Source organism: Ursus americanus, chromosome 24, assembly GCF_024610735.1.
Source record: "Ursus americanus isolate L20-20 chromosome 24, mUrsAme1.1.p, whole genome shotgun sequence".
In the NCBI taxonomy this organism is placed as follows: Eukaryota; Metazoa; Chordata; class Mammalia; order Carnivora; family Ursidae; genus Ursus; species Ursus americanus.
The window spans coordinates 12,578,555-13,103,811 of NC_142150.1; the positions used below are offsets into that span (position 1 = coordinate 12,578,555).

The 525,257-nt window shown below is 36.4% G+C and overlaps 1 protein-coding gene, 1 non-coding gene and 2 pseudogenes across 2 annotated transcripts; 1 reads left to right on the plus strand and 3 right to left on the minus strand.

Moving 5' to 3' along the window:
• Window positions 1–947: 947 nt before the first annotated feature.
• Window positions 948–465,092, plus strand: LUZP2 (leucine zipper protein 2). Its single transcript, XM_087855355.1, has 12 exons — window positions 948–1,230; window positions 209,285–209,402; window positions 212,837–212,907; window positions 218,467–218,548; window positions 223,927–223,989; window positions 333,405–333,467; window positions 339,797–339,859; window positions 377,979–378,053; window positions 395,555–395,719; window positions 436,730–436,822; window positions 460,723–460,809; window positions 461,569–465,092. Exons 1-12 carry the CDS (start codon window positions 1,169–1,171, stop codon window positions 461,671–461,673), a joined length of 1,047 nt encoding a protein of 348 aa, XP_087711481.1. The 5' UTR covers window positions 948–1,168; the 3' UTR covers window positions 461,674–465,092.
• LOC148107845 (transcription cofactor vestigial-like protein 1 pseudogene) lies at window positions 330,357–331,074 on the minus strand (annotated as a pseudogene).
• On the minus strand, window positions 405,646–406,007 carry LOC123799507 (non-histone chromosomal protein HMG-14 pseudogene; annotated as a pseudogene).
• LOC123799554 (small nucleolar RNA SNORA9) lies at window positions 425,209–425,341 on the minus strand. Its single transcript, XR_006781642.1, has one exon. It is a non-coding gene; the product is annotated as a small nucleolar RNA SNORA9 (small nucleolar RNA).
• Window positions 465,093–525,257: the final 60,165 nt, after the last annotated feature.

The window sequence follows — 525,257 nt, forward strand, 5'->3', positions numbered from 1 at the left end:
GGAAGATCAAAAATAAACCATGTTGTAAGGACCCTAGAATTGAACATCTCAGTAAGCGAAGTTGGCTGTTTTCCAGACTTGCTTTTACAAAAATATTACTTTGCATTAGAATTTTTATTTTACTAATTTTTCAAAATAAAGCTTAATATCAGATGTTTATTATAGAAAACTTGAAAAATATAGAAAACAAAATGACAGTCTTCTGCCCCCTGATACCACTCTGAGTTAATTACTGTTAGCATTTTGATGAATACCTCAGTTATGTTTCCTCACCTGAAGGAAAGGACCCCTTCAGGTGAGTGAAATTGGGCCACCAGCTTCAACCCCACTGACAGCTGCTGGTACTAGGGAACAGATTGAAACTGAGAGAAGACCAGAATCTTCAAAACCCAGAAGCAGCAGACGTCCTAACTTATGTCCCGAAACCTCTTTATTTTCCACGTTCACGGACTAAGAGGCTTGCAGTGTAGCATTATGGGCTCAGGGTCCGTTTGTGCACACTGTTCACTCCTGCTTTTCTTTCATCTGCATCAGGCTAATCATTATGCATTTCTAATTAGAATATTTTAAACACTCTCTAGAGCGACGTTTTCCCAAACACTGTGTAATCAGGTGAGGGACACCTGCCTGGGACTCTGAGCGTCTGATAGTCTTTCCCAGTGAATTCTGTCGCACATCCTGCCGAGTACTCAGGTTCAATTACTGGAAGATTAGATTTCTCTCTTCGCCCCCCACCCCCGCCCCGCCCTCCCCCTCCCCCCTTTCCCCAGCCTTGAGAGAAAGAGAATAAATGATCAGCCCCAGGAGGGTGTGCAGCCCGGTGAGCGCAGCCCGTAGACCCGAGCGCGGGCCGTCGCCGGGCACCCCTCCCTCTCCCCGCGCCGCCTCTAGCGCGAGTGACAACGCGCCCTCCAGGCTCGGGAGCAGCAGCGTGCCGAACAATCCCGGGCAGGGCTCGCCTCGCTGGTGACATCACTGCCGAAGATACTCCCCGCTCACAGTGCCTGCCTTCGCGAGGCGTCCGTCCGTTTGTCCGTTTCCTTCCGTCTGCTGCTGGAGAGGGCTCTTCGCCGGCCGGGGACAGAGCCGGGCACCGAGGAGCGACAGGACCCGGAGGAGGAGGGAGAGCAAAGGCAGCGAGGAAAGGAGGACCCCGGCAGGCGACAGCATGAAATTCAGCCCCGCGCACTACTTGCTGCCTCTCCTGCCGGCGCTGGTCCTCAGCACCAGGTGAGTCCGGGAGCGTGAGTGACCCGAGCCAAGGGGCGCTGCCGGTGGGTTGGTCCTACGGCAGGTCACTTGTGGGGGTCAAGGACAGACATTTCAGCTGTTTGCATCTCCCGCCTAAGTTAAAGGGTGCCTCTGTGTTTCGGGCTCTGAAATCCTTCCGGGAGAGTAGAGCCCTTTTCTAGTTATCCTAGCCCTTAGAGAAAGTCTTAGTGTTCTTACCAGTGAGAGGACTAAGCGCTTTCCCTTTCAAAGAAAACATGTTTTCCTCCAGTCCTCCTACTAGGGATAACAGGCAGTAGCAGACCAAAATAAAGGAAATGGAGAGACAAGGAGGGAATTGTCACCAGGCAGTGTCTTTACATTACAGCGGTCTTAATAGCCACAGAGCTCACCTCCTCCAAGTGTGCCTGATTTTAGGGTACAAGGACCAGAGAAAAATGATTCATCCCGGAAGATGGTAAGCCTTGCATAAAAGTTCCTGGACTTGTGAAATGGCCTGTTTTAAGGTCTTGAGTGGGCTTAGTGGTAGGCATTTTCATTTGGCTGTCTTGTGAACAGGTCTAATTAAAGAATACACAAGGCGATTAAAAGTTAGAAAACACTCTCAGAGTGCTGATGCAGAGACCCTAGTCAGAAACAATTAAGTACTGTACTCTGTCACTGGCCACAGATGGGACTTTAAGCCCCAGCACAGAGAAGCTATTTTTAGTGGAGGTTTAAAATGCAGTGGTTGAAAAGAGTTTTGTGACTCCCCACTGTTGATCAAGTCCCAAAGTTGGTGATGGGTTTGCGTTCTTCTTCCTCAAGAGAAACACAAAGGTGGTCTGTTTCATTGCCCGGGACTGAGCCTTTATTCTGTATGCCCTTAACATCATATTGGCAGCAACCTCTTTCCCTTGGCTACTATAAAATAAAATAACCCTCGCAGCATGAGGATCGTTTCAAATCTCTGTGAATGGAAACGTTATCTGATTGTGCATCTGATGGAAAATGAAGAGGGGAAGCAGGGTTATATCAAATTCTGAAATTAAGAATGAAGAAAACTCATTATCTATAAAAATGAGGCAGTAAAATTCTTGATTCCATTCCTAATCTATACATCCTCTTTTAGACTCTTCTAACCAGACTTTCCTTTTAGAGTGAGGACTCTTTGATTTAGCCCTAATTGTTCATAAACTTAGTCTTTCCTTTCAGACAAAGCCCAGGTGACTTTCCCAGACTAAAATGGAATATGAGATATATATATATCTTAATTTTTCTAAGGGTTGCTTTGTCACTTCGGTTCACAAAATGCAGATGGTTTTAAAATCACTTTGTTTCCCAGTATTATAGTAACTTGCTCCAATTACAGAACCCATTTTAGTATTTGTGGTTAACTCTAAATGACTCAATGTAAAGTGTACATCAGTCATCTTTTTTAAGTGTCTTGCCATTTACTCTGAACTCTTGTAGTTTAATAATTGTGATTTCTAGAAAAAAGAAATTCTCAAAGTTTGGACACTTAAGTAGGTGCCTGTCATCATATGCACAAAATAATAAATATTTAAACAATAGAAATCCAGCCCACAATGATTTTTAAAGACAGTGAAAATCTCTAGTGTTCTAAAAGTACATTTGCTTCTTAAGGATGCTATCATTTAAGTGGCTCAGGAAGCTGATAGTCTCTAGCTTCTAAAGTTTTAGTGTTGGTTACATAATACAAAGAGCCATCATCTTTCCTTTTACGGAAGTGTTAATTTTTATTAGGATAAAATTTTTAAATATCCAACACATTTATTACAACAAAAATTAGAATTAGTCATTCCTAGTTTAGTTTAGATATGAAACTTCTGCATTGTCGTTTGTATGTAAAAACTTATGTCAGGTCTTTAAATTTTCCTTTTTGCAGCTCAACAGAAAGGGCATGTTGGGCTTAAAAAAGTGAAACTTTTCATAGAAAGTGAAACTTTTCATAATCAGTGCCCTGTCTTGTGATTACTCTGTACTAACTTATTTTACTGGATATCCAGATTACCTTGTGACAGCAGATTTGACAATGAATATCGTACTATCAAATATGTCATTTTGCAAGAAGAGATGTTTTAATGGTTTCTAACAGAAGGCCATTCTCTTTGTGATAGGTAAGATTTCTTGTAGGTATATGGTCCATGTGCAGACTAGAACCTCAACTAAACAGGTTTGTAAGAACAGTTGCATTAGTAGAGGTGAGTTTATTGTCCTGCTGAGAAAAAAAAAAAAAAAAAGAAAAAAGAAAACTGTAGCTCAGCCATGAGCACCTGTGACAGTGGGTTTTCTAGCCAAAGATGTGTTACTTAGTCAGTGCTTTTCCGTGTGAAGCAAGTGGCATTTCACATGCTTAAATCATGTGAAAGCATTAGCAAACAGTGGCAGTTACTAGATATTCTTATAGCCTTTGGATGGTATCACTTTTATCACCAAATTCTTTTTAAAGTGTTATGAATGTGGATCTGAGACTCTTAATGCAAAAAAAAATTGTATTTGTTTCAACATCCCTTTCTCTGGGCATAGCCCTTTAATACCACACTGTTATTATCTTCCCAAGCGGCCTAAAGTTTAGTTTTGTTTTATAGTTAAAGGAATGTGTTCACTAAAACACATGTTGCATGTAGGGAAAGATTGTTACTATATAATAGTTTCCTATCCACAGAGATGAAAACCCTAAACAATTTTGCCTTTTTTTTTTTTTTTTAAGATTTTATTATTTATTTGACAGAGATAGAGACAGCCAGCGAGAGAGGGAACACAAGCAGGGGGAGTGGGAGAGGAAGAAGCAGGCTCATAGCGGAAGAGCCTGATGTGGGGCTCGATCCCATAACGCCGGGATCACGCCCTGAGCCGAAGGCAGATGCTTAACCGCTGTGCCACCTAGGCACAATTTTGCCTTTTAAATATGAATTTTTTTGGATAGCTTTCTGTTTTCGTTTGCTCTTCGTCTTCACATTTTTGTAACAACTTTAGATGCTGAAGGCCAAAAATTCCATCATTTTCACCATAGTGAACAACATTTCAGTTACTTTGTCTTGGAAAAAAAAGTTAAATGTTCACCATCAACAATAAGCAAGAATTGTTTTACTGGGGTAACTTTATGGGGTTATGTAAACCCTGTAGAGTTAAAAAGAGAACTTTAATTTTCTGTATATTGTCCCTCCTGTTTAGAAAGTACATACAAATTCAAAACATCAAGTTAATGTTCTAAATTACGAAGCTAATGCGGAAACCCATTTAACCTGTGCACAAATAAATGTGGTCAAAGAAAGCAAACATATGTTGGTTTAATAGTTTTAGAGTAGAATGACTCTACTTTTTAAAGAGCTTCCCTCTGTAGAAGTATTAAATTGCTATTCCAAGGCAGCCAGCAATTCACTTCAGAAAGAAGTAGTATAGGTATTGAAAGGAATAGTAGGGTGAAAAAATCTTTAGAAGTTCTTGGTGAAAAGGGACCCATGGAGTGCTGGAGAAGGCTTGTGCTTTAGTCTGCTGAACCTCTGTTCCTTTATGCTGTGATTCTACTCTTGATGCCTTTGGTTTATTGAGTTTTAAATGACTTAATGGGGAGAGAAACATGGCAGGGGAGGAATGAAGGTCTACTGACTTCTGGTGGTTTTCCATCAAGCAAGAACTTTAAGCAGATGGTGGCTTAGAGTCCTCCCTATAGGAGTCACCTTAGAGGTCTCTCTTGGGCCCTCTGATCAGCAGTCATACCACATGTTCACTTTGGAATCTATTTTTAGATGATACTATATATTAAAGATGCTCTAGGCTCTTATTTGCTCTGTGCCTTAATCTAACCTCAGAATTAAACTGATTAATAGGATAAAGACTAGAATCACAATAAGCACCTTTTTAAAAAATTAAGAAAATAAATTTGATGTAGGAAGCAGTCTTCCTTAACACCCACCCACCCCCAGGTTGATATTAGGTAATTGTGGGTTTGTTTTCCCAAGCCCCACATAGAGTGAGTCTTGCCACACACACTTTTATATGGCCCTATGTACATAGGCTAAGAAGATATTAACAAGCAAATTTTTGACTTTCCAAATTTCAATTCTGGACCTTAGTTGCCTATTTCCAATGGCAATTTTTAAAATGACTTATTTATGGGTTATATTTATGGGTTAAATTCCACTCATGACTAATAAGAGACCCCTCAAACATTTATGATTTGATCACAATTGTCCCAGACCAAACTCCATGCAATTGGAAGGAGGAATTTAACCTACACACCAGGAAGCAAAAATCACTGACACCACTGTGGGGTATGTGATTGTAATGATACAGTGTTTTCACAAGAGTGTCATGAGAGCACTTGTGTGTGGTACGTGTGCTTGAGAGCCTGTTTTTGACTGACCTCTAAAGGAAATCCCTTTAATAAATATGGCTAAATCATTTAACCTGATTAAACAGATATTTAATATTACGTTTTCTTCTCCAGCAAAGAAAAAAAAAATCCATTCGAACTTCATAGCCTTTAGAAGTTGTCTGAGATGTTTTCATTATCACACCTGCAATGTGTGCCTGCAATGTGTCAGGCATCAGGACAGTAAGATATTAGTTACAGATGCATGTCTTCATAATCTAGTCATGTACAGAAATAGTGGTAAGGCAAAATTGGATAAATAGCAACAAACACTTTAAAGTTCTAGATATGAACAGAGAAAACAGTGAATAATGCCACTGAGGAAGTATCAGGAGTAACTTCCACTTTCAAGGACAGTGAGAGAAGGAATATTTTGTAATAAACTTTAGCATCCCGCGGCACTTGCTAACCATGTGATGTTAGGTAAATTGCTTATCCTATCTAGTTTTCTGATGAAGAAAATAAGACTACCTGTAGAAACCACCAAAGATATAAGGACTGAATGAATGCGTTTATTTAGGAAAAGAGCTTGCATATTTCTTGGGACATAGTAAGTGATCAACCAGGGCTTAGCCTGGTTGTTACTTTGATTATACTCACAAAATGTTTGTATCTGTGATTGATCAAGACCTAGAAAAATAGGTGAAAATTGGATACAAGTCAGTTGAATGACAGAAAATTAAAAAGAATTACAGTTCTTGTCTAAAAGAAAATATTGGCAAAGAAGAGAGAAAGCAATAGAAGTAATGAGGGTTACCTTGTTACTAGTCTGGTCTTTCAAAAGTGTTTTGGTGGCAAAGTGCCTGGGTGGTGCTGTGCACTTTGGCAAACACCATGAAAAATTGTGTTATCATATAGAATATGACTTAGCACAAAAGTACATATTTAGCTACCTGTATATCTATTTAAAATTTAATTGTATGTATAGCACATACGTAATATCAAATCAAAGCCAAGAGCACAGGTGTCAATAAAAGGATGCTTTAAAAGTGCATAAGCAGGAGTGATATAAAAGGTTCTACAATTTTATTTTCTACTTATCAGTTGATTTCATAATCTGTTAACAATCTATGAAATACATTTTCTTTTAATTTTCCTAAATATGTAACGCAGATTTTTTTTTTTTTTACTATTGAGAACAATTTGAAAACCAGTGATATAGAAGAAACTCAACTATGTCTGAAGAATCATCACATGAAAGCGTTATCCCTAAGCTAATTTTGAAAATGACTTTAGAGGTCATCTAATTTCAATTAGTTTGCATGTATTTTATCATAAAATTTTCATAGTTTTGCCAAGAAATTCTGATGATTAAATGAAAAATTTTTTTTTTACCGTAGATTATTGTGTGTATGTGAACATGTGTTGATGTCTGTTAATGTAGTGAATCATAGAAAAGTATGATTTGCTGCTATGGGGAGATATAAAGCATAGGTAATGTTAAGTCTGCATCAAAAAAAGGACACGTTTACTGGGACATCTACGAACTTTGCTTCATAATTATAGGAGGCAAAAAAAAAAATAATCAAAATAAACCATCATGTTCAAATACAAGCTGAAGGTCAACCAAGTAAACAGTGTGCTCTGAGAATGCTTTCATAAACGCTAGGAGACATCGTTATACCATAGGTAGTGATTGCATTGCAATTATGTCTGACTTGTTTGGTGTTGCTTTCAAGTGTTTTAATCTCTTTGAGTGTACTTTAAAGAGTTTGTTATTGGGAAACATACTGTGAATATAAGGTTGCATTCTAGTCTAAAGCCCTTCATTTTAGAGATGAGAAAAGTGAGGTCCAAAGTGACAGACTCATCTAAGGCCACAAAGGGAAACCAGAACAAGGACTTAAACTTTTCCCCAATATTCTTTCTGTTCTATCATGTGACTGCTTTCCATGGCATAGCTCCTCTGTAATCAAACCATATTTGTGTAGTTGGTCCCTACAATATATCCAGAATTATTCCAGTTACTGTGGAGTACGAAGTAGTTCTAAAACGTCCTCTGAGCACATATACTCATGATAGAACAACGGGCTATACTGTCAAAGGAAATCACAGCAATGCGGAGTTGAACACCATTTATTTGTCTATATTCAGTTGTTTTTTGAAGAGTGAGCTGGCTTAAAAAGAGATTCCAGGTCATTTTCAAAACCCAAAACAGTCATTAATGAGTTCTCACCTTTGCACACAATTTACCTCTCAAGCAACACACCTCTAATGGTTCCTGTTGATTTTTCAGTTCTGTTGTGAGGTGATATCGTTAGTGCCTTTGGGATCTTTTCATTGAAACTATTTCCTATAAATGTAGTTCTAGCTAGGCATTTGTTTTTATATTCCTTTCCTGGTAAATCTATGCTGTAATTCTGTGGTATTGTTCAATGGGAAACATACTCAACTATCTTACAAAGATGAGTTCCCAAATATGTTCACATGAGCTTTATGGTGAGCATACATTTTGTTTGGTTTATGTGTGTCTACATTTTCATCATGGCCATTGAGTAACTTATATAGCATTTTTAAGGTCGGGTGGTCATAGATTTTATCCTGCATGTACATATCACAAGCTCCTTTTCTTTGGATATGTTTCTTAACCATTCAGACTTTAATTTCTCATCTATAAAATGGAAAATAATAATGTCCATCATTTAGGGTTTTTAGGATTAAAGAAAATGTACTAAAGTGCTTTGTCAGTGCACATAGCTGTACTAAGCCATGTCAGCTATTACTATAGGTAGAGATTACAATTTAGTGTGTTGATTTTATATTGGATATCTTAAGCAACCAACATTTAATGATTTTATTAAAAATCAAAATAAATTCCTGAAGTGAATTGATTGGTATAGCCAAAATCATAATATTTATTTTCTGATAAGATTTTGCTGGGGGTAGACAGTGAAGGAATTGAGCCCAATGATTGATCCTTGGGGGAAAAATGGAAGCTAAAACATGCAACAACTTGCCATCTTCCAAAATAGTCCTTGCAGCTGAACTAAGGTATTGGTAGCAGCTATTGCAGGTTCTGGACCAGCCTTCATCTCATGTCCTAATAGAGGATGTGACTTCCTCCTGCCTATCCTCCAGAGGATTATTAGGGTTTCTGATTTCCTGCCCTTCAAACTAATATTCAGAACACTCTGAGCGGAAGCACTTAAGTGAGCAGGGTTTACAGGAAGTATTTGCCCTGTCATATGGGTTAAATTCAAAGAATATGAACTCAGACTTTGGATTAGCCTCACTAGCTACATGATTTAATGTCAATTAACAGCTCTAAGCCACATTTTCCTCATCAATAAAAAAAAGTGATAACAATGCATCTCTGATTTAAGAGTATTTAATAAGCTAATGTGTAAAAAGAATAGTGTCTAGAACAGAGAAATTCAACTCAATATATTTCCATTCTTATCTGATTGAAAGGGATTAGAGCAATTTTACCTTACCAGAGTGTACTTTCATTTCAAAAAGAGCTGTCCTTCATCAACATACATCTCAGGCTGGTGTGGACAAGACAGAAGTATTGGTGAAGAGATTTTGGAGATCAGTCCCATCTTTGCTTATCACAGATGATAAAACTGAATGGAAATACTGTATATTTTCCTTCTAAATTCATGCAAATAATTTGAGACCAAAGTAAAAGCCAATTCTGTGACATCCTAACCAATCCCAGTTAGCAACATTGATTTAAACACCTGCAACTTCCTCAAGGAAAAAAATAAGAAAAACAAGTATGCTTCTATTTTGGGTCTGAAAGCTCTAAATTATGTTGCCAATAGTTAAACATTAAATATAGTTATTAAAATTATATTACCATAATATGTTAATGCCTTTAAAGAAAGTTCATTTTTCAATTTTACCTGAAGATGAGAGAACCAGAGAGGTCTATCTTAAACTAGGACAGCATAACAGCTGCAAGCCTTTTTGACGAGTCGAGGGTTATGGACTCTAATCATTCTGTGTTCTCACATGGGGTAAGGTTGGTCATGGCCTCTGCAAAATGGTGGAGAAGGGGCTGGGATGGCAAATGGAAACAAAAAACCTAACACACTAGGTCTCTGAATTCTGTATGCGTGGACAGAGATGGTGGCAGTGGAGAGGAAAGTACCAGATTACTAGCCTTCCTGTTTTCATTGTTTTTTTTTCTGTTATTGTTATTTTGTTTTTAAAATTCTCTTTTCTAATGCTTGCAGTCATTCATTGGTTGTCTTTACAGTGAACTAAGCCATTTGCATTGGGCAGGAAAGAGAGGGGGAAAAAAGACAATTATAAAAGAAACAAGACAATGCATGAAAAATTGAAGTGACATGTTGGCAAGAAGCAGAGATGGTTGAGGAAGCTTTGTATTGTTGAGAGCATGTAGCTTTTTCCTTCAGATGCCACAGAGTGAAATGTGAGCTTATTCTACAAATAAGTTCATATGAAAATAGGGCAAACTTTTCTTTTTCTGACACTACAATTTAGAAAAATATTGAAAGGTATCAGATCCCTTTTGTGTGTTGTATGTATCTTTCTTTCAGTTGGCCCTTTGATACAACATGTAAGTTACAGATTCAGCCAATATTTTTGAGGACTAATTAATTACCTGAAAGTGTGCTAGATGCTTGCTTTCTCTTAACTTAACCCTTCTTTGCAACCCATTTTACTTACACACCTATATCTTGAGGGAGACTGAGTTTCGGACTCATTAAATGATTAACCTACATTCTCCCAGCTAGGAAGTAGTTAGATTTGAACCCCTTTATTCTGAAAATTGCTTTATGAATCAATCTATAGCACTGGCCATAGGAGTTAATTTCTGAATAAATACACGATGAAGAAAAATAATGTATGATACAAATAAGAATGCCAAAACTAAACCATGCTGACAAATAACTGTTTACATGAGGTGGGACAGGCTACATGAAAAATATTCTTAGAATTACACCGGCAACTAGTATGTTATATATTAAGTACACCTCAATTAGAAAATATTAAAAATAAAAAGATAAAAACAATCTGCTATTAAAAAATAACTTCTTAAACCAGCCCAAGAAATTCATTAGTTTGAAGACCAGCCAAATTGAAGGCTTTATAATAAATACAAGAGTTTGTCAGCTAATACTCCTATTCCTATGTAGAAAACAGTCTTTAGGTCAATGTTTCTCAAAGTATATTCCTCAGTGTACCTAAATTAGAATGCCCTGGGAAGCTTGTAAAAAGGCAGCTTCATGATCCTTACCCTTAGACTTACTAGATTAGATTTCCTGAAGAAGTTAAGTGGCCAAGGAATTTTCATTTTAACCTGGACCTCAGGTGCTTCCAATGCACAGGAAAGCTTTGAAGTCACTGGTCCAATATTTGAGAACTATAGAGTCTAGAACACTTTGAAACCTTTGGCATTTATTCAACATGCACATTGCAGCTGAAGTCAGGATGATGGAAATACGGTGATGTTTTGGCAAAAAAATTCTGCCTATTTTTACATGTATATATATATATATATATATATATTTTAAAGATTTATTTATTTATTTGACAGAGAGCACAAGCAGAGGGAGCAGCAGGAAAAAGAGGGAGAGCAGGCTCCTTGCTAAGGAGGGAGCCAGATTATGGGGCTCAGTCTCAGGACCCTGGGATCATGACCTGAGCTGAAGGAAGACACTTAACAGACTGAGCCACCCAGGTGTCCCTACACGTATATAAATTTAATAACTACGTATCTTCTTATATACGAGGCTGCATTTATCAGTCAAGTTACATGAGAATAATTCCCTGCCTCATTAAAAAGAAAAAAATTGCAGAGGGCTGCAAAGGGTGGAGAAAATAGTCAAACAAAACTGTATTAGTGGATTTAACAGGGACCATACACTATTTAGAAACTGAAAAGAATGAAAACATAACTCCACTTCCTGCCCCGTGTTTATTGCTCAAGTTATATGACAAAGATGCAATGAAAACCAAGATCTGCATGAGGCTCTACAAATGCTGATTGTTTTCTACTTGGGGCAGGAAATCAGTTTTCAGATGAAGTAGAAGTAATATTTAGCCTGAGAAAAATGTTTTGATCACCCCCCACCCGCGCACACACACACACACACACACACACACACACACACACATTCCACCACCTGCCTTAGCAGCACTTGGTTTTTCATGATGCGGAAAAACAGTTTTCTGGATTCATTTTCTGGATTAAGCTGAATGTGCAGCCATGTTAGCCATATTGTGTCCGTTCTTTTCCTTTCTGCAGTTTTAGTTCTCCTAGAAGAACAAAGGAATCAAAAGATGATACAATAATGCATAATCACTATTATAGAGTACTTTAAACCAGGTTAAGCCTCACAATAAACCTGTGATGTGGTTACTGATGTTGCCTTTGGTCTATACATGTGGAAACTAAGGCACACAGGGATTAGATTACCTGGCCAAGGTTGTAAACTGGTTAAGTGGATTCTAAATTCAAATGCCAAATGGCACTAGAGCCCATGCTCTTAATTACTATGCTACAGCGCCTCCTAGCGTGCGATGTAAAGCCCTGGAAGGAGCCCGTGTCAGCTTGTGTCTCTCTCATCTGTGGGTTCTGATTTACATAGTGAAAGAAGGAAAGAAAAATGTCCTCTCCGGAATCCCCTGAGCTCACAACTAAGTTTCTAACTAAAATATTGTGTATTTCGGGGCGCCTGGGTGGCTCAGTCAGTTAAGTGTCTGCCTTTGGCTCGGGTCGTGATCCCAGAGTCCTGGAATCGAGCCCCACATTGGTCTCCTTGCCCGGCAGAGAGCCTGCTTCTCCCTCTGCCCCTGTTCGTGTGCTCTCTCTCTCTCAAAAAACAAAACAAAACAAAACAAAACAAAAAAAAAACTTAAAAAATATAATGTGTATTTTGTTCTCATTGTGAAAGAAAATAATCATATTTATTTAATATTGTCTTTATTTGTGGATATTGTTTTCCAAAGTCAAAACCAATGAACTACAGTGTTCTACTGCCTGAGTCCCAAACGCATCCAAATTTTAACCGTGGGTCTTAGGAACACGTGGTAGAAATCAGACTGACCTGATTGAAGTTCAGCACCTTCTACCTAAGTGGTCCTGGGTAGTGCTCTCAACTTCTCAGACTCATAATTTAATTTTTAAAATCTATAACAGTGATTAAAGGCTCGTTTGTTTGTTTTAAGAATTGTGCTACACAGTTCTCCAGGGTAACTTTATTTAATGCTTTTCCATACCTTATGAAGGTATTTTGCAGATTAGAACATTAAGGATTAGAGAAGTTAATACCTCTAAGGTTACAAAATTACTAAAACGTAGAGATGGAATTTGAACCCATCATTTATTAGGCATATGCCTTATGGTCAGGCTTCTCAGACAAAAAGTGCTAACACTGGAATTTGTGGTGTCAGGCATTTGGGAAGTAGCTCAGAAACAGCTGTTGAGAACCTAACGCAGACTAGTGTAGGAAAGGGGACTTGTGTTCTATGCACAGGGATTTCCGACCTGGGGGATTCAGTGCGCAGATTATGCCGCATTTATAAGCAAACCCTCATAACCTCCCCATGTCTCAAGTAATATCACCTTTGGTTTCAAAGATGTGAAAAGCAACAGACTCATCATTTGAACTCAGTCTATCTTGAAGACTAACCTAAGAAGAAGTCAGATTTTGCTTAGGAGGCTTATGTGCTGGTGGTTTACTGAAACTACACTTCCACTGGTCGTCAGAAGATGGCACTGTGAAGTACAAAGTGCGGTACAATCCTCTCTGGGTCTAGATTTAACCCCTTTAAAAACTGACACATCTCAAAATTGGTGTCTTTAAAAAATGGCTTGATTTCACATCAAAATCAAGATGTATGTATGTATATGCACGTATAGGTATGTATGTACCTGTATTTATGCATGTGAATAACGTGCTTTATAGTATATATAGTATATTACAATATATATATATATATAATTTTAATCATGTAAAAAACGTAGATCTTTTAAAGTTTTCTGAAAACCTATTCTTAAAAATAGTCTTTATTTAGTAGCATTCTGCTGTTAGTTTAGTTCCATTCATCACTGTAGTAATTCCTCTATGTCTACTTTCTTCCATAAGGAGAATTAGACCTGAAAATTGAAAAATGTACCCATTTCCTCTACATACTCTTTTACTCGAGGGACATATTAAAAGGGTTCTAAAGGACAGATTTAAAGGGAAAGTAGGCATCATGTGAGGAAGACATGTCTGACATTTTTATACTTTTATTTTTAAAGATTTTTAAAAATTGATTTGACAGAGGCTGCCTGCGCACAGCTGAGGACACAGGCTCCTGAGGACACTGAGCCTACTGAGCCACCCAGGTGCCCCATTTTTATACTACTTAAATTTTAATTTTCATACATGCTTATATATTTTCACATGACCCATGCAGCAATTAATAACAACCCCTTTTTATAAAAATGGGGAGGCTGTTACTCCTGTCGGTAGGGGGCCCATACCTGAGGCTCTTGAGTTCCACTTTTATAGCATCAGATCCAGTGTCTGGTGAGAGCCTGCTTTTTGGTCCCGTGAGTGGAGTCCCTGTGGGGTGGAGAGCAGTGAGAGAGGGCACACACTCTTGTGTCTTTTCTTTTAAGGGCACTAATCTCATCATGACGGCTCCACCTTCATAACCTATTACCTCTTAAATCATATTTCAGATCTCAATGGGTCTTTCTGCCCAGCCCTTCAGTTTTACGAATGTATGAATTTAGGCTCCTAGATATCAAGTAACTTACCAAAAACAGGTGCAACTACTTAATAGCACACTAAGACAAAGGAAAAAAAAAAAAAAAAAAGAAGACGACTTTGCATGTTTTTATTGGCAATCCAGCATCAGTCTTTCATAAAAATTGAGAACACCATCATCATGATCTTGAGCTTACCTAATCATTATAAAACGTTCTTAAAAAATTACAAATTAATAATTATGGCGGTTTTTGTTTCAGATGTCTAAAATGTTCTTTAACACAAGTGTAAACGTTTAAAAAAAAACAAAAAACCTCAGTGAGTTCAAGTTCTTAGTTCCTTTCTAACACTTGCTACTAAGGTCAGCATTAGCTTATGTATAATAAATATATCTTGGCTTGTCAAAATGGGTCTTTTACTTTCTGGTACTAGTGTTTTCTGCTTTCTGGCATAGTTTTACAATGTCTCTCTTTTTCTTTATTATTTTAACAAAATAGGTGATGATTTTTATTTATTTATTTTTGTTGCTTGAGAGAGATTAACATGATTTTCTTTCAATTGCTGGAGACAAGCTATCATCACAAACTTCTTTTAAAAGAATGAAAATTGTATTGGCTGACAACCAAATGACCAAAAATACAAAATAACCAGAAATGGAGCCATGTTGGCCTGCTTTTGAATGCATAAAAGATTTGAATTTATCTGAGCTAAAAAAATCTGTACATGAAAGAAAAATCTGTGGAGTCATAAGATGGTTAGTCATAATTCTGTAGTAATCTTTGGCAAAGTTTTCTTTTTATAATCAGTGTAGTGAGTAAGAGAAAGAAATGGATGAGACTTGTTTTAAGCCAACAACTGTATCTTAAAGTATTTTCAGATATTAAGAAAATACAAATTTATCAGTAGCCACTTTTAGATCCTGTTTCTTTGTGACTGTTTAAAGAATTAAAAGTGTACAGATTATTATTTTTTTTTAATATACTCATGACCTATATAATACAAATCCCATATGGCTTTGTCTGTGGCTCTTTCTATTCATCATCCCTTACAGTGACGACTAAGTTGCAGGGCCAGGATTGAGACCCTAGACTCTGATTCCAAAGCCTAGGTTGCACCATGGAAGATGAATGGATGAATCTCATTAGTAACAAACAACGGCCAAATTCTGGCAGAAATGTGTGAACTGCTCTTTCAGGAAACCACCAACATTTGTCTACCTGTAACCTTTCAGGCGCTGAATGTACAGAGTGTTTATCCCAAAAAAAGTGATGAAAAGGTGATAGGCTAGGAAAGTAAGAGTTGCTAGACAATAAGTGGAGGTAAGTGAGAATGGAATTGATTCAGTGTTTTGATGTGCGCACGTAGAGAACATACTGTAAATACTGTCAGGATTCCCTGGCTGTGTGTTGTCATAAGCACAGTGGTTTGGGGGGATGAAGGGCAGACAGATCGTTGGATAATAGAATGTTTTAAGGATAACTAGTGAGCACAGTGCCCATCAGCTAACTCCGGTGATGCATCACTGGTGTTGAGCTTGAGTTTGTGGAAGAGGAGTCTGGATTGATGGGAGAGAAATCCTTCGCTGAATACGGACTATATTTCTGGATTGTTTTGCTTTCTCCTGGCAATAAAAAGGACATATAAGCCAAAGTGGCAGAAAGAGGGAGATAAGTCGTCGGTGATGATGAGTCCCTTATTCCTCATCCGTAGTGAAACGGGGTGTAGTGACATGAGAAGAATGGATTCAGAGTAAGTGTGCTTGCCTTATACGTGAGCCACCCTCAACAAATAGTCCCCCCATTTCAGGGGAGCTCAGAACGTAGCTGCGCGGGGCTGCAGCAAGAATGAGGGAGGCACACAGTGGTATTGGGGGCAAGCACATAACCAGATCAGGCCCCTGCCTCCCTCCAGCCCAACTCCCCACTGGACAATTCAGAATTTCATTTCGTGGGGGATGGTGTGGTGCCTTCTTTATAGAGAGCCAGCTGGATTTATGTTGTTTATATAAAGAAAATTATTAATATAATTTTGTGGTCAGGTTTTGAGCATTTTTTGTTTTTTGTTCTCTCAAGGATAAAGAGATGAGGTTATGATAACACAGCAGTATTACACGAAACTAATTACCAGGACCATTTTTTTTAAAGAATTCTCCCCACTGGTGTTGGAGCAAGCAATGCTGTTGGAGTGAGCCCCTCAGATGAAAAACAGCTCTGTTGGAATGCATAGCTCAGAGAAAGCCAAATTCATAAAACCAAGGATTGGATAAGACAGGCTCAAGCTCATTAGAGATAAACATAAAAGCTGACTTTTCCTATGACTTTGGGTCGGGTGTTCCAAAATGGGGAGTGAATGAACTATTAGTAAGACCAAAATTTGTAACAATCACTATCACTAAGCCTTTTCTGCTGATTTGAGCTCGAGGGCTTGCAACTGAAGGATGCTGGGATATCAGTTAGTTGCTATTCCCAGATTTCCGAGCAAAGACTAGAGCCAGGAAGCCAGTCATAACTTTTTGGAAATTCACCCAGTTAAGCCAGGGCCTCTGTTACAGAGGATGTATGTTCATCCAGAGATTTTTTTTTTTCCCCCTCCCCTGGATTAGGTCATGGAATCCCATACTGCGCTCAGTAGCCCCCGATGTGTGTGGTAAGAGGATGGAAGCGGATAGTTAATGCTGGAGAGGCCACATCTTCTATAATGTATTCTCCTCCTTCTGGAGAGGTTTAATTTCCTGAACCCAAGGATCTTGAGCTATAAATGACACTTTGAGAACCAGCAAGAGGAATAATTTGACAACTGGTTGGTTTAATAGCAAAGAAGGACATGCAAATTGATTCAATTAATATTTACTAGTTAATATTTACTAAGAAACTGATAAATGCCAAGAAATAATGTTAATTGCTTGGAAACTCAGATGCATAAGAAATGGACCCTTTATGGAATGTGAAGGACACCATGGTCCAAGCAGAAGAGTAAAGATTCCTACCTTTGGGAATAGGAGAGAGCTGTGGAAGATGTCACAGAAATCAATGTCTCTTTTTGCTGGGGGGTTTTCAACACTTAGAGGGATGTTTTAGGCAGAAATTTTGCTTAGAAAAATAAATTCCAGGAAGAGAACAGCAATGTGTAAAGGCATTAAGATTAAAATAATTAATAATAATATTCAGACTCCATGGAGTATAAGCAGAACAGTAAGAAGGGAAATAGATGGGCAAACCTATCTTCCATACTAAAAAAATAAATAAAAATAAAAATAAATCCCCTTTTTTTTGTTATATAAATTTGGATTAAAATTTGTTACATAAATGAATCTTAGGTAACTTGAGTAGCCCCAGCAAATTCTATATTGAGTTTATATATAACTAATGTATTATCACTATCTACAAACACATTTTTACAATTTTCAAATAAGGCTATGACATTTTACCGTGTTTACAAGGAAATGAGACAGATCTGCCTGTGAGCAGGCACATGCATGCAGTATCTTCAGCCTTGTATGAAATTGTATAGTAACCATACAGTCTTGCCTGTATTAGGATGGGGAATTCCGATCACTGAGGGTATGGGTGGCTCAAAAAGTCCTCAACGTTAAGTTTCTACCTCCATAAAAGGAGGATAGGATTACAAGGCCTCAAGCAGGGGAATAACATAGGGAGGACATGTTCCGGGAAGTTGGCAGGGTATGAATTCAGTTCAACATCCAGCATTCTGGCTTGTGGAAGAAGCGACATAGTGTAATGGAATTTAGAGACTGTGGAGGATCTTCAAGGTGCCTAGGCCAGCTTCTCATCACTAGGAGTTCCCCTTTTTGTCAGTTGCTCTTTTGGCTGCCACTGGCTAACAAACACTTACCTCCACAAAAATGGTCTTGAGCACAAGGAGATTCTTCCCCCAGCCCTGAGTTTTATTCACTCTGTCAGTCAGCAGCACCTCTTCACATTTCTAATGTCCCCTGGTAGGGTTCCTCCTCCTCCCCCTTGGTGTTATGTATTTTCTCCCCCATCCGCCAACTCCCCTATGTCTAATTTGGCCTCCTCCCACCACTGGGTAGTATGCACCCTCTCCTTTAATGAACCCCTATGTCCTCTGCCTCTCACCCCCACAGGCAGCAACCATGTGTCTGTCTGACATGCAGGTAAAAACAGAATGGCCCCTGCCTCAAGGTAGGTGTGTCTCTGTGGTACAGTTGTATTCAGAGCTCTCCTGGGGACCAGGTGAAGCTAGTCTCCTGCTGGGACCACTTCTGTGCTGGACATTTTTTGTCTATATGTTATGTTTTCTTTTCACCTTTTGAAAGTATTTACTCATCCAGGTTAGTCAATGACAAAGGAGGCCTCTCTTAGGGGTTACTTTTAGGAAAACTGACTTGAGACAGAGATTGAGGCACTGGGTTTGAATCCCAGTCTTTCACATTACCATTAATTTTTAGAAATGAATGGAAAACCTAAAGCTATCTCCATGGAATGTGAGTAGGTCTTATGGAATATGAAATTCTGTGACCACACAAGGTGGGTAAGTTTGTTTGTTTTCTTTTCCTGGGTTTGATAATTTCTTGTTGCCATATATATATGTTTTTTCTCACATCATCCTTTGTAACACAAAATGCAGCTTATAAAAATCATGTTTTCTGTGTTCTAGATTGAAACATGTAAATGAAATCTTTTATGAAAAAGACATTTGCCTGTTCAAGCACTTTTTACGAAATGTTAAGAATACTCCCTACTGTCTTATATGTGAGAACTTCAACCTGTTTCTTCAATTTCATGTTTTTTTCTTACATATCTAAGCAGTGACTCCAAAAAATCAACCATTTCATTGAGGACATCAGTCATATTGCTTGCATAGCTTTAATTATTTGAACCAATTTCTACAATTTACTTTCTTAAAAATCTATTTAAGAAGGTTGAGATTATCAGATGGTGTAAGGTAATTAAAAGAAAATTTAATCTTGACTTATTGAAGTATGATTTTTGTTGCTGCTCAAGGTTATTTTCATGTTGTGTCTGAAGAAAGAAAAATCTTTTATGTGTCTAACAATAATGATGTATAAGAGGTTCTTTTTAATTATATTGAAGTCCTGCCTTTTTATCACTGAGAAAATAATTTCTCTACGATAAAATAACAATTTCCTTCATCATTTGGTTTTTAAAATGATATAGTCCAGGAATTAAGTTTTGAAATGTGGGCTGCTTAACACTTCTACCTAGTACGGTTCTACTGACATGGGAAATAAAATGGATGTGTTACAGGGAGAGGAATCTTTGAGATGGAGGGACTAAAAGGCCTTTAATTTATCCCATTTTATTAATGAATATTTTTTTAAAAATAGAGAACAATTAGTACTTATGTGTTAGCTATTGCTTCATTGATCTATTTTTGCCTGATTGATTTAATTTATTAAATATGATGTATAGATGAGCGGACCAAGGCTCAGATAAGTTAAGAGACTTCATTTTGTTAGCTAATCAATGGTGCAGCCAGAAATTAAGCCCAGGGTTGGATGTTTAAACCTAAAACCTAGGCTTTTTATCGCCTTAGCCAAATCATTAAAGTCCTTTGATTATTTTGAAGGAAAAAAATGATATATATATTTTCCCCTTGTCACATTCTGTATTTACACTTTGGCCTAATACAAAATAAATAACCATCTGAAGGTGTATTATCTTTTTCTACAAATATTCAGGGAGAAATCTGAATTTATTTTAGTGTGGGCTTTGAACACCTGTCTTTGGCTCTCTTTATCTCTGTTTTTCCTTCTTGTTTTCTCTCTCGGATGATCAACTCTGGCAAAAGGAGCTTCGTTCTTCCCCAGACCCAACTAATTTAATTGAATAAGAATTGGAGTAGGCAAGTAGGTTCTTAGATTTAGGTGTTTGGGATAATTTAGGGGGTATTCTAAGGGACAGAAGATCATAGTTTCAGAAGCAACAGATATTTCACCTCAAGAAAGTATAAGATGGTACTACAGCCTAAGTAAGAGGAATGTACAGCCCCTTCCTCCTCTTTGAAACCAATCTAAGAGAAACTGCTTAATATTTTTAAAGGGTACATTTAAAAATAAGTGTCCCTTGTCACAACAAGTTGTGAACTTGTTAAGTTGGTGAGTGAAACATCGGAAGATGATAGTGGATCTTAATGCACATTTATTGAGTTCTCTTAGTATTTCCACTTGCTTGTTCCTAGAGCAAAGCTAATTGGTAAACAGAGAGTGGCTTCCTAAACTAGTTTGCTCTCACAGTCGTTTCATCCTCTTTTCTGAAGTCTTGCTTTGTATTTTGAGTACAATTGTTCTTCAGACAATTTAAGGGCTGTTAATAGCACTCCTCAAACACTCTGATAACTTTATTCTGAATGAGCCTTGAGTTTTGAAGAGTCTGTTCTTTGTTGAAGAATACAGTCTGCCATCTGGGAGAATCTAAGTAGTTGAATATAGGTTTAGGGAGAAAGACAAAGATTTGAATAAAAGATTTTTTTCAAGGTTTTATTGTTTTCTATAGTCATACCACTTTGTATTTAATCCTGTTAAAAACAAAATGAAAGAAAGGAAGGGTGACATTTCCAGAATTAGGATTGGATTGTGAACATATTAGAAGAACAAGCCTGTTCATTTTCCCTCTAAAATTATCCCTCCGGAAAGTCCTTGGGAAAGATGTTTTGCGTCAGCTTTAGCGAGGCAGTTCTGCACATGTACTGAAATCTATTGTATTCTCATGTCTTGTTTGGTATTTTGGGGGAGGAGGGGAGGAGGGGAATTTCATTTATTGCTATACAAGGAATTGTACCTAAGATTTAGTGAAGTATCTTAATATACTCAATTTATAATATGCACTTTCTAAAAAATTAACGCTACTGCATTTTGCACAAAAATACTTTGGTTTGTTTTTCACTTGTTAGCATAATCATGAGGAAATTTTTCATTTCAGCCAAGCTTTAGACATGACGACATTGACAGCACAGACCTGAGATGTACAACCCAATATAACAACAAGAACAAAAGAACTTGGTGTCAGGCAGTTATAAAGGCTTTACTTCTGATTTCTTTAGCTTCATTAGTTTGCTTGAGTTATTATCTGATTTTAGAAGCTTCATAGTTGTGTGACTGTAGAGTGGCGTAACAATGCACAAAATCCCTAACGTCTAGGTTCTTGAATTTCAGAGAATTTAAAGGGGAGGATTTTGGAGATCCTACTCTCAAAAGGAGAAATCTGGTGAAAAGATAGCTGTCAAAATGCAATGGACTTATTACCAGCAGAATTAAACGAACCACACAAAGTTACTATCTATTCTAAAACTCACTAGTGTATGACCAAAAGGAGTGGTTGAAAATGGAACTGTTATCACCATGAAGGGAAAGCAGAATTGAAAAATGATTGAAATGATTATTTGTGTCTGTGATTGCATTTGAACATCACTTCGAAGCACTCTCTGCCATAGAAATCAGGTGTGAATTTTTTATGGTTTTTCTGACCATGGTTAGTATACATACATTTAATTTTTTTAAAAAATAAGGTTGCAAGATTATTGAGCTTGCACACAAGATCTCTGTGTATAAATTTAAATTTCAGTAAGTTGCTGAATAATAGTTAATGGAACTATTATGGAAAGGGGATTGAAAAACATGATATTGTCTCCTCCTCTCATTCTCCTATGCTCAGTGATCCTTTTTGCAGGGGGAGAAGGGGCACACTGAAGCATGGGCCAAAATAAATTCCACTTACAGAAGAACTAAACCTGGGCCGGACTTGATTTAGGAAATTTAAATCTTGCAGTTAGTCCATAGGGATGCCGTTGAAAGACCAGAAACCTAATTTTTGTCAGCATTCCTCAAAATAAGCCAGCAGAGAAGATGATTCATATTAGTTAAACCTGTAAGAGCTTGAAATATAATCTGAAGTTCCAGTGTTGTCACTGAGGAGAAATTAACACTCAGTGGTGATAGATGCCAGTGTTTTCCAGTCACTACCTTACCCCTCTGTAGGGAAATACTCCTGGGTGGCCAAGTTGTGATCAGGTCGTAATGACAGTAGCAGCAGCTGTTATGTTTTATTGAAAAAAATTGTCATGGGTCTTAGCCCTGTGCTAAACTCTTCACATATTTTATTCTTGTCCGACTTCATAGCATAGGGTCTTTGATCATTGTCATTTTACAGATGAGGAAGCAAAACCTCGAGGAAGTCCAGGATTTGCACAAACTGCAAAGTCCGTCAGTGCCGCAGGTAGAGTTAGATACATGTCTGTCTTTCAACAGGCGGGTTAAGAGCCTGGGCTTTTTACCACAATCTAGGTGAGCTTTAACTGAAAGTAGAAGATGGACAGTCCTAAGGAATGAATCATCTAAGATGCACCATGACTTCCTTGCCCATCCTCCAGTTCTAGGGGGAACATCCACAGAGTGGCTGCTTAGTCATGTTATATTTCTCCATGCGCCAGTGAAACTGCCTTTTTTTTTCCCTTTGCCCAGCCTTGATACTGAATAATTTCTGTGTTTTCTTGCTTAGTCATGCTCCTAGGTCTATCTAGTCTCGTGTTCCTGATACTACGTTTAAATCTTTTTGAAGGAGTATTCTGTATACCTCGCCCTCTTATTCATAATCAGCTGTCACCTACGGTAGGTACTTGTTTCATCGTGAGTGGACTTCCCCAGGCCATCCCAGAGGTAACTCTGTACCTCTTCTTCGGGGCAGATAGCGCCACTGTCTCCTCCCTGGTTGGGTCAGGGCAGCTCTTAACATCACAACTGTACCATTATTTGCTGGACTCAAACCTTGCTCAAGAGTAATTTTAAAAGGATAATCTAGACTGCATAGGCTTAAGTAGTTGTGCTTAGAGAGCTTGATCTGGTCTAATTTGAGAAAGGGAGAATCTGTCTTTAGTAGTATGCAGTTTTTTTTTTTTTCCAGAATATCTAACTTACACCCCATAAAAATCAAGACCCTCCCTCAGATTCTATCTTTTGTCAACCTGGACCCCAACAAAATAATACCCCTGTTCTTCCCAAGGCTTGTTTTGCATAGTTTGGGATGTGGCCCAAGATAATGACCTCTTCTTAAAAAACTTTATATTTCAAACAAAACTTGCTAATACATCAAAAATACATCTATTTGTGCTTAGTCAGCTAACCCTTAACCAAGAAAACAATAAAGTTACATTTTGCTATCAGTCCTCTGAAGGGACAAGCACTTGCCAGAGTGGCAGTAGTATAAATCCAGACATCGTAGCAGATCACGTGTGCAAGCCTACATCCAGAACAAAATTCTCTCCCTACGACCAGGACAATGATCTTTTGAGTACTGGTGACACAGGTGAAAAAGAGAAACTTGCTAAGATACTTAGAGGAAGTTTAAATCCATTTGTATCTAAAAAGTATCAAAAAATGGAATCTATTGTGAAATAAAATTTGAAAACCTTGTAGTAACACTATGAAGCAGGGTTCTTTATTATTAGGGTGGATGTTCAAACTTCATGGCAAAAGCAGTGATTTCATAAGTAGCATTTTATAAGTTGCCTTTTTTCACTTCGTTTTTCCTTAAGAGTTTGTGGGGGCCACTAGTTTCCACTAGTAGTAAGGTCTTTGGAACATAGAAGTTACTCAGATTCTCAGAGGACTGAGAATCAATTTGCTGGTCAGTACTGTAGGTTCACAGATGAATTAGCCAGCAATCCTATATCTTAAACCAGTTCAAAGACGAGATTTTTTTTCCTTGTAAAGATTTCTAATAGTAAAGCTTAGATTATTGTATACCAATATGCATTTTGGGTATTGCAGAAGTAACAAGGTAGAGCTGACATTCTGCTGTGGTAAGGCACCATTCAAACACATTCTGATCAAGCATCCTCTCCAGAGCTGTACATCTTAAGCTTTTGTTTCTAAAGTTGCATTCTATCATTGACTATATTCTCCCTAAAGATTGCTGGAGTTCCAGGTCCTTAAACTGATGTCTACCTTGGGTTTTATGGCAAACACAGTACCGAGGGTTTTCCAAGGTTGCAGTCAAGATAAGATCATGGAGCTACTGGTACAGCGTACACCACAGTCAGCCACTGTGGTCCATTCTAGAGAGAAGAGGGACATTGTTGAAAGGAGACAGTATGTTTTTAATTCACTAGATATGTTTCTATACTTAAATATCTCTGTGAATGGGCATTGCCATTTGCTCTAACCTTTTTAAGAAAACAGACTGTTGTACAACAGTATAATTATACTTAAGGACATTAGAAGAATAAAGAAGCCAAGCGAACAGTCTCTATGTCTGTTAAAAGAACAGGGGGAAAAAAAAGAAAAAGCGTAGCACTTTGATGTTAAAGATGGGAAACTTGGTTATGAACTTTGTAGAAAAGAAAAGCATAGCACTTTGATGTTAAAGATGGAAAACTTGGTTATGAACTTTGTAGACTTATACATACTTTATGAATCAATTTGTCATTGCCCACCTTCTCACATAGTAATGAGATAACTTTCATGGAAATCTTCACATTTAGTTTAATTAAGAAGAAATATATTTGGAATTACAAGTTTAATAACTCTAGTTCCAGTGAAGCACATCACAATGAGAAAACAGCTGCTTTGCAATTCAAAACAGATGGTGCCTTTCTTTTTCTATTCAGATTTCCCTTTTGGAAATGCTACATCCATTGAATACCAGTAAAGCTAGGATTTCAAGACTTCTATGTCATGAAACATGTTTCTGGAGGAATGATGTTAGAAATAAAATTTGCATGCACATTTCCTTTGACCACTGATTTGTAACCACCACCAAATAAAATACTGGAAATTTATTTATTTATATTTTTAATGGAAGAAATTAGATTCCAAGGAGGAACCTTTTTTGAGTAGTTTAATATTTGGCAATGATTGGCCCAAAGTCTTTCTAATAGATACAAATTGCTGATTTTATGAGGTTATATTATCTATGGAGAGAACATTAAAGAAAGTGCTATGAAAAAAAAAAAAAAAAAAGCTTAGAAAACCAACTTGTTCATGATGGTTTCACAGCAGGGTACACACCCTTTATCCCATAACAGAACTTGTAACAATTTGTGTCAGAAGACAGTAAATAGTAATTGGCATAAATATTCACATGCTTTTATTAACCTAATTCTAAAAATTAAGTCTTTTGCTCATACTGATGTTTTTTCTTGTACTTCCCTGAAAGAAAAAAAATCTATTTTCTTTCATCTAATTATACAATGCAAAGCTCTGAATATAGCTGTGTAGCTTGTTAAGTGCATCTGTAAGCAAATCCTGTATGTGTGAGCAAGGGAGAGGCTCCTCAGTTAGTCTGGATATCTTCTGAAGGCAAGATCTCAGTCTTAGGCCTCTTCCTGTTCTGCCTAACTCATTGTCAAAGGCTTGGCCCATATGCTGAATAAATATGTAATTTGATAAATTGTCACATCTGCATTTGAAGTGATATTTAAATCTTATTCCCAATCCTAACGTATGTTTATGTTGGCTTTTATATAATCATGTAGGAAAAGGCATGAGCTAGTAGGGCTACACAATTGTCCTTTTGACAGTAGGAAGTTCTTTGGACTGATCGGATGGATTTTTGGCTTCGTTCTTACTCAAAAAGACTCATGATTTTCTTTTCTTCTTTTTTGAGAGCGAAAGTGCACAGGTAGAGGGGCGTGTGAGGGAGGGCAGAGGGAGAGAGAGAATCTTTTTTTTTTTTTAAAGATTTTATTTATTTATTTGACAGAGAGACAGCCAGCGAGAGAGGGAACACAGCAGGGGAGTGGGAGAGGAAGAAGCAGGCTCCCAGCAGAGGAGCCTGATGTGGGACTCGATCCCTGAACACCGGGATCATGCCCTGAGCCGAAGGCAGATGCTTAACGACTGCGCTACCCAGGCGCCCCGAGAGAGAGAATCTTAAGCAGGCTTCACGCTGGGCACGGAGCCTGGCCCTTAGATCATGACAGTAGTAGTAGTAGTAGTAGTAGTAGTAGTAGTAGTAGTAGTTAGTAGTAGTTACAATGAGCCGAAATCAAAAGTCGGTCACTCAACCAACTAAGCCACCCAGGCACCCTAGGACTATCATAGTTTAAAGCAAAATTTACATAGTAAAGATAACTCTATTTTTTTATAATTTAGAAGAGTCAGTAAAGAGACTTTAAAACATAATGTTCCTACTCTCAATTTCTGCACCAAAACTTTTCTTTTGTTTCTTTTTTTTTTTTTTTATGATTTTATTTATTTGAGAGAGATGGCAAGAGAGAGCACGAACTGTTGGGGGGGGGGTGCAGAAGGAGAGGGAGAAGCAGACTCTCCACAGAGCAGGGAGCCCGATAAGGGGCTCAATCCCAAGACCCCGGGACTATGACCTGAGTGGAAGGCAGATGCCTAACCGACTGAGCCACCCAGCTGCCCCTGCACCAAACCTTTATTATACACACATGTAAAAAACGTGTGTCCTATTTGTATCTTTCAGCTGCATAATGTCAAACGGAAGGCCTTCCCTTAAGTTTCTCTCCACCAATCCATACCTGATATTTCAACAATCGTTTTATGTCATTGTCTTTAAAAAAATAGTCCCTGACAAATGATTGTATGATAAACCTTCCCTGACCTGCTTTTAGTCAGCATCTGGCTATACAGTGAGAATCCCTTTAGCATGGATTTTTACTTTGTGTTGCTTTACAGTTACTTTTCAGTTTAAAAAAAAATCTGGGTGTTCTCCATGTTTTCTGTCCCCATAGATTATGATTAACCTGACAATTTCTCCTCAAATTTGGGGCTTGAAGATGTAGCTCCGTTTTATTTTAAGTAAATTTAATTTTCAAAATAAAACACATTTTATTTTTATAGCATTGTAGACAATGTGGAAAATGTACAAAAACATAAATGGGGGGAAAAAACCCACCTCTACTCAGTACCTTTAACATCATATGTAAATTCTTCATATTGCCAGGGATCATGCATAGTTTAATGGTATTTAGTGAATGAATTAAAACATGTTAATTCACTTAAAATATCAAGCATTGATCCATTAATAAAATAATTTGAAATATGTTAAGTCACAGATAAGAGCCTATGATACTGCAGATATTGGTAATGGTTCTCATTTTGTCAGGGTAGAGTATTTAAATTGCCTATTTAGTTCTAAATCAGGATCCTGGTAAGCAGTATTCATAGGAAAATGAGTCATAGGAGATAACAGTATTATTTTAATTGAGGTCCTACCTAATCTCTCTGGGCAGGTAAAGATTCAATGGACTTGGCTTTTATTACAAATCTACATCATTACTTTGTAATACATTAACTCTGACCCCAATGAAAGATCTTTAATCTTAAGTCTTAGAGGCAGTGGACCATAAAGCATTAGATAAAAGTAAAAATGTTATTTATATTTTCTATATAATGCAAAATAAAAAATTCTTAATATATTTTTATGTCAGGCCTCCTTTAAAAAAAAGTCAGGTGAGGTACAAGGGCAGTGAAAAGTTGAATTGGTATCTCCACTCATTTATCTCATAATAAATCAAGATTTAATTTACCCTAAACAAAATGTAAGACAGATGCTGTTATAAGAATCTAGTTCTCAAATTAATTTTCTTAGATACTGCAAGTGTTTCAGAAGTTGAGCTGGCCAGTTCCATCTTCTGCCAAATGATAAAGATAATAAATGCTACCTTTCATTACAAAAATTAATATATTAAAATATTTTTTAAACAAAATATAGTTGCATAGCTTTATGTTTCAATTCAAGTCACAATGCCTGTTCTCTTATGCTAGGCATCCACCCAAGGTGATATAATGTGACTAATGTTAAAAATGCATGGCCTGATTATAACAAGGATGTATTCTTATGAGAATTTAGGCTTTAATGAAACATGCTGGCAACCAAGGCTTTCCTTTTTATACAAGAACTCTTTAGAAAGATTCTATTCTATTCTATTCTATTCTATTCTATTCTATTCTATTCTATTCTATTCTATTCTATTCTATTCTATTCTATTCTATTCTTGTAGTGATGGAAATGTTCCGTATCTGGACTATAGCATTGTTAATATCCTGGTTTTGACATTGTGCTGTAGTTTTGCAAAACATTACCATTGGAGGAAACGGGGTGCAGTGGGTGGGAGAGAAAACTAGGAGATCTCTATTTTTTCTACTTGTGCAATTAAAAAAGAAACGTGATGGAAGAAAGTTGCATGTAGGTGTCACATGTTAAGTTTCTCCAGTCCTGCCTAACTGAAGAATATATTTTGGTATTATTTCCGTCTAGAATTGTGTCAAGGTTATTCCTCTCTCCTGGTTTTGATAACAACTCCTAGGAACAGAAATATTCTTCTCTTAATAATTTTCCTTAACCCAACTTTCTGTTTTCAACTTAAGTGTGTTGATTTTGGAAGAAACTTTAATATTATTGCTTATAAAAGAAAACAAATTTAACTCACCATTATGAAAAAGGAAACCATAAAAATGAATACATAATTATTCTATGTTTTTTGAATGTATACTTGTATTACTTAAAATCTTCACAGCTTAATCTAAATGTGTACTGCTTTGGGGAAACACTGCATGACAATATTAAATTATTTTCAAAATCCTTTATTTCTAGGGTTATATTACAAATACTTTATACATTCTCATTTCTAGAGGGCGTAGAGTGGGATTATCTGATATTTCTAATTACATAATAGTTTTGATATGATTGTGTCTTTGTGTAGATACGCCCGTGACACAGTTTACTTCCAGGCAGAGGAAGCAACTTGTGCAAAATGTTGGCTCTCATTTCTGGGAGCAAAATTAAGTTCATATGACTACAGCTTTAGGAATATGCTGTCATAGGTGGGATCAGATTGGGGGTCCTTTAATGTGATGCAGAGAAATTAGGACCTAGGTTGATGCTAGTGAAACCAAGAAAAGATAATAAGAGATCTGTTGGGATACTATGGTTTTTTTTTTTTTCTTATTTTCATCCCATTAAAAGAATATCTCTGCTCTGCAAATCCTCTGATATGTTATACACACACACATACAATCTTCCTAGCAACAAACGTGTACCTAAGAAACGTCCTCTAGGAAATCCGTATATGTTTTTTGACATGTGTTAGTTGAGTGTGAAGTAAAAACTTGGATTTAAATAGGAAGCAAGTGGTGGGATCCAGGTGTGTATGAAAGATGCTTAGAAACTTACAGAGCTGATCTTACTTACTCTTGAGATTTGCTGTTTTGATATCTTTACAGAGGCTCGCTCTTTCTCTCCATCATTTTAATGAAACCAGCCCCAAACTAAAATAGCATACGTAGTTCCAAATACCAAAGGACCAGTTTAAAATGTTTTCACTTAAAAAATGTGTCCTCTTCCTTCTTTCCTCCTTCCATTTTTCCCTCTTTTCCTGCTTCCTTTCTCTCTTTGTGTCTTTTTGACATTTTTTTTATTTCTTTTTTCCATAAAGGATAAACATTGTTTTAAGGGCAATATCCATCATGGTTCCTGAGTTGGCCTGTGTCCCTTCATGCTTCCAAAAGCAATCATTCTATGAAGTGCTTCACTCCCTGCAGGGCTCCAATGCTAACAAACCAATTGGCACCAATTAATCAGTTACATAATTCACGATACCAGGAAACAAAAAACAAACAAACAAAAAAACCCCAAACCTCACAAGTGTAAATTAGCACTTCTGGTACTGACAGGGCATTTCTTTTTTTTTTAAAGATTTTATTTATTTATGTGACAGAGAGACAGCCAGCGAGAGAGGGAACACAGCAGGCCAGTGAGAGGGGAAGAAGCAGGCTCCCAGCGGAGGAGCCCGATGTGGGACTCGATCCCGGAACGCCGGGATCACGCCCTGAGCCGAAGGCAGACGCTTTAATGACTGCGCTACCCAGGCGCCCCCAAGACAGGGCATTTCTAACTGAAACCTGATTCATTCAGGTTTATGAATGAATAAAGGAGAAGATCAAATTTTGGTTTGGAGATGTAGTTTTTAATCCCCTTCCCCACCTTTTGTTTTGCTTAATTCTGAGAGGCAATTGAAGAGCTATAAATCACGATCTTTCACTGCTTATTTTGGTCTTCATGATCTCTTATCATAAAACTATCTTCTTATTTGACTGTGTTCCACAAGACGTTGTTAAAGCATCTCATGTTTAAAGAGCATTCATCTAGATTATTTTAATCCTTAATAATGCCTGACAGTATTATAATGTATTAAAGAAAATGATCAACCTGGGTTTTATTTCTATTTGAGGACCTGTCTTTCTGTGCGAGGACTGACTTTGATCTTTTTGGTCATACCGAGGTACACGTTTTAGGTCCTCCATGGAAATGGACCAATCCATCACAGAGTTCCCTTGTCCCTTTGTTCCCCATTACAATGCAGCAATAGTCAGACAGTACATGAAAAGAACCACTGGGTGTCCTGGGTGGAATCCTGCACTGCTTTAAGTGGTCTTCCACACAGCACTGGCCACTATTTGAACATGGGGATGTTTAATGGGCTTTTGCCCATTAACCTCCATGGGGAAGGGGATTCTGATGCTTTTTATTATCTTTATTGGAATAAAAACAGTGAGTTAGTGACCCCAATTGTAACTCTTACCACATTTAGGACTCAGGGAGCCAAGTCTCTCTCTCTCTCTTTTTTTCTTTCTTTCTTCTTTCTTCTTAAAAGAAACATTGAAGGAAACTAGAGTAATTGCCAAAGAGTCTCTGAGCAATATATTCTGAAAATACTGCTTTTCTCCGTCCTCAGTATGCTTTATCTTCTGCAAAAGAGGCAGACATGCCTTGGTATTTATACTGTGCTGAAAAAGAGCAGACAATAGTTCGAACTTTGAGTGTCTCCATAAGAAGATAGACTGTAAAGAAATGGAAGTTTAAAAAAGTGATTCTAATTAACTATATATTCAGAAGCATTTTTATTAAAATACTGTAGTTTTTCCAAGCCTCAAGGTTAAAAACGTAAAATAAATCCTTTTCTCTGACAAGTAGCTGTATTATCTCAATAAGGTTTTCGGCCTTTCCAGGCCATTCCAGTGTAATGCTAACTGCAGTGTGGGAATCTTCCTTTACTTTTGTTAAATAAAAGTCTCTCTTTCTCCGTGTGTGTGTGTGTGTGTGTGTGTGTGTGTGTGTGTGTCTTACTCTCTCTCTCACACACCCCATTTGTAATTTATTGGTCTCTTCTGGAAATTTCTGAATTTTCAGTGCCTTTATTCAGTTTCCTCCCTTCCCTCCTACACACAAACCCCACTTAATCCAGCCTTGAGAAAATAAGACCTTACACTGAGCCTGCTCTTTTTTCTTACAAATTGGGTCACTCTACAGTCTGCTCTGGGTCACCGCCTCATTTTCTTTGCAAATGCTTCACTCCTCTTTAGAGCTTTAAAAATTTCTGAGAAGTCTTAAAAAAAAAATCTTTCAAATATAAAGCTCAGAATACAAATAGAGCTGAATAGAGTGCAATTTATAATTGGTAGTGCTAGGGAACTCGGGTTTGTGACCAGAGATCAGCATCCTAAGAAGCAGGAAACTGCAAATTCACAGGGCTGGACTTCCGTTTCTTGTTAAATGCCTCTGCAGAGGTCTCTCCAAGAGGCTGTCATTGAAAATATGGCTCAATCTTCTCTTCATAGTAGGTGTGGGCATTTTGCTTTTGTTGAGGAAGTATAAAAGTTTCCTTTCATGAAAATCAGATGGCTAATTGAAAATGCAAAAGGAAGTAAATGATTCTTTAGAATCAAAATCATGTTTCTCAGCATGTTTCAAGGGACACTAGTTTCAGTAGACATTAATAGGCATTAAATGAACAAAATAATCCTCTTGGAAAACGCTACCAAGGCAGTTAAACAAGTTTCTTTACTGCAGGAGTTTTTGTAATCTTTTATTTATTAACACACATGAACCTCTAAGGAAAGGATACATAGGCAGAAATTACCAAATTAATTTAGCTACCAAAGAACATCTCATGGAAGCAGGGTTCTTTGAAACGTTTTAGGAAATGCTGTTATAAATGCTGATGACACAACAATGTTTAAGGGATGATTATAACTGGCGAATCATTTCTTCTCTGGAGGGTAGATAGTGACATGACTGAGGGCCAGCTCAGTTCCTTACTAATGCTCAACAGAGTATTCATTTCATTTGCTCCCACCACCTGATCCTTTTCTACAGAGTGACCCTAATGAAGTGGCTTGGAGATTCTGCTTTTTATAGAAATAAAGCGTATTGAAGACAGCATCCGTCCTTTCACACTCCCAAATAAATTGCCATGTGGCTTTTCTGGTCATGCTTTTCTGGTTGCTGAGAAAATACTTGGTAGCATGCTGGGCTACATAAAAATTGAACTTCCGAACATTCTAACTCTTCTTCTTAGATTGTGTACATAACTTTTGTCTGACTATTGTTCAGAGATGTCTCTTCTCACCCTGGGCTCCTGATTGGCTCCTCCTGTAATTTTCTTCCATACCATATTCATCCTCCGCATCACAGAACTCATTTCAGTTTGTGATTATCTGATAGTTTGTTGGTGAAATTTTGTAGATTTTTCCATCTATGGGACAGTAAGTTCTATAAGACAGAGACTGTCTGTTTTGTTCATTATGTCTTTATACACAAGACCTAGCCTAGCAATAGGCATAATTTAGCTATTCAATAACTACAATGGATGCATAGATGAATGAATGTATGCAAGCTTTGTCTTTATCTTGATGCTCAGTTCATGAGATCAAATCACTGGATTCAGCCCTGTAGCAAAAACCTCTTAATTCATTAGCTTTCCAAGGGGGAACACATGAGTACTAATCATAGCCCTTCTGAAAGCATATGCCACAAGTTCTGACACCCGAATTAAAAAAACAAAACAAAACAAAATTACAAGTAGTGGTTTTTGAGGATCACATTAGAATATAAACATACACAATTAATAATTATCATTAGGAATATCACTATTCTGCCAATAAATTGCCCTTTTCAAACTAAGGTTAATATATTCTTGTTCAAGGTCTGGAATCAATAAGTGTAAGGCTTTCAACTATTTAAATTATTTAAAAAAAAATCATTTTGCTCAAGATCACTGGTAGTACTCCAGCAATTTTCACCATTTAACAGGGCAAGTGATTATGATTGTTTTATAAAGTTATCCTATAAAACAAAATTAGATGTCAATCATTAAATATAAAGAGCCTGCCAAGTTATATAAATACATCTATAAAGCATTTTAAAATTTTGGAAATTTCATCATCGTTTTGGAAGTCAACAGTATTGTTTTGCACACTCCTAATAGCTTATTATAGACTACTAATAAATCCCTTCAGTTTATCTTGAAAATGTAAATGATCCCCAAACTGTTCTGGGCAGAGAAGCCAAATTTGAGGATTGTTTTTTGTTTTGTTTTTTTTCTGAAAAAAATGAAAACTTTATGTTTACCTTAGACTATTTTTCTTTTGAAAGTTTTGATTGAAATATCCTAAATATCTTGACCTTTGTCTCCCCTCCATTTACTGCAAATTTTAATACTAGCATCTTTTTTTTTTCCATTTAATTCAACCAAAAGTACTCTCATTCTAATACTAAGGCATCTAAAAATTTCCAATGCAATGCACACAATTATGAATTCACCAAGGAGATTTATATTATTCTCATCAGTTTGGGGATTCAGGGCAAGTTAAATGCATAACTTTAAGCATTAGAATATTTCATCTGCCAATTTCTCTGCTTGACATTTGTAACCATTGTTAAATCTGCAGTTGGTTTCTTGATTTAACTATAGTGCATGTGCTAAACACCAGCCTGCTCATTATATGAATATATACACACATACATATACATATGTATGAAATATAGATAAAAATATGTATCTTCTATAGGAAAAACACTTTTATTTCACGTTCTTAGTAGCTAATGCCCCCATTTTACAACTGTCTACAAAGTACTTCTAAAAAGATCCCTATTTGATCTTTGTGTATGTGTATCCCTTTATACTGTAGTCTAGTCAAATAATCCTCCAGTTGATGGACAGATGGGCTCTTCATTCTCTTCCGCTGCACTGAATATACTTGTGTATACATCAGTTCATATTTTTACCAAAATAACCTTGGGATACATTTTTGAGATGTGATTTAGGGTCAAATTTTGCTTTTCTCCCCCAATATTAAAAAAAATATGGTTAAACTTTTATTTTCAATGTGTTTATGGTCTGTTTGCATTTCTTTTAATATACACTCTCAGTTCAAAACCCCTGTCCACTTTTCTATGGGGTTATTAATCCTAGTTTTCTTAAAACATAACAAATACTTAGGTACATTGACAGGTAATAGATGATAGGTGATAGATATTAACCCGTTGTTAGCTATACATGTTGCAAGTATCTTCTCAAAGTTACCAAATTCTTGCCATCTAACAGTGGTCTCCTGGGGCACCTGGGTGGCACAGCGGTTAAGCACCTGCCTTCGGCTCAGGGCGTGATCCCGGCGTTCCGGAATCGAGCCCCACATCAGGCTCCTCCACTATGAGCCTGCTTCTTCTTCTCCCACTCCCCCTGCTTGTGTTCCCTCTCTCGCTGGCTGTCTCTATCTCTGTCAAATAAATAAATAAAATCTTAAAAAAAAAAAAAAGTGGTCTCCTTTTCTCTCTTAATAGGTTTCTTCCACTTTCACTTTTAAATTTCATTATTCTCCTAACAAGTAAAGTTAGATTTTTAAAATATCAATCAGCTTATGTCACTCTGCTGCTCTGTCCTCCAGCTGAATATACTGATATTGGCCACACCAGGTATTTTTCTTCTTTGAGGCCTTTGCATGTGTCATCTTAATTCAGTACTTTAAAATCCCAGCTGCTTCTCATCATTGGAGACTCCACAAACATAACCCCTTCCCAGAGGAAATGTCCCTGACCTCTCATCTAATGTTTACTTTCTTTCTGTCCTTTATTCTCAAACACAATGCCCTTTGTTTATTATCTTTGTGGCACTGTTTACTGAAAATAGATTGTTCATTAATTTGTTTACTGTATTGTCTCCCTGTTCTCTAAAATTAATCTCTGTTTCAATTTTATTGGTTCACAGCCAGTTTAGCTCTTGGAACCATTCTAGATATATACTACATATTCAGTAAGTATTTACTAAATTAATTAACAAATAGGTCCTCTATTTGGTAACAGTTTTTAGGTAGATAGGAAACTAGGAAGTAAACCTGATTTCAAATGTACTTACTCTCATTATTTGTCAATAAGATATGTGCCATGTCCATCATAAACTTCTAATTCATCAAAGTAAAAAATTTGGAGAAATAGTGAAAATATTGTTAACCAAAAGGGGAGCCTTGCTATATTGAAATACAATTATAATTTCTAAATATAATTCATACTTGAAGGATAAATTTACTTTTTATTTTAATAACTTCTGCCCTTCTGTAATCGTGGCCCTTATTAGTTAAGCTACACTGAAATGGTTATTTTTCTAAATACATTTCTCTACTCTCCTTGCCCTTGAGATTCTGCTCATCCCCGAAAAGCTATCTCAAATGTGACATACAACACAAATCCTGTCTCCCACTTCCATCCTTTGCCTGGTTACAAAGAAAGCACTACAACTAGTATATCCTCCTTTTGCTATATTCGTATGTATTTGCTATACTTACATGTTTGCTTCCGTAGTGATTTTCCATGACATAGTATGAACTGCTTGGAGGGCAGTGGAGGGAGGGTGGATGCTGGCATAATAAGCTCTTCAACAGTAATAACAGATCTCCTGTAGTTTGGATATAAAAACCAAAACACACGATTCTATTCTGAAAGGACAATATTAGAGTCCTAATTATATAGATATCTTAGATCATCTAACAATGCCTTTGCATTTTCCCACTATGATTATATTAAATTCTCAGATAAAATTATATAATCAAACCTTCTGTTAAGAAATAACATTGGACCCAAACTGGATAAACAAAGAGGGAAATAGTTCTGTTAAAATTCCCCATGCTTAATAAAATTAGATTCCCTGAAAGCAAGATTTTCTGCAATTTGTTCTATGTGTCTAACCTGAAAAGCAGTAATAATACCCTCCTAAAAAGGTAAAAGTGTGTGTATACAAGTTTTCAGTTTATCCTATTGCGCATGTGTATATAGAGAAAATGTGGAATCACTGATTTTCTCCTGCATAAGGAATTCCATGGATCCTTTCGTTCCTACTTCACTCCAAAAGCAGGATCTTCCCCCATGTCTTCGCCAGGCTGCTAATTGTGTTTAAAGAAGTTTCATTCAATTCTGCATGTGGGAGATGCCATCTATTTTTTACTTCTGTGGCATTTGTCAGCCGTTCAGAAGTGTTTGATCTTTTTTTTTCTTTTTGATGAATCATTATTTCCTAGTCATTCAACTCTCCTTATATTGCTTTGAAATTGTTATTTTCATATTCATGTATTTATTTGCCAAAATAATGCTTACCTAGTTGTTCTATCCTTAGTTTCACTTAAAATAAAACCTCCAAGGTCCTAACTCATTTTATTTGCCTTTCAAACTGTCTCCACTGTTCTCTGGTGTGCTTTCAAAAGGATATGCCTGGAATTTAAAATATTTTGGTCTCCTGATAAAAAATATATGAACATAAAATTTGTTCTTGCTGACTCTGTTACATATTCCATTTAATTCTTCTGTTCTTTATGTTCTCAGGGCCCCTTGGCACGTTCCTGTTTTATTTTTTATAAACAATCCTCATTTGTTTCCATATGAGTTTTGGAGCTGCCATTTACTAGCTGTTTGTAGCAATTTATTTAAATTATCTCGTTCTTTTTGTGCACATGTATAAAATTCAGCGTAATATCGACCTTGTCATGTATGAGGATTATAGGACATAATCAATATATTGCACATAGGCATTCAATATGTTCCCATTCCTCCTCCTTACCTCCTCAGTTTGTACTCTGCATCTTTCTGCTGCATTATTTTGTAAAAATCACAAGGATTAAAAAGATTACCAGGACAGTAATCATTCCTTACTCTACTTTAAAAATACGCACCTATTAAAATAAAATAGAATAAAACTTCTCTAATCCACATCAGCTCTATGGATATGAAAAGGAAATTTCTTTCCCCTATCATTTTCTGTTTGTTGAATACATTTCTCCAAATCTTTATGATATCTTAATGCAGGCTAGTGTTGGAGTTTTAAGTTGTTTTCATCAAGTTTATTTTTATTTATTTTTTCTGGTGTTAGAATGTCTTTCTTTTTCAAGGCTGAATAATATTCCATTGTATGTATAGACCACATTATGTGTTCATCTCTTGATAAACACTTCTTTTTTTTTCCCCCCAAATTAAAAATGTTACTATAAACACGAGTGCGCAAATATTCTATTCCCTGTTTTAAATTTGGGGGAAGGGGTATATACAGTATACAGTAGTGCAACTGCTGATCATATGATAATTCTGTTTTTCATCTTCTAAAGAATCACCATACTGTTGTTCACAGTGGCCACACCATTTTACTTTCCTATCAACAGTGTGTAGGTTTCCACTGTCTCCACATCCTTGTCCATACGTGCTTTTTTCTGTTTATTTTGCAGTAGCCCTCCTAATGGGTGTGAGGCTGTGTCTCCTTAGTTTTGATTTTCATATCCCTAATGATTGGTGATGTTGAGCCTCTGTGTTTGTCATTTGTATATTATTTTGTCATATCAAATAAATTATTGCCAAAGCCAGTGTCATGACACTATTTCCCTATATTTTCTGCTAAGTGTTTTATAGTTTTGAAATCCAGAAGTAGGAGTTTTTCAAGTTTGTTCAGATTCAGTATTGCTTTGGGTCTCTGGGTCTAACTGAGATTCCAAATGTGTATTATAATAAGTTTTTCTGTGGCTGAAAAATAATTATGGTTGATATTTTGATTAGAATGGCATTGAGTTTATAGATTTTATTATATATTATTGACATCATAACAATATGAAGTCTTCAATCCTTGAATAAGGAATAAGGAATGTCTTTTATTTATTTATATTATCTTTATTATTTTCCACAGTGTTTTGTAGTTTTAAATATACAGATATTTTTCTTCCTCTTTAATTCCTGTTTCCTGTGGTTTATGATCCAGTCTTGATCGATTTTGTTTTTACTTTTTAAAAAAATTTTTATGTGTATGGTGCTACGTCATCGTTTTCATTTTCCTTTCCCTAATGACATACCATGCTGTTTTTTGTTTTGTTTCATTTTTTTCTACCTGTATATCTTCTTTGATAAAGTGCCTGTTAAGGTCTCTGGCATATTTTTAATTGGGTTTTGTTCCCTTGTTGTTGCATTTTAGGCATTTCTATATATTTTAGATGGCAGTACTATATCAGATGGGGGTTTTTTTTGTAAATATTTTCTCCCAGTTCATGGTTTGTCTTCTCATTCTCTTACATTATCTATTAAGAGCAAATGTTCTTTTAGTTTTATTAAAGTCTAGATTGTCAGTTATTTCTTTCATGAATTAAGACTTTTGGTTTTCTATCTAAAATGTCAACAGTATGCTCTTGGTCACTTAGATTTTTTCTGTGCTGTAACAGCTGTTTTGTAATTTTGCATTTTATAGTTAGGACTGTGATGTATTTTTGAAGTTTTTTGAAGACTATAAGGTCTGTGTCTAGCATCAACTTTTGTATGTGGATATCTACTTGTTCCAGCAGCATTTGTTGAAAAAACTTCATCCCTTTGTTAAAAATCAATTGACTGGGGGTGCCTGGGTGGCTCAGTTGGTTAAGCATCCAACTCTTAATTTTGTCTCGGGTCACAATCTTAGGGTTGTGAGATTGAGCCCCATGTCAGGCTCCCGTACTCAGCGGGAGTCTGCTTGAGATTCTCTCTTTCCCTCAACCCCCCTCTCCCCTGCACACTCTCTTTCTCAAATAAATAAGTCTTAAAAAAAAAAGAAGAGATAAGTAGTCTTGATGTAAAAGATAATTGAATAGTAAATGTTTCAGAACTTCCTACTGATGTAGGAAAGATAAGGAAACCACCTATAAATCTTGTAGCATAATTACCAAAAAGAGGGCCATAGTCTGTCAAAAGACAATTTTTGTATTACTAGCAAAAGAACTTCTGTTATAGGACCATCTATAATAGTTTTGAACAATGTCATGGACAGTGTCATCTAGAAAATACAATGAAGATGGAGATTGGCTGTGCAGATTATTGAGTCTTACAAATAAATTTCTAAACCCCCGCTTAGAGATTTCCTACCAGAGATAGATATGAGAAGGAAACTTGCTTATTTATAGTTTATTTATACAAAGATCCTTAAAATCAGTTAATATGCTTACTTAACGCAATACTACCTTTCTAAATTTAATCAGACATTTGAATAATGTCATGGTGGACCGAATAAATGCATGCTGCTGGGTAATTAAATGCAGATCTACATTCTAAAATTCAATCAGGGGTTATTAAAAGACCTTTGCCTACATATGTAAAAAATTTTCATTCCATAGTTATTTAGTTCTGATATTCTAAGTTCATTTCTTGAAATATGTTTCTAAGACAATCCTGAGATTGTATAGTGGACTAAACCCAAGGCTTTTGTATTAAAATGCATATGCTATATTTAAATAAAATACACATTAATACAAGTCAAAGATTATTTTTTTGGTGGTACTGAGGGAGTATCACTAATAAAGAGAACTTTTTAAATAGTTTTGCATCATGTCTGAAGCAAAATGTGTTAAATTTTGTCAAGGTGTATTCTAGAAGTTAGTTTCACTCTATTCAGTGAAATTAAAATGGAAAAACTTTTACAGATTTTTTCAAATACTTTTTACAAATGCCAGTTATCATGATATTTTAATGCAATAGAGTCTTGAGTACTGAAAACTACCAAAAAATGGAGTTTTATCCTTAAATAATCTGCCTTTTATTATAAATACTGTATTTTACTACCTTGCTTTAATTTAAAATTTTTAAGTAGACCAAACTGCATCAACTAGCAGAAATAGAGTCCAGACTGCTTGTGTGGTGCTTTGTCTCAAGTGATTACTTATAACCAACTAGTTTGTTTTGTGGTCACTTCTCTAAAAAAAGGAAAAAGACAGACTGGCACATTTCCTCTATGTGCTCAAAAAGTTACACACCCAAAAATATAAATAGGCAATACATAGATGAAGATATAAAACTGAAATTAAACATATGACTATATACATATCACAGTTATAATCTACCTTGTGCAAATAAACAGAATAAGGACACCAGTTTCAATTATCAAGCTGACAGAAGTAAGAGTTAAAATGGATATCCACATGTAAAAGAATGAAGTTGGACTCCTACCTCACATCATATTCAATAATTAACTCAAAATGGATAAATAGATGTAAGCATACATGTTAAAAGTATAAAATTCTAAAGAATGAACATAAGGGTACATCTTCACAACCTGAAGTTAGGCAGTGGTTTTTTAGATATAATACGAAAAGCACAAGCAAGAGTAAATGGTAGGTAATGAGCATAGGCTTTCTTTTTGGAGGTGATGCTCACAGCCAGTTGCTTTAGAAAAGATCACCCCTCCAAGCGTAACAAAGGGGAGAAGTAAGTCCAGAGGAATTAGTCTTTGTTTTTTTGTATGACATTTACCAAACTGTTTTTTGTATGACATTTACCATTACTGAATGTTAAACATCAATTTGAAGAATATCCCCTTGTGTGAAAAAATGCTAGTCATAGCTATTATGAGGAGCATGTATAGGGAGAGATAGCGGGGATAGACCCTCAATTTTCATAGTCAGTGAAATAAAATATGGACGAATGCTGGGACAAAGTCGTTACAGGGATGTTACCTATGATTATGCAAGATAGCTTTGGGCAATATGCTAGATTGCTACTTGAATGAAAGATAGTCACTTTAATTCATAAAAATAGTCCATTCCTTTGAATGGCTGTGTAACTTAACAATTTAGCTGTCACTCACAGATTTGTGGTAAAGATAAATGCAAAAGACTGTATTTAGCAGTGAAACTTGCAAAGGTACATCCTCAGCTAGGCTTGCCCAATATGTCTTTTTGTTTTGTTTTGAGTAAAAGAGGAAATATTTATGGCCTGTCTGTCCATGACATTCCAGGAAAGTAGGGCATTACATTATATAAGTAAACAGTCATAACTATTGGAAAAAATTGGGGAGAGTTGGCTTATTTATTTTTTAATGTACATACATTTAAATACAAGTGAGTTGATCATAGTGGATGAATTAAATTTGTATAGAAGAAAATGGATACTTTTGGGAGAATCAGAAAATGTTTGGCTTATTTAAAATATGTGGAATGAATTTATAAAAGGGGGGTACATTGGCTTACTTTAGCTACCTTAACAAGCTCACTGGTATTTTTTTGGGAGAATCATTTACAGATCATAGATCACTTGCAAAAGTACTGTGGCATTCCTGAAAACCTAAATGCACTTTTGTTTTATTCTCAAATTGGTGTAACTGTGTTTATATGACCATGTCTTTAGTAAAAGATGTTGCAGCATTATCCCAGAACTATTTGGAGGCTTCCATGAAAAAAAACGGAGGGCTTCTTAACATTTCATTTAAAAAATAGCTATGGACCCAGATATACCCAGTCTAAACTGCACTGTTTTGGGGTAGCCACGTTCAGATATTGTTGAAGTAGAAAATTTTGAATGAGACAAATTATATCACTAAATGCTCACAAGTTGAGTCTCCTGGGTGGCTCAGTTGGTTAAGCATCTGCCTTCAGCTCAGGTCATGATTCCTGGGTCGTGGGATCAAGCCCTGCATTGGGCTCTGTGCTCAGAGGGGAGCCTGCTTCTCCTTCTCCCTCTGCCTGCCTCTTGCCTACTTGTGCTCTGTCAAATAAATAAATAAAATATTTTTAAAAATTAGAAAAATACTCAGAATTTTAGCTAAAGACATTTAAATGTTCATGTTGCTGTTTTGGTATATCAGCCTGAAAATCCAGTAAAAATATAAAGAATCAAAGTGCTGTTTAGAATGGAGGAATAAGAAGGGATTACCATGTTCTAGGCTAGAAAAATGCTATTAGTAAATATAGGAAGGAGAAAACCCACCCTTTCTTTGAAATGTCTGACTTCTAAAAGTGTGTCCTCTGTGAAAATTAAAAAAAAAAAAAATGTTCAAACTATTTAAAAGTTTTAAATGGCTGGGGAGTCGAGAACACTTATGATCTATGTCATTGTGCAGAGGAACATGTGAGTCTCATTACTAATGACATAGCTGTCCTAGCTCTTCTGATGCTAATTACTAGAGATGACAGTCAGCTAGAAATATTTTAAAATAGAACCTGCCTGTATTTATGTGTTAAAAACATAAATCTAAGGCATATTTGAAGAATAATTTTGAAATTTCATTTTGTCTTATTCTTAAACTATCCTGGTTTATGTATGAAATCAGTATTTACATTATTTTAAATTTGACTAACACAGTTATAAGAGATTGATTTTATTAGCTGATGGTTGTTAGAACTACTGCATATAGAGTCTTGCATTCTAGAGTTGAAAGAGTATTTGGTTATATCACAGCCAGACTTGAGATATCTCAGTGTATATTGGATACCAACACAGCCTGACCACTTCTAGATTGGCAAGGAGTAAATTCCATTATTGAACATTTCTAAATATTAGCAAAGTAAGTCTTTTGAATGGATTAAAATTAAAAAGTCCCTCCCCCCCGCCCCCGATGTCTTTTCTGACTTGGTCTACTTCTATATTGAGGCAAAAAATAAAGATCATGATCTTTATTTTTAAAATTATTTTTAATATCATGATTTTTTAATGCTTTAAACCTAAATAGAAATTGTTTTATATGATTTAAATGAAATAGTAAATTGAGGATGGTTATCATTTCATTTGAGATTTTGACAGCAATCTTTCGTGAGACTCTTTTCCAGATTTCAAAATCAGCATTGTTATTACTTAGGATTAGAAAAAAGTTCCCATAGAATCCTAATTTGAATAGTTTAGGAGACTGTTCCATTCATAATATTTGTATATCGTAAAGAGTATAATTAATGTTATTGACAAGAGGATAGATTTTTTTTTCACTCACGTATTTGAATACTAAAAAACATAATGTTATTTTTTTTTAAAGATTTTATTTATTTATTCAACAGAGATAGAGACAGCCAGCGAGAGAGGGAACACAAGCAGGGGGAGTGGGAGAGGAAGAAGCAGGCTCCCAGCAGAGGAGCCTGATGTGGGGCTTGATCCCAGAATGCCGGGATCACGCCCTGAGCCGAAGGCAGACGCTTAACCGCTGTGCCACCCAGGCGCCCCTAAAAAACGTAATGTTAAATCCTTTGGTTAAAAGATAAATCATAAACATATGAAATTTTAAAACTAAATAACAAAATAAGGTATGGGATATTCTTTGGCAATTAAAAGAATGAAGTACTGATGCTTGTTTTATGGATGAGCCTTGAAAACAAACCAGTGAAACAAGAGAAACAAGTGAAACAAGCTAGTCCTACAAGACCATATATTGTATTATTCCATTTATGAAAATGTCTAGAATAACCAAGTCCATAAAATATAAATTAAATTACTTGTTCCTGGGGAACAAATGAGGGAAAAACTGCCAATGGCTTTGATGTTTCCTTTTTGAGTGTTGAAAATGTTCAATATACACAACTAATGAATCGTTGAGCACCAGATCAAAAACTAATGATGTACTACATGTTGGCTAACTGAACATAAAACAAAAACAAAAACATTAAATCCCATCAATTAAAAAAAAAGAAAATGGTCTAGATTTAAATCGTAGTGATGTTTGCACAATTCTGTTAATAAACAATGAAATGTATTCTTTAAAGGGGTGATTATTATGGTAAGTGAAATATATCAATTTAATATTGATATCAATGATAAAAACATTCAGGTTAAAAAATGGGTCAGGGGGTGCCTGAGTGGCTCAATCGGTTAAGCATCCAACTCTTGATTTCTGTTCCGGTCATGATCTCAGGGTTGTGGGATGGAGCCCAGAGTTGAGCTTCTGCACTCAGCAGGGAGTCTGCTTGTGATAATCTCTCTCCCTCTCTCTCTGCCCACCCCTCTAAAAATTAATTAATTTAAAAAATGGGCCAGAACTCTTAACAGACACCTCCCCAGAGAAGATATACAGATGGCAAATAAGTATATGAAAAGATGTTCCATATCATTTGTCATTAGGGGAATGCAAAATAAAACAATGAAATCCCACTGCACACTTGTTAGAATGGTGTTTGGGCGACCACACCCGATGTTGGAAGGTTATGGTGCAGTAGGAACTCTCATTCCTTGAGAATGGGAATGCAAAATGGTATAGCCACTTTGGAAGACCGTTTGGTGGCTTCTTGCAAAACAACATACTCTTACCATACAATCTGGCAATTGCATTCTTTAATATTTGTGCAAAGGAGTTGAAACTTATGTCCACATAAAAACTTGCACATGGCTGTTTATAGCAGCATTATTCATAATTGCTAAAACTTGGAAGCAACCAAGATGTCCTTCAGTAGGTGAATAGATAAATAAACTGGTACATCCAGAGAACAGAATGTTATTCAGTGATGAAAAGAAATGAGCTCTCAACTCCTAAAAAGACATGGAGGAACCCTGGATGCATAGTGCTAAGTGAAATAAGTCAATCTGAAAAGTCTACATGACATTCTGTTAAGGCAGAACTATGGAGATAATGTAAAGATCAGCAGTGGTCACTTGTGGGCAGCAAGAAGTGAGTGCTGAATAGGCAGAGGGTTTTTTTAGGACAGTGTATGATACGATGATGTGTACATGTCAGTTCACATTTATCCAAACCCGTAGAATGTGCAACACCAAGGGTTAATCATGATGTAAACTGTGGACTTTGGCTGATTGCGATGTGGCAGTGTAAGTTCATCAATTGTTAAGGAAAAAAAAAAAAAAAGCACTCCTCTAATGGGGGGGGGGATGTGGATAAGTGGGGAGGCCGTGCATGTATGGGGGTAAGGATCTATGAGAAATCTATCTACCTTTCCTCAATTTTGCTGTGAACTTAAAACTGCCCCCCCAAACAAAGTCTAAATAAAAAATGAAAGTATCTATTTTTACATATATTTTACTGGGCAGGTCATTCTCCTTAAGTGGCAGCATTGCTCCTTGTGAGGAAAGAGGAGTAAAACTGCCATTTTCAATGAGTGTCCTCTATATCTCTTGGGGATAGAAAGACCTTGAAAGAACTTCTCTCTCTGGTTCTGAGAAAAGAAGCCTTTGTGCAGGCCATGCAAGGGATCTGTTTTTCCTCCTGGCACATTTGCTCTGGAGCACACAGGAGTTTGATGTTTGCTTTTCTTTGTAAATGTGATGCTAAAGTGCTGATAGCTGAGCTTTAACTCCTGTATCCGGTGTAAGGTGCCAAGAGAGAAGGTGTGAGAATGGTAATTTAGAAACTGCAAATGCGAAAACTGAAATCGTGTAGGTAGAGACAGCCCTATATTCTTATGAGCTTCTGTTTTTCTTCATCGTTCTGTGAATTTAGGTTTTAAATTCTGTGATATGGTTTTAAATGTATCCTGTGGAGTGCAGTGTAGAACTGAAGAAAATATTTGCCTTATGTGTTCAGAATAAATAATCCTATCAAATGTTCTTTAACATTAATGCAATAAAATATTAGTTATTTTCAAATATACATAAGAGTTAAAGAGGTTTTCTGAAATGTTACTCTGCAAGATTTGCTTATGATTTTAAGTCTTCAATTTAATTTTCATAAACTAATGATAAGAAAATTATTGCATTTCAAGTGTTTTCTTTCACTTTCGATGCCTATTATAAAGTCCTTTGAAAATAAAATTTAATCCCCAGATCTTTCTAACTACTGAGAAAATGCCCAGGATTTTTGTTAAAAAATACTTCATTAATGAATAATTGTTAATGATTGATTAGATGAAACCCGGGTAGAAAGTCTTTGGTTTTGTGGCATAAACCACGAAGCCTTTGCTTTTCAAAGATTTTTAGTTAAGGATGAGTAGATTAAAGAATCTAACAAGTGTGCAACAGGCTGTATTGAAAAAGGACTACTTCTAAAGTTATCCCTAAAGTTCATCTTTTTCAGGCCCTACAGTTGGGATGCAAGTAACGAGAGCCCAGTTAGAAAACTGGGAGATGCAGTTGTGGTGGTAGCAGGTTAGAAAAACATCTTTATAATCTCTGCCATAAATGTAGTAAGCCATCGATGTAAGTTGGTGTCTCAGAGAACTATTACAGTATTATAAGGCGTGAAATACTGTTCAGAGTAAAGTAAGTGAGGCTCCTACTTGGCTGGCAAAATTATCTTTGGTGTGCTGTGTGGATTTGGTTGCTAAATGGTAAGAATGATGCACCCAAAGGTAAGCTTATTCAAGTCAATCAGGCCATTTTGTTTTGAGGAATAGCTGAAGAAACAGAATGTATGTAGGCTCGAGTGTAGAGGTTTGTAAGAGATACAGAAGGTAGTTCCGAGCATTGGCAAACCCTGTGTAGGAGAAGGTTTTCTCATCTGCAGAACTGGGATAGTAAGGATACGTAACTCAGGACTTCTGTGTGGAAAAGTAATGATGTAATACATATAAAGTGTTGTTTTGTAAATCCTCAGTAACTATCATTGCTGCTGTTATACTTTTGTAGATCTTTTAACTTCCCACAAAGAAAAAAATCCCCAAATGGCAAAATTCTCAAGTCCAATCAGCCATTTAAAATATTGTATTCACAGTAATGATGGGGAAGTAATAAGAAATTTTAGAGAACTAACCTGTCTCTGCTACCTCTGGTCCTCTTCATAGACTAGTTGAGTCCCTGGTATCCAATTGATATAAAAATCAAAGAGAGTCCATTTTCAACATTTATATGAAACCAATGCACTCAGTTCAAACTCGGGTATTCAAAATAACTGGCTGAACTCATTGTCCTGAGAAAGAAATGCTATCCCAAACTGGTTATTATTACCCTCCTTTGAGTCTGTGTTCGTTGGTGATTCGCCTGCACATTAGTGTAGTTCTCTTCACTTTCTGTGTGAATGGTTGATGGTGCTTTTTCAACAGAAAAAAAAAAAAAAAAAAAGAAACTTAATTGCAATTTCAGTGGTGTCACCTAAACTAACACTAAGAATGGATGTATTTCCGTCTTGGCAAACACACAGGGTTCGAAGCTTGGAAAAGAATGCTTCATTTGTATTTGTTGTTATGGCTTGAATGTTTTCTAAAGTCCTGTTTTCTTAATTTTCCATTGTGGCTGATATAATACTCATTGATTTAACAATATGTGAAACCCATGTAAAAGGGAAGCTAAAATAATTACCTAATACCTTCTCTCAAGGACCTAGTCATGTTGGAGAAGCTAAGTTTACAAATATCTCAATGTCAAGGAAAATGTTGACATTAGGATGTCAGAGTGGGGAGAAAAGGTATGTAGATTCAGAGAGGAAAAAATGTATTTAATGCAAAGAGACATTATGAATGATGTGTTATATGAAAGGAATATCAAGAAATGTGTGGATTAAGGAAGAGAGAGAGGAGAGCATCCCAGAACGAAGGAATATAATGCAATATTCTTAACAAATATCCTCCCTGACTATAGGATATTTGCTTGCCTGGAAAACTAATAGCATGGTAAGAATGATCACATTTCAGTACTGATGTAAATTATATTCATCTCTATCCTAAACATGGTTGATAAGGCCCTAAAGGATTTTGCTCCAACCCCACGTTTTGTCACTTCCTTCCTTTCTTACACTCATACGCTGTCTGGCCATTTGGTACCAATTTCACTTCTCAAAATCTTCTAGGAACTTTCTAGCCTTTGCATTTCCTAATCTCTCTCTCTGGTATATTCTGTATTTTTATCTAGCCCCTGCACTCTAACTTTCCCTGGTTAATTTTTTTTATTCGTGTCTTGTCTTAGCTACCATTTTCCTCATAAAACCTTCTCTGATGTCCCATTTAATGAAACTTCTCTGTGCTCCACATACTATCCTGAACTTTTCCACTTCAGGATTTATTTTTTAAAAGATTTTTAATTAATTAATTAACTAATTACTTTGAGAGTGGGGGGAGTGGAGGAGCAGAGGGAGAGGAATATTATTCAGCAGACTCTGCCACGCTGAGCGCAGAGCCCAATGTGGGACTCAATCCCATGACACCAAGATCAGGAGCTGAGCCAAAATCAAGAGTCAGGCCCTCAGTCGACAGCCACCCAGGTACCCCTCCACTGGATGATTTATCCTGTTGTGTTATAATTGTTCACTGATCTCCATCCTCTACCAAACTGTAGGTGTTAATGACAACAGGTCTCTTGTTTCTCTTGCCTCCAGATCGCAGCACTGTGGTTGGCTAGTAATAAACAATATTATTGAATAAACGAATAGATGAGAAATATGTAGTAGGGATGTCAACATCTCGCCAAATCATGAGTTAATAGAATGTAAATAGGTCCTGTTCTGGCATGATTATGGTTCTGAGCAAAGTGACTTGTGTATCTGAAGCATTTTCTTGTTTATAATTGTCATTAGAACACAATAACTAGATAGAAATCTCTCTTGGATTTCAATGAAATGAAAGCAATTGGAAAGCATACATATGTGAAAAATTATTAAGAAGTAATGTAAATGGAAGGGGAAAAAAGTTGTTTTGTATTAAGTACCAAACATAGGCATAAAGTCTAAATCTTGACCAAAAGAGAAATATCAAAACCTGTGAAAAAAATTATACTTTATTTTATTTCATTAAGGTATATATCAAATTGAGTAGTGAATGATGTCCAGTATTAAGTGAAATTGTAAATAAATGTGTTTTTCTTACCAAGACCTTTTCTACTGGATAATTAAATTGGTTTTAAACCAAAGTCTGCTCATTACATTTGTAGATAGTACTAAATTAGGAATGTTTCCTAATATCCTGAAGCACAAGCAAAAATTAGTTAAGACACTCCTGCAGATGAGAAACTTAGTCACATATCTGGATGTTTCAAAGGAACATGGACATAATAGCAGCCTTCAGAAAAGCAATGCAACTATAGTATTGTAAACAACTGGCAGAAAATAAATGTATCAGGTGAATTCCTGTAGGTTATAGATGACCACAAATCAAATCCAAATATATATAACTATGATGTATTAAAACAACTTACGATAGTAGACTTTCTTGGAAAGAGTATAATTTAAATACATATATAATAAAATATCAATATATAAATATCACAAATAATTTTACAAAGCAAATACAAATGCACTTGATGTGGAGGGTTAAGCAGAGCCCAAATAATTAAATATGTACATGTCATGATTGACTCAGAGCAAGGGAATTGAAAGGAATATAGATAGTGACAAGGTGAAATTTCTATTGTAGAAAACACACTATGAATGTGTAAAGAAAAATATCAGACAAAAAAGCAAGTCAGATTCAACTCTGGATCCACTTAAAAATTACCTGTGTAGTTTAAAAAATACATGAATGCTTTAAATACATCCAGTTTCACATATAATGAAACTGGGGCCCAACATCTCAGTAGCAGAACTAGAATTCAAAACACTGTTCGTGACTCTACTTAAGAATTATGCTAAGGGAACCACTGGACATAGATGAGATCCCTAAAAAAAATTCTATAACTTAATTCGGTCTTGAAAGATATGTAAAGCTTGCCAAGTGAAGAAAGATAGAAAAGCAGACCAGAAAGAGGAAAAAGCTTATGAAACACTATGTTGTTTTTATGTGAAACAACTAAAAGTATGTGTGGCTTGAAAGTAACACGAGAGAAAGAATGTTCAGTAGTGGAGATGGGGTGAGAGGGAATGTAGAGTAGTGCGTTTGTTTTCACATTGAAAAATGGGATAGAGAGGGTTTTTTTTAATTTTTTAAAAAATATTTTATATATTTATTTGAGAGAGAGCTTGAGCGGGGGCTTGGGGAGCAGAGAGAGAGGGACAAACAGACTTCTCGCTGAGCAGGGAGCCCATCTTGGGCTCAATCCCATGACCCTGGGATCATGACCTGAGCAGAAGGCAGCCGCTTAACCAACTGAGCCACCCAGGCACCCCTGGATAGAGAGGGTTTTAAAACACAAAGATTAACAGTGAGTTATGTAAAGAATTAAAAATATAGAAAGTAAATGTTTTGTTGGAAGCCTTTTAAAACACTGAGAGATATTACCATTGCATATTATATTGGGAGGGCATGCTTTGTAGAATAACATGGAAGATGGTAACTCAGAATTGAAACTATAATTTCTTGTCTGATCAGTCAGGAGTCTGGATTGTAGCTTAATGATAGTTTCTAAAAGAGAATATGTCTGTTTAATAAGAGGTGGGGGACTGAGGGATACCTTATACTCTAATTCTTATTTCAAGGGTAGGGCTTTGATCTCAAAAATGAGTACTGGCAAGAGAAAATAAATCTAGGTATAGGGGAGTTTTGTGATAGCATTAAGCCAACCAGGGTAAGAATGAGGTAACAGTGACCAATAAAGAAAAACTACAATTGATAACTGGGTCAGTAGACAAGAACTAATAACAAAGGTGTGATTACAGGGCCTACAAAGAAGGTTAAGAATCAAGTAATTAAAACAAAGGTATTGCATTCATGCAGACTAGTTGCAGATATAGCTTGAACATAAGGCCAACAATTTAACTGGAGCTGAGTAATCATCTTTTTGATAAAACACTTGTTTTTGGAAGAGTGAAATTGGGTGAAACGTCGTATGTCAGTTGAGGTGCTTCACTCTTGCAGAGGACAGGGTATGTGGCAGCTAGGAACAGGGATGGGTCTGACAATTTCTTCTTCCTCTCTGAAATTGGAAAGAATCTTTGGGAAGCTAGAATAGCAAGTGAGGAAGGTAAAAGGAATATCAAATACAATTCATAAAATATAGTTTATTTTAAGGGCCAACCAGTTTCTTTCTGTGGAATAAGACAAAATGGACACTTACATTCTAGGACACTGAAGACATTTCATGAAAAATTAATTTATTAAGCATATATTTATTGAACATCTATACACAGGGCTCTTTTAATTTTGGAGGGACAGAAGTGAACTTAAACGGATACAAATCATACAAAACAAAACCAAACCTGATCTCCTGGTTCTTAATGTTAGTATGCCCTTAGTGTGTGTGTTGAAGTTAGGGATAATTTTACTATGTTGTTGGAAAGATTAAGTGCAGGGCTCTGTCAAAGTCCTGTAATTTCAGTCACTTCATGTCTCCCTTATTTCAGAGTTCCTTCTATTTCTCTGATTATCAGCACAACCGTATGGCAATATAGATTTTTCTGGTAGTTATTTGACCTTAACCTCAATTTCAGGGAAACCAACTTTTCTTTGTTAGCACGGGAAAATGGAAGAAGATAAGGGAAAAAATGGTGAGCAGAGAATTAAAAAAAAAAAAAAAAGACAACAAACTAGTATAATTATAAAGGCTGATAGCTTCAGAGCTCTATAATTTTCATCTCTATTTATTTTACTTATTTTATGTGTATTTTATTTCACTTACATTATTTCATGAATTATGCATTTTGTAACTACACTGTAATTAGAATTACTCCTGAAGCAGAATAATGATTACATGGTATATGTCTTCTTCTCTAAAATGAACTCCATTTTTTCATCAAAAGAGGAAATGAAAACCTATGGAAGGTAAACTAGCTGCTTTAGTTCAAGTTAAAGCCAAGAACAGTTTAGTTACCTTGGCATTTGGTCCACTGAGCTACCCTCTTTATTTGATTGCCTTTCCTTAGGTTTTGTTTTAAGATTTGTTCTAGCTGTAAACTCTTTCAATGTACTTTGCTGGTTTTAATATGCAAATATCCAAGTTCTGAAAGTTTTTCTCCTTCCTCAAAGAGTAAACCCAGTATCATGTGACATTTAGCCACCAGACTTTAGGATATTAGCGCAAAGTGCATCACTAACAAGGTAAAGTTTGTTTTTAATACCACAGAAGTAAAGATTTAGACTTGTAAAATGAAGACATCAAAATAGTATTGTAAAAATATAACATTGTTTGGACTGTTAAAAGAATGAAAAATAATCTGGACAGGTCATACAAATAAATCCTTTTTAAGGTGACATTCTCAGGCACATTTTGATATTGGGTATTTTACTCTGCTCCTGCATAAGCCTTCAGAAGGAGTAGATTTGCATGCCCCATGCCAGAAATCTGAGCAAAATGGGACAATTATTCATAGCTGATCAGTGTCACTTATCTAGAAGCTACAGCCGATACAGTGCCTGAGAGGCAACCAGGGCTGTGCTTTTAGGTAACAAGTAGATCAATACTTATATTTGCAACCATCAGAAAAAAAAAGTTTCTCAGTTTTTTAAATGATATTTGATCTTTTCAGCTCATAATATTCTCCGAGGATTAGTAACCAAGGGCATTTTCTCATTTCAGTTATGGATAAAGTTTGTTCATTCTCATGAGTTTGTAAACGTGTATGTGGGATAAATTAGAGCTAATGATCCATTAAAGGAATGGATTCCTCAAAGAACAGCACACTGATTCTAAGACTACTCAATTTAATGTTTCAAATTCTGGAGATGAGGGTAGACCATTGAATTCATAAAATACTTTTAATACAGTGTGCTCTACCTGTAGAGAATATGGTTAGGAAAAAAAAAAAAAAGAACAATTAAAGGCATCCCCTGCCATACACCTGGGATTGTCACTGATACGCAAGACAAATAAATGACCATGGAGAAGTCTAGATGTAATCATCCTCTGAGCTTTGTGTGTAGGCCTGGCTGATGAGAACCTTGCTGTATACGTTGGTTCCCTAGAACGGCAGTTATCAAAACAAGAAAAGACCTGAAGACAGTAACTATTTTAAAACTGTGCTTGATGCTTAAAATCCAAAAGAGATTCAAAACAAACCATGCAGGTAGTGAAGGAAACTGAGAAAATTGTATTCATCATCCTATGAGCATATATGAGACTTGAAGGTGAATATTTGGAGGGTAAATGAGAAAACAAATTCTAATCTAAGAAAATTCATGATGGTCAAGAACAATAAAGCAACTGTTATGATTCCATTCTTTAATAGTTTACTAAAATAAATGGAATGGGAAATATTTTCACATATGTAGTAAAAGATTATTGAGGCTGTACTTCCAGAGTTCTCACCTTTTATCAGAATCATAGCTTTAAAGTACAAAACTGATAACCTAGATGGAAGGAAAGTTTTGATTTCTAAAAATAAACACTATTACAAATATGTAGACAGAAGAAAAACAGTGCCAACAGCAAAATAAAGCTAATAAGTACTTCATGTATTTCTTAGAGAAATGTCAAACTAATATTAGACTCTTTTCTACAATATTAAAACCTTAGCAGATTCATAAATTATGGTTTTCAAGGTTAAAATTTATTAAACAATAGTTCTTCGGTGGAGTTAGTCGGTCATATTTGAAAAAAAGGAAAGATTACTCAATAGGAGATACAGCGTTCATCAATATGATACCAGAAAGTTGCTAAATAAATTATCTAAAATGTCCAGTTTCCACAACAGTAGTAGAAATATCGCAAGGCATGAAAATACATAATAAGTGTGACCCATACATAAGAAAATACAGTGGATACTAGAAACTGCCTTTGAGTAGGTCTATTTATTGGGCATAGAAGACAGACTTGAAAACGGTTATTATAAATGCGTTCAAAGAGTCAGAGATAAGCTATATTGAACTAAAAGTAGGATGACAAAGGCTCATCTGATGGTGAATAAAATCCAGATAGAAATTATTTTTTTAAAAGACTAGTAGAGCTATTGGAGTTGAAAAGTACAAGGAGCTACATGAAAATGCACTAGAGAGTCTCAAAAGTAGGTTTAAAAAATAGCCCTCTTCTGCTGTTGGTGGGAATGCAAACTGATGCAGCTGCTCTGGAAAACAGTATGGAGGTTCCTCAAAAAGTTAAAAATAGAACTAAGGATTTACCCAAAAGATACAAAAACACTGATTCGAAGGGACACACGCACTCTAATGTTTATAGCAGCATTATTGACAAGAGCCAAATTATGGAAAGAGCCCAAATGTCCATGACTGATGAATGGATAAAGATGTGATATATAGTTACAATGGGATATTACTCAGCCATACAAAAGAATGAAATCTTGCCATTTGCAATGATATGGATGGAGCTAGAGAGTATTATGCTAAACAAAATAAGTCGGTGAGAGAAAGACAAATACCGTATGATTTCACTCGTGTGGAATTTAAGAAACAAAACAAATGAACATGGGGAAAATAGACAAACTAAGAAACAGACTCCTAACTATAGAGAACAAACTGATGGTTACCAGAGGAGAGGTGGTTGGGGGGATGGGTGAAATAGGTGATGGGGGTAAAGGAGGGCCCTTGTGATGACCACCAAGTATGGTATCTAAGTGTTGAATCACTAAATTCTATACCTGTAACTAATATTACACTGGATGTTAACTAACTGGAATTTAAATAAACATGAACAAAAAATCAAACTTGAATAGAGATTACGCAGTCTTAAATACAGAGAGGGGAAAAAAAGGCATAGAGAAAAATAAACAGAATCTCAAGAAATTTGGAACATTAGTAAGTATACCAACATATACATAATAAGAATGCTACAAAGAGAGGCAAAAAGAAATGTTACTTCTTTTTCTGAAAAAGTAACAACTAAAAACCTTCCAAATTTGATGAAAACATTAATTGATACATCCACCAAGCTCAACAAATTCCGAGTAGGATAAATACACATAGACCCACACCCAAATGCATCATAGTCAAAATGTTGAAAGCCAAAGAGTCCTGAAAAGAGCAAGAGAAAAATGACTCCTCATGTGTAAGTTAATCCCATAAAATTGGCAGAAGATTTATTATCAGAAGCAGTGGAGGCTAGAATGTAGTGTTATTACATATTCAAAAACTGAAAAAAAAATCAGTTTTATATGCAGCAAAACTCTTTCCGAAATGAAGGCAAAAATGCATCCCAGGTAAACACAAACTGAGAAAATGTGTTGAACATAGAGGAAGGGAAGGAAAAATAAATTAAGATGAAAATAGAGAGGGAGGCAAATCATAAGAGACACTGAATTCTAGGAAACAAACTGAGGGTTGCCGGAGGGGAGTTGGTGAGAGAAGGGGTAACTGGGTGATGGACATTAAAGAGGACATTTGATGGAATGAGCACTGAGTGTTATATGCAACTGATGAATCATTAAATTCTACCTCTGAAACTGATAAATACAGTATATGTTAACTAAAATGAATTTAAATAAAGAATAAAAAGAACAACTAAAAAATACTAAAGGAAGTCCTTAAGAAATTGTCACCATAGAATAATTCTATACACATACTAAACAAAAGAGAGTGAGTAAATATAAAGACCAAATAAAGTATATTCATCTGTTTACAGATATTTGAATTATTTCCAGTTTTGACTATTTCAAATAAAACTGTTGAATACAAAAAAGAAAAGTTAAGGTAAATATAAAAGACTAAATACATATATCTTCTTTCTCTTACCAACTAACTTAAGAAATTGCATAAAACAATGTCTGTAAATTGAATTGTTAGGTATATGACATACGGGAATGTCACGTATTTGACAGATGAGGGAAGTAGGAATAAAACCAAACTGGAGTGAATGAGCGACACAAATGGCAAATTGAATCCACAGGTAGAAATGCAGAGAACCAGAAATAGTAAATAAGAAAGTTTAAAAATAAAACAGGTGTAATATATTGTGTTTTCCTTTCCCCTCTCAGCTTCTTTAAAAGACATAAGTTTATACTAAGTGATAATTACAACACTGTAGTTTCCTCCTGTCGTTTACATATGAAGTATTACTGCAGTATAACTCAAATTGTCACCCTGAAATATCCTACCCTAAGACAATGACAGTACTTAATGAGTAGAACATGAGTGTTTTAGATGCAAGTAACTATTCTGATATTTGAAGCATGCTAGAAGGTGAGAAAACGAAGTAGGACAATATCTCTTGCTTGTATTTTACTCACTGAATCATAGAAGATGTTGATGGTACTTGCTTCATTCAATAACATCAGAGGATTTATAAAGAAATGTGTTGGTATTTCATAGAATTTTCAGAGGTTTGAGAGGAAAAGTGTCTTTCTTAAAAAGACATCTTTTGTACTCAGGAATAGATGTTTGGGTTAATTCAATTCACATTTGTATCATTCATGGTTCAGACTATCAAACCTTTAGAGTTTAACTGTACTATTAAAGGGTTAACAATTTATGACAGATTCTTTCCCCCCCCCCCTGTAATGAAGGTAGGAAAAGCACCTTCTAGTAAAATAGTTTGCACATCATGAATCCAATGTTGGGGTTTATTATTAAAGTGGGAAATTTCTTGAAGACTTATCATTTACTTGGACAAACTGGGGCATGTCCAGAAAGGAGTGAGCAAAATTAAAGCTATCTTAAGCAGTGCCTAAAATAAATAGATATCTCACTTTTTAAAATAGTACAGAAATTTACACCCAAATATTTTGCATCCACACGTCTCGATGTTTTTTAATCGCACTTCTATAGAGCTTTTAACTTCCACAGATGTATTTGCTGGAGGGGTTTCTAGGACAGCCACGTGTGAAAGCCAATAGTTAGGGCTCCAAACTTTCCACTCTTTTCACATATGAAGCATTCTACAACCAAATGGCTTTAAACCTTTCCTTTTATAGATTAGAAACTTAAGGCCAGATAGGAAAAGATTTATCTGAAATCATACCCCTATAAGAGACATGAAGGGTAATATGGAAAGTAAAACCCGTGTTCAAATGTTGCAAAGCTGACATGTAAAAGGAAAAGAAGTCGTTCTATGGAGTCCCATAAGATAGCAATAAAGTCAGTGAATGGAAGATAAAAAAGAGAAATAGACTGCTGCTAACAAAACCCAGCAACTTAAGCTACTTACAGATCAGATGGGCTGATCACAAGGAGCAGTGCTTTCTCCAGCTATAGAGATATTGAGGAAGAATCTGGAATTCTGCTTTTGCTGACGGTATAGAGGTTGGATACATCGGATCAAAAGTAGAAAGAGCTGTATCTTAAGACACATTTTAGCTCTAAGAGTTTGTGATTTATTGTACGTAGGAAAGTGACCTCTTTTATTTAGTGCTTCTCAGGCTATGGAAGATTTTGCTAAAAGCAAATTTGAAAGCATCCTTGTGCGATTTGTCCAGATAGACTTTCAGGTGTTTGTTTGTTTGTTTGTTTGTTTGTTTTGTCTTTGTTTTTTTGTTTTGTTTAATCTGGTGAATGCCTCATTCTTTCTACCATACCCTAGGAAAGGCATGTGAATATCATAAAAATATCTATCTTTACATTTCCCAGCCCCAATCTTGTGTTTATCACAGCAAATAAATGTAATTCAAATGCCAACTCCAGATGAGAATTAGTAGCTACCTTAGAGGTTGTGTTCTAAATAATTCCGATGTGCAGTTTGGGTGCAAAATAGAGAGTCAAATCTCTTGAATCAGGTATTAGGTATTTCTGATATAAATCAATAAATTCATAGGTAATTTGGTACGTGGAAAAAGCAACATGGACATATGAATTGCCAAGTTAGAGAAAATGTAAAATTGCCTTAGGTTTGTATTTTTTTTCTTTTCAGCTATGATTTTTGAAGCTCAAACAGTCTGTAATTTATTGACAAGTAGGAAATGTTATTTTTTTTTGTCTTCTGAATCATGAAGCTTTTGAAAGCTTTATCCATTTATTGAGATAGGGAAACAATAGGGTATGACTATTAGACTATTGCTTAGCCCCAAATTTTCCTGTCAGAATGAAATGCTTCTATTTCCTCTCAACCATTTCTAAGAAGGCATTTTTAGGAAAATGACATCAGTTTAGAAACTCTGATGTATAAATTTCATTATTCCTTTTAGAGGAATGCACTGGGTGTCCATTTTTGCGACTTTTTCATACTACTCTGTGAAACTGTGAGGATTCTTTTATTTCCATGTTAACCAGTAAGGATGAGTATGTGAATTCTCAGACTTTGAATCCTGGAGATTGATGTGCATGTGCACTTAAAATAGCCATTGGTTAAACACATAAGAACCTAACTAGTGGCTGGGAACACAAAAAGTAATATTGTAACGATATCAGGATATTATGGTTGCTTTGCTTGGAACAAGCATCCAGCTAGGTTTAGTGTCAAACTTCAGCTATCCTAAATGAACTGAATTATTTCAATTATTAAAACATAAGAATCTTTTCTTGTTGGGGCACTTGGGTGGCTCAGTTGGTGAAGCGTCTGCTTCAGCTCAGGTCATGATCCCAGGGTCCTGGGATGGAGTCCCACATCAGGCTTCCTGCTCAGTGGGGAGCCTGTTTCTCCCTCTCCGTCTGCCTGCTGCTCCCCCTACTTGTGCTTTCTCTCTCTGTACTAAATAAATAAATAAAATCTTTAAAAAAATATTTTCTTATTAATTCCTATAAAATATAATCTGTTGCTTATATTTGCTAATTCATACCTTACCAATCTTTACCTTTTTTATTAGTAAATCCTAATCATTTTTATTATATAAGCTATAATACTCATATATTTAAACAATTCACTTCAATTTTTTTCCAGAAAAAAAGAGATTTTATTCTGAAGACTCTTTTGTAGTCTTCCTTTGACATGTGTAAATAGGGGTTTTTTCTTCTTTGAGTAAACATAAAACTGCTCAATGCCAAATGGAAAAGGGAACTAAATCTGACAATGCATAAACCATGGACAGCCAGCTTTCTCTTCACAGTCCATCATCACATAGGTGACTCTTCTCTGCGTGCAAGGATGGTAGAGCATACAAAAGGGGAAAACAAAACTGAAGGATGGAGTCTATAATCTGTGAGGCAGCTCGACAGCGGTTCTACATCAAGAATCTCAGAAGAAAAAATCCTCGGTGCCTAACCATTCACAATTTAGTTCTTTAAAGGGTCTAATTGCTCAGTTGCAAAATGTTTTGTTTTTTTTTTTTTATCTGAAGACATAAAATAGATTATGCTTTTCAAAAACTTGCAAAGAAAAAAAGTTTTCTTCTTCCCCTTTTCAAGCATAGGGATGCATTTGAACTTGAGAAGATATCGGACACAATTTTAAAAAATGTCTCTATTGAGGTATGATTAACAAATAAAAAGCTGTACGTATTTAATGTATATGAACCCGATGATTGGAAAATGTACAACTGATTAGTAAATATGTACCCGTGAAACCATCACCACCATCGTGGCCATAAACCTATCCATTACTTCCCAAAGTTTCTTCCCGCCTCTTTTATTATTGTTATTTTTATTTATTTATTTAGCCATAAGAATACTTAATATAAGATCTACCCTCTTAGTAAATTTTACGTATTTAATGCAATATTGTAAGCTGTGGCCATTATGCTGTATAGTAGACCTCCAGAATTTATTTATCTTACATAACAAACTATATACCATTTGACTGTCACCTCCCCATTCTCCTCTCCCTTCAGCAGCTGGCAATCAGCCATTCTGTTCTCTGCTTCCATGGATTTGGTTGTTCTAGATGCCACATATAAGTGAGATCATATAGTATTTGCCATTCTACAGACACAATTTTTATAAATACTTAAGAGAAAGACTAATTTCGTTAGTTGGCTTTCACTTGCATAATACCTTCTAGGTCCATTCATGTCACAAATGGCAAGATTTCATTCTTTTCTATGGCTGGGTATATTGTGTGTGTGGGGGTGGGTGGGTGGGTGTGTGTAGATATGTAGACATATCTACATATGTATCTTCTTTATCCATTCATCACTTCATCTTTTTAAATTCAGGTGACCAAACTGGAGCTAGGTTCTATTGAAGAGTAGGTCAAACTTAAAAAATAGGAACAAAGATGAAGGGATTGAGAGATGGATGAAAGGAAGGTGGGGAAGGCAGAATCAGCTATTAGGGTATTTCTGTGGCCCTTTCTAATTCCACTTTTCTTGTTGCTCATGATGACCCTACCTATTTCCTTCTGAATAGCCTTGGTCTTTTCTTCCTTTATTGTGCTTCCACAGTTGACTGCTGTATTAAGAGTTCATTATTTGAACTACATATTTTGGGTGAAATTCCTTGATATTTATAATAAGCTCATTTAATTTGGTGTCGTTATCTTATTTCATTGACTTGGTCTTTATTTCTTCATTTGTAACACAGGTTTAGGATAGAACGAGTGTCAAGACTCATGATTCTTATGAAGTATTCTGCCATAGACTGGTAATTGTCATGTATGAGTGTTTTTCTTTACCAAACACTGTATTAAACACCTTGCCTTGATAATCTATTTAATATGCCAAGTACCTAATGAAGTGCATTTGATTTTCCAGCACACAGAGGAGAAAATGAGATACCAAGAGAAAAAGATCACATGGTTTATTAATATAAGAGCCCATGTTCAAGATCAGGTTTACCTTTAACCAGGCACAAGACTTCTGATCACCAAAGGACAGACTCACCTGCCATTCTAACAACCTTCCTTCCTTCCTTCCTTCCTTCCTTCCTTCCTTCCTTCCTTCCTTCCTTCTAGGGCTGCCTCCCTCTTTATTTATTCCCTCTCATTTGCCTTTATTATTTTCTCTGTCATCTCTTTCTCTTTCCCTATATGCTAAGGGCTGGAGACTCAAACTTCAGTTGAACATGACCCTACACTCAAGTTCACAATGTCCATTTTTATCACAATGCTATATATGTTATTTGGTATCCATTAACTATTTTTTAAAATATCTATTTATTTGAGAGACAGAGAGAATGAGTGGGGGGAGGGGCAGAGGGAGAGAAGGAGAGAGAAGTAGACTCCTGGCTGAGTGCGGAGCTTGACATGGGGCTTGACCTCATGATCCTGAGATCATGACCTGAGCTGAAATCAATAGTTGGATGCTTAACCGACTGAGCCACGCAGGTGCCCTTCCATTCACTATTTCTAAATTAGTCAATGAATGAAATAAATTAACCTCTACTTAACCTATAGAGTTTTCAATTTCATCACATTTTTCTAGTTAAACATAATAAAAATACTAACTTTTCAAGTCCACTTTCACTCAGGGCTGCTTTTTCTGTAATGTGATATATTTATATTGCAAATGTTATATATTTAGGGGAAATGGGGAATGAGTAAGCATCATATCTGAGGCTCCATACAAATTTATTAAAGAGAAAACATATGGACAAACTATGCCTAAATTGCCAATATCAAAAATTAGTTCTTTGGAAATAACTGACAAAGTGAAAATCAAAAAGTACATACGTTGCAAATGGAAACCAATTAAACCAAGTAAACCAAGAATAATAATTTTGTTTTCTAGTGAATCATACAGAATAAACTTTTAGAGTGTACCTATAAAATAGATTGATAGATAAAACAATTGAAGTAAGACTGAACTATGGAAAATGTACTTAACCATAAAGTTTAGTTTATACAAGACAGATTGTCTGACATTAGATATGAATATTCTAATAAACCTGTCATTAACATCCTTAGGTATTAGAAATGTAATGAAAAGGAGTACAATTATTTTTAAAAATTTATTCATATATTATATCAGAATAAATTGATTGTCTAGATTTAAAGGAAAATATCCTGTAAGCAGTGATTAAATGATGCATCTCTTCAAAGAACAGTTAAGTCCATTCTTCTGGCATTTATTTGTTCAGTCTGATAGATTTTATTTAAATTGCCTCTTAAAATTATTAGCAACTCTGCTATTATGAATATCTTTATTTGAAAGATACTGAAAACTTTATTTGAAAACCCAGCTGCTGCTTAAAATGACACCACTTCTGTCTTTTAATAGCCTTTTAATAATTAAAATATTATGACATTATTTATAAGGTATGAATTCTTGGGTTGAAGTTAGTCTTTTTTAAGTGGTGTCTTCATGAAAACTTTAGTGCGTGTGCCTCTGACACAGCATTGTCTCCTGTATTTTGAGGTAAATAGGAATTTTCACTCAAGGGACTTTGCAAAGTTGTAAAATTAAAGTAAGTTTTGGCAAAAAAAAAAAAAAAAGAAAGAAAGAAAAAGAAACAAACCAAAATGTTTTTAAGGAAATGTATTATGTGTTCCTTCCAGTATACCAGGGGCATATCATGTCTTGTAAATTTTGTATTTCATGATTAGATGTATTGTTAAAGTCAAAATATAAAATCACGCTACGTGATAGTTAAGTCATCAAGTATCTGAGTGTCTACCCTGATCTATCAGATATAAAATGAAAACAGAAAAAGGTAAGAAAAAGGAAAGGTGTGCTTTCAAGTATGATATAAAAATAATAAATGCAAATCTTGTGGCAAGCATTATAATAAGCAGTTTAATTAAATGTGTTAAGAAAATTTATTTTTTCTTAACGTTACTGCCCCTAACTCTATAAGCTAATTATTGCTCTTACACTATTTTCATGAGTGAAAAACTGAACTTCAGAGGTATTTTGATGTGTGATTATGCTGTGGTGATGCTATTTGTATGTCAGTTAGAAATTACATTCAGTTCCAAGAAAGAAATTTGGAAAATGGTGGTTTTAGTCAAAGAGAGGTTTTATTTGGCTCTTATCATGGGAACTATGGAGAGAGTCAACCCAGGCCAGGGATGGTGGCCCCAGAACAGCAGCAAAGGTTCTGGACTTAGTTCTTTCTAAGCTCAGCCATCCTTGCCATGTTCTTTTTTCCTCATGGTGAAATCTACCAGACTGTGTTTCTCCTATACTGGAAGGAAGAAAAGGGGAAAAGTCAAGACATAAATGCTGTTATTTTACTTCTTCAACTTAAGAAGCTTTCTCAGTAATCCCAGGCAACATCTACTTATATCAAAAATATGTGATATGGGCCATAATCTACCTTTTTGTATTCACACTTTGCTATCATCAATGTCAGGATGCTTTTAAAGAAAGAAAAAGCGTAAGGGTATATTTTTTGGGTAACCAGAAATCTCATTCCTAGTTATTAAGAAGCAGAGCTAGAAGCGAGGTTTAACTCTAAACCCAGGGCTCCTAATCTCTATTTTATGGAATATTCTTTCATTTTCATCATTATTTTAAAACTTAGTTATTAGTAGAGTGCTGTGTTGATGCTATATTAAAAGTTTGATTGTGTGAATTTGAAAAGTGGAGCATATTCATTAAATCAGTAGAAATTGGAAAAATCTTGGAAAGCTATATAAATGTGTTGACTAATTTAGCAGATTAACCCTTTTTGAGTGGATTTCAATTTATGTTACCAAGTGACCATTTTGAAACTTCAAGAATAGGAGAAATACCCTCTGTAGATATGATACAGTTGCCTTCAAGAGTTGAGCAGTGTTAAAGACTAGCATAGCAATTTTGATGTGTTATAATCTATATTCTTGCTATTTTTGTAGAGCACAGGAGTCTGTCTCTACAGACTTGCACAGGACAAAGTTCTTATAAATGCCTACACTGTTTCTAGTTTTAGCTTTTATTTTTTTTTATTTTACAAATCCATTATTGGCAAGCCCATTTACTCGACTACTGAATGATGGTAGAAATGAAATAATTGTTCCTGGATTTTTGTTCCTGTTCCTTGTTTGGAAGTCAAGTAGTGTAGATGACATATTTATTCTTAGCCTGAGTAGTAGTTGGTGGTCACTTGGAAGCGAGTTGATAATTTGAACAAAATACAATAATACATTAAAAAGATCACTTGTAGGAACATTACAGGAAAATCAACATGAGTGTTTTTATCCTTTTAGAAAAAATTAAAATGTTGTGACAGTATTAATAAATCTAAAAACTTTTTTATATAAAAAATTACAAAATCAGGGGCGCCTGGGTGGTGCAGTCGTTAAGCATCTGCCTTCGGCTCAGGGCGTGATCCCGGTGCTCTGGGATCGAGCCCCACATGAGGCTCCTCTGCTAGGAGCCTACTTCTTCCTCTCCCACTCCCCCTGCTTGCGTTCCCTCTCTTGCTGGCTGTCTCTGTCAAATAAATAAAATCTTAAAAAAAAGAAAAAGAAAAGAAAGCAATTGCTAAAAAAAAATTACAAAATCACATTAGAAATTGGTATATATTTTGTTAATTCATTTATATCACAAATACTAATGCGTATTTTAACACCAGGCAACAGTCTTTTAATCTGATAAAAACTGTCTTTTATGCCAGAAATTTATAGCTGCAAGGAACTATACCTGCTCGTTATACTTAAGTTCATAACATTCAACTTAGTGGCCAGCATGAAATAGGTATATAATGTAGATGGATAAATTAATAAATTAGATTTATTAAAATAAATTGGTTAAAGATGATTTAAATACCCAGCTTTGTAAATGATTCTCAAAAGAAGTACAGGATACCCTAGTTGTTTTTTTCCATTAGTAAGATTTAAGATTTCCCAAGTTCCCCGATGTTTAATGATGTTTGAATACAACCCACAGATGTTTATGCACACATCTTCAAATCCTTTCTTCTTTATTCAGTTCTGGGAGACCAGATAGCTTGCTGAGAAGGAACTTTATATTTTATCACATTCTGGTGCTGCTGAAGGACAACCTTGTTTAAATCCTTTCTAATTGTTTCGAAAGTTGTAGATTAGGCAATTAGAAGTAAAGCAGCTGTGTATCTTTGCCTATAATACTGGAAAGATTCATCTTACTTCTGTATTACCTGTCACATCAAATAAAGAGACTGAGAATTTATTTGTGATAAACGTACTCTATTTAATGCAATGGGACAGTCCCTTAATTTGAGCACCTAGCATAGTGTCAGCCTAAATCTCCTTCTGCTGATTTAATTAGCAAAAGCTTCATATTAATCACTTTGCAATTAAACTTTTTGAGTCTCCCATTGAAAAAATATAATCCTTTCACAAAACAACAACAAAAATTGAGAATGGGCTCAGTAATAAAAGTAATTTGCATTTTTTTTAGCAAATGTGTTAAACAGCTGATGAATTATTCAACACTTGGTGTTAGTTCTTCAAACTTAATGAGCCCCTCTAATTTGACTTCCATACCAAATCATAAATTTTATTCTATGTTTATGAATTGAAAAGTATTCATTAGCAAAATGCATTCATCAATGTACTATATATTGTCAATAAGGAAAGATTTTTTTTTTTCTAATTTGGCAGGAAATTCTGTTCTAGCAACACAAAGCAGAATTCTTTCCCATTATAAAAATATTTTTATCACTGTTATTCATTTTATTTCCATATTTATTATGAGCAAAATATAGGTGGAAATCTATTCGCTTTTGTTATAGTTTTGGTTTTTTCGCCTAAATGTCATATGTTGAACAATCACATAGAACCCAATTATAAATCTATTTCTAAAAAGCCTTGAGGCTGTTTTAGTTTACTTCATCTTGAGCGGCATAGTTCAAAGTTCTAGCAAGCTAGAATCCTGTATATATAAAGCATAGCATCGTGATATTTCTTCAAAAAGAAATAAAGCATTTCTCAATTTTTGGGTATAAATTCTTTCACTGACAAAATAACGGTTCGTTTAATAATGAAAATGCTGTCATTAAGACAAGTAACAAAAACCACAAATGAGCCTAGTTTGTGCATTTTTAAACACTTCATTGCATTTAAATGCAACAGATGTGCTAATAATCTATAAATAACTGGAATATGCAAATATTTGCTAACTTGTATTGAGGATTGCTATGTACCTGGCTCAGTTTTTAGTACTTCTGCACATTCGTCAAAACAAACATTAGATGTTAGATGCTATTATACTGTATCTTTATGAGGACATGGAAGGTCAGAAAGTTTAGTTACTTCCCCTGGTAGCAGGTCACTGACAAAGCAGTTATTCAAGCCCTGTCCAGGCTGATTCCATAGCCCATGCTGGTAACCTCTGAGCACTCCCACCCTCTCAAAACCATACTGGGCATGCTTTGTGCTTCCAACTGAGCTGCAGCCGTTATTCTATCTTGAATGATTTCATTTTGGGGAATATAAGCTTTGGGCTCTTCTACTCCGTAATGTTAATGAAATGGTTCATAAAAGAATTAAGCGAGTTCTGATTTCTTGTAACTGGAACAACACCGGTCATCTAACAGGTCATCTAACTGCAGCTCACTTGTAGGTACTAACAATCTTTTTTCCCCCCATGAATCTTTCCAAGTGTGTCTCAGGCAGGCAAGTCTCACTTTTTTTTTTTTTTTTAAGGAGTGTTTTGGCTCACTGTAATCCCTAGATATTTTTTTCTGCCAAAGGACAGATTCTGGAGATGGCTGGAAATAGAAACTTATTAAAACCACAGTATGTAAGAGATCTGTGTCTCACATTTTATTGTAAAATTTAGATTTAGGATTTTCTAAAACGGGCTACACTAATCCAAATCTCTTCCGTTTTCATCAATGTGATGTTTTATGTAAAACAAAAATGACTTCTTAAGAATGTATTTCAAGTCATTGCACATAATAGAAGCTTGATAAATACTGGTTTCCTCTTATCCTCACTTTATAAATACTGACCACGGGCCATGCATGTAGTTAGTACTGTGGTTCTCTATCTCATTTGTAGTTATCATTCATCACATAGGACTAGAAAAATGTGTACTTAACTCTAACAGGGTTGTTTGGGTTTAGGTCAGTAACTTCAAAGTTCTATTTTTTATTTATTTTTTATTGTTTTTCAAAGTTCTGTTTTTTAATCTTATATTTGTCTATACGAAGAGTCATAAATCAATAAATGAGGCTAATTATCTCTTCAGTCCTGAGAGAATAAAAGGGAGTATATAAAACTAGGCCAGATGCTCCAAGTGTATTTACATTTGGGACAGGGATCTAGAAAGACATAAGACCAACCATATGCAGCCATTTCTTAGATTTGACTCAGTTTGGCCGTGGGTAATAATGGCATGAAGGAGAATATTAACAAGGTGGTTTATGGGTTTTTCTGTGACCAACTCTGTTATTCTCTAGCCTTGTTTCCATCTCTTCCTAAGAGTTTTTCTAATGTTCCATATATAATCATTCCAAAATAAACACACACACACACACACACACACACACACACACGCACATGTACAGTATACATACCATAGCCTAGGACTGTTTTAATTCATCAGGGTTAAAAATAAGCAAACAAGTGTAATTTCTTAGCCAGTTATTAGGAACTAGATTAAATTGTTTCCTCTTATTCTCTATTCTGGCAGCAGGTTCTTTTCTTTTTACACAGAGGTCTGGACTCTAAATATAAGGTGTACTTTAGGAGAGAAAGTACAGCATATTGGTTAAGAGCAGGAAGACTGGAATGTTCCTGGGTTGTATGAGGAACCTATCAGGAGACTGTCACATATTGCTATGAAATATTTTATTTCAACTTCTGTTATTACCAATAATGAAGGAGCAGACTATTTTGTACCCTGCTCCCAAAACATCCAAACTCTCATTCTAGATTTTATTTCCCTAGTAAAGGAAAAGCAGACATTCTTCATCTGTCTCATCTTCCAACTTATTTAGAGGGAAAATAAAGCCAGTTGTAATTTTAAGTAGAATAACCAGAAGAGGTCAAGGTATTCCCTGCTTTTAAATTATTTTTAATTGTATTCTTTTGTTCTTTCATTAGTTCAAACACATATATTGAAGGTGCTACCACATACTAATTCTTTAAGAACTGGAGATAAGTCAGTGAGCAAAATAAAATCCTACCATCTGGATACCAAATTCTGGACGTACCTGGAGAGAGCAAATGAAACCTGCCGGCTTTTTTTTTTTTTTTTTTTTTTTTGCCAATTTGTGTGGTGTGCTGCCTTAGGTAAACTACAGAATTAGTAATTAGGTACTGATTTGAAAAAGGGGTTGCAAGTCAGAAATAAATGACATAGAAACTAAACAACAACAATAAAAATACCAAAACCCCAGTAGAACAGATCAGTAAAACCAGAAGACGGTTCTTTGATAAGATCAACAAAATTGATAAATCACTAGCCAGACTCAAAAATCACAAATGAGAGAGGAGAAATAACAAGAAACACCAGAAAAATACAAATAATTATAAGAGAATATTATGAAAAATTATATGCCAACAATTGAACAACATAGAAGAAATGGAAATGTTCCTATAAACATGTAACCTACCAAAACTGAAGTAGGAAGAAATAGAAAATTTGAACAGACCATTTACTAGCATGGAAATTGAATCAGTATTCAAAAAACTCAAAAAAAAAAAAAAAAAAAAGTGCAGGACCAGACAGCTTCATATGGAAACTCTACCAAACATTTAAAGAAGAGTTAATATCTATTTTTCCCCCAAAAAAATGGAAGAGGAAGAAAACTTCCAAATTCATTCTTTGGGGCTAGCATTACCCTGATACCAAAACCAGATAAAGACACCACTAAAAAAAAGAGAACTACAGGCCAATATCTCTGATAAACATAGATGAAAAAATCCTTAACAAAATGCTAGCAAACTGAATCCAACAATACATTAAAAAAAATCATGCACAATGATTAAGTGGGATTTATTCCCAGGATAGAAGGGTGGTTCAATATCTGTGATTCAATCAACAGGAAACATCACATCAGTCGGAGAAAGGATACAAACTATATGATCACATTTTAATAGATGCAGAAAAAATTTGACACAGTTAAGTATCCATTCATGATAAGAACCCTCAACAAAGTAGGGTTAGAGGGAACATTCCTCAGCATAATAAAGGCCATATAGGAGAAGCTCGCAGTTAACATCATAGTCAATGGAGAAAAACTGAGCACTTTTCCCCTTAGGTCAAGAACAAGATAAAGATGTCCACTCTCGCCACTTTTATTCTTCACAGTATTGGAAGTTCTAACCACAGCAGTTAGACAACAAGAGGAAATGAAAGGCATCCAAATTGGTAAGGAAGAAGTGAGACTTGCACTATTTGCAGATGGCATACTATATATAGAAAACCCTAAAGGCTGGAAAAACAAAACAAAACAAAATAAAAACAAACAAACAAAAAAACAAAGCTTTAAAGTCTCCACCAAAAAAACTGCTAGAACTGATAAATGAATTCAGTGAAGTTGCAGGATACAAAATCAATGTACAGAAATCTTCTATTTCTATACACTAATAATGAAGCAGCAGAAAGTGTAATAAAGAAAATCCCATTTACAATTGTACTAAAAATAATAGGATACCTAAGAAAAAACCTAACCAAGGAGGTGAAAGGCCTGCACTCTGAAAACTATGAAATACCAATGAAAAAAATTGAAGAATACACAAAGAAATTGAAAGACATTCCATGTTCATGCAATCTACAGATTTAATGCAATCCCTTTCAAAATACCGACAGCATTTTTGACAGAACTAAAACAAACAGTCCTAAATTTTTTTTATGGAATCAAAAAACCAAAAAACAAAACAAAACCCAAATGGCCAAAGCAATTTCAAAAAACAAAAATGAAGATATGATAATTCCAGACTTAAAGTTATATTACACAACTGATATAATCAAAACAGTATGGTATTGGCATAAAAATAGACATATAGATCAGTGGAACAGAATAGAAAACCCAGAAATAAACCCACAAATATAATATATGGTCAGTCTTCGACAAAGTGGGGAAAGAATATATGATGGGAAAAAGACAGTCTCTTCAACAAATGGTGTTGGAAAACTGGACCACTTTCTTACACCATACCCAAAAATAAATTAAAAGTGGATTAAAGACCTGAATGTGAGACATGAAACATAAAAATCCTAAAAGCACAGGCAGTAATTTCTCTGACATTAGCCATAGCAACATTTTTCTAGATATGTACCCCGAGGCAAGGGAGATAAAAACAAAAATGAACTTTTGGGACTACATGAAGGTAAGTTTCTGCATAGCAAAGGAAACAGTCAACAAACTAAAAGACCAGCTACTGAATGGGAGAAGATATTTGCAAATGACATATCTGATAAAGAGTTAGTATCCAAAATATATAAAGAACTTAAAAACTCAAAAAACAATTCAAGTAAAAAATGGACAGAAGACACAAACAGACATTTCTCCAAAGAAGACATACGGATGGTGAACAGACACATGGAAAGATGCTCAACATCACTCATCATCAGAGAAATGCAAATCAGAACTATTATGAGCTCAGGTAGAGACCTCACACCTGTCAGAATGGCTAAAATCAAAAACACAAGAAACAACAAAGTGTTAACAAGGATGTGGAGAAAAAGCTCCCATGTTGTGCTGTTGGTGGGCATGCAAACTGATACAGCCACTCTGGAAAACAGTATGGAGGTTCATCAAAAAGTTAAAAATAGAGCTACCCTATGATCCAGCAATTGCACAACTGGGTATTTACCTAAAAGAAACAAATGAACCAAAAACCCCAACTAATTCAAGGAGATACATGTACTGCTGTGTTTATAGCAGCATTATTTACAATAGCCAAACTACAGAAGCAGCCCAAGTGTCCATTGATAGAAGAATGAATAAAGAAGATGTTGTGTATAGACACAATGGAATGTTATTCTACCATAAAAAGAATGAAATTTTGCCATTTGCAATGACATGGATGGAGCTAGAGAGTATAACGCTAAGTGAAATAAGTCACAGAGAGACATACTGTAATGATTTCATTCATATGTGGAATTTAAGAAACAAATGAGCAAAGGAAAAAGCAAAGAAATGGACTCTTACCTATAAAGAACAAACTGATGGTTACCTGAGGGAGGTGGGTGAGGGGTTGGGTGAAATAGGTGATGGGGATTAAGGAGTGCATTTGTGGTGAGCACCAGATGATGTATGGAAGTATTGCATCACTGTAGTGTACACCTGAAACTAATATAACACCACTGCATTTTAACTAACTGGAATCAAAATAAAAACTTGGGGAAAAAAGGGGGGGCTAGAAGAATCAATTCAGGAATCACGTATTTAAGACTGTTTTTAATTTATAGGTGTAGTTGTAAGTCTGGAAATGCCCAGGTAATTACAGGTGATCCTTTCCCTATGAAATTCACAGTTTATTTAATTCTAGAGGTTATGAAGACACACACACACACACACACACACACAAAACATAATTCCATCCTAACAACAAAATCAACACAAAATTGCATGATGTGAGTATGGAGCAAGCTACCTGTGACTTAACATGGTGTTTATTTAAGAAACATATGAAGATGGGGCGCCTGGGTGGCACAGCGGTTAAGCGCCTGCCTTCGGCTCAGGGAGTGATCCCGGAGTTATGGGACCGAGCCCCACATCAGGCTCCTCCGCTATGAGCCTGCTTCTTCCTCTCCCACTTCCCCTGCTTGTGTACCCTCTCTCGCTGGCTGTCTCTCTCTCTGTCAAATAAATAAAATCTTAAAAAAAAAAAAAAAAAAGAAACATATGAAGAAAATGCCACTACTAACTAACTTACTACCTCTGATGCTTATTAGATAAGAGTTAAAGCCAGGTTCTTAATGGATATACTCATTGGTAAATAAATACACTTATCTCTAAAATTCTTGAGTTTTCCTGATTACTTCTGGTTAAATGGAAATTTTATTTCTAGCTAAATATCCATGGAATACAAATGTCACAAAACATTTTCTTTTGGAAAGCTGCTGCTTTCCTGCAGATACAAGGAATCCCAGGGTTTTGCAGTGGTTCGCTCTTGTCATTGTGGTCACTGGCCAAATCCAAAAAACAGAGTCTTGAAAGGAGGCCGGACATATTTCTAAAGTATGTTATTCAAAACCCTATTTCTATGAGGTATCCTTTGAAATAGGATTCTGTGGTCAAATAACTTTTGGAAATACTGTATTTCATAGTCTCATCTTGGGAAGTCAGCGGGAATAGGAGCTGAGTGAAGCAACAAAATCAGACTTGTTTAACCTCAGTTAATTAAATGTTTCTCAAACTTATTTGACTATGTGCCCTCTTTGTTCTCCCTTCCATTTATAGTTTGAATGACACATGTTCGGAAGATCCTCTTAACTTTGGCTGCCTTTGTATGGATACCAGCACAGCTTTTGGAAGTTTCAGTTATTAGTTTATTTTAGTGAAATGTTTTATATCAGCTTTTTAACTTCCCATTTATTTTCTCCAAAAATATAATGGCAAATATTCAAAAAGATTCTGGCTCCTTGAACTCCCTATATTGATATTTCAGAAGACAGTAACTTCCCATTTAAGTTGTATATAATCATTGTTGAGCTTTCAGTTTGATAAATACAGAAGATTCTAAATTGTATTTTATATCCACCATACAGTTTTGAGAGTAAGCATCTAGCTTCTTGAAGAGTCTGTGTCTTGCCCTTGTATTTGACAACAAAACTGTTAGTCAGGGATGGGACCTTTCTCCTAAGTTTAATAATGGCATGTGGTTACAGTTTATTCTAAGAGGGAAACTGCAGAGGTGAAAATGGTTTAAAAATAAATACAGCCTTTGAAGAAAAGTTGGAGGACTTAAAACTACAATTTCAAGAAGGCGAAGACATAAATAATTGATCCTAGCCAGCCGGTATCCTCACAACCACATTTAGAGTTTGTAGCTAAAAAATAGTTGCTATTTAAAGAAAACTGAAAAGAGTTGAGTACTTGTATACACGTCACCTATAAGATCTAATTTCATTCTCCTGAAAACTCTGTGAAATAGATGCTTTCATTCCTGTTTTGTCAATGACTTGTTTTCTCAAGGTCATATCCAGTAAGTGGCAGAGCCTGGGTTTGCAGGTTGATGAGTCCTTCTTCGGTCAGCATGTACATGGAACGCTTAGATGCTCTCTGTATGGTCTGAATGCTAAAAATGTACAAGGACAGTATGAACATGAGTGAATTTAGTGAATGATAGAGAAAACATTCAAAAAGACTGCCTTACTCCTTCAGATTGTTCTCGGTGTTTATTTAATGGACTTGAATATCTTGAAATTCAGTACGAAAACCTCACTGCTGTTGTTTCTAAAGAAAATGTTCTGTCCCATACATTAAGTGAAACTTTGACTGGGCTTGTCCAGCTGCCATCAGCTAGCATTCAGGACTGAGGCTTGCTTGTGAATCAATAGCCAGTGTCAGGTTCAAATTGAATTTTATTGCTGTTAGTGTCTTGAGTCATCATTTTATGTCTCACTGAATTGCTTAAACTAACAGAAAGGATTTGCCCAGCTTAGCCATTCTGGTTTTTTCCACTCTCATCTCTGTAGTACACAGGCTGTTTTATTTATCACACTCCTTTTTAAATAAGTGGTGTATATTCCTTTTTTTTTTTTAATTGAGAAAATTCATACACTTCTCTTTTATGTTTCCTAGCCTCTGCCGAAAAAGTCTGTTTTAGGAGGCCTTGGGAATCCATTTTAGGCTGTTGAACATAGAAGTGACGTAAGGGTAAAGGGAAAACAAAATTATGAATGTGACTCCTTTTTATGCAGGGGTGGGGTGGGTCTTAAAAAACGGCTCTTAGACCTTTTGTTGAATGTTGTGTTTTACTCTCATAGGAGATAGAATTACTGTAATGTGATTTAAAAATACTGTTTCCAACATTAAATATTAGATGGTTAATGAAGACAAAATTTAGCCAATGTCTCATTAGCCATGTGCAGTGGAAGAAAAATGAACAATCGGAAACTTTAAAGTACGTTTTCTTCATTGAGCCATATACTCTTTACTATTCATCCTAAACTTTCTTTTTCAAGTCTTTTACTATACCTAATAGTTCAACAACATTAGCTGTTATCATTCCTCCATTTCTTTCTCAAATTCCTTTTGTGGAAAACACAAAGGAATGACTAAAACCCATAGAGTCACTATCAGAAAGGAGGCAATGTTTTCCATTGTGGTTCTTTGTGCTTTCTGTAGAAATAGAAAGGTAAGTCAGCAGCTTTATGTGTTCAGTCATAGTCTGTAGAAGCATTGAATCTCCACTTTGTCTTTCCAATCTCAAACTAAATAATTCCATATCCCATTACTCTCTCACTTCTACTGTGTGATCTTGAAGCCATTATGCTTCTGTTTTGTTTTGATTTTTAGGGTGGTGTTATTTATGAAGTCTACATAGATATTTGCTTTCTCCTCAGACAGCTGAGGAGTTTCATTTTATAAACAAATTCTAAGAAAAATATATCTTCTCAGGCATAGCAACAAAATCTTTTTTAAGATGGATTCAGATACCCCCCCATGAGCTTATTATCTTAGTTTAAGTGGCTTTAACTTCAAAGATGCAATAGCCAATAAAATGTCATAAGTTTTCATGAAATAAATATTGATCTGTTTTCAGTCTTAATAAAAGATGAGTGACATTTGTGATCACTATGATTCAGTGCTCCATTTTAAATTAGAAAATTATGAATGGGCCAAGCATGATGCCATTAGTGTTAAAATTCAAATGTGTGAACATTATAGAGAATAATTAATCCTCACTAGGGAACTCAATCCTGCTTTGACTGTATACTAGGATTAAATTACAAATATTCATTGGGGACCTATGATTTCTTTTCTAAAATGTTATTGATATCAGAGCAGATTTTTTTGAACTAGTTCTAATGCATTGTATCAATTTAAAGCCAAATTATATTTGTTGAATTTGAGTTATCAAAAGCTTCTGACCTTTAGTAGATAGTGCGATTAGAAATTAATGTGTAGCTTTGTTTACAAAATAATCTTTAAAAGATAAGTCAGAGGAGTTTTCCTAAGTCCTGTGGCAGAACAATTTGTATTATGACTGTCTTGTAGAGAGTTAGCTAAACGGACACTAATACATAAGTTCTTATCCTTTCATTCTTATAATTCAGTTAATGTAAATGTGAACCTATCTAGGTTCTCTGGTCAGATTGATTGTGTTTCTTCATGAGTCTGACCTCGATAGTATACATAAAATCTTTCCTTTGTGAAAGAACTAGAGAGCCATGGAGCAGGACAAGGTGGAGGAGGGGGGTTAAATTGGTATTGTACAAGGGAGAATCTGGTGATGGTTTCACTGAGTATCCCTTTGTCGACTTTCCTACCTGGAATTAGATTCACCACTCTTCCAGGATGAGAGAGAGGGAGGGAGAGAGAGACAAAACACCTGAATTGAGGACTTTCCTAGGCTTCTGATTCTTAGAAAAACTGTGGTCGGCTTGTCCCATGGGCATTTTTGACACTGGGGGTGAGATTCTGTTTCAGGAAATCAGTTGTGAAGTACAACAGTATGAAGGTTATAGGAAAGTATTTAGAATATTTTTGAAAACTGAAACTGCTGTGGTAACTAAATATTTCTTAAGTACCTAGTGGGTACCTGGCGCTGCACTTAATAGTGGGAACATAGAAATAAATATGACACAGTCTGTACCTTCAAGAGATTCTCAGCTTGGACAGCTTTGTTGTTGTTTTTAAGTAAATGAAATATATATGACCAATGCAAAGAAGCTATGGGAGCAAAGGGGATTAAAAAGCACAAATTTCGTAGAAGTATAGAAGAAGGTTTTCCAAGATGTTCTCGGCATGTTGGACATTATATATCCCTCTGAATTTTCCTTTTAGGAAGTAGGGAGAGGTCATTCAGTACAGATGTCCACCTGGATGAGGCTAAGGTCTAGTACAGAGAGAAACACAGAAAACTCGAGTCTGGTAGGTAATAGGGTATTTTTTGAGATATATAGATAGATATATCTATATATATCTATCTATATATATATATATAGATAGATATATATAGATATATCTATATATATATAATATTTTTAAGTAAGCTCCACTCCCAGGATGGAGCCCAACATGGGGCTTGAACTTATGACCTTGATATCAAAACCTGAGCCAGGATCAAGAGTTGGATGCTCAACTGACTGAACCACCCAGGCGCCCCTGATGTTAATTTTTTTAACTTTTTTTTTCTTTTTCCTTGTTTTTCATAAATTATTTACAACTTTTTTCTTTCTTGTTTTCAATTAAAATATGATCTTTTGGTGTAAATATTTAGTTGATATTGAAGAGGGGAAAAAATCCCCTTATTAGGTGACTCATCACTTATCCCTGAATTTGCTGATCCATTCCTAACATGGATCATGTAGTTCACATACACCAGAAAGAGACGTTTTAAAGGCAGGCCCTCCTGTTTGTCAGTGAATTAGAAATCTCATGACAAGAAATAGCAGAGTTTCCCTGAAACTGAGCTTGGCGGTAATATATGATCTAGTTTGAAACATGTGACTTCATTTAACTGGTCCTTTGAGAGTGTCAAGAATATTGGAATTTTTTTTTTTTTTTAATTAAAAAAGTGGTTGAGGGGCTCCTGGGTGGCTCAGTCAGTTAAGTGTCTGCCTTCGGCTCAGGTCATGATCCCACGGTCCTGGGATCGAGCCCCGTATCAGGTTCCCTGCTTAGCAGGGAGCCTGCTACTTCCTTTCCCTCTGCCCCTCCCCCCTGTGCACGCTTTCTCTCTCTCTCATAAATAAAGTCTTAAAAAAAAAAAAGGGTGGTTGAAGGAAATGTGGATAACAAGGAATGTGACCTTCTAGTCTGTCTCTACTGACTTTGGGTAAGATGTTTAAGTCCCCAGGGAAGTATCCCAGCCTGTTACCCATCTCTGAATCCCAGGTTCAGGCTCACTTAAAAACAAACAAATAAATAAATAAATGATTTTTTAAAAAGACAATATTGTATTTTAAAATAAGGATACTAACAGGAGTAATAATATTAATAACTTCTTTGGGTTGAGCATTTCTGCGATTCCAAGCCCTCATTAATAACAATATATGTTCCTTTTCTCATTTTATCCTCATAGTTCTGTGATGAAGCTACTAGTATAGATGAAAAACTGAAGCCTAGAGAGGATGTGCGATGTTTTCAAAGTCAACAGTTAATAAAACAAAGACCCTGACCCCCATCCATTTGCTTCTCACCCCCGAATACTTACAACTGTCTCCTAGCCTCCTTGGGCCTCAGCTGCAGTTGAAGCAGCAAACATCCCTGCTTACTTTCTTGCTGGTGGGGTATATTTCTCGACCAACTCAGATGTCAGTTATTCGTTTGGCCATTTGTGTGTCTCATTCTGTTCTCTCATTTCTATAAATACACTCTGGCTCTGCAAATCCCAGAGCTTGTAACGTCATAGCCGTTGGAGATGCCATCCAGTTGTCTTCTGTGAGCTTTCTGTAGATTTCTAGTTATTCCTGGATCCCTAATTCATCACCACAGACACTCTGAATTTTCTGTGCCCCTCTTTAGATCCTGGTGTCGCTCAGGTCTCCTGTTACCGTCCATGACCTTCCAAAAGATACCCTGTCTTCTTTCCCTAGATAGCTCATCCCTACTCCACAGAGCTACTTTGAGAATAAGTGAGATGATACATGTGAAACTGTTTTAAAAAACTGAACATCCTTAATTTCCTCCTCACTAACGTGAACAGGATTGAACTAGATCCTCTCTAAAGTTCCTGCGGCTCATTCCATTATCTGTTATTTATTAACTTGCTCTCAAGTTCAAGGTATTCTGACATTAGAGTCCAAATATCTTCCTTCATTGCTGAGGCAGGATCTAGTAGGCATTGTATAAACCAAAGGGAGAATTGAATCCACTCGGAGGAATTCAAATGATTCTTTACATTAACTTATCCTGAAACTGGTGTGCTTACATTATGATTTTTGTCGTGAGGTCTTCCCAATTTCCTCAAATCATGTGAAATACATACATAATTGTAGGTTAACAATTAAAAAGGCAGACCACTGCTTGAAATTACATATGACAGAGAAATTCTATCTTCTTGCTAAGTCTGACCTTGACCTGTTGTCTCATTTATTTTCAGTGTGGCTTATAATTGAATGTTGAACAAGAGTCTTTTCAGCTGATCTGATCCCAAACTGAGCATTTTCAATTCAAACGCTAATCTTGACCATTGAAATGACAGCAGCTATGTTCATAATTAAAGTGATTGGGGTTTGAAAAAAAAATGTTGAGTGCTTTCTCCTCATGTCTCTTATTCTAGTTAGGGTTTCAATACTTGGGATATTTTACTTTGGATTATGTGCATTTAAAAATTGTCCTATTTTTTCCTTGATTCATAAAATAAAACCTTATCTTCCTGGCATGTATACTTGGCATTCAGCCTCACATCAAGAAATGTGAATGTTTCATGGAATATTATTATACTGGAAAGATCTCCTCAAAATCAGTAATTAAAGGTATATCACTGTAGCAGAATACAAGACTCTTTATAAGCTGTGCCTTGTCATTAATATGGTGATAGAGCTACTGTGTATACACATTTCTGTATTTTTTCACCAGTTGATAATGTTTTATTGTATACCATCAATGAATAAAGGCGTTGAATTATTGAGTTACTTTTACTAATAATTTTAATTAACTTTATTTAACCTTTAATTAACTTTATATAACCTTTACTTTATGATAGAGATACAATCTAGTGATTAATGCTTCTCCACTGATTTACAAATATTGGTCCTTTTTGTCTTTATAAAGTACCATTTATCTGTATCATGTTATTGCTAAAAATAGGTGTCATTAAGGTAACATTTCAAAGGGGTAGAGAATTCAGAATAGGAAATATATTAATCATATCCATGCTTTCTAAAATCCTAAAATTACGTGCTTTTACTTCCATAAATGTCTTACGTACTACCTTGCCCTATTTTCAACATGAATTATACACGTAGAGAATTCTAGTAACATTCCCTCTTTGGCTTATGTATAGGTTTTAAATGTAACTATTTCTTTTTCATTCTATACAAATATTTATTGAACACCATCTATGCTTTAAATGCTGTTGTGTTTAATGGGAATATAGCCGGGACCAATGCAGTCAAAGTGTTTGTTCTCACTCAAGAATTATTAATAAATAGTATTTTTGAACATTTATTATATGCCTGCTGGCAAATTTACAATATCCTTAATTCTTCAAAATAGCATCATTACTTTACTTTCATGTGGACAAACCGAAATGGAGAAAAGGTTAATTGCTTGACCAAGATCACACACCAAGTGAAGGGCAGAATCATGCCTCAGACCCAGGTCAGCCCAAGTACAAAGATCAACTCTTTCCATATCCACTACTCTTGCCTTTCTGGTTTTAACAGAGTGACAGTTTTGGATATTAGTTGATTCAGTTACCTTCTGCTTCTCTAATTTCTAGAATCCAGATATCTTAGTCACAGTTGCTGTTCTACATCCTTTTGAAGATAAACAAATAAACCATGGTAGTGGGAAATTGCAATAAGAACAGACTTCAGAGTTGACATCGTTCAAATTCTGATTTTGCCTCTTGATTAGTTCCATGAAGCTGGAATCTCCAAAATCCATGGAATGGCTGTAGCTTGAGTTCGGTTGGATGACGTTGAGCAAGTCCTGTAACTTGCCAGCAGTTCTGTTTTGCTTGTGAGAGGTTGTGATCATGATAGATGACATCCGGACACCATTCATGAAGTTGAGTGCTTTCACATCCACAGAATAGGCTCCACTTTGGGGAAGGCAGTTCTGGTATTCGATACAATAAAAAGCAATAATGAATTTCAAAACTATTTATTACTGAGATAGTCACTAAAACTATTTGAACGATTATTGCTCCAAACATATTGTTGTCTCATGGAAAACAAATGCCTACCAGTTTTCATTATAGCCCTTTTCAGCCAACGGAACTGTTTTGTAATACACCTATTCTTCTCATGCAGATTAACAAAGAGCCATCAGGGAAAGTATGTAGTGAGCAGTGAGAATGCTAATGAAAACGGAAAAACCCACCAGGGCACATTCTGCATAGGGTTACCTTTGAGCTGTTAGTGCTTCTCGCTGTGAATTTTATTGGATTTACCCTGAGCAAACATTAACTACCTTTAATTGGGACATTGTGCCAGGATCTTCAGATTCACTCCTCCTGACAGCAGACACTCTTGATATGCCATGTCATAGTCTCTTGGTGATTCATTCAACCAGATCTATTCTTTTCATAAATGTGGGTGATTAGAATTTTTGGAACATTTCACATTTGATTTGAGATTTTGATTTTACAGCAACCTTCTAGCAGGAGTACTGTCAGCATTACAGTATTTTTCAATGCAGTTGTTTATTTAAGAGACAGAACCAAAATGATAGGAGCAAAAGCATGTGACATACTGATTAAGGTAAGCTGTGTGTTTTATGGTATTTCTCCAGGTTTATATTTTCCTCAGTTCTCACCATCTCAACATGGCTATCTACATTGTACACGACCTGACCTATATCCAGAAGACTTGCTTCAGCCTTACTTAGTGTCCCTGACGTGGTCTTCCGAATGCTAAACCCTCACAAGAGACACATTTGCAGCATAGCCTGTGTGATCCGAGCAAAGCAATGGGAGTGTGCTGAGAGAGAACCTTTATCTAAGTGTCACTCTCTGGACTGAAAAAGAGCACAATAGAAATGACCTTCTAAATACGCTGGCAGTGAAGGTTTTACCTAGTGTGAGAAGAGGTGGTAAAATATTCCTTTTAAAAATCAGAGCCCTATAATAACAGGGATAGGCAAAGAGAAATAAAATTACACCGAAAAGAGGCCAGTCTTTCAATAGAATGCTTTGTACCTTTTAGAATAGAATCCATTACAGACATCCATCAGTGATACACAGAAGTCAAACAATACCCATTCTTTAGTTTCCCGCTGCCTCAAGTAGACTCTTACTTTTTTCCTGTAAGATTTGAACAATTTTAAATGTGAAACTTTGCCATTAGAAGCTGTTTTTCTTAGTTTCAAATTTTAATGGAAAAGGTAGTGGAATAAATGGAGAATCCTATGTAGAAGGCTTGGCCTGTCCGGTATTTTAAATGGTAGTTCACATTTAGAAAGTCTTGGGGCTGGTGGCGGTGCTCTCCCATGGACTCTCAGCTTCTCCCTGCATCTCTTCTGAGCTGGACAGCACTGTTAGGTTAATCTGTCTAAAACTTGCCTGCCTCTCACATGCTTTCCAAATAATTGCAGTCAAGGTCTTCCATTGTATGGTCTTAATTTACAGCCTTATTTCACTATTCTGTTATTCTCACTGTGTTCTTGTTTACTTTCTCACCTCCATCCTTTCTTTCACTGTACACTGTGTCTGCAATGCTGTGCCTTCATTGCCCCTTCTCCATTTCTACATGCCCACGTCTTGAGGTGAGTTGTACTTCCCTCAAATTGCTCAGACTGATCACTTTGACCTTTAAGCTAAAATTAACTTTTCTCCATTCGGATAATACTGTTTCCCAATCTTTCATATAGCATTTTATCCTTCTCTGCCTTACATTATAAAAGACTTACATTATAAGTCTAATTGAAAATGGCGATTTTTGGCATTGTGTACCATCATCCCTAATATCTTTAGCTAAGGAACAAAAAGGGATAATTTATTATCCCTTCTTATGGTTTTGTGCGTTGACTGGATTCAGCTGAGTAGTTCTTCCATGGTGTTTCTCATGAGGCTGCGTTCAGATGTTAACAGATGACTGCCCACCAGAGCTCACTCACATAAGCCGCTGGTTGATGCTAGCTGTTGGCTGGGAGCTCAGCTGAGTACATGGTCTGCCATGCTACGATTGGCTTTTCTTTTAGGATGGCCAGTTTGCCCTGGCTTTTCCAAGGACATTCCTGATTTTCATATTGGAAGTCCCACATCCTGTGAAGTCCCACGGTGTTGGGCCAAGTGAGGGTTAATCACCCACTCAGCTTAGGCTTCTCACAACTTAGCAGCTGGGTCCCTGGGACCAATATCCAAAATGTAGGTGTTCCAAGAGTTTCTTGAAGAAGCTACAAATGTTTTTTACTGACTTTAGAGATCACATTTCATCACTCATGTTGAATTTTATTAATAGAGCAGGTCATTAAATCCCTTCAAGAGGAAGGGACTTAAACTCCATGTTGAGGGAGAGACAAAGTAACGTTGTAGGAGAGAAAGTGGGAAGGAAAATATTGTTGTGGCCATCTTTGGAAGCTGTCACCTTCTACATCATATGGTATCTAATCTTTTGGAGAACAAGATTCAGTTCACATTAACATTGTTTCTGTGTTTCCCTCCCAGAGTACCTCGTACTTAGAGACACTTAAAAATAGGAAGGAATATATTTATTCTAAATTTATAATTAGTCCTTACTTGGATACAAACTTACATTCAATTTTGTTTAGATCTTCTCTAATTTATGTAGTTGAAAATGGCAAATTTGGGTCAGAAGAGAAGCCAACAGAAAAAATGTCCTAGAGAAAGTCTGTGCTGTTTTGTTTTGTTTTGTTTTTTACGATTTTTATTTATTTATTTGAGAGAGAGAGAGAGCTCATGCACATGGTGGGGGAGGGGCAGAGGGAGAGAATCTTCAAGCAGATTCCCTGCTGAGCACAGAGCCTAATGTGGGGCTCCATCTCCTGACCCATGAGATTATGACCCATGAGATCATGACCTGAGCTAAAACCAAGAGTCAGACGCTTAACCTACTGAGCCACTCAGGCGCCCTAAAAGTCTGTGCTTCTTATTCCGGGATCAGTGCTGTGCACTGTCAGGGGTCTGTCAATGATTTCAGTCTTTGGGTAGTGTTTTGATGGAGTCATGGGTAGTGTTTAAGGCTGTAACTAATAGCACTGTTGAGAAACCAGTGCATTATTTTACGCATCCGCAACTATAGTAAATGAAAAAAAAAAAAAACCAAAAACCAAGAAACTCCCATTTCTGCTTTAGCATTTACATTCACGCTTTTGGTGCCCTCAGGAAAAACACACTTTCGGGTTATGCAGGCATACAAACTTTGGTGGCCCAGTAAGACACGTCGTTATCCCTGTTGATGAACAGTCCTACTTTCTCTTTTGTATCCTGCATTAGATCCTATTTGTTTCCCCTCCAACGAAATGTGATAAATACCAGGCCCAGTTCTATAAGCAATTTTGTATTTACTTATCAATGATTAACAATTATATTATGTATATGATGATATGCATCATTTATTTAACCTAAGTAAAGGGTCTAGTACATATATAATGGCCTTGGTAAGTTAACACGGAAATTCAGCATTGCCTGTAGAGGTTTTGAATACTCTTGTAGGTTCTTCAAAGGAATGTCGTGCTTCTCAAACTTTAGCAAAGGCAGTTTAATCTTTGTCAATATGTAGGGTCAATTCTATTAGATTCTCAAGAAAAGGGGCAGTCACAGTTTGTGGGCAGCTCTGATGGCTTTTATTACATGGGCTGAAGCACGAAAGTTCAGCTCTGTCGAGTACCAACACAGAGTGCTTTTTACAGATCCAGTGCCCTCTAATTGCTTCAAAATGTCAGGTGCTCCAACAAGGGGCAAAGAAGCACAGGCAGTGGAAAACTAATTGGTATTGGGACATAAAGCTTTTCTGGGTCACTGATTTACATTAGGCTCAGGTCAGTAGTGAACTCAAATTCATTCTCTTCAGTGGCAAACTACTTTATGGGAAATAGGCCTGGATAGACTCCCAATTGCTGCTGGATAATGTGTGTACCACAAACCAATGTACAACTGTTAACTCTACTGGTATTAGGGATTGTTCATCTTTTAAGATATTTGACTTCAGTATTAAAATATCACATTTTTGAAAATGAATCCATGCTTTACAAAAGCCAAGGGCAGGCAGAACTGTGGCTATTTATAGACTGGTGAAGACAGCATCAAAAATTCAGGAGACCCGTAGAGAGAAGGCAAGACTGTAAAACACATCATTGCTTTGTGTATTTTAATGAAGAGACGACAAGTGAGTTTGACACGGAATCTAAAAGAGGTAAAATGTATTACCTTTGTTTTCACAGAGTTCATACTCAGCATAGGATAAGGCCTCACGTCAGCGCCCTCTGAAATACTTTTGGCTCCGGAGATGTGGACTAAATGTAATAATTTTGATTGTTAAAACTTGACCTTTTTTAGCATAATACGTATCTTGGTTTTCCTAAGACAGGAAATAAATATAAATAAATAAGTACTTAAACCACTGCATCTACATGCTAAAGTAGCTTAGTTTCATCTGTGTACTGGGGAGTTTATAGACTATAGCAGTAGAACCTTAAAAGATACTTGGAAATATCTCCATTTTTCCTTTCCACTTCAGCTCCATATGCTACAACAGAAGGAATATAATCCCAGGGCATCAGTTTTATATCTCTTGAGGCATCAATTCATTAACCTCACATCTATCCTGCACTTTACTTTTTCTCTGTATAGCAAACAATGTATTACTTCTGTAGCTATTTCATATGATCCTACATACAACAATATATAAGGTAGAATAAGTTCTAAAGTCAGATTTCAAAATTTGTGGGTGTGCTAAGAGAGGGAAATATTAAGTCTGCTGGGAGATTAGGTACAATGCAAGGAGAGTGCTGCATTTGAATTGGTCTATGAGAGATTGGTAGAGATTTATACCAGTGACAGGATCTAGGAAGGCTATTTCCAGGTAGGGAACAGGAGCACCATAATCAGTGATGACAGAATATAGTAAATATATTGAGGCAAATATAATGTTTATTATTGGGAGTAAGGAGGTTATTAACAAGCCAATTGGGTGTTGGTAAAGTAGCCTACTGCCTTATTATAGAACACCTAAAATGACATCAAGAAAATTTAATCAGGAGTTCACAGTGGCAGTTGGCAATAGGACTCCAGTTCTGTGTTAATCAAAAAACATTTTTGGAGCAATCCCTGTTCCCCAGAGATTCTATAAAAACTAAATACGTTGTCTCAGGAATCATCTAGAAAAGGGTGATCTCCAGGGATTAGGATGTAGAGACCCAAACTACAGGAACAATAATATCAGAAATGATCTACTATTGTTATAATCAGCTGTCAATATTCAAGAGATCCCTGCTCAGAAAAAAAATGAAGCTCCAACAATTTTTAATCTCTGCTTTTCAGCTAAATTGTCAAAATATAAGGAGGATATATCCAGTTGATCTATGTTACCATGCTATTTCATGATTAAGAGAGAGAGGGACCACTGTGTATATTGGTAATTGCAAGAAAGGATTGCCATTATGAGTGCTATTAGAAAGAGGAAATGATGGGGCGCCTGGGTGGCACAGCGGTTAAGCGTCTGCCTTCGGCTCAGGGTGTGATCCCGGTGTTATGGGATCGAGCCCCACATCAGGCTCCTCCGCTATGAGCCTGCTTCTTCCTCTCCCACTCCCCCTGCTTGTGTTCCTTCTCTCACTGGCTGTCTCTATCTCTGTCAAATAAATAAATAAAATCTTAAAAAAAAAAATTAAAAAAAAATAAAAAAAAAGGTTTAAGAAAGAGGAAATGGGTCGAGTCAAAAGCAATACATATGCATTTGCCAAAGAGTTATTATGCAGACATAAGATGAAGTTTAAATATTAAATATGCATACTTTATAGCTATGCATATCCATATGTATGTATATACATATATCTGTATTTTTAGATTTTTAAATTATCAGCATTTTCATATTTCATACTTCAACATTATATATATATATATATATATATATATATATATATATATCTGTACATGTATTTACACACACACAGATATACTTTCATATTATACCTTTAATTTGGGTAATGCTACTCATTTCATAGGAAAATTTCTTTTGTGGTAATACTCATTTGCTGGTAAATTTCCTTCAAAATGGCTCCATGTGGATTAAAACCAACTTTAGTTTTCTTTAATCCAAATCCTTGGTCAGCAGGTAGCCTATATCCTCAGAAGTATCAGACTTTCTGACCCTATGTTTGGTGATTCCCATAGTATGTTGTGTGCTACCGTTTTATTTTATTTTATTTATTTATTTATTTATTTATTTATTTATTTATTTATTTATTTTTATTTTCTTGATTTTTTTAATTTATTTGACAGAGAGAGATACAGCGAGAGAGGGAACACAAGCAGGCAGAGTGGGAGAGGGAGAAGCGGGCTCTCCGCTGAGCAGGGAGCCCGATGCAGGGCTCGATCCCAGAACGCTGGGATCATGACCTGAGCCGAAGGCAGATTCTTAATGGCTGAGCCACCCAGGCGCCCCGAGTGCTACAGTTTTAAAAATCTCTGAGTGGCATTAAATTTAACTGTGCAAATGTATTCAGATTAGAAGGGAGAATGGGATATGATAAGCCTTCACAAGAGAATAATTACTTTCTGTGACAAAAATTACCAAAGCACCAGACTCTGGATAAGTGTTAGGACTGTCCTTGTATTTTACAGCTAGAAGTTCACTGGTAATTAAAGCAACAAAAGTGCATTTTTCTTGCGATGTTCTTTTGGTTAAGCTCTTTCTACCTTTCACTCTGCCTGCCCATCTTAGGTACTATCGCAATAGAGGTCAGTTTATACTATAAGAAGTGATATTCATTCATTCTTTAGTCGTGTAGCCAACCTCTATCAAGCACTTGTAGATACAGTGCCTTGTAGATACAGAATTGCTAGACCAGCCCCTGGAATTGCAGAAAGGAAAATGAGAGTTTCTGCCTCCCAGAAGCAGTCTTGTGGGAGACAAGTAAACAGATGAGTGCCATTAGTAAAAATAGGCTATGGAAACATTTCTGTGCAAGGATCTGTACACTAAGCCAATAAATAAAAACAAAGTGCCTTATTTTGCCTGAAACTTTTATCTGTTGAAACTGTGTGCATAGAGGAGTTCCCTAAAACAGGGATGGAGAAGGTAAACAGTATATTTGATGGCTTTATATAAAAGCTGCTGTATGGTTTAAATCTTTACACAAAATTTGAAATCAGATGGATGAAAAATATAATTACGTTGGCAGGTTAAGTGGAAGTGGTGATAGGAAGAAACTAACATGCAAATATCTATATCTCACTGTGTTCACAGAAGACTAAAATTATGATTTCATATTGTCCCTGAAAATAAGCTAATCATTTCCAGAGAAAAAAAGGATATTATTGAGAAATATGACTCCCAGGCAGATTATTATACCATCTTCAAAGATAGAGCCTTGCAATAGTCCGAAATCAGTTTGGTTTTGTGTCTGTCTAAAGTATGTCCTTATGGTACAAGGGAAAGCTGCGGCTGTTTGCACAGTGGGGTGTCTTTGCCTCCAGAGAAGCAATTCCAAAGATGGGCTTGTTGCCAGCATTGCAAACCTGCTGACACCAGAAAGTCAGGGCAAATGAGAGATTGGTGTAATAATTAACATGTAATCTTTGGGTCTGTTCAAATGTCCAAACGGTTGTTTTTCATTCTCCAAGCCGTTCAGTACACTTTGGAATTCTTTTTTTTTTTTTTTTTAAGTCGGTTATCTAGATAGATAACAGATGGCGAGAAGTTTCTTGGTGTTGTATTAATTGGATTAACCACTGTTGTGCTTAGCTGTCGATGCTGAGCCTCCCTTTTAACTAGAAAGTGTTTTCTTCCTCAACAAAGCAATGTGGATAGGAAGATAGTCCCCCCCTCTTTGGTCTCGAGACACTTAGGTTTAGGAAAAGATACTAACACATGAATTCCAAAAGAATACTACTTTTCCAAATTGGAAATAGTAAGACTTGACCATGCTATAGAGTTTTTAGGTGTTAGGTGTATCACCATCCAGTTTTTAGTTGAAGAGTAAATCCCTACCACACAGCTGCCACCCAGATATCCCCTGGCCTCTCTTGATAGCTTAGTCCCCCCTTATGTAGAATCTTTTCATCTTTGGACCACTTTAGTTGTCAAAGTATCCTTCCATGTTTTGTCTGCAGTTGTCATCTCTTGGACTTACCCTCCAGAGTTCTATCCATTGCCTCATCATTGTTCTGCTTCAGGCTTTTCTAATGCTCAAATTCAAATGTAGCAAGTGTGAGAAATCAGCCTTTATCTCCCAAGCTAAATAACCATTAATCCTTTGACTTCATTCTCATCTGTTGTCTTTTTTTATCAATTGTCTTCTCTCCCTCCTATGTTACCATATTCTACAGTTTTTCTATGTTCCTCTTAAAATGTAGAATTATTTGAGCATCATTTTTTGTAAAGAGATTTTATTTATTTATTTGTCAGACAGAGAGAGAGAGAGGCAGGCAGAGGGAGAAGCAGGCTTCCCGCTGAGCAAGGAACCTGATGTAGGGCTCCGTCCCAGGACCCTGGGATCATGACCTGAGCTGAAGGCAGACGCTTAACCAACTGAGCCACCCAGGCATCCCTTATTTGAGCATCGTTATAGCTAAGATATACTGAGATATTTGTCAATAATAGTCTCAGTATTTTCTTGACACTACTAAATTTAAGAAGTACATGAAGAAAAAAAAAAACTTCTTTCATTTGTACTGCTTGTGTAGTTAAAATATCCTAGAAATCAAAATCCTTGCCTCTCATTGTCACACATAAGTATGGATTACATTTTGTTGTTGGGAGAGAAGACCAAATTTCAATACTCTTCTTTGTTTTCAAGTAAGCTTATGTTATAAAGACATCAGCTGTGCAGTATCCCCCTAAATGATATGTTGAGATCCTAACCCCTGGGATTTGTGAATGTGACCTTATTTGAAAATGAGATCTTTTTTTTTTTTTTTTTTAAAGATTTTATTTATTTATTCGACAGAGAGAGACAGCCAGCGAGAGAGGGAACACAAGCAGGGGGAGTGGGAGAGGAAGAAGCAGGCTCATAGCGGAGGAGCCTGATGTGGGGCTCGATCCCATAACACCAGGATCACGCCCTGAGCCGAAGGCAGACGCTTAACCGCTGTGCCACCCAGGCGCCCCTGAAAATGAGATCTTAATGTAAATTAAGATGCGGTCATAACGAGAGTAAGGTAGGCCCTTAATCCAGGACTGGTGTCCTTGTAAGAAGAGAATAGGAGACAAAAGTAGAATACACATGGGTGGGAGTAGATCATGTGAAGTACACAGACACACAGGGAAGATGACCATGTGACCGCAAGAAGCAGAGATTGGAATTATGCAGCTGCAAGCCAGGAAACACCAAGGGTGTTGGCAACCACCAGGAGTTGCAGAAAGAGCATGACCTTTCCAACACCTTGATTTTAGATGTCTAGCTTTCAGAATGGTGAAAGAATTCATTTCTGTGGCACTTTGTTATGGAAGGACTAGGAAACTAACATAAGGTGATTGGAGGTTTAAAATAATTTAAAGAGTTCCCTGGAAGCTTTCATTAGTGTTATATGGAAGAGAGCTCAGAGAGATCTGAGTTCGAATTGCAGTAGTTTCACTAGGAAGATGTGTACTTTTCAGCAAGCTATCAACCTTTCCAAATATCAGTGCTCAAATCTGTGACATAAAGATAATGGTCACTTAATTGCAGTTTTACTTTTAAATGAGATCATGTGTGTAAAAGGTGTACCTTGGCTAGTGCTAGGGAAGCGTTCTATAAATGTAAACATGAGGACAGAGGATGGTGGTGGTGTGCTAACACTATGCATCTGCGTTACCTTATAAAAAAGAAGGTAGACTTTCTAGGCTCAATGAGGAAATTAATGCCTAGAAATGTGAAATACATTGTCTAAGGTTCCATAATGTTATTGGCAGAATTTTTACCCCCCTGACCTTCAACAGTGTCACCCTTATGAATATGTTATCTTATTTAGCACACGGGACTTCATAGATGCAGTTAAGTTTGCTAATCATTCTACCTGAAAATATGGACGCTATCCTGGATTATCTTGGCTGGGCCCAGTGGAGTTTTATGAGTCTTTAAATGCAGAACTTTTCTTCAGCTGAAGGCAGGAAGGGAAATCAGAAAGATTTGAAGTACTAGAACTTGCCATGGCTGACTTGAAGGTGGAGAGGTGTACACATCAAAAAAATGGAGACCTTAGTCCTACAGACTCAAGGAACTGAATTCCACCAGCAGCTGTAATAATCTTGGAAACAGATTATTTCTTAGCTACACCAGAAAGGAACAATACCTTACTAATATCGTGTGTGTGTGTGTGTGTGTGTGTGTGTGTGTGTGTGTGTGTGTGTCTTTTGAGACCCTGTACAGAAATTCCAGCTCTGTGGTGCTGAATTTATGATCTACAGAATTGGGAAATGATAAATGGGTGTTGTTTTAAGCCATTAAATTGGTGGTAATTTGCTAAGCAGCAGTAGAAAACTAATATAGATACGTCAAGTTGGAATAAATATGGTAATCCTGATTCCCTGAGTTAAACGATAAACTGAGGCATATATATATTTTTTTAACATTAAGCTTATTTGAGGAAAAATTGATTCAAATCAGGCAGTGCTGAAGCAGAAGTAGTTAGAAGCACTCCACAGACAGGAGCCCGAGAAAAGACGTCTGTAAAGTACAGAAGCAAAGAAGGGAAATTATTTGATTGGCTATTGCTTAAAGTCTAGTTGGCAGTTTTTGTGATTGGCTGTTCTTAAAGTTTTGATTTTGCAGCTTTGAGGCAATTATAGACTTAGATTTCAGTTTCCTTACATAGGTGGCTATGGCATTAAAGCCACCTCAGTCTAATGGCCTCCTTGTTGAATTATTTTACCACCTGGGGGTGCCTAGGTGGCTCAGTCGGTTGAGCGTCCAACTTTGGATCTTGGCTCAGGTCTTGATCTCACAGTTCTGAGTTCAAGCCCTGCATTGGACTCTGTGCTGGGTGTGGAGCCTGCTTAAAAAACAAACAAACAAAAACAAATTTAACATCTGTATTGGTTTCTCTTTACCAGCTGCCTTAAGAGATTCAATCTGTTATGTTTTGATTTAAACAAATATATTTCTAAGAAATCTGAATAGGAGAAGTCCTATTTTACCAGTTAGCCATATCTAAATTGTTTAGAATTTTCTCCACCCAGTAAATTTTGTTACCATAAAAAAAAAGTATAAATTGTGTTTCACTGAATATTATGATTAAGAATTAAATGAGTTCCATTATTGTTAGCAACTACACTTGAAATTTCTTGAAATCCCTGGGACTTCACAAGATATATTAATTCTTGACTGTGACAGCAATGTAAGATTGTTCAGACTTAGATTCTCACAAATAAACACAGATTAAGTCTACAGATATAGGAGAAAGAAGTACAGGTACTATTGACATGTGATTTTTTTTTAGAAAGTTAAAAGTGGACCTAAATCTGAATATATTGAAATGCTATGTGGTCATTTTTCTATTGGAAAATTCATATTTAGAATTCAGAAAGGAGATTTTGTCTTCTGAGTACTTCTTGTCTGATTTTTTGTGTTGAATTTTGAGGATGATAATTATAGCCCTTAAATTCCCCCTAACCTAGAATCAATTTAAAAATACAAGCAGGAAATAAAAATATATGTCTTTATTATTGAGAATCCTGAGCGGAAAAGGTGTCTTGGATGTATAGCCATAGCCAGGCTCTCTCACGTTTCCTCTAATCCCACATTTGCCCACCAATATGAATGACTCCCTTTCAGATAAGTCTCTCTTTATTCCTTGAGGGGAGAAATGAAGTGAGAGTAAAGACAGTTGGAAGTTTCTTATTTCACAAAGGATAAAATGTAATATTTTATGGTAGAATGACTATCAAGGGCAAAATAACCTAAAGGAATTTATTTAAAAATGTATAGCGTGGGCAGAATATCTAGACGGCCCACGATTCTACACTGCCATGATTCCCAAATTTCTAAAGTAAAATTAACTTCTCGATTTTGTGCCATTTTTATATGGTTATGGTACATTGACTTCCAGACATTCTAGAAGCTGTATATCTGGTTCCAAAGCTATGAGACTGTAGGCTCTTCTAGGAAAGTGTAAGGGCCTGAGCTCTCCAATATGAAATCCCAAGACAGAGTTTTTAGGAGGTGGGGTCTTCCTATCCCGCTTTGCATCCGGCCCCCAATGTACGATTCTGTAAGTTATTTCTGAGTGACCCAAAAAGTCTCAGCTTGGCTCTCAGTTTTTGAAGGGAGGACAATTTTCTAGGAGAAGATTTGGTTCATTAACCTACCTGTCAAAGGAATCTTTATCTAAGCCCTCCAAATGTTAATGTTCTTTGGGGATATTTGAATATCACCTGCGTGAGAGCCAGAAATATGTCATCGACACTATAACATTGTGAATTCAGGAGTAACTATATGCATCTGGAAATATAGGACATAGTTCTTCACATGACCATGCTGTTCTTCAAAAGAAATATTTTGTGAAGTGTGTAGGGAGTTAAAAGGGAAAAAATTAAAAATCTAGTTATGTATAGATATGTACATTTATAGTATATAACTCTTATGCAATCATGCATTCTGCATCTCCATTAATCTAATAAATTGACATGTGATCTGGGTCACAAAATACTCTCTTTAATGCAGATGTGGATATTTATTGCTTCAATTATCCAAGTGAACTTACTTTCAGGTCCCACTTTCATATTTTCTATAAAAGCTTCCCATGAGGCAGTAAGGGGAAAAACATAGGAATACAGGGTTTGTAAACTTATTCCATTTTTGGCATTTCTTTTATGATGGTGATATCAGGCACATTACAATATTAATATAACTTTTCTAGGCCTGAGTTTCACCATTTTTAAGGTGAGATTTAAAGGACATTTAATTAATTGTGGGAATAAATTTCACGATTATTCTCTGTAAAGTACAATGCAATAAACATGTGAGTTTAGCTTTTCTTCCAACACAGTATTAAATGAAATGAGTGTCGCTCCACCCTATGACCTTTGCCAACATGCAATGCCTCATGATACTTAGAATTTTTTATCGTGTCTTAATGATGTGGTCCTTTTTCTACTGAAGTGTGACGTTCTTGAAGGCATAATTTATTTATCTTTCATCTTTCATTGCAGGCTGCACGTATTACTCTCATTACTCTCTGATGGATAAATTAATTCATTCAGTAGATAATTGTTGTAGATGCAACATTACCAGGGGGGGATATGTGCTAAAACAATGCTAAGCAATATAGAAGTGCTGCCTGTTATTCCTGAACTGGGAGTTTCAAACTATAAACAAAAATAAACTAGCCGTAGCATTAAAATACCTTTTAGCCTTCTAGAATGGATTTTTTGTTTCCTATAGGAATACAGAAATAGGAATTACATAACATTCAATCGGAAAAATGAAGACATTGGAAATAAAATAGTGGCATAGAGAGCCAACACTGGTTAACAGCATCATCTGTGACGCTGACCCAACTGAGTTGCCGTTTTAGCTCAGCCATTTATCATTTATTTGACCTTAGCAACATAAATATGCGGTTTTTTAGTTTTCTCAAAGTAATAAAATTAATGTAGACAAGTAATGACCTGGCATACTTCTCAGATTATGAGTCTTGAGAATGTTCATTTATTTGACTTGTTTCTTTAAGAAGTCCATGCACTAAACTTTAGATACATCTTCTCCAAGTGCCCACTGTGATTTGGTAGAGGCAGTCCCCAGATTGACTGTGTGCGATGTCTAATATTTAAGGGGGAACTATTATCTTTTTCTGGTTAGGTAATTAATTGAAATTTCATCCTGATCAAGCTGGAGAGATCTGTCAAAAGAAGACTGGGGATATTTGTTATTAAGCACCCCAAAGACCAGCCTGCAAATTTAACATTGGTATAAGCAGAAATGAAGCCTCTCCATTCTAAAGCTTCCCCACTGAGTTCTGACTAATAATAAAGACTTTGAAATTATGTTTCATATAGAGTGGCATCAACATGACAGGACCATGCTGAGTCTTAGAACATTATGATGTGGATATTACTCTGAACCATTTTATAGTAAGAAACTTCTTTGTATAAGCAAATGCCATCTCTAATTTAGCTCAAGAGATTAAATAAAACAAAGAATCATAATTATTTCTGAAAACATTGACTTTATTAGACCAAACTTGAGAATTTATTACTTGGGGTATTGTAATGCCTTGAATCCAAGCTCTTAAAAAAATCCTTTAAAGTTTCACCTTTAAAAAAAAAAATTTCTCAATGAATTTCTATAAGGCAGTGAAGATGGTATCCTGAGATCCTCTCACCTTATGTTTTGAAATATCTTTTAAGAATTAATATATGGATTTGTGTATTGAACCCCCCTTGCGACCCAGGAATAAATCCCACTGGATTGTGGTGAATGATTCTTTTAATGTACTGTTGGATTTGATTTGCTAGTATTTTGTTGAGAATTCTTGCATCCATGTTCATCAGGGATATTAGCCTATAGTTCTCTTTTTTAGTGGAGTCCTTGGTTTTGTAATCAGGATAATTCTGGCTTCATAGAATGAGTTTGGAATTTTTCCTTCCATTTCTATTTTTTCGAATAGTTTGAGAAGAATAGGTTTTAACTCTTCAAATGTTAGGTAGAATTTCCCTGTGAAGTTGTCTGGTCCTGGACTTTGTTGGGAGATTGTTTATTACTGATTCAATTTCCTTGTTGGTTATCAGTCTGTTTGAGTTTTCTGTTTCTTTCTGTTTCAGTTTTGGTAGTTTATGTGTTTCTAGGAATTTATCCATTTCAAATGACATACCCGATAAAGGGTTAGTATCCAAAATATATAAGGAATTTACACAGCTCAATGTCCAAAAAACAAATAATCCAATTAAAAAGTTGGAAGAATATGTGAAAAGACATTTTTTCCAAAGAAGACGTACATATGGCTAACAGACACGTGAAAAGATGTTCAACATCACTCATCATCAGGAAATACAAATGCAAACTACAGTGAGATATCACCTCACACCTGTCAGAATGGCTAAAATTAACAACACAGGAAACAACAGATGTTGGTAAGCATGCGGAGAAAGGGGAACCCTCTTACGCTGTTGATGGGAATACAAACTGGTACAGCCACTCTGGAATACATTATGGAGTTTCCTCAAAAAATTAAAAATAGAACTACTCTACAATCCAGCAATTACACTTCATTAGGTATTTACCCAAAGGATACAAAAACACTAATTTGAAGGGATACATGCACCCAGATATTCATAGCACCATTATCACAATAGCCAAATTATGGAAAAAGCCCAAATGTTCATCACCTGATAAATGGATAAAGAAGTGGTATATACATATATATACAGTGGACTATTACCTATACAAAAGAATGAAACCTTGCCATTTGCAATGATGTGGATGGAGCTAGACAGTATTATGCTAAGCAAAAGAAGTCACAGAAAGACAAATACCATATGATTTCACTCATATGTGGAATTTAAGAAACAATGAACATGGCAGGGGGGGCAGGGAGAAGAGGCAAAGCAGAAAACAGACTCTTAACAAACACAGAAGAAATAGGGTTGCTGCAGGGGATGTGGGTGGGGAGATGGGTATTAAGGAGGGCACTTGTGATGATCACTGGATGTGGTATGTAAGTGATGAATCACTTAATTCTACACCTGAAACTAATATTACACTCTGTTAACTAACTGAAATTTAAATTAAAGGTTGAGGAAAAAAAGAAAAAAAATAGAGGATGGATATTCTCTTGAAGAGATATTAGCTTCCTCAGAGTTGTAATGAGCATGTATTTGTCTAACTGCTTGGGATTTATCTGTATATTCATCTATCAGTTTATATCTATCATCTCTATTTTAATTTCTAGTGTCATCAACTTACTAGGGTACAAAACAGCAAATCAAAGGATTGACACATCTCCTATCCCCTCTGCCCCTACTTGATGAATTCACAGCACTGATTGCTAATTTAGCATGATGTGAATACAGTTCCACAATATAAAAACAGAATATCATCAGACACTATAGAATTATATGGTGCAGAAATTAAGTGGTTTTTCATAAAACTCATAATTTCTGCAATGCTTAGCAAATTATTTTGAGTTGACTGTATGATTCTGGTAAACTCAAAATGCAGCAAAAGAACAAAGAAACAAAACAAAGAACAAAAGAACAAAGAATATTGCATTTACTAAAATTTTGTGATTACGTTCAAAGAGATATAAGAAGAGTGAGAAGACACGATTTTTACAAATTATGACACAAACAGATTTTCGAAGGAGCAGTTTCAGGAGTTGGGATTGTACATTTAAGCAGGGGAAAAGTACCTGAAGTGAGAAGTCTCAGTAAATAAACCTGCTGACACATACGAAATGTCCACTGAGAAAAGAGGCAGAACTGAAATAAAACAAAACCATTTACTTGGGCTCTTAGAATGGCAATTTGGGATCACAGATTTGGGTAGCACTAGGAAACAAAGGCCATCAGATTTCTTTTCTTTAGTTTATTTGGACTAAAGCCCATATTTTACTAAGATTTTCTCAGTTTTTTTCCTCAAGTCCTTTTTCTGTTCCAAGAGGGCTGATATATATTATATAATATAGATATCATATAAATATATACATATATAAATATAAATACATATATACATATATAAAAATATATATGTTAATTGCTCATGGCCTTTTTTAAATTGAAGTATAATTAACATACAATGTTATGCTAGTTTCAAGTGTATACCATATTGATTCAGCGATTCTGTACATTACTCGGTGTAGTCACCGTTTGTCACCATACAGCATTATTTCAATGTTATTGACTATATTTCCTATGCTGTACTTTACATCTCTGTGACTTATTTCATAACTGGAGGTTTATACCTCTGAATCCCCTTTATCTGTTTCACCCATGCCCTTAACCACCTTTGCTCTAGTCAACCACCAGTTTGTTCCCTGTATTTAGAGTCTGTTTTTGGGAGGCACCTGAGTGGCTCAGTTGTTAAGCGTCTGCCTTCGGCTCAGGGTGTGATCCCAGGGTCCTGGGATCGAGCCCCACATCAGGCTCCTCTGCTGGGAGCCTGCTTCTTCCTCTCCTACTCCCCCTGTTTGTGTTCCTTCTCTCTCTGGCTGTCTCTATCTCTATCAAATAAATAAATAAAATCTTAAAAAATAAAAGTCTGTTTTTTGGTTTGTTTCTTTGTACCTTTTTTTTTTTTTTTAATTCCACATTGAAGCAAAATCATGTGGTATTTGTCTTTCACGGTCTAAATTTTTTCACTTAGCATAATTATACCCTCTAGGGTCTATCCATATTGTTGCAAGTGTTAAGATCTCAAAAGCCAGGGGTTTCTAAAGACAAAAAGGGACTGCTTGTCTGGGTTGTTCAGAAAGAATTTTGATTGGTGCTGGTGGCAGAAAACTCATCTTGGCTAAACATAATTGGTTGCTAAGGCTGTCACGAGTCAGAAGACTGTTACCATAGCAAGTTGCAGGGGTTTGTGCAGAGTCCTTGAACTATTTGTGCTTTGCCCTGGTTCAAAAGTTCATGGTCCCACCCCATGAGGACTTGTATAAGACCCACCTCCTTAATGCCCTCCCAGTTCCATTTTCAAACTTCTTGACATAAGTAACTCCATTTTATTTCACCTTTCACAACACACACATGCACACACACACACACACACACGCACACACACACACACACTTAATTTGGGTCTTTTTTCTGCACACTTTTGTAAAACCACATATCATAATGATTCAAACTAATAAAAAAACTATAGACTTAAATCCAAAGAAGGTTTTCAGTAAGATACAGTTATCTTACAGATAATTAGGTACAGAATAGCAATTTTTTTTTTTTTGAAAAGTGGTAAAACATTTTTTGGAATCATACTTTTCCAATATATTTGTATAGGGGTCCTCTGACCAAACACTAAGATTTAAGATATTTTCTGGTGTTTGCTGCCGTAGTGAGAAGTCTTCCACAGGTGATAGACGAGAATATTTTAGAAATATAAAATAGAAATGACTTAAGGAATGGTAGTATGAGGAGCCCTACAAATCCACTCCCCAGGGAGGCAACCGTAACTGGTGAAAATAATGAATATCTTTTTTGTAAATTTCTGGGAATTGTTATAAAAGCATACAGAAAATAACCATTTATTGAGGTATACCTACTAACTCTCATTGAGAGCCTTGAGAGTCTCTGGCATTTGAGCCATAATCTCTCAGTTCAGTGTGTTAGACGTGCCACTTGGGGTGGGTGCAGACAAGAACACAGACCTCCTCTCCCCGCAGGTCACAGTCAAGCACTACAAAACACACTCTGGAGGGGAAGGCTGCTGGCTCCACACTGCAGCAGAGTCTCCAACCCAGGCAACAGCCTGTGAAAGTTCCAGGGCTCTTTTCCTCCCCCAGCCACAACTTGTAGGGTAGAAGATTTACCCTAGGGGTGGCAGGCTTAGGAGACTGAGGCCCCAGTCATCCTTGTCCCACGCATCTAGTAGGGTAGAATTTCCAAGATAAGTAAGCTTAAAAAAAAAAAAAAAAAAAAAAAAAGTATTGCCCCAGTCCAGTGCCTGTTTGTAAAGAAGGTATCACCCTGAGAGAAGTGGGGCCTCATTCTAGCTCTGGAGCAGAGGCACAGAGTCTTTGCCAGATCTGCAGTCTGGAAGAACAGGGAACTGCTCTTTTGGGTGGGGGGGGGGATGTGGGGGATGTTCAAGAATGCTCTGGGAAACAATTTAGATTGCAGCCATTAAGAGGAGGATGGAGCACCTTTGAGAGCCACAAGCTAAGCTTGTAAACCAGCTAGAAATTTACCAAAAAATGGGGGAAAAGCAAGCTAAAAAGATCGTTCCCGAGGTCACAAAACTCACAAACTGGCATCAAAAGATTACCTCTCCAAGGAGGTCTGGGTTTAACTGGATGACAGTTTATGCCCCAGGGAAGAATGAAAAACTGTAGAGCAATCAGCTGGCAGGTAGCCAAAGCTAAGAATTGGGTCTAACAACTGAGGGAGATGGTTTAACCAAGAGATTAATAAACGAGACCATGTAAAAGACACTCATGTTCCCAATTTTACAGAAAAGGAAATAGAGGCTCAAAAGCGACTAATAAACATTTACCTAAGTTTACCCAGTAAGTAGAAGGAATAAGATGCTGGCCCCTTTCCATTTGCTTTTCCGTTCTAAAATTCATAGTTCTCTCATCTGATCTTGAGCTTCTTAATGAGTTGGGCAACACAATGGTCTATAAATGGTCAAAAGTCTAAGAGCTTAAGGGGTTGCTCATTTCTTAACCCATATAGCATAGTAACATCTTGGTATCTTGATAGGCAAAGTACAATTTTTTATAAGCTACAAAGACAATATAGTTTTTATTAAAACGTATTCTCCTGTGGGTTCATATCAGCATCTTGTGTTTCCTTGATCTGTTTCTGCTACTATTCTTTTAGTCTCCTGGATATTGATCTTCTTGGGATACTAAAGCAAATGTGTAGCCATTAAAACTAAAAATCTAATGCTTGAACAGGTATTATATGACTCATTTGTTAGAGGTATTTGCAAATACACAATAACTAGTAATGACTTAATTAACTGGAAAGGATAGATTTTAGTAGAAATTAAGACATTGTTTTGGATGTTTGCGCAAGTGTGTTTGTGTGTGTGTGTGTGTGTGTGTGTGTGTGATTTTAGGAAGTAGGAATATTTACCCAACATCCCTTGTAATTCTGTTTATTTAACCAGCCTTATAAACACACTATGAGTCCTACGTTTATCACTTGCCTTTCATGTCATGCAAAAGACTAACATATCCCTTACTCTGAGGCATTCTTTCCTAAAATTCTGTTTCTGGCCCAGTCAACAATCAAAAAGAAAGAAAACACTAAAAATTATGTCAGAGAGAAAATAAAAGACTATGGCATTTTGCAAGCCTAAGCTTACCTTTTTAGAAGCTTCAGGGATCCACATGATTGGTTTTTAGAAGATGTAATTTATGGGATTTGGAGTCAAGTAGAACTTGAATTTCACCTTCATCTCAAGCCGGCTGTAGATACTTGGGTAATTTACTTAACCTTTATTACCTGCCTCTGCAAAATGTAAATAATGACATTTTCCTCTCACTAATACTGTGAGTTTTAAGTAGAATAATCTATTTGGTGCCTAGCAGAAATCCTAAAATCTAATTGGTATTGTATCAATTCTGGTTTCCTTCCCTTTTCACACCCTTGTCATCCTTGATTAGAGTCATACTGCATGCACACATCGATTTATTCCTAAAACTGAGCACTAATAAAATGACATTTGCCCTTTTCATGAAACACGGTTGCTGCTCGGAGCAAATTTCCTCCTTGGATTCTTCACTTATAAGGTCAGAATCCTGCCTCCTGTGAAAGTGTCACAGTAACTGTACCATGACTTCAGTAAAGATTTATCAATCCCTTAATTATCTTCACTGATACAGTCAGGGCCTTGGGAGTAGACACTATGTTTTAGAGAGATTGCTACTTCAGTCACACATGGTAAGTCACTCTCTTTAAATGACATCTTTAGATCTTAGTGGAAATATGTAACAAATACATTGTGTAGCAAAAGTGCTTGGAAACGTCATCCTTCAACAGGTGTGAATACCCACAGTTCTCCTGTTTAGTTAGAGCGGTTACTGTGTGGTGAGTTGGATTCATTTTCATACTTTACAGAAATTTGAATTTTAAAAAAATTCATAAAAACTAAAAATCAAATGAATTAATCCAATGTAATAAAACAAATGTTCTCTTTAAAACCACGTTGCCCCATATCAGGGCTCTCTCTCTCTCTTTTTTTAATCTGATAGATTGAATTTAATTTTTATAAGGCAAACCATTCTATTTTTTAACTATTTAATATTGTTTTCCATTCTAAAAATTTAAAGCGCTATGTACATTTTTTCCTCATACAAGGACACTGTCAGGAACCAGGGTGGTACAGGTGGGCACAATGCTGGATAAGGAGAAGAGAGAGCCAGCTTTCAGTCCTATCTGTGACCCTACTGAGCTACGTGATCCTGAAGTTGGTGGCAAGGATAGGATTATATGTTTCTGTTGTTGGCCTATTTTCCTGTATGTAAAATGTTGCTGTTAGCTTGCTGGAACCATTTGTAAGATTATCCTGAGACTCAAATGAATGAACGATATTCCTGCTATACTAGAAAGAGAAATTGAGTGACAAATTCCTGGCTTAAAGTCAGTTATGATGTTTAATTAGTTGAATACACTTAGAAAATTACTTCTGTGAGACTCATTTGTCTTCTGCAAAAAGATAGATTGAACTAAATCTCCAAGAATTGCTCTGGTTCTGACTCTTGTATAATGTAACAACAGATACAAAATTAACATATAATCAATATGATATATATATATGCACACATACATACATATACACACAATACACATATATACAGACTTACATAAACATACTTAAATAGAAAATACAAAATTTTATTTAAATGTTTTAAATATTTGAAAGATGTACTTTGAAATTCTTATAAGTACATATTTATTGAGCTGAAGATTAAATTGCATTGTACTTCAAGAATATCTAGATTAATATCAGCATGTGAAATAAGGCCTAAGTTTACATATAATCTCAGCTGTTTGTTATTTGTGTAAAATATGGCAAGTCACTTAAGTGCCTTAAAGGTGGTTTTCTCCTGTGCAAAATGAGCCTATACAAATACCTCAGCTATCAGCAGGTGTCTATGAAACCACATATGTGACCACTTCCTGTGGTAAAAATATTTGGTTTCGTAGTGCAGGTTCATTCCTTGGTTGGCATGAATGGATGTCCCAGACCTCACTGTCCCTTCATCTCTCACCCTCCATGGTTCATGACCCATTCCTCAAGAGAAATCCAGAGGGATACTGAGCACAGGGCACCAGGAAGTTCATACAGGCTGACAGAAACTGCCTGGATGGGGTGAGCCAGGGTAAATACACCTATCCTGGCGGTTAGACATACAGTGATAAGCATTGTTTCCAAATCAAGAAGACTCTGAAGCCTGAAAGCAGGAATCGAAGATGAAAGGATTCCAGGACATCAAATACTGAAAATAAGAAGGATTTAGGAGCAAGTATAAAAGCAAAACCTAAAAGTGAAGACAGTTCACCCCTTCATAACACAGTCACCTTTGTTTATTACTTGAAAGCCATAGTATTGTTTTAGAACCACAATGAAATCTGTTCTCATAAATCTGGTAGGTAATCTGTGTTGTAGCACTTCAGCAATTACTTTCTTTAATTGCAAATGGGAGGAAATCTTAATACTGAAGTAAGGATGAAAAAATGCATTTTGGGAGTTGGGATTGTGGGGAGACCTCAGATCAAAGGGCATGCTAGCCATTTCATTTTCTGGGGTTTTGTGGGTTGGGTTTTGTGTTGTGGTCAGCTTTGATGAGCATCAGGTATATGTTAAGCGAAGTCTTATATCTTCCCTATGAAGACTATCTACAAAGCACTCTGTGTAGGACCTTAAAGACAGATAAAACCCCTGAGATCATTTAAGATGCTGCAACTGGCTTCAGACATCCAGCCTAGCGTCTTTGCATTCTGAAGAGGGACATGCTGTCTTTCTTAGCACTGAAAACTCAGTTTGGCCAACATGAGTGATGGGGCTTTAAACTGGGTAGAGGCCAATGGTCTGTGCAGAATTCTCTCTCTGTAACACTGTCATCTGTTACTGGGAAGGTGACACATGAGAAATTCAGGTTGAGCCTTTACAAGACAGCAGAGTGTGACTGGAGCTGATTGAGTGTTGTGTCTCTGCATAAGGTGACATATTGCCCAAAGAGGTATTGATTAGCTTCTGGTTTTTGGAGAGCTCAAACTCCATTTTTAGTCCTGATCTGTTGCTCTAAGGCAAGTGAGAGGCCATCAAGAATTTGCTGTACCAGGAACAAGTTAAGGTGGTTAGCAGTCCACTTCCAGGAACTTCAGGGCGTCTTAGAAGGCTGACTATATAACTTTCTGGTGAGGATTGGGAACTTTGATAAATAGAGCTGGAATAAATTATAAAACTGGAAAGCAGATAAAAATAGGATACAGACCAGACAGAAGCATATAAGGGATTGTGGGCTATGAAAGGAGTCCATAGGCTGTAGACACATACTCATTTGTACTTAAAAAAAAAAAAAAAAGTATGTATCTTGTCAGTATCTTATCTTTAAAAAGCTTGTTGGAGATAAGATCTGCTCTGGGGTATAGTATCCCACTTTCATTAAAAATTCTGTAGCTGCTGTTTATATAAAGAGTTCTGTCCAATTCTGTAACCATTTACAAAATAGTTGTCATGAGCCAGTCAGTGTGCTAGGTGATAGGGATATGATGATATTAAGAATAATGAATTTTTAACGAGTGTTTATTATTGCATTGTCTTATTTGATCCTCATATAAACACAGTGAGATAGGCATTTATTTATGTCCCTATTTTATATGTAAAGATTCTAAGAACCTTATTTAGAATCACATAGTTCATAAATGATAGAGCCTGGGATTGAAATCAGTTCTGTCTGACTCCAAAATTACTATTATTTTTAACCAAAATGGTATACTCCCACTGAATGAAGAAGATATATCCCTTGAGCTCCAGAACTCACTGCAGAGGGAGACATAGAAACAAATGGCTTCCCTATTTAATCTTCTCATTGACTTCAAATGCTCATAAGAGAAGTGCCCAGGTTCCCACTGTGGCTCTAAGTTCTTTCATGATCTGGTTCCCCATCACTGATCACCTTCTCTGCACTCACGAATTTGCCAACCTTACTGCATTTCCTCAGTCTTTCTGCCACATCCCTCAGTCTGGGCCTTTCTCTCTAGTCCAGTCCTCATTATTTAACGTTTGACCTGGGGATCTCAATTTAAGTATAATTTCCTGAAGAACCCTTTCCAAAGGCACAAATCTAAATTAGTTTATACCTCTATATTCCCTCATATCACTCTGTATTTCTTCATATTATGGCCACAATTTGTAATTACACGTTTTATCTGCCCCCCCCCATAGCTTTAAAATCCTGTGGGAAAGGATTATGTATATTTACAGTTACAAGTATCTTATAAAAACATACCATATTAATGAGTATGTTACCAAGTAAGTAATTTTTTTTATCTCTAATATTTGAGAATGTCAACCTTAGGAAACAACATTTTTTATGATAATCCAAAATAAAGTGAAATTTCAGATGGCCTTTCTACCTGGTCATGTTTTGTTTTATATAAGGAAACTGTGTTTAGATAACATTGAGAATAAGTAAATATTTGTTGAATGAGTGAAAGAATAAATTAATGAAGCAATCTATCCAGGCATCCTTGACCTATCTGGAAGCATTTGTTTATGGTAGCTTAAAAGGACCTTCAAGGACATATATTCACACAAAATTCACTGATTCTAATTATGTTCTAGGAGTTGGTTCCACTTAGGAGCTACACTTCCATATTCATGGATTTCATGAATTGAAGTTTTTGGAGTAGCTGAAAAACTGCACAATAGAAAAAAGAACTTTCGGTAGTATTATTGAGATTTAGGATTCATGTTTTTTCCTCCTGATACGGATACATTGAGGTTACCTATGTGATGACTTTTATGTCTTGGATTTTGTCAATATCCCTTATTTGATACAACTTTTTTTGCTATATGAATTAAAATATATAACTTTCATTTGTCTTATATTTCTAAATCTTATGAAATTAAAACATTTGAATCTTTCATTTAGAAATTTTCAACCCTTACTATGTGTCAAGGTTATGCTAGTTACTGAGAATAAAATGTTGTCAGTCTTCACCCCTAAGAAACTCAAAGTTTAAGGGAGGGAAATAATAATAAAAATGAAAACTTATATAACCTACTATACAAAGGAATTTACATATCTAACCCATTTTATCTTCATAAAGTACAGTGAGGTAAGTACTGTTTTACCCCTATTATTTATACATACAGATATGTAATATGTAAATGTTTTGTACACTAACAGAAATGTAAATTTTAGTGTTGGAATGTGACATGAATAAAAAGATATGGGTGTGCTCAGTCAAGATTGTTAGATTTTAGGGGCGCCTGGGTGGCTCAGTGGTTAAGCATCTGCCTTTGGCTCAGGGCATGATCCCGGTGTTCTGGGATTGAGCCCCACATCAGGATCCTCTGCTGGGAGCCTGCTTCTTTCTCTCTCACTCCCTCTGCTTGTGTTCCCTCTCTTGCTGGCTGTCTCTCTCTCTGTCAAATAAATAAATAAAATCTTAAAAAAAAAAAAAAAAGATTATTAGATTTTAGCAAAGAAAAGGTGAGGCAGAATTTGCCAAATAGAGAACTATGGTAGAAATGTAGGCTGTTACTAGAAAATAAAAATAGTATTATAAAAGTATGAATATGTTTTTCTTCATGATCGGTCATCACCATTATTGTATTGAGCACTCATCATTTATCATGCTTATTTCTAAGTGCCATATAAGAATTAACCTTTTAATTTTCACAGGAAGATAAGATGGAGCTGCCACGTTCATCACTACTTTACAAATAAGAAAGTGAATACACGGAGACATAATTGGTACTTACATGTCTGCTTCTCATAGGCGGATGGCATTATCTAGAAAGTAGCAAACAGTTCAAGTGGTTGGAATATTAAGATAATCATAAGGGATATAAAAGTAACCCTGAGTCAGATCATGTATATAGCGCCAAGAAGTTTGGACTTCCAAAAAACAGGTCGTTGATGACTTCATTAAGGAGCATGTTAAGATTTGTGTGTTTTCAGGGGCACCAGGGTGGTGCGATCGGTTAAGCGGCTGACTTTGGTTTTGGCTCAGGCCCTGATCTCAGGGTCATGAAACGGAGCCTCACATTGGGCTCTGTGCTTAGTGCAGAGTATGCTTACGATTCTCCCTCTGCCCCTCTTCCCTGCTCACATGCGTGCACATGTGTGCCCTCTCTCAAATACATAAATAAATCTTAAAAAAAAAGATTTGTATGTTTTCAGAAGATGATGTAGTGTGAAATGTGAGCTAGCAAGTCCAATTAAGAGAAAATTATGAAATTCTCAATTAAGGATGAAAGTCGAAATGGAATAGTTTTGAGGCTAGAACAAATGAATTCAAACCAATTTAGCAAAGAATTGACAAATGTGATCATTTGGATGGCAAGAGGTTAGAAGAAAGAAAGAAAGAAATGAATGTTGATTGTAGTTTCACACTTGGGCAAATTGGTGGAAGGATGGGGTCATTATCAGAGATAAGCAATGCAGCAGAAGAACAAGTTTGTTGGAAGTTAAGTTGGTTTCAAATTGTATTTAAAATATCTGTGGTATAGGAAAAAATCAAATTCTAGAGCTATCTAAAGCTCCGTTTACTTAGAAGTGAAATCATTATGACTTTACAAATCTATGTTCTTTATAAGTAAGGGATTATTTTGCTATGATATAGTTCCATTAAATGTGGAATCTACTTTCAGTTTCTATTGTAATCATGTTTACATTGAAGTCCATTTATTAGTACTAGTGTGTTCCTTTAGAAATACAGTTTGCTTTAGATCTCAACTTTGCTCACATACTGTTGCAGTTTTGTGAATGAGGCTAGCTTCATTCTCCTTTCAAAGAGAATTGATGGTCAGCAATACATCTATAAATAGGTGAATGTTTGATTCATATCTGTTCTTCTGGTTAGAAACATTCCAGTTGGATAAGACTATCCTTCAACGCTGAAGGATATTTTTCTTTACATACTTAGTTATATTTAATTTCCTCTGCTTAAACAGATTATCATGTCATTTCATGGTATATTCTGTTAAGGATAGAAAACCTGTACATTGGGCTTATTTCTTTAGTTTTCTTCAATGGGATGCACCTGTCCCTTTCACCAGTAGAAATCTACTCACTTTTTAACTTCTAACTTTGTCTTGGCTTCCTATTAAGTTGGGGCAAAGTAGTGATCCCAATATTTGTAGTGCTTAACAAATAAGCAGTTGAAGCATCTTTTTTGAAGAATTCACAGGAGCCAATATTAATGCCATTTCTACTCTACGACCACATTATGAATATTAACAGAAGAGACCTTCAGTAGCCATCTCCCTTTCCAGAGGCCTGCCTGGAGACGTCTCTGTCTTTTAACATTGTAACAGCTACTTGGATAGCAATTCTGTTTGCATTTGCAATAGTGTTTCCCTGACCTTTGGATTCTGAGAACAAATGAAATTTCAGATACACCTATAGTAAAGGGGCAACTTCAGCGTGACACAGAGGTCATGATTTCGAATGTGGCCCAGAAAGGATACTAAAACACACACTCCTCGTTCTGTCTCCATCTCTTTCTCTAATCTGTTAAAAAAACTACTAGAAGAATCATTTTAAAACCATAAAAGCAAATAAAAAACCAGCCATAACAGAATAAAAGAGTGAATATGTATAGTTAAATTTAAGAGCTCCGTACTTTTACCTTTTTTTCATTTATTCAGGCTTGGAATGAGGAAAATTTTGTCACTACTGAGTCCCAGTTCACATTCTTCTGGAAGAAATAAGACCTGGGCATGTTGAATTTGAAATGTGTATGGGAGAGGAAGCAACAAAAGTGTAGGATTAGCTGAATATACATTACTTTGAAAAATAAGTCTAAATATAATCTGAACATTGAGTATTTCTGACTTAAGGACTTGAGAAAGGGAGAGAACAATGAAGTGATTAATTTTTTTTTAAATAGGGAAGAAAAGAGAAATTACAAAGATGCTAAAAGATCACAAGACTATCATTCAAAAGATATTTCTAATTCTGACTCAGCCACTAGATATTTAGTAAATCTTCGCTTTTTGCCTTTCTTTTCTCACTGGAGAAGCTTCCAGAACTGCCGCCTCTCCATATGTGAAACCTCTATGTGTCCTAAGTATCCAATAAAAACATTTCCTCAATAAAAGAGGTTATTCCTAATCTGCCTGCCACAGAAAATTGCCTCCTCTGTGTATGTCCTATTTACCATTATTGTCCATGTTGTTATCAGCCTGTTTCCCTTTATTAAACTCCTTCATTGTCCAGTAATGTAGCACTTATCATGTGATGGACCTCATGTATCATAGTACATATTTGTAATCAACTAACTACATCTTTGATGTCTAATTTCTTTAACTAGATCATACAGTTGTCTAAACAAAAGCCAAGAAATTATCCTTCATTCCTCTTTCTCCCCTCCCCCCAACCCCATCCAGTCTACTTAAGCTTCCATAAATCCTGTCTATTCCAGAAAACCTATATTTAATCAACTTCCTTTTATGTCTGTTCTCTCTCTCACCTAACCCAACCCATTGTCATCTCTTTCTTGGACATCTGCAGTATATTTTAACTGATCTTCTTACTTCTACTCAAGAGGCTTACCTACAATCTATTACACATTTTGAAATATTTAAAGCATAGTATTTCATTTCCTAGCATAACTACCCTCTACAAAAGAAAAAAAAAAGGCTTTTCATCATCACTGGTAGTAAAATTCACATCACTTAGTCTATGAAATAGTGCTCTATATGAGTCAGCCCTGGTTTATTTCTAAGATGGAATCGTCTGCTAATTTCATTTACTTTTGCCACAGTAATCTTTGTATTCCTCCAATGCATGAATATTGTTCCTGATTAAGGTCTTTGCGTTACATTTTGCCTTTCCTGGAAAAACTCTTCCTTGAACTTCATATGGTTCAATCCTTTGTGTTTCCAGAGATTCATTATCCAATGACTCACCTAAAAGTAATCTGTCTTAACTGTCCCCATCCAATACTCTCACACCATCGTTCTGTTTTACTTTATTTGTTCTTCTTAGTATTTAAAATCACCTTGTTGATTTGGTTACTTTTTTAAAAAAATAATATCCGTACCCAATTTAAGTGTAATTTCTTGGCATCACAGACTTTATCTGCCATGTGCATGGTTCTGTCATGAGAATACAGAACAGTGCCGAGCATATTGAAATAACACTCAAGAACTATGTGTTGGATATGTAATTAAATAATGAATGGATCTTCAAATCCTCTTCCAGGTTCAATAGTTAAAAGTTTAAAGCTTGTCATTAAGAGAAGATCTTGACATTTTGATTTTGGAATTACAGTTAACTTCATTCTTGGCTTCAAAATAAATTTTATGGGTTTATTAAACTTTTTTTTTCTTCTAGATAATTGCAGATCTATATGCAGAGGTAATAAAAAGGATTCCCATGTACCTTGACCAAGTTTGTCCAATGGTAACATCTCGCAAAACTATCGTACAATTCCATGATCAGGATATGGACATGGAGAATATCAAGATACAGAACGGTTCCATCCTCATGCTGATCCCTTGTATTATTGTTCTTTTATAGTCTTCACTTACCTACCCACACACCCAGTCCGTCCTTCCTGGCAATCTTCTCATCTCTTCTCCATTTCTAAATTATTTGAAGACTGATGTATAAATGGAATGACACAGTATATAAACTTTGGAGTTTGGCTCCACCCGCCCCCCCAGCCCCTACCCCCTCATAACAATTCTCTGGAGATTCATTCAAACTATTGCTTGAAATCATAGTTTACTCTTTTTGTGACTAGGAATTCGGTTGTACCACAGTCTGTTTAACCGTTCATCTGTTAAAAGGATATCTTTGTTTTTTTCCAGTTTTAGGACTATTGCCGATACAGATGCTATGAACATTTGTGAACATGTCTTTATGTGAACAGAAGTTTTCATTTCTTTGGGATACATGCCCAGGAATGCAGTTGGTGGGTTGTATGGTAATAGCATGTTTAGTTTTCAAGGGAACTGCCAAACGGGTTTTGCAGAGCAGCTGTACTGTGTTACCTTTTCACCACCAAAGTATTAGTGACCTAGTTTCTCCATATCCTTTCCTTTGTGGTGTTAAATTTTGTCCAAAAAAAAAAAAAAAAAAAAGTATCCGCTCTGATAGATGTGTGGGGATTTCTCATTGTGCTTTTGATTTCCTTAATGACTTAAGATGTTGAACATTTTTTTCATGTGTTTATTTGCCATCTGTGTATCCTCATTGGTGAAATGTCTCTTTAGATCTTCTGTGCATTTTGTAGTTAGAATTTGTTGTTGCTGTTGTTGTGAATTTTGAGAGTTCTTTTTACAGTATATTCTAGATACTAGTCTTCTGTGATTTGCAAATATTTTGTCCCACTCGGTAGCTTCTCTTTTCACTCTCTTAACAGGGTCTTAAATATTTATTAAATAGCACTTAATTTTTCTTCTTATTGATCTCAGTTTTGGTTTCAAGTCTGTCTAGACCTAGATCTAGAAGATTTTCCCCTATGATTTTCTTCTGTGATTTTTGCTTTTCCCAAAAAGGTTTGTTACATTTTACAGTTCAGTCCATAATTCATTGTGAGCTGAATTTTGAATAAAGTATGGGATTTAAAGTTAATGGGTTTTTGTCTTATCCATGGATGTCTATTTACTCTAGCATTACTTTTTGGAAAGTCTGCCTTTCCACTATTGAAATTCTTTTGCACTTTTGTCCAAATTCAGTTAAGCATATTTGTTTGGGTGTATTTCTGAATTCTTTATATTGTTCCAGTGATCTGTGTTTCCGTCCCTACATTCAGTATCCCACACTCTGCAATAGATATGTAGTGTCTTGAAACTGACTAGACTGATTCTTCTCACTTTATTCTTTTCAAAATTGTTTTATCTATTCCATATACTTGGCTTTTCCATATGCATGTCTAGATCTATAAAACATTTTGCTATGATTTCAATAATAATTTTAAATCTCTGTATTAAATCTCTATATTGATTTGGAGAGAATTGCCATCTTTATTATCTTGTTTTCCAATCCATGAATAAGGTAAGTCCATTTATTTAGATAGTCTTATTTTTCATCAACGTTTTAAAATTTTGAACATTAAAGTCTTGTATAATATTTGCTAGATTTACACTTGATTATTTATTTGTGCTAGATTTACACTTGATTATTTATTTGTGCTAGATTTACACTTGATTATTTATTTGTTCCAATTTGTAAATGGTATTGTATTTTTAAATTAAAAAAAAAAGATTTATTTATTTATTTATTTATTTGAGAAAGGGAAAGGGGGAGTGGGAAAGGGAGAGAGAGTCTTAAGCAGATTTTGCACTGAGCGTGGAGTCAGAGGCAGGGCTTGATCTCATGACCCTAAGATTGGAACCTGAACTGAAACCAAGAGCCAGTGCTTAAGCAACTGTGCCACTCGGCACCCCAATCGTATTGTGTTTTTAATTTTAGTGTCAGTGTGTTCACTGCTAGCATGTAGAATGACAGTTAATTTTTGTATACTTCAACCTGTTGAATTTACTTATTAGTTCCAGGACTTTACTTGGCTGCTTTTTTAAAAATTTATGTATTTCTTGGGATTTTCTATGTAGAAAATCATGTTATATGCAAATAGGGATGATTTTATTTCTCCCTTATCTATGTTTTTTAATTTCCTTCTATTGCCTCATTATACCACTAGAATATCTATTATCATGTCAAATAAGAATAGTCACAGCAGATACCTGTGCATTGTTTCCAATCTTAGAGGGAAAGGATTCAGTCTTTCACCATTAATTGTTATGATAGTTGTATTTTGTTGTTGTTTTTTTAATAGGTAACTCATTATCAGGTTGAGGAGGTTCTCCTCTATTTCCAGTTCTCTGAGAGTTTTACCATGAATGGGAATCAGAGTTTGTCAAAAGATTTTTCTGCATAAATTGATATGATCTTGTGAAGTTTCTTCTTTAGTGGGCTAATATGTTGGATTGCATTAAATAATTTTTAATATTTAACCAACCTTGAATCTGAGGAATAAACACCACCTGATTAACGTATATAACTCTTCTTATACATTGCTGAATTCTATTTTTTAATATTTTGTTAAAGCTTTTTGGTCTACATTCATGAGGGATACTGATCAGCAATTTTTTTGTATGTATTTTTGGTGTTTTTTATTATATTTGTCCAGTTTGGAAAATACTAGCTTTAAAGAATTCTCCCTTCTCCCTTCTCCCATTTCCTATAAGATATTGTACAGAATTTGTGTTAATTCATCTTTAAACATGCGGTAGAATTCTTCAATGGCACATTCTGGTGCTGGTAATTTATTTTTGGAGTTTTTAAATGACAAATTATAAATAATTGTTGCCTTTAATAGATATGTGGCTCTCCAAATTAGTTCATAATAGAAGAGTTGTGGTAGTTTGTACTTGCCAAAAAGAAGATACAGTTCATCTAAGCTGTCAAATTATGTTTCTATATTTGCTTATAGTAGTCTGTTTTGGTATCTGTATGGCCCATACGGATATCCCTTTCATTTCTGATATTGATAATTTATGTCCTCCCTCCTCCTGTCCAGTTTTGGTGGAGGTTTGTCAATTTTATAAATCATTTTAAAGAACCAACTTTTAGGTGTTTTTTTTTTTTTTCATTTTCTGTATTATTTTTTGTTTTTAATATACTGGATCCCTGTTCTTCTTTATGTCTTTCTTTCTGTTTCATTTGGGTTTGTTTTACTCTTCTTTTTCTAGATTCTTTTGGCAGGAGCTTAAGTTATTACTTAGATACTTTTCTTCTTTCCTCATTTAAGCATTTAGTGCTGTAAAATTTCCTCTCAGGACTGCTGTAGCTGTGACATTTAGCACTTTAGTATGTAGTAATTTCGTTTGTATTCAAATCAGTGCATTTTATAATTTTGCTTGTGTCTTCATCTTGTTATTTACAAGTGTGTTGCTTAGTTTCAAGTGCTTAGAGATTTACCTATTATTCTAGTTTGATTCCTTGTGGTCCAAGATTTGTGTGTATGGTTTCCATTGTGTGTATGATTTGTGTGTGTATGATTTCTATATTTTTAAAATGGTTGAGGTTTGCTTTAAGGCTAACAATATGGTATATCTTGGTACAGGTTCCATGGGTATTTGGAGGGGAAAAAATGTGCATTCTGTTGTTGTTAGTAGAGTACAGCATGAATGTTGACTGGACCTTGTTGGTTAATGGTGCTGAGTTCTTCCATATATTTGTAGATTTTTCTCTGTAGTAATTCTATTAATTGGATGCTCAGTGTTTTTTTTTAGTATTGAAGACAACTAAGTTCCTGAAGATCTGATTATATTTTTTAATCTCTCTCTGTTAGTTACAAAAACTACATTTATGGGGCACCTGGGTGGCTCAGTTAGTTAAGCGTCTGATTTTGGCTTGGGTCATGGTCTCGGGGTCCTGAAATCAAGCCCTATCTTGGGGGTCCTCACTCAGTGGGCAGTCTGCTTGCTCCTCTCCCTCTCTCTTTGTCCCTCCGGTGCTTGTGCTCACTCTCACATAAATAAAATCTTAAAATAAATAAATAAATAGATAAATAAATAAATAAATAAATAAATAAAAACTACAGTTAGTTCTTCTCTGTAACATATATTTTTAATTTTCTATTTCCTTGCTGATATTTTCTGTCTTCATTTGTTTCAAGTATGTTCATAATTACTCACGGAGGCATTTTAATGATGGCTTTTAAAAAATCATTTCAGATAATTCTAACATCTCTGGTGTCTCAATTTAGGTTTTTATTGTCTTTTTTAATCAGGTTGAGAATTCTCATGGTTCTTATTGTAATACATGATTTTTTTTTTTTTAATTGAAACCTGAACCTGAATGTTTAGGGTATAATGTTATGAGACTTTGGGTCTTATTTAAACTACTTAAGCTGAGGTCCTCCAAAGCTACTCTGGCAAAATAGGAGGACTGTGCCTTATTAATGCCAGGCAGTGGTAGAAGTACCAGATTCCCACTATACCTCCTTTGCCATGCTAGGGGACTGGGGGCCTTCTCATTACTGCTGAACAGGTATGGGAAGTTTCACTGTCTACTCAGCCTGGTGTCACTTAAGGGGTGGGGTGTGTGTGGTCTTTAATCTCCAGGCAGTTGTGAGTATTTTGACTCTGCTAGGCCAGATGTGACAGCATTACAAGTGGGAGTTGGCAAAGCATCTCATTACTGCCGGTGGAGTGTTAAGTCCAGGCTCCCCAAAAGTCTCCACTAGGGATACGGGTCCTTCTCTGATGCCACGGCATTGCAGGGGTTGGGCTACTTCATTATAGCTTGGTGAAGATGAAAGTTAGGCTACTCACTAGACCCTTTGCTGGCATGATTTGGGGTGGGACATTTTGTTTCTGCTGTCCTTGACTGGCATAGGCAGCTTATTGCCTGCTTTTGTGTGTGTGTGCAGGCTGTCTCTTTTTATGTTTTTTTTGCTAAGAGAGCAAACTTTTGTTGAAACTTTTATTTTGTCTGTAACTTTGGAGTTTCAAGTTAAAACTTTTTTGGTTCCATGCCTGAGATACATAAAACATAAGAAAAAAAGAAGACCAAGGAACTCATCAGCTTTTGAGAAAACCAAGGAAGTCACTAGCATTTACTTCTTTGGGTCTCAGGTTCACTAGCCAGACTACTTTCTTTTCTCCAACTTTGAGAGCCTTTTTATGTTTGTTGTATTTATAATTAGCAGCAATTTTAGTTGTACTTACTGGGAGAAATAGGGACAAGTGCATCTACTTCATCTTTTTCAGAGGTGGAAGTACTTGTAACCATATACTGCTTCTTGAATATTCTTGGGCAATTTATGCAACATTTCCTTCTACAGAATGAAAATTTCTCCATGAAACTTGACATCATGCTTCAGCTAGGAAGTCTCAGGACATTGTTGGAAATCTCTTATCTTTGCCTTTCATAGGACACTTTTCTTATAATTGTAATCACTTAGCATTTTGCATAAAGTTTCTTCTATATGCACATGCAGCGTCATCTGTATTAGCTCCTTGAAGAAGAAGATCGGGGGTTTGCTTATCTTCAGAGCACCTGGCCCACTGGCTTGATCATGAAAGGCACTTGCATATTTTTCTGAAAAAAAAAATAAGTGATTTACGTTTGCTGACATTTCATCAGATTGTGTAAGATGTTGGGATTTTTATATCACATTTATGAAAAATAGTATAAAAATTGTGGTTTGGTATTTTCAAAATTATTAGTAATTCTTACAAATAGTATGAATATTTGGGAGCTATATTTGCTAAATAAAATAAGCATTGTTTCTATTTCTGTTCATGTCTGTTTCTCATTTGGAAGGTTTGATATTTCCTTTAATGCCAGAAGTACTTTGTAGATTCTTGTTTCAGTCTTAATTAAATAGACGTATTTTAGTTAGTGATTCTAAAGCCAAAATCTAATTATCTGTTATTCTACAGAAAACAGTCAACTGAAATAAAAGCTTTTAGGACGATAATTTGGTTCTATCATTTGTGTGCTTTACCAACATTAGGAAATAGTACTTTCTAGACTTTCACCGTAAAAATTGAAATGAGAATTCTCACCCCTTTTTAATTCAACATACAAAAATTGTTTAATTTTAAAATTTTAGGTTAAAGTAAGCTTATATGCATTTTCAGTACAGGGGCAGTGGATATCATATTAGTTTCAGCAAGGTGTTGTTGTATCTCCCTAGTTCTCAATTTTCTCCTATTTTAAGTGGAGATAATGATAGTCCCTGCCCTTTTTTGCTCAGTGGTGATATTGCAACAGAAGAAACTCACTTGAAAATAATTTGTAAGTTATTGAATTCCTGCACAGCCTACCCCTCCATGTAGTTGTGTGAATTGAATAATGTGAAAGTGCTTTGAAAATGTCAAAACTTTAAAGTATGTTATTGTCTCCGAAGAGTGGTCTATTTTAGATGACATGGTTCCAGATACGGTACTAGAATATCATACCAGAATCACCATACTCTTTTTTTAAGGGGGAGGGGCAGAGGGAGAGAGAATGTTTTTAGTTTAGTTTTGTTTTGTTTTGGATTTTATTTATTCCAGAGAGCAAGAGAGAAAGGGAGAGGGAGCACAAGTTGGGGGAGGGGCAGAGGGAGGGGGAGATGCAGACTCCCCGCTGAGCAGGGTGCCCAGTGTAGGGCTTGATTCCAGGACCCGAGGATCATGACCCAAGCCAAAGGCAGATGCTTAATTGACTGAACCACCTAGGTGCTCCAGAAAGAGAATCTTAAGCAGATTCCCTGCTGAGAGCAGAGCCTGATGTGGAGAGGGGCGGGGCCGGGGGTGGGGTGGGGGAGGGCCTTAATCTAACAACCCTGAGCTCAAGACTTAAGTGGAAATCAAGAGTTGGACACTTAACCAACTGAGCCATCCAGGTGTCCCAACCAAACTCTTGGACAGTTAATTTTATCATACAATGTACATTGTTTGAACATTTGACCCATTTGTGGATAGCAGATAAGTTCTATGGGGAATGCACACACACACACACACACACACACACACACACACTCACAATGGGAATGAGGGCATTAGATAACTACAGATTTAATCAAGGCAAAAATCAATTAAGTCATGATTTGATTTACCAGAAATGTAACCTAAATATTCATCTGATTTTCAGTGAATACATGTAAGATGGCCACACTTCTTGCTAAATAGTGAAAAATGTCCATACCAGTAGGAAATAGCTTTCTAAATGTCAACTCCACTGTCCACCTTGACTTCCTCCCTGGAACTCTTCCGCTTAGAACTCATGTATCAGCAGGGATATCCATGATCCTGCTCCAATGCTAAAGAAGCTACCTACCTGATTGGTTGGTGCTTTGACTGTTTTTGATGTCCACTCTTTCTTAACTCTTTTTTGGAGACAAAGGTTGAGATATTGGATTGGATTTTTATTAGCTTACAGTTGCTTTGTCTTGTTGAGGGAAGGGATAGAAATGGGCTGAATTTCCCAAGTTGGTTTTTTGTTTTGTCCCTGGCTTTCAAATCTCTCAGCTTTGATATCTATATACAGAGAATGACTGTACTGGGATGCCACAGTGTGCTTTGACACTGGATGTGTTCTCTGACTGGCAGTGTTTTTCTTACTTCTCACTAATTTGTATTGATCCTTTATCCAGCTGCACAGTGTCTCTGCCTGGAAGTCTTACTGACGCTTCAGAGAGATCTGAGTGGTACTCCTGTGTGTTCTCATAGCACCATTCTCTTATCCCCTTATAGAATGTAATGACTGAGTCACTTACATCTCGCCCTCTAAATTTCATCTTCTTTAGGGTAGGAACTATGCTCTGAAGCACATATTACAAGGTGTTACAAATAAATGCATGAGTAAACTCGTTATATTGAAGTTTAACTTCTAACAGGCTCTGTGCTAGACTCTTAAAATTTTATCTTGCTTAATTACTGTTTTTAAAAGATAAGAGAATGGAAATTTGGAAAAAGACACTAACCTGCTCAAGATTACCAACATTTTCTGGATCTGAACTGGAGTCTGTTTGACTTTAAATCCCTACCTTGTAGTGATAATCACATTGCATTTGTAGGAACAGGTAAATCTCTTACTTTCATTAAGCCTCTGTAGGCACTGGGTATTTATGACTCACTGAGAAAGCCCCATTAATCTCTGACTTCTTTCCACTGAACAATTTTTTCGATGTGAATCGAGCAACAAACGTCCATAGTGGATGTACCAGTCAAATTGAAATATCACTGTAGTTTTGAATTCTCTGTAATTAGCTAAAAGCCCAAGATTCTTCCTAGTGAAAGTTTTCAATTCTGTTTTCACTTTCTTTTCCTCTTTTCTGTGCCCATGTCATATTTTTCCTTAAATGTTTGGATCTTTCAAACATTATATGATTTTCATTATTCTCACAAAAGGGTTACAAATAAAGTGCTCTGGTGTCTGGTTTCTCTTCCTCTTACTAGAACATTGCCTACACAATTCTTCTTAACTTGCCTTAGTCATCCTTATGCCTGCAAAAAGAAAAAGAAATGCAAATTCATTCTAGTATGCCTTGCAATCTCTTTCTCTATTTTGTTATTTCTCTTGTCCTTTCTTTATATAATTCTTTGGGAGCACTGCACACAGAGCTCATAAACTTTAGGAAGGTAGATTTGCAGGTTGGTAGACAGCGGGAGCTTATCTCAAGGACCTCTCTGTTTAAAATCCTGACTAAACTGTTTACCCGTAGGGTAAACTTGGGAAATTGATTTTATGTTTCTGAGTCTTGGTTTACAAATTTAGTAATTTACAAACTAGGAATAATAATAATACCCATTTTCTAGGATTGGTATGATGACAGAATTAGGAAATATTTGTAATTTCCTCACAAAGTTTCCGAGAAGTCTGTAATTATTATCCCCTCCACCTTCCCCTTTTACTTCGCAGAATTGCCTAACTTGGTCCTAGAATAATTCTTTTTTTTTTTTTCCTAAAAGAATTCTTATGTGAACTTTCTTCTTTATTTCATATATATGTATGTGTATTATATATATATATTCTAAAATCATCATTTCAATTTAGAAGAAAAACTGCTTTTGCAAAGAGTGTTGGTGATGCAAGTAAGCTACATTTGACCAATTTCCATTCTATTCCAATACAATGGAGGAAAGAATGGGCAGACTCCACCCTGGATTTGCTAAGAGTGAGACATAAGTTGGCCTTTCTGATCAAAAAAGAAAACACACAAACAAAAAAACACAAAAACAAAAACTATTTCTTTCTTCGTTCAAAATTCTACCTTGTTCTCAATATGGGTTATAACCACAAAAACTCAAAATATGTAAAAGACTTCAAAAGGGTTACATAAATCTAACTAAGCCAATAGTGGCTTAAGATGATGAAATTAGGGTTATTTAAAGAGGAATCTGCCATTATTTCAACTACTAATAGAAAAATGAGGGGTTTTTTAAATTTTATTTTTGCCATTGTTTTGGTATGACACAGATTCATACAGAAACACAATGAAATTGGTAGTCTTTAATGAAAGGAGCTCAAAGGATCTACCTTGTGTCCTCTCATTAGAGGACACATCCCATCTGAGCTAGAAATATATCTGCTTGGCCATGGCTGTGTTCTTATCTCATGGAACACTGCCTAATGCTAAGTGATCAATAATTAGTTATTGAATATCTGTTGTTTTACATTTATCAATGTGCCGTTGCTTTTTTTCTTTTTTTTAACCTATGGTACAGTTTGTATATATAATTTTAAAGATTTTATTTATTTATTCGACAGAGATAGAGACAGCCAGCGAGAGAGGGAACACAAGCAGGGGGAGTGGGAGAGGAAGAAGCAGGCTCATAGTGGAAGAGTCTGATGTGGGGCTCGATCCCATAACGCTGGGATCACGCCCTGAGCCGAAGGCAGACGCTTAACCGCTGTGCCACCCAGGCGCCCCTATATTTTTATTTAAATTCAGTTAATTAACAGATTGTGTATTATTAGTTTCAGAGGTAGAGTTCAGTAATTCATCAGTCTTATATGATACCCAGTGCTCATTACATCATGTGCCCTCCTTAATGTCCATCACCCAGTTACCCCATTCTTCCACCCCTCCCCACCCAGCAACCCTCAGTTTGTTTCCTATGGTTAAGAGTCTCTTATGGTTTGTCTCCCTCTCTGATTTCATCTTGTTTTGTTTTTCCTTCCCTTCCCTTATGATCCTATGTTTTGTTTCTTAAGTTCCACACATGAGTGAGATCATATGATAATTGTCTTTCTCTGATTGACTTATTTTGCTTAGCGTAATACCCTCTAGTTCCATCCATCCACATTGTTGCAAATAGCAAGATTTCTTTTTTTTTTTTTGATGGTTGAGCAGTATCCCATTGTGTATGTGTGTGTGTGTGTACCATATATATATATATATATATATTATCACATGTTCTTTATCCATTTTTCTGTCGATGGACATCTGGACTCTTTCCATAGTTTGGCTATTATAGACATTGCTGCTATAAACATTGGGGTGCAGGTGCCCCTTCAGATCACTTACATTTGTATCTTTGGGGTAAATACCTAGGTGTAAAATTGCTGGGTCAGAGGGTAGCTCTATTTTCAACTTTTTTAGGAACCTCCATACTCTTTTCCAGAGTGGCTGCACCAGCTTGCATTCCCACCAACAATGTTAGATACCATTGCTTCTATATGATGCTTGAAGAGAGAGAAATTTGTCTAATAGTAACTGCTGTTATTTTATAACTGTTTATAGTTTATATAGTGTGTTCATATTCATGGTTTGGTTTCATCTTATACATGCCTTTTAAATATATTTAATTTTAAGAATACTGACAGGCTGAATATTATTTTTAATTTAAGGAGAAGAAAACTGAGAAACCAGATAAGTAAAATGATTTTTTTTTACCTTTACATAAAGAGTAGAAGGCCAATACAGATTTCAGTGCCAAAATCTCAGCATTTGTAGCCTGCTCAGCATTCATTCATTGATATATTCATGTATTTATTAACTAATAGTAATATTCAGTTGAGTATGTACTGTGTACTTGGCACTGGGGATAAAAATAATAGTTTTCTCTGTTCTCAAACTCATACTTCAGAGGCAGAGATAGAGAAATAAACCAATGATAACAATATAATGGAGTGAAATTCTGAGTCAAGGGAGCAAGTTGAAGATACTTTTCATGCCCTTTCTTTCAAGGTATTATTAAACTGAAGGTAAAGGAATGAAACATGTATTAAGTTATAATTTCAGGGGTTGAGCTTTCCAGGAATGTTTTCCCTGAAGGATAAGGAATGATGACAGCTCCCAGTAATGGTGATATTTTATTAAAATTTCGGATCATATGAGTCTAAGTTGTAGAGATTACAATCTCTGTAGTTACAAAAAAAGTGTGTGAACCTTGGAATAGGGAAGGCAGAGCCACTCTCTCATCCAAATGGTGTCATGATTACCTGTGTCCTCATGGGTGGTTCGCTGCACTTCTCTGAGCCTCAGAAATAATAATATAAAGTGTGTTGTGCAGTGCCTAGTACAGTTTTTCAAAAACATCACCCATATCATCATTGTTATTATAATTATTAGGCTGTATTTGAGAAGTGAAATAGATAAGTAGGCTAATAAAGTATGATACAATGAAGATGACAAGGAATAGGAGAAGAGTCAGATGAGTGAGGAAAGGGAGGGGAGAGAAGGAGCAGTGAATACTTGGCGTGAACCTGAGATGCTGAGATGCAGATTTCATAGGTGGAACATTTGAGGGATAGGACAAAGTTCGAATTTATCCTCCATTTGCTAATATAAACGTAAAAGTTCTTGGAGAAATGATTAAGAAATATTAGGTCGAGAAATAACTTGTAGTTTTCCACATAGATATTAAAATGGACCAACTCCAGCACCAGACCCATAATTGGTATTGATGAAGAGGTATACCGAGTAGATTAGCGGGGTGGCATAAGACTCGAAGAACATATTTGTACATGGGATGGAGATGTAGTGAGCAGCACTGTGAAAATATGTTGGAGGAATGCCAGTGTTTGCAATCCACTGGCCTTTGGGTGTATGGGAAGTAGGAAAATAAGTAGTTGAGATAATAGCTTGAGAATTCAAAGGTCTCCACATTCTAGTTTTTTTAACCTTGAATAATTTAGAAAGTCTTTAGTCTCAGCTTCTTCTATCTTCTGAAGTGCCAGCCTCGTACAGTTATTGTCCTTCTGAATGAGGCAGTATCTATGAAATGCTGCATAGAGGAATGGCTGCTAGTGATTCTTGAACAAATGGCAGCTATCTGTATTATCATCCTCCACTGTGAAAAGCTGGACAGGAGAGTGGTTTTCACTTCAGATAATTATAATAATTGTATGTATATATAATATACATCAATCATCATTATATTATGTAATAGATATTGATTATTAATATATTTTATATTTAAAAATTATAATTATATAATTACAAACTATATATTAATTATATGTTATATAATATATAAACTATATATAATATGTGATTATATATGTGTGCATATATATATATATATATATATATATGCACACACATAAAGTTAATATCTCAGAGAAAAGCCTGTATTCTCTAAATTGTGCCATTCTATCCTCTGCAAAGAAATTTGAAAACTCATTGCAGCATCCTCCAGTAATCAGCAGGCTTTAAAACACTGACTTACAATTAGGAACAGACAAATTAAACTACTTCTCAACTGTGAAGTCTTAAAATACATTCCCAAGTGTAATTGCACCATGAATTACAATTGCCTTTTTCCCCTTTAGACATTCCATCAATAGGTCCCATTCCCTTGTCTCCTGGTAGACTTTCATCAATGAGAAGGTAACCTTTCAGCCAGTTATAAGGGTGAGGTGGGGGACCTCAATCAATGAATCACAAAGACTTTGTAAATGACACAGGGTGTTTGATAATTTCCATATAACCTTTACTGAACTTTTGCCAATTATTTGTAAAGAAAAGACAATTGCGAATCGACCATACTGGCTAACATAATGATGAAGGCTAGTCAATATCAAAATGACTATTAAAATCAATAGAGAGAAGATAGCATCTTGTTCCTGAACTCCGATCAACATTAAATTAATTAATAGACATTATGAAGTTGAGTACCGGCTTCACTTTGTCATGGCTAGAGAAATCAAGCTTTGGTTCAAAGTCTGGGATGGCTTGTGACAAAAGACCACAGGAGGTACCATGATGTTTCATGTGTCATATGGAATGACCTGGTCTGGGTTTCTTTATCTTAGGGATCTGCTAAGTCCAGCCCGCAGGCCAAATGTGGCTTGCTGCTTATTTCTGTACATAAAGTTGTATTGGGATACAATTACACTAGCTTGTTTATATGTTACCTCTGGCTAATTTCATTCTGAGTTGAGTAGTGTCAGAGATCCTATGGCTCCCAAAACCTAAAATATTTACTATCTGGTCCTTTACAGAACAACAACTACAACAAAAAATTAAATCCCTGCTCTATGTAGTAAGCTTTGAGGGATATAAAGGCATTTTAATTTTTACTGCTTTATTAAGGCAGGAATTGGTTTACCTATCCACATAGGTGATACATTATTCTCTATTGCATGCATATTAAAATTAACTCCTGTATTCTACAACTAAAACAAAACAGTGAGCATTTTATTTACTTCACCACTAAAATTTCATATGGTTAGATATAGTCTCTCATCGCTATTATTACTTTTGTGTGGAGGGATTCCCAAAGCATGCTTGAATCACACAAGTCTGATTGGGGATGCCTTTAGTCTTTATTTAACTAAAGTGGAAAAGTTAATACGTTTACACTTTTGGTTAAGGAAAGACAAAAGTAAATCAGCCCATTTTAACACAGATATGAGCACACAGATACTACCGAGAGGTGCTCCCATAGCACGGGAAAATATGTGAGATGTTATTCTCTGAGCACTGAAATTTTAAATCCATATTTAACACCCCAGAGCAGACAGAGGCACATGCATGTTTAACTAGCTCCTAGGCCAGCGGGTTTTGACCATCGTCAGATGACTGACTATCAGGAAAATATGCCTGTGGAAAGGCGGTTTTCCAGCCTTGAAAAGTAACTTCTTGACTTGCTGCATTGACAGTAGTCATTCAGGCTCTGTAGAGAAAGACACAGCTCTCTCTTTAGTATCAGCCCACCTCCTCAGGGTGACAAATGTATCAGTAAAGCGAGAGTGATGATTTAAATCCATTAAAAAGTAAAAAGCAGCAACAGCATATAGTCAGGTATGTGACTATTCTGACTTACCTTGCTTTGATCCCAGGCTGGCCAAGAACATTCTCCTGGCAATTTGCTTTACCATGTAGAGGCAGAATCGGAAAGCCAGATGTTCTCTTGTAGTAGGTTGATTAACAAGTGTTCTGGTTTAAACACCATCTCTCAACTTGGATCTTCCTTGCAAAATGGAACCTCTTTGAGCAGCTGGCAATTCAGCTGTTTGAGCCTGCACAGGGGAGAGCCAGATCCTGGGCTGAGGTAGGCTTACGGTGTTAATGCCACCTGTGAGGCGTCTTGACTTACAGACAGTGGGCATTTATTGTCGATATGCAAGACATGCCAAATGGCCCACTTCTCTCTAAATGTAATGCAAGAGACTACAGCCCCTTCCCCAAAATGTGTGTGAGTATGTAACTGAATTTTATTTATCATTATTACATATTCCAAATAGGCTAAACATAAAGCTAGTTAGACAAATTAGACCCTGAAATCTTTGCTGTCTGGAGATTTTCAGTCTTTGGCATTATGTTGAACTGGTGACAGTTCATGTATGTTGAAGAAATTATAAAGTATACTCTGGAATAAGGAGCGAGGATATTTGGTGTACTCTTTATTTGCATGCTTTTAAATCTTGGAGCAAAGATAATTCTTGTAAAATTGTCACACACACATGCACACACATACACGTGCATGCACGTGTACACACACACTTGAGAAACATGCCTAGGGTATGCTCGTGGCCAGTTTATCCTCAAGAAACAAGCTGGCCTTTGGTTATTTATGCTTTTCTGCTTTGTTCAGAGCACTAAAAAAACTTATTTAATAATGTACCATGGATTTCCATGGAAATGAGAATTGGTTTCTTCCCTGTTATTTGACAGAGACCCACTACACATTTAAGATTTTGACTAGAATCATGGTCTTTGAAGGGCTTCTTTTTTTTTTCTTTTTTTTCAAGTTAGGTGCAACTGATTACTTATTAAGTAATTACCTTACGCCAGTTTGGTCTTACATGTAGAAAAGTAACAATGAGAACATGTGTGTGATTGTACATACATATATGCACATAAATACATATACACATATGCATATACAATATACACATATACAGTGTGTACATATACACAAAGTAATAAGCTAAAGGACTTAACAGATTATAATATGAATACTATATGTTACCTGTAAATGAAGCAATGTGCTAAATTCTTTAGAGAATGCAGAGCTTTCTGTGACAAATTTATCTTCTCAGCTGGGAATACAAATTAGTTTAGGAAAGTGAACATAAGTATATAATGTATCAGTCTCTACACCTGACCCAGCTAGCACTTAGCCTGCTACTGCTTCCTATTTCTGGCACTGAAAGTGATGCAGAATGGAAATGTGATACAGATAGGCTTTGTTGGTTGTTATGGAAGTAAGGCATTTATAGGTATTGGTATTTTATATTAGTTTACTGACTAAAGTGTGTAAAGTCGGTTGACATATGAAGCTGTGTCAATGCCTACCAATTCACTATATTTCACTATTGAATTGTCAGACAAATTTAAAAGAACTCATTTGGGTATCAAGAGGCTATCATGTAAAATAAAAAAAGAATAATTATCCATATATTCATGTATTGTGATGGACATAGGAAAGATTAGGCATTTGTTATGTTGTGAAAGAGCTTGTCATTTTCTTATCCAATAAGCATTTTTTACAGCAATAATTCGAAATAACTCTGGACAAAGTGTCTTCTAGAAAAAAAAAATGCAAATGTCATGAAGCTTGCATACATGAGAGAAGATGACTGATGCTTGACTAGCCTCCCCCATATCACTGCAATTGTTCCATTATAGGTATAGGTAGGACAAGTATACTTTTTGATGTATGTCTGCAGGAATCTCATGTAGGGAACACAAAATCCTTGTATGAATCTGTGGTCTCTACCAGTCAGTATTTGAAAGTCTCTGTCTGCTTGACAGGGCAGTCCTGATATCATCTCCAACAAGCAATACCCATACATGCAAAAACAGGAGCACTCCAATATCTCACAAATCCTACCTAGCATATGTGGAGAAGGTAAACAATTACAATGCACTAACCTTAATCAGACACAAAGAAACTCTCCAATATATAAGAAAATGAGAAAGATCACACACAATATAAACCAAGCTGATGACATATCCTGAAATACTAAGATACAGTTACCTTTCAGACATTGTGGGGCTATTAGGACCATCTGGTCTCGTTTGAGAGAGCAGAATTTTATTTTCTTAAGGATTTTATTTGAGAGAGAGAGAGAAAGCATGAGCAGGTGGTTGGGGCAGGGGAAGGAGAAGCAGGCTACCTACCCACTGAGCAGGGAGCCTGAGGCAGGGCTTGAACCTGGGATCATGACCTGAGCTGAAGGCAGATGCTTAACTAAGTCACACAGACACCCCATTAGAAAAATAATAATAAGGATTTTGAGGGAGAGAAAGAGAGTGAGCGCATGAGGGGGAGGGGTTCAGAGGGAGAAGCAGACTCTCCACTGAGCAGGGAGTCCAGGGAGCCCAACGTGGGGCTCGATCCCAGGACCCTGAGATCATGACCTGAGCCAAAGACAGACACTTAACCTACTGAGCCACCCAGGCATCCAAAGAGAACACAATTTTAAGCTCTTTCAACAACGTGGTGTATTAAAAACTGATATGGGCTAGAACCAATAGATGTTAAAGGAGTAAAAGATTATTATGCTCTTGTTTAGAAAGGAAAGATGGAAACTTGAAGAATGATAGGGTCCAGAAAAAAAAAAAAAATCTAAGGAACGGAAGTCAAACGTTAGGTTGTTTTGATAGGAATGCGTTTCTCAGCCCTAGTTGACTCTCTTGTCTCCTTCACACTAGCCACCTGCGAAATTAACTTTATATTTCTGTACTGTTTTTGCAAATTTATTTATATTTACTTTGTGCTTGATATTCAAAGGCATTCAGGAATAGAGGACACAGAGAAAACTTCTATATAAAACAATAAAATGAGCCCCCACAATTTTTTTTAAACATTTAAAAATAAAGTAGGATATATAGGTTACCTCAGCCAAACTCAAAAATATTAAGGTTGACTTTGGGTGTCAGTTTATTCTTAGCAAAGGGTACGCAAGTAACGCCATTCAGAAATTTAAAAATAACTTTCTGAAAGGTCAGGTTTCCATTTCAATGACATAGCCACTCCATTATTTTTTTTTTAAATGATTTTTTATTATATTATGTTAGTCACCATACAGTAGATCCCCGGATAGCCACTCCATTAAAAACACCATTCAATCAGAATCTCAAAAGCATAAGATAACTGAGAGGAAAAAATAGTGGGAAAAATATGTATCGAATATATATTTCTAAGTTGTATTTTTGTACATCATTACAAAGAAATCCTTATGCATATAAATTAAAATATCTGAGAATATAATTTAGATCAAAATATATTTAAAATATCAGTTTACCTTTGTCGAGTTTTAAATAGAAAGATTGATATTGTAACTATTTACCTATTTCACATATTTAAATGTCACGTTTTCTATCTCAAAATGAATTGATAAATGTCTCAGAATGTCACTACTGGTATTTACACAGTCATGTAGCAACAACGTGGATTTTATTTTTTCTCATAAAATGAACAAAGAACTTTTTTTGCAAATGACATATACAGTAATTAACCGCTATTCACTTTAGAACCATCACTTTCGACATCTTTCAAATTTCGAGAAAAATAATTTTAAAAAATTTAACTGATAAAATCATTGTGTCTGTATATTAAAAGACAACAAGGTCTACACTAGTTTCACTATTAAATCAAATAAATTAAGAGCACGGACTTGAGAAAGAATACATGGATTTTATATAGGAAGGCTCCAAACTTAGTAGAAACATCTTGAGCATATTAATTTTTTGTGCTTCAAGTTATCTGTAAATGATTTCTTATATGAATTAATTAAAAAAAAAAGAACAAAGTCTAAGAAAATGAAGCCAAAAATTGGAGAAAATAAAATGTGGCAATAAGAACAAGGTCATTTAGAAAATGTGATGCAGAGATCCTGAAAGTTCTATTTCAGATGATAAGGGTGAGAGACAAACATTCTGGTAGAGGTCAGGAACTGGCAGTCCGTGGTCTGTATGTGCTTTGTTTGGCTGTCTTAGAATTGGTCCACATGACTTTTTAAAATTAACGTAGTGGCTAACACCTCTGTATCAGAACGTATGTATGCCAAATATCAGGAATATGTTCTAGATCAAGCATTTGTTTTCTATTTTCTCAAGTTCCTATTGCCTATTATTTCCCTTATATTGGGACACAGTATCATCTGTCAGTTTTCTTACTGTTTTGCATAATTACTTTTTTAATTAAATGCTTCTTTTCTGGATTCCTGACTTTATGAAAAATATTAAGTGGATACTAAGCTAGTAGAGCTATGTTTCCCCATTCCCTACCCCAGCTCTTTAGGTTCACTCCTTTGCATTACCTGCCTGCCTGGCCCCTGTAGGCATTTGAATTTGCAAGTGAGAAGTGGGAGGGGCCTATGTTCACAAAATTAAATGTGTCATTACCTTTGTTCTTACCTCATTAAAAAAAAAAAAAACTGAATGGAATAATTGCATATTTTATTTTGAACAGCCAAGAACTTCTTAGTTTGAATCTAGTGGGGATGAACAGTATGCACTAGAAATTAGATGTACACACTTGTAATTCAGTCTCTCTCCAGATCAGTCTCCCATTTGACCTCTGTTACTCACCATAGGATCTTTGAACATAACACAATTATTCTTGTTACTTCAAAAATTATCAAAAGACTGAATTAAAAATTCTAGCATTTTGAGTTATTATTTCCACGAATAAAAAGAATGACACCGTGTGTATTTTCTTAAGAAGTATTACCCAAACACAACTGCAAACACTTACTCTCATCTTTTTAGTGCATGATCTGACCCAAAAAACTTGTTTTAAGTTTATTTTCTTGTGTAATATATAGGATCTCTAACATCAGGTCAGAAAATGTGGGTGTTTATAAGCCGGAACAGATACATTTCAATCTACATTAAAATATATTTTGTCCCCAAACTAGACAGTGTCTAGTATGTCATATTTAATATGTTTGTTTGCAAAGTATTTTTTCTCTTATCGATTTAAATAAAAGTAATGCTAATTTGGTTAAAGATGTCAGAATACAGCCATTTCTTTTTCATTGTCTCCTATAAAACAAATGAAAGGAAACTAAAAGGATAAAAGAGTTAATCATTAGTGAAAAATAGAGGGAAGAGAGACTGTCAGACACCGTGAGACTTGGGACAGATCAACACAGCGTTCTAGGAAGGACATTGGAGGCACACAGCATGACAAAAAGTGTATCTCAGTGCCCTCAGGAGCCCCCCAGCAATACTGTCCCTGAAATACAAGGCCTGAGGTGCAGGCAGTGTTTGCAAGCCTCCCCAATGCTGGGTCGCTCTGCAGAATGATAGAGCAAGTGAGGCTAGGGGAAAAAAAAAATGAAAATGGGCCAATAATCACAGATAACCATATTAAGTGCTTGCAACTATAAAGAGATTTTTTTTAAATTTAGTTTTATGCAGTATGGATGATTTTCCCAGAAAAAAACGAACATTTAAAAAAAATGAATAAAAATCAACATAGAGAATTTTAAAAATCTCACCAAACCAGAGGGGAAAAAAGGAAGATTTTTAAAACTTTATCAAAAAGCACTAGATGCTTACCATCTCGGCTCTGCTTCAATCTTCTGTCATTTCTTCACAGTGACTTTCCCCCTACAGCACTAACTTCATTCTCAGTCACATCATTAGTTGTTAATTCTCATTTGTTTTCTTAAAATGGTATCATTTTGCTTATCTGTTTTCTTAGTTCTGCAATCTCCATATTCACCTTTTTTTCTACCTTTTTTTTATCTTCACATCTTTGTGATCTGCATATTGAATTAATTTCGTTAAATATTTACAGCAACATTTTATAATAAGTTATACATTTCCTTGAGTTACGTATTCTTCCAGCTTCAATTTTTTTTAACTCGCTTCTGCATTTATATATTCTCTTTGTTTCCCTCTGTTTTGTTTCCCTTTCCTAGTTTGTCTTTTATTTGTTCCTTTTCATTATTTTTGTTTTGTTTACTATGGGTAGTTCTGGACAGACAATCTGTTAATTACCTGTCTTGTGCTATGTGTACCTTCTCAATTACTGCAGTTCTGTTTTACCTGGAATCTCCTTGCCTTCCTCTCTCCATGACCATCTGTGTGTCCTTTCTTCTGTAACCTCAATACAACCAGAGGGAGGAATAATTCAGTTGGAGCTTTGTGAATCCTTTAAGGGAATACTTTTGGTTTTCCTAAATCATATGTTAAATGTCTTAACAAAAAGTTATCCATTGTGTTTGGTAATTATTGCCTTATTGCAGTTAGATTGCTATCCTCCCACAGGTAATGGAGGTTAGGTGTTGGTTCATTGTCTCCTTTGATGATTGCATTTCAAAGGACTCCCAGGTACTAGAAAGACTTTTCTGGATTGTAGAAGTTTTACGTCTTAAAGAGGTTGAGAAAGAATTTACAGGGGAAAGTTTTGCGAAGTAAATGATCTAAGAGAAAAGAGGTCAAGTGCCTGGAGTCAGGAAGAACCCTGTAGAAAGTTTAATGAAATTGAGGGGAAAGTGAAGGCCACCTTAGTCACTAATGACATGTAAACAAATAAATACACAGTATTATGCAGTACAAAAGATAGGGGAGATGGGTGGCTGTTTTGGGATATTTGCTCTTTTATATGACGGAGCTCCCTCTTAGGGAGGTAATGAGCAGAGACTTAATTGGATTAAGTTGTATATCTAACATATCTGATGATTTGGTTTGAGCACCAAGATTGAAAAATCTGAATAAGAGTTTACATGATTTATATCTGTCCATAAAAATGTGGCATATATCCAAATGATAAAATATTTGCATTGAAGTCATGAAAAATAGTGTCATTTGTATCAATGGTGTTAAAGCAGCATTAGGAAATTGTAGGAATGCCAGGTCTCATAATTGTTATTGAAAAATACTTAAGCAGTCATGGGATGTTATGCAGATAAGCATTAGTAGATATGAAGATGCCTTTAATAAAATGTTAGACAAGAGCAAATTATGAACTTTTAAAGCTTCTAAATTGCTGACTTTCTAAATTTATTTTTTTATGAAATGCAACACGATTTGCAGAAAGTCCTTTTAATACTGAAGTGCATTGCCTCTTCTGAGACAAGGTGGTAACACAGATTTTTGCCAATGAGACAAAAGAAAATCATTACTTTTCCCAATTAAATCCATTACTCAAGTGGTTCCATGATATCTCAGGTTGCAGGAAATGCTGATATTTTTAACAATCTAAATGAGCTCAATTGTAAGATTCAAACTTGCAGAACTACCACCTTGCTTAGTACACGATTTATTAAAGGAATTGAAAGAACATATGGTCTTCAACAAGTAATTCTGAGTGGATTTATTAAAAAAAAAATATGCAGTTTCTGAGATTTTTTAATGCCCTTGCAGGGCATCTCAATATATTTTAAATGCATTTGAAAAGGTATGCTCATCTTGTGGAGGGGAAGACGAAACTGGCTGAAGAACAATTAGTCATCTCCCTTAAGATGTAATTTTTAATGAAAGCAAGTAGGGCATATTTAGTGGTTCAGCACTGACATGTAAAGACATTTTTTTTTTTAAACTGCCAGATCAGTGTATTTGGGGGCCATGTTGCTACTTCTAGTTTACAAATACCATAAATATTATTCACAATGATTTATCTTTGAAAATCAGAGTTTTTTTGACACTGAATATACAAATTAAGATACAGAAATAAATGTGTATACAATTGCAATTATTATCTAGAATAGCCAGTTTCAAAGTATTGCTAAAATCAGATGGTTCTCAAATAAATGATTCATTAGATTTATAAAAGTTAGAAGTATTAACATTTTAAGATATATGATTTTTAGTTAATAAACATACACCATTACCTGGCATAATTGTAGTACACTTAGATTATTTTTACACATTCTGCCTTTCATCCTGGTATTTCTTGATTTTTTAAAAGTTTTGTACATTAATGTTAACTGTTTGCACAGTAAATTCTATGGGTTTTGACAAGTTTGTAGTATCGTGTCCACAATTACAGTGTCATTATACAGAATAATTTTACTAACCTGAACAAATCCTGTGTTTCACCTATTCATATCTTCCTTGAATCCATTAAAATTTCTTACATCCAATTTTATTTGAATGCGTGGTTCCACCTCTATAAATGTTTAGAAACCACTTTTATAGAAAGTGAGGAACCATTATACAATTTTATGGGAGAGGAAAATATGCTCATATTTGAATTGAAGTAGCTTACTTGCACAGTGGGAAGGTAGAATTTTGAACAACTAAAGTCTAGACAAAATGTGATGACAGCCTAAATTATTAGAATTAAAAATACGGATTGAAAAGAAATTAAGGATATGGAAGAATTTAGAAATACTTCAAAATTAAAACCAAAATGATCTTAAGTGACAAGTAACCAAGGGAAGGAAAATAGTACTCTATAAGAATTGTTGATAGAACCAGAACTAGGAACCAGTTGTTTCCACTAGACCACGAAACAACGATCTTGTCCCATGTTATCTACTACTAGGGAAGTGTTAATTTTCTTGCCAATGTGGAGTGCAGATTTTGGTTCTCCCTTAAAACTTCTTCCTGTCCTATGCCAACTACATGGGACTTACTCATGGACCTTGAGAGCCAGTGAGTAATAATAACAATGTGGGTCAGATGATCCTGAACAGCTTCTGGGCACTTGTTTTATAAGGCATGTGGGAGCAGGTAGATCAGTCGTATTATCCTTAACTCATATTTAACACACAAATTAGTAATTTGGAAGAGACGTATCAAAGATAGGACATTCTGTATACCATTTTTGCTGGCGTTTTTTGTTAGATACTTCCAGTGATAGGAAACTGTGTTCTCCATGGTCATACATTGTAATTAATATTCTTACTATATTCACTTTGTAATTTTTCTCCATTTGTAATTGTCCTGTATAAATGGAGGACATTTACAATGTGAATATAGTAAGAATATTCATTATACAGTTGGTACCACATCAGCCTAAACTATAGGGCCGTGTAGAACAAATTATATTCCCTCTTCCATATGACACTATTTCCAAATATACAGGTAATATACACATTTACTCTTGATGACTAGAAAGCACTTCTATAGATTCAATAACTCCCATCCCAGGACTGAGTTTTCAGAACAAATGACTTCACACCCTGCTGTTTTCCTTTGAAAGTGTGCAAAACCCTGGACTTCAGTACTTACCAGCCAGCACTCCCATCGTTTGGATGGAAGGAAGATTTGGCTCTTTTTTGCGTTTTTATATGTGAATTGCTGGCGACTGTGCCTGCTTACACACTACCAAGTACAACTTTCAGAGAAGGACTGAACAGCATGAGGGTGAGTCCTTCACAGTCTGCTTTTCCTAGAAACTTCAATACAGCCCACTCAGATGCTGTTTACAATTGTGCAGTGAAGGGTGAATCCTCATCTGCTGTCCTCCTCCTGTTCCTGCTGCATCAAGCAGAATTTCCCTTTTCCAATCCCCCCCCTCACTTTTTTGCTCAGCTACCCAAACCATATGGATGCAGCTAGAATGGATGGCTAAAATGGTAACAAGTTGATTTGCAATGGATCATTTGTTGTATGCACTTCCCCCCCCCCCCCAACACCCAGATCACAAAGCAAATGAAAGAGCAGTCAAATGGAGGACTCAAACAGGAATAGACACGTAACATCAGTAATGACATCAGGGCTCATGTCAGCCAAATCAACATGTACTAGATCGTAGGAAACTAAATCAGAACAAAGGCAGGGGGATTTCTTGACCTCGTCAGCATATAAATTTCTCGATCCTTCCTTTTTGTTAGTTTGGTTTGGGTCCCTCATTTTATTTAGTTTTTGTCACTTCAGTGAAATTTTGCTAGAACCAAGTACAAATAAAACCAGAGAAGTGAAATCCACAGTTGCTGGCAAAGCATTTAAGATGAAAAAAACAAAACTATTGAAGAAATACAGCATACGTTGGTTTTCACTGAACTGAAGACTGAGTGACTAATGGAAATTACTTCATAGACCCCTGATTCTAATGCCCATTTTGTTATCTTTCCTTGCTTGTGTGTTTTTTTTTTTTTCTAAGTTCTGTTTATATGTAACATTAGCTACTGTGTAGCCTGCTGGCATTGTATGTAATGGTGATTGCATTCTTAGCTTAACATCAGACTATTTCTGCCTACTACAGATCTGAGAGAGAAAGGAAACATGTTTTTAAAGAGAGGGCACATGGGGCACCTGGGTGGCTCAGTCGTTAAGCATCTGCCTTCGGCTCAGGGCATGATCCCGGAGTCCTGGGATTGAGCCCCACGTCAGGCTCCTCCGCTGGGAGCCTGCTTCTTCCTCTCCCACTCCCCCTGCTTGTGTTCCCTCTTTCACTGGCTGTCTCTCTCCCTGTCAAATAAATAAATAAAACTTTAAAAAAAATAAAAAATAAATAAAGAGAGGGCACAGACAATGGTACAGTCAGATATTTACAATCTCCACCTCCGTTTCCACTGGTGAAAAAAAAATGAGGTACTTTTCTTGAATATGTTGCAAGCTGATTATCTCATTTGTTTAAAGGCCCCCTTCCTATCAAATTAGTTACTTGCATAATTGTAGGCTGTTGAACATACAGGGTTATATAGCCAGTCATATTCCTTTAAAATGTAGATGTGAAAACAGGACAATGGAATTAATGTATACCAACAGGGAAACCTTTAACTCAAGAAGAGCATTTGACAGCAGCCATCCTTGTGTTCAAAGATTTCTGCAAATTCCAGCTTCTGATTGAAAGAGAAGCATACTGTGTCCAGTTACCTAATTAGCAGAATACCTATTCGTTTGATCTGTTAACAATCTGTCAGAATTTTTTTTCCTTAAAATAGCTTTCATGAAAATGAAGACATACATATTACTTGGCTATTTTCAGTTTCAGTGCTGCTAATGTTTGACACTTTGTTATGCTATTACAGTTTACTTCTTGAGGGGGCATTAATAATTATATAGACAACTACAAAAAGTAAGCAAGAACACTTACTTTGAAGACATACACTGTGTGTGTGTGTGTGTGTGTGTGTGTGTGTGTGTGTCCTTAGAGTCATTCTTTTTTCTTCTTTTTTCAAAAAAAAAAAAAAATGAAGTGTACACAAAATCTCATTAACTTGGTCCATTAAACCTTGTATAATCAAATGGCTCGTTCCTTTGAGGAGGTAGAGGCTATACTGAACAGTGATTAAAAGCAGGCTCCTGGCAGGAAGACAAACGTGTTCAGACCTAACTCTGTCACTCATGAGTTGTGTGGCCTTGGGCTGGTTACACTGCGGAACTCCGGTTCTTCATCTGTAAAATGCGAACTGTAAAAGCCCCAGCCTCATAGTGTTGCTGAGGTGATGATATCGATCCCGCTTTAAGGACTTAGCCTGGCTTCCTTCATCAGTGAAGGCTGCTCTCTGCTTTTGTGTTCATTGAGCTCACAGTAACTAGTGTGTGCATTTAAAAATGAAAAAGCAGAACTGGGTATTTGACATTGGATTTTCAAAAAAAAAAAAAAAAGTCAAATACTTAGAACAGCCCATGAAATTAGTGTTTTAAAATATATATTAGTGTTACTTAATCTTAGATGACAGAAAGCCCGACCACCAAGGTCTTAACACATTGGGTTTAATTTCCTCCTCTAAACAAGCAGTCAGGAGGTGTATTATTGCTGTATTATTACTGGCATTGCTCAGCGATGCCATCCGGGTTTTCTGTCTTTGTCTCACCATGTTAGGATTTGGACTACTGCTCTTCCACTTCATAATTTCATGGTTGACAGATGACTGCTTCTTCTGAAACCACCACATCCATGTTCAAGGAAAGAAGAGGGGTTGAATGTATAGGATACTAATCATTGCGGTCCCTCTTTCATTGGGAAAGCAAAGGATTTTCTACACCCCTCTAAAGACTGTTGCTGATGTCTACTTGGCCATAGCTGTGTCCAGTGGTTCCTCCAAGGTCCAAGGTAGCTGGCAAAGCAAGGTTTTAGTGGGGGGTTATGCTCCCAAGACTGTGGGGTCTATGTTAGCAGGAAAGAAGTGGAGGAATGAGCATCCTATGAACTACTTTAGTGGATGCCAGAGTAATCATCATAGGAAATCGCTGTGCTTTGTTAGACTTCCAAACACTCATTCTAAAATTTAATATTTATTGTTTTAAATTGAATTACATATGGGGAAAGACACTATTAACTTTTAATTACGTGGGACCTTTGCGGTTTTAATTCAGCTCTAGTAGAAAGGGTTACTTATTCTGCAGTTGAGATTTTTATGAGGGGTGTGCATGCACATGTGAGCTGCTTTTTTGCCTCAAAATAGCAATAGTAGGCGGGGAAATGCCAGTTGAGGAATTATTCCCCGTCTCGTTTCATTCCACCCATTCCCTGTGCTCATTGTGACTTTGTTTTTCGAATACCCCAAGCTCGTCCTCACTCAGTGAGGTTTGCAGCTGTTTCATCAGTCTGAGAAGTTCTCCAGCACCCCTTACATTATTTACCTAATTTCGCACCTACTTAATTTCAGCGCCTTGCTTTATTTTTCTGCCTTCAATCACTGAGGACTTTTTTTAATAGGTAAAAAAAAAAAAATCAAATTTATAGAGAAAATTATTAGTACTCAGAGTGTAGCCAGTAATTAAATGAACCGAAAAAAAAAAGAAAAAAGAAAAAAAAAAAAAGAAAATCCCCGTTGAATAAAAATTCAGAATACTAATAGCATTGTTTTTCCAAAGAATGTATTCCTAACCAATACATGGCAATCCCAGGGAGGTTCTGAGAATTATTTTCTCTCATGAAAAATGTAGATGACTTTCAACTTGATGAAATAAAGTGAAATGTAAGTATATACTAACTCATGGCAAATCACTAACACAAACAAAAATCAACATTTTGGGCATATGGCTTATGCTATTATCTAAATTTCTCAAATTATTAATCTCCTTTATTTATTTTACCTCATGATTATCTCGTATTTGAGGTACTCTGCTGTCCTTTTTATAATTTAACTGCTTCAAATATTTTTTTTTTCTTTATTTTAGCCACAGTATCAAACAACTATATGTATTCTAATATCACCTTTTCCCCCTTGAATTACCTGGTATTCGAGAATGATAGTACCCCTCATTCCCACCACCAGTCATTTTATTTATTTTTTTTATTTTTCATGTTTCATTTTTTAAAGTTTTCATTTAAATTCCAGTGAGTTAACATACAGTGTAATATTAGTTTTAGTTGTCCATGATAGTGATTCACTTCCATACAACACCCGGTTCTCATTACAAGTGCACTCCTTAATCCCCATCACCTATTTAACCGCCCCCCCCCCCCACCTTTCAGTAACCATCATCTTGTTCTCTACAGTTAAGAGTGTGTTTCTTGGTTTGTCTCTCTCTTTTTTTTCCCTTTACAAGCTTGTTTTGTTTCTTAAATTCTACAACATATGAGTGAAATCATATGGTAATTGCCTTTCTCTGCCTGGCTTATTTCACTTAGCCTAATACTTCCTAGCTCTAGCCATGTCATTGTAAATGGCAAGATTTTAGTCTTTTTTATGGCTGAATAATATTCCATTAAATATATCACATCTTCTCTATCCATTTATCTATTGATGGGTATCTGGCCTGCTTCCATAATTTGGCTAATGTAAATAATGCTGTTACAAACATAGGAGTACATGGATCCCTTTGAATTAGTATTTTTTATTCTTGGAGAAATAACTGGTAGTGCAATTGCTATGTTGTAGGATAGTTCTCTTTTTAACTTTCTGAGGAAACTCCGTACTGTTTTCCACAGTGGCTGCATCAGTTTACATTCCCATGTGTATGAGCGTTTCCCTTTCTCTGCATTCTTGCCAATACCTCTTATTTCTTGTGTTGTTGATTTTAGCCATTCTGACAGGTGTGAGGTGATAGCTCATTGTGGTTTTGATTTGCATTTCCCTGATGATGAGTGATCTTGAGCATCTTTTCATGTGTCTGTTGGCCATCTGTATGTCTTCTTTGGAAAAATGTCTATTCATGTCTTCTGCCCATTTTAAAATTGGATTATTTGTTTTTTGCATGTTGAGTTTTATAAGTTCTTTATATATTTTGGATACTAACCCTTTATCAGACATGTCATTTGCAAATATTCCATTCCATTTGCCTTTTAAGTTTGTTGATTGTTTCCTTTGTTATGCAGAAGATTTTTATTTTCTCAATAAGGTACTTAGGAATAAACCTAACCAAGGAGGTGAAAGAACTCTATTCTGAAAGCTATAAAATACTGATGAAAGAAATTGAAGATGACACAAAGAAATGGAAAGACATTCCATACTCATGCGTGGGAAGAACAAATATTGTTAAAATGTTTATACTACCCAAAGCAATCTATACATTTAATGCAATCCCTATCAAAATGCCAAAATGCAGTCCCTACCAAAATGCCTATCAAAATTCCAACAGAGCTAGAATAAACAACGCTCAAATGTGTATTGGACCATGAAAGACCCCAAATAGCCAAAGGAACCTTAAAAAAGAAAGCAAAGCTGGAGGCATCACAATTCTAGACTTCAAGTTATATAGAAACATGTAATGATCAAAACAGTATGGTACTGGCATAAATATAGACACATAGATCAGTGGAGCAAAAAAGTAAACCCAGGGGCGCCTGGGTAGCGCAGTCGTTAAAGCGTCTGCCTTCGGCTCAGGGCGTGATCCCGGCATTCCGGGATCGAGTCCCACATCGGGCTCCTCCGCTGGGAGCCTGCTTCTTCCTCTCTCACTCCCCTGCTGTGTTCCCTCTGTCACTGGCTGTCTCTCTGTCACATAAATAAATAAAATCTTTAAAAAAAAAAAAAAAAAAAAGTAAACCCAGAATTGAACCTACAACTATATGGTCAATTAATCTTTGACAAAGCAGGAAAAAATATCCAGTGGGAAAAAGACAGTCTCTTCAACAAATGGTGTTGGGAAAACTGGATGGCAACGTGCAAAAGAATGAAACTGGACCACTTTCTTACACCATACACAAAATAAATTAAAAATGTATTAAAGACCTAAATTGAGACATGAAACCATAAAAATCCTAGAGGAGAACATAGGCACTAAGCTCTTTGACATCGGCCATAGCAACTGGTTATTAGTTATGTATCCTTGACAAGGGAAACAAAAGCAAAAATAAATTGTTGGGACTTCATTACAATAAAAAGCTTCTGCCCACCACTGGTCATTTTAATGAGGCAGGATATCTGGAGAAAACTAATGATCTTACCAAACCATCTGTTTTCATTTCCATCGTTGTTCTTACCTTTTGAACCTCCTTTCTCCACCTGCTCTGCCAACGCCTTTTTTCCTCTGAAAATCCGTTCCTCTCCATGCTAGCCTCCCTCTGCACCGTTCCCATGGCTTCCTTATCTCTTCTAGTATGGCTTTTAATTCTGTAACCTACATTTGATCTAAGTGCTAGATTAATGTTCACGACTGACATAAAAATAATTTTGCTGTTTAAATCCACATGTTGTCTTTAACTCAACATTCCCAAACCTGGCCTTACCTTATCTTTATAAGCCAAGACACCTCCCCACTTTTTAAATTTCTGAGGACTGCACATATATTCATGTGCTTATCCAGCATGCAACCTGGTAGTTAAAACAGTTACATCCCTTTTATTCACTGTGGTCACAAATTGTCTCTTACTAATACTATCCTTTAATAGCATCCACTCATGACTGAGTGGGTAGCATTACCAAACATACAGGTGTTTGTTTGTTTTTAGATTAAAAATCTAATTCCTCAGCCTCCTAGGTCTGAAGTCAACCCCCACCCCTCCTTTCTTTCTTTTTCTCTTTCTAATATATATTACATATTCAAGGGATTAGCTATAAAAAATTTCAGCTGCTCTGGTGTGTGTAGCCAGTGATTTTCTTCCTTGCCACCTATCCAATAATTTATGTAAACAATTTTTAAGATCCTGTAAAGTTAATACAGATGCTAGATAGTACATAAATTCTGATTTATAGGGACATCTGTGGTCAACTGGAGATAGGAGGTTACTTTCAGAAGCTAAGGAGCAAGTGGAACTGTAGGCTCCTAGAAGTGAATGCACCATGGCCAATGAGTCAGATATAAAAGTGGGAGTCTACAGTGGAGGTTATGAATCCTAACTGAGTACTGATGCTGGGAATAGTGCAGATACTAGAAAATTGAAACTATTAGGGCTGTATGAATAAATTAAAATGACTTATTAAATTACTCTACAAAGTTAGGTGAGCAAGAAATATCCCATAATTTGTTTTTGTTAATGAATTACCCCAAATATTTTCTGACAAACCAACAAGGAATTCATTTTCAGTCACTATTGGAGTTTTCTCTTTCCATTAAGGGGATTTTAGAGAATGTGCTTTGCATCCTGTCACTCATCTCCCCTAATATAACCAAGTGTAGCCTGAACACCTGCTTAAATTGAGGAAAGAACAGACATAATGTAACATTTTCACATATTCTTTCCCTTTATAAAGTTCTTCAAAACAAAGAAAATAAATTTCCATTCTTTGGACTTATTCCCTGCCAAGAAATAGACTTTGGTGGAAGGCCAGACCATGTAATCTGTCCCACAAACATAAAAGTTGCCTGGCTAAGTAGATTATATTTTTCCAGGGATCCCAAAGAGCTCAGTAGGAAAATTTTGGATATTAGCTGTCTTACCTATTCTCTAAAAAACAATTTTCCTTGATGAGGATAATATCTGTAAGTACTAGCGCAATTCTACCTCACATGGAACATCTCTGGGTCCTGGATAAGCTTCCTAAATGGGGAGTGAGGAAGGTTTTGGCTTAATGGAGTCCATACGAATATTAAAATTCCAATTTCAGCTGTTCTTATGTGCAAACCCCCAACTTGAATCTTCAGTGATCTCTTGTTACTCATAAAGTTATTGTCACTGAAGCACTGATTCGAAAGGTTTAATGACCTGAAGTCTGGACTTCTCAAGCCGTCAAAGAGTCACTATCATATTTTGGATTTAGGTAATTTCCATCTCTGTTCTATTTTGATAATGCATCCTCTGTAATAATCATGTGCATCATCCCCTAAATCAGGAGTTTCATGTCTGGTGGCCTGGTGCTAGGACTACAGTTGTGATAAAAGATCATTTCTATCAGAGGCAAAAGCCTTCCCCACAGTCTGTTTCAATATGTAATCTCAAATCACAGGTGGTATTTCCAGCTTTAGGATAATAGGATTATTAATATTTCCTTAGGTTCCTGGCAACTGGGACCATTGTGGGTCTTCCTCAGTTCACTTCATTATCAGGAATCTATAGAGTTAAAGAGATTCTTAAAAATCACCTCTATGCTCTTTCTGTGTTTATATCTTCTTGGGGACTAGAGATAAATTAATCTTTGCAGGAAGTACTGAGATTGCGTTTTTCTGCTTTCTTCCTTCTGCTGACCATCCTATATCTGTTGAGGGCTATTAAGGCCTTCTGGCAAACAATGTGAAATTCATCCATTCACAATCTTTCATTACTTCCCAAATTGTGCTGGTTTCACCTCTGCAAACAAATTTCCATCAGGGTCATGGCCTTTTTCTGAAAACGATTTAGCTAGATGCGGTCACGTGTGCACGTGAAAATATGTGCCACGCACAGATTCTTACTCATCTCAAACAGCCTCTTCACAAAACGGAAGTGTGAGTCAAAAATATTTGACTAAGATATTTATGTTTTTATTTAAGTCACCTTAAATTAATCATCTAGAGTTTGAATACATTACACACACACACACACACACACACAAACCTAGCAACATCTCTGTGACTTTCAAAGCATCTACACGCACTTCCCATATGTGGGGGTGGGACATACAAGCACCACCCCAGCACACATACACATGCACAGTACAAATGAACAAAGTAAAGAGGGCCACTGTAACTGTGTCATACATTTTAAAAAATTCTGAGGAGCCATCATAGATCTAGTAGGTGGGAGATCTTGTACATCATAAAATTGAAGAGGCAGAAGCCCACAATGGCTGAAGCCAGCTTTATGAGGCCAGAAGCATTGCATCCCCAAATGATGAATGAACACTCACCAAATTACCCATTAGAGACTTAAGAGATACTTGGAGGAGCTTTGCAAAGCAGCAGAATTCCCACAGAAACACGCAGGATTTAGAGCTAGTGAAATGTGTGTTTAGCTGTTATGGCGAGGGCTTGTGTTTTTGTGAGCTGGAAGTCTGAATACTTTTGGATTAATAGGCATCATCAACTGTCCGTGGGCTTCTTAACATTGTTACCTTGGGCAAATTTCTTAACTTCTGTCAGTCTCAATTCCTCATTTCTTAGAAAAACAGAAACAACTTGTGAAGTGCGCAGCACAGAGTCCGGAGGCAACTCAGAGCTGTGAGTACTCTCCCTCCTCTTGTCACACATCACAGCCACTTCCTTACCCAAACCGTTGTCCTTTTCTCCTTCCTCTGAATGTCTTTCCGGCCCTTTATGCTTCCCAGTTCAAAGTTGGTAAGTCCAGCCCTGTTTTGTTTCATTTATCTTGTGAACTATGCTTCAATAGCGTTACTCCGCGGATACACTAATCAACTGGCCCATCAACTATATTCGGAAATAATGGATGATTATTTTCAACTTGGCATCTTTTGATACATTGTTTTCCCCTGTTTTCTATTAGCAGCATATTAGTACACTCTGCAGGAGCTCATTAGCTTGTTGAGAGTGGGAATTAGGTCTTCTGTCCCATTTGATAAAGTGCCTGGTATAAGGCTGAACATTTAGCTGCCAAGTACTTAAAACACATGCGGACATAAATACACACACACACACACACACACACACACACACACACACACAGAAACCAAAGGAATATTTGCTAGTTGTATTAAGTTTAATAGGTTTTTACCACAGGCTGGGAAGAAAGGGAGAGGTCAGGTGATATTTGCTGTTTACTTGCTCTGTTACTGGGCCAGACAACATGCATATACTATGTATTTAAGTCTACAGTAACCAGCTAAAATAAATTTTCTTGTCCTCATTCTGAAAATGAAGAAGCTGAAAATTAAAAATTTTAATTAATTTACCTAAGGTTGCATAATGTTTATAATGGTTAATGTTATGTGTTAACTTGGGTAGGCCATGTTGTCTAGATGTCTGGTAAGCATTATGATAGATGTTTCTGTGAAGGTATGTCTTAGTTGAGATTAATGTTTTGATCAGTGGTATTTGAATAAAGCAGTTTAGTCTCCATAATGTGCAGCCACATCCAGTGAGTTGGAGGTCTGACTAGAAACAGGCTGACCTCCCAAACACGAAGAGATTGTGTAGACTCCAACTGCAATTTTTCCCTACCCTGTAGATTTTGGACTCGCCGTGCTTAAAACAGTATGAGCTAACTCCTTAAAAAAAACAAAAAACAAAAAACCTCTCTCTAATGTGTGTGTATGCACATATATATGTGTGCATACACACATCTTATTGGTTCTAATAGATTATTTTATCTGAACAGAGGAGACTTAAACAAAAATCTTTTAAACTACTGTATTGAGATGTGACTGACATGTAAAAAGCTGTACATACTTAATATATGAGTTTGGAGATAAGCGTACACCTGTGAAACCATCACCACGCTCTATGCCTGCCACATTTCTCGATAAGTAACAAATGATGTGATGTCACATAGTTACTAGAGGGCAAGCCACTTGACGGAAAAAGACGATAATGTTAACATTTTAGAACATTTATTGGAACTTTTTTTCTATAATAGCAATATATGTTTCTTGTGGAACATTTAGAATTGTATCAAATTGGAATTAAGGATCTAAGCCAGAAAAGGGTGGTAGTGGGGAGCAGATTATTTAAGGCCATGGAGACAAATAAGGAATTTTGATCAGAGAAGAAATGGGATGTGACCGAGATTCAGCATCAGTCTAGCTGCTGTTCTGAGCATAGACTCTAGGTGGGGCAAGGGAAGAAGCATGGAGACCAATTAGGACGTTCGAATAATAGAATAGGCAAGAACATTGGGATGCATGTGCCCCTTCTTTTTACTACATCTGTGTCTTTGGGGTAAATACCTATTAGTGCAATCGCTGGGTCATAGGGTAGCTCTATTTTTAACGTCTCGAGGGACCTACATACTGTTTTCCAGAAGAGAGGGAAAACTGAATGGGAAGAAATCAGAGAGGGAGACAAACCATGAGAGACTCTGGACTCCGGGAAACAAACTGAGGGTTACTGAAGGGAGGGGGGTAGGGGGATGGGGTGACTGGGTGATGGGTTTAAGGAGAGCACACGTTGGGATGAACACTGGGTGTTACACGCCACTAAGGAATCATTGAACACTACAACAACAACAAATAAATAAATAAAATAAAATTCAAAATTGTTAAAAAAAATAGAATAGGCAAGAAAAGATGATGATAGTTTGGACCACGGTGGTAACAGTGGATATATGTTACTAGGTTCTGGATATATTTTTTAATGGCTTTTATGATTTTTGGAAATAAATTTTATTTATTTATTTATTTATTTATTTATTTATTTATTTATTTGGCATGAGTAAATTAAAGGAGTTGGTATTACAGTCAGAAGGGGAATATTGAGGAAGAAGACAATAGGTTTGGGGGAAGCAGGGTGTTGCCCATTACATATCCAAATGAAGATGGCAGTAGTTACTTCCCTGCCTAAGTCAGAATTCAAGGAAGAGGTTCTATCTATATTAATTTGGGCGTCTTTAGCATACCTTCAGCATTTAGAGGCATAAAATAGCTGAGATTTTCTAGAGAATGAGAGCCAACAGAGGAGAGACGTCCTCTAATTAATACCTGGGCACTGCTAATGACCTTCATCTTTGAGGTTGGGTGTATGAGAAGGAAATACAGGGAGAGGAGAGGCTGGAATGTCATGCACCTTGAGCAGGAGGAGGAACAAGGTGGTCAGGTTCTGGAAGCCAAGTGAAGAGCATTTTGAGAAGAGGATAATACAGTATTGTATACTTGAAATTTGCTGAGGGTAGATCTTAAGCATTCTCACCATAGACACACATACCTAGGTAACTATGTGAGGTCGTAGATGATTCAATTATCTTGATCCCGGTATTATTTCACAATGTATTTCAAATCATCACATTTTACACTTTAATATATAAAATTATATTGGGCAGTCGTTTCTTAAAGCTGGGAAAAATGCATAGAATTCTGCCCATAGGTCAAAGTAAGATATGAATTGAGAACTGACTGTTGCTTTCAGTAATCTAAAAGTCACTAGCAACTTTAAAAAAAGTGATTACAGAAGATCCCTGAAGATGAAAGCACAGATGATTTGAGTCTAGGAGAGAGTAGGGAAAAAAAATATTGGAGTGTGGATAAGTCCTTAAAGGAATTTTGTTACAAAATGAACCAGAAATATTGGACAATACCTAGACGGTACCATGAGGCTAAAAGGTTTGTTTGCTTGTTTTCCTAAAATAGTTTTTTTTTTTTAACCACATATATTTTGTGGCAAGTTTTTACTTTGAAAGGATTATAATATAGAAGAGAGAATGGATAATTTACTGAAGCGGTGTCCACAAGGAGAGGTGGAGTATCAGGCACTCGTGTATTTACTGACCCTTGTTGGTTAGCTATTTTAAGTTGAGTTTGAATAAAAACATTTAAATGATTTTTAGCAAGTTTCTGGATGTAATCTTAGCTCCACTACTGAGTCTGAGCTAGGGGTAGTGAAGAAGAGAGGCATGTGTAGAGAGGTGGGCCCAAGTTTGGAGGCCAAACAGTCCATATACAGTAACTGGAAAGAACACGATATAAAGGTACAGAAGCCAATTGCTGTGATCATATGGAGCTTGCCTTAATTAATATTAAATAATGTATGCCTAACATTTTAATTAACTAATCTCCTATATTGTACTATTATAAAAGATGCTGTTGAACATCCTTGTAGCTAAAATCTTGTCTTCATCATTAGTAATTTCCTAGAAGTAAAGATTGATAGTTTTACTTTCATAAACAAATATGTTCTTTTTATATTAACTTTTTGAATGTTTTGTGAATTTAGTAGAAAGTTCTCAGTAAAATAAAAGATGTACCTTGGCTTTTAATCTATTTTTTTAAACATTTTTGGTGGATATTTACAATGAGTTATCTATAATGAACATGAAATGAGCCATCAATGAACAAAAATTGAGCTATATAATTTCATTATATTAGAAGAGGAAGAATAGCATGTTGCAGGAAAATAAAAAAGTAATGTGTGTGATTCATTCGAACATCAGTTGTTTTGTTTTGAGGTATGGCCATTAACTATGGAAAAGAAGTTTTCATTTTGACATCTTTGTTTTGATTTCACACTGGTACCCTTAAAAGACTTTGAGCTCAGTTGTGCCAACAGATACCTTTGTCAGAAGTTAAGACAAAAGTTGGTCTTTGTCAAATAGAATTTAGAATTATAATTATTTGTGATTTCATTACGTCAAGGACCTTACTAAAAAACTGAAAAAGGACTTGGGAAACAGCTATCTATATACTTCCTGACACAATGATATCAACATTGCAGCTTTTCTGTTTTGTAAAGTGTTTTTGAAAAACTAGAGGTGCAGGGAATATTTTAGATTATGACCTGGGAAATGAACTTCAGGTGAGAGGTTGCCAAGTGGTATTAAACTAAGCGTGTAGAGATTATAATCTCTTTAGATTGTAGGTACTTCAGAGGTTGTTATAAAAAGTAAAAGGATGAAAATTGATAAAATGTTAGGTAGACTATTGTACTTTTGAGATCATAGAGAAGTGTGTGCAGAATGAAGTGATATGAGTTTCTATGCTATGTAGGAAATCTTAAGAGCAAACAAAAGTGTGTTTTGAAAGGCTAGAATCGAGTCAGTGTTTAGAACATAGTAATTTATCCATCTGTCCATTGGAATTTGTATATGAGTGATATTTCCCCCTGCAACTTTTAAAAGAACCATTTCTTATGTTTCTTATCAACTTCTGGGACCAGGTTAGAAAACCAACACTTTTTGAGTGCCTCCTAGACATTGGGCACTATGCTAAGTGAACTTTTAATGTAATTACTCTATTTTCCTCTAACTACTCCCCTTGTTAAAGATTGTCCTAATTTTACAAACTAGGGATCTGGAACTCTGGAATCTTAAATGATTTGCCCACTATGCAAAATCAGCAAGATTTGAGCAAAGTTCTGTTGGGCTTCGAAGTCCTTGTTCATTTCTTTAAGAAATCAAGGCATACATCCGAGAACTTGGTTTCTATAATTGTTTAAAGGTTTCTATTATCCTTCAAATGAAAAAAGGTAAAATTGAAAATGAAGAAGGTACATCTATTGATATCAGCTTCCTAATACTGATCAGGTGTGTGCTCACTTTCTAGGAAAACACATTGTGACTGCTGATTGGCTACTAGGTAGTATCAAAGCAAATACTCTCATTGCATTAATTTGTTATTGCTCAACAATATTGCTCAATAATTTGGAGGCTCAACCAGGATGGCCCATGTGGCTAAGTAGTTTTAATAAGGAATAAAAGAGTTTATAATCAATTTAGTGATGGCCTGCTTACCTAGGCCCCCATGGATGTTGAATTTGTTTCCTATTGCTTCTGTAAGAAATTACAGCCGACTTAGTGGCTTAAAACAAATTTATTATCTGACAGCTCTGTAGGTCTGTCTGACAAGTGTGTCACCAGACTAAATTCAGGTTCTTGGCAGGGCTTTATTCCTTTCTAGAGGCTCTGAGGAAGAATCTGCTTCCAAGCTCATTCCAGCTGTTAGAGTAATTGAGTTTCCTGCTGTCCTAAGACTGCATCCTCTCCCCACCCCCCACCCTCGCCCCCTTTTTTTTCTGGATGTCAGCTGATTGTCATTGTAGAGGCCATCTACAATGCTAGAAGATGCTAGAAGATCTTTTGCTAGATCTTCTATGGTAGAAGATGCTTTTCTCCAACTTCAAAGCTACCCACAGTGAGCCAAATCCTCCTCACACTTTGAATCTCTCTGATTTCTCTTCTGTTTTTCCACTTCATCTTTCTTCTGCTTGTGGCCAGAGGAAATTTTCCTTCTGTAAGGGCTCATGTGGTTAGATTGAGCCCCCCTTTATAATCCAGGATAATCTCCCTGTCTTCATGTCTGTAACCTTACCTGTATCTGCAAAGTCCATACTGCCATGTAATTTTCTGCAGGTTCTGGGGATTAGGACATGGAATCTTCCAGAGCTGGGAGCAGGGTATGGGACATTATCTCACCAAAGGCTTTGCTCCATGGACATAATAAATAATATTTTTTTTTCTTGGTGGAGACTAGTAAACTACTGGAATCTTCTAGGCAGATGTGGTAGCTGATTTGATTAACATTCTTCAAAAAGATAATGATATGTGGAGAAAAAAACAAAAGCAAAAAGGCTATTTAGAAAGCTATTTAAATGAAAGTGAGAGATAATAGAGGCATAATTGGGGGGAATGGTGGGATAGTGATAGAAGTGATTAAATTTGAGATGTTTGAAAGGGAAAGCTGACAGGACAAACTGATATGTTAAATATAGATTATTAGTGAAAGCAAGATGAGTTTTAAATTTTGCACTGAGCAATTGAATAAATGGTATGCTTTTAGAACTAGGATTTTTAATCTTTTTTTTTACCCATAAATCATTTTGACAGCAGTAAAATTATGGAACAGTTCTCAGAATAATATTTTTAAATATATAAAATAAAATGCATAGGCTAAAAAAAGAGCCAATTTATTGAAGTAGCTATAATACTGAAATATTATGAAAAATATTGTGATTTGAAATATATGAAAAATGGACAAAAATAATGTATGTGCTTCTTCATTAGTGTATTACATAATATGGTAGGAAGGATTCTAGGATGATCCCAGAATTCCTGTTTCCTTTTGTATAACCCCCTTCTCCTTGGGTATGAGTAGAATGTCTAAATATGATGAAGGCCATTTCTGTGATTACATTAGGTTAAATGGCAAAGGTGAAGAGATTTTTGCAGATGTACGTAGGTCCACAATCAGTTTACTTTGAGAAAACAAAAGAAAGATTAACCTGAGTGGCGTTGGCCTGTCAGGTGAACCCTTTGAAAGAAAGTCTGTGGAGACTGGAAGCAAGTGAGAAGCATTCTTGCTAGCCTTGAAGAAGCAAGCCGCCATGTAGTCTACAACTGTAGGAAAATGAATTTTGCAGACAATCATCTGAGTTTGAAACAAGACCCTCAGCCTCAGATGCGATCACAGACCTGGCTTCCTTTCCACCTGTCAGACCCTGAACGTAGGACCCAGTTAAACTGTGCCTGAACACTTGACCCATGTAGTTTGAACCTACTAAGTTTGTGCCAACTTTGCTATAAAGCAATAGACAACAAGTCACATAAGAGGACCTAGCAATGGGTCTGAAAAAGTCTGTGATTTTAATGTACTAGTGAGCATAAGCTACACACCTAGGTTATCTTTCACAACCATAATGTGATGGGAAAATATATTTTTCTACTTGGGACAAAGCCACAGGAACTGCTAATACTATGATTTGTTGCTGGGATTCATAATGGAAAGAAATTCTTAATTTTAGCTACAGCTTAGTAAAAGTAAAGGTGTAATTTCTCCTCAACCAAGTTGACTGGTATCCTCAATTTTATGTGGATTACTAGGGAGAGGCTATGGACTTAGGTGAAAAATCCTGCTTATAAAGTTTCCTTCTTTTTTTTTCCCCAGATTTTAATTAAATTCTAGTTGCTCAACATACAGTACAATATTGGTTTCAGGATAAGAATTCACTGATTTATTACTTATAACACCCAGTGCTCATCATAACAAGTGCACTCCTTAATATCCATCACCCATTTAGCCTGTTCCCCACCTCCCTCCCTCCATCAACCCTCTGTTCTCTATCACTAAGAGTATCTTATGGTTTGTTTCCCTCTCTCTCTTTTTTCCCTTCCCGTATGTTCATCTGTTTTGTTTCTTAAATTCCACAAATAAGTGAAATCATATGGTATTTATCTTCTCTGACTGACTTATTTTGCTTGGCATAATATACTCCAGCTCCATCCATGTCATTGCAAATGGCAAGATTTCATTCTTTTTGATGGCTGAGTAATATTCCATTATATATATATATATATATATATATATATATATATATATATATATATATATATATTATATATATATATATTATATATATATGTAATATATATACTACATCTTCTTTATCCATTCATCAGCCAATGGATATTTGGGCTCTTTCCATAGTTTGGCTAATGTTGATAATGCTGCTATAAACATCAGGGTGTATGTACCCCTTTGAATCTGTATTTTTTTTATCCTTTTGGTAAATACCTAGTGCAATTGCTGGATTGTAAGGTAGTGCTATCTTAAAATAAAGTTTCCCTCTAAGTAAGAATGTGCACTGAGTCTTTCCAGAAAGACTTTGTACAGACTACCTGTATTGAAACAGAAAATACATTCACTGTAATCTTCAGTTACCCAGAAACATTCAATTAAGCAGGTGTGTCCTTTCAGTTAATGCGTGTTTTTTTTTTTTTTAATGTTAGTGGATGCAAATAGAGGAACAGTTTGGTAATATTTCTATACTCTATTCTTTTTAATTAGACTACTTTCAAAAAACGTTTGGGCATCTTCTGATGGAGGACATAAAATAATTCTGCTTAAATAAACACTTGAATTACAAATTGATTCATATGTTTGGGAGATGAGAGGGATAGTTTTATCAGAAATCTAGACATTTCAATCTCTATATTCTTGTATGTTCAAGAAGTGCATTTTCTGCAGGAATGACAGTCACACACTGCTCAGTAATTTTACCCTATCATCAACATTGCAGCCATACCTTTCGGAGGAGAAAATTAACTTTAGAGACAGCTTGATTTTAGCCAAGTTAAAGGTATATAGATATGTTATAAAACTGAAATATTTCACATCATTCTTTTCACATTTTTTGAAATTTAATTCACTAATTTAAAAATACAGTATATGTTTTTTTCCCCTTGTTTCTGTGCTCTCCCTGATCTTCAGGCAATAATAAAATATTAACTCACAGGAGAATTGCAGCTTGAGCTACTTTGCTTCATTGAGAATTGATTGCCAATTGGAAGATAAATCCGTTGTTGGCATGTGAAGTTGAATGAAGCTTTGAAGCTTGTGCCAACTTAGAAACACATTCAACACCTGGTGCCTTTTTGAAAAGTTGTCATTCTTGTTAGAGTCTGTGGATTCTGCTCAATGGACTACAGACAGATACTTGGATTAGATGTTACCTTGCACAGCTGGAGTTGCTGAACCAGCATGTACCTGTGTCTTCCCCCCTTGTCTCCTTACCAACACAGCATAGGTTGAGTGTTGCTACAACACTAGTGGCTCAGTTTTCCTTTGTGTTGAAAATCCATCCTATTATAGATATCCATCAGCCTCTATTTCTTGGATTGATGAGACATAGGTTCACATTTCCCTAAGATTTGTTTTTGGCTATTGCATTTTAAAATAATGCTTTTACAAATATAGTGAAATTTGGGGCATCTGGCTGGTGCAGGCTCAGTCACTAGAGCATATGACTCTTGACCTTGGAGTCATGAGTTTGAGCCCCACATTGGGGTTAATAAACATTTATGATGATATTTAACCATTTTTGAACCTAAGTAAAGGGCATTTATAGATTCATTATATTTTTCTTTTTGACTTTTTTTTAATTGATTAAAAAACCAGAAAGTAATAATAATGCTGGAAAAGAGAGGCATGTCTAAAGTAGACATGTACTAGAAGGGGAAGAGTAGATACCCAATTCCCAGGAGAAAACTTTAATCCAGAGAATACCTCTTTCTCCACTACCCACAGTAATTTTGGCTCTTTTCTCACTATCAGCAGATGCAAGTTACAGTGAACTGAAGCAATGTCCACAGATACCCAAGGAGGGAATTTCAAAGCTACAGTAAGCATCAAATCAATGGAAACCAAAAAGTTCTGGAAAAAAAGAAAAAAAACAATCAGTCAATAGATGAGAAGCACCAAAATCAAAACTAAATTGAACAAAACTTAAAAAAGTCAAGGCACAAAGGAGACTTTAAAGTAAATGCAGTTGTTAGCTTTAGAGACAAGGGAAGCTATCACAGCCATAAAAGAGTTTATCATGGACATTTCTTATATAATTCTTTTTTTTTAAATGTACCTAAAGAGATTTTTTAAAGGCATACACTTAAACATCTTGATTTTAAAATAAATAATAATGTTTAAAAATTCCTGAATAGCAGAAGGAATTAAGCTGGAATACAGATTTATAAAATAGAATATACAAATTAAAGTTTCTACTGACAATCAGAAAAGGAAAATGAGATCCCAATATAACTCTATAAAGTTTTCTAGAGAAAAAAAGGGATACTAGAGGAAATAAAATACTCAAAGGAATAAAATTATTTTTAAAAATTTACCAATTTTGATGAAAAATCCAAATCTTCATAGGAGTTCATATACTGGTATATAAGAAAACAATTATAAGACTTATTTGTAGATAACATGTAACATTGAGAAAAAATTTTACAAAATCTTAAAAATATCTGGAAAAAATAAACAACAAAGTTTGTCTTCAGAAAAGAATTAGATTACAATCATTCATCAAAACGGCAGAAACTTGGCAGAAGACAATGGTGTAATATATCTAGAGTAAAAAACAAAAATTGCTTTTGATCTAAAATCCTGCAGCCAAATCAAGATACACTTGTGAGAGACAGTTAAGACTTTGAACAAATGAGAAATTCAGTTAAAGAAAAAACCTAAATTATTTGAAAAAGAATTAGGAAAAATAAAATGTTCTAAAATAAAAAAATAAACATTTAATCTTGCGCTGCAGAGTTAATTACTTTTAACTTTTTGATGTATTCCATGTAGTCTTTTTCCTATGTACATATTTAGAATATTGTTTATTAGGTTTTATAAATAATTTTCCCTTACTATTATAATTTTTGCCATAGTAAAAGTGTTGTGCAAATATCTGCTTAATGTCTAAGCTGTTTCCATTGAGTAGCTATACTTAACAATCCAATTGGATGTTTCTTCTTTTTTTTAATATAATTTTTTTTACTATTATATATAATGTGATGATCATGTTTAGAATCAGTTTTTTCCTATGTTTCAGGGTGTTTGTAAGAAAATTTTAAGTAGATTTCTAAGTGTAATAGGCAGTCTGATCATTCACCAAACATTTGGGAAATGCAAAAACTTATTCCCTAGAAGAATTTAATTAATTGCATTCACAGTGTGTGTGAGGTCTCCACAGTTCCTAAACAGGAAGATCTGTGGGTGAACAGAAGCTGTTTGAAAAATGAGGCTTAGGTGGATTTGGGGGGCATGGGGCACAGATTTAAGAGGGCAAGAACAAATCAATGGGTTCTAGTAAAAGCTGGGACCTACAGATGAGATGGAGAACTGCAGGGAAAGAAGAGCTTTCCCCTAAGTAGTATGGTATGTAACTGTCTATGTCTGCACGTAACTCCTTCCTGTGCAGCCCATAGTCACTGATTTTTATAAAGAAGAATCTCATTACACATACCTGAAAACAGAGGTTGAGCTTGCAGAGGAAATGGTACCAAAGCCTTTATATCAGAGAGATGAAGGTTTCTAAAGAAGCCTCTTCAGCCTCGGAGAAGGAGGAAAGAGAGAATTAGATGAGACCTGCCCTGAGCACAGCCCGATGTTAACGTTCAGATGTGAACTTAAAATGAATGCAGGTGCCATTTTGACGTGCTTTAATTTTCCAGCAGCGTATTTAAAAGCTATGAAATTAAGAGGAAATTATCTTATTGAATCTTTTCCTCTGACTGAGAAGAGAGGTTTCCCTCGGAGACAGATTGATTTGAATCATGGGAAGGGCAGTACCCACAGGATGACTCATTAAAAAAAGTTCTTATCCTCAAAGTTTGGAGGTCAAGACATTTTTTTTTTTTTTTTTTTTAGTGTTACTACTACTATGTAGGTGCTGAAGGAATGTTTTAGCTAAAAAGCTAAACTAAACAAAAACTGGTATCCTATTGAAAGATTGGGGAAAGGAGGAAAGAATGTTGGAAAGAATCCATGAACTGACTTATGCTTCTGTTTTTTCTAGTCTGAGCTCTCATTATTCACTTACTCTCTGGCTTCCCACAAGTCACTTAACCTTTTCAGCCCTATCATCACTTTTCCTGCACAATTTTTTTTCTTTTTTCTTGTGCTGAGGATACAATGAGATAACATATAGAAGCATTCTTTAATAATGGGAAAATGCTATGTACATGTTAAATGGCATTATTAATATTGACCATGAGGATCTTGTAAATATTCATCTGCATACTCAAAATGCAAAGTATCTCAGCTCCCCAAATTATGTGTTCTTGAATATATCAATTTAAACATGTGATTTTAATGCTATGTTAAAGGAATTAGACTCTGCACTCTATAGAATAGGGATCACGGTGGGGAGGACGCAAGAGTTTGTACATTCAAAGAGATGATTTTTGTACCTAAGGGTTCTGACTTGCTGTCCAGATTCCTAAGAACATTTAACTCCCAGTAACCCAGAGACCTCAGCATATACAGTAAGTGATAAATAAGCTTAGCCAAAAATATGAAATGCACCATCTAAAGAGACAGCTGGACTCTAGGGATTCAGCAATGGCCTCGAGAAGGCTGCTATTTGCATTGGCTGCACAGAGTTGACTTCTTAGCAATTCATGTACCCTAAAACTCAAATCTTCTGACTCCTTTCAGGGCAGTAAGCTCTCCAGTGCAAAAGCTCAAAGAATGAAGAAAAATCATGGGATGAATACTTTTCTCTATGATTTTATTAATTAACCTTTATAGAAATGAGAACTGGAAAGCAGCAAAACTGGCAATAACTAACACCAATGTCAGAATGGCAAGTACTGTATTGAGTCCTGGAGGGACTCAATCCTGCCTTCAAAGGGGCATACATCCTGCCCCACTGTGGTTTTTTCTCACGTTTGTAATCACTAGTTTCACTGCTGGTAGTTGTCTGGAATTATTTGCTTGAAAGTAATAGGAACTCAACTCCCAGCTTGTCATCATAAAGAGGGAGTTTATTGGTCTCACTGAGAGTGTATCTTCCTGGCCTCAGGCATGGCAGGAACTCAAAGAATGTCCTCAGGATTTGGTGGGTGTTTCTTTAGTCTTTCCCCTTGTAGTTTTATTCTCAAGTTGTCTCTCTCCATGTGGAGAAAAATGACATTCTGGAAGGTCCAGAAACCAATCTCTGCAAATTAGCAACATCTGCAGCAGGAGAATACCCTTTTTTCCACCACTTCTTGAAGAACCGTGGAATATGCTCTGAAAGAAAGATTGGGTCCATGTATTCATCACTGAATGAATTACCATAACAAAGGGAGGGAACCCTCTGACTGACCAGCTTTCCATATGACAGAAAGTCATACAAGAGTGATTCCATTCCCCTAAATAAATAAAATAATACTGTTTTTCTGGGAGGGAAAATAGAGGTGGGGCAGCAAAACCACAGATGTCTATTATCCTGCAGCTCCTCTGCTCTGTAGTATTGATGTGATAGCATAAGGCAGAAACTCAGCTTTCCTCATGAGAAATGAAAGGGACAAAAAGTAGATGAGAGGAATGGGGAGGCAAAGGTTGAAAGTATAACTTTGCACCATTAGAACTTGAGTATACATCATATTTTCCTGGATAGTCAAGTGTTTGTTGTGTCCCATTTTCCAACCCTAGGTTTCAAAGTGCTCAGAAAATATAGTCATACTTGAGGTTTTCATTAGACTCATTTCCCTTTAAGCAGAAAGGCTGGGTTTAAGTACCTGGTGAACTAGAATCTCATTGACCTGATACTGGCAGGAAGCAAAGTGTAGCACTAGAGAGGGAAATCAGGAGATGTGTGTTTGAGATACAGCTCAGACAGTAGCCGCTTTGTGACCTTGGAAAATGTTCTTTTTGACTTCAGCTTTCTCATCAGTAGATTGAGGGAGTTAGGTCAAGCAATGCTTGAGCGCAGGTTATCCAGAACCAAAAAGAAAAAAAGGCAGTGCGTTCCACTCATGCGTCAATTATAACCGTCTTCCAAATTAGCCACTTATTGTTCTTGTGCCCAGTTGTTTTCAGTGGTACTCAAGTATACTTCAACTTTTCAATCCTATCCCTGGAATAAAAAATTAATGCTGTCTGGACTCACTGCTTTCCTGATTGGCATTAATGATTTACTTTTAAATGAGCTGTGCATTATTATAGAGCTAACCCTTGGGGTCACAATTAATGCTTCCATTGTTTTGAATTGTTAGAGGAAACTGTCAATGACTCTTTTTCTTTTTTTTAGTCTCTGCTCTAAAAATGGCCACCCTCAGATATGTACATGCATTTAGATTTGTGAGTGGGAGGGTAGAATGTTTTGGTTTATTTTAAGCAGGCACATTTTGTGATAACTGCCAACAGCTACACCTCATTGGTTTTATTGGTAAGATGGTCATGTTCACTATTTGAGGAATTGTGTTTTGTTAGTGCTATACTGAAGAGGCACCTGATTTCTTCCTAGACTTTAAAAAATGTATATATTCTTTTGGCCTAAGTCATGAATCTTGAAAAATCTTGTCCTAAAAAAAAAAAAAAAAAAAAAAGGAGAAGAAAGAGAATTTCACTTGTAAGCCTTACTTACTGATCAGATCTCCTATCTTTTGGCCATGAACTTTTCACTTTAAAATTCTAATGGTAGGATACTAATCATGTAGAGAACTGCAACCAGTTGTATATTTATCTGGCTGTATTCTGAAATAATTTTTAAGAAACTAAAATATATTTCATTATGATGTAGGAAAGACCTTAGGGTTCGAAGCCAACCGCCAAGAAAGAATTCTTGAGATGTCTTTGGTGCAAATAGGTGATTTTATTAAAGCACGGGGATAGGATCCATGGGCAGAAAGACCTGCTCTGGGGTTATGAGGAGTGGCCCATTGTAGACTTTCAAGTTGAGAGGTGGTTAGGAATAGTGTAAGTCTCTAAGGAATTTTGGAAACAAGGTTTCCAGGACCTAGAGGAGGGTAGCTATTGTTAGAAAAAGGTCATTCATTACTGTCTAGTAAAACCAGAGTCAGATGTTTATCAGTGGGTCATAAACTGGGGGGATGTTTGCCAACATGTATCGTGGGGGGTAGAGATACAGAAGGTTTCCAAAGGGATTTTTATATGTTAAAGTAGACTAACAGGATCCTGGGTTTGGGCTAAGATTGCCTTTTAGCCTTAAAAAAGTATTAACATCGAGGCAGCTGAGTCCTTAGAGGAATGTTACTCTGCCTGTTTCAAGGACTTGTCAATGGGCTCTAGGTAGTAAGGAAATGTATTTATTTATTTGTTTGTTTGTTTGTTTAGTTATGCGAGAGAGAGCGAGAGAGAGAGTGCGGCCTCAAAGAGCGCGTATTATCTAGCACAAGTATAGAGGGTAGGGACAGAGGGAGAAGCAGACTCCCTGCTGACCAGGGAACCTGGTGCTGGACTTGATCCCGAGACTCTGGGATCATGACCTAAGCTGGAAGGCAGATGTTTAACTGACTGAGCCACCCAGGCCCCCGGTAGTAAGGAAATTTAATAGTTGTTTTTCTGCCTTTGTTTCCCACATCAATTACAGCAATCTATTTCCAGTAAATGACTATAGTTAAAAATGATGGTGTAAATTTAATTTGAAAGAGTAAAATGTAGTCTAGAGTCAAATGTAGTCTAGTTAATGTTCCTTAGAGAAGTTACTTGACCTAATCTTGCATTTTCATTTTCGTGGTTAAAAATACAGCGTTTAAATGTACAATAGAAAAAAACAAAGTATCTATTTTGCTCCTATCTTGTATTTTCTTTGCCTTGAAAAATGCAAGGTGGGGGGAAAAACCCTTTGTATACATTCTGGGTCTTCACAGGAACTAGTTTAAATTGGATTCTGGTGCCTGGAAGAGGTGAGGCTCATCAGTGGGAAAATAATTCTGAAACAATGTATCTATATTACAGAATTCATCAGTCAAGTCAAAGGAAGAAGTCTTAAAGGGACTTAAACATTTTTTCTTCTTAAAAGATGATTCAGGGGGCACCTGGGTGGCTCAACTGGTTGAGTGTTGGACTCTTGGTCATGATCTCAGGGTGGTGGGATCCAGCCCCACATTGGGTTCCAGGGTTGTGGGGAGTCTACTTGAGACACTCTTCCTCTGCCCCTCCCCCATTCACACTCTCTATAAATAAATAAATAAATAAATAAATCTTTAAAAAAAGAAAAAAAAATACAGTGTTTATACAGGCAACACAAGGCTTGGAGTCAAACCATCAGATGGGGGTTGCCACTCTGGTACAAGTCGCTGGTACAAGAGAAGTCACAGAGCTTCACTGCTATTAACCTTAAGTATATAATTTTTAAAAATAGCAATTATGTTATTATCATATGTGAAGATTATTATGGTCTCAATAACCTTATAGACATCATAAGTTAACTCATGATGTTATCTTCCCCATTTTAGGTATGAGCTGAAGCTTCAGATAGTTACCTATTTAAGATCAGTCATATCAGCATAGGAACCCAGGCCCAGTAGACTCCAGTGTTGTAAGCCCTGAATCTGTCTCACCTATCCTATCAAAGGCCTACCCGTCCAGTAGATCACCTATCAGATTGTTGCCTTAGAATTCTTCCTAGTTTTGCTGTCATTTGGATGCATGCACACACACACGCATACATACGTTTATTTCAGGCTAGATATTTTATATTTGTATTGACAGATTTGTAAACCTGTTTTGATTTCTGGCGTTTTTAATTAATTTATAGAAAACCCCCTTCACTTAAAAATTACTTAAAGAAATGTTACCAACAGTTTTAGATTTTCATTTCATTTCATATAAGAAAATTAACCAATGAGATACTCATTTTGGTTTATGTGAAATTAGTATTTATATTTTTCTCAAAAAGGCTAAGTATTTGTTACCTGAACCTCTGATTGAATAATCCAGCCTCCAGCTTCCTGTACTGATTTTGAGTATGCTGGCTTCTTTGTAGCTGTCTCTCCTGTAATTAAGCCAGTGCCAATCTGAATTAATGTATTTTCATAATGAATTTCCATTTTCCACTAAAGCTAGTTCTCCCTCATTATTCTTCCTTCTCAAAAAACTCCAAGGCTATTTTTTGTATTTTTATCCTAAAGAATTTTTGAATAATTGAAAAATATGTTATAAAATCCTGTCCATATGGTAATTAATGTGCATTCAATTAGTATTAATTTAGAGTAATTGAAATAATTGACATATTTACTACTGTGAATTTTCCATGTTTGAGTCTGTTCAAGTCCCCTTTTTTATTTCTGTAGATTTTTAATATTTTCTTCCTATAGATCTTGTCTATTTATTATTTAATGTATTACTAGTGGTTTTAGTATATTTTCTTTCTACACTGTATCTAAGATTTTTGTCCTTGGACTGCAGATATTCTCCTTGTACAACACTGTTAATTTTCATAGTTATAATTTTGTTGATGAATTAGGTTATTCCTCACATCTGTTCTTATAAATAACACTACTATGAACATATCTGCATATGACATTTTGATTTGGAAGTCATTGCTATTCAGATATAACAAAACACTAGATGCTAAAGTCCTAAGGATTTTTCTTTCTTGACCAAAGTAGTCTTTCATGTAAACATCACACACACACACACACACACACACACACACACACACACACACACACAAACTTTCTAAGTAAATTTAAGATATTCAGTACCCAAGACACTAATGTTTTTTCTTGGATGTCATTTTAAATGTAGGGCGACTACAATGGACACACTGAACAGGTGGTATTTTTATGCAGGGGATCTAAGAAGAGTCCTATTTTCTGAATATCACCCTAAACTAGTTGATACATGTGTACAAAATTTTCCAGAACATTAGGACTTACTAATGATTGTAAGACACAAAGCTTACTGATATAGTCAGCAGGCTTAGTAAGTGAGGAGGAAGTAGTTTAATTTAGTTTTCAAAGCAATAGTAAGGGACATTTATTTTTCTTTTCCTTTTTACTTGCTCTTAGCAGGAAAAGAAGGACACTCTATTTGGCATGCATGGAACTTATTAATAGACTGACAACCAATGTTGTGAGGGAATGGGATTTCAGCAAAATATATTCTGGAACAGTTGCATTTTTATTGAAAGTTGTCTCTCATAGTGTGTGATTTATTAAATATTATGCAGTATAGTTCTATACAAATATTGAACCCACTTAGACAGTGCTGACAAAGAATTGCATTATTATATGTTCTGAACTGTGCAGTGAGCCCAACTTTTTCTTGCTTACTGAGGCAAATATTCTGCTTAAGTCTTTAGTCCCTTTAGAAGTAGTTGCACATTTACCAGTATGGCAAAATTAGTTTCCCTGAGCACAATAAAATACTTAATGAAAATAGAGTTAAAATTATCATTTTTGTTTGTCCAATTTATTATTTTTGGGAAGCCACAATGAATTCATTAATTTTTATCTTATGGCAAGAAAAATTATAGTTGTTATATGGTTACTGTATACATTAGCATATCCCATTGTATTTAATTTATTATTTTTATTTAATTAAGTCAGTAGCTTTAAAAGAACTGTTTGGGATAAGGCCCCTTAAGATTAAATGAGTTTTCCAGCATTACATAGCAAGTGATTAAAGGGGTTATGATTAAGTCTCAGACTTCTCTCTCCTTAAAATTTCTGATTTACCACTTCATCAGTTACCACTTAATAAAGGGAAAAATCCTTACCAAACAATATAATGGAGGCTTGTGTTATAGATGGTATATCCGATACAAACAGTCCCTTTCAATTTTAAAAACTATCAAATACCTCTTTCATTAACCTTTTGAGCAATAGCCTTATATGAAGATTGTATGTCTGAATCTTTCTTCCTAAGGGAGAAGTGCCATTTAAAAAAAATCTACATCTTTGCTCTCTGTGTCTATGAGAACATTCTGTTTCTGTCTCTACAAAAACCAGTGTGGCAATGTAGCTATCCCATGTTCAGTCTCTGCCCCAGCATTAGTCTTTCCACTTGGTTCTAGAGGGACCAACCCTCAGTGTCTCTAGCAGGGGGCAGGGGCAGGACTCGTGGGAACAGGCTTCTTCTTCTTCTTTTTTTTTTTTTTTTAATTTACAAATTCTGCCTTCTTAGAGATCTTGTTTCTTCAGCTAGATTGTGTGTCTCCTATATATTTAAGTGAACACCTCATTTTATTTAATCCTAAAATTAATAAACCTTCTCTTGAGCCTTTTAGCCCAGGGTTTCCAAACTTGGCAATCTTGACATTTTTTCCAGATAATCCTGTCATGAGGTCCTGTCCCGTGCATTGTAGGACGTTGAGCAGATGTGACACATACCTTCAGTTGTATCATCTAAAATGTCTCCAGACATAATGTTCCACGGAGGGCAAAATTGCATGCAGTTGAGCAGCATTGCCTTAGCAGTGGATTTCTAGGATTGACTTGTCGTGTATAACCGCAACTATGTATCCTTTGACCAACACCTCCAGATTTCCCCTTCTCCTAGCTTCTGGTAACCACTTTCTATTCTCTGCTTCTATGAGTTAATTTTAGATTCCTTATACAGTAAGTGTGATTCTATAGTATTTGTTCTATGTCTGGTTTATTTCACTTAGTATAATGTCCCCCAAGTTCCTCCATGTGGTGCAAAATGGCATGATTTTTTTAAGCTTAGTAATATTCCCTTTTATGGACATACCACATTTTGTTTATCCATTCATTTGTCTATGGACATTTAGATTACCTGTGTCTTTGCTATTATAAATAATGCTGCAGCACAGATATCTCAAGATCCTGATTTCAGTTCTTGGGTATATACATGAAGTGGCATTGCTGGATCATAGAGTGGTTCTATGCATAAGGCTGGAGGGAATCTATGTTCTGTTTTTCATTTATTTACATTTATGTACAATGTACATTACCACCAAAGGGGTTCCCTTTCTCCCTTGCCAATATCTGTTATCTTTTTTTTTTTTTTTTTTTTGGATACTAGTCATCCTAACAGTTATAGTGTGGTTTCAGTTTGCATTTCCATGATTTTGAACACCTTTGCATACGCATGATGTAGTCCTATTTGTCTGTTTTTTGTTTTTGTTGCCTGAGCTTCTAGAGTCCTATCCAAGAAATTCTTGCCAAGGCCTCTGTTCCAAGATGCCTTTTCCCCTATGTTTTCTTCTTGGTGTTTTACAGTTTCAGAATTCATTTACAATTCTAGTATTCTTACCATCTCCTCAATGGGCCTCAGTTTGGCTTTGAAGAATACCTTGGTACTGAAGTTCCTCATTCACATGGCCGTTAAATTTCTGATTGCTGAATGCTTCCATCTTTCTTTTGGATTCTGAAATCTCCGATATTGCCAATCACTCTCCAATCAATAAAAACTATGTATAAGCACAATTTAAAAAAATAATCTGTTAAGGAATGAGGATTATCATTATTAACTTAGTATGTATGATGTTCTGGACATCTATTCTACATGTTTTTTTAGCCTCACAATAACTGTAGAGTGGAAATTATTAGGCACATTTTGTACTGTTGACCATGGTCTCTTGGAACCTACTTGGCTTTCTCTCAGTCCCAAGGACTTGCCAATGTGTTCAGACTCTGGTTTTTCTTTTATTTCCTTTTCTCAGCTAGCAAGAGCTCCTTCCTCCTTTAAATACTTCTCTCCCTGTGCTATGGTTGCAAAATGAAATACCGTAGCCTCATCTGCTCCTTTTTTCTTGCTCCCATAAACAGTTGCCCCAGCCCTTTTCATCTTGTCAGTTTCACTGGGCATCATCAGGAGGATAACAGCAACAACAAAACAAAAACAAAATGAAACAAAAATGAAAAAGAACCCAGTTCTGGGAGTTCTAAATATTGTGGGATGTGCTCTGCAATTTATAATTTCCTCAGATACAATAAATAAATGTCTATTTTATTTGTCTCTGGCTGTGGTTGAAGAATGGATTGCAGGTGGCAGCTGCCATGTGCTCTCACAAGCTATTTCTCAAGTGATTTGGTTTCCTTGAGAATCTCCCTTTCACAAAGAAAAACAATCCAATAGCATCCTTTCTTGGAAATGATATTTATATTAATGCGCATTATTTTTGTGTTCTTAGTCTTCAATTCAATGGTAAAATGCTAAGTAAATGAAAAGTAATTACCGTGATTTTTCTTTTACTAATTTAACATGTGCAAAGTGACATTTGCAGCCTTCTGTTGTTTTATTTAAGTGCATATGTAAATGAGTTCACAGGTGTATGTGCTGTTCTTGGACACATATGGAAAAAAAAAAAGTGTTATCATGAGAGTTGGATTTCCTTTGTCCATTTCTGTTTCTCCTCTTCCAATTTTCTTTCTTTCCTGCCTCCTCCTTATACCATTTACCAATTTCATATGCAAGATTCAGTGGGGTTTACCTTTCTGCCACTGCCACAAAGATGGAATCAATTAAGAGACATTTTAGATATTTTAGAGTCTTTCCTTTTTCTCATATAGCAAGGAAAATATAATGTTGTGATTTTAACTTAAAAATCTAAACTCAGTTTTTAGCTAGAAATACTGTTCGTATATCATGTATATTAAGGCCTGAGTGGATTTTTAACTGGTTTCTAGGAAGTGAGCCAAGCTTTTGAAACCCGCCTCCTCCTTAAGGTTAAACCTGTGGTACAGTCCCATCTTCACTGTAGACATGACCTTGATGTTTTTGTTTTTGTTTTTTTTATCCTGAAATCACTTTAAGAAAATTAGGCTGTCATTCAGAACAAGGTAAATCAATAAACCCTTTAAAGGGGGATTGGGTTATCTGAACAATAATTTTATACCCTGGGCCAATGCCTATATGAAATATAGATCCTGCTTTTTCTAACAGACTTATGAGAAGAAACATGTTTGGCATTTCTGAATTCTGTACTGTGAGGCTTTCAAACAATGCTTGCTGTTAAGAGAATAGAAAGTATCTTAATTTGGGGAGACTGGGTGGCTCAGTTAAGCATCCAATTTATGGTTTTGGCTCAGCTCATGATCTCAGGGTCATGAGATCAAGCCCTACATCTGGCTCTGTGCTGAGTGTGGAGTCTGCTTGAGATTCTCTGCCTCTCCCTCTGCCCTTTCCCCTGCTCACGTGCTCTCTCTCGCTCCAAAAAAAATTAAAAAATAAAAAAATCTTAAAAAGAAAAGAAAATGTCTTAATTTTCCTGAGAATTTATAGGGCAATTCTAGGGACTGTAGATGATTTGGGATTATTATTATTATTGTTGTTGTTGTTGTTATAAATTATGAAGTAATTTCCATAGGGTCAAATTTTTGCTCATTTGTTACAGAATTTTAACATTATGCATAGAGGGTTACAAATGCTGAATTGTTCAACAAAAAATTGGTTCACCATAGAGGATTTTCAAAATAGAACCCCATGATTGAAAATGGAATATTTTCCCTTTACCCAACATCTAACACGTGAGCTTTTGAATAAAAACCGCTGTGTTAATTCTTTTTTTTTTTTAAATTTTATTTATTTATTTGACAGAGATAGAAACAGCCAGCGAGAGAGGGAACACAAGCAGGGGGAGTGGGAGAGGAAGAAGCAGGCTCATAGCAGAGGAGCCTGATGTGGGGCTCGATCCCACAACGCCGGGATCACGCCCTGAGCCGAAGGCAGACGCTTAACCGCTGTGCCACCCAGGCGCCCCTGCTGTGTTAATTCTATATTAATTTTTGTTAAGATGTGGTAACTATTCATGGCTACAATAAGACAAAACCTTTTAATTTGGTCAGAGGACCTCAATAGACATTTTTCCAAGATGACGTGCAGATGGCCAATAAACATGTGAAAAGTTGCCCAATATTACTAATCATAAGGGAAATTCAAATCAAAACCACAGTGAGATATCATCCTACACCAGTCAGAATGGCTAGTATCAAAGAGGTAGGAAATAACAAATGCTGGTGAAGATGAGGAGAAAAGGGAACCCTTGTGCACTGTTGGTAGAATGTAAATTGTGCAGCCACTGTGGGAAGTAGCACAGAAATTCCTCAATAAGGTAAAAGGAGAAGTACCATATGATCTAGTAGTTCTACTACTGAGCATTTACCTGAAGAAGACGAAAACACTAATTCATAAAGATATATGTACCTCTGTGTTCATTGCAGCATTCTTTACAAAAGCCAAGATATGGAAGCAACCCAAGTGTTCTGGATAGATGAATGGAGAATGAAGATATGGTAAAATATAATGGAATAGTACTCAGCCATAAAAAAGAATGAACTCTTGCCGTTTGCAACAATATGGGTGGACCTAGAACGTATTATGCTAAGTGAAATAAGTCAGAGAAAGATGACTACTATATGATCTGACTCATATGTGGAATCTAAAAAAACAAACAGAACAAAAGCAGAAACAGTTATAAATACAGCAAACCAGTTGTTGCCCAAGGGTAGGGGGTTAGGGGATGAGTGAAATAGGTGAAGGGGAGTTAGAGGTACAAACGTCCAGTTATAAAATAAATAAGGTGTGGGGATGAAAAGTACAGCATAGGGAATAGAGTCAATAATATTATAATAGCTTTGGTGACAGAAGATAACTTCACTTATCATGGTAGGAATTATGTAATGTATAGAATTGTTGTGTCACTATGTTATACACCTGAAATTAATATAACATTGTATGTCAAACATAATTTAAGAAAAAATACTTTCAAGAAATAACTGGCAATTTTAAAATTATTTTATTAATATCTCCTACAAATTCCCAATTTTTTATATTTCTCAAAGCATAAAGAAATAAAAAATGCTAATGGCAGATTTTACCTTTATGTGGCACAATTATAAGATTAGAAATCAGTGAAATATTGGATCATGAGAGAATTTATGAAGAGAGAGGTACTTTTTATAGGATGAACTTTCTCCTTTGAAGCCCAAATAATTTTATGATGCATTTTCTGAAAAATCACATAAATAATATACAGGTGGTCTACTGAGGATATTCTCATTAAGTTTTTTTTTTTCAAAAATTTTCCTCAAATCCTAAAACATTAGAATATAACCCAAATACTTTTAATAAAAGCTATTTACATTATCATTAAAATGTAGCAGTGCAAGGATTGGAATGTAGCAAATTCAAAAATGGTATTTATGAACTCTAGTCACAGGTGAGGAAAGTGAATAAATCTGGCTAATCTAGTTAGGATCAGACCAATTTTATTTGATGCAGAAGTAGCACTAACACTTTCTTGATGATGTCTGATGTTCTAATTTTCCTTAATAACTTCTCTTATAGTTTTTTTCAAAGAGAATAAGAGAATATCACAAATAGCGGACTTGAAAGTTTTCATAGAGAATAGAAGCAACAGACTGATCAAGTATATTGTTCTACTTTTCTTCCTCCAAGTATGTGTGTGTGTGTGTGTGTGTGTGTGTGTGTGTGTATAAACTATATTCATTGTTGCCTGTTTTCACTGTCACCATTTTAATTTAAGCCGCCATTCTCAGCTGCCTGGCACTACAACAAGATCCTTTGTCTTACTTCCACCATAAACTCCCTCCAATCCATTCTCCACTTACAAGCCATCAAAATCTTTGAAATCATAAATTACTCTCTAAAATCACTTCTTTTTGCACTTAGAATAATGTACCAATACTTTTCTAGGTCATAAATCCATTATGAGTCTGTCTTTGTCTGACCTTGGATTTAACTCACCTTGGGCTACCTTTTCCTTTTTCCAGCAACAGTAGACCCTTTAATGTCCTTGAACACCCCAAGATTGCCTTCATCTCAGAGCCTTCACATGTGTTCTTCCTTCTCTCTGGAATTCTGCAGCCCCTGCCCTTGGCACACCAGGAATTCTCACATTCCTCAAGTTCCTCATGTCGCTTTTCAGCAACATCTTTCCTGACCATTCTATCTAGGTAGCTTTACCCATATACTTTCTCTTGTTATTTCTTGTTTACTTTCTGTTGTTTCTATTTATTTACCACAGTTTCAAAATATGAATTAAAACAGGTACATTTTATACACACATACCTATGAATACACCTCTGTGTGTATCTCTATCTATCTATCTATCTATCTATCTATCTAAAAAGGGAGTGAAGGAGACTGGAAGGGATTGGGGGGATTAGTAGACAGATAAGTAGATTATTGTTTTTCATTTGTTTATTGGACCACTGCTAACTCCATAAAGGCAAGGACCATACATATTTTATTCACTAAAATACATCCAGTGCCTAGGATAATGCATGGTCCATAGCAAGTATTCATAAAATTTTATACCATCCATGAAGTAATGAATGAAAAGAATGAATGAAAAGGTGAATATGTAAGTTCATAGAGCTGGATGGTTATGAACCAAATCTTAGGAATTTCAGTCTAAAACTTTTTCTACTATGCAAGTTTGGATCTCAAATCACATAAGAATGTCCACCTCTGATTTATAGCTCTGCCTTACTTTCTCCTTTTACTGTAGTCCCAGTGCATTTCTTGTAGTTATCCTAAAATCAAATATTTTGTTAAATGCTCTAATTGTATCTTATGTTATGTATCCTGAACTACTACTCTGTTACTCAATACTAAGTTCCAAGTCTTACATATTATTTCCTTTTAAGGAAAATCATCTAAAGTGTCTAACATAATACAGGTCCTTAGGTAGATTCTTATTTTAATATATGCTTATTAACTTTAAAATGTATCAGAAGAGAACAAGGTTGTCTCAAAGGCAGGACTTTCAGTCCCTCTGGAAAGCACCGTATATCTCCCAATGTTAATTTAAGCTTGACAAATGAGGGGTGAATTTATTTGTAAGAGAGTTCATATCATCATTGAGAAGCATTTATTCTTCCTTGAAAGGTTATTTTCTGCAAAATAAGATATAGTGCTGCATCCAGGCATCCAGCCTGCTCTGCAAGGGAACAATCCTTGGCATTTAGACTAAGTGTTATGTCCTCTAGCTAGGAAATGAGTTGTGAGAGGTATTTTTCATTTCTAACTTCTGATCATAGTAACATTTTCAGTAAGTTTATATGGAGACAGCTGCTGCTAAGCCGGTTTATTTTCACTGAGTCATAAAATAACATATGGGTTGGAAGAATTCATTTATTGCCTTAGTTGATGGAACTTTATGTCATGGAAAGACAGTGGGTCATGTCAGATGAGATGAGTCAGACAGATGAGAGTATGTATCTCAGATTTGACCTTTATTGCATATGTGACCTTTAGCAAGTTTTTTAACCTCTATAAGCCTGTTAACTCATATATTATAACTTCCTCCTAAGGGTACCAAAAATTTTAATATCACACTAAGTATTTAACATATGATAACTTGAAGCAACAATAATAATGCAGACAAGTTACATTTCATAAAACATCATAGAATTGAGACGTGGAAATAGAGAAATTTCAGTATGTATCACTAGTGATTTTATCCATTCATTATTTCAGAAATACTGTCTCGCCCTTACTACGACAGGCACTAAGCTAGGTCTGAATTGTTGAATGAAGCCCCAGTGATGTCTTCTTTCATGGAGATACACTTCTTTTTTTATTGTTTCCACTTTAGAGATTTAAAAAAAAGATCTGCCTGGTTTAAATGACATTTTATTTTTAAAAGGTATGGTAGGATTCATGTCGCATTTTCCCAGTCTTATTCTTTTTAAAGTGGTACAGCCTTTGGAATTGACCTTGACCTTTTTGGACAGTCATAGGATATGGAGGGAACACATCTGTGGTTCTGCAATGTGTCCAGGTGTGGTCTGTGATTACTTATTATAACCCTTATCTACTAAGATTATGATCACTAGTTTAATTGTCTCCTTTAATAGACTATAAACTCCTAGCTATAGAAATTGTGACTGCCTTATTTGCTATTACATACACATAATATGCACTCACTGGACTAATGAATTGATGAGTATTTTCCCTGATTCTTCATGCTATGTGAAGTATGTGTAATTATACATGCTGGAAGTTACCACCTAATTTTGAAACACTGTTGTAAAAAGGGAACGAAAAATAAATTATGCAAATTCAAGGATCTACATTAATAACATTTTAAAATTACTTTCACTAAAAATGAGTAGAGATGAATGTTGGAAAGTACAGTACAATTAGTCTGACATGTTTTCAGTAAATTGTCAGATTATCAAGGATTTTTAGGAAATCAAGATTCTCAAATAAACCAGCCCCCTAAATCAGTAAAGCTGACCACCTGTGATACCTGCTGATGTGTGACAGGGATAATGCAGTTAATTCACCCCCGAAATCATCATTTAAGTTCTCCTGGTCTTTAATGTAGTCTGTGCTCTGGAAGTTTAGAAGTCTGACAAAAAATGTAGTGAAATGGAGCAGCACAGGTTTCAACACTTATCCCAGCCTGCCTTCTGAAAAGTAAAAACAATAGTGTAAATACTGGTTACAGAACCAAAAGAAGGAAACTTAGAAAGCTTAGATGAATCTTCTTTCATACTCTCTTGAATAGCTAAGAGCTCGAATGATGTTAAGTGAGAGCATACGCTTGGCTTTCCTATAATTGCTGTCTCTCATAATCATGACATACCTTCCTTAATTTGGATACAAAGATATAAACATAGATTGAACCTTATTAAATTTGCATTTTTGCTCCCTTTTAACATATAATACATTATTCATACAGTCTTTACTACATTTACAGTAAAAGCTGGTAAATGTGGAATATCTTAGAAATATGACCTATTGTCATTAACTCAAGACTGTCTTTGTTTACTCTAAGATGGGCTTTTTAAACTGTGATGTAGATAAGGAAAATCAATGGAATTAATTTGTGGTGGGACACAATTCTTTTTTCTGGCCAGAGAAAATTACAAATGTTTCAACATGCATTTAGATATTTTGCATTTTAACCAAAGTAACTATTAGCTTAGGGTGATGTCTTTTTATTTCAAGAATGCAATTTAATCATGGAAAAACAGCATCAAATCACATCAAATTAACTTTGTAGTACTTGGTAAACTAATGCAAATAGTGTGCAGTATAAATAACTTAAAACAGTCTATGAATTTTGGGGAGAGAAAAGTGAAGGTTAAAACATATTAATATAAAGATTACACATATAGAGTCTATTAATTCAAGATGTGTTAAGAATAAGGCCAATTCTTCTATGTAGATCACCTGTATCTGTTGAAGAAAGACATGAATAACATATTTAAGACTACATTAAGACCAGATAGGCTAAATAATTCACTAACAAGATGTATTGAGAATCTAATATCTATTGCATTCCTACTATAGTCTCCTATAGATGAAGTAGTAAATGTAGGGACATTTTAAATAGAAGTTATAGGGGCCATAAGAGAGTGAAAATCCTTTTTAGAATCAGGAAGCTCCAAAGAAATGCCTCTTTTCTTAGTTCCTAATTCACATACTTGTTAACATGTTAAGTCTTTCTGTTTTCTAAGCAAGTAAAATGCCTTAGAACCTTTCTACGAATAAATGTTTGAGAAGTCTCCCAAGATCACAAAAATCTAAGAAAAATGGTCTTTAGGAGCAATTAAGGAAACAGACTTATTCAGAGTGTTCACCAAGTTTAACTCCCTTATTTCTGCATGACAGTTGGTGTTACAGTAGTCCAAAGTTTAAGAAGCATTTCTGGATGTTGGAAAGAAGGTAGACTTTGGAGTCAGGCAATCTGGGTTCATACCCACGTTACCCTATTATTAGTTTTGTGACCTTGGGCAAGTCAACTAAATTTATTTATTATTATTTTTTAAATTTTTGTTTAAATTCAGTTTCATTAACACAGTGTATTATTAGTTTCAGGGGTAGAATTTAGTCATTCATCAGTTGCATATAACACCCCAGTGCTCATTACATCAAGTGCCCTCCTTAATGCCCATCACCCAGTTACCCCATTCCCCGCCACTCACCTCCCCTGCAGCAACCCTCAGTTTGTTTCCTAGAGTTAAGAGTCTCAACTGCATTTAGATTCTGAGCCTTAATTCTCTTACCTTGAAAATAAAGACAGTGACGTCTTTTACATGGATTTTGTGAATATTATTTGAGAATGGGTGTATAAAGTTCTTAGCCAATCACTATGATTGTATTGAGGTCTATGATCGCTTGCAGAACGAAAATTTTCCAGTTAATAATCTCAAAGAACAATTAAGAAATTGAGGCTAGCAAAGCTAGATAGAAAATAGAGACTGAGATGAAGAGCTTTTCCTCTACCATCTGACTGCCTGTCCCTGTGGGACCTTCTTTCAGTCCACTGTGACTTTCCCGTTGTAGGAAATGAAGTGGTTAAAGAAGGACCAGACACTGAGAAGTCTAGGTTAGACTAGATGTGCATTCCTACTGAGGAAGCCCATTCAGGGCACTGTTAATTCTGCTCTGTTAAGGAGAGGCCCTGGGGCAATCTTTTAAAAAGATTTAAAAGCCTTCTGACATGTTTGCCATCTAAGCAAGTCGCTACAGAAGTAGCACAGGGCAGGAAGCAGCTTTAGAAAGTGTAAAAATAATGAGGCTGCTCCTTTCTTGCAAGAAGGGTATTAGCAGCTCTATGCCTTCCTTTTGTTTGCGTGGAAGGGAGAATTTACTGGGATACTATTCTTCTCCTTGTATTTTATTTTCTCTCTCTTTTGTCTTTTTTTTTTTTTTTTGCCTTCACCCCCTTTTTTTCTTGCTCCCCCATTACCAGTCAAGTAGTACGAATTGATCATCGACAGTTTGTAAGTCCAGGTGGTGCCCAGGTATTCCAAGGATGGCAATGTTCATCGCCCTTGTCAGACTCCTGTGAGCATCTCTTTGTAGATGGGCAGTGTATTTCCAAGAAATACTGCCTCATCTCTCAGCACTGCCTAACATGCTCCTTTGCCTTTAACTAGTGACATTCGTTTTCTCTGTTCTCGTATACACCTTCCATCTTTCTCCTCAATGGTGCCACACGTGGCCTACTCTCCAGCAGTGCCTCTTGTGCTCACACTGCCCTTAAGCTAACTCAGCTCTGTTCTTTTAATGGGTCTAACATGGTCAACTGTGGTTCATGTCAAGTTCATGCAAACACAGAAGATCCAAAAGAGGACTCATTATCTCTTTATCATCACCGCCATTTAGCAGGCAGGATTTTGTCCCTAGTTCTTGATCTCAGGGAAAGCAAACTTGTGTTTTGTTTTCTTTTATTTTCTTTTTCCTTGTGGTCCACATTAAAACACTAGTCAAATCTTAGGAAGTCTGCCTCCATAATAGCTCTGCTTTCTTCTTCTCTCAATTTCCATTTCATCTTTCCCAAATCAAATTCTTACAACCTCACTCCAGGATGTTTTCAAGAGCCTTCTAACTGGCTTCTCGATCAATACTCTTTTCCTTTTTATTACATTCTCCACCTGATTGCCCACTCGATCTTTCTGAAGTTTAGTTTTGTTTACATCACTTTACTGTTCAAAAATGTTTTTGCTTATAATTTTTCTGCAGGGGGAAAAATAAACTTGTTAATCTAGATCCGTAGGGTATCCTCTTCCAATCCTATTTCATCAGACTTTTCTTCACTCCCTTTAAACTTCAGAACTGCTTTGCATATTGTTCCTGATTTTCCCCTGAACTTTCCCATCTATGTGCATTTGCTTATACTGTTTCTTCTGTCCTACAAAATTCTCCTTCCAGTTTTTTTAGGCCTTGTCCAATGTTCATGGTTGTTGCAAAGATGTATCTGTGGCCCAGACACTTGTGATTCCAGTGCACACTGAATTGTTAGGGAATTGAGACCATAGGAACAGCCCTCAGCCGACTCAGATAGGAGTTAGAAGAAAAGGTATCCTGGTATATTAGATTAGTCTAGGTTCTCCAGAGAAATAGAACCAATGGGAAAAAAATATATATATGATATATACACACATATATATATGTATGATTTATTATAAGGAATTGGTTCACATGATTATGAAGTCTAAGAAGTCCCCAGATCTATAGTCAGCAATCTGGAGACCTGGGGAGCCAACGGTATAGTTCCTGTCCAAGTCCAAAAGCCCGAGAACCAGGAGAGCCAATGGTGTAAGTTCCAATCTGAGTCTGAGTTTGAAAGCAGAAGTCCAATGTCTGAGCTCAAAGACAGGTAGAGAGAGAATTCTCTTACCTGCCTTTTTGTTCTATTCAGGGCTTCAGTGAACTGAAGGCTGAACCATCTGGTGTCCGTCCACATTGGGGATGGCAATTTACTTTACTCAGTCTCGAGACTCAGATGTTAATCTCATGAAAAACATCCTCACAGACACACCTAGAATAATGTTTTGTTTTAATATTTTATTTTTAAACTCTTTTCCAGCTTTAACCAGGTATGATTGACAAAATTGTATATATTTATGTTGTACAACATGATGATTGAATGTAAGTATACATTGTGAAATAATTACCACAAGCAAGTTAGTTAATACGTCCATCACCTCATAGGGCTACTATTGTATGTGTCTGTGGTGATAACACTTAACATCACTCTCCCAGCAAATTTCAAGTATGCATGGTAATATTATTAATTATAATTACCATGCTGTACATTAAACCTCCAGAACTCATCATCTGTAACTGATAATTTGTACCCTTTGACCAGCATCTTCCATTTTCCTCATCCCCCAGAACCTGGTAACCAACGTTCTGTTTCCCGGCTCTATGAATTCACATTTTTTAGATTCCAACATATGAGTGAAATGATACCGTATTTGTCTTTCTGTGTCTGGTTATTTTGCTGAGCATAATGTCCTCCAGGGTCATCCAAGTTGTAATAAATGGCAAAAAATCCTTTTTGGATAAATGCCTATTTAGGCATTTTGTCCTTTTTCTAGTTTTTTTTTTTTCCTTTGCTATGGAGTTGTAGGAGTTCCATCTATATTTTGGATATTAACCCTGTCTCAGATATGTAGTTTACAAATGTTTCCTCCCATTCCATAGATCATCTTCTCATTTTGTTGTTTGTTGATTCTTTGATGTACAGGAGATTTTTATTTTGATGTAATCACTCACATTTGTCTGCATTTGCTTTTGTGGACTGTGCTTTCGATGTTATATCCGGAAATCTATTGCCAAGACCAATGTCAAGGAGCTTTTTCAGAATAATGTTTAACCAAATATCTCTTACCTGTTGCCCAGTCAAGTTGACACAGAAAATTAGTCATCATTACTGGTTTTCTTCCCCTAGTGGGAAAACAAGCCAAGTTTGTCCTTCATTTCCCAGAGGTCTCCAGCTCTATTCATTCCCAGTTGCTTTCAGTGTCAGACTGTTCCTTAAGTCAACTCTTACTAGTGTCCTTCTGTTCCCATCTAACTTTCTAACTCCTTAACCAGGCTTTCACGCGATCCCTCAAATAAACTGTTTGTGCACTCATACTACTTTCAGAGATAACCTACGTAATAGTCATTCTTAAAAGTCACCCTGATGCAGCCTTCCCTGATTTTGGCAACTGAGAGTGTGTTCTATCATTTTCTACTTTATTAGAGGCATCACTTCCTGCATTTTACGAATATGTTTCTCTCTTTCCTGACAAAATTTCCTGATAAACGAGAGATGAACGACCTTTAACTTATTTCCCACATTCCTCTGTCATACTATGTGACATAATTTAGTGAATTATATTCTTTTTTCCTCTGTGTGTGTTTGTCCTGCTTATCTAAATGTTTTCTATGTGAGAACTATTTGATTGTCTGGATCATTGCTTAAGGTAAATATTTCAGTAGATCCAAAATGAAAATGTTAATTATATATTATACATAATACAATATATAATATATATTATAATATATATTATATATAATGTTAATATATATTTTATATATATATATATATATATATATATATATATATATATATATATATATATATAATATATATATAGTCCCCCCCAGGAAGGCTGTCAGAATATAGTGGGAATAGAGACAACCTTGTCAAACAGCAGTAGGGTCCCTATGCAAGTGTGGTTTGAGTATTGCCTCCATATTCCCCTCTCCTCCCATCAGAGAGAAATGTTACTGTGCTTATTTTCTCCCTTTTCCTTTCAATGAAAGGAAGAAGTCACCTATTCAGTTTTAGAAAACCTAATTTCCATTTGAGATGTGGAGCAAATTTATCATTTTTATTGTCTTTAGAATCTTGACATCGAATTGTTAAGATGCCTGTCAACCAGCCTTTGGGTACTACTCTTATTTAATATCCTCTTTATTATTATTATTGTTATTAATTGTTACCTCTACCCAAACAAGATTGTGCACAGGCTCCTGGAATATTCATCTTTCTCTGGTCCTGTGTCTCAGAGACACAGTTAAGCTCCCTCAGGTGATGCAGTTTATTGTCGTGTAGCTCAAATGTCAGATACCTGCTACCCTGAATCCTCCGGTATTTGGAGTTAATCTTATCTTAGAGATTTTAAAACTTGATTCAAGCTCCCATTTCACAAATGTATAGAACTCAGCACTAGCCTATCCTCATTAATATTTCTAGGGGTCTTGAATGCTTATGTTTTTGTTACAATATTTATTTTTCTTTATTCACTTTACTCCCTTAAAATACCACTCTCAACAAAGGATTATATGTCTCAGAGATTTTATGGAGGACTTTTGAGTTATTAGAACATGATATATAGCATCATGACACTGCACACAATGTATATTTTTAGGTATTTATTTCCCTATGATTCCCTAAAGTAAATTAGATACAAGGGAATGCTTTTTGGTTGCCTTTTCCCTAGAATTCTGCCTTCTTGACACATCTTCTACAAACCATCCTTACTTGAACCTTAAATAACTTTTTTCTAACCCAACTTTCTTACCTAGGTTATCATTGGGAAAATTCTATCATTTTCTTTTGAAAAGTGTTTTACACCTACGACACTAATGCTCACATGATTCCTAGGATCATGACATGTGGGTACCTATCATTCCCGGTGCAAGAGTTAAAGTCAACTCATCATGTTCTAGCACCTGCCAGCCTATCATCTCTTCTCAGCTCCTACCTCTCCCTGACATGTGCCCTCCTTACCTACGCATTGCAGTGTTAGCCCATTACTGCAGGGACCACATATTCTTCCCTCTTCTTATGTGCTATGCCCTCTAGATATGTCAAGGTATCCATTTCCTCCTCTCCCACACTGTTATTGATATGAAACATCCTCCTCCTTCTAGAATGCTCTGTAATTGCCCACCCAACATAGTCTCTTTTGGATATCTCCCTACTCTACTCCTACAGCATCCTGGTCAGGCCTCGGTTGTCCCCATGAGGTATAATAGACTAAGAGATTTTCAGGGCAGGGATTATGGTTTGTCCACCATCAGCTCTACCACATGGTGGTTCCTGGCATGTATGGTAGATAACAAATGCTTCTGGAATGAATGAATAAATAATTGAATAAATAAATGAATTGGGAGTCTGGGCTACCTAACATGCTTTCTTGAGCTATTCTGAAATATTTCTGAAGGAAAAATTAAAGCAATATTCAATTATTCCATATTTAGTTGAACTAGAAGTTCATGCTTGATTGTCACACTCATATTTTGTATATTTACTGTTGTCAAATTTAAGGAATTATTCTCCTCTTCATTGTTAAAGGACGAGGCAAATCAAATATGTTAATAATTATTGAAATTGGAGAACTCCATCTTAAGCTTCTATTTTCAGTATGCAGGAAAGTAGTGTAAAAGGATACCCTATAAAACATTTGTAATCATGCTTTTAGAATTTGGGAAGGAAAAAGTGAAATCTGCAAAACAGTTTTGGCTAACTCCTTACTTTATCATTTAAAGCTTCTTGTTACAACTTTTAATTTCCTCTTCTCTAAATCATATTCTCTGTCTAACTGTGGTGACGTTTAGTGTTTGGAGCAATTGCTCACAAGACAGTGCTCCAACATAAAAAATTCAAAGGCATCTTTGGGATACTTTTGTGCCAGTTATAAGATACAGTAGGAGCCACCTTCCAGATGTCCTCTGAAGGGCCTGCCCCCTTGTGATAGAGTTAAACATCCCAGCAAATATTCTTCAAAATCAACTTTACCACTGTGTTTTGTTCTAAACATCTAAGTATGACTGTCCAAAATACATCTGCGTCTTCCTGACCATTGAATGTGTTCTATGCAATCCACATAGTTAGCCTCACATCTGTTCTTTGAAATAGGATATTAACCACTTCCTAGGAGTCTGGTTTCCTACATACGTATAACTCTTTTGGCAGTAGGTGTTGTACAGTGCTTATGAGCGTAATGACTTCCAAAACTCAGCTTTTAGATGAAAGCTTTATAATTCTTGTTAAAGGAGTCTCAGCCTCCCCACTTCATAACTGGAGACTTTCAACCTAAGATGTTCTTCCCCTTGCCCTCCCCGGAGTTGCCTATGAAGTTAACACGGAAATCGAGGTTTCAAATGTCCCAGCATGGATTTAGCTATCACCTGTAATGCCAAAGGGACCAGATGGCTTGTGCTTAATAAACTGGACTATGACAAAGGTTTCCTGTTTCTGAGATAAAATTAGGAAAGGAAAATAAAGCATTGCACTGTGGAGTTATCCAGGCGCTTAATTTGGTTCATTTAATGGATGATGTCTATGTAGAGATAATCCCTGTCCTTATTGTGGGTTTTGAGTTTCCAATATGTCCTTCTTTGACACGGATATAGTATTGTCGTTCACTTTTAAATGTCTTTGTTGGGCGAAATAAAAGTTTATAGAACCTGTATCAGTCACCAAAACATATATTAGGGGAATTTTATCAGTCTCTGAATTTCAAAAGTAGAAAAGTTATTGTTATAGGCAGTCACTTTTGAGAAACAATGTACAATTGAACATTACATAGCCTTTGCTATATGCGAGATCATCTCCTAAATACTTTATCTTTGTATGAACCCATTTAGTCCTCACAATAAACCTATGAGATAGGTACCTTTATTAGCCCATTTTACAATGAACACACTGAGGCTCAGAGAGGTTGTATAGCTTGCCTAGGTCATGGAGCTGCTAAGAAACAGAGATGGACTTCGACCTAGTAGAGTTGGACAGTGGATCCAGTATCTTTAATTATTGCCTTAAACTGCCGCCAAAGACAGAAGAACTTATTTGCATGCTTTGCACCCCTACATGGCACCCCTACAAGCCAGGTTAAGGTTTTGAATTGTCTCACTCTATGTCCTGACGTCATAGGCTGTCTCCTACTCATGCTCAGGCCTAACTATTCACTCACATGTGAGTCATAAATCCTCTCCCAGACTCAGTGAAATCTGAATGTCTTCCCCTCACTGCTGAGATGAAGGGTTAAATGTATTTGAATCAATTAGGTCAGCACCTAGTACAGAGAAGTCACTAAATAACCGGCAGGTATCATCATCCTTCTCAAAGGGAGGCCTTACCCAAGTCTCACCTTTTTTCTTGCTATTTTTTTAATTGAGATTTAACTTCTACACCATGAATGATACATGTATTTTATACAGTTTCGTTTTTATACTCAAGTAACCAGAACCGAGATCAAGCTATAGAGCATTTCTATCATCCAGACAGCTCTCCAAGGTCCTTTCCCTGTCAAATACCCACCTACTCTTCTCAAGGGATAACCATTATTCTGATTCTATCACCATGGGTTAGCTTTGCCTGTTCATGAAGTTCTGTAAGCCGAATCTTACAGGAGGGACTCTTCTGCATCTGATTTCTTTTGCTCAATGTAATTTCTGTGAGATCCATCCATGTTGCTTATAGTTTATTCTCTTTTTATGGTCATTTTTCATTGTATGAATATGCTACAATTTATGTATCCATTCTCCTATTGATGCACATTTTGGACTACTATAAATAAAGCTGTTATAGGTAATGTTGTATATGTCTGCTTGTGGACATACGCATTACTTTCTTCTGGACATTCTCTTGTGACAAGCATTAGTGAGGTATTGGACAGTCCTATATTTAGCTTCAGTAGACATTGATAAACCATTTTCCGGTATGGGTGAACAAATTTACACCCACACCAACAATAAATGAACATTCTAGTTGCTGCTCTCCCTCCCCAGGGCTTGGTCTTTTTTTTTTTTTTTTAAAGATTTTATTTATTTATGTGACAGAGAGACAGCCAGCGAGAGAGGGAACACAGCAGGGGGAGTGGGAGAGGAAGAAGCAGGCTCCCAGCGGAGGAGCCGATGTGGGACTCGATCCCGGAACGCCAGGATCACACCCTGAGCCGAAGGCAGACGATTAATGACTGCACTACCCAGGCGCCCCAGGACTTGGTCTTTTTAAGCCTTCTTGTGGATGTAGTCATTCTCATCTGGCTCTCACTCAGGCCATGGCACCCACTTAGTCTGCTGCCTGGAAACTGGTTTCTGCGTTCCACTGAAATCTAAATCTTTTTCTTTGCCAATTAATGTCATTTTTGTCAGGGGATGTCCACCTTCAGGTACAGATGGTACCTTTTTGCCAAAATTAAGTATATAATGATAAAAAGGACAACAATGAAAGCAAACAGTGATTTTTTTTTTTAAAGATTGTATTTATTTATTTAAGAGAGAGAGAGAAAACACAGAGGGACAACAGTGAGAGGGAGAAGCAGACTCCCTGCTGAGCAGGGAGCCTGATGTGGGGCTAGATCCCTGGATCCTGAGATCATGACCCACGCCGAAGGCAGACACTTAACCGACTGAGCCACCCAGGCGCTCCACAAACAGTGATTATTTATAAAGGGTCACATACTATCCTAATGCTTTTTATACATAATGCCTTTCAATCCTCACAACAAATTTGATAATATAAGCCTCATTTTACTAATAAGGAAGACAAATTCAGAGAAATTAAGCTCCCCACTTGGCCATTGCCATTCACCCAATAGGAGTCAGGATTTACTCTCAGGAAGTTTGTTCTGGAAGCATCAAGTGCTACTGTGAGAAAATCAGGGCTGCCATTCTGTTAGCCTGTGCTTGTTCCACAGGTCTAATAATACCAACTCAACATTGGAGATTTTTGAATTCACATCATACCTGCTTTTGATAACTGGATCCCTATCCCTATTTGTGTGTCTTAAAATCAGGTTCTGCTCAATTCCAGGTGATGACAGAGGCCCTCCTTTGTCCCTTTATTTGCTTTGGATGAATCTCTTAAAATCCCCTACGTTTTAATGTCCAGCTTTCTTTATAGCAACACAAGAGTCATAGTGTCGGTTGTGGGTTTTCTTCTCTTCTGTGTCATTATACCTTCTGGGTACCATGCTCTGCTTGTTGTCCATCAAACCTGAAGTTGTTTCTGCCATGTCTCTTCCAGATTTATTCTGTATTCCAACTGGAAGATCTAGAGATTCCAGCCCTTGTTTCCCTGCCTTTTCTGACTATAGTGAACAGGACTCCTAACTTCATTTTTCCCCCCATGAATAGATAATTTAGATGTATCTGTAGATATATATACATTTTGTTACATCTATAGATATGTTTTTCTCCTTAACTCTTCAGAACTAGGTTATACTCCTGACCAAAATTGTTCTTTTTAATGTATTCATTTTCTTTATAATGCTTCCGTTCTTATCTGATTTTTTTTGTGTCTCCCTCTGTACCCTGTTTAGCCACACTCTTACTTTTCAATTCCTTTTATAATTTACTTCTCAGAATTTTAGAAACTTTAAAAAATAAATGCAGCATGGATCCTTAGAAAACATCTGAGACGGTAGAGCTTTTTAGAAGCATAGAGCTTTTTAATTATGCATATATTTCCCTACTCTTTTCAAGAATGCTTAGACATTGGCCTGAAGCAAAAAACAGATAGAAAGAGACAGCACTTCTCTTAAATCAGGGATCAGGGATTTTTGTCACTGTAGTAGCTATGTTTAATTTTGCTCATGTTTCAATTCTGTAGTGCTTATATGGTCATATTGAAAGAAATTAATAATCACATTAATTACTAATATTCATTTGAATGTGTTATTTCTTTTTTTTTCAAAAACCGGATTTTTTATTTTACTTTTTTTGTTTTTTTCCAAAAACTCTGCTCTTCTGCAGGATCTTGTTCTGTTCAGGTAAGAAGGCATTGAATGAATAGACTTTGCATAATGGCATTCATTTGTTTTTTTAGAAAGTTTTGCTTCTAGATTTTGGGACTTTGTTTTAATCCCTCTTTAAACAAAGCTCTTTGAGGCTGGTTTCCTATATAGCCAATGAAACTTAAGCTCTGGATTCTCCATTGCACAAAGTCCTTTCAAGGTCTTGGGAAGGTTCCCAGTAATATATTAACACGGTCTTGGACATGCAACATTTGCAAAAGTAAAAACATTTAACTCCATTAGGTTAAGACTGTGATTTCTTCTACTCTGATATTCTTCAAAGTTGCTTTTTTTTGTATATAGTATTATTGTTATAGTAGAATTTTGGTAATTCATCTGAAAAGGGGAGTTGAGTTCAGGCTGTGTTCAAAATGGGTATAATGAGATAAATGTACATTGTTTAAAGTCAGTTATGTTACTATTTATGATCTGAGGTGTGGAATGGTGATTCTTCTGTCAGTAACTGTACCCACCCCCGAGTGTCCTGATATGCAGTTAAAAGGTCAGTGATCTAGTCAAAAAGTGCACGTGTTCTAAATCCTCAGCAGCTGAAATATCTCAATAGTAGAAGAAAAACAAGATTTGAAATACAAAGAACCAGATCATGGTAAATGGAAACTTCAGTTTACTAAGAGTGAAAATTGTAAAGAGAGGATTCAGTTCTCATTGATACCTAGTCAACACAGAGATTCTCTTCTGTCCAAACAAGAAAAAAAAAAAAAAAGATGAAGCACTCAAAATTTATAAACATTATCATATATATCGTATGTATATCTCATGTATCTCTCTCTATATATATCTCATATCTATCTATCTATCTATCTATCTATCTATCTATCTATCTATCTATATGATAATCTTTTTGATGGGACTCTTAGGAAATAGAATTTATCAGAATTTCTGTAACAGTCAAGTAAACACATCAATGTGCGATGACACATATTCTGCTCAGTGTGGTGTTTTAGAGCGTGTTGTACAGCATCTGACACCTTTTAGCCTGAAATGTGCTCCCAGAAAAAAATGGCAAGGAAATTGCCAACAATGCGGAGAAATAACCTAAAGAAACAAGTATTGTCTTCAAAAAAATTCTGTGCGTAATAGTCTATAAGTCAATATTAATTGCAGAAAAAGTATGTCAGATAATTTATTAACAAAATATTATCTGCTTTTTAAAAGTTAAAAATGTGACCTTTATTAATTTCTTGTTTAAGCCCGTGAATTATTTTTCCTTATTCAAATTAATGTTCATATTTTCCCTCATTTTTTTAATGGAAATCCTGTTTCAGGACTCACAAATTTGTTTTTTTTTTTTTGAAGATTTATTTATTTGAGAGAGAGAGGGAGAGAAAGAGAAAGCTTGAGTGCACGAATGGGGAGAGGGGCAGAAGGAGAGGAAGAGAATCTCAAGCAGACCACCCCCCCACCCACCCACTGAGCAGGGAGCTAGATGCAGGGTTCCATCACAAGACCTGAGCTCATGTCCTGAGCCGAAATCAGAAGTCTAGGGCCTAACCAACTGAGCCACCCAGGTACCCCACAAATATGTATTTACTCCTGAACTCTGTGGATAGGAAAGTAAAGTAGGTTTCTACTTCTGGCATATAAGACCTAGAATTTAGGATGATTCAGGATTGACATGGAGGGAGAAGTCTTGTTATGAGAAGAATATTTTGAAAAGAATAAGAAAAAAAAAAAAAAAGCAAAGATGAGCACTGTATTAGAAAGATGGGACCGGTGGAAGGGGACTTCATAGGTGTTATTTGGGAACTTATCCACCTTTAGGAAATTATCCATCTGGGTATGCCTGGCCTGGAATATTGTTCAATGTTAACTGTACCAATGGCACCCCGTGGGGAGGCAAATGGAACTTTTTAAATCAAAATTTCTTGTGACTTGAGATCAAGCAGAAGCATAGTCTGAGAGATGGCCCCAGAGGATTCTGCTGTCCCAGCTATACCGAAATACTAAGTGCTGGCAAAAGAAAAAAATCACAAGGAGACAATAAAACTACAAACAAGAAAAGTAGGAGAGGCCATATGGGAACTACGAGGTTTTTTCTAGCATAAAATTAACTTTTTCAAATCCAGGTTTTCAGTATCTATATAAATGAGCAAGAAATATAGCCAAGGTGTTATTTTTAATGTCATGTATATATTATGTAAAGATATATATTATATTTATATATGTATTATGTATTTATATATATGTATATATCCAAAAAAAAGTTGAAAATAGCTTCTTTTCTTGAGTCTCTATTTAGCTCAGTTTCATCACTGTAAAGATATCTAGCTGAAAAATCAGTAATTTTTTACCAAGCATGCATCATGCCATTTGATTTCATTTTACCAAAAAAAATTTTTAACAGTATGATTTTTTTCGTACACTCATACATTATCATGTAGGTGAAGTTGACTGAATTTATGCTAAGTATTACCCATTTCATTTAGGAGAATAATAAATCATTACTTTCTAATCCATAAAACAAAGAAAATACACCTAAGGTTAAAATCACTTGGTATTTTTCCTGCACATAGCTACATATGGAAGTCTCTTTGATTTTCACAGCTGTTATTCCAGTTTTTCTTTGACATTCATTCACATTTGAGTGAGTTATTTTTTATGTTTCTCCAGGATTTTACAAAATGAGGCTAAATTATATGTTCCTCACTAAAAATGAGTAAAATTCTATTTTTACAGGTAAACTAGGTGCCACTGAAATAACTGATTAAGTATTAATAGTCCTAAAAAAATAATTGTCTTGTACATTGTTTGATTTTTATAATTTTATTTTACTCTCCAATTTCATTCGTTCTTCTGCATCCTGTGTGATCAATATCTTCTGTTAAAAAGAAAAAAAAAAGCAACATGGTCTTTTACAGCATTGGGTGTTTTATTGCACCATTGCACCACGAGAATAACAATATTTTTTGTGAATTTTAACATAATAGATTATAAAGGCAGTTGACTCCCCCCACCCAGGACTATTCAAGCAATAAATCTTCAAAATTGATAAGATAGAATGTTTTAAATATGGAAACTTAAGGAGAACTGACTTATAGTACCTGGGTTTGAGTTACTGTTCCATATGTATTTTGCCTTAAATAAAATAGGTGATTACTGCTAAGCATGGAAAGAAGTTAAAGTATAAGTCGATTAGAAGTAAACAAACAGGACATCTTAATTTCATACAAGAAGAGTTGCATAATAGGGCATTTTTACCGTGGAAACAAAATGTCTTTGCCTTTCATATAAAGGAACTATGTATTTCATTTATTATTCCTTTGAACAAAGACTTTCTGCTATATTGTATATAAGCTAGTTGGACTTTAGTAGGATCTAGAATTTATCCAAGAAAAGCAAGGACAAAGGACAAAAATCACTGTACTGCATGTTTTTGAAAATGTGTTGGGGAATTATATGTGAATATATTTAAAAAGCTGAATATTTTCAATATAAAATAAGTGATTCAGATTGAGAAGATATTAAAATGGCCAATAAATGTAATATCACATACACCCTCCCTGGTTATGAGTAAAATGCAGTATAAAGCAATCAGATTAGGAAAAAAAATAAAGGGATTATTAATAGTCCAAATATATTGGATGAGGTGGAAGAGACATTATGGGTAGACATGTATAATGATGCAAATTTTGGAGAGGGCAGTTGGCACAACCTAAAATGGTCATACCATATGAAAGAGAAATTTTACTTATTTTTATTTCTCTTCAAAACCTTGCAACGTTTGCAGGTTTCACCTCCAGTAAATGGCCAAGGTTTTATAATATTCTAAAAGCTCTACATTCCCTGGACTCTGATCTTTTCTCCTCCTAGTTACCCATTCCTCCCTGCTCCAGCTCCATGTGTCTCTTTGATGTTCCTTCACCATGTTAGATTGGTCCAGCTTGAAGATTTGTTCTAACTTCTCTATCTGGAATGTTCTCCCCCCATATATCTGTTCAGCTAACTTCTTTACCTACTTTGGCCTTTGCTCACATCTTAAAATCTCAAAGAGGCTTACCTTGGCTATCCTACTCAGCACTGTATGTCCTTTCCTACCCTTTCCCTTCCACAATGTCGGTCTTTTTATTATTTTTCAATGATTTATCCCTAGTGTCTAGAACCCACTTTAACATATATTTATTAAATAGAAGCATTATGTATACCTTATGTACATAAAGTGTTCCCAATTTTAGCATTGCTTAGTAATAACAAAATCTAGAGATATCCTAAATATCCATCAGTATAAGCCATAGTTGTACTCATTCTAGTAAATATTATACAAGATTTTTTTCAAAGATTTTATTTATTTATTTGAGAGAGAGAGAGCATGAGCCAGGGCAGGGGCCAAGGGAGAAGCAGACTCCCCACTGAGCAGCCGGAGGCAGGGATCGATCCCAGGACCCTGAGATCATGACCTGAGCCAAAGGCCGGCACTTAACTGACTGAGCCACCCAGGCACACCAGGAAATATTATACAAGATTTAAATTAATGTGGAAGAGATATACATTCTCACATAGAAAGATACCAGAAACGATATCCTCTTGTTGGATTGTCTCCTTTATTATTATATAGTATCCTTCTTTGTCTCTCGTTATAGTCTGTTTTAAATTTTTTTCTTTATCATTATTTTTCTGCCATTTTAATTACTGTGTGTCTTGGTTTAGACCTCCTTGGGTTGATTTTTTTGGGAGTATCTCTGTGCCTTCTGAATCTGGATATCTTTTCTTCCCCAGCTTCAAGAAGTTTTTAGCTATTTTTTCTACAAATTAATTTTCTGTCCTTTTTCTCTCCCTTCTTCTGGGATCCCTACAATACAAATGTTATTATATTTGATGGAGTCACTGAGTTCCCTGAGACTATTCTTGATTTGCACAATTTTTTTTTCCCTCTCATTTACTCAGCTTGATTACTTTCCATTACTCTGTGTTCCAGGTCATTAATTCATTTCTCTGTTTCTTCTAGCCTGCTATTTATTCCATCCAGTATATTTGAAATTTCAATTATTGTGTTCTTCATCTCTGATTGGTTCTTTTTTATCTCTGTGTGAAAGATCTCACTGATACCTTCCACTCTTTTCTCAAGTCCAGTGAGTATCTTTATGATCATTACTTTAAATTCTCTATCAGGTATATCGTTTATCTCCATTCAACTTAGGTATCTTGCTATGATTTTGTCCTGCTCTTTCACTTGGGATATATTCCTCTGCATACTCGTTTTGCCTAACTCTCCGTGTCTGTTTCTCTGTGTTAGAAAGTCAAGTAGGTCTCTTGCTCTTGAAAGTAGTGGGTGAGGCACGTACTTTTAACAAGATGGTGCTGGTCTTCTTCCACAGGAGACACACAGTTGCTGTAGAGACCAGGGCCAACTGGGTGCTCAATAAAACACGCATGGGCAGGTGGGGGTGCAGCTTTAACAAAGGTGTGTGTCATCCATGAGAGGTTGGGAGGTGCAGTGTTGGCAAGGTTTGCTCTGGTCTTCTTGGGGAGGAGGCTGACAGAGCTGGGGCTGAGGGAAGACTGGCTGGAGGGGGCAAAGTGCAATGTAAGCAAATGAGTTATGAATGCCAACACCTCACCGGTTCCTACAGGGGGGCATGTTATTATGCTGGGGAGGAGTGGAGGAGGGAAATGGTGTCTGTTCAGCTCCTTTGTTCCTGGAGAGATCTCTCAGCAAACTCTGAGATGAGTTGCTGACTCTTCCCTTCATATGCCCCAGGTGTCTTTCAGACTGCTGCTTCTAACCAATGGTTGCTAAGTACATCTTAAAAAACCATGCATATATTGTAGATAGTTTAGTGGACTCCTCTTCCCGAAGGCTATACTGAGAGATGTAGCAATTGAATACAGAAGTCAGAGAGAAAATGACATGGGTTTTTTTTGGTGGGGGCGCAAAATTCAAGTCTGAATACCGTGATTTCAGAAGGCTTTATTTAGAACAGTGATAGAAAATGCTACTAAAATAGACATAGTAGTGGTGTTTTCAGGCTTGAATAAAGACTCTTTCACCAAATGTTTTTATAACTCTGTGAAGCTAATTTCCTTGGGCTCAGTTACATAGATGTGAGTAAGGTGTGGTTTAGTAACTTGAGTTCTGTAGAAAAAAAGGAGAGTGATTTGATTTCTAACCTAGTTGATATTTTAGAACCAATATAAATATAAAATTTAATTGGAATAAAAATAAATATTGATCTTAAATATCAGTCTAACCCAACCACAACACACACACATGCTCACATGTGTGCTGACACAGAAGCACATGGGCACTAGAGGAAATCCCTATGCTTTAGACGTGTAAGAGAGAAAAAGAAAACTATGTGAAGCAAACAAGATACAACTATTTCAGGAAAGCCTGCAAAGAGTTGAATATATATTTACCTATGCTTCGCTAAGGAAAAGCATAATAATCAATGTTTATTTATGAAATGTTATACTGTTATTGTTAAGAAGATCCATGCTGATCTAATGACTTTTTTTTTTTTTTTTTTTTTTTTTTTTTGGTTAATCAATTGTCTCATGACCATGGGAGAGATTTGCCTGTCCAAAGTCAAAATGGTCCTGTGGCAGTTTCTCTCTTAGAGCCTCAGGGAGCCCCCGTGAGCACCCACAGCTGTCAAACCATCACAGGTTACAGGGTTCCAACTGAGGTGTTTGTTAAGTAAATTATTTAGAGTGAGTGGAACAGTTTTCCTGTTCCTCAGGATGGGTGGAGCTCTTGCCTACCTGCTCATTCCGTCCACCAAGCAGTCTCCAGTGTGATTTCAACTGAAGATACTGTTTGTGTGGTTCATTCAGAATAGGTCTCCTCTGCCTCCTTCATGTGATTTGCTTTCCATGAATGAAGAGAAACCCCTTACATCTTAGAGTACTTTGAGGCTGGTCACAAATGGTCTTTAAATACTGTTACTGTCCCCTGCTTGCCATGAAAACTGAGCAAGGTCAACCCAATATTGATCAGTTTTATCTTTTCTACAAATTAATAATATTTCTCTTCTAGATTCTAGTTTTTCTCTCATGTATTAAAAACATAATCTGAATTCTTATTTTCATACATTATTTTGAAAATGTTCTTATACACACTATGTAAAACAATAAGATTATGAGTATCATTGAATAAGATTCAAGTGTGTGAATGACTACCATGTTTTAAGTTTGTTTGGTTTGGTTTTTGTCATGGCATTGATTAGTTTGAGCTTCTGTTGCCTTCATTAGAGTCATGAATGTCTGTCAGTGACTTGAATGAGTATATATGAGAGAGCTTAAAATAAGTGCTCTGTGGTATTATTATAAATATTGTTGCATACTAATATTCAAATTCATACATATGGTAACATTTCAAACAACTACATTTCCAAAGGAAATATTATTATTATGCAAAATTTTAGTCCATTTAGTTTTATATTGAATGAACAGAGGATCATCTAATTCTCTAAACTTCCTAAGAAAAAATCATACTGAAAGTCACAGTGAAGGAATACACGTGATGCAGATGTAACTTATCTGTAATCATAGCATCTCTACAGATGGTTTAACCTTGAAAAGAAACCTTTAGGCAGCAGATTTATTCCCCACATAATTTGATTATCAAATTATGAGCCTTGAGCTTACACATTTTTAGAATGAGCAGTCTTGTCTGTGTGTCTGTGTCTGTCTACCCACACACATGCACTCACCTAGAATACATATATATTTATATTTACTTGACCTATAAACTTTGAAAGTTCTCACTGTGTATCCAGGGCATTTCTGTTTTCTTCATTTCTCCTTAAAAATAAAATATAAAATCAGTCAGTGATCTCTAATACCAAGAAAAGTATAAAGATTTTATAACCTTAACCTTCCTACAACTATTTTTGTTCTAGATTTTTGTGTTTAGAGTAGGTTGCTCTTGCCCCATAAAAAACAAAAACAAAACGGTGAAGGAGGAAGAGATGTGGAAAGAGGAGAGACGGAAATACAAAAGGTGTGTAGCAGTGCATTTCAAAGTCACATTTCATTTTCCCTTAATTTTTTTTCCCCAATCCTGTTTATCATTTGGTGGAAAATAAAAGCAATCCGGATGTGAAACTAACAGACAAGTTATGAAATTACAGAACTAGTAATGCATTCTAAGATCTAAGACTGGGGGATTTAAGGATTTGGTTTCAATATCCATTGAAATTAGACTTTCCTGCATATATTTATTGGATAAATAGCTGTGCCAGTTGAAAACTAAAGTAGCAACTTGGTAACAACAAGATGACATGTGAATTATCCAAGCTTGAGAATAGCAAGTTGAGGGAAGAAGTTGAACAATTGCAATTACAATGTTGCAGTTGACCTCCCATTGTTGGAAGGATGCCACTGACACTGCTGCTTCCCTTGATTAACACGCATCTCCTACAGCTCCTGGACCACTGAAAAGTGACATTTTACATTTTCAAGGTTGGTTATTAATTTAATCTATGTAAACATTGATTCATAATCTGTAATGGGCATGCCCATAATTTCAAATGAAAATGACATATGCAAACTGTGGAAATATGACAAACCAACTACTCAAGATTCCAGCAATCTAAACTGTGAAATATGTGCTCATAATGCGGGGTGAAAAAAACATGCTAAAGCTGCTGATTGCCTTTCTAGAAAGTGCTGAGTGAAAGCTTAAATGGGGTTTGTAACCCTCAGGGTGAGACTATCTCCTGGTGCAACGGAAGAAGTTCCACTGTGAGCTGTGTCATGCCTGGCACTTGGCACTTCTCCCCAGATCAAGGGAGGAATAGTCCAATTCTAAGGCACAGAAAATTGCCTGGAAGCCAATGTCCTGTTTTATAACCTTTTTTAATAATCAAGATGAAGAAGAAGATAAAGATGATAATGGCCTCTTTTTCTAGTATGTTGGCCATGTTGGGGTGGGGGCAAGGGGTAGGAAACTCGCTAACATAACATTTATTGAATGTTGGGAGCATGTTACTTATTTTGTTATTACAGAAAGGCCAGCTATGTGGGAGTTGCCAAGACTCCTGATAGAAGTTTTGAGTCTCCTTTCCATCTGTGGTAGAGGGAAGTGCAGTGCCTCTCCCTTTAGTAACACTGAGGTCTCACATCTGTTTTAGGAATATTTGCTAAGATTCCTTGCTTCCACTAAACACTGCTTCCTGCCCTTCTCTCCTCTCTCATTCTGAGTTGCTTTCTCTCAGTCCTTGAATCCCTTGTGTGTAGTGATGAGAAAAGGCAGAGTAGGGGGCAACCCCACTTTCTTTTAATACTTCCCAAAGTGCAACTAGCATGAGATGGATCCTGAAAATTGTGGGTAATGATGGAGTGAGCACCAGGCACAGCTCAGAAACCAATGCAACATTTAATACTTTAGAAGCCAGCCTTATTTTTGAAAGTCTCTGTCTCAACCTGCTATGAGATATTTTCTATGTGCCAAGTTTCTTTTCGTTGCTTCCTGGTTCCCACCATTTTCTGAGTAATTTCTCTCCTTATACCTCTCTATTTATTATCCCCTCTTCACTTCCCCTCTCCCCCATACTAACTCCTTCAGGCTACCTCTCCTTTCTCTTTTTGGATTTTTTTTAATCCATTTTTTTTTAAATGATGACTCATTTTCGACCTAAAGACACGTGCAGATTGAAAATAAGGAGATGGAGAAACATTTGTCACACAAATGGAGTCAAAAGCAAGCTGGGGGCTCCTGGGTGGCTCAGTCATTAAGCGTCTGCCTTTGGCTCAGGTCATGATCCCAGGGTCCTGGGATCGAACCCCACATCGGGCTCCCTGCTCAGCGGAAAGCCTGCTTCTCCCTCTCCCACTCCCCCTGCTTGTGTTCCCTCTCTCCCTATCTCTCTCTGTCAAATAAATAAAATCTTGGAAAAAAAAAATTAAGAAAGCTAGAGTAGCAATACTTATATTGGACAAATGAGACTTATTTAAAACAAAGGCTCTAACAAGAGACGAAGAAGGGCATTATATAATCATAAAGGGGTCAGTCAAACAAGAAGATGTAACAATTGTGAATATTTATGCACCCAACATGGGAGCACCCAAACATTTAAAACAATTAATAGCAAACATAAAGGAACTAATTGATAGTAATACAATAATGGTAGGGGACTTTATCACCCTAGTTGCATCAATGGACAGATCATTTAAACAGAAAATAAACAAGGGAAGGGTGGCTTTGAATGACACCCTGGACCAGATGGACTTAACAGATACATTCAGAACATTCCATCCTAAAAGAGCAGAATACAAATTCTTTTCAAGTGTGCATAGAACATTCTTAAGAATACATACACTACTGCTTTGACTGATATGAATAATTGGTACTAGGAGTTTAGTAGCCAGACTCTGGAGTTAAACTTGGCTTGAGTATTTCAAGTCTGTCACCCACTAGCTGTTGACTATAGACAAAACATTCATCCTTGGTGAACCTTTGCTTCCTCATGGGAAGTCATTTGTATCTATAATTGAACCTCATTATTCTCAGATTCTGTATTTGCAAATTCACTTTGTAGCCCTCCCCACTCCCCAGGTAAGCCGCCTGTCTGTTTAACACTGTGTTCTGGAGCCCATCCTTACACATCTAAATAGTTAAAAGTATTTTGCTAAAAAAGGAAAAAGAAAGAAGGAAGGAAAAAAAAATTGAAGCCACTTATTCATTCTTTTCCCTCATCTGCTATCTTTTATAAAAATAATCACCATAGTCCTTCAAGAAAGGTTATAATATATCCACTTTTCAAATATGAAAATAAGGCTCTAAGGTATTAATGAAGTGGCCCAGTTCACACTACTATGTGGCAGAGCTTTTATTAAAACTGGTCTGTAAAGCCAGAGCTCTGTGTGTGTGCATGCATGTATGTACGCTGTCTGCATGTATGTTTATATAATATTTTAGACAAGACCCTGTATCAAATGCACCATGCAGGACCAGCATTCTTAAAAATATCAGATAGAAAATACAGAAGAGCTTATTGGTTATCAAATGTTGTTAGGCGAACAGTTCAAGTTTTTCTGAGTATTATGATCATATCTGTTTTTCAGATTGATAAATTCCCTTATGTATCACATTTCCCATCTTTTTTTTTTTTTTTTTTTTTTCTCCTCATGGCCCAGAGATGTCCTTTGACTATCACTATTGCAAACTTGGCCCTGAAAAGCAGGCAGCTTAGTTTGGGCTCAAGCCACCTCCTGTTGGTAGATTGTATATGGGCTGAGGATGATACCAGCCCAGGGAGTGCAGCGAAGAAGCAAAACACACTCCTACAGACCCACCCAAATACAGAGCCCATCTTGGTCTTCCACAGCACATTCGTCATATGGGTGTTTTAAATACACCAGATGAGATGGCACTAGAGTATCTCTACTTACAAATGGTTTATTTAACTTTCCATTCCCAGCTTCTGGCCCATTTTTAACAGAAATGTGCAGAAACATTGTATATTCTTGAATAAGAGAAAACAGGAGGGACGACTTAAAGATATGATTTAATATGTAGTTAAGGCATCAGATAAATAAAAGTGATTTTTTCTTATGATGAATAATGATCAAACATTGAATTACCAATGGTCAAAGTCAAAAGTTAGAATAGTTAAAAATCATCAAAGTTCATGAATGGCTAATTTATTTGAGAAACACACACACACACACACACACACACACACACACAAAGAGCCAGGACTGTAGGAGAAATCTCAACTACATAACTATCCAGAAGTCCAGATTAGAATACGAGATGCTATTTTTTTGTGAATCACTTGTAAGTTTTAAATCCTTCATGTAACTCCATCTGTAATAGGTTGAATGGTGGCACTGAAAAGATGAATGTCAATGTCCTAACCTTCAGAACCTGTGAATATGAATTAATTTGGAAAACAGAAGGCTTTTTGCAGATTTAAGTTAAAGATCATCCTGGATGTAGGGTTGATCCCAAATCTGATGACAGGTGTCCTTATAAGAGAAAGGCCCAGGGAGATTTGAGACTCAGACACACAGCAGAGCAGGTCATGTAAGGATGAAGGTTAGAATCATACAGGCCCCATGTAAGGAGCAGTGAAGTCACCAGAATCTGGAAAAAGGATGGGAGGATTGTTCTCTAGAGCCTTTTGCCTGCTCCTTGATTTCAGACTTCTGGCCTCCACAGCTGTCATAGAATAGATTTTTCAACCACTCATTTTATAGTAATTTGTTATGAAAGTTCTAGGAAACTAATCCTCTGCCTGTATCTATAATAAGAATAATAATTCTAGATGTTTGGTAAAAGTCTCATAAGCTATAGTAGACATTTTCATGCAAAGATGATAAGGATACAAATTAGTCAAAATTTTATGGAAAGTCTTTGGCAATTATAATCTGAGTCATTTATGTTTAAGGTTATATTATTTGATAAAATAATTCTGCTTTAAGACTGTCTCTTATGAAGTGATCAGAAACTTAGCTCTTAACACCTTTCCCTTAGAAATTCTCATATAGTTGGTCTGTAGTGGGGCCCAGGAATCTATATTTTTAATAAGTACTCTGAATGTTACCTGCCGGGTTTTAAAAAAACCAGTATTACAATTTTGAATTTTTCTGTTTTATATATAAGGTATGAGAATCTACTACATTTATTGATTTGTTATAGAAATAAAACGGAGTATTAAAGAAATGGTGAACTGTGCTTCTATTTGAATTATGAAATCAAATTTATTTAGTGATTCTTTTTCACATTTTATGTAGATTATACATTCTCTAAAATAATTGTGCATTGTATTCACAATCAGAAACCAGCTCTATAGAGATCATTTTGCTATAATGTGATCAGTACTATAATAGAGGTACATATAATGATGTGTGTAAACAGGGTACAATAACAATAAATTAGTTTTACCTGAGTTGGGAGGTCATCTGGGATGTTTTACAAGAAGTTGACATTTATACAGGAACTTGAAGAAGGCAAGAACATTTCAGAATGAGAATAAAAAATCAAAGAAATTGAGAGCTAAAAGTGCATGTTTCATAGTAATAAAATAAATTCTATAACATGTTAGTATTTTTCACAAATTGTAGTTGACACACAATGTTACATTAGCATCAGGTGTATCATACAGTGATTGGACAACCGTATATGTTATGCTCACAAACGTAGCTACATCTGTCACCATACAATATGGTACGTTAACGTTTGTGTTAGCAGAGTGTTATTAAAAAGGAGTCAGATTTTGCAGGGGCCTGTAGAGCAGAAGAATATTTCTTTAAGAAGCAGTGTGACCAGATGAGTGCCCTAGGAAGCTAGTCATACTGGGAGGATGAAAAAAGGGGAAGAAGTCGAGTTTGTCTTTAAGCAGATACAAAATGACAAGGATAGAAGGAGGTGAGAGAACAGGAAAAATATTCAAGTGATCATCACCTTTACTAAAAAAAAAAAACAAACAAACAAACAAAAAAAAAACCTCTACCTTATATTCTCCTTCATGCATACCGTTTTTGAAAATATTAGTAGCCTCATACAAAGCTGGTTACAAATCAGGTCGCTAGGGAAATCCTAGGCAACTGACTTAATAAAAGGGTGCATGAGATTCACTTAAAGCAATTGTCGAGAAGCTATATTTTCGGCAGTCTGTAATGCTCCTCCTCCTTAAGGCCTATGAACATCACCCGGAAAGTTTGTTAAAACAGATTTCTGGGTTCTACTTCACTGCAAGAGACTCTGATTCAGAAACTCTGAATGGGGTTTGATAATTTGTACTTCTACCAAGTTCCTAGACAATGCTGATAGTCTGGAACTCAGAACACATGACAAATAACTGAGCTTACCTGAAAGCCTGACAGAGACTTAGAAATAAAAACATTTAATAGCAGCGCATAATAAAAAGTCTGCACGTTGGAGTTTATAGGGTTGGCATTACAGCCTAATTATGTCATTAAGTACCAACATTGTTTTTATGCTTCAGATTACCCATGTTCAGCAAGCTGGCTTCTCTTCTATCTTTGGGAATAATGTGTCATATTGCCCAAATGATTGTCACATCTCTAGAAGTCGGAAGGGGGAAGGAGAAGCAAAAGATTATCAAGGCAGCAAAAATATTTCCCTTTTTTAAATCTCTATTTGTACTAGAAAAATAATTCCTGAAAACCCAGAAGACTTCTTATCTCTATTTCTAAATCTGTCATATGATGTGGCTATCTCTTGTTGCAGTGGTGGCTGAGAAATTGTGTATGTGGTGTTTGCAACCTGTAATGTGGGCAGATTATGCCAGTAAGAGGGAGAGAAGGAAAGGATTAGTGGCTAGGCAACCAACCATATTGAGCACATTCTGGAAAGATAAAGGAGAAGTTTATTTGGTTTAGAGTGAGTCTAAACATCATTCTTGGAGAAGAAAATAATATGCAGAGTTATGAAAGAGCACAGAGTATCCAGGAAATGGAACAAAATATATATTAACTAGAATATAGAGTACATAGAAGGAAACTGTCAGGGAGATGAAACTGCAGAGAGAGGTAGCATCTTTTTTTTTTTTTTTTTTTTTTTTTTTTTTTTTTTTTTTGCAATTGTATCTACATTTTGTAGTTACCATACACGTATTCATATTTAGTACAAAAGTATGTTTTATCCCAAGGTACGATTGTGGGATTCTCTTTCAAAATGTTCAGTGATGATTAAGAAAACTCTTTCTAGGTATCAGCCTCCTTTGCTGATGGGTCCCACTGAATCATAAGTATTTGGTAGAGCTGATTACTGAAATATACACAGCCTTCCACTGCATCTTCATTCTTTCTGCAAATGTGGCCATATTTATATGTGTAGGCCTCAAAAGCAGAGAGAAGGGAGGAGCTTGGAATTGCAGGGAGAATCTAGTCCTTCTTTTCACCAGCAGTGAGTAAAGGAGAGGAGCTTGTGGCTAAAAGCTGCTGTAGTGTCTGCCTCCCCCTCGGCTGCCAGTTTATCAGATCCTTAGAACATGCAAAGTTGGAGTAAACATGAGCCAGGATCCATTTCTCTTGTTAGATGTTTCCACCTTGGGAAATAATAGAAATTCACGCCTCTGGTGACAGTGTTTCCTTTTACCCCCAAGTAACCTGTGGTTATCATTTGCTGGGATCAGAACCATTTAACATTTTAATAGGTCTCTGCCAGTGTCTTCTAGAGTGAAAGTGAAAAATCAGTGTGGTAAGGTTTCTAAAACACTGTGAAGTCCTGAAAGGAAGAGATTAATACAAATGATTTCATTATTCTAAAGATGCCTTTGGACTTTTCCCTCATGATATCACAGATATCATACAGGCCTTATAGCTCTCTCCCCCCTTGCTTCAGAATCTGACTACATACAATTTGCAGAATGGCAGGATCTGAAACCACTCAGCATAAGAAGCTTGCAAAATCAATATAACTCCTATCAGTCAGAGACGCCAAGGACAAGATTCATTTCATGCATCACACAGAATGCAAAGCTATGGATTCCTCTACTCCTAGTGAAATGTATTTCTGTACAGATACATGAAGTTAATAAAAACTTAACACATTGATTGTGTATTGGCAGGACTGTTTTTCTCTGTGATTAATGATCTCACATTCCACGCCAATGCTATAGCAAACCCTTCTGAAATTGTTTACTACTTTTTGAAGGTAGCCTAGCCATCCTTTCTCTGATATGGATTTCCTTAATCACAAAGGATTTTTACTATGTGAATTATTCATTAAGAGTGTATCCCACCCCCTCTTTACTGCTGAACTTAATAAATGTTGTTGGCATAAATTTATCACATATTGTTGCAACTATGTATTTGTGCCTATCATGTTTTAAACTAAGAACTCCACGGTGGTAGGAGCTATGTTTTAACCATTTCTGATTTTCAGACCTCACTTGCAAACTGGTTACACACACACACACACACACACACACACACACACACACACACATATATACACAGTGTGCTTAATCAGCTTCAATAAAGAAGTAATGCTGATATTTTTGAGGGGCAGGTATCAAATAAAATAGCTCCATACTCTTTAAAAGCAAGCTATATTTCCAACCATACTTAAAATGTCTAGTGATGTATTTATTTTTTCTCCCTGACTAGTTAGGTAGTTGTTAAATTCTTTCACCTTGGTCGCTTAAAAGGGAAGAGCATTTATTATATTTCACTGTGTGCCCATTTAAACAATCTAGGACAGGGGCAAATGGGTGGCTCAATCAGTTTAAGCATCTGACTCTTGATCTCAGCTCAGGTCATGATCTCAGGGTCATGAGATCAATCCCCACGTGGGGCTGTGTGCTCAGCACAGAGTCTGCTTGAGATTCTCTCTCTCCCTCTCCTCCTCCTCCTGCTCGCACTCTTTCTCCTCTAAATAAATAAATAAAACCTTCAAAACAAAAAAATCTAGAACAAAGTATCTCTTTTCCTAGGATATACTCTCCCTGCACAGCATATATTTCTAGACTCTACAGTGATGAGCACGTTTCTGACAAAATACCTACCATTGACAAAATACATGCAAATGTTTTTGCCCCACTTATGTCATCACTGACTTCAAGAGCCATCTTATATTTGAAGACAATATGGAAAAAAAACAAAGTAAACATCCCAAATGGCCCTTCCTTCAAGAGCAGGGGTTCTCTACAAAGACACTGCAGCTCATGAGATGTCTGCACTGATGTTAGTGTCCACTTCCTACAAAGAGTTTATGTGCCCTTTGAAATACTATGTAGCTTTGTTAATTTGTTAAGTGCGTGGAAATTATTCTAGAGTGTTCATATTTTCATAAGACTATCAGTGAGGCTGATAATCCACAAAAATTTTAAGAACCATTGCTTATGAGCCATTACAGTGCTGATACACATTCAAACTCTAAAGTCAGGATGTAGGGGCGCCTGGGTGGCGCAGCAGTTAAGTGTCTGCCTTCGGCTCAGGGCGTGATCCTGGCGTTATGGGATCGAGCCCCACATCAGGCTCCTCCACTATGAGCCTGCTTCTTCCTCTCCCACTCCCCCTGCTTGTGTTCCCTCTCTCGCTGGCTGTCTCTATCTCTGTCGAATAAATAAATAAAATCTTTAAAAAAAAAAATAAAGTCAGAATGTAACACAAAAGTACCCCTAAATGTTCCCGAATATTCTGTATGAATAGCCTGTCTCTCAATTAGTCCAATAGAAGTATTTTGTTTCCCTTTTCCTCAGGACCGGAAAGATTGCTTTTTCTTTGTTGGAGCATCAGCTGAACTCAGTGGCTTATATTTAGGACTATGTTGTCACTGGGAAGGGACGAGGTTGTTTCTTTAAATAAATCATGTCCAGCATGGCATGATGTTTACATTATAAGGGACATAAAGCCTTCTGTCTCACACTTTCCCCCAGGCATTTACTCAAGTGGCAGGCATAATTATTAGCACTCTCTCTCACACTTCCTTTCCCTTATTTAAAAAAAAAGTTAAGTGACTACTTTTGGGGAAATGTAACTAAAAACACAATTTCCTCCCAACCAAGAAATATAGAAGGGAAATAAAATATTTTTTTCTTGCTGAGTAAGCATTAAAACAGAATACTATGTGCATGGCAGGCAATCTGCTAGAAGTTTAGAAAGACAGAAAGAAATCTCATCCTTTTATATAGCCAAGCAGATACAACTTATTCCAGATATTTTCTTAATATACATGAAATTAGTTCTTAAGTAACAGGACTCCACAGTACCATTTTTCACACATAGTTTGTCCTAAATTAATTTGGTGTTTGGGGTGTCCACCTGCATTAGGAAATTGGCTTTACCCAAAGGAAAAATAAAGTTTTTAAGCTTTATGACAAGAGGTAGTTTTGTAACCTTGGGGAGGTACCAGCTACAGTTAGGTTCCTACATTCCCACAGAAACTGGGAGATAGGGGTACTAGCTTTCTTTCTTTTTAAAATTTTTTTAAAGATTTTATTTTTTAAAGGAATCTCTACACCCAACATGAGGCTTGAATTTACAATGCCCAGATCAAGAGTGTCATGAGCTACTGACAGCTAGCCAGGTGCCCCGCTGTCTTTCTTTTTTTTTTTCTTTTCTTTTCTTTTCTTTTCTTTTCTTTTCTTTTCTTTTCTTTCTTTTCTTTTCTTTTCTTTTCTTTTTTTAATTTAAATTCTAGTTAGTGAACATGCAGTGTAATACTAGTTTCAGGTGTATAACATAGTGATTCAACACTTCCTTACATGACCTGGTGCCCATCACAAGTGCACTCTTTAATCCCTATCACCTATTTGTACCATGCCCCCACCCACCTCCCCTCTGGTAACCATCAGTTTATTCTCTATAGTTAAGAGTCTGATTCTTGATGTGCCTCTCTTTCTCCCCCCATGTTCATTTGTTTCATTTCTTAAATTCCACATATAAGTGAAATTGTATGGTATTTGTCTTTCTCTGACTTATTTCACTTAGCATAATACTCTATAGCTCCATCCACATCGTTGCAAATTGTGAACTTTCATTCTTAATTATGGCTGAGTAATATTTCATTGTATGTAGAGACCACATCTTCTCTGTTTGTCAGTGGTTGGACACTTGGGCTGTTGCCATAATTTGGCTATTGTAAGTAATGCTGCTATAAAAATTAGGGTGCATATATCCCTTTGAATTAGTATTTTTGTATTCCTTGGGTAAGTACCTTGTAGTGCAATTGCTGGATCATAGGGTAGCTCTATTTTTAACTTTTTGAGGAACCTCCATACTGTTTTCCAGAGTGGCTATACCAGTTTGCATTCCCACAAATAATGTAAAAGCATTCCCCTTTGTCCACATCCTCACCAACACCTGTTTCTTGTGTTGATTTTAGCCGTTCTAACAGGTGTGAGGTTATATCTCATTGTAGTTTTGATTTGCGTTTCCCTGATAATCAGTGGTTGATCATCTTTTCACGTGTTGACCATCTGTATGTCTTCACTGGAAAAATGTGTATTCATGTTTTCTGCCCATTTTTAATTGACTTTTCATTTTTGGGGTGTTAAGTTTTACAAGTTCTCTATATATTTTGGATACTAACCCTTTATCAGATATGTCATATGCAAATATCTTCTCACATTCAACAGGTTACCTTTTAGTGTTGTTGATTACTTCCTTTGCTGTTCAGAGCGAAGCTATCTTTCTTGATGATGACAGTTCAAAGAGATGGTTCCCAGGTCAAATGAGAAGAATATTCCTAGGTCTCAAAGCTGGCTAGTGGTTTATTTAGCTCTTAAGAAAAATTATATATATTTCAAAGAGAGAAAGAGCTTAAATTTTTCTTAAGTAAATGCTCTGAGAAAGAGAGAGTCTTTTCCCTTATTTTCAACAGGGAAAATTAAGCCTCTTATTATGAACTTCATAAATTTTTATCAGTTTGTGAAATATAATTTATTTCACAGATATGGATGCTGAGGCTAGAGAGTTATAATGATTTCCTAATGTCTAACTAGCTGGTTAGTGACAACATCTGGAAATCAAATTTTTATTTTCAAGTTTTATATCTAATGAATAGGCTACAATATGCATCGTGACAGTGATATTTCTCTACTATTTATCTTTTTTTTTTATTCTTCCTATGTTTTCAGTCCAGAGAGTATTCCTCTAATAAGGGTTTTCTTTTCTACGTACAAGCATCAGGGGATTCATGCAGTGCCTACATCACTATGAGAGGTCAAGGTGGATGGTAATGTCTAAGTCAATATATTGGATGTGTTTATTTGGGAAAATTTAGGGATTTCTTTTTATTTCTTATGTAATACTTTTAATCTGAGGTCTTTATGCACATGTACATACACATATAATTTTATATAAAGACAACAAAGTCTATCTTTTCCTTTTCTTTGTTTGCTTATACCTTCCTTTCATAGGTTTCCTCTCCCTGCAGCTCTCCTCTGCCCTCTCTTAACCTCTTTGATTTCAAATTGTTGTCCTTACTAACATGATCCTATCTATATAGGCACATTCAGACACAAACACATATTTGTACATTCGCAGGGCATGATTCATTATTCCTAGTGTTACATAAATGCATCGTACCTTTAATTTTTCCTCTTATTACTTTAAAGTACCTCATGGCTCTAATTGACATGTAACTTAACCTTAAAATGATATATACAGTGTCATGTTGTCAAAATCAGAGCCAGACAGTAGTTAAAGCAATAAAAACAGATTTTTATTCAGGGACTGTTGCAGTTGGGGAAAAAGAGATGTCTGTATAGAACAGGCTCAATTTTGAATATAGCATGGACACATAATGATTTATGGCTAAGGAGTGTGGTGGGGTCAATGGATGGAAAATGATGAAGAGGAAACATCAGGGGGTACAGGAGGGTTCTGGCCAACCCAACTTGACAGGATTCTTGCTGAAACCAGGCCAGTGTTGTCAGATATTACCTGGAGAATGGTGGAGGATGAGGAATTGGATCTGATCTCCAAGATGTCCAGATACTAGAGGTGGGGGTTCTGGGTAAACTGATTTAGCAAGATTCCTGCCACAGCTTGTTGCTATGGTCCTGGCAGATGCTGGGGATCTTGACTAAAGTCCTTGTCAGTGTCTGTAACATAATTTATCCAGAACTCTTATTTTGTTTCCAGATATTTATGATCAATGCTCCTTTAAATTTATGTTCACAAGGACCGGGACTTTTATTTCGATGAATACACTCTCAAGTATAGGATTGTTGGGGGAAGAGTTGTGGGTTTTTTTTTTGTTTGTTTGTTTTGTTTTTTTTTTTTTTTTTTTTTTTTTTTTTTTTTTTTTTAGTTTAAAATACTCTTGGCCAAAAGCCTTGCAATACTTCAGGTTTTGACTGTATTTATATGTGAGACCCTCCCTCCCCCAAAGGATACTCTTCTAGCCATCTGTTACACAAGGGCACGGAATGAATTCTGCCACACATCTGCAGTTGGCTTTGGCTTCTTCTCTTCGTTTGCAATGGTAGACCTTGAAAGAAAAATACCATGCAAATATCCTGGTGGTCACACTAATGTTGAGTCTGATAAAAAGAAAAGGGAAAGAGTGGCTTCAGATAATACAGAGGACTTTTAACAGAACAATCCATGACCTTTCTGCCAAGATTCAGAGAAGTTTCATAGGCCTCCTGAATTTCCTGAGGGCAGACGTTGCAAGTGTTTCCCAGGCTAAACTCCCCATAGTCACCAATTTAATATCCTGGCCAAGCCAAGAAAAAATCACTTTTATTCAATCTGTTTACCTATGAAATATAAGAATATACTCTTTGGAACAGCCTTGACAACTGGAGGGAGAATAATTTAAGTCTTTCTTCCTTTTGATATACTTTTGAGTTATTAATCTGACTATATATATTCCTAAATATATCTTTCTTGGCAATTCACAGAGAAGTAAATTTCCCATAGAAAGCATTTAAAACTCCTGAGCATGGTATTGAAGAATTTTGATAATTTGGATTTTACCAATTTCTTCAGGTTATACCCAATAGCTCAACAAGTACCTTATATGCACTTTAGACTATGTTGCTTGCTGGTTTATAATATATATGCACTCAGCACTTCCCTTATACATTGCCATTACTTACATAATTTCCATCTCCTTATGATACCTTTCCTTCTACTGCATTTAATAATCCTATGCATCATTCAAGGCCCAACTCAAGTATGTTTTTTCCATGAAATTTTCCATTGATCATTTAACCTGAAGTTGAGCTCTCTTAATGCCTTACTCCTATCACATTTTGTCATATGCTATCCTCATCATGCTGTGTGTTCTTTTTTACCTATATATTACATGCTACTGGATTAGGGATAATGTATTGTTAATGTTTTGTTTTGTTTTGTTTTCCCCAAAAATTCCTATATATAAGAGGAACTGAGAAAATATTTATAGGGTTCATTTGTTATAGAGCCCATATATGTGATATTTTGTCATCAAAGATACCTAGGGTTAAAAACTAATCATTTACTATCTGTGTGACCTTGGAGAAATTATATCTGAATCTTGGAGAAATTATTCTCCTTTCTTCCTTGCAAAATGAATATAATGTCACTTACATTTCTGAGAAATTATAAGACTTAATGATATATATGTAAAACGTCTGCTACATGTCTGACATATACTTGTATATAATAAATGCTGGGTAGTGTTCTTTTAAGAATAAATGACAGGAAACTATGGTCATGGCTGCCATAATAAATGATTCTTTAAATGTAGGCAGAAATGCTGCAAACACGTTGAATGGAAGTTTGCATTTCTGCAATTATTATTTTTGTTATATTTCTGTGGGAAAAGCAAACCTTGAGATCTCATGGCACTACTCCAGATCTTTGAATTTTATGAGGCTTAAATCTGCAGGCATTGGACAGACTCTGGAGGATTTTTTTCATCTAAAACAAAAGCTAAAAAAAACAAAGTGCAGTTGAAACATTAAAACATCACTCCATGATAAGCATTATCTTTATCGTATTTGCATTTAGAATAAACTGAGAAATATTGGTTCTGACTGGGCATCAAAGGAGCAAAAAGTGTGAGGAAGGATTCCAAGAATGATGGGGACAAGTCGCAGGACGCAGGGCCAGTTTGTAGAAGCTTTCACTGGCCTCATCTAGGATCATCATCAAATTAAATAATTATTACTAGGAAAAGGAAGAGATACATGGTTCCAAGAACTCATTATTCTATACAGACTAGTGTATAATTATTATAATAAATATAATATAATATAATAAAAAATACTATCTCTGATAATTAATTTTAAAATGAAGGAGTGGATAGAATATATGACATCCAAATTCAGAAAAGAAAGAAACTATATAGCTCTAAGAGGAGACTTCATCGAAAAAATTAGATGAGGTAATTTTTCTATCCAGATTGACAGAATAGGTGAAGGCACTCCGAGTTGATGTGAGAATCTTTAAATTCATTTTAATTTCAGTTTCAGTTATATCATGCAAATGAAAATAGACAAAAATACATTTAAAGATTTTCAAGAAATATTCTTTGGTTGATAATTAAATATAGCACACAAAAGAAGATATGTAACCTGAGCAAAGAAGACGGAAGGAGAATAAAGGTCGTTTCAAGGCAGAGGGCAGATGGCCTTGACCTTGACATAACCGAAGAGTGCTGATATTTTAAACTATAAATTGATGCAAATAGAACTTTAAGGTTAGAAAGCCTGATTTGAGAGCAGTGCATGGAATGGTTTGAGAAGCAAAAAAAAAAACAAAAAACAAACAAAAAACACAATTAATACAGTGCTATAGATAATGAGGACTTGAGCTAGGACAGTTGCAAATAAAAGTGTTCAAATATTCAGTTAGAGAAGAGATGGGATTTAATCAAATAATTATCTTTGAGGACTAAAGAAAATAATTAGCTAAATAGTGGCTCCCAAACTTCCATCTTTAGTGAAATTGAACATGTTTGTTGTCAACATTGACACCAATGGAAAAACTGAACAAAATGTCACACCCCTTTGAAGGCATTGGAGAACCACCAGTGCACATGGTGGCAAGTACTCAAAGGACTAATCTCTGAGAAATGAAGTACCAAGAAGTGAACAACTGGGGCTATGCAATAGGCTATTTAGAAATATGACCATGATCATTCTTGTGTACATACTCATTTACAATATGATTTTGAATGTTTTCCCATGAAGAAATAAAGTGTATTTCTCTGCTTCTTGAATGTGTCCTGGGCTTGTGACTTGCTTTGTGACAGATGCAATATGACAGGTGGGATGTTGTACTACTTCCAGGCCTAAACCTGAACATACTCCTTTATTTCTGCTAATTTTCTTAGCACCCTAACCAACTGGAAAACGAGTTAGCACAGGCTAACTCCCTGGATGACAAGGGACATATGAGACAGTGCCTTCACTTACAAACTGATAATGACTCAATCACAGAAGCAGAGCCATTTATTTGACCAGGACACAGAAGGAAGAGTAAGCCCAGCCTGAAGGAACCATGCCCAGATGAGCGCAGGCCCAATTTCTGACATTTGGAATCATGAAATAAATGAGTGCCAATGAAATGGACAAATTCCTAAAAAATAATGGGCATTACTAATCTTGGCATTGGGAAAGTTAGAATATCTGAACAGTCACATATCTCTTAAAGTATTAAATCTGTAAATAAAGACCTTCTCACAAAGGAAATTGCAAACCAGATGGTCTACATGTCAATTCTACTCACTCAGGTAAGAAATATTACCAATCTTACACAAATTCTTTCAGATAATAGGAAAAGAAGGCACACATCTCAATTTTTTATGAGCTAAACATAACCTAGATACAAAGCTTTACATGGATATGATGAGAAAGGACATTATAACTTAATTTCTCCTCTGAGAATAAATGAAAAATCCTAAGCAAAATATTAGCCAACCTAATCTAACAGAATTATATATAATAAACAAAATGATTGATTTCAGTAATGAGAGTTTGATTTAATGTAGTCATTAATCAAATGTGAAATGAATTAGTATAATTCAGCACATTAATAGTGTAAAAGAAAAAATGTATGTGATCATCTCAATGGATGCATTTATGAGATCAGTTTTTACTGTGATACTGTTACATTACAAATTATTCCAAAAACTTGATCGATAGCTTACAATAACACTTAGTTTTCAAGCTCATGTTGAAGTGTCACTGGGATGTGTCTGCTTCAGAGTATGAATCAAATTCAGGTTTGCTCTGTGTGTTTTCTTTTTGAAGAAGCCTGAAGTTGCAGAAGTTATCTGGGGGAATTTCTCCATGTGGCCATTAGCAGGACAATGAAAAACTAAGCAAAACCAGACAGACAACATATACAGTCTTCAATGTGTCATGTCCATTAACATTCCATAGAAGTGTCACATGACCAAATGAATGGTGTGGGGGTTTCTATCCTGCCTACGTGTGCAGTATGGCCAAGGATGGGAGGAATGAAAGATTTGTGAGCAAATAACATACACCACAATGGAAAAAAAAAACAAAAACCTAAGTTATTGGACAGTATTCAGATTCCATTCATGATTAAAACTAAACAGATTTAGAAACCAGAAATAGAAGAAAACTTTTTTATAACTGATTTTTAAAAATTGAATAATTGACCAAAAAAGCCTATCAGAAATACTGTATTTGTGGTCTTGAGAGCTCTTCCCCCTGCAATCTGGAATAAACAAAAGGTGTCTACATCCCTGCAATCTGGAATAAACAAAGGATGTGTATATCACAAATTTTATTGAACATTGTAGAATAGTCTTGGTCCTTGATAGCAAAGTAAGATAAGGAGCTTAAATAAAAGACTTAAGGACTGAAAAAATAAAAACTGTATTTTTCCACACAGTATGATTATACATGTAAGAAAATACAAAATAATTCCACAAATAATTTTTATAGTTGATAATTTGCTGAATGCAAAATCGTATACAAAAATCCATGTTTTAATATGCTGGCAATTTATAATTTTAAATGAATGTTTATAAGATGTAATATTTATAATCACGTACAAGTGTTTTTCAAACATTTACAAATTTAAGTGGTACAACTCCAGTGAACAACTCTCAATATAAAAGATTAATAATTTGGTCTATGTTTTTATTATCAATGTATGTTCATCCAAAGGCACCATTAAGAGATTGAAAGTTCCAACAGCAGAAGAGGTAATTATGTTTTCGATACATTTAACCACCAAAGGGCTCATATATGGGATATATAAATACCACCTACAAATAAATTATAAGCAATGGGCAAACCAATGGAAAAAAGGCAAAAGGCATGAGCAGGCATTTTATAAAAAATAATATTTAGGGTGCCTGGGTGACTCAGTCAGCTAAGCATCTGCCTTCAGCTTAGGTCATAATCCTAGGGTCCTGGGATCAAGCCCCGGGTTGAGTTCCCTGCTCAGTGGAGAGTCCGCTTCTCTCTGTCCCTCTGTCCCTCTCCCTGCTTGTGTGCTCTCTCACTCTCTCTCTCTCAAATAAATAAAGTCTTTAAAAAAATCTTATTTAAATATCATTTTTTTTAGTACTCACTTTGAGTCACCAGTAAAATATAAATTATAGCTAAAATGTTATTGTACAACCAGTAGGGTGACTGAAAATTTAAAAAATACTGACAATACCATAGTCTATAAGAATTTGAGGCAATTGAAATTCTTCACCTCTCTATGATATAGCTGATTTGGAAAATTCTCTGGAAGTATTTACTGAAGCTGAAAATGTATGCCCTATAATGAAGCAATTCCTTTCTTAGTTATGTACTTGGCATACATGTATTTGTATGTTAAATACAAGGCATATGGAATATTCGTAGCATTCATAATAGTCAAAAACTGGAAAAAAGGTGTCTGTCGACATTAGAATAGATACTTTGCAATATAATAACTCGTTACTATACTATGCAATGATAAAAACTATTTCTCCATATAATATGGAAGTTTCACAAACTCCATGTTGTATAAAACAAATGAAATTAAAAAAAAAAAGACATTCAGCGTTTGCATACATTTCAAACATAGGCAAATGATTATGAAGTAATAGAAATAAAAATATTGGTTATATTTGGGGAAGAGAGTGAATGTAATAAATGGGTGAAGTCGAAGACTATCATCTAGGGTGCATGATTCATTTTAAAATTTCTCGTGTTTACTTTGTGAGAGTTAATGAAATGTGCCCTGGAGATTGTGGATTTGTTTTCTGCATAAGTGCTACAACTCAGTAAAAATTTTATTAAAAAAAAAAAAAGGCCTGAGAACAATGGTGTCACCTGAAAATTACAGCAAGTATTCGTATACATTTACTCACTGCTGAAATATAATTAATAGCTATTCTAAAGCCACAAACAAATTAGATGATCTACTGTCATTTTCTCCACTTGGCATTGTTTTGGAGGTCTTCACCAGTATAATTAACAAAGAGAAAAAAAAATAAAAGTTATGAGAATAAAAGATGGTTTGTATTATTGAAAGAAAATATTGCTGTCCACTTGAAAAAGCCAAAGAAATGGGGCGAGGGAGAAGAAAAGAATTGTATTGGAAACCTATTGTAGATGACATGCATTTAGTAATCATCACTAAGGTCATTGGTAGACCCAGTTCCTTTATAATTCTGTAGAAAGACTGAAAATTCATCAAATTTCTCAGAGAATTTTTTAAATCTTTTACAAATTAATTACATACTATGGGTTCAAAACTCTACATAAGTTGCTTCTTTATTTATTTTAAAAATTTTTATTTATTTGAGAGAGAGAGAGCAAGCAGGAGCTGTGACAGTTAGAGGGAGAAGCAGACTCCCCACTGAGCAGGGAGCCTGACACGGGACTCATCCCAGGACCCCCGAGATCATGACCTGAGCTGAAGGTAGACGTTTAACTGACCGAGCCACCCAGGCACCCAAGTTGCTCCTTTAATACAGAACTTATTATTGCATTTTATAGATTAAAAAAAAAAAAAAACTAGAAAGTTAGAGCCGTTTTCTTACAAGTTTAAAACTGAACTTGTCAACCTAACTTTCACTAAAAACTGTTCTTCTTATGACGTCTCTCTCAGTAAAGGGCTACGTCCAACAGTTGCCTCGGCCAGAAACATGGCAACATTAATAAACAGCACCCTGCCACTCTTTCCTCGTAACACAAGACAAAAGACGTTTGAAAGAATATTATGTATTATTGATTCAATTTTGCATGTTTTGCTGAAATCAGTTCAAGCTTCCCTGTCTCTGCAGTTTTCTAATCTAATTTAGGCCACCACAACCTTTTCCTTGGTTTGTTGCCGTGGTAACTTCCTTACTAGCCTCCCTTTAGCCAAGTTCCCTTCCCCTCCTCCCCCAGTTCACTCTCCAGTTTTTAGCCAGGGAAATCTTTACGAAACATAAATCCAACCATGTCACTCCCTGTTTAATGACTTACACTTGTTTTCAGAACAGTTGCGCAAACTCCCCTGTCACTTGTGTTCTGCATCCGTTGGCTCATGCTCTCCATATCCTTATTTTGGCTGCCAATCCTGACTACCCACCCCACGCTGGGACGCCAATCTTCTGATATATATTCACTTTTAAAAAACTCAGTGAGCTCATTTTTATTAGTATTCGCGTGTGCCTTTCCCTTTCATATAGCTCATTTCTACTTTCCAAGAGTATCTTATATTTTATATTACTTTTTCCAGGAAGTCTTCCAGAGATGAGCAACTCTCCTGTTTACTCCAGTTGATCCTTTTAACTTGCCCTATCAGTTGCCCTGGCAACCATCATTTTCCTTGTCTACATCTTCCCTGCACACACACACACACACACACTCACTTGCTATAACGTACATAAATATACACAAACCCACCCTACTTGCTCATTCATTCCTTGAGTAGGGTCTTAAGGTAGTAACTTGATCCTTCTGAGCTCAATTCTTTAATGTTTGCAAAATGAGAATTACAATACTAGTCTTCTTACAAAGAACATATGAGAAAAGTAGGAGAAAAATATGTGTAGATGATATGGAGTTAAGTAAGTCCTTCGTGAAAATTGTTAACAAGTCTGTTCAAATTTTACTCTAATTACTGTATTTATTTATGATTTCATAGATATTTTGGGTTTTTCCCATTACCTCTTTAATAGCAATAGAAATTCTTAGACATGTTTGGGAAGGGCTGTCTTTTCTCTGAACTTCCTTCCCTACCTACCAGAAATGAAGCAAGACCCTATGTTCTGCCCTGTCTCTACCCCCAAGTATGTCCCCAGTGTCAGAACCTGTCTGTGTATTTGAAATACATTGGTTCAAGTCATATCTCATGCTGTAAAATGTCAAAGACCTTAGGAAAAAGTGTGGTGATGTAATGGAAAATATCTGTCTTCCAAGAGGTACCTGGTAAACTATCTTAAACCTGTCAAAGATAGACAGTATTGTTCTGAAAATTCGCTATAGCCTAAAGAGCCCTCGAGCAAGATGAAACCTTTGTTATAAGACTGTTTGGTTTTCAGTTTTCTCCTTTTAGGTGAAAGAGGAAAAACAAAATATCCTAGTAATTAAGGTTTCAATTAGTCTAGATTTTGCTTGAAATGCAAGGTCCTGTGATATTGTTTAAGGAGGCTGAAGCCCAGTGGAAGCTTTTGAGGGGCTCTCATGCGATTTTTTTCTGTGTTAGACAGGACTATGAAGAGCTAGAAAAGCAGCTGAAAGAAGTCTTTAAGGAGCGAAGCAACATCCTCCATCAGCTGACAAAGACATCAAGAGAACTTGATGGAATTAAAGTCAACCTTCAGGTGAGATGAAAACTAATTTTCCTGGCAGCAAAGGCTGAGGACTCACCCCATTTGTCTCAGTGGATTAACATTAAAGACTCCTGCATTTTTTACCAGTTTTGAATATGTTTCTGGGTTTGACCAGGGGAGTTATTTATTCACATTCATATATATATTCACAAGTGAATATATATATCATTATTATCATATGAGCTTTGAAAAGAAATGTCATTTGAAATGCGGTCTGGGAATCTGTGGTTTGCAGATTCAGAAAGGAGAAAATTATGTGCTCGGCAAGGCCATCAGTCTCTCATAGCTTCTAAGATCAGTTTGACCCCCGTGTTTTTTATATTATAAAATGATGAAAACTAATTATGACCAAGAGTTGAATGAATGTAGGAATGATCTCTAGAAGAGAATTTTAAATTCCACAAAGGATAATTCTCAAGATTCTTTAATAATCCTCATTACTAAAATGGGAAAATGTCTTAGAAAGTCAAGAATCATCTATGAAAATGTATTAATACTTGGTGAAATCAGTCAAAAGCCAAAGACATTTTCTGAAATATCTGATATTTTGATATTTGATTGAACACTGAATTTTTTGAGGACATAATTTTAATTTTCATAATATATCTGTGAGATAGCTACTGTTCATGTGATTTTTCTCTTGTTATACATGAGGGATTATGTTTAGAAGAGACACGTTATTTTTGAATGTCACAAGGTAAGCCAGAGTTTAAATATAGGAAATCTGGCTTCAGGGCCTGTGTATTAGTTACTGCACAAAATCATATTTCTGAACCATGTGGAGTCAGTGTGGTCCTTAGCTTTTTCTTCCTTGAAGATGATGATGATGATGGTGTCCATAGCCACGACAGCTTATTGAACATGGTCTAGGTCTTGTGTTAGGTATTCTTTGTACAGTCTGTATTTTTTTACATGAAGACTTTGGTTATTAGTAGTTTCATTTTGTAGGTGAGAAAGTAAGACTTAAAGAAGGGTTAAGAAACTATAGGGGACACAGAGAGAGTTAGGTGGCAGAGCAAGTGTAGGAGCCCAGTGCCCAAGCTCATGTTTTAAAAGTTATATTACAACTTGAGGACATTAAAATAAGAGTGGAAAAAAACACCAATACTCCGTTAGAACAAAGAGACAGGTAGCAGGCTAAGGACAGTGCTATGACGGGAGAATATACAGAACGTTAGAGAAGCCCTGACTCAGATGAAAAGGGGACTAAGTGAATTTCTGTAGGAAGCTGATACCAGAGTTGCACCTTATCATTAAGTAGAAATTCACCAGTTATATGAGGCAAAGAATGTTCAGTACACCTGCACCTTCTCAGAGGCATGAAACACCTGGCAATTTGAAACTGTTTCATGCATATGGTGAGATGCCCACGTGAGACCAGGACACTCAGTGTGTCTATACCGGTAGCCTAAGTTAGGACACCCAATCACAATCTGGAAAATTGCTTGATAACGATGTCTAGTTTCATAGACTCATGTTTCTTAAAAGGGTAACAATTGTACCACCAAATGTAGGTGCAATTTTAAAAATGCCTTTCTTTTTCCATTTCCTGTCAGCCAGCATGCAAGGTGTTTTTCATTTTTTATCTTATTAATTCCTCTTAGCAACCTCTTCGCAAAATTTTACTCATAAAATGAGGAAACAAGACTCAAATAGGCCCAGGAAGTGCCCAGTCGTACATCTAATAAATACTGAGTCTCGGTTTTAAACTCCTAGTGAATACTACATAGCCCATTCCCATTTTTCCCCAATGGGACTTCATGAAGACAGGAGCTTTGAAAGTCTTGTTGTAGTCTTCTCTGTAACCATAGCCCCCGAATGGGATGGTAATGGATGGTAAGGTAGGTCAACCAGTAAGCATTATGTTGATTAATTAGTAGATATCTCAACCTTTAGCATCCTTAAAGGAACCAAGAATATTTTCCAAATATACCCCACTTCCCTGGACATTTCTGGGTAAATAATAATCAAGTACACTTCAGCTCTTCTACTGATATATGCCTTGCTGACTCCTGTCTATATCTACCCTTTCCATTTCTACATCTCATGTTCTTTTTCGTTTGTTTGCTTTTTTGTTTTAAATTTCTTGGAGCCAGTCATCTGCTTGATCCTGGTTTCCTTCAGAATGCCCAGAATATAGCAGATGGTCAATAAATGAGTAAGCATATTTTATTGCACTTTTCATCAAGTGTTTTACCACATCTGTTTTATCCTCTGAGTTTTCCAATAACTATCTAAAGTAGACACTTCAAAAATCTCATCCCTGTATTTCACCTAAGGAAGTCAAAAGGCAGATTTTGTGACCTGCTGCAGGCTGTGGATGTGGGGCTTGATCCCAGAACCCTGGGATCATGACCTGAGCCGAAGGCAGACACTTCACCGACTGAGCCACCCAGATGCCCAGAAAGAAGCTTTTCTTAAGCAGTTCAGCCCACCACATTCCCATCAGACTGCTGATTTTACTATATGAAAATTGCTTGACTTTAGCCTTAGACTATAAAATTTGTGAAGGCAGACACTATGCCTCTGCACAGGACTTTGCATAATTCATGATAGATATTTGTTAAATAGATATTAAGTAAACAAAATATTTGCCATTCCTAAGATTGTCAATTTTCTGCCTGCCACAGCTGCTCTTCCTGCAAATAATATCATTGTTCCTCAGTTTCAACTTCTAATAGCAAGAAAGATAGGTTACCCTGTTAAATAGTTTATTGAGTATAAATAAGAAAGTTCTTAGGGAAGACTTAATGGGACAGATTCTGTAATGAGAATAGCTCAGTGGGCTTTTCTGCTTAAAGTCACACTCTGTGGATGTTGAATTTGCCAGAGTAAATAAACACTAATGACTGAGGTGGTACTTCATTTTTTTTCTCTTAATACCTTATCTTGTCAAAGCAGTTACAATTTTACATAGCCCTAGTTTTTCTGTGTATTCTGCACTACTCATTAATAATAAATAGACAAGACCAAACAGGTACATGCTTTTGGGCTGCTTTGATCTTCAATTATGTTATGACTTAGCTGATTCAGAGAGGTCTTTTATGTCTGTCTGAATTTGTAGAAACTATGCCAGAGCTGGTTTGCCATACCTGCAGAGAACACAATGAAACTTCAGCTGGAGAGCAGAAGATGTGTTTTGTACTCCCTTGTAAAGAGACCTAGATATTGGAGACCATTTTCCCCTCCATCGAACCTCTAAAGGCTGGAACTCAGCCTATTCCCTTTCACCACTGGGTAGCACCTGTGCTTGGCATCATCAATTCCTGCATGTATCCTCAAGGCCAGGAGGATCACTGTGGCCTCATTTGCACATTCTTGTTTCAGGGCATAGGAGCAGTCACACCTGTGCCGTAGAGACAAAAGTAAAGTGAGCCTCAATTTATCACTTGAATAAGACTTTCTTTTCCCACTTTTCTTATCAGTCTTTGAAAAATGATGAGAAATCTTCCAAAACTGATGTTGAGAAGCTTCTGGAAATAGGTCAGAGACAAAGGTAAGACTGTGCTTTCCTTTAATGTTCTCAGTTCTTCCCCCCCCCCCCCGAGTGTCAAACTCCATTCAGAAACTTCACAAAAGTCAGGTCATTCTCAAAGCATTAATTCACTTTCCTTCTTATACTTGAAGGCTTCAGAATCTTGTTGAAATGCAGGTTTGTATACAGTAAATCTATGGTGGGGCTGGAAACTGTGCATTTCTAACAAGTTCTCTGGTGATGGCGATGCTATACTGCTTGTTTGCAAATCACAGAATGTTTATGGATCTGTAGTATTTTCCTGTATTATCCTAGGAAGATAGACCCTGGTAAGTCTGCCCATCAATAGACAGATGCAGTAACACTGATCTCAGTGGGCCCTGTGAAATAGTATCAAAACTTGATCACGGCGATGATGGTGGGGGTGATGAAGAATGGGGTAATCTTATTAACAATATAAGTAGAATTAGTCTAATCTTATTAGTGTTGGATTGTTTTTTTGATAATCGTGAGATTTCTATGCAGTATAAAAAGCTATATGGTTTGAAATTGCCTCTCAAAGGGAAAAAAAAAGATATTTTAAGGTAGGGACAAGCTAGCATTTGTTATACACTTACTAGAGACTCTGCCAGATGTTTTATATATATTTTCCCATTTCATCCTCACAATTACCTTATAAGTAGATATGATTATCACTATTTAATATATAGGAACTGTTGTTCAAAGGGCTTAAATGAGTTGATGGGAGTTCTGTTAGTTGGAATTTGCTCTGCTGTGTCTCACCCAATAGCCACACCCTTTCACGTTAGTTCACTCATCACAAAGCACAAAGCTGTTAAGAAGCTTACACACACTATACTATGTAGTCTCTTCTTGCCATCTTGTATCTTCTCCACTGTCCTCGCCTTTTGACCCAGAAATCTATCATTGACATGTATTTCAATCAAGCCAATGACACATTAAAAATATCAAACTGAGTGTCCTATGTTGACTCTTTTTATTATTTAAATGAAATTATTATTTCTTGAACATGAAATTCTCTTCAAAGTTCAGTATTAAAGAGCATGTATAAAATATTTTCCAAGGATCTTCCCCCAAATAGGTCATTTTAAAGTGATTTTATTGGTTTGAAATAAACCACCTCTTAAAGCACCTATGCTCGATATCTGGTTCATTGAATCAGTGTCAGAGAATTATAAACCACATTTTGAATTAAGAATACTAATCAAAATGGACCAAGAGACACTGAAAATGATGACTTTTTATAGAGCATTCCATGGTGGGAGAGAACGAAATGAGAAAAGAAGTGACCCCTGCACGGCACATGCGCAGCACCACTGACAGGGTTGCTGTGACTGAGGAAGACAGAGTGAGTGAGGGCAGATCAGCCAATGAAGCTGTACGCATGTATGACTAGGACCAGAGATACAAACTTCTAAGACTTGGTCCAGAATGGATTTCAGCCACTAGCAGTAGAGAACCCATTTGGGTAGTTCTATAAGAGCATGACATAAAGTATTTTAGGAGGATTCCTCTGCAAACGTTGTTCAGCGCAGAAAGAAAGTGACATAGACCAGGTTGAGGAAAGCTGGCTTGGAGGACAGGACAGGGTGATCTCCGCAGTGAGAACCACGGAGAGGAATCAAGTCTGTCTGTCTTCCTTGGTGCAGAGACACAGATGAGGAGACAGGCTTGTGCGTGAAGTGGATAAGAAAAAGCCTATTCCTTTAGTTTGCTGATAATCATCCTAAATTATGTTTAGCTCTTTCTACATGTCACTCAAAATATCCAGAGAAACCAGAAAAAAACATGGTTTGGTTTATTAAGAATTTCAGATCATCAGCTACACACTTGTTATGGTATACAAACTACCAGGTGATGGGCCAAGTCATTCAATGAAAGGACAGAACGGAGCAGATATATGGTATTACGATTTCAGTGTTTTATCCAGAATTTGAAAACTTGTTTAAAATGTGTAACTTTTGTATGATGTACACAAAGACAGAATAGAAAATTCAGTAAATTCTAACAATAGGTAATTTCTCAAAAAGATATGACATTTGATATATTAGTTTTTGTTGATTACTTAGAAAGAGATATATAAAAATCATGGTTACCTAAGGTGAAGCAGGCCTATATCTCATTTTGAAAAGAAGAGATACTAATAAACCATAAAAGAAAAATTAAATATTAAAAAAATATTGACTGATTGCAAATTTAGAAGTATTATCTGAGTCTGAAACAGTGCACTGTGTTGTAGTTGCCATTTGGCTGTACATCCCGCTCTTAGTAATCCCTCCTCCGCTGGGATGCTTGCCACCTGACACTTATCCGCAGGAGTGGTCTCAAGAAGTCAGGCTTCTTTTATGTGACTCCAACATCACTCACAGTTAATAGGCTCAGAGGTGATCACCAAGACAAAACCAAATCAATTACAATTTCCTTCTTGGAATTGTAACCAAGAGGCATCTAATCAGTCTCCCTGTGTAGCTGGAACCAGACTGTAAGTAAGTAAACTGAGAGGTTATGCGGTGGCCATATACAACCATGAAGAGTGAGCAAAGAGTGACTTTCTGCTGAGAAAGGGAATGTGTGTGCATATTTTTGTGTGTACACGTATGTGGGAGAGAGTGAGCGAGCATGAAATGTTGTGTTAACTCTTGAGCGTTACATTTTCAGAAATATTTTGACAGCCTAGATCATATTCATAGCAGAGGACCAGATGTAAACCATACCATATGAGGAGTAAGAGTGTGTACCCACAAAATGGAAACTTGGGGGGTAGGAGGGTAACCTAAAGTGTCTGAAAACTGTCTTCGAAAAAAGTGATAAAACATTTTATTCACTATGGTGGTTGGTGGGTGGGAGATTCCTAGAAGGCAGTTTTAGACTCTGTGTACCAAAGGATTATAAAATACCGTGTTCTCCAAAATCAAAAAGAATGTGTGGGATAGTGCCAAGTGCCCCGTCTGAGGTGTTTTTACCATACAAGTTGGTAACCACTTGAGAAAAATGCCTTCCTGTAGTGTGACTTGGGTGAGTGTGTTTTTTTATATTTATAATTTGATATGAAGATGTAGGAAACAGCTGCCGTTTCAAATCCCTTGTAACGAAATTCTGTGCAGAAATGGGCTCAGCCCCCCTGAGCAGGCTGTCATAGGTGTCACTGGAGCCGTCAGTCCTTTAGCATTAAAGACTCGGCTAGTATCCCAAATAGGACCCTGGAGTAGTAGCTACAGTTGGGGTAAATCCCTGTTGGGGGAGGGGGCCCATGAACAAGTCAGGAGTCCTCTCTCATAGGAGTATAACTTAGCAAGAGTGTGAAGCAGAGATTGGGGGCTCCCTAAACCATGAGGGCAGCAAGAATGTGTAGCATTAAGCCTGGAAGGCAAAAGAGAATGTAGAGACGTTCAGAAGTTTCAAAAGATCATCTTTACCATTCTGATAGCTTTCCTTGACGTGAAAATATGCAGCGTCCTCTCCCTCTCCAGTTTTTAACAACTTCAACAGTTTATTTTTGTTATGCTCCCTACATTGCCTATAGATGTCAGTATGTGGGAATTTTTGATACACACACACTCATTTTTTATTTTTATAAAATATATAGTATTTTATAGTTTAATTTAAAAATATCTATATCATTTAAAAAATAAAAAAGGATAATTTTAAAATTCAAAAATAATCATAAAATGATAATCATTATAAAATTTTACCATAATTTTTTATCAGTTAGAAATACAATAGTTTGCATTTTCATTCAGTGCTTGTTAAAGATCTGAGTGTTAGGGATAATATGTAGTTCCTTCCATCCTTCCCTCCCTTCTTTCTTTTCCTCCTCTTTCTCCCTCCCCGTAAAGGTAGTATAATGACTCTAGAGTTTGAACACATGGGCTCTAGAACCCAATTTCACCACTTTTCTCTGTATCAGTTTTCTCTCTGTAGTGTTGTCGTAGTTTGAAGTGAACCTTCTAAGAGTGTCTGATGCATTGTAAGCCTACAACATACGTAGACATTACTATTACGTTATGTTATGCCACAAATGCTCTTTGTAGAAGATAGCAGAAAGAATAATAGAAGTCTAAATTTTAAATGTTCCTATATGAAACAATCCTAATACGTGATACCTATTTGAGGAAGGAATAGAAACTGAGACTTAAGTCCACTCTAAGCAAAAGCATATCACGAGCTTCACATAGGCAGACATAAATCATCTATGAACCAAAGTGACTGTAATTATTTTATAACTTGTTCCAATTACATTTTGCTTTGCAAACAAAGTCCACATTGATTTTAACAATCATATAGGCTCTCACTGATATCCTGAAATTGAGACTGGGACCTAAGGGTTTCTAGTGTAAGAAATCTGGGAGCATCATTAAATCCCATCGGATGAAAGAACAGCTTGTAGTTGTGTAGGATGTAGTGGTCAAAGAATGAACTTAAGGACCTAGGGTGGTGCTGTTGGTTATGACAGAGATCTCATATTTATTAAGCAATCATTTTCCAGGCATTGTGCTAAGCATTTTGCCTACATTATGTCACCTAAACCTCACTATAAGCCTATCAGGTAGCTCTTTTATTGTACCCATTTTATAGATGAAAAAAATGGGTCTAGGAGGGTACACTCACTATCCCTAGTCTTTGTAGTGTGGTTACACACAAAGCTTGCAGATTTAGTCTTTTGGCACTAGATTGGGAATTTTAAATTAGTTTGAGTTCTGCTGGTAAGGCTAGGAAAGGTTTCTGTTTGGCTGTTGTTGCTTTAAAGGAGTTTATTCCTGTAGCCAGAATAAAACACACACACACACACACAGACTTACATACTAACCCTTATCTGGATCAGAACTTTTGGAAGTGGTACCTTGGGTGATTAAATGGAGGCAGAGAAGGATAGTGTGATTTGTCATAAATGAGTCAATCTTAAACCCTTGAGAGGAATCCAAAATTATGGAAATGTTTATATTTTTAACAAGTGAGACAAGGTCCATATGTATTAGTGAGCTTGAGACATAATGTGTATCTACATGCAGACATGTATTTCTTTTATTAACAACAATAAATGAGGCAGCTTTCAAGTTCAGAATAAGTCTCTTCTCTCTTCGTTTTTATAAAAAGTCTCAGGCCTTATAAAGTATGTCTGAAGTACGCTGCCTTAGAATTAATCAATTAGGAGAACCCAAGGGGAGTTGTAATTTTATCCTATCAGCAAGTCTGTGGCAACTTTTTTTCTAACCAGCATGTTCACACCCTGGCATGCTGTCACTAAAATTAGCTTTTCAACTCTAATTATTGCATTGATTTGATTTAACACATTATGCAGCTCACAGATGATTCACACAGTGGGATTCTTACAAGACACAATAGCAAGGCAATTTCCTTTAAATACAGCTTGCTTTTAGTACTTGCACGGGAGAGAAAACTTTATTACTAGAATCCTCAGACACATCCTGCATGCTTAACGTGTCCCTACATACAGTTCTAGTTATCTGTTTCCTAAATGTATGTCGACAGCAAAGCCTCCTTTCATAATATACACAGGAAATAACAGAATTATGTCTCTCTCTTGCTATTTTCTCCTAGAGAACAAATGAAGTCTCTCCAGGAGGTCCTGCAAAATCAACTTAAAGAGACATCTGAGAAAGCAGAAAAACAACAAGCTACTGTGAGTGTTTCTTTTTTGTGTCCTTTGCTTTGGGGTTGGGAATTTTTTCCCCCCAAATCGCTATGGAATAAATGTACCTGTAAAAAATAAAATAATACAGTAAAGAAAATGCAGTCACCAAGATCATAAAAATACTTGGTCAGCATTCATTGTAAGAAAATATTTTTGTTGTATTTGATTGTTAGGGGTCTTCTAATTTCCAACCCTCACTTACTGATGAAAACAGAAGTCAAGAGTGGGACAAAAGTGCTGGTGTCAGCCCCACACCAATGGATCCCGAATCATGGCATATAATTGACCTTGACCAGATTCCTAGGCCCCACCCATCTTCTAGGGAACAGGAATCTCTCAGTGGCGGGGCATACACAGCCTGTTTAATCAACCCCACAGGTGATTCTGACACACCCCAAGGCTTGAGAATCAAACTTCTCTCCAGATTTTCTTACTAGATTTCTACTTTATTCTCCAGAACCATCTTATATACCGTTTATGGGAGTAGACCTTTTATTTTGTTTCTAGGACCTGAGTCTATTTTAAAATATAATATATTAATGGAAAATTTAAGGTACAGTTCATCCAACAGATCAGGAAATGATCACCTTTGAGAATTTAGTTTATTTCTCACAGTTCTCAAGAGGGGTGGTGTGCCTTGTGACAGGTGACTGTTCCAGGGACGTATGCACTCGTGTAGGTCATGAGGCAGCAGGAGGTGAGAAGCTGTGGGCAAGAGCCTTTATTGTGGTTTCTGTGGGAAAGAATGTGTGAGGCAGGGGAAGCAGGCTTAGGAGGAGTCAATGTGAATGATCTCAGCGGGCTCTAGGGCATAGGGAATGCCCCTAGTTGTCTGACACCTGACCCTGGGGTGGTTAGGTATATCGGCCTGTGAGAACATGCCAATACAAAGGGGTGGCTGGGGTTAAGGGCTCTGGGTTGGTTAGTTTGTTTTTGAAAAGCATGTCACCAGGAGGAATTGTTCAGTGCTTGCAATTGAGTGACTAGTATGTGTTAACTCAGTCTAGAAAGAGATGACGGGAACTTCAACAAATATGGGATTGAGATATACTTATGAAAACAATGGTTATTTCTTTTTTTTTTTTTTTAAGCTTTTTATTTATTTATTTGACTGAGAGAGACAGCCAGCGAGAGAGGGAACACAAGCAGGGGGAGTGGGAGAGGAAGGAGCAGGCTCCTAGCAGAGGAGCCTGATGTGGGGCTAGATCCCAGAACGCCGGGATCACGCCCTGAGCCGAAGGCAGACGCTTAATGACTGCACCACCCAGGCGCCCCAACAATGGTTATTTCTTTAATGTGTATCTAGTGGGATCTAGAAGAGAGATTTCATAGTACTGGGAATTACCTCTTCCAAATTTTGGTAGACTCAAACAGAATGCTTTGTGCCTGTTCTCCTTATTTGAAAATTCTAGGTTAACTAAGAATTAAACTAATTTGTATTTATAAACTTTTTTTTTGGTAAATAGTTATTATTTTCTCTGTTAGAAAGAGTGTTGGTAAATAATTGAAGTTTGGGTAAGAAGGAGAGATAAAGATAATTGTAATTGTTTACTCTCAAAGGGGAAAAATGGATTTAATTCTGCAAACATTGTGCTATTTTAGATTTAAGAGCTGATAATCTTATGTGCTACCCTTGATTACATAACTAATTACTATGCCTTTTTCCATAAAAATAGATTTATATTTTATGCAAAAAATGTTACAAATACATCATTTGATAAGTTTATAGTAAAATGTTATGAAACTTTAAGGATAAATTTAAATTACAAAAATGAAAGAAGATAAACTTAAGAAAAATTAAATTAAAGAAACAGGAAAGCTGTCATGATCTAATTCCATGGGAAAATACTTTTTATGAACATGTGAACCTTTGTTATTATCCCTAAGCAATCTTTCAAACCTGTGTTCCTCATGAAAACTCCTAACAGACGGTGAGGAAGAATGAGCTCTCATTCTCTGTAACCAGAGTAATTAAAGATATTAATGCTCATTGGATGCATTTCACTACTCTTGTTAATTTTTATGGCTTAACTTGCCCTAAGTGAGACATAATTAGTCTAAAGGCAAAAATTAGCTTCTAGCTTTGACTCTCATTAAGAGTAAAGAATTGCTATGTTCTTACATTCTTTGTTCAAAGTAAATAAATGGTATTTTCTCTTTCTGAGAATTAAATTCGTATCTGTCTTAGGAATGCTTATTTTGCCAGGGGTGTTAAAACCTGTTGGGATTCTAGACTAATGGTTTCAAAATGCTCATACTGTTTGGATATTCTGAATATATTTTAGCTCTTGAATATTTGAACACTGCGTTCTCAAGATTTTCTGTCCTGGTTTCACATTTAAGTACTTATATTCTTAACATTGCAATGTATTTTCATTATACTCTTTTTTTATTATTTATTATTTATTTATTTTTAAGTAAACTCTGTGTCCAAAGTGGGGCTCAAACTCCCAACCCCGAGATCGAGAGTCCCCTACTTTACTGACTAAGCCAGCCAAGTGACTGAGTTTAACTTTAATTAAAGTTAGTTGTTGGTGTGCCTGGCTGGCTCAGTTGGTAGAGCAGGTGACTTGATCTCGGGATCAGCAGTCTGAGCCCCACGTTGAGGGTAGAGTTGACTTTAAGGAAAAAAATACTTATATAAGGACGCCTGGGTGGCTCAGTAGGTTAAGTGTCAGGTCATGAGCCCAGGGTCCTGGGATCGAGTCTCACGTCGGGTTCCCTGCTCAGCAGGGAGCCTGTTTCTCCCTCTGCCTGCCCCTGGCATTGTCCTGCTTGTGCTCTCTCGCACTTTCTCTGTCTTTCTGAAAAATAAATAAATAAAATCTTAAAAAAAAAAAAAGTAAAACCTGCTCTTACTACTTTTAAAGGTTGTTTTGAAGTAATGTGTGAGAAAACCCCTTGTAATGTATTTGGGTGTAAAAATAAAATAATCATTTACAAAAGTTGTTAATTATGTATAATATATACTGAACAGTATCACAGCGTGACGATTTGGGAGAAATAGTGGTCCGTGAAAGAATAGGTTATTAATATAAGCAAGATGGCTTTAAGTAGTTCGTGACTTAAAGACAAATCTGCAACATATCAAAATTTCTTCAGTGCTGGTGTAGACCTAGTGTAAGCTCTGACAGCTGGCTTTTCCTTTTTGTAATGCAAGTGCTGACTTGATCTTTGATTGTGAAGGCATCCACTTCAGAGATGGCTATCTGAAATATACACAGGGCCAGCCACCAGACTAGCTAATGCCCCAGGCCAGGTCCTCCCCCTCCCAGCCTTCCAGCTCCAAAAACACCTCAGGCTCCTTTGTTTTGGGAGATCTTGGTTGATTTCTCTTCTGTTTTAAATTTCTGTTCTTATGTTTCAAATTCACCAATAAAAAGTGATCCCAGGAAACCCTAGGCCCCTACCTTCCACCCCAATAAAAGCAGAACCTCAGACCTTCCCTCTCCCTGGCGCTTCCTACTCATGGCCTCGCTGTGTGGCCCCAAGTGTGACATGTAATTTCCAGGACTTGTAAGTAATAAGCCTTTTTTTTTTTTTTTTAATTTTCGAAATTTCCTGATGATATTGCTGAGTGTGTCTTGCAATCATACTAAGAACCACAAAGGCTGGTCCAGCCCCAAGATTGGTTATCTATAGGCTGAGACAGTACATAGCAGTAGAAATGGGTGCAAAAGCTCGTTACTGGGGCATACCCTATTGCGCTGCATGCATATCTAATTTTGAACGGCATCACGTCCTCCATTCCTTTGCATTATCAACTAAATCGAACTATCTTCTCAATGGGGCAGAGTGTGACTTATGTTTTCAGATTGCTGTCAGTATCATCGTAGTTAAAATTTAACTTGAAAATTATTATGACCAAAACAATGGTCGTGGTAGTTCCCAGGCTTTTGGTTGTTTTATATGTAGTTTAACCATCCAAAATTGGTTTAGATTTCTATTGCCATTTGAAAGAATGGTTTAAGGACCCCTATACAAGCCAGAGAAGAGGGATGTTAACATTTGTTACAAGGATTTACATAATACACAAAAAGCAAAACGTACAAAAACATGCACGAGACTAATACACATCAACTTCTGGAGAGGGAAGGAGGAAAAATTAGGTGGGGTTTTAATAGTAGGTGTAACGTTTTTCTTTTTTAAAAGGTCTGAACAGAATTGCACAAACTATTTCATTTGTTTTTTCTTAGGGTTGGACCCAGAGACATTTTACATATTACTTCTTGGTCTTTTGTTTATGTTTGAAATGTTTCAGAACTATTTTTTTTTAACTCTGTACATATGGTGAAAATTCATTTTACTCCTAAACTTAATTTCCACTGCTTCAGTCTGTCTCTAGATATAACCCACATTACCAGTCTCTTTTGTATCATTCCAGGAATCTCCTAACACTGTGTTGTCCAATATATAACCACTAGCTATTGAGCATTATAAAACAGCTAGTCCAAATTGAGATATGCTATTAGTGTAAGGCATACAATGGATTTTAATGATATATTGTAAAAAATAATGTAAATTCTATCATTAATCCATTACATGTCAAAATAGTATTTTGAGTATATTAAATTAAATAAAACGTATTAGTAAAATTAATTTTATCTGTTTCCTTTTTCTTTTTTTTAAAAAATGTGACTACCAGGACATTAAAAATGGGAGAAATTAAATATTTTATCTACTACCATAAAGTTCCTTTTTATCAGAGTGAACCCTCACTGACTATAAAGTGTCAGATTTTAACAACTATGCTATACTGATTTTTTTTTAAGTAGTCAGATATACTCAGGCAGCAAAGGTGTTATGTTTATGTAAATACAGTTTGAACAACTGACCTAAGTTTACGGATTCCAACAATATCAAATTCAGAAGGAAACATCATCGTTTCTTTGGTACAGTATTAGACAATTCTGTGCTTTACAGACCAGGAATATTACTGTGCAATTGCTTTCCAACCTGCTATAGGTCAAAATTACCCGGAGAGTGTTTTATGAATGGAGATTTCTAGGCCCACCCCTAGAATCTAGCTTTTTGTTGTTGTTGTTTGTTTTGCTTTGTTTTTAAAAAGCACAGTTTTTAAATTGACACTTAAATAGGTTAAGAGAATCATAGTTATAATATGCATGGTTTCTCAATTTAAAAAAAATGAATCTTTTACTACGTGAGAAAAGGCTCATCAGTGGGTATATGTATGTATTGGGCAATGAAAGTTTGGTTAATGAAAATTTTAATCCTTTGTTCTTTTTCAATATTTGTTGATGAAGAGATAATCATTGTATTATGCTTCAGAAATCATGAAGATAAATTTATAAAAGCCATTGAGATTAATTTGAATTGTGCTTACATAATATTCCATTCATTTTCAGATTAATTTTTTAAAGACTGACATGGAAAGAAAGAGCAAAATGATCCGAGATCTCCAGAATGAGGTAAACTATATTTCAGGCAAATTCTATATAAATCAAAGCATAGACACAAACTCACATATAGATTTGCCACAACTTTTGGAGTATTGATCATATACCAGTTTGGTCTTTAGTGATGTACTAATGGAAAGGAATTGCAAGGTTGAGAATTTCGAGTAGATAATCTCTACTTTTATATGTATTTGATAATGTTATCAGTTTATACCTCTCTAGTTCATTTTCCCTTCTAATTATACTTTGCTTGGGCTAATATTAAAAATTAATTTTCATTTCATAAATTCATCTGTCTACCCAATGACATTACAGGAGCTGAAGAAGAAGGCTAGCTAGAAATTGACCTCATGCTAGGAAGAGCCAAACTAAAATGAAAAATTTATTTAAGATCGTCTTTGAATTAACATAGAGTTGAACAGAAATAAGCTGGAACAGCTTTCATTATAGCCTTTAAATTCTGAGAACCCTATAAAATACATATTTTCTTTGTCTTGTTACACAACTACTTTATTTTCTACAATTCCTCCATCACATATTTCCACCTTTTTTCTTGAATGCAGTTAATTAATTAGTACTCTTAACCATGACTAATTAATGATACATTTTCCTTGATCAGTCTCACTAATTATGATTTATTTTGAATCCCAAATAATTGCTTTAGATTTTCCTAGTCTGTCTTCTCTCATTCCTTCGTTTGTCCATCCCTCCCTTTTATTTTTTGAGACACTTAAACAATACATGAACATCATTATTCACATTATTCCTAAATGGTTTCCACCTTGATATCAAGTTTAAAAGATAGGCTTTACAAATGTTTTGATATCAAGCGTTCACCATCAGGACTCTGATCATGACATTAAAAAGGTTTATCAGATGTGCATGTGCAAAGAATGTATAGGAGAAGGGAAAGCAAGAGATTTTAAATGGATTTCTGATTATTTTCTTGTATTTTAATGTCTTTCTAATACATTTTTATTCCGAGTGGGTTCTTTTGTTTGTTTTGGTTTGGTTTTTTAGAGTGGGAGAAAGGGGGGATGGGTAGAGGAGAGAGAGAATTTTGCGCAGGCTCCATGCCCAGCACAGAGCCCAATAAGGGGTTTGATCTCATGACCCTGAGATTATGAGTTGAGCTGAAATCAAGAGTCATTTGCTCAGCTGACTGAGCCACCCAGGTGTCCCAACTATTCTGAGTGTTCTTAAGAAACTTAAGAATTTAAGGTGGGTGATGACTTGATGATCGTTTTCCTGAGGCCTAAATCTTCTTGATCTCCTGTTTATAGTGGAAAATATCAGCAGACCAGAGTTATTAGAACACTGGGTGTGCTGGATAATAATATCTTGTTCACTGGAGCTCAGTGAGAGTCAGATTACTACAGTCAAACACTTCCAGGGATCATTTCAGACAAGGGGAATATTTCAAACATTAAAGTCAGTATTAAAATGGGAAATAAAGAACATTTGCTGCTGCATGTACAAACCCGCATACCAAACAACGAGCTCAGTTGTGTAATAATGAAAGGATTATAGGTTAATTTATATCCCCAAGCATTATCAGTTAACTTTTAATCTTGGATAATTTTTTTTTTAAATCTAGACTTTAAGAAGGAAGCACTTTCAAAATCAAACTATAAATTATTTGTAACAAATACATATAAGGACTGACAAAATATTTTGTTTCCAGGGGATACTTTTATTGGGTAATATTCACTTTCTAACTGTATAGGCTAGAGTTATTCTAAAACAAATTCAACTTTACTGAAGTCATATCTGCTAAATGTAAGTAAGCTTTGTAATGAAATTTACTACTCACTTTTATCATATTGGATATCTGCAAGATGAAAACTGGTAACTAGAGACAGTTTTTGACTTCTTTAACAAAACCCAATGGTGAACATATATCAATTGAATTTTTTTTAATTTGACTCCTTTCTATTAATTCCTCGAAATTCCAAGTTTATTATTTTGACAATGATCATTATGTATAGAGATTAAACAAATTAATTGACACATACTCTGTACGGTAAAATTATATGGACACTGCCTGGATGATTTTTAGTTGAAGAGCAAGAAAAAAACCCAAACAGGTAAATCAATTAAACAAAATTAAAGGAGGTGAGAGAGATAATACAGGTATAAAGATATTTCTGGAAGAAGTTTAAAGTCCCCTGAGAACTTCTGAGTGAGGGTATTAGGGAAGGTTAAGTAGAACAAAGGACTTCTGAAAAATTATTAAAGAATTGTTAAAGAATCAGCAATTTTTCCATTATGTGAAGGCAACTATTAAAAGGCACTTTTACATTAGCACCTAGGGATTTAGATTTTTAAGATTTAAGATATTCCTTGGAGGGGAGAACATACTCTGACTTTTTAAAAAGCAAACGCAGTGTGGGGCAGAAAGTTTCAGCTTATAGCCCTCTGCTTTTCTGCTTATATTCTCTTCCATAGAACATTCAAGTCAAATCTCTTCCCCCACAGTGTATTTCTTAGTACAAAATCACCGCAGTAGGAATTAATAAATGATAGACTGATACCAGTAAAGTTTTTAAAATTGTTTTGGTTTATATGTAATTTTTTTCCCAACATGATAAGGTTTGAAGCAATCAGGGGGAAAGCCTTATTACATTTTAGAGAATTCTTTATGAATCCAAGGGAATAAGAAAATATACAGAAGAACCTTCCTTTAGTGCTGGTAGTGGCAGTTAGGTGCCTTCAAAACATTAAAAAAAAAAAAATGCTTTTCAGTACACCAAGATATCTGTCAATGCAGTGAGTGTAGAAGATTCTGTTAAGACTTTTCCCCTGCATTAAAAAAAGAGATTAGTATGCCTTAGGTTTTAATTTTGATGACAATGAACTTTATTAGAGGTAATTCCCTTTAGGATCTTCATCTCAGAGGAGGAAATACTAAATCTTAACTGTAAGGCTGCAAACGATTGACCATGGTATTTGGGATAAAAAATGGAAAATATCATATTATGGCTATGTTTTTACTGATGTCATTATTATGTTCTTAATGCTATGATTACACAGTTCCATGGTAAGTGGTCTTCCCCAGTCATGGTCTTCCCGTACATCCTGTGTTTTTAGTGTATGATTTTGCACAGTGTTAGAGTTCTCATAAAACTTGATTTTATAGTAGATATATCACCAGCTTTCTAGTAATTTCCTAATCTGTCTCTGTTTTTTTGTTTTGTTTTGATTTGTAGGAAGGCTAGTATGGCTATTTTAAATTACTTATTTTCATTATTGAAGCATAATTGACATGCAGCATTACATTAGTTTCAGGTATGTGACACAGTGATTCTATAATTCTGTACATTACTCAGTGCTCACTGTGGTAACTGGTCATCACCCATCACCATACAATGTTATTACAATATTATTGACTACGTTCCCTATGCTGTACTTTTCATTTCCATGACTTAATTTATTTTATAACTGGAAGTTTGTACCTCTTATTCCCTTTCTTCTACTTCATCCTTTCCCCCACCCACCACCCATCTGGCAACCACCAGTTTGTTCTCTGTATTTAAGAGTCTGTTTTTTGTTTGTTTGTTCATTTGTTTGTTTGTTTTTAGATTCTCCACAAGTGGAAGATCGTATGGTATTTGATTTCTCTGACTTATTTCACTTAGCATAATATGCTCTATGTCCATCCATGTTGTCACAGATGGTAAGGTCTCATTCCTTTTCGTGGCTGAGTAGTCAGTATGCCACATCTTCTTTACCCATTCATCTGTTGGTGTACACTTAGGTTGCTTCCATATCTTGGCTATTATAAATAATGATGCAATAAACATAGGAGTGCATATATCTTTTCAAAATAGTGTTTTCATTTTGGGGGGGTAAATACCCAGTAGTGTAATTATTGGATCATATGGTAGTTCTAGTTTTGGAATGTCCATACCGTTTTCTTCAGTGGTTTTAGCAATTTACATTCCCACCAAAAGTGCCTAAAGGTTCCTTTTTCTCCACATCCTCACCAACATTTGGTATATTTTGTCTTTTTGATACCAGCCATTCTGACAGGTATGAGGTGGTATCTCATTGTAGTTTTGATTTGTATTTTTCTGATGATTAACGATGTTGAGTATCTTTTTACGTATCCATGTGTATTCAGGTTCTCTGCCATTTTTTTTAATCAAATGGTTTATTTTTTTGGTGTTGAGTTGTGTAAGTTCTTTGTGTATTTTGCATATTAACCCCTCATTGGATATATCATTTGCAAATATCTTCTCCAATTCAGTAGGTTGCCTTTTTGTTTTCTTGATGGGTTCTTTTGCTGTGTAAATGTTTTATTTTGATGTAGTCCCGGTAAATTATTTTTGGTTTTTGTTTCCTTCCCAGAGGAGCCATACCCATAAACGTGTTGCTAGGGGTGATGTCTAAGATATTACTGCCTATGTTTTTTCTATTTTTAAATTTATTTTTGTGTATGGTGCAAGAAAATGGTCCAGTTTTATTCTTTTGCATGTAGCTGTCCAGCTTTCCCAACACCATTTATTGAAAAGACTTTCTTTTCCCCATTGTATATTCTTGACTCCATTGTCGTAGATTAATTAACCATATAGACATGGGTTTATTTCTGGGCCCTTTATTCTGTTCCATTGATTTATGTCTCTGTTTTTGTGCTGGTACCATACTGTTTTGTTTATTATAGCTTTGTAGTATATCTTGAAATCTGGGACTGTAATATGTCAGTGTTCTTCTTTCTCAAGATCGTTTTGACTATACAAGTTTTTTGTGGTTCCGTACATATTTTAGGTTATGTGTTCTAGTTTTATGAAAAAAGCTATTGGTATTTTGATAGGGATTGCATTAAATCGCTAGATTGCTTTGAGTTTTATGGGCATTTGAACAATAATAATTCTTGCAATCCATGAGCATGGTAAGTCTTTCCATTCATTTGTATCATTTTCAATTTCTTTCATCATTGACTTATGGTTTACTGAGTATAGGTCTTTGACCTCCTTGGTTAAATTAATCCTAGATATTTTATTCTTTTTGGTGCAATTATAAATGGGATTGTTTTCTTAATTTTTTCTTCTGCTTCATTATTAGTGTATGGAAACACAACAGACTTCTGTACTTTGATTTTATATCCTGTGACCTTACTGAATTCACTTAACAGTCCTAGGAATTTTTAGTGGAGTCTTTAGGGTTTTCTACATATAGTATCATGTTATTCTGCAAATAGTGACAGTTTGGCTTTTTCCTTACCAGTTTAGATGTCTTTTTATTTCTTTTTCTTGTCTGATTGTTGCAGCTAGGACTTCAGGAACTATGTTGAATAAAGTGGTGAGAGTAGACATCATTGTCTTATTCCTGATCTTAGAGGAAGAGCTCTCAGTTTTTCACCTTTGAGTATAGTATTAGGTGTGGGTTTTTCATTATGGCCTTTATTATGTTGAGTTATTCTCCTGCTAAACCTGCTTTGTTGAGGACTTTTATCATGATTGAGATGATCATATAGTTTTTATCCTTCCTCTTATTAATATGACATATCACATTGACTGATTAGTGAATATTGAACCACTCTTGCATTCCTGGAATAAATTCTACTTTATTGTGTTGAATGATCTTTTTTAATGTATTTTTGAATTGTGTTTGCTAATATTTTTTTAAAGATTTTATTTATTTATTTATTTATTTATTTATTTATTTATTTATCAGAAAGAGAGAACACAAGCATGAGGAACAGCAGGCAGAGGAAGAAGCAGGCTTCCTGCAGAGCAGGGAGCCCAATGTGGGACTCGATCCCAGGACTCTGGGATCATGACCTGAGCTGGAGTCAGATGCTTTAACTGACTGAGCCACCTAGGCTTCCCTGTTTGCTGATATTTTGTTGAGGATTTTTGCATCTCTGTTCATCAGATATTGGCTTGTAACTTTGTAGTGTTTTTGTCTGATTTTGGTATCAGACTAATGCTGGCCTTGTAGAATGGATTTGGAAGTTTTCCTTCCTCTTCTATTTTTTTGGAATAGCTTAAGAAGCACAGGTATTAACTCTTTTTTAAAAAAAATATTTGGTAGAATTCACCTGTGAAGCGTCTGGTCCTGGACTTTTGTTTGTTGGCAGTTTTTGATTATCTGGTTTTGATATCTCATACAATCCATTTTTATGCATTCAATTGCTTATTTTGCATTTAGTTATTATGTGGTTAGAACAAATATAAAAATTTGCACCAAAAAATAAAACAAAGAAACAAAAAAGCTCAGCCTCCTTTTTCTTAATTCCATATATATAACTTCATTATCATGTGGTATAAACCAATTTCACAGACTCCAAAGCTTAAAGTCTCTTTGACTGTGTACTGTCTAAACACACTCTCTCCACTCTTCTTTCCAATTTTCTTTAAAATTATTCATTTTACCCCCTAGGATAAGTTTATCTATAATGGTCCTAGATATAAAAAAGGCTCCAGGAATGAGTAGGATAGTGTGTAGATATTGAAATATTAGACAAATTAGACATTGTGACAGCATTTTTGATTAGTTGAAACTCCTTAATGAAATGTGTGAGTTTGATAATGCCCAGGACTTTTTAAAGGAATATATAGTTGGTAATACATGATTTAGATTGGTATTAGAACATAGTCTGTAATTAGTAGATGAAGATAAAAGGAAAGGGAGAGAGTGAAAAAAAAAAAGGTAAGGATGGGAAGCAGGGTGAAAGATGCCCATCTCCCACCACTATTTTTTATGGTGGTTTATTTTAAGATAGATTCTTATGATTGATTATTTTCCTGAGATTCATTCAGGATGGTTCAAGATAAATACATAAATAATCACACTAAAAATAATAATAACAAAATGAAGAACCATAAAAGTGGGCCTCACTCTGCCCAGCAATGGAGATCAGAAATTTGTCAAAGCTACTCTGTCTACGTGGCAGGCTTTCCCTCTCACTATTGGCTCCATTTTTTTTTTCTTTTTAGTCTCTCAATTCTACTGTTCATCTATTAATTGCATGGCTTGTATAGTTTAACCTGATTCTGAATTACTAAAGTGACTCCTCTGGCTTCTACTAATAACTGATTTAATCTCTTTTTATATTTGGTTTTACTGCTCTTGTTATAAGTGACTGGCAGAAAATTCTTGTCACAGGTCAAGTCACTGATCAATCTGTAGATTTCCAAGTAATTCCAAACAGCCACTGCCATATCCAGGGATATGAGAAATAGAATATGTGGTTTTAGATGGAGGGCACCATTTGCTGTTCTCAGCTGCAACAAAAAGAATTCTCTGATAAAAAAGAAGAGGATTTATTAAGTCATATAGAGATCATACGAAGTTGTTAGGAGAATTGAACAGATAGCCTGTAGATTGAGCTTTAGGACTAACCACAATACACCCCAGAGCTAGTTGTCTTAAGGCTAAGGCTACCTCTGTCAAGACCAGGAAGCTGCCAGCCAGCTTGATGCCCCCATCCCTGCAGACTCTAGTATCATACAGCCCTATCCCTTGTGCATCAGACAATGGATAACATCTGTCCTGTTTTCTCATGTAACGAATTTCTGTATCTACATATATATTGCAGGGATGTCTGATTAACAAAGACTAGGTCATGTCTGCCCTGGAGCTATAATGAACTTTAAAAATAGAGGGAATTTGTTTGTTTTATTTCTAATTTGTTTGCTTTAATTTTGCCTCAGAGATATGGGTTTAACACTATGGATAACATTCACATTTTCCAAAATTTGGTAGCCTGTGTATTAACAACTTTTCTTAATAAAGGTTTAAAATGCATGATAGCCGGCTTTAGTAAATGGCAGACCATCACTGAAGGGTTTTGAGTATTTACTGTAAGTACACTGACAGACCATTCAGTCATGCATGTGTGTATGTTATAATATTTTATGTGTATAAACGACATCTTACCTATCCTTATAATGTGATTTTAACTTTGCTTTTCTCTGGATTATTTCCTCCATTACATGCTGACTTTTGAAGTTAGAATCCTACCTTCCCTAAAATATTATAATTCATGTTTTTGGCACACAAAAAGAACATAGGGCCAGGACTCTGTGCAGCGAGAATAAATTAAGACCACACTTAAGTCTGTTCTTAGCACCAATAAGTTAAATGAGTTGAATAAACATTGGACAGTGCCTCCGAATTTGGAAATTGAAGTTGCTTTCCCTAATTTGTTATTCTGTACAATAGGGATGCTTAGAGATCCCATAAGATGTAAAGATTGGTACAGAGAATCTCTGACCATCCTGAAATTATAAAATAACAAAAAAAGTATAGATACTTATGTGTATTTTTGAAAGGAGAGGGTTTGGATTCTCAGAGGGAGTCCATGGCTAAGACAAAAATAATAAAGGTCAGTAACCACTGCTCTAGAGAAATCTCTAGTAAATTTTAAGAAGAAAACCCATTTTGGCTCAACTTTTATGGCTGTAAATCTCTGTAAAATGAATTATTCCATCTTCTTGCCTCAGTAAACACATTCAAGTGAAGATGATGGGTTATTTCATAATGTGAGGGAGTGCTTCAGGGTCATCATTCTGCAAGTGGATTCTCATGGCTGTCTGCAGATGGATGGGTGTAAAGTTTGAGTCCAATAGATTCTGAGTCCAGGACATGCCTGAGATGTTTTTAAATAATTCCATTACAGCCTTTCACTTTATTCCTGCTGGCTTGCCTTTAAGTGTTTAGTTCTGAAAAATTAGGGTGAACTGATTATTCTGGCTAGTTGTGTATCCAGTATGTAAAGTTTTCCCATCTACATTAGGTCCTAGGGCTTCTGTAATAAAAGACCACTAATTGGGTGGCTTAAAACAGCCGAAGTTTACTCTTTCACAGTTCTGGAGGCTAGAAGTCTAAAATCAAAGTGCCGGCAGGGCAGTGCTCCTTCTGCAGGTACTAGGGAGTAATCCTTCCTTGCCTCTTTCTAGTTTCTGATGCCTTCAGGCAATCCTTGACATTCTTTGGCTTGTCAAGAATCTCGGCGTCTTGTCTTCATATGGCCTTCTCTATGTGTGTTCGCTCTACTCTTTATACAGACACCAGTTACTGAATTTAGGACCCACCCTAATCCAGTATAACTTGGTTTTAACTTGATTACATGTGCAAAGACTCTACTTCCGAATAAGGTCACATTCTGAGGTTCTAGGTGGATATGAATTTGATACTTTTCAAACCAATCCGCCATCAATGGCATTTTGTATATTTTAGGTAAACAGCTTAGGCATTAAAAAAAAAAAAAAAAAAAAAAACAGGCAAGGAGGGAACATTTTATTAGGTACAAGTCTTAGGCAATTTTTTAGGAGGGAAAGAGCAAGCATTTTATTACATAAAAATCTGTCTATGGATGTACTCTAATATTGCTTATTTAGAAGCACATATAAGATTTATTTATATATTCATTTCTAGAATAAACATCACAATTCCTAACATTGTCCCAAAATTGTGCTAGATTTCTGAATGATAGAAACATTATTCAATTTAAATTATATAAAATAATCTTTGTCTATGAGGAATATAAAGAACAGAATTTAAGGGCGCCTGGGTGGCCCAGTCAGTTAATGGTCTGACTCTTGATTTTGGCTCAGGTCATGATTTCACAGTTGTCAGGCTCCGCGCTGAGCTTGGAGTCGGCTTGAGATTCTCTTTCTCCCTCTGCCCCTTCCCCCAGCTCATGCTTTCTCTCTCTCTTTCTCTGTCTCTTTCCCAAAATAAATAAATAAAGATCTTTTTAAAAGAAATAGAATTTAGTAACATTTTTCCACATAATATATGACACATTAATAATTATGAAAATCACAAATAATCATAATAAACAGATTGAAATAAGAATTTTACAATAAAATACTGTAAGGGGGCAGATGAGGGCAATACCTACTCAGGTGTGGTGAACATTGAATGCTTCATTAAAGAGATGACTTGAAAGAAAGAAAAAGATTCGAATTTATGGCTACTCACAACCAAGAAAGCAAACATAAAAAAAGCTTGATATTGCAAACATTCCCTTGGTGAAAGATTAGGGGCTCCTGGGTGACTTAGTTAAGAGTCGGACTCTTGATTTCAGCTCAGGTCTTGATCTCAGGGTCATGAGATCGAGCCCCATGTTGGGCTGTGGACTCAGCACTGACTTTGCTTGAGTTCCTCTTCCTCTGCCCCTCCCCCTGCACGTGAACAATCTCTCTCTCTCTCTCAAAAAAATAAATAAAATAAATATTTTAAAAAAGAAAGATTATTAGATATTTATTGGTGTAAAGAAAGCAGTTAATTTTGATGATCGTAGCTGAATCCAGTCTCAGGCCAGCTTACTTGCAAAGCATATATGTGTTTTTGGCGTCCAGATCAGTGCTGTAGGTATGTGTTACAAGAAGGCATTGGGCAGCCAATCTGATAGAGCCACAGCATAATACACAGAAAAATAAATCTGAAAATTTCTCCTGTCAGATACAGCTACATCAGTGATCTTTCTACTTTGCAAGGACACATAATTCTTACTCAGCATTTCAGAATTAAACCAGAACTACTGCCTTATGGGAGATTACAATCTACCTTAAATTTTATTTTATTTACTGTTGCAATCAATTAATTCTGCCAAGTTCTAATTTACTGCATCAGAATGTTGGCTATATGCCTACATCTAAAATTGTACGCAATTTTAGAAATGATTCTCCATTGAAATTGTGTGACTTGTGCACTTGGAGGCAACCAGATCACTGTTTCTGTTTTCTGATAGGGGAATAGCTAGTGTTCTCTGCCATGCTCCAAGTGAAGGAGAAAGTTTGGTTTCTTAATTTCATGTTTTTTTAATCAACATTATGTTTTTTATGTACCTCAGAATATTAATTTAGTAAATAAAAAAGCAATGCATGTAAGACATTTAGCAGATATTTAGCTCTTGACAAATGGAAACTATCATTGTCATAATTGCTATCACTGGGTTCTGAGGTAAAATTGGCTCATCAATAAGCAATGCTATGTAGAAAAAATATTTGCTTACAAAATGGTTCTAAACAAACAAAAACTCAATATTTCTCTTAAATAAAAACACTAAAGACATATTACTTTACCCCTCTAATTTTTAGACAGTCTCATTCCATCTCTCAAAATGTCTCTCTCCATATGGTAGACGGGAAGACCAAGAACCATCTGATTAACATCCTACCAGTTTAGAAACAATCGCCAAATGAGACAGTCCTTTCAGACTGTACCAGCCAAAAATCCCAGAGAAGATTCTGAATTATTCACATGCCTGGGACACTCACCATGGTCAGGGGTAGGGGTGCTTTATTTGGCTGTGAATGAGTCACATTCCTGCCCTTTTGTTAGATGGGATTGGCCCTGTTGAAAACAGATGGATTTCCCACAGGAAAGAAAAGTTCATTGCAAAAGAGTGAGTAGATATTAGACTCAGAAAATGTATCCAGAAAGCCACTGCATACATCTATCACTCCCTGTCATCCTCACTCATTTCCCTCCTGTCTCTCAGATCAGAGCCTGTAAGCAATTTTAATCATTTCAGGTCCCAAGTCATGCACAATGTATTTGCATCACCATATTTTTGTTAGCAATGCTCCCTTGCAAAAAATTGCACCCTCATTCCAAACATATTAAGTATCTTTAGTCTTCTCATTTTGTATTTACTTGCTGCATTCAAATTTTCAAAAAAAATGGCACTAGGGAAACTTCAGTCCTATGACATCAGGTAAATGATCATCTCTATCTCTGTGCGTGGAAAGAAGTGGTAGAACTGCTTTGTTTTTAATTGTCAGAGATACATTATTATGTTGTATTTGCTTCTCTGCCCCTCCTTCGCACCATTATCACCTCCTTTGTGTATCATGGATCCAACATCACTCCTGGAACCTATGTGCCTACCCAGTCTTTATGTCCAAACTTGAAATGGGGTTTATCCCTTCCATGACAACTTTACATGTTAAGTAGTCTTTACTCAAGAGCATAGACTGGAATATGGGAGGGCAAAGAAGCTACAACTAGTTAGAGGTGTGAGAAAAGGAAATTTGTGAGGGGAATCCATTTAAACAAGTTTGAGAAGATGGAATGATTGACAAGGAGAAGAAACAAATCTAAATAATAATAACTTAAAAATTATTAATATACACACAATATCCCAGTTAATCCATAATGGAAATGCATATGACACAAGTTTATAGGTTTTGTGTTAGTATTATCTTCAGAATTATTACATAGGATAGCTGAGAACTTTTAAAAATCAGAAAAGCTCACTTGAATTTTTCAACTCCAAACACAATGGGATCAGGTTCTTTATTCTCTTAATAATTTGATAACGTAAATATTAATTTTATAGGGATTATTCCGTGGGGGAAAAGTGGCATGGTAAATGACTAGTTTCTGAGCTCATCATTATATAGTTTTATTTTAGAAAGTAATAGTGTATCCAAAATAGATCATTGTTTTAACAGCAAAATAGCAAACTTCTTTGTACCACACCCAAATCAAAAGTATTAAGGCTACAATTTAAAACAGTTTAAAGCCTTGTTCTAAAATCCATGAGTAATGGAAAAATCTCTGACCCCTCATCTTGCTTTTTCTTTATAGCAGCTAACATTTCTTGAAATTATATTACATAATTCATTGATTTACTTGTTAATTTTCATTCTCAGGGGTTTTTTTTGGTTTTGTTTTTGTTTTTTTGTAAAAACACATGATGTATTGGGAATGCAAAATGGTAGCCATTTTGGAAGACAGTTTGGCAGATTCTCACAAAATTAAACATACTCTTACATATGATTCCGCAGTCATGCTGCTTGGTATTTATCAAAAGAATTGAAAACTTCAATCAATATAAAAACTTGTACATGGATGTTTATAGTAGCTTTATTCAAAACACTAAAACCTGGGAGCAACTTTCCTTTGATAGATTGATCAATAAATAAACTGTGACATGTAATCCAGACAGTGGAATATTACTCAGCACTAAATGAACTATCAAGCTGTGAAAAGACACAGAGGAAACGTAAGCACATATTACTAAATGAAAAAAGCCAGTCTGAAAAGGCTACATGCTGTATGATTCCAACTCTATGGCATTCTGGAAAAGGCAAAATTATGGATACAGTAAAAAGGTCAGTGGTTGCCAGGAGTTAGAGAGGAGGACAGAGATGAATAGGTGGAGAATGGAAGACCGTTAAACACAGAAGTGCTCTGCATGATACTCTTATGATGCATACATTTCATTACACGTTTGTCCACCCATCAAATTTACAACACCAAGAGGGAACCCTAATGTAAATTATGAACTTTGAGTGATAATGATGTTATCAATGTAAGGTCATCGGTTGTAGCAAAGGTACCATTCCTGTGGGGGAGGCTATGTACAAGTGGAATCAGGGAGTAAATAGGAAATCTCAATACCTTCCTCTAGTTTTGCTGTGAAATTAAAACTGCTCTGAAAATAAAGTCTGTTAAAACACATACACACACATATCATGTAATCTATCTTCTTAACAAATTTTAAGTGCACAGTACATTATTAAGTATATGCACATTTGTTTTTTAAAGATAAAAGAGCAGGAACATTATCTTTTTTTAGCATTATATCCTCTGTATCTTTGCTGAAACATAATAGGAACTTGATAAATATTTGTTGCGTGAATAATAAATATTGCTTAAGTAGTTTATATTTATGTAAATTATAGGGGATGGGCCACTGTCCATAATTCATAGGAATGAAAGTCTCTAAAGTTATGAGAAGTATTCTTGAAATCAAACTTGTAATGACTTTGAAAATCATAGAGGATCAGAAAACCTCATATTGATTAGAAATCACTAAAACTTGCTATACCAAGTCTTTTACACATGGGGCTGCAAGGCAAGGTATTGTACTTTTGATTATGGACTCACTGCACTGCAAGAGAGAACAAAAGCCTGAAATATAGAAACCACCAAGGAAAGAAGAAAGAGAGGAAAGGAGGGGTGGAGGGAGGAAGGAAGCATAAGAAAAATACCTCACTTGGGCTTGTAACTGAATGAAGTTTCCACCAGCATCTCAAACTTATTCACTGTGTTGCCTTGGAGAAGTCATGACTTTTATGAGGGTTATTGGTAAAATATTTGGATGAAGTGATTCCCATGGTTCCTTAAATTCCAGCTTCAGGATTCAAAGTTTGTAAGTTCCTAGTCTGTAGAAACAATACATTGCTGCGAGTTAATAATGTTTCACTATTAAAGTCAAGATAAAGTCCAAGAGGGTCGCTATTAATATTTCAAACAAAGACCTAAGTGACTGTAAATCGTCTTTGGATTTGCCTAGAGCTTCTCAAATATTCTAGGAGTGTTTTTAAAAAGTTGAAGGTCCGACTAGGCTGTGCTCTGGTACATGTCAAAGAAGTGCCACATGCATATATTTACCAGGTGATCTACCAAGATGATTTTTGAAAGGTTTCCTCATTCAACCTGTATCTAGGGTGGTAAAATGTTAACTTTAACAAGAGTTGATTAAAACACATTATCTTAGAGTTTATTTCTAGTGAGTGTGCAAATTCACAGAATGTTGGAAATATTTTGAGGTAATTAGGCAATTACAAATTACTTTCCCCCTCAGACATATAGAAAACATGCGTTCTTGGAAGCACAAATGTAGGTGTCATGCGTAATAAGAAAGTTGGCAGAGTTGAAATAGAGACAGAAAAAATATACGAGATTCAAAGCACATCTTAGACGCTATTCATGATACTTAACATGTTCTCATCATTTAAGTAGAAACACCGTATTCACCCCACAGTTGTTATGAGGGTCAAATGAGATAATAGTAATGAGAACAGCTACCATTGTGCCCCTCCTTGTTCTTCCTAAAGATGTTACTGTTAATATACGGCTGTTCACAAACCAAATATATGATATAGTCTTTAATCAGCTTTTCGTGGAAAATACATGCAGTAGGCTGATGGCCCAAGGGTAGTAGGTCCTAATCCCTGAAAATTGTACATGTTACCTTATAAAGAAAGAGTCTTTGCATGTGTGATTAAGTTAAGGATCTTAAGATGGTGAGATAATCTTGATTTATTCTGGTGGAACCTAAATGTAATCACAAGTGTCCTTATCTGACATATACATAGAGGAGGCAGCTGTGTGGCCTGGAAGATGGGAAAGATGCAGCCATCAGTCAATGAATGCTAGCAGCCATGAGAAACTGGAAGAGGCAAGGAACACAGTCTCTCCTAGGGCCTCTGGAAGGAGCTCAACTCTGCAGACCCCATAATTTTGGCCTGTTGACTTTTTTGGGGGGGAGGGGGGTAGTGTCTTTTATTTTTTATTTCATTTTTAAATTCAAGTATAATTATAGTGTCCTATTATTTTCAGGTATACAATAATTCTTTTTTTTTTAAATATTTTTTTATTATATTATGTTAGTCACCATACAGTACATCCCTAGTTTTTGACATAAAGTTCCATGATTCATTACTTGCGTACAATACAATAATTACAATTTTATAACATTTCTCAGTGCTCATCAAGTATACTTTCAATCCCCTTAATTTATTTCACACACACCCTCCACCACCACCACCTTCCTTCTGGCAACTACTAGCTTGTTCCCTGTATTTAAGTGTCTGGGTTTGTTTTTTGTTTTTTGTTTTTTGTTTTTGTTTTCTTTTTTTTTTTTTTTTTGGTCTCTTTTTTTGTTTGTTTTATTTCTTAAATTCCACATATGGGTGAAATCATATAGTATTTGTCTTTCTCTATCTGACTTATTTCACTTAGCATAATACCCTCTAGGTTCATTCATGTTGTTACAAATGGCAAGATTTCATTCTTTTTTATGGCTGAGTAAGAGTCTTTGTAGATAATACCACATTTCCTTTACCCATTCATCTGTGGATGGACTTTTGATTTACTTCCATATCTCGTTGGCCTGTTGACATCTGTCTGACTTTTGGCTTCCAGAATTGTTAGACAATGAATTTCTCTTATTTTAAGCCACCTAGTTTGTGGTAATTTCTTACAGTGGCCTCAGGGAACTAATACAGCAGGGATTGGATGAGGCAAATATCCAGGTTATCATTAACAATAATTACTTAAGTGTATTATATGATGGCAGATACTATTCCCCCAATTAATTTTGAAACTGAACTGAAACTCTGGCAAGAATTCCATTTGTCCATGTGAATACAGTTTATATATGATGGTAAAATACCCATCTGTTTCATCTTAAACCGTAATGTATACGTGCCTGTTGGGTCCTGGGCACTGTGTTACAGGGCAGAAATAAGATCAAAACGATTTCTAAGCCTTGTTGCAAATCTTAGTCTTGTGTGGGAAAGACCTCTCAAAACACTTAATATTGTATAATCATAATATAATACATACTAGGGACCACGCGTTTTACTTATTTACTTTGCACAAAAATATTAAGCAGGACATTTGCTAACACTGGGATGGGTCTATGATGATGATGATGAGGATAACAACTAATACTTTCCTAGTGTTTACTCTGTATATAGGACCAGCTGGGGCCAGTCTGCATATGACCATGCTTTACATGCTCTTAAGAGCATGACCATGTTGAGAGCTTTACACTCAATCTAAGCAACTAGTTTCTTCATTTGTTTTCATGGTTTGTTTTGTCTAATATAATGACCTCTAGTTCACAGAACTGGGTCAGTCATGAACTGAGGTTCTGTGGCTTCATCGTGTGACACTGGTTCTGCACAGTCCCTTAAGAAATTATTTTTAATAATAATTATTATTATTGCTCACCATGTGAGCAAAACCTTATTTAAGTCCCTTCTAACGTCATCATCCATAGTTTTATATGAACGAATGAAGGGATGGAGAGGTAAAAGTTACACAGTCAGGCAAGGAGTTGGGCTTGGAAACCAGACTGTCTGACATGAGAGCTGTTCTTTCTGCTCTTAACTGGAGCTTATACTGTGAATTCAAGTTACGAAGTTCAATCTTTTATCATTCTTGTCCTAAGCCTAACCAAAGCTTGAAAATCTTTCTACCTCTTTTAAATGTGATTTCAGCCGTCAGCTGAAACACTTCACCTTTTGCCTCTTCTGTTTTTTTCCTTCTCACCACTTCTGTGAATGGTTTATTCGCCTTGACATAGTGAAAATCATAGGTTTCATTTCAACCTCAGGGAAACTTAGTGAAACTTAGTGAATCATTAGTGCAGAGAAACTTTTTGTACTTTGCACTGAAATAAAAATATTAACATTGTTGGAATTGATTGAACCTACCATACTTGACACTCAAAACGTTAATGGGCCCTTTTCCAGACAATGGGTCCTTATGTCTGAATGCTGCAGAAAGCAACACTAGATTGAGTGATGTTGTCCATCATTCATTGAGGCCTGTATTCCAAAAATGTTTGTAGCCCCAGGCAATAGAAACTTCCACTTCCATTATCATTTTCCATTTTCTCTAAAAAATAGATTTCTTAACGTATCATGGTGCATGTTAATAACCTAAAACTTGTATCAGGAAATTATGAATGAATTGCTATTTCATAGAAACATTTTTATACATTAAGAACCTTCTGAAACCATGTATTATACACTATTTAAATTTGGCATTTCACATTGACTTATAATCTCTCCTTTACCCAAAACAGTTTTGTTTTGTTTTTTTTTTAAACTAGGTGTCTTCCTCCATGCTACTGAAACTTCAAGATATATGAGAACACCCGGGGATCTTGTAAAAATTCAGATTCTGATTAAGAGCAGGGCCTATATTCTGCATTTCTAACAAGTTCCCAAGTGATGCCAATACAGCCGGTGCCCAGGCCACACTTTGAACAGAAAGTCTCTTAACAAGTGGTTCTCAAATGTTGCACAGGGGGCAGGTGCTGGCTGGCTACTCAGGATCATTTGGAGAGCTTCTTTGGTATAGAGACTCCTGAGTGATGTTTGGAGATTCTGTATCAGTGCTTGTGACCTGAGGTTTGTCCATCTGCATTTCTTCAATGTAGAAGGAAGGGATTCTGTTGTTCAGATGAAGAGTTCTCAAAAATGTCAGGAAATACATTCAGGTCATAGCTCTGAAGGACTGAGAAGGGAAATCTTAAAGAGTAGCCATTATAGCACTGCACGTATGGCCTAAGGGTAGCTGTAGAGAGAATATTCCATAGTCTGTATTGGGCCTCAGGTACTCTTATTGGCCAAGGAAGAGCAGGACAACTGATGAAATGATCTGCTGGCACTGTAAGCAAGAGAGAGTTCTGCAGCACTTGATTTATTTGTGCCTTTAGAGCTGAATGCTAGATAGCCAAAGCAATCAATGGACATTTTGATATGATAATAAGGATTTCAATAATTTTATAGTCACAGAAAATGAGGCATCTGGAATGTTAAGAAATAAGACCCAGATTTGGGAGCCTCTGCTCTAATGCATGTATGCTGTCAGTCTCCTGCTGTATGACTGCCTTGCTTTAAAATTTCCTCCCTCCTCCTCCTCCTCATCTTTTATCCCCTCTCACACAACTATTAGGAAGTGAGTGCCTATCACATAGTTGATATTCAGTCAGTACTTGTTGACTGTTTTATTGCCAGCTTTATATATTTTTAACAATAAAAATATCTCACCAAAGAAGGAGTAGAAACTGCCACTCTCAGCAGCCACTCCTGTGTCTAGCATTTTACACGTGTAATTGCACTTCTTGGTGGCAAGCCAGCCCTTTTATATACATGATTTCACTTTGCACAATCCAGAAGTCAAGCAGAACACATTCTGAAATGGAAGAAAGAGATAAGGAAAACTCAATCCTCAAGACTGTTCAAGTTGCTTAATTTCATAGAGCTAGAGAGAGTAGAGAAGGAACTAGGCACTCCATTTTTTCACTCTCCTTTTAAGATGCTTTTCTCACTCTACCTACTGTTCTTCTACCTCTGTGACTATCGACTTTGAAATAGATGTGAAACTAACCACCTAAATAACTGTCTCTTAATCTTTCTACGTATCATATGCAGGTATGCAGTGTCTGAGCTCACTATTCTTGCCACAGCTGGGAGAAAATACACCTCTTTTTGTATTCTTCATAAAGCTAGTTCTGTCATGTTGGACGCTACACCTCTCATATTCCCATGGATTTCTAATTTTCCAGCTGAGGTCATTCCTCCTTCGACGTCATGGAGAACAGCTATTCTGGGTTTTCAACGAAAAAATTACCCTTTTTTTTCTAAACAAGACTAACAGAATTTTATAACTTTTCTTGTCAATTAAAACTTACCTGATACATGAATTTGCTAGATATAATTTAAAAAAAATTTTTTTTTATTAAGAGGTAAACAGAAAGGAATTTAGAATTTTCAATTATTAGCTGATGTGTATTTGCAGATAAGGTTTTAATATTTTTCAGGTTTGAAGAATAAGGTTTCCTATCAAAATGACTGCGGTAGTAATGCATTTTGAATTATGTTACCATTTTAAAAAGAAAAAAAATAGCCCTTTTTTGTGCAACAATAGTTGGATATTTGGTCACTGAAAGGCAGTGTCCTTTGAAGTTTTATTTTTTAAGCTGTGAATCTCAAACTCGTTTTTGTAGACAATCTCTCAAAATTTCATACATCAGACCTTTTTTACATTTCAGAACACATAAGTTATGTATTGTACTCTTTATTATTGTAGTATATATGCTACTTACGTATGGTCTGTCACTCACCGCCTCCCTTGGTCACCAGTAGAATTTAAAATAAGATAGTGTGGTGGAAACAGCCATTTGTCTCCAATGTCCATTCTGCCAGCCTTGCATTTGGTAATACAACAAGTGAGTTTTAGCAGGCAATTTACACCTACTTAGCTAGGGGCTCCATTTACTAGCCGCTCAGCATCTGTTGCAGTTAGGACCGCATGACCATCTGGGCAATAGATATGAACAGAACTGTGTCCATGGCTATATAAAAGAGAGAAAAGTGTAGTTGTTCTTTTAGATACTTAATCCTTTTTTTTTTTTCTTCACTGAGAGACTGGTGTATACCTTTATTCAATATGACTAAATGGTAAGTTCTTGTTTAGTCTAGAAACTGCTTTGATGCCCAAAGTTGTGCTTATGCATTTCATATCTTATTTGAGAGGAATTTCTCTCTTTTTGTTTTTGTTTTTGCTCAAACAAGGCAAAGTATTGCCATCATAACTGTGTATTTGTCCTTCAACTTTTGTGGAAAACTTTTCCATCCCTACAGAGTTTATCAGACTTAGATTAATGCCCCCTTCTCTGTGCTCTGGCACTGCTCTCGATTTCTCATATCTTACAAGTTACCACACTGCGTTGCATTTGTCTATGGCCAGATGGGGCAAGTACCTATTTGTTCTCTCTTTATCCCCAGTTTCTAATGCCATACATGATACATGGTAAGTTTTTAATAAGTAACTAAAGAGTATCTTACCTGAGTCCTCTAGGTGTATACCTCTATTTTGGGGGGAGAAGGGTGATTATTTTTCTCCTTTTAGGATCAACATTCTGAGAGATGGAAAATGAAACCATTTTGGTTCCCAAACTATTTGGGATCTTTATTGAAAATAATGCTATTTGTGCAGCTCCTAGGCTTCCCTGATGTCGCACCATTAAATGCACCCAGACACAGAACATAAGACTATTAGTGAATCACTTCCTGTTCAGTGTCTTGTGAATCAACAGAACAGAACATAGCACAGCCTTTATGTAAGCTGACATGGAACTTTCTTTATTCAACAATGTCAGAGGCAAGCTTTTTAAGATCGTTAAGTTCCCTTAATTGGGTAGAAAACCTATCTTGATCAGATTACACTTTTTTCTTTTTATTTATGTCATAAATTTAGAATCCTTATCATTTTAACCATCATTAATGTTGAAAATATCTACCAAAACATCTTACTTAAGAATCTTGGAAGATTTCCTTGGGAAAAAAAATGGTGACTATAATAAATGCTAAGGATACATTTGCATCAGTGTATTTACTTAGTAGTGTTGGTTCAGTTAGATTTTTTTATAAACATCCTCTTCTTTCCTTTGGAAGTTGCGCATTGATTGTGCCATAAAACAATAAATGATGTGTTTCCTTTCAAAAGCAAGCTGAGTGCGCTATCTGGGAATAAAGAATCAGAATCTCCATTCTGCACAGCAGCTCAGTTTTGCGTCACTCATATCTTCCAACATATGATCACTTGTGCTACGTGTATATGTGAGGCATGAGTGCACGTGCATCAATAAATACATATACATATATGTACATAGAAGTATTTAGATACTAGGTAGAAATCACTTGAGATCAGCCTTTTGGGGAACTGAGTAAACTTGATCCAAATACAAATTTCACAGCTTCGTGAATGTGTAGAACCCATTACAAATGTTTGTAGGTTCCATGCCTCACAAATACTTTCCTCCTTACAATCAGACACACCATTCAAGTCAAATTTTCTTTGAGGAATGCAAGCTGTTACAGCCACTCTGGAAAACAGTATGGAGGGTCCTCAAAAAGTTGAAAATAGAGCTACCCTACGACCCAACAATTGCATTATTGGGTGTTTACCTGAAAGCTGCAGATGTAGTGATCTGAAGGGGCACCTGCACCCCAATGTTCATAGCAGCAATGTCCACAATAGCCAAACTATGGAAAGAGCCCAGATGTCCATTGACAGATGAATGGATAAAGAAGATGTGGTGTGTATATACAATGGAATGTTATGCAGCCATCAAAAAATGAAATCTTGCCATTTGCAATGGCGTGGATGGAACTAGAGGGTATTATGCTAAGTGAAATAAGTCAATCAGAGAAAGACAATTATCATATGATCTCATTGATAAGTGGAATTTAAGAAACAAGGCAGAGGATCATAGGGAAAGAGAGGAAAAAATGAAACAAGATGAAACCAGAGAGGGAGACAAACCATAAGAAACTCTTAATCTTAAACAAACCGAGGGTTGCTGGAAGGGAGAGGGGTGGAGGGATGGGGTACTGGGTGATGGACATTGGGGAGGGTATATGTTGTAATGAGCACTGGATATTTTATAAAACTGATGAATCACAGACCTGTACCCCTGAAACAAATAATACATTATACGTTAATTAACTGAATTTAAATTTTTTAAAAAAAGACACCTTTTGATGCCTTTTCAGACCCCTTCCCTGTAAATTGATTGACTTCCTCATCTGTTCCCATCCCACGTGGCATATATCTCTCTATTGTGGCTTTCATCACATTGCTGGCTACTTTCTGTCAATGTGGGCTTATCTGCCACACTCTGAGGGACTGCTACCTGCTAAATACCTCAGGGCAGGAAAGAAGGGAGAAAGGAAAAAGGAGCTAACTTTGTGAAGCTTGAATAAATATATGGGTATGTGGATTTATGGTTAATGATCTGTTAAAAAGGCATGCCAGCTTTGACTCTAAGTGTCAATATGTGCATTATTAAAGTGTGGGCCTTGCTTGGAAATGTTTCACTGAGTAATTTAAGTAGTCTGTGACCTGTGAAGACATTGTTATTTACTCGGAAGTATTAACAATGTATCTGTAGAAGTGTCTGACATTTCATTAGGAAGTTTAATGAGCTTTTCAAGGTGATCTTGGTGGTCAGTTCAGTCCTAACATGTTATTATAATATCATCAGAGTGAAGAAGAAAAACTCAGTTAAGATAAACAAATTATTACGACTGACATGAAAATATTGCTGGGATTCTACCTAAGTGATCTTTTCTACACCATTGAAGCCAGAGGAAATCTCCGGCGACGTCTTGCCCACTGGTCTCCTTTTACAGGTGAAGAGCTCTAAGCCTTAAGAAGACCAGGATGATTCTTTGTACGGTTGCTTTGTTACTAATTGGCACTAGTTAGAACTCACAGAAACGATAACTTCCAGCCACCATTCTCCAAGTGCAGTTATTTGAGTTTGTGCTCCGTGCTTTTATTATTTTAGCCCTGCAGGTAGAGTCAAGGCAGGTGGTGGTACTGAGCTCACAATAGTACTCACTTACGTTTGCTTGGTGGGACCATTTGTGTCCCGTACCACCACCCAACACCCCCCCCCCCAGCACTTGGTAAATAATTACATTTTTTATGCAAGCCCTTACAAAACCCTCGGGGGGGGGGGGTGTGAAGAGATTGTGATGTGTCTCTTAGGGCAACCTAAAAATAAGTAGCATATTACATATTTCATGATTTTTATTTCATTATTTATGTGAATTTATATATGTTTATATTTAAAATACATTTAATATAGATTTATATATAAGACATTTTAAGATTTCAATTTATTTATTTTAGAGAGGGAGAGAAGAGCATGTGGGGGGAGGGGCAGAGGGAGAGAGAACCTCAAGCAGCGCCCTGAGGTGGGGCTCAACCTCATGACTCTGAGATCATGACCTGGGCTGAAACCAAGAGTTGGACAATCCCTTAACTGACTGAGCCACCCAAGCACCCCTATATAAGACATTTTAAAGGGTTAATTTATTTTCCAACTATAATTGCATGCATGCATGTTCAATATAAAAACATGAACAAAGAAAATAATAATAAAAAATTATGTTTTATTTTTTGTACCATGGAAAGAATAGTTAGAATGTATGAGCATATCTAACAAATATAGTCTTGATCCCTCTATAAATGGAATATATTATGTTTTTTCTTTCCAGTTGGTATTTATACAGATTTTCTCATGGTCCTAAAAATTTTTGGTAAACATCAGATTAATGATTGCTTATTTATAACACCTGTCCCTCACCTAAAGAAATTATCTACCAGTCTATCTATCTAATGATCTATTTAGATAATAATTAATGTAATGATTCTATCCTGGAATGGATTACATATTCACCCGCATTTTCTTTGAGATATTGTTGTCATGAACAAATTTTCATTAAAAAAAGTCTGTATCGGGGTACCTGGGTGACTCAGTCAGTTAAGCATCTGCCTCGGCTCAGGTCATGATCCCAGGGTGCTGGGATGGAGCCCCGGGAGCCTGCTTCTCCCTCTGCCCCCTGTTCATGCTCTCTCTCTCGCTATCTCGCTCTCAAATAAATAAATAAAATCTTTAAAAAAAAAGTCTATATCAGTAAGTAGAACGGTGCTATCTGTACATTCTTTAGTAGGATTTGTACACATGGAAAATAATGATTGCCATTGAAACATGTAAGGATTGAGAGGTTTCTTTAAATCTAATTCAGTCCCAATTAATAAACATAATTGAAGAATGAGTGGGTTAATCAAATGTTTCTGTTGACTCAAGTTACGCAAGCTCTGACCCATGCTCCTTGATCCCTCGTAATGATTTGTAGAAGACCTTATTATTCCCACATCTATAATATGGCATCCTTCTGAAACTTCAGCCAATTAAGTTCTTATAAAATTAAGCTCCTCTGACTATTCTGTATCTTCTAGAGCCTCAAGCTCAACATGTGTCAGTTGTGTTTTTCTACGACTCCAGATATGAAGTAAAAAAAAAAAAAAAAAAAAAAAAAAAACCTGAGTTGAATGTATATTGGTTGTAAATTCAGCAATTTTGGCAGGCTTAATTCTTTCTTCCTTCAACTGTAAAATAGAGATAAACATAATATCTACCTCACAGACTTATTGTAAAAACTTAAATGTATGGAAAGTGCTGACAACAGTCACTAGCTTATAGTCAGCACCTCATTAATGTTAGCTATAATCACGGTAATTATTATTATCATTGGGAATTAATAGTAAAATAGGTAAAATTGCATATTGTTGTCAAGTGATTTTCATTTACATCTATTAAAAATATCAGTGTGAGCAGTGATAGGACTCTGCAGAAAGAACTCAATTGAGATTTCTAATTGATTCATTTTGGGTTACTCGGTGTTTTCATGGCTCTAACACCTACCACAAGATCCTTTGTTTTCTTTGTTTCCTCCACAAGATTCTTCTTTCTCTCACATTTGTTTTCTCCGCAAGATCTTTCTTTCTCTCACATTTATTTTCTTTGCTGTATGTTAAAAGCAGATGGGGAGTCAGGTTCATATTCAGTACTTGTCTTTACAGCTATCAGAACTAGGTTCTCTATGTAACACACTTGACCGTGGTGACTTGGGGTGTCAACAGAATCAGTATTATTGAAAGCGTGTTACTGGGGCCCCTGGGTGGCTCAGTCAGTTAGGAGTTTGCTTTCGGCTCAGGTCATGATCTCAGGATCCCTGCTTGGTAGAGAGCTTTCTTCTCCTTCTCCCTCTGCAGCTCCCACTGCTCTCCTGCTCTCTCTCTGTGTCAAATAAACAAAGTGCGCGAAGCCCTGATCACTGCAAGAGCCGGTGACTGGGACACCCCCTGAGTGGAATGACCTGGATTTATTCATGAATTCTCCTTGCTAAATGCTATTTCTAACAATTACATAGGAACCTCGAAGTCAAGATAAGATAATTAAGACTAGACAGAGAGTTCTGGAAGTTTGCTTATGTGTTCACAACCATTTAGAGCAGCACCACAGCATGCAAAAAAGTGTAAGTAAAAATAAGATGAAAAGCAGGAATTAAATATATGTTTGGAATACCTCTAGCTCCATCTCCAATTTTATTTTCCATCTTCAACTCTGAATCTACCCCTATAATATATATTGTATCATATATATGCATTTTACCAAATAAATATTTATAGACCCTAATATATACATGCATACATGCGTGTGAAACTTAGATCCCAGACTTTATCTCTGAAAACATGTTATTTTCCCAAATACTGTTTCTTAACTCCATTATCAGATGTAAGACTGTATATTGTTAAAATTTCAAATTTTAAAGAGAATTACTATTGACATATTCTCCTCGTGACATGTCTATTTAGGGAACCATTTGTAGTACATGTTGGCCATTCCACAATTTGACACTCCTATAAATATAACTAAATAGATGTCTTTTAAGGCTAAGTACCAAGGCACAGTATTTATTTTACTGACTATCAGTGTGTTCTTATTTCTTAGTTAATGAAAGATATGGCACCCATTTGGGTTTTTTGATTATATGTTAGTTTGACCTTGATTGGCAGACATACATGCACCCATTGATCTCACAACCTTTTCATTGTCCCCTAATCACTGTGTTCTTGTGTCTCTTCTTTTTCCATCCTAGTTTGTACTACTCATTCTAATAACTCCTTTTAATAATCCCTCATTTCCCTCATGCCTCCCTTCTTTTGCCATATACAAATGACTAAATCCCAAATTTCATCAAATCTAAGTCTCTCTGCTCCTACCCTGGTGCAGGAGACTGTGACTGGTGAAAACCAAATAAGCATGATGACTGATCTCATTTTGAACTTACGATCAATAGTCTTAAGTGGGCCCTTACTGGTAAGTGGCCCTGCATTCTTGTACATTGCACAGCCTGTTAATTCTCCCAATATGATACCTACCACTCCCTTGTCTCTCCTCAAGTTTTAAACTCCTCCTGCTCAACCCACTGTATTAGTTATCCCTGTATGTTAGTCAGGTTTCTCCAGAAAAACAGAACCAAGAGGAAGTGTGTGTGTGTGTGTGTGTGTGTGTGTGTGTGTGTGTGTGTGTGTGAAAGAGAGAGAGAACAATATCATTAATATCAAAACATATCCATATACTGGGAGAGAGATTTAGTTTAAGGAATTGGCTCACGTGATTACAGAGGCTAGTAAGTAAAAAATCTGCAGGATAGATAGACGGGCTAAAGACCCAGAGAAGAGCCACTGTTGCAGTTCAGGTCTCAGGGCTGTCTGCTGCAGAATTCCTTCTTGCTTAGAGGTCAGTCTTTTGTCCTATTCTTCCTTCAACTGATTGGATGAGGCCCTCCCAAATTATAGAAGGCAACAGGCTTTACTCAAAGTCCACCAGTTTAAATGTAAATCTCATTCAAAAACACACTCACAGAAATGTCCAGAATAATGTTAGACCAAATATCTGGGCATTGCCCGCCAGCTAGGTTGACCCACAAAACTAATCAACATACCGTGCTGCTTCTTTCATCAAGAAAATAGAAGTTGTCAATGCTGAAAGTTGTTCATTTACCCTTCCAGGTCTACTTTCCAGCTATTATTACACTTCTCTGTGTCCCATAAATCTGTACTCTATGGACTATATCAGTTCTCTTGTCTTTTGGCTTCCCATTGGGCTTGGGAATTCCTGGCAGCAGATGGAAGGAAGCTGGCTAGTGAGGTCGGTATATTTGTGTATTCTTCATACATGGTCAACTAGAGCTGTTAGGATTTTCAGACAAAGTTCATGGCTTCTATTAAGGTGTATCTTTCTTTTTTTTTTTTAAAGATTTTATTTATTTATTTGACAGAGAGAGAGAGACAGCCAGCGAGAGAGGGAACACAAGCAGGGGGAGTGGGAGAGGAAGAAACAGGCTCCAGCAGAGCAGGGAGCCTGATGCGGGGCTCGATCCTAGGACCCTGGGATCACGCCCTGAGCCAAAGGCAGACGCTTAACGACTGAGCCACCCAGTCCTAAAATGTATCTATTTTAACTTTCTTCCCTAGGATTTATGTCTCCACCCTTCATGCCCAAAGTAGTTATAGCTTCAGGCTACTGTACCACCTCTTCTGGTTCTCCTTCACACTTCCTACATCTTGGCAAATAGTCCCTCAAACCTACATGAAATGAACTTATTTTGATTGTCCAGTCTTTTCTGAAGGAAACCTCATTAATACATTTTAAGAATGCTGTTACATGCCCCTAGCACATCTAGCAATCTATCTACGCTGTTACCCAATTTACTTTGCCATTACTCCTTGCAGTGGGTGAATTACCCATACACTTAAGTCATTCCCTACACTTGTGCATTGGAGCTATACTCTACTCATACTCAAGAAGAGCTAATAATTATGCCTTCTCTCTTATGTATCATCAGTTTCTCCATTTCATAAATACTATGCTGTTGTATAGCCCATATTTGAAATGTCATGGCTCAACCTGCTTTGCCTTATTTCTCTGCTCTTTTTTTTGTGCAAAACTCTTTGAAAGACAGCCTATATATACTCTTAAATATATTTTCATCCATATAAATTCACAGTCGACCCCACTTCTATAAAGTGAGCTCTTTCCTTTCAAGGTCAGGAGTAAACTCCATACTGCTAAGTTGGAATTTTAGTTCATAGTTCTTAAGTTATAGCAGCTACATTTACAATACTTGATCCCTCCCACATTCCTAAAATATTTGCTTCACTTGGATTTCATGACTCCATGTATCTGGGATGTTTTCCTTTCTCATTGACCATTCCTACCCATTCTCCTTTAACAACTATTTCTTAACTTTTTAGATATTTCATTGTTGGATTACATTAAACCTCAGTCCTCAAACCTCTTTTCTTTTCTTTCTCTCTCTCTCTCTCTCTTTTTTTTTGAGAGAGAGAATGTGCATGTGTGTGAGAGGGGTGGTGGGGGAAGGAGAAGGAGCGAGAGAGACCCTTAAGCAGGCTCCATACCCAGTGCAGAGCCTGAGGCACAACTTGATCTCATGACCCTGAGATCGTGACCTGAGCTGAAATCAAGAGTTGAGCACTTAACCCACTGAGCCACCCAGGCATCCCTACCTCCAAACCTCTTTTCCACCTATTCTCTAAGTGACCTTTTCTGTGTCAAGTTTGTGAGTAGCATTGAGGAACTCATACTTCTCGTATTCATATTTTCTGCTTAGACTGCTCCTTTGAATTCCAAGTACTTGTATCTAAATGCTTACTCAACATACCTATTTGTAGGCTTAAATGACATCTCAGACTAAGGAGGTCCAAAAGCAATGCCTCCTACTATCTTCCTCATATGTGGAGTTATTGAGACAATCTGTGGTCATCTTTGATGCCTCCCTTTTTCTCGTATCCCCACATAAAAAAGAAATAGTAGAATCGTATCTTAGTGATTTTATGCTATATCACTATTTTACAGTATTGTCATTATTGACTGAATAAACAAGTTTAATTCAAATCAGATAAATCTGTCCCACGCTTTTGACCACCATATTTTCAGGAAAAATGGTCATTGTGATTTTGCATTTAGCTTTAAAGCTACACTTTTCAGTGGAATACAGTGGCATTTTCAGTGGATCTCTAGTGTGGTTTCTCTACAATATATATAAAAATTTGTACGAATAAGCTTTTGTTCCTGAAAATCACTAGTTGCATGTTAAGCAGCTCCTATGTTTTATTTTTGTTCTTTCTCTATCATGATAGTGATAGAGTGCTCAGTAATGCATTCAGTACATGGGTGGCCACTAAGTGTCCAGAGCTTTGCCTTCATGCCACAGGAGACCAAAGCACAGCTGATAAATAACCATGTCTCCCAGGATCTCAAAAGGTAAATGAATTAATATAATTACTAGCAAATTGTTTTATTGGCCATCAAAAAGTTAAATTAGCCTGCTGGTTATCTTAGGTAAAGAACTTACTAGTTACTTTCTTTTTTAGGAAAGGAGGGGAACTACTTGGTATCAAAATTTTTGTCTTTTCAAACTATAATCCTATTATTTGGAGAGTCTTGAAATTGTCAGAAACACCCTTTCTGTGATCCAGATTTCAATCCGTGGAAGCAGTAAAGTTAAGGGTGCAGAATCTTTGATATGGTAAGGATTTTGATGTGATAGGGATATGTCAAGGATTTTCTCCTATTGCTCAGGTCCCTTTCTTTTTGAGTTTCTTTTTGTTCAGTTCAAACAGAAAGCAGCTTGCTTACTTGCTTACTTGCTTTTTCTATCTTTCCTTCTTTTATAACCTTGGAGAGCTTTGAAATGGAATCCTTTATTTTAAAATATTCCAATCATTTTTTTCTATGTATAGGAAAGTTTATTTAGCTCCTGTAACCTATCTCTCTTACACTTCTATTTTCAAAGACATGAAACTTTATGCAAGGCTATAATGTAACAAAACCATCTCTAGTACCATTTATTGGGCGCCTACTGTATGTGAGGTACTGTTAGGCTAACTGTATGTTAGGCTTTTTACATGTATTACTTCTCTCATCTTTATAGCAACCCAGTCAGGCGAATGTTACCATCTCTGGCTTCATGGAAAATGCAATGAACCTCAATGAAGTTAGCATGCCTAATTTCACCCAAATAGTAAAAAGCAGAGACTGAGCTTTGAACCAAGGCTTAGTTGGCTCTAAATTCCACATATATCATTAAGTGATATTTTCCTTTTGTCAAGTTCTGGCATTTTCCTTATGCCCATATCTCCCCCCCCTTTGTCCACAATCAAAGCACTACTGTCATCCCTCCTCAGCTCACACCCTGCTTCTACCTGCCTGGGCTCAGTGGTATTCTTGGGACTGGTGCAGGCTCCAGCTGAAGATGCAGTCCAGCTGAGACAGGAGGCTTCTCTTGAAGCAGCTTTTGCAACTTGCATTTTTGATTCCTCTCCCCCATGTTCTCAATGACAAATCTTGGCTTCTTGCTTCCTGGAAGGCTGGTCTGCTTTCTGGATTCATTGTCTTCTATTACCTTATTGCTGAATTCTTGTTAGATCTCACTCTGAGTTTTAGCCGAGCAACTTAACTGTGGGTTGGTATCCTTATAGTACTTTAATGCACAGCGAAGGCTTCAGTATCCCATGTTGCTTGCAGTCCCACGCGGGATGAATTCGGATTCTCCATTCTCCCCACCTGTATCATTGCTGATGTGCTAATGATGGATATTTCAGCCTTTCCTAGTTTCAAAGCTCAGCTCTAACATCTAGAACCATTTTACTTTGTAGATGTATCATCAGTTGTATTTCTATTTGATTGAGGATTTCCTGTTGTGATTAATTTCTAAATGATCCTGGGTCATCTTCTAGGGCCGAATCTGCACTCCCCACGCACTTCCTTCTTGTGTAAATACACTGTTACTGTGCTACCTGCAGCTAGCTGTGGATGTGCTCTGCTCACAGATGGGCTGCAATGAAAAGATTTGTATGTATCCTCCTGATTTTTAGCTGTAAAAGAACAAAGAAAGCCCTGACCAAATCTTGTCATGCAAAAATTGCACGAGACAAAGTGAAATAGGCACTGGAAATTTTATCCAAGGCTATTACAATAGGGGAGTGAAGCTGAACAAAGTCTGAATTCAACTCTGTTGACAGGAATGGCAAGAAGGTTGTTACTCTCTGCGGGTGAGCTGGTGGAGAAGTACTAAAGGAAATGAGGGGAAGATCGATCAGTGGGATGGGTAGTGCACATTGGATTGTTCTCGAGTTTGCAAACATTTTCTCTGTGATTAGGCCACCTGCACTTGCTAATCATTGCCCCTAAACGTTGGGCTCCTACCTTCCCACACAGACTTGAAAATAGGAGTGCTATCTTCTTTGATGATTGCATTTCAAAGACATAGCACCCCATGCATCCTACAAGATATTCCTGGGATGGAAAATTGGTCAGAGGCTTTTTTTTTTTTTTTCTTTTTCTGCAAGAGGCTTTTTAAAGATTTACATCTCAAAAGGGCAGGGGAAGAATTACAATTATAAGTTTACTCAAATAAATGCCTTAAGAAAAGGGAGGTCAGGGCCCAGAGTCAGGAAGAAGTTTGTCTAAAATTTAGTCACACTGAGGGATGTGTTAAGGCTGTTTTGGTCCGTTTCAGTGCCTTTAAGATATTACTCATTACTCGGAAGTCATTTCCTCTGTTGTATTTATCCTGGGACTACCTAGTCAACAACCTGGAGGCAACAAAATCTGTTCTAACCTGCTTTTTGTTTTGTTTTGTTTTGTTTTGTTTTGTTTTTTGTTTTGGGGGTTTTTTTGTTTGTTTGTTTGTTTTGTTTTTTTGTTTTTTACGAGCTGCCTTCTCTCTCTTTCTAAAAAAGTTTTTATTTAAATTCCAGTTAGTTAACATACAGTGTAATAGCAGTTTCAGGTGTATAACATAGTGATTCAGCAATTCTGTACATCACTCAGTGCTCATCATGATAAGTGTACTCTTAATCCCCTTCACCTATTTCACCCATCACCCCCACCTCCCTTCTGGTAACCACCAGTTCTTTATAGTTAAGAGTCTGTTTCTTGGTGTGCCTCTCTCTCTCTCTCTCTCTCTCTCCCCTCCCCCCCACTTTGCTTGTTTGTTTTGTTTCACATATGACTGAAATCATATGATATTTGTCTTTCTTTGGCTGACTTATTTCGCTTAGCATAATACTCTCTAGCTCCGTCCATGTCTGCAAACATAGTCATGAGAGAGTTATACTTACATGCATTTCTCCTTTTTCTTTTGTGTTCTGATCCTCATTTATTAATAGAAAAATCAGAAAATACTCTCTCTTTTACTGAGTTTGAGAAGAAAGTAGAATCTGTTTTCTTTAACCCTGACCTTGTGTTTGTCATTTCAAGTAACAGGTAAGTAAAGATAATACCTTTTAAATGTCAAATTCTCCATCTGATTCTTTTTTAAAAAAGATTTTATTTATTTATTTGAGAGAGAGAGAGACTACAATCAGGGGGAAGAGGGAGAAGCAGGCTTCCCATTAAGCCGGGAGCCCGATGCAAGGCTCAGTCCCAGGACCCTGAGATCATGACCTGAGCCAAAGGCAGACACTTAGCTGACTGAGTCACCCTGGCGCCCCTCTCCATTTGATTCTAAGTAGAAGGTTAAGAATTTAATCAAAGACCCTGGCCTTGTTAGCCTTGTCAGATCCCATTAGCTGACTTACAGAGTTTGAGAAGGAAGTACTATTAAGCCATGGTCCAACAGAAGAGAAAAGTCGAAGGGTTCATAGAAAAGGAAAAAGTTTTCCTCAACTCTCCTAGGATCCCTGTCTGAAAATTAAATTGGCAAAGACAGGCTAATAAGAAAAAAAAAAGCATGATTATTTAATAAAAGTTTTATGTGACATGGAAAACTTTATTAGGAAATGAAGACCCGAAACAACAGACCTGTGTATTTTTCTGCTAGGTTTGATGAATACTGGACAATTGTAGAGAAATACGATACGCTAGGGAATATGGGGTGCTCATAGTAAACTCGGGGAAACTTGGCAAGTCATGGTTGTTAGGATTCTTCTTGGCATTACCTTGTTTTCAGAGAGAAGGATGCACCTTTCCTCCAGGTACAGGGAGGGTACCTCCCACATGAGGGTTTTATGATCTGTTTCAGATAACAAGAGTGAGAGGAAGATCAGTGTGACCTTCCTGCTTCTGCTGTTTTCTGATATTCAATATGCCAGATGCCATATTTTGGGGTAGTGTTTCCTGAGCCCATCAGGTTGATTGCATCCTGATGTACTCCACATATTCTCCTGTGATGTTCTGCCTGGTCCGCATACTTACACCTAATACACTCTTCAAGTACAGACATGGTGTTCTTAGTTGCTAGATTCCAATAGCAGGGGATGAGTGTGTACAAATTCATATTTGTTCTTTCTCCCGATCCTGATGGTGCCCAAAAGCGAGTGTGTGCATTTTCAGAATGGCTGAGATTGGAGCTCACGGAAATGGATTCAAGAGACTAACAAAGCTAATGAAAATTAAAATCCCAACCTCAGACTCCTAGCCATTGTGCCCTATCACTTGAGCTAAATACTCCCATCTATTGCAATACCGAGCACTTTAGAATGAAATAGGAGCTATGGTTGTGTAACTGGTTATGGATAAAAACTTTAGCGTGCTACAATTTAGATAAATGAAGTGTGCCATCTTGTTGTTGTTTCAATTATATTTTGCTTTTTCATCTATAAAATACAAGTAATATTCTCTGACTTATCTTTCTCCTACCGTTCTTTCAAGAGGCAAACAAGGTATCTTAGTGAAAGTATACTTGGAGATAAAGGATATAAGATACCATACTATCAGTAAAATACAGGAATAAATGTGGCAGTCATAGTAACCTTGTTAACCAAGAAGTTAATTTCAAGATTATACGACCTCAGAGTTTGAACAGATTTGGGGATAATCTGGCCATGAATACCATGTGTGATGGTTTCTTTATTTGTGTTGAAGATAATGGACAGAGGAAGTTAAATGTTGTTAAAACTCACCCAGTAAGTAGAATTCAAACTTAGTTCCTTAACCTCCGAGCCCATCACTTTTCAAAGTGTTCCTGCTTTACTGAGACAGCTCATAATTATTTCTGTGTCTTGACCACTAATATGGTGTTCATGTAAATTGTACACATGATTTAGTGATGAAACATAGCTCTATGAAAGAATTTATGTCTTTTGTACTGTTTGTCATCACTTCTGCTATAAGTGTGATTTCAGATCTTCAGGGGTTTTTTTCCCATTTATTTATTTATTTATTTATTTATTTATTTATTGCTTTTTACTCCATCTTCTCTTGGAAATAATTGGTAGAAGGTCAGTGATATAATATTTTTTTTTAAGATTTTATTTATTTATTTATTTATTTATTTATTTATTTATTTATTTATATATTTGAGAGAGAGAAAGAGCATGAACAAGAGGAGGGCAGAAAGGAGAAGCAGACTCCCTGCCGAGCAGGGAGCCTGGGGCTCGATCCCAGGACCCCGGGATCATGACCCAAGCTGAAGGCAGATGCTTAACGACTGAGCCACCCAGATGCCCCTAATATTTACTTTTGAGTTCAGAAAGTTCACTAATTATTCGCTAACTGTATCTGATATCTACAGCATTAAAAGACCATAAGAAATATGAATAAAATGATAATTGCAATAACAACAACTGTGAAAAGAATACATCATGCAGAGCATCTTTATGAGTTTTATTACATATAATTCTCCTAATATCCATGTGAAGGTGAATGTACTAGACTCATTTCACTGATTAAGGAACAGAGGCTCCAGTAATTTATAGGAATTAAGAATCTCACAACTAAACCAGATATTCTGACCGGAACCTGAGCTCTCTGCAGGATCTGTACTAGGTGTGTATTTCAGTGTTCTACATTTCTCTGTTTTTACAGTATTCTTGTGTATTTTGGACTTAATCTTGAGAGTGGTTAGATAGCTAAGACAAACACAGGGCACTAGACTACACTGAGATTATATGACTCACTGCCAGTCTCTCACCTTCAGGCACCCCAGAATGGCACCGCACCTCACTGCATTGTGCATGGACCTGCACGATTCTGGTCGCCTACAGAGGGTGCTGATGTTTAGTGACTGACCCTGTTCTGTGGACTTGCGTGGTTGGTTATGAACCAAACTCCTCACCATGCTGTGCATGAAGTTCTCTGGGTTTTCTCAGATGTGTCACAGTTTTGTCTTTCGAGTGCAACTTTGAATTTTAGACCCAAGAAGAGTTCATTCGAAGCACAGTGTGGTGAATAAACTTACTGAATTTTTCAGGAAAAAAAAAATTGGTCTGGTGCTTTCAAGACCTTAAGCAAATGGGACATGCAAAACCAGCTGTGTTCTTCCACTATCACCTGGGATTGTCTTTTTTAATAACTTGATTAGAATTTTCTATGGTTATCATGTCCTAGCTTTCTGTTTCCTCTGCTACGCTTTCCATTTGTACCTGTTGTTCGAAATAGGTATGACATTTTACCATTAACCACAAACCCTTTTCTAATTGATATAGATTGTTTATAAAAGGTGGTATCAACTACAACTATTACTTGGTTTTGAAACTGTAACCATTGTGTGTGTGCATGTGTGTGTAATAGCAAGGTATAGAAAAGAAGAGTGAAAGTGGTCATAAAAAAGAGGTCCAGAAGATACATGCAATACACCTTGGCCCTGATTGGAATGCCAGAAATTTACAGGACTGGCTTGTGATCAGGCTCCTGGTGAGCTCTGGTTGAGTTGAATTTACTTATGGACAAATTGGACTGAACTTCTTTAGATGATATAAATGCAGGTTTCTATAATAGCTTTTTAAGTGAAATATTGCTTCACACTTGACATAATTTAGATAGTACACAGATTGTGTTTGTTTTGAAGTACATTTCTAGCAAAGATTAGATGAATGGATTATGCAGATACAGAGATAAATGAAATAAATCCTTCTCAAGAGTAGTGCATACTATTTACATACTCATGTTTTATCCTGTAGAACAAACCATCCTTATGTGTAGGAAGCAGGAGTAGGTTTGGAGACAACAGAGCCTGGTGGATAGGAGTTCAGGCTTCAAGTCAGGGTATCTGTGTTGAAATTCCAGCTTATCACTCACTAGCTGGGTGACATTAGCCACGTAATTCAACCACTTTCTGCCCCAAATCCTCCTGAATAACATGAAAAAGCAATAGTACTACTCATGGGGCAGTTGTGGGAATTAAATTAATTTGTATGTATAAAGCACTTAAGAATTAAATAACTGTTAGTCCTTGGCATTATCACATTATGGTATAAAATAATGCATGGTTCTGAATTTTCGTCTTTGTTTGAAATGACTTTCTTGTGGCCTATGTCCTAGTATTCATTTTTGGGTACCTTCTAGTCACGACCACCTCACCCCCACACAACAGAAATGTCATTACTCTTCTAGCTATACCATGACCATAATTTTACAACCAAAAAATATATGTATCTCCAATTTTGGTGGTTCTGTCCATTAACATTTTCTCACCCCTTTGGCTAGTATTTCAATAGCTCTTGACAAGTCTGTTATTGAAAAACATTATTTTAACTTCTATAAAATAGTTTCTTAAACTGAATGCTGTGAGTAAAGGTCTAGTGAAGGTAGCACTAAAATTTCTAAACACCTGAGACCTATGGATCAAATTTGAAGATGAAACTGTGCGTATTTTCTAAATACTGTGTTCGTAAAGCAAGCATGCAGTTTTAATTTTAGATTATATGTTTATTGTGAGGAGGTAGTGTTGACATGGAGATATTTGGATGGCAGGCATCCCCTAAACACACATAGCACTGCCACTAGTATCTGTCACATAAGAGAGACTTAATAAGTGTAAACCCCGTTCCCATGCAGAAATGTCGTATATGTTAATTTAAGTCTTTATTAACAAAGTTGTCCTTTTGATTATCAAAAAAATATGGCATCCCACAATTAAGAGTCTGATTTGACTCAGAATTGGTATCTGTTAGTCTAAGAAAGGTGAAAATTTGGAAAGCCACAGTCGATGATGATGATGTCAACGAAGAGGATGATGATGACGATAATCTTTAATGCCTCAAGTTTGGCAGCCAGCATAGGAAGTTGTTTTTTGTAAATCATTTCATTTAATCCTAAAGCAATTTTTTCAAGGAATATACTTTCCTTCCCATTTTACACATGAGGAAACTGGAGCTCAGGGATTTAAGAATCTTATTCAAGGTCGGAAAGCACCTGAAATTCAAATCCAAAAGCTCGTGCAATAAGGACACTCTCCAGCTACTCATCAGTGATAACTTAAGGGAAAAATATTTTGTCATTGGCATCTTCACTTCATATTACCAAAACAACAACTTTTAGGATTCACCCCAGAAAACCTCCAAAATAACTGAGTTAGCTTAGAAATTCTATTTATTGACAAGTTTGTCTTAGAAAACTGCTGACAAGACACCAATAAGAGCCATAGGCAAACATTTAGTACAATTTACCAAATTGCACTTTTTTCCCCTTATTTTTTGAGATGTTTTAAAAGCTTCATTATTTATGAGAGAAAACCGCGAGGGCCTGACAAGACATTGAGAAAAATACAAAGGAAAGAGAACATTTAAAAGTAGAACCAGTTTTCCAAATATGTTAACCCGTAATAATAGAAAGAATTTTGTTTTCATTTTCCTTTGCTTTCTGTTATTAAAAATGTCTCTCTTGGGGTGTCTGGGTGGCTCAGTTGGTTAAGCCTCTGCCTTTGGCTTGGGTCATGATCTCAGGGTCCTGGGATTGAGCCCCACATCAGGATCCCAGCTCAGCAGGGGAGTCTGCTTCTCCCTCTGCCTGCCCCTCCCCCTGCTCATGCTCTTTTTCTCGTTCTCAAATAAATAAAATGTCTCTCTCTTTTATTTTTGATTTTAAATTATTTTGGGGGCTCTGATGCTTTGTAAAATACATAGGTGCTTTGTTTTTTATGTTTTTTTTAATTTAAAAAACTGATGTATAACAAGCCTCTTTCTTTGTAACCATAGCATCTTATCTTTTATGTTACTTTGATACGGGAAATTTGCAATCAACTTTTACCACCACAGGAAAGGAGTCCCCTAAGTTCCCATCTGCCTGGTGGGCAACACCAAATCTCGATGCACAATGGACATTCAGTCTAGAGACCAGATGGAAAATGCAGACTTTCCCTGCCCATGAGGTTTATAAACTATAGGACCTGGGTCTTTCCCTCCTGCCTGCTGAGCATCCTCTTTTCCTTGCTTCCCATTAGGACAGGGAAAGAATTTTCTAGAACTTAGAGTGGAGTGAGGGAGAGAATAAGTTGCATCTCTGGCTTCTGGAGTTGGACCTACCATGCATTTTCCATAAAAGTAATGCTTTACGTCGTGGGCGGGCATGGCCAAGGCAGGACCACTAGTGTTAGAAGCTCACAGGTTAGGCTTACTTTGGCTGTGCGAGCTTCCTCCCGGTGTGTCTCACACTGAATAGGGAGTTACAGGCTGACAAGCAATTTACAAGCTAAGTTTGATTGCAACAGTGGAAACTTCACCCACTGGGAAAAAAAATCCGTTTCATCATTGCAAGGACTGTGCGTCATTGTCCTCTTTTTTTTCTTCTGCTCTTCCTCCATCATCGTCATCGTGGTCTTCATCATCCTAAAAATAAGTAACCCTAGCTGAGCGCTTTCAATATCCAGGCACTATTCTAAGTGCTTTATGTATATGAGCTTACTCAATTGTCCCAATATTTGTATGAATTAGAAACTATTTTTACTTTTATAGAGAGAGTAAACTGAGGGGTGCATAGGGGGAAGAAACTCATACAAGCTATGAAATTCAAATCAGGCCATCTGACTTCACATTGTTTTCCTGGAGAGGATTGAGCTCATAGGTCTTGAGTCGGGCAGAAGTAGGTTCAAGTATTAGCTTTGCCAAATACCAACTTTGTGACTATGGTAAGCTTACCTAGCTAGCATCTTGAGCCTCAGCTTTCTAAAACATTCCCAAATAGGAATTATCCCTATTCATAAAATGGGATAAATGATAATAGTTATCTCCTAGTAATATTGTAGGTATTAAATAAAATAGGGAGAAAATTATTTTGGCTTCCGGCAGTGGGAATTACTATTCAGAATCAAAGGTAATGCTTCATTATTATTTTTCAATCAGAAAGAATTAGGCAAATTTAATGTTCCCTCAAGTTTAGACATTGAGCATAAAACTTGCTGATTGATTGCCTCAGTAAATGAGAATTTTAATAGAGGTACTTAATTAATTTAGCTAATTAACTAAACAATCCTACATATCATTGGAAATAAAAGAGAGCAGGAGTCCAGATTTGATCTTTTTAATTCCATTCCAGAGCACTTCAACAGCCTTCTATTTCCTGTGTCCTACTTCCCACACAGTGCCCTCCACCCAGCCCCATCCTTTTCTCTTCAGGGTTGAGTGCTAGGAAGCAGAGGACATTTCACCTCCCTTCTCCTACCTACTCCCCATACGTATACCTGAAGCCTTGCAGGTAATGACACCGAAGGCCTAACCCCTGCTTACACATTCTTGGCAAGTCTTTGCTGGGAAATTCTTGTGAAAGACCTGTGTGGCACCGTCCTCCTGCCTTACCAACAGTATTTGATTATGTTTTGCATTATGTCATGCTGTGCCGTTGCTTAGCACTAACTTGCAACATGACAGAGTCAACAAAACCATCTAAACACGAGACATTATGATGCTCCTGAAATTGCTGAATGGAAGAGATGCAGCCCAGCAGTTCAGGCAGGAGTTACTGGCTTCGCTAGATAAGCATGTCTGAAAATGTAGTGAATGCAAGGTCAGCCTCCTACCTGATAGTCCTATGTCTGCCATTCAACTGGGGAAAGCGGAGGAGGTTTTGCTTTCCAGGTCACATGCTCATTCATCACCAACTTGTTGTTCCTGCTGAGAGACTGAACAGCACCTAACAGGACTGGTTTTCCGGAACTCTCTTTTAGATAGGTTGGGAAAATCATGCAAATAGTAATATAAGCCCAAGTTGAAAGTTTCTAAATAATGAGGATAAAAAGTAAATTCTTCCCTTTAAATTTGCTTTTCCTGTAATTCTCAAACCTTGAAAATAGCATTTTTTTTCCCTTGGAACCTATTTTATGGTGATCTATTTTTAGTGTCAAATATATAAGTAAAAGCTATTGTGAATTCTCCTTCATTTACCACCAGACTGAAATGCCTTGTAAAACTGCAAAATAGATTTAACCTTCGAAAGCCTTTTTTGTTTCATGTTACCTCATGAAACCTGTTTTTTTTTTCTTTTTAAATTGTACTTGTCTCCAAAATGTAAATTTCTGAAAGGACCCTTATTTAAAAAACAATTCTCTCTGAGGGTTCACATATAACAAGGGAATGTTGCTTCTGCAAAATCAACATCCAGCCCTTCACATCAAGAAGGTGCTGATATAAAAGAATTTCTAAAGGCAGAGTCATGACTGGCAAGGGAATATTATTTCCCTGTTCTAGGAATAGAGTTGCCTATCTCCACATCCCAGGTCCTAAATGCATTTTCAGAGCCTCTTAGATACTCCATTAAAGACACCTTTTATTCAAGTCTTCTGCCATGTTTGTTAATAATAATAGTTGCAGATTTTAGAGATGTGTTATGTTTTGGGAAGATTGTATCAAGCATTTTAATATGTTAATTTATATAGACCATTGCAACAATATTGTGGATTACATCTCATTATTATTGTTGTAGTTGCTGTTATTATAATGATTATATAATGAGGTTTAACATGTTGTCCAGGGTAACACCACTAAAGAAAAAGAGATTGTCTGGAACAACTCTTTTTTTTTTTTTCATTATTATTATTTATTTGACAGAGATAGAGACAACCAGCAAGAGAGGGAACACAAGCAGGGGGAGTGGGAGAGGAAGAAGCAGGCTCCTAGCGGAGGAGCCTGATGTGGGGCTCGATCCCATAACGCCGGGATCACGCCTTGAGCCGAAGGTAGACGCTTAACCGCTGTGCCACCCAGGCACCCCTGGAACAACTCTTAATACTACTACATATTGCTTCACAAAGGAGACTGAGAAAAAACTATTTTAGATTTTTTTTTTAGAAAGAATTTACAAGGAATTAGGTAATAATAGCTAATGGGGTATATGCAAAATTTTATTAACTCTGCTTATTGTTTTTTAACTGTAAGAAAGGATATGAACTAATGAAAAGAGCCTAGGTTTTAGGGAAATATCTGTTTCTGCCATTTAATAAATGTCCCAAGTTTGGAAAATTACTTCTCTGAGCCCGTTTCCTCACCTGCAAAATGGGTTCAATTATATCTACCTAAAATTGTTTTTGTAGGTACCTAATTAAAGTATGTAAGAAGCAGAGCGTATGGTAGAGTCTCAATAAGTGACATCATGAACGTGTTTATAAAGGACATTTACTATAAGTATGCAAGGTGAATTGGAAGGACTTAAGAGAATTGTTTCTTAATCATTGAGCGATCTGAAAGCATCACAAGGTTAAAGAGATATTGAGATATTGAAGCTCACACCAAGTAAGCTCCACAGAGGAGACAAAGAAGTGGGGCAAGTATTGGCAAAGTGAGGGGGCAGTGGATGTACAAGATACTCAGATAAAAACTAAATATCTAGGGGCGCCTGGGTGGCACAGCTGTTAAGCGTCTGCCTTCGGCTCAGGGCGTGATCCCGGTGTTACGGGATCGAGCCCCACATCAGGCTCCTCTGCTATGAGCCTGCTTCTTCCTCTCCCACTCCCCCTGCTTGTGTTCCCTCTCTCGCTGGCTGTCTCTATCTCTGTTCAATAAATAAATAAATAAAATCTTAAAAAAAAAAAACAAAAAAAAAACAAAAAACTAAATATCTAGTTAGTCCCCCTAAGTCAGAAAGGTTATAGGAAGCACACTCTAACTTCATACTCTTTCTTTTGTCAATGCCTCTTGGTTTCGCTCTCACAAAGAATTAGCTCAGCAAACATTTATTAAGTGACTCATGCAAGCCAGGTGCAGTGATAAAAGAGGCTGGAAGGTTGCAGTCTGAAGATATCCGAAATCATCTCTGTATATATTTTGATCTTTGAAAATTAGAACCACAGGTCTGTCGCTGAGATCTTCTGGCCCACCATTTTTTTAAACTTAGTTTGGATTTTCTCTGAAGCCAACTCTGAGACAAGAATCCAAAACTAAATAGTCAATTTGGGAAGTAGAATAAAAATGGCAAGAGATGGTGAAGTAAGACAGAACATGGAAGGTGAACAATTAAGGGTGATAGAGTTTAATCATCTTGAGAGACGTTTGGATGACATTATAAAACTTTTGTTAGATATTGGCTGAGGCTGATTCCAAGGATTTCAATTCCATATTCCTATCTTGCAACATAAGCAAGAAAAGTGTTCCCTGGCACAAAGCCCCCCAGCAAAGAAATACAGGTAATGGGAGTTAGATGTTGGACTGACTTGCATGGATTGAGAAGATATGGCCAATTTTATGATCTCTAAAAGTGACTACATGGATGTTAGTTTATAAAAAGTATTTAATGGTCAAAAATCTTTGGGGAAAAAAGCTAGGTTAAACTCAAGGACTTTTCTTTTTCTATCATTTATGAATGTTTAGCTTCAGCTTAGGAATGTACAGAGATATGCTGGAACTGGCTCTTATCAGATGGTGAGTGTTGATTGTTAGATATTCAGGAATTTTGTGAGTCCATTGTTAAGCTGTGAGTAGCTTGAAATGGGACGTTGTGGGAATAGTGACACCACATAAATTGGCAAACGTTATAAATCAGCCTTCACTACACCCAGAGCTTGTTTATTAGCACATTGCCAGTAGGGCAGATTTTCTCAAACATTTGGTTTAAATATTTAATTTAGACCTTCAACCCTTAAATTACTGGAACATTGTATGGAATTAGTGCACTGTGTGGGATCAAATCCAAGTGCTTCTTTTTACAAATGAGGAAACATTAAGTCCATATCGATAGTAATTTATTCATTAAAAACAAAATTTCCATTATATGTGAAAAGAGAGAAGGCAATGTGGACCCAAAATATGTGGTTTCCAGTTATTTGTGACTCTGTTGATAATGTTCTCATGCTATTTTTATCATTTTGCCTAATAGATTTTATTCCATTAGCTTTGTTTTCCAAAACAAGACTTGGAATATAAAAGAATCCCAAACTATTAAAAAAGCCTTAGTACTCTCCTCAAAAGGGTCTCTCTGATAAGGTAAGCTTATACAGTCCTCTGTGAAATCACCTATAAGTTCCTTGAAGGAGAGAGGTTGGCTTAATAACAAAATAACAAGAATAAAACAAAAGACCCATTTAATGCATAATGCTACTAAACATATAAGAATGCAAACAGACTGATTTACTATTTCTCAGAGTACAGATCACAAAAAGGAGAGAGCTGTTCTGTATACTTCGCACCAGGTCATTCTCTGGTTGTAGCCGATTGTCGTATCAATGCAGTTGACATTGACAAGAAATGATGTAGCACAATGTCTACAGTGTTGACCTTGGAAAGTAGAGGTGAGGTCAGAAAAGTAAATGAAAGTACTGTCCTCAAATGGAATAAAGTCATTCCTATATAATTGTGAAATGGGATTTTGCAAGAGGCACTTTGCATTGTCAAATTGGTAGATTGGTTGTGAAACAGAAGTTATGATTAATAGCAATAGAAATTAAATCAATAATGGATATTTTGAAGTCTTTTAGAGTTTATAAAGCACTTTCACTTATATGATCACCTTCAATTGTAAGTTAATAAGTTAACCATGGAAACAGACGGCAGTAATATAGGTACTATTGTCATATCCGTAAGCTCAACTACTTCAAGTAATTTTGGGGGTTTAGACAGTATAAATTCTAATAATGTTTAGTTCATGTCTTTGTGAAGGTCACTAACATGTTATCTTGTATTTATTTAAGCTTCTGACTAGATTTGCACTGTACTTGCTTCTGAAGGTCGGCAAATTCCAATACTCACATAACCTTTCCTGGAGATATTATCTGATAAAATAAGGCTTAGAAAATTTAATTCTCTTTTCTGCCAATCTGTAGAATGGAAGAAACAGGTTTCAAACCCAACTTCTGACTCCAAATCCTGATGTCACATTCTCCCATATAGATAAGATTTAGGATGCAAAACTAAAAATCTAATACCTTGGTTTAATTAAAGTTCTTATGTAGAATTACTCTTATAGTGCACATTGCAGGAATAAACCTGTCTGGTTCATGTACTAATGTAAAATTTAATTGTATTTACTATATAAATTGGCCTCCACCATCAACACCACTCGACATGAAGTTGAATATCTACAATCCTTAACCCCTCTTACCTAACAGTCAAATGATAACAAGTCCATGCTATCAATTGTAAGATTTTTTTAAAAAAAAGTTTTTCAGTTTAAATTCCATGTGTGTATTTCAGTATAGGATAATTAATTATATAAAGTGATAACAGCTATAACATAGCCAACTGTTCAAAAGACTTTAACACATAAGAGCGTATACTTGCTCCGTTAATGTTCAATGTCATGTTTTATATGTAAGGAGTCTCCCACTAGTCGAACAAGTAACTTCCCACGTGAAAAATAGGCTGAGAAAGATTTACACAAAAAGCAATATTTTGACTTGGGATCTTATTTCCTATTTTTTTTTTAAAGAGATTTCCACCTTCCTGCAAAGTTTTTGAAAACACATGTAATTTAAAAAATATGAAGGGCAGAAAAAGTCTGACTAGAAATTTCCATCAGCAATATTAAAGAAACAAACAAACAAAACCCTGGCATTCTGAGTTATAAAAATGATCACTGAACCATCTGTCAAAGGGCTAGAGTACTAAAAGATGATCTTACTAGAGAGATAATTTTCTTTATGAAGTTTTCCTAGGAATATCATAGCAATTTAGAATTACTGTGGTTGAAAATGAGAATTTTTAAAAGTTATTTATAGTCATTCCATTCCATTTTGGCAAATGAAGGAAGTCAGTCCTTTTGAAAAGAGAAAATACAAATCCTTGTTGTCTTACCTGGTCATTAGCAAGTTTTCATATTAAGAAAGTATGGCATAGTTTAGCTGTCAAATCAGAAAGTTAGATATCAAAGAGCTGTGTCCCAGTGTGAATGTTATCAATTACGAAATGTGTAATTCTAAAGCTGTTTCAAATTATTTCTGCCAAAATGCAAAATACAAATAAATAAGTGAATAAATAAATAAAATGCATAAAATAAATAAAATGTATAAATGCTTGGATAATTTTATTGACCTCAAGTTATTCAAGTGTGCAGTTGGAAAAGAATAGTAACCTTGCAGAACTGCTGAGGAAGCAAACTAGTCATGTACTAACATGTCACAGGTGATCATGAGTTAATCTCCTTCTTTAACTCTTCACCTTCTCAGGACCCTGTTCCTACTCCCATTTCAGCATCTCTCCTGAACCTGCCACCTCAAATTTGAAAAGACTAACACAGTTTATTCTTAAGGTAGATAGGGAATGAACAATGGAGGAGAAACATGTGAAAATTGGCTTTTTAAAAATAATAACATAAATAATTTTTTCCTTATTCTTTGTGAAAAGGGACAAAATGCAGATTTTTTTCTTTAGCCCATGTGTGTCTGTGTACACACACATATGTGTTTGCCACTGTGAAGTAGTTGAATTTGCTCAGTGGACAACTATATAAAAATAAATTATAATAATACAAGGGTATAAATGAGGATTTGATTCACTATTTTAAAATAGTCCGTCGGTTATACTGAATTTTTCTTTTGCATTTTTACAATAGGGAAAAATAGCTGTTAAAGGATTATCTTCTCATGATGCTGCAAAATCACAGTGGAGACAGAGAAATGGTTTTCCCCACAACAGTAGCGAGTGCCAGCACTTAAGCTGCGTGGAAGTGCAGAGGGGCAGTTAGGTTTACGTGTAGTTGGATTCTGGGTACTTGACAGCCCTTTTTTTGTGTGTGACTTTGTTCTTTTAATGAAGTTACTGGCATCGTTTGGTTTGTAGATTTTGGAATTTGGAACTATATTTACAAACCTCAGGAAGTCAAAGGAGAAATTTAATCAACCTGCAAACAGACATACACACGAACACACAACACAGATCAGTTTTATTTATATACTTATCCTGATTGCTGTACATTTTCCTGTGCTGTATTTAGCATATTGGTTGAGCCAAATAAAATTGCCATTTTTGTGGGTTAAAAGGAATAAAGAATTAGAGATTTTAGATGATTCAACCTAGTAGATGAAATAGACACAGCTGTTTTCAAGGATCTACATCAAGATATGAGCCATTCTTTCTGGATAGAATGACACAGAACCTGATTAATATAATTTATAAGGTTTTAGGCCATTTTATTTCATTGTAAAACTAGTATTTCTTCATTTCGTTCAACAAACATAATTTAATGCTTATCATGTGCCATAATTGGCAGACACTATTTAACAGAATAGCCAATATACCTGCTCTCATAAAACTTACATTCTACTGGGTGAGAGAAAAATTAAGATACGTAAGTATGTATGTATCATAAAAGGAGATACAGGCAAAAATAAAGCAGGAATGAGGATTTTGTGTGAGAGAGTGGGATTGCAATTAAAGATGGTGGTTTGGGAAGGCCTCAAGAAAAAATGAAGTCCGGAAGGAAGTAAAGGGCAAGCAGTGGGAATGTCTGTAAAAAAGCAACAGCCATTCTGCTCTGAAGGTCCACAGAGGATGCCATGTGCCGCTGCAGCAGATGCTTCGTGTCACTGGTCTGCCACTCAGCATGTTGGTTGACATAGCTCCTACAGCTCTCACTGAGTCTCCTCTCATCTTCTCTGTGTCCTAAATCAGGAGCTCCATGTCAAACAGTACCACCATCTTCTAAAAGTCACACTCATTGTGGAAATCAGAGACAGTGAGGAATAGACATGAGTCGCAGTTTGTCCACATGTGTTCCAGTTTGATTTTGTAGATTTTGGTTTGTTCTTGGGGACTCTGCTTTTTCCTTGATCACCCAAGTTCCCTTCTGCTTTTCTTACTTATTGCCAGCCCCATGTCTCCTTGTGATTTTAGGCCCACCATCAGGTGCAGAAGTAGTAGTCTTCCATAGATTACTTTACCAGCTTCCATAATTGTGAAAGGTTTAATGCCTAAAGTAAACTCCATATTCCATATCACTTGACTGCATCTGTTTCCTTGATTGATTTTTAATTAAGACACTAATTAACCTTTAAAGTTTAATAGGCCCCTCAAAGGTAGCATATACTCAGTTGACTTCCTAATTCCTTCTAGGACAGCACTTGTTATCCTCCCAGTCTTGTCCAACACAGTTAATGGCAACTTATCCTTTCTTTTGTTCAACTGAAAATCATGGAGCCATCTTTGATGGTTCTCTTTCATAAACACCCCATAGTCTGTCTTTCTGGAAATTCTGTTAGTCCTACCTTTAAAATATATCTAGTATGCAGCCCTTTTTTTTTTTTTTCCTTTCTATGGCCCTCCACTGTGGCCTAAGCCACCATCATGTCCCACTTGGATTAGATAAGATCCTCCACAGGAAGTGAGTATAGATAAAAGAGAAAGGTACTTGAATTTTTTGAGGTTAGTCAATGGAAAGATCAGTGAAGCAAACTGAGAAGGAAGATGGGAAGAAATTCACTGAGTATGGAAACCTGAAAAATCACATGGAACAAACAAAAAGGGAATTCAAGGGAAAGAAAAGTGTCATTTTCCATTTCTCCCCAGGACTGATGAATTACTTTATTGGGAAAGTGGGCTGTAGTGTTTCATCAGAGTTGCTTACCAGGATATAATAAAGAATATATGGCAGACCTGTACCAAGGTGTCAGACAATGGTACAATATTATGAAATGTATTTCTGGCACTATTTTATTAAGATGGATTACAGGGTAAAAAAATCAAATTTTATACCATGAACATTTCTGTCCATATTTCTATGGATATATTATTGATATCAAACGTCACCTTGAGAGTGAAACATACATTCTCAAAGAAATTTCTAGGGAATAGGTGATGCTTTTGCTAGCATATGCATATCCTAAAGATGCACATGAAGTCCTTGACTGTAGAAGACCTGAGGACCTGGCTTCCTGGAAAGTGACTCATTATTTTGCCATGGTTTGTGGTATACACGCCACCCAGATAAGATGTCCATTCTAGTCCTTTCCTTCTTTACTCTCCACATTCACTCCCTCTCCAAATCTTATCCTTTCTTTCTCCTCAGCCTAAAGGAGAACTGATCAGCCAACTGATCTCCCAGCCTAGAGTCTTCTATCTCCCTATCCCATCCTCAATTTGCCTGGCATATACCGTCCTTCTTGCTCGGTATCTGTTTCTTCCATTCAGTCCTGTGTCCACCACTCCACAAATAGAGCCTTTACTTCAGACATACTGAGGTACTCAGTGCTGTTTTGCATGTCTGGTTTTTGAATGTTTATTATTTGAAAGACTTCTTTCTCTGGGGTGGGGGCAGCAGAGTATAGTAGACAGGAGAAAAGGCTTTTTCCTTGTATTTTCTTGTATTCAAATCTAACTTCCCACTACATGACCTGGGCAAAGTTCTGAACTACTCTTGTGCCTCAGTTTGTCACCTGCGAAGTTGGGATAATAATAGTGCCTACCTCATGCATTGTCATGAGGATTAAGTGAGATAATTAATCTTTGTAAAGCACTTAACGTAGTGCCTAACACATCACAAGCAATTGGCAATTTTAGTTACTATTATAATATTTTGGCCAATTCCAATGTATACATTATGTAAGTCAAAATTTGCTTATTTCTTTTCTGTGGAAACTTTCCTACCATATTTATCCCCCCTAGGTTCAGGAGAACAGATTAATCCCTCTTTTTCCCTAATCTTCAATGTTATAGATAATAATACTGACTAATGATTGAAATTGTTTATGTATCTTCCTTGTTCACTGGATTGTGCAAACATTTGTATCTCTAACCTTGATTATTGGTATAGATCCTGACACATAAGAGGCACTTCATAAATATGTATTGAAGGGTTGAGTAACAAGTGAGATCAGATGGTTTCTATCATAAAAAGCCCAGAGACATAAGAAAAGAGTCCTCATTATTCTTGGAAAGTATGTATGTGGTCCTCAAAGGCTTCATGGAAGAACTGGACTTCTTTCTGATACATATGAATATTCTCTTTTCTGAAATGAATTTTCTATAGAGAACAGCTCTTTTCCTTTGGGTTTACCTCTAGAGAAAGTCCTATACTTTCAAATGATTTCTTCACTGACCCACAAAGCTGAAACAGCTTGTCAGCACGAAGTCCCAGATGGCTTGCCATAATTGCAGTTTAACATGCTCAAGAGAATTGATTCGAGTATGTTAGGAATTTCTCGATATTATTGAATGATCAATATGAGAGCAAATTGATTTTTATTTGTAAACTGCATTTCCTGAACCAATATTGACTTCTTAGCTTGGGATGGGATTTAGAATCTTTGTTACTTAAAAATGTAGTTTTAAATTTAAGGAGAAAATATATTTAGTTCTCAATAATTAGGCCCCTCCTCACACAGATTTCCTTAAAAATGGGATATCAATGGATCCATATTATTATGTCTATAATTTAATTACAACATGCTAAATTGTTGTAGATTTAAGTAAAAGAACTGCAGGTCAATCACATATCTATTTTAAATATTACATTCACTATTGCTTTTACTGTTAGTACAGATATTTTCTATTCTTACTTTGATGCATGCTGAAATAAATTTAAAAAAATTATCTCAGATGATAACCAGAAGTTTTAATCAGGAGTTTAGCTTTAGGCATTTTGAAGAATAGTGAATTAGATTTCCTAATACATTAATGCTTGCCTTTAGTGAAAAGTTTTAAAAATTCCTCAGTAATAAGTTTTATTTGATTCAGTAACATAACTCTCCAAGTCACTAGGGACATGTAAAGAAGAGTTGAGAGTAGACTGCCTCTAAAAGATTCTTGCTTCTTTTTTGATCAGCCTTTAGCAGCTTAAAACAGCAACATTCTTCTTAAAGTAAGGACAGATGAGTTTGTTTTCATCCTTCAGACTCTCAGCCTCCACTTAGTTCAATGAAACATCCTCCTGAATGGCTAATATGTTTCTGTATCATATCATGCGTTTTCAAGTATGTGATGCTCTGTATCTTATTAATATAGCTTGTCAGATGTCCTTTATGAAAACAGGGTCATGATGCTCAGTTTCCATCCCAGATGAGTAACAGTTAGAGCCCCAGGATAAGGTCCAGATGTACATAAATTTTTAATACCTAAATGCAGTATAATGGATTATGCACCATTTGGGAATGCTGAAGTCTCTACTCCAGAGTGAGGTTGGTTTGTATTAGGGCATCTCTCTTATCTCCCTTTCTCTTTTATAAATAAATTAATAACTTTTTTGAGCCCAGCACTTCCATTTACAAATATGGTGATTCGATCATGTTAGCTCTAAAATCTTTTATTTTTTTCAGCTTTAACATTTCGTATTTCTCTGATAGTGATATCAGATAAGGTAAAAGGTTAGATTCCATGAATGGTGGGATTAAGTGGAATTGAGTGCTTTCAGGCTCTTTAGAGCGTGATTAAGAACATGTGAAAAAATCTAGTCATGGTAAACCGGGACAGGGACTCAAGTAAAATGTAGTGGCACTTAAAGTATTTCTATTTTTTTACACTGGAAAATTGTCTTGATCTCATGTTACACTATAAGTTATAGATATATTTATACATACATGCATATGATACTAAAATATTTCCATAAAATATATGGCAATATGGCAAAAATCTTGCCCCAAGCAAAGATTGATTTTTTTTGTAATTGATGCTATGAAATCAAACATCTTAGAGTTTGTAGCATCATTCAGTAATTTGGTTAGCTCTGTGTTAAGTGCTCTACAAACGTTAGTTATCTCCCTTAATCCTCACGACAATCACTGAGGCAAGGTACTGTTGCTGTTCTCCCTTTTGCAAGTAACTGGTGACATACAGGGTATGTAAATGATACAGTTTCTGTAGTAAAGTTTTGTTTCTTCCAGGATGGTATGTTTAAAACATTTTTTTTTACTATTTAATAACAATTGTATTAATATTTCAGCTAAAACTAAGAATCAGTTGAATTTTTAACATCCTATTACTTGCTTTAGACATAATCCCTGCCCTCAGAGATTAAATTTAGAAATGTAAATTTTTAAAAAATCACTGAAGAATAATTAGCACAGTGGTTGTGTCCTGTAATTCAGACATCTGGATTCATGTTCTGTCGTTTATAAACCTGGTAAGTAACAACACTCCTCTGATGATCACTTTTATCATCTATAAAATAAGAATAATAATATTCCAATTTTATGTGTTTTGTTGTGAGCGATAAATGAATGTTATTAATAATAAACTTTATCTAGAGAGTATTATGCTAAGTGAAATAAGTCAGAGAAAGACAAATACCATCTGAATTTCACACATATACGTGGAATTTAAGAAATGAAACAAATGAGCAAATGCAGAAAACAGAGAGGCAAACCAAGAAACACTCTTATCTACAGAGAACAGATGGTTACTAGAAGGGAGCTGGATGGGGGGACAGGCTAACTAGGTGATGGGGATAAAGGAGTGCCCTTGTTTTGATGAGCACTGGGTGTTGTATGGAAGTGTTGAATCACTATATTGTACAACTGAAACTAATACTGAAGTGTATGTTAACTAACTGGAATTTAAACAAAAACTTAAAGAAAAATCGACAGATTCCCCAAAGTGTAGTAATTAAGAAGATAGAAGAATCTTTAAATGTTTGGATTTCAGATTTCAGATTCCAACTCTGCCACTTACACCTAACTAGTGATATGTAAGATGCCTAATTTACAAATGAGGAGCATTCTTTGGTTAAATAGCCAAATGAAAATTACAGAATTTATAAATACAGAGTTGGAATCTGAAACCCGAATTTCAAAAGATCATTCTATCTTCAAAGCTCACATACTTTCCAATGAAACTACGAAGATCAGAAACATAAAATTTTGAAGAACAAAGTCAGTTCCCCCAAATCACTGAGGATATTGTGAGAATTTACTCTGCTGAAAAAGCCACGAAGTAAGAGAGACTGTTACACTCTCAAATGTGGAGCACAGGATGAAGATCTCTGTCCTCAGTGAAGATAAGACATGGCAGGTTTGTCCAACTGTGGAGTGAAATACAGTTAAAAAAAAAAATCACTGTTCAGGAAATGGAATTAACAAGTCCATCACAATTCCTCGTACTACTTATTTTTCCTCTTCCAAGTAGAGGCCTGTCATGCACTGTGTAATATTTTCATGTATTATGGACACATCTTCCAACTCATTTTTGCAAATGTGTAGATAACAAGATTTACTAGTGTGTTTTTTTCTGTCCCTACTGGCAGATTACATATGCTTACTGAATTAGTGCTTTAGAAAAATGGCAGGCATGGGCCACATTATGCTCAAATAAAGATATGATTAAGGCACTAGGCTAAAATATTCCCCAAGCTCTTTGAGTGGCAGCAGCTTGGTTCTTTAAAGCAGCTTTAGCTCCATTCCTCTAAATAGATTGACAAAATAGAATTAGCTGTCAGTGGGAAAATTTTCAAAAAATGTCTGCAGAGGGATGCCAGGATGGATGATGTGTTTTACAGGTGGAGGATAATCAGGTTCTTTGTATCGAGAAGGCAGACAGCAAAAGTGATTGCATCCTTAGGAAAATTCAGACAGAACAATTTTCTTTGCCCTTATGAGAATGATTAATTAAATTTATTAGCCAAGTTGAAAATATCGTACACATTTTGTTTCTATCCCATAGCTTAAAAGAAATGGGTTTTTGGAAACTGGCATAGTCCTGAAAATTCAACCTATCAAATACACGTCTGGCTTTAATAAGTAATAGCATAAAGGTGGGAGGTGGAGCATAAGTTCGGCCATAGTTGTTGTAGGATTTTACTCTAAATTATTCATGTTAAAAATATATTTTTACCTTTAATTGAGAGATAAAACCTGGGCCTTTAAGCATTCAGTTTCTTCAAAGAGATGTCCAAAATGGGCAGAAATTGCATAGGAAATTGAGCAAAAGTTTTACGTTGTCATTTATTTTGTTCGCTCAAAAAATGTTTATTGTGAGCTGGCCCCATATCATGCTCTGTGTTAGGCAATAAACATTACTTCTACTTATCCTATGGTTTCAACTTAAATATCACTTTCATAGAGAAGCCTTCCTTGACCCCCATACATGGCTTGACTCCTGTAATATATTCTCATATATCTGTTAATATTCAAATATATATGTTCATTATTGCTTATGTAGTGTTCATCTTCCCTAATTGTCTGTAAATTTGTAGAGATTAGGAGACATATATGTTTCTTGATTGGACTATTTTTTCTTTGGATGTTAAGTTTAATAAGTTCTTTATAGATTTTGGATACTAGCCCTTTATCTGATAAGACATTGCAAATATCTTCTCCCATTCTCTCAATTGTCTTTTGGTTTTGACGACTGTTTTCTTTGCTGTGCAAAAGCTTTTTATCTTGATGAATTCCCTGTAGTTCATTTTTGCCTTTGTTTCCCTTGCCTTTGGAGATGTGTGTAGCAAGAAGTTGCTGCCGCTGAGGTCAAAGAGGTTGCTGCCTGTGTTCTCCTCTAGGATTTTGATGGATTCCTGTCTCACATTTAGGTCTTTCATCCGTTTTGGGTCTATTTTTATGTATGGTGTAAGGAAATGGTCCAGTTTCATTCTTCTGCATGTGGCTGTCCAATTTTCCCAACACCATTTGTTGAAGAGACTTTTTTTTTCCATTGGCTATTCTTTTCTGCTTTGTTGAAGATTGGTTGACCATAGAGTTGAGGGTCCATTTCTGGGCTCTCTGTTCTGTTCCATTGATCTATGTGTCTATTTTTATGCCAGTACCATACTGTCTTGATGATTACAGCTTTGTAATAGAGCTTAATACTTTTGGCTTTAATAAGTGGTATCCTAGAAGTGGGTGGTGGGGCATAAATATATAAATATATTTTTATTTGATAGGAAGACCTTGAGGGAGGTAAGTGGGAAAATGATAGGATTCAATTTTCGTCTCAGGAAAAACACTCCTATCATGGATTGTGGCTGAATAGCTACTTCTGCCTTCAAATGTGCAAACACTATATACCTGGAATGCTATGGACAGTTTCATCACTTATGTATCTGTTGGCACATATCCCCAGGAACTCCTATGGGAATATAATGCCTGAAGTTTAAAACTTTTCTATTTTGGAGTTTTTATGGAATTTTTTTTGTTTGTATTTTATCCAGAGTGCTTTGTCAATTCACCATTTTGAATTACTTCTCACATTTTATATCTTATAAACCTTAAAACATTCATGGTATATAGTGTGATTCTGTTAATCAAATTCATATCACCTGCCTGGAGGCTAGATTTTTTTCCTTCTCACATTCATCAGAGACATGCTGTTGTTTTATTTCCCCCCTCACAATGACTTCCAAGGGAATGGTTACTTTTTTAGTAAGCAGTAATATACAAAAAGTTAAATCGTACAGTTTTTTAACACTTCGATGTTTCTGTAGTAATTTTTCACAAAGAGGCTCTTTTTTTTTTTTTACCCTGAAACAAAATATGAGCAAAAGATATAAGGTATAGAAAATGAGAGTAACAATTCCTTACTTCCTTTAATGAGTGTTAAATTAAAATTATAGAAATGTTTTATTGAGTGGACAGGAAGACTGTGCGAAGCAGTCATGGTAGCCAAGAGTCAGATTGGAACTAATTCCCTCATTTGACATTTATTGAGTGTTTGACAAATGCAAGGAAAATAACAGTCCATGCCCTCCAGGAGCTTTCAGCCTAGTAAGACAAAGAAGAGAAACCTATTAAAGCCTGGGAACTGTTATAATAAGCGAGTGCACACAGTGGCAAGAGAACATTTGACCTGTGGACTTTAGAAGTTTCATCAGGGAGGTGGCATTAGAACCATGTCACGGGCATGCACAGGAGTTTATCAGGCAGAACCTGAAAGGAAATAGCAGAAAATAGCACGTCAGACACCATGGATTAGTGGAAATACATGTTAGGTTCAATGACACATAGGGTGTATTTGTGTGTATGTGTGTTGGCTGAAGGGGGCAGTTTCAAGGAGTCCCAGGAAAAGAATAAGAGATGAGAACAAAAAGGAAGTTCAGAACCAGAGGTGATGAAAAGCCACTGCAGAGTTTAACATAAAGACGTACCTCGTTTAGATTTGTTCTAGGAAGGGTAATTTCATACCCATGTGGGGGAGTGTATTAGGCAGAAAGGAAACTAAGAACAAAAACTGCCTAAAAATAAAATTTAAGGAATTGGCATTGGGATCAGTAAAAATTACAGAGATTTAAAAATCATTTCCAAGATGACTTTGGGTGACTGGTTGGATAAGGTAATGTGGGAAAAAATGGAGATGAGAACAATCTAGAGATAGTTCAAATGGTTGGGCGGTGTGTCCTAATCCAACACAGGGGGACAAGTATTTAGATGAGCATGTCTGAAGTTGTGAAAGGTATTGGATAAGAAGATCTTGGAGGTCACCTATGCCAACCTCTTTTTCAGATCCCATAATCTATTCTGTGACAGAGGGAATTTTTGAAAATCAGCAATTAGGTTTAACTTCAGTGGAAGTTCTAAGCCTGGGCAACAGATATAGACAATCAGATTTATGTTCCACTTTGCAGCTCATAAGTGGATTTGTAAAATAACAAATCAGAGCATAGATGACCTGGAAATACCTCTAAAACAGCGTTGTAGGAAATAATGATTGGTAAAGAAAAAAACACCGTCTCTTTTTTCAGGAAGATACAGTCTCAAAAATCAGAAAAATTTAAAAAGTAAAGACAACACAGCACACAGATTGTTTTGTGTAATTGTCTTCTCGTGTGAGGCAGGGGATTAGTTATCAATTGTTTGGCTAGTTCATTGTCCTATTGTAATAATTAACAATTTTTTTGGTGATGAGTGGCAACTAGAAATGTACACATTTCCCAAAACTAAACAAATACCTGGAACACAGTGCATTTTCAGTAACGACTTGTGGAATGAATGAGTGTATGCATAAATGAGTGTATTAGTCCAGTTCTCCAGATGCTGTCTGCAGACAATTATATCAATACCATCTTCAGTTCTAAACACTGACTCCTTGTCAATTCAAACTACTATTAACTATTTTATTAGCTTCATGTCAATTTTAACTGACATCAAACTTGGATCTTACCTTCTTCTCCCACCTGTTATCAATAACTTTATGTTGTTTTTCCTGTTGAACCTGGCTGGTTGGTGCCTTCCATCTGCTACTGGCCTCCTTGGGGGTGGGGGACAAAGACTTTCAGGGCTATCTTAAAACTTTCAAGACTATCTCCTTACACATTTTCAGTTTTGTTGTTGTGTTGTGTTGTGTTGTTTTGTTTTGTTTGTAAGCTACCTGTAAGGGTTAAAGAGCATATTTTCATGTTCCTTGAATGGACGGTACGAAAAAAGTTTTTTTAAAAAAATGATGGTAACTACAGGTGAGTTAAAGAGGAGTGTAGCTGACTGCAGGCCTTCCAAACAATTTGCACTGCATGGCACATATTAAAAATAACGACATTAATACCAGCAATGTCAATAGAATATTTGAATGCTTAATATTATTAGCAAAATAAAATGTAAATTCTGGAGTCACTTCTAGTTATGTCTTGGTTTACATCTTGTAAATTTTTTGTATGGCTATTGACAGGTTACTTACTATCTCACAGTTTTGTTTTTTTTTTTCCTTTGAATAATTGCAATAGGACATGTCCTTTATAGGGTTGTTATGAGGATTGAATGCAGAGGCATTGTGTAGAGCGCCTCACACAATGTGGATTGGAGCAGACCCTCAGTGGATATTGTTTCCCTGTGGAATGATTATTTCCTCTACTATAGAAATCTGAAGGCAAATTATGGTTTTCTTTCTTTTTTATTTCTTTCATCTGGTAATATTTATCAGTGGCCTCCATTTTCCTCCTGTCCTAATTTGAATGGAGCCTAAGAAGTTTTTGTCACTGTTTTCAGCCTTCTGAATAGCATACATGCCACACATTTGCATACCATTCTTACTTAGGTTTCCGTCTTGCATATTTTTGGCTTATATCCTTTTATGACATATTCTCATTACAGGAGTGTGTGTGTATTTGTGTGCAGGTATGTGCATATTAGGTGAAAGGCTTTCTTTTTTTTCCTCTATTTTTTAAACAGCTTTGCTGAGGTAAACTTGATATACAGATAATTGCACATACATAATGTATACAATTTGATTAAACCATTTCCACACTCAAGGTAATGGACATATCCATCATCTTTCTAAGTTTTCTCGTGACTTCAGCCTTTTTGGCGGTATGAACATTTAACATGATAGCTACTCTCTCGAGTTTTCAAGTGCAGTACACCATATCGTGACTGTGGGCACTATGCCATACAGCAGATACCTAGACTTGATTCCCTGTGCATAGCTGAAACTTGATCCCCGCCCACTGATCAAGAATTCTTCATTTCTCCTTCCATCCCCCCAGCCTCTGGTAACCACTGGTCTAGTCTCTGCTTCTGTGAATTTAGTGACATTAGATACCTCGTATAAGTGGAATCGTCTAGTATTTGTCTTTCTGTGACTGGCTTATTTCACTCACTATAATGCCCTTAAGGTTCACTCATCATAATGCCCTTAAGGTTCATCCATGTCCTTTGCTGTGCAGAAGTTACAGTAACTAAAACTGTATGACACTGGGATAAAGACAGACATATAGACCAAGGGAACAGAATAGAGAGTACAGAATGAAAACCTCACACAATTAACTGATGTTCAACAAGGCAGCAAGAATACATGATGGGAAAAATATAGTTCCTTCAACAAATTAAGGGCATCTATAATGCCCTTAAGGTTCATCTGCAAATGACAGAATTACCTTTTTCTTAAGAGTGAATAATATTCCATTGTATGCATACACCACTTTTTTCTTTATCCATTCGTCTATCCATGGCCATTTGGGTTGTTTCCACAACTTCACTATTATGAATAGTGCTGGAATGATCATGGGAATGCAGATATCTCTTCGAGATCCTGACTTCAGTTATTTTGGATACATACACAGAAGTGGATTGCTGGATCATATGGTAGTTCTATTTTTAATTTTGTGGAGAACTTCCATACTGTCATAGCAATTACACCATTTTAGATTCCCACCAGCACTGTAGAAGAGTTCCAGATTTTCCACATTCTCACCAACATTTATTTTCTTTTGTTTGTTTTTGATAATCGCCATCCTAACTGGTATGAGGTGATACCTCACTGTGGTTTTGATTAGCATTTTCCTGGTGATTAGTGATGTCGAGCACCTTTGCATATACATGTTGGCCATTTGTATGCCTTATTTGGGGGAAAAAAAAAGTCTGTTCAGGTCCTTTGCCAATTTTTAAATTGCTTATTTGCTTCTGTGATGTTGAGTTTTATGAGTTCTTTATATATTTTGGATATTAACCCTTTATCAGATGTATGGTTTGTGAATTTTTTTTCTTCCCATTCCTTAGGTTGATTTTTTCATTCTGTTCATCGTTTCCTTTGCTGTGCAGAAGTTACACTAACTAAAACAGTATGGCACTAGGATAAAGACAGACATATAGACCAAGGGAACAGAATAGAGAGTACAGAATGGAAGCCACACATAATTAACTGATGTTCAACAAGGGAGCAAGAATTCATGATGGGAAAAAGATAGTCCCTTCAACAAATGACGTTGGGAAACCTAGATATCCACATGCAAAAGAATAAAAGTAGACCCCTAGCTACACCATAAACAAAAATAAACTCAAAATGGATGAAAGGCTTAAACATTGAGACATGGAAATATAAAAGTCCTAAAAGCAATCATAGGGGAAAACTTCTTGGCTTTGGTCTTGACAATGATTTCTTGCATATGACATGGAAAGCATAAGCAACAAAAGCAAAAATATACAAGTGGGACCACATCAAAGTAAAAGGCTTTCTTTTAAATGACACTCATTTTACTCAAGAGTATGAGCTTTAGGTATTATTAACAGAGTATCTCTTTACAGGTTTCCCATTTTTTGTGTTGCTTATTGTTCTCTTAGGATTCTAAGTCCCACCAAGTGGCTGACACTGCATTGTTGCCTTCTCTTCACTAATGACTCTTACTCAGTGGATGACACTTTTTGTCAAGGGTCTTAGTGTGTCTAGCTTCCTGACCCATTATTATCTAGTGATGGATTTAAATCTGGGATGGTACTTCTCCATATTGCTGCTTATTCATTTTGAGAAATAAATTGGCAATGATTAAAAAAATAAATTCCTATATTTAAGTGAATGAGGTTTTCAGTAGTTTTAATGACTATTGATATGTCCTTAATTATCATTTTCCTGTGTGTTAACTTTAAAATTTATATTACAAAATCCTTCTCTTCTTTATTTTCTTTAAGTAAAGGAAACTTGAAATATTTGTCATTAGTTGTACAGATATGGTCACAGTCATACATTTATTCAGCAAGTACTTTTTTTTTATGTCTTTCCGTACATGTCAGTCATTCTTCTAGAGTTAGAAAAACAGTGAAGAATAAGGCAGACAATATCCTTACTTTGGGGCTTATGTTGGGGTATAGATTTCAGATAGAGATAAATGCTATGAAGTTAATACAGCCAGGTTAGGTGATACGTAATTATAACTGGGACCAGTTGTCATAGTAGATTTCTCTATGCTACAACATTTTAGCTGAATAATGAGCATCCAAATAATGAACATTAACCTAAATAATGAGAAGGAAGCAGCCATATGACAGTTTGGGGGGGGGGGCATAAGATGTTTTCAGGAAGAATTTAAAGCAAATTTAAGGGCACTGGAATTGCAACATTCATAGTGTGTTCTAGGAATACCTTTATAACTAAAGAGTAGTTGACAAAAAGGTAGTTTGAAGACAATGAGTTCAGAGAGGTGGAAAAGATACCTTACAGGACATAGAAAAAAACAAACATTTTGACTTACATCAAGTGTAAAATGAAATGTTAGAGAATTTTAAGCAGTCTTATAGTATAACCAGATATGCATTAACAAAATGATTATACCCATGTGTGAAGAAGAATGTATAATGGGTCAGTTGCAGAAGCAATAGGTCCAACTTGGTGATGTCTACAATATTCCAGGTGAGGAGGACAGTAACTTAAGCTATGTTAGCAACAGTGAAGATTGAGAGAATTGACCATATGCTAGAGAAAAAACTATAGTGGCTACTGAAGGTACAGGGGGATGTTTATGTGTAGATATAAATCAATGATTTCTACTAAGTTTTGGGGCTGAGCAAATGAATGGTGCCATTTACTGTGTTAGAGAAGATACGTAATATTTGAGAAAGTGCCCTGGAAGACAACTCAGAAAGATCTAAATTATGGTTACTTTTTCGTAAAAAATAGTGTGCTAAGAAATGTCACAAAATCACAGTGATCTTAATTTAATCATGTGAATTCATTTAGGTAGTTGTAGAGTCTACTTCCAATTCCAAAGTTTTATAATATGATGAAAATTAAATAAATAACAAACCCCTGTAGCTTTCTCCTTCAAAAGTTCTAAATATATATTTTATATAATTCTCTGATTCTTATAAATTTTAGAAAATGAGGTTTGTACTTTCAAAAATATTATTATGTATTCATATACAGTGCCATAATGAACAATAAATCATTTTCAATTATTAGTTATAATACTAAACAAAAGAAATTTTACAGTGTTTTACATTTTCATGCCAAAATGAAAATTTTGCTTGCTTTATATTATTTTTTGATTAATGAAAATACAGGCTTTATATTTCATGTCAGTTTTATCCAGTGAATCAGTGTTAAATTTGGTATTTGGAAGGTGCAGAAGCGCCTACATGTGGATTCGTGTGTAAAGCTGCACACGAATGCACAGAGTTCAAGGCAGAATGTTTTCTCTGCAATAGTCTAAGATATAATTTTTTCATGTATTCTAATGTGGATTCTAACTTTTAAAAATTATACTGAAATGTTTCTATTAAATGTTTCTATTAAATAAGCCAAGGTATGAGAGAAGTTTATATTCCCTTTACATCCTCATCCCATCAAGGGCAATAGCTTAGTGGGACCTTTTGTATTGTTATAGGTTCCTCAAGATCAACCTGATATTTCCATCACTGTCCCCAAATTGATAGCCAAATCACTTTGTACTGTTCTCTATTTCCCTCTCTTCCCCATCTCCCCTCTCCCTGTTTTCTCACTCTGTCAGTCAGAAAACTGCATCCAGCCTGGTCTTAGTTTTCTGTGCCAACAGTTCCCCCTTTGAAGAGGCTTGGCACTGTCCTTGGTACTGAAATGTCAGCCATCAAAATGATTCCACTAAAACATAAGTAGGATCTGAAGACAAAAAGGCAGAGTCTTTTACTTTCTCAAAGAATAAACTATATTTAAGAAAAACTATGAATTTTCTTCACGTGAGGGTTGATTCCATCGTCATGAATTTTAAAAAGTAATAATGTTTCCTTATCTACTTATTCCACAATAGCCCCACAGGCTAGCCCCCAATTTCTCTCACTCTTCAATGGTATCAATATTACTGAAGATTCTTACACACTTTGGAGCAAATTCCACTTTCATTACTTGTTAGAAAAATAGTTTACAGCTTCACTATAAATGAATTACATTTTAAAAATCACAGTGACAGCTTAGGGAATGATTTAGGATTTTTTAAAAATCTGTTTTAGCTCATCTTAGCTTGTGTTACTAAGCTCTCAAGCCTGATGCTCTATAATTATATTCTTATAGATACTGAATGTGGTTATAGTAGTTATGTCCCTTTGAGACTCGGGGATGACTTAAAGAAAGAGAAAAACCAAATTGACTGTCAGTAAGTTTGGAGATTATATTATCTCTCTGCTGTCAAAAGTCATATAGAAGACACACACTGTCATACAGAGAGAGCCTTCCTCAGAGTTGCAAATTCACAGAACACTAGAAAACTTTTGTCCTAGGAGAGTATTAAACTTAATTTTTTTTTCCCATTTTCAGTCCTCTTCCAGTGTCAACACCATCTTCAACATATGGCTGGTGTCTTGGCAGAAACTTAATAATAGGACAAGACAAATCATTTTGCCACTGCAGTATTCATGTCTTACTCTAAACACCTACTTGACCATAAACTAAAGGAGCTGGAGTTTCCCTGAAGATATTTCTGCAGTAAATAGACATAATTCCTAAATAATTGTATAGTAAGCAGTATTTTAATGCAGTAAGAGAAAAATCTTTTCTGAGGAGTTGACCTTGTTTAATGTAAGATTTAAGTCAAAGGAGGATAGTTTTACTTAAGGTAGAACTATTGAAAACTGAAATATCCCCATCCTGGACCACACAGGCTTCTGATATTGATCCTTCAGTGAGTAGTCCATAATATGGGACTCAGCAAATTAAAAATATCATGGCATAAAAGGATGTCAAAATTACATGGAATTATCCTAATAAATGCTACAATGGCATTGGTTTTTCAATTAGAAGACTGATAAAAATCCCTAATAAGAATACAAAAGAAATACATAGGTGAGTTTCATTACTTTCTCAAACAAATGATGTGGAATATTGGGTGATTAACTTATAAGTCTATGTGGTATAGCATATTCAAGTCAGGAACCTTGGATTTGTATTTAAACACCAGTGAGTATGAATTTGCTAGGCACTATAGTTACTCGTCAAAGCAGAGTGAGTCAGAACTTACAGGTTATAATGAGAGGAACAGGGTAGACTCCAGCCTTCTTGAGGTCCAAGAGAACTTAAATATTTTTTTTAAAATGTATTTGCAGACAAACTAAAAGGTCACTGGGAAAGCTTAATAAACATTACTTTGTATATTATTTATTTATTACCAACAGTGATGAAGGCAAAATTCTTGCCTTCATGGTTCTTACATTCTAGCAGTGGAATCAGATTGGAAATTAATAATACCATAGCATGTTGTTCTTGAGGAACAGCACATTCAAAGGTCTTAAGACAGGAGGTAGCATATCAGACAAAAGAAATGGTATCAGGACAACATGGCTAGACCAGGAAGGGAGTGGGGCCAGGGGACAAGTTGAGACTGAAGCGGTAAGTGGAAACCAGACCATACACTTGTAATGGTATCAGCACTGCCTCTAAGGATAGGATCTAGTGCTCTACATTTATAACAAATAATCCAGTGATTTATCTATATTAATGTATTAATTTTATGTTTGAGGGGACTGACCTATGGACGATCCTTAGTGACTATCTTTAAAAACCCAAACCCAGGCTTTGTGGATAACCCATCAATGTGAGGTACAATCAGACAAGGATGGAAATGGATGCCCACACTTGAAACTACAGGGAATTTCCACAGCAATCCATACATGAGACTGAACCAAAGTAAACAGCATTTAAAGTGTGCTTTAGATCTGCAACTTAGAGGTTTTAATGCCCAAGTTCCACAAATTTTAAGAGAGTCAAAAAAAAAAAAAAAGGAAGAAAGAAAAGAAAATTGAAAAGAGTTGAAGAAGGAAAAGCTAGCATGAGAGAGGAGTGATGTTCTCATGACTTAATGTGAAGAAGGCAAAAGGATAAAACTTGAGCACAAGGCCCGAATCTGACAATGACTTTTTCACTTCGGCTTTGCTACCAGGTTACGTTTGCTTTTAACCTCTCACAGTGGTAGGGCATTTGGATCGAAATGCGTAAACATTATGGAATGAATGATTTTTAATGTTCAAGGCCATAAGCAGCCTAGAGTCTGCTTCAGGTAACTTGAGGTAATTTTTAAATTGTCTTTATAGAAGTTTACGATGTTTACTACCCCATTGAACACATAAAAATTCACCACTGAAAGATATTTAGAATGGGAAAATGTAATACAGTTCGGAATTAGTAATTGGAAAAAAATTATTGATATCCCAGTTATTGATCTTCTGCTCTGTAGGCACTTTTCACTGCAACCATCCCTGTGACAGAAAAATGTATCTCTTGATATTGTCTGTCTTGCTTAGTGGATTGATGTTCTTTTATCACCTTCCGAACGTGTCACCTACTGGATGAACGAAAAAGCAAAATTCAAAGCTGTGATGTCTCAGTGTCAGCCCCAGCGTTTGTTTTCCCTGAGACAGAGGTGGAGGAGAAGCAGCTGCTGAGAGACCTTCATGCTGGGCTGGAAAAAGAGGGGGTAGGAATGAGTGTCAAGAGAACCATAAAGGAGTCAATTTACTTTTAGCTTCTTTTGAGTTTAATATGTGTGGTGTTTTCCTTAGGATTTATACAAAGCAACAAGTGGGAGGGAAATGGAACTCTGAGATCCTGTAGGTAGGAGGACAGACAATGAATGGCTCTGGGTTCCAACAGCAAATCAAAGGCAGAGAACAAGGATGTGGATATGTCCTCCTGTGTCTTTTAGAAAAGGAGGCTCCAGCACAATGAAGCCCTTGAGTTTCCTTCAGGAAGAGCTGGCTGTCTGCTGAGAAAGAAAAGCCCCACTGCCAACTACTTTATTCCTTATGAAAAGAGAAGCAGAGGGAGGCAGGCAGACTGAGTAATGTGCTTCAGAGGGTAAATAAAAATTAAATATAGGAATAACAAAAGGGAGAGGGGATTCAAACAAGAAAGTGGAAGGGAAAGGGCAGAGAATGCTTAGCAGCGAGACCTTAGCAAAAACAGAGGTTTGAGGGTAGGTCGCAATCATCTCAAAATGAAGAGTTGTCACAAAGGCTGGAAGAAAGGTAAATGGAAAACTCCAGGGTAGGGGGGAAAAATCTTGAAAATAGCAGGTAGGAGGAAGCACAACTTTCCTTTTATAAACAAAGGTTTTTAAATTTGAAAGTGAGTCTTGGAAAAGTACTTCTAGCTGCACAAAGAGAAGTGAGGCTGGAACCTTAGCACATTAATTGATGTTTTGACAAGGTCACTCCTGGAGCAGGTAGATAGTGGAATAAATGCGCACATATCAGGAGAATTGTTGGCAAATTGTACAAACAAAATGAAAGATAAAAATGAAAAGTATTTGGCTATCGTCTTGTTTCTAGAGAGGAGCCTGATTCCCTGGAATTTTATATAGCATGTAATGTGTTACTGTATTGGAGCGCCTCCTTTAACAAGAGAATTCCTAACGTTCTAAGTGAGTGTGATTTGCTCAGCCCAGAGTTCACAGCTGACACGAAATTCCTGGAGACATACTTGTGGATAGATGAAACTTGTATATTATTTTAAGTGTTTTTCATTTAGTATTTCCTCTCATAGGAGAGGAAACTGGACCTCTCGTAAAAGATAAGGTAGGAGTGATGTGTTAATAAATATATTTAAAGACTCAGTAAAATAATTAACAAAACCAGTAGGGGAAAAAAATCTGATTTGGTGAGTGATTATTAAAGCTACTCAATTCAAATATAAATTTTGAGAGGAAAAAATGAAAAAGACGGTAAAGCCTGTATTATTTGGTTCTGTCACAAAAATACCTTCTATGCCATAAACGTTCTTTTTTTTTTTCTCATTTAAAACACTTTGATAGGTTTTAGGTTTTAGCTCAGATGTCACTTCCTCATCAATTTCCATTGTTTTCAAGCCCCATTTTTCTTCCTCATTTTTGAGTTAAGTTCCCCTTTATATTTTCACTGTCCCTGTAATTCGCCTAACATAAAACTCCTCACACTGGATTATAATTGACCATTTATTTGCTTATCATAGCAACTTGACTGGGGGCCAAAGCCAATTTTACCTAGCGCTTTGACTATATATAGGACTTGGCATAGTGAATAACACACGGAAGACAAACAGAAAATAATGACTGACAGTAGTTGATATTAATAGAAAGCCATTTATATGTCAGATATTGTTATAAGGGGCTTAAAAACACTAAATTACTCAATCTGCAGAACTCTGAAAGTAGTTATTATATTTCTCCCCATTTTAGAGATGAATAAACTGGAACTTCATGACCTATCTAAAGCCTTGCTATTTGTAAGAGGGAAAGCTGGGAGTCAGACTCAAAAGTTCTGTTTCTAGACCTGTGCTCACAACCATTATGTTGTACCCTCTCAGATCAAGGAAACCAAGAGCTGACTATCTAGCACATACCATGTTATATTGGTATCATTTCTTTATATATTATCTCCAGCCGTAGAAACTCCTTAGGAGCAAAACATCTATTCATGCGTCTGGTGCCATTGTGGCACAATGTCCAGCTCATGGTTTGAGTTCTTGAACTGGAAAGGTAGAGCAATCCTGTAAACTTTATCTAGAGAGATTTGATGTAGAAAAGTGCATTAAATTCATGTGATCTGTATGGGGTCACTTCTGTAGGCATAGTTCTTAAGAATAATTAAGATATTAAATAAGACTAACATCTCTGAAGAAGGAATTTTGGAAAAACTTAGAAGCTCACTTTAGAAAATCAGAACAAGATACTTGTTCAAAGAAAGGACAGGTAGTATAGTACATATCCTTTTGAAAAAAGAAAATTTAGGAAATAAACTTTGGATGATCTTAACTATTCAAGAGAGTCCTAATGTTAGTAACTGACTCTCTCTTAGGATTAGACATAAAGAAGAGTTTAGGAATAGGAATCAAGCACAGATATGTTTACTATGAAATTGCAGCATGTCTTTTAATGAATATAAGAATGTATTTCTATTGTGTGCACCTATTATTTTTTAAACAAAGAAAATAAACTAGTTGTGAGAAGATTTCAAAATGCTGGAAAAACCAAAGTAAAACCTTTTTCCCCCCTTTTTACTGTCTACTAAAGAAGTGTATATAATGCATAAATTCTGGGGTAATTGTGTATTGTGTTTTTCCTGCTGGCATTCAGGATTCTGGGCAGAGATTGAGAAGTGTCCAGTACAGGGTCGTCTCAATGAGGAGTGTGTCAGCGTATTTATTGATACATCTCTAGTGCCTACAATAGTAGAAGGCATTTATTCCATATAAGATGAATATGTGTAGAATTAATTAATGAGGGACATCTGGGTGGCTCAGTCAGTTAAATGGCCAACTCTTGATTTCCGCTTGGGTCATGTTCCCAGTGTCCTGGGAGCCCCGTGTCAAGCCCTGCATCAGGGGGGAGTCTGCCAGCGAGTCTCACTCTCCCTCTTCCTCTCCCCCCTGCTTGTGCACTCTCTCTAAAATAAGTCTTTAAAAAAGAATTAATAACTAAATTCATATGTAAAATATGAATGTGTCGATCCCCTAAGAGCTTTTACTTCAATAGCAAGCATTCGGTGCAATACATTGGAGTACTTGCTATATGTAATAGAATAAAAGAGAAATCAAATCTGTCTATGAGGTAATGAAAGCCATTATTGAGGAAATGGACTTTGAAAAATAAATAAAACAAAATATTAGAGAAAATTCCACACCAGAAAATTTTGATGTTATCAGTTGACTTGGCATAGACTTATTAAATGATTATATTATCTTCTTTAATAGCCTTGCCCCTTAACCAAAAGAAAAATGAAATAATAAATAGCAAGTTATGTTGCCTACTCATAGGGAATTAATGTGTATTTAAGGTAAGGAAACAGATGTTATAATAAATATAACAGCTCTTATTTTTCTAAGTAGGTGTCTTCCGTTTCAAAAAAGTTGTTTTGGAAATAAAAAATAGAAGTATATATAGGATATATATAAAATATATATATATAGTTCTAAAAATAGAACTATATACCGTAACTTAGTTTTCTTTAATATATTGTTAAGGATCCATTAATTTTTCATCCAGAAACAGTGGAACATAACTTTGAAGATATGCACAAATGGCAAATCATGCAAAGTCATTAGAATCCATGGCAACTAAAGATTGAAAAAATAGTTTGGGTTAAATAAAATTCTGTTTGTAATTAAAAAGTAATGAAATTAGAATGCTTGTGTCTTATAAAGTGCCTTACTGTAATTTAAAAGAGAAGTTTCAAAAATGTTTACAATAATATTGTCAGAGTTTAAAGACGACAACAGTTAATCAGATATAAGCATTAGCATATATTTCTATTAAGTATAAATAAATAAAATAGAGTGAGTTGTTTGTACTTTAGTATCTTATGTAATGACCATGGTTTAATGGAAAGAAAACTCAACTTGGAAGCCAGAGATCTGGATTCCAGTCCCATTTTTAGTTTCGACAAACTCCTTGGGTGATTTTTGGAACAATCACTTCATCTCCATCTCTTTGGGCTTCAGTGACCTTGGCTGAAAAAAAAAAAAAAAAAAAAAAAAAAAGGGCAGTTGAACCAGGGATCGGTCCCTGAGTGATATCTTGTAGCAATGTGCTGTGATCTTCTGGTTACAGCCATCATTCCCAAGAGAGAAATGAATGTAATGACATAAAAAAAAAAAAAAAAACTAAAAATATATATAGTTACTTAGAATAGGAAAAAAAAAAAAAAGCCTCATAAAGGTGTCTTGAAATGATAATTTTTGAACCCTTTGTTGTAAACTGATCTCTCCTTTGTATCAAATTGGCAAATTGGAGAAAGAAAGTCAGACTGGGGAAAAAGAGAAGATCATTTCTGCACTTTACTCCAGACCAACTGAGTAAGAATTTGTAGGTGATGGAGCTGAGATGCCAGTATATTTTGAAAGCTTACCCACACTTGAATTCATTGTGTGGACAAGTAGAAGAACCGCTGCAAGGATGGACAGATGGTGGGAAGTTTGAGGATTGGGATGCTTACATAATCCTGAAATCCTTCTCCCCAAAATACCTATTAATTACAAAAGAAATAACGTAATTTTATAGCGGAGAAGCCTGGAATCAAAGCTAATATCACCAGTAAAGTGGCAAATCAAATTCATGTGCCATTTGGTAGGATGCAATGGAGAAAACACAACATTATCTCTGTGGTATTTCTCCCAAAGTTGCATGTCTTTAATCTTATCAAAAAAATATATCAGACAGGCCCAAGATAAGGGAAATTCTACAAAATAACTAGTTTATAATCTCCAAAAATATCAAGGTCATGAAAGCCACAAAAAAGGCTTAAGATGATTGAGGGAGACTAAAAAAACCTGAAAACCCAATGCAAAATGTATTTCTAGACTCGAAGGCTTTATAATAAAGGATATTATTGGGAAAATGGAAAAAGTTGAGTGGAGTCTAAGGTTAGATGTGGCAATGCATCAGTGCTGATTTTTTTTTTTTTTTTTGATTCTTGTGTTAAGGGTTTTTTTGAGAAGATCCTCATTAGAAAATGAACACTAAAATATCTGCGGGCATCATGTTGGCAACTAACTCTCAAATGCTTTTTAAAAAATCAACTTTTCTTTAACTCTACGTGGGATTTTTATTACCTTCAGTGTCTTTCAGTACAAAATTAATAATAATAATAATGATAATAATGACAGCATCAATAGTAACAAAAATGCCAACTATTAAAAGCTTTTGAACTGATCAAGAATGGTGGGTAGAATTTAAATCCTTCGATGTCCATCCCATCTAATTTGCCTCTGTGTCCTATCCTTCTTTCTCTGCCCCCTGACATTTTTGATATAGAGTAGAAGATCTCTTATAGTTATATACCTTATTTATCATTTTTTGGCTTTTCTTTGCAGGCATATACAGACAAATTTCTAGTTAATTGACTTACTAAACTATATTAAATGAGGGATTTATGTCTGAACATACAAGGTTTTTAAACATAAAGGTAGAGAGACATAGGTTTATGAGAATGAAAAGGGTGTTGGCTAAGGCTTCGGAACAGATAGGCTAGAATATACACCTTCCAGCTGGTATTTATGGATTGTCTGAGACCTGAGAAGCTGTTTAAGTGAGGCCATTTGTAACGAAAGCCATGTGAAATGAGGACAAAAGTGGGATGTTGTAAGATAATGATCAGGGCTCTGGATAAAATGTGTCAGGACGGCCACTGCTCTACATTTTTAAAATGACTTGTGGGAAAATAATGTCTCAAACAGGAAATCCATGTAGCTGGAAACACTCAGTGGTTTATCTTACAGTGAATGGATTGAGGTCTTGAGGACAGAGAGAAAATTTTAAACTCCAGATTTGCCAAATTGCTTCCATTATCATCATCTCAGTGTCTTTATCTGTAAAATGGATATAACTTATGCATGGTTTTGAAGTTAAATGATTTGGAGTGTGGAATGCTCTGCTTGGAGTTTCTAGTCAGATGTGCTCAAAATATGGTAATTCTCTCTACTACGTCTCATATTTCTATTGTGCTTTCTTGTTATCAGTGTTTGTGTTTGATATTCACAATACCCTTGTGAGTAGAAACCTAATCTTTTCCAGATGAAAAAGCTAGACTAGATACAGTTGCATGATATTTCTGTATGAGGACAATAAAGGTAATACCAGGTAATACATATTTTTGAACATGTATGCATCAGGCACAACACTAATCCTTTTATATAACACAGTCCTATTTATTATATGTTATTATTGTCCCCATATAAACATGTGATCTAATTAAGGCTTAAAAGAAAGTTTAAGCAACTTTCCTAAGATTGTATTTCCAGTGTGTGGTAGACCAAGATAAAACTACATCTATCTGATACCCATAATTCAAGGAATTCTTATATTGCAGTGGCCATAGTGTGGAAAAATGGGCGTGTTTTGCTATTACTCTTCGTAGCAACAGTCCCTATTTTGCAGTATTTAATAGTTTTAGAAAAATGTTCATATATTTTCTCATGTATTGTATTCTTCGAACCTTGTGAGGGAGATGTGACTTAGTTTATTTTATTTTTGTTTTTGAGATAAATTGAGACTCTGATAAATTAAGTCACTTGCCAAAGATTGTAGATTAGCTGAGAGACAGTTCAAGGTTTCTGATTCTAAATGTAGGGCTCTTTCCCAAGCTCTGTTCCCTCTGCATTTTGGTTATGAATGCCTTTCTTACTAAGACCTCATATGCTGGATCTTGGAAAGTAGTAGCAAAGCATCTGGCTTTTTTCCTAGGATAGAAGCTGTGAGCATTTCAGTTCACTTTTGTGGCTGATAATTTTGATTTATATGACCATTCAGAGGTTTTGTAAAGAAATAGTTTTCTTTCATTTTCTTTTTGTTGTTGTTGTTCTTGTTCTTATTCATCTTTTATTTTATTTTTTTTATTATGTTCAGTTAGCCAACATACAGTACATCATTAGTTTTTGACCTAGTGCTCAACGACTCATTAGTTGCATATAACACCCAGTGCTCATCACAACACCTACCACATCATTAAATTAAGCATCTTAAACTTTAAACTTCATATACCATCATGAGATAGTACATCTGGGTTTTGTTTTGTTTTAATGTTTTGGGACCACTGACACTTAGAGAATGAGGAAAGATTTGGACCCTCTTCTTGAAAAATATGTATGTGTTCAAAAAGGATTACTTACTTTCCATCGAGCCCATACTTGGATCTCAAATTAAGAAGCACTTTCCTTTCACATTCCTACCACCATCACTGCTACTGTTAACATTTATGTCTCAGACATTGTTCTAAATGCTTTATACTTGTTATCTCATTTTACCCTAATGACAGTCATATGATCTATTTACAATTACATTCCAATTTTCTATGAAGGAAATCAAGTTGTAGATTGTATTCTAATGAATATTTTCTAAAATTATCATATCTGAGTTCTGTTTATAATCGACCTTCATTTTTTTGTGTATATTCTTCTAAATAGTTCATTAAAGTGTTGACTCCAACTGGTCTGGAAATGATCCTCTGGGAGCTCCATTTTGTGTATTTCTGTACTCTCAAGGAGAAAATAATTTCCTTTATTGCAAACTTGATTTTTGACCACAAATCTGGTTTCACTGATGGTATACTGTTTTCTGGAATAAGTCCCATGTGAATAGACTAAATATCTTTGTTCTATTTTTTGCCATTTTGTGTTAAGAAACCATCTATTTTTAGAGAAGTTAAATCTTCTAGGCTATAGAGACTGAGATACTATGAAAAATGGTGCTAAATATAATCAAGTCAAGTTATGAATCATTAATATCCCAAATTGCATGTGCTGCTGAATTTAGTACTATAATACAATTCAATATTGATGATGAGAAAAATCCTTATGCTTTTATCTTTATGAAATCCTTTGTCACTGCTAAATGGTCATTGCAAATGTTCCTGAAGACAGCCTGATGACTTATCTGTTCATAGGTGTCTTACTGTTAAACAATTCCTTTCAAAGAATATGAATTCCTGTGAAACTAACATAAAATTGAAGACATTGTACACTCCAGGGGTACCTTTGTATGACAGTCAAATTATAGTTGTCTCCATTTGTTCTTATATGATCTTTCATGATCCAGAGGAGGGAATCATAATGATAGTGAGTTAGGTAGAATATAAATGGGGATAAGGCTTAACTCACTCTTGATACTGATGACACAGCCTAGTAATATAGTTAGAACATTTCTGGACATAACCCATGCCTTAAATCTCTGTATTGATTACTCACTCTAAGATCATGGCATCTGGCTCCTGTCGTATTTTGTCACAAAGAAAGGAGAAAAATGATTCACTGTTCCTCTTTAATAATACCAGTAATAAAGATGACAGATGTTTCTTAATTTCATGTAACAACACCTTGAATATGTGTGTGGAGGGGGGAAAGGAGTGATTTTTTTTCTCTCTGATTATATTTAAATAGCAAAGTCTAAGACCCATGGATCCGTATATGTTAGCTTAATTTTAAAAAATTAATACCCTTCATTTTTTTCTCCTCAACCTTTCTTTCTTATAATGTGTACACTTCCCACCTTTATGCTTAAAACAGAGTAAGGTTTACTCCAGTTCAGGACAAATGTCAGTATGCTCTGAAACAGAAGCACAACAGAAAGGGGCATAGCCTCATATAGGAAAGGCTTGAAAGAGACACAGTGGTTCTCTGATATCAAATCATCTTTTACTCAGAGCTTTGTTCAAATTATAAAGGTCTATAAGAATTGGGGAAAAATTACACAAGAGTAGGAAGTTATCTTACCATTTTTTTTTTTAAAGATTTTATTTATTTATTCGACAGAGATAGAGACAGCCAGCGAGAGAGGGAACACAAGCAGGGGGAGTGGGAGAGGAAGAAGCAGGCTCCCAGCGGAGGAGCCTGATGCGGGGCTCGATCCCATAACGCCAGGATCACGCCCTGAGCTGAAGGCAGGCGCTTAACCGCTGTGCCACCCAGGCGCCCCAATCTTACCAATTACCTAAGTCCACAGTCCTCTTTTACAGATGAGAAAGTCCTCGATGAATTGCTTTAGTCACTAATTTTTAGTCCTACATGATGATAGAACCAACTGTGAACCTTGTAAAAATGACCTACACTAAGGCCTCTCCCTTAAATATTCTGTCTCTGGACTCTCTCTACTCCTGAGAAATTTATTCAGAATATTTGGAGATGAGTTTTAGAGTTGTATTTTTTTTAAAGATCCACAGGTGATTCAAATGTATGAAGTTAAGACCATTAGGTTGATTCTTCCAAGTCTACAAATGTATTAAATAAATGACAAATAAATGACAACAGAGTAATATATATCCAAGGACCAGATCAAGTATCATTTCGAGTTATCAGCGTCATTCTATCTACTAACAGCCACAAATTGCCTCACCAAAATGGTAGGTTACCGCTAACCAAAAGGTTCAGTATTTCTGCAGGTTGATAATAAATACAATTATACAGGTTATCTATTGCAAATTTTGTCATTGGATTTAATATGCCATTGTGTGTTCCTAACTCCTATGAGAACAGTGTAGTATGAAGTAAAGTAATGACTTTGTTTTGGGAAGGGTTCTTGAATGGGGCAGATGTGGTCTGTAAAAAGAATTCAAAGAAAAATGAAGCAGTAGCAGATGGAATTCTACTTCACCGTGTGCTAGATTATATTCAGTAAAATCCTTCTGCTCAATTCATTTAGATTTTCTTAAACTATAACACATACTCTTTGAAATGCTTTTCAAATTCTCCAGAGAAAAAATTAATTCCCAAGGGCAAATAAACAATTGAAACAAAATTATTAAATGAACTTGAGGTCAAGAGTATCTTAACGGCAAATGCCACATGCAAGGTTAACTGGCACATAGATGTTCTAGACCTGGGGCCCAGCTGCTAAACTTAATAAACTCTTGAATAAAGCTAGGCTACCCAGAGGGGCTCCATCCATAGTGAAATTGTAGGCTAAGGGTGAATAAAAGGAACAGCCAAGGAAAGCTTTCTGCCTCTACAGTGTCTCAGAGTTACAAATCATGTAATGACAACAGCGGTAGTAATAACATCTCCTCTAAGACTTCGCAGCCCATAAAGCAAGTATTAGCAGAGTATAAGTAAACCCAAATACGTCTTCACAAGGAATGTACGTAGGGCTAAAACGTCCATTTAAAACATCTAGAATATTGTCAGTTATATTTAAAAGTACAAATATATGCTATGAGTACTCAAAAATATTAAATGTGAAAAGAAGAAAATACCCATACCAGAAAAACACTGACTAAAATACAGTAAAGTTGTAGTGAATATATTAATATCAAAGTTGCATTTAAGACAAAAATCATTAGCAGAGACAATCTTTATTTAATATGGTAATATTCAGTTCCTTGGATGATGTGATGATTCTAAACATATATGAATCAATAGGATAGCTTTATAAGTTATAAAGCAGAATGGCCATTAGAGTTTGAGATACAACGCATGGATCTAAGTATCTGACAGATCAGTCAGAAAAAAAATCAGTAAAGATGTTAAACTATTTTATTTTATTGTTATTTTTATTTATTTATTTATTTGAGAGGAAGTGTGTGAGCTGGGGGAAGGGCAGAGAAAGAGGGAGAGAGAGAATCTTAAGCAGGCTCCACACTCAGCATGGAGCCTGCCATGGGGCTCAATCTAATGACCCTGATATTATAACCTGAGCTGAAATCAAGAGTCGGTCGGATGCTTAACCTACTGAGCTACCCAGGTGCCCCAAGATGTACACTATTTTAAAAACACAGTTAACAAGGTCAATTCAATAAGCAAGTGTTGACCTCTTGACCAACAGTTAGAGAATACACACTGATTTCTGCTACACAATAAAACTGATAACCTGTCAACCATAGTCTCTTCCTCTTAAGCTTCAAATCAATAACAGAAATGTATTTTTGTTTATAAATACACACTTCTAAATAACTCACTGGCCAGAGAAGAAATAAGAATGAAATTTTAAAAATATTTAAACTGAAACATATTGAAAAAAAATGTTAATATTCATATAATGTAGCTATGAAAATAGCCCAAGCGAAAGGTACATTTAAATTCTTATATTAAAAAGATTAACTAAAATTAGTCAAGCATGCAACTTAAAAAATAGAAAAGGAAAATAAACCCAAGCAAAGAAATAATAGACAAAAAAAAGAAATTGATCAAAAAGAAAAGGAAAACAAACACTGATAAATTAAAAAATCTAATGAAATAGATTCTGAAGCTATAGGTCAAGAAAATAACTAAAACCAGCAATATCATAAATGAAAAGAAGGCTGTAACTACCAATGCCACAAGATAGTTAAAATATAAAAGGAGAATGAATATTCCGAAAAGAATTGTATGACAATATATTTAAACATGCAAATATGTAGATACAATTACCAAAACACTGACTAAAAAAACTATGGTGAATTGAGATAGCCATGAAAAAAACTGAGTTAGAATTCTTCCCAAAGGAAAAAAAAAAAAAAAAAAAGAGGCCCATTTGATTTTAGAAGTAAGTTTTATCAAAACTTATTAGAACAAATTTCTTTAATCTTACATAGGTATTCAGAACTTCGGTAATAAGTGAATTCTTCCTAACAATTTTAGCATAATAGTAACGTGAAAGGCATGACAGTGTTTGAAAAGAAAATTGTGGTGAGACAGCCTAAATATAATCAAACATTTCTCTATATTGAGCAAAAATTTTGTCCAGCTCACATTTTACTCGTGAGGCTGTACAGCAGGAGAGGGTGATATCATGGTCTCTCTAAGCCAGTTCTCTCATTTGGTATCACGGCACTGCCCCTTTCTAGGGGCAAATTCTTGAACAAGTTATTTTTCTTTCTGTATCTCATGACAGAAACTTTCAGAATTGTTGTGAATGTAAAAAAAAAAAAAAAAAAACACACTTAGGATGTTACCTGTCACAGTGTACACACTTGATAAATGTGACCTGTGATTATTTTACCATCTCAAGCTGCATGCAGGCATGAACCCATGCAAATTCTATGAAATAGTCCTTTTATGATTTAAAATCATTTAGCTTGCCACAGGCACCCCTCCCCCACCTTCATTCTTTACCCCATTCACTGTAAATCTTCTATTTTTTAAGCTTAAACCCTAGTATATTTGTCAGGTCTTCATATAACCTTATATAAATCCAGTATTCTTAGGATTGCCTTCCTTGGGGTATATCCTAGATCAAGCATTTTGAAGATTTATGTTATTTATTTTAGAGAGAGAGCACATACAGACATACACACAGGCATGCACACGCATACAAGTATGCGCGGGGTGGGGGGGGGTTGGTGGTGCAGAGGGAGAGAGAACCTGCCCTTAGGTGGTAGTAGCCACTGTGCGGCTGGATCTCACAATCCTGAGATCATGACCTGAGCCAAAACCAAGAGTCAGATGCTCAGCCCACTGGGCAACCCAGGCGCCGCATAGGTCAAGTATTTTGAATCCAGGACTTATTCATGGGATTCAGGTAGTCTTTCCAGATGCCTAAAACGATCTTCATATTCTTATGTGCAAATATGCATATGCTTTCTTTCTGGAGCGACAACCAATAGTTTTCATCACATTTATCAGGATGTCTCTGACATGCAAAGTCTAGAATTGCTCCCAGAAAGAAGCACAGTCTTCACATACCCTGTATCTAAATTGGCTTCAGTAAATCCTTTAAGGATCCCTTCTTCAGTGATGATTGTTGACCATACTTTTGGGAGCCTGTCTTTAGAGAAGCATCCTTTTCTGTCTTTCTGTGTTAGCCAAGCCTTGTTCCCTCCCCAGAATGGAAAATATAATTATTTTCCTGCCTTCTTTTTCATGAAAAATTATAACCCACTGTATTGTGAGATGCTCTCTCTGAAGATAAAACTATTCTTTTCAGACAGCACAATGGTTTCTAAGGCAACCCGAGTAACTACTAAGACAAAGTTGTCCTTTCTCACCAGGGGAGAAAGTTTCTAAGAAGTTGCTATCATTACACCTAGAGAAAGTGGAATGTAAAATAATGTCACATTGCTCTGTATATCTATCTGTGTTGGCTGTCTCACACGGAGCATTTGCAAAAATAAAAAAGCTGTTGCCAACTGCAAAGAACTTTAATGATCCATGTAAAGACAGAAAATATTGCCACATCTTTGCCTTTCGAATGATAATAACTCTGTGAACAGTGTAATCCTTAAGATGGAAGGATGTTCCTATGCAAAGTAAGATGAGGTGTAGTTTGAGTGCTACTGAGCTGGACTATTTGAGGGGAGGGGGCAGACAAACAATAGCAACAAAAAATGTAAAGAATAAACAAAATCTTCTAAGCCTCACATCTGCACCTTCCATATTTGGGGCTTCATTCTTTGACTTATTTCACTTCCGTTTTGAAATGCAGTGTTCTTGGGAGGTATGACGCATCATGGCCGAGTTCAGTCACAGTTCTGTAGCTTGTTATTAGTCTACTGAGGTATTTTGTTTCTCCCTCCACTCTCAGCTCATAAGTTGGCCAGGAATACAGTTAATACAAATGAGCCCCAGGTGTCCTGGTGCTGTACTGTGCAGACACCTTGTTATCACCCCACACTTAGTACTAATTTCTTTGCTTCTACTGTTGTCTCACTGCTTCCTTCTTTCCAGCTAATTATCTTCAGAAGAACATAGCACAGTTGATCAATATCGATACACACCATTATAATTCAAATAAAACAGAGTTCACGAAGGCCTAAATTAATACTGGAAGAGGAGGAAATTAAGTTAAACAGAATGAATTATTCTTTGTCCTAAATCAATTTCTGTCTATGAATGCACTTTATTGTAGAGGTTTCCACATTTGATTGCACATTATTACTTTTCTTGGATGCCTTGTCTCCCCTACTCATGTCATTTAGCCCCTGCTTCTCACCCCTTCAGCTGACATAGTGCTTTGGTGCAGAGTGGGCATTTAAAAAATTTGTAAGTGGAACAATGGGTGGGCTTTAATTGGAAAAATTGGGAAAGAAGGTCACTTGAGGTTAAAGATATAAGGATTAAAAGAAAACATTAATTACATTCTACAAGTAAGTGATTTTGAAAAAAATAAACTTAGAGTGGTTTTTAATGATTCTCCATGTTCAGAGATTTGTGTAGTCACAGGCAGACAGTTGTTAAATATACCACGTTTGTGACAGATGTAAATGAAACTTGAGAGACTTTCCACAGTGGGCATATGGGAAGTTTGTATTCTGACTTATTATGATGGTTCATTGTTATTCATGAAATTCAAAGTTGGCATTCTTTTTACACTGGAAAGAATTACCCCAATCCTCCTGGCTAGATCATATAAAAAATTATGTCAAATGGATCATAAATGTGTATGTAAGAGCTAAAACTAAAAAAAGTCAAAGAAAACAGGAGTGAATATTTGTGACCATGGTTTAGACAGTGGTTTCTTAGATATAGACCAGAAGCATAAGGGGAAAAAGAAAAGTAGATGAATTGGACTTCCTTGAAATTGAAAAATTTTTGCTTCAAATGACAAAACAGAGAAAGTGAGAAAACAACCTGCGGAACAGGAAGACTATTTCAACTCATATAAAGGACTTGTTTCCAGAATATATAAAGACCTTTTTTGCCTCAATAATGAAAATATAAATAACTCAGTTAAAAATAAGCAAAGGATATTCATTTCCTCAAGGAAAGTAAGCAAATTACCAATAAACACATTTAAAATTTGCATTAAGGAAATGCAAATCAAAACCATATGGAGGAGGAGAATGATGTCATCCTCATGGTGGAATAAGTTTTCTACCATCTTCAAAAAGAACACAGATTTAGACAATTACCCATGGACAAGAGATCCTTGTGGAAGTTCAGGAGTCCATCAAAGTTCTAGGACACTATTGAAGAAACAACATCAGAGGTTGAATACATTAAAGAGGGTAAAAGGAACAGTATCCCTTTATCGGCATCACCCTTCTGCCAAGCTGCTTAGCTCAGTGCCAAGAGGGATCTTCCCAGGCCATGATTTCTCCCACGTGGGAAAGTGAAAGCATGGGAGTGAGTGCTAGGCTTCCCCACCTGTGCAAGGCACTGCTGAAAAGGCTTGCTTTTTTCTAGCCCCGCTCATTATACTGAGGTACGCTGTGTGACAGGGGTAGGAAACAGATAGGAGACGGGATGGTAGAGCTCCATAGGGTGTCAGAGGACTCAAATCTGACTAGCTGCACTACGGACTCATCAGGGGAATGGGAGTCACTGGGGACAAGCCACTGGGAATGCCTCACAAAGAGTCCTGACTCCCAGTCAGGCCTGGGAGTGCCTCACAAAGAGTCCTGACTCCCAGTCAGGCCTGGGAAAAACCACAAGGTTGAGCATTTACATTGACCTCAAGAAAGCAAAAGGGAGGCTGCCAGTACTTGGCCAGGCCCTCCAGGATCAAGAGAAGACATACAAACTTAAGAATTCTGACACAAGAGGGAACAGGAAGTGTGGGACATATTCATAGAAAAATCTGACAGAGTTTCAGAATCCCTAGCACTTTGACAGAAGGTATAAACTCAGTCAGTATATAACAGAGGAAATGACTGCTTCTTGAAGTGTGAAGACAGCAATGAAAAAATTTAAGGAACACAACAATAAATGTATTAGGAAAATACTCCTGAAGGGAGAAATAGACAACAGTACAATATTAGTAAGGAACTTTAATACCCCACTTTCAACAAAGGCTAGATTATCCAGACAGAAAATCAATAAGGGAACATTGGACTTGAATTATACTTTAGACCAAATGGACCTAACAGACATTTACAGAACATTCCATCCAACAGCCACGGAATACACAAGTGCTCACAGAACTTTCTCTAGGATAGCTCGTATATTAGCTCACAGACAAGTCTTGGCATGTTTAAGAAAGTTGAAATCACATCAAGAATATTTTGTGACCACAATGGTGTGTAACCAGAGATCTGTAACAGGAGAAAAACTGAAAATTTCACAAATATGTGGAAATTAAACAACACACTCCGGAACAACCAATGGATCAAAAAAGAAATCAAAAGGAATTTTCTTAAAAAAAATCTTAAACAAAAACGGAAATAAAATATGCCAAAACTAATGGGATGTCACTTATTTGAGGAACCTGAAAAAGCTATACTTATCATAGAATGGTGGTTGACAGGGACTGGGGGGAGAGGAAAATGAGATGCTGGTCACAGGATACAGACTTGCAGTTATAAGGTGAATAAATTCTGGGGATCTAATATAGAGCATGGCGACTCATAGTTAGCATACTATACTCTATACATGAAAGTTGCTTAGAGAGATCTTAAATGCTCTCACCAAACACACACACACACAAGGCAATTACGTGAGGCAATGGAGGTGTTAACTTATTGTGGTAATCATTTAACAATGTATACCTGTATCAAATCACCTTAAACTTACACATTATTTATGAATTATATCTCAGTGAAGCTGGAGAAATATTGAGAGACCACTCAGAATCATAATTATGGCTAAAATTTTAAAAAATAATACTAACTGTATATGTATTAGGCAGGTTCTCCAGAGAAACAGAACTAAGAATATATATATATAAAAAAATTTTTAAAGAATATATAAAATGACATAAACCAACTCCTGTTTCTCTATCTACCTACCTACCTATCTAGAAATATATAGATATCTATGTAGATATTTATTATAAGAGTGGGCTCATGTGATTTTGGAAGCCTTGAAGTCCCAGGGTATGTAGTCTGCAAGCTGGAGAACCAGGAAAGACCATGGTATGATTGAGTTCAAGTCCCATGGTGTAAATGGTGTAAATCTGAGCCCGAGGGCCTGAGAATTAGGGGTGAGACTAGGTGTAGGAGCAATGGCATGTATCCCACAAATCCCATTCTGAACCTGAACGCCTGAGAAGCAGGAACACCGAGGTCGGAAGGCAGGAGAAGATGAATGTCTGAGCTCAAGCCGGGCAGGTGAACTCCCTCTTCCTCATCCTTTTCTACTCAGGCCGTCAGCAGACTGGATGATGTCCACCCACACTGTTGAGGTCAATCTTCTTTACCTAGTCTACTGATACAGATGCTAATCTCTTCTAGAGACACGCACACACAAAAATAATGTTTTATTATCGGGCTGGGACCCCTTAGCTCAGTCAGGTCGACACATAAAATTATCATGTGTGCAAGGATGCGGGGGAATGGCTAAGTGGGAAGGTAAAATTGTATAGCTGATTTGGAAAACAGTTTGGTCATTCCTTAAAATGTTAAACATAGAATGACCATATGGTCCAACAATTGCATTCCTAAATATATACCCAAGAGAAATAAAAACCCATATCTATATCAAAACTTGTACACGAATTATGAATATTCATAGTGTCATTTTCCATAATAGCTTGAAAGTGGAAACAAACCAAATGCCCATCAGCCAAATGAATAGGTAAACAGAATGTGACATATCTATAGAATATTATTTGACAATAGAAAGGAATGAAATTCGATATATACTAAAACATGGATGAACACTGAAAATATGATGCCAAATGAAAGAAGCCATTTACAAAAGATCACATTTTCCTTTCATATGAAATCTCCAGAATAGGCCAGTCGATACAGACAGAAAGTAGACTAGAAATTTCCAGGGACTGGAGAACAAAAAGGAATTGGAAAGTGACTGCTAATGAGTACAGGAATTTTTTGAGGGGTGATAAAATATTCTAGAATTTGATGATGGTAAGATTTAGTCAACTCTGTTAATATACTAAAAATCACTGAATTGTGCCCTTTAAATGCTTGAACTTTATGGTATATAAATTATATCTCAAAGTATTTAAAAAATATATTCGTTCCTCATTCAACCCTAGGAAGTAGGCATTACTAGTCTCCTTTACACATAAGTAGATGAGGACTCTTGAAAGTTACTTATCCGCAATGCCAGAAACTGAGTTTCAGAGTGATGATGCATCTAAGTTGTCTAAGACTATTTTAAGACAATTGAGCAATGGTTGTCATTATTAATAGAATTAATTTCTGAATGAAAAAAATGAGGGGCCCCTGGGTGGCTCAGTCAGTTAAGCGTCTGCCTTTGGCTCAGGTCATGATCCCAGGGTCCTGGGATCTAGTTCCGCATTGGGCTCCTTGGTCAGCAGGAAGCCTGCTTCTCCCTCTGCCTGCCGCTCCCCCTGCTTGTGAACTTTCTCTCTCTCTCTCTCTGTCAAATACATAAATAAAATCTTTAAAAACGAGATAGAGAAAGGAAAAATGTTTTGAAAAAATGGAAAATTTATTTCAGTTAAAAAATGTTGCTATGCAATACGTAATTTAGAGGAAGCTGGGGTCAGGAAAGACTGTATCACTAACTAATTTTCTAACTTGTATTCCTATATATTGTAATTAAGAAAGGGAATCAATGATTTTTAAATGTTTGTTCCATAATCATGATAAGATTACTACATAATGCACTTACCAGGTGCTGGGCATTATTCACAGCCTGGTATACATGTTTGAAGTACCTATAAAATCAACTTTATTATATCACGAAGAATGTGAATTTTTCACATGGAGAAATGTATAATGAAAAGCCTGTATGCCTTAAAAAATTTCATAACAAGAAAATGACAGAATTTTGAGCTCAAAGAGATTATATATATGTATATACTTAACAATATTTACAGTGTTTTTGGTTGAGACAGAAAACTAAGATCCAAAAAGAAAAATAAAGAAAGGCTGTCATAATCAATTTCAGATAACAGATTTGTTTTTTGGCTCAACTAGACCTGTAGGACTCTGTGATCTTGCTGGAACTGGTTTCTCTCTCTCCTTTTCTGGGCTCGGCTTTTAGAGTGGTGACTCCAGTCTTAGACAGGCTGTGTCTTCCTGTTCCCAGGTTGTTGGCCAGCAATGCAGGCAATCAATTCTTCCACATTCAACATGAGTGGAAAAGAGCAATCGTGATTCTAAGTACAAGCCTGGAGATTCATGCTGAGGGAAACATTTTGCTCCTACACCTACCATCCTGACCAGAGCTGTGAGGCTGGTGAACTGGCTTCTGTGGTCCTAAGTACCACTTCTCATGACAGGGAGAAGGAATGCCATGAAGATGTGGACCTTGGTCCAAAATCAGGGCTGTTTCCCCAAGAAAGAGAGCTGGATGTGGGATAGACAAACAACAAATGTTCACTGGGTTTTATTTTGAAAGTTGATGTTCAGAGAATTACAGATTTAGTGAGACACCCACAGCTGGATACTGCTGGGACAAGAATTTGAATATAGCACTTTTCACTCTGTGAGCTATTTCCTCTTAGTCCACATCTGTTCCTTAAAGGTATCAGGTATTTACTCCAGTGGCTGTGATAACGCAGAATGCTGAGGCAAACATCACACTAAGGTTAGATGATAGAATGGTGGTAAAAAGCAAGGTTTTTGGGGTCAGAACAAGTTGAGTGTGAACCACAGCTTTACCACATACTACTTTTGTGACCTCAAAAATGTGGGTTAGCCCCTGTAAGTTAATGTCATCTGAAAACTGTTATTTGATGCTTACGAAATTCCCAGAACTTGAGAAGTACTCAGTAAATGACTGTTTTTGTTAATACTTACATTTTCTTTCTCATTTCCAAAGTAGAATAATTTAATCTACCTGAAATATAAACATCCCTCCATCTTCTTTTCTCCCCTAACTTCCCCATAAGACTCTAACTAAAGCACCCCTCACAATATCTGGCTCACAGGAAGCACTGCGAGTTCTCACGGGGGGTAATCTCTGTGTAACTGCCCCGTCAAGGAAGGGAATTAGACATATTTCTTGTTAAAGCCCACAGTAGCGATCTTATCATTCTGTTGGCCGTGACAGCCAGCCCTGGAATAAGATGTTCTAAAGGGAAGCTGTTCAAGAGTTTCTTTTAGAAGCAAGGTGACATCTGCCAAATTTAATGATCCATTTAGTATCATATGTAAGCCACATTTTTCCTGTAAAATCTGTTTGAAAGAGGAGATGTAATAGAAAATGCTTATCAAATACTGAACACAAAGTGCTGTGCTATGTGCAGAGAGGAATGGAGCAAAAGGAAGCTACTCTCTTACTTTAACAGACTTAACTATGCAGATGGGAGGCGAGATGCATCTCTCAACATAATAGGGTCACATGATAAAATTGACAAAGTTGTTTAGGGGTCTTTGGAAATCCAGGAAAGCTTCATAGAAATGGTGATGTTTTTGTTAGGTTTTGTAGAATTTCAATCAGCCCAGGAGTGTAGAATGTTGAGGAAATTGTAGAAATACAGTCCAAGTGCTTGAGCAATACCTAGATTAACTAGGAAATGAGATCGTCAAAATGCCCAGCACTTTGGTGGCAGAGGAGTCTTGGGATAGACTCTGTTAATCTGTTTTGTTTTTATTAATACTTAAACATGTTTTCTCATTTCCAAAGTAGAATCATCTACTTAAATTAATGTACCTTAAACATTTATGGAGAAATTTTAATGAAAGTGTATGTACAAACACCTGGCCTGGTCAGTTTGCCCATAGCAAATATTTAGTAAATAATGATTTTTAAAATTTAAAAATGTTTATGACAATTTGTGAAAAATATAAAGAACAACTAAAAAGAAATCTAGAAATAATATATATCATTCCACAGGGCCAAGAGAATTACTGGAAGAGTATGGTGAAGACATGTAGTGTGAATGAGGGGAACCTGTTAAAGAGTCATCCAAGGGGAAAATGAGAGCTGGTGGCAGGGGGAGGTGGCTTTGGATAATCCCAGGGACAGAGTATTGAGCCCCACTGCACCTGCAATACCCCACAGCCTGTTCTGGGTGGGCACATCAGAGACATTTAAAGGAACAAGGAAAGAAGAAGCAAATGATTTAGACTCTTCAGATTTTAAATTTTTTTTTAAGATTTTATTCATTTGACAGAGAGAGAGAGCTCAAGTTGGCAGAGAGGCAGGCAGAAGGAGAGGGAGTAGTGGAGCTCACTACAGGGGCTCAATCCCTAGGCCCCGGGATCATGACCTGAGCCGAAGGTAGACACTTAACCGACTGAGCTACCCAGGCGCCCCTCGATTTTAATTTTTAAAAATCTTAAAGGCAGATGTATGTCCTTCTAAAAGGCTATCCCTTCCTCCTACTGTTGCCTCAAAGTGCTCCCCCCTCTTCACACTCTGCTTCCCAAATCAAACTGCACGTTTCAGGTAACTTTTTATTCCCTGAGCCGCTACTGTCCAGAATGCACATTTTTCTAAATTTCCTTCTGGTTCTCTCTACTCCATGCTTAGTTGCAGCTTCAGTGCTAGCCTGAGTTAAAGGTCCAGCCTTCCCGCTTGCTCAGGCAAGATTAGACATCAATTAGGTTATAATTGGATTATGTATGCCTCTGTGTGTGTGCGTGTGTGTGTGTGAGAGAGAGAGAGACCTACTGCAACTTTCAAAGTAAAATGCAAATATTAATTTTTTGAGACACTTTCCCAATCTCCCAGAAATGCCAGTTCTCCCTCCTCTGGATTCCATAAAACCTAGCTGATATCAATAACTAGCATTTACCATGTCGGTAGTATAGCTTGTTCAATCTATGTCTGTATTTCTCAAGGCATTGTGCACTGAAGGCAGGTGGCAGACCTCATTCATATCCCAGTTGTAATCAGAAAGTCTGGTATACAGCATCTCTGTAATTGCTGCTGGAATTGGGTGGGATTAAAGGCACACTGAGGCACAATCTACCAATCTGGGTATTCCAGACATATCATCTCTTTAGGGAAATTTTCTTTACAGATAGTTTCAGAATTGTTAGCAGACATCATGAGAGGAGAAGGCATTGGATATCCTAAATAAAAGTAGAAAATCACATTGAGAATTTACTAGCCAATTAGAGAAAAAGAATGAGAGAACTGTGTCTTCTCTTAAAAGATAATAGCATTCTAGACTCAGTGACTGTCATTCCTGGTGAGACAGCAAAGCAGAAGGCAGAGATGATAATCCAAATGGCATGGAGAGATAAATTAAGTACAAGCAGGTGAGACCTGATGGAAGGAGAGCCTAAATAGAATTATCTGGCAAGTCATGTAAGCATGATCTAGTAGACACTAATCTCGGATGGGAATGACCTGGGAACCCCTAAAAAGGGGAGCAAAGCTTGAATTGCTGTTATAAAGAACATGATCTTGTGAATAGCATATTCCGTGGTTTTTGTGATTGCCCTTGATGAGTACAAAGTGGCCCTGGAGGTGATGGTAGCAAACGTTGTCAATTTCTGGCTTTAGAACCTCCAACCAATACACTTTTACTCTTAGTGTCTTATTCTTCCACCTGGGGTTATTTTCCTTTGGTTGCAGCCTTAGTGCCTCCTTCCACAGCCATCTGTTAGCCAGAGCTGAAGGAGGCCAGGCCCTTCTCTTATTTGTCTTCTTGCACAATCATACTACCTAACCCTGACCATACATTTTCTACCAGAGTTCTGAGCGCTTAGAGAATATTCTGGAGGGCCCGTTAATAGTAGCTGCAGTACAATCTTGGTATTGTCCTTCTGCTGAGTGTCCTGCCTATTTTCTAATACTTGTTTTCCTGCCCTCTTAGACCTACCAAAATCTTTGAGTCTAACAGTTCATTCATATACATATGATCTAAAGAGAGCCTGAAGAGCCTTCAGGGGCAGGCTAGACATCATAATACTTCTAGAGGAGCTCAGGCTCCCTTGAAAAGCCTTTTTGACAATTAAAATGAAGACTAAAGTAGTGCCCAGAGGGGATAAATTCAGGCTGACAGCACAACATAGATAAATAGGTAGGTAGGTAGGTAGGTAGGTAGGTAGGTAGGTAAGTATGTAGATATAGATAGGCAATATACATACATACATACATACATACATACATACACATATACACAAACATCTCTTATAAGATAGCAAGCATTGTTTCTGTTACTTGCAAGTAACCTGTCTCTCCAAGGTGTAATTTCCTGGTGGTTTTGGAGGCAGGACTTGAGTAAAGAAACTTGCAATAAATACCCCCCCCCAAAGTATTCTAAATTCTCTGTGCTTTTGATGCTGCTGGCTCAAAAATTACCCAAGAAATTTGGTCTGTTTTAATCTGTCACAGACTGGCAATTTTACAGTCTTAAGGGGATTCTCTTAGCTAATATCTTTTACTGAAAACAAAGATTCATTTCATTGGAGTCGTTATCTTGATCATTTCCTTGGTAAGAAATCCAACAGCTGTTGTTCTCTACTGGTGTCTCAGATTACAATCTAAATGTAAGAGAAACAATGAGACAAATTAGCCATGAGTTGAATGTCTATTTATTCAGTTAGCAGTCTCTTCTGGAAAACATTTATGTTGCTTACATGTTTTATATTATTATAAAATATTGAATAATGAACGACTTTTTGCCTGGTGCTTTTTTTTTTCTTATATTTTTTTAGGTTCATTCTTAAGAAATGGTTAACACTGAATTACAGTGCAATAAGAATCTTAAGATAGTCAAATATATTGTCAAATTATTTCCCAGGGGGTTATACAAATTTATTTTCTTTTTAGCAGTGTTTAAAAAAATACCCTTTCATTATACTTTCACTTTCCTTCTCTTACTAAGTCCTTCATATTCTCCTTAATTTTTTTAAAAAACAAATTTGATTCATAAAAATGTTATCTCTTATAAATTTGAATTATGTTGATTACTAATGAGGTTGTCAACCACCATAATTTCTTCTGTGATAATGGTTGATTAATGACCTTAAGCCACTAATATAATGTTCCCTTTTTTTTTTTGGTTATAATTAGTCTCTTGAAATTTTGTCATCACCCCTATCAATCTGCCACCATCAACCAGTCATCATGTATACCTGATTCCAGAAATCATCTTCTCTATAAGTTGTGCTGTCAGCCTGAACTTATCCCCTCAGGGCACTTCAGTCTTGATTTTAATTGTCAGAAAGGCTTTTCAAGGGAGCCTGAGCTCCACTAGAAGGAGGTGCCGTGTCCTCTAGTCTGCCCTGCAGACCTATCAGGCTCTCTTCACATCAATTTCAGAGATGTCCTGCATCAAAGAACAATGCCCCTCAAATTTATTTAATCACAGAATTGTTCATAATGTTGTCACTATTACTATTTCATAGAGCTAGTATTCCTTAGAATTATAACCCATGTTAAGAGTTGTTTAATAGCATCTGGAGAAATTATTTAACTCAGAACTTTGTGTAGTGAATGTGAACATTTCTTTGAGAATAACCGACCTACATTTTGGGGTGAGCTTTATGTACAATGTGCTATTACTTTAGGAAGCAATTTTCCTGAACTCTAGTGATACACTGATCTATTTACAATGACCTTTCATTCCTAATCCCACCTTACACAGGAAGTGATGGAAATCTTTCCATTAATTACATCTGATTCTGGTCTTCTATGGATCTCCTCTTCCTCTCTCTCTCTTCTCCTTCCACCTCCTCCTCCTCTCCTTCCCTCTTCTTCTCCCAGGTCCCCTCTTCCCCCCTCCTATACCTTTTTCCTCCTCCTTATAGTAAATGTCCAAGTTGTTCTGATTCCCATTCATATGTTCAGACACTGTCTTTCTCTACATCTGCACTGTGCTGTCAATTTCTTATTAGTTACCATTTACAGGCTTTCTTGGTGTTTATTTACCATCACTGAAAATTCACCTTACTCAGTGCTAGTCTAACCCAGTGGCATTCTGAAGGAGGTTTGTTCTTTCTAATATGCTTTGCCGAGTGTTTGCTACTAATTATGGGCACTTACATCCATCTGGAATGATTTCATGCAGTATTTGCTGCAGTCTCAGCTGCACTCCCTAATCCAAGCACTTTGCTCCCTGCCCTGGCTGTAGCAGCTCAGTAGTGTGTCTCCTACACACCATTTGAAGAGATTAAAACATTTTGGAAGATTAAAAAGCGTATTTAAAATGTTAATTACCTGTCAATTTTTCCAAAATCCTCTCTTCCTGCATGTTTTAATCCTGATTTTATACTCACCAAAATGGAGAATAATTTAAGCATATGGAAGCAGTAGAACACATATGGATTTTTTTTTCAATCAACCAGCAAACCCCATATTTTAGGAGAATCCTAAACTCTGTAGGTTTTAGTTTATGCTTCGGTCTCAGTGACCTAAGAATATATGGCATATGGAGAATTGCATTTTTTATATTTACAAAGCACTTGCACATCCATTGCTTCCTTTTATTCTTAAACTGATATAGTGAAAAGGCAGACATAATTACAGATGGAGAAACCGAGGTTTAGAAGTGCCACAGTGCAGGTATGTCCACAGTGACGGGTATAAGTGGGAGCCCCGGGACTAAAACATGTCTGTTGAATTGTGTTTCATGCTTCTTTTCCCTCTCTAATACTCTACCAAATAAAAAGTGAAAAAAAAAATCTCAGTGTTGACCGTAAGGAGAATAGTATTAGAAGACTCTTTCCCTTGTTCTTGTCTAATCAGCCAAGTACAGGTGCACACCGCATGAGCAGATGGAAATGCAATTAAGACAGATGTGATGACAGTTCATTCACAGACTCTGATGCTTTAGAACCCCAGTGCTAGTCTAAAAGCACAGCTCACAGCAGGCACAGCACAAGAAGAAGCAAATGTGGGCATAAGATTCGTGTGAGCTGCAGGTCTTTCCAAATGTTGAAAGTGAAATGGCACTAGTGATTTTTAAATCCTACCTCTATCCGTAAGTCCTTCCAGTAGTGCATATGTTTTACGTTGTTGAGCATCATTAGAAGAATATAAAGGCGGGATCGTGGACCACGTATACACTCTAAGCCCAGCCTAAGATCAATCAGAACGAGGGAGTGACCGAGTCTGGTTTTCAGAGTGTGAGCTGTTGGATCCATGCTGTGTGAAGAGCCTAAATTTGTGCTTTGGCCAGTCAATTACTGTTGTTTATCTCCTTCCTCCCTCAGGAAAACCCTTTGGCCTTAGGCATTACTTTCAACATTAAAAATTGCTAAGTAGTCCTTCTAGTTGTAAATTGCAGGCAAATGTATCAAAATAAACATCCTCATGGGTCAAAGGTGGCAAAGCTGCAGCCACTTTGGTGTCACGTTTGGGGTCGTATTCTCCACCTTCTTATTATTTGGGACACAGTTGCAAGAAGGTGAAGACTAGCACAGAGCCTGTGCTCAGGTAAAGAGCTTGACCCACCTGTACCTCATTAGAACCGTGTAGCATTGGGCAAGTCTCTTGACCTTCTGAGTGTCAAGTAGGTTTACTTGTTTGTTAAATAAGAACACCTTGCTAGCTACCTCACAGGGTTGGCAGGAAGCTTGTATAAGAGAATAACTGTGAAAGTTTAACTGTTTTGTATAAGAGAATAACTGAAAAAATAACTGTGAAAGTTTGACTGTTTTCTTCTGGAGCATTTGCACTCTAACACCTGCCAGGGATTAATAATAATAATTAATAATAGAAATAATAATAATAGAAAGACCAACCTGCAGATATTGCAGAAGAGCATTAGCAATGGGAGGGCATAAGATAAGACAGAGAGATTCCCCCCCCCCCAAGTTAAAATCTAGCCATCTTCCTCTAATTCTGCAGTGGTTTTAAAGTTTAATGTGTGTTAAGACTCTTCTGGGGATAATGCTAAAATGTGGGTTCCTGGGCCATGTTACCAGAGACTCTGATTCACCAAGTCTGGACAGGAACCAGGATTCTGATTTAATATTAAATAGCTAAGGTAATTCTGAAGGTGATTTGAAGACTCCAGTGTGAGAAATCTGAAATAAATCCTTCATCTCTGGTGCTGACTTTCCCACCAGATCAGTCACAAGTGGCTTGGGAACAAGGACCAAAATTCATATGGTAATTTCTGCAGGCTCAGAGTTGGAGCGGGCAGTAGGTGGACTAATGCTGTCAGCTGAAAACGGTGCTTCTCATGTGTTCTCCTAGTTAACCAGGCAAATGTGGCAAAGATCAACAGTTCTCCAGCAATAGCTGTTCTCTGTGTTCTGAAACAATAGTCCATTTTCATTTAAGCAAACTGATACCCAGAATAAACATTTCCCAGCTTCCTTTGCAGCTTGCTGGGGCCATGTGCCTAATTTCTGTCCATTGTTCTATGAACAGAAGAGATGTGGGCACCTTTCAGATTGTATCCATAAAGGAAGAGCTTTTACTCTCCTCTTTTTCTTTCCCTCTTCTTGGATGGTGGAATGTGGATATAGAGGTGAGGACCAAACAGGCAAGGGCAACACCAGGGAGGTGATAACACATCTAGTGAGAAAGAGTCTGGCTCTCAACACCTTCAAAGAATAGAGTCACAACATTTTGACTTTATCTCAGAAATGTCAAAGAAAGAGAGAGATTTCTATCCTATTTAAGATTCTACTATTCTGAATGTCTTTCACACAGAACTAAACCCAGTTTGTTCTAACTAATAAAAGTATCAAATGCACTGAACATTATATCAGAAATTAATGGCGTACTATACATTGGCGAATTGAATTTAAAATTTTTAAAAAGTATCAGATACACAGCCAGGATTGGGACAGTGCAATGTTATAGTGTGAAGTGCACAGCCTCTCTGTGACGAAATGGGCATCCAGCACCAGGAAGCTAGTAAAAGAACCACAAGAGATAAATACGCATGTGAGATGCATGGTGAAATGCCTGCAGCTTTGTACGTGAACGGTTCTGTATTTATTTGTATTATTAATGAGTTATTTATAAATCATTAGTTGTGATGGTAAGCCATCGACTCTGTGATAAAGATAATTCCATGCTAAGATTGATAGAGGGACTTAGGGGAAAAAAAAAATCTACCTCCAATTCTAAGCTTTAAGAGAGACTCAAGTGAACTCCAGGCCAAAAATCCTTGAGTGGAGAACACGAGCCGAGTGTGCATTTGGCATCAGAACCCTGATGAGCTGGGGAGGAAGCATAATTGCCAGTCACATGGTCAGTGTTGAGTTCCAAGGCCCTTACACCATACCAAGGGAGTGCCTGTGAAGGTGGGTTGTAGTAAGGTTATTTAGATGACTGATTTATTATTCATGAGGTGTAGACAGTGGAAGGTTTATGTTAAAGGCTTTTTGAATCATATTCATGAAAAACAGGCCCGTCACAGAACTGCAGCCAGAAAGATTTGTGGGAGTGCTTTTACCATATTGGAGAGGGCTGCTTAGCAATGATATTGGAGCGGCATATGCAGGTAGCCATGTGCTAGTCAGATCATCTGTAATAGTTAAAATCACTCAGGGGGTGGTGGTGGTGGTGGTGGTGAAGGAATCGGAGCAGTTCCCTTCAAACCTTTGTAAGTGACATGAACTAGACAAGACTTTATGTACCTGTGAGCGTACAACCAGGAATGGAATACCCGTTAGACTGATCTGTATAAACCTCAGGTAAACAGTGCTTCTCAACCCTGAGTGAGCGGCAGAATAGCCAGGGCCCACCCTCAGGCTTCTGACTGGGTAAGTTAGGGACAGTTTGGGGCCTACGGATTTATATTTCTAGTAAATACTCAGGTGATGCTTGTGTTGCTGGTCCAGAAAACATATTTTCAGATCCACTGGCTTATCGGAAGTTCCTGGTCGAGTATGGTACATAGACAACCCATTTATTTCTGTGTCGATATCAAGGTTGTAGGGTTCCCTTCATTCTCTGTACATATAGAAGTTAGATTGTGAAATCATAGATGGTGAACACGACACCTTGTTTGTTATGGTAACTCAGACTTTGTCCAGTGCTGTGCCTTTCTTAGCTGCTTCATGTTTTTGTTTTGTTTTGTTTTGTTTTGTTCTGTTTTTGTTTTTGTTTTTGTCTTTGAAAAGAAGTTTCCCTGCCTTCCTTCTCCCTCACTTTGGTACCATCCTAGGCAGCAATATGTCCTTTCAGATGTATCCATGTTGTGGAAAGTGCTTTGTACAGCATGGCAATCACTGCTTCACAGGAGAGAATTTTTCCTAAGCCGAGTTGTTAGATACTTTGGGGTGGGAGACAGAGATACGGTTTTTATAAGCCTGAGCCATGGACACAGGAGAGCCGATGGAGGTCAAAACCCGGATGTGAATCTTGGCTTTGTTTCTTGTTTGCCACCTGAACTTAAGAGATTCACCTAATCTAAGTTTCGTGACTTTACTGTTACATGGGTTTAATCCTTTGGCAGACTCATACCGTCCGTTGTGATATGTCCAGTCTTTAATGAGTTAATGCATTTCAGTGTGTTAATGCATTTAAAGTTCAATTACATTGCTTTTCAATTAACCGAGATATTTTGGTGATAGTTTAAGGGAACTAAAAGTTATTCTTGGATAAAGATATTTAGCAATAATGAAAAGAAAGGGCTGAGTATTAGCAAAAAAAAATAGGGTTAGAACATGTATCTTAGCAAGAGCAGTCTATGCAATGGGAAAAAAAATAATGCTTGATCTCTGACATCTCTGTGGACAGAATGGGTGAGTCTTGTGTAAGGGGAACCAATAGCATGCTTTTGCATGAGCTCTTCAAGGCCAAAACTGAGGCACTTGACTATGTAGTTGGGAGAGAAACGAGGAGTAACTAGAAAAAGTTGAAAGTAACTTGATTTTAAAACCAAATGCTTCAAATATTCAGAAAAAGGTAAATAGTATTTACCCAAAATACATATTCTCTTTTGCTGGGACCACTCTATTAGAAGCAGGAGTCAAACCTTTGAGTCGTAAAACAAAAGTAGTCACTTAAAATTCCAATGTAAATATAAACTAAAGTGGAAAAAATGTTTGCTGACATGAATGATATCTACAATAAAGCAAAGTGCTTCTACAGGCATATTGGAAGTTCAGTGAGCAGTTTTTATGAAAAGTTTGTAAAGACTACAGAAGATAAATAAAATCAATTGTATACATTTTACTTATTTAAAATGAGTATATTTGTGAAAATATGTCAAGTTGAAGAATTATTAATATTCTCTTTTTAATGTGCTTGTAATTTTTTAGTTACTTTAGTAAACAACAGAAAGGATATTTACAGCTTAATTTGTGATCTCTGTTTTACAGTCCATTATTTCAGTAAATCTTAAGTTCTTAATTATTAAACTGCTACTTTAGGACCTTTCAAAGAGCTCTCTGTGACTAAAGCCACTTTATCAAAGTTAAAGTAGTTTTATTATAAAGCTGTTTTTAAAAAATATTTTTATTAACATCCATCTCTTTATGCAATCATACTGATATTATTCCTTAATAAACATATATTTTACAGGGGAGATCCAATATACTTGGTTTAAATGCTAAATATACCAATTACCTCGGTAGTCTATTATTTCGTAGATTTAAGGACAGATATTGTTTTGTTTTTAATAGTTTTGAACAGGTTTGTTTGTTTATTTTAGTAATTTTATATTTTCGAGTAGTTTTAAGATTATATCAAAACGGAGTGGAAAGTACACAGTGCCCGTACACACTATGTCCTCATAGATCCACGGTCTCCTTCACTGTCAACATCCTACACTAAAGTGGTACATTTGTTGAAAGTGATGAATTTGCATTGACCCTCATTATCATCCAAAGGCCATAGCTTACATTAGGGTTCACTCATGTTGTATGTTCTATGGATATTGACAAATGTATAATAGAATGTATCCACCATTATGGTCTCATAGAGATTAGTTTCATTGCCCTAAAAATCCTTTGAGGTCTATCTATTCATCTCCTTCATTTGAGCCCCTAGCAAACAATGAACTTTTTTCTGTCTCCACAATTTTTTTTCTTTTTCAGAATATTGTAATGTTGGAATCTTATCGTATATAGCCTTTTCAGATTGACTCCTTATACTTAGTGATGTACATTTAAGTTGACTTTTGTTTTTCATGGCCTGATAGCTTTTTTTTTTTTAGTGCTGAATAATACTCCATTTTCTGGATATAATGCAGTTTATTCATTGATTCATCTACTGAAGAACACCTGGTCACTTCCAAGTTTTGCAATTATGATGCTATAAGCATCCTTGGGCAGGTCTTATGTGAATGTAAATTTTGAACTTCTTTGAGTACATACAAAGGCCATTATTGCTGGATCATATGGTAAGAGCATATGGAGTTTTATAAGAAACTGCCAAACCATCTTCCAAAGTGGCTGTACCATTTTGTAATCTCACCAGTAGTAAATGAGAAGCCCTGTTGTTCCATATCCTTAAAGCACTTGGTGTTGTCAGTGTTGTGAATTTTTGTCATACTAATAGGTGTGTAGTGGTATCTCGTTGCCGTTTTAGTTTTCAATTCCCTAATGACACATCATGTGGAGCATCCAATGTTGTATGTTAACATCTTTCTGTACCCACCATACGTGGTTTACAGGAGCACTTGTTTAAAATTTGAAGAACAAATGAATAAATGACAAAATGAATGAAATCAAAACCAGAGTTCTGGCTTTAACGGTGAAATTTCTCCTACCATTAGAGGCCAAACCTGAAATGGAGAGAGGCAACTTTGCCATGAAATCCTTTAGCATCATTATATGAGCAGCTGCCTCCTCCATAGCATTCAGAAGGCACTCTAAACACAGATGTTTCCTCCAAGATCAAAATACTCATTGACATGCAAAAAATTCATAGTGACATAATTTCCTTTCGAAGGCGAAAGTCTACAGCACCACCAGTCACTCTTCTCTCAGCATGCCCAATCACTTGGGAGTGCAATTGCTGTAGCAGGATTATTAAGTTTTAAATAACTAGGAAAGGATACTGGCAAAATACTTGCTATTTAAGGTTTATGAGCACACTTTCAGATAAGACTGAGCAAATTTGTGCTTAAGAAAATGGTGGCAGCAGATGCATTTGGCCCTAAATAAAGCATGTTTGGTTTAAGCATCAAACTTTCTTCAGGAATTTCTGTTGATGTGTCTGAACTTCTTTAGGTTAATAGAAAACCCTAAGCAGTTATTAATTGTTGCCAGCAGTGTTAGCCAGACTCAACCATGGTTTGTGCAGATATCCAGAAGAAACAATCTAAGCAGTGCTAAGATCTTAGTGCAGCTCAGTTTGTTCTGTTCACTAAGTCAGGTAGAATCCAGATTTTCTGTAACAAAGACTGTAACTTCTACAGCGGGGAATGATAGGAATCATACAGTTCCCTCAGAACCGGCATTTGAATCAGTGCACATGAGGCCCAACTATGGCTATAGACTCCCAGAGTAGAAATTCTATTTTTAGTTTTGCATATACCTATGAAATAGACACATCTACCTAATGTTTGAAAGAAAGGAAAACTTCCCATCTTCAGTATTTCTCCTGATGTACCTATATTAAAGCACTTGGGCTTTCTATCTGTAAATACCTTTTTTTTCCGTCCTTATTCCAGAAGCCACAATTCAAACTTTATTTTTGTGGGGAGGGGAGCTTAATATAGTTCTTAACCTATAACATGCTGGACCTCATTGGAGAATTATGCTTTTCATACGTTGTAGACTGTCCCATATAAAATTGCATAGTAGTTTTAGACAAAAGCCTTTCAATTAAAACCTTCCTAGCCAAACATATTCTTATTTAAGAAATATGACTGCTGTTTTTTGTTTGTTTGTTTGTTAGCCAGATCCAAAATTGAGTCCAGGTCTAAGGATTATTATGACTCAGCTATGGATATGAAAGAAACATGTAATTTGAGAATTATCAGAATACAAATAAATGAAATCCATCCCTTATATATTTCTCTATGACATAACTACAGGCTTTGAGTTTAATATCCAGTACAAACTTTATTAGGTTCATAATAAAGAGGATTTTATCTGATGTTGAAGAAGAAAATGACCCCCCCCCCAAAAAAAAAACAAAAAAACCTCAGCACTTGAAAAGAAAAAGGATGCATTTATAGTCATTGAAATAATTTAAAATAAAAATAAAACTACTCGGGGTGGCAGGGGGTGGGGAACTCTTGTCTGGAAAAATTATGTCTCAGCATAATCTGAGGATTTAACTTAGAATTTCATACAAATAAAAAGGTGTGAGTGAATGTGTTTTGTGTGTGTGAGAGAGAGAGAAAGAGTGTGTGTGTGTGTGTGTGTGTGTGTGTGTGTGTGTGTGTGTGGTTAAGAGACATGGATAAAAGATTGACAGTCTGAAATATGTGTCTAATAGGAGTTCTTGAAAAAGAGAATAGAGAGAATAATACAGGTGCAACATTAAGTCCGAACATATATTTTGTAATGAAGACAACCATATGTATTGGGTAACCTACCTACATTGTGACAGAATGGGAAGAGTCAAGAAGGCTCTGAGGTTCTTAGAGTGAACAGTCAGAAAGATGACATTAAGAAGGGGAAGACTGTAGGTGAAGGAGGATGGGAAGAAGATGGCACTAGTTTGGGATACCTGAGATTTGAGATGACTACATGTGATGGGTGAGGTAGCGATGGGAGTTGAGAAGAGATGTCAAGCCAGGAGATAAAATTTGGTAAACCTTGCCAAAGACTGTGTTTAAAGCCATAATCTGATCATGAATGAGATTATCGAGCTAGTGAGGGCAAAGAGAAAATGTGGAAGTACTCAGCCGTGAGTTACTCCAGAGTTGAGATGTCAGAGAAGCACTGGGGGTTGGCAAAAAGCCATTGAGGGAGAATTTTAGAAAGGAAGTGGGGGGAGAAAATGCAAGAGCGAGGCGTTTCATAAAAGAAGTGGGAAAAAAAAAAACCCAACTATTTAAAGGAGAGGGAATGATCGACTGTCAAATGCTGGTAATATAACAAGAAAAACAAGAACCAAGAATTGTCCCATGGATTTAGCAGCAATGAGAGCATTACACAAAGTTAGCACACATTTTTTAAAAGTGCATGTACTGTTTATGGATAGTATATATACGGAATTATAGATCAAATTTAGGCTGGGGGCATTGAAGAAAACTAGATCTTTTTCACTTCATCCCTTATTAGTGGAGTCAAATTTATGGTATTGTTTAAAAAAAGTCTTTATTCTATTAATGACCCAATCAATTCAATGTACAAGACCATCAACAGGGCTAATTTACATAAGCTTGGAGCACAAAAGCAAATGGTAAGCCTTTTCTTACTGCCATACCTGGTGGGTATTTTTCAGCAATCTTGGGGGGAAAAAGAAACCCCAAGGATTAAATAAATCATCTGCCTTTGAAATTTATAAGTTAAACTTTATTGTCTGGCTTGAACTACAACATCAGAGCTTCACTAATACTATGTCAAAAAGGAATTGCTGACAGCAGTCAATATTTGGCAAGCTTCAATTAAGTCATAAATAATAAACTAGGTCCAAATTTATTCTTATAAACAAGCATTAATGACCTTTAGTCATCATTTGTGCACTGGTGACTGACTAGCAAAGACTGAACAAAACAATTTTTAAAGTTAATAGCATTAGCTTTAAATGACAGAGCCTTGATATGTCTTATGCAGCCGTACCATTTTTATTTCAGCATGGAAATATGTTCTAACCCTTTTTTTTTTTTTTATCCTGGGCCTGAGGAAATGTTAGTAAAACTCTGGGGGAAAAAGCAAGAAAAGGTTTCAGTTATCCCACAAATTTAAAGGCAAGAAAAAAGGAGATCTCCTCTCAATTGTTGTAGTTACTCAACTGTGTTCTTAGGATGGAATGACTTTATTGGGCTAGGAATTCCCAGCAGGATTGCAAAGACAGGGGTGGCAGGTGTTCAAGTCTTAACTGGGGAGAGCGGAGGATAGTCTCGGAAGTAATTACAAGTGAATTAACTGATCTTTCCTAAGGATTTCACAACAAATTTACTTTGTCCTACTGCTCTAGGGGTGAAGTTATTTTATAAACCCTGCTTTATTGTATTACCTGTTGGGGTTGCATTGATTGGTAAAAATGCATGTATCTGGATTTAAAAATTCAAGGACAAATTTCATGTTTATGTACATTTTGGTTGTTGTCTATTACTCATTAGAAATCCAGGACTTACTTTCTTTCTCTATCTTCCTTCCTGCCTTCTTGCTTTCCTTTCTTTCTCTCCTCCCCCCTTCTTTATTTCTCTATAAGCAAAGGAGAATTTGTAAAAACTCCACAGCATGCTGGAGAAGAACATGGTTTTTGGTGAGTGTTAGACCTGGACTAATCCCAGCTTTGTCATTTCTGAAGTGGAGATAATTAGGGGCACCTGGGTGGCTCAGTCAGTTTAGTGTCTGACTCTTGATTTTGGCTCAGGTCATGATCTCAGGGTCATGAGATGGAGCCCCAGAGTTGGGCTCTGCACTGAGCCTGCTTAAGATTCTCTCTCTTCTTCTCCCTCTGCCTCTCCCCACCAACCCCCTTCCCCCACCTCCTCTTCTATTCGCGCTGTCTGTCTCTCTCCCAAAGAAAATAAATAAATAAATAAATAAATAAATAAATAAATAAATAAATAAATATTTAAAATGGGGACAATTAAGAATTTTTGCCTGTAGGGCTCCTGTGAGGATTCGATGAAATAACTTACATAAAGTACTTTGTATAATAGCTGGCACAAAACAAGCATTCAACAAGTGATAGCTTAAACACAAATATTCTCAGCACCCAATTATTTTTCCAGATTTACTTTGAGGTATAATTGACGTATAACATTGTCGAAGTTTAAGGTGTATTCCATGTTGACGTGATACATTCATATATTGCAATTAATTACTGTCATACCTTTAACTAATTCCTCCATCTTGTCACATAATTACCATTTCTTTTTGGTGGTTAGAACATTTAAGATCTTTCTTTAGCAACTTTCAAGCATATGAAACAGTATTACCTACTGTAGTTACAATATTGTACATTAGATCCCTAGAACTTATCTTCTAACTGGAAATTTGTACCATTTGGCCAACATCTCCCCATTTCCCACCCTCCCTCCCCCAAGTCTTGGTAACCAGTATTCTATTCTCTGATTCTGTAAGTTTAGCTTTTCAGATTCCACATATAAGAGATAGCATAGAGTATTTGTCTTTCTCTGACTTAGCGTAATGCCTTCAGTGGCCCTCTATGTTGTTGCAAATGGTAGTATTTTCTTCCTTCTTATGGGTGAATAATATTCCTGGGGTGTGTTTGTGTGTGTGTGTGTGTGTGTGTGTGTGTGTGTGTGTGTATCACATCTTCTTTATCCATATATTCACTGACAGACGCTTAAGTTGTTTCTATGTCTTAGATATTGTGAGTAAAGGTGCAATAAACATGGGAATGCAGACATCTTTTCAATATCCTGTTTTCATTTCCTTTGGATATATACCCAGGAGTAGGATTGCTGGATCATAGCATAATTCTGTTTTTGATGTCTTGAGGAATTTCCGTAGTGTTTTCCATGGTGGCTGTACAAATTTACATCCCCCCTGACAGTGCACCGGGTTTCTCTTTTCTCCACATCCTTGCCAACGCTTGTTTTCTCTTCTTGTCTTTTTGATGATAACCATTCTAACTGGAGTGACGTGACATCTCATTGTGGTTTTGCTTTGTGTTTTTCTGATAGCTACTAGTGATGTCGAACACCTTTTCATGTACTTGTTAGCCTTTCCTTTGTCCTCTTTGGAAAAATGTCTCTTCAGTTCCTCTGCCCGTGTTTTAATCAGATTTCACTGTTATTACTGAGCTCTATGACTTTTTCATTCTCCCTATAGAATACTGCCTGAACTATAACTGCTAATAAAACTTAATGGAGGCAGACTTTAGATGTGTTACTGAATTTGAAATCCAAAATTAATTTTTCCTATTTTATTTTTCTAAAAAGTGAATCTGTTCATGTGACTTTCATGCTACACATTCATTGCTATGGCTTCAGTGGCATACAGGGCGCTCTGTGGCTAACCCCAGTGCACCTCTTTAGTCTCATCTTCCTGCTCTCTCACTGCTCACTGCTTCTTTATGTACGATGCCACCAAGCATCTTGTAGTTCCAATGCACCTACTCTCCCCTCTCTCCCCTCTTCCTGTTATTAAGCTGACTCCTTTAACACGGCTGAAGACAGCTCAGTGTCAACGCCCTGAGTAGCTGCCTCTCCAGAGCCTTTGAGTGCTACTCTCGGCCTCCTTCATGGATTGCAAACTCCTTGAAAAGAGGGATTGTTTTAGCTCCATTCCTAGTACATAAAAGGTTTTTATAAATGTTGACAAGAATATCAATGCTTTTTTCATAAAGTTATTTCTGGAGTGAATGACATTTCATATATTTAGCTACATTTTTTAACCCATCAGAATGAGAACTCTCTGATAAGGGAAGATAGTTATTTTAATGACAGCAAAAGCAGGTTCCATCTGCAAGAGAATTGTCTATTTTAAAAGAAAAACAAGTCAGACATGGAAAGAAATAGCATTGAATGCAATGACTTCCACAATAAACTTTTATTTATTGATAAATTAGAGCTCATTAGCTTGAAATTTATCTGCCACCTCCTACAAAACATATATGTATTTATATATATTTACATTTTATTTATATTTAATATATATTTTATTTTATTTGTAATGCTGAAATCCTGAAACTTCTAGTGTTGTTCTAATCATCAAAAAAGGTTTTCCTTCTTTATTTGTACAAGACGAACTGAGTTTTATTGAAATAATAAGATCTAATATTTTTGAGTGCTCACTTTGTGTGTCACTGTCATAAATGTTTTGCTTATATCATCTCATTTAATACAACTGCCCCATTAAGTTGGTCATGATAGTTGCCTAATTGTATGGATGAGAAAACAGAGGAATTATCAGAGAATGCAAGATGCATCCAAAATTACAGAGCTTATAAAAAGTGGAATTCAAGTACAGTTGTTCTGCCTCAAGAACCCAGCAACTGTGCTATATTATATCCGTACTATTTGAAAAGTGATCTTGTGGGTGTGAGATGGGGCTAAGCGGACACAGAATATCTAATTAATTTACTCAGTAAGTTGGAATGCCATGCAATTATCTCTTAGTGATACCAGAAAAAGTCATCAGCTCATACATATCCCTCACGTCCTCTCTCAATAGTAGGACAACAGTCCTTAAGATGCAAGAAATCTAAGAGATGACCTAGATATTCTCCGATATTTCAACATAGGTTGACCCATATGTCTAGGGGTTAAATGATTTATACTAGATATTAGAGCTAGTTTGGTGCTAAGCTAAGAATAAAACTCTCATGAAGCACTCTTACATTTTCTAATGAATTAAAACCAACTGCAATATCCCATCTCTTCCCGAGTTAACCTCAATGAGGAAATCTATTAGCACTTGCAAAACTTCTGTTACACCTGCAACCAATTTAGAGCTGAACCTGGCAAAGCCAACAACACTCAACTGGGGTATCTGCCGCCACTTGGATGATAGCAAGGTTGTCTGGTGGCTTTATTTAAATGTTTATAGACTGATCCTTTCATTCACATCTACTCAATTTTAAACCTTTCTGTAAAAATATAAATCTTTATTAAAGTAGCAGTTAGTCTACATATAGATTAAATCATAACATTGTATTTCAACAGGGTGATTCAGAAAAAAATATTAGTGAAAATATTTAGTTTCAAGTGTCTCTCTTGATACCTACATTGTATTTTCACGTAATTCAAGAGAACAGCTTTGTCTTTTTGACAAAAGATATTTCAGTTGTCTAAAGATGTGTATTTATATTATGATATAAATAGGCCTTTGGCCTTTTTTCTCCATTGTCAATTTGAAACTATTTCATAGATAATTTTATCTCTCTCTATTTTGAAGTAAACTTTTGTCTTTTCTGTGGCTTAGAACAAATAAAAAGGCCAAATACACATTTCTTATTTTCCCTACTTTGTCTGCAGGTAAGCTTTTCTAAATGGGAGGAAAAAATTCTCCCCTTTATTGACCTCTTTACCTCTTATTTTGAAACAAGAACTGTGGAATAACAGTCTTTCAATTTTAAGGAGTATCAATTGTAAGGTGACTTAACAACTTTCCTAAGGTGGGCGAACTATAAATACTAAATGAAAAGTGCACAGTGTTGTAGACTACATCCTGATTTCAGAAAGAGTAAGAAGTAAATTTTTAAAAAGTACATCTAAGAACTAATAAAACAAACACTCATGATTTAAATTTCAGTCCAGATAATTTATAAAATGTAAAATCTGCTAATATTTTAGAGGTAAACATATTACATCTAAACTATATTGTTTTCCTTAATATGGGATATAAGATTTCCAATTACAAAAAGACTTATTTGAAAAAGCATGCCTATTCTCTGGGCATTTTAAAAACACATTTAAATTGAAATAAATGTGGGTCTCGAGCAGTCATATATAGTGGTTTCTGAACAATCAGTTTTAGGAAATTCTAAAATAGGAGCTACTTTCCACAGTTAGACATAGCAGTCTCTGGTTTTATTTTGAATACCACTGCAGGTGTTTTTACTTTTGGTTTACATTTAATTGCACATCGGAGATATTAACACATACTTTTGTTTACCTGGAAGCAGTGGTTTATATATATTTTCGATCTAGAAAATAACATTATAAATGCATGTACATAATTTATTATATTTGACAATCCTAAGTGGTCCCAGATTATGACTTTTACCATAAAAATTCATTGAGACCTCCTCATTACACCTTGTAAATAAGTGTAGTGATTTACAGTTGTCACAATAACTGTATTCTGTCTTACAGTCATAGATACCCCGTCTTACTTGATTCCTGCCTCCTTTCTGAGCCTTAGTTCCCAGACTTTATTCTGCTTGAAATATTCACAATAAATTCATGTTTTGTTTGATATGGCCATTATTGGTTTTTATTATTTGCAAACAATAATACCTTTTGATACCTAATTTCATTTGAAAGCACGGTGTAAAATCTAGACTCAGCAATTTTGGAATTTTTACATTTATATATAGAATTATTATAGAGATACACTAGACTTATATCTCTTTTCTGTTTTGTGGCCTAGAATAATTGGTGGGTTTGAGCTACCATATAAACTCTACTGCAAATGTGATGTTTTAAGTTCCCAAGTAAAAACTAAAACTAGATTAAGCAGATCTATTTATTAAGAAAGATATTATGTTACTATCAGATATGAGTTTGAGATTTATTCTATAGATAATGGGAAATATTAAATGACATTTTTAGGTGGGGCTGACACATATACAAGCTGCGTTTCCAAGAAGGCCATAGGGACATTACTTTCTTGCTACCCCAAATCTGTACAGCATCCAGTTGGGAAGCATTCCCTAAATAGGTAAGAAGCAAGGTCTGCCTTCCATTTAGAAAAGGCAAAATAGATGGCCTGCATCCTGATAAGTTATGGCACTAAGCATTAGATATAAGCATGGTTATTTTGATCTTCTTTGCTACTCTGAATCCTAAGGATGTGATAGAATTATGTGATTATGTAAGATAGGATGGACACAAAGATTTAACTATGGTGTCAAGAGAGCTGAAGGGCTGGTGCTGGAAGCGTGTAATTGAAACACCCGGGAGCATACTAGCTTCAGGCACGTATGAAGCAGGGAGGAAGGGCCAACACTATCACCAGGTTTCAGCATTTCTCTCTTCATGCTCAGGTGTTCTTTTCCCTTGTTAGGTCATCTCAGAGAGGTTCTGACTTAGTGATGACTCTCAGCACCTTTTCCTTAGTAATTCTCGAAAAGGAAAGATTTATATTAGCTTTTCATCAGCAGTGTTCATGTTATTTTGCCAAATCTGGACCAAGACTGTTTGACTGGGCTTGAATTTTATCCTTTTCCTAGATAGAGTGGGTGGAGTTAGAGTCTACCAGCCATATGGAATTAGCATGGGAAAATATTTCTCATAAGAAAAATCAGAGTATGGTTATTAGAATAAGGGATAGCAGAAGTGTGACAGACAGGAAGAAAAGACATTTAAACATTTGATGACTCTTTTAATCTACTTTTCTTCATATTCCCTCAAATGAGGCATAATCATAATTGGATCCTGGCATCTTGGGTATAATTATATGTGTAAGTTGTTTTAGATCTTGTAAAAGCATCATTAGGTTTGATAGGGATGAGATCTGTTGTTTAGAGGGTAAATGAAATGACACAATTCTGCTTACAAAACTGTACAAAAAAACCAAAAACAAAAACCCTGTGTTCTTAGTGCCTAAATGATATCAAGCCACGGTTCCTTCTGGAATTAAAGAAGTATGCTCACTAACCATAAGTGAAAAGGTTAAATCAGGGAATTGTCTGGGAGTCAGTATTCCTTCTTCAGTGCTCTGTGCCATCCGTATTTCTGAAGAACATGCCATCTGAGAACAATCTTGGTACGGGCCTTGACAAGTCTCCCTTGTGTCCCACAGTTGCCCCCCCTTGTGGGTGACTGTAATTAGTATCCCCACTTCTGGGTATATTTCAAAGAGTGAAATCCTCTAACCCCTAAGCTTTAGAAATGACATTTAGCTTAATGGAAACACATTACTTTACATGGTTTACACCGTTGCCCAGAATTATCATCTGCCCGCACAGACGGTGGACACATAATGGAAACACTGCTCGGGGGGCGGGAGGAGGGGGCACCAGGATACCCATGTTGAGGAGCAGCAGTCTTCCCTGTGCAGTTCCAGGTGCATTGTCCAAGCCCATCGTAAGCATTTCCAGTGAAATGATGTTCTATTCATTGCTTTACCTATCATCTCAAAACTGAACAGAATGACAAAAAAAAAAAAAAAAGAAGAAAGAAAGAAAGAAAGAAAGAAAGAAAGAAAGAAAGAAAGAAAGAAAGGAAAGAAAGAAAGAAAGAAAGAAAGGAAAGGAAAGAAGGAGGAAAGAAAAAAGGAAAAAAGCTTTAGGTGACGGTGCAAACTTTAAATACTGTAGGCCACATACACTAAATTTTAAATATATTATTAAATGAATTATCATTTCTAATCATGTTACTCAGATGTGGATGGTTTTGTGTTGGTACATAAATCTTCATATCCAGTACACTTCGCCTATCTTGTCTCAATTTTATTTATCTTAATTTAATTTTTTAATTTTTATTTATTTTACTATTATTTGTTAATCTACAAATTCATTTATTTTCCACCTTCTGAGCTAATCCACAGGAGCAAGTGGGGTGTGTGTGGCTGGGGAACATTGGCAGCAGGGACTTCCTGAGTTGTCACGTGCTAAAGGCCATGCTCATACTGAACACAAAGCTGTCCACCAGATTAGAGAGATGAATGATACTGGAGAAATGTGTCATTTTATCTGGAACGATTTGCAGGGAGGTCCTGCTGCCATATCATAGACCAGGCCTTGTCTTTCATCTCCAATTTGTCTAAGATGCTGTGGGTATCCACATGGGTGGCCCCAGTGGTTTTGTGCTGAAAAGAAAGCTAATTTTTCCCAGATGACACTAACAGTGAAAGAGCTAAAGGAATGGTTGCACTGTGTATGGAAGTCGGGGGGGCCCCTGAGGAAGGCAAATCATGAGCAGATTTGAAAAAAAGGAATTCTCTTCTTCAAACTCAAGTCTAAAAAAAGAACAGATTTCTTCTCTCTGGAGACTGGCTTTTTTCACTTGCAAGGCTGGCCCTGGCATGTTCACGATCTGGGTGGGGGTTGGAATACATTTTCTTACAGCGGGCTGATCTGAGAGGCAGATTGAAGAACAACCCCATGCTTCTGGCTCTCTGGGCAGAATTGCATCCTACAGAGCCCGTTCCTGAGGATGGGCTAGGTATCTGTCATGCTGGAGGAGACTTAGGAAGGGTTTATACTTCCTATTAGGCTGAGGCTCTAGAACCATGTGCCAGTGGAGTAGGTGTGAGAATAGTCAGGCTCTAGAAAGCTGGAACTGGCTGAGGAGAGGAAATGCCACAGCTTGCCAGACTGAATGGCGGGGTTCCCCTCTTGGGACTCTGGGTGCTGATCCATTGGCATAGGACCCATTGAAGCAGCACTTGGTGACAGAATATGCAAAAGATACTTCTGGTTGTGATTTTGTTCATTGAGAAGAGAAACACCGCTGATTTCGAGACATGACGCTGTCATTCCTCAGGATCACATCTTCACTCTAGCTCAAGGGACTCAATCCCTGGGGGGCTCTTGATGTTGCTCAAAGCTCTAGAGGTGTTCACCCACCATGCTGCTGATAGCCCCTTGAAAATAGGTGGAAAAGGCACACCAGAAATTCCACGCAGTCTTTATAGGTCTCTGCACCTCCACAGCACTCTTCCCCATTTCTTCCATTGCAAGTGACCCAGATGACAGCTTAATTCCTGACCATCCCCTGAGATAGCAAGATGATCTGGCTGGGCAATGGTGTGCTATGATGGCCAGAGCTGCCTGGCTCACTTTCAAGCAGCTCAGACTTAATTTTATTTTTTAGATAATTTAACTTTTTTTTTTTTTTAAGATTTTATTTATTTTAGGGAGCTAGAGAGCACAAACAGGGGGAGGGGCAGAGGGAGAGGGAGAAAGATGATCTTAAGCAGACTCCACGCTGAGCCTGGAGGTGATCCCAGGACCCTGAGATCATGACTTGAGCCAAAAATCAAGAGTTGGACATCCAGGCACCCCAGATCATTTAACTTTTTTTTAATGAATTTTGACATAGAAAAGGGCATGCCAAATTAGAATAGAATGTTCTAATGTATCTTTGCCCCAAATCTCTAATACGCTATCATACAGAGTGATAATACAATTATTGAACCAGAAAATTAACATTAATACAATACTATTAAACAAACTATAGACCTTATTTAAATTCCGTGTCCTTCTGCTGAAAGACCATAACCCTAAAAAAGATGAAAAATCTGGGGCACCTGGGTGACTCAAGTCGGTTCACCATTCAACTCTTGATTTCAGTTAAGGTCATGATCTCAGGGTTGTGAGATCAAGCCCCGTGTCAGGCTCTGCGCTGGGCAATGGAGCGTGCTTAAGATTCTCCCTCTCCCTCTGCCCCACTCTCCCCTGCTCACATGCACTCTCTCTCTTTCTCTCAAAAAAAGAAACAAAAAATCTAAGTGAATATTAAATCTCTAGAGATAGTGAAGATATTTCTATGTACAAAGATGATAGGAGGAATAAAAAGGGAGAAATAGATCATTTATGAGAAAAAATTAAGATTACATGTGTCAAAAATATCATAAATAGACACAAACAGAAGGAAACTAGGGTATTTTTTAAACCTGAAATCTGAACACCACCACAGAGTTAGAACACTGGTATTCCTCCCCTTGTTATATATAGTTTACATTTTTTTCTGTATAGGAATAATATATATTAAAATCTCTTTAAATACTCTAATCTCGTGCTTTGTTGTATGATAAATATGAATATTTGCAAAAAAAATTACTTGAGTGAATCAAAATAATTCCTCACTTGTGTAAATCATTTCATAGTACTAAAATTCTAAGAAATTAGCTTTTTAGAATTTCGACTCTTCCCTAAAGAAGAAAAATTAGCCAAAGATTTCTTTCAAACTGAGGCAGCTGTACTCCTTCTCTGAAAATAGGAAACGATGTTCAAAAGGTGAAAATTGTAAGTGAAGAACTCTCAAATTTGATGTATTCATTCATTCATTTATTCATTCTGCATAAATTGTGTTCAGTTTTCTCATAGCACTCATCAGATCGATTCCCTTATGAGTCATTATGCATGAGGTGTACTTTACCACTACATGGTTTGCTCCTGCAGAAACAGTACAAAGTCTGAAACCCCCGGGTTTCACCAAGTTTTCTGTTCCCCTTTAGCCCGCCTGTCTAAAAGTACTTGAGTTAGCAGGACAAAGACAGAAAAGCCTGAACATAATGAGGCAGATACAATTGAATAGCTGTAAGGGCTTAGATTCAGATGGCTGAGAACACATGGCTGCTATGTCAGAAGTAACAAACATTCATCTATGAATCAAGGTCAATTATGGTGAGTTCAAGGGATTATCATTATCTGTCCAGACTCAAGCCCAGCAGAGAGAGTATACTTACTGATCTGAAAAAAGAAATGGCTTCTGAACATCCCAAGAAGCCTTTTGAGTCTAATTCACAGGCCTCCAGAATAGAAGAGGACTCAAAAACTAGTCTTTAAAGGGAATACAGACCCTCATGGGTCTGTTACTACATTATACTAGGATCCAAGGTGACCAGCATCCTAATGAATTGTTGAGCACTACATCAAAAATTAATGATGTACTATATGTTGGCTAATTGAACATAATAATAAAAAAAAAAACAATGCTTGCTGTTTAGAGATGTGCTTTCAAAAAGCAGCATCAATTGCAAATTTGAAACTGAAATTATTTTATCACATAAGATATGCAAATTTAATAAAACAGCATTAAATGTAAGCCAAATAAAGTTCCATCTTTTAAAACAATAATGTTAATGTGAAGATATCAAAATGTTAATTGAATGAAAGAAACATTCTCTTACATAACAGATTCTATTCAGTTTATACAAATCCGTTACATGTCCTATCCTGAAGGACTTATCCATGAACAAAACAGAAAATGCGCCTGACGTATTTAAGGACTTGTTAATGCTTTATAATTTCTTAGCAATAAACTATGTTTCTTTCATCAGAATAAAAGCTTGAAGAACAAACTCTTGTCAGGAAGCAAGCTGTGTGGCATCCATGCAGAAGAGGTGAGTACATTTTCTAGCTTCAACGGAGTAAAGAGTGCCAAAATATTAGTGCCAGATTTGTTCTTTCTTAACCCAGAAACCTGGAGATTTCTTCTGTCACTAACATAAATGAAAACACTGTAATAGGAAAATGAAAACAGATTTTAAACTTTTAGGTATTTTGAGGTGTTTTAAAATTGCATAACCAAAAAAAAAGAAAGAAAGAAATTAAGCCAGTTAAGCGTTGCTTCCCTAAAGTGATTTTTATGGATTCCTTCCTTAACTGGATTATCAGGATTTTCTTAATAGCAAATACCTGGAGGTCCATGCAATTTTCATTTTTTGAACCATCTGTGTGATGTCTACAGAGTTTTGCAATGACAATGAAATGTCAGAATGAGGATTCTGGGGTTGACCATATACTTTAAGAAACAAATACAATTATTGGTTCTACTTGCTAGGCAGGGAAATTATTTCATGCATTTCTTGGTGGAGGATGGGGGAGTCATTCTGGTTAATCCAGATTTAACTAAAGTCAATTTCCTATACTTCTGATCTCCCAAATCCATCTGTGCTTTATGATCCCCTATTTAATGCTATAGACATGTGGCTCATGGAATTCTTAGTGACAGTAATGTGATAGAGTGTCATAGTAAGTGGTTCTTTATTCCTGGAGGAGAGGAGACCACAGTCACTGTGTTAGCTGGATCCTCCAACAAGCACAAAAAGATGAGGCCCGTTGTGTGAGGAATTTGTTAGTGCAAAAACCTGTGAATGATGAAGAGCAGGCATGAGAGTCCTCATACCACAAAGTAGATCTGATATCTGTGAAGGAAGGGGGAAGGCAAATGGTATAGATAGAACAAGAACAGTGGCTTACACAAGTTAAAAGTTTAACCCCTTTCCCATAGTAGTTAGAAGTAAGGCACAGAGCTGGTGAAATACCACTATCATCTCCTAATTGTGGAGCCACCTTTTGTCCCAATGACCTTTCCCTGTTATTATCACTTCTAGCAGAAGGGACAGGGAAGATTACCGGGTGACTCACAAGCATTGCTTTTTAGAAGTCCGCTAAGAAGTAGTGACACATGTCTCATTGCATCCTCTTTGCCAGACGTAGGTTACATGCCTAGCCAAGCTGAATGGAGTCTGCAAAATGTCATCAGGTTGGTGGTCATGTGCCTATCCAGATCTTGGGATTTTTTTTTTTAGTAAACAAGCTGAGAATACTCCCTGATGGACATGTAAAAGTACTTGCCATTCAACAGTGAAGTTAGAGTCTAACATGAAATATAATAACCTGTTTATAATGCCTTCATAATAACGTTGTGCATGAAATGAGTAGAGATTTTCAATACATGGAAACTAAAGGTTGATGCTCCATAAATGAGTAATTGAACTGAATAGCTCGTGGATATGAGCCAGTGTAGTGTTTCTTTCATTATACTTTTCTTTTTTTTTTTTTTTTAAGATTTTATTTATTTGTTCGACAGAGATAGAGACAGCCAGCGAGAGAGGGAACACAAGCAGGGGGAGTGGGAGAGGAAGAAGCAGGCTCATAGCAGAGGAGCCTGATGTGGGGCTCGATCCCGGAACGCCGGGATCACGCCCTGAGCCGAAGGCAGACGCTTAACCGCTGTGCCACCCAGGCGCCCCCATTATACTTTTCTGTCTGAATAGACATAGATGCTTATGTTGTTTAATTTGCTAGGTTTCTAGAAATATTACACGTGTATTGTGCAGTTTCTGTATATTACTTACAAGAGGGTAAACAAGTGGAACCAATTTTTGAATACGTACTATGTGGATTGGAGCTATATTCTGAGATGGTTGCCATGTTCCCAGAGTCCCCTCAACACTCATGGGAGAGAGATGGCCCCTAGGCAAAGTTGCCTGTCGTGTTTAGAAACAAACAAACAAATGAATAAATAAGCAACAACAACAACAACTGGGTCGACCTGTATTTTTTAGCCCCTTAGTTCATAAATGATTCATTTTTTTTAAATTCATCTCAATTCCTTAGAGGATATATTATATCTACATTTTAATTTATGAATTCCTAGATGCTCCATATAGTTATACTGCATAATGTTGAAATCAGTTTATTCATTTGCCCTATCTCTATTTATTTATGGAAAAAAATTTAGAGTTTAACATTCTGGGCAATAATGGAGATATAAATATATATATTATATATATATATATTTTTTTCCTGTCACAAAAACACTTCCCAAGAATATAATAAAAGTAATTATTTGTTTTAACACCACCACTACCACCAAAACAAAATAGTAATGTCCTCTATCAGTTTAGGAGCCAAAAAGGAGCTGTCTTCTAAATCACTGACCCTAAACTATTCATAGATAAATAAATATCCAGATCCCATTGACAGCTAATGGATTACCACTGTTTTAAATTGCCAGGGCAGAATATTGAAAACAGTAGCGTCTGCAGCAAATACCACTACGATCATCTTCACTATTATTTCATGAAGGAAATGCTATTTGGACATGAATTGTAGAAAAGAAAAACCTCAGAGACTAGCTAAAATGTTCTTTCATGGGTGCCTGGGTGGCTCAGTTGGTTAAGTATCTGCCTTCAGCTCAGGTCATGATCCCAGGGGCCTGGGATCGAGCCCCGCATGGGGCTCCCTGATCAGTGGGGAGTCTCCTTCTCCCTCTCCCTCTTCCTGCCACTCCCCCCTGCTTGTACTCGCTCTCTCTCTCTGTCAAATAAATAAATAAATAAAATCTTAAAAAAGTAAAATTAAATGAAAAAATAAAATATTCTGTCATGACCACCTTCTTTGTCTTCATCTTCTCTTTTTATTATACTTACAATCATCATAATCATTATCACAAACTTAATTTTACTATACACTTGTGAAAACTTTGTGATTCACAGACATCAACGTGTAAAATGACATTTACGTTAGTTTTAAAAATTACTAAAATCGGGCAAACCTCTTGGGTCCCCTCCCTCCTTGGGAGTTTTGTACTATCACTTTGCTATCTCTCAATAAACCTTGCTTTGCTACCCACAAAAAAAAAAAAAAAAAAAAATTACAAAAATCCCCGATATAGTAATAGCTCAATGGTCTGAAGATTACCCTTCTGATAATCTTAACTTTTCAAAATGACGCCCTAGGAAGCTAAAAGAAAACGAAATGTCAGTGGGGTTTTAGGTCAATGTGCATTACAAAATGTACTCAACGCAAAATGCATTTATTCTTACTTTGCATGCCCTCATCAGATCTTTAGATAGGATTTTGCTTTTTAACTCACTGAACATTAGAAGATGGCTGGAATATACAATGCGGAGAAGTGATGAGTGTGACGAAAATTTCTAAAAAATGTATTTCTACATAACCTTAACTAAGCTCAGGAAATCTAACTGTTCTTGCTCATTTAATGCAGAACAAAGATATGCAGCCTTTTATTATAGTTCCTGAATGAATCATTGCATAACACAAAAACTGATGTTTTAATAATTAATTCAAGTTATGAATAAAAGGTTTAATTATATTCTGTGCATTCAGCATAAATATGCATTAAAATGAACACCCCAAATGGTTAAAATTAGTCCTTTCTGACACTTAAAAAAGGAGAGCGTTAATTATTTGAAAGAGTAGATGTGAACTTGGGCAAATCGTGCACACCATATGTAGTGGTAACCTTTCATTCCCCATTGATATTGGCCAACATTCGTATGGAAAGATAAAGTCTTTTTACCTGAGGGACTGTCCTGGCTATAAATGAGCCCTGGCTAACAGATTGAAGCAGCAGGGGAACAATGCCAATCCACTGTGCATTTGAGGTTGGAGAAGATAACAGAAATGATTCTTTCCTGAAATCAGTAGCACAAAATTAAGGATGGCCATGAAAACCAGCAAATGTCTTGGAGATGAAATTAATGTACCCAGAGAGAGATGCTATGTCTGAAATATCATTATTCGGGGTTACTTGGGGAATTTTGTGCCAGGAGAACAGGGTTGTAATAAATGTAGAATCCTGAGGTAGACGTATAAATTCAGGAGGCTGGGGGTTTCAAGTGAGAGTTTTTATTCTCAAGAGCCAGGATTAACTGTGCACATACAACGATGACTCTTTGTCTTCTTATGCATTATATCATGCATTTCACTTTCAGTAAACATATCAAGGGAAAGAGGATGACTTTTTATGGAAATGAAAAAAATAGTAGCTAGTTTGTAAAAAAACACGAATCCTTGCTTCTTCTGGGTATAGAGTTTAATTGCACAGTTCCGAATTGTTAATATGTCAGACTTTTCCTCCCTGCTTCCCACTCTCCCCCCCTTCCTCTCTCTCTCTCTCTCAAATCACCACTCTCCCCCCTTCACTTTTCCTCTCTCCCTCTTTCCTTGTCTCGTCTTCCTTTCCTTTCTTTCTTTTCATTTTATTTTCTTTTTGTTCTTTCTTATCAATTTCCTGATTCAATAGAGCACAGAATGCAGGTGGTCATGATAGGAGTGTCTATAAAAACAGTTTCTAATATTAGAGCTTGTGGTGGTATATCACAGACAACACTTTTAATTGATGGTGCTTCCAGCATTAGACAAGAATTTAGGAATTATAACACCATCGTAACAGTCTCCCACTTGGCAGACTCTCCTATCTTGCATCATTAGACATGTTCTGAATATAATAAGAAACTGAACTATAGTATAGCTGCAGTTGATTCAGTGAAAGACTCCTATACATTCGATGTAAGCTAGGAAAATTATAGTATTTCAAAAATAGGAGTGGGCTTTATTTGTTGAGAGGACCTTCATAACAACACAGTTTAATGGGATGTAATAGTCCCGTGAGGATTTTGTGTATGTACTATGAACAGCTACTTTTAAAACTGAATTTTATTAAGATACAATTTACATACAATTCACCCTCTTTAAGTATACCATTGGATGGGTTTGATCAATGTGTATATTAAAGACGTGAAACATTTTCATCATCCCCCACATTTCCTCTTGCTGTTTTATAATCTCTGCCACAAATCCCCACCCAGTGTCAACTACTAGCCTGATTTCTTTCCCTATCCTTTGTCTTTTTCAGAGTATCATATAAATGGCATTATACAAAAGATAGCTTCTAGTGACTGGGTTATTTCACATAGTATAATGCTTCTGAAATCCATCCACACTGTTACATGCTTCAGTACTTAACTCACTTTTTTAAATTGCTTAACAGTATTGTAGTATTTCATGAAGGTACCATAAAATGTTTGCTATTCGCCAGTTAATGGACATGAACATTGTTTCCAGCTTTTGACTCTTTTATGAATAAAGATACTATAAACATTCATGTATATATTATCATTTCTCTTGGACAAATAATCTAGAAAGAATTGCTGTATAATACAGTTTGTGTAAGTTTAACTTTATAAGAAACCACCAAACTGTTGCCCAAAGTGACTATACCATTTTACATTCCTATTCACCTATTATACTAGTTTTTTCAATTATCATTTTTTATGTGACTATGTTAAATCTATTTGTGTTTTTGTTCTACTGAGGAGTCAGAACCCGTAATTTTAGATATAGAAGGACAAATAACTGGGGTCGTTATGTTAGAATGTTTGATATTGGGTCTGCTCTGGAGAAATGGGAAGATGGGATTATCATCTGTGGCTCACCAGGTATATTTCCATTAGCAAACATGTCCTGCTGAGAGAAATTTCCTTGGTTTAAAGCCTGTTGTATTTGGCATAGTTGTCTTAAAAAGTGCATTCTTCTACAGAGAAACACCCTTCCCCTCAGCATCTTAGCATTCTAGTTGCTCTCTTGACTTCCTGTCACGTTTGCCTGCTGCCTTCCCTTTAGACGTATGTCAAATTCAAACTTGGTTGTCAACTTTAATTTACACATACTTAATCTTAAAGAAGAAGTAGTTGAAAGTAAGCAGTGAAACTGAGGCATACATATACATAGGTATACTTAGCATCTAAAATTGAATTGTTGGACATGCTCTGGTGACTAAAATTCTCTCTGTGTGTATTTTTTGGGAGCGGATGCTGGGGAGAGAAACAATAAACTACTTTCTTTAAATATTGCCTTTTAAACAGAATGGCTTCTATCATGTGTCAACTATACTCAAATTAAAAAATTAAAGGTTAAAAAGTAAAATTTCTACAAAGAAAAAAGCAATATGGTTCTGTTGCACAGGCTTTGGTTTTGTCCTCCTGCCTAGACTAGCTGGATGGCCAGCATCTAAAGCAGAGATTAAGCTTTTGCTTGACTGTAAAATTAATTCTGGTACAGTTTAAAATACTTTTAATCTTCAGGTTTGAAAATATAAATGAAATTAAGGCACTAACCTATGTTTCTGTTCTTGCAGTCAAAAAAAATCCAAGCCCAGCTGAAGGAGCTTCGTTATGGGAAGAAGGATTTATTATTTAAGGTGAGCATCTTTATCCCTTCCCCCACTACCCTCTTAGTACATAAACTATAATATCATTTAGCTTAAATTTAATTTCTGGATTTTTGTAAGAATTACAGCTGTATTTGACTGCATTGAAGATGCTTTCATTTTCTTGCCTTCTTAATTAATGGAGACAAATGCAGATATGGTTTCCTGGGTACATTCTTAATCAAAGGCAGGCATCATTCCAAAGTGTTTAAAGTCCCTTTGTAACCTTCAATTACTTTAATTCAATATTGAGGAATGTGGTCTTTCAGAATATTTACATTAAGGACAGCATAGATGGAGTGAATTTCCAGAGGCGAGATCCAGGTGATCTACATTCTTGACCTCCAGAGATCCTGCATAAATCTCTTCATTATTAAGAGTCTTTATATTTAATCATTGTTGATTGATTTTAGTAATTGATACTTTTCTTTACAAGACTATCAAGTCAAGGTCTATGTATAGGGAGATATCTGCCACAAACTGGAATAATGACCTCCCAAAGATATCCACTTGCTAATTCCTCATACCTGTGAATCTTATGACAAAGGAGACTGCAGATGTGATTAAGTTAGGGATCTTCAGAGAGGAAGGGTATTCCAAAATATCCAGGTGAAAACTAAATGTAATATACAAGAGTGAGACAAAAAGGCCTAAATAAGAAGATTACGTGATCACAGAAGCTGGAGGAGGAAAGACAATGTGAAGGATTTCCTTCCTATCACCTCCAGAAAGAACCAGCCCTACCAACCCCTTGATCTTAGTCCTATAAAATTGACTTCAGACTTCCAGAACTGTAAGAGAATATAAGTAGTTTTTTTGTTTTGTTTTGTTTTGTCTTTAGCCACTTAGTTCATGGTAGTTCGTTATAACAGCAACGTGAAACTTAGATACTTTCTTTTATCTCCCTTGCGCAGGGGATATAAGAAGTGGGTGCCTTTAATTGTTGTGCTTATGGTCCATGTGCATTTCCAAATGCAATAAAGTGATGGAATATTAGGCTCTTAGAAGTAGGAGTAATGATTTGTTTAATAAACAATAAATATGAATTATATTGTGTGTAATATTTTTTTTAATATTTTCATTACAATGATCAGCTCAATCTACAAGTGCAAGGTCTAAATTGAAGAAGGATAATTCCTCATTGTATTTAATGGTTGGAAAAATCCTGCAATTTTTCCAAAGAAAACAATAAGAAATGACACATTTCTCTTCTTCAGCCCCATTACTTTTGGCTCAGAGTCAGAGGAAGGTGTTCCTATTATGTCAACCAATATTTATTAAATTCTCATTCCATATGACGCATGAATCTGGACATTATCTTCCCATTTACTCTTACATAAATATGCTTCTTGCCATTTCTTTGACCTCATTTACAACAAGATATTCCCCAGCACACCAAGAAAACTGTGAATTAATTCTCATTAATGCTTACAGACCCCTGCCTCTCAACACTCTGTTCATTGTATGTGATAAGTAAATAAAAGTATAAAACCCAAGGCATTTCTCTTTCTACCTTTAATCTTTCATCCTGAGACTCGAGCTCAGGGTATCTTAACTTTTATATTCAGGTTGGCCTTAGCTCTTTGCAGTCATCAACAGTAAATCACTGAAATTGGAAAAGAAAGGGCATGCATGTCTGTCTGTGTGTGTGTATTTTCATTTGTAGAGAAATTTCTAGTTCTCTGTGAATTAGTTTAACTTAATAATATCAGGAGTGTAATAAAACAAGTCCGAGCTCCCTAGAGCTGATAAGTTTTAGGTGGTAGGCTGAGAAATTTATGTGAAGATAGATCATATGAGGCTTTTTAAATCTTTTGAATTTCATTTCCCAAATTGAAGAGTTAGCGAAAGAAAATTTGGGAGAAGAGAATGAGGAGATCCAATAATTTTCAGTGATTTACTTCTTCGTAATATGCCAGTTGTTGAATATACATTAGTAATTTATCAACTTTCAGAAATTACCCAAATCAGGATTTGTTGAAACGCTTTATGACTTGAAAATGAGACGTTATTTGTAAGCCTTGTTATTTCATGTCACTTTGAAAGGAGCACTTATATATGAAATCAGGTGAGTCGTGTATGAATAGACCATGAAGGTACATAAATTAGGATGCGTTCAGCATATACAATCCCCAAAAAGCTGTTTAACAGCAAGATTTGTATTAAATAACATAAAAAGAGGTCTATAAACATGACAGTTTTTTAACTTACTCAGTAGCTAAACAGTGTCAACAGGACCAAGTTTTTTGGTTTTCCTACCTTTGCATATCATGATCCTCAACCTACTAAGTTTCGATCGTGGTTAAAGCTTTATAGGCTGTCTTTGTCCAACTTTAGACAAAGTCAGAGAAGAAAAGGAAGGGGCACTTGTCCTTCAGTGTCCTAATTTTTGTAAAGGAGGAGAGTTTTTTAAGATGTTTCCCCAAACTTGGTCATATATCCGTGCAAAAGACCTGAGGCCTTAGTATTTTCAGGTTCCCTTGTGAAAACGGTTTCTGCTGTGATGTCTTCATTCATTCATCTTGGTGGTATTCACTCATACGATTTGCCTACTACTACATCAACAGTGTACATTTTCTATCTTATGAAAACATATGTCGAATGAATAAATGAGTATATATACACGGGTACATGCATATGCATATGTGCATACGTAAATAGATGTGTCATGGCAGTATGTGGTAGAAACTCACGTCCATAGCCCCCAAGGGGTAGAAACTCACGTCCATAGCCCCCAAGGGGTTTAAACACCATTTAAAGTGGTGTTCAGACCAGCAGCAGCACAGTCCTGGCACCGACAGGCTAGAACCATGACCTGTGACCCAGGGGCAGGGCTCGGAGCATCAGCCCGGTGGTCCTCAGCAATGACAGGTCAGAGCCAGGACCTGGGAACTTGGAAATTCACCCAGGCACTTTTGAAAATGAATCCACAGGATATCTTTGGTAATACTTTGCTGAACTCTGAGATGAGTAGGAGAGAATTCTATTTCAAGTAGTTTCCCTGAAAATCTGCTCAATTTTGAAAAGATTTGATAGTTGGTAATAAAGATAGACTTTGAAGGAGGAATGTGTGCTCCTGAAGCACTTCAATTATATTTTAAAAATAATGGTATGTGCTGACAATTGCCAGACATGTTGATAAATTCAGTATCCTTATTAAAGTTTGAGAGCTGGCTTTTGATTGGGAAGGCTGCCAGCAATAGTAAACATTCTCTACTCAGGAAAGAAGTGAGGCCCTGCTGTGAGTTACCCAAGACGTGTGTTACTTTTTATCCTCCTTGATTCCACTTGGAGATGATATGCTTTGGAATATCTATTCTCTAGTTTGCTTCTCTATTTTGCTTTTTTATATGCACTTGTTTAATTTCAAAGTATTATTTTCTCATTGTAGAAAAATATTTTTAAAAGCTAAAAAAAAAAAAAAAATTCCAGGGTTCCTGGGTGGCTCTCAGTTGGTTAAGTGTCCGACTCTTGATTTGGGCCCAGGTCATGGAATTGAGCCCTGCATTGGGCTACATGCTGAGTGCAGAGTCTGCTTGTCCCTCTCCCTCTGCTCCTCACCCTCCCACCCCCGGTCACTCTTTCTCTCTCTCTCAAATAAATAAATAAAATATTAAAAAAAAAAAACTAAAACTAAACAATCCACTTAAAATCCCATCACTCAAAACACACAATATTTTGATATAATTTATATTTCTGTTTAGTTCCTTTTGTGCTAGGCATAATTTGCCTTTTGATTAATATATATGTTAATATAGATTATATATTTTGCTTTTTCACATAATTTTAAAACATAAAGCATCCTTTAGTGATTTCTTTGTAAAAATATAAATGAATAATTTTTCATATGTGTATGCCGAAGTGTCTCAACTTTAACCTTACAAATATATGTGCAGCTGTCTATTTGTATATGTGTGTGTTGTGATTTTAACTTACACTGTGATGAAAAATGTGTTATTTCCAACTTGAGATATAATTTTTATTGAACATACATATAACTAGAAAATAATTCATTAAAATTATTGAAAAATTGTAATGTTACTGATACCTACTACGTTTTTTGAGTTTAGATTTTTTTTTTACTTTATGGGAGAATAATTGAGGAATGCAATCATATATATTTAAAGTGGTGTTCAGACCAGCAGCAGCACAGTCCTGGCACCGACAGGCTAGAACCATGACCTGGGACCCAGGGGCAGGGCTCGGAGCATCAGCCCGGTGGTCCTCAGCAATGACAGGTCAGAGCCAGGACCTGGGAACTTGGAGGGCAGGGTTCAAAGCAGTGGCAGCTTTGGTCACATTTTTGGCAAAGCACTGAGGCATCCCAACCCCAGAAAGTAGGGTTTGGGGACTCTAGGGACACGTCTCACTGCAGCAATAGCTCCAGCCCAGGGGAGGACTTGCAGCAGCAGGGACTCTGGAAGGGCCCCATCAGCTGGGATCAGCATTGGAGAAGACTGTGTGAATCGTTGGTAGCAAAGGCTGCAAACTTCATAGCAGGCCCATATGCTGGGCTTCTCTTGTTCTCCCTTTCCCTGTGGGGTGAAATTTCTCTGTGGGGATTCCTCCTGGCACTGGGTTGCCCTGGACCGGGGGATGGGGTGACATAGATAACATGCTTCCTATGGTTTTCTATGCGGCCATGCTCAGTTTTTGAGTTCCACAGTGTTTTGGCTGCTTTTTTGTAGTTCAAAGCTTTTCCTGAGCTATTTTCATCTGTCTGTAGTTGTTTATTTATTGTTTTTGTGGGAGAGACAAGTGGGGGACCTCCTGACCCCCAATCTTGCTGATCTCATCCTTTTTATGGCTGTGTGATATTCCATTGCCTGTGTGTGTGTGTGTGTGTGTGTGTGTGTGTGTGTGTGTGTGTGTGTGTGTGTGGTTACTTCCATATCTTGGCCATTGTAACTTTTAAAGATCGCAAGTGTTGGCTAATAAAAGTTGCTAAGCTTTTAGCTGTTCACTTAGGTTTACAAACTTAAGTTCACTTTATGATTTTTCACCATGGAAAGAGACAAGATGGCCTTTTCATTTCACTTCACAAAAAATAGGAAACAGGATAAGAATCACTATGCCTTCTATATACTTAACATTTTATGCTGTACCCAGTGCTGTTATGAACATTATTACATCCTCATCACAACCCCTATAAGACAGAGAAGAGAAGTTATGGGAATCCATCTAACAATGAAGGAGTTGAGGCCTTCAGAAGTTTGACAATGAAGTCCACCAAAATATTTATTTAAAAAAACCAATTTGTTAATAAATTGAAACTATCATAGTAGATTCACTCATTCATTCATTCATTTAAAATTGAGCTGACTTGTTGGTATCATGTCAAGTATATTTGACTGAGATTTATAGTTATTACTTTGATAACTATTTCACAGTATATATTTATATCATTGTATCGACATTCTGATATTTATTCCAGCATATTTGGTGACAGGCCAGATGTACCCATTCCCTCTGAAACTCAGACATCAACATGGCATGTGTTCTCTTTCGTCTTTTCTCTAGAAACCAGATGTGCCCAACTTGATATCCCCACTGGTGTTCGCTCCTAAAGGCAGGAACATTGCCACATGAATTTCCTTGTATGAATACCAACAAATGTCGTATCATTTCTTGATGATTTGAGTCTTCTATAAGCAGTTGCCCCGTAATTTTTAAACCCCTGTGTAATTTAAGGTAATTTTTATGCATCTGCCTCTCATTATCTTACATTTATCTCATTTATGTGTTAAACCACTTTTTAATGAGCAAAGCATTTTTGGTGCCAATCATTTGTTACAAATGTCAAATTATCTCCAGTGAAATGAGCTTTGGCCCTAAAATGTAGGCAGAAAAGGTGGAGAAAGGTTTCACCTTGGAGAAAAGGTGAGAAGGGTTGCTGATTTTACTTTCTTACTTGATTTGACAAACTTTAAGGTTTTCAAAACACATTCATTTGTGACTCAAAATAATTCTGCAGGTCAGTTGGGGCAGGTAATAATGTCACCTTGTCATGCATCAGAAAAACAAAGCCTAGAGATGTTAAAAGACTTGTCTGAAATCACAAAACTAGTAAGTGGCAGAGTTTTTATTCTAATCTCGGTCTTTGACTCCACTATATTACATTTTTCCTAGTTATATTCTATTTTGTTTCCTAGGGTTATTTATAGATTATACTTTCAGGAAATATTTTCTAATGCACTCAGAGATCTAAAAGGCAAACATGTATAGCTAGAAATATAACTTAATGACAAAAAATCCCATAACATCTGTTGGCAACTAAAACTCAATGCATTTCCTTAAAAACATAAGCATTTTTCAGCGCAAAAATATGCTGCTTTCAGTTTAGAATTGGCAATTGCTTGGGACAGAGGTTTCTTTTCTGATTCTCTATATTCTTGTGATCCACCCTACATGTTTTTAAAACTACAGAATAGAGTATGTTCTATGGGTAGGACACAAGAGAAAATTAACTGGCCTTCTCCCAATCAAAACAACTTTTCAGCCTTGTTGGATTCATGCTTAACACACAAAAGCCAACAAGCCTAAACTCATTTATTGTTTTCATTATGCATCTGATAATGGAGTAGACATGCAGGTTATAAAAAGGACACAGATGTGTCTTATCAGAAGTTGTAACGAATTGAAATTTAGTAAACATTAAATTTTCTCCAAAAACATTGGGATTCTCCAAAATCCAGTTTTGGTGAAAATCACCAAAAAGCGCAGGACTTTTTAAGAAAAGAAGCTCAGAGTTTTAAAGTGATATAGCTATGATGACACAACTTCCGTCTGAGTTTGGTGACTTCATGTTCACTCATTTGTTCAAAAGTATTGATTGAGCATGTGTTATCTGTCAGGCACTGAGCAAAGTTCTTTCCATTTGAATAAGATGCCATCATGCTTCAGTGAGGGATTTGAAGTCAATGAATGCATTTCAGGAAGGTATTGACTCCTCAGAATTTGCTCAGAATTTTCATGAGTTTTCATAAGCATTACTCTTAGAATGAAGTTTGTATAAATTATCAGATTATCAAATGTTCTACAAATATCCAAAGTTTAATAGTTTCGGAACCATTGCTTTACATATTGGCTCTTACCTTCTACCATTCTAAGCTGTTACTGGGCATAAATCGTATTTGTTCCAAGTTTCTTTTCTCTCTCTTAATCTGTTCACTTATTTGAAAACTGAGATGTGATCTCTGCCAGGCTGATGGTTATGTTAGAAACGATTTTTAGAAAGGGTTTATAACTTTAAATAATGTTTTTAAATTTTACCATTTTAACCAAATTTTGCCATTAGCTCAGGAATCAAAAAAAAAAATGTTACACCCTATCACATAGGAAAATGAAATAAAAATGAAATAAAATATTTTAAAATATTAACAATATTATTACTTGAAATATTTTAAGTGCACTTGTGAATACATTTTAAAATGTGTGTGTCTTTGTATATTCCCACCCCATACCCTGTGCCTACTTCACAACTTGCTAATGTGTCATGGGGCTCTTTCCCACTGAGCTTACATCTAGCCTCAAAATCATTCTCCTTCCAAGATGTGAAGCAGATCCTAAAGGCCAGTCACAGTTGGCACTCAAGATAAACCTATTTGCCATTCCTGAATGAGCTCTAAATATTTTGCCTGTAGCCAGTCTTCAGTTTCAGCAGAGCTATTCTGGAAGATTTCCACACCATTGTCTTACTGTCCCAGGAAATAATAATTGTTACATGTATTTCAAAGAGAAGTGGTCTTTACGCTAAGGAATGTTAGAGAACAAGGCACAAGCGGGAATCTTTGTGTAGAAAATCACAATGAAGACACTGAACTTTAGATCAGCCCTCGAACGGTTCTTCCTTGTTCTGAGAGGGTGGGGTGATAGATCGCTGACCTTCCCTACCCATTCTCATCGTATTTATCATGTTGCATGTGTGTCTTGGCCTAACAAGCTGCCTCCCTCTCCCCACAGAGAGGGGCCCCAATCTCTTTATTAGTTTCAGCTGGCTGCACTTTCCTTGCTTGGAGCATATGTAGAGCAGTGGCACCATCATGAGACCTTGGGGGGAAATCACTCTCCTTCTGGGACTTGCTCAGTATACAGCCATTTCAGACCCAAGCAGGACATGTGCCAACTGAGGCACTGGTTTCTTTAGGTCCTAACTGGTTTCATTTTCAGTATGTTTAAATATAAATATATATTATATTATATTATATTATATTATATTATATTATATTATATATATTATATTATATTTCAATGTGAGGCATCTTCTGTTTCTTCTGAGCACACTGAAAATTTAATACATGTTTCTGATGAGAACTCACCTTAGGTTCTAATTTATAGATTAGCAGTTATGGCCTTTGGTAGTCAAATTTGAGTACCCGATAGAAGTATGGCTCAGGGACATAAAACATCCTCAAATAGCTTTTCATCTCTAAAACATAGAAAAATCACAGTATTATCTCTAAAAAGAACAGTGAAGAAAACATACAGTAATTTCAGTCATTATGCAATTTTTTAAAAATGCCTTGTTTCCATATCCTTTATCTTAATGGCAATGCCAAATACAATTTCAGAAAACAAGAGCAAGTTTTTCTTCTTTGAATACTTCTTTTGGCAACACATTTGGATGTTCCCTTTGTCATGGCAGGAGACATTTCAGAAGTATATTTGTGACTTGATTTATTTTATCTCATTTCATTGCTGTTACGCAGTTACTAGGGTGTTTGTTAACCTACACATAATAACAGAGAAGAAGCCAATTACCTCTGAAGGTAATTGCATTGGAAGCTGCTGCAACAGACACAATTTAGAGTAATATTTAAAAGGAGAGTTCTCCATAAATTTCATAGTTTATAACAAGGAATGTACAGCTTCTGAAGGCGTGAGAAGAATGCCTAAGTAGTACCCACTGGGAGTCTTTCACTCCAACAATGCTACCACTTATTGATTGGCCCTGGACTATCTCATAATTTTTTTTTTTTTTTTACATATTTGTAACAAGCGATTTTTTTATTTTTTAATTTTAATTCAATTAATATATAGTGTATTATTAGTTTCAGAGGTGTAGAGTTTGGTGATTTATCAGTCTTATATAACACCCATTGCTTATTGCAACATGTGCCCTCCTTAATGCCCATCACCCAGTTACCCCATCCTCTCACCCCCCTCCCCTCCAGCAACCCTCAGTTTATTTGCTATGATTAAGAGTCTCTTATGGTTTGTCTCCCTCTCAGATTTTATCTTGTTTTATTTTTCCCTCCCTTCCCCTATCCTGTTTTGTTTCTTAAATTCCTCATATGAGTGAGATCATATGTTAACTGTCTTTCTCTGATTAAGTCATTTCGCTTAAAGAGAGATTCCAGGTATCTTAGCCTCTACCACTGTGATTTAGCCTTAACAACCCCATTTTAGAAACAAGTTAGATCAACTTACTACATAAGTCTTCACCAACAGAAGAACCTTCATATTACAAGGGTCCTGTAACACCTTCCATTCCGGTCCCTTGCATGAAGTGGCTCATCTTCCTGACGGCATTGCCTTTCATTCTAAATGTTTAGTGATTAAGATTCTCAACATTCCAAGGCAGATTTTTTTCCTTCTTACAAAATTCTGACTGTTGGAGAATGCCTTTCTCACTTCTGATCATAGTTGATTCTTTTTTAAAGATTGATCAGAGATTTGTTTTTTTTAATGAATTCATTTTATTGTTTTTTTTTCATTTTTAAATTGACATTGTGTGTTAACTGCACTCAAATAAAAAATACATATTGATTTTTTATGTGCTATCCGAGTCCCACAGAGATGCCAAGCTCATATCTATAAAGTAATATTTTCCACAGTTTTCTTGTTTTGATTCCTTCTTTACTCTTTGTCTCTATTTGCTCTTTCTATTCTCTGTGCCCACTCTTGTAAAGACTCCTTCAAGAGAATTTAAGTTCATGATGTAATTGTTTTTCAGTACTAGGAACATTTGTGGCTAGAGTAGGATTCAATGTATTGTTAATAGTAAAATAAACCGGGAAGGTAAGTGGGGTGTATTATTGGAGTAGGCAGTGAAAATCATTTCAGTGCTCTGAAACCACGCTACTTAGAAGCCAAAATTTACAGAAGCCAAAATTTACAGTCACCAACATACACTTCTCAGTTTTTTTCTCAATTGTATAATCTCTTCTGTCAAAGTCACAACTGGCATATCCTACCACCCTGTCCCCCAACCATTGCTACTCCACTTTTGAAATGGAGGCTGAAAAGATCCATGTGGGTTATGTTAAATGATGTATGGAAATATTTTGGGTAAAATCTTTTTGCATAATCATTGCTGCTTGTGACAAGTCGGGCAAACCACATAGCACAATTAAGAAGCCCCTACTGTGGGATCTAGTGCACATTACATGGTCCCGGAGAAACACAAACACATTGGGGCGCCTGGGTGGTTCAGTTGGTTAAGCATCTGCCTTTGGCTCAGGTCATGATCCCAGGGTCCTGGGATCAGCCCACATCAGGCTTTTTGCTCAGCAGGGAGTCTGCTTCTCCCTCTGCCTGCTCTGCCTGCTGCTCCCCCTGTTTGTGCTCGCTCTCTCTGACAAATAAATAAATAAATAAAATCTTTAAGAAAAAGAATGAAATTGTTGGAATATATATTTTCCTAATAATTTTTTTACAAGAGTTTCTTTATTAAAGAAAAGAAACCAACGTAGAGACCAAGAACTGAATGCTATTTCTTAACATAATTGCCCTTGACCATTGCCTGGAATGTAAGATATGAAAGATTACATTCTCTTTTCCAACCATCTTTAGCATAGTTTTCAGGAAAATGACACATGGAAATTGTCTTTAATCTTAGATGTGTAAGAATCCTTTGCTATAATAATTTGGTTTCATTCATGGTTTTATCTTGGACAAATTTAATATGCTGATACACTGATAATTTACTCATTAACATCTTTAAAATCTTCTAAAATAATATTATTAAAAATGGATTTTTTGGTCCATCTCAAATTTAGCAGGAACTATGTTAACTTGATATTGTATCACTCCTCCTTTCTTTATGTATTAAATTTGTTATTAGTTTAGATAAATTGTGGGTAATAGTGATCCCATATTTCCATTTTCATTTATTTGAGCCCTTTTAATTGCATGCTGCTTGGATTTAAATGTTATGTTAGTCTGCAAGAGTTTGGTCCCAATCAAGCAGTCTTATAGGTTGCCTGTTCAACTCTGGTTATTATAGTGCCCTGCTTCACTAAATGAGGATGCTGGTTGGTGTTTCATAAATTTTAACACAGGGGTCACCTGTGTGTCTTTTTAAAAGCACAGTCTGATTCAGTAGGTCTGGGATGAGGTTTGAGATTCTCCATTTCAAGCAAGTCCCTAGACATTGATGACTGTGACGATCTATGGGCCACACTTTAAATTACAAGGCCCTAGGCATTTAATTAATCTGGTGTAAAAGAGGGGTTTGTTGTTTTGTTTTGTTTTTGTTTTCTTTTTAAGTAATCTCAACACCAAGCGTGGGGCCGAAACTCACAACCTCAAGATCAAGAGTCACCTGTTCTACTGGCTGAGCCAGCCAGGCACCCCCGTTTTTCTTCTTAATTTTAAAATTCTGTAGACTTTGTGGTAGTAGAAAGAACCAGCATTTGAAATCAGGTAGTTAGAATTCCCCTTCAGCCTTCAGCCTTTTCACTTAACTTGCTAGGGTTTCTTTAGTACACAGTCCTCTGAAAGACGATATTTGTATCGATTATTTAATACCCCCCCCACACTTCTTTTTTCCCCAGTCATCACAGCTGACGTTTTGTAACAGGCATGGGGAAATCAGAGTTGGATGAAGGTTGTCCTGCCCTCAGTCTAGTAAGGGTGATGGGCTAGTTTACAATTAATTTTTATATAATATGGTGTTTTATAAGTACTTTATTTACTGCTCCGGGAGGAGGGGGTCGAAGAGGGGATGGTCAAAGATCAGTAAACGTGTTACTACTACGTTAGGATAAATTTCATGGAAGAATGGCAGTGGATTAGACCTTGAAGGCAGTACACCAAAGCCGAGGCTTGGTGGGTACTCAGTAAATATTTGTAGAAATGAAGAAAAGAAAAAAGGAAGGAAAGAGTCAAATGAGTAAGTGAGGAATGCTGTCTTCATTTAGAAAACAGTCTAACCAGAGGTAGGGCAGTTTGGACGTGTGTTAGTATTAAATAAATCATCGTAGGACCTTTCTGAAATGCGTGGTACATGGGGAAAGAGGCAAGAGAAGAGACTGGGAAGACAGGATGGCACCAGATCACGTGGGGCATTGATGGTGATGATAGGGGTTCTTACAGAAAAGTGGCAATAATTATGTAAATATTGCTTTTCTTTGTTGGTGGGGAAAGGAATTCAAGTTCCCCCTGACTTGTATATGACAACTAGCTTCCCTCTCTGACTTGTTCTTCTCCCATGCATGGGGCCTGGGTGCGTCCTGTCATTCCAGCCAGCAAGCAAATGCCAGCCACAAGCTGATAACAATGTACGTGGCTCTGAATGACCAGCGGGCCCACGGGTTCTGGTTCTAGTTCTGTGTGGGTGTGTGCATTTTTCTTTTACTACTTACCAACTTAAATGTCTTTTGACTTTAAAGTGAATATAGGAAAAAAGAAGAGAGGAAAAGAGGCTGATGATATAGAAGCATTGTGCTCAGAAAATAGGTCAAAAACAAACACAAAAAACCCACAGCCTAATACTTTCATATTTCTTTTTAATAAGCAATTTAATGAGAATGGAAACTGCATTGCTACTTAATGGGGTATACAATTTTTCTCATTTAATGTTATCTACTAGTCTGTGAAAGGAGAAGTAGATTCAAATATTCTGAGTAATAAGGAAAAAAACCAGAGCACTTGGATTGGTCTCCACTATTTTAGGCATTTATTAAGCCTGTGTTTTATGCACAACCGAGTTTGCCGTCTTTACTTCCAACCCTTGGAAAATTCAGGAGAATGCGGCAATTAAAAGCAGAGAGTGGACCCAGGCCTCCGTGTTGAATACTTGACTGTCGATTTCAATATGGATTTGAACAAGATAAATAAGCATGTATCTCTTTATTTCTCATCTGTAAAATGATATTAATTATAGCTTCTATATCATACAGTTCGTTGGAAAATCTAGTGAGTATTTACAAGTAAATTATCAACTTATAATAGTGTCTGGCACATATTAATTGCAAAAGTACTAGCGATTGTTGTTCAAAAACAGGAAGTGAAATTTTACTCTCTTTCAGTCATAATAATGGGTTCTAGCAGAAGCTTAATAAAATACGTGCTCTTCCTACTCTTCGGTGAGTGGCAGCTCCCTGAGCTGTTTTCCCGACTGCAGAATGGAAATCATCACTACACTGTAGACACGGTGCATGTACTGCTACAGTGTGTGAATTGGCACCTAGTAGGCACTCAGCAAAGGCCGGTTGCCTTCATCTTGCTTCTGGTTTGTTCTCTGAACATATGCTGACAGAAATAGAAAGATAAACTCTTTCCCCCTTTTTTCATGTTGCTCATAGGCAAGCCTGAGAGAGGATTGAGATGTACTGTTGTATTTAGGTAGGAGGGACATAAATGGAATCCACAGGATATCACATTGGGCACAGCATCCGGAATCCTCTCATTACCTCAAGGGAAATGGGGAAAGTCAGTTTCTTTCCAGCCTCCGTATGTGAAGGTGCCGTAGCACCTGAAGTGTTGGCTATCAGTGCGTTACATTTCATAACCCTACCGGGATGTCTCTCATATCACAGCTGCGTTTCTCTTTCTTTAATACTAATTATAATTTTGTAAAACAGTGGGTTTGTATTCACCATTTTATACAATAAATTATAGTATCATTTCTTACTTTGAAGTTTCGTCTCTTTAGTCTCTCTGTTGAGAAAAAGGAATATTAATCACAAACTCTAATTGCACAGATATGAAAAAGAAAAGCTAGTCTGTAAATCAGAGCTAATATGCGAGGGTAAAGCAGGAATTAATGCATTTGGTAGATGTCTCTCAGACAACTTCTATGTGTCAGACACTGTTAAATGCAGTCGGTGTAGCAGAAAATAATCTGAATAAAGCACTTTCTACAGGGAGTGTATGTCTATTTCATGTGTAGTGTAGACTTTTGGTAATGCCTTACTTCAGAAGTATCATCATTTACACCGGGGTTTTGTGATCTAACCTCTCACATACTCTTTAAACCCACCAGAATGATGGGGGATACTTCCTTCTTACTTTTCCTTTTATGAATTCTTTTAAAATCAGTTCTATTGATGTATACCTTTCAGTCAATAAGATTCAACATTTTAATTGGACATTGTATTGAATTTTGACATACACACACACCCATACACACACGCACACACACAGTGTAACTGTCAACATAATCAAGATATAGAACATTGCTGAAATCTCAAAAAAGTTGTCTTGGGCCCCTTTGCAACCAGTCCCCCCCCCCATTCCAAAACTATTGCTGTGCCTTTTTTTTGGTTTTTGGTTTTTTTAGCATTTTATAGAATAGGAACACTCAGCATAATATTTTGAATGTATTCGTGTTGTTGTATCTGTCAATCATTTGTTTGTTTTTAATTTCACTTCATCTATTTCCTTAGATGGATACACCACTTTTTTTTTCTCCATTTACCAGTGAACTGATATTTGGGTTATTTCTAGTTTGGGACTATTATGAATAATGCTGCTATGAACACTCACACAGATGTCTTTGTATGGACATGTATTCTCATTTTTCATGGATAAAACTTGGAGCAGAATAGTTTGGTCATATGGTATATTTACTTTTATAAGAAATTGCCAAATCTTTTCTGAATTGGATGTACATTGCATTCCAAGCAATGTAGAACAGCAAATATAAGAGAGGTATGTGCTCTTTCTGCCAAAATTTGCTTCGGTCAGTCTTATAGATTTTACCCTTTCTAGTACATGCGTATTGTAGAACATACGGTTATAATTTGCATTTCCCTAAGACTAATGATGTTAAATACTTTTCATCTGCTTCTTTTACATTTATATGTCTTCTTTGTTGAATGTTTGTTCAAATGTTGTGCTCTTTTTGAACAAAAAATTGTTTTATTTTTGTATTGGATTGTTTTTCAATAATTGATTTATAATGGTTCTTTATAGATTCTAGGTATAAGGTCTTTATGAAATACATATTTTGCAACTGATGTCTCCCAGTATGTGGCTTAGCTTTTCATTTTCTTAACTGTGACTTTCAAAGGAAAAAAAAAGAAACATTTTATTTTTTTATTAAGTCAAAGTTATATTTTTCTGCTATCAGAGCTAAGAAATATTTGCCAAACCGAAGGTCATAAAGGTTTGCCTCTGTGCTTTCCTTTAGATGTTTTATACTTTTTGGCCCTTATATTTAGGTCTAAGCTCTACCTCAGGTTGAATCATGTGTAAGGTTGGGTTCACGGATTAAGAAGTTTCTTTCTTCATTGACATTCAGTTTTTTTCAGGTTCATCATAATTTTTAGCAGAGTAATGACTGAGCTGAGAATTGACCAACTGATGGGTATAAAAACACCCTGAGGAGGGCATGGATTCTTAGGCCATTTAATTCACGGATCCCTGCATAAGGAATCCTATAAAACTCCTTTGATCGACGTGTGTGGTGATTCTCTGTTCTTACAGTACAGCACAGCAGTGAAGTATCTGAATCTAGAATGTAAAGAACTCAAAAAATCCTGGGTTTGCCACCGACGAGAGCGATTTGGAGCAAATTTTTCAACTTATGGGTCTTAACTTCCTGTGTAAAATTGGGGAACTTCATAGCTTTGTGCAATGCCTAGCAGAAAATCCAATGCCTTGTAAGTGGTATGTCCTATTATCCTTCTTCTTTTCCTCCTTCATCTTTTCCAGTAGCTCCTTGTTTCAGTCAGAGCCAGTGCGCTTGCCCCATTCTCCTCTATACTGCCGTAGTGCTCTGAGCTCAACAGGTCCCTGCTGCATTTTACTGGAGTTCTCTGTGTTTCTGCCCCCTTTTCCTATAAGACTGAAAGATCTTGTTTTGAGGGACATTCATCTAATACTGACTTACTTAATTTATTTAATAAAAAATATACTGAGTGACATCATCCCTGTATTACGTATTTCCCTGACAGTGCCATAGTCAAAAAATAGGTAAGGTATGGTTTTTCCATTTAAAAAGTCCAGGGGCACCTGGGTGGCTCAGTTGGTTAAGCATCGGACTTCTGGTTTTGGCTGAGGTCATGATTTTAGGGTTGTGAGATAGAGCCCCACATCAGGTTCTGTGCTCAGTGTTGTGTCTGCTTGAGATTCTCCCTCCTTTTCCCTCTGTTCCCCTTCTCCCCCCACTCACTTGCTCTCTCTCTCTCTAAAATAAATATAAAATCTTTAAAAGTCCACAAATAGTAGCAGCAACTATTATTTTAACTGTCTAGTATTGACCAGGCAACATGCTGCTAACTCACACACTCATGATCCCATATAATCCTCACAACTCCTTAAGGCAGTGGTTCCCAAACTTGTCTGTGAAGTATTACCAGGTGGAGATTTTTTTACATTTCAAAAACCCAGGTGACATCCTAGACCAATTAAATAAAATGTCTGGAGATGGGACAAAGACATAAGTTTTTTTTTTTTGAAGCTTCCTAGTAAATTTCAATGTGCAGACAAGGTTGTGAACCAGTTTTAAGGTCACTCCTGCTATTATTAACCACAGATTTTAGATGAGGTCATTGCGATTCTAAGAGATTAAGGTACTTTGATTGCAGGACCCAGGCATCCAAACATCCCGTTATATAAATTTCAATTAAGTGGAAGATTGGAAGTGTGTAGGAATTGATATAGAGAGTTGGAAAATTGGAAAACCTAATATCTCTTTTGGGGATGGTTGAAGGTGTAGCATTGTGGCTGGAACATTTAAGAAACATTTCGAAGAGAAGTTGAGTGTCAACTGAGTTTGGAAAAAGAAGTAGTTATGCAGGTAAAAAAAAAAAAAAAAAAAAAAAACCCAAAAGCCTGGGGAAGTTTCCTTGGGGGCAGATGGAACAGCCTGGTCAGAGGCCTGAGATCTGAGAAGACCTGGGGAGTTGGCATTTGGCAAATAGTGGGCGGAGCTAGTGGTGACCTGGCGATAACTGAGACTTGGAGTCAGAGCTGAAAGATGTGCTTACGTCAGGTTTTATAGTGTCTTGTGTTCCAGGATAAGGGCTTTAAATGTTACTATTTCTTAGCCTTGCTGGATTTAATTGAAGATTAATATGGATAAATTCACCTTTACGTGCATTATATGCTCATATTTACGTTTATGCAAGGTTTTGATTTTGAGTACACTGCTCTGAAAAGCAGTGAGTGCCAATTCTTCTCTTTAAATCTCTGCAGTGAAATCCTAAATTCTTTGCAAGCTGGAAACCACATTTCAACATTAATTGCCAGATGCCACTGGCAAGAAGCACATTTCCCTGAATAGACTCCTACTTGCCAGTTCCAGAGATTAGCAATATAATTGGATGTCACAATGCATCCTTCCCGCATCTTCCTCCACTCCTCCCTGCTGTTTTCATAACAAGAAAACCTGAAAGGAATGAAGCAGGTGATCTTGCTTGTCTAATTCTGGAACTGAGAAGCCTACAATAAGAGGCAGAGAGATGTTTCCAGCATAAGCGCACATTTATTTATAACCACACAGAAAAGCAATTGAAGTTTCCTTCTAAATATTTCTCTACATCCTCCCATCCTTTGTGTGAGTTCAGACTCTCTCCACCTCTCCTGAATCACTGGCAGGGCTCCCTGACCATCTTTTCCTCCTCCCAGCTATCATCCCCACTGTTGTAAGAAGAATTGTCTGCTCAAATTTTAAAGTTGCCCAGTATTCCATTTATAAACCCCTCATTATCTGTCCAGTCCTTACAGGGTTAAGTGCAACCTCCTTGGTATGGCTTGCAAGGCTCATCCCTCCCCACCTCTGCAGTCTCATCAACATTAAATACTGAACCGGAGAAGTCATTCATTTCTTGTAGCTTTCCATTTCTTACTTCTGTTATTCTTCTCTTTTTTTTCTTTGCCTGACCTGTCTTTCCAGACTTTCTTCACTTGGCTAATTCTTCATAATTTTAAAAAATAGTTTTAATTGAGGTATACTTCATATAAAATAAATTCCCCATTTACAGTGTAAAATTCAGTGGTTTTGTTATATTCACAGGCTTCTGCAACTATCACCAGAATCCAATTTTCGAACATTTTCATCACTGCGAAAAGATACCCATGTCTATTAGCAGTCACTGTCTCTTCTCCTTGTCCCCTAAACCCTTGGCAACTGCTAGTCTCCTTTTTGTCTCTGTATGTTTCACATTTTAAACATTTTATATAAATAGAAGCATAATATTTGATATTTTGTAACTGGCTTCTTTCACTTAGCATAATGTTTTCAAGGCTCATTCATGTTACAGCATATCTGGTCGTCAAATTATAGACATTAGGTTCCTTCTACTTTTTGCATATTATGAATTATGCGGAGACAAAATAGATTTGGTTCTTGCTTTTGATCCACTCTGACAATCTGTGTATTCTGATTGTATTGTTTAATCCATTTACCTTTAATATTGTTTATATAGTCGGATTTAAGTGTGTCATTTTTCTTTTGTTTTCTTTGTGTCTCATGATGACTTTGTAACTCCGGTGCTATTTTACTGCCTTCTTTTGTATAATTCAATGGTTTCTAATGTAACATTTTAATTCCTTTTAATTATTTAACTATCTTTTTTCTGAGCTATGCTTTTAATATTTCTTTTAGGACTTATGACATACATCAAATTATCAGTATCTACTTTAGATTTATAGTAACTTATTTCCAGTGAAGGATGTAAATTTTATACCTTTATAATTCTATCCCCTCCACATACACCCTTTTATTTTCTATTCTTTTTATTCATATCATGACCGTATGTGTTATCTTTTGTCTTTTAAAGAAGTTGAGAAGAAATTATATAATTTTAGAATGTGTCTTATTAGCCTTCTTATTTGTGATTTTTGTTTCTCTTTATTTTCTTTATTTCTTCCTCTAAGTTCAAGTTACCAAAAAGTGTCCATTTCTTACTCCAGTTCACCTGTTCCCATCCCTCTTGTTTGCTGTTATTGTCAAATAGATTATATCTATATGTTACAGAAAAAAATAAGACAGTAGTTTATAAAAATATGTATTTATGTAAAAAATATACATGTGTGTATAAATATTCTGCAGTTGTTTCCAATTAGTTTAAAGAAGAAAAGAGATGTAAATATACTTTTAAAATTACTTAAGTACCTTTACCAGTGCTTTTTCTTCGCCATGTGTATTCAAATTACTCTATGCCATCACGCCATCACTTATTTCAGTCTAGAAACCTTCCTTCCATGTTTCTTGGAAGGCAGACCTGCTGTAACAAAGTGTCTGTTTTTGTTCACGTGGGGATGTTGATTTTGCATTCATTTTTGAAAGATAGGTTTTCTGAATTCTTGGGTGAATTCTTTTTCCTTCACTCTTTTGAATGTGTCCTTGCATTGCCTTATGGCCTTTCCTATGAGAAGCCAGTTGGTCTTAATAGGGTGGTCTCTTACACAGGATGAGTTGTTCTCTTGATGCTTTCAATGTGTTCATGGCACTTGGCAGTGACAAGTCTGAGCCTGGATCTCTTTGAAGTTTTTTGTTGTTATTGTTGTTTTTGAAGATTTTATTTATTTGTTAGAGAGAGAGAGAACATGAGCAGGGGGAGGGATGGAAGAAGGGGCAGAGGGACAAGCACTCCCCACTGAGTAGATCCTGACCTGAGCAGAAGTCAGATGCTTAACTGACTGAGCCACCCATGTACCCCTGGATCTCTTTGAGTTTATGCAGTATGGAATTTGTTAAGCTTGTTGGTTGTGTTAATTTTTTTTTCCCAAATTTGGGAAATTGTCAGCTATTATTTCTTCAAATATTTTTTTTTCCTTTAGTGCTGTCCTCTCCTTCTGATAGTTCATTTATGCATATATCAGCATGCTTAATTGTGTCCCATAATGTCTTTTGAGGTTCTGTTCATTTTTTAAATTTTTTAAACATTTTTTAAGGTTTTATTTATTTATTTGAGAGAGAGAGACAGAGATAGTGAGAGAGGGCAGGAGCAGGGAAGAGAGGGAAAAGCAGGGAGCCCCACATGGGAATGGCTGGATCCCAGGACTTTGGGATCATGACCTGAGCTGAAGGCAGACGCTTAACCAACTGAGCCACCCAGGTCTCCCTCTGTTCGTTTTTGTTTGTTTGTTTGTTTGTTTTTTAATTTTTTCTTCTCTCTGTTTTTCAACTGCATAACTTCTGTCAGTCTAACATCACTTTTGCTGATTCTTTCTTCCTCCACGAAAGTACACTGTTCAGCAAATTGGTGATTTTTTTAATTTATTTACTTTTTTTTTTTTTTTTGGTTATTATACATTCAGCTCCAATTTCCCTTTTGTTCTTTTCAGTAATTCCAATCTTTTTACTGGTCTTCTCTCTTTGATGAGACATTGCCCTCATTCCTTCATTTGATTATTTAAGCATTGTTTCCTTTAGTTCTTTGAGCATATTTATAGTAACTCCTTTCAATTCTTTGTCCGCTTTGTCCACCATCTGGGCTGCCCCACAGGCCATTTCTATTGCCTATTTGTACCTGCAGATGTCTTATATTCTTGTTTTGTCACATGTCTTATAGTTTTATTGTTGAAAACTGGACATTTTAAATAATATATTGTACTGAACCTCAATACTGATCCCCTCCCTCTCCTGAGGCTTGTTATCATTATTGTTTCCTTGTTGATTTACTTCTTTAGTGATTTTGCTAAACTAAATCCGTGAAGCCTGACTCCTCACTCTTTGTGCAGCCTTGGGCGGTCCTGCTTAGTTTTTCCCTTCTTTTCATCTTTTAGACTGATTACCCAGGGGCCACTACTGGAATAGCATAAGGGACTTGTTGGTTAAAAATTTGCAACTTTTATTGTCAGACCTGCATGTGGCTTGAAAACATTTCCCACAGTTCAGGGAATGTGCATGCCAATCCAGGGACTAGTACCTTAGAAGTTTCTTTTCCACTTGCTCCAGAGAGGACACTTTTTGGCATGGACACAGTCTTCCAGTCTTCCAGATCATCAGGGGTGAATGATTTATTCATAAACGTTCTTCCTAGGAGTTATCTCTGGGTCAGAGTCGTTTATTCGACTGATGTTTGCTCAGAGGTCATGCCTAAAGCCATTGTGTCCTTGAGGCTCCAGCCTTTGCTGATGAATCTGTGTGTGGCTTGCGGAATGCTAATGCCATCTCATCCCACCCTTCTTGCTCCTGAGTGGGTACAGCCTAGCACATGCATGTGATTTCTTGACACTCAGGATTGCATCTAAGCCCAGGAGGGCTCTTCCAGACCCTTTTCCTGGTTTTCTTTGTGAAACTGGCTGCTCTGTTGCTTCCCTTTTTCTTAGGAGTTATCATGAAGCTACCAGTTCCGCTTAAAACCTCTCTACCAATATCTCCATTGTTTTCTACAATGCCTTTAGGCATGAACTTCTTTTAGCTCTGTGCCAAAAGTCTGCACCTTTAGGCACATAGGCAGAGCTTATCACCCTCAAGGTCTGCTCTCCCCTTGGGTGGAACCTGCGTGTCACTACATCTGGGTTAGAGGACAGGTACAGAGGACAGCTGCCTGTTTCTTCCTCAGTGGTGCCCTAGATACAAGTCAGCGTGGCTGGGGATGGTGGCATCTGGTCTTCTTAGCTTGTTCCTCCGTGGGTGGAACATCTGCCTTATGATGGGATTGGGGGTTGGGAGGTGATCAAACCCCAGCTTGTCGTATTTAGAATAGAGCTTCTACCACAGTCTTTGGGGAATAGGAAACACTGTTTGCCTGCCCCCGACAGGGCGAAACCATAGCCATAGTTGGACCTTAGAGGATAAGAACCCTATTTTCTTGCTCTACTCTCCTGGAGTTTCCATTCTGGAAATCTTGCCCAATACTCAACGTTAAAATTTGAGCTCACATCTTATCTCCTCCCAGAAACCTTTCCCGATCCCCCCGGGTTGAGGTGTGGGGCCATCCTCTTTTCCTCATTCTAATTCCTCAAGTTCTTTCCTAGCCTTCTATTTCATCAACCCTTACTTAGTCTTCAAAATGCAACTAAGGTCCATCCTCATTAGCACTGTCTCCTTTGTCTCCACTCTCAGGCCTGGGGACACTCCCCTGTGTTCCATGAGCACCCCATACTTCTATTTTTAGTGCTTACTACATGCTATTTAAATTACATGTTTATTTCACATCACTAGTGTCAGTAAACTTCCAGATTACATTTTGTTTTCTTTGTATCTCTAGTCTCTAGGCCAGCACCAGACACACAGCAAATACTTACGGGTTAATCCACCACATGCGTATTGAGGGAAAACTATGTGCCAACTACTGTACAAACTATCGGAGATAGGAAGGTATGCAGTAACAGACGCTATGTCAGCTCTCACGGAGCACAGATGACTTAGTAGATGAAATAGCAGAGTTACACGAGACTAAAAGACAGAGAAATACTGAGATGAGCTTGCACCTAAGTTCAAAGAGTTGTCAATGGATGTACTTGGAGTTGTGATGAGAAAGGGCTGGCTGAAATGAAACAAAAAAGCAAATGCTATTTAACTAGGTCGAGAGGTTTAGTGGGTCAGAGTTCAGAGCAGAGGGTGATGCTTATCAAGCACCTTAGGGTAGAGTGACCCATGTGCAGGATCTGAGAGAGTGCTGGGCCTGCAACACCCAGCGTGAAGAAGGGTGCTGTGAGGATAGTTCAAAGGACAGGTAGTACTCAGATGATGTAGGGCTTGTAGGGTGTGTTCGGGATCTTGGCTTGTATTTCAGAAGACTGGTCAGCAAACTATGGCCAATTCTAATCCATTCCCTGTTTTTGTATGGCCGGTGTCCTGGAAATGGGTTTTGCGTCTTTAAATGATTTTTTTAATGAGAAGAATTTCAGGATGTGCGACTATGTCAGGGTGTGTGAACATTGTATGAAATTTCATTTACAGTGTTCCCCCCCCCCAAAAAAAAGACTCCTGGTATTGGAACATAGCTGTACACATTCATTTATGCACCGTCCATGCCACTTTTGTGCTATTATGACAGATGTAAGTAGTTGTAATAGAGACCATATGGCTCTCAAAACTATCTGGCTCTTGACAGAAACAAGTCTGTCAGTAGTAGTTCTGTAGTAATGGAGGATACTGACATGTTTTCATCAGCACATTTAAAGGGCACATAATCATGTAGCCACGCTTTGGTTTTGGAGGGAGGGCAGTTGAGAGGAAGGCAGACTAGGTAGGGGGTGTGTTAGCTTGCATGCTTTGCCAGGAAGACTCATGGGACTCAGCATCTAGTCTCCTCATTACTATAATTTTGTTACAGCAAAAAGATATGAAGCAAAACCATCAAAGAGAGAGAGGTCGTGGGGCAAAATCCAGAGGGTACAAAGCACTAGAACCCAAGAGTCCTCTCCCAGTGAAGTCACACAGATGTGCTTTTTTCCTTTATCACCACTAGTGACAGTACCTTGTGAAATGTTCTCTACTGGAGAAGTCTTCCTGAGCCTGGGAGTCCAGGGTTTTATAGGGGGCTGGACGTGTAAGCTCCATCTGCCTGGCCTGTGCTGTAATTCCAAACTCCCTGCAGGAGAGCAGCTCTCAGCCTAATCCATGTTGTGTGCACAAAGAATTTTGCAACAGGGGTGCGCCTGGGTAGCGCAGTCGTTAAAGCATCTGCCTTCGGCTCAGGGCGTGATCCCGGCGTACCGGGATTGAGTCCCATATCGGGCTCCTCCGCTGTGAGCCTGCTACTTCCTCTCCCACTCCCTCTGCTGTGTTCCCTCTCTCGCTGGCTGTCTCTCTGTCACATAAATAAATAATATCTTTAAAAAAAAAAAAATTTGCAACAGGGAAGCCCCTCTTCTAAGTGAATGGTGGGAACCTCGTCAAGATCCAAGTTCCCAGGTACAAGTAAAGGCCCCAGCTGGCAAGCAGGGCTTCATAAGAACAGCTATTTCAGTCCTGCTGTTTGAACTCTTTTCCGTGTGTGAGGTTACTGCAGCAGTCCCCATGAAAACGGTAGTAACTTGGACGGAGCTGTCCAAGTGTAAATGCCAAAAAGTAGACAGAGTTGAAAGATATTTAAAAGGTGATAGATACATGATTTAGCCATGAACTGGATATGGAAGGTGAAGGATAAGAAAAAGGCGAATGCAAGAATCTGGCTTCCCAGTAGTGTTGATAAACTGATGTATTCTAAAGTTCCATAGTGATTCCACTTGGAGAATAAATTTAGATGATGGCGGAAGCGTTTCAGCTGGTTAATGTGCCAATCTCACCTTGTGGAAGTCCTGCGATTTTATATGTGTTTAGTTTGGAATATGCATATCTATCTGCATATACAGATATGGATCGATACATATATACACACAAATATTACTTGGGGGTTTCTCTGAAGATACACTTAAAATGTATGCCTGAACCAGTTGAAAAATCGCATAGCTATCAGAAGGATGTGGAGATTTAATATCGGCTTTATTCCTAGATTAGAGGGTGGAACTGTGATGAACAGCAGCCAAATCTGGGCCCCGTACCACTGCCCTCACTCACGCCAGGCCACTCCTTGAATCCAGAGCTACGGCAGAATAGTATGGGAGGCATATGTTAGGCTCGTTGCCACACAAACCATGTCTTCATGTAGCGAGCCCTGACAGCAGAACAGGGTTGGCTCCATAGCTGCTTCTAAAGAGCAGGCCCTGGGCCCTAAATTACCTAACGCATACCATTCACAGGTGAAAAGTTCCTTTGTGTTGGAGGTGCCTGGGTGGCTCAGTTGGTTAAGAAGACTTTTGATTTCAGCTCAGGTCATGGTCTCAGCGTCCCCGCGTTGGTCTCTGTGCTCAATATGGAGTCTGCTTGGGATTCTCTCTCTTCCTCTCTCTCTGCCCCTCCCCCTGCTTGTGCTCTTTCTCAAAAATAAATAGATAAATCTTCAAAAAAAAAAAGTTTGTTTTTGTTCTGTTTTTTAGAAAGACTATGAAAAGACACTAGGAAACAGATCTTAACCCTGCTAAATATAGAAAAAAAAAGGAATGTATGGGTTTTTAGAAACTTGGAAGTCCATCACTCATAAACCCCTCCTTGAGTGAGAAACAGTAGAACTGAGATCCATGTTGTTGGCTCTTGAGTGAAGAGGAAGCTTCCTCTTGAAACTGTATCTTGAAACTCTACACACAGTTTTCTCATAATAAAGTTATTTGGCAAAAATGTGTATATATAGTGTGTATATATATTACGTATATACATATGTGTGTGTTTAATTCATATTCATGTATTTAAATGCATACCAGATTTGGACTGGGGGAAAAGAGGAGTGAGAGAGAGGGAGAGAGAGAGGGAGAGAGAGAGTGAGAAAGAGAACTGGTTTCTTTTCTACTGGCAAACATAAGCTAGGGCAGTTCCAGAATATATTGTTTTCTCTTCACGAACACTGGTGATTGTACCAGTTTAATTTAAACAGCTACATGTATAAAAAATTTTTGGTAGTGATTTTTTAAATTGCTTATATTTAACACAGAACATTGTGTAATTTTAAGGTGTACAACATGTTAATGTGATATATTTATATATTGTAACATGATTGTGGCTATAGCGCTATTTAGTACCTCTATCACATTACATAATTGTTCCTTTCTTTTCAGTGGTTGGGATAATTAAGTTTTAGTCTCTTGGCAAGTTTGCAGTATAATATTGTCTGTATTCATTCTACTGCGCATTGGATCTGTATGGTTTATTTAGCACTCGTTGCATGTTTGTACCCTTAGACAACATCAGTCTTACCCCCCCCCCCATGCTCCATTCCTGTAGGAAACATTCTGAGTGTACTGGTGTTGAGGTTACCCCATCTTTGTCTTTTTATGCTGTCGCTAAGTATAAGTAGGGGCGTGCGTGTTCTAGTGAGGCATTCCAGGGGGTCATGATCTTCAGTTAAAAACCACACTGTGTGCTTGCACTGAGGACGTGGTTCTTTTGCTGAATTTGCATCAAATTTGTGTTCACATATTTCAAAACACTGAAGCCCGTGCTATGCCAGGTGTGATCTGGTTGGGTTGGAGAGTGGTTATTTTCATATGCAGTGACATTGATCTAAGGAGGAATGATTTAAATGTGTAGAGATGGACAGGTGAGAAATGATCAGAATCTCTGGAACTAATTTGAAACTTTTTGAATTCTCTAACTGAAAGAAATAAGGCTTCTCCTTTCTTGTCTGACATAAGCTTAATGTAACCCCCCCCTTTTTTTTTTTTCCATCTTAAATGCTCTGAGCTGTGTGAATAAGTTACTGGAAAGAGTATGTAACTGGGTGGATGCATAACAGATGAATAGATGAACAGAGAGACGTATGGATGGGGAGATGGATAAGTGGATGGATGTGTGAGTAGGTAAATAGAGAAATGCATGGATAGTAGGATAGAATGAGTGGAAGGATAAATGATGGATGAATGAGTTGACTAGTAGCTAACTAATGAATGGGAAAATTAATTCATCAATCAGTGGATGAATGAATGAGGGAATAGGGAACACATAAGGATGAGGGGCGGTAAACTTTACAACACTTTCTTGCGATGTTTAATTTACCAAATGTCCCAGAAAAAAAAAAAACCACATAATTTTACCATGTTCAATAAAAATGTGTTATTGAAAGGAAGAGATTTATTCATTCATTAATTATACAGGTATTAGTTACTCAGATGATGATCGTTGATACAGGAACACACTAAGCCCTGTGGAGGCTAAGTAGATAAAGCAAAGTGACAGCAGCAAACAGGCAAAATAAGTATCTGACCCCCATTTTGACAGCTACAATGACAAGACGTGTAACCTCTCTAACTGTGAGGATAGACCAGTGACATGTGACAAAGGCCAACAAAAATTAAGCTGTTATTTTTGTCGTCTTTGGAGGAGGCTAGTGAATTGGGTTACAAAGACAAATTTTTGCTCAAACCAAATTGACAGCTCCAACTTTCAGATAATTATTTCAAAGACCAAAAAAAAAAAAAAAAATCAAAACAAAAACCAAGGTGTACCTCAACTGTTTTACATCTATTACCTCAGTTAAGACTTAGAACAGACTTTTGATGTAGCTAAACATTTTAGCGCTATTTTATTAAGAAGGAAATCCCACTGAAAGTTTAGGTTAATTATCTTCCCAAAGTTATTTGTAGCTTTAAGTTTTTATGACACATTTTTCACGTGAAAAATTAATTAATCGAGACAGTGATTTCAAAATTTCTGGTTTTCTTTCTGTGTTATCTGTGGAGGTTTCATGAAATATTTTTCCCATGAAAACTTTAGTTCATATTTCAACATTTTTGTTCTTGGTCAAATGGAGGGAGCGTATTTCATGTTGCACTGCAGTTTACTATCATTTGGGAAGCAATGGAATCCAAAACAATGTAATAATTGGAAACAAAAATGTGTATTATATTATACAACCTCAGACAAATAGTCTTAACCAGATAAAAGTTTTAGAATCAGGAATATGAGTACAAATCACCAAATTCTGGTAATATACCCTTGGGCCATACAAAGTGTGGCCTCTTTAAAGTTTTGCTAAGGGTAAAAATAATGCTTAGTTATAAAACTTTAAAAAATAATATACTTAAATACCAGCACAATTCTTGGCAAATGGTAAGTACTCCATACATTTTCCTTGGTATTGTTATCACCATTCGACAAATGAGAAAGCTGAAGATTCGAGAAAGTAAGGGCCTGCCTTGTCAATAATTTAAAGCTACTAACTAGTAAAGGAAAGACCATACACACACCTTTTAGGTTATATTTCAGGACTCTTTCCAATACCCCTAATTATAAACATTTAGTGATAAATATTTGTTAAAAAAAAAAAAGTCAACAAAGTTCACGTGATTGTTCATGTAGATTTGTGCTCAGGAGCCAATTATCTTTTATCCGTACTGCTGATTTCGTCATGACCTTAGTTAGTTTGAGTAAAATGTATGTAAGCATTAAAGAAAAAATATAATGTATGCTATTAGTATCAGAAGATCTTCAATCAGCTTTTCCTATCTGGGAATTGGGGACTTAGTTTTCCATAGCATGGAAAGAAAACCTCCATTCTTCTTGCCAGTCTAAACATACTAAAAGTCAAAATTTAAACCAGAACTTTATACCATCCTTTGTCACATATGCCCTATTTAAGGTAGGAAATGGTTGTTAGTTTACGCATTATATCCTCCACTACAGTGCACGTTCTTGGAGGGCAGAGTCTATGTTTTATGTATCTTTGTAATCCTTACAATTTTCATATTGATTAGCACATGGTAGATAACTGATAATTATTTGTGGAATCAACCTGAATTGATTTGAATACAAGTCATCAATGTGTTAAGAATTTAACAGTTGTACTGACAAGTGAGCCAGGGCAGAATTTTAGGTCTGGTAATGAGATGACTAAATATTAAATTATGTGGTAATAGCCTTATAAAAAATGAGACATCTCCCTTTAATAATAATATAAATTATTATTACTAATATAAGTTATTATAATGCAAATGATTATTGTCATAATCATTATCATTCTTTTGTTGAATACCATCTGTGTGTCCTGATCACATTTAAAAATGTTTCTAATCCTTACAAAGTCCTTCTCAGTCATATTCTAATGTAAAGATAACGCATTTAATCAACAATTTTTGAGGAGGTGGTGGGAGACTAATGCTGCTGCACACTTTCCCAGGCACTTATATGATTCATCAGTGAACAAAAGTTTCCTTCAGGTAGGTGTGATAGGCAATACTCAATAAACAGAAAACATAATTTATGTAGTATATTAGAAAGTTAAGTGCTATAAAAAAGAAAAAGAAAAAGTAAGGAGTAATAGAGGATTGGAAATTCCAGGTGGGAAGTGAGGCAGTTCACAATGTTAAGAGTCTAGAACGGGCTCATTAAACAGGTAACACTTGAGCCAAGAATTAAGAGATGAGGAATTTGAGAAACATAAAGGTAGGCTTTAGAGTCATCAAGAACTAACTTTCAGGGGCACATGGGTGGCTCAGTCAGTTAAGCAGCTGCCTTCAGCTCATGGTTGTGATCTCAGGGTCCTGGGATCAAGCCCCGCATTTGGCTCCCTGCTCAGTGGGGAGTCTGCTTCTCCTTTTCCCTCTGCCTCTGCCCCTCCCTCCTTTGTGCTTTCTCTCTCTCAAATAAATAAATAAAATCTTAAAAAAAAAGAAGAACTGACTTTCAGTATGTTTCTTCTGCATATCATTTATAGCTTACTAGAACTCTATAAACTTCTGTTTGCACATCTAATAAAACCAGAAAGGAACAGTTAGTTGCTTGGCCTGGATGTTTGACTATTAAATAAATGTGAAAATTCTATACAACTTGATTTGCATATGCTAAGCATGATTTAATATGTTAAAAAACACAGTATGCTGAAAAAGGTAGCTCATGTTATATACCATTGCAAGGGAGGTGAGATATCAACATAGGTTTGCAAGGTCTTTGTTCCATCTCTGGGTGAGTGCCACATTTCTAGGGCTTCAGGTATTCCCTAGAGTTTAGCTCACTCTCTAATTGCCAGATTCTGTATCTTTGGGCTCCACTTTTAAATTCGAGTGAAAAGAACAAAATAAGTCTGGTGGGAAATAGGCCGTGGAAATATATTAGAAGTCTCTACTAAAATGCATTAAAATAAATTTAAAGGGAAAAAATACAGATTTAAAGTAGTAGGGAATTTGACAAGCTGGTATGTAGATGCTTCAGGTCCTGCTGCTTTCAACAAAATTCACTTAGTAGAATGAAAATTTTGAAAAGATGTTTGGGATAAGCATCCAAAGCAGCTGCTGTACTTTGGCGGTAACAAAATTAAAGCAATTGGCTTCATCCAGACTTCGAGTGGCAGGAGGATTTGCACAAATAGAGGGGACCATGACATTTAGGCAGATTCACATAGAAAAAAATACACCTATTCAAAATATTTACCACTGACTTAATCCTGACGTCTACAAAATTTTATGCCAAACCTTATCTGTTATCCCTTGAGCGCTCTTGTCAGTAATGTTAAACCATCACTTCCTGTGCCTGTTAGAAGGAAGTGCAGCCATTGTCTGTCATGCCAATTAACTGCCAGAAAAGAGATTTACATGATGGACTGAAAAGGTTTTCAGAAAAGCATTCATTGGGCTGGAAAAGTGAGGACTCAAAAATCTTCAAAATACTCAACTAGGTATAGAGTTCTTATAAACACTGGGGCTCAACAGACACAAATGAGGACAAGACAAATTAAGGAGAAAGTTTAAGATACCTGTTTTCTTAGTACATTATGGGGCATCAGTGTCAAATTTACTCATTTGTTCATTTGTTCATCCAGTACTTATTAAGCAACTACTAGGTACCCATCACTAATCTAAGAATTATTGATTCAAGGGTTAGCAAAACAGAAGCAATTCGTGTTGTGAGCCTGTTGCCTAGTGAGGGAATGAGGCACTAACAATCAGATAGATAAATGGGTAGATGACAACTGTAATAACCAGTATACATTAATGTAGACATGCAGATTGTTCAACCTTTAAAGGACTTCTGTACCAACTGGTAAATAACCATTGCCTCCTTCATCCATCTCTCCTCCCTTAGTTGTCATTCAGCAAGAAAGGGCTAACACCAGTTACAGCACAATGGCTCCGCCATAACACCCTGACAACCATGCACATCTTCACTTAGATCACTTAGGCAAGGCCCACATGTAGTTTAACCCAAGTCTTGGGGGATTGTGTTGCGATCTTCCATGGAACGTGCAAGGAAAGGTAGACAGGTAGTCTTATTTGTAGCTGTTACAAGACTGTTTCTTATCTGCTTCCTTATCTTTCAGGAGGTTGCTATGTAGCAATTTCTTATCTGCCTTCCTAATGTCAGTAAAGCACGAGACTTTCCATAATACACTTCTGCCCTTGCTTTGGGTATAGCTTCAGGCTTTGCTGTAGCTGGGAGGTGGATCCACAATGACGGAGAGAGACCCACCACATATGTTGCCTTTGATATGGCGTCCTGGTCTGATGTCATCCAGTGATACTAGACACGTGGAGTGCCAACACCATGCTGATCTTCCTTATGTTTTCAGTGTGAGTAATAAACTGTCCAAACTGATTGGACGCATGTCTCTTTCCTGGCTGAATCAATGGGCGTATGGCAAGCCTGCTTAGGAGCTGCCGCAGTGCTGCTGTTTAGGGACTGCTTGACTACTTGACACCTGTCAGGCAGGGAATGCTCAGGACCCTGTTTCAGCATTCAGGGCAGAGTCAGGTTTTATTCGTTCATGTCCATATCGTTCCAATCATTTTCTATTTCAAAAATCACAGCTGGTAAAAGTAATAGGAAGAAAACATATAATATTTCACAAGAGAATATGACAAGAATGCTAAAATTATATTTGCAGCTCAGAAATAGATCTCTATGAGAATTAGCATTTCATTTCTAAAGGATGAGTAAGAATTGACCAGGGAAAACAGGGTAGCAGGGAATTTTCCATGATTCTAAGCAGAAAGAGCAGGTACATGGTTAGACCCTGAGGTGTTTAAGGTTTTTAAGGTGTTAAGTAAACTAGAAAGAAGGCCATTGAGATATTATACAATGCTCTTGGGTCAAAATACCTCTTTGTCTCTTCTGAGAGCCTAGTAAAACACTTGTCATTCTACCAGTAAAGTTAAAGTGCCTGTGACTTCAAATAGAGCACCAATATAATTTTGTTGTCTTACTATGTAAAAGACACATTGACAGTTCTAATGGTGAATACAGAAATGTTTAAGAAGCCCGTAGGCTGTGAACTTCATAATAAAAAGGTATTGCTTTTATATTATGTTGTGCTTATTTGTAACGGACCTCATACCAGGATGTTGAAAATAATATCTGATAAATGAAAATGTGAGCAAAGGAAGGAAAGAAGCAAGGAGTGAGGGGAAGGAGGGAGGAAAGAAAAGAGAGAAGGAGGGAGGGAGGGAAGAAGGAAAGATGGAAAGTCCTTTACTTGGAGGGATATAGATGTATAAAATGCTGGGGTTTATTATGCCTGCAGTAAGTAGAATGGAAAAGAAGAAAGATATAATGAAGAAATTACATATAATGAACACACATAAATTTAAAAAATTAAATGAAGACATTAGACTCTGAAATAATTAACCTGAAAATACATAAATTCCAAATTAACATCACAGAAGTAGTGTAACTTCACATAGGCATCCCCTTCATTCAAGGCACTTTAAATGAAGAGGATGAACACATTCTAGACTACTCCCATTACCAAAGGTAGTGAGCAATACTATTTTTGGCCTAGCTTGGGTGGGGTAGATTGTCTTGTCAAAGAAAAGCAATTGCCTCTAAAGATAGTATAGGAAAAACTGTGGCAAGCCTCAAACTGAACATGAAGGAGTTTGTATTTTATCGTAAAGGCGATAAGGAAAAACTACAGTTTTCTGTTGATTTTTTTCTTTTTCTTTTTCTTGCTTTTTTTTTTTTTTTTTTTTTTTTTTTTTTTTTTTTTTAGTTAAGGAAAACAGGTTAAAATAAATGTTCATGAAAAATAAATACGGTGGAGTGTGCAGGGTGACTTCCTGGAGGAGGAAGGGGAGAAAAGTAGAGACGACAGGCAGAGAACACAATGATCCAGTTGCAGCAGTCAGTAAAGAGTAGAAACAAGGACCCACTTTGGTAGTTCTAATAAAAGCAGTAGAGATGGAACAAATGGAATTTGTGACTGAATGGGCATGGGAAGAAGGCTTGTTTTGAGAGTGGGGCAAAGACGATGTGTTTGGGGCATGGGATAATTAATGACCCTGTGAAGGTATCTCCATCCTAATCCCCAGAACCTGTGAATGTGTTGTCTCACATGGCAATAGGTGATTTACAGAGGTACCTAAGTTAAGAATCTTGACATGGACAGATGTTCCTGGATGTTTTGGTAACAATGTAATCACAAAAGTCTTTATAAAAAGGAGGCAGAGGCGCCTGGGTGACTCAGATGGTTAAGCACCTGCCTTTGGCTCAGGTTATGATCTCCAGGTCCTGGGATCCAGCCCCATATCAGGCTCCCAGCTCAGTGGGGAGTCTGCTTCCCCCTCTCCCTCTGCATCTCCCCCTGCTTGTGCTCTCTCTGTCTTTCTCTCTCTCCCTCCCTATCTCTCTCAAATGAATAAATTAAAAAATCTTAAAAAAAAAAAAAAAAGGAGGCAGGAAGGTCAGTCAGAGAAGATAATATGTCAGTGAAAGTAAATGTTCGAGCTCTGTGGCCACAGGCCAAGGAACATAGGCAGCCTCTGGAAGCTGGGAGAGGCAAGGAGCGAGTTTACCCTAGAGCTTCTGGAAGAAACCAGGCTTGTCAACACTTTGACGTTACCTAGTGAGATATATTTTGGATTTCTGACCTCCAGAACTTTAAGATAATAAATTTGTGTTAAGCCTCTAAGCTTATGATGATTTGTTTATGGCAGCAATAGGAAACCAATACGATGTACCATTGACAATAATATAAACAGAGAAGCTTATGACTTTCGTTCTATGCAAGATGATTTTGAGGAATCAGAAGAATGTGATAATTTGACATACCTTTCAAGAAATTTAAAAATGTGTGGAAAGATATAGGAACAGGACTGTTAGATGAGTCGTAGGTGTAATAGGAACCAAAGTTTTCCATGCATTCTCATCTTTAGGTAGAGATAAGAGGAAGAAGAACCAGAATATAAGGCAGACAAATAGCAAAAAAAAAAAAAAAAGGAACAGAGTTGGGATAAATGAAAGAAGGGTGGAAGGTTTTTGAGACGTCATAGTAGGCAATTTTCCAGGAAAGGAGATAATCAACTATTCACATAATACAGAATGTTCCCAGACAGTGAGCCCTGTGGTGAGCAGGATTAAAGCACTTACCCATCTGTGAAATAACAATAATGAAAAAATTAGAATACAAACACAAACATTTTTACGGAGTAATAATAATGTTCTGCAGGAATTAAAAAAAATTGTTTCTTGGGATAAGAAACAAGGACAGAGAAATGGAAAGAAGTTGAACATGAACCATGACTGAAGCTGTCTATTTTATAAATACACTGACGGCCTGTGTTGTTCAATTTAGCTTTTAAATCATTAGAGTGAAAGTAGCCCAGTGTGGTATGTTTGGAGTCAGGCAGATTTGGAACCAAAACTTCATTCTAGTTCTATGTTATTCTCTCTGGGCTTTTTTCCTTATTTGTCAAACATGGTAATACTATATACCTCTTAGGTTTAATGATAAAATTTGGGAGGTAATATACAGGAATGGTCATGTACCTGCCACCTCTGGTAATTAAAAAATGGTATGTATGATTATTAAATGGTATTTATTATTATATAATAGCAGGGAGAGGGAATAAAAAGAAAATATACATCAATATCAGATAACAGAATATATATATATATATATATATATATATATATATATATATATATATATATATATATGAAAATACCCATGAACACAATAATACAGAAGCAGTAACTATTTATACTTTATTTACATTCACAAAGTATTTGTTTATTTATACTCACAATTATTTGAAGTAGCTTTAATTTCTAAGATTAAGCAGCAAGCTATTTATGTAGTTTGAAGGACCACTTATCATCCAGGATTTTGAGCTGATGATACCTGCCTGAGAAAGGCACAGGTTAGATAACCTACATTTCTTCTCAATCTCTTTCAAATTAATAATTACATATTATATTATGATCTGGAATCATTATTCCTAGAAGTTATTGCCTCTTAGAAAATTTATGATAGACAAAGACAAAATTGATTCATAGTAACTTAGGAAAGGTTTTTACCTTCATGCAGTAGATAAATACAACAGTAAAGAAAAATAAGATACTTCCAGATCATATTTCTAAGCAGTATATTCAATCCAGGTTTCTAGAGATCACAGAAACTTCCCAATGCATAGTATAAAAGGAATCATCTGAGATTCATCTTTCATGGAGGCAAAAGTGACTTTATTTTTAGTGATAGTCATAGTGAATAAAACTTCCAGACATTTTACAGAATGTTTTGCAATTTCTAGATGTGTGGTTTAGAGTCTAAGTGTCATTAGTTAAGATCCAAAAAGCTAAGTAGAGTACCAAGGAAGCAGCTAGAAAGTGCTGTCATGATTCCCAAGACTAATGTAAGGAACAAAATTCTATAAGGAAATGTCTGGGCATTAAAGATGATTTGCCTATGGCTACCACCTACTCTCTAATGGTAAATAGTGAGTGGGTGGGTAGAAACACCTTCTCCCTCCTGGCCTACATCTTTTTCTCCATTTTTCTTTGATATCAATTCTACATGCATATACAAGTTCCATTATATATTTAAGAAGTCCTTTTTTTTTTTCAGTAAAATGAGTGAAATAGGACATATTCTATGAAATTCACCTGGCATAAAACTAAATTCAAAAAGGGTAGTTCTCTGCTGAAAACTTCCTCAGACTCATAGGCTACTTTGGGTCATATATTTCATCAGAATACCTAGTAAGATTTTATTTTGTGCTGGAAATTGTCATTTATACATTAGAGAGATTCTGGGTTTTATATTCTTTTAAATATAAATATTTTATGTTCTTTTAAAGATTGTTCGTTTTTGTTCAGTAATGCAGTTAAAAGACCAGTATTCACCTTGATGTAGACTTAAACATCCTTATACTATACTACTAATAGTAGAGAAAGAAAAAAATATACTGTCTATTCACTCAGATGAAGAGAGACCACTTTCCTTCCAGAAGCCACCAGTATATATCTTCTTGTCTCTGGCCTGATGTTAATTAGATGCCTAAACCCAATCACAGTCATTTGACTATGGAGTTGAGACAGAGGAATTCCTTTAAGAAATTACATCCCCATCCCTGGAACTGAGTGTTGAGATAACCTCTCCTAAAATGTATGACTGAGAAAGGGTGTAAGCCACTTTCCTCCAAAGTGTAGGTGTTCTTCAGGAGGAAAAGGGAATCAACATCAAAGATATAATGAAAAAATGATCCAGGATAGATTTTCTTTAAATGGCCATTAGTGTTACATGCATATACGTATACACACGTTGGCAATATTATACTTTTAAAAACTCGAATTTGGAGGAAAATTATATATGCCTGCTCTTATTTCCCAATGGAAAGTCTTCCTGAACTTTGTAACTTTGATATATTAAAACTTTTAATAGCACTTATAACCAGATGTTATTCTAAGCTATATTCCTGTGTAATTTAAGGTCTAAATTTGGTCCTTGTGCATGTGTTAGCCATTCAGTTCCACACCTGTCAGTATCACTCCCAACTTATTAATGTTGAATGAGCAGACACAGTATCCAAGAATCTGATGGCCAAAGATAATCTTGGTACTACAACTTCCTACTTTTTTGAGGCTGAGTAGAAGCAAATAGGAATTGTTGATTTTCTGCCTCCTAACTTTACGGTAAAGTGGAAAGTAGAGATGATGGTGATGGTGGTGTGGTTGACTGTGTTGGCTCTCTTGACTGTTATCCACATCTTTTAGGTTAGTGCTGCTGAGCAGGGAGTATGCGTTTCTTATATGCTAATAGATACATTGAATCATACATAAAAAAATCAATCCTATCATTACCCTTTCACCACCCAAGTATATCCTACTGAGTACTTGAGAACATTTCTTTTATAACTTTATTATTATCCTCATTGGAAGAAAAATCTTAAACACACAAAATTTCTCCAAACTTCTGAGTAGATTCCAAACATTTTTAATCTAAAGGTCATCAGTAAATTTTGAGCACATGTCATTTAATATATGTGTATTTGTTAGTTACAAATAGATTATATACATTCATATGTTTAGTGGTGAGGAGGACCAGCTATGGATGCAAGCTGCCTAGATTTGAATTCCAGATGTTATTGCCCAGCTGTGTGATTTTGAGCAAGGTATTTCATAAATCTGTATCTCAGTTTCTCATTTAAGAAGGATAGAAACAATGCCATGTATCAGACAGAGTTGTTATGTGGAATGAATATGTATAGAGAGAGTTTAGGCCCATTACCATCATGTTATCATTGTTATCATATTATTCTTTTACTACCATATCATGCATATTATAAGCATAAATAACATAGATGAGATTTAGAAAATGCCTAAATATAAGGGTATTTTTTTATTATGCTTTGTTAGTTACCATACAGTACATCCTTAGTTTTTGATGTAGTGTTCCATGATTCATTGTTTGCGCATAACACCCAGTGCTTCATGCAATATGTGCCCTCCTTAATACCCATCACAAGCCTATCCCAGTCCCCCACCCCCCTTCCCTCTGAAGCCCTCTGTTTGTTTCCCAGAGTCCATAGTCTCTCATGGTTCATTCCCCCTTCTGTTTACCCCCCCTTGACTCTTCCCTTCCTTCTCCTACCAATCTTCCTGCTATTTCTTATGTTCCATAAATGAGTGAAACCATATGATAATTGTCTTTCTCTGCTTGACTTATTTCACTTAACATAATCTCCTCCAGTCCCGAAAAAAGACACTTTTTGTGTTATATACAATACTAATGTCATCCTTTATAATCCAGCTCAATTTAAGTAGAATTCTTGAGGAAAACAGCAAGGCACAGCTCCAGAAGCAAGACTGGATGGTGCAGCCAAACCAAGCTCCAATGTTTTGTAGTCTGTAAAAATTACCTCCCTAAAGGCCCTGTCTCCAAATACAACCACATGGGAAGGGGTTGGTTAGAACTTCAAAATAGGAATTTGGGGGACTATAATTCAGTCCAGAACAACTAGAAGCATAACTGATTTATTATGTCAAAGTATATTCAGGGACTGGAGCTGGAACTTTGCAACTAGATATTTTGGTCCAGTGAAGAATTTACTACATATTAATTATTCCCGAACACACCATTTTCTGAAGCTTAACCAAAGGTAATACAGTATTTTTAACCTGAATTCTAAGTAGATTTCACAAAGTATTTTTTTTATTCTTTGCAATGAATGAAAGATGCTTAAAGTGAACAGGGACATTATGGAATTTACTAAAAAGATGTGCCTTTCTTTCATGTTATAGGCCCAACAACTTACTGATCTGGAACGAAAATTAGCTGTGGCCAAAAATGAGCTGGAGAAAGCAGCTCTGGACCGGGTAAGTTAACATCTCCGAGTCCTCATAATTGCAGTTTTCGCAGACAAAGCTAGGATAGACCCATTGATTCACTTGATTTATTGATGCACTTCCAGATGCTGTGCCTGAAAGATGTGTGTAGAATTCATGAGTGCTTGATATTCCCTTTGGAACCCAAATCTTTCCCCATTTTTGCCGCTACAGTAAATTGACTCAAGGTTGAGCCTTACGAGTTCATGACTTTTCATTTTCCACCTTACTGGTACATTTGTTCTGTAACACCATGAATAAACATGCTCTAAAGCACCAACAAAGATGCCATGGATTAACTCTGGGTGAATGAGTTATGAAACAGAGGGAAGTAGTCATTGACACTTTTCATTTTGGACATCGTAAATCAGAGTTCTGGAGGGAGAATCATAAAAGAAGAAGGTAGCCCTCCTAACCAACTCTGTTCCTATAAAGATAAGGCAAGAGGGAGTGACAGTCCCTCTTTATAACAGCTTTTCTTAAATATAATTCACATAACATAAAAGTCACATTTTTAAAGTTCACAAAGTTGTGCTACCATCACCACTAATTCCAAAAGACTTTCTTCACCGCTTTTTACCTCCTGTAATTCATTTTGGTTTTATTAATCTCTCATTGTGTTACAAATGTGTATGCTCAGGATAAACCACAACACCTGTTTGATGCTGACCTTTGCCTTTCAGTGCTCTTCATATGAGGCACATGTGGAGAATAGGCAGCTGGCATATGGAGAAGGAAGTAGAGAGGGAGAAATTGATTATATGATTCAGAATTACTGTTTTGCTTAATCATTGTGGAATGTGGCAAAATTTCTTAATGCCTCTCATTCTTTTTTTTCATTTTTAAATCAACTTTATAAAATCATAGGAAATAAACATTTGTTTATTCTTTAGTTCACTCAGAACAAAAGGGTGGAGTGACTTTAAAATAATCTCTTTGTTTACTCACACTCATATTAAACATCCAGTGTCATTTTCTGTAATACTGAGAACATATATCTAGCACATATTAATACAGGAAACTGAATCGGAGAAATCGATCACAGTATTTCGGACTTGAGAAGACAAACACCACATTATTCTCAGTCAAAAGCATGGGAAGTCTGTGTCAAGGGAACAGGCCACCCAGGAATAATCTGCATTTTACGAAGACTTCGACACATCCCCTGACTGAGATCAGTTCTTGATTGGGTTGGAGTTAGCAGCCATCATTCTGTCTACCACTGGAAAGGTAGACCCTCTCTTGTGGAAGGTATCCTCTGGAGAATTTTTGTTTCATTTATATACAATATTTGACATGTAATAAAAGTAATTATAGACATGTGGAGAGGGACTACAATAATCTGATCAATATACAAAAAGAAACCAAGAAAAGCGTAACTGAAGCTGATTCAGACACTGGAATGAGAAAACAAAGATTTCACAAAGATTGATTGATTGATTGAGTGTGTGTGTGTGTGTGTGTGAGACAATAGAGGAAAGTAAACAAAACATAAAAGGATAAAATTTTTCACTGGACTTGGAGTCTATTAAAAACATCAAGTAGGTATTCTAGAATTAGAACAATATAATGCATGTAATTGAGACTTTTAACTTTGTTCACTAGCAGATTGGATAATTGGACATAATAGAACTGAAGACAAGTAAAATGTAAGGAAAATTAATATCAAATGCCTATACTAACTTAGGGAAAGTACAAATAAATGGAAAGTAAACAGAAAGAGAATAAGAAATGTATATCAATTTTAAAAATGTTGAGGTATTTATAATTGGTGTCCCAAAAGGAAGGACAAACAGAAGCAATATTCGTAGAGATAATGACTTAAAATTTTCCAAATGGATAATTACAGATCATTCCAGGAGACAGATATCACAATCCTAAATCAGTATGTATTCAACAATATTGCTTAAAATTGTATATAAATTTTTAAAAGCACACTTAAGACCCATGCACTTTTTCATTCTGCTAAATTTTAGTACAATTTATTAGCAACAGATACTTAACTAAGAAAAATAAAACTGTGAATAAAAACAATGAGATGTCATCTCAACACCATCAGATTGGTACACATTAAAAAGTCTGATGATCCCAAATTCTGATACATTTGTAGTGGGAGTGTAATTATTAAATCAGTTTTTAAGTGTGTGTATCCTAGAATTTGCACTTATCCCTATGTGCTTGGAAACATGCATAAGGACAGGAAATACAACAATGTTTGTATTAATACCAAATTGAAATAATTTAAATTTTTACTGTTAGAATTACCATATAAATTTCATATATTTTCTAAACTCATATTTTCATAGTAATCAAGATTTAATATTAATAAATAAATATAAAGAGATTTATATCAATATTAATACATCTGTAACATACACTGTTAAGTAAAGAAAAATTCAGAATTATATGTATGGTATTTAACAGTTGTTCAAATACACAAATCATGTTTGTTTTGGATTAAATATCATATAAATAGATGAAGTAGAAAAATACCTATCGAATTCAAGGACCCAATTGCCTTTGGGGAAAGATGGAGTAAAATCACACTGAGGATGCTTACAATTATTCTACTGTTTCCCAAGTGTTTCATTTTCCAATAATTATATAAACACAGATAGTCTTTAAGTTATACACACATATATATTGTACACATTATATACATGCATCATATAGTATAAACCTTATATATATTCATTAGGTATATGTAATACATGTGTACATATATATTACCAATATGTATATACATGTCATCATATATATTTTATAAAAGTATAATAAATAGCATATATGACAAATATATAATATATAATAAACATGATGCTTTTTAACATTTAATTAAGATTGATATTTACCTGATATTTGTTCTAATTGTTTTTTTCTTTTTTTTTATTACGCTCAGTTAGCCACTGTGTAGTACATCATTAGTTTTTGATGTAGTGTTCAGTGATTCATTAGTTACATATAACAACCAGTGCTCATCACAACATGCGCCCTCCTTAATACCCATCACCATGTTGCCCCCTCCCCCCAACCCCCCCCTCTGACACCCCCAGTCTGTTTCCCAGTGTCCATAGTCTCTCATGGTTCATCTCCCTCTCTGATATCTCCCCCTCAGATTTCCCTCCCTTCCCCTATGGTCCTCCATGCTATTGCTTATGTTCCACATATGAGTGAAACCATATGATAATTGTCTTTCTCTGCTTGACTTACTTTACTTAGCATAATCCCCTCCAGTTCCATCCATGTCAATGCAAATGGTGGGTATTCATCCTTTCTGATGGTTGAGTAATATTCCATTGCATATATGTACCACATCTTCTTTATCCATTCATCTGTTGAAGGGCATCTCGGCTCCTTCCACAGTTTAGCTATTGTGGACAATGCTGCTATGAACATTGGGGTGCATGTAGCCCTTTTTTTCACTACATCTGTATCTTTGCGGTAAATACCTAGTAGTGCAATTGCTGGATTGTAGGGTAGCTCTATCTTCAACATCTTGAGGAACCTCCATACTGTTTTCCAGAGTGGCTGTACCAGCTTGCATTCCCACCAACAGTGTAAGAGGGTTTCCCTTTCTCCACATCCTCACCAACATTTGTTGTTTCCTGTTTTGTTAATTTTTGCCATTCTAATTGGTGTAAGGTGGCATCTCATTGTGGTTTTGATTTGTATTTCCCTGATGGCTAGTGATGTTAACAGACACATTTTTTCATGTGTCTGTTAACCATTTATATGTCTTCTTTGGAGAAGTGTCTGTTCATGTCTTCTGCCCATTTTTTGACTGGGTTATTTGTTTTTTGAGTGTTGAGTTTGAAAAGTTCTTTATGTATCTTGGATTTCAATCCTTTATCTCTAAGGTCATTTGCAAATATCTTCTCCCATTCTGTGGGCTGCCTCTTACTTTTTTTAACTGTGTCTTTTGCTGTGCAGAAGCTTTTATCTTGATGAAGTCCCAAAAGTTCGTTTTTGCTTTTGTTTCACTTGTCTTTGGAGACGTGTCTTGAAAGAAGTTCCTGTGGCTGATGTTGAAGAGATCACTGCCTATGTTCTCCTCTAGGATTTTGATGGATTCCTGTCTCACACTAAGGTCTTTCATCCATTTTGAGTTTATCTTTGTGTATGGTATAAGGGAATGTTCCAGTTTCATTCTTCTATATGTAGCTGTCCAATTTTCCCAGCACCACTTATTGAAAAGACTGTCTTTTTTCCATTGGATATTTTTTCCTGATCTGTGAAAGATTAGTTAACCATAGAGTTGAGGGTCCATTTCTGGAGTCTCTGTTCTGTTCCATTGGTCTGTGTGTCTGTTTTTGTGCCAATACCATGCTCCTTGGTGACCACAGCTTTGTAATACAGCTTGAAGTCAGGCAACATAATGTCCCTAGCTTTGTTTTTCTTTTTCATCATTCCCTTGGTGATTTGGGGTCTTTTCAGGTTCCATACAAATTTCAGGATTGTTTGTTCCAGCTCTTTGAAAAATGCCAATGGTATTTTAATAGGAATGGCATTGAAAGTGTAGATTGCTCTAGGCAGCATAGACATTTTAACAATGTTTATTCTTCCAATCCATGAGCATGGAATGTTTTTCCATCTTTTTGTGTCTTCCTCAATTTCTTTCATAAGTGTTCTGTAGTTTCTAGGTATAGATCCTTTACCTCTTTGGTTAGGTTATAATTGTTATATTGTTCTCTATATGCCTCTGTATTTTTCAAAATGTTATTTTAAACAATGAAGAAAGTGTGCTATCTGTTGTCAAGAGCTTTCCATTTTTGTGACCACAGCTTAGCAACCATTTAAAAAAAAAAAAATAAGTAAGTAAGATGATCATAGACTTGCTTTGCGATAGTATGCTGTATACATTTAGCAGCTGTGTAAAGAAAAGAGGTTGTTTCCTAACCACCAGGTTAAACTATGGGTGTTTTGACACAGGATAGAGGAGATGGAATATTTCAGGTTGATTCATTTTGGAGTTCTTATGGTATCTCCTTGCTATGCAGTAGTTTTGAAGGACCAGGCTAAAATTCCACTTCCCAGGGACTTGGGTCTCACATAGGCACTTTCATTACTACATATGACCAAAACCACTTCATAGCTAACATAAATAACTTTTCAAAGAGGATATCTAGAAAGTGTTGCAGTAACAAATTAGTAAGGGCATTTTGTGAATTCTGATGATATTCTTTGTTAAGGTTTAGATCTTTGGGACAAATGTTTTGAATGAACTACTAGATACTTTAACAACTCTGTTCCATTGTGATTGTCTCATTTTATATTTTTCCAAGTATTTAAAATAATATTTAGTAGCTTTAAGGAAGCCTGCATGCCATTTTATAGAGTAGACCAAGTATAATTCATCCAGTTTTATGAGGTTTTGTAATTTATGAAAAAAGTTTATACTAATTTATGTTAATCTCTGACTATATCCAATTCATGCTACATAATATTACTTTTTAAAAAGGGACAAAACTCTTTATAGAGTTGGGAGAATCAGAAAATCAGAGATACGTATAAATCCTAAAATTCAACTAAACCATCTTTTTTTTTTTTTTAATCCATTCTCTAACCCCTACCACAATCTCTACAAAATGCTTTAAATCCTAGGAAGACATGGGATTCCTGTGATCCCGAGGCAGCCCAGCCTCCTCTGATTTTTTTCTTAGCAACTCTGACTGTTGGAATGTTCTTCCTTACATTAAATCTTTTCCCTGATCTGACTTCAGATTATCCACTTAGGTTCGAAATGGCTAAATAGGTTTGAAATGCCATTCGTGTGACTACCTTGCGGTAGGATCTATGGAAAACAGAAAACATCTATGATATATGGTCTAGAGTTCCACACCTCTCACATTTTGTTGGGCACTAAAAATGAGGAAATAATTGTTTGTGGAGCCATAAGTTCCCAGAAGCACAGAGAATGAATGCATTTCATGTACTTGTGTGTTGTACAAACTGGCGTAGTCATGTAATACTAAATGGGCAAATTATAATTTGGCCTGAGTCACAGAACTCCAGGTTAATATAGAGGTTTTTTTTCTCCTTCGTCTACCCATTCTGTGCTTTTCTCCACCCCATCTCTATTCACTCCCCGCTTAGGTGTGCCTAGCCTACACCATGCTACAGTCTAGATTTAGCATGAGAGGCTTTATGTTGCAGTGTTTAAAAAGGTTCCCAGAATCAGTCCGCCTTTCTTCAATCGTAACTCCTCCACTGAATGACCATGTTCAAATTCCTCAAATTCTTTATGCATCACTACAAAATGGAATACTAATAAACCTTACTTTATAAGGGTAGTGAGAAAACTGTGTGCATCCAAAAAAGTGAAGTACTAAGAACTCTTGGCACATGGAAAACACTCAGTAAGCATAGTAATTATTAACATCAATGAATGGGATTGTAGAGACTGCCTGTCAGTGTTAACAATTTTTCTCTTTAACCTTCAGGATCTTGTCATTCCTTTTGCTACAGTAAACTATAAAAGCATTTCATATTACTAGAGGTCGGTTTCAACAAATCTCTTGTACCATATGTATGAGGCTCATAAACTGCAGTCATAAATGCAGGTAGAAATGCTAGCTCACTTCAAAATGGGTAAAAACTACAGTTTAATGAAATTGCTTTTTACCTCTCTCCATCATCTTTATATGAGACTTTTTTACTCTCTTCAGGTGCCTAGCTTCTAAGAATGTTATATCTGGGCTTCAAATAACCTCAAATACCTCATAAATATCATGAAAACATCTTCACACTCTAACTTGGTTCTCGTGACATGTTTAATAAAAGAAGTTTCAGTTTACTATCACAACATAAACAATAATAATCTCATGATCTAAGAATCGGCCTTGTTTTTCCAAACAATCAATTATTTATTTGGCAATATCTTATGAATTATAGGTAGCCTCAGCTACTGGAATGTAAAAACAACTTTATAGTATGCAAATCTATCTCTCAAACTTTCATATAAAAAAATCTTTATTTATGTAAGTATGGAAAAGAGAGGCTTATAGATATTGAAGAAATGCTGAGAAAATTAAATTGGTCATATATACCTTAATGTACACATTATGTATATGTATAAATATGTGGGATAAATGGAAGCAAAGAATAAGCATAACACTAAAAAAATAAAATAATAAAATAAAATAAAAATTTCTACTGCATCTGACTGTCACAAAATTTTACCCAGGAAGTCATGCATTATTTACATCCATATTAAAGATGACACATGTGAGGGGCACCTGGATGGCTCAGTCGGTCAAGCATCTGACTCTTGGTTTCTGCTCAGGTCGTGATCTCAGGGTCTTGAGATCCAGCTCTGCTTGGAGTCTGCTTGAAAGCCTTTCCCCCTCTGTCTGCCTCTGTTCTTTCCCCTGCTCCTGTGTGCATGCTCTCTAAAATATAAATAAATAAGTAAAATCTTGAAAAAGAAAAAAAAAAAGATGACAGATGTTAGGCAACCTGCACAGACCCCCAGGACTAAGGAGCAAAAGAACAAGAACCTGTTTTGCCATCTGTGTCTGACACATACCAGGAGCATCGTAGGTAGCTATTGATTGAATAGATAAATGAAGATCTGAGGAGTTAAGATGGCGGAGCAGTAGGAGACACCGTTTTCAGCCGGTCCTCCGAGTCGAGCTGGATCGGTACCAGACCAGCCTAAACAACCACGGAACCAGCCTGAGACGCAGGAAGACACATCTGGATCTCTACAAATGAACATCTCCAGCGCTGAGTATTGAGGTACGAAGCGGGGAGCCATGAAACCGTGCACAGATATCGGAAGATAAACGGAAGGGGGAGGGAGCCGCCGCGCTCTGGCGCCGGGAAGCGGCAGCCACCTGCACGGGGGAGCGGGCGGACTCGAGGTCGGCACCCGCAAAACAGCAGACTGAGACCGTGAGCCGGGTGCGCGCGCCACCAGGCATCTCGCGGAACACCGGAATCCCGGTGTGCTCACTGGATCCAGACTGAGACCGGGAGATCCGGGAGCGCGCGCGGGGCGGCTGGCGGCTGGCGGCATTAGAAACACAAAGGACAGAGACTCCGGCCCTGGAAGTGAGGGCTGGGACGCCGGGTGTGGGGCGCACATCCCGGGACGCTGCAGGGTTGAGCAGCACCAACAGAAACAGAGTTAAAGTGGCCAGAACATTAGTAGAGAACGGGCCGCAATCCCTCTGTTCTGTGACAGAGGCTGAAATTCGGCCGCTGCTGCTCTGACCCTCAGAAGAGGCACAGCAAACCGCCAGGGAAAGCCGCCAGTGAACAAAAGCCTGGAAATACCGGCTCAGGGAGTGCCCAACCCCATCCCCCCTCGCAGGGGACGCCGAGACTCTACCCAAACATGGCTGCCTGAGTATCGGCGCGGCAGGCCCCTCCCCCAGAAGGCAGGCTGAAAAATCAAGAAGCCCACAACCCGAGGCGCCTGGGTGGCGCAGTCACTGAGCGCCTGCCTTCGGCTTAGGGCGTGATCCCGGCGTTCCGGAAAGGAGTCCCTCATCAGGCTCCTCCGCTGGGAGCCTGCTTCTTCCTCTCCCACTCCCCTGCTTCTGTTCCCTCTCTCGCTGGTTGGCTGCCACATAAATAAATAAATAAAATCTTTAAAGAAGAAGCCCACATCCCTAAGATCCCTATAAAACAAGGGGCACGGCCTGGGACCCAGTCAATAATTTGGGCTCTGGAAACCCCGCAACCTCTCTACATCAGAATGACAAGAAAGAGAGGCACCCCCCCAGCAAAGAAAAGACAGTGAGTCTGTGGCCTCTGCCACAGAAATAATGGATATGGATGTAACCAAATTATCAGAAATGGAATTCAGAGTAACGATGGTCAAAATGATGAGTAGAATTGAAAAAACTATTAACGAAAAGGTTACTGAGAATATAGAATCCTTAAGGACAGAAATGAGAGCGAATGTGACAGAAATTAAAAATTCTATGAGCCAAATGCAGGCAAAACTAGAGGCTCTGACGGCCAGGGTCGCAGAAGCAGAGGAACGGGTTAGTGAATTGGAGGATGGGTTAATAGAGGAAAAAATGAAAATAGAAGATGGTCTGAAAAAAATCCACGCCCACGAATGTAGGTTACGGGAGATTACTGACTCAATGAAACGATCCAATGTTAGAATCATCGGCATCCCCGAGGGGGTGGAGAAAAACAGAGGTCTAGAAGAGATATTTGAACAAATTGTAGCTGAAAACTTCCCTAATCTAGCAAGGGAAACAAACATTCGTGTCCAAGAGGCAGAGAGGACCCCTCCCAAGCTCAACCATGACAAACCTACGCCACGTCACGTCATAGTGCATTTCGCAAATATTAGATGCAAGGATACAGTATTGAAAGCGGCCAGGGCAAAGAAATTTCTCACGTACCAAGGCAAAAGCATCAGAATTACGTCAGACCTGTCTACACAGACCTGGAATGAGAGAAAGGGTTGGGGGAGCATATTTAAAGCTCTTTCAGAGAAAAACATGCAGCCAAGGATCCTTTATCCAGCAAGGCTGTCATTCAGAATTGATGGAGAAATAAAGACATTTCAGAATCGCCAGTCACTAACCAATTTTGTAACCACGAAACCAGCCCTACAGGAGATATTACGGGGGGTTCTATAAAAGTAAAAAGGCCCCAAGAGTGATACAGAACAGAAAGTCACAGCCAATACAAACAAAGACTTTACTGGCAACATGGCAACATTAAAATCATATCTCTCAGTACTCAGTCTTAATGTAAATGGTTTGAACCATCCCATAAAACGCCACAGGGTTGCAAATTGGATAAAAAGAAATGACCCATCCATTTGCTGTCTACAAGAGACTCATTTCAAACCCAAAGATGCATTCAGACTGAGAGTAAGGGGTTGGAGTACCATCTTTCACGCAAATGGACCTCAAAAGAAAGCTGGGGTAGCAATTCTCATATCAGATAAATTGGATTTTAAACTACAGACTATAGTTAGAGATGCAGAAGGGCACTATATTATTCTTAAGGGAAATATTCAACAAGTGGATATGACAATTATAAATATATATGCCCCCAACAGGGGAGCAGCAAGATACACAAGCCAACTCTTAACCAGAATAAAGAGACACATAGATAAAAATACATTAATAGTAGGGGACCTCAACACTCCACTATCAGAAATAGACAGAACACCCTGGCAAAAACTAAGCAAAGAATCAAAGGCTTTGAATGCCATACTCGACGAGTTGGACCTCATAGATATATATAGAACACTACACCCCAGAACCAAAGAATACTCATTCTATTCTAATGCCCATGGAACATTCTCAAGAATAGACCATGTTCTGGGACACAAAACAGGTCTCAACCGATACCAAAAGATTGAAATTATCCCCTGCATATTCTCAGACCACAACGCTCTGAAATTGGAACTCAACCACAAGGAAAAATTTGGAAGAAACTCAAACACTTGGAGACTAAGAACCATCCTGCTCAGGAATGACTCGATAAGCCAGGAAATCAAAAATCAAATTAAACAATTTATGGAGACCAATGAGAATGAAAATACAACAGTCCAAAACCTATGGGATACTGCAAAGGCAGTCCTAAGGGGGAAATACATAGCCATCCAAGCCTCACTCAAAAGAATAGAAAAATCTAAAATGCAGTTTTTATATTCTCACCTCAAGAAGCTGGAACAGCAACAGAGGGACAGGCCTCATCCATGCACGAGGAAGCAGTTGACCAAAATTAGAGCTGAAATCAATCAAGCAGAAACCAGAAGTACAGTAGAGCAGATCAACAGGACTAGAAGCTGGTTCTTTGAGAGAATCAATAAAATTGACAGACCACTGGCAAGACTTATCCAAAAGAAAAGAGAAAGGACCCAGATTATTAAAATTATGAATGAAAAAGGAGAGGTCACGACGAGCACCATTGAAATTGGAAGGATTATTAGAAATTTTTATCAACAGCTATATGCCAATAAACTAAGCAATCTGGAAGAGATGGAATCCTTCCTGGAAACCTATAAACTACCAAGATTGAAACCGGAAGAAATTGATTCCTTAAACAGGCCAATTAATTATGAAGAAATTGAGTCAGTGATAAACAACATTCCAAATAACAAAACTCCAGGCCTGGACGGTTTTCCTGGGGAATTCTACCAAACATTCAAAGAAGAAATAATACCTATTCTCCTAAAGCTATTTCAAAAAATAGAAACAGAAGGAAAGCTACCAAACTCATTCTATGAGGCCAATATTACCTTGATCCCCAAACCAGGCAAAGACCCCATCAAAAAGGAGAATTACAGACCTATTTCCCTAATGAATATGGACGCCAAAATCCTCAACAAGATACTTGCTAATAGAATCCAACAATACATTAAAAGGATTATCCATCACGATCAAGTGGGATTCATACCTGGGATGCAAGCGTGGTTCAATATTCGCAAATCAATCAGCGTGATACATCATATCAACAAGAAAAGACTCAGGAACCATATGATCCTCTCAATCGATGCCGAAAAAGCATTTGACAAAATACAGCATCCTTTCCTGATAAAAACCCTTCAGAGTGTAGGAATAGAAGGTACATTTCTCAATCTCATAAAAGCCATCTATGAAAAGCCTACTGCAAATAGCTGGAAGCCTTTCCCTTAAGATCAGGAACACGACAAGGATGCCCACTCTCGCCACTATTATTCAACATAGTACTAGAAGTCCTTGCAACAGCAATCAGATGACAAAAAGGGATCAAAGGTATTCAAATTGGCAAAGAAGAAGTCAAAATGTCTCTCTTTGCAGATGACATGATACTCTATATGGAAAACCCAAAAGAAGCCACTCCCAAATTATTAGAAGTTATAGAGCAATTCAGTAACGTGGCAGGATACAAAATAAATGCTCAGAAATCAGTTGCATTTCTATACACGAATAACGAGACCAAAGAAAGACAAATTAGGGAATCCATCCCATTTACAATAGCACCAAAAACCATACGTTACCTTGGAATTAACTTAACCAGAGACGTAAAGGACCTATATTCTAGAAACTATAAATCACTCTTGAAAGACATTGAGGAAGACATAAAAAGATGGAAAGATATTCCATGCTCATGGATCGGAAGAATTAACATAGTTAAAATGTCCATGCTACCCAGAGCAATCTACACTTTCAATGCTATCCCGATCAAAATACCAAGGACATTTTTCAAAGAACTGGAACAAACAGTCCTTAAATTTGTATGGAAACAGAAAAGGCCCCGAATCTCCAAGGAACTGCTGAAAAGGAAAAACAAAGCTGGGGGCATCACAATGCCGGATTTCGAGCTGTACTACAAAGCTGTGATCACAAAGACAGCATGGTACTGGCACAAAAACAGACACATAGACCAATGGAACAGAATAGAGAGCCCAGAAATGGACCCTCGGCTCTTTGGGCAACTAATATTTGATAAAGCAGGAAAAAACATCCGGTGGGAAAAAGACAGTCTCTTCAATAAATGGTGCTGGGAAAATTGGACAGCTACATGCAAGAGAATGAAACTTGACCACTATCTCACACCATACACAAAAATAAACTCCAAATGGATGAAAGACCTCGATGTGAGACAGGAATCCATCAAAATTCTAGAGGAGAACATAGGCAACAACCTCTACGACATCGGCCAAAGCAACCTTTTTCATGACACATCCCCAAAGGCAAGAGAAACAAAAGATAAAATGAATTTATGGGACTTCATCAAGATTAAAAGTTTCTGCACAGCCAAGGAAACAGTCAGAAAAACTAAGAGGCAGCCCACGGAATGGGAGAAGATATTTGCAAATGACACTACAGATAAAGGACTGGTATCCAAGATCTACAAAGAACTTCTCAAACTCAATACACGAGAAACAAATAAACAAATCAAAAAATGGGCAGAAGATATGAACAGACACTTTTCCAATGAAGACATACAAATGGCTAACAGACACATGAAAAAATGTTCAAAATCATTAGCCATCAAGGAAATTCAAATCAAAACCACACTGAGATACCACCTTACGCCAGTTAGAATGGCAAAAATAGACAAGGCAAGAAACAACAATTGTTGGAGAGGATGTGGAGAAAGGGGATCCCTCCTACATTGTTGGTGGGGATGCAAGTTGGTACAGCCACTCTGGAAAACAGTGTGGAGGTCCCTTAAAAAGTTAAAAATTGAGCTACCCTATGATCCAGCCATTGCACTACTGGGTATTTACCCCAAAGATACAGACGTAGTGAAGAGAAGGGCCATATGCGCCCCAATGTTCATAGCAGCAATGTCCACAATAGCTAAATCGTGGAAGGAGCCGAGATGCCCTTCAACAGATGACTGGATTAAGAAGTTGTGGTCCATATATACGATGGAATATTACTCAGCTATCAGAAAGAACGAGTTCTCAACATTTGCTACAACATGGACAGCACTGGAGGAGATAATGCTAAGTGAAATAAGTCAAGCAGAGAAAGACAACTATCATATGATTCCTCTCATCTATGGAACATAAGAACTAGGATGATCAGTAGGGGAAGAAAGGGATAAAGAAGGGGGGGGTAATCAGAAAAAGAATGAAACATGAGAGACTATGGACTATGAGAAACAAACTGAGGACTTCAGAGGGGAGGGGGGCGGGGGAATGGGATAGACCGGTGATGGGTAGTAAAGAGGGCACGTATTGCATGGTGCACTGGGTGTTATACAGAACTAATGAATCATTGAGCCTTACATTGGAAACCGGGGATGTACTGTATGGTGACTAACATAATATAATAAAAAATCATTAAAAAATAAATAAATAAATAATAAATAAATAAATAAATAAATAAAAAGATAAATGAAGATCTAACTTCATAAATTAATGAACCTATTATTTATCCTACATACAAGGGACCTGGAGACTACCTAGACAGAGATAAATTTTTAGTGGAAGTTTTCTAATAGATATTTGGAAAAGGGGTTCGTGGGCACAGGAACCAGCAAGTGTAAAGGCTCTAAGATGCAAATACGTTTGGAATATTTGATGGGCTGTAAATAAAAAGAGATTGAGATAATCATGTTCTTCCTAAAAAAGTTGGTATTTTACTATTATGTGGCAAAGCAAGTGAGAAAAGTGGTTTGGGGCAAGGAGGAGAAAGGCAGGGCAGAAACAAGACTGACCCTAGGAGGCCATAGGTTCTAAGATCTTGGACAAAGTACATACCTTCTGCAGTTTATACCGTATTTCATTAGGTGACATCTTGTTACAGTGACCTTCAAAGTGAACAGTAACCTGCAATTTCAAAACAGACTACAACTACAGTCAGCAGTATAAATGAAAATAGAATGATGTCGTGGGGTAAAATCATTGTCTGAGTCCTGCTTATGGAACTGGGTCAAGCCAAGTCTGAGTAGTGTCAGGAACAGGCTCTATTATGTCAGAGGGACTAACTAGAAAGCTGTTTTTGTGGTAGAAAGCTGAGCAAAGTAGGACAAGGTGGCTCACAGCAATCTGTGATCTCTGGCAGGAACAGTCTACAACGCAATCAAGGAATAGAGGTGGAATCTAAGGTAGGAAACGAAGTTGTATGCTTGTGGCCCAAAAAAGAAATAAAATCAGGAGCTAAGAGATTAGGAATCAGTTGAAACACAAGAGCAAAGATAGCTTACAACTGTGGCTGTGAACCGTGGGGAGTTGGAGGTTACGTCTATGTGATGTTGATTCTGTTATCTGAGATGATCCTAACCATGTCAGGAGACCCCTAGGAACAAATGAGATGATCACATCAAATTCAGATAATTAAAAATATCACATACATGCACATCCTCGTGTATTGTTCCATTGGAAAATGGGTCTTCCCCGAACAGCATTTACTGAAAAATCGATGTTCTAAGCTATTAACTTGATACAGTTCATTATTTATTTTTGCATCCAAGTTCAGCCATTACTCAGATATTTGTCCGTTTTGGCAACATATACTATAAGCCTGTTATAGATACAACTTTTACACACATCATGTGTTTAGAGGAGCCAAGATATAAATGCACCGAATAAAATAGCCATCATAACTTCCTGCATGATCTGAGATGATTGAAAGTCTGCATTTCAAAGCCACATTGACTTTGAGTCTGGGCCCAAACTTGCCTGACTCTGTTGCATTAGCTCTATTTCCATTGTCTCACTATAACATGTGAGACAGAAAACATATTTAAATTGTTCAGTGCCACCTGGAATAGTTCACTCCTGACCCAGCACACAGTGCCACGATGTCCCATTCTGTAGTGAGAGGAGACTTAGCCACGATTATAACAAGGCACCAGTAGAAAGAGAAATTTCAACTATTATTTCATTTCTTGTCATTGATACAGCTTATCACTTTCCTTCCCTGACATATAGAAATGGCATTTTCACCCAAATGTTTAAGTTATTGATTCAGAAAACTTTCTGGTGAGTTCCTTCTAATATGTCAGGGATTATGTTAAGTGCTAAATACACAGTTCTGAATAAAATAGGCAACTTGCACGTGTGTGTGTGTGTATATATATATATTTAATTTATATGTATATATAAAAATGTATATATATGTGTATATATATACACATATATATACACATATATATACATATAAATTAAAAATTAGAGACAAATTATATGAAGGACACAAATATAGGATTGAAGAATTCAGGGGCTCAGGCAAAGCAGATCAAAGGGACTAAGTTGAGTAAAAGGACATCATTCAACTTGGCCCAGCTTGGCCCTGTCCTGTCCACATAATGACAGTCCTCCAGCCTAGTTCTTATCAGATTGTTATGTCATCTTAGACAATTTGTTCGGGCAATATTAATGAGAAGGAAATACATGTCAGTTCTATTTCTTACATATTCCCAGTTGCTGCTCTTCCTGCTGCTCTTTTTTGTCTTGTTTTTTTAATCTCTGGCCTGGACCAAAATAGAATTCTTAAACTACTGTTCTTCTAGAAAGACATTCTTTGTCATCTTAAAGATAAACCTTATCACATATCACATAAGAGTAGAAAGCTCAGAGGTAGACATTGGGAAGGATCTAACTCACAGTCGTTACTCTTCAGGAGACAGGAAATAGGAGCAGATACTGTATGAAGGTGTATTCCTGGCATAGAATATAAAAGATAGTAGTTCTGTTCAGAGAATACTGCCTCAACAGGAGGACAAGACTTCAGTGCTTCACTGACCCATGGCCACTCTGAAGGGGCACGCTCTACATGTGCCAGCTGGTCCAGGGATCTTGGCCGCAGTAACTAATCTCTTCATCTCTCTTACCGCAAAGGACACATCTCAAGTCTTGAAATGGACTATTATGGGAGATTTTCTTATTTGGGCCTACATCCATGCCCTTTATTACCCCTGAGTTACCGTAAGGTTTCCTAAGAGTTGTATTTCTCTCTCCATTTTGGCACTGGGGGATCTCTCTGTCATTTGTACTCAGCTTTATATTATTATCGTTGTTGTTGTTATTATTATTATTATTATTTTACTCTGTCAGAATTTAAAAATATTTTTAGGGATGCCTGGGTGCCTTAGTCAGTTAAGCATCTGCCTTCGGCTCAGGTCATGATCCCAGGGTCCTGGGATCGAGTCCTGCATCGGGCTCCTTGCTCAGCAGGGAGCCTGCTTCTCCCTCTGCCTGCAGCTCCCCCTGCTTGTGCTCGCTCGCTCTCTGTCTGACAAATAAATAAAATCTTCAAAAAAAACACCCTCCATTTAAAAAAATTAAATAAATAAAATAAAAATATTTTTAGCAGTGGAATCTTGTGGTAAGATGGGAGTTACAGATGATTGTTGTCTGCATTAGTTCAGTCTGCCTTGTGATATAAACCAGGGGGGGAAAAACAGTCTGAACCCTGAACTTTCATTTCTTCAGAGTAAAACAGTAATAATGATGCCAGTTCCACAGATGTTAGAAAGCATAAAATTATTTCTTGCATGTGAAAGAGCCTGAAATATTGTGAAATCCTATGCAAATACAAGAAAGTGTAAATATTATAATTTACAATCACATCAGATGAACTTCTACCACTTAACAAGGCCCGCAGGAAATAAGTGTTTTATTAGAAACAACATTGATTTTTTTTCCAATCTGCGAGCAAATTGAGTGGTGTTACGTGCTATTCTGAGAAACACGGGGGCCTACATTGCCAGGGGAATGGTTTGTAATAAAAGAGATGGATACCAGTAGAAAGATGGCAGGTTTCTACAGACATTTTCTACTTGACATGTCCTTGCCAGTAGAGTATCTCGATTGAATTCATGTCAAGTAACATACATCTCTGAAATTCAGTGTTCAAAATATATCATGAGACACAGTGGCTCCTAAAAACAGATTGAGTGTGCATTAAACAGTGTGTCAGAGTGGAGTTTAGAAGTTAGGCAATTCAATTTGAAAACTGGTAGGTTTTTGTGTGGGGAATGAGTGTAGGCTAGGAGGACGGGGAGAATCAAATCAAATAAAGAACAACTGGAACCACACATAAACGTTGCCATCTCTCTTTTTTCTGTAGGACTCACAGCTGAAAGCAATGAAAGAGACTGTACATCTCTGCCTATCAACCGTGTTCCGTAACCAACCTCCCCCTTTGAGTCTAACGAGGTCAAATCCAACTCAGCTGCCAATTCTACCTGGGACACTTGGCCCCATGATTCCTGATGCAAGTTCAAAATTCCAGGTACACCTCAGTCATGCTTTGAAAGTATAAGCAAGTAATGCACTGTCTTTATACTTCATTCTGTGTGACCATCAGAATGGACCCAAGTAAGATATGAAATTCACTGAAAGATTAGGAAGCAAATGGAAGACAGTAACCCTTTGTAAAGTCTCTGTGGTCATTTGGAGAACATTGGAAGACAAAATTTGTTTTAGAGAGCCAGGTGCTTTTTAGCCAGAATTGCCTAATTATAAAAATAATTAATATCATAATTATTCTGAAATAATCTAAAATTATTTTAAACCAATATTTTAACAGTACTATTTCAATTTATTTATAATAATTACAATCACTTAATAATATAATTTAACAATACAATATTTGTTATAGAATTTAATATAATTATGTTATTAATCATATTTTAATGATAATAACTGTTATTTATAATTAATTAAAAGAAAACATCTTATATTACATACAGGTATATACACCAGAGGCTTAATATGGAAAATATTTTCTTCTGGGGTGTAACAGTCATCCTTACAAAAGTGGATACTACTTTAAAAAATTAAGGCCATAGTTTTCAACACTTCCTGCACATGTGACTCTCTTGGGATACTTGTAAGAAAATTCTGACACTTGGGGGTGCCTGGGTGGCTCAGTTGGTTAAGCATCTGCGTTTGGCCCAGGTCATGATCCCAGGGTCTTGGGATCAAGTCCCACATCGGGCTCCGTGCTCAGCGGGGAGCCTGCTTCTCCCACTCCCCCTCCCCCTGTTTGTGCGCTCTCTCTCTCTCAAATAAATAAATAAATAAAAACCTAGAAGAAAAGAAAAGAAATCCTGACACCCCAAACCTATTAAATTCTTTCTGGTTAGGTTATAAGTCATCAGTAGTTTTTAAAAGCTCCCCAGGAGATTCTGAGAACCAGTGAATTAAGCAAAACTTCCTCGACTCCCACCACTACCCTGCATTAGACAGGGCAGAGGGGCATTTGTTGCTTTCTGTTTCACTTGTCAGATTCCATTTACAGGCTCTACATTTAAATAAATCCTACACTCTGAAATAGTTATTGGAGAAAGTGTAGCTTCGGGCAGTATATTTGAAAGTGATGGCTGACTGCTAGCCTTAGGACCACTTGCTGTAAAGTGAGTGTTCAAGATGCCAGTCCGCCTTCTAATGCATATCTCTAGCGGTGGGCCCGGAAACGCCTGAGAACCACCGATGCGTTACCCAGTGATGCAGTACTTTGGGGGCTTTCTTACTGCCTATTCTGATTCTCTACACTTGAATTAAAAAGGGTGTGCACAAATGTCAGTTTAGAGAAATACCATTTTCAGAATCAAAAACAAGAGGAAAAAAAATGTAATGTTATGTTTTTATCTGTAACTAATCAATGTATGGACTGCACAGATTTAGTCCGTATAATCTCATGTTTCTCTGTCAAAAGTCATTTAAAAATACATATTTTCATTTCATCTTATTCTCTTTTTACTCTGTACCTAAGGATCTCTAGAAATGTTTAGGCCAGTGTTTTTCTCCTTTATTTCTTTCCCGCCTCTTTGGAAACTCTGGGTCTAAAGTGTTCGTTTGCTTAACCAAAGGCAGGGAAGAAAGTTAAATAATAATATATTTGTTACGTTAGGAAAAATCCTGAAGAAATCCATTGACACTGGTCACTGGTAAAATGCCAGGCTTCTCACACAGTGTCACGCACCCACTGGGAAGCCCACACCCTACCTCCTTAGTGTTGGTCTAAGAGAGGAGCAAAGGTTCAGCCTTATTAAGTCTGTTGACTTTGGGCAAAGCACTTTGTAATTCTGTGGGCACACAGGATGCTCATCTCCAACTCAAAATATGTTTGTTTAGGCCCAATTAAAACTGGGCTCTTTATGACCCTGAACGTGTGGAGGAAGTTACTGATTGTTACTTTAACTGATTTACTATGAATAAATGTATGTCCTGTCCTTGAAATAAATAATAAATATTTATTATTTTCCTTGGCTTATCACAGAAAAATGTAGGAAGCATTTAGATGAGGCTGGTTTAGGAATTGCTCATTTCTCAAAAAGCAATAACAGAAAAATCCAATTGTTTAAGATAAAGTTCAATAAATGTAAGTTGATGTACTATAGAGCACCCTGTTTTATGGATTAGCATTAAAAGCTTCTCTAGTGTTTATGTTTTGCCTGCATTCTTTATCTTTTCATTAGTGGTGGAAATTGTATTTTATGTGTACTTGGGGTTTCGGCTCTATGCCGGCGCCTCAGAAAACATTTTTAAAATCCCAAATAATATGATGTGATGTGGGGTGTGCATAAGAGAGACCCTTCAGTCACGGAATCTTTTTTTCTCCGTATGTGAACCAAGGAACTTTTAAATGAGGACATTTAACCGGTACACCTTCGGAGTTGGCTAATTGTAGCTGCAGTGACGTGATGTGCCTGCCTGAGAGCTGTGAGGGGACCACATCACTTACTTTCCCTGTGCCTCAGTTTCCCCAAGTGCCTGTCAGAGTGTTGTTGTGGCATGAACATTACAACTAATAACTCCCCCTGTTTTCCATGGACTATGACTGGTCTCATCTACTTTCATTTGGTTTCTTAAATCTTCAACTCTTGGATGGTTTTCCCTGAAATCTGAAACACAGCCAAGTAAGCAATTTTCAACTCACATCTGGAAAAGAGACAAAATACCACATACCTACCGTGGCCCTCCCCACCCCCAAAACGTCATTTTATTTTATTATTCTTAAAGAAGATTTGGTAATGCAGTCAAAATTTTCATTGCGTTATTCACGTGTGTATATGTGTATGTGTATACATGCATACATACATACGCATTATTACATTAATTATATATGTATATATATGTACACACACATATGTATGTATTTCACTATGGATTTTAAAAGCCACAGATTTCATTAGGTGGGGAGTTCAACATTACAAGAATCTACTGGCAAAAACTTAAAAAATTTTATATATCGGTAGCCTCTGTGCTTTTTTTTTTAAGATTTATTTATTTGAGAGAGAGAGAGGGTGTGTGAGCAGAGGGAGGGGTAGAGAGAGTGAGAGAACCTCAGGCAGACTCTCCTGCTGAGTGCAGAGCCCAGATGCAGGGCTCGGTCCCAGGACCCTGACATGCCCTGAGCCGAAATCAAGAGTCAGACACTTAACTGACTGAGCCACCCAGGCGCCCCTGGGAACCTCTACTTTTTTGTTAATTCTGGAGGATGCCTTTATATGACCTTTTAGTCCTACAGCTGTAGTTTCTGCTGAGGACCCTCAGTCAGGTCAGTCAGCCTCCTTTCCCTCATTGTATTCTCCATAGTTGTTATGTTGCTTCTCCCTAATTTGAGTGAATTTTTTCCTACCCTCCAAGTTAGAATTATTTTTTCCTATTTTCAATGCTCTGATAGCACAGCGTCTACCCCTCATGGGTCTTGGTCATACCACGAATACAGTGATGGCTGCATACTCTTCTCTCCCTAAAGGAGACGATTGTGCTTAGCTCCTTGATTTGCTCACATTACTCGGTGTCCAGAATGATGTTTCTACGGAATTTGAAATGACACTTGCTGTATTTCTGTTTTAGTCAGTTCAGGATGTTATAACAAAGTGCCATAGACTAGGGGACTTAAACAACAGACACTCATTTCCCACAGTTCTGGAGGCTGTGAAGCCCAAGATCAAGGTCCTCCCAGATTCAGTGCTTGATGAGGGCCCTGTTCCTGGAAGGTAAACAGCTGCCTTTTGGCTGAGTGCTCACATGGTCTTTTTTAGACGTGTGTGACTGGAAAGAGATCTCTTTCTCTCTGTCTTTATACTTTTTATGAGGGCACTAATCCCACCACAAGGGCCCCACCATCATGACTTAATCTAATCCTAATTACCTTCAGAAGGCCCAGCTCCTAATACCATCATACTGGGGCCTAAGGCTTTAACATAGGAATTTTAAATGACACAGATACTCAATCCATAGCAGTGCCCCTCTTCTTGGATATTTTCCTTATTTAGAAGTTAGAAAATATATATTATTGAGTGCTCATTAAGTGCTCAATATTCAATTAAACTGTTTTCCATCTGAACGGCAGGACCATGCTCATCCCTGGGGATGCAAATTTGAAATCACATGACCTATTGGACACTGAGTGACTTCTCTGTAAAAAGAAAACAAGAGAAAAAAATGCAAGGGGTGTGTGGTAGATAAGGACTTTTTTTTTTTTGTATTTGGAATTTTGTATTCCAAATAGCTTTGATTAAAAATAAAGACTAAGGAGACCTGAATTCAAAGGCACATGAGATGATATCTTTGTTATATCTTTGTTATGAGATTATATATTTATTATGTAGAAAATATTGTTCCAACAGCGAAGTAAAGAGCAAAGGTACAAGCTGGCAGCTCTGATTTGCATTTGCATAAAATAACTCTTAACTAGAGTGGAAACAAGCAAACCAGTGGCAGTCTATTTCACTGAACCACGCAGGAAGTGATGGTGATTTGATCTATGGTACAGAAATGGGAACAGGGTTCCAGATGTCATGGGGACATAGAACTGCTGTGACATAGTGGCTAAGTGGGATGTATGAAGGCAGGACGTGAAGAAGAATACTCAGTGGTTGCATTCATTTGCTGTGATGCAAAAGGCAAGAGGAGAACCAAGACTGGTTTGTTTTTCAACAGGCGAAGTGTTAGAGGTGTCTCACACAGTCAAGTGTCTGTATCCCATAGGTGATTAAACATTTAAATCTGGAATTCAGGGAAGACACCTGAGTGGAGATAAAGGATTTGGCATCATTATTATGGCTGGTGATTAAATGTTGGAAGTAGATTAAATGACTTGACAAGACAGTGTAGAGTGAAGAGATGAGGGCCACATAGGACCCCAGAGAAGAGAAATACCTTCAGTATGGTTTTATGTGTAGTCTAATTGATGGAATGTTTAGGGTAAAAATACATCTCTCATCTTTCATTAATTTCCTCTCTTCATTACACATTTGGACTGGGAACCATGACTTTTCATGCTTTTTACCAGCACAAAACAACGGAATATGCATGTCATTGTGTAAACTTAGAATGGTGAATATTCCATGGCTGGTATCTGCTTTTAAACCTGACTGGGGTCCTTGACATTCCATTGGTTGGGCGTCTGACTCTTGGTTTTGTCTCAGGTCATGATCTCAGGGTTGTGAGATCGAGCCCCACGTGGAGCTCCAAGCTCAGTGGAGAGTGGTTGAGATTCTCTTCATCTTCTGCTGCCTCTTCCCCTGCTGCTCTCTCTCTCTCTAAAATAAATAAATAAATCTTAAAACAATAAGATAAAAGCTGACTATTAAGTTTTCAGAATTTGTACTAGTCAGCTCATAAACACAGTGCTTCTTAAATATTAATTACATACACTTAAAATTAAGTAAAATTTACTAAAAGCAAATGTGGTAAATACCAAAACTACTACATCGTGCTATTATGCCTTGTTTTTGAAGATATTATAATATATCTTTTGGATCCATGTGGTGGAAATATGATATGCTGCTGTGCTACTGATATCTCTTTACAATTCGTATTCGATAATATCACCTTGGTAGATCGAAATTGGTAGTATTTATACCATAGAAATTGACAAACACTACAAATCAGGGTCTTCCTAACCCCCTAAGTTAGTGAATAACACACTCCTGTGTATGTATGAGTGTGGCGTGTGTGTGTGTGTTAAACCTTTAAGATCTTACTGGGCATCATAATATATAAACAATATGTGATCAACATACTCATTTGTTTTTGTCTTCTTGTGTGGTAGAGCTAGATGAATAGTAAGTGCGGAGAAAAGGCAAAACAATTACTTTTACAAACTGCTTGTTTAATTAATGGCATGTTCTAAAAACAACTAACAATTTTTATATGTCCATTATACTGTTTTCCTTAATTATATTCATTTTATTATAAAATATTAAATGTGACTTTATGTAATTTAGAAAATACGCAAATGTAGGAGGAAGAACAGGAGGCCTATTACCCAGAGGTCTATTTTTAGGTGAAAAAATATGAATTATTAATATAGTAATGTCATTGGTGTTTACAGCTGCATGATATGGAGTTTAAGAGCTAGGATTCACTTTACACTAGGCTGATGATATTTACCTGTGAGTGTTTCTGGAAGGGTTAAATAAGATGTGAAAAAGACCAGACACTGGCCCTGGCACATTAGTCAAAGACCGTTCCCAGCCTCCTTCCTTCCTCTCTCCTCCCTTCCTCAGAGTTGATGTCTCTGTAGGACAGGCTCCCCTCAGCCTTGGTCCCTCTGCAGGGCTGTTTAGGAAAGAATATGAGGTGCTGCCTGCACCACGCCTCCAAGGTCGCGTGCCTCATGGGGACTGTTGGGTTGTTCTCGCCTCCTCACCACGGGGTCATCTGCTTCCTGGTCCCAAACCCACCAGTTACCACATCAGGGCAGAGACGTTCAAAGGGAGAAAAGGCTCATGTTTCTTGACTTTTTTTTTTAAGTTGTTATTTATTTATTTGAGAGAGAGAGAGAGCACAAGTGTGGGGCAGAGGCAGAGGGAGAAGCAGACTCCCCATTGAGCAGGGAGCCCAATGTGGGGCTTGATCCCAGGATCCTGGGATCATGACCTGAGTTGAAGGCAGATGCTTAACAGACTGAGCCACCCAGTCATCCTAAGGGTCATGTTTCTGTCCCAAGTGTTCTAGCCAAGACCCTTGAGGGCATGGGGGTCTTCTGCCTATGTAATTAGGCTGTACTTTTCATCAACACCCAAGAAATCTTGTGTAATGAACATAAATACAAGGAAAATTTCTTTTTTTAAAGAGCTAAGATTCATAAGTCAGACTGACCAAGTAAAAATCTGTTTTCTGCAATTTTCTAACTTTGAAACCTTGATCAAATTACTTCTCTGGGGGGCGCCTGGGTGGCACAGCGGTTAAGCGTCTGCCTTCGGCTCAGGGCGTGATCCCGGTGTTATGGGATCGAGCCCCACATCAGGCTCTTCCGCTATGAGCCTGCTTCTTCCTCTCCCACTCCCCCTGCTTGTGTTCCCTCTCTCGCTGGCTGTCTCTATCCTGTCAAATAAATAAATAAAATCTTTAAAAAAAAAAAAAATTACTTCTCTGGGACTAATCTTCCGTTTATATAAATAGAGACAATAACAGCACCAACGCTATAGAGTTGATGTGAAGAATTAATAAAAAAAAAAATCCACATACAACATTCAGCATATGTAGTAGTGTTCGACACTGAGAAACAACAAAAGTAGGAAATAAGTATTATATCTGGAAAGCAGGATAACACTTTGAGAAGATTTAAAGAAGATTTTGGCATAGAATATTACTTTAATTAAAACAAAAACTGTGCCTTGTGTTATTGTTGATATGTGAGTATACAATATATCTATCCAAATGAGCATGACTATAGTTTTTTTAGCATGGTAGTATGGATGGATTCTCACAATGCATTTAATGTCAGTGATCATAATAGTAAACGCCGTGGGGAAAGGAGAACATTGAAAGACAGCAGAAAGGAAAAGCAATTCAGATAAGTAATGCTGAAAAAAAAAAAAAAACAATGAAGAAATTGTGTTATGAAAATCCAGTATTTCATCCTCACCCCAGGCGGTGACCATCTTCTCTCTTTTTCTTTCCATGCCACTCACTGCCTTGGATTTAGCTGCAGTTTACATTGGTAAAGGTCACAACCGTGGTATCTACTTAATTGGACAAGGATGATTTGTTTTTTGTGTTTTTTTCCCCCAGTTTGTTAGAAATGCCAAAGTCATTCTAGGGCAGCAGTCAACAGTGACCCTATTCAGGAGCTTAAAGGCATCCGAGCGAAAATTGCATTCTGCTTGGTGCCCGGCAGTTTAAAGCAAAGTGGATTTGTATTTCCCTCTCTTCTGCCAAAAATCTGTTGCAATGCAATTTCCAAGAACTCTCAAGGCAGTGCACCTGGAATCATCATAGACCAAAGCGTCTCAACCTAGGCTGCATTTTTAATCACCGGTGTTTCACTCACACCTGAGTTGACGTCAACAATCACAATTCTGATACAATCCAGCTGAAAAGCAGGCTAGTTTGGGGATTATTCCAAGCTCCCAGATTATTCTAATTTATATCCAATGTTGAGAACTATTAAGATCCTTACTCTACGAATGGGAAGGGAGTCTAAGAATTAAGCCTGCCCTTTTCCCCCACTTCCCTAGAGAAGAGAAGATTTCTCGACTAGCTCAGAGGTTTTAGATAGATCTGGTGTTCTACCAGTTGTCTGTCATTAGCGCACTATTTGGTTATCTTTCACACCTAACAACTATTGGTATTCTTCCAGGCTACAAAAATATATTGTATATCTTTATATCCAGGGTTATTGTAAGGATAAAAATGAACACATAAGTTTAAAACATTTTTGTAAAATATAACATTACAACTAAGGAATTTTGTTTGGATTTCATTTTTGGTCCTAGGAGGTCTTAATATCTTCTTTGATTACTTCACAGCAGAGATGGCATACATGTGGCAATGAAGCTAAGCTTCAGTTAAAAATATATCATGTTTTACACATTGTTTTATGAATATACATATTATATATGTACATAAATATTTATAAAATTATAGTATCAATTATAAGATACATGTTTGATCTGGTAAATATGAAAACTGAACCCACAAGGAATCTTTGATCTATTTTGTTTAGTATACTGGTGTGCAGGTTTGTACCTTGGAATAGTCTGAAGCCAAATTCTCATTAGCTTTCATTTATTCTTGATCCTTGATACTTATATAATAAGAACATTATTTATAGAAATTGATTAGTTGAGTATCTCTATGAAGTGCTTTCAAAGACAGTTGTTAGCAACAGGAGGACATAATTCATTCAATCTTCCTAAAATTAAAATGAGAATAAAACATTCTTGGTCAGGGGCGTCTGGGGGGCACAGCGGTTAAGCATCTGCCTTCGGCTCAGGGCATGATCCTGGCGTTATGGGATCCAGCCCCACATCAGGCTCTCCACTATGAGCCTGCTTCTTCCTCTCCCACTCCCCCTGCTTGTGTTCCCTCTCTCGCTGGCTGTCTCTATCTCTGTCGAATAAATAAATAAAATCTTTAAAAAAAAAAAAAACATTCTTGGTCAAAATGTTATCTTAGGTAAGTCTAGGAAATCATATCAATATTCAGAGAAAACCTCACTGCTTATCTTCTCTGTCATAAAAGAATGGCCACCAGGTTCCATTTTCTTTTTATTTTCTTTCATAATTGAGATTCTATTGGTTGTCTTGAGGACCAATACACAGATATTTCAATGTGTACATAATTAATGTATGTACCCAAGAAATTAAAAGGTGTGCAGTTGTGATTCTTTTCTAAACAGTTATTCCAGTGACTTTCCAACTTAAATTTGGAGGCAAATTTCTTCTTAAGAGGATATCAAGTGCAAGTATTTTCAAATGTTGCTAAGCTGTTGTGTCATAAATCCCCCTAACTCACAATATCACATACTCAGCACGTTATCAAAGTTACGAGGTAAACAGAACTACCAGGACCAAAAATGTTACAGAGTGCATGAAATTCTGACAAGGAGAGTGAAGGTCAAGAAATGGTTTTCCTTAGGAAACAATTCTACTAAAAATAGAATGAGAAGAGAAGTAATTTAAAATGTTCAAGACATAATAAATGCAGGACTGTGGCTCCAAAGTGCCATCCAGTGTGCTGTGTATTATAGGATATAAAACTATTTCCCCATCTGTGGAATGATAATCAAGACAATCAAAACCTCCCATATTCAATATCCCACTATTTTCTGATCCCACTATATTCTACCATAAATAAACAACCAGCAAATTATTTCACCTCTTAAAAAAAAAAATTTACACTTTAAAAATGGGATGAGGCAGGATTCTCTCCTTCCTAAAAACGTTTCTAGAGCTCCTAAAAGATTTACATCTACAAAATACTTGATAAAAATATTCCTCTGGATTGTATAAGAAGGGAGACAGGCACCATTGGTAAGACATGATATATGATGTAGTCACACTCAGCTTTTTTCTCTCCTGCTTTATCAGAGGCTGGACCCTCCTTTTTTGTAGTTACTCCATTTTCTGCAGGTAAATCATCTGTAGTTTCTGGGCTAGACATTTTCACCTGTTTTTCCTTTGTTCCTCTTTTCCCTTTTGTCTGAAGATTTATCATTTCCTGCTGCATTTTCTGGTTTTCTTTCCACTTTCGCAGGAGCAGGTTTAGTTCACAAGCTCCCCTGCTGATCCCCTCCTGGGCTTCTACTTCACTGCCCCATTGGCAGAGCCCATCCTCTAGTGCCTCCTGGTGGCAGGGAGGGCAGTGGCTGTGTGCTGGGGCCGTGTGCTGGGGCTTCATGAAGCTGCACTGCCTTGCCCCTACCACTCCGTGTTGCCATATAAGCTGCTGGGACCCGCAGGGGGAGAACGGGAAGACTGGTTCTATTTTCTTCTCTTATATTTTCATTAACATTTTCAGACACTCATCAAGTAGTAATAACTTTCATGGTGACTCCAGTGTAACAGAGATTAAGTTATTTCAAAGGCGTTTTAGATTACCTCCTACTTCCCACTTGGCTATTCATAAGTAAGACATAGCTCAATATCCCCTCCACTGATTATCAATGCAAAGGACATTTTATCTTAGACATTAGAAATTATTATCCAACTTTTCTTTTGTCTCTTTAGATGCAATAAAATTCTTGATCCTAAAAACTCCATCTGCAAAAGATATTTCCTTATTACACTTGCAGAAGAAAGGGATATCTATAAGGAGTTTAATCAGCTTTTTGATCATTTTAAGTCATCAGTGCTTTTTTTTCTCTCCAGGAATTATTCACTCATTTATTCTTATATCTTGCAGCCACTGGCAATCTACTAAAAGTTTTTTTTAACAAGGGAAACCTGAAAAAAAATTACAATTTTAGAGAGATAATTCTGGTACAGGCATACCTCGGAAATATTATGGGTATGGTTCTAGACCACTGTAATAAAGCAAGTCAAGTGAATATTCTGATTTCTCAGTGTATATTAAAGTTATATTCACACTATACTGTAGTCTAGTAAGTGTATAATATCATTATGTCTATAAAAAGTACATACTTTAATTAAAAAATACTCTGTTGCTAAAAAAAATCAAAAGATAAAAAGACTTCAAAAGCATGCAGAGAAGACACATTACAAAAAAATGGAATAATAATTACCCCCAATGTAATCACAGTTGGGCCAACACCTGACTTTTCAACAGCAATGATGGAAGCCAGAAGGTAGTAGAATAAGATCTCCAACAGAGTGAGATAAAACAGCTGTCAATCTATTAGTCTATACCCTGTAAGAACTAGGGAGAATTAAAATAATTTACAGACAAATAGAAGCCAAACGACTTTGCTACCAAAAGAGCTCACTGAAGGAATTTTAAAGGAAGAACTCAGTTGCAAAAGAAATAGTGCTCGAAGACATCAGTAGTATGTGGGCAAAATAAAGCAACATCAATTGTTTGTAGTAATTGATTACGTTGATTATAATGTAATAAAAATTAGTGGTCATAATTGGCCTAAAACACTGTTATAGTAGCTTATAAATAGTGAAAGGGTGGTCAGGATTAAAACATTCTAAGGTTTTTGTATTTTTTGGAAAGGAAAAATATTGAATAACTGCAAACTCTGGGAAGTATTCACATCAAAATATTCTGAATAACCCCCCCACACATAAAAATACTTTATTACTAAAAAATGCTAGCCATAAAAAAAAAACATGCTAGCCATTATCTGAGCTTTCAGCAAGTCATAATCACTGACTACAGATCACCATAATAAATATAATAATTATGAGAAGTTTGGAAATATTGTAGGAGGTACCAAAATGTGACAGAGACATGAAGTGAACAGATGCTGTCAGAAAAATGGCACTGAGAGACTTGCTTGATGCAGGGTTGCCACAAACCTTCCGTCTGTAGAAAACACAGTATCTGCTAAGTGCAATAAAAGCAAGGTACACCTGTGGCAATATAGAGAGAATGATTAGGAGGACAAGATGATACTAGCAAATAAAATTTTTAGAAGATTAATAGTATCTTCTTGGGAAGAGACAATGAGACCGTAGTGGTGGGAAAGGAGAAGGGGATGGATCTGAGATCTACAAAGAACTTCTCAAACTCAATACACGAGAAACAAATAATCAAATCAAAAAATGGGCAGAAGACACGAACAGACACTTTTCCAATGAAGACAAGCGAATGGCTAACAGACACATGAAAAAATGTTCAACATCATTAGCCATCAGGGAAATTTGAATCAAAATCACGTTGAGATACCACCTTACGCCAGTTACAATGGCTAAAATTGACAAGGCAAGAAACAACAAATGTTGGAGAGGATGTAGAGAAAGGGGATCCCTCTTACATTGTTGGTGGGAATGCAAGTTGGTACAGCCACCTTGGAAAACAGTGTGGAGGTCCCTTAAAAAGTTAAAAATTGAGCTACCCTATGACCCAGCCATTGCACTACTGGGTATTTACCCCAAAGATACAGACGTAGTGAAGAGAAGGGCCATATGCACCCCAATGTTCATAGCGGCATTGTCCACAATAGCTAAATCGTGGAAGGAGCCGAGATGCCCTTCAACAGATGACTGGATTAAGAAGACGTGGTCCATATATACAATGGAATATTTCTCAGCCATCAAAAAGAACAAGTTCTCAACATTTGCTGCAACACGGACGGGACTGGAGGAGATAATGCTAAGCGAAATAAGTCAAGCAGAGAAAGACAATTATCATATGGCCTCACTCATTTATGGAACATAAGAAGTGGGAAGATCGGTAGGAGAAGAAAGGGAAGAAAAAAGGGGGGAGGTAAACAGAAGTAGGAATGAACCATGAGAGACTATGGACTCTGGGAACAAACTGAGGGCTTCAGAGGGGAGGGGCATGGGGGAATGGGATAGGCTGGTGATGGGTATTAAGGAGGGTACGTATTGCGTGGTGCACTGGGTGTTATATGCAAGTAATGAATCATGGAACTTTACAGTAGAGCTAATAAGACAAAACAATGACCCTAATAAACTAAAATATATAAATGCTAAATGTATAGCATGATATCCGGTATATAGTATAGCTAGTGTTTAAGAGCATAGATTCTAAAGGCAAACTGCCCAGATTTAAATTTGTGCTCTGCTACTAATCCGCTGTGTAACAAAGGCAAATTTTTAAACCAATTTCTTACCAGCAACATGGGGATAATACTATTTTCCTGCAAAGGTTGTTATGAGGACAAACTAAATATTGTTAGTTTCAGATTTATTTGTTCTAATGAAATATCATTGTGTGTCCATCTCTGGGGAAGTGCCCATCACAAAATTCTATATGGGGTTTGACAATAAGAAAATAATACGTACATTCATCAAAAGAATTTCCGCAAAAGGACTTCCAAAAACAACAGGAAACATAAGATCTTTATATTTGCTGAAAGTAATTATTGTTTGTACTAGATTTGATGAAAGACCAGAGAATTGCCGTCTTGATCCACCCTCAATGCACTGAGTTGGATTTAAATGTTTCAAAGAAAATTAAAAATAGTAGCCTTGCTTTTCATCACTATATGAAGCACATTGATATTTAGGATTTTGTGAAATTATAGACAGTCTTTTTGAATCTCCTAGAGTGCTGGTGTTAGTCTTTCCTATGACATATTTAGTCCTCTTTGATCTCCTCCTTATGAAATCAAGAATATTTCCTGAGTGTCTGTAGCTACCTAACCCAGGAAGTTACTCAAATCAAGTATACTCAAAGACCAAACTTTTCTCCTTTGTAGGCTGTTGCATAAGTTCTAATTGCTCAATAAAAATAATAACAATAGTGATGAGCTTAATTTGCAGAGTCCTTTACGGTAATAACTATAAGATGTTTTATTAGATTATCGCAATAAATAGAGTAGATCTTACTTTAACTATTTTACTTAAAAAGGAACTGAAACACGAACCCAGGTTTTATATGCCAAATCCTGTGCACCAAATCACTGTCTCAAAATGCACATTACTTAGAACCTTAGATATATTCTTACAAAAAGGAATGAACATTTAAATATGCTCTGCTTCTTAGGTTATCACAACACTTAAATTTTATAGAGTATTTGTTCTGTAACTGACTTACTGCTGATGGCTTTGCACAAGTTTTCTCAGTTAAAATCCAGAAGAACATTTTGAGGTGGTACTGATAATATTCTGATGTTAGAATGTAGTGAGAAAACTAAGGCATTATAGAGGTTAGTGACCCATCTTAAGTCTCAAAACTAGGTCATTGGCAACTGAGGTTTTGAAGTCAAGTATATCTGGCTTTAGAGTCTGAGAGCCTGACCATCACTTTACATCTAAAGATGTGACTCTGATAACACCCCCCCCTTGCATTTAGAAGAGAAGAAAAAAGGAATAAATAGCAAAACAACAAGAAAACAATTCACAAAATGGCAATAGTAAGTCTACACTTATTTACTTTAAAGGTAAATGGACTAAACTATCCAAAGACATAGAGTAGGAAAATGGGTATAAAAGCAAGACCTAACTATATGCTGCCTACAACAGACAAATTTCAGCTTTAGGGACATGTATAGACTAAAAGTGAAGGGATGGAAAAAGACATTCTATCCTTATGGAAATCAAAAGAAAGCAGAGATAGCTATACTTATATCAAACAAAATAAACGTTAAACCAAAGACTATAAAAAAGAGACGCAAAAAAATACCATTATATAACAACAAAGTGGTCAATTCATCAGGAGATTACAAAATTAATAAATATACACCCAAAATAGGAGCACCTAAATATATAAAATGAATATTAACAAATCTGAAGGGAGAATAGACAGCAATGTAACACAGTGCTAGTAAGGGACTTCAGTAGCCCCCTTTCAACAGTGGATAGATCATCCAAACAGAAAAGAATACACTGGATTCAAACTATGTGTTAGATTAGATAGACCTAACCGTCATTTACAGAATATTCCATCTAACGGCAGGATACATATTCCTCGCAAGCACACATGGAACATCCTCCAGGACACATCATATCTTAGGCCACAAAACAAGTCTTAATAAATTTAAGAAAAGTGAAATAATATCAAGCATTCTTTCTAACCTCAATGGTATGAAATAAGAAAAGAATCATAAGAAAACTGGACAATTCACAAATAAGTGAAGATTAAACAATATATTCCTGCACAATCAATAAGACAAAAAAGAAACCAAAGGAGAAATTTAAAAAAATATTTTTTCAAACAAATAAAGATGGAAACTTGACACACCAAAACTTACAGGATGCAGCAAAAGCAGTTCTAAAAATGAAATTTAGAGGGATGCTGGGTGGTTCAGTTGGTTAAGCGTCTGCCTTTGGCTCAGGTCATGATCTCCGGGTTCTGAGTTTGAGTCCCATATCGGGCTCCTTGCTCAGCGAGGAGCCTGCTTCTCCCTCTGCCTGCCACTCCCCCTGCTTGTGCATGCTCTCTCTCTCTTTTTCTGACAAATAAATAAATAAAATCTTAAAAAAAATAAAAATGAAATTTAGAGTGATAAACACCTACATAAAGAAAAAGAAAGATCTCAAATAAACAACCTAACTTATACCTCAAAGAACGAGCAAAAGAACAAACCGAACCCAAAGTTAACAGAAGGAAAGAAATAACAAAGATCATAGGCAAATAAATGTAATAGAGACTAAAAAGATGATGGAAAAGATTGAAGAAATTAAGAGCTGATTTTTTTGGAAAAGATAAAATAGACAAGACTTTAGTTAGACTTACAAAGAAACAAAGAGAAGGGACTCAAATAATAAAATTGCAATCGAAAGAAATGGTGTTACAACTGATGCCACACAAAGAAAAGGGATCATAACAGGCTGCTACGAACAGCCATGCACCAAAAAGTTGCACAATCTAGAAGAAATAGATAAATTGCTAGAAACACAACATGTATCAAGACTGAATCATGCTGAAATATGAAATCTGAAGAGACCAGTCGCTACTAAGGAGATTAAATCAGTAATCAAAAACCTCCCAGGAAACAAAAGTTCAGGACCGGGTGACGTCATTGGTGACTTCTGTCAACCATTTAAAGAGGAATTAATACCATTTATATCAAAGAGAAGAAAAGAGGGAAAACTTCCAAATGCATATTAGGTCAGCATTCCCCTGATACCAAAGTCAGACAAGGACACTACAAGGAAAGAAATTATGGGCCAATATCCTCGATGAACATAGATGCAAAAATCCTCCACAAAATATTAACAAATGGAATTCAACAGTACTTTGAAATGATCATACACCGTGATCAAGTGGGATTTATTCCAGAGATACAAAGATGATTCAACACCTACAAGTCAGTAAATGATCTAAGAATCATATGATCATCTCAACCGATGCAGAAAAAGCATTTGACAAAATTCAATATCCCTTTATGATAAAAAGTCTCCACAAACTGGGTAGAAAGGGAATGCACTTCAACATAATACAGACCACATATGACACGTCCGCAGCTAACATCATACTCAACTGTGAAAAGCCAAAATCAGAAACAAGGTTGTTCACTCAGAATTGGATGTCCTAGGCAGAATCATTAGCAAGAAAAAGAAATAAAACGCATCTGGGAAAGAAAGAAGAAAATCTCTGTTTGTAGATGATATGATCTTATAAATAGAAAACTCTAAAGACTCCAACGGTCAGAATTAATAACTTCAGCGAACTTGCTGGAAGGTACTTGTGAGCCTTCTGTTTTGATCTGCCACATCCTGTTGATTCAGAAGATACTACCTACAGAATGTGCACTGCTGAGGTAAATTTATAAGATAACTTTTTTGAAATGGTTCAGCAACGTTCTCTGTAGAGACAATTAATATTGTTAAAATTACTATCTGGTTGACAGAATTCACCTTACTATCCAAATCTATCTATAGATTCAATGTAATCTCTGTCAGAATTCCAGTGGCATTTTTTACAGAAATAGAAAACAGCAAACCTAGAATTTGTATGGAACCACAAAAGATCCCCAATAGCCAAAGCAATCCTGAGAAAGAACAAAATTGGAGGCATCACACTCACTGATTTCTAACTATATTACAAAGCTATAGTAGTCAAAGCATATAGTAGTGGCATAGAAACAGATGTGTAGATCAATGGAATAGAATAGAGAGCCCAAAAGGAAAAAAAAAAAAAACCACACACAAAACCCCCAGCCATTTTTTATTCAGGTAAACCTGAATTCAGTTGTCTGCTCTGTTACTTCCTAAGTGACTTAATCTTTCGCAAGTGCTTTGACATCTTTAAGAATCTGTTATCTCAAAGAACAATCTGTTATCTCATACAATACAATAATAATACTAACTTTGTAGGGTGGTTAGGGAAGACAGCATGAGGCGATGCATTTACAGCACACTCATAAATATTCAATTAATGTTAGTTTCTTATAAGTAGGTAGATAAGAGGGTATCAGTTGAGTCTCTCTTTCCATTATATGCAAAAATTAAAGTTTCCGATGCTTGTGGAAGCATTTCAATGATAGCACTAAATGGACATATGGTTGATGGTTTAATTCACAACAGTAAACTCCTGAGGACCTGGGGTATATTTTCATTATTTTAGTTCCTCTAAAGTTCGCCATAATACCTTGTAACTAACAGTAAATGTTTGATAAATGAAGAAACTAATGAATAAATTAATGAATGAGGAATCTGAGAGAAGGAATAGTTCCTCATTAGCCAAATTACAATGTATTCATGAACCACTATATCTCTCTTAAAACTTCTTCACACCCGTAGAATCATTCTATCGTGGAGAGTAAACATATTCATTTTAGTGACAGCAGCTGCTGTGAATTTCCATATTAAACACATGCTCTTTTCATACTTAATCATTAGTCATGTGTGTATTGTGAATTTCAGTATCCGTGATGGGAACAGCCTTGCCTCAATCCAACCTACTACTCTTAATAGTTATCCCCCTTAAGGCTAGACTAGAGTCAATGAAAAGTGAGCATGGGGTTCAGGCTATTTCATTTCCAGTATCATATGTAAAATACTCTAATTTTATTTTAAAACAAAATATAAAAGCTGTGAATATTCTTGAATGTCTTTTTCATGGATGATGATAAAACTACCATGTTTAAGTTATCCAAGACACACCAGTGTTTAGTTTTCCAAAATAACCTTATGTTTATTATCCAGACTTTAATTAAAATACAGAATGTGCCACGTGATCTCATTAAATCCCTGAGAACTTTTAATTTTGCCGCTGCTCATTCTCCATGGCTTAATTTACCATTGGACTCTAATCCATTCAGGAATCAAACATATAAAGGAGAACCTTTCCCACTACCTGGGGCACATGCTCTCAAAGGATGGAGATAACAGGGAGTTTCCCAAAATGCTTATGTGAAGACCCAAGGGGCAGCATTTCCAATCGTTTCCTACAAAGTTGATCATTTGTAAAACCAGCATTCATCTTATTTCCATGGATTAGGGATGCAATTTCCAATTATATTAGGATGAGCATCCCTCTATGCATGCCGGCCTGCTTTTCTGCGCACTTAAGAAATCCTGATTGACATTTTCCCAGGTCTCTCACTTGGGCAAAAGATAATATCATCCTATTCTCTGAATGTTTGTGAGTCCCTGACCTGAATAATAAGATAGTATAAATAATACTACTACTTTCAGGGCTCCTGGGTGACTGTTGGTTAAATGTCTGCTTTTGGCTCAGGTCAAGATCCCAGGGTCCTGGGATCAAGCCCCACATCAGGCTTCCTGTTCAGTGGGGAGTCTTCTTGTCCCTCTCCCTCTGTTCCTGCTCGTGCTCTCTTTCTTGCTCACTGTCTCTCAAATAAATAAGATCATTTTAAAAAAATAAAGTCATTTGAAAAAATAATACCGACGCTTTCATTATTACCTGCTGCCCATAATACTGTTTTCAGATGAGTGATATGAACTCCTTCCTGCCAACCTCCCCACACAGTTGTCCAACTATGCCTAAATCCGCCACACACGTTAGACATTATAAACATTGGACTTCCCATCTAGAGCCATTCTTTACAACTGGGAAGGTGTCTCTCTCTCCCTGAAGCATCAGTTCTCACTTCCTCCTCATCCCTCCTGCTGTTGCTGCTAAAGCCCCAGCAATAGCCCAGCAAAATTCCAAATTGCATTATACCACTGTCGACACAGTTGAAAGCATGCCCTTGGTCTCATTAAGCTATTACTTGAACCATGTTAAAAACAGACCTTCTCTGGCTTCTCCATATGCTTAATGTTTTGTTGGCATGAAATAGATAAAATGTTTAATTTTCAACTTTAAAATGTGTAAAATACATTTAATAAGACTATGTCTGAATTCCGAGTTTCTTTCTTTTCTTTTTTTTTTTACTTTTAGCCATTTGTTAATGCTTTGAGATAAACTAATATTTTGAACATGTATATGGTATCAATTCTTTGTCATGTTTATATTCTTACAGACATAAGGCCACTCGTCATTTTTAATACCAACTACTTTTTAAAAATATTAATTATTTTTATTATAAAACGTTATTATTATAAAACATATGCTTAGGGGTGCATGGGTGCATGGGTGGCTCAGTCGGTTAAGTGTCTGACTTCAGACATGATCTCAGAATCCTGGGATCAAGCCCCATATCAGGCTCCCTGCTCAGCAGGGAGTCTGCTTCTGCCTCTCCCTCTGCCCCTCCCACCATTCGTGCTCTCTCTCAAATAAATAAATAAAATATTTTTTTTTAAAGTATGCTTATTTGTCATGGACAAATTTAGAAAATAATGGTAATAGTAGTTGTCATTTGTTGAGTTGTGCTGTACCCATATGAACATATTTAATCCTCACAAAACTCTAGAAGGAGGAAATATTATTATCCTCATTCTTTTAATTTTTTTTCATTTGGAAAAATTTTAGATTTAAAAAAATACATTACAAAGATAGTACAGGGAGTTCCTGTATACCCGCCACTCAACTTTCCTTAATGTTAACATCTTCCATAGCTATGGTCATTTATCAAAATTAAGAAATTAGCATTGTGATATCATTACCAAACTACAGACCTTACTTGAGTTTCACCAGTCTTTCTACCAACGTCCTTTTTTACATTTCAGGGTACCATATTACATTTTTATTTTTATTTTTATTTTTTTTTAAAGATTTCATTTATTTATTTGACAGAGATAGAGACAGCCAGCGAGAGAGGGAACACAAGCAGGGGGAGTGGGTGAGGAAGAAGCAGGCTTATAGCAGAGGAGCCTGATGTGGGGCTCGATCCCACAACGCCTGGGATCACGCCCTGAGCTGAAGGCAGACGCTCAACCGCTGTGCCACGCAGGTGCCCCCATTTACATTTTTAGACATCATGTCTCATTAGTCTCCTCTGGTTTATGACAGCTTTTCAGTCTTTGTGTTTCATAACCTTGACACTTTAGAAGTCACGGTCAAATATTTTGTAGAAGATCCATCCCCTAAAGCAGGGCTGTCTGACGGGTTTTCACGCTGGGGCTATGGATTTGTGTAAATAATCTCACAAGGTTGTGGTGCTCTTCTTAGCATTATATCAGGTACATGACATTGCTGGTGATGTTAATCCTCATCACTTGCTTAAGATGGTACCTGCCAGATTTCTCCACAAAGGTAGCGCTTGTCCTTTGCCGTACTTTATTCTTTGGAAATGAATCATTAAGTTTAGCCTACACTCAAGGGAAAGGTAGTTAAGTTTCACCTGTTACAGAAAGGAATGTCTATGTGTATATTATTTAGAATTCTTCAGTAAGGAGTATTTGTCCTCCCCCCCCCATTTATTTATTCATTCAGTCATTTATTTATATCAGAACAGACTCATAGATATTTATTTTAGATTTTAGGTTATAATCCGGTACTATCATTATTTTTTTTCCTTCAAAGAGACTTCATTTTTCAGAGCAGTTTCAGGTTCTAGCAAAATTTAGCAGAAATACAGAGTTCCCATATACTCTTTGTCCCCCCAACCCACCCCCACACACAACCTCCTCCACTGTTAACACTTCTCACTAGAGCGGCACATTTGTTGTAATTGATGAACCTACATGAACACCTCATTATATCACCCAGAGCCCACCCTCTACTTTAGGCTTCTTGGTGGTGTAAATTCTATGTATTTTGACAATTGTGTAATGACGTGTATCCACCATCATACAGAATATATCCTCGTCTTTCATATGAGCAAAATGAATTACAGAGATATTAGGTTGCTCAGAAAAAGTAATACAGTTGGCTGACATTGTATGAATGAAATAATAACATCTTATTAAAATTCATTGTAAATTTTATTTGAATTATTTTATATATCATTTCCTTGTAGATGTACACTATAATTGATTCATGTGTCTCCTCCTGTTTTAATTTTTTTCCATTTGTCCATTTTAGTAAATATATAAGTGACATTTAGATAAAGATCTGTCTCGTACTCTACCATAAGAATAGAGTATGTAAAGACAGAAATCCTGCTTGTTCATTTTTACATCCCCCTTCTTCATTCATCCCTCTATTCGATGGCATTTAATGTAGTGCCTAGCACCAATACAGTAGGTGATAAATGATTGTTCACTGAATGAATGATTATCTAATAAGTTATTGAGCTTAAGGTTTTGTCAGGCACACCTTTGAAGCTGATATTATAGAGACCTGATTTCTGAGGCTTCTTGTAGCCACTCTCGGAAGGAAGAAATATGAGCAGAAGGGCATGTTGTTTTGATTGGGTGTCACATACTTAACCTCCTGAAAAATGACTTAAGACTTTCACATCCTGGAATGTGTTTTCATAGAATATTATTTAAAGTCTCATAATATTTTGGGGGACTTCATAAGTTCCACCTGTGTTAACAGCCATCTGTGAACTGCATCAAGCATGTAATCAAGGTTCCAGACCCTTTTGAAAATCCACTGTTTTCTGAAGTCTAACATTTTTATATATAAAAACGGGAACGGTTCCATAGTAGCCTTAATATGACGGACACAAAAGACCAACAAAAGACCTTCACTTTGGAGAAAATTACTTTGTCTAATACCACATACTCTGTTCATGCAACTAAAGTCATTTTCGGAGAATTTTTTAAAAGAAAGGTCCAAGAATGAACATCTACCAATTGTGATTTCCTAATAAAGTATGATCATTCATCTCCCCATTTTTAACTGACCGCATTTTCCTCCAGAAAAACCAGCTATTCCAGCCTATTTTTAGGCACTCTCATTTTCTGGACCTAAATATCAGGTTTTTTGAACAAAATTCCATTTCCCACCCCCTTCTTCTTCTTCGAAGTTAGCTCTATGCCCTGCGTGGGGTTTGAACTCAGGACCCCAAGATCAAGAGTCGCATGTTCTACCAGCAGAGTCAGCCAGTCACTCCAAAATTCCATTCTTTTTGATTTGAGGAATCCTTTTTATTGCAGCACTATATAACAATTTATTTATGCTTCACTAATTACATCTTTTTTTTTTTCCTGTTGCCATCTCTACAGAGTTATTTTCCCGGTGTTGGTTTATATACCTATAAATGGATTCTGCTATTATCAAATGCTTGCGTTTTGATGCTACATTTAATCACCTACAGATATTATTATCTCCTCTGCTGCTCCAGTAAACCGTTATCTCTTAAGTATATGAATACTTTGAATTCTTGGAAGCCTTGCATATCTTTATGATATATTGGGGTCCCCTGAACAAATAATTTCTCTTGGGGTCTAATTTAATAACTTTTTAAATAATTTTATTAATTGGACTCTACCATCTACAACTGGTGAAATATGTAATAGGCCTATGGTAGTGTATAGCCGAAAGAATAAATCAGAAAGTTATTAAATTAGAACTGCTGTAGCCATCTTGTAATTATGTAGTAGTGTTCTGAAAACAGCAAGCAGAAAGATGGAAAATGACTGGATCCTGGCAACATCCTGGATTACAGAATTAACCAACTCTAGAACTCCTCTATATTAGGATTTCTTATGTGAGATAACAACTCTTAGTGTTTAGGCTGTTTTTAGTTGGGGATTATATAATTTACAATTAAGTGATTTTTAACTGATAGTCTTCAGTATGGTAAAGGAGAAAGATAATTGAACATATTAGAAATGAAAACTAGCATTATCAATGAAAAAAAAATCTTATGGAAAGACAGAGGTGAAGAAAAATGTGATCTTCCATGGGAGAATTTGGAAAGATTCAGTAGTGCATGTTATACTCCAAGTGTGTTTCAAGGGTAAGTGGAAATTTATCAGGAAAAGGATTTGGGGGAAAGGAGAAGTAACCGTGGGCTGAGGAACAGAGGAGGGGACTGTTAGGAATAATGCAAGACCTAAAAACACTGTGCAGACACACGTGTGTATGCATGTTCACACATGTGAACGAGAGAAAAAAGAGAAGGAGGGAGTGTTTGAGATGGTGAGTGGTGAGTTTTGGAGTATTGACAAGGAGAACAGTTACTGTGTAACAAGGCGCGTATAGAAAGAGAGGCAGAAGAGAGGTTTGGTAGGAGCTTCTGTTTTCAGTCCCAGGAATTGTTGTGTTAACCTGAATGTCGAATTGAGTCAACAGAGGAAGATCAATCAACATGATCGCCTTCAGCTTTGTCTTTCACCACATTGCACTGTGAGCATTTTGGAGGATGCAGTAGAGGAGATAGAGGGCATCTATGTGGAGTCAGAGGGGGAAGAAAACTGTAACTATACAAAATGTGGATGCCTCTGTGGGTAGAGCTAAAAGTCAAAGTTGGGAGAGAATTAGGCAGACAGTAATGAGACACGGACACCCATGCCTACCACTCGCAACTGTATTTTTCATCACTTCTTATCTTTCCTCAGGCATATTGCTTTCTTTAGGTTCCTTAAAGTTAGAAAGTTTTCTTATTCCTCAATTTTGTACCTATTTTTCTCCCTCATTCAGAAGGCTCTGCCTGGCCTCCTCACCCAGGGAACTGCTCATCCTTCAGGTCTTGTTTTCAATGCTACTTCTTCAGGAAAACTTACCTGACCTTCCCAGTGGGTCAGCTTACTCTATTGTGTGCTATACCCTCAAAGCAATTGAAAAATCTTTCATGGTAGTTATCCAAATTGTACTTAATTAACTTTTTGTGAGATTACCTATTTTAATGCAATTCTTCTAGCAGACTGGGTGCTCCTTGAACACAGGGATTGTGTCTGTTTTGTATTCTGCCATATTCTCGCCACATCTAAGTCACCCCGGAAGTAGTTTTTGAATGAATGAACAAATAAATGGATGGCATACATAGTACCACCCTAAAGAGGAAGGGTGTGTATTTTTATTAAAATGAGATGAAAGGGAACATATTTGAAAATTTGGTAGTAAAGATTCAGATTATGCATTGGAATTGATTTATTGAAGTTTCATAATTATAAACCATTTAATGTCTGGAGATGAATTGTTGCATTGTGAATATTATTCTTCCTAATATGCTTCAGAAGTGCTGTGTTTGGAAAATGGCATATAAATAATGTAGGTAAAAACAATGTAAGTTTATTGACTTAAAATGTCCATTTTTTCCTAATTAAATTTTACAGTGGTCCAGTATTAGGATTCACTGCGATTAAGGAGTGAGTATTTGAATGAGCTCTACCATTATCCTACCTGTCAAATCCAGGCAAATTTCTTAAAAAAAAAAGAAAAAAGATTTATTTATTTATTTATTTATTTATTTATTTATTTATTTATTTGAGAGAGAGAGAGCTGGAGGGGCAGAGGGAAAGGGAGAGAGAATCTTAAGTGAGCCCTGCACTGAGCACAGAGCCGGATGCGGGCCTAAGTCTCAGGACCATGAGATCACAACCAAGAAATCAAGAGTCAGATGCCCAACCAACTACACCACCCAGGGACCCCATGGGCAAATTTCTTAAACTCTGAATTGAGTTTCCTCATTTTGAAAAGGTAGCATGATTATTTGCTGAAATACAATGCACATATTAACTTACATTTTTCTGTCTTATGCAAGGGCTCTATAAATAAAAACTATTAGTTATCTCTCTTCTCCCAACAAAAAGAAAAATAAAAGCAAACTCCATGTCTTTAAAATTACTTTAATTATTTCAATTTTTTAAGCCAGTAAAAGTCCTTACTCCCACTTTAATTAACCTCATTGTTTCAGGGTTTTTTTTTTTAATTTTATTTATTTAACAGAGAGAGGGAGCGAGTGCACAAGCAGGGGAGCAGGAGAGGGAGAAGCAGGCTCCCCACTGAGCAGGGAGCCCGATGCGGGGCTCAATCCCAGGACCCTGGGATCATGACCTGAGCTGAAGGCAGTTGCCTAACCAACTGAGCCACCCAGGAGCCCCTCACATTGTAATCAAACATATCCATGTACTCTTCCAGTCCATTTGCAAACAGTCTTCATTATGCATATGGGCCACACACATCCATATATTTAATATCAATCAGGTTACTGAGTTATTCTGTGACCTTAAAATTATCAGCAATACCATAGGATATAAGGAATGCATTTTCTAAATATTCCTAGACAATTATTAGTATAAGAGAATAAATTATTATTAAATGATTCTTTCTGATGTAAACAAGGATTTATGTCATTTTGAAATATTAATAATCATTACTGTAATTAGTAATTAGTAATTCAGTTTAATGCAGCAAATTTCATATTCAAAACACTTTGGAAACACAAATATTCTATCTCATAATTAATTTATGAGATTTTATTAATTAGAATAATTAATTAGAATAATTCTACTTGAATAAATAATGTAAGCTATTTACATTATTATTACCTCATAATTTTTTACCAAATTCATATTACTTAGAAATGAAGTTTAGAAATACCCATGAAGCCATATTTTTTCAATCTTCATAGCTGTTTTTCTTTTAATATATATATAATATGGTAACTGAATTGTGTGGCAAGGACTGATGTTACAAGCACCAGTTCTATGAGTAATCAGGTCTAAAATTTGCTGAGACATTAAAAATTGTTTAGATACCATCCAAGTTCTTCATTACCTAGTGGATATAGTCTAAACTCCTAAATCTAGAGGTTACACTTTTCCATATTGAAACTTTCTCCGTGGAGCATATTCATGTACTTTTTTAAATTCCCACAGACCACATTCTGTTTTAGAACTCTTTTCATTTTATCTTTGCTGAAATATAAATCCTCTTCTCCAGTTTCTCTTTCCCTCATGTCAAACTCCAATCCTGTGACAGTGTTGAGTCTAATTTTTAGCCTCAATTTCTCCATCATATTACTGAAAACTTTTTGACTAGAATTAATCTTGCTCTTACAATATTTTATAATTTTATCATTTTTTTCTTATTTTAGAAACAGTCTGTGCTATTTCAAGGAAAAAACAAAACAGCAAAATAAGTAAATAAATAAATAAAACATAAAACAATCCCATAATACCCCCAACTAGGAAAAAAAATACCTCACATATTTTCTCTCATAAACTTTGTTTTGCACATATTATATGTACTTTTATACATTTTCACAGAACAGGAAGATACTGTGCATGCTCTTTTGTGTACCATTTTAACAAAGCATGAACCATTTCCATGTCAATAGGTCTATTTTGTAACTGACATAACATTTAATTATTTTATGTTTTTATCTAAATTATGTACAAAATAGTAAAACAAACACACATAAGTCCACCAACCAACATAAAAAGAGAATTGGAGCATTATCAGTATTACTGACATTAGCTGTGTATTTTAAAGCAAAAATTTTGCTGCTTTAGTGTAAAATGGTGGTTCACTCAAGTCTCATTTTGTATTTTCTTGATTGCTGATGAGGTAGAGATATCTTTTCCTAATGGAACACAAAATTTGTTTTTCTCATTATGAGGCATGACTATATCTTTCCCCTTCTTTTCTTAAATTTTGTCAATTATTTATTTATAAGGATCCTTTATATATTCTAGATATCAGTCCTTTGACTTACAAATAACTATTTTTAGTTCCTGTGTGTGGTGTGGTTTTTTTCATTTTTTTATTGTCTTTTTTTTAAATTTCATTATGTTATGTTAGTCTCCATATAGTACATCATTAGTTTTTGATGTAGTGTTCCATGATTCATTTTTGCATATAACACCCAGTGCTCCATGCAGTATGTGCCCTCCTTAATACCCATCACCAGGCTAGCCCATCCCCCCACCCCCCTCCTCTCTGACACCCTCAGTTTGTTTCCCAGAGTCCATAGTCTCTCGTGGTTCATTCCTACTTCTGTTTACTCCCCCTTCATTCTTCACTTCCTTCTCCTACCAATCTCCCTGCTATTTCTTATGTTCCACAAATGAGTGAAACCATATAGTAATTGTCTTTCTCTGCTTGAGTTATTTCACTTAGCATTATCTCCTCCAGTCCCGTCCATGTTGCTGCAAGTGTTGGGTAATCGTTCTTTTTGGTGGCTGAGTAATATTCCATTATATATATGGACCACATCTTCTTAATCCAGTCATCTGTTGAAGGGCATCTCGGCTCCTCCCACAATTTGGCTATTGTGGACAATGCTGCTATGAACATTGGGGTGCATATGGCCCTTCTCTTCACTACATCTGTATCTTTGGGGTAAATACCCAGTAGTGCAATTGCTGGATCATAGGGTAGCTCAATTTTTAACTTTTTAAGGGACCTCCACACTGTTTTCCAGAGTGGCTGTACCAACTTGCATTCCCACGAACAATGCAGGAGGAATCCCCTTTCTCCACATCCTCTCCAACAATTGTTGTTTCTTGCCTTGTCTATTTTTGCCATTCTAACTGGCGTAAGGGGGTATCTCAGTGTGGTTTTAATTTGAATTTCCCTGATGGCTAATGATGTTGAACATTTTTTCATGTGTCTGTTAGCCATTTGTATGTCTTCATTGGAAAAGTGTCTGTTGATATCTTCTGCTCATTTTTTTATTTGATTATTCGTTTCTCATGTATTTTTTATGATGTGCCTTTTAATAAAAAGGACTAAATTTCCATGTAGTCAAATCCACCTATCAATTTATGCTATGATTAGTGCTTATTGCCTTTTTTATTCAAAAAAGTTTCCTGTCCTGAAGTCATAAAACTGCTCTTCTATATTTCTTCCAAATATTTTACAGATTATTTTCTCTACATTATTGAGTCCACATACAATTGTTTTCGTGTGATTTAGATAGGCAAATTAAATCAGATCATTGATTTTCTCAGTAATTGCTAAATAATGCACGTTTATCCAGTAACTTGCTAGATGATATCCAGTTTCCTCATTTTTATTTCAGTAAGTTTTGCAAAGTTGTATTTTTCTAGAAATTTGCCAGTTTCATATGTGATTTACAATGGATTTTAAAGTTGTATTTTTCTAGAAATTTGCCAGTTTCATATGTGCTTTAAAATGGATTGGCTTTAGGGGTGCCTGGGTGACTCTGTTGGTTAAACATCCCGCTCTTGGTTTTGGCTCCAATGGATCATGGTCTTGGGGTTGTGAGATGAAGCTCCATGCTGTACATGGGGCCTGGTTAGGATTTTCTCTCTCTCTCTCTCTGTCCCCACCACACACTCTCTCTCTTAAAAAAAAAAAAGAAAGAAAGAAAGAAAAAAAATATATATAAAATAATAAAATGGTGTTTTTGGTATTGTTGCTAGATCTTTTAAAATTTTGCTGTAATATAATTATACCAAATTTCTCATTCCAAATAGTTTATTTATGCCTACCGATATTTCTTCAAAGTTGTCTATTAATATTTCTTAAAGAATTCTTTCTTTCTGCTTAAGCTTTCTTTTCTAGTTTTGTTTTTTACTTCCACAGTTGTTACTCCTCTCTTTCTTATTGGCATTTTCCTCCTTTATTTGGGTAATTTGCAGACTTTTTAAGTGTTTCATCCTTTTTTCTCTTTTTATGCTTTAGAATTATACATTTTCCTACAAAGGGTTGCCTTTGCTCTACTCCAGACACTTAAAATAGAGCATTTTTATTAAAAATCCAACTTAAGAATTTTTTAAAGGTACATTATGATTTCGTCTTAGGCGTGTGAGTCATTTATAAATATATATTTTTTTATTTAGAAATAGATTGTGGATTTTGTAAGGTTACAGGGCAAATGAGAACTAAGGATGCATACAGAAATGGAGTTGCGAATTAGCTGATTTTAAAGTGGGGAGATTAACCTAGATTATCTATATGGCCCCAAAGTAAAATGAGACCTTAAAAGTGGGCAAGAAGAGCAAAAGGAGGGAGTTGTGACCAAAGAAGACACAGAGAGATATAGATTTGCTGAGTTTGAAGACAGAGGATGGGAACTAAGGCTGAAGGACATGAGTGGGCTCTAGCAGCTAGAAAAAGAAGACTGTATCCTTCTGTAGAACCTCCAGAAATTAACACAGTCCTGTTGAAACCTTAATTTTATTTATTTTATTTTTTAAAAAATTATTTAACTTAATCTAACCATATGTGGCAAGTGGTTACCACATAAGAGAGTATAGATCTTGACAACACCCAGCACACCAGATATGGAAGAAAACAATCATAACCTTGCTCTGGATGGAATAGGGCAAGGCCTCAAACCATTTCAAAATGTTCTTTCAAGCACTGCAGGAATGCACGGGGGCACCCCAGAACCAAGCATGCTGGGGGCTTGCAGGAAACCTTGATTTTAATTCATTGAGACCATGTCAAACATCTGGCCAATAGAATTTTAAGATACTAGCCTTGCTTTATTCCACTCAGTGTGTTGTAATTTGTCACAGAAGCAGTAGGAAACTAATAAACTAGTATTGCACCAAACTTAGTAACATTATGACTTGGGACAAATGATTTAGCTACTGTCTGAGTTTTAATTTTCTTCTCTGCAAAAATGGGGATTCCAATACACCTTTTTTCTTCTTCATAATTTACCACTTTGACATGAAGCTATAAATTGGCATATAACTTTATTCTAATATTTCCTCTCCTGGAAATGTTATTAGTTGTTGTATCTTTTTTCACTCCCTTAGAATCACATAGATGTTACCATACCTACCTCTGTCTTCAGGAGGTATTTGTAAAGGAAGGAGTGACAGATGGGGCCACTCGCACTGGTAGGACTCAGATTACAGAGTCAGAGGAGAAAGCAAATTGGGACAGAAGGAGCAAATTGAACAAAAGCACAGAGAAGATAGTGTGTGACTCGTTCAGAAGATATGAAACACCCCAAGGTTGCTGCAAAGGGTCCTGTCAAACAAAATAATTTTTAATAATTGGAATAGTATGTATTTATAGAATTTATCACAGACAACTTCTGCTCACGTTAGACCAACAGGAGACTTGGGCGCACTCCAGGATTTGTTTTTGTTAAGAAGCCAGTCAGCTCTGTTTGTTTTTAGGGAATGATTTGTTGACTCTTATTTAGAGATAACTCTATTATACAGACTCCCACAAGAGAGTCTGTGTTTCCTCTTAGCAATCCTCTAACTTTGGTAAACAATCTGAGACTGAAGAACTGGAGAAAAACAGAGTGTCAGAAAGCTTTGGGCTTTCAAGTTAAAGCTGTTATTCAGGAAATACCGTAAAAATGGGAAATAATAAGAGGTAACAAAAGACAAGGATGTGTATTTCTGCTGAAGTGTAACAGAAGGACTTTAGTAGAATTAGGAGCACAGGACCAGAAGGGCATTAACTGAGCTTTGAAAATTGTATGTTAGCTAATGATATATTTTATTTGTATTGTAGCATATTATTTTACCCTAAGAATAGAAAGGGAGGTAGAGCAAGGAGAAGCTTTGTCCTTTCAACTTTTTTTTTCTTTTTCTAACATTCTGAGTCCCCCAAAAATTGTTTTTAACTATCACCGCATACAGTCTTTCTGGTCACTCTCTTTGCCTCATTTTATATATATGTGAGCTAAAGTTTAAAAAGGGATGATTCTGGGAAAATTATGAGTGGGTGGCATTCATACCACCTTTCCTGACGACTTCCATTTGTCAACAATCTATAAAATTATCAGACATTTTTACTGGATCAAACTTAATGAGTATGTAGAAAAGCAATGTATTTGGTAAATTTAATTTAATAAATACATATGGATATTTATATTCTTCAAATAGAGTGTAATTTTTGTCTTAATTTTTTTAAAAATTTTTTTCCTGAAGTAATTACTTGGTCACAAAGCAAACTTAAATGAAATTAAAGTATATTGTAGCAACTGGATTCTACAGAAAGAGTACTCTGTAGAGACCCCCTTTCTTTTTACCGGTAGCACAACTACAGAAACTAGATGCTTGGGGACAGTCATTAGATACTTTGAGGGTGAAGAGAGGACATATAGTAAGTGGTGATGAATTCTATCATCACTGTCTCTAATAAGGAGGTATTAAGATGGAGTTGGAAATACAAAGAAATCAGAATATTACAGCTTGGGTTAATCATTAGCTGTATCATCCAAAAGCATTTTGATTTTGGTGACTCAGTGAACATCTCAAAGTCTCAGGTTTTTTACCTCAGAGATAGAGCTAATAATACCTGCCTCACAGAGTTCAGGTGAGATACAGCATCAAGAGTTCTGTGATGTTTCTGTTCTTTTAAATAACATAAACATCTTCCTTTTGTCAATTTTGATGCTAGTTGTGAATAGTTGTAGAGTTGAAAGAGGCATTGTCTTTACCTTTAAAAAATTCATGATTTGGGGGCACCTGGGTGCCTCAGTTCGTTAAGCTTCCCACTCTTGATTTCCTCTCAGGTCATGATCCCAGCATCGTGAGATGGAGCCCCACATGGGGCTCCAAGTTGAACATGGAGCCTGCTTAAGATTCTCTTTCTCCTTCTCCTTCTGCTCCCTCCACCTCCACCCATGTCCATGCATGCATGCTCTCTCTCTCTCTCTCTCTCTCAAAAATAAAAAAAAGTTCATGATTTCATTTTTCTGTCAAGACCCTAGGAACTAAATTAAGTCAACAAAACAATTCCAATCATTTCATTCATGTTCATGGTCCTCATTACAAGGAAGATATAGACCATGGTTTGGTCTCTGGAGAAGCCAGTACATGTGTAGGCTTTGGCAGAATTCATTCCTACCAATAGTGGTCTTTGGTGCCCAACATTTCTCATTGTTTCAGTTCCTCAATATCCTTCTCCTGGTGTCTAGTTGCCAATGATACAACTCTATGTGTCTCATCTGTGTCCTCTCTTTAAGGCACCACTGTCTCCTCATTATCTGTTGTCAGTTTTCTTAATACCATTGTTTCCTCTTTTTTCCAATTTTTTTTTCATTTGTTCAGGTGGGAGAGTAAATGTAATCATTGTTATTCAGTCTTGGTTAGAAATTAAATCTATCTCATTCTGTTTTAAGGCAATTAAATATTATATTTAAAGTGTTTACCAGTTGAAAGAAATATGTTGTGATATATGTTTATATATGTTTGCATATATATATATATATATATATATATATATATATATATATATATAGTGTGTGTGTGTATTTGCACTTATCATTGCTGTGAGAATACTGTTTGTGAGCCCAGAATCAAAGCTATTTTTCCATGCCATTCACTTTCACATTCCCTGATTATTCTTCTGGATCTTTCTGCTGCTAAGGAAAGAACTTCACACATCACCTATTCCAATTTCCTCATGTGATATATTAAAAATACACAGAGTATATAAAAATCAATTTAAATTAAAGAAAAGCCACATATGTAATATACATGCCTATGCTTTTTCCAACAGAACATGGAAATGACTAAGATATGCCGTTGATTCTGGAATTCTTTCTTTGACAAGTACACTGCTAAGGATGTTCATTTCATCCATTTACAAAGCAGTTTCTTTAATAGTTTTTATGTTAAAGACAGATTCTCAGTACTATTTGAAAGGTTCAGGCTTTGGGATTTTTCATCAGAAAAGACAAGAGAGGGGCACTTGGGAGGCTCAGTTGGTTAAGCATCTGCCTTCAGCTCAGGTCATGATCCCAGGATCCTGGGATCCAGCCCCACATTTTACTGCTTGCTCAGTGGGAAGTCTGCTTCTCCCTCTCTCTCTGCTGCTTCCCCTGCTTGTGCTGTCCCTCTCACTCACTCTCTCTCAAATAAATAAATAAAATCTTAAAAAAAAAAAAGAAAGAAAGAAAAGAGAACCTTAGATATACTACTGAGGAAATTTAAAATTATTTTGCCTTGGAAAGAATTATGGAACATATTCAAGTGCTAGGAAAATGAGTATCTAACACATTTCTAAATTACTGCAAGAGATAGTTGTTTATTTCCCTGTGGTTACTGTAACAAATCACAAATACGTGATGGCTTAAAATAACAGAGATTTATTTTCTCACACGTTGAGAGACTTGAAGTCTGAAATCTCACAGTACCATACTCTCTCTGGGAGTTTTAGGGGAAAATACGTTCCATGCATGCCTCTTTCAATGTCTGGTGGTTGTGTGAACATTCCTAGGCTTGTGGCTGTATCCTTCTTGTCTCTATCCTCACCTTCACGTTACGTTCTCTTCTGTGTGTATATGTGAAATCTCCCTCTGTCTTAGACACTCGCGAGGTATTTAGGGCCCATCCATATAATTCTGGGTGGTATGGCTGAACTGTGTCCCCCTAAAACTCACATGTTGAAGCTTTAACTGTATTTGAAGAAGGTGCCTTTAAGGAAGTAATTCAGGATTTAAGGTCCTAAGGTTGGAGCCTTGATCTGGTAAGATTATAAGAAGAGACTCCACAGCTTGCTCTCTCGCTCTGCCATGTGAGAACACACTTAAAAGGCAGCAGTCTCCAAGTAAAGAAGAGAACCTTCACCAAACACCGAACCCTGCTAAATCTGATCTGGGAATTTTCAGCCTCAGGAATTATGTGAAAATATTCTGTTCTTTAAGCCACCCAGTGTATGATATTTTGTTATGGCGGCCTAATTGGACTAAGACACCGAGTAATTTCCTCTTCCCAAGGTCCGTAATTTCATCACATCCTTTACCATATAAGATAATATTTACTCTTTCGCCATAGGACATAACATATATTTCTGTGGAGCCTCCATTGTACACCAGATAGCCTGCTAAGTAGACGCTCTGTTATTGTTATTGTTTTTGTTTTTATCTGAAGAAAACAGTTTATTTTCGACCTGTAATTCAAAAACTTAAAAACATGGAAGTTTATGATGGAAAATAAATATAATTTCAATGATATGTCACCATCTACATTGCTGCTTTGTACCCATTTCCTTTTTGGCTTTTCAATTTTTTTATTGAGATATCATTGACGCATAACATCATATTAGTTTCAGGTATACAACATAATGATTTGATACTTGTATATATTGCAAAAGGATCACTGCAATAATTTCTAGTTAACATCCATCACCATACATAGTTACAAATTTTCTTTTTGTGATGAGATCTTTGAAGATCTGTTCTCTTAGCAACTTTCAAATTATGCAATGCAGTATTACTAACTGTAGTCACCATGCTGTACATGAAATCCTCATAACTTGTTTGTTTTATAACTGAAAATGTATACCTTTAAATGTATACCCCTTCACCCATTTTGCCCACTACCTAGTCCCCACCTCCAGCAATCGCCAGTCTGTTCCCTGTATCTATGAGATTATTTCTTGGTTTTATTTTTTGTCTTTTGCTTTTAGTGAGAACATAGTGTTTGTCTTTTTCTGTGACTTACTTTACTTAACAACAAAAATCTCAAGGTCCAACCACGTTTTTGAAAATGTCAAAATTTCATCCCATTTATGGCTGAATAATATTGTATGTATCTGATAATATTATATTTGCATCTTTATCCATTCATCCATAGTTGGACGCTTAATTTGTTTCTATGTCTTGGCTATTGTAAATAATGCGGCAGTGAACATGGGGATGCATATATCTTTTCAAGTTAGTGTTTTTGTTTTCTTCAGAGAAATACCCAGATGTGGAATTGCTGGAACATATGGTAGTTCTATTTTTAGTTTTTTGAGAAAACTTCATACTGCTTTCCATAATGACTACACCAATTTACATTCCTACCAACAGTGCAGAGGGGGGTGTGCCCTTTTCTCCACGTTCTCACCAACACCTGTTATTTCTTATCTTTTTTATAATAGCCATTCTAACAAGTGTGATGTGATACCTCATTGTGGTTTTGGTTTGTATTTTGGTGATAATTAGTGATGTTGAGCATCTTTTCAAGTACCTGTTGGCTATCTATATATGATTTTAATGTATTTTTTCCCATTCAGTACATGGTCTTTTCATTTTGGTAATGGTTCCCTTTGCTGTGAAGAGGTTTTTTAGTTTGACGTAATCTCATTTATTTTTGCTTTTGTTGCTTTTGCTTTTGATGTCATATCATCTCCAAGACCAATGTCAAGGAGCTTACCACCTACAGTTTCTTCAAGGAATTTTATAGTCTCAATTCTTATATTCCAGATTTTAAGCCATTTTGAGTTAATTTTTGTGTATGGTGTAAGATAGCAGTCCAGTTTTATTCTTTTGCATGTGGCTGTCCAGTTTCCCCACCACCATTTATTGAAGAGACTGTCCTTTCCCCATTGTATATTCTTAGCATCTGTATCATAAATTAATTGAACTATATGTGCAAGTATATTCTGAGCTCTCTGTTCCATTGATCCATTTGTCTGTTTTTGTACCAATACCATACTTTTTAGATTACTATAGTTAATTTAATAGTTTGAAATCAGGGAGCCTGTTGCCTTCAGGTTTGTTCTTTGTCAAGATTGTGTTGGCTCTATGGGGTCTTTTGTGGTTCCACGTGAATTTTAGGATTTCGTAGTCTATTTCTGTGAAAAATGCCATTAGAATTTTTATAAAGATTACATTGAATCTATAGATTTCTTTGGGTCAAATGCACATTTTAACAATATTGAGTCTTGCAGTTCATGAGTATGGAATATTTATTCATTTATTTGTGTCTTCTGCAATTTTTTTTATTAATGTCTTCTAGTTTTCAGTGTACAGGTCTTTTATCTCCTTGTTTATTTCTAAGCATTTTGTACTTTTTAATGCCATTGTAATTGGGATTAATTTCTTAATTTCTCTTTCTTTTTTTTTTAAGATTTTATTTCATTTGACAGAGAGAGAGCACAAGCGGGGAAGTGGCAGGCAGAGGGAGAGGGAGAAGCAGGCTCCCCTCTGAGCAGGGAACCCAATGCAGGGCTTGATCCCAGGACCCTGGGATCGTGACCTGAGCCGAACCAACTGAGCCACCCAGGCCACCCTGTTTAGATGTTCTTGACCTAATTTAGCAAAGCGGCAGAAAACAGAGACCCACCAAAATGATATAAATTTTCCAAGTCCCCAATTTATGGCTAATCCAGAATCTGAATCCTCATTTCTTTAACTCCAAAAATACATTATCTTTCTCTGAAGTCAGTTCCCATTCTGTATTAATTCATCATATTCAACAAAGCTTCTTTCCACAAGGAGCATCTCACTAATGGCAAAAGCCTTTTTAAGGATTACATGTATTATATTTAAATGTAAGCAGTTCTTCAATTAAATACTAGATTTTTGTATTGAAGTGATACTTTTTATACTTTGTTGCTCACACTGGTGAAGCAATGTATCATTTCCTCCAGTTGTTGAAAGTAATATATGTAAATTTTTTTCCTGAAGCAAAATGGAGATAACTTCAGTATCGATATAGAGACTGGCAAACCAGGTACCCCAATTTATTAATATGTGAGCACAAGGGTAGCCTTGGCAAACTTATGGACGAGAAAAGTTACACTGTCATTCTTTTCTCTCTGCTTTTTGTGAACTTAATATTTAATGAAGCTCTTTTTATCATCTGTCCAAAGTAGCAAAAGCCCACAAAATCAGATAGAAAGGTAGGTAGATAGGTAGGTAAATAGATGATTGATAGATAGGTAGGTAGATAGATAGATAGATAGATAGATAGATAGATAGATAGATAGATAGATGATAGATAGATAAAACCTTTTGTTTTGGACATATTCCTTGTCTCAGCCTTACCACCAAAATCTGGGAGCATTTTCACAAATGTACAGTACTTGCATGAAAAAAAAATCAAACATAAAATTTATTAATAAGCTACATATTTATATTTTTAGGAAGATATTGAATATCTACCCTAAAATGTAATTTCCATCATTGGTGAGCCTGTTATTATTCTTTTGAGCTTCTCTTGCTGGGTTAGGTTTCTCTCCTATTAGTTTCCATGGTAAACCTCTACCTGAGCCCTTATGTTATGCTATCAGTTTAATTTTATTGATTTGACTCCCTGTATCATCCAGGTCTCTGTGATTACATGCCACCAACACTGAGCCTTACCAGATTAAATGAAGGGGCTTCATTGATAAAACATCAGGAGCTCATAGTATCAAGAAAAAGATAGAAGTAACACATCTGGGAATGGGAAGAAACAAAAGCTGCTTCAGAAGACTGGACGTGTGAACCATAAGGAGGGGTCTTATTGTAGAAACAACTTGGACGAGACACCCTACTGGAATTAATGTGCCTAACCATTTATGGCCTCCTGTTAATGTAATCAATATTCTAAGAATGGAGGTATCGTGACCTAACTTGGGTCATGAGCGATATCTTGGATGGGTCATGGAATTTGATATATAAAACAGTACTTTGGAAACACCATACCATGAAAGAGGTAACCCTCCAGAATGAAATCAGGAGCTATTAGGAAGGTAGAAGATACGATGACAATTAATGAGGAGCAAATGGTAGCTCTCTGAGATCAAGAACTATGTTTTTAGGGTTTGATCTCAGTTCCAAACACACTACTTTCACAGAGTGGATGCACAATTAATGTTGACTCATGCTGCTAGAAGTAATTCAGGTTGTCATATTTTGGAAAGATTTCTCTAACCATAAATATATCCATTCCTCTTGATTTAGTTTGGTCCTTAATTCTTATTTCCCTGTAGTCCTAAGAAATATATCTTAAATAAATGATGAAAGGAAAAACAAAACTTACTGAGTGCAAAAGTATGTACTAGCTTCAAAGGATACAATAATGAATAAGGCATGATATCTTTCCTTCATGGGTTCCCAGCTTAGAGAGTCAGACATTTAAATCAATGACTAGTGGGATATGAGCTATCTTGCAAGCTGGTACCAAGAAGACTGATATTCTTCACAATATTATAACCTGAAATTCAGAACCACCAAAGTGTCTAACTGAAATATACATTTTTGCAAGTTTGTTCTATGAAATATTATTTAGACATGTAAAGGATACTTATATCCTTACATTTATCTTTAGGTAGATAAAACATATATGTGTGTAAAAACAGAATTAAGTATGTCATGAGCTCTATAATTGTGACTCTGTAAATATGCATGAGGATACGAACAAAGACTGAAAGACAACATTGAGAAGTAAAAATAATTATTGCTAGAATGATGAATGAATTTTATATTTTAATTTCCTTTAATGCTATCATACAGTAAATTAATTTTCAAAGGTATGTTGAGACTATTTATTCAATGATTTGATTGTTCAACAGAAGCAAAATACACTAAAATTACACCTTGCCTGTTAATGGGATTAACTCTATCTTTTTACAGTTGTGGTTCTTGCTGTGATTGCCAGGGGAGACTCTCCTTCACTATTAGCATTTATGTATCCCCCCCCCCCACTTTTTAACCTCTTTCTTCAAACTATCTCTAATTTCATAGGAAGTCCGGTAGAGTTCAGCTAGATTAAATGGCTGTTTTAATTCATGTTACTGTATTTAACACTGCTATTAAATTGTGCCTATTTAAGAGTAGCAAGTGCTTTATACTCTCTATTAGAAATATACAAATAACCCTCTTGGCTACAAGCTTACCTTTCCTCCCGGTTTCTCTATTTCTATAGAATTTTTCAGTTTTGTAGGTTCTAATCTTTGCTCTCAACAAAGAGCAATCTGTTTTCAATTGCCAGAATTAATTCTTTAGTTCAGCCTTTTACCGTCTACTTGATCGATGTTTATTGTTTCTTTTTTGATTTGCATGCCCTAATTTTCTTCTGTTCTGTTTTTGCCTTTATACTGCTGCTCTGTCACCCTAGCACCTAGCAGAGGCTCTAGCCGTGTCCAATGGCTGCATTGAACTACCCAGCGGACTCTCATTTGGCTACCAAATTTAAATACACACTTTGCTGCTCAATTTTGGAATTGCCTTCCTACTTTGTAGCATTTTTCTCATGCTCACTCTACTGCTACCCTGTGAACCAACAGAAAAACAGCTGAATCTTCTTCCTTGTATCTTTGCTTATACTGTTCCCTTCACCTAGAATGCTCTCCCTCATTCTTTCCTTAATCACTCAGAGGCCTCTTTTAAAGCTTGCCCTTTCCATCATGCCTTTTATTATTATCCCAAGTGGATTTAACTTCCATTCTCTCCAAATATATATGATTTTGTTTGTGCCCTCTTTCATTAATCTGCTTTATCTTAGGGCTATTTATGTGAATAAAAATCAGACTGTATAAATTCTATGAAGACAAAAACAACACCTTTCTCATCTTCATATCTACCGACAACATCCAATACAGAGTACTGGCTTATTCAAGACATTTTGTTTTCCTGTTTAAATTTCTTATTCTTAACAGAGGATATAGAGGGGAGATCAGAAGATAAGGGTCTTAAGCAAGGAAGAACAGAAGAGAAAGAGGGACTAAGAGAGGGGAAAACACGAAGTGCCTTCTGGAACTCATACAATGAAGCTGAACTCCTTTAAGTATAAAGGAAAAAGAATTTTATTTAGTTATTTGTTTATTTGTTTATCCATTATTATATGTAAAGCCCAGTGTTTGAGTAACTTAATATAAGAACTATTTTAGTCAACTAAAGTGCTTTATTCTCTATTATTTCTCTAATATGCTACTAGTTTTATTGATTTTTTTACATTTAATATTCTACTAGTTTTATGAAGTATCTTTGGTTTTTATTTTTATCAAAGTATTATTTTGTAAGAATGTTCCCCTGTGCAGGAATGTAACTGCCTATGGAAAACCAGGTCAGTGTTGTGTGTAAGTAGCACAGACAAAATCTGAGTGGGTTTGGGTACTTTGATCAGACCATATCTTTGTCTTTACCTTCCTGTGTCCCCAGTGGTTAGAGTCCCCTTTTCTTCCTCCTGTGTGATCCATTCAGATCACAGTTTCAGATCAAACATGTTAGCATTCACTGAGTTTAGTTTTTGTCTATCCTACAATAGTACCCTCACGGATCGATGAGCCTAACAGCATATTCAAATCAGCTTTGCCCAAGAAACATACATTTCAGTGGATAACCTTAGACCAGCCTATGGGGATATTTATATATATTAATTATGCATACCCTTCCCTGCCAGAATCTGAGAAACTGCCTTTAAAAAAAAAAATTCTAGGGGTGCCTCGGTGACTCAGTCAAGTATCTGACTTCAGCTCAGGTCATGATCTCAGGGTCCTGGGATAGAGCCCAGCATAGGACTTCTTGCTCAGCAGGGAGTCTGCTTGTCCCTCTGCACCACCCACCCTGCTCATACTCTCTCTTTCTCTCTCTCTCTCAAATAAATAAAATCTTAAAAAAAAAATGCTAGTGTTCCTAAAGAGATGAATTTTAGAATAGTATTTAAGGTTTCCAGAGATATACAGCAGTGCTTGATTAGTTAGTAAAGCATTGAAGTAGATGTAATCCTCTATGTAAATTACAGTGAGCTGTTATGAAGCAATCTCCTTCTGATTGAGAATATGAAGTGTACACTTAGATTTCTCAGATGTACTTGGAGTAAAAGAGAAAAGACAGGATTCCTGCTCTTTGTGGGGATAGTAACCTTAAAATAAAAGCTTATTATGCAAGAAATAAATATTTCCAGTGGGAAAATAATGCCATTGGACCTCACTAATACAAAATTGCACAGAACTTATTTTATTTATTTTCAAAGTTAAGAATTTTTATGTACAATTTTTAAGGTCTCTGATAAATACAAATTTCCATTGTATTCATTTTCCTTGAGTGTGACGTTGCCATTGTATCATATTTCACAATAGTCTCATGGATCCATTGGTTGAACCTATTTCTTGCTCTCTCTTTCTCTAGCCTCAGCAAACCGTTCCTGGAAGGAATGAGAGCTCTCAAGTTGAGAAAACAAAGGAAGAAAATCCGAACACCACTGAGTGCAATTCTCAAAATGTAAGAATAACTTAAAATGGTTTTTGTAGCATTCAACATGAGAATAAGAACATAAGCATTTTTTTTAAAGATTTTATTTATTTATTCGACAGAGATAGAGACAGCCAGCGAGAGAGGGAACACAAGCAGGGGGAGTGGGAGAGGAACAAGCAGGCTCATAGCGGAGGAGCCTGATGTGGGGCTCGATCCCATAACGCCGGGATCATGCCCTGAGCCGAAGGCAGACGCTTAACTGCTGTGCCACCCAGGCGCCCCAAGAACATAAGCATTTTAAGCATAGTTCATGCCACCATGAAACTTTCCATATGTGATATCTACTATCTAAACATTGTACTTTAAAATTTGAAAAATCAAGTGTTCTTTGGATGTCAGTGAAGCAGGTATTTTGTTAGAAAATGTAACCAGACTCTTAGGAGTACTATGAAGTTGAGTTGTCTGGGAGGTAAGAGGGTAGCCACATGCCCAACAATGTGCTCATCCCCACAACCGTGTGACAGAAAGCTGTTAAAATATTTAAAACAAAAACAAAACCCCAAAGGATGTGATTCAATAGTATTCTCCCTGCAAAACATAAACCCAGCATAATAGAGACATTACATTGAAGGAAGAGAGATTCTTAACCTTCAGATGATAATGGAACATATATAATTGTGCCTTTTTTCTATTTCTCATAATAATATAATGAAATTTTAATTATGGAACTTTGGCACAATTACAGACCTATAATGTCTGGATATGAGAAAGAGCCAACGACAACTGTGTTGAGTAGATTCGAAGTTAGGCTTTAATCGATTTGACAAAATGAAAAGTATCTGCTGAAGCTACTCGTGATTGGAAAAAAGATCAGGCTACTGCAAAGAAGATAAGGTAGAGGAGACACATAAGTTAACGGAGTCAGTCTCTTTTCCTTCTCTTGGCTGCCAAAGAGAATTTAGAAATATGAATTTCTCAACAATTTAGCCTTCAAATCTTTGTATATTTGAACATGTACCAATTTAGAACATAATATTAATGAGAAGTAAAAATGAAAATCTCTGCAACAAACTTGCAAATGAGGAAGTCAAGAAGGTTTTCTCTAGGAAGGAACATTTTGCTAGAACAGATAGGTCTCTGACAGTGTGAGCAAATGTGCAGAGACAAGAAACCATCAGAATAAAATGACTAGAGAATAGAGTGCAGAAAGTGGTGGGATATATGCCTGATAGGATAATTTGGGACTTAAATGTGAGAGACCCCGGATTCCCAGGCTAAAGAGTTTGTTTTGAATTAAGGTTATGGTTCAGGTTTTCAAATGTTTGTGTCCAATTAAGTTATGAGACCATAGGGTTAATTTTAAGGAGAATGTCTTTATTTCTTGATATATTTTCTTAAAACTACCAAAAAATCATTTTGCAATATAGACATAATTATACTGTACACTTAAAACTGGGTTATATCTTAATTGTGTATCACTAAAAAAAAAGGAAGGACCAGAAAAGAATCTTGGAAGCTATACCCTTATGAGTAATGTTCACACCTGATCCTTAAAAGTACCACTTTGAGCTCTTAGATTAGGAGGGATTCAGTTGCCTTATTCCTGCCTCTGTACTGACCGGTGAGCCTGTGTGTGCCTTGAGCAAACCAGTCTTGTAATGAGGTGGTAGAAACATCTAAAGGGACAAAAGAATTGGGACTTCATCAAGCTTACCAGAGAGATAAACAAACAAACAAACAAACAAGATGTTCCCATTGGAGGCAACGCTGAAAAGTTCTGTGTGTTTTGCTAAGATTCCCAAAGCAAAATTCTGGTCTACTTTTCTTATCAAGAGTGAGACCTGCTCAAAAATCATAAATTGTTTTTTGGTTTTTGTTTGTTTGACTCTCCTTCTACTTTTATTGTCCTTTTTTGTCCCTGATAATTCCTTTCCCTTCAGTAAGTCTCATATTACCTTGTTGCAGGTCCCAATCTGGGTCCCTTCAAAAATCTGCCTCCACCTGCACCAAGGTGAACGCTCTCTTTCTAACCTGACCTCTGTCTAGATTTTAGTCTTTGGAGTTTCTGCTTCCAAGAAGCTATACTTTCTAGTGCAGAGAGTGCTCAGTGTTCATAGGCTGTAGACTCAATTACATTTAAAGGCTGTGAGAGTAACATAGATGAGTGAAGTACACCAGATGTAAGCAGCAGGAATTAGTGGAACTGGTGTGAACATCAGTTTTCAAATTTTAGACCTGCAGTTCTTCGCTGTCCTCAAAATAGCATCACCTGGAGAGTTCTTATAAAATACTGATGACCAGAGCTGACATCAGAAAAATTAACTCAACATCTTGGCATGTGGGGTCTAGACATTAGTTGTAGTTATTTTTTCAATTACTCCAGGTGATTCTAATGTGCAGTCGAGTTTTGCTGCCAATGTATTTCACATGTAAATGATAGTAAAAATCATGTGGGGAGCTTTTAAAAATTAAGATTTTAAAAAATTCTTTAGGAAATTATAAATGAAAAGGACTAAATGTAACCTCTGTTTTTTATTTTTATTTTTTTACATGGACCTAGCCACCCACTTCCCAATCCAGGTGATTCTGAGGTGGGTGGTTTGTGAGCCATAGTTTGAAAAACTTTGGTTTAGATAGCACATAATCCCTTTAGTATATTGTTTAGTAATGAATTTGCTGCTTCTCCTACTCTCTTATATTTACATTTTAAAGAGGGCAGTGCCTAAGGGGGCTCTATAATAGTAATATGAGAAACTGTGTATGGCTTTTGATAGTGGGTAGGAGAGATCCATCCCCAAACCCTTCATTTATTATGTAACCATGTATATAAGACCAGTGTTGATGTCGGACTGTGGAACTGATCGGGAAGCTGTTATGTGATTTCATCCATTGCTAAGCTCTCTCCATGAGAAATCTAGTGGACCATCATCACCTCAAGCTACAGTAACCGGAGTATGATTAATTTTAAGCATGGAGAGCTTAGTTCCTTTCCAGGATTCCCCAGTGCTGAGACCAATTCTGCTGACTTCTTCAACCACACAGAAAGAAAATAGCAGGATCTTTTTTTTTAAGATTTTATTTATTTATTTGAGAGAAAGAGAGAGAGAGAGAGAGCACAAGCAGGGGGAGAGGCAGAAAGAGAAGGAGAAGCAGACTCCCCACTTAGCTGGGAGCCCGACATGGGACTGACTCCATCCGAGGACCTGGAGATCACAACCTGAGCCGAAGGCAGACACTTAACCATCTGAGCCATCCAGGCGCCCCAAAGCAGGGGGATCTTTGGATCTATGAGAACTGTTGTTACTCAGCTTGTCTAAAATCACCCAGAATATTCTCATTTGTGTTTAATATCATGAAATGTGGTTGCTTCCATTTTAATACAGCGACATGAAAATACCTTCGGCATGATTTTAACAAGCTGCAAACTCAGCTCCAATTTGGGCTGCTTTAATTGAATGTCCAAATGAGGTACCCAAACATAGTTCCATAAAGTAAAAGCAAAATAAATTTACCCTTTTCTGAGAAAGGGGTAGTGCAATTTTCTCTTGTAGGAAAGATATTATATTAGACAGAATTATGGCTTCCTTATTGTCTTTATTTGGAAATTAAGTATGGTTTAAAGTGATGTGTATGGGTGCCAAATTGACAAGGGGTGAATTTGTAATGGTTAAGTTTGTGCGTCAACGTGCTCAAAGAGCTGGGGCGCCTGGGTGGCACAGCAGTTAAGCGTCTGCCTTCGGCTCAGGGCGTGATCCCGGCGTTATGGGATCGAGCCCCACATCAGGCTCCTCCGCTATGAGCCTGCTTCTTCCTCTCCCACTCCCCCTGCTTGTGTTCCCTCTCTCGCTGGCTGTCTCTATCTCTGTCGAATGAATAAATAAAATCTTTTAAAAAAAAAACATGCTCAAAGAGCTGGTAAAGCATTATTTCTGGGTGTGTCTGACAGGGTGTTCCCAGCAGAGATTAGCATTAAATCAGCAGACTAAGTAAAGAAGATTGGTTGGGAATTCTCTAATACCTAGAGGATCCCCACAAAGAACAAAATGGTGGAACAAGGGTGAATTCTTTTTCTCTTTGAGTTGGAACATTAATCTTCTGCTGCCCGCAGACATCAGGTCTCTTGGTTCTTGGGCCTTCCAACTCTGGGACTTCAACTAGCAGCGTACCCCCCACCTTTCCCCACTTCTCAGGCCTTTGGCCCCAGCTCATCATCAGCTCTCCTGGTTCTCAGCGCTTCAGATTTGGATTGAGTTATATCACCAGTTTCCTGATTCTCCAGCTTGCATAGGGCATATCAGGGCATATCTCAGCCTCCATAATCCCATGAACTAATTGCCATAATAAATCCCTGCATATATATAAATATGCTATTACTTTTTTTCTCTAGAGTATACTGACTAATAAAATCACTTTTCCGTATTTTTATTCTGCATACTTTGGGTATATTTTGAAATAATGGACATCTGCATTTTATGAAAGAGTTTTCTTTAATCAGATTAATCGGTGCAACGTAAGTTTTATACAAAGAAAGTAGTTGGTAGTTGTTAAGGTAAATTGTGGTATTATTGGCCTTATATGGCAAAATTATAGTTGGCAGTTTTATTCCCATTTCTAAAATCTAGAATCTACCAAATGGGGACATTTAAAAAATAATGAAAGTATTGTAAAATAGGGACCTGAATAAAACCAGTAGCAGAAATAGTTGAGAGAAAGAAATCAACAGAACATCAAACTGAGAAATCCATAGGACTTTGTTATCAAGTGAAGATACAGAAGTAAAGATAAAAGTCTAACCTGGACCCTGCTTTTCATATTAATTAATTAAGGCAATTATAGTGTTCTCAGATAAAATAAAGTATCCAGGAGGAAGAATTTTAAGTTAATTTTTGTCCATTTACTTCTAAGCAGAACATGTTCATGCTCTCTTAATAACTAGAATGAACAAAAATATATGTTAGAGCTAATTTATTTGTAAAAAAAAAATGATAGTTTAAAAAAAAACTTTGTTGAGGTGTAATTTGTGTACCATAAAAAATCACACGTTTTTTAAAAGATTTATTTATTTATTTTAGGGAGAGAGCGCATGTGTGTGAGTGGGGGTAGGGGCAGAGGGAGAGAATCTTCAAGCAGACTCCCCACTGAGGGCGGAGCCAGACTTGAGGCTCAATCTGATGCATGACCCGTGAGATCATGACCTGAGCTGAAACTACAAGTCAGACAGTTAATCAACTGAGCCACCCAGGTGCCCCCAAAACCACGCATTTTTAAGTATATATTTCAGTTATTCATGAAATTTATTGAGTTGTGCAACTACTGCCACAGTCCAGTTTTGGAACATTTCCATCACCCTAATAAGATCCCCATGCCTTTGTACAGTTCATCTCTATTCTCAACCTCAGTGCAGACAAACACTAACCTAGTTTCTATCTGTATAGGTTTGCCTTTTTATAAATTTTATGCAAGTTCATCATGTAATATGTAGTATTTTGCATCTCACTTCCTTCACACAGTGTAATGATTTTGAGGCTTGTTTATGTTGTAACATGTATCAGTAGTTTGTTTCTTTTTATTGCTGAATAGGATCAGTTTATGACTAATCCACATTTTCTTTATCCATTCATCAGTTGATACCTTTTGGATTGTTTCTATGTTTTGGTTATTATGAATAATGACACTATGAACAGTCACATAAACATCATTGTGTGGACATATGTTTTAATTTCTCCTGAGTAGATACCTAGAAATGGAATGGGATATGATAATCATTTTTTTTCTTGATTTTTTAAGAAAAATTTTTTTTCCAAAATGCACTGTTTGCATTTACAACCTATTCAGCAATGTATAGAGTTCTAATTTATCCACATCTTTGTCAGATACATGATTTGAAAATATTTCTTTCAGCATATTTCTTATCTTTTCATTTTCTTAATGGTGTCTTTTAACAACTAATAGATTTTTTTTAGTACAGTTTGAGATTTATAGAATAATCGAGCCAGTGTGTGCATAAAGTTCTATATAGCACTAGTTATCTTTCTGTAAGTGACTTCTACTTTTATTCCATTACAGTCTAAGGGCATACTTTACATTTGTTTAGGTGTGTTTTATGGCCCAGAATGCAGTCTACCTTGGTGAATATTCCATGTGACCTTGAGAAGAATATGTATTTCTCACTTGTTTGATGAAATATTCTATGAATGTTAATTGGATCTAGTTAATTTATGATGTTGTTCAGATCAGCCATATTCTTACAGATTATCTGTGTGATTTATCAGTTATTGATAGAGACTGTTGAGGTCTCTATCTGTAATAGTGGATTAGTCTATTTCTATCAAAATTATGTTTTTTATTATTGACTTGTACACGTTCCTTATATATTTTGGATATTAACCACTTATCAGGTAACTGCTTTGAAAATATTTCCTCCCATCCCATAGGCTGCCTCTTCATTTGTTTGTTGGTTGTTCTTTTGCTGTGCAGAGCTTTTTAGTTTGATATTGTTCCCCTTGTTAATTTTTGCTTTCATTGCTTGTGCTTTTGATGTGATATCCATGAAATCATTGCCAAGGCAAATGTCAAAGTTTTTTTTCCCCTCTGTTTTCTTCTAGAAGTTTTATGGTCAGGGCTTACATTTAAATCTTTAATCTATTTCAAGTTAATTTTTGTGAGTGGTGTGAAATTTTTCTGAGTGGTTTTATTATCATAATAGAGTTTGAAATCAGAAGGTGTGATGTCCTTGTTTCTCAAGACAGCTTTGTCTATTAGGGATCTTTTGTGATTTCATGTGAATTTTAGGATGGTTTTTCCTTTTTCTGTAAAAAAAATGCCATTGGAATCTTGATAGGAGTTGCACTGAATCTATTGATGGCTGTAGGTTGTATGGAAATTTTAACAATATTCCTTCTTCTAGTCCAAGAAGACAGGATATATTCCATTTATGTCTGTCTTCTTCAATTTCTTTCTCATTAATATCTTATCGTTTTAGTGTATAACTCTGTCACCTCCTTGGTTAAATTTCTTCCTAATCATTTTATTGTTTTAGATGCTATTATAAATGAGATTGATCTCCTTATTTCCTTTTTCTCCCCCATGTTATGTGTTTTTTTCAAGTTTTCATTTTAATTCTAGTTAGTTAACAGACAGTGCAATATTAGTTTCAGGCACAGAATTTAGTGATTCATCACTTACATACAACACTCAGTGCTCATCACAATAAGTGCCCTCCTTGATACCCATTACCCATTTAACCCATCCCCCTGCCCATCTCATCTCCAGTAACCCTCAGTTTGTTCTTCATAGTTAAGACTCTGTTTCCTGGCTTGCCTCTCTTCCCTCCCCCACCAATGTTCATCTGTTTTGTTTCTTAAATTCCACATGTGAGTGAAATCATATGGTATTTGTCTTTCTCTGACTGACTTATTTCACTTAGCATAACACCTTCTAGTTCCATCGACATTGTTGCAAATGGCAAGATTTCATTCTTTTTTATGGCGAGTAATATTTCATTGTATATATATACTACCTTTTCTTTATCCACTCATCAGTCAATGGACATTTTGACTCTTTCCATAATTTGGCTATTGTTAATAATGCTGCTATAAACATTGGGTGCATGTATTCTTTCGAATAAGTATTTTTGTATACTTTGGGTATTTACCTAGTAGTGCAATTGCTAGATTGTAGGGTAGTTCCATTTTTAACTCTTGAGGAAACTCCATACTGTTTTCCAGAATGGCTGCACCAGTTTGCATTCCCAGCAACACTGTAAGAGGGCTCCCCTTTCTCCACATCCTCACCAACACCTGTTGTTTCCTGTGTTGCTAATTTTAGCCATTCTGAGGGATGTGAAGTGGTATCTCATGGTTTTGATTTGTATTTCCCTGATGATGAGTAGTATTGAGCATCTTTTCCTGTGTTTGTTAGCTGTCTGAATGTCTTCTTTGGAGAAATGTCTGTTCATGTCTTCTGCCCATTTTTAACTGGATTGTTTGGGTTTTTGGGGGTGTTGAGTTTGATAAGTTCTTTATATATTTTGGATACTAACCCTTTATCAGATATGTCATTTGCAAGTATCTTCTCCCATTCCAAAGGTTGCATTTTAGTTTTGTCGATTGTTTCCTTTGCAGTGCAGAAGTATTTTATCTTGATGAAGTCCCAATAGTTCATTTTTGCTTTTGTTTCCCTTACCTCTGGAGATGTGTCTACTAAGAAGTTGCTATGGCCAAGGTCAAAGAGGCTGTATTGCTGCTTGTATTCTCCTCTAGGATTTGATGGTTTCCTTCTCACATTTAGGTCTTTCACCCATTTTGAATTTATCTTTGTGTATGGTGTAAGAAAGTGGTCCATTTTCATTCTTCTGAATATTGCTGTCCAGTTTTCCCAACACCATTTGTTGAAAAGGCTGTCTTTTTTCCATTGAATATTCTTTCCTGCTTCGTCAAAGATTAGTTGACCATATAGTTGTGGGTCCATTTCTGGGTTTTCTATTCTGTTCCATTGATCTATCTGTCTGTTTTTGTGCCTTAATTTCTGCTGATGTCCTTGTTTTTCTCCCTAGACTCTTCTTAATAGAGTCTGAACTTTGCAGTTCTTTCATCTGTAATCACATTTCATATGCCATTATGGTGTGGGGGAGGGAAGCATTTCATAATCCTTTGAGATTTCACACTTTTAAGTGTTCCCAGAAGGTAATGGGTCCCTGGGCTTCTACTTCAGGTAAATTTGCCTATATTCTGTGTATGTACCTATCTCTCTAGTTTTGGGGGTGATGATTTGTCTGGTGACCCCAATTCTCTGACAGATCTAAGGAAAATTATTGATTATCAGGTTTTTTTTCTTATTTTGAAGTGAAAGTGGCAACTTCCAACGTGTTTATATGTCAGAGGGCAAACAGTAGTCTTAGTGTATTTTAAAACACAAAAGTTTTTAATTTCAGTAAAGTCCATTTATCACTTTTTCTTTTTCTTTTCTTGATCATGATTTTGCTTTATCTAAAAAATATTTACCCAACCCAAGAATATAAAGATTTTTCTATGCTTCCTTAAAAAAATGTTTCTAGTTTTATTTCTCACATTTAAATCTATGACCCATTTTGAGTTAATTTTTCTGCATGATGTGAAATAAGGATCTATTTTCATTATTTGCATATTGATACTGAGCTGACTTAGTCTTCAAAACAATTTGTTGTAGTGGCACCAGGGTGGCTCAGTCTGTTAAACGTCTGCCTTCCACTCAGGTCATGATCCCAGGGTTCTGGAATCAAGCCTCTGGGGTACTGAGATCAAGCCCCTGGGTCTGGATCCATGCTCAGTGGGAAATCTGCTTCTCCCTCTGCTCCTCTCCCCTCCCCCACTCATGCTCTCTCCACCCTCCCAAAATAAATAAATAAATAAATAAATAAATAAATAAATAAATAAACAAATTTTTTAAAAAATTTGTTGTAATGAATATACTTTTCTTATTGAATTGCTTTGGCACATGTGTCAAAAATAATTGATTACAAATCTGAATTCATTTCTTAACTTTCAATTGTTTCATTGATCTATACGTATACCCTTAAGCCTGTACCATACTTTCTCAATTACTGTAGCTTTATGGCAAGTTTGAGATTGGAAAGTTAAAGTCCCCTTACTTTGTTGTTGTTTTCAAGATTGCTTTGGCTGTTTTGAATACCTTCCATTTCCTTGTTAATGTTAGGTTCAGTTTTTCAATTACAATAAAAAAAACTTGTTGGGATTTTGACAGAATTTTCATTGAACCTATAGATCAATTTGGGGAGAATTGTCATCTTACAATTTTGATTCTCCCAATCTATGAACATTGGTTATCTCTCCATTTACTTACATCTTTTGAAATTTCCTTCAGAAATATTTTGTAGATTTTCAGTTTACAAGTCTTGCACTTCCTTTGTTTTCTTTATTCTTAATTTTTAAATTCCTTTTGATATTATTAGGAATGGAGTTGTTTTCTTAATTTCATTTCTAGATTGTTAATTGCTAGCATTTAGATAGGATTAATTTTTGTATATTTATCTTGTAACAGATTAAAGACTGTGAGCTCCAATTCAAACTGTGATGACATTTTAAAACAACTACATGAAGTTGCAATTTTAATTTCAAGTAATTATAATACTATATCCAGAATAAGGAACAGAAATCCCTTATCTGATTTTGCTTATCAGTCGAGACTGATAAAGCACGTTCCATTATAGAAATGACACTACTAAGTTCAACAGCAACAAATGGAGTGTGTCTACTAAAGCTTGAGGGGAAAGGCTCAAGAGGAAATTCAGTATATAATGTTGATTGGTTTCATTTCTGTTTCAACCAGTTACCTGATGTGTAATCATGACTATTTAACCCCTTTGAGACTCATTTTCCTCCACTGACAAGGAGAGATAAATGTTGCCTACCTTATATAACTTGTTAAAGGTTCCAGTGAGACAGTCCAGCTTAACACGTCATTTATCATGGACACATAGCAGGTCCTCAGTAATTATCACTTTCCATTCCTTTATGCAAAGCTATGCCTTTCACTTAAAACCTCAATAGATATTTTTGAATTGTATATTTTAATTAACTTCTCAAAAGAGAAAAAACTATAATGTGAAATAGGGAGCAGTCTTATTCAGTGTTATTCTCCAGGGCAGACCCAGATGTTGCCAGTGAAAACAGCTATAAGAAAGAGAATATTTCAATCAAATATGAAAGTGAACTCTTAATGATGAACACAGAATTAGCCACTGGAAGACATAGTATATTATATGATTGAATAATGAAAAACTGGGGCACCTGGGTGGTACAGTCAGTTGGGCATCTGACTCTTGGTTTCCACTTGGGTCGTGATCTCAGGGTCATGCGATCCAGCCCCGCATCAGGCTCCGTGTTCAATGCGGAGTCTACTTAGGATTGCCTCTCCCTCTCCTTCTGCCCCTCTGCTCCACCATGCACTATCTTTTTCTCTCTTATTTCTCTAAAATAAATCTTTAAAAAAAAATAATGAAAAACAACTATTCTGGATGTATTTGGGAAATGAAGAACTATCATATGAGCATCTCTTTCAATTCCAGGATTTTGTGATCATTAGCAGCCTCACTAAGAGCTGATAGGAGTGCATGCAATCTCTTAGTAAATAAATAGCGGAAGAGTTGCATTATGATTCCTGTTGGTACACCTGATACTAAACAATATAGCAGAGAAAGCCTTGAAATTACATAAAACCTAGATTTGAATGCCAGCTTCTCTATTTCCTAACATGTCACTTTTGGCAAGTGATTTTATAATCCAGATCCCTTATCTGTATAATGTAGATCAATGATTTTCAAACTTTTGCATGCCTATGAATCACCAGGTCAGCTGGTAAAACTGCTTACGGTAAAGCTTCACTGCCATAAATTATTAATCAGGAGATCTGGGGCACATCCCAGGAATGTGTATTGTTTTAATAAACCCACCTAGATTTTCTTCCATCAGTATTTCCTGGCAAACATTTTGAGAAACTTGGATGTCGATTTCTTACAGGTTTGTCGTGGTAATTATATATGATATTAAATTAAATACACAGTATTCAATTATATTACAATGTCCTTATTAGTTCATTCTAAAAAAGCTGCATCGTAATTTTAATATTCGAGGTCTCCATACCTTCAATGTCAAGGTCCCAAACTTGGAATTAGAGACTATACATTTTCTTAGATATCTTTGTGGGTTCATTCAATTTCCTGCCCTATGCAAGCCAGAAAGGGTCACCTAGGAAAATGTCCTCTGGATTCTTTGCCCTCTGCCTTTTTTTAGTAGACTTAGAAAACTTTAAGTAGATCACCAAAGGCTTAACAGCATATTGAACTATCAGTTTGGTGTATGTTTAAATTATTTTGAAAAAGGCTTTACTTACATGATAATATTGGAGACACAGGGAGAAAGCTAAGAACATACCCGCTCCATCCCATTTGTCTGAAGTTTGCAGATGTGTCTCATATTATTGAATAGCATACCAAGAATTAAAGACATTGATCATTCAATTTTAATTTTCACTTAGGGATCAAGACTTAATGCTAATGTAAATGTGTTTCACAATATTTCCGACTCTTATAGGTAGCACACATTTAATTTTTCTTAATGTGCTGAGAACATGAAAAGCACAATGGCTTCTGCTTAGCATCGAGAGCACCAGCTCTAGGTTTCTTCCTGTTACACCTGCTGCAAGTCCCTGACCAAAGGGAGTTTATTTAACAGCAAGTATTGACCAGGGAAATGAGAGGGGAAAATGTGCAGAAAATAAATCCTAGAGCTGTGAGTAGAAAATGATGCCAGCTTTTTTATGCTAAAACAATTTTGGCAGAGATTTAAAAAATCCTAGTTTGCTATTATACCCAGTATTCACTGTGTAGTATTTGATGGACCTGATGAGTCGTTGGCAGATGCTGCACTAACAAAACTTTTCAAGCAAGTCATGCCCTGCTGTAATTGGGCTTAGAGACCACACAACATTATCATTCTGGGCTACACTTCATCAGACATCTGAAGAGGTTGGCTTCATGCAACGCATTGTTATTGTGCTATGGTGGTTCCTTCAAGAAGGAACAGACATGCCTCCAGATAATGTGGAATGGTACATAGTTGCATAAGGTCTTCAGAACAGGTTTCCGCTTTGCACATTAGATATAAATCTCCACATTACCCTAGTATAGCATCAACTTAAAGTTGCAAGAATGTAAACTTAAGTGTCAGTTCTCATCCGAAGTTGCATAGAAATGGTAATAACAATGATTAACTTATTAATGACTCCTAGGGTGCCTGGGTGGCTCAGTCCATCAAGCATCTGCCTCCAGCTCAGGTCATGATCCCAGGGTCCTGAGATCCAGCCCCATATCAGGCTCCCTGCTCAGCAGGGAGTCTGCTTCTCCCTCTCCCTCTGCCCCTCCCCATACCCTCCTCGTGCATGTGCTCTCTCCCTTGCTCTCTCTCCTCACTTTCTCACTCTCTCTTGCTCTCCCTGTATCTCAAATAAATGGGTAAAATCTTTAAAAAATAATAATAATTCTTTGACTCCTCCTGTCTTCCCTGAAAACACAGAATGGCTTTCTCCTCTTGGTTCCCATAGTGCTTGGTTTATACGTGTATTTTATCCTGTGTTACAGTCCATTTTGCATATTGATTATTTGTACAGAGTTCTTATTTTACACTAGATAATAAACAATTTCAGGACAGAAACTATAAAAATATTAGTATTTCCCTCAGGACCAAGCAAAATGCTCATTTAGCAGATACATGTTAATATTTCTCTAAAATATCCAAAATTATGAAATTAGACAGGGCTGTGGTTTTCAAAAGCTTAACTATTTCATATGGAGTATTAAATATAATACTAAATATTCTGTAATAAATATGACAAATTTATTTAGTGCAAAAATGTGGCATCACAGAAAAACTTAGCCAAAATGTATTCGTGTTTTTAAGTAACTCAGCACTTAATTCCTATCTTTTTCTCTATAATATTTCAAAAATCCATCTTTTTACCTGTTGCATATTTTATTTAAATATGTAGAATCAACTGGACTTCTGTACCTACCAGAGGTATCTTTTATTGGTATAATTTCAGGTTGCCCAGTTATACCTTTGCATTAATTATTTTGAGTTCTTTTAGTTTTTAGAGAAAGATCATAAGAGATATAACTAATTTCTCTTGTGAAGTAGAACCATATGTTTAATACCAGTAACAAAGTTATAGTGATCAGCAGGATTAGAGATGTAAGCCCAAAGACTTTAAATGAATTTCTGATAAATCATTCCATCTGCTTTAATTCTTGAAGTATTATTCATTATTTCTGAGAGAAGGAATAGAGTGTAATTTAAAATAAACAGAATGCAGAAGAAGCCATTTTTCTTTTACAGGTTTTCCAGTGATTGCTAAGTCAGTCACAGAGCGCATTGTGATTTTTGTTAAATGAACATTTGTTAAGAGTGAGCCCTGGGGTGCCAAATGGTGAGCCACAGTTCAAGAAAGATCACAAGGCAAGGGAAAGTGAAATAAAGAACTTCATTAGTCACAAGTTTTGGAGGAAGTACAATGCAAAAGTCCCTGGGGCACATGGGGAGGTCAAGGCAGGGGACAGGCACAGACGGAGCAGCAGGACCTGTGTTTTTTTAGGGTTGGTGGGTAGAGTGCTTTGGGAGTCCTTGGCTAGGCCTGACTGGTCAATTTAAACCAAAAAGAGCAGGAGTCTTGGTAAGATCTAAGGAAGGGAAGGAGGGAGATTCTTATCTAAGGAACAGAAAAGGAGAAGTGGGGGAGGGGTGGAGGGTGGCAGACAGGAGAGACCTCATCTCTGGGTGTTGGGGAATTCATACCAGGATTTTACACTTTCTTGTGACCCTGCTGGCCGTTATCTAGGACATGCCCTCCTAGGAGAGGTTAGTGTCAGTTCCAAGCCCCAGCAGACCTCTTAGCTATGCAAAATGGATGCTAAAGCAGCAATATTATGGATATTTAGCTAAACTCTTAAAAGTGCCCTCTTAAAAAGGTCATTCTAAATATGACTTTGTTTTCATAATTTCTAGATGGGATATTTGCACTGAAGCCAAAGAGATGCCTGTATCATAATGAAAATCTTTTTTTTTTTTAAGATTTTATTTATTTATTTGAGAGAGAGTGAGATAGAGGGAGCATGAGTGAGGGGGAGGCTCAAAGGGAAAAGGAGAAACAGGCTCACTGCTGAGCAGGGAGCAGAGATGTGGGGCTCAATCCCAGGATGCTGGGACCACGACCTGAGCCCAAGGCAGATGCTTAACTGAGCCACGCAGGCGCCCCTATAATGAAAATCTTTAGAGACAACTAAATGCCTTAAGTTAAATTAGTTAGATTGATCTAAAGATATTGAATTAAGGAGGGGAAAAACAAAACAAAACAGGAAGACTAAAGGCATCCAAGTTTAAGGCTATCTAGGAATAATAAGCAGTAGGTTAATAAGATTTTTTTCTTGCCCTTTAAGTCATAAACAGAAAAGGATGAGACAGGAAGGACCACAGACTTTGGGGGAGGGGCGGCGGCAACAAATCCTTTGGCAATATCAAGATTCTCTAATGACCAGGGTCAATATGTTGACACCAGGGTTGTGAAATTAAAGTGACTGAGTATCAGTGTTTCCATTCTCGTAGCATCCAAATATTTATTGACAAAAGAGAGACATTTTGATTGAAGGAAGCAGAAGCTGAGGATGGGAAAGGAAGGATAGAAACTAAACTTAATTGAGCACCTACTATGTGCAAGATACTCCATTAGGAACCATTCTATATTTTTAATTTAATCTAACTCTTCCAACAACCCTCCCAGGTAGGTATTATTTTGCCTGCCTTACAGATAAGGCATCAGAACCGCAGGAGGATGAAGTAACTTTTCCAATTCCAAGCAGCTAGAAGGGCTAAAGGAATTCTGACCTAGGATGGCCTGACTCTTCACTGCATTCACCTAGCCAAGTTGCCTGTTTTATGCCATTTCACACTGATGTCACTTTTGAATGTCAGAGTTGTTATCCACATTTACAAATGAGGAAAAAGCGAGGTTAGATTGGTATTTTCCAAACTTCATTCCACTGGCAAGTGCTGGCCTGTGATGAAGTTTTTAACAGTTCAAAGATGTGGAAAATGAACATCGAATAAAGAGTCAAATAACAAAGTATCAGTGGATTTTCCATGAATCAATCAATTAATCTGTCTCTGTCTCTGTCTCCTTCTGCCTCTCAAGAATAATTTCCTTTGACTCTGGATCCTTTGCGTATTTTTAGTATTAAAATGGCCTTTCTTTTCCAGAACACTGTTGAAATATAGAAGTGTGTTTGTTTGTTGCTTTATTTGTTCCAGTGTCAAAATTTGAAGCTGACAATCCTGATGTTTAACTTCATTCTTCTATAAAATACTGAAGTCCAGGAAACTCAATGTTCATTAACTTACCCCATTATCACAGATGTGGGAGATGGAGTTGGGACTCAAATTCATTTACACATGGCTCCAAAGCCTGGTATCTCCACATTAAAATGAAGGCCCTTGGGATGCCTGGGTTGCTCAGTCAGTTGAGTCTCCAACACAATTTCAGCTCAGGTCGAGATCTCAGGTCGAGGGATCGAGCCTCATGTCTGTCTCCATGCTCAGCGTGGAGTCTGCTTAGGATTCTCTCCCTCTGCCCCCCGCCCCCAACTCATGCTTTCTCTTAAAAAAAAAAGAATTCCTCATAATTATTAGGATGCCCCAGCATTACAGTCTTCCCACCACGTTTGTGTGTTTTCCCATGTACCAAGATAATTAGCTGGACTTGCCTCAACTACATAGTTTTATTGTTACTTTGCCTGATCTTTGGCCATAATATAACATTTTGTCAGTTAGCTGGGTGTTCATTGCTCAAAAGCGCAGAAACAAACTGATTATTCTGGCGGTGTGGGGTGTATGTGAGAGATAAGTATAATCACTTTAATAAAGATGTATTCATGGCTTATCCCATTTCATAATTTACAGACCCAGCTGTGCTCGTCCCTAGGTCTCCTGTATAATTGAATAGGTGAGCTGCATATTGAAGCAGCTGAACTTGTGATGTTTTCCTCATCAGTCTTCGTATTTTGTCACTTGAGTTTCTGGATATACATATATTACTAATCAGGTTAAATTTTACCTAACTGAAATGGAATGTTTTGAAGGCCTGTGCTAACCTTTGATTGTGCAATTCTATGAAATTCTCAAGATTACCATTTGAACTTATTTTGTCTCTTAAGACAGAAAATAGTTACCTTGCATCATTAATCAATTATTCACCAAAGCTAGTTACATCCCTACCCATTCTTCCACAAGTAAAATTACATTTTTTTAATCATACATGCATGAGGGAAAATGACATCTGACCTTTCCCCTTGTGTCAAGAAAATTTGAAATTCAAATTGATAAGGAAGGAAGAGCTTAAGTATCTAGGCACTGTTCTAACTTAAAATCACATTTTTAAATGAACATGTATATTCTTCTATAGGGAAACCATATATAGATAAACAGTTCTTCTATAGATGGTTGTAGCTCATTGAAAAGTGGCAGAATAGCACGTCCCACAAGAAAGAAGAAAAAGAAGAAAGAAAGAGAGAGAACAAGAGAGAGAGGGGGAAGAAAGAGGGAGAGAAAGAGAGAGGGCAGGAGTGGGGGAGGCAGTGGAAGAACGGATAGATAGGGCACCTGGGTAGCTCAGTTGGTTAAGCAACTGCCTTCAGCTCAGGTCATGATCCTGGAGCCCAGGATCGAGTCCTGCATCGGGCTCCCTGCTCACCAGGGAGTCTGCTTCTCCCTCTGACCCTACCCCCTCTCATACTCTCTCTCTCTCTCTCATTCTCCCTCTCAAATAAATTTTAAATACAATCTTTAAAAAAAGAAAAAGAATGGATAGATAAAGAGATGAATAGTTTCAGAGCTGGAAAGGCAGACAGAGAGACTCATGTGTTATGTGTTATGTGTTATTCAAAATCAACAAAAATGTTGAATGGTATTGTATTAATGCAAATGCATCTGAAAAAGTTCATGTAGAACTACTTTTTCTTCCAAACTATGTGAGCCAATTATCATTATGTAAACAATTATTTGATGAAAACACAGTATCATGAAGTCTGCTACGACATAACAATAGGCATGATTTATTGAGTATCTCGTATGTATCAGGTGCTTTATTCCAGGTGGTTTACAAATTCACCGTTACCTTCATTATCATCATTGCTACTACAGTGTGTTGAGATTAGTAGTAAGAGGTCCTGAGCTAAGTGCTTTTTAAATCATTATCTTATGTAGTCCTTACGAACATTTATTAAATAATGTTGTTCTAACATTTTATAAATATGGATATTTAGATTAAAAAAAATGAATCACTTATCAAAGACCACAAGGCTAGTAAGCCGTAGATTTAAAGATGTGAACATTGGTTAAGACAGACTTTTTAGCCCACAGGTGTAACCACTATCTTATTCTGTGTAGTCATAAAATCTCTTGTATAAAATAACACTTATCACTTCTTTCCAAGCTTGACAGTTCCATTTCAGGTTGTACCAGAAAGAATTAAAAGAATGAAAGTCAATGATTATTCTAGGTAGTATTGGGGAACGAGGCAAAAAAAAAAAAAAAATCAGTGTGACAAAAATTCTGTGTATGTGTGTGTATTTAACAACAGTAATAAAAAGAAAATCTATGAGCCTGAGTAGGTGACAGCAGAGCCTCCTTCTCTAAATGCCCCGTCATTTGTCTGCTGAGGCTTTGCTGTAATTCATCAAGGTGAGTCTGAAGGCCGTGCTCCTGTATGACATCTCACTTGTTTAAGAAAACAGTCTCCAAATCCCTCATCCCATCCATCTCCCCAGCCGTCTGTACTTTACAGGCAATGGGAAATCACAGATTTGTGTATGGGGTCATATTTTTCTAATTTGTTTTGATTTGATTGATTTTTTGTGCAGTGAGTTGGCATGATGCAATATGTGTTAGGAAGACATTTCTGGAGGCTGAGTGGCAGATGGATTGGAAAGAACAAGATAAGGGAGAATTGGATAGTTTAGCTCAATAATCTGGGAAGGAAATAAAGGGATAAACCCCATGATCTCTGCAAGACAGAGGAGATTAGAGTCTAAAATACTGAATTATTTTAATAAAAAATGGTTTGCAGACTTACCCATGGAAAGACTGTCAGCTGCTCTCATTTGCAAATTTCAATTTTGTAAGCCAAGATAATCGTAATCCTCAAGCAATGACCTCTCCTGAATCTATATGTAGCAACTAAACTATATTAAGTATTGTTCTTGTTGCTGCTTTTCTTAGATTCTGCCCAGTGCCTATGAAGGAAAAAGTCTCAAGATTTCCTATCTCTTGAGTTGAGTTGTGATGGAAGTTTAACAGGTTTTGATGACATGTAGTATAGAAGTTGCAGACACAGACAATGCAAATCATTCGAATAAGGAATTTTTTGTTATTCTTCCTTCAGTTGCATAATTTAATTTAGTAATGGACTCATGAAATAAGTTCTGAAACTCCAATTCCAGATATGTGAGTACTTCAGCCTAATTTCTGAAAAATTTAGCCCAGTTTCAACTTCCTGTCAGCCTGGTGAGAGAAGGAAAAGTGAGGTGCCTGACGAGTCCTGGTGCTCTCCAGGACAGTGCAAATGACAAGTGCTTATAAAATGGCAGAGATTCCAACACTTTTGCAGAAGGAAGAAGGTTCTGCGGAGGGATGGAGGGTTTTGTTTTGGATTGGTTGTTTTTTAAAGATTATTTATTTATTTGAGAGTGCGTGCCTGCGTGCAGGAGTCGGGGGAGGGGCAGAGGGCGAGATCTTCAAGCAGACTCCCCTTTTGAGACCCATGAGATCATGACCTGAAGGAGGGATGGCATTTTTAGGCAAGTGTTGTATGAACGGATCACTTTAGAGCCCTACTAATGAATCCCTATCTTCTTCTTTTTTTTTTTTTTTAAGATTTAGTTAGTTATTTGTCAGGGAGAGAGAGAGCCCGTGCACATGCTAGCAGACAAGCAGGGGGAGTGGCAGGCAGAGGGAGAAGCAGGCTCCCCGCTGAGCAGGGAGCCCGATGCAGGACTCCGTCCCAGGACCCTGGGATCATGACCTGAGGCAAAGGCAGACGCTTAACCAACTGAGCTACCCAGGCACCCCTTTTCTTTTTTTTTTTTAAAGATTTTCTAATGAATCTCTTTAGATTCCCACATAGAGAAAGCATTAAGTTGTAAACTTCCTTAGCCAAGTAGGCATATTATTGCAGGATATTTTCAGTATACCTGTCTCTTCGTAATTGCAAAATCGAGTATACACATCACTGCGTGGCCTACAAGTTCTTCCATGAACTGTCCCTATTCTAGTTATCTCTCAGTAGGAACCATCTCAGCTGAGCTCAACACTGTTACCTTGGACGTGTTCCTCCACCCCATGAATACCATAGCTTCTCCTTCCTTCCGCTGACTCAGCCACAAATAACCCTACCCACTACTCAGGGATGAATTCCTCTGTTGCTTCCTTCATGAAGAAGCCCCTAGTCACCCTAACTAACCGAGAGTCATATTTTTTTTTTCTTTTCTGGATAATACATCTCATTGATTCATCAGGCCCCGATGTGTACCTACGGTTTACTAAGTTATCTTTGTTGAATGTTTGAAAAGTATACAAGGAACTATTTTATTGTTAAAAATTGTGTCTTTAGCTAAAACTGTAAAATGTAACATGACAATTAAAATATAAGATGTTATGAAGTTAAATAATAATGTGAGGAAAAGGTAGTATAGGATCTTGGAAAGATCTCAGATTTGCAGCAAGGTGGACACGGGTTTTATTTGCAGCAAAAATACCTTTGTGGCCTTGAGAACATCATATAGCTGTTGATCTCCTCATGTGTAAATTTGAATGGTCGTGATGAAGGGGACAAAGAGATTAGATAATAAAATGACAAGGACAAGGGTTATTAAACAGAGAATTTTAAGACAGTGGAAGAGCCAGCAGTATTAACAGCAAGAAAGACATTGGGAGAAAGAACTGGGAAAGAGATTATCTGTTATTATTACATTTTAAAAAGGTATTTGTATATTGTATATATTCTGCCCCATACCTCGTGTTATGTCAGTGTCAACTCATCATAATTATTGGTATGCAAGCATACTAATATGAAAGATAGTAGAAGAGGGAGAAAGGGAAGAATCTTTATTATTTGTTAGTATTTATACTAAATACTTTTGTATGTTTTCTCACTTTATCCTCAAAATAATTCTGTGAAATAACTCCATTTTACAGCAGTGAATTGAGGCCCAGAGATAAGTAACTTATTGAGTTATTTTATCAAGATGACCAATGAATAGGCGTCAGAGCTAAAACTCAAACCAAGTCTATGTTTTACTCTGAAGCATTGTAACCATTAGGCAAAATTGCCTAATGTGTCTTTTTTTTTTTTTTTTTTTTTGTCTTCCTTAAGTACAGTTGTCTGGAATTTTTGGCGATGTTGGCAACCAATGTGAGAGGGTTCCGTGAAGAAACTTCCCCTTTATGTTTTCACCAAGTGAATGCCCACTTTATCAAAGGCTACAGAGTTGATAAGATGCTTATTAAGGCATGATACCTGCAAGTTATAATTATGTTGCTCTTATATCTATTGCTGCTCTGAGAAACACTAAGAATTTTATGAACTTCATCTCATGAAATTTCTACAATGCCTGTGAGGCACAGAAAAAAATAAATTTAAAGGTAGTGTTCATTTTAAGATGAAAGTATCAAAAAGGGTTCAAACTATCTTTCAGCCATATAACATTTTCTTTAATGTTGAAGTTTAATAAGTTTTCATTGTTCAGATGATCAAAGGCTTGTCTGAAATAGTCGGCTGTGCTTGCATTAGTGAAAGAAAAAACTCCACTGCAAATCCTGTAGTATCTCCCTCATGAGGATGACCTCAACCACAGACAGGGTTTTAAGGTCAGATAGATTTGGGAAATTGTTATATGTCCTTCTAAGAGATTTGTAATGTATGTGTGCATTGTGAAGAAGTGGATTTCAAATTTGACTGTGCATTTGAATTGTTGGAGTGCGGATTAAAAATACAAGCCCCGTAGGCATAGGACTGAATTACCACCCAGTAGGTAATTATGTGGACGAGCCATTTAAGACCAGAACTTTAAGAAATTACATGCTAAAGTCTTAGGGAAGAACTACTTTAAATACAACTGGTTAATGTTCAAATAAACTTTTCCCCCAAACGTGTATGACCTACACGTCATTATCCTAAAACATAGTTGGGGCTTATACTTCGCAGGATGCTTCCTGTATTGATCATGCTTTCTGAGCTTGATTTCACACAAATATTTGTTGATTTTTCAAAGGCTGAATGCAAGTATGATAAAAACACAAGCCAGTGTATCACCACAATGAAAGTAGAATAATTATAATATTCTAGTGAAATTTTAGATTCCAGGTCTAATCAAACCCATAGAACATAAAAACAAACACATTTCTTAGTTAAAGTACAAGATTCCTCTGTGCCTCTGCCTAAAATTCTTTGGAATAAGGTAGTCAAGGTTTTGACTACTGATTTCTGTTGTTGTAGTTGTTATCTTACTTTGCTACCATACCATAGGCTTATGTAGAAAAAGGGGCTCTGTGTAACCATTTTGGAGTCCCAGTCAAATAAGCCTTAATGTGATCATATGAAAAAAATCAGGCATTTATTAAAATTCTGAAGGACTAAAATATTTTCATAGCCGATGAGCTTCATAGCCAATAATATTTTCATTATTATTTGTTCAGAGATTTCATATTGACCCCTTGTTATCTACTGGCATCAAGCTGGGATATACAGCTGATAAATATCACCTCTGTATTCAAGGAACTTACAACATATGGAGGAGCTAGAAATGCTTATACATATAAAAACACTGTTAAGTGATAGTTTTTATGTGCATTGTACCTTTAGAACAGGAAGTATGACTGAGTGCTTCTACTGATGGAAATGACATGCTAGGAAGGGAATGAGTAGCTGGTTGTCGGGATGTCACAATGGAGAGAGACTTTGACGAAGGTGAGGTGGCTGGCACGCATATAGGCATGGAATGATAAGGAGCATAGTGTGTATTCAATTAAGAGCAATACGGTGCGAGAATAGGAAGCATGTAAAAATCACTTTGCTCTAAAATCTGAATTGGACTAGGTAGGTTAAATCTCCTATAGAACCTCTTTAGTTGTCATCTCCCTGTAGAGTCTATAGGGTGTTGGGGTTTGAAGGCCACTTAGGTCTCCTCCCTGCTGTCAGATACCAGGAAAACAAACAGACTTATTCAAGTTCAGAGCTACCTAGTGGCCATGGACTCTTCAACTCCTAGGCTCTATTGAACATATGGAAAGGAGTAGAAGAAATCACCCCGCCCCCCGGAAAAAAAAGCATATTCTTAAAATAAACAGTTTTTGTAGTTACTTTGAAAATGTGTTTAAAATAAAGAGGAAGAAGGGATGCTTGGGTGGTTCAGTCAGTTAGGTGTCTGCCTTCGGCTCAAGTCATGATCCCAGAGCCCTTGGATCAAGCCCCGAATTGGGCTCCCTGCTCAGTAGTGAGCCTGCTTCTCCCCCTGCCCCCCCCCACATGCTCGCTCTCTCTCTCTTGCTCTCTTTCTCAAATAAATAAATAAAATCTTTTTAAAAAATAAAGAGGAATTTAAATGGAGGAAGGTAGAATGAGAGACAGTATGGAAAGGCAGAAGAGAAGAGAAGCAGACAAGGAAGGAAAGAAGAAAGGAGGGAAGGAGGGAGGGTGGGAGGGAGGGAGAAAAGGAGAGAGCATGGGAGAAAGAGAAGGAAGGGAAGGTCAATATTTTAACCTTGGTTAAAATGGAAATGAAACGCAATAGGAATACACTGCCAGCAGTTCTTCTTCAAAATCGTTGAGGCTAATAAAGAAGATAATTCCTGGTTAGTGAAATATAAGATCTTACTTTCAGAAATATAATCTTTTTTAAGGTACTGAGAAGTTTTTGCTAGACATGTTAGACAGATTGATGATTATACTGCTTAAATTGCTTCGGGCTTGCGATATTCATGTTCCTGCAGGTGTAGGGACCACTGACATATTGAAGTCTTAGAGTCCAGATGCATCACAGATACAGTTGTTTCATAATTCTTTACTTCAGTTTAACTGCTTTTGCAAAGAAAGAACTTTCCACTGGAATGGAATTTCATTGTAGTAGCTGATTTTCGTAAGCACCACTAAGATCCCCAAACCACCTGTGAGTGCTTGATCTCTCCCTGGGATGTGATGAGTTTATTTTGTCCCTAGCTTGCCCTTTCAGCTTGGCTCAAAGTGAAGGAAGTTTCTCAGTGGGAAGAATTCAAGGGAATTTTTCTATCCCTCCTTCATTTAATTTAACTACATTGATCTATTTTCATTTGCAGCTTTTACAAGAGGGCAGGACTTGCTCAACGAAGCACAAAGACATTCCCCTAATCAATGCCACTGCAGAGCCAGTGACTGCCCCAAAGGTATTTCATTTGTTTATTTTGATTTTGTCAGAAAGAACTTGAATCCTTCGGGTACAATGATTTTCTTTAGCTGAAGCAGGGATGTTGTATTGACTGATACAAGATACGTCCTCCATCTAGTGCCCCTGGATTTCCATGACCACTGTGCCAGCCACTAAGTTTTTGGTTTGATCACCTGAGTACTCAGAAGGACAAGGGTGAGGGAGGTACAACCCCCCTGCACATACACACACACACACACACACACATAACCAGGAAACAAAACAAAAATAAAAATAACAAAAAAACATGCATCTATTCCTTATGGAACAAAAAAGATAAAAAGAGGACGTGGGGAAACAGAGGAGGTATAAAGAAGTACATATCCCCAACAAAAACAAACAACCAACACAATTCAGGAGCTTAATTCAGAACTTCCTTCTGTACTGATCTATATTTGACCAAAAATATTATATCATAGCAATTCTTAGGGATCATTTCACTTAACACAACATTTCCTAACATTTGGGTTAGATGAATCAGAGTTGAATGGTTTAGCTAAAGTCTTCTCAAAATAGTTTTTGAAATATCTTGCCATCTGTAAACGATATTTTATGTACTTCCCTGAAACAGAAGTATTAACACATTTACATTTATTTTATTTTGGTCTAGCATTCATTTTCTATAAAAATTTACATACCGTTGTTAGGATTTTACTTTTTACCTTAAACAAATATTTATTTTAACTATTCTTATTGTCTTTTCTGTATTGTTTAACAGAAATTGCAAATGCCTCCTTGTACTGAATGTGAGGTGAAAAAAACCCCGGAAAAACAATTGACCAACTTTGAAGGGAGGGCAACTAGAGAAGAAAAAATACTGTAAATATCAAGAAACTGTGTTAAAAAAAATCTACTTATGATTGTCTTCATACTCTTTTTCAACCACAGGCTTGATGGAAATTCTAAGTTTTTAAAGCATGCAACTTTTTCACAATTTTCTGTAACTTTATATAAAGTAGTCTACAAATTTTCCAAGAGATTCCAGGCCAATTATGATCCTTAAGCAATAACCTAATTAAAATGGATATCCACAGTCATAAATAGTCATTGTCATCAGTAAATTGCCCAGCATAAATTGGTCAGTTTTGAACTCAAATGCAGTGAACAACATTTAATTTTTCTGGTTCATTGGTTATCTAGTACTTCAATGATCTGGTTTTGAAATCAACTGGAGGATGATAAAAATTTTGTGGATCCTTGGCATTCTTAGAATCCAAATTGCAACCATATCATAAAGATTCTGTTCCACGTTGGCCAATGGGAGTCACTTTAAGGTTGGAATCTGTGTCAACCTGAATATATTGTTTATTTGAGGGTATTTATTGCCATTCTTTTTATTATTTTGAACCATGTCTAAATAATGTCAAAGCAATGTCAGATTTTTAGTCAGTTAACAGAATTCACTAAACATGTTTGGTATGATGTAGACAGAATATCTGGGTGAATGACTAAATTTCTGACACAATTGACAAGACTATTTTTTTTCATTCTATAGACACATCCCTATGGTTGTCTGCTGGAATTACTCCAAATTAGGAACTGAGTTCTTTGAAATGCCTGGCAAGATTTTTTGTGTGAAATTGGGTAGTGGAACGGGATGACAAGAGGGTTGCAAAACACAAATATGCAAGCAGATAATACATATTTAAAATGGGAATTCGATGAAAGTAAAACAGCCATGTAGAACCAATAAACCCATGTATTTTTGAAAACAAATATATTATTAAAACAAGTCAACAACTGTGATCATCGTTGAAGTTGGGTCTCTACATAGAAGTACCACTAATCAAATAAATTCACTCCTGAATAATCTGAATGTAGCTCACAAGCAACAGGAATTGATACTTGAATAATTATCTGATTGATAGGATTGGTATAGCATCCAACTTAAAGACTCAAATTAATGGGTTAAATGATCCATTTAGGTTGTCTGCACTGAATATATTCACATCTAATGGCTAGATCCATTTTGCAAATGCACAAAGCATGTAAAACAATTGGTTTTATAAAATGGATCTGCCAAGCCACAGTCAATATATTTGGAGCACTGTACCTGGCAGGCTATCTTAGAAGACTGTTAGTTTAAGAAAGGGAGGGAGGGAAGAAGGAAGGAAAGAAGGAAGGAAGGAAGGAAGGAAGGAAGGAAGGAAGGAAGGAAGGAAGGAAGGAAGGAAGGGAACCTGTAATCAATAGATGACCTTAAATTCTTATATATAATGGCACACCTTTGATCACAATGACGTATTCCAAGAAACTTAGTGATTTGGAGAAATGGTAAACTATCATAAATAGTATAAGTGTTATTATGATATAACCATGTAGCAGTTATACTTGTGGAGTAATTCAGTGTCATTTATCAGTATTTTTTTAGATTGCAGGCTATCCAAGAAAAAAGAGAATTTATTTTATAGATGGTCCTTAGAGGTTTCAGATGAAGTAACCAGGATAGAAAGAAAAAAAATCAAGGTCCAAAGTTCTTCTGACTCCTCAGCTCTAATACTCATTTAATTCTATGAGATGGAATTATTGCTAGTTTCCGAGTTCCATTCCTTAAAATTTCCCCACTGTACCCAGAAACCCTAACCATTGCCAATGATTATAAAAGGAAAGCTGCTAATTTAGTTTTAATTTAGATTCACTTCCCCACACCCACACTGTGCTCCAGCTTCCCTCCATGGACCCTATGGAAAGTTAATCACCATTTCACTTTAGCACATGTTTTGAGGCAACTTTGGAACTAATAAAAAGAGAATCGAGCTGATATTTTCTGAAATTTTTATAAGATGTTGAAAGATGAGAATTTGGCTTAATATTAATCAAATATGAACAGTTTCATTTGTAAATTATTTTTCCTATGCTCTAAATCTCTAGTATGTGACAATAATCAATGTGTTTCTCTTAATTACTGGCATGATCAAGTGGGCTTTACATGAGTATAATGTATAGATTTTTTTTTATCAATAGATAGCATTATGCATCCTGCAGAGTTTACTGTGGTTTATGCATTGCATTATTTGTTCCAAAACAAAAAAGAGTCGTAGCAGAAGTGCTTTATAAATATTTTTAAGAAATATTATGGAAGTTCCTTTCAAAAGTCAAGCACAGAATCCCTTTTCTCTTAGTATGTTATGTGACTTTAATGAATGCATTTTATTTTTCTCAATCCTTTAATTTCTTTAAAATAGCGTCCAAAAGGTTTTAAACGCTTTACTTACATGTGCGGCTTTGTCCATAAAAGAGATGCTGTCTCTTATTATTTCTTTTAATTAACAGCTAGATAAATTGATGTTGTTTTGAGGAGTTAACATTCCTAGCGTAACTACCCTCACGTGGGAGAAAATAGTAACCTAAATGTTAAATTCAGGTAGTATAATTCTATTATGTGCCTGTAATGGTAAGCAGTAAAAGATTACTTAAGGTTTGCAGAATATAAATTGACTCCTATTGAGAAACGAACATACTTTCCAATGGAATAAACTTGTTTTAATATAGGTACTAATGAAACTAACAAAAACATATCTCTCTAGTTATTTTAAAATACTAATCAATGCTATATATCCATTCTAATTTAGGAATTTGTTTTGGACTTTGTTTTTCCTTTTATATGCATTACATTATATGTAAATTGGATGAGTGCCTAACATGTGTAAGACCTCACTGAATGCTGTCTATCCAATGCCCACCTGCTCAGAAGAAAAGTGACTCATTCAGTAACTCATCTAGTTGTGGTTTTCTGTGTGATCTTAAATCTCTGAATACTGAACATACTAGATGGCTAACTTTTTTTTATTATTTGCTAAGCAGATATTTAGCATTGTAATGCTATTTCAGACACAATTCTGTTTCATAAAATATACTGGATTACAAGTCTAAGACAGTTATCGGAGAGGCAGACATTTACTGTTTTAGATTACAGTGCAGATAGCTGGGTTAAAACAAGATCTGTGAACTTTGCTCTAATGGAATCGTATTTTTATAGCTCGGGTACTGTAAGTAGCACTAACTGCCACAGAGGCTGAAATGATTACTGGTACCATAGAGGAAAGTGAGCTGGCCGGACCTAGAGAGTTATGAAAACATAGACTTGCTTATTTAGGGGACATTTTCTTAGTCACGTGTACAGTCTTCAATTTCCCCAAACTCGTTGTTGGATTATGTTACATAATATTAATGGTCAATGATGAAGAATAAAAGTTGCTGAAAGATGGCCTATTTTTCCTCAATAAAGATTTGTTACCAAGACTACAATGTATATCCTCCTACATCAACTAATTGAAAAAGCAAATATTAACATTAAAAATTGTACTTGCTTCTGTGTATCAAGCGCTAAGGACTTTTTGCAATGTCGCCCTGGGAGGATTTCAACCTCTCTGTACCCATGTCTCAGAAATCTTTCATTTTCTTTAGCGGTGTGGTTTTTGGTTTTTTTTTTTTTTTCTTTTTTCATTTCGTTTTAATAGAGTTCCGTGATGTCAGGGATTTTGTATTTTTGTTTACCAGTGAGTTTCAAGTGCTCAGACTAGCTGCCTCAGAGAAGGTGATGAGGTATTTGTTGAATGAATGAGTTCAGAACCTGCAGCAGCAAGGGAAGAAAAAGGAAGCAGAAGGGAGCATCCTCTAGTCTGATAACAGGGAATCATAAGATGTAGTCTTTTAGGAAGAGGAAGTACACAAAATGTTTGATTTGGGATTTTTGTTTTGTTTTGTTTCTAAGCTATTTTTCCTTGCCTTTTTTTTTTTTTTTTTTTTTTTTTTTTTTTTTTCCCCTCTGAGAGATTTATCCATGGGCCTGTGGCTGTGACTTTAAGCAGAATGGATGTGGTATTTCTGGATGAATTTTGGAACGCCGCTCAATGTAAGAGACACAATTCACACGGCGTGTGTCTTTAGTTGGAATCTAGCTTTGACGTTCGCGTGGATTTACACGGGCCACTTGATTTCATTTAATATTTAAGTTTCTAACCTCTTGGGCCTTAAGTTGTTGGACTTAAATCGGAGGTTTTCCTGTGTATCCTGCTCCCTTCTGCAGTTATGTCTGCTCTCCTAGGCCCTTAGCAGACTCGGCTCCGGGCGGCCGAGGAGGTAAGTGAACATCTGGGGGGTGGGGCTTGGACTCCAGAGCGCCTCACCTTCAGCTAGACGATCTGTTCTTTCATGTAATTGATTTGTTGGGCTTACGCACCCTAAATACACTTTTTCTTGCCGTTTTTATCAGTTTTATTTATTTGGTACGTGTGTGAAGTTAATGTTTTAAGTTTTTTAAATTAACATAAAACGTATTATTTGTTTCAGGTGTACAGGTCTGTGATTCATCAGTCTTACACAACACCCAGTGCTCACCGCAACACACACCCTCCCCAGTGTCCATCACCCTGCTGCCCCCTCCCCCCACCCCCTCCTCTCCAGCAGCCCTCAGTTTATTTCCTGAGATTAAGAGTCTCTTATGGTGTGTCTCCCTCTCTGGTTTCATCTTGTTTCAGTTTTTCCTCTCTTCCCCTACCATCCTCTGCCTTGTTTCTTGAATTCCACACGTCAGTAAGATCATATGAGAATTGACTTTCTCTGATTGACTTACTTCACTTAGCATGATACCCTCTAGTTCCGTCCACGTCGTTGCAAATACTTTTAATGAAGAAAGGGAGTCCAAGTCTAATGTGATTTGAAAAATCACTGACTACAATAATCTCTATGAGCCCTTCTCCCCATTTGTTCCTTCAGTCAGCCAGCCATTCAGCTGTTCAAAAAATATTCTCGAGATTCTTAAATGTGGCTGCCATTCCACTTTCTGTTCAAAATAGCAATGGCGAGGGAAAGTAGTAATTATGAGTACTCCTGCTGCACTTAATATGTTCCAGCCACTGCTTTTAGAGCTCTTCAAAAAATTATTGAATGTTCTCAGGCTTATTTGAGACCGATATTACAGTTATCCCTATTTCACAGAGGAAACTGAGGTAGAAAAATATTAATTGAATTGCCCACGATGGTGCAGCTAGTAAGAGGAAGGGCTTGGATACAGACCCGGCAACAAGTTACTGGAACCCATGTGTTTGAACTAAGTCACCACGTTGCCTCTCCTACAAAGGCCAGAGCCCTGCCTTCAGGGAGTTTATGGTTTAGAGGGAGAGCCATCACGAATGAAGGAAGCACACAGCTAAATGCATAACTGTATAGGGGAAGAAGAATTTTTCCTTTTGCTATTCGAGTGTTTTCATTTGGTTTAAGAATTAAATTGACATGAGACAGATTAACATCGGAGGGAAAAAAAAGTTTTCTTACATGTGCATAGAGACCGAATCATGAAATTGAAACCTAAAGAGATGACCAAAACAGGCAGGTTTTATCCTTTTCAGACAGACAGGCAACCAATCTGTGAATAATTGACAGGACCAAAAAAAAAAAAAAAGGCTGAACGTTGGAAGCTTCAATTAATAAGACATTTTAAGCAGAATTTGGGCTGGGATAGTAAATTAGTAAAAAGTCACAAGGGTTGTTTATACAGTCTTCTGATTCTGAATTTCCTATCTCTGGTGATAAGAATATATCTTTGCCTCAGGGTACAGAGAGGGTAACTTTCACCTGGGAGATTTTTTTCCTGTTTTCTGGAGACAAAGTGGGGGGAGGGTCACAGGATTCTTTCTGCATTGCTGTTTCTAAAGTAACTTTTATTTAAAATCATCAGAATTCTGAAGTGGCACATTTTGGGGTAGCCAGCTCTTGGCCCCTTCAACTGCCATAAAAACAAAACAAAATAAAACAAAACAGGGTTCTCTTGAGAGCATACCACAAGGCAGGGGGAGCAGGCTGTGAATGTATCTTGTCTGTGTGAAGTCTTCACTGAGAAAATAGTATTAAACTAAGACTGATGAATATATATGATTTTGCATGGATGTTCAAAAAATAATTTTTATACTGTTCACAGATACTATTTAACAATATTTATTTATTTATTTTCCCCAGTATAAGGATTATTACTTTATTTGGACCAAAACATGTCAAAGAACTTGGTTAGCATTTTTTTTTTTTGCCTTTGGTAGTTTTTTTTTTAAATAATATTTATTTTGTTACATTAAGGAGGGCACATATTGCATGGTGCACTGGGTGTTATATGCAAGTAATGAATCATGAAACATTGCATCAAGAACTGGGGATGTACTGTATGGTGACTAATATTTAACAATATTTAAAAGTGCATACTTGAATTCAGATAACCAGATTGTTGTGAGTTAGTGCTGTTCAGAAAACAAAAGCATCATATGGGAAAATTCCCATTGCTTTCTAGTCCCTGAAGACATATGAGTCTATTAGGTATACATGACAACGAAATGTAGGTTTCTTCCGTGGAATCCTTCTAAAGAGGTTTCTTCTATTTTCTTTCATAAAAATAGAAATTTTATTTCTCAGTCTAAGACTTGGGATAGGATGTCTCTCTCTCTCTCTGCCTCCCTCCTTCCCCCTTCCTTCTCTTCTCTCCCCCTTCCCCCCCCCCACTCAGAAAAGCCATACATTTGATAGCACAATGATTGATCAGGGTGTCTGTGCAGTACTTCCCTAATCCCATGATAGCATTTGCATCAAAAGTAAAGTAATTGTGGTGTGTATGTGTTCCCCCCTTTTTTTATTATTATGATATGTTAGTTCCCCTTTTCCCCCTTTGTAGTACTCCCCACTCCCAAATTCCTTAATTCCTTCGACAACACCATTTCACTTCATGTCATACAGACACAGTAACATCTTGGGGAAGGTCATATAATGCAATACACTTGTTGCTAGAAAATCAGGCTCTATTCAAGGCTCCTGGAAGAAGCAGTTGACCTCTGCACTTGATCAACTGTCGAGTGAGCCTATGTTCGCCGACAGTATCTACCAAGGGTGAGAAGAAGAAAGGATGATCTATAGTGGGCCCTGTCCTTTTTCTGACTCTGGCTTATCTTTCCTACTTTTTCATGATAAAGCACCCTTTGAAAGGAAGTCAAGAGGTAGATATTCAGCAGACGGTCCTGGCTCAAAATTTAGAAGATGTAGCAGAATGGAGAAGAGGATGAACACCCCTGATAAATTCCTGTAAAATTGGCAGCACGTTCAAAATGAGAAGTTGGTGCTTTTTCCTCTGCAAATTTCTGCTTTACTCCTTTATACTTCTTCAGTCCTCATCCCAAAACTTAAAAGATTTTGGGGGCCAGAAATCCCCAAAGCTGCTCCTCAAGACTTTCCTTGGGATAATGTGTCGAGTATGTAAATCTTAGTGTCCACTTGGCAGGGAGTCTGCCTCTTGAACTGGTGATGTTGCCAACATGAGGAAAGCGTGCTGCTGACAGTTGGCTTATGAAAGCCACTGAGAACGACTTCGGGTGACTCTGACACGGTGGGAAAAGAACAGTACAGTATAGGTAAGAGGAACAGGTAATGAAGAGCGCATTTTAAAATCTATTCTTTTAATCCCTGACATAGACCCTCCGTAAGTAGATGCGGCATAAATAAAATAGAATATATTTACTAGATGTGCTTCTGGTCATTTGTTACACAGCAAATAAGTACATAATTTCATGCATCCTGGAGCAATTAATGTTTACAAATTTGAAAAAGGTGTGATATAAAGAATAAACATTCTCGGAATCAGTGGAACTGAGGACCAGCGAGGTGTGCTGAAAAAAGTAAATTAGATCATTATCAAATTGCTGAAAGGATCTCTTATCGTACTTGACAAAGAATACACCTTCTCTCATTTGATCCTCCTGGTTGTAAAATGAGCAGCTTGTTTGTGTGTTTTATATGTTTATGCGTTTTCACCTTGATATGATTAAAGAGAAAAGAAGGTGGGGAAATATGAACCCTGAAAACAATTATCCTCTTTCTTCCCATAATGGAGACATAGACTGGTTCTTTGAATGAAGGCGTAGGACAGATCTTCCTTCTCTACGGTGCTAATCCCACCCTTTGTCATTTCCTCTTTCATTGTTACTTTATTTGGTGGGGGAGGGGGGTGTCAGGGTACACATTTAAAGGTGTTTTTTTCTTTTGGTATTGGAGTTCACAAATAAATTCAGAGATCTCTAGGATGCATTTTTTAATCTAGGTCATGCCGTCTGTTAACTGAAACCTAACTATTGTTCGTGTATCTTCTCATATACTGTACGTACACTCTATGCCTCTGTTCCCGCTGCTGTTTGCAGATGCACTTTGCAAGCATCATTATAGCGGTTTCCACACACATTTATGCTTTCTGGCCTCCTTGAGCATTCTAATCGGTGGATGTACAAACTCAGTGTATGAATATCTTCATATGTTTACTTCCCTATCGATGCATGTATGTTATCTGTATTCATGTGTTCCAGGATATAAATTCAGCAAAATATGCACATATCGGTCAAATGCCATTTTTTGCTGCCCTAATTTCATTCCTATTTACCTCTTTCATGTTGTTTTAACACAGGTATTTTCTTTCTCCTTTTTCTTTATTTTTCTTTCGAAGTTTTTACTTAAATTTCAGTTAGTTAACATGCAATGTAACGTACGGTTTCAGGTTAACACAGGAACTTTAAAAGCACAGTGGATAACTCTGTATGTGTAGTTAAGTGAACTTCCAGTGCGGTTGCAATGAACACAGTATACTAACTTAGGCTGCACAAATGGGCACAACAAATTAGTATCTCAGATCAGCCATGAGATGTAAGCAGTCATCCCTGTCCCTTACAGACTCAGGTGTGTCTCATGTACCTCTTCGTGTCTATTGATTTGTCTACAGTTCGACCTAGACTAGGAAATTATATTTGGGGTTATTTGCTGGATGTTCTAAAAAGGGGAATTCTTTTCAGCATGGTTTTGTATGCATGGAGACCCAAAGGAATTTTAATAACTATCCTGATAGCAACCAAAGTATTTTTATTTGGAGGAAATGAGGTAAGTAATTACACGATTCACTTGGACTAAACTAAAGCAAAGGTACACTGTTGGAGAAGTAAGAATGAAATAATAAGATCAAGGAAAGAGAGGTAGTTCATGTATCTCAAATGATAACGAAAGAATGTTCTTAACAACAGGAAATTGTAGAAATGTCCAGGTATGGATTACTTTAAAATCACTATGCATTTGAAAACGAGTACCTGTTTATGAGAAAATACTTTGCTTAGATTCTGTTTTTTCTTTTCTTTTCTAAAAATACACAGTTACTTTGTTCCCTACGTGTTTTAATTGAAATTTGGGTTAAATAAAGTGAAATGCATGGCTATACCTTGCAGCATGAAATACTAATTTTTCCATGGAGCAGCTGCCAAGGTTAATTAGCTTTTACTTAAATCCTGGTATGCTGTGTATAATTTTCTTTTCTCAGATAATCTGAAGATAGATTTGTGTGATTGACTCGTACTGCACAGTTTCTAGGAACTCCAACTTCACCAGCTGACCTGGTAGGTAATTATTATTCTTTGACACATCATAGAATTTACTATCTCCTATTATTCCCTTAAATAGTCACAAACAATGCAAACTCACTGATTCTCTCAGAAGGTTGATCTATGTGCTTTGCTTAGGCCAGTGGGTAGGCAGGCACGATGGTGGTGGTAGATTTTTTTTTTTTTTAAGATTTTATTTATTTATTTGACAGAGAGAGGCAGCGAGAGAGGGAACACAAGCAGCGGGAGTGGGAGAAGGAGAAGCAGGCTTCCCGCTGAGTAGGGAGCCTGATGCAGGGCTCCATCACAGAATGCTGGGATCATGACCTGAGCGGAAGGCAGACTCTTAAGGGCTGAGCCACCCAGGCACCCAGGTGGTGGTAGATTTTTTAAAGAAATCCTCGGAAGCCTCCTGAGATTGGGTCTCAATTTTGTGTCCTGAAACACACCACTTCCAGGTCAGCTTTTCCAAAAGTTCCTTTGCTACATACATGTCTCTGAACCTTTAGAGGTGGACACATCACTACACTAGAACTGGTACAACATGATTGTAAGCGAAGACTTTGGAGTCAGACTTCTGCATTAAATTCTTTGTTCAGCCTATTAACTGTGTGACCTCAAACAATTAGCTAACCTCTGTGTGCTTCACAGCCTTCACCGGTAAATTGGGAATAATGATAATAAGAACTATTTCCAAAAAATACTATTTCCAAATAATACCTATTTCCATTAAATATTAAATGAGATCACATAAATAGAACAAAGAGTAAGCATTTAATAAACACTATCTATTCCTATTTTAAAGGTTAAAAAAAATAAAGTATCACTTTCTGAAAAAATAAATAAATTATACAATAAAAAAGGCATCTACCCATACATAAATGCATTCACAAATGCCCAAAAGAAAAATTATTATGCATGTGGAATTGGACACATATATGGCAACTCTCTCTCTCACTGTGTGTGTGTGTGTGTTCATGTTGAGCAGGACATATGATTTGTCTTGTTTTCAAAGAACCTCTCCTAATTGTGGTTATTGGAAGAAAAAGACTGAATTTGTCTAGATAATGCTAGATGAATCACTCAAGATATGATCATCCTTTTAAAATTTGTGGATAGTTTCATCAATTGCCTCTCTTTTTATTCACATAATATCATCACACAGTTTTTCTCCTAAAACTATCTAATTTCTGTTTCCTGTTGAGACTTTAAAATACTAATTAAGAGAGTCTGTTTATTTGTTTCCTAAAAATTTTGTAAGAGTATAATTATTTTCTCTACCCTTCTGGTGTGAATTATTTTTTAGATTGTTTTTTATTATTTATCCTAATAGGTAATGAATAATGTCTGGGGGAAAATTAGAAGTAATTTACCCTAATTTGCAACAATAATAATTTTAGTAAGATGTTTATATCATAGTCTATGATCCAAGGAGACACATGGCAGTTCTGCTTAAAAATTAAGTGAGTAGGTATATGAATAGAATATTTACATGCTCCAATGAGATTTTTTATAGAAGAAAAATATATGTATTCCAGGTTGTCTTTTGCATTCCAAGTTTTAAACTTGCATAGGCCCAGTACTAGTTTTGCTGGGGCCTTTAAAAAACCAATAAAACATTAATCAAAACCAAGCCTCATTTCAGATTTTATGGTAGAAATGATTCAACGCACATTCATTACTTTTTTGAAATTAGATTTTTATTCTCATTTGGGAAATAGAAGCATCCACTTTCCTTTTCAATCTTTCTTCATTCCCGCTTCAAAGCCTAGTGGACTTCTTTATACCCTCCCTCTTTCCAATTCTCTCTTTTATTAAAGGAAAGTATGTGAACAGACTCCTTCCTGGTGTGCCCTGAAATTTCTTTTGAGGGGGTAAATGAGATAAGGTCTCTGTGGACCTAAAGCCCGTTGAAAAGTTTAGAATTCTTAAAACCAACACACTCATTAAATATGAAGTTTTTATACCTCTGAACTACTCTAACAGTGTTCTAAATTGTCGTTCTGTATCACCCTTGCCCCCACGATTGAGGCACCAAATAGCGTCCATACTGATTCTTTAAAAAAACAACACCAAAAAAGTTACATCATGACATTCCTCTCCTTAAAACCACCAATGGTTTTCAATATCACTGAGAATTCTATTTTAAAAAACATTACCCTTATCATGGCTTACTAGGCCCTACAGTGCTGGCCCATCGTTCCCTTCACTTCATTTTCCATCAGTCTCCATGGCTCACTTGGCTCCATTTATACTGGCCTCTTTGCTGTGCCTTGAACTTGCTGAGTATTTAGTACCTGCTAATTTCTCTGACTGGAATGTTGTTTCCCTACATATTTATTCAGCTTACTTTGTTCTAGTCTCTCTACTCAATTATTACTATATAAGAAAGATTATCCTTGATTTTCTTATCTAACATAAGTACCACTCTTCTCACCATGCTGCTGCCATCACTGTCTATCCCTTAACGTTGCTGTCTCCTCTGCATAAATTACACCACTGTACGATATCATATTATGTATGTCTTTGTATATATATTTCGTCAGTTTCGTATTTCTAAAATGGTATCTCCTGGAAAATAGGGCTTCATCTGTTTTCTGCATTTCCTTATCCCCAGAATCTGGCACAAGTAAGTGTTCAGTGGACATTGGTTGAGTAAATAAATGTAAAATGCACTTTCCTAAAGGGCTTTAATGCCTGTCTGTCGGGAGCAGTGAGGTGAGACTCACTCTACAACTTGAAAGAAAAAATCCTCAGGCCAGTGCATAGCCTGTGCCTTGGCTGATAATCAGTCTATTGGTCTTGCATAAGTCGCTCAACATAGTAGAAGGGTGGTGTAGGTGTTCACATTTTTTGGAGTTATGAGCACTGGCCCTTATCCCTCCCCACCCAAATTTCTCTTAAGTCCCTGATAGAACTAAGTACTAAAAAAAGAACACAAATAAAAAGCTTAACTCTAAACTTAATATAGAAAAAGAATAGATGCAACATTCCAACATAGAAAGATGAAAGAATTTGAAGCAAGGATAGGTGACTTTTAGCAAAAGCTAGTTTTTATAGGAGATCATCTTATCAGATTTTGGACATGCTCGACCAAATATTTTAGGAGACTTGGCCAAGGCACGCGAAACCAGAATTGGGAAAGTCAGTGTTTCAATACCTACCTAGTGTTTGATGTACCCCTGCATCCAACTGTAATGTTAGCATTACAAAAGCAGAGTCCTGGTCTATACTCCAGACTTACTGAAACTGATTTTCTTGTGGTGGAGCTGAAAACTCTGAAGGCTTATTTTTACTCAAGATGAGCCTATGCAAGCTAAAGTTTAAAACCACTGAAGTATGTATGACATGGCCCCTGTATAATTTCTATTCTTTAAATTCCAGAGTTGTCCCCATTTTCCTGTTTTGACATTGGCCTGATTTTACAAACTCACCCTACTCTAAGGTTTTTCCTTGCCCTATACTTACAAGCTCTTTATAATAGAAAATGTGTCCCATCACCTTTCAAATACTGCAGTTTTTCAGCCAGTAGTGAAGCAAGTTGCTTGTCTCTCCATTTCTAGTCTACTTCTGATACAGCAATGAACATGCCAGACAATGTCACCAAGATGGCAAGGCAATGGCTCTGTTTCACCTTCCTGCTTGGACGTATTAAAATACTGAACATGGTCACTGATAGCTGAAAATACTAATAATAATTCCAACAGCAATTATCTAACTGACTGCCCTGTAGGATGACTGTGATGGGATTTCCATAGCCACAGTCCCTTCTGGAAGCTACTGATTTGTTTATTTTTATGGAATTGTAAACTGTTTCGAACTGTGATTTTATTTCACCCTTCAGGATATAAGGTTTTTATATTTGGCAATAGATTTTAGGTATTGCAGGGAACTGCAGATTTTGGAGGAGGAGCAAAAACTGAAGACATAATCAGGAAAAGGGAGAGTAGACAGGGAAATAAATTATAGGAGTTAGAAGTTTGCCTCCACCCTTATCAGAGAAGTGACTGTGGAGTAACAAATTGATCATTATTGATGATTATGAAAGGAATTATAATGTGACAATTTCCACCAAGCTTGCTGGTGGGTAGGTCATTAAGGAACCTGAACTTAGACCATTTCTTGAATATATTATAATGTTGGCCTCAGGCCCTTACATGCCTTCAAAGAAGATTAAGGAGTGCAGCTGGCCTTGAATTCAGTGAAGATGCTGTTTTGTATCCCTCGAGAAGCAGCAAAAATTCCAAAACTTAGTTTTATTTTTTTCTGAGTGGCCTTTGAGTCAAGATACTGGCCTAAATTTTTAATACAGAGATGGGATCTAAGGGAATAAAATGCAAATCAGAAATTTCACTCTTTATCCCCGATGTTTCTGTTACTTAAAGTGCAAACTTCTCACCAAGAACCACAAAGCTCTACAGGATCTGGCCTCTGGTTGTTTCAAATTTGACCACATCCCCTGCCACTCAGTCACTGCTGCTTTCACTGCTCTCTGGCAAAATGCCTGGTGACCTACTGATAACATATGCAAGGAAACTACGGCCAGTGCTCCTAATCATGATGGTACATACTTACACAGTTCTTATAATGTTCCAGTAGTTCTAACCACATCATATGTATGTTAGCCCAGTCTTCACCACAACCAGTGAGATAAGTTGCATCAATTTCCCATTTTATGCCTGAAGACACTGAACTACAGGGAATTTAAATAAATCATCCAAGATCACATAACTAGGAAGTTAGCAAAGGTGGATCTGAACCCAGGCAGTCTGACTCCAGAGTTGCTCTTTTCAGCCACCGTGCCTCTACGCACCAGATCACGACTCTCCCTTGCTTCATGTGCTCCAATGTCTGGCCATCACACTTAAAATAAAATCCAGTATAGGGGTTCTTTGAGTTCCTTTCCCTTTAAGCCTGTTCTCTCACATAAAACCAGCTACATAATACTCAGGACCCAAGGCAGAATGAAAATGTGGAGCAACTGTTAAAAAATTATTAATGATTTCATGATGTGACAGGAGAGCATCAAACCACATGGAGGGCCCTTCTGAGATGCAGGCCCTTACCTGCAAGAGTGACACTTGTCTCCCATCATTCTCTCGCTTATTCACTGAGCTCCAAATATGCTGTTCTCCTGGATGCTCCTTGATTACTCCAAGCTGCTTCTGCTTGGGATCTGCACTTACAGATCCTCTTACTGAGAAGTCATCTTATCTAAAATCACAAAGACATGCAGAACAACATCAAGTATACCAATACGACAGTTCTAGAAGTAAAGAAGAGTGATACAGGAGCAGAAAGAACATTCGTGAAAGTAGTGGAATAAAGCTTTTCAAATTTGATTTAAAAGATTAATCTTGGCATCTAAGAAGCACAATGAATTCTCTTGAGTTTAATGTCAAAGAAATACAGACATAAACACTTCATAATCAAACTGTGGAAAGCCAAAGATAAAGAGACAATGTTGAAAGGAAAAATAAAAGTGACTCAACACACAAGGGATTTTCAATAGTATTAACAATGCATTTTTCATCGACACTGCATGCAGCAGTCACAAGGCCACGGATGACGTATTTAATGCAATAAAAGAAAAGTCTGTTAACCAAGAATTTCATATCCAGCAAAAATGGCTATAAGAGGATTAATTAAAACATTAGCATATAAATAATACTGGGAAACTTGTTGCTAGCAGACCTGCCCTACAAAAAAAGAAAGAAAGAAAGAAAGAAAGAAAGAAAGAAAGAAAGAAAGAGAGAAAGCAAGCTACAGGAGACTGAAATAAAAAGGCAGTTGACAGTAACTCAAATCCACATGAAGTAAAATACATAATAACTATAAAATATTTATACATTTTTTTCTTAAATTGTTTATTTTTTCCTTTCTTGTAGTACAACTGCATGGAGCAATAATTAGAAGTCTGTGTCAATGGAAAAGCAATAAAGATGTAATTTGTATAACAACATTAGCACAAAGGAGGGAGGAGGCAATGGAACTATATAAGAGAAGTTTGGTATATTATTGAAATTAAATTGTCGTTAATCTGATCTAGATTATTATATATAATATTAGCTGCAACACCCAGATAAACCACTAAGGAAAATAAGTAAAAAACGAAAGTGGAAGAAATGACAATTGAATTAATATGGTACACCAGAAAAATCAAGCATGAAAAAAATGCACTAATGGAGGTAGAAACAAGGACCCGAGACATGTGGAAAGCAATTAGCAAAATGACACATAAATCCTACTTTATAAATAATGACCTTAAATCTAAATGCATTAAACACTCCAAAAGACAGAGATTAGTAGATTGAATAAAATAAACCATGACCCAACTATATGTTGTCTTTTAGAGAGGAACTTACGATTAAAAGACATAGTTTGAAAGTAATATGATAGAAAAGATTATCTCATGAAAATTGCAAACATGAGAAATCTGAAGTTGCTATACTATTATTAGACAAAATAGACTTTAAAGCAAAAAAAAAAAGAATGTACATATAGAGAAGGACATTTTAAAATGAGATAAAAAGTTTAATCCATCAGGAAAATAGAATAATTATCAACATACATGCATCTAACATCAGAGCTCCAACATGCATAGAGCAAAAACACAGAAATGAAGAGAGGCTTGGATAGTTCAAAACTATCACTGGACAAATCAAAACTACATGAGATACCATCTCACAGCCATTAGGATGGCTACTATAAAAAACTGAAAATAAGTTTTGGTAAGGATGCAGAGAAATTGGAATTGTTTTGTACTGTTGGTGGGAATGAAAATAGTGTAACTGCAGAAAACAGTTTGGGGTCCCTCAAATTTAAAAATAGGGCTCTTATAATCCAGAAACTCCACCTCGGCGTATACCTAGGAGATAATGAAAGTAGGATCTCAAAGGAATATTTGTACATCCATATTCACAGCAGTATTATTAACGATAGCTAAAAGGCGAAAGCAATTCAAGTGTTCATTGACAGAAAAAATGGATAAGCAAAATGTGGTATATCCGTACATGAAATATTTTTCAGCCTCCAAAAGGAAGGAAATTCTGACATATTCCAACATGGTGTGAACTTCGTAAACATTATGTTAAGCATAATAAGCAGACATAGAAGGACAAATCCTGTAAAATTCCGTTTATATAAAATACATGAAATAAACAAATTCCTAGAGATACAAAGTTGAATAGAGCTTACCAGGCTCTAGGTGAAAGAAAGAATGGAGAATTATTATTTAATGGCTACAGAGATTGTGTGTTTTGTGTTTTTTGGGTTTTTTTAAGATTTTATTTCTTTATTTGCGAAAAAGAGCACAAGCAGAGCGGAGGGACACAGAGAAAAGAACAAGGAAACTCCCCCACTGAGCAGGAAGCCCGACACAGGGCTGGATTCCAGGGTCCTATGGGATCATGACCTGAGCTGAAGGCAAATGCTCAATTGACTGAGCCACCCAGGGTCCCCCAGATTTTCAGTTTTGTAAGATGAAAATGAGTTCTGTAGATTGATAGTAGTGATGGCTGCACAGTATAAATGTATCACTGAACTGGTCACTTAAAAATGTAAAGACAGAACATTTTATGTGTATTTTACCACAGTAAAAAATTTAAAGGAAAAATGAAATAGAAGATTTATGTTATTAAAAAAAATAATCATTGCAGGCTTCAGTATCACATTTTCGACAATTGATAGTATACCTAGAAAGAATATCATCAAGACAATAGAAGACTTGAACAGCAATATAAAACAAATAGACTTAACAGGTATCTATATAGCACTTCACTAGCAATAGCAAAATATACCTTTTTCTCAAATGCACATGAATCATTCTCTAGGATAGACCCCATACTAAGGTCATAAAATTAGAATAAATAAATTTAAAATAAGTAGAATCATACAAAGTTATTTAACCATCTAGAATAAAAATCTAGCAGAAATAGCAAAGAAATTTGGTGAATTCATAAATATGTAAAAATTAAACAATACACTCTTAAATAAACAGTAGGTCAAAGAAAAAATCATAAGAAAAATTAGAAAATATGTTAGGATGAATTAGGATGAAAAAACAACATTCCAAAGCTATTAGGGTCCAGTTAAAATGATGCATAGAGATAAATAAGTCAGTCACAGAAAGACAAATACCATATGATGTCACTCATGTGGAATTTAAGAAACAAAACAAGCATAAGGAAAAAGAGAGAGAAACAAATCAAGAAACACTCTTAACTATAGAGAACTAATGGTTACCAGAGGGGAGGTGGGGGCTGGAGAGGGAAATGGGTGAAATAGGTGATGAGGATTAAAAAGTGCACTTGCTGTGATGAGCACTGGAGGTCGTATGGAAGTTTTGATACTATATTGTGCACTTGAAACTAATATTACACTATATGGAAGTAACTGGAATTTAAAAACTTTTAAAAATCTGTACAAGTAAATACCTACATTAAAAAAGAAAAAAAAAAAACTATTTCAAATCAAAAGCCTATATCCTATTGGTTCTGTTTCTCTGGAGAACCCTGAGAGATACAGACTTGATATGAGTGGTTCTACAGGAATAGAATCTTAGTGATGAGTTTTCTGAATATGTTCTGGAGTATCTGGAATTAGTTCTCTAGTCTACTTATATTAAGGGCATAAATGGCTCTATTTTTAATGGTAAAGAAAGTACTGATAGTCCATTGCATGATGGGTAAATAGAGATACACCAACTACCATATTGGATACTCTTAATCAAAAATTCTTAAAACTCACATTCTGACTGGCTATATATTTGATATCTTAGAACATGTTTGTCAAATTAATGGGCATAATGAGATTTCTGGTTTCTCATAATTGCACTGGAGAAAGTGGGAAAAGAAAATAATGAGTTCAGGGATTCAAATTCCCAGTTTAAATTCCTTACAAACCTGAAAGTGTCTTTAACTTCCCTGAAAGAAATCTTATCTCCTGTAGCGGCAGAGCTGACTGTTCTAAAAACCCACCCAGAGTCTCATCTTGCAAGCAACTGCATTACAACACAAATAGAATCCCCAACCTCACAGGCGTCTGCACTTAAAGTGAGGATAATCACTGGGAAAGAATAGGATCATGATAGTTCCAGAATTGAGCCAGTTTATAGACCTATAATCCCTTGAATGAAGGGAGGTCAAATCCCCTTCAGGAAGGTCCCTGCCAAATTTTATACTGTTAATCTTTCTCCCAGCCTTCCCCAAAGAGACATATGGCCTTTTACTAGGTGACTGTTGCGGGCCGGGGATGTGGGGGAGGAGATCATCAGATTTTTAAGAAATTACCAGACATAGGTTCTGAAGTGAAGCTAGATCCAGGAGATCCAAAATGTCACTCAAGTTTATCTCAATTTGGATCGAGTGTGTCCACAAATCCCTCAGGTGGTTATTTCTCAGTGCCAGAATGCATAATTAGAAGAGACATGCTTAGCAACTGTAAGAATTTCCACATATGTTCCCTAACCTGTAGTGTAAGGGCTATTACATTGGGAAAGGCCACGTGGAAGCCATTAGAAATGCCTCTACCTAGGTAAATAAACCAAAAGCAATACTACGTAGCTGGAAGGACTATAGAGATTAATGCCACCACCAATGACTTGAAGGGTGCATTCCCATTACATCCTCATTCAAATCTGCCAATTTGTCCTGTTTAGAAAATAGGTGGGTCTTGGAGATTGATGGCAGGTTATTGTAAACTTTACTAGGTTCTAAACTTCCAAGTTCATTGCTCTTTCAGATGTGGTTTCATAGTTTGAGTAAATTAATATTTTTCCTTGTACCTGCTATGTAACTGTTGAATTGGCAAATTCTTTTTTCTCAATATTTTCTGGTAAAGAACACCAAAAACAGTTTCCTTTTAGTTGGCAAGGCTGGAAATACAACTTCACTGTTTTATCACAAAGGTGTATCCACTTTGCAGCCCTATATCATAATTTATTCCACAAGAGACTTAACTGCCCTTATCATCCACAAGACATCATACAGGTCCATTACATGAAAGTAGGTTGATTTTACCTAGTGTTCAAAAAGTAACAACTCTTTAGACTTATTGGTAAGACATTTGCATGTCAGAAACTGAGAAATAAATCCAATAAAAATTCATGGGCCTTCTACCCTAGTGGAATTGTTAGGGGCCAAGTGGTATGGGGCATCCCTTCTAAGGTGAAAAACAAGTTGTTAGATCTGGCTGCTTTTAAAAACAAAAACAAAGCACAACAACTAGTGGGGCCCGTTAGCTTATAGAGACAACACATTCCTCTTCTGGGTGTGCTAAATCTGGCGCATTTACAAGTGACCCAAAAAGCTGCTGGTTTTGAATGAAGATCAGAACAAAGGAAGGCTCTGCAGCAGATCTATTTTTCTGTCCCTTAAGCCATATGATCTAGCTGACATAATGGAGCATAAAGTGTCAATGACAGAAAGAGGTACTCTTGAAGACTTTGGCAGAGCCCGATAGGTGAATCATGGGATTTTCTGGGACAGAGTTGAAGAGAAATTCTTCTAGAGGGCAGAACAATGTATCTGGTGATTCAATTTACATGGAAAGAGAAAGGTCTGGGTGTATACTGGTTCATGAGTGGTAGCCAACAGTTGGGCTGGATGTCCAGGGGTTTGAAAGAAACATAATTAGAAAATTGGTGAAAAGCGATTTGTAGAAGAGGCACATTTGTAGACCTCAAATGTGATTAGGATATTAGGAAACTATATTTCAAACATAATTAATGCATGGCAAGTAAGATTACACTATAAGAAACTAGTGTATACTGTATGGAAAGCAAGTTTAATGGTGAAATAAAATTTATAGCACAATTAAAGATTACTTCAGTATCTGCTTCGAAAAATCTGTCTGAGAGTCTGTTCCCCACACTTTTTTCTTCTTTAGTTGGTTTGAATTTTTCATTTATCATACAGAAAGTAATTGAATGAAACATTCAACATACACAAGCAAGCAAATATTTTGTGCACAGCAATACTATAAGAATAAAATTCCATTTGCCCGTATCCAAACAGATTTCTTTTTAAGTTCTCTAACTGTAACACCTCTAGAATGAGTGCATCCCTGGCTTGAGTGATAACTTCTGCATCAAAAGTCACAGATCAGTTCACACAGAGATGTGAGATATATCACATCAGAAAGAAAAGTGAAGTGATCTTACATTTCAGGAATTCCAGATGACCTCAGCTATCTATCTTAGCAAACTTCATTGGTAAGAAAAATAAGCAGTGACAATAAAAATGTTCTATTTGTTACTGTATGATCATGGGAGAGAGAGAGAAAAAAAATTAGGTGATAACAAATTATTATTTTTAAACCTAACTATTAATTACCCACTATAATATTACAAAACTATCTAAGAACACTCCCAAATCCTAGGGAATCTTCTAGACTCTTGCAGAGATTTTTCCATGATTGGTCATATTTTGATATTTGTGTGTGGTACATATGATGTTGGCCTTTTATTAATTAATCATTCATTTAATACATTCCTTGCAACTTTCTTGTGCCTTGTTCCTACGTTTTATCACATCTAGGCCTGGAGGAGAAAGGAGAGGAAACAGGGATAATATAGAGAAAAATGAAGGAGGATGTATCCCACAGAAGATGGTATCTTAGAATATAATAACTATCAGGCCCTCAGCAAGGCAGGAAGGGAATATCAAAAACAGAGTGCAGGGATCAATATCTGAAAGTCTCTCCTTCCACATCCACTAATATTCTTCCAGATTCCTCTCATTAGTCCAACCCATATGATGCAGCTCAGAGTTCACTTTTCTGGATCACAGAAGAGGTAAATTAATTTGGAGGACAACAGAGAATCCCAACACAACCAACTCCTTGTTCCATTAAGTATCTATTCTTGTCCATGCTAAGAAGAAACTTACACTCTGAAGCCAGCCACAATATTTATGGCAGGATGACATCAATCAGATATAATTCCAACCTGAACTTAAATTGTAAAGCAACCTACTACCAGAACTTTCATGGAAGATAGCAATGAAAAGCATCAAAAATAAATTTATAATCGTAGTTGAGAAACATTGAAACTCCTTTTCCAGTAAAAGATAGAAATCATGGAGAGAAAATCTGCAAGTTTAAAGAAGTGGACCTGTTTCTAAAAGCTGCTTCTAGAATCTAAGTCTCCACCTTACGAAACTAAAGAAAAACAAACAAACAAACACCCCAAATTGGAAGACTCAAGACAGTGATAAAGATAGTAAACAACAGTGAATGTTAAACAGAAAGAAACCAAAGAGAAAATAAGTGAAAAAAGAAAGTCAATTTATTGTAAAGATAAAACAAAAAGGATAAATATCTAGGAAAACTTACAAATAGAAAGGAGAGGAGACACAAAGTATTTGTGAGTTTTGAAAGAAGGGACATTCCTACAGACCCTTAGGACAATATAGGAAACTACAGACAACTCTACACACACAAATTTGACAACTTATAAAAATGTGCCTAAGCCTCAAAAACTATAAAATATCAAAATTTAATGAAGAAGAAATAGATGACATTAATATTCATATAGATTAAAAATGAATTCATATATAATGCTTCAGATTAAAAACAAGACCCAGATGATTTCACTGACAAATTTTATCACACATTTAAAGATAAATAGCACTAATTCTAAACAATTTCTTCCAGAAAATGGAAGAATAAAAAATAAAAACTTCCCATCTCATTTTATAAGTTCAGAATAACACTGACATCAAAATTAAGGACAGTACAAAAAAGAAAACTACAGACTAGTATCCCCTGTTGCTATGGCCACAAAACCTTCAACAATATGTAAACACAACAACAACAACAAAACATCTAGCAATGTATGAAGAGAAAAACATACCATGATCAAGTAAAATTTACCCCAAAAATGGAAAAGTAATTGAATGTGTAAAAATTTAACCAGTGTAAACTTATGTAATAATAGTGTGAAGAAGGAAAAAAATACATGATCCTATCAATTAATACAGAAAAAGCATTTCATAAAATGTAATATCCATTTATGATAAAAAAAAAAATCTCAGCAACTAAGAATACAAAGAAACCATCCCTTTGTAGATAAAGGTCATCTGCGAAAAACTAGCCAACATCATATTTCATGATTAAAGAGTAAATGCAGAGTAAGAGTAAATCCAGAAAGTTGGGAGAAAGGCAAAAATGTCCACTTCATTCCCATTTAACATTGTACCAGAAGTCTTAGTCAATGCAATAAGACAAGAAAGAGAAATATAAGTTACATAGATTGGAAATGAAGAAATATTTTTTTTCTATTTACAGATATTATGGTTGTATATCTAGACAATTTCAACTAATCAAAAAACAAAAAACACACTTAAAATTAATGTGTGTTAAGGAAGATTATAGATACAGTGTCAACACACACAAAAAGTTGATTGTATGTATTTCTACATCCTGGCAATGTAAATGGAAACCAAATTTTTAAAATAACAGTTAAAGCATCTGAAAAAAGTAATATTAGTTAAAATCAAACAAAAAACATATGTACGGTCTCTGTGCTGAAAAATATGAATACTGATAAAAGAAATTAAACAGTCCCTATGAACATGGAGACACATATTATGCTCAATTGGAAGTTCAACGTGATAAAGATGTGAATTCTATAGATCAAAAATCTTGGGGCGCCTGGGTGGCACAGCGGTTAAGTGTCTGCCTTCGGCTCAGGGCGTGATCCCAGCGTTATGGGATCGAGCCCCACATCAGGCTCCTCCACTATGAGCCTGCTTCTTCCTCTCCCACTCCCCCTGCTTGTGTTCCCTCTCTCGCTGGCTGTCTCTGTCAAATAAATAAATAAAATCTTTAAAAAAAAAAAAATCTGGTCTACCACAGTTGCCATGTGTAGATGAATGAGAGTGTCTGTTGACAAACAGCAGCCAGAAATCCCATTTCCTTCAAAATGTACAGGGAGATAAGCCTCACTTGTCTTCATGGCAACTTCATGCCAGAGCTCAGCAGTGCTTACAAAAATACTGTGACCCAATAAAATTTTCTGTCTTTGACAAGAGTAAATTTACATCTCCTAACAGTCTTTGATTCAATTCAAGGGTGTTTTTTTTAATTCCAAACAAAAGATTGTGTTTCAACTTCTTTTTAGAAATTATTTAACCTACCTTCTTTATTTATTTACAATACCCATTCCTTTTCTTAAATTTATTGTCAAGAGTAGTCTATTTCTAAAAGTGTTGAGTACATATGATTGGGAAACTGTATTAACAGTTTATAAGAATAATAACATTTTTATAACTTCACTAAAGTAGTCAGGGTCGGTGTTATATTATGTGACCCTCCCCAAAGCAAGAGAAGTTTTATATAGAGATTTTATGAATTATTTATATATACTATAACAACTATTTGTGTGTGTATATATATATATATACACACACACACCATATATATGATATATAAATAAGATTGTATGGTTCCTAGTGCATAGAAATCATGATTTATTATTCTTATTATTCATACTGTTACATATAACTCTTATATACGTAAGAGTTGATGTTTTATATATATGTATATACACATACTATGGAACTATATATGCTATATGTACTATATGTACTCTTTGTACTGTGTGTACTTATATACTATATACTCTATATAGAGAGAAAAAACAGCAAGCGTTATTTGTTTTTGTGGGGGGGGGGTGGGCTTTTTTTAAAGATTTTATTTATTTTAGAGAGATAGAGAGCAAGGGGAGAAGCAGAGGGAGAGGAATGAGAGAGAGAATCTCCAGAAGACCTGCACTAGGCTCAGAGTCAGACACGGGGCTGGATCCCAGGATCCTGAGATCATGACCTGAGCCAAAACCAAGGGTTGGGTGCTTAACCAACTGAGCCACGCAGGCACCCAAACAAGCGTTATTTGTGCCATTCACATTATAATTATGTTGCATTACTTGTACTATTTAATTTTGTATCTGATGCTGCCATATTTTATATTCTATCAAAAAATTGAAATACAAAAAAATAAGTCACTCATCCAAATGCTATAATACCCAGAAATGACAGAACTGTAATGTGAACATCTCATTCCAATTTTCATGTTAGTTTCAAAGCAACTCAAACTTCTTAATTATAAAAGCATTGTTGGCTTTCATTTCACTAAGTTATGTGCATAATACAACCTTATATCTGAAGGACAATTTATTTAAATACAAATTTTAATTCTACTTGTAACGTGATTTGAAGATTTAATGAGGAGCCTTGGGGCTGACAAATTTTACTCTGTTGTGAATGAGGGTCATGTCGGAATGAGAGTCTTTAATCATGATAATTCCCCAAAGGCAAGCCAGAAATTGACTTATACTAACGTGGAAGATGTTGCAAATGTGATCGTAGTTGTGAGCCAATGGAGAGACAGGAAGTGATTCAAAACTATATTTTAAAATCTATTTTAAAACTAACTTAAACAAACTATAGTTACCCCTTTGGGGAACATTTTTATAGAACTCATTCTTTTGAAAATTGCAGCTGAGAAAATGGTATGTGTGTGACATTACATTACCCACTTTTTAAATGAAAGTTGTAAGAATGAATATTACTTAGGATAAAAAGACATTAAGAGAAATTTATTCTGCAGAGTAATTTCAGCCTGCAATCCTAGGCTATTCAAGAGCAACCTGCTGGTTGAATCACTGTCTATGCTGGATTAAACAATTTAAGGCAAACAAGGTGCATTCAAATAGGATCATGACGATTTACATCTATAGAGTGAGATTTACTTATTTATTTATTGAATTGACTGTAGGCAGTTAAGCTGTCTCATAGCACATATAGTTCCCAATTCACTGGCAGAATCACTCAGAGAAATAAATGTAGATAAATTACTAGGTTAGTGAGAAATGAAAGTATGTCCTGGGAAGATACTGACGCTTACCCAAATGCTTAGGATATCTAGAGAAACAAGGCTTATAAGCAAGTAACTCTCCGATGACTCATATCTAGGAGGTAAGGATCAGCCAGGTGACAGCATGTCATAGAATCCCTGGGAGTGAATCCATGAGGAGGACGCTACTCTGCCCATACAAGCCAAGTAGACAGTTTATTCTCTGCCCTGTCAGTTAGCAAAAAGAGAGAGAGAGTGAAAAAGAGAGAGAGAGAGAGAACCTAACTCAGGACCTGATTTCCTAAAGTTATGATATACACCAACGATAATGACAGAGAAATCATATTAAATGATCTCTATGCAGTAGGCACAGTGCAATCATTAACACCTCATGAAAGGGATTTGTAAAAGACTAGCTGAACTGTTCGATTCCCTGTAACCAGCTAGACACAATGATAAGCATTTTCTCTTCAGCTGACTGAGATTAAGGCTGCCCTTATTAATCACTCTTCTATAACCATCTGTATACTCCTCCCTATAAAAGTATGAGGCAAAACCACCTCACCAAGACACTCTAATCCTTGGATATGGGGCCTCATCCTATGACAATAGCCTTGCTAAAATCAATTTCCCTACTTGTTTGATTTTTGTCTTTGACATACCTAATGGTCCTTTACTTTGGATATGAATTGCAATTTAATCTGCAATTCTACAAAATATCTCATTTGATTCTTATAGTTACTCATGTTGAAGCCATAGAAACTATGGCACAAAAAGTTGTGCAAAAATAAAGAAATATTTCTCATTCCCAATAATTGCACAGATTTTTTTTCTGAGATGTCCCTGAGAGGGTTCCCTAACCTTCTGTACAAGTGGTTCATTTCTCTAAGGAAGACTATTAATTCCAAAGCTAACTATGCATAAAGAAGGAAAAGACCTCTTCATCTGAGTGATTGCTGAGTTGTAGCAAAAACTGTAGGCTTCAGAGCTGTGGAGGATTCTTTAGTCATTTCATTGCTTATCAAAAACTGTAAGTATTACTTATAAGATAATGTTTAGGAATGATTATAGCCTATAATTTTGACTAATTGGCTTGAGTAAACGTAGATTTTATGCTTAGCAATATATAAGTAATGTGAATTTTAGTAGTGTTAGTTTTGCCCTGCATGAAGAAATCTGTATAAAATAGGAAGATGGAATTGAAGCTTAGCCCAGAAAGTGGGATAGAGTACACCCTACCTGCCACGGAGGTCAGCCAGGGCCATGCCTTGTGTGATTCCCTTGAGAGTGACCACATAATTGTTAACTAAGTAAAATGAACATCAGCCAAATACAGCTTAAGTTTCTGGTGGGAGAGGAGAAAGATTTCACAACATTCTCTCTTCAGTAGTTTGGGCATCTTGTCAAATCTTAATTGAAAATCTATCCCCGTAGAAGAGACCCATAGAAAGCAGGCTATGGAATCAGGTGAGTTCCTTAAATATAAAGCACTGGGGAGGTATACCAAGAGCCACAGTTTTAAAGGTGATACTTAAAAAGGTGTAGCATTACATAATACAGAATGCCAACATGTTCACAATATCTTTTTGTATTAAGCTTTTTACTTTAATTCCAGTATAGTTAACATAGTGTTATATTAGTTTCAGGTGTACAATATAGTGATTCGACATTTCAATACATTACTCAGTGCTCATCATGATAAATGTACTCTTCATCCCCTTCACCTATTTCACCTATCACCCCCCACCTCCTGTTGGATATGCTTTATTTTGAACAAATACCCTCAGTTAAAGTTATTTTTTTTTAACAAGAACATTTTTTACTGGAAGCATACTTCAGAATACATGTTCCTAAAAGATATTTTTAAGACAGGTATTATTAATTCAATTTTTAAAATGTATTTCCCTGATGTTACATATAGGGTTCACCAAAGCTCTGTGGTCTAAAACTCAAGTTTTTGGTTGCTTTTTTTTTTACATAAATAGACAGCTGAGTCCCATTTCATAAAGATATCATATGTGCCAGTGATCTAATGTGGTCAGAAGATTTCAGAATGAAAATAAATAAATAAATAACTCTTTTTAAAAAACAGGTGGGGGGCACCTGGGTAGCTCAGTCTGTTAAGCGTCCAACTCTTGGTTTCAGCTCAGGTCATGATCTCAAGGTCCTGAGATTGAGCCTTGACCCAGGCTCTGCACTGAGCATGGAGTAGGCTTGAGATTCTCTCTCCTTCTGCCTTTGCCCCTCCCCCTGCTTCTACTCCCGCTCTCTCTCTCTCCCTTTCTCTCTCTCAAGTCAGTCAATCGATCAATCTTCAAAAAAGGATTGCAGAATAATCTATCTTTATATTAATTTATTTTTTCATTTTTTTAATTTAAAAATTTCATTTTATTCATTTTTTCGAAAGTTTATTTATTTATTTATTTATAGTGGGGAGGAGGGGCAGAGGGAGAGAGCGAATCTCAAGAAGACTCCCACTGAGCACAGAGCCCAATGCTGGGGTCCAACTCAGAACCCAGATACATGACCTGAGCCGAAATCAAGAGTCAGAGGCTTAACTGACTGAGCCACTCAGGTGCCCCTATTCATTTTTATCAACTCACTTCAAATACTAGCATTCATATAACTAAAATCTGTTAATTGTTCTGCATACCACAGCATAACACATATTTTCACACATTAATTCACTCTTCTACCCTTGTTTTCAATCATTCAACAAATAATGTTTCCACATGCAGGATGATGTTCTAAGCACAGAGAATATAGCAATGAAAATAACAGACATGACCCTCTGACCTCAGTGGCTTCGTGGAGCCTACAATCTCTGGCAGATGTAAGGGAACAGGGAGGGACAGACAATAAATACACAAGCAGCAACATATAGCATCTCAGATTGTGGTGAGATAGAGAAAAGACAGCAGGTAATGAGAATAGAAAATATGGACGTGGGGGCGCCTGGGTGGCTCAGTCGTTAAGCGTCTGCCTTCAGCTCGGCGTGATCCTGGGGTTCTGGAATCGAGCCTCACATTGGGCTCCCTGCTCCACTGGGAGCCTGCTTCTTCCTCTCCCACTCCCCCTGCTTGTGTTCCCTCTCTGGCTGGCTGTCTCTTTCTCTCGTCAAATAAATAAATAAATTCTTAAAAAAAAAAAAAGAAAATACAGATGTGGGTGGAGTGCAGGTGAATACAAGAATGCAGGGCCATATAGGCCATCAACTCTGATTTTTGTCTTTTACTCCTGAGTGAAATGGAAAATCATTACATGTTTTTAAGCAAAGAATTTTGAGCAAAAAAAATACAAAGAACTACATTTAAAAATAATTACTTAGTCAATCTTGTGATTAGAATACAGAGAAGCAAGGGCTAAAGTGGAAAGTCTAGTAAGGAGGCTATTTCAATAATCTAGATGCAAATTATATTGAATCATTGAGGGCAGTAGTAAGACCTTCAACAAATTTTGTTCTCCATTTAAATGTATATTTCCCTTTTCCCCAAAGAATCAATATTCAAAGTGAAATTATCACATAAGAAAAGGTGTTTCTTTAACTTTGTGAATGGTTTTAAATATTCAAAAACATTTTTCGAATGAAAGGTTATCTTTCAAAATAGTAGAGTTTAGAAAGTAAATAGTGTATTTCACCAAAAGAGTTTTGGATTTCCTTTTAACATTTGATTTTATATTCAAGAAATAATAGTAGTATGTTAAAAGAAGAAAAAGAATCCTATGAGCCATCTACTTCAATACTGCATTTGGTATCAGGACACTTGGTTACAGATGACAGATATTCAGGTCAAAATAATCTTTGCAAACAGGGAAAAGTATTAATTCATGTGATTGGGAATTTCCAGGGGTCAAGCAGGGTATATCTGGCCTCAGGTATTTCTAAATGAAGAATTTCAATGAAATTCTCATTTAGAGGTGCCTGGATGGCACAGTTGATTGAGTGTAGGACTCTTGGTTTTGGCTTAGGTCTTGATCTTAGAGTTGTGAGTTCAAGACCCCATTGGGCTCTGTGCTCAGTGTGGAGTCTGCTTAAAGATTCTCTCATTCTCTCTCCCTCTGCCCCTCCCCTGCTCTCCCTCTCTCTCTGAAATAAATAAATAAATCTTGAACAAAAGAAAGAAACAAAGAAAAAAAGAGAAAGAAAGAAATTAATTTTCATTTATTCTTTTTCTCTACATGTCACTCCACATTTTCTTGGCAGAACTTCCTAGAATTGTAGCAAAGTTGTCAGCTACAGAACACTTACCTACTGTATAACTTCGTCAGAAAAAAGTATTCCTTTTTCCTAATAGTCCTAGCAAAAGACCCAGGATTAATTCTGATTCTTGGCTTGAGTCAGAGACAACAATTAAAAAAAAAAAAAAAAAAAAAGGTGTGCCCAGAGAGATGGAATTCAGCACTCTTTGGACCATAGGTTCAGGCTCTTTAAATGACAAAAAAATTATCTTCTCTATACTTAGCAATCATATTAAAAATTATCTGTTTGGTGGGGCACCTGGGTGGCACAGCGGTTAAGCGTCTGCCTTCGGCTCAGGGCGTGATCCTGGCGTTCTGGGATCGAGCCCCACATCAGGCTCCTCTGCTATGAGCCTGCTTCTTCCTCTCCCACTCCCCCTGCTTGTGTTCCCTCTCTCGCTGGCTGTCTCTGTCTCTGTCAAATAAATAAATAAAATCTTTAAAAAAAAATTATCTATTTGGTGAGTATGTTTAATATTTTTTAAACAATCAAAAATCATCTAGGCATATATACATTGATCTAAATAAAACATATAATAGAAAAAAAGTTACTATAAGTTGATGGATATAGCACCTGTATTTCTTAAAGACCAATTTGGAAAATAATTTCAAAATATTAACTAAACCGAATTTGTGAAAATAATTTTTGGTATATTTGCTCAAAATATATAATGATTTTAGTATATTCACAGATATGTGCAACCATCACTACAGTCAATTTTAGGACATTTTTTTTCTCTTCAAAGAAAGACTTACTCTTTAGCTATCACTCTTTCATCCTCTATCTCACCCCAGCCAAAACCAAATATCTACCTACTTTACGTCTCTATAGCATTGGCTATTCATTTAAGTGGAATCATACCATATGTAGTCTTTGGGAGTGGCTTTCTTTCACTTATCATAAAGTTTCAAGGTTCATCCACATTACAAAGTTTTTCAGTATTTCTTTCTTTTTAAGAACACATAATATTCCACTGCATGTCTATATTACATTTTGTTCATCCATTCATCAGTTAGTGGACAATTCATTTGTTTCTCTCTGTTGACTCTTATGTTTAATGTTGCTATTAATATTCATATACATGTTTTTGTGCAGTCATATGTTTTTCTCTTTAATATTTACCTAAGAGTAGAATTGCTGTGTTACATGATCCTCAGTGTTTATTTGAGGAACTGCTAGACTGTTCTCCAAAGTCCCTGCATCATTTTGTTCCCACTAGCAATGTGCAGTGTTCCAATGTTTCTACATCCTTGCCAACAGTTGCTGATATGTGGCTTTTCCATTATAGCCACCCTCGTGGTATGAAGAGGTATTTCCCTATGGTTTTGATTTGCATTTACACAATGACTAATGATGTTGAGCCTCTTCTTGTGTGAACAATCTTTATATCTTCTTTCAAGAAATGTCTATTCAGATTCTTTGGCCACTTCCAAAAATTGGATTATTTGTATTTTTGTTATTGAGTTTTAAGAGTTCTTTGTAGATACAAGTACCTTATCAGTTTTGTAATATTTTCACCCCTGCTCTGGGTTGCATTTTACTTTTTTGATATTGCCCTTTGAAGCATACATGTATTTAATTTATGTTTGATATTTATGTAGCCATGAAAACTTTCTTATGAGGATTGTTTGCGTGATGTAGTTCTAACTCCTCTTCGAATTTCTATTTAAGTGCTTCTTGTTTAGAAAACATACACTTTCATCTCACTTTTTTATCCAGGTTGTAAATAAGATGTGTTCAGGCCACTTACAGTTAATATAAATATTGATGTAGTTTTGTTTAAATTTTAGTCTTGTAATTTGTTGTCTAATTGCTTTGGTTATTCTTTGGTCCATTTTCCCTATTTTTATGCCTTATTTTTAAATTAATTATACAAAGATTTTTAACTTCCATTGTATCTCCACTGTTAGTTTATTAGCTATATTTTTATGCTATATTTTACACCATTGCTCTAAAAAATGTTCTTGAAACTACATTTTTTATCATACCAGCTTAGTTTTAAACAATATCATACTATTTAATATATTTTGTAGGAAACTAACAACAATGCGATTAATTCCATGTGTCCCTTCTATCCTTAGAGTTATGTATCAAACATTAAAATTCTAAATGTGGAGAACCTGGGCAGCTCAGTCAGTGAAGTGTCCAACTCTTGATTTTGGCTCAGGTCATGATCTCAGGGTCATGAGATCAAGCCCCACGATGGGTTCCATGCTGGGTGTTGAGCCTGCTTAAGATTCTCTCTCCCCCACCCACTCCCACCCCTCCTAAAAAAATTCTATATGTATAAGTTCCAAAATATATTTATATTAATTTTATTTGAATTATATTTTGAAGATTTTTGAAGAAAGATGAAGAAATTATATATTTATTTTTGTATGATTTTGCCATTTCTAGTACCATTTATTTCTTTACATACAACAAAGTTTCCAGCTTTCTTCAATTTTCTTCAGTGTAAAGTGCTTCATTTAACACATCTCAAAGTGCAAGTTTTCTGAAGACAAATTCTTTAGGTAGTCTTTGGTCTGCAATGAGTCTTTGTTTCAGCTTTATTTATAAATGCTGCTTTCATTGGATAAAGAACTTAACATTGACAGAATTTTTTTTAGTAAGTTAAAGATAGATCATTTTCTTTGTCCTTGCATTGTTTCTGATAAGTAAGCAGCAATTCTTAACATTTCTTCCTCTGCAAATAATTTGTCTCTTTTCTCTGGCTGATCATATGATTTTCTTTTTATGACTATATTTCATCCATTTGAATATGTACTGCCTTGGTATTTTTTTCCTTATGCTTACCCTGCTTCACTTTTATTAAACTGAATTTGTGGATTTTTGGATTTATAGTTTTCATGAAAGTTGAAAAAGTAAATGAACATTATTTCTTCAAATATTTTTGCTGCCTACCTTTACTCATTTCCTTCTGTGATTTCGGGTACACATGTACTAGAATGCTTTATTACCTTACAGACGGCTTTTTTTTTTTTCTTTTTCATTTTTCTAACTTTAGGTCACTCACCTTTTGGTCTGTGGGGTCCTATCTATTGATAAACTCATCCAATGATTTTAAAAAGTGTAATTTTTTGGCAGTTCTATTTCCTGCATTTTTATATCATTTAGTTCTCTACGTTCCCAAGCGTCCTTGTACTAGCTTGGTTAAAGTATGGGGTATGGCTGAACCCTACAATTACGATGTGACAATTCTGGAGTTTGAAGCACCACTCCAGCTGTTCAGAATTTGAACATCTCCCAGCCCTGGGTGAATTGGTCATCCTGTAGAATTCCAGTAGTTATTTAACTGGCCTTGTGTGATCTTAGTCTACAAAGGCATAGCTATTATTTAGCTGTAAGGGAAAAAATACTCTTCCTCTACTTTTCTGAGGTCATGACTGGAGTCATCATAACAAAAGACAAATTAACAAGAGGAAAAGAAACAAAAGTTTATTAGCAGTACATCTCATGTATACATGGAAGGAACCTAGGGAAAAATGAGGAAAAGCCTGGTAAACAAGAGTAAACTTTGTTATGCACACTTAAGTCTGCACCTTCTCCATTGATAAGGGCCTGAAGTGTCCCCAGGGAGTAGCCTTTATTCTTCTTGGTAGAGAGGGAAAGAAGGATAGCTTTGAAATTTATATCCTGCTTTTAGGCAAATAGGGGGAGGGCACTGCACTTTCCTTGTATCTGCTTCTTATCAAATGACTTTAGCTCAAAACAGTCCTCAAGCCAAAATGGTGTGTTGTGAGGTGGCATATTCTGCCACTTTTACAGCCAAAACCTAAAGGGACATCCATGAAAATTTCTGGAACTTTCTCTCTACAGCTTCTCTTCCCTGATATTTTTCTCTATAAATCCTGGCTCCCTCCAACTCTGATATCTGTCTTTTGATATCTGCCTCTTATCTGACTTCCATGCTCTACTTAGTTTTCATCTAGTTCCCCTTAAGCCATTGTGTGCTTCCATACAGAAAGATAGGACAATAATATAAAATAAATAATCTTAAAAAAAAGGACAATAATAGAGGTCATCTCATTTGTTAATTCAAAGATTTCAGTAAGTACTGTCATTGCCCAATATCTAAAAATGCACATTTCATTTATTTTGTCTGATTATTTTAATTGTTGATGATGGCAGCCCATGTCTTGTTTTGTTTCTTGTTTTTTTTTTTTTTTTTTTTCACAATTGGCTTGTTTTTTTTAAATGTGCTCTAAGCACATTTGGTTGATTTATTTTGTAAAGATTTTACAATCTTTTTTTCTCCCTCAGAAGAGGGTTGATTTTATCATAGTATGCAGTTCATTTTTTGGTTGGCCACCTGAAATTGTGGAACACCAGGGAACATTTCTGAAAGCCTAGAATGTTGCCCAAGTCCCTCTACATGTGGGGGATTCAATTTCCAAATTCTGTTTGATTCCTTGTATCTTATCAGGGCTTGGATCTATTGTCCAATTCCTTGAAAACATTGCCTTATCTTTTTTAAAAAAAATTTTGATTCAAGTACAGTTAACATACATTGTTATATTAGTTTCAGGTGTACAATATAGTGATTCAACCATTCTGTACATTCTTTTTTTGGTTTGTTTCTTTTTTTTCTTTGTTTTGTTTCTTAAATTCCACATATGAGTGAAATCATATGGTATTTGTCTTTCTCTGACTGACTTAATTCACTTAGCATTATACCATCTAGATCCATCCATGTTGTTGCAAATGGCAAGATTTCATTCTTTTTTGTGGGTGACTAATATATATACACACATATGTACATCACTTCTTCTTTATCTATTCATTGATCCATGGACACTTGGGCTACATCCGTAATTTGGCTATTATAAATAATACTGCAGTAAACATAGGAGTGCATATATCTTTTCGAATTAGTTAGATTTTTTTTTTTTTTTGTATTTTTTAGGTAAATACCCAGTAGTGCAATTACTGGATCATATGGTAGTTCTATTTTTAATTTTTTGAGGAACCACCATACTGTTTTCCACAGCGGCTGCACCATTTTGCATTTCCACCAACGTGCATGAAGGTTCCTTTCTCTCCACATCCTCGCCAACACTTGTGGGGAAGGGGAGGGAAATGGCACCTACCAGTTCTTTTGTTCTTGAAGAAGTTCCCCAAAGATCCCTGCCCCTCCAGAACTGGCTCTGAGATTAGTAAATAAATCTCCTTCCGTATAGCTCAGACATTTCTTCAAACTGTTGCTGCTATGTTGTATGTTCTTTGTTGTGCTGTCTCTTTAAAGGTGAGGCGTCTTCCCTCCTAACTCTCCCAGAGCTGAGCCAGCCAATTTTTGAAGTTCCAGGTATTAAGCTCCACTGATTGTTAAGTCCGTCTGGTTTCCAAAGCCAAATGTTGCAGGCATTCATCTTCTCCATGTTGGTCTCCCACACCTGGAGTGGGGCTCCACTCCTCTCCCATCTCCGTGCCTGCCGTGTCCTTCCCTCCCATGGAGAGTCTGTGAGTTCAGTTGTCTCCCTTCCACATCTCCACCCTTCCTCCCCTCCTCCATGTGGCCTCTTCTCTATATTTAGTTGTGGAACCTACTCTGCCAGTCTTTGGGTCATTTTCTGGGTTATTTATACTGATGTGGGTGTTATCTAGTAATACCCATGGGAGGAGGTGAGCTTAGGATCCTCCTACTCTGTCCTCTTCCCCAGAAGTCCCTGCCTTATATTTTTAATACAGCTTTGTGCATACTTAAATTGGGCCAGCTATTCCAAAATCAGCGATTCCATCATAGGTGGAAATAGAAATCAAGCCACAGAATTTTTCGATGGCTTGCTATGCACCGTTATTTTAGGAGGAGTTTACTAATCCAGTACCGTTCCTATACACTACCACAGTACAATGTACTTTTTATCAGATTCCAAATAAAATTATGTAGCAATGGCTTTTTGTTATTTTATGATCCCCTACTAGACTGTATACTCTAAGAGAGCAGGGATCCTGTTTAAATTACTTTCTGTTATAACTTTAACGGCACCTTTCTGAGCACAAAATAGATGCTTAAAAATATCTTTTGGTGTTGGTTGACAGATTAAAAGATTTCAGGACATGGGGCGCCTGGGTGGCACAGTGGTTAAGCGTCTGCCTTCGGCTCAGGGCGTGATCCCGGCGTTATGGGATCGAGCCCCACATCAGGCTCCTCCGCTGGGAGCCTGCTTCTTCCTCTCCCACTCCCCCTGCTTGTGTTCCCTCTCTCGCTGGCTGTCTCTATCTCTGTCAAATAAATAAATAAAATCTTAAAAAAAAAAAGAGAGATTTCAGGACATTGAGGCAGAGAATTGTAACTGGAATTTTACAAATGAGTCTCCCCTAATAGCACAGGATACCTTAAAAACAAGAGTATTAAGAAGGTCAATGCCGAGAGTTAAGCCTACTGTTCAACTTTCTGAATAAGATTTTACCTCTCTCCAAGCCTTAGGCCCTTTGTCATTTCCATAAATCAAAATAGCATAGTTAACATTTGCCACCTTTAATTTCAAACCTCACTTTCAGACCAGTTATTTAAAATATGTAAAATGAGTTCTGACCCGTACTGCACAGTTTAAAGAGCCACTGACTGAAGAAGTGTGGATGAGGGCACACTGAAAATGTGTGAAAAGCATGATTATAAAGCATCATGATAACTAGAAACATTGTTATTTTGTGTGGTGTGACAGTGCAAAGTTTCTGATGCCTTGCTGGGAAAAGTGGTTAACCTGTCTGAGGCTGTTTCTTATTTCTATAATCAAGCAACCGCATGGGACGTCATACAAAGTTACTTTCAGCTCTGAGATGCTATGACTATTAAGACAACCTAATTTATTACAGTAACAAGTAGTTTGCCCTGTGGCAAAAAAAATCCTTCTTGTTCGTTAGAAAAGATTTTAGGTTGTACGTTTTGCACTTGGCCTAAGCAGTTTTTCCTTAGTAAGATCATATCCAAGTCCTCCTTCAGAGCAGAAAGTATTTTCTAATTCAATGCTTTGATAAAGTTTTTTTAAAAAATTAATTACTCCTTAAGAGATCACCATGGGTGCCAACTAATTCATCTTATTTTTTTTTTAAGATTTTATTTATTTATTTGTAAGAGAGAAAGAGTGAGAGAGTACAAGCAGGGAGAGCTGCAGGCAGAGGCAGAGGGAGAAGCCAGCTCCCTGCTGAGCAAGGAGCCCAATGTGGGGCTGGATCCCAGAGCACTAGGATTATGACCCCAGCCGAACCCCAGCCGAAGGCAGCCGCTTAACTGACTGAGCCACCCAGGTGCCCCAAACTAACTCATCTTAAATAAAAATTGCATTAGGCCAATTGTTCTTAAAGAATATGAAAATCTTGTACAGAATCTATTTGCCGTGGCCCTATCATCCACACACACCACACACCATTAATAATTACATGTTACCAGCAAAATATTTGTATTTAGCAATCTAACACTTAACAGGGATTACTATGGCTAGCAAAATGGCGTATTTTTCTTAGCAAATAGTTGTGGGGGTGCCTGGGTGGCTCAGTCAGTAGAGCATGTGACGCTTCATCTCGGGGTTGTGAGTTCAAGTCCTATGTTGGGTGTAGAGATTACTTAAAAAATAAAATCTTAAAGAAAATAAGTGAAAATGACTCCTTACGTAATCTCAAATAATTTATGCATATTTCATGAACATGTTAGTGGTAGGGCCCTTGTAATAAACAATATATTGGTGGTTTATTTGGCTTTCTTGGTATTCAGTACATTCTTCTAATTCTTCCATGAGAGTAAATAACATTATCCCTGGAAACTATCATGAAACGGGAAATAAGTATTTGGTGTAGGTCTAGACAGCTGTCATTAAGCTAAGATCTTGAGGTTACCCAGGTTAGGAGAGAGAAAATAATATAGCCAATTCTACTATAGAGAAGGATGTTCTGATGATTATTATTTATTATTTATTTATTTATTTATATTCAGAAAGAGCTCGTGACTTGTTGGGGTGGGGGTAGATGGAGAGGGAGAGAGAGAGAGAATCTTAAGTAGGGTCCAAGCCCAGTGTAGAGCTTGACATGGGGCTTGATCTCACAACCCTGAGATCATGACCTGAGCTGAAATCAAGAGTTAGACACTCAACCGACTGAGCCACCCATGTACCCCTGTTCTAATGATTTTTAAAGACACATATGAGAATACTAATTTAATAGACAAATATTGTGTTATGTAACAAATTCTAACCCTTTTTAAAGACGTATTTTGTTAATGTTTTTTATTTTGTCCAAAAATTATGCACCTTACTACTTTGATTTTTATCTCTTCCTATAAATATCCATACACGCTCACGTCTATTAAATTAATGTTTGAATTCATAACCTAATAGTATGTGCTACAATTTTGTCTCCATTCTATCATTTGTATCTAAGAACTAAGACCCCCAAATGACTTTTTTTTCTTTTACAATAATTCAAACTCATAAGAATAGTTGCAAAAACAATACATTTTTGTCTGCCCTTCACTCTACTTCTCAAATATTACATCTTACATAACCATAGAATAAATGCCAACAATCCATGTTCCCTCATCTTAAGTATAGTGTTTCTGCCTCTTTAGTCTCCTTCCATCCTGGAAAATGTCACCTTCTTTTTTTGTCTATATGACTAACCATTTCTTATTATTTCTTAGAACTATTCAATTTGGGTTTGTCTGTTGTTGACTATTGTTAAAAATGTGGTTTTTGCAGGGGCCCCTGGGTGGCTCAGTTGCTAAGCATCTGCCTTCGGTTCAGGGCGTGATCACGGGATCCTGGGATTGAGCCCCGCGTTGGGCTCCCTGCGCCACTGGGAGCCTGCTTCTTCCTCTCCCACTCCCCCTGTGTCTGTTCCCTCTCTTGCTGGTTGTCTCTCTCTCTGTCAATAAATAAATAAAATCTTTTAAAAAATGTGGTTTTTGCAAAAAAGGTACCACAGAACTGACATTGTGTGCCTTCTTCGCGCATCATATCAGGAGATACATAATGCCAATATGTCTGATTACAGGTGTTGTTACCTTTAAGCAATTGGTTAAGGTGGTGGGTGTAGGTTTTTGAATTGTAAAGTTAACTAATTTCCATTTATGATTTTAAAGTACTTCATTGGATGACACTTCAAGAGTGTGTGATTATCCTGTTTATTATGATAATTTTAGGATGTCTCAATGTGGTGTTTCTTAAATGGAGAATATTTCCATCATCTCTTCTACCTTATTAGTTAGAAATCTACTAAAAACTATCTGTTCTTTCCCATTTATTTATCATTTATTTATTTTTGTCAGTGTGACATTGAGGATATTTATTTTTTCTATAGATCACAATCCATTATTATCATTGTTATTAATATTACTTTCTTGTGCTAAAACCACTTAACATGAAGTCTCCCCACTTAACAAATTGTTAAGTTCACAATCCAGTATTGTTAAAATTAGCCACAAGATTGTACGTAGATCTCTAGAATATATTCATCTCGCATAACATCTTGGTTTTACTTGAGGAACCACAAATCATGCCAGCTTCCTTCCTGGAGGCATTCCTAAATAGAATATATGCATTAAAATAATATTTCCAGACTCTGTGAATAACCATTGCAGTTTTTAAAAATCTATCTGCAAAACAGATGACATATTTGTCCACATTTCCTCTGTATTCAGTGACATCACCTTAATTCAACCACCATAATTTTGGAAGTTAGCTTCCATTTAACTATTATGCTATCCTGTTGCTCTCAGAAGTAGATATTCAGGGTAGCGGTTAACTTCCTGTTACTCTCCCTGTCCTGAACGTGCCTTTTTAGCAAACACGTCTTGAATTTGGGGCTTGTTATTTGTTTATTTATGAGACATGTAAAACCAAACATTATTTAAAGCCGCTTGAATAATAGTAAGAGATGCTTGATGAGAAATCTAATTATAATTCTATGGAAGTGCAGGAAGGGAAAAAAATAATCAACTTACAGATGTTAACTAGTAAGTATTTAAAACAAACAAATAAACACATCATAAACTGAAATACCCTATGTTTTTAAAAAAACTCTGGGACACTTAACTAAATTGCTGTTTCAATCGCTAGTATTTGACATGAAAGTGAGAGCTGGGGCTGGGGCCTTTGTGGCTACTTGTATATAACTCTGTTTCTGAGTTAAAGTTACTATCATACTTTTATTTTCAACTGTAGGCATCTAGGACTCCTATAATTGCTTTATTGACCATATTCTTGGGGTCCCCAACTTGATAATTGTTTTCCTGATCACAGAAGAGCTGACAATTTCCACACCCTGATGGGCAGAAAACCAAACCAAGCTTTTAGAACACAAAACAAAACAAAACAGAGAAGCAATAGTTGTCCCTTGGAGGAAAAAGTAGATAAACAGTGCGTGCCCCCAAACCAAATTTAAACAGAATCACAATCCAAAGACCTAATTTTTACAATGTTTTTCTCCTGCTAATCTGAATTCAAAAGAAAGAGACAGCATGTGGTTTTCTTCTTTGTCATTCAACTGGGCACTACAGAGACCCAGAAGAGTTGACCTTGGCAAGAATTTTTATCCTTCACTAGTTCCGGCTAGTTTTCCCCAAATTTCACCTGCCTGCTCCAGAGTGAGTAGGGTGTCCCAGCCAACCCTTTATGGTCACCAGAAACTGTAGGAGAGGAAAAACACATCTTTTCTCTCTACTCTTTTAAATTGACTGGGACTCCATAACAAAAGAAATATCAAAAGAGGAAAAGCATGCAAATTTATTCAATGTAAGTTTTACATGACACAGAAGCCTTCATAAGAAAATGGAGATACAAAGACACAGTTAAATCTCAGGGTGTGTTTTTTTTTTTTAAAGATTTTATTTATTTATGTGACAGAGAGACAGCCAGCGAGAGAGGGAACACAGCAGGCGAGTGAGAGAGGAAGAAGCAGGCTCCCAGCGGAGGAGCCCGATGTGGGGCTCGATCCCGGAACGCCGGGATCACACCCTGAGCCGAAGGCAGACGCTTTAACGACTGCGCTACCCAGGCGCCCAAATCTCAGGGTTTTTATGCTAGTTTTGACAAAGAGTGGGATATGATGGAAAGAAAAATAGGACAAAGGTGTGCTAGAGAAAATAATTGGGGCAAGCCTTGTTCCTGCCGATGCCTCCTTGTACACCTTTGTCTTCATAGAAGGATGCTCCTGTCCTTCAGATATAGAGAGGTCACCTCTCACATAAAGGCTTTATGACTTACTTCAAGAGAATATCAGAAAGTCCTTCCTAACTTTTATGACCTGCTGCATGGAAAGGTCAGAAAGCCCTTCCTGCACATGCCATTTCTCAAATTCCTTTAGCTTGAAATTTCCATATGCCAAGGTGCCATATTTTAGAATAACACGTTCTGAACTCTATCACAGGGAACACCTCCCAACAGGAAATAAGACAATCCTTATACTCAAGATTCATTGGCAGCTTATGGTTATGGTAGTGTTTAATGAGCTGCTTCTTGCTTCTCTTTCCTTGCTTTGTTGGTTTCTTACTTATTAGAGTAATTACTGTACTAATTATGGCCATTTAGCTTGCTCTCTTAATTATACTTTTGAGGGGTAAGACATAATTAACCAGAAAAATGCTAATGTCTTCCCATTTTTAATGCCAGAAGCTTGAGATCCAAGGACAAAGCTGAAGTGTCTAACTGTGACATAAACTGAGTGTAGTCCAAGGAACACAAAACAAAACAAAACAAAATGACTTAGAATTAATTCTGCAGACGGATTCTTATTTGTATAGTGAAGGTAAATATGCTCTTCCAACAAGCAGTATTGGGAAGAGTGTGTGTGTGTCTGTGTGTGTGTGTCTGTGTGTGTGTGTGTCTGTGTTTTCTTGGTTGGGGGCGGGGTGCTGTCAGAGGATATACCATATATGCATATATGAGGTACAGGGAAGTGTTCGTTTTCTTCTATAAAGAAGAAGGGATCTATTCTGAAGAGATTTGTTTGGTTTGAAACCTGTGTGGGTTCCGTTGACTAAGAATAGTGTGGCTGAGTGAAGTCTTAAGTTGTTCCTAGGAGGCTCTGGGACAACTGGTTGAAGCATCTTTTGAACCCTTCATACTGATGAAATAAATCCAAACACCACACAAAATTTGTCTTCCAGAGATATTATTCTTCTTTCTTCCATAAAATTGCTGATGATTATATTGATCTAAAGAGCTTGCTAAGAGAAAATAACTATATAAAACTGTATAATTCCATGGATTTGGATTTGCTGATTGGTACATAGCAATTATTTATTTAAAAAACAAAAAACAAAAAAACTAAGGGCACCTGGGTGGCTCAGTCAGTTAAGCAACTGCCTTTAGCTCAGGTCATGACCCCAGGGTCCTCAAGCCCTGTGTTAAGCTCCCTGCTCAGCAGAGACCCTGCTACTCCCTCTCCGTCATCCCCTCTCCCGGTTTGTGTGCGCGCTCATGCGCTCTCTCTCACTCTCAACCTCTCAAATAAATAAATAAATAAATAAATATCCTTTAAATAAATAAATAAAAACTTAGTAGGAACCTCAGAAGATAATATAGAGAAGTTAGAGATATTTTGCAAGTGAATTTACAACCACACAATCAGTAAAAAGCCATTATAATGTAGTCCTTAGCACATGAAATTCCATTTCATATTTTCTCATCTTTTTCAGTAACCTACAAAATGCATTCTAAATTCATCACTGTTTTCATGCAAGTTGAAAATAATTGTGAATGGGCCATTCAGTGCACACATAAATCACAGGTTCTTGATTCTAAAATGACAGTTAAAATAAAACTAAGCACTTGAGGATTTTTTTTCTTTCAAATATAGCTAAATGAACCTTCAAAAAAATAATATGCTGCATTTACATTTCTTTAGCTAATGCTTCGATTTACAATTTACAAATGAGCATGATGGCAGTCTGATACAGAGAAAGCAATATTGAATCAGGAGTCAGAAATGGATGTAAAAACCATCTCTACAACTTACTTTGGATGACCTAACCTTTCTGGGTGTCAGTCCTCTTTTGTAAAATGAGAATACTACATTTTGCACAGGGTTATTATAACAATCAATGACAGTGCATCTGAAAGCATGTGAGAAAACGTTAGTGCTGTAGCAAAGTGTAAAAAAAAAAGGTCTTCGTTTTATTTCCAATACATTCTTTAGGAAAGCAGTAACATATTTGCTAAAGTTTTTATGCACAGTAGGTAAGAAAGAATTAGCAGGTCGGCAATTGCCTTCATTTATGGAAAATGCTCAAGAAAGAAAAAATAGCCTTATCAATTCTTGTAAATTGTAATGGCAGACCTCTTGGCAAAGACGCAAATGGTATGTACCATCACAAGGGTCCACATCTATGAACTGTTTTTTAGCAGGCTATGTCTGGTTCATTTAAAATTGTTTATGGCTAATAAAAACAAACAAAAACTAAGCCCTGGAATCTGGGACATGCACCCTATTTAAATATCAGAATTAAAATGGGTATATTTCATGACCAAAATGTTTTCCGTTTAGTGTGAGATACACACACACACAGACACACAAACTGTTGTTAAATAAGCATCAGAGATGTCTTAATGAATGTCTTAATATGCCAAACGAATGAAATTCCATACATTCTCTGCTTTACCTGTGCCTCTCAATTAGTTGTATCTTTGAAATTAGGATAAATATTGACACTGAGTAAGATCGTTTAATTCTTCCGAGTCTGATCTGGCAATTTAGTTATTTATGCTCTCATAGATTTTTTTTTAAGTTGTTTTAACATCACTATCATCTGTTCATTTGGTTAGCTAGAAACCTGGGAATCATCCTCGATATTATTTTTTTCACATTCTCACCACAATAGCTAGTCAATAATCATATCCTAGCCATCGTTCTTGTAATTTTGTCTTGAATGCATTTATTTACCTGTGCTATCACATAAGGTTAAAATACCATCATCTCATTTATAGTTGATGGGATGGTCTCCTAGCTATATTTCACTGTCTCCACTGCTCTCTCCAACGCACTTTCAACACCACCAACTCTCTGCTCCAATTGTCTCTGTGGTTTCCGATTGCTTTCCCTCTCAAAGCCAAAATCTTCACCACTTCTCCTGCTGTAGCCCACCATCACTTCGTTCTCGGGAATCCAATCACACCAATCTTTTTTTATTTATTATTTCTTCTTAAAATTTTATTTATTTATTTGAGAGAGAGAACAGGGAGAGGGGAACAGGGAGAGGGAGAGAGAGAGAGAATCTCAAGTCGACTCCACGCTTGATCCCACAACCCTGAGATCATGACCTGGAAATCAAGAATCAGAACCTTAACCAACTAAGCCACCCAGGTGACACCTCCCCAACCACATCAATCTTAACATCATTCCCCCATCCTTTCAAGCTCCCTCTCACCTTAGCCCTTCTGGAACATTTTCCCCAGCTAACTCATATCTCACTTTAAATTTTACTTTCAACTGTAAGATTCTCCTGAATCCAGAAATTTTATTGTATAATCTTGTAACTTTCTCTTCTTCATCAGAGACCTTACTAAAGTGCCACATAATTAGCTGGTAACTTTCGTCGGTTCCCTTAGTACTTCAAGCTCTGCATAGGCTAGGATGTTATCCTCCTGTTCTTTGCTACAACTCCAGGGCATAACAAAGAAATGAACCCAGGGACCTGCTCAGAAAAGATTACTGACTGAATGTAACAGCTCAATTCCAGGTGATGGAAGAACAATTATTAGTTGCAGTGTCTTTCTAGGTATCTATAATAGAATTATCCTGGCACTATCCTAATTGATTGTTGCTTTGATTTAAAAAGTGCTATAGTATTACCCTCATGGTAAGGAGTGAGTATCGCAGTTTTCAAGGTGAATGTCCAGCTTCAAGTTAAGAGGCAAATCCCTCAGGGCATTTAGTAAAGGAATTTGTTGAGAATGAAGACTATGAAGTATTTTCTTTCCCTGAAAAAGAAATATGAAGCATTCTGAAAACCACGGTGCATGACTCTCTTAGGAGTTACACGCAAACACCATCATGGATGGATGTAGAGCCAACACGATACTTTCAAAGGTTCGTGAGGCTGAACTCGTCACATAAAATAAGTATAGTCTAAATAACGCACCTGTTAGAATTCTACCAATCTTCAACCCCCAACTCCATTTTTGAATTCTTACTTGCTACTCTGCATGGTTTTATAATCTCTGGGTTTGTGCTAATATTTCAGGCCATCATTTATTTAAAGACAGAGGAAGGATAGCTGAAGAAAATGACAAGAAAATCACTCAATTTCTAGTAGAAGAAATAAACATCTGCTTGTTCTCAAAGATGCTTCTGGTTTTTAATGAGCTCCAAGTATGGAAAACCCTTGTAAACAAGAATTGGAGCTATTTCACCTGGGTGTAGCTTCCATTTCACTGCCAAGAAGGACTGATGGGTTGTGAGTTTGACCTCTTACTTATGGAAAGGTTTCAGTAGATTGATAGCTGTGGTTAGTTTGCTTTATCAAATCACCCAGGGAACGTTTGGTTTTATGGATTCATATACTCTTATTAATTATACATGGCCTTTTCTTCTTTTATTGCAGATGGATATATCATTAAATATGTAATATTTGAGAGCTTTTTATGTTATAGAAAAACTTATTATATTCGGATTGCAATTATATTAAATACTTTCACTCAAATACAAATAAGCAATAAGTAACATATTAGGTGAGTACACATATGTGCATTTGCTAACCACCACATTAGTGCCCAAGTATTAGATAGTGATTTCATCTTAAATATTTAAACACCAACATTTAATCACCTTGGTTTTGAAAATTACTTTTTAATTATAACAATATACCTCACCTTCCTAAGCAAAACATGTTAATAAAAGGTCTTTCTTGACAACTTGACATAGGCTCATCATGAACGTCAATATATGCTACATCAAATGGTGATGTTCCCAGGAATCACTGAACTGCCAAACGAAAGGCTCCGAAATGTGCCTCAGTGACATAAAGACTACTCTGAGCTGAAGATAGCTGAGAATCCACAATGCAGGGAAGAGCTTTCCCTGAAGTCCCCTTATCCACCAAAAAAACATATGCTCCTCCAGGAAATCTCAATTGTCATAAATCCTCTCCCCAAGCATTTTATCCACCAGGGAAGACTGACTCATCACAGGAGAGCAGAGAAGTAGGCACCATACTCCGACAGACATGGACACAAACCATTATCTCTTCCATCTGTTCTCCTAAGGACTCATTTATTGTTCCTAAAATTCATTTACTTTCCCTTCAGTGGCCTTTCTCCCCCTTTCTTTTCCTTTTTAAAATGTTCTATCAGCTCTCAAATCTCACCACTTCTTTGCGTATCCAATTCTTTTTGTGATGTCTTATACATGTAAAATTAAAAATTTATAAATTTGGATGTCTTTACACCTGTTACTTTGTCTGTTGTCAGTTAAGTTCACAGCTCCCCAGTACTGATCCTAGGAGGTTAAGAACAAGTTTTTCCTTCCCTATACTAGTATTACCGGCCATTGTTTACATGGCCCAAAGTGCTTTACTCATTTCATTTAAGGTCTTATTCTGTTGATTCCTTAGATGTTTCTTTTCTCCTTCTTTCCTGCTAGATTTGATTTGTTGAAGATAATATATGTAGCTATAATATTTTCTAGATAAATAAGGCATTGGGTATGAAATACACATGTGCACTTTGAAGAAAAAATTTTTATTTTTATGTAATTATAAATATATACACATTCATGCACAGACATATTCATAAATATTATATTTGTATATGTGTATGTACCAAATTGCACATTTACATAAATTAGTTCATCAGTTTCTTTTGGTTTTTCCTTTTTTTTTTTAAAGATTTTATTTTTAAGTAATCTCTACACCCAATGTGGGGCTCAAACTCACAACCCTGAGATCAAAGTTACACACTCCACTGACTGAGCCAGCCTGGCACCCCTCTTTTGCTCTACTTCTATTTGAATCTAATCACATGTATATTCTTAGTCTAATTCCTTAATATTAGTTTATAGTTCATGATAGATTTTTGTCTCAGTTAAATTACCATCAAATTGACTATTAATGAAAAAAAAAATACACCATATCCAGTTTTACCCTGAAAATAATTTTATGGATAGCTTGTTGCTCAGCTTATATAAAGTAATTTTCAATTAGTACTAGGTTCTAGACATTGTTCTAGCTAGTTGTTGCAAGGAGAGCGAAGGGAGATGAACTGATAAGGCTTCTGAACTACAAGTGTTATTTGGGTATTGGAGTGAGGAAATCTACGTAGAGGCAGGAATTTTTAACTATCTGTGGTAGATCAAATAAGAATACTGCGCTGTTGACCGTTCCAACAAAGGCAAGCAGCAATGGGAACAATAGTACCAAGGAGTCAGGTAAGAAACACATGGTATATTTGGGGAATTGAAAGTATTTCAATAAAATTCAAAATTCTCTCTCTCGTTTTCTCTTTTGTAAGTAAATGTGTAGAAGCAGATTGTCTTTGCTTATCTGCCCATTCGGTTAATTTTCTTGGGAATAACTCTGTTATTATTGTTATTGTTATGTATCTGTACAAAGACTGTTAGTCACATAGAGGACATTTGTGAATAAAAATGACCTTAATTATGTGGCACCATGGAGCAAATGAGTATCCATGGAGATTATGTAGCTAATTACCCACTCAAAATATCTCCACATTGTGAAGATGTTTGGTTTTGGTTTTGTTCCTTTTTTATGTGTTAAATGTATTTATTTGCTACTTATTTTGTTATAGTTTTTATTTCAAAGAAGCTATCATCTGGTGTATACTCTTAGTATTTAATAAAAAAAAAATCCACATTACATACATCCCAGAGATTGCTGATCTTGCTGGACCTGTGTCCTCTTTCGCATAAATTGAGGGTTTGAGTTAATGACTTCCTATACTGCCTGGATCAAAGTGATTATTCCCTCTGTTTCTTTGCAGTCCAAACTGATATTCAAGTAAAAAATTCCTCAGCTACCAACGTACTTTAAAACAGAATTTAGAAAGATTTGTGACTGCTTCGTGTCTTTCCTTCTTGAAGTCTGTTTTAGCCTCTTCTTTGGGTGTTAATAAAAATATGAACTCATGTCGAGATAGCTTTCTAATTAGATTTGTTTATACAGTGATTTCAATTATAACATTCTCGAAATATAGAAAAGGAAAACAATCATTTATTGAAATCACTGAATTTACCATACATTTTAATTAAGCAAGGTAGATTGTTTTGTTCTCATTCTGCAAATGAGAAAAATGATTTTGAAGAGTTGTTAGGTTTATATTATGTGCATTTTCTCTCATGAAAACATTTTTTAAAGAATTGTTATATGTCTGGGTGCCTGGGTGGGTCAGTAGGTTAAGCGTCTACCTTCATTTCAGGTCATTATCCTGGGGTCCTGGGCCTGAGTCCCACCCATGTCAGTCTCCCTGTTCCACAGGGAGTCTGCTTCTCCCTCTGTCCCTCCCCCCAACCGCTGCTCATGCTTGCTCTTGTGTGCTCTCTTTCTCTTGCAAAAATAAATAAATAAAATCTTTTAAAAAAAGGAATAATTCGATGTCTAAGATAGTGAAGTATTTCAATATATATATAACTTTGACCCTGATCTGTATGGAGGCCAAGTCTATATTATACCATGATATTTCTGTATTAGGAATCAGGGTCAATTACATATCCTTTAAACTCTTGACTATCTGATTTTGAAGGGACTTTCTATCCCATCCATTGCCCTCTTTTGCCCTTAAGTTCTCTATTTTCCATCTTTTATTACTTTTTTTTCCCTTCCAAGACACTTGCATCAACCTTGTAATGCCTGATAGAAAAAGCAAAAGCTGGAGTGCCCAGGTTGCGCAGTTGGTTAAGTGCCAGACTCTTGGTTTCAGCTCAGGTGGTGATCTCAAGGTTATGAGATAGAAAGACACCATCAGGTTCTGCACTCAGAGAGGAGTCTGCTTAGGGCTTTTTCTCCCTCCCCTTCTGCCCCTCCCCACTGTGCCTGCTCTCTCTTTCTAAATAAATGAATAAATCTTAAAAAAAAAAAAAAGAAAAGAAAGAAAAGAAAAGAAGAAAAAAAAGAAAAGAAGGCAAAGCAAAAGCTTTGTTTGCCTTACACCACTTCAATCACTAAAATGTAGTGAAATATGAAATAGCAGAGTGGAAGTGCACACAGTATGGAAAGGACACATTTGTGTTTGAATACAGGTTCCAAGGCTTTATTAAGTTTGTAATCTGTGCAAGTTACATGGACTCTCTGTGCCTTGATTTCCTTGCTGGTAGAGTGGGGCTATTAACAATAATGTTCACCTGAAGGACTGATGGTTGGATGAAATGGGCTAATTTTATAAGAAGAGAGTATTGTAATACAGAAAGTTATGTAATAATCCCACCATTCTCCTTACTCCATTGGAAGCTTATATGATTGGAGTCTTTAAGCTATTCCATTTAATTTGAGCTTCCTGTACTCATCTTAGTAACATTTGCATTTGAGGGATTTATGTGACTTCCAAATTCTTTTTCCCAGTTTTTTTTTAACCTCATACCTCTATACCATAGCATTCATTCAGATTCTGATCTCAGCATTTTTGACCCCAAATTATAATCAGACCTATACCCGCACTGCTTCACTTACTAGCATTGATCTAAACGTCTTGATGCCTGGACTGCACCCAATATCTTAGTCGCCCAGCCATGATTGCTTTGAAGGAAACACCTGAGCCATTTACTCTGTCCCTGATGACTTTATCATATTGACCACAAATGTTAACTAGAGAGGGGGAACTCTGAAAAAAGTGGAGCCTGAGAGCACACGTTTGACTGAGAGGTAGAAGGAAAGTAAGGTGCAGAATATAGGTTATTTCTCAGTAGAAATGATCTCTTTGTTCAGAAAATGGGGGATGGAGGTACAATCTGCTGGGTTGTTGGGAAATTCATCCACAAGATGGTGCACACTGCTTATCTTTGCTTATAGATTTTCCATCATGAACGAAAATGTTAGATAATATATTTTCACAGAAAGGATAGAATAATAGCTTTTGTTTTGACAGATAGATTATACGCCATGTATTATAATCTGCCATACTTTATATTTCAAGCTCTATTATGTTTTGGATATTACTGTATGTATGTGTATGTAGGTGTGTGTGTATTTGTTTCTACAATATAGGAATTGACCCATATGACATAGTGTTTACTAAATAATGTAGACTTAGAAAATTTTGGAGACTGGGGCAGGGTTGGGGGGAGATAGATTCTACAGGAAGGGAGGACTGTTGTTTTTTTGAGAGTATTTTGCCAGAAATAGAACAATAAGGATATATTGACTATTTTGAAACACCAGTTCTATGTAAAGAAAAATACATGCATTTATATATTATTCGTCTTTTTAATTCTATAGTTCTTTATAAATGCAGTGGGTGTGCCTTTTGTTTCCTTTGTAATTCTCTCACAAGTTTTGTATAATTACATCCCACAGTTATTCCGATGTGATTGGTAACTTATAAGACTAGCAATAGCTACAGCTAAAAACAAGAGAGAAATACACGTGTCATGGGAACCAATTACAAAAGAAGATATAATATAGCAGAAACAGCGACCACAGGAATGGAGCCAGTTGCTCGCGCATTTAGAATTTTCTTGAGCCTTATCTCGTGCATACCGCTTCCCTAGATGCAGTGTTGCTGGGCATGTCCAACATTATGTCCTTGTAGATCAGACATCACCCAGGTAGGGAGGTCAGGTCACATGATGATTTGGTGGGCTATAAAAAGCTTTCCACCTTTTCTAAGACCATGTAAACCAGAAATTGCTTTTTCATAGAATAGATATATAGAGAGAATGGAAGAGCAATGTTCCCAAATCCTAAAGACCTGTGCTATGGTTACCCCATAGGGGCCCGCCAGAGTCTCCGTGCAGCCTCCCTACTGAACATATAGACTTCAAAAGTCATCATTATCTTCAAAGTCCATTTGGCCCATATAGCAGAATAGCTTGCCCAGCAGCCAAGACCCATTAATAAGACTTCATGCTTTGAGTTTCGCTCAGAAATGGCAACCTTTTGGGTTATGTGGCAAATGAGTTGAAATAGTATGCCCAAAAATGGCATATAGTCCTCCAAAATTCAAACAGCCTCACTAAGTATTATGCTACCCTTCACTTAGAAGAGATATGGCTATAATATAATAAATATGTAAGTATATATGTATTTATAAGTATATATGTGAAAGGCCATTGAATTCCTCTGTATTTATTTCCTACCCTTGAGTATATGTATATGTATATATATATACACATATATATATTTTTTATCAAGGTATTTAAGCTTATAACTTCTCCTCATCAATTGCAATCTGTATGACATCATCAATATAATGGATACACATGAAATATGGAATAGAAAAGAGATCAATGCTGCTGTGGCTAGATTATGACATAATTGATACAGCTCTGAGGTACGAGAATGAAGCTGTGTGATTGGATCTGCTAGCTGTTTGCAAACTGTTTCTGGTGTCCTCACTAATAGACCCAGAAAAAAAACCCAACACACATTCACCAGATCAATATCTGAATATCAGCTGCCAGGATGTGTTGATTTGCTCCAGCAAAGAAATTACATCTGGAACAGCAGTTGAAATTGAAGTCACCACCTGATTAAGTTTACGATAACCCACTCTCTTCTCCAAGATCCATTTGTCTTTGGCACAGAAAAATAAGCAAGGGAAATTGGAACGTGATTGGAATCACCAACCTTGCATGATTCAAGCTTGTGAGGGTGAAACTAATCCCTCTAGGAAGGCAAATCTAGGGGCTTCCACATTTCCCTATTCTATCATAATAGCTTATTCCACAAGTCAGGTAACAAAAGTAGGGTTTCTACTATTTGCTGGGTATATCTGTTCCACCCATGCATGTCAGAATTAAGAAAATAAGTATAGCATGGTTCTGGGGTCCCACTGCACCCACTACGAGATGGGCCAGAGGTAACTCCGTTAACCACATGACTCCCACAGCACCCCGTGCTGACTGGTGGGCCACAGTGGCACTTTTGATCTCAGGAATTAGTGTCAGTTCAAAGTTGACGACCAATTATCTCTGAAAACCAGTTATTTGTCCTTTCCCAAAGCACAACCCCTTTGATATATGATGAAGATTGACTGAAGAAAGACTAAAGAAAGATTTATAGAATACCTTTTTTGGCAGGCCAGGACTTCCTCAACAATGCCCAGCCTCCCTTTCGTTCCAAGGATTATGACTTTGTAAACTGCTTCAAAGGTAGAAAAAAGTATAGGAGCCAGAAGTCTCTACCCTGATCATTAAGCAGGACTTCTGTTCACTGAACTTTGGACTTTCAAGTAAAAATTTAATAGGCTGGCCATCTGTTCCAGTCCCAGGGATACCATGGTTAGTTGACCAGAATCAAAGATCTCTTTAGGTTTCTGCTGCCCATTACAATGACCAGGACACAACCTGTCTCTGGCAGTTAAGTATAAGCCCCACCTTCCCCTACAACTCCAATATTTATCAGCGCCATTAAATTCTGTTAATTCATTTGATAACAATTTCTATTGTCACTGCTGGCCTGTAGAAACTAGCCATTGCAGAACTCATTAAGAATGCTGGCGTTCAGGGGCACCTGGGTGGCTCAGCCATTAAGTGTTTGCCTTCGGCTCAGGTCATGATCCCAGGGTCCTGGGATCGAGCCCCGCATTGGGCTCCCTGCTTGGCAGGAAGCCTGCTTCTCCCTCTCACACTCCCCTTGCTTGTGTTCCCTCTCTCACTGTCTCTCTTTGTCAGATAAAAAAAAATCTTAAAAAAAAAAAAGAATGCTGGTGTTCCACTTATAATGTATGCTTTAAAGCCTTGATTAAGGGCTTATCCTCCTCTAAGAGACAAAGTTAGGGGTTGGGTAAGCAGATGTCATATAACAGATGCATTCCAGTATTCCAATCTCCACATGCTTTAGGATACTTTCTTCTAGAGCAGGACTATTCAAATTTTTCTGCAGTGATGGGGACAGTCTATACACGTGTTATCTAATATGGTAGCCACTAGCTACATTTGGCTGTGAACACTGGCAATATGGCTAGAACAACTATGAAATAATAGTTTGACTTTACTAATTCTAATTAACCTTAATTTAAATTTTTTATTTTATTTTTAATTTTTATTTTATTTCTTTTAAAATGTATTTTATTAACAGTAAATAATTGTACTTCCTAATATAAAATTAAGATAGTTATAAATCTTATTACTATATACAATTTACGGGTGTTTGTTTTTAAAAACAATGTTATGGAATTTATTTCTTTGAAAAAAAAAGAGACCTCTTTGTGATAAAGCTATGTGAAATGATGGTCTACGTTCAGTTTGATTTGATGACTTAATTTTGTTGCTGCCATAGTATTTTTTTCAATTTTCATGATTTTATTCAATTTTTGATATTTGTTCACTTCTATTTATCTTTTAACATAACAATCACCTATAATATTGTAGTGGATTATTAATTTTAATAAGCAAATGTGTCTAATGCTCTCATGTTGGAAAGCACAACTTTATAGTACAGAGAGGAAGTTCTCGCATCTCAGCTTTGTTAGGCAGAAGTTACATATGAGTCCATGTTTCAGGCAACCTACCAAGCTGACCCTCAGCTGCTTGAGCAAAAACACTGAAGTCAGACTCTGATTAGTGCACTCCTACCGATAATATCTGCCTGATCCAATATTATGTCCATCCTGACCTAGCAACCTTAGAATCCATTATGCCTTTTAATCTTGTCAGAGCAAGGAGGGAACTCCAGATTTCTAGCACTAAAGTTCTATTTCGCAGGGAACGCTTCTGGTGCTAACACTCCTTTAGTCAAGTTCCAATCAGAGAAGCAGGGTTACGGTATCACTATGAGTGTTATGTAGTAAGGGATTTACTCTGAGCAATTAGGCCTTAAAATTATTTGAAAAGCTCTGGAAGGTAGAGTCAGAGATTCAGAAAAAGAGTAATTAACCTGACTTCCTTAAGCACTCGGATGGATGTGTTGGAACTTGCCCTTGCCGGGAAAGCTGAGGAGCCAAGCACACTCAGTCACTGAAATGAGACCATGAAAGGTAGCCTTTAAATTGGTCTGTGGGAAACTGTTAACTGGTCAGTTATCACCTGTGAGGGGCTGTAGGCGAGTGTCTGGTGGTGGAATGAGAGCCACTATTCATCATCAAGGCAAACAATTGAGAAGATGAGAAGGACATGAGCAGAAAAGAGAAAGGATGAGCTAAGACTTCCTGGGTCCTCTACAACTGCCTATCACCATATCTGATGGTGAAAACCTAAGATTAATGACCATGGCTTCATTTACCTCTTCCGAATCTCAATAGAGCTTCTCTTTTGGTCAACTCTAACCTGAGAACATAGAGGGTAGTGATTTTGGGAAATGCAATTTCCATCTTCGTTGACATTAGTAAAAACCAGCACACTTCTTAATTTGAATATATAATTCATGGATTACCAATAATATATCCAAAATAGTATCTGTCTCAGAGTTTTAATGAATAATTGATCATTGTTGATGAGATTTGATGAGGGAGAGCTGGTGTATGATGTTAAAAACTACAAACTAGGTTTTTCTTTAATAACATTAATATGACATAACCCTGCTCCCTGCTGTGAAATTGTCTCTGAGTTGCAGGAGGGTGTGGCTGCAATGCTGACTGCTATTCTAATCATACCCACTAGACTGCAAATACTTTATGAATTCCTGATTCATAGGAATCAAATTCTATAAGTATATTTTCACTTCATAAAGTTTCCCCTGACTATAACTGATTGGACCAGAATGTATACACTGAGAGCCAATGACATTCTATCTTATGGGAGATTAGAGTTAGGATGAAGAGAAAGTTGTGTCATTCTAAGGCAAACTGCAAACTCAGGAGAAGAAGACATCATGATCTGCCCTGTGGACCAGAGCAGCAAGGTGAATCAATCTGTCCTGGAGTGAGAAAAATAGATCTAGAAATGATTTGCTGTGAGATGTGGAGTATGGAGAAAAAGAAGTATTGCTTGATGCTTTTTAGTCACTAACTTTACTTTTTTTCTCAGGTTCATTTCTTTCTTAGCTTTAATATAAAATTGTCCCACCCCTCCAACCACCTACCCTATTAACTTCCCTGCTATTTTTAAGCTAACTTGGGCTGGTTTCTATTAAAAATACCCTAACTAATATGCCCTCCATATTTGAAGTTCTCCAAATAACACAAATAACAATATAACACAGGTAGTAATCAGAAAATCATTTTTCATTTTCATTCTCAGTAGAGTACTATGCAGTACAGTTCGTCAATGACAACGTCTCAAAATTACCTACGTATTACAGCTTCATGAACATAGTTGAGAAATGCTATTATATATACAAAGAAAGCAGGATTAAATATTCCATGTTAGTGAGTCAATGTAATGTAGTGGTTAAAAGGGCAAAAGCTAGAGTTAGATGGCTTTGATCCAAATCATGGTTCTTCCTCTTATGAGCTGTGACTTTGGACAACTCAGCTTTATTTCTCATTGCTCTTCTATGTAAAATGAGGATTATAATAGGACCTACCTGATAGGGTAGTGATAATTACTTGAGGTAATACATATAACACATAAAGCATGTGGTGAACATTTATTATGTGTTAAATAATGTTTTTAATATCAATCATATAAGCCTGTATCCTCAGTATGAGCTTATTTTCCCTCATTTTGAAAGAATAATCTTATAAGAAAACTGTATACGCATGGTATTTTAGGGTCATTATTTTATAAAGAGGATGGCATTTCTCAAGTTGAACAAAAGCTACTTTTTTACATTCTTTGTGCTGGCTGCCAGTAATCTGACAGCAAAGATAAGATCATAAATCCCTTCCTGGATCCCAAGTCCCAATTATGCCGAAACAAAAGCTTTTGTAAATAGGAGGATAAAAATGGAAAATTTCCAGTTTGTTCATTGGGCAAACCATGTTCCTTAGTTTTCTTATCACATATTAATATAATGCTTGAGTCTTTTGTTTTCACAAGTAAAGAATAGTGAATGGAAATACAGGATAGGCAGCAATCCATGGGAATACAGAAAGAAAGAAAGAGAGAAAGAGAGAAGGAGAGAAAGAAAGAAAGAAAGAAAGAAAGAAAGAAAGAAAGAAAGAAAGAAAGAAAGAAAGAAAGAAAGAAAGAAAGGAAGAAAGAAAGGAAGGAAGGAAGGAAGGAAGGAAGGAAGGAAGGAAGAAAGAAAGAAAGAAAGAAAGAAAGAAAGAAAGAAAGAAAGAAAGAAAACAAGCATTTTATTTCAAAGAATATGTCATAGTAAGTGTCAAAAGAAGACTACCTAAAACTAGGATATAACTTTTGGGAAGTTGCATCTAAGACATAAAAGAGCAGGAAAGAGAGACCAATAGAATAATCAGCTACAACAACATAGATACTTATATTGTTTGTAAAATAGTATCTGTATTATATTGCAGGTTCTTTAATAATTACTTACAATTGTCTCTAGTCTAGAAATCAGTGATGTTTCTGAAATAAATGATATGCAATATTTATTTTCCATTTCTCTTGCACAGTTTGCTCATAAGCTAATATACAGGTATGCAGCGTATCTGTAAATAGTTCTAAGTTAAGACTGAATGACTCAATAGAAGGCTTTGTTTGTTTGCTATATTTGTATTTCTTCATGTGTATCTATAAACCCTAAACTTTCATTGTGACTTTCCTAATGCTTCCCTTTAAGCACTTAATCCTCTTCTCTCTAAATATGATAAAATCTATCAGATGACAGGAAAACAAGAGGACAAATCAGCTGAGAACTATGTATTTTTAACAGTCTCCGCTTCCAGAAACCCTATGACCAATAATGTGATTTTCATCTCCTCAGACACTTTTTTAAGACTCCTCCCTATTATGGATACTAGAATCAGTTTCCAGAGCTAGAAGGGGCTTTAGAGATTACATTAGAAATAACACAACTACTCAGCCGTAAAAAAGAAGTTTTGTCATTTGCAACAACATGATGGAGCTAGACAGTATAAGTGAAATAAGTCCGAGAAAGACAAATACCGTATTACCTCACTCATATGTGGAATTTAAGAAACAAAGCAAACAGATATGGGTGGGGAGGGGAGAAAAAGAGAGGCAAACCAAGAAACAGACTCTTAACTATAGAGAACAAACTGATGGTTATCAGAGGGGCGGTGGTGGGGGATGGATTAAAGAGGTGATGGGGATTAAGGAGGGCACTTGCTGTGATGAGTACCAGGTATTGTATGTAAGTACTGAATCACTAAATTCTACACCTGAAACTAATATTATGCTGTATGTTAACTAATCGAAATTTAAATGAAGTGTCTTTTTAAAATGGAAATAACACAGCTGAGCCTGGCGTGTGGGTCTGAATTGCCACAAATCTTGGAACCCGGGATCCTAATTCCCATTCTGTACCTTGTTGCCATTGCCTTCCATTTATTGCTTCTCAATAACTAACCAGATTTGTTCACTTGTGGGGGCATATTCACAAGGATAAAAATTAGGAACAAAATTAGTTGAATCTATGTTGCTCATAAATCAGCATTTACGCTATGAACTCATGACTGCTTAACTCTGATTCTAAATTTGGGTAAATAAATGTTCTCTCCCCACACATTAGATTGCTAATTCGAGCCTCTGATTTGGTTGAAATATGTGCTAGATTTTGTGGTTTGACATCAATTTGCCCTCCATTTGTCACTGCTTCTGAGGAGGCTCAAAGGAGAGCTTGACTCATTCCATCCACAAACCAGAATTGTGCTCAGGAAAGGGCTCTCAGATCCCACTTGGGATCAGTCACTATCATTACAAGCCATGTGGGGACTGTCAGCAGTTACCTTGCTTGTGAATGCCTTGACCCAACACTTCTTTCCTACTGTCTTTATTATCACTGTAACTGCCCAGTATTCCCTGGGAATAACAAAGTAGTTTGGAAACATTCGTCAGGTTAAAACTTTGTGGAGCAGCAGAGTGCTGAATTTGAGAAGAATATTAAGATTTGCTAATTAAGTAAAAAGATTGGTGTTTGTGGCTCAATTCTGGACAATAGTACAGATATCACAGAAATACTATAGAGAAAATGACAATGTTTTCATGTTTGATGTTATCTCCCTATCAGAGATGAAGAAATTAGTATTTGTATATTAATTTACATTTGGTTCAACTTAATATTAGGTTAAGGCAATCACAAACAGTGGGTAGAAATATAAAATAATAGTACTTCTAACAACATATAATTTTATTTCATTACCATGAAGAAAAGTTACAGGTAAACAGGTCTATTATGGCAGACTTACCATCATTCTTCTTCCTAGTATGTCCTGTATATGCAGCTACCATCTTTTGGTTCAAGAAGGCTGCAGGAGCTCCAGCTGTTTCTTCCACATTCTAACAAACAGGATGAAAAGCCACAAAGAAGGACATACACCTTCTGTATTAGTGTGGTTAGGCTGTCATTACCAAATGCCACAGACTGGGTGGCTTAAACAATAAAACCAATTTTTCTCCCGGTTGTGGAGGCTAGAAGTTAGGGAGGGGAAGATGGATACGCAGAAGAAAATCAATGTGCTGATGATGTTCTTAGTAGAGAGAAATGAAATGGATGCTGGACAGGAAAAGAAACAAACAAAATCTCACTACCCAAAGCTAGAGATTCCAAAATATACAGCTCTTAAAAACATGAAGATAATCTAAATACTAAATCCAAATGTATAGCAGATCAGAAGAATTAAAAATGAGAAACGACAGGTAAAGGAGTGTTTATAAACCCTGTGATTGAGCGTTTATAATAAATAAGAATTAAATGCAGTAAAATTAGAATTATATTGAAAGTACTGAGAATTAAACTATCTTATTTTTATAAAAATGCAAACACATAAGGCATTAATCAAATACCCCAAAATTATCGGGGCGCCTGGGTGGCTCAGTCGTTAAGCATCTGCCTTCGGCTCAGGGCGTGATCCCAGAGTCCTGGGATCGAGCCCCACATCGGGCTCTTCTGCTGGGAGCCTGCTTCTTCCTCTCCCACTCCCCCTGCTTGTGTTCCCTCTCTCACTGGCTGTCTCTCTCTCTGTCAAATAAATAAATAAAATCTTTAAAAAAAAAAAACAAATACCCCAAAATTAAAACATTGTTAGGAAATAATGAATATAAGTGTAGTCTTGAGGCAAAGAGGATATTCCAAAAAGAGACATAAGCCCCATAAAAGAAAAAATCAATGGACTTGAAAGCTTATGCAGTCAACAAACCATGTACTCTGATCTCATTAGAGTCTTTTGTGACAACTCCGTGTTTTTTTTTAAGAGGAGAATAAAAACTAGCAGAAATCGGAATCGGCCTCTTTGATCCTATAGAAAGTCCTAAAATTCATATTTCTGAAGATCTTCAGTATAGATCTTCAACTTATGTTTGATACTAGTGCCAAATCAAGCAGCATATAACTGTCCTCAAAGGGCCTGGTAAGAGGAAGATTTGCTATTAGCTTGGAATAGCTGTTAGACATCCTGCGCCCTGGGTGTCTCCCTTTTAATAACCATCTTTCTTTGTTAGCTGCTCTGAAGTAGCAAAAGTATAGATTAGGTACATTGCACAATGATGTTAACGTCATTAAAGTGAATTCATTACGAGTTAATGACAAATCTGAAACATTTCCTGATAGCGTTCTCTTTTTTTGTAAAGTGGAGACACTTTAAAATAAAACTGATGTTTAAGGGTGTCATTGCTGTCTTTGATCCCAGCACGAATAATTTAAAAACAGGAATCGTGCTACTCCTGACTAATTCTGGTGGGATCTGGTTTGATTGACTTCCATATTCTGCTTTTTAAAGTTTTTAGTTAAAAATTTCAAATTGAAATTCCTGCTATCATTATATATACACATATGTATGTAAATATGACTATGTCCGCACACACAGGGTGATTTGCATATACAAACAAATATATGTACCTGTGTACCTATGCATATGAACACACCACACATATGTGTGTTTCTATGTAGACACATGCATACATGTGCCTGTACATGTTTGTGCATAAATATACATTTTATATTATATATAACATATAAATACATAATTATATATTTTTAATTATTGATTTATATATAAATATATAATTGATGAGGGAAAGATTATCTTATTTTTCAAAATATCTACTTTTTTCCCACTTGTTTCTGTGAGAAATATTTTGCCAGCCATAAATGCTTAAATCTTTTTTGATTCAGAATCTGTTTTTGAGAACCATTTTGTACTTCTGATTCACAGGCCTTCTCCATAATTGATCTTCTACAATGGTTTTGTGACAGGTTCCCTCTAAAACAGGCAAAGAAATAGATGAGATAACGCAACCCTATTTATTTACGAGGATTGTATTTTCATTGATTGACATCTGAACCCAGAGGAAATATGGTTTCATTTTCCACCAACAGGGTGAATCAAGATTAAATGTCACCTAAATTCTCTCAAGTCAGGAATTCTTTTTATCATTCCAAAAACAATAGAATGGTTTCCATTAGCCTGAGGACAAACCCTGAAACTTAGTTCCTTACACCAATTTATTATGATTTGTATATAATTGAGAGGAAACTAATTAATGCATCTTATACTTTTTCTATTAATTAGCAGACATTCTGGAAACTTCTGTCAGAAATGTCAGAGCATTTCGTAGACTTTTTAAAAAAATTCTCCCTTTAGCTTTCTGGAAATGGTGGTACAAATTCTTTTCTTTGAAGATAACTGAAATTCTTTGTTTGGATACTAGCACTCACAGTTGAAAATTGTACTATAGAAATAATAACTTTCCCCCCACTATTATTTGAAGCCTTAGAATGAGGAAAGGAAGAATAATTGGTTGTTATGTCTAGTCTGTGACAGATTTTGAAAACTATTTTGAAGTGTTTTTACTCTTTTATTCTTTAATGTTCCTTATGTGAAGGTAAAATAACCAAAATCAATCATGTCGAGAAAAAACAAACGCTCACTTCCTTGAGGGACTGAAAAATTTAATTACGGTCAAAGTAAATAGTGTTCAAAATTTTTCATGTTTAAAGGAAGATACTGTGCTCAGACAGTCTCATTTAGAAGAGTTATACAAGTCAGCTGCTCTGTAGCCAGGCGGCCAAAGTTTTAATTGGTCTTTATTATAACTGGGCCATAAGAGAAAAAAATTCCCAAGTGAAGACTTTGGATGTCAAAAACGTTTGAGCATTTCAGCTGCCACATGCAATTTGCTGGAATCCATGTGACAATTCAGCATGTCTCTAATGCAAAGATTTTAATACAAAGTTTTACTTCCAACAATATTAAGGAAGACAACAGAGGACTGACACATTATGAAAGAACACCACGGCAAAATGCTGCAGGCAAACGGCCTATATTAACCTTGTGTGTGTGTCATAAATGTCATTACAGGAGGCCAACATTCGGCAGCATGTGTGAGTTAACACAGTGCATTTGGGATTTCCTTCTCTTTAGACAAGGGCACTTTGCTTTCCCTGACTGACTCCTCAAAAGATTTTCATTTTTGTCAGGGTGAAGCAGATAATTCCTAAATGAGCAGTCGCTTTATTTATAGTGTATTCAGCAATCAAGTCTCATAAATCTCAGGCCTCAAATAAAGTTTGAATCACCTATTTCAAGGTACAAATTAAATGTCCTTCATTGTTCTACAAGCTTGCAACTCCAAGTGTGAGCAATGCACCAGAAGCATGGGCGTCACCTCGACGTTTCGTGTAAATGTAAGATCACCCTCTCACCCTTACAGAGTTTTTCAGAATCTTCATTTAAACAAGACCCCCACGTGATGCGTGTGCATATTAGTCTAAGAAACCCTGCTTGACGGTATCTTTTCCAAATGCTTATCCAAATCCAATATCCTCATTTACTGGGTAATCAATATCTTGGGAACCCTATTTCACTGTTGGATAACCCCAACGGTTATGAAGATCTTCCGTACATTCAAGCAAAACTCTGCTCCTCTCTTCTAGACATCTAATGAGTCCAAATTCTTCGAAGGCCAATCACGATAAGATTTCTTTCTCTTTCAGGATAGAATTTCAGATACTTAAATTTATTGCTTGTGCTATTTCCTTACTCTTCTCTAATTGCTCTAGTCAGTGCTCACAGAGTGGTTATTTCCCTGGCCACACTGGATGCTCCATGTGAACTTCATCTTGGTGATTTTGAATCAAGGTGTGATCTCCCAATTTAAAAAGCAGTACTCCAGTGATCAATGCGAAATTGAGCATTTGCTGCCTCCTGGATTCTGCACATTATTTCTCTATTAACAAAACTTACATAGGATATATACACATACTATATAGGTCACAATATACACCATATACTTTATTCTTATACCACTTCAGAAAATACACTATAAACACTTCATTTTGCTTTTTAAGTAATTAGGCATATCATATCTTTTTAAATTTTTTTTATTTTCTTTATTTTTTTATTTTATTTTATTTTTTTAATGTTTTTTTATTATATTATGTTATTCACCATACAGTACATCCCTGGTTTTTGATGTAAAGTTCGATGATTCATTAGTTGCGTATAACACCCAGTGTACCATGCAATATGTGCCCTCCTTACTACCCATCACCGGTCTATCCCATTCTTTTTTTAAAACACTAAGCAGCATTGTCCACAATAGCTAAATCGTGGAAGGAGCCGAGATGCCCTTCAACAGATGACTGGATTAAGAAGTTGTGGTCCATATATACAATGGAATATTACTCAGCTATCAGAAAGAACGAATCCTCAACATTTGCTGCAACATGGACGGCACTGGAGGAGATAATGCTAAGTGAAATAAGTCAAGCAGAGAAAGACAAATATCATATGATTTCTCTCATCTATGGAACATAAGAACTAGGATGATCGGTAGGGGAAGAAAGGGATAAAGAAAGGGGGAGTAATCAGAAAAAGAATGAAACATGAGAGACTATGGACTATGAGAAACAAACTGAGGGCCTCAGAGGGGAGGGGGGTGGGGGAATGGGATAGACCGGTGATGGGTAGTAAGGAGGGCACATATTGCATGGTGCACTGGGTGTTATACACAACTAATGAATCATCGAGCCTTACATCGGAAACCGGGGATGTACTGTATGGTGACTAACATAATATAATAAAAAATCATTAAAAAAATAATAATTAAAATAAAAAATAAATAAATAAAACACTAAGCAAACTCCATTAGATTATGTTGGTGGGACCTCCGTGAGAAAGGCCACAGGTTGTACCTTTCATTTTTACTAACTGCCATAATCTCTAGTACATGTAGCCTTAAAATAATGATTTTCCAGTTGTTTTGTCCAGCTTTTACGTATAGAAGTAAAATCACATGCATAGTGAACGTTGGCAAGAAAGGAGATTCTGAGTTGCGGACCAGCCTTATCTCACTGGTTATGTGACTTTGAATGAGTTTTAAGCCTGTCTAGACTTTGTATGCCTCAGCTGTAAGAGAGGTACTAGAATCCACTAACTTTCAATCATTTTTTTTAAATATGGATTTTTTTTTCTTTCTTTCTCAAGGGAAACCTCACCTGGACCTTACTTGGAACACAAATCTCATAAAATGATAAAAGCTAAGCTACTCAAGCTAAAGAGGGGGATTGAAGAGGAGGGCAAGACCTTTCTGGTAAACAAGAAGGAAAGTCCTCTAAGCTACTATGTATTTGAGTATCTCAAGTAAATATTATGAAAGGCAAAAGCTCTAATATATGTTACAGGCTCAGGATTAAGCTTTACTTTTCTACCAATGGCTTACATTAGTTTGGATATCTCTTATATTTTGAATATCCTTTTACATTCTCTTGTTTTGAATCTTTCAATAGTGCACTTATTTCTTAATGTTTAGAATGTTGAAATGTGAAAAAGAACTCTTCGTAAGCCTTTTTTTTTTATTTTAGTA

What these genes read in the sequence shown, in the direction of transcription:
- LUZP2 (XM_087855355.1), top strand. Translation starts at nt 1,169, where the DNA reads ATGAAATTCAGCCCCGCGCACTACTTGCTGCCTCTCCTGCCGGCGCTG. An exon ending in GCGCTGGTCCTCAGCACCAG is followed by an intron (nt 1,231 to 209,284) that starts GTGAGTCCGGGA and finishes TTTCTGTGTTAG; the next exon opens with ACAGGACTATGAAGAGCTAG. An exon ending in CTGAGTGCAATTCTCAAAAT is followed by an intron (nt 436,823 to 460,722) that starts GTAAGAATAACT and finishes TTTCATTTGCAG; the next exon opens with CTTTTACAAGAGGGCAGGAC.